Source organism: Bubalus bubalis, chromosome 22 (assembly GCF_019923935.1).
Source record: "Bubalus bubalis isolate 160015118507 breed Murrah chromosome 22, NDDB_SH_1, whole genome shotgun sequence".
NCBI lineage: Eukaryota > Metazoa > Chordata > Mammalia > Artiodactyla > Bovidae > Bubalus > Bubalus bubalis.
Window position 1 is genome coordinate 7741051 of NC_059178.1, and position 576716 is coordinate 8317766.

The window sequence follows — 576716 nt, forward strand, 5'->3', positions numbered from 1 at the left end:
TTTGGGGGGAGCCATCGTTCCTCTTACATATTGCTTATCACTAATTAAAGTTTCACTGTTATCCCGTGTTCCTATTGATTACATCCGCCCCCTGCCTGCCCCTGGCCAGCCCTTGGCTTCCATCTTACGCTGGACGCACGCCCTGTCCCCCGTGCTCTGCCTCCTGTCTCCCTCCCTTCTGGCCGCACTACTTTCCGTCTGCGCCTCAAGCACTTTCAGGCGTCTTCCTTCTCAGAGCTTTCTCTTGGCATTCTCTCTCCCCTGCTGCACCCGTGCTGTCCCCGCGTCCCACCGCCTTCCCTGCCTTCAGACCCTTGGAAATGTCACCTTTTCCATGATGGTGTCCCTTCATTCTCTCCCTACCAACCACGGACGCTCCCTAAGCTCCCTCCCTTTGCTTTTCTTCCTAACAGGAACCACTGTCTAAAGCACTGTGCACTTTTCTTTTTTGGTTTATGGATTGCATCTGTTTTTCCTCTACTCTTTGGCCACCAATAGAATGTATGTTTGGATTCCCAGGTGGCTCTGTGGTAAAGAATCTGCCTGCCAAAGCAGCAGACTCGAGTTGGATCCCTGGGACAGGAAGATCCCCTGGAGTAGGAAATGGCAACCCACTCCAGTATTCTTGCCTGGGAAACTCCATGGACAGAGGAACCTGGTGGCTACAGTCCATGGGGTCACAAAGAGTCAGACACAACTGAGCAAATGAGCACGTCAGAATATATGTTCAGAGAGCATTTTACATCCTGATGTATCTCTCATGTAGAAAGAGTCCATAGTGCATCAGAAGAGCTCAATAGGTATTTGATGGATGAATGAATGAGTGAGCAAAGGACATATTTCTGGAGGGCATGAAGTTACGGCCTATCTTTTCTTGCCAGATCTAGGAAGTACTTGGCTGCTTGTATTTAGTGCGCTAAAGTGAAGCCTAAACAAACTATTTTAATAAGCTCATCTAAAAATAGGAGTGATTTCTGCCTTGTGACTTATGCTATGCTATGCTATGCTAAGTCACTTCAGTCGTGTCTGACTCTGTGCGACCCCATAGACGGTAGCCTACCAGGCTCCCCCATCCCTGAGATTCTCCAGGCAAGAACACTGGAGTGGGTTGCCATTTCCTTCTCCAATGCATGAAAGTGAAAAGTGAAAGTGAAGTTGCTCAGTCGTGTCCGACTCTTAGCGACCCCATGGACTGTAGCCTACCAGGCTCCTCCGTCCATGGGATTTTCCAGGCAAGAGTACTGGAGTGGGGTGCCGTTGCCTTCTCTGTGTGACTTATAGGAATCTACTAATGATTATGTAAGATTGGAAGGTAAGCAGGGATTATTCCTTTTGCAGCAGCCGCCCTTCCCCTGCTCTGATACCCTAATGCAGTTCCAAGGCATGACTGTCACATTTCTCATTTTAGTGGCTAGGCTTCGTTCCAGAGAATTACAATTTTCATGTGGTCTTTGTGATTAAACTAATAGCAAACAAGCCTCAAGAAGCAACTTTTCAAAGTCTTCTAATTTGGTTTTTTTTCTTAAGTGTGGAGTGCTTCTTTATTAAATCTACTGACTATGAAATTTTTATAGATTTGAATTGTACTCTTCTAGAGAAATTAAATGAACCTTTTTCTTAGAGTCAAGGGCCTTAGGGAGAATTGATGGAGATTAAGAAGAGAGAGGACTGAGTTTTTCCTTCAATATAAATCTTTCTGAGAATATATTACTGTGAGCCTGGATTCCATATTTGGTGGCTCATATAGGAGTCATGCAACAATAGAAGTCTTGCTGTTTGTGTATTCTGAACCAACATTTTTAACAATCAGACAACAGGTCTTCCAAGAATAACAGCAGATTTCAAAATACTCTTAAAGAGAGAAAATAATGACAAAAGATTATAATAGAGGTTATATAGTTGTACAATAGAAGTTTTATATATATTATATAGACGTTTTTGGAATATTTAATACTTAACAAATATTTAAATGAATGAATAAATGGTTAAATGGACACATCCATGAATAAAAGAGCTCAATAGCAACATTTCTGGTTACCCCTGGAAGTCCAGCATCTATGACTTTCACATGTACTGTGTCTTGTCTCTGTTACTATTTCTAACGTTGTCTTTTATCTCAGGATATAACCAGATGGAAACCCTCTGGCCCAGACAGTTTTTAGCATGCAGACAGTAAACGTTTATGGAGGATGCCCCATTCTCTGAATTGCTCCATGATTTATCTTAGAATCCCAAGCATTTGAAATGAATGCATATTGTTTTTCTTCTGCTGACACGGGAGGCAAGAGAAAAGATCTGTTGCCTGGTATTCGACAGAGAAATAGAGTTCTGTCAAAGTCACGTGCCTTTCTCACTTCCTCCAACCAACAGATCACTCTCTGTATCAAATTCTTTGGCATTTAAAAGGTGGAATTTGGCATTTTGACCCTTCATTACATACTGTTATGTATTTTCTCAAAGTGTAAGTCTTGGGTAACCAAAACGACGGGACAGTACAGAGTTGTGGAAAGGTCGAAGACTTTGGAGGGTGAAGACTGGTAGGCAAATCCTGAATCTTGCTATTCAGTGACGCAAGTTAGTTATTTTTTCTTCATCCCATTGCATTACATTTCTACCTATAAAATGGGAATGATAATCCATGCTTCATGTAGCAAAAAGGAGACAAGACAACGTGTGTTGAAAGGACTAACGGTGGGCCACGACATAATTTGTACTCAGGGCATATTTACTTTTCTCTGGAAAGCACAAAAATGGTGACCCATACCACTCACAGCTTAGGGCCAGGCATGGAACAAGTGCTCATAAGTAAGGAGTCATTATTGGATCATAATTTGATGGTTGAGCTTGCGGAGCATTTCAAACTCTTGATTCCCTATCCTTAGTCAAAAGTCAACTACAGTTTTACCTTCTATGAAGGGTCAGCCCATGAACTCTAAATAGGATGACCAGGAAGCTCCTCTAACAAGTAAGATGATTTTAGAAAAGATGGTTTTTCTAGACCCTCTAGAATCTGCCTGCAATGTAAGAGACCTGGGTTTGATCCCTGGGTCGGGGAGATACCCTGGAGTAGGGAATGGCAACCCACTCCAGTATTTTTGCCTGGAGGAGTCCATTGACAGAGGAGCCTAGCAGGCTACAGTCCATGGTGTCGCAAAGAGTCGGACATGACTGATCAACTAACACTTTGACAGACCATCTATGTGGAAGACGTTTCCATCACTAAGCAGCCTTAAAAGGATGTGTTTCTTGCACTATATGATTTCTTCTTCAGGAAGATACCATCTTTTCCCTTTTCAAAGCACTTGGACAAAACACGTAATAGATGTAAACATACCTGGGTTTTCATTTACAGAAACAATCAGAAAAGAACTTGCCAGAATTAAAATAATGCTTTCTCACCAGCAGGGAACGTTATGTGCCTAAAATAACATATCTCCCCGTCTTGCTTATACCCATATCTAAACCTGCAGAGCCTCAGCATTTTCCTAGGCACCTCAGCAACACCAGCGACAGGGGACAGGGAACATTTGTGCAAAATGTGGGTGGTGTGCAAAGGTGTCCCCAACGTTCAGCCTTTACTCTTCTTTACAACTGGGCTGGAAGATGCAATTCTGCCCTTCTGTGGATTCAGAAGTGGGGTCATGCGTGGGTGTGCCACTCATGACTGCAAATTTCCCCAGCGTATCTGCCTGTTTTTTCAAACCAAACAGTTGGTGACCGGCCACTGTGACTGACATTTATTACCACCTAGGGCTTTTCCAGTGTCTGCACTGCTTAAACACCCACACGTACTATTTAAAAGTCAGATCATGTTTCTGTTTTAAAACAATATAATTCAGTCTGGTGGCCCACCTTATTCACAACTTCAGCTTGAAATGCCTTTTGGGGTTTAAAGAATAAAGATTTATCATCATGATGTTTTAAAAGGGCACAAAATAAGGTCATCGTCATTATTATCACCATCATCACTGCAATTATTTAAGCCATTACTGCGTGACAAGCCTCGTAATCACTGAATTAAGTGAATTAATTGATGTCATTACTTCATTTCCATGCCGATTCTGTGAAGCATGTATTAACTGTCTGGCATTATTCCCATTTTACAGATGAGGCTACTGAGTGCCAGACCAGTTAGGGAACTTGTCCTGGGGTCACATGACTAGTACTTAGTGAAACTGAGAAAGAAACTGTATGAGTTTCCTAAGACTGCCAGAAGGAAGTACAATGAACTGGGAGGCTTAGAACAGCAACCGTTACTGTTGGAGGTTAAAATCAAGGAGTCTGAAATCAAGGTGTCAGAGGGCTGTCTTCCATCTGAAGACTTTAGGAAAGTATTCTTTCTTGCCTTTCCCAGCTTGTAGTTGCCCTGGGAGTTCCCTGGATTATAGCTGCACAACTCCAGTCTCCACCTCCATCTTCCCATGGCCTTCTTCCCTCAGTACCTACAAGTCTCTGGGTCTTCACACAGCATCCCTGATGCGTCTGTGCCCAAATTTACCTCTTCTGATCATGACGTCACTCAGATTAGATTAAGCCGACCCACATGACTTCATGCTTCCTAGGTGGCGCTATTGGTAAAAAACCCACCTGCCAATGCAGGAGACATGAAAGACCCGGGTTGGATCCCAGGGTCGGGAAGATCCCTTGGAGGAGGGCATGACAACCCACTCCAGTATTCTTGCCTGGAGAATCCCATGGACAGAGGAGCCTGGTGGGTTCCAGTCAGATAAGATTGAAGCGACTTAGCACAGCATAGCACAAAGACTTCATCTTAACCTGATTACATCTACAAAGACTATTTCCAAATAAGATGATATCTCATCCGCAGTTTCTGGGGATTAGGAGTGGTGAGTAGGGACACATTGCAACCCATAACACAAATCCAGGCTATCTGGCTGGAGAATCCATTTTTTTTTTTTTAAGTGAGTTCTCCTGTGAAGGCAAATTCCGAAAAGGTTTTGCTCAGTGGGAGTGGACAGACTCTGGAGGGATGCACTCTGCAGAGAAAGATGCTCCTTTAGGTACAGGCTTTCCGACCTGTTTATCAATCACTTGACTCTATAGAAACCGTTCAAATCCACAACAGACCAAGACTCTTCTAGACAAAGAAAATAAGTCTGTTTCAAATTCTGACCTGGGGTTCTTTTAGCTCCCCAATTTTCACCAAGGCTCCTTGGTCCGTGACAGTCCTGGAACAACAGAAAGCAAGGATTTCCTCCAGGGGCTTGTTGCTGGGAGACCTCTGGGGGTGGGCGGTTACTAGAAAGCCACGTGGCTGCTCTTTGCCGGGCAGGGGGCAAAGCTGCTGAATCGACAGGGTTTGGGCGGGGCAGCCGGGGAGTTCTTCACCTGTCTCAACTCCTCTGGGCACAGACCCCTGCCACTAGACTGCTGGGGTAGCCAGACTGCAATCTTTTTAAAGGTTAGCAAGTTTCGTCTGATGCCATCTGTTTTGTGTGTGCGTGCTCGCTCCTGATTCTGTACAATGTGCAAATTTAGAACTTCCCTGGAACAATGCTGAGGGAACAAACCTCAGCTCTGGCTTTCGATCACCCTGGAATCCAGGGGCACTGAATTCCTGAGGTGTGTACATCTTAGCGGGGGCGCAGGGAATGATCAGAGCAGTAACATGAGTAACTGGGACAATATTTTACAAAATGTGAAAGGAGAAAGGAAAGTGAAGTCACTCAGGCATGTCCGACTGTTTGTGACCTCAAGAACTGTGGCATACAAGGCTCCTCCATCCATGGGATTTTCCAGGCAAGAGTGCAGGAGTGGGGTGCCATTTCCTTCTCCAGAGGATCTTCCCGACCCAGAGACCAAACCCGGGTCTCCCACATTGCAGGGAGACGTTTTACTGTCTGAGCCACCAGGCAAGCCTACAAAATGTTAAGGGACCCTTAATTTTTCTGTTAGTGAAATTGAGGACTATAGAACTGAGTGCACGACCCTCCTGAGTGTGTGTTCAGTCAGGTCTGACACTTTGTGATTCCGTGGACTATAGCCCACGAGGCTCCTCGGCTCATGGAATTTGCCGGGCAGGAATATTGGAGTGGGTTGCCATTTCCTTCTCCAGGGGATCTTCCCAACCAGGGGAATGAACCTGCGTCTCTTGCGTCTGCTGCACTGGCAGGCGGATTCTTTACCAGTGCAACCTCCTGGGAAGCCGGAGTGCATGGCTAAGGTCACACAGCTAGTTAGAGGCAAGGTTGATCCTGAGCCTCAGGTCTCTGATTTTCAAACTAGGGATCTCTTCAATCTATTAATGAATCAGTACATTTTATAAGCCTTTTCATTTTCAAAGGGCTTTTAAAAAGCATTTCATTTTCTTCTCTCCACAACGGAGAAATAAGAGCATTGATCTGACTCCATTAAGAGGAGCTCTGCACCAGGTATATGCCCTTCGTCCAAACCAATCTGGATTCAATTATGCAAATGTTCTTTCTCAAATCTCATGGGTTTGTGTTTATTCTTTTTGTTACCTTTGTGTTCTGTTCAGGGTTAGCAAAGTTCAAAACCTTTTTTCCACCCAGTGGATGGTGTGGTTCCTGATAAGGATTCCATGCTCTTCAGTGCTTTCCGGAACTTCCTACAGTGATGGATGAATAGACCGCAAGGCAGCTGCCCACGTGCTTATGCCTAGAAGTTGCTGCCTTTATTAATTTAGAATCTTTACCTCCCTGTTTCTCAGTTCAGTTCAGTCACTCAGTTGTGTCTGACTCTTTGAGACCCTATGGACTGCAGCACCTCAGGCCTCCCTGTCCATCACCACCTCCTGGTATTTACTCAAACTCATGCCCACTGACTCAATGATGCCATCCAACCATCTCATCCTCTGTTGTCCCCTTCTCCTCCTGCTCAATCTTTCCCAGCATCAGGGTCTTTTCCAATGAGTCAGCTCTTCACATCACGCGGCCAAAGTATTGGAGTTTCAGCTTCAACATCAGTCCTTCCAATGAATATTCAGGACTGATTCCCTTTAGGATGGACTGGTTTAATCTCCTTGCTGTCCAAGGGACTCTCAAGAGTCGTCTCCAACACCACAGTTCAGAAGCATCAGTTCTCTATTTCTAGGCTCATCTTTATACCCTTCGTGGTCGTGGCTTTTGTCACTGTTCTGCTGTGTGTTGTGCGGTGTTTAATCGCTAGGTCATACCTGATTCTTTGTGACCCCATGAACTGTAGCCCACCAGGCTCCTCTGTCCATGGAGATTCTCCAGGCAAGAATACTGGAGTGGGTTGCCATGCCCTCTTCCAGGAGATCTTCCCCTACTTAGGGATCCAACCCAGGTCTCCTGCATTGTAGGTAGATTCTTTACTGTCTGAGCTGCCAGGGAAGTCCAAGAATACTGGAGTGGGTAGCCTATCCCTTCTCCAGGGGATCTTCCTGACCCAGGAATCGAACTGGGGTCTCCTGCGTTGCAGGTGGATTCTTTACCAGCTGAGCTACCAGGGAAGCCCTTGCTCTCCATAAGGTATCCCAAAAGAACACAGGCTTTGGGTCATATAAATGTGGATTTGAACCTGATTCTATCTTTAACTGAGCATGTGACCACTGTGTTCAGGTACAAAATGCAGCAAAACAGGGGGCAATAGGCAACCTTTCTTATAAAGGTGTGATGGCTAACAGGGTGACCAAGCTTGAGTGCCTGGCACGTGGCAGGTACTCTGTGAACACTAGGTCACTTCTCAGAAACCACAAGGGAAGGTTGTGTCGATGGGCTGTGCTCCTTTACTCAGCTAATGTCTGAGGTTATTCAGATTATGAAATGCTAGAGGCACGTGTCGTATCAGCATTTAGATGACTGATTTCGACGCTCCAAAAATGAGGTGTGTGGAGGGGGCAAATACGTAGCAAAAAGTCCAGCCAGCCCGCACGATGTCTCAGGGCTCTCCCAGCTCTGATGCCACGTGATGCTACGTGTTCCCTGTGAGCATTTTTCAGAAGAGCCTGAAAGAGATTAAGAGAGTCAAGGAGAAAGCTGGGCATAGTGGGAAAACTATCTGTCATTGACTAAAAGAAAGTAAGCTGAATTTGTTGCACATCTTTTATATGTCAGATCCTTACCTTGTGTTTCACAAACCTTACCCCATGGAGGGTTTGGAAGAACCCTGTCACATAGGAATTGTTATCCCATTTTTCAGACGACAGAATCCAGGCTCCACTTGTCTATGCAACTCATGTACGTTGTGTCGCTTTTACGTGATGCAAAGAACTCTGAATCCAGGCTTCACGTTCCTTGGTGTCTCTGGGGAAGGGCTGAGCCATGGGGCTCACAAGGAAGCTTTGGATAAAAGGATTCAGGCAAAGCTGGGGAGTCGCAGTCACTGCTCCCTTCACCCACGCACAGAACAGGGGCCCTTCACCCCTCCTTGGGTATTTGTCTGGGAAGAAAAGTGACATGAGGAGGCATTTTTTTGGCAAAAGGTTTGAAATCAATAAGCCAGATGTCCTTACTGGAGGGCATGGCCAGATTACACCCTGAGTCAGTATTCCAGACGGCCCATGATACGCTCCTCCCTGGCCATCAAGACAAGCCCTGAGAGTATATGCAGAGTAGATGGGCACATATTTGTGCCCACGATGGCTTATAAACAGCCCATCGGGGCTGCTTATAAACTTATGAACTTATCTGCAGGGGCTGAATTAGACAAAATGGCAATAATCATTTGATAATGAGAGAAACTGATTATGCACAAAATTTATCGCTTCTTCAAAATGATTTGATTTTCCTTACCATCCATGTAATTTATTTCTTTGAAATTTGCTGTGTTTTTCTTAAAAAACAAAACAAAACAAAACCCTAAAACACATAAGTATTTATATCTAGAGTTCTTGAAAGAAAAATAATGATCATCTCAGAGTTATCTGCTACACAAAAATTGAATCTTTATAGGTAGCTTTGGAAAAGTCATGTTCTAACTTGGTATTTTTACTTCTTAAGTGACCTGTTAAAATATTTTTGATGCATTTTAAATTGGTAATTTTATATATTAAAGGTCTTGAAGTCTATCAACACTGACTTTAAAACATCAGAATTATTGTAACTGTGGAAATATTGAGATGAGTCTTTTGACACCGAAACCACTCACCTAAACTGTTGACGATTTCCTTCCAGCCTAAACCGGTAATAACTTATACCTGAGCTAAGGAAACGTTTACCCTTGGTTTGTAGAGCCTGGCTGAAGACCAAAGAGTGGCCCGAACCACTGAGTCCAGGAGATGTCACCTCTAGATGAACCATATTTCTTGAGCTTTTCCGTTAGCCCTATGGGTTAGTTCATATTTTTCTCTACCAAGGGAGAAACTGTTTCAAGCCCCAAAGTAGAAAACATCTATTTTTTTTCTCTGCCTTTCTTTTGTTTCCATTTTATCAAATACCATCTGGAAAACATGGACAGATACAATGCATGTGATATATAAATGTGTTCAGCATCATCGTTGGAATGAAGAGAGAGTTTAAAGCACAGTAAAGGGAAAATTATAGGATGAGCTGGTGGATTTTAACAGGCTAATGATGGGATCATCAGCCAGCTCCAAGTATTCCCTAAAACTCTATGTGCATTCAGCTGTTTTTGCTTTATTATTTGTTGGATTTTAGGATTTATGTATGTATGTTACTGAAAATACAGAAAGATACCCTAGTAATTAAAGTCAGGCTAGATTTATCATTTCGCTAGAATTTATACAGCAAGTGATTATATTACAGACAGTTGGCCTAGAGATTAATTTATTCTAGTTCCATATACATGAGTGCTTCCAAGTTGCTGTTATTTTAACCCAAGTCCCTCCTGGGGATTGGAAGGAAAACAAATGGCTGTTTGTTGATACCCGCATGCTATACTATCGTCGCATTTGTCCTCAGCTAGGAAGATCTTGTCTTTTGCCAAAGTACCTCTAATGGATTTGATCACAAAAGCCAGCAAATTTCTTTGAGACTGCCTGTTTTATAATCGTGACAGTTTGAGGATAAGAGGACAACCAATATTTAGCTGTCACTTAGAAGGGCTTGGACCGCTGCAAAACTTTGAAAGATCACATCCTTCTTGGGCTTTGAACGTTTACGTCCTGGGGTGTTTGGGGGCTGACCCTGGACAGCACCCGTGGTTATTAGTTCTTGGTGTTCTTGGGAGGCGTTTGAAGTCAGCTGGCGCCCTGCTGATGGAGCTGCTGAGTACAGCATTGCGTCAACATAATTTCATGATGTGTTTGCATCAAGGGCTTTAGTGCCCTCTCCGAGTAAGGTAAGCACTTTTGGAGCCCGTTTTGATGAAGTTATCTGCTTGTTACCCACTTTGCCGGATGCTTTCTCTTCTGCTCCCTGGACATTTTTCCCTCCTAGTTTCTCCACCAATGATACCTTCTAACATGCATTATGGGTGCTTATGACTCAGTGGCTTAAAAAAGTTGAAATGTAGCCAGAGGGATGAGATTTTCTTTCCAAATACCATTCATGATAATAAACCAGAGGGCTTCCTGCAAGAAGATATGAAGTATTCTTTACTAAAAAGGTGGAGTTGATGGTTTCATTAAACTAGTTTATTTATTTCGTTTATCTAGGGACACTCGAGATTTCTGTGGATTGCTTTTCTTTTTTTGGCTGCCTGGCACAGCATGTGGAACTTTCCCATGGAACCTGTGGCCCCTGCTGTGGAAGCTCGGAGTCTTAACCCCTTGGTCACCAGAGAAGTCAGATTTTTAAAAATTTAAAAAACTTTTTGGCTGTGCTGCATACCACATGGGATCTTAGATCCCCAGCCAGCGATGGAACTCATGCCCCTCTACATGGAAAGCTTGGAGTCTTAACCACCCAACCACCAGGGAAGTTCCTTCAGTGGATTTCTTGATAGTCATTAATAAAGTTAACAGTTTCCCCTGCATTTATTTGAAGAACTGCTCCTTTAATTTAAATCCTGAACACTTGTGTCTTCAGTGCGGAAACCATTTCAGTTTGAGAGCATGAATCACACTGGCCTGAGAGGGATGCCTGTCCCACTATAAAGGCTGATTCTTTCCCAGAAGCACCGGGCTCAGTGAAGGAAAAACTGCCCTCCTTTGCCACCTGAGAGAGAGAGGTCTTTCCTTCAGCCTTTATCTTTCTGGTAGCAGATCAAGCTTTGTGGGTGCCTGTGAAGTCAGCATCCCAGGTCTACTGTGTCCCATGTCCAGATGGGCAAGTTTCAGACTGGTCTGAATCTTGGCTCTTTTTTAAAATTTTTGTCTGCAGAAGGTTAGTTCCTTTCTCTCCAGCCCAAGGTGAGGATGTGGTGAGATGAATGGAGGGGGGCTGGCACAGTTGCCAGCTCTCAGATGGTACTCCATCCAAGTCAGTCTCCCATTTCCTCTAGATAGCAGTCCCTGTGACTAGCGCTTGAGGACCATCATGAAGCAGCCTCCTTCCGGGAAGTCCCCTCCATCCTAGACCCACCCTCTAGGTGTGCACACCCAGAGGTTGTCTCAGCTGCCCGGCACCTTGGAGTCTGAAATTCTCCATCCGTGGTCTGTCCTTTGGTGGATGGACTAAGATGGCATCATGGTTCAGCAATAGCCCTTTCTTCTTCTGGAAGGATGACTAAACTTCAGGGTTCCATTGAGATCTGGCTTGGCCAATGACACAGGAAGGGAAACCATGTCACTGTCACTTCTGGGCAGAGCCCGAGGAGCCAGTCTGTGCTTGGCCACGCTCTTTTTTTCAGCCACATTCGCAGTTCGTTTCTAGTCCCTGCTAGCAGGGTCCCCTCGTGCAGTTTACCTCCCTCAGCAGATCGTCTTTTCCCCACGGATTCTCGCTGGACATCCGGTGTGACTGGTAATAACCCCTCATGCCTGTTAACCCCTGAGATTAGGGGCCTGTTTGTCAGTACCATATAATTCAGATATCCTGACCAATGCAGACAATAATGATGGTTATTGGGGCTTTAAGATATTGTGTTAGAATTCAAGTCGTCTTGGGAAGAATAGACATTTCAGTGTTTACCACCTAATATCCTAGAATGAGAAGGGATTAAAAGATCAAGGAAACAACAATTGGCATGAATGGGACACAGATAGAAATGTAAAGAATGGAAGTGCCGACAGGAGCTCGGAGAAGCTGTGAAAACCAGATTGTGCACACTTCTGCCAATGCTGCCGGTGACCCAGAAGGGCAGAGGCTGTGCTGAATATTGAAAGTAGAATTACTGCATACGGACCAGGAAGCATAGATTTCAAAAAGGCTCTGGGGGCGCTAAGTAAATTGATTCTGTGTAACTTTAGTTTAAAAAAGAAAAACCAGGTCTCGGTCTTAGTCCAGTTGTTCTCAAGCGTGAGCATCGCCATCACTGGGAAGGGCTGTTAAGACACAGGTCACTGGTTACCAAGGCTAGAGTTTCCAGTTCTGGAGCCCTGGGGTGGGCCTGGTATTGTGCGCTTCGAGCAAGTTCTCAGGTGGTATTGATGCTGCTGGTCCAGGGGCCAGCCTTTGTGAACCATTACTGCCTTAGACCCTCCCAAGGGAAATCAGGGGTCTGCACCTAGAAGTGAGACAGGGAGACAGCTGAGAGGGAGTGGCCACCTTGCTCAGTATAAGACTGTCCTCCAGGTGACTCTTGGGGGAGTTAGTCCAGCTGGGCCCCCTGTGCTTCCCAACCAGGTTGCTCCAAAGGGCATTCCCGAGTGTCTCTTCACATTGTTTGGAGGCTTTCCTGGTGGCTCAGACTGTAAAGAATCTTCCTGCAATGCGGGAGACCTGGGTTCAATCCCTGGGTCGGGAAGATCCCCTGGAGCAAAGGATGGCAACCCACTCCAGTGTTCTGGCCTGGAGAATCTCACGAACAGAGGAGCCTGGCGGGCTACAGCCCCTGGGGTCGCAAAGAGTCAGCCATGATGGAGTGACTAACACGTTCACACTTTTCACATTGTTTGAAGATGTGTCTCAGTATCACCTACAGAAGTGTAATGAAAGGAAGGAATAGGTGACTGGCTCAAGCTTAGGACATTTTAAGCATAATAATTCAAACAGAGAACTGAGGAAGAGGGATTTTTTTTTTTAATTCATGGGCAATAAGACCCATGGAGTCCCTCAAAGAGGAGAGCTTGAAAAGCCATATTTTTATGGAGCCTGGTGGGTATTAGGAATACTGAATACCAAGGAATATGTATAAACAGAGAAGATATTAAATGAATTCTACATTCCAGAAGGGTAAAAATGCCATGAAAGTTTCCCAGTTCAGCTAAAAAAAAAAAAAGAAAAATCAGAGACCTGTGAAAATATTTAGGTAGCTTACGTGGCCCTTGCAAGATTGCAGTTTTTCCCATTTGTGGTTTGGGGGCCAGAGAGGAAAAGTAACCCAAGCTCTCACACAGTCATTAAGAGGCACACAGAAACAGGAAATGAACTACCTATTAAAAAATAAAGACTTATGTCAAAACAATTTTAAAATTGCAAAGCCAATTCAGAGTTTCACAAGACAAATGAACTTTGGAATATACTCTATGCAGTGATCTAAAAACTTGCACAGCTTCTTGAAAAAAGGATGGGGTAAGTAAAAAATTTTATATGGTTACAAAGTACATTTATTCTTGTGGGAAGGACAAGATTATGCCAGATAAAGAAAGTTCTTTTAAACTGAATCTAATTATCCTGAAAGGTGAGGGATAGTTTTGCCTCACCCCCTCAAACAGTAACTTCCATTTTTGTGTCCCCGGTGAGTCTCAGGATATCTGGCTAGCATTAGATTTCTATAAACCTAAGAGAATTGACAATGTGACTGGGTTCCCCGTGTACATGAAATTTAAAGAGGACTTGTACATAAGTAAACTGAGAAAACACTCTGCCTGGAAAATAGCATAAACTCTTGCAGGAAAGAGTCTTTCACCGCTCTTGGCAAAGGACTAAAGTAACTCTCCACATAGCTACCTTGTATTAACAATGCATGGTTATGAGTTAATGACGAGGACCTCACAATAACAGACCAACTGTGGGAAAATATTAATTATAAACTCTGTGCCTGCTAGATAGAAGAAAACATCCAAGTGTCTAGGGTAGAGCAAGCTAATGAATGCAGACAGCAATCCTCCAGTGTTTGAGCTATCCCCTTTCCAGAGAGGGGAAATGAAACTTACCAGTTAGCTCCCTGTTTTTTTTAGGGACAAAATAGAAGTTTCATGAATCTCCATGGCTTACTGAAGTGAAAAATACAGGACCAATAATCTGGTCTCAAAGCTTGAGTTCTAGTTTGATTACCTAGAAGCTTGCATTATGGCTTTTGTGACCACAGGTAATTTTACCTTGAAGGGCTATATTATCTATAAAAAATGATTCAGAATGATATTTTATAACTGTATTAGTATAAAACAAAAATATTAGTGAATTCATTATTGTATATTCATTATTAACATACTTAATTTTTTCTTCTAATTTTAGAGCAAAATTAAAATGACTCTGTGGACCTCTGAACGTGCTGTGGATTCTAGGCATAGTATATGCTCTGCCTAATCAATTAGGTCCACTCCCAGATTGTGTTTGGCTGTGAATTAAAAACAACAACAACGTAAACTTCGTGAGAATGAAAGGTGCATGAAGTAGAACCCCACTGAACTCACAGACACCCATGAGCCAAAGCACATCTGGATGATATCAGCAAAATCCCATTGACACAAGAGAGATTGTCATTTTATGCCACTGAGTTTGGGTTAATTTGTTATGCAGCAATAGCTAGCTTCCCTGGTGGCTCAGATGGTAAGGCATCTGCCTACAATGTGGGAGACCCAGGTTCTGTCCCTGGGTCGGGAAGAGCCTCTGGAGAAGGAAATGGCAACCCACTCCAGTACTCTTGCCTGGAAAATCCCATGTATGGAGGAGCGTGGTAGGCTAGGACTTGACTGAATGACTTCACTTTCACTTTTTCAATAGCTAACTGACCTATAATGCCTTAGCAGCTAATACATTGAGTTGGGATTTTCCCCCGGAATACAATGTAAGGCCATTGGAAGGTTTCAAAAAGAGGAGTGCCTGCTCTAATTTACTTTTGATAAAGTTCACTCTGACTATGGAGAACAGATTGGAGGGAACCCAGAGTGGAGGACAGGAAAGCAGTAGGTGGCTATTGCTATAAACCAAATGTGGGAAGATGATGTGATGGTCGGTAGGTCTGGTGGGGAGGGGTGGAAGTGGAGATGCAGAGAAAGAGATGGGAATGCATAATAGATGTATTCAAATTCTATTCTAGGTCCTGTGAAGGATGTGAAAAAACACAGGAATTACAAGACCGTGCTATGCCTTCATTGAAAGGCCAAGATATAGATTGTTTCTGAAGGCAGGAATTGTGAGTTAATTAGTGGCTTTTCTGATCCCATCCAGAAAATCCTGCTAAATGTTCCTAAACTCACTGAGGGCCAGATTCAAATTTTGAAATCTGTTTGTGGGAATCAAAGATAATGGCAGAAGCAGATGGCTGTGAAGGATGCTATGGTGTAACATTCTGTGGGTTATATTTTAACAGGATAGTAACTGAGCTTTTTGAGCTTGTCTGGTCTCTTGCCCTCTTCAAAATTCTCCATCCATCTCTCTGTCGTCTCTCCATTTCTACAGTTTGCAACAATTCGATTTTCCCTAGAGGAAATCTACTTTCAGAAAAGTGAGAGATTGTGAAGGGGCTGCTTGTTTATCTTTAGTTCAACCAAAGGAAATCCTCCAACAACGACACCCTGATTTCACTTTGAGGCATCTCACAATTATCACATGCCATTTTTTAAAATGAAATTCAAAGAAACATCTTACAAATGGGTGCCTAATTCATTTCCTAGAGGCATGCAGGGCTTGCTGTAGATATCAATAGTTTTCTTGTTTTGAGTGAACTGAGGTATAATGTGATAAAGCAGCTTCCTAGACACATTTGAGGCAAAATTGAAAAAAAAGTTTTCAAACCTCTTCAATCTCCTCCCATTCCCCAGATCATGGAAGTATGGCAGAGATATAATATATACATTTGAAATCTACAAGCTTTCAATAAATGGGAAAAGATTGATCTTTAAATATTGATTTTTTGTGAGTTATTGTTCTTTTCTTGTCCATTAACATTGATGTGAAACATTAAAAATAAAGCCCCCCAAACAATGATCTTCATTTGTACCAGAATCATTTGAACACAATGATTTCCTTGCAAAAGTTATTTTCTTGGACAATATTCATTCATTGGTTAAGATTAAACTGTCCAGCATAGTCTGTAAAAGGGAAGTCTAATATGGTTGAGGCAGAAGAATAAAGTTTCTGAAGAAAACCAGTGACATTCTCTTAACAAAAATGTAATGTAATGCTATTTCTAGTTTTATTATATTTTGGTATGTCTTGAACCTGGTCTTTATATTCAGAATTATTTATATTTCATTCTAATGTTAATGTTAGTTTGAGATTTTCTGAGTGATATTTACATTCATCTGTTGATACAAATGGGAATAGATGTATTTATTTTGAGTGTAGGGCCTGAAAAATTGGCCAACTCATTTCTGCTGTTTTTTTCCCCTCACAAACAGTTTTAGTCTTGAAACTTTCATGTGTCTTGGCATCATTCAACTCTCCACTGTGCCTTTTTCCTTATTAAGAAACTCATCCCTTAATTAGCTTGCTGTCCCTTCATTTGAAACTCGGTCCATTTGATAACTCTTTGTCGCTTCTAGAACGGTTGGTGCAGGCTTGTGTGGGCTTCCATAACACAAAAGCCAGATGGATTTTTTAAAACAGACAAATTTAGTCTTGAATAGAGAACTGTGAAAATTAAAAAAAAAAAAAAAAGAGACATTAAAAAAAAACCACAAAACAAAACAAAAAAAATCTTGGTATTGATAAAAACCAGTGAGAAACCACAGATTCTCAAATTAGGGAAAAAGCAAAACTTTTTCCATCTCCTTCCCCTCCTACTCATCCTTCTACTTTTTAATTTGTTTGGGGCTCCAGCATTGAAAAGTTCTGTTCCCAATTAGAAGTGGATCACATTTGGGTCTGAGAGGCAGTCAGCTGCCTTGTGATATGAGTAGAAGACAGAAGGCTGCAGATAGATTCAGAGTCCCTCTGATAACCAACACCACTCTCTCTCTGCGTGCTAATTTGCAGAATGGGGAAAATATTGGCATGAAGCCTTCAGAATCCCTTAGAAGAAAAGCATTAGAAATGAGAAAACATTAAAATTCCATCCAAAGTGTTTATCTTATGGAACAAATTTATTGGGGCATCTCAACATGTTCTGGGTATACAAACGAAATCATTTTATATGTATCCAATAACAGCTCTTTCAACTAGGCTATGTTGACCCACTTTTCCTGCTGGGAAGTAACTCCCTTAACAACGACTTGGCCAGCTCCTCTAACTTTCCTGTCCCTTTTGGTTATAAGAACAGTCCATTTTGTTATTTAAGACTCAAGTCTCAGTTATTTTGATACTTCAGTCTCGAATCTCGTATCCTCCTACTCCCTCTCAAGTCCCACTGTTGTGTCTTCCACGTGAAGACTTGGAGGTTGGCAGTCCATTCTTTGTGGACTTGCCTCCTCCTCCTCTCTTTGAAAGCCTCCTGGAGCCTCTGCTGGCCTACTGTGGCACGGTCAGCATGGAGGGGGCAGGTGGGCTGCAGCAGGTGGTACAGAGGGGACACTGGTCTAGCTCTCCTTCAGGCTGGTCCTTTCTGATGCTGGTGTTCTCAGTTCACCTGTCAGCTTCCATGTGTGTGTGTGAATGTATGTGGGTGTATGTATGCATTCAGGTTCTCCCTGGCCCCTTCTATCTCTGAGAGTTCCCCCGTCTACCAAGAAGGCAGCTGTATCTTGGACTTGAGCAGTGATAACGTCTCCAACCCTAGTCCTCGTTAGGCTTCTCATCACTTGGTCCAGTGGCGATCTTGATGGTTCTGTGTTCCTCTAACTTCCATGTTGCTTCATGTGGAGCGGTGAGAGTTCTCTACTGCTGGAGTCCTCCTGTGGAATGGGATAGGGCTGCCACATATGCTTTCCAGGCATACATCAGTCCCACTGAATGTAGCTCCTGACCTAGATGAACTGCCTTCAGAAACCTCTAAGTGAACACTCTTCTCTATATTCAAATATGCCCCCCACTCAAGACTCCAGGTGATATGTGTCAAGTCAACACTCTTTTCTCCTCTTTCTTTTTCAGGCAGTAGGACATACAAAGGACAACATGCCATACTTCTTTTTTCCCAGCACATTCAGTAGCTCTCAAGGCTCCATTGCGGTGGCTGTACCAGGGAACTTAAGGTCTACAGCCCAGATGTACCCCACCAGCCTCCCTTTCGCAGAGTCACCTGCAATATTTCCTCACAGTTCTCTTGGAGACCATCTTACTTGAATTTGGGGAAGTGAAGCACCATCTATGACCATGGCGACATGAGAGAGGAGACTTTCGTCATGAACACAGACTTCACCAAAGACTAGTTTCTCCCTATCCAACCTCAACTCAGCTCATTTCTTTATCTACTGGGGACAGTTCAGAGAAGGAGCCCTCTGGGGAAGTACTTATCATCAACAAGTTTCAAACTTGGCTTTGGACCTCAGCCATAGTTCTGGGACAACAGGAAACACCCCCCTCTACATCCTATTATATCAGTGTCGTATTCTGTAATTTATTGTCTTCACTTGAACTCACCAAACTCTTCCTGCTGTTCTCTTCATCCCACGCTGGTTCAGACTGAGTTTGTGAGTGGAGCTAGCAATTTCCCAGACGTACAGTCTGGGCCTCTAGCCCTGGCCAGTAACCCAAAAAATATGTCCATGGTCCTTAATCAGAACATCATGGTGTGAGGGAAAGGACAGTTATAACATAGGTCTGAACCTTGGCTGTGGATCCAGGATCTGTGCCCACGATCTTTCTCTGGTCCTCTAGAAATCTTCATTCTTCATTGCACTCATTTCAAGAAAAAAGTTTGGAATAGGCTAATGATTATCAAACTTCTTTTGAGTAACAGAGTCCATTTTTCAAACTGGCTATTGAGAACTAGATCCCCCTTAATTCCCAGCTGTAATAGTCCTTAAGGCATCTACATGAAGTATGGGACTCCATGGGACAAAATTTGAGACCTACTTAAGTAGCGTGTCATATTGCTGTCTTTTCAACCTTTAAATTATTTTGGTGTGACTATCTGTACAAAGACAGAGCAAACCATTAATGCACGATTTCATGTTTATGTTTATTTGGATTTTCATTTACATATTGGGCTCATGATCGGTAATGAGGCCACTTCTCTGCATGTTTTCTGATTGTTACGGATGCTTTTAGAAATCCAAGGTTTTTGATGTTTATGTCTACTCCATTTTATTTGCAAAGTTAATACTTTGACAACTGCTGCTTTTGTAGCTCCAGAGTAGCATTTCTCAATGAGTTGGACACTAGTCTCTTGCTCTAGGCAATCTGAAACATGGAACTTCCTGGTCAAAAAAGTTTAAAAAAATGTAGTATCCATGTCCTCGTCTTAGAGATTTACAAAGGCCTCAGAGAAGTTCTGTAGCAAAGCAATGTGCTTAACTTTGTTTAATTCAGTATTTCCTAAACACTTGACCACAGAACCCATTGTTTTTCCATATAACATTAATTCACATCCCATAGAAATAGAGTTCCTTCTAATATATTCTGCAAATCATTGCCTTTGAGGAGAGATCAGCACACTTCTTCTGCAAAGGGCCAGATGATAAATATTTTAGACTTTGTGGATTTCCCTGACTGTCGCAACTACTCAGCTCTGCTATTGCAGTGCAGAAGCAGCCACGGCCAGTATCTAAACAAATGTGTGTGGCTGTGTTCCAAGAAGACCTTATTTACAAAAACGAGCAGTGGTAGAGATTTGACCTGTGGGTTGTGGTTTGCTGCCCCAGTTTCTTCCTAAACAAGTGAAATTTATTCTGACTGGGGAAGGTATTATCACAAATAGTGAAATGACAGCTTAGTTCTTTTCTAAGTTATTCGAATTTGTTGAACTTCAGAGACTGAGGATACCAGACTTCCCCAATCATCCTGAAGTTTGGAGCCGGGTGACTCACTTCATGCTGCTGCTTTTACTAGATATTTATCTGGCTGCAAAATCTCTACCCAGCTCATGGTCTATGTTGTTAACCATCAGCTGGTTTCACTAGGATGAAAGGCAGGCAACACAGAGGAGATGGAGCAGCCACCTCAGTGTCGACTCAATTACTGTATCTGAAATGAACCATCTATAGTTTTCAAGCTCTCAGAAGGAAAATGCTATAAATATAATCAGAGGCATTCAGACAATCTTGGCCATTTCCCCAATGGTTTACCGAAGTTAAATACCATATTAGTTGTTTATTGCAGCCTAACAAATAACTCTAAAAGCCTGGGGGCTTAAGACAGCAAATATTTATAATTTCACAGTGAGTATGACTTAATTTCACCTTCCTGGGTGGCTCAGTGGTAAAGAATCCTCCTGTGATACCTAAGATGCAGGGGAAGCCACTGGTTCGATCCCTGGGTTGGGAAGATCCCCTGGAGGAGGGCATGGAAACCCACTCCAGTATTCTTGTCTTGGAGAATCCCATGGACAGAGGAGCCTGGTGGGCTACAGTCCATGTCACACAGAGTTGGACACAACTGAAGCGACTGATCATGCACACACATGTGACTTAATCTCAGCAGCTGAGCTCAGGGCTCAGGCTCAGGGTCTTTCCCAAGGCTGCCATTAGGGTGTCGGCAGGGTTGTGGTGTCATCTGAGGGTTTAGCTGGGGGAGGATCTCATTCAAACTCATTCACATGTCGGGTCTTGGGTCCTTGAGACATCCTTTTCCATGTGGGCTTCTCTGTTGGGCTGTTCACAGCCTATCGGCTGGATTCCTTCAGAGAGAAGGCAAAGAGAAAGAGCCCGAGAGCAAGAAGGACAGAAATCAGAGGGTTTTTTGGCCACCTAATCTTGAACATGACAAACCATCTTTTTGTAAATTATTCTTATCAGAAATATGTCACTAGGTCCAGTCTATATTCAAGGGAGGGGACTCCACATGGGTATGAATACTGAGAGGCAGAGATCAGTGAAGGTTGTCTTGGAGGCTGTTTATGACACACACTAACTTCATCTAAGGTGACGCTGTAGTTTTTAAATATCAGTGAGGATTCAATGTACCTGGCCCTGAGAAACAGAAAAAGATGTCTCAGTCATAGCAGAAGCATTAGACTGTGTTTCCATGATGGCTTGAGATGAGCGGTAAAGAGAAAGAATATGAATGTGTGTGTGTTGCCAGGTGGCCAGAAAGAAGAGAAAGACAAGTCAAGAAGTTATGGAGGTATTTTTCTAGAGCAGTATGTCTTCACTGGGAAGAGAAGGAGCAGAGGGGAAGCTGCTTGGAAGAGATACGGCCAGTAGGCTCCTTTGCAAATGCCTTCTTGTCCTGCTATACCTCAAGCATGGCTCCCCTTTTCCCAATCATTCCTCAGTGCTTCAGGCTAAAATGCACCTCAAGGAACACAGGACCACATTCTCCCATCACCCATGTACGTTTGTCACCTACTATGATCTGTTACTGCCAAAATAATTTGATAGTTTTATCATTTTGATTGTCCCATTGTCCAATGCATAAATCAAAAAGAAAAAGAAAATTGTGCAAATCAGCCCCAAACAAGGGACTAAAGGGGATACAATTATATGCTATATCTCCTACTTTCTATGATCTTATATTCCAATTATGGCAACAAGGCAAACATATGGAAACAGTTATGTTAAAATTAAAGATTGAAATAACAGTTCAAGGTAACAATGGAAGGAATATCATAAGTCAGCATATGATTAATTACCAGCTGAATTATATAGAATTTATCACAATTGGAATTCAATTCAGGGGAGGGAGAAAGATCGTTGTGAGGGAGGCAATCAGGGAACGTGTTGCGAAGAAGATCTGGAGAAGAGAGAGAAAGTAAGGGCATTCCAGGTGGATGGAACAGCACGAGGAAAAATAAGAAGGCGAGACAGGTGTTTGGGGGAGACAGTGAGTTAACCAGTTTGGAGAGTGGGTTTTTGGAGGCAAGGAGTCGGAGACGAGGTAAATGGTAAGTCAGACAGCCATGCAGGAACAGGTTGAGTTTAATTATCTAACCTGTGCCTGGTCCCTGAGGCAGATGGCTTGCCAACAAGCTTGCATGAATTACCCTCTATTAGAATTTTTAAAAAGGGGTAAGTTCCAGGTTGATTCACTGAACATCTTGGGCTCACAAGCCGTGCCTGTCTTTTAATAGCAAGTGTGGCAAATGGAAACAGTACCTGGGCTTTGTCTCCATAGCAGCAACTCAGAAAAGCCTTGATGACATCCAGCTGAAAGAGACCGAGCTGTGGTCCCTCCCCTTCTCCCTCCCCACCTCCCACAACCACCACCAGAGGATGAGGAGGTATGAAAGAGAAGACTCATGACCTTTGTTTCAAGAGACTGCAGGGCTCAGGGAGATGACGGTTCTGAAGACCAGGAGATCCTGGCTGGTGGAGATTTGGGACGAGGACTCAGTGTATCATCACTGTCAAGTCAGAGTCAAGTTAGGGCAGCAGTAGGTAGGGACATTGGGCTCCTTACTTCACACTCTGCCAGCTCAAAGCCCAAGAGAACTTGGTACTGGTGACACAAGTTCTTAAAAAAAATGCCCACGTGAATGTGAGAGCTAATACAGCCCCTCCCCCAACTTTCTACTGTCCCTTGTTGTCATTGAGTCACTCCGTCATGTCTGACTCTTTAAGTCCCCATGGGCTGCACCAACGCCAGGCTTCCTTGTCCTTCAGTATCTCCCGGAATTTGCTCAAACTCATGTCCATTGAGTCAGTAATGCCTGCCCCTTAACCTCTAAATTCTGTCTGCTCATCCATCTTTAAAAGAGAGGTAACAGTATAACCTAAGTCCTCCCTAGGGTTGTTTTGAGAATCCAATGAGTGCCATGCACACAGAAGGTTTACAAAGTGTCATACGAAGTCCTCAGTAACTGTTAGGTACCACTCGGGTAATGCGTTATGCTATCTGAAACCTCTCCAGATCTTTGTTACAAGGGCACAGAGCAAAGAGGTATGTGTTTTCTCTTAGATTTATATCACTTTGAAAAGCTTGGAGTGACCCAAAGAGGGCTTAACACTTGAATGTCTCCGGGTTTTGGAATGTCAGAAAACATCCCCTCCTCCCATTCCTTCTTTCAGAAAACTACATTCTGAGTGTGATCTCTACGCCAAACACTTGGCTAAACATTCCTTTAGCTTTTCTCAGCTCTTTGCATGCAGGCCATAACAGTACTCAAGTCCAGGTTTCTAAGGAGTCAATGACCCTGTTTAGGTGTGAGTTCAGAGAAAGTGAATTAACAAGGTCTCTCAACAGATAGGAAAAAAGGCTTTCACGTTATGAAAGAAGAAAACAAAACTATGTAGTCAGTGCGTGCAGTTAGGGAGTCAATTCCAGTTGCGTGTCTGGAGCCGGAGGGTACAGCTCTGGGCCCCCAATGATGGCGGATGGGCAGGCAGGCAGCACTGAGTCTGGGACTGAGGCCTCATGAGGCAGGGCGGCTGTGCACACAGCGAGGCGGGCGCGGCTGTGCACACAGCGAGGCGGGCGCGGCTGTGCACACAGCGAGGCGGGCGCGGCTGTGCACACAGCGAGGCGGGCGCGGCTGTGCACACAGCGAGGCGGGCGCGGCTGTGCACACAGCGAGGCGGGCGCGGCTGTGCACACAGCGAGGCGGGCGCGGCTGTGCACACAGCGAGGCGCGCGCGGCTGTGCACACAGCGAGGCGGGCGCGGCTGTGCACACAGCGAGGCGGGCGCGGCTGTGCACACAGCCGGAACTTTTTTCTCCACCTGGCCCCGCCTCTCAACGATCTGGGCTGTTAACTCGCTGGGAGGAGAGTGCCATGAGGCCAGGGGACCCATCTTCTTCTAACTATTACTCTATGGTATTATGGTCATGACTGTTATTGAATATGTTCTGACTGATAGTGACATGCTAAGTGCCTGGTAGGGCCCAGAATTAAGCGTGGCTGTTGGCTCTGACTGGCTTCCCAGGTGGCTCAGTGGTAAAGGATCCAGCCTGCCAATGCTGGAGGCCCGAGTTCGATCCTTGGGCTGGAGAGATTCCCTGGAGGAAGAAATGGCAACCCACGCTGGTATTCTTGTCTGGGAAATCCCATGGACAGAAGAGCCTGGCGGGCTACAGTCCATGGGGTCGCAAGAGTCCGACCGAGTGACTGAGCACCCAGGTTGGTTTTAGGCAATAGGCTGAAACCTTAATTTTGCAGACACAAAATCTTCATAGAGGGAGGGGAAGGCCCTGAAGAGTAAGCATCAGGGAGTACCTCTTCAGAAGCCACTCCCCCCCCACCATTTGGTTGGCCTTGATCTCAGGCTCCATCCAGAGGACTGTCTCTCTGTGGTTGCCCTAAAGGGCACTGATTTCTGATGCCTCAAGAAACTCTTTTCCAAGATAAAAGGGCATTCAGAAAGTACCTGAAAGAATTTAAGGATTTCATTTGTTTCAGATATTCAGAAGAGTCAGGCAGACTGTGGTGAGAAGGGACCTCACCCAAAATTAGGACTGATAATAGCTGGAAATATGGCATTTCCCATTTCACTAATAAGCAGGTCACTAGGAGACTGACAAACAGCGGACAAGAGCTCGGTCCAGACTGTGCCTGGTGTTTCTGGCATCCCAAATTAGCAACAAGTATCATCAAGCAGTGGGACTGGGAGGAATTCCAGGGGAACCAAATCATTGCTCTCCAAATAGATGGAGAGAGGATGTAGTGAGGGGTCAGAAGTGGAGAGGACAGGCACAGGAAACCTTTGTGGTGTCATTTCTGTCCCAGAACAGGATGCCGGAAGGAGAGGGGTCAAAGCAAAGGGAAGTCTAGCATCATAGTACAAAACGTTATCAGGACTGATTGGATTTTAATTGTTTCATTTTTTAGGGCAAGGGCTGCGTGATCACTTAGCCCCTGAATCTCTATTGTGTTACATTTTTTTAAAGTTTATTTTTAATTTAAAGTCAATAAATGAAAGGCTGAACAAACAAGGGTAGAGGTAGGGTGTGAAGCCTAGGAGTAATTTGTTAAAAAACACAGACACCGAGGGACTTTTCTGGAGGACTCTCTCAAGCTCCTTCTCCAGCTGGACATCTGGGTCATAATTCCCAGCTCCAGTTCTGGTTTTGGCCCTACTTAGATTCTCTGGGTGTTCAGTCCTACTGAGATGAACTTTGATAAACTTTGTTTACCCTGTGGTGGTTCAAAAAGAAAGAGAACTCTTTACCCTGTCAAAGAGAGAGTAGAAAATTCCAACATCCCTGGGACTATCTGAGGTTCCCCTCCCCTCAAGTGCTAGGTCCTGATGCTTAGCACTAAGGAACAACTGATATTGTCACCACCTGAATCTGTGAAGAAACCATGGAGTGATATATTCCTTCACCAGTGAATCTCTCATGGAAGATCCCAGTCTATATCCAATGAAGAGAAACAGCTTATGGCTTATGTGCCTAGAGTCACATGTCCCCAAGGGCAGGGGTGCTGGGGGTTGGAGAAGAGTTCACAAACATGCCCTCGGAATATGGAAAGTTCTCAGGATCTGAAAGTGTTCTCCGACTTTGATACAAACATGTTCCAAGTTCTTCCAGTAGCTCCTGAACTCAACCTGAGGTCTTTGGAATGAGTTTCATGACGCTCAGAAGGTATCCATCTGCTATTGTCCTGACTACTTGCATTTTAATTGTCCAGAGGATCTGCTTGAAACCACCTCCAATTCCCTGGAGGAGTAGAGGAAACTCCACCTTGGGACTTTCCTGTTCTTATGTTCTCCCACCTCTTCAGGATGGCACTAAATGTGCTGTGTTTAATCGCTCAGTTGTATCTGACTCTGCAACCCCATGGACTGTAGCTTGCCAGGCTCCTCTGTCCATGGGATTTTCCAGGCAAGAATATCGGAGTGGGTAGCCATTTCCTCCTCAAGGGGATCTTCCTGACCCAGAGATGGAACTCACATCTCCTGCATTTGCAGGCGGATTCATTAGTGCTGAGCCACCAGGGAAGCCCAATTTATCTAGTTCTCTTCCCCAAAATGGTTTCTTCATCATAGCAAGTTTTTCCTTAAATACAGGGAGAAACAAATGCTTATGAAAAGATAAAGGCAGGTAAAAACATTAACTTTTTACAGAGAAGTATCTTCATTATAATGATGTGGAGCTTGGATTAAGATTTCTGAACTGTGACCCAGAATTTTAACCTTTGGCCTGATTGCTTTCACTCAGATTTTATGAAATCCATAGGTGTGTAAGTTCACGGAGAATGCTTCAGCACTTCCTTGGCCATACATAAACATCTACATGCAAAACAGCAAGGAGCGCTCTGTTTATCACAGCTGCAGTCAAGCCAACGAAACTGTTTCTACCATCGAGGATGGAATTTGTAAAACTCTGTCTTCCAAATAAAATAACAAACCTCTTGTGTGATTACCATTCCTTGGGGTTACCTGCTCAAATGCCTTGTTTCTATCAGGTTTCCTTTGAAGTGTCTCAAAGGATTGGGGCACTGCAGAGAGTCAGGTTCAAGTTTTTAAGTGTAAAAGTTGTTTTAAACAACCAATCAGCCAACCTACCAAACAAAAACAGCAGATTAAAGCAACACGAGAAGTCCTTGCCTCCTGTTTAGAATCTGCACCTCTTGTTAACACAAGGCAGATAAGAATGTTAAGTGTAATGGAAATTAAAGAACTAAAATCTTGTATTTACATAGACGACTGTTATGCAACTTTCCCAAATCCTATCCCTTTTGGAAAAAAAAATCTGAATATTTGTCACAACCCTATCTGCGCGTGAGGAACTGCCACCAGGTGAGAATCAACATTGAAGGTTTCACTTAGTGTTGTTTCCTAAATAAAATTGTAGTTTCAATCCTTTTTCAATATGCCCAGAAATGGGAATATATTTTTTCAGGCGAGCCTTCTCTTCTGCATTGACAATTGCTGGCATGTGAGGGTCTTTAACGAAGTTATTGATTCTCTCACCAACCCTGTGAGGTTGGTAAATACAGCAGATGTTGTTAAATTCATTTAAACACGAGGAGACTGAGGCTCAGAAAGTACAGTTACTTGCCCAAATTCCAGTTAATAAGCAGTGAAACCAGAGCTTACTCATAGGTAGGCTTTTTGCATTATGCTCTTACTGTTATGGCAGTCCTTTTCATTATAGGGGACTGGAATGCAAAAGTGGGAAGTCAAGAAACACCTGGAGTAACAGGCAAATTTGGCCTTGGAATACGGAATGAAGCAGGGCAAAGGCTAATTGAGTTTTGCCAAGAGAACGCACTGGTCATAGCAAACACCCTCTTCCAACAACACAAGAGAAGACTCTACACATGGACATCACCAGATGGTCAACACCAAAATCAGATTAATTATATTCTTTGTAGCCAAAGATGGAGAAGCTCTATACAGTCAGCAAAAACAAGACTGGGAACTGACTGTGGTTCAGATCATGAACTCCTTATTGCCAAATTCAGACTGAAATTGAAGAAAGTAGGGAAAACCACTAGACCATTCAGGTATGACCTAAATCAAATCCCTTATGATTATACATTGGAAGTGAGAAATAGATTTAAGGAACTAGATCTGATAGATAGAGTGCCTGATGAACTATGGATGGAGGTTCGTGACATTGTACAGGAGACAGGGATCCAACCATCCCCATGGAAAAGAAATGCAAAAAAGCAAAATGGCTGTCTGGGGAGGCCTTACAAATAGCTGTGAAGAGAAGAGAAGTGAAAAGCAAAGGAGAAAGGAAAGATATAAGCATCTGAATGCAGAGTTCCAAAGAATGGCAAGGACAGATAAGAAAGTCTTCCTCAGCAATCAATGCAAAGAAATAGAGAAAACAACAGAATGGGAAAGACTAGACATCTCTTCAAGAAAATCAGAGATATCAAGGAAACATTTCATGCAAAGATCGGCTCGCTAAAGGACAGAAATGGTATGGACCTAACAGAAAAAGAAGATATTAAGAAGAGGTGGCAAGAATACACAGAAGAACTATACAAAAAAGATCTTCATGACCCAGATAATCACGATGATGTGATCACTCACCTAGAGCCAGACATCCTGGAATGTGAAGTCAAGTGGGCCGTAGGAAGCATCAATAGTAACAAAGCTAGTGGAGGTGATGGAATTCCAGTTGAGCTATTTCAAATCTTCAAAGATGATGCTGTAAAAGTGCAGCACCCAATATGCCAGCAAATTTGGAAAACCCAGCAGTGACCACAGGACTGGAAAGATCAGTTTTCATTCCAATCCCAAAGAAAGGCAATGCCAAACAATGCTCAAACTACCCCACAATTGCACTCATCTCACACGCTAGTAAAGTAATGCTCCAAATTCTCCAAGCCAGGCTTCAGCAATACGTGAACCATGAACTTCCAGATATTCAAGCTGGTTTTAAAAAAGGCAGAGGAACCAGAGATCAAATTGCCAACATCCTCTGGATCATGGAAAAAGCAAGAGAGTTCCAGAAAAACATCTATTTCTGCTTTATTGACTATGCCAAAGCCTTTGACTGTGTGGATCACAAGAAACTGTGGACAATTCTGAAAGAGATGGGAATACCAGACCACCTGATCTGCCTCCTGAGAAACCTATATGGAGGTCAGGAAGCAACAGTTAAAACTGGACATGGAACAACAGACTGGTTCCAAATAGGAAAAGGAGTACGTCAAGGCTGTATATTGTCACCCTGCTTATTTAACTTCTATGCAGAGTACATCATGAGAAATGCTGGGTTGGAAGAAGCACAAGCTGGAATCAAGATTGCTGGGAGAAATATCAATAACCTCAGATATGCAGATGACACCACCATTATGGCAGAAAGTGAAGAGGAACTCAAAAGCCTCTTGATGAAAGTGAAAGAGGAGAGTGAAAAAGTTGGCTTAAAGCTCATGATCTTATAAAACTAGGATCATGGCATCTGGTCCCATCACTTCCTGGGAAATAGATGGGGAAAACAGTGGAAACAGTGTCAGACTTTATTTTCCTGGGCTCCAAAATCACTGCAGATAGTGATTACAGCCATGAAATTAAAAGACGCTTACTCCTTGGAAGGAAAGTTATGACCAACCTAGATAGCATATTCAAAAGCAGAGACATTACTTTGCCAACAAAGGTCCATCTTGTCAAGGCTATGGTTTTTCCTGTGGTCATGTATGGATGTGAGAGTTGGACTGTGAAGAAAGCTGACACTGAAGAATTGATGCTTTTGAACTGTGGTGTTGGAGAAGGCTCTTGAGAGTCCCTTGGATTGCAAGGAGATCCAACCAGTCCATCCTAAAGGAGATCAGTCCTGGGTGTTCATTGGAAGGACAGATGCTGAAGCTGAAACTCCAATACTTTGGCCACCTCATGCAAAGAGTTGACTCATTGGAAAAGACCCTGATGCTGGGAAGGATTGGGGGCAGGAGGATAAGGGGACGACAGAGGATGAGATGGCCGGATGGCATCACCGACTCGAAGCACATGAGTTTGGGTGAACTCCAGGAGTTGGTGATGGACAGGGAGGCCTGGCGTGCTGCGACTCATGGGGTCACAAAGAGTCAGACATGACTGAGCGACTGAACTGAACTGAACTGAACCAAAGAAAGAATACAATGAAGACAGTGTTCAATTGGTGAATGGGAATTTGTAGATGACCACACTAAAAAAATCTACTCTTTCAAACAACCATGGTCCACATTTGCTTCCTCTCACTTTTGGAAAGAATAAAAACCTACCACTATTTACAATGGCCAAGACATGGAAGCAACCTAAATGTCTATTGACAGATGAACAAGATAAAAAATTGTGATGCACTCACAGACACAGAGACACAGACAGACAGACAGACACACACACACACACACACACACAGACACACACACTGGAATATTACTCAGTCATAAAAAGAATAAAGAATGAAATAATGTCATTTACAGCAACATGGATGAAAACAGAGATTATCATCACTTACTAAGTGAAGTAAGTCAGATAGAGAAAGACAAATATTAATGTCATAATTGTATGCATATCCTACGAACTTGTTTACAAAACAGAAATAGATTCACAGACATAGAAAACAAACTTATGGTCACCAAAGGGGCAAGATGGGGAAAGGATAAATCAGGAGTTTGGGATTAATACATACACACCACTGTGTATAAAATAAACAATAAGAATCCACTGTATAGCCCAGGGAATTATATTCAATAACTTGCTAAAACCTATAATGGAAAAGAGTCTGAAAAAGAACATATGTATATATGTTATATATAGCTGACTATGTATACATAACCGAATAGCTTTGCTGTACACTAGAAACCCTATAAATCAACTATACTTCGGTTTTAAAGATAAAATAAATCAGAAATCTCAAAACTAACAAACCCACCACAAAGATAACTGGGTAGTTCTCGGAAGCGCTCCTGGAGTAGTCTATTCAGCATTTATCTCTGGTATCCTGAGACCTGAGCCACATGAGAATAAGTAAAGGGGAAGACTGAAGGCTCACAGTGACTTAAGACAGAGCTGGTCAGATGGTACCAAGTATCTCTCTCTCTGTGTCTCTTTAAGTATTTCAAGCACAAGCAGAGGTGATTCCTATCCACTGGGGGTGATTTCAGGATCCTGGGACCTGCTCATTTTTTCTGTCCTCTTCATACTCAGTTCTCTACTGCTCAAACGAGCAGCACCTGTACATCCAAGAGCTATTTTCATTCTGCAGTTAGTCCTGACTAGGGCAAAAATTAAAGTCTCAGGCTCCCAATTGGTAGGGTTTGGAATTAAAAATCTTTCTAAAGTGGTTTGATTTCCAGTGCGCCAGATCAACCCCACTGCTTTTCTTGCCATGGGTTCACCTTAAAGTTTGAACCCCGCTTCCTCCTGTGTCTGTGCTGCCGTTGCTGCAGTTCATGGAATTCCCTGCAGTCTCCCTTCATGTGGGCTCTGGCCTATAGAAGTGTTTGCTTTGGCCTATATAATATTTATTATTGATTTGAACCCTCCTCTCAACTATAGCCCTTCTGGCTGGGCAAGACCTGATGCGAAGAGCTGACTCATTTGAAAAGACCCTGATGCTGGGAAAGATTGAAGGCGGGCGGAGTAGGGGATGACAGAGGATGAGCTGGCTGGATGGCATCACCAAGTCAATGGGCATGAGTTTGAGTAAACTCCGGGAGTTGGTGATGGACAGGGAGGCCTGGAGTGCTGCGGTCTGTGGGGTCGCAAAGAGTCAGACATGACTGAGCAACTGAACTGAACTGAACTGAACTGATACGATACTTGTTATTGATTTGAGCCCTCCTCTCAACTATAGCCCTTCTGGCTGGGGCAAGACACCCTTTCTTTCTTGTCTTCCTTCCTTACCTGAGTTGCTAGAATTTTCCCATTTTGTTGCATCTTGAAAGGCATCCAAGAACATCTCCTCCAGCTTGCTGTACCCCTGCCATCCGCACCCACTGACTCCTCCCTCCTGCTTGCCAAATGGGCTGCCTTGACCATCGATAGTTACCAAGATGTGTCTGAGCTTGGGCCCCGTGTGTCTCCTGTCCTGTTGCCCTCACCAGGCTTGGCTCCTTCGCTGGCTCTCTTTCACCCAGTCCCCATGTCAGTGGGCTCCCAACATGCTTGAACTGAGAGGGTCTGGCATGTCTTAGGGCAACTGAAAGGCTCTTGTATTACCACCTCCCAAAACAAAGTAAAACAAAACAGCTCTTTCACTCTTAAGTTTGGCCTGCCCCTCTACCTATCATATTTTTTAAAGAAGAGATGGCCGACTGGCAGATCTGGCCCGTAGAAGTGCTTGATTTGGCCTACGTAGTGTTTGTGTTTATTTAGAAAGTTGGTTTTCAACGTTTACAGATCGGTTACAGATTTTTGATTCCCTTGAAAATCAAAGGTTCTGGCGTGGCTGAGCCCACACACTCTAGCCACAACTGTCTGGAGCAGAGGAAAAGTGACCCCTTGGAGGGGGCCATTAGGGAGGGCCATGGACTCTCTGGTTCCCAGAAGACTTCACTTGCATATTATCTGCCTGCCAGGGCAGCCTCTCTATGGGCACTGGATTTGCTGTTCTTGATTTAAGTTTGTGCTGCCTTTTAAACATGGAATTTTCTCATTCTTCCTTTGTCAGCCTACCCAAATAGACATACTTCACTAATGTCAGCCATTTTCACCTTGTTTTTAAATGGAAGTCTCTACATGGGTATAGATTACGGAATATGGAGCTGAAGGAGGAAAGGGAGGAGACCGAGGACACAATGACAGAAGTGGTGAGAATGGAAAAATCACATGCTTGCTCTAAAATGTCTGTACATAGCTTTTCATCTATTCAGGGCATATCCCACAAGCCAAGTATTCCTGCTCTTTGTGTAAGTCATTAGTCAAGATGCTAACACGTCAGACAAGCACAGACAGCAGAGTCTTAAAGAAAGGATGGAAAGTGTTTCTTACTGTACTCTTATCTACTCACAGTCAGGATTCCTTTAGATGTAAGATAATACTTTCCAGGAGCTGGTTTTGTTGACTCATCTTGTTTGAATAAACTGATAAGCCCTAGAATGTTTGAATTTAGAGATCATCTAGATCAGTAGTCTTCAACCCTGGCTACTTGTCAATACAAACCTGGGGAGCTTAAAAAAATCTGGATGCCCAGCCTGCATGCAAAAGGAGTTAAATCAGAAATATGAGGGTGGGGCCAGGCACCATTTAAAAAAAAAAAATGCTTCTTGGATGATACCAAAGCCTAAGTGAGTGCAAGAATTATTGATCTAGATCTTAGATCTTGCCTGAAAAGGCCTGTTTTTATGGGTAAGGAATCTGAGGTCAGTGATTTACCTTTAATTTACCCAAGACTCCAGGGCCCGAGAATGGAAGAACTGGGTCAAGAATCCTGGCTTCCTGACTTCCCTTCCAGGATTCTATACTTGCCAAAACTCTGCCACTCAGTGTGCAGAACGCTAATACCCCTCTACAAACCTTGAGAGGTAGCAGGGAACTGTTTTGATACTTCTTGAAGAAAAAGCACAGCACTGGGTAACCACTGGCTAAGACCACAAGGGAAAGAAAGCAAGGCGTGGCGTTAGATGGGGAAGCTTCCTCAGGCTGTGGTCAGCACCAAATGGAAGGAGCGATTCCACATGCATGAGTGATTAAGTGGTAAGATTATCTTATTCGTACGATGAATTTTGGTACTCTGAGATCTGAAGAATCTAAAAGCTGATTGGCAATCTTTATGGCTATTAACAGAGAAATTAACAACTTAACAAGGAAACGTACTATCAGTCTTTTTTGTCTAGAATGGGAGACAATAGCAGGATTGTTTTAATAAGAAATCTGTTTCTTTTTTTAAAAACTTAATTTTCATCCTAGCTTAGAGAAAAATTGCAAATATAATACAGAGTTCCCTGTACACCTCTCACCAAACTTCCCCTCATGTTAACATAACTATGGCATAATTATTAAAGTCAGCACAATACTTTTGGTCCAGTTCTATTAACTAAACTATAGATATTGTTGGGATTTCATCAAATGACCTTTATCTGTTTGAGGATCCAATCTGGAATCCCACATAGCGTGTGTTATTCCTCCTTCATCTCCAATCTGTGACAGTTCCTCAGTCTTTGTCTTTGGGGAAGTATTGTTTTGTATTATATTATTGGGTTGACCAAAAAGTTTATTTGGGTTTTTCCGTAAGATCTAATGGAAACACCTGAGCAAACTTTTTGACCAACCCAATAGAATGCTCCTCAATTTGCAATTAACTGGTATTTTCTCATGATGAGAATGAGGGTATGCATTTTGGGTAAGAATATTACAGAAATGATGTTGTATCCTCAGTGCTCATTTCAAGGGGTTTATAAAATCAATGTCTTATTATTGATGATGTTAACATTGATCATTTGGTTAAAGTCTTTTTATTTCTGAGGATCCAACTGAACAAAAGAGATAGAAAACTAGGCATAAGAGAATCCCCTAAGTAGAACTGTATGCTTTGGTGGAAAAAAAAAAAAAAAAAGACTATGTGGTATGATTTCAAGGGTCTGAGATTGCTCTTGCCTCTCTCTTCTCCTCCAACAACCAAATCCTTTTCCCTACGTGGGCTGCTGCCTGAAATTCTACCATTAGAACTTCATCCGTTTGGCCAAGACTTTGATCCCTATTAAGATACAGATGTTAAGGGAGGAATTCCACTTGCTGCATCCAGCTGTCCTTGGGGGCACCTTTGGAGGGGAGGTAAAGCTGTAAACATTTTCTGCTTCTGTCTGGATAGGGGAGCAGTGAGGTTCCTAAAAGGGTCCTGAGAACATATGTTCCATCAATGCCAATGTGGTCTCTTTGAAGCACGTGCCTGAACTCTCTGGCCTTTGGCTCAAATCTTTCACAGGCTTTTCATTTCCTCTGGCTAGGCCTCTCTCTGTTATGTGACTACAGCCTCCCTTCATCTTTTCCACCCTAGCTCTCTCCCATCCAGTGTCTAGAAGATCTTTTTAGCTCCTATTCTCTCAATTGTGACATGTGCCATTTTCTTGGCTTGAAATGTCTTCCTCAGTTCTCTTCTCTAGTTTCTTCTCTTACCAACCCAACAGGTCTTCACTTAGTTATTACTTGCCCAGAGTTCCATGAATTCTCCAGGGAGGCAAGCTGCCCTTCTCTGAGCCCCTATAGCCCTCTGTACTTGCTCTTCCTTGCAGTTATCACTCTGCTTTGTAATTTTCTCTAAACTTAAAGTTGTCTCTGTCTAGACTAAGAGTTAGAATTTGGGCCCCCTCCTGTGTTTTTAAATAAAGTTGAATTGGATCACAGCTATGCTCTCTTCTTTACATATTGTGAATGGCTGCTTCCATGCTATAAGACAGAATCTAGAAGATAGACACTGTACAGCCTGCAAAGCCTGAAATACCTAATAGTTGGCCATTTGCAGAAAAAGTTTGTCAACCTCTGCTCTAGACTGGGGACTTCCCAGGTGGTGCTAGTGGTAAAGAATCTGCCTGCCAAGGCAGGAGACGCAAGAGACACAGGTTTGATCCCTGGGTTGGGAAGATCCCCTGGAGTAGGAAATGGTAACCTGCTCCAGTTATTCTTGCCTAGAAAATTCCATCAACAGAAAAGGCCTAGAAGACTATAGTTCATGGGGCCACAAAGAAACGGATATAACTGAGTACATGAGCATGGCTCTACATTATGCTTTAGTCTAGAGCCCCTGTTCTAATGCACCTTGATAAATAACTGCATTAATCTTGTCTGCTCTTGAATTCATATCTTTCATCACCCCAGGATCTAGCCCAAAGTAGATCTTCAGTAACTATTTGTTGAACAAAGGCAGACCTCACAATTTTGGTCCAGCCCCATCTTATCCACATGTTAGAGCCAAGTAGAGTGACTTACATAACAAAATTAAATGAAAAAAAGTGAAAGTTGCTCAGTCATGTCCAACTCTTTGCAACCCCATGGACTATACAGTCCATGGAGTTCTCCAGGCCAGAATACTGGAGTGGGTAGCCTTTCCTTTCTCCAGGGTATCTTCCCAGCCCAAGGACTGAACCCAGGTCTTCCGAATTGCAGGTGGATTCTTTACAAGGGAGCCACAAGGGAATGAAAAAGAAGTCTGTCATATTTTTCTTTGTTTCTGAGAAAGAATTTATCGATGAAAGTAAGTCTATGGCTTATTCTCAGCCTTTGTGTCACACTTCTCATCCTGAAATTAAAAAAGGAATGGTTTTCAGTTCAAGTAAGCCCACAAACCTCATTTATAAGATGGTAGGCAATGCCAAAGAATGCTCAAACTACCGCACAATTTCACTCATCTCACATGCTAGTAAAGTAATGCTCCAAATTCTCTAAGCCAGGCTTCAGCAATGTGTGAACCGTGAACTTCCTGATGTTCAAGTTGGTTTTAGAAAAGGCAGAGGAACCAGAGATCAAATTGCCAACATCCGCTGGATCATAGAAAAGCAAGAGAGTTCCAGAAAAACATCTATTTCTGCTTTATTGACTACGCCAAAGCCTTTGACTGTGTGGATCACAAGAAACTGTGGACAATTCTGAAAGAGATGGGAATACCAGACCACCTGATCTGCCTCTTGAGAAATTTGTATGCAGGTCAGGAAGCAACAGTTAGAACTGGACATGGAACAACAGACTGGTTCCAAATAGGAAAAGGAGTTCATCAAGGCTGTATATTGTCACCCTGTTTATTCAACTTATATGCAGAGTACATCATGAGAAATGCTGGACTGGAAGAAACACAAGCTGGAATCAAGATTGCTGGGAGAAATATCAATAACCTCAGATATGCAGATGACACCACCCTTATGGCAGAAAGTGAAGAGGAACTCAAAAGCCTCTTGATGAAAGTGAAAGAGGAGAGTGAAAAAGTTGGCTTAAAGCTCAACATTCAGAAAATGAAGATCATGGCATCTGGTCCCACCACTTCATGGGAAATAGATGGGGAAACAGTGGAAACAGTGTCAGAGTTTATTTTTCTGGGCTCCAAAATCACTACAGATGGTGACTGCAGCCATGAAATTAAAAGACGCTTACTCCTTGGAAGGAAAGTTATGACCAACCTAGATAGCATATTGAAAAGCAGAGACATTACCTTGCCAACAAAGGTTCGTCTAGTCAAGGCTATGGTTTTCCTGTGGTCATGTATGGATGTGAGAGTTGGACTGTGAAGAAGGCTGAGCGCCGAAGAATTGATGCTTTTGAACTGTGGTGTTGGAGAAGGCTCTTGAGAGTCCCTTGGATTGCAAGGAGATCCAACCAGTCCATTCTGAAGGAGATCAGCCCTGGGATTTCTTTGGAAGGAATGATGCGAAAGCTGAAACTCCAGTACTTTGGCCACCTCATGCGAAGAGTTGACTCATTGGAAAAGTCTCTGATGCTGGGAGGGATTGGGGCAGGAGGAGAAGGGAACGACAAAGGATGAGATGGGTGGATGGCATCACTGACTCGATGGACGTGAGTCTGAGTGAACTCCGGGAGTTGGTGATGGACAGGGAGGCCTGGCGTGCTGCGATTCATGGGGTCACAAAGAGTCGGACACAACTGAGCGACTGATCTGATCTGATTATAGTCACACAGTGTGGCCACACGTTAGACTAATACGGATCAGTTTTACTGATATTGCTGGGATTTCTTCCGGGACTCAGGAAGCACAGACCGGCTCAGGTTGAATTAAAAAAGAAAATAACTTGTGATTGTCAGAGACTTTCCTGGTGAAAATGCCTCATTTAACCAGGTTAGATACCACTTAATAAGGTCACAGAGGAATTAAAAAGATTTCCCGTAAGTGAGTAGCTAAAATTAAATTAGCAAAATTAAGAAGTGGACAGGAGAAATGTTTATTCTGTTTGCCCTGATGACTTGGAAACCTACTCTGTCTTCAGCCTAGGAGGCCTGACTTACACCTGTGTCTTGCGGGGGTTTGTGGATTTCATTACCCCTCCAAATATGAAAAAAATATAGACTGCGTTTTCAGACTCTTGACTTCCTCTGGGAGAGGGTTTAAGATCAAAGCAACTATTCTGACAAACATTTAAAACATCTTTTCTCTTCCTGCTTTCCTTCCCCCTACTGCTTCGCCTTTGGAAACATGAAACACACCCAGTTTTCCAGACTCTGATGGCCCTACAGTACTCCTTTTCCTTAGCAGGGACCACATTACTGTGATGATTTATGGCTGGTGAATAATTAGGAGCCTGTTGCTATGGTCTGGGGTTGAGATCAAAAGAACCATGTGTCAAAGTGGAGGGAGGGGTGGCTGGAGCAGAGGCAAAGAGTGGTGGTGTTTGTTTGTAATCCTAACCAGAGAGAAGCCGGGCCATCGTTTAATTGGGAAAAGGCTCAGCGTCTGAAGAAAACTGTGAAAGAAGAGCCTGTTCCATGAAAAGGATCTGTGTGTTTTGCAAATCAACACTATTTAGTGATAGGTGAACCCCTAGGGGATCTGGAGGCTGGACGGTTTCAATTAGTACTCAAAGGTCTGGAGAAAAATGTGAAATATATGAATACTGAGCATAAAAAAATTGCCCAAAGGGGCTGACTTATGAGATTTCTGGTATTTCCTTCTTCTGTTCAAAAGGAAATGCCAAAGAAGAAATGCAGTATTTCAGTATACTTCTGTATCTGTCATCCAAGTTCCCAGTGAACATCGATTTTCGGCTTTCTCTCTGTTCCCCCCAACCTCTTGCTGATGAAGAGGACAGAAGGATGGGGTACCTAGGCTGGGCTAGCCTGGGGGTCCAGAGGTGTCAGGGGCAGGGTGCGCAGCTGTTGGGAGGGTCTCTGAGGTTCCATCTGCAGCATATTTATGACTCTCTATAAGTCACGCAGGGAGTGATGGCAAACGCCCTGGACAGGGTGTCAGGAAACCAGTTCTCCAGCTGTGGCGAGGTGTCTAACACACTGTGTGGCCTTGGGCAGATCCAGATTTCTGGGTTTAGTTTCCTTATCTGTCAAACGAGATTGACTGGCTCTGATGGACCCTCAGCTCTGAAATGCTGTGATCAGATTCCTCTGCCCAAGTCTTGGAGCTTGTAGGGGAAACTCCTGCTCTGAGCAGAGGTCCTATTCAAATCTGACTTTTCTTCTTGAGACGCAAATATTGAACCCAGCTGTGACCGGAAGGCACTTTTAAATGAAATAGTCAGCTCTGCAAGGGAAATGTTCAGATTCGAACACACCCAAATGTTCGAGGTTGCAGGAATTGAACAGAAAAGACTTGTGGGTGCTCACAGGGTGATCAGAAAGCAACTGCAGAAGTCGTCCATGTTGTAAAATCATGGGGATTGGAGGGTAAGATCAAGAAGAGGGGTGCACTCGAAATAGGGTCATTTGCACAGACGGAAATGGACATGGAGTTTGTCATAGAGAGTGAAGTAGGTCAGAAAGGGAGAAAAAAATCTCATATATTAATGCATGTATGTGGAATCTAGAAAAATGGTGTAGATGAGCCTCTTTCCAGGGCACAAATAGAGATGCAGATGCAGAGAATGGACACACAGACGTGGAGGGTGGAGAAGCGTGGAACAAATTAGATTAGGAGTGACATCTATACACTACTATGTATAAAGTTAAAACAAAAAGCACAGGGAGCTCAGCTCACGGCTCTGTGATGACCTAGATGGGATGGAGGGAGACTTAGGAGAGAGGGCATATGTGTGTATGTATAGCTAATTTGCGTGGTCGTACAGCAGAAACTAACATACCATGTAAATCAGTTATACTCCAGCAACAACAAGAGGAGGAACAGGCCTGCACAGTCCTTTTACCATGTTTGAAGAGAGCCGCAGGGCAGTAGAAAGGACTGCTGCAATCCTGGGGTGAAGTTTCCAACACTGAGACCCACATTGCCAGGTCAAGTGCGGTCACGGACAACCTTTGAGAGGCCGGGACCATTCAGGAGTCGCGCATGTGTGTCAGTGTGTGCTGTGACTGAGCCCTGGGGCTCTGCCTGCCGGGGCCTTGGCGATCCCCGCGTGACCAGGGTACCATGCTGCCACCTAGTGTGGGCTCAGGGACTCGGTGCGCTCCTGAGATGCCGAGGAGCAAAGAGATGAGAAGGCAGAGGTTCCCAAAGGCTCCCCGACAGAGGCGTCACTCCGTTAAGTGGTGGGACCCCCGGAGCCTCCTTCCTCCTTGAGAAACCCCACTCCTAGTTACGGACACGTGCGTTCTCTCACCGCCTTCTCACCTCTTAGGACGGAATCCTGAATTCCATACAGAGAAGGCTCCAGCTCTGGGACACCAACCATTGGCATCCACACGCTCGCTCGGAAGAACAGAACTTTGAAATCAAAGGTGATAAAAAGAGAAGCACCTCCACTGGAAAGCCAGAGGAAGAAGAAACAGATCGTCACTTGCCATCAACCTCCTCTTCTTCATCAACAGGGAAGGTGTGAACTTTGAAAAGTTTCCTTTGCCAATTATGCAAAGGCGTTCGATCCCAAAGGTTGCCGTTCAGGTTAGTGAAAGGTAGGTATCTCAGAATTGACATGATACCGTGAAAATACACCCCCGGATGTCTCTTCCAAACACGTGCCCACCATGGAAACGTATTCTTGATAAGGCATGGAATGGGTGGAATTATGCTAATCAACACAAACCTTACAGGGTGAGTAATTTAGTAACCTCTTTCTAAGTGTAAGAGCCTATTTTAAAGTTCTAAACGGCACCATAAATGTAGTGAGGCATATATTTCCATACTGATACTGGATAATAAACACAGTCGGAGTCTAAAGTACCTTGAGGGACACCCTGCTGGGATTATTATCCTGTACTTCCCTCCTAATCACTAGAGCCTGAATTTAATACTCAGGGCTCTCTTTACCTAACACTTTGTCAAGTCCAATACATTTCGGTTCTCTTACCTTTCCTGGAAAGGCAGCAACAAGCACGGAACAGTTTTCGTTTTTCTCCTCAGCACTGACTTGAGATCTTTTGTTATAGTCTAAGTCCATATTTTTTGAAAACAGAGGTGATGGGGAGCATTGGATTGGGAGTTTGGGAGTAGCAGTTGCAATCTCTTATATGTAGAATGTATGAATAACGTCCTACCGTACAGCACAGGGAACTAGTACCCTGTGATAAACCCTAGTAGAAAAGAATAGGAAAAAGAATATGTGTATATACAGTTACTCATACTGGAAGTATATATATAAAATGTGCATATATGGAAAACTTAATCACTTTCAGTCCAGAAGAAATCAACACAACGTGGAAAATCAACTATACTTCATTGAAATAAAAAATTTTTTAAAGTTAGAAAAATGGAGGTTTCACTTCCAAACCTTAAAAAATACTGTGTTAGAAACCCATGGATGCTGAGGCCAAACTAAGTCTTAAATTGCCATACAGAAATTTCACTAAAAAACTGAAAATATTTGCATTTCTAGAAATCCTCTCATGGCTTAATAAGGAGGCAGGGTTACAGTCATAAAGCTTTGAAATAATAAATTTGCATGACGAAAATACTGCTTTCTGCCTGTAAAGCTGTTGGTGTTTTTCCAGAGATTCATCTCCTCATAAGTGTTCAGTGCCAAGTTTCAAGTCCACTCCACCATCCATGTTCCTTCATCTCTACAGTACTGGGATTTTTTTCCCCCCAGAAAGGCTGAAGGATTCTCTTAGCTGATCTCATTCTGCAAATCTTATTGTTAGTGACCTCTCTTATTTTGTGTGTGTGCTTTTAAACATTTTTAATAGACATTTACCAAACTGCCTTCAAGAAGAGTCTTGACCTGTTTACATGCTTTATAAACATTGTAAGATAGTTAAGATGCACATCTAGGTGATTTGATATATATTGGCATGCTCAGTCACTCAGTTGTGTCCGACTCTTTGTGACCCCATGGACTGTAGCATGCCATGCTCCTCTGTCCTTGGGATTTTTCAGGCAAGAGTACTGAAGTGGGTTGCCATATTCTCCTCCAAGGGATCTTCAGGATCTTTGACTCCTGGTCAGGAATCAAACCTGTGTTTCCTGTGTCTCTTGCATTGAAGGTGGATTCTTTACCTGCTGAGCCATTGGGGAAGCCCGAAATAATCACTGCTGCTGCTGCTGCTAAGTCGCTTCAGTCGTGGCCGACCCTCAGTGGCCCCATGGACTGCAGACTTCCAGGCTCCTCCGTCCATGGGATTTTCCAGGCAAGAGTACTGGAGTGGGGTGCCTACAATGAACTAATTAATGTATCCATTACTTCACACAGTTACTTTTTTTGTTTGTTTGTTTGTTTGGTGGGACAAGCGCACTTAGGATCCACCTTCTTAGCCAATTTCAAGTCTAGAGCACAGTATTGTTACCTATCATCACGTTAGATCTCTGGAGCTGAGGAATCTGGTAGAGTTGAAGTTTGTATCCCTCGACAAACGTCCTCTCTTTCCCCCTCCCCCCAGCCCTGGGGAACCAGCATTCTACTCTCTGCCTCTACAAGTTTGACTGATTCATATTCTACATGTAAAGTGTGATCTCCCTTACTTTAACCCTCTGAGAAAATGAGAGTGTTGGGAGAGAAAAGTAACAGGAAAACTCTGTGAGTGGAGACCCACTGTTCAATCTGATTCTTGTGTAGTGAAAGTCACTCAGTTGTGTCTCTTTGCAACCCATGGACTATACAGTCCATGGAATTCTCCAGGCCAGAATACTGGATTGGGTAGCCTTTCCCTGCTCCAGGGGATCTTCCCAACCGAGGGATCAAACCCAGGTCTCTCATATTGCAGGTGGATTCTTTACCAGCTGAGCCACCAGGGAAGCCCAATGCTTGTGTAGGGGATGGGCTAAATCCAAATTTCAACTTTGCTAGATGAGAGCCAAAAGTTCTGGTGACTTCAGGTGCGTGAGTAGACGAGAGGGTGGAGAGGAAGGCACAAAGACCATAGGATGGAGCCCACAATCCATCCCTTGTCCCAGTCTCCATGGCTTTATCATTTCCCACGTGAGAGAGAGATGTACACCAGTTCATGACTTTCAGTGGCTTATGGATCCCAAAACTCACTCACAGTGAGTCTTTGATGCTTTATATGTAGAGAAGAATCTTTTCCTCCTGCAGCATGGCAGCAACTTTTGGTGGCAGACTGTGTTAAATGAGGACAAGGTAAGAAAACTCATGACTGTGAACCCGGGGAAGGAGGACAGTTGAACAGCATGCTCAAGTGCACACGGAGCTATCCCATGCCAAATAAGACGTGGGTGTGTTGTTCAAAAATTGTTAAGCATCTCAAGACAGCAGTAGCCGAGCATTAAGTGGAGTGTTGTTGTTGTTCAGTTGCTAAGTCGTGTTCGACTCTTTGTGACCCCATGGACTGCAGCGTGCTAGGCTCCCCTGCCCTTCATTTTCTCTCAGCGTTTGCTCAAATTCATGTCCATCGAGTGTCAAGTCCAACTGACCTTGATTCATGGACCTTAGCTTTCCAGGTTCCCATGCAATAAATGCAGTGTGGGGCCTTCTAACTGGATGGCTCCTTACCACGACACAAGTTTCATGCCTGTGAGGTTGGCCCTGCAAAGGTCATGTGATAGTGGCCTCTGGATCCACAGAGTCTGCCCTCTGGCTCTCAGATACCATGTGATCTTTTCCCTTTCACTCAGTTCTTATTGCTTTACCGTTTCATGGCAGTGTTCTTAGTGTTTGCATTTGATTCAAAACACAAGCTTCCTGGAAATCATCTAAGAGCATTTGAACCTCTGTCTCTATTTCCTCATCTTGGTTCTGATTCTTTCTCTGCACATATTTCTTGAGAATTTCATTCTCTATGAAGACCTCAGTTCAGTTCAGTTCAGTCACTTAGTCGTGTCTGACTCTTTGCAACCCCATCAACCGCAGTACGCCAGGCCTCCCTGTCTATCACCAACTCCTGGAGTCCACCCAAACCCATGTCCATTGAGTCAGTGATGCCATCCAGCCATCTCATCCTCTGTCATCCCCTTCTCCGCCTGCCCTCAATCTTTCCCAGCACCAGGGTCTTTTCCAGTGAGTCAGCTCTTCACATCAGGTGGCCAAAGTATTGGAGTTTCAGCTTCAACATCAGTCTTTCCAATGAACACCCAGGACTGATCTCCTTTAGGATGGAATGGTTGGCTCTCCTTGCAGTCCAGGGGACTCTCAAGAGTCTTTTCCAACACCACAGTTCAAAAGCATCAATTCTTCTGCACTCAGCTTTCTTTATAGTCCAACTCTCACATCCATATATGACCACTGGGAAAACCATAGCCTTGACTAGACAGACTTTATTGACAAAGTAATGTCTCTGCTTTTTAATATGCTGTCTAGGTTGGTCATAACTTTCCTTCCAAGGAGCAAGGGTCTTTTAATTTCATGGCTGCAATCACCATCTGCAGTGATGAAGACTGCAACCATCACCAAATAATTCCAAGTGAAAAAGTTGCTCAGTCATTTCCGACTCTTTGCCACCCCATGACCTATATAGTCCATGGAATTCTCTAGACCAGAATACTGGAGTGGGTAGCCTTTCCCTTCTCCAAGGGATCTTCCCCAACCCAGGGGTCGAACCCAGGTCTCCTGCATTGCAGGTGGATTCTGTACCAGCTAAGCCACAAGGAAAGCCCAAATAATGCCAACTCTGAAATAAATACTTTCACCCTCTTCTCTTCTGGTTTAGATCAGTACATGTCTAGGCAGCTCTGTCTGGGCATTCTTTAGGAACCACATCCTCAACACATCTCAGGCCAACTCATGTTTTCCTAATTCCTTTCTTCTATTACCCTCTTTTATTGTGGTATGATTTAGGAATCTCAGCTAGAATCCTTAATGATCTTTAACTTCACTCTTTGCCTCACTGTTCATTACCCAATGCTTCCCCAACATCCATTCATCTTAACCTCCAAATATCTCTTGAATCCATCCCTTCCTTTCAATTTTCACTTCATTTCACGCCCATCACCAAACTCGTCTCTCTATATCTGTACTATTCTGTCTTTGCTTTGGATTCTGTCTCCAGGTTTTCTACCTTTTAGTTATATTCAATACATACCCGAAAAATGTTTTTCCAAATTGAAAATTTGTTCAAGGTACACCCCTGCTTAGGCAGGCCTATTGTCTGATGGTTAAACTTAAAACTTATTTGGAAATGGACAAAGATTTTGTTTTTTTAACAAGTGCTATGTATTAATGCACATGTGTGAAATCTAGAGGAATGGTGTAGATAACCTTACTTGCAAAGCAGACATAGAGACATAGATGTAGACAGAAAATGTATGGATGCTAAGGGGATACATAGAGAGTGGGATGAATTGGGAGGCTGGGATTGACATATACACACTATTGATACTATATATAAAACAGATATAGTTGGTATCTCATTATATGAAAACCTACTATATAGCACAGAGAACTCTACTCAAAGTTCTGTGGTGACGTAAATGGGAAGGAAATCCAAAATAGGGGGAATATGTGTAAAAGTATAGCTGATTCACTTTCCAGCAGGAACTAATTGTAAAGCAACTGCTGCTGCTGCTGCTAAGTCACTTCAGTCGTGTCTGACTCTGTGTGACCCCATAGACGGCAGCCCGCCAGGCTCCGCCGTCCCTGGGATTCTCCAGGCAAGAACACTGGAGTGGGTTGCCATTTCCTTCTCCAATGCATGAAAGTGAAAAGTGAAAGTGAAGTCGCTCAGTTGTGTCCGACTCTTAGCAACCCCATGGACTGCAGCCTAACAGGCTCCTCCATCCATGGGATTTTCCAAGCAAGAGTACTGGAGTGGGGTGCCATTGCCTTCTCCGGTAAAGCAACTATATTCCAGTAAAAATTAAAAAATAAATATTTTTGGTTTTCTGTTTGATCCCAATTCATCTGAGATTACTTTTCCTTCTCCAGTCTTCCTAATCACACACCTTAGATCAAGCAACTCCAAACTATTGACCTTTCCTTGACTGTGTTGCCCTCTTTTATTTACTTAATTTCTTTTATTGGAGTATAATTGCCTTACAATGTCATATTAGTTTCTGCTATCAACACAGTGAATCAGCTATGAGTACACATACATCCCCTCCCTCTTGACCCTCCCTTCCACTGTTGTAGCCACGCGTTCTGGGAAGCATACTCACTCAGAAGGACAACGCAGATAATGGAGTGCAGTTTATCACACTGATGGGCCCAAGGCAGAGTCTCCTCTTAGCTAAGGACCCCCACCAATTTTTTGTGAAAACCTTATATACCCTAAGTGTATGTGCCCAAACCCACCTCCCCAAATTCCCTGAAACTAGTCTGAACAAAGGGAAAGAAAGATGCAATCAAAGTTAAGCTGTGATTCATATGCCTTAAGCCTAGGTCATTAATGGTGGACAATTATCAGTAGGCTTGTGGTCATACCCCAATAAGCATAATAGAAGGCATGATTCTATTCAGTTACACAGATAATTAGGGTATTCTTTTAGGCAATGGGAGAGTCTAGGTATGAGCCCTGGGGCTCTTCCTTCTGGGGCTACTTCCCCAGTTGGTATGTCATTCCCATAGATACTGGGCATACAGCTCAAAGTCCACAGTCCAGCCCGAGATGGAGACCTGCTTTCAAGATGGAGCCTGTTCTGTGTGTTTCCTCCTTCACCTCCGCCTTCTCCCCCATTCCAGCCATCTAGGTCGTGACAGAGCCGAGTGCCCTGTGCTATGCACTAGGTCCCCACCGGCTATTTTACACCTGGTAGTGTCTGTATGTCAGTCCTGCTCTCCCAGTTCACCCCGCCCCCTCCTTCCCCCTACTATCTGTTCTCTTTTAGATCTCCACGTTCTTTCCCCTGATGTTTATTAGGTTCAAAAATACCTTCCCCTAAATCTTTACCCCCAAATTCCTAACTGTCTTTCAAGATGCAGCTTATCTGATTCTTATTCCAAGAAATCTCTACTCCCTGTGGCCCCCACAGTACCTCTCACATAATTACATTGATTGCAATTAGTTATTTGCCTTCTCTACAATTATCTGTGAACTCTTGGAAGTCTAGTATTATGCTATATCCTGCTTCATATCCTCAACAGCTACCAAAATTCCTAGCTCAGAGAATGAACTGACATAATGCTTCATGATTATCCTAAGTACAAAGTTAAGGGTTTACCAGAACTCTTGACTCATGCATACTGAAAGGGCTCATTTTGTTTTTTTGTTTAGTTACAAATGGTAGAACCAGGACCAAGGAGAAAGCAAAAAAACTTTATAACAAACTTCCCATGCTGTCTCTGGAAGTGTTCAAACAGAGTTTAGTTACCTCCCATAAAGTGAGAATCTGCATCGGGATTGAATTCTATCTTAAATGTCTTATACCTAAGCTTGTATAGCGATCCCTTGGTGGATAAGATATAGTAAAATTATGTCACAAATAATAGAATCTGTGACATGACCTCAGCACTAGCGGTCCCTGTCCTTTTTATCACCACATACCCCTTTCCATATTTTAAAAATACACCTATAGGACTTCCCTGGTGGTACAGTGGTTAAGAATCCACCTGCCAATGCAGGGGACGTGGGTTCGATCTCTGGTGTGGGAAGATTCCATCTGCTGTGGGTCAACTAAGTGTGTGCGCCACAACCACTGAGCCCACTTGCTGCAATGACTGAAGTTTGAGCACCTAGAGACCTTGCTCAGCAACAGGAGAAGCTACTGCAATGAGAAGCCCACACACCACAACTACAGAGTAGCCCCTTGCTTGCCATAACTAGAGAAAGCCAGCATGCAGCAATGAAGACCTAACACAACCAAAAATAAATAAACATTCCAAAAATAAAAAAAAATAAATTTGTGTTTACTATTTACTATTACTTGTCCCTTTAAGAACCTCTGTGAGAGAAAACTAAAAATACCAGACATTTCTTATTTTTGATCATTAAACTTATGTGTCAGGCTGGTCATGCCATTGGTTTAAGCTCTTTCTGGCACAGTGGTCAAAGTTACAGTCAGTCCACATATCCATCAGTTATGTTCCCAAAGAGAATGATCACTTCTTGCATTCTAAGATGCCTTTCTCTTACCAGATGAGAAAGTAGGTACCTTTGAAAAAGGAAATGAGACTCCAACTAGATGATAAGTCAATGGTAATTGTGTGTGTATATATATTTTTACTAATATCTGTGAAATTTCAAGTGTCTCCAGCATCAGAGCTAATTTTATAAGGACAAAATTCAGTATTGTTGGGTAAAGCAAATAGTTTCTTATGTATTTATCTTTGACATCAAGACAGTCAGACCAGGCTAACAATGGTAAACTAAATGGCAAATTATATTGCATTTGTACTCTTCTACACTGTTTTAAACAAATTTTGGTTGTTTTCCTTTTACCATATTTAAAGCTGCTATGAGTCATGCTTTATTATGCAATTACAAATGGTAATAGATGTTATCAAGTTTTCTAATGAGGACCACAAGCTAGCTCCCAAGCTTAAATTTCCTTGTTTGCCAAATGGAAACAAGGCTCTATGATGGTCTTACGTACAATCATCGAGAGAAATATACCTACCAAGCTTTTGAAGCAACAAATTCAAATATATATTAGGACTGTGCTTGTTTAGAAATGGAAATACTTTTGGATAAGTCACCTTTGGGGATCAGTAAGAGAAGAATAGAAAATAAAAGTAATTTGCATACCATTGTAAACATTGGTGACTCTAGGCAGTTCTGTATATGTAATTAACAAACAATGGACCTAGTCTCTGACCTGAGCAATTTTTAGGTTGTACTTTATTGCTACAAGCGCCCGAAGAACTCAGAACAAAAGACCAAGGGGACATTACTATCAGGCACTGTCACTGAAATCCTCCTCTGGGACCAATTTTCCAAAAGGGTTTTAGAGAGAAGACTGTTGGCTGATATTAAGCTTGCAAAAAAATCTAGAGGGAAATAAAAGATTGCATGAACAAAGCATGACCCTAGAATGAACAGGAAGACCAGGAGAACTAGGATAAAAATACTAGGAAGAATGGAGACATTAATGAGGTTGAAGATGTTAGTTAGATGTGAAATCAAAAGTCCAAGGAAAAATAAGAAAAGCCAGTATATATATTGTAATGAAAAGACAGTGAATATAGATTTAAATGTGTTGAGCAGGGCTGGCAAACTTTTTCTGCAAAGGACCAGATGGTAAGTATTTTTGGCTTTGCAGGCCATATAGTCCCAATCACAACCCTTCAACTCTCTTATAGTTGCAGGAAAGCAGCCATAGACAATTCATAAGGAGATAGTGTGGCTGTGTTCCAATAAAACTTTATTGATGAAAACAGGAATCAAACTGATTTGTCCCACAGACCAAAGGTATAAAAGAACAAGGGAGGAAATAATCAAGCCAAATTGATTCACCAAAGTTCCAGCACTTTTGGCCATGGTGTAATATAATGGCCCTCAAACTCTGTGGTTTTCATTGAAATCATATCCTTATACAGGATTCCTGGTGTTAAGTAAATGATGGCAATGATCTTGTTCAAGGATGACCTAAGATTATGCAACAGTCTACTTTCTCCTTAATTGTGCTCTTTTTTAGTGGGTACTTCCCACTAACTCCCATTCTAAATACCGCTTACATGCATCTTCCAAGAGATCAATAATTGACTCCCCACCATTGTTGGGCTAGGGCATGCTAGGTTCTGTATTTTTGACTACCATGGAAATTGATTTGAACAAGATTGGGAATGACTTTCTAAACATGATGGGCTTCTCAGGTGGTGCACTGGTAAAGAAACCACTTGCCAATGCAGAAGACACAAGAAGCAAAAGTTTGATCTCTGGATCAGGAAGATCCTCTGGAGAAGGAAATAGCAACCCATTCCAGTATTCTTGTCTGGAAAATCTCATGGAGAGAGGTGTCTGGTGGGCTACAGTCCATGGGGTTGCAAAGAGTTGGACACAACTGAGCCCACACACATATACACACTTTAAACATGATAATAATAGGAATCTAGCAATTAAAAATGGTCACCATAAGTTAATTCAATTAACTCTAAAACTGTTATTATAAAGACGTGAGGAATCTATTTCATAAGACTGGAGACCTAGTTTTAATTACAGACATTATTTATAATTAGGGACAGAGCGTTATTGGAACTCAGGTCAAGAGCTTCCTAAGTTAGAGTTCTTTTGTCCCATTTGATGCTACTCAATTTATGTTGCTACTTTTCAAAGTCTTGAAAATATTTTTGCTGCTAAGTCGCTTCAGTCGTGTCCGACTCTGTGCGACCCCATAGACGGCAGCCCATCAGGCTCCACTGTCCCTGGGATTCTCCAGGCAAGAACACTGGAGTGGATTGCCATTTCCTTCTCCAATGCATGAAAGTGAAAAGTGAAAGTGAAGTCGCTCAGTCGTGTCCGACTCTTAGCGACCCCATGGACTGGAGCCTACCAGGCTCCTCTGTCCATGGGATTTTCCAAGCAAGAGTACTGGAGTGGGGTGCCATTGCCTTCTCTGTGAAAATATTTTTAATTAAATGCAAAAAAAGATCAATGATCCCATAAGATCTGGATGCAATCTCCATTCCTTCTGTATTGTGGATAAGAAGTAGGAGAGATTCAGTCTTGCTGACTATCCGGGGCATTGACCAAGCAACCTATTCTTCCATTCAAATATTATACTAGTTTCATGAAAAGTATATTGCACACTGGCCCAGGAGTTCTCCATTTGTGAAGACAGACACACACTAATGCATCCACTGTTCCTCACTCTCTTGTCATCAAATAACTACATTTATGCAATGACTGGTCAGGCTGGGGATACCAAACCTCACAGTCAAAGACAGCCCTCCCAGGTGGTTTCAACCTATTACCAACTGCACCAGCTGGCCACAAACATGAAAAGCAAGAACAACATGTGCGTTTCTAAGAGGAGAATCATTATGCTCATAAGCAGTCAACACCACAAGGACTGCTTTTGCTAGATGTCATTTGGCCAAACCCTAACATTGCTAGTTTAGCTGATGAAACTTAAAGCATTCGAGTCAAATAAATTGGATTACTACCCTTGGATTGAGATAAATCATTTCCCCCAATTTTGGGTCTGTTTGCTTTGGCTGAGCTTAAATCCTGCAAACTCTGCTTTTGATAACCACACTAAAGCGGCAGGGAGTGAGCTAGCAGCAGGAGATGTGAGAAAGATTGAAATAGAAAATACATCATCAACAAATGACATTTTAGAATTTTTTTTTTCCCCTCCTGGATGTTTCAGAACCTGGAACCTTCTGTAATTGCATTCTTTACCCTTGACCCAGAAACTCCACCCTTCCCTGCAAATAGAATTGGAGATTAATGATGGATTTGTAAGGAAGGGAAGATATTACTGGTAATTCCTCTGCTTGTCCCTCATGAATTCAGTTAAGTTTCCAAGAGGTAGGGGGTATTGTAATGTATATGTGCTTCTAACCTGACCAAATGCTGGTGTACCCTCTCCCTGTTCAGCTTCCTTGCTTAGGAAACAAACTCCAGGTTAGTGCTGCCTGGGCAGCTGGAAGGCTACTTAGGGCTTTGACTTTGGGGCCTCTGACCTGTTTTTGGAATCTGTATTTTGGAGTCACTCAAGTATTGCAGATGAGCCAGAAAACAAAGACTAAGTTCTTTGGTTGCTTTCAAACTGCTCAGTCATCATCATCGGAATCACAGGCTTATGCAGGTTTCCTGGGAGTTAAATGGATGATATCAGTGGTCTTATTCAGGGGTGACCTAAAATTATGCAATAGGCAAATTGCCTACTTTTTTCTTTGGCCACGCCACGTGGCATGGAGGATCCAATTCCCTGACCAGTGATCGAACCCATGTCCCCAGCAGTGGAAGCAAGGAATCCTAGCCACTGGACCACCAGGGAAGTCCCTCTTACTTTCTCCTGACTTGTGCTTCTCCTGTTGTAGGTATCTAACTCTATCCCTCACCCAAACACCATTTAAATGCATACTCCAAGAGACCAACAGTCTGCTCCCCGCCATTGCTGGGACAATGGTTTGTGGGTAACTTTGTCTTTCTGATGCCTACATTTCTCCAACGTCCTCAATTAATTCACATTAAGTTATTAACAACTGAAAAAGCTTGCACTTACAAAATTGTTTTCTGCAAAGAAATAAAACTCCAGGCATACAAGACTGATATATAAATCCCTTGAGAGTGTGGAGGCAATTTCCCTTGTCCCTTGAATCTTGTCACTTTATTCTTCTCTACTCAGTACTTAACTGCCTCCTGGAGCTCTTGACTGATTTCAAAGCCGCAGAGGTCAGGAAACCATTTGGAGAGCCTATTGCCATGTTGGCTTTTATGGGATCCTTGTTTAAAATTGGGTGAAATATCATATTCTTTAACTCTGGGAATATAGGCCAACCTATTCTTGGAAAGTTAAGTGGAGGGGAGGTCCCAGAAGGAAATGGAAGCTAATAAGTTGCTCAATGCAGTTACAGAACAGCCTTATCTGGGTGCTTTCAACTCCCCTTCATTCCTAAACCAAAAAAAACTTGGGCACAGAGCCACGAATAGCCAGGACAGGAGTGAGGAGGTTTTGTGTTTGTTTGTTTTTTTTCCTTAGGAAAAATAAGATGATCTTTTTTCACTCAGAAAAAAATATAGGCTGAAGAATTTAATAAGATGGGGCCTTTATTTAGAAACAACATGCCTTCCTGTGAACACAGATCTCCCTCGGAAAGGAGCTAAGAATGGACCTGTACAATTATTTTCTGGCAAAGAACCAATCACATTTGGAGACCTCGGCAGCTGAGCACAGAGTGACAGCTGAAAACTAAAACATGTTACAAAGATCAGAGACATTGCTGAATGCTCCATTTTGAAGTTTGATCCAAAGACCCAATTTATGTCATGTTGATTTTATTGCAGAGAGGAGGTTTATTCCAAAGGCTCTTTTAAGCCCTAACCCTTTCTTTTGCTTGTTTGGCTCTTCAGTCTCACAGGATTTCCAACATCCCTGGAAGGTATTTGCCCTTCAGAAATGAGTCCAGCAGTGCTTAGGAAGGCATTAGGTACTTCTCCAAGCCTGCTTCCTCCCCCGCAAGAACCATGGTTACAAGCCTGCAGGTTCCCACCTTCCATTAAGAGAATGTATTTCTCATTTTGCCTGAGGGCTCCCTGTCAGTTCTGGGTTCTTTTGAAATATCTATGGCTTGCCTAACATGAAAGAGAATCAGGACCAAGTAGATAAAGTGTTTATTCCTATCTAGATTTTCAAAAAGACTTATTAAATGCTTGGAATAATAAAAGACAATTAAATAAGGGGTAGTTTGGGGTTTAGGACCTTGGGCTCTGCAGACTGACAGCTGGGGTCTGCGGAGTACCTGTTTTGTGACCATGGACAATTCATTTCTTGAAGCCTCTGCTTCTCATCTATTAAAAAAAAGTATAATAATCTCTACCTTACAGGGCTATGATAATTAAATAAGTTTTAAATGCCCTGTATGTGAAAGCTTTCAATACATATGATGTAATAATATGAAAAGTTGGCATGGTTCAGAGTGTACATATTAGAATAGGAGATCAGAGGTGTTCAGAGAACACAGAATGGGGTTATGCAGTTGAGGGTGGATTAAGCTGAGGAGTAGAGTCTGCGTTTTTTCCATAGCCTTGTCCAAAACCAATGTGTGAATTTGCTGCCATCTCCAAGGAAGCCACAGTTTTCTTTTTACACTCTATATTCTAAGGTTAATTATTTTACATGTATACTCTCAGAGCCTTTTGAAACCTGCATCAGATTTTTGGTATCAGTAGGGCTTTGCCCCCTTTTCCTCGATCCCCATCTCACAGTTGGTAGATGATGTTCCTCATTGTGTGTGTGGACTGCCAGCCAACTTTCTGCTTCTGTGGCTGGCCTCCATCTGACCTAGTTCAATCCAATTCTTCAGACTATGCTTTAGGAAAACCCTTTAGTTTTGGGTATTTTATTAAATTCAGATGCATTGTGTTCATCAAATTTCCTATTCTAATTCTGAGATTTGATTTAAAAGATCCAACTGGTATACCATGTCACACTTACACATTTCAAAAATAACCCAGAAAATTTAGTCCATGGAATTCTCCAGGCCAAAATACTGGAATGGGTAGCTGTTCCCTTCTCCAGCAGAATCTTCCCCACCCAGGGATCAAACCTGGGTCTCCTGCATTGCAGGTGGGTTCTTTACCAGCTCAGCTACCAGGAAAGTCCCGGAAAATTTAGTGGGACTCTTTAATTAACATGATTGCACCTCAGTTATAGTCTCTAACAACTGATACCTTTCCTCCTTGATTCTTAGATTTTCTCTGCAATTCCAAGCCCCACAATTTGTAGTCTACACGTCCCTGGAATTTACATCTATTTCAAAGGCATGTTGGATGAATATCTTCCTTTGCTATGACCCTGAACTGCTGCTGCTGCTGCTGCTAAGTCACTTCAGTTGTGTCCGACTCTGTGCCACCCCATAGACGGCAGCCCACCAGGCTCCGCCATCCCTGGGATTCTCCAGGCAAGAACACTGGAGTGGGTTGCCATTTCCTTCTCCAATGCATGAAAGTGAAAAGTGAAAGTGAAGTTGCTCAGTCGTGTCTGACTCTTCGCAACCCCATGGACTGCAGCCTACCAGGCTCCTCCATCCATGGGATTTTCTAGGCGAGAATACTGGAGTGGGTTGCCATTGCCTTCTCCAAGTTTCTATCGAAACCAGAGTAGTTCCTGAACTTGAAGAGCATAATTACTTTCTGTCTCCCATAGAGGGTACAGCTCCTACTCAGGAATTCCACTGAACAACAGAAGACTCCATCCTAAGTGACCTCCTGGATGAAGATTGTATCTGAGAACTTGACCACGGAGACTAAAATATTCATTATCAGTTGCTTTATTGTCACTGAAACAGAGTAATTGACTTACCTTCTGGAGCTTTTCAATTTGTGCAACTCAAGTTTTTAGCTTCAGTTTCCATTGGTTTTCCCAATCAGTGCAGAGGTTATAATGAATCATCGGGTTATGGAGAAATCACTAACTCTGGGGGACTCCTGTGCCACAGCTCAAATCTACAGTCCTTTAATTTTGTGGCAAGTTTTCAAGTTGTTGCATCTCTGTTTTCAACAGATTTCATGAGGGAAAAGCTGTGAGCTATGGCATGTGTTTATCCCAAAGGAGAGGCCTAGTTCAGGGATATAGAAGTAAACCTGATTCACAAAACAGCCATGGTCATACATGCATTTTTTTTTTCCACACATGTTTTTGTTAATATTAAGCAATTATTTGCAAAACAATTTGATACAATTTCTTGGTGGGATTGTTTTACAGACTTCTATCAGCTGTTGTAAGAAAAGAGCTAAGCTGCAAAAGGAATTTAAGTCATATCTTGTTACTCTTTGTTACGGTATTGAATTTGGTTAAAAATCAGTCAGTTCGTTTAGAAATTATGTTGCTGACAGACAAATGCAAAATTCCAGATGGTGGAGATGGGTAGAGACCTAATATGAGTCAATGAAAAGTCTACTTTGACCTGGTATTCTTGTCCCTTTAAATGTTATTTACTTTTATTTTTTTCTCCCACTTAACTGAATTTTGCTGTAAAAATTCATAATGCACTTTAACCCTAATCTTATTTAAGAGGTTGTTTAATGCAGATCTAGATTCTTGTGGCCTCTATAATCACAAAATGGTCTTGGTTGACTAATTTCCCTGGTACCACTAATCCTAGAACATAATAAAGATCTACAATGAACCACTTGTCATTTAAATTAATTCTACTTTTTATTTATATAAAGTCTTGTATAAGAAATTGATTATACCTTTCAAAGGTTCCTAGCTACTGTCTCTTCCTTCCAAGATCACCGAGAAGCTTCAGTGATTGTATTAAACTAAATAATACTTCATTATTTCTCCATTAGAGAAATCATAAGGCAGAGATAGTAGCACATCGATTATCCGGCTTTGTCAGTAAGTGAGCTCTTCCTTGTAAGTGGTTTTGTCAAGAAATGAAGTGTATCCTTTTATGAGTTAAAAATATTAGTATTAATCATTTGGCATAGAAACCTACTTTAAAAAAAAATCACTGTCCACTTCCAGGCTAGTCTAACAGGAGACTGCCACTTAAATTCCATTCTCAGACTGATGAGAGGAAACCAGGAGGTTAAGGAAAGAAGAAAAGAATTGCTCTGGGATTGGCTGGCTCCTGGCAGTGCCCCCCCTTATCCCCATGTGCTCTGGTTGGCGACCCCTCTTTCCTTGCAGCCTAGTCTGTGCTGTACCCCTGTGTCTGGGTGATCCATCTTGGTTCATTGGGTTGCTTGAGAGTCTTTCGTCTCTGAACCAGAGCTTTCTTTGACGCAAGGCTTCCTGTATCCCTGATTGGTATCTTCCTACCTCTAAAGTCTGACACTCCCAGATGTGTTCTCTCTCCGCATAGTTTTGTCTTTTTGAGACTGGTGTATAAATGGTGTCATACAATCAGTTACCTTTTTGGGTCTTCTCCTTTCCCAAGCTTGATACCTTTGGAAGTTGTCGCGTGCACCAGGAAGCCATTCTTTTCTATTGCTGAATTGTATTCCACGATAGGACAGACATCCGCTTGTTTACTCATTCCTCCGTTGAAGGACAGCTGAGTTTTCCCCCTGTTTGGAGTGATTATGAAGAGAGCTGCTGCTGCTGCTGCTAAGTCGCTTCAGTCATGTCCAACTCTGCGTGACCCCAGAGACAGCTGCCCACCAGGCTCCTCTGTCCCTGGGATTCTCCAGGCAAGAACACTGGAGTGGGTTGCCATTTCCTTCTCCAATGAATAGAGCTACTAGAAACATCTGTGGAAATTTTTTATTGGAGCATAATTGCTTTCCAATGTTGTGTTAGTTTTTGCCGTAAAGTGAAGCGAACCAGCTACATGTATACGTATGTCCCCTCCCTCTCACCGATGCAGATCGTTACAGAGCACCTAGATAAGCTTCTTGGGCTGTATAGCAGGTTCCCATTAGCTATGTATTTTACACATGGTAGTGTATAGATGCGAATCCTATTCTCCCAATTTGTTCCACTCTCCCTTTCCTCCCGTGTCCCCATGTCCATTTTCTACGTCTGCATCTCGATTCCTGCCCTGGAAATAGGTTCATCTGTATGTGTAGTAAATTTGAAGTTCTCCTGGGATTACTTGGTCATATGGAAAATGTCTGTATGCTTTAACTTTTTAAAGAACGGCTTGTTTTCCAGAGGGTCAATCCCATTTTAAATTTCCACCCGTACTGCAGGAGAGATCTAGTTCCTCTGCATCCTCACCATCACTTGATATTGTTGATACTTTTAAGTTTTAGCCTTTTTGATGAGTGTGGCATGGCATCCCATTGTGGTTTTACTTTGCATTTCCCATATAACTAATGATGATGAATATCTTTTCAAGTGTTTATTTGCCACCCATATGCCATCTTTGGTGAAGTGTCCCTTTAAATCATTCTTCCATTTCAGAAATAGTGTTGCATCTTTAATTACTGCTGAGTTTTAAGTTTCCTTATATATTCTAGATACAAGTCCTTTGTGGATATGTGATATGCAAATATTTTCTCTCAGTCTGTGGCTTGTTTTTTATTCTGTTTATAATGTCCTTCACAGAGCAAAAGTTTTTAATTTTGTGCTATTCCAATTTATAGCTCTCTTCTTTTTAGATTATACTTTTGGTGTTGTATCTGAGAAATGTTTGACCAACCCAATGTCATTAAAAACTCTTTCTTGTTTTCTACTAAAATGTTTATTTTTCTGAAAAAAAGCAGTAATTTATTTCTAGCTATTTATTTTTGGCTGCCCTGGGTCTTCTAGTTTTGGCAAGCAGGGGCTCCTCTCTAGTTTCGCTGTGCGGGCTTCTCCCTGAGGCGGCTTCTCCTGTTGGGAGCACAGCCTCCAGGTGTGTGGCTTCCGGAGTGCATTGCAGCACTCAGGCCTCAGCGTGGTGGCTCATGGGCTTAGCTGCTCTGCAGCATCTTCCCAAACCAGAGATCGACCCCCTGTCCCCTGCGTTGGCAGACAGATTCCTATCCACTGACCTGCCAGGGAAGTCCTCAGATGTCTATTGTTTTGTGTTTTACCTCTGTTGAAGTGTAACTCACTTAGTCATGTCCGACACCCTGGGACCCCATGGACTGTAGCCCACCAGGCTCCTCTATCCGAGGGATTCTCCAGGCGAGACTAGAATACTGGAATGGATTGCCATTCCCTTCTGCGGGATCTTCCCAATCCAGGGATCAAACCCAGGTCTGCCATGACAGGCAGATTCTTTACCATCTAAGCCACCTGGGAAGCCCGTTTTACCTTTAGGACGATGATTTATTTTGAGTTTTGTGTAAGTTGTGAGGTTGTAGTTTGAGATTTTTTTCTGCAAATGGATGTTCATTTGTCCTAATATCACCATGGCTCTCTTAATTTTCTGTATTTCTTTATTCTGTTGAGATACAGAAGAACAGAGAGCCAAACTTATCAGAAGAGCTCATAGAGATAGAGCTGTTGCAATACTTGTTGTAGTAACTCAGTGGTCTTTTTTCTTGCATTTTGTTCTGAGCTGTGCTCTAGGGAGTTAGGAGGACCCTGTTAGTGGTATTCAGATAATTGGACTGTCACAAGTTAAAAAACAAACAGACAAACAGATCACTTAAGCTGAAATATTGTTTCAACACAACTCAGAATATATGATCACTGAAATTATGTGGACATTTTTAAGAGACTGATACAAAAGTACTGAATCATTTTCCTCTCTTTCTGTTTTGTAAGGTAGTCAATATGACTTACATGTGTTGGTCCAATCATCAATTCACTTAACAGATAGTTGTTAAACACCTACTGTGTGCATGGTACCACTACAGATGCTTGGGACTCTTTTGTGAGTAAAAGCAGACAAAAATCACCCCTTGTGAGGCTTAGACTATACTCACAATGGCAATAAATATGTACTTATGTGTCAGGAATGGGTAAGCATATATTAATTTGCATTGAGTTAGTTAAAGATATATAAGATAATATAAAATGAGCTATATATATGTAATAAAATAATATAGTAATAAAATAAAAGGTCTAAATCATATATTTGTAAATAAAACAGTTTTTCTATTTTCAAGGGCTTAAAAAGATTTGAAGAGCCAGATCACTGGAAAAGATCCTGATGCTGGGAAAGATTGAAGGAAGGAGGAGAAGGGGATGACAGAGGATAAGATGGCTGGATGGCATCAACGACTCAAAGGATGTGAGTTTGAGCAGCTCCAGGAGATGGTGAAGGACAATGAAGCCTGGTGTGCTGCAGTCCATGGAGTCGCAGAGAGTTGGACATGACTGAGCAACTGAAAAACAATAAAAGACAAGAATTCCAAGTAATTTCATTGATTTCTTGCTTATTTATTTAATCAGTATTTATTCCCAGGTAATATATGCAAATCAGCATGCTAAATAAATATTTTAATATATTTATTATATTTATTGTACAATAAATATAAAATTGCTCTATCCTTTCTTTAGATTTGACTGTGTGTATGTGTGTGTGCACATGTATTGGAGGTGGATATTGTTGGTCAATATAATACACATATAAATATCATAAATGGTCCAAACCAGAGCAATGTGAATTCAGAAGAGACAATCCTGGCTGCAGACACGCAAGGTGCTGCTCATCTGACCCCAGGCATACAGTGGTTCAAAGCAAGGATTTCATTCTTTGTTTCAGAAAGAGTTTTATTATGGGCTTTTTAGCACGGACATTTTCAGGCATATGCACTATTAGAGAACTATAAAAACATCCCACATTGCCATCATTCAGCTTTAAACATTTAAAATAAAAAATTGTACTTATTTGGCTGCATCATGCCTTAGATGAGGCAAGAGGGATCTCCCATCTTCCTTGAAGTTTGAGGGATCTTCAGCATTTGTTGCACCATATGATGGACTTTTTTTTTTTTTTTTCTTTTAAGTTGTGGCATGTAAGATTTAGTTCTCTGACCAGGGATCGAACCTGGGCCTCCTGTATTGGGACTGTGCAGTCTTAGCCACTGGATCACTAGGGAAGTCTCAACATTTTCAACATTAACAGCAAGAATATTGGAATGAGGTGCATATGTGACCATGACCTAATTATACTTCATCTGCTGATGACAATAACTAAGACCAAATACTGACCCTCTCTTAGCTTCAGTTTTTTAATCTGCAAAATGCGGTTAAAAATGCCATCCACAGTCTGTATGTGAGGATCAGGCAAGATAGCAGACATAATATATCTGTCACTAATGGGCTCAGTGCATTCCCAGGTGGCACAGTGGTAAAGAACCTGCCTGCCAATGCAGGAGACACAAGAGATTCAGGTTCAATCCCTGGGTCGGGAAGATCCCCTGGAGAAGGAAATGGCAACCCACTCCAGTATTCTTGCCTTCAGAACTCTATGGACAGAGGAGCCTGGCGGGCTACAGTCCCTGGGGTCATACAGAGTCAGACACGGCCAAGCATACTCGCACTCAATGGACTCAGTATGTGCAGTCTACCTCCATGGTCCCAGTAGCTTGTTTTTAGCATCACAATTTAGCACAATTGTATAAATCCCTGAAGACCAGGGGCTCCTTGAAAGAAGGGTATATGCCTTTCATCTACTTCCACCCTGCCTGGCAGATAGTATGTATTGTAGTATAAACAAATATTTATAAATGAACAGGTGAGCAATTGGATAAGATTTTACAGGAGAGATATTGAAAGATGTTGATGTCTGGGGAAGTATTCCAAGAAGTATCTATCAGAGGTAGAAAATGTGCTCACAAAAATGACAAGCTCTCTCACTGCTGAGGTCAAGAAGATGGCAGTGGAAATATGGAGTTGGGTCTGTAGCACGTATTTCAACATTACGTAAGTAGCAGGATCCACTGAGATTTTCCACAACAAGTTGTTTTTAGCTAATATGTTTATTTTCAGTGTTTAAATGTATGGTTTAAAAGTATCTGAGCAGAATTTGGGGGCTTTCAAGGTGGTGCTAGTGGTAAAGAACCCCCTGCCAGTGCAGGAGGGATCGGTTCTATCCCTAAGTTGGGAGGAGCCTCTGGAAGAGGGCATGGCAACCCACTCCAGTATTCTTGCCTGGAGAATTTCATGGACAGAGGAGCCTGGGGGACAGCAGTCCAATGGGTCACAAAGAGTCAGATACAACTGAGGCAACAGCAGACACACACGCAGGAACAGAATCTCAGTGTTAAGTGTGATTTAGGTTACATGCTATCACCCCCACAGAAGACATAATTATGTCTTAATCCCCAGATACCTTAAACGTGAACTTGTTTGGAAATGAGGTCCTTGCAGATGAAATCCACTCAAGATGAGGTAATTAAGATAGACCCAACCCAATAGGGCTGACTGATGGTGTTATATAAAGAGGGACGTTTGGACACAGAGATGGGGGCTGGGAGGGTCGTGAAAGCCTTGTGGCCACAGAGGTAGAGGTTGGAGTGATGGAGCTGCAAGCCAAGGGATGCTGAGGCTGGAGGGCGACCATCATGGCGGGAAAGAAACAAGGGAGGAGTCTCCACTGCAGGTCAAAGAGGAGCAGGACCAACACCTTGATTTCAGACTTCCAGCCTCCAGAGCTGTGAGAGAATGAATTTCTATTGCCTTCAGCTACTAAGTTTGTGGTCCTTTGTTCATGGAAGCCCTGGGAAACGAATACAGTCTCAGAGTTCTTTTCAGAAATCTTGGTCATTATCCATCTGCGTAATGAACACTTTTTAGGTAGACGCTAAAGATAAACTTTGGTCCTGTTCTCTGTTGAGTGGTCCCCAATGCAAAATCAAGAGAGGCTGGTTTACAAATGTCAGTATGTGTGTGTGCTAAGTCACTTCAGTCGTGTCTGACTCTGTGTGACCCCATTGACTGTAGCCCTCCAGGCTCCTCTATCTGTGGGATTCTCCAGGCAAGAATATTGGAATGGGTTGCCATGACCTCCTCCAGGGGATCTTCCCCAACCCAGGGATCTAACCCAAGTCTCTTACATCTCTTGCATTGGCAGGTGGGTTTTTAACCTCTAGCACCACCTGGGAAGCCCACAAATGTCAATCGGTTCATTTCAGTTGCTCAGTCATGTCCGTCTCTTTGTGACCCCATGGACTGCAGCACGCCAGGCCTCCCTGTCCATCACCAACTACCGGAGTTTACTCAGACTCATGTCCATCGAGTCGGTGATGCCATCCAACCATCTCATCCTCTGTCATCCCCTTCTCCTCCTGCCTTCGATGTCAATGAGAACCCATAAATTAGAGGAATAGGTCCAACCCTCCCTGTATGGGGTATAGCTGTAGATGTGTAGTAAAAGAACAGCACATGGCAGTAGAAATAGTAATATATGCACTTTCTGGCCCAAAGACAAAAGTAAAATGTGGGAACATCCCTTCTGGTCGTCCTGGCAGCCACAGAACCTCTGGGCTTCATGAAGCATGAAGATGCTATACTTTTGAGGGAGTAGTGAGCCGTGTTTGTGTTGTGACAGCAGGCTGGGGAGGATTTTGGAAGCCTATTGTGATGCTCAGAAAGCAGGGGAGGGTGGGGGGAGCCTTGCCAGGGGGCTTGGAGCCCATCCAAGTTTATTTTTCTTACTGTTCAGGCACCTCCCCCAGCTCTGCTTGAAAGTAGCAAAGAGGAACACTCCGGAAGGATTTCACAGCATGCAGGTGGGGACTCAGACAATTTCCGACTAATCGGGGGTGTCTCATGAGGAACAGAGTTCACTCCAAAATGGCGAAAATAAATACTTACTGACTAGAGGCCTGTCTTTTGCAACCGGATGTGGAAGATCTTATCCCTTCCCTTAAGACTCACAGCCCGAAGTCAGAGACGGGCCTGTAACAGAGTTGACAAAATAAACAGAAAGCAGGTTGTTGGCTCTGCCTCCTTCCAGCTGACTAGTGTGGGGAGTGGAGGAATTGACACATCAATTCCCAAAAGAAGAGCGCACACTCCCTCCCTGCATTTGTGCTGGACGCAAGAGCTGTCCACGTCCAAGGGCAAGTTGGAGAGGCCAGGACATTTTATTAACAGAGACGGTTTTGGCATCACATGGTCAGGCAGTGCTAAGCCTCAGAGCTTCTGCCTGTACTCTGGGGTTGTCTGGGGGCTCTGGGGGCCTTCTGGATGGTTTCCAAATCCTAGGCATTGGTATTTTTCTTGTGCAGCCACATGGAACAGGACTGGACCTCACCCTTATTCACTCTTCCTGTTGTCGTGTTGTTTGGTCACTCGCTGACTTTTTTGCAACCCCATGGGCTGTAACCTGCCAAGCTCCTCTGTCTGTGGGATTTCCGGGGCAAGAATACTGGGGTGGGGTGCCATGTTCTACTTCAGGGGATCTTTCTGACCCGGGGATCGAACCTGCATCTCCTACTTAGCAGGCAGATTCTTTACCACTGAGCCACCAGGGAGGCCCTCACTCTTCTTAAGTTGGTGATTTCTATTTTGTCTCTGAAAGAGACTCCTTCTCTGCAAAGGGTTGAATGTTTCCCCTAAAATTTGTATGTTGAGGCCTCAATGCTTCAGAAAATGGTATTGTTTGGAAATAGGGTCATTGTGATATAATTAGTTAGATTTAGATGAAGTCATTAAGGTGAGCCCCAATCCAGTATGTGAAAGTGAAAGTAATCGTTACTCAGCTGTGTCTGACTCTGCAACCTCGAAAGACTTTAGCCGGCCAGGTTCTCTGTCCATGGAATTCTCCAGGCAAGAAGACTGGAGTGGATTGCCATTCCCTTCTCCAGGGGATCTTCGCAACCCAGGGATCCAACCCAGCTCTCCTGCATTGCAGGCAGATTCTTTTACCGTCTGAGCCAAAAGATGTCTTAATAAAGACGGAACATTTGGACACAGAGACATGTACAGAGGGAGAAGTTCCTGTACAGATGAAGTGGCAGAAATTGAGGTGATGATTCTGTAAATCAAGAAACACCAGTGATTGCCAGCACATCACTAGAAACCACGAGAGAGATATGGAAGGGACTCCCCCACAGCCCTTAGTAGGTATTCAAGTTCAGAAACCAAGCTGACACCTTGACTTTGGAGTTCTCCCTTCTAGAACTATGAGATGATCACTCCCTGGCTTAAGCCACATAGTTTGTGGCACTTGTTCCAGCAGCCTAGGATATCAGTGCAGGCCCCCTTATTAAGCATGAAATCAGACATGGGCTGAGAGTGGGCTGGCGGGCAGTGAAGCAGCTCTTGGAAGCAGGGTTCGACAGTGGGGCTGTGACGGAGAGGTTTGAGAAGCTGGCATGTGTCCGACTCTCCATGGACATGACCCCGCCACTGCCCTGGACTGTTCCTTCCAAGTACCCCCTTCATCCGGCACGCTGTCTCAGCCCTGCAGGGTAGCAGTGATGGGAGAGAGACCAAGAGAGCAAGATCTCCAGGTCACATACACACAGACGAGACGAGATGACTGACTCTCTTTAAATGTCACCAGGGAACTGAAGACAGGAAGCTGAAGGTTTTAATTCCCTATGGGATGATATACTAGGATTCCAAGTATACCAGTTATTCTAAAAATAAATGTAGACATGTGAAGGAAATAAATTAACAAAATAGCCAAGTTTTTGTGTGAAGACTGATGTTTTCCTGCCTTAGAAATCTTGCTTCCTCAGTAAATAAAACCTTCGATTCTCCAATAGGCTGACCCTTGTGATGATGAACAAGACAATCCAAATTCTGTGTCAAAGCCCCTTACTTTCTTCCTCTCTTCCCTCTTTTCCTTTCCACTCTAATTCTTAATAGCTTCTTCCTACAAATGGGATAATGCATGTCTTAATATAATGTGATGTTTAGTGAATAGATACGTAAGAAACAGTCATTCTTTTTGTTCAGTTTCCTGTCCCTTCGGTTCAGTTCAGTTCAGTCGCTCAGTTGTGTCCGACTTTTTGCGACCCCATGGACTGCAGCACGCCAGGCCTCCCTGTCCATCGTCAACTCCCAGAGCTTACTTCAACTCGTGTCCATTGAGTCAGTGATGCCATCCAACCGTCTCATCCTTTGTTGTCCCTTTCTCCTCCCGCCTTCAATCTTTCCCAGCATCAGGGTCTTCTCAAATGAGTCAGTTCTTCACATCAGGTGGCCAAGAGTATTGGAGTTTCAGCTTCAGCATCAGTCCTTCCAATGAATATTCAGGACTGATTTCCTTCAGGAAGTATCTTCAGGGTATATCTCCTTGCAGTCCATGGGACTCTGAAGGGTCTTCTCCAACACCACCGTTCAAAAGCATCAATTCTTGGGCACTCAGCTGTCTTTATAGTTCAATTCTCACATCCATACATGACTACTGGAAAAACCATAGCTTTGATTATGTTGACTATGTCCCTTAATGGTCCTTTTATCATATCTTTGGAAATATATGTGCCCTAAGCCTCAAGATATTCATAAAATCAGAGATTGTAGTCTTAATTTTATTTGTGTAATGGAATTCAATTCCCTGGTGGCTCAGATGGTAAAGACTCTGCCTGCAATGTAGGAGGCCTGGGTTCAATCCCTCGGTGGGAAAGATCCCCTGGAGAAGGGAATGGCAATCCACTCCAGTGTTCTTGCCTGGAGAATCCCATGGACAGAGAAGACAGCAGGCTTTGTCCATGGGGTTGCCAAGAGCTGGAAACAACACTTTCACTTTAATTTTTAAAACAGTGAGATTATATAATTTAAAAAGTGGATTTCCAATTCCAACTTTTCTGGAGAAAAGTGGTGCATCTGGCCACACCGGCCACTTCTCGCTGAGGTTTAGCAGAAGTCGCTGCTTTGGATAGTGCATCCTGCCATGGCCCCATCTCGTGTGTTTTTCTTTAGACATCGCAAAACTCTGGCCAGGGACAGAAGCCTCAGGAATAGCAGGGGGTGATTTTTGTCTGCTTCCTCTTCCCTGCCTTCACATTATTTTCCACATAGCTTTATAACTATCAAATTCCTTCTAACACTATTCTTGATGGAAAGAAAAACTGGTAAACGTTTGCATTAAGTGAGTATTAGTAACTTTAGCCAGAAAGGGCTGCCTTTGTCAAATTTGGCAGAATCAACAGAAATCTGCAACATTAGTATTGCTTAATTAGCATCACCAGAGACCCATGCCTATAAATACTTTGAGCTTGTGGTTGACACTTTCTGAACCCTAATTAATAATAAATATTTCCTTTTAAACTACACTTTGTGAGCCAGGTCTCTAGTGACAGAATTAGATAGTGGTTGATCCAATAAAAGAAAAAAATGAATTTTTATTAGCACTCACAGTTTGCAAAATTCCTTGACACGAGGATTGTGCATCATCAACTTTGCTTTGGTAATGTTGTGTGTTGGAATCTCAGCAATGACCAAAGGGAGTTGGGGGTTGGACTGTGGAGTGATCTGATTATAATACTGTCCCTTGAAGGGGGCGGGACAATCACAGTGTCCTGTGAGGGGGTGGGTAGCAAAATTAAGCTGAATCCAGGGTGAGGTGATGAATGTTGTCAAAGGTGGTTGATGGGTTTCAGCTATGATGATGCTTATAGGCAAATGGAACTTAGCATCCTCCATGGGCAAATGTCCATTTGGTTCGCAACAGGAATCCACAGAGGATTGAGGTAGACAGGGATGCAGAAACCTAGGAAGGTGGTCAGACTCCCAACCAAGTAGTCTTGGGGGCCAGGAAAAGGCTCCAGTCCAAGTGTAGAAATGCAAATTTTAGGTCCATTCAGTAAACATTTGTTACAAGCGTGGGCTAATAAATCTAGCCCAGCCACTTACCAGCTAACCATGTGATCTTAGGAAAGTTACTGAAAGTCTTGGTCAGTGTTTGGTCAGGGAAAACAAAGTTCACCTTAGGTATTTAGAAAAGGTTCCATTCAGGGAATAGAGGCTTGGAAAGAGAATATTAGAAAGTCTGGAAATACAAGGTTTCTGGGGAAGTTGAGTCCAGCTGACAGCTGAAGGTGATGATCCTTTAGAAGCCACCTAGAAGTCACAGGGGAAACCTCCCACTGACAGCCCAGAGCTGGTGCCTCTGCTTGGCTGTGGCTAGATAGGGGCTGGAGGATACTGGTTTCTGCTTCTCTTCTACCTTCCAAACCTGCAACGGCACTTCTCCGGATGGAATCCAACCAGCAACTTGCTGGCCCAGGATTCTCGAAAATTGAGTTTTCAGACTTTGTGATCCTGGCTCCTGGGGGTTGGCCCAGAAAAGCAAAGACCAGACTATCAAACACAGTATCTGGTGTACCTCTCTGGGTCTCACTTGCTTCAGTTGTAAAGCAAGGATGAGACTAGTGAGGTGATCAATATTTGCAGAGATTTAATATCCGCTTGGAACAAAGCAGATTCTCAGTGATGGTGATCGATAGCATCTACTCTAGATTTTGGGACTAAGGAAAAAGCAACAACTTCTTAAGAACCACAGTGATCTTGACCAGCAAGGTAATATGGCTGCTGCTGCTACTGCTGCTAAGTCGCTTCAGTCGTGTCCGACTCTGTGCAACCCCATAGACGGCAGCCCACCAGGCTCTGCCGTCCCTGGGATTCTCCAGGCAAGAACACTGGAGTGGGTTGCCATCACCTTCTCCATTGTGTGAAAGTGAAAAGTGAAAGTGAAGTCTCTCAGTCGCGTCCGACTTGTAGCAACCCCATCAACTGCAGCCTACCAGGCTCCTCCATCCATGGGATTTCCTAGGCAAGAGTACTGGAGTGGCTTGCCCTAGGAGCACAGAATCTAGAGCTGGATTTTGAGCCTGGCCTTACTACTTAGAACGGGTCTTATTAGCCTAGTTAACTTCCTTATGCCTCAGTTTTGTCAGTTACAATACAGTGGGTACCATAGAGATCACTTCAATTGTAGGAAATCGTTGTGTAAATTAGGGAGTTAATTTACGAAAAGTCTTTGTTGTTCAGTCACTAATTTGTGTCCGACTCTTTGCCATGCCAGGCTTCCCTGTCCTTTGCTATCTCCTGGAATTTGCTCAAACTCATGTCCATTGAGTTGGTGATGCCATCCAACCATCTACTTCTCTGTTATCCCATTCTCCTCCTGTCCTTAATTTTTCCCAGCATCAGGAGTCAGTCATCTTTTCCAGTGAGTCAGTTCTCCACATCAGGTGGCCAAAGGATTGGAGTTTCAGCTTTAGCATCAGTCCTTCCAATGAATAGTCAAGGTTGATTTCCTTTAGGATTGACTGGTTTGATCTCCTTACTGTCCAAGGGACTCTCAAGAGTTTTCTCCAGCCCCACCATTCAAAAGCATCAATTCTTTGGCACTCTGCTTTCTTTATGGTCCAACTCTCACATCCATACATGACTATTGGAAAAACCAAAGCTTTTACTGTATGGACTTTTGTCCGCAAAGTGATGTCTTTACTTTTTAATACACTGTCTAGGTTGGTCATAGCTTTTCTTCCAAGGACCAAGTAAGTGTCTTTTAATTTCATGGCTGTAGTCACCATCTGCAGTAATTTTGGAGCCCAAGAAAATAAAACCTGTCACTGTTTCCACTTTTCCCCCATCTATTTGTCATGAAGTGATGGGATCAGATGCCATGATATTAGTTCTTTGAATGTTGAGTTTTAAGCCAGATTTTTCACTCTCCTCTTTCACCCTCATCAACAGGCTCTTTAGTTCCTCTTCACTTGCTGCCTTTAGAGTATATCATCTGCATATCTGAGGTTGTTGATATTTCTCCCAGCAATCTTGATCCCAACTTGTGCTTCATCCAGCCCAGCATTTCATGTGATGTATTGTATATATAAGTTAAATAAGCAGGATGACAATATATAGCCTTGACGTACTCCTTTTCCAATTTTAGACCAGCTTGTTGTTCCATGTCTGTTTCTAACCATTGCTTCTTGACCTGCATACAGTAGGTTTCTCAGGAGGCAGGTAAGATGGTCTGGTATTCCCATTTCTTAAAAAATATTCCACAGTTTGGGGGCTTCCCTGGTGGTTCAGTGGTAAAGAATCTGCCTGCCAGTGCAGGTGACACAGATTAGATCCCTGGTCAGGGAAGATCCCACATGCCATGGAGCAACTAAGCCCATGTGCAACAACTATTGAGTCTGTGCTCTAGAGCCTGGGGGCTGCAGCTATTGAAGTCCACATCCTCTAAAGTCCATACTCCGAAACAAGAGAAGCTACCCCAATGGGAAGCCCGTGCATCGCAACTAGAGAGTAGCCCGTACTCACCACAGAAAAACCCTGCACAGCTCAAAGACCCAACACAGCCAAAATAAATAAATAAATAAAAAATTTAAAAAAGAATTTCCCCCATTTTGTTGTGATCGACTCAAAGTGCTTACCTATTATTATAATAATTACCTATTATCATCTTTGAATTCTCCTAATTTTTCCTAAAACTTTTTTAAAATTTGGCAATAATTTTAGATTTTAAAAAGAGTTGTAAGTATGTTACAGAGACTTCCCATATATCCTTCTTTCAGTTTCCCCTAATGCTAACATTTTACACAATCATGGTGCAGTTATCCAGACTGACAATGATATTGGTACAACACCACGAGCTAATGATAGATCGTACTAGAATTTCACCAGTTTTTTTCACTTTTTTTCTTTTGTTCCTGTATTTAATCTAAAAGATTAGATCTGAAATCTCATTGTGTATACTTGTCACTTCTCACTAGTCTTCTCCAATCTGTGAAAGTTCCTCTATCTTTTTCATCCTTTATTGACCTTGACATTTTTCTTTTAAAAAAGTTTTCGGTGGTGCTGCATGGCCTGTGAGATCTTACTCCATGATCAGAGATCAAATCCAAGCCCCCCCCCTGCATTGGAAGGGAAGAGTCTTAACCACTGGGCCACCAAGGAAGTTCCAACCTTGACATTTTTAAGAAAATGCGTCAGGTATTTCATAGAATCTTCCTCAGCTTGGGTTTATCTGATATTTTTCTCATGCATAGATTTAAGTGATGTATTTGGGGGAATACTGAAGAGATGGCATGCCTCTTCTCAGGGCCTTCTTCATGGATACATGATGTCCTCATGTCTTACTACTGGTGACTTTGTCATTGACCACATGGATGAGGTAGAATGTCTGCTAGGTTTCTCCACCACACATCATCATTTTCCCTTTGTAAGTAACAAATGTTTGGGGGAAACATCTTTGAGAAGATGCCAGAATTCTGTTTCTCCTTCACTTTTTTGCTGCTCCAGGTTGGCTCCCAAGTCCCTTCAACCTGACCCCATCCGTTCTGAACGCTTCCCTACTTCCTGACACGATAAGATGTTCCAGGTGCATCTTACATTGTTTCTGCTCCAGCCCTGAAATCAACAACTTCTACAAGTAGTCCTGGTTCCTTTGATTAGGGAATGGTGTTTAGAAACCAAAAACTGAACAAGAGGTTTTAATATATGTTTATAAACTAATTTTTTTCTTTGAATTTCAACATTTTTCTCTTCTGTGTGTCTTGGTCATTTTTGTTTACCTTGTCCTACACCTGGAGATGCACACAGCCCCCAGCCCAACCCCCAGTTTGAGGAGAATCAGATATACACTCCCAGAAAAGAAAGGATGTGGGAATTCTGTGCCCACTTCAAGATGCAGGAGAAGCATCTTCTGGATGAAGAAATAGGAAGGAATAGCAAGGCTTCATGGGGGAAAGGATCTCTACAGAGATCAATGGAGAAAGATGCTTTCCTTGGGGGGAGTGTTTTAGGGCAGTAGAACAAGCTGAGCATGACCAAGGGCAGGACACAGGAGCGTACAGAGCATCTGTAGGACAGAGCTGGAGTCCCACATATCTGGAGTTGTTTGGGGCAGGAGTGGTGGGAGACACCATTCCCTATGGTTCTGAAAGTCCTGTATGTTCTTGCCAAGAAGGTCTGCCTTCTTCTGACCCAGACATCTGAGCAGCTCTCTGTCTCCAAATGTTCAGACTTAAGGGTTGAGATCAGGTCTTTCCCCAAGGAGCCAACTTGCTTCAGCTTGCTATGAAAGTGGTGAATCTCCAAGCTCAGTGTTCTTTTCCTATAATGCGCCACCTGCCTGTGTAGGCATCCACTACGAGCCCTTGTTTTGCCTGCTTGGGACTTGGCGCACACAGGGAACCCATGAGAACATGAAGACTTACACACTGCTTTTACCAGGAGTGATAAGGATCTTTCTCTCTGATCCTGGATTTTTCTGTGAGTGTCTGTGAAATGATATTAAGCTAGTTCATTAGCTTATAATAGGAAAAATTCCCAGAGCCTGCACAGTTCTTGATAAGGACTGGTAGTTCAGGTCGGGAAGGCAGACTGACTTCCGGCAAGAAGAACCTTTGGAGCACATTTAACTCTCGTAGGCAGTCTTCTGTGGAGTCTTAAGAAGACGGCCATGTTGTTCCTCACTTCCTTTTTTATCCACAGGAAACCGTTTTAGTCACGGTTCAAGTGTGATGGCAAACATTTCTTATTTGTAATTTTGAGTGAGATGTCTGTTTATCTGAAGATGGTCTTGCTCTCTGTTCCTCTACTGTTTGTAGGTTTAGGATAGTAACTGGCAGAAAGGTACTTGTCTTAGTTAAGTCTTCTTTTTGGTAATTCTAGGTTGAATTACCTAGGGGTATTCCCTAGTGGTGGGCTTTCCAGGTGGTTCAGCGTTAAAGAATCCACCTGCCAATGCAGGAGCCACAGGAGATTCAGGTTTGATCCCTGGATTGGGAAGATCCCCTGGAGGAGGAAATGGCAACCCACTCCAGTATTCTTGCCTGGAGAATCCAATGGACAGAGAAGCCACCAGTCCATGGGGTGGCAAAGGAATTGGACACTAAGTAGTGATTAAATAACAACAAAACACACAAGGGCATGGATGCCAACCCATTGGGTGCAGCTGCAGGGCTCAGAAACAGCCTTGCTGATGCAAGAAATTGGCATAATAGACCATTCAAAGAGCAGCGAGTCACTTAGGGTTCAGCAGGTCAGAGGAAGCACCAGGAAGTACGATGATTAAAGAAGAGGCAGGTCAGAGGTCAGGTATACAGATATGAATCAGGACCCAAATGCTGCATTGTTAGTCTAGATGCAAACCTAGAGCCTCGTAAGAAGCCGAGAACCAGGGCACGTGGGTGGGCAAGGGAGGTTCAGGGCAAGGTGAGCAGAGACTCAAGAGTTAGGAAGGACCTTGGTCACTGAGATGAGAACCCGCCCCACCCCCCATCAGGATGGTCCTTCCCCCGGTAGAGTCAGTCCTGGGGCAGGACTCAGAGGAGACTAAGTAAGTGCTCCGCAAAGTAACCCTGGGTTAATGCAGGCATGTGAAAAGCTGCTTTGAGGATGACATCTTATTTTTGAAACACTATAACAGATTTTCTTGGAGGAGAATGAAAAGGTAGTGCGTCTTTCTTGGAGCATCCTCATTAAATCCCGGTTCTACTGACATTTTACACTTTTCAGCATCTGCATTTTGTCAGGAGATCAGATCTTGATGATCCTTAAAGAAGTGATGCTATGGCTAAGAACAATGTTGTTCAACATCACGGTACTTGATACCAGTTACCACCTCCAGATACAAATAATAGTCTTTCTGAAATGTGTATCAGGCTGTGGAGTTAAAAATACATTTATCATTTAAAATGTGAACTAATGGTTTCAGGGGAGCTGACAATATAGAAATCAGTTTCTAAAAAAGGTGCTGTCTAGAAATAGACATGTGCTCCCTCCATCCCCTCCGGCCTGGCACACACAACCCAAAATTTGGACCCTCACATTTGTAACTCATTTGCATATGTAAGTGCCAGTTGGCAGTATTTTGAATACTTCAGCACTTCTCTGCATCCGTTTGAGATGGGGCTGCTACCAAAGCCCTGTTTCAACGTGTTTTGTTTTTCCTGCCATTTCAAAATGAAGTCGTGAGCTTGGGACCTCTTCCAAGAAGGTTCAGAAAGTAATTGATTTTCACCTTTTTCCTGTCTTTATCCCATCTCAACAGATACCTCTGTGAGACTCTAGTTAGAGGTCTCATGGTCATTTCAGTGAATCCCAGGATGTCTACCAGGGATTTTGGCACAACATTTGGGAAGAGCCATGCAAGGAAGATGGACATTTTGGCTTCTGTTAGCATCATGGAGAGGTTTTCGAAGGAAGCGAACACAGGCTAGAATGGGACAAGGATAAAAGCATATCACACAAATTCCATTTTCTCTAAAATTTTGGGTTCTTTTTCTAGGCTAAAGCTGTGTGCTGAGATAGATGTTATTTCTTCTTCTTTCCTTCTTTCCTCCTTCATGACTCTCAAATGTCTTTTCACCTCCAAGAGGGTACTCGTTGATTGACACACAAACATTTGGCTGAGAAATGGCATGTTGGTTTACCATCAGAAACTGCCCCAGTAATGTAGCCAGGATACAAGCTGGCAAATGTCTTTGAGTGGCATACTTAAAGGACAGACTGATTTTTCAACTAACTTTTTATAAGTTTTATTGGCGTATAGTTGATTTACAATGTTGTGTTCAATTTAATTTTTACTTTAAATCTATTTTTAATTTGTAAGGTCATACTTTAATGGTCACAAATAGAAATATAGGGAGACATGTCACCCACTTTTGTTTCAAAGTCACCCACTTCCTCTCCTCTTTGGTAATCATGAGTTTCTCTTTACAATTTCACAGATATGTTATGTATATATTAGTGTTATAATGGAAGGTTAACATTAGACACCAAAGAACAGTATCAGATGCTTTCAAAAGGAGGCAATATATAGGATGTCAGCAGGTGAAGCCGGATCTCCTGTTCCAGGCAAAGATTCTATTTGTGCCCTGAGGAAAGATGATTTGTGCTTTGAAAGTCAGGCAATGTGAAATTCAAACACACGTTCAGGATGGAGAGAGAGAAAAAATAGGCTGCAGATAATTCAGGGGTTAGAAAACCTTCCTTGTAGCTTCTGATATCTTTATCAGATATTCAATAAGATGAAGATGGAAATCCAGGGCAGTTGGCCCAAGAACCTCTTAAGTCCTTGTCCCAAAGTGGGAAACGAGTTTTGGGTCTGGAGAGGTGGATCAATTAATGGATCCTTGAATGTGCATGAAATGGGGATCTTGTTAAAATGCAATCGCTGATTCAGTCTGTCTTGGGTGTGGCCCAAGAGTCTGAAATTCTAACAAGTCTCCACGTGCTGCTGGTCCTGAGACCTCATTTTGAATCCTAAGGACTGCAACAGACCCCATCGCAAGAGACTCTATTTCCACAGGTGTAAGACACAACTTTGCCTTTGATGACCTTTCGTACCTTGAAAGGTAATTCTGATGGAGATTGACCTCAGAACTCACTGTGAGAAACCCAGCTCTTATGCCTGGAATTTTATTCTCTTCACATACATGGAGGAGCACAAATGTCTGGGAAGGCATAGGATGAAGCTGTGGGAGAGTTCATGGAGGAAGGGGGTGGATTTTGTATCAGGTGCATATTCTGCAACTGAAATGTAATTCTCACCAATGAGAAGACTTTCCTAGCAGGAGAAGCACTGGCCTGTCCCCATTTCTTTGCTGTAGACTTCAGGATAGTAGCCACAGAGAATGTCACTCAACACACCACTCCTTGAAAGGTCCCTTTCTCTGTGAACTTTAGTTTTTGTCATGCAATTGCCCAATTAATCCCAGTGAAGCCAATGTGCTTCCTTGTATCAGCTCATCCCAGGACACTCAGATGCCCTCACTAGGGCTGAGTTTGTTCCTGGACTCAGATTTGGCTTGCAGATATATAAGGTGCAAATACTTGAAAGGAAATGTGTCCAGATTTGCGACAGTCCTGACCTCTGTTCAGGCCATTGGTGGGCGCGGGTTCAGAATCCACTTGGCTCCAGTAAAATGTGTCAGTCATGTGTCTGTTTCTATTTCCAGGCCAAACTGGGCCTTTTTTTTGGTAAACTTAGGCTTTTCTGGGAGGGCTTCCAGGGCATCTCCCACCAGCCGGGCAGTCATAGACACAATGCCACGGTCTGCCTCTGCTTCTGGGTTCCCTGGGGCCATGGATCAAGCGTCTTCTGGACGCCATGGAGGCAGGATGGCAGGGACCATGGGCGGAGAATTTCGGCGGGCACCTTTGTCTGCTGGGCATGGAGACCCCTGTCTCAGGACCTCCACATAGAGGCAACTGTCCCTTTTCCACCGTGTCTTGTCCAGCGCAGCTGAGCCCGGGTGGGAAGTAGCCCAGATCGAATTCTTTGCTCCTTTGTGCCCTCTTCTGTTCACTGCACTGTTTTTACTCGTAGCAACTTGACCACACACAAACCTCCGAAGCAGACCAGGGGGAGATGAAGTTCTCCATAACCATGCACCTGCCATTGCTCATGTAGGAAGTGAAAACAACGTCGACATGCTCCATCCCACGCACCACAGAAACGGCAGCCCCAAAAAATCCCCTCTCAAAATGCCACCAAGACTCCCACTCAGCCCGCAGCCTTACTTAGACACGGCAGCAGAGCACCTGGGGCGGGGGACATCGCCTTGCACACCTCATGCTCCTTCTGGCTTGGACGGGAGCCGGGAGACTGAAGCATTGGCGCCCAACGCACAGCCTTCCAGTTTACCCACTTTATTAAACTCTTGCAGCATCTCTGTGAAGTGGTTGTTAAAGTATTATTTTCCCTCATAGGAAAGATTGCATGGCCCATGTTATGGGTCAAGTTGTATCCCCCTCCCCACAAATTCACATGTTGAAGTTCTACTTTCTCAGAATGTGACCTCATTTGGACATACGCTCATTTCAAGAGTCATTTTCAAAGATGAGGTTATTAGGATGGGCCTCAATTCAAAGACTGGTGTCCTTATAGAGCAGAGAAATTTGGACATAGACACACAGACAGGGAAGGCTTCCCAATATCTCAGAAGGTAAAGAATCCCCCTACAAGGAAGAAGACACAGGAGACATGGGTTTGATCCCTGGGTTGGAAGATCCCCTGGAGAAGGAAGTGGCAACCCACCCCAGTCTCCTTGCCTGAAAAATCCCATGGAAAGAAGAGCTTGGAGGGCTACAGTCCATAGGGTCACAAAGAGCCAGGCATGATTGAGCGACTGAGCACACACATGGGCAGGGAAAACACCCTTTGAAGATGGAGGCAGAGATCACAGTGATGCTTCTATGAGCCCAAGAATGCCAAAGATCACCAGCAGAGCACCAGAAGCTGGAGGGACCCATGGAACAGATTCTCCTTTAGAAGGAACCAACTCTGCCTTGACACCTTAATCTTGTATTTCTAGTTTCCAGAGTTGTGAGACCATACAGTTCAGTTAAGTTACCCAGTTTGTTACAGCCGCCCTACCAAACTAAGATAGCCCATAAGCAACAGTTGGGAGAACAAAGCAGACTTTCTGGATCCTTCGTTGCTAGTGCTCTAGGCTTGCTGTACCAAGGGGGAGTTGAGGATGTGAGATCCAAGGCAATATTAACATTTTAAAAGCCAATGAGGAAGGATTTTCGTCTCCCCAGCCCCCCATTAGCAACATCACTGATAAGCAATTATTCCTTTCCACACCCCAAATCTCCTTCAGCAGGGCTTTGGAGACTTATTCTCAGCTGTATATAGTATTGCTACCCTAGCAAACCATATCTAAACCCAGAAATTTAATACAAATTGCCTACTACATCTCATGGATTCTATATTCTACTCTACTTCTATTCAGGGGTTCAGGCAGACTCATTTAGGTGATCCCTTTTCTCCTCTGGGCATTGTCCAATATCCATAAGACAACCTCTGCTGGAGGAAGGGCTGGCCTGGAGAAACCAGGATGAACTCACTCACGTCTGGTGCCTTGGTGGGAGTGAGTGGGAAGTGGGGCTCTGGTGATTGAAGTCGTTTCTTTTTTTTTCAAGTTTAAAAACAATTTTTTTTAAAACATGGGCCGTTTTTAAATTCTTTATTGAATGTGTTAAAATATTCTTTCTGTTTTATGTTTTGCTTTACTGACCACGAGGCATGTGGGATTTAAGCTCCCCCACTAGAGTTTGAACTTGCACCTCCTGAATTGAATGGCAGTCTTAACCTCTAGACACCAGGGAAATCCCTGAAGTCCTTTCACATAGCATCTGAGCACGGTGGCTGCAGGCTACTAGGACTTATGTGGGCACTGGCTTTCCCCAGGAGAAGTGTCCCAAGAAAGCCAGGTGAAGTGCATAGCCTTTAAAGACCTAATCTTGAAAGACACAAATATCATTTCCACACAATCCATTGGTCAAAACGGTCCCAGAGGCCCACCTAGGGCAGGCTTCAAAGATCTCGTCTCTTGATAGAAGGAGAATAAAATAACATTCAGTCACTTAAAACAACCACACTCTACCTTCCCATCTCTTGAATAGCAAAGAAAGTGAGAAAAATCTCTACTTTTATTCCTAGTCTTTACTCTGGTGTTCCCAGGGCTCAGACAGAGATGGTGGATGTGGGATACTCCCCCGAGACATGGTCACAGCTGCTTATTTGCATATTTTATAGCTGGAACCCTTGGAGATGAAAGTCTGAGCCCTTGTGTAGGGTACAGTTTCAGGCTAGGAACCTCTTGCTGCTGCTGCTGCTAAGTTGCTTCAGTCGTGTCTGACTCTGTGTGACCCTATAGACGGCAGCCCACCAGGCTCCCCTGTCCCTGGGATTCTCCAGGCAAGAACACTGGCGTGGGTTGCCATTTCCTTCTCCAATGCATAAAGGTGAAAAGTTAAAGTGAAATCACTCAGTCGTGTCTGACTCTTAGCGGCCCCATGGACTGCAGCCTACCATGCTCCTCCGTCCATGGGATTTTCTAGGCAAGAGTACTGGAGTGGGGTGCCATTCTTAGGGCAGCCCAAATGGAAGAAAAAAGGGATTAACAAGACCAGCTCACAAATAAGCAAGCTCTAGGACACTTAGATACTCGTCTAGGATACTCGTCATCTTCATGCTTTAAGAATTAGTAATTCTCCTCCCAAGGACTCTTTCCTTCAGTATCTCTTATAAATAGCCATGAGTGAGGGGACTTCCCTGGCGGTCCTGTGGTTAAGACTTCACATATCCAATGCAGCAGATATGAGTTTGATCTCTGATCAGGGAACTAAAATCCCACATGCAATAGAGCAACTAAGTCCTTGTGATACAACTGCTGATTCCAAGTGCTCCCGAGTCTGCACAGCACAGCTAGAGAGCCGCGTACCACAACAGAAAGATCCTGTGTGATGCAACAAAGATTTCACATTCTGAAGTGAAGACTCAAAGCAGCTACATTAATAATTAAAAAACAAAAACAAAAAATAGCCTTCACCTGGGCTATTTACTGTCTGCTGGGGGTCTGAGGCCAGACTGAATATCCAGGGGAGTAAAGCTCCCAGAAGTGGGGGCCACACCACCAACACCACATACCACCAAGGTGTGCCCTTCACAGGACACCTCTCTTAAAACCTAAGCTCTACAAACAAAAGAGAATCGGAAGTAGGGGCTGGACTTCCTGTTGACCTCCTCCGGCACTTCTATGTGTTGTTCTAACCTCTCTCCACTTCCACCTTGCTCTGCCTTGCTCGTGGTCCCCAGGTTGTCTGGATTACCCTGGAGGGTATCCTTAGGTCATGTCCAGTTCTTGCAACCCCATGGACTGCAGCCCGCCAGGCTCCTCTGTCCATGCGATTCTCCAGGCAAGAATACTGGAGTGGGGTGCCATGTCCTTCTCCACGGGATCTTCCCAAACCAGGAATCGAACCTGGGTGTCCTGCCTTGCAGGCAGATTGTTTACCAACTGAGCTATGAGGGAAGCCCAATGCTACCTATAGAAGGCTAAAGCTATAGAAGCCCATTAGATTCAGAGCATTCTACCACTGACTTGAGCCTCTAGGACCCTTAGAGACTCCCTGGTGGCTCAGACAGTAAAGAATCTGCCTGCAATGTAGGAGACTGGGGTTTGATCCCTGGGTTGGGAAGATCCTCTAGAGATGGAAATGGCAACCCACTCCAACATTCTTGCCTGGAGAATTCTGTGGACAGATGAGGCTGGCTACAGTCCATGGGGTTGCAAAGAGTCAGACAGGACTAAGCAAGCAACTGATACTTTCACTTTTTAAGACAAGGCACAATAAAAAAACCCAGACCATATGCTATTGTTATTTAACCATAATATTATTATCTTGTGTGTGAGTGAGTGAGAGAAAGGGAGAAAAAGAGAGTCTTACATCCCCATATAGGGAGTAAATTCCATGAAGATAGGAACTATATGATTTGTACTTTTGTCTTTGCAAAAATCCATAGTAATGTCTTCAGCACATCAGAAGTAATGTGTTTGGTTCACAGCAGATACTCACCAGTGTTTGTAGGAAGATAGATGGGAGAGAAGAGAGACCAGTCAAGCCAAGTCTACTTTTTTCATTCTTTTCAGGATTCCCTGTGGAAGCTTGTACGCATGCTTAAGTATATGGTGGAACAGGAACAGAGCAGGGGAGAGGTGTTGGTGTTGAAGCTGGAGCCCTTGAACTAGAACAAGACTGATGGGGGTAGTGAGAGGGTTGGGGCCAGGTCACCTGGGCTAGCTTTGTATACACATGATGGAGATAGAAAGGGGAACTAGACTGATGGCCCATTTCAAGCATGAAGAAATTTTATCAAGTGCTCAAGCTCAAGTGTTCTTTGATGAGATGAAGTGATAGTCATCCATCTTGTATTTCTCAAGAAGGAAAATGCCAGCTTCTGTGGATTATCCAAAACTCATCACCTAGGTGTCCTACACAGGCCTGCATTCAGCCGCCCACAAGTGAGTTTCTTCTCCCTACCATCTGCCAACATGCCTTCAGCCCCAACATTCAACTGGAACAGTTCTCTACAGCGAGCTGATAAACCTGGATTCCCAAATGGGTGAAGTCTTCCTGGTTTTCATTCTTCTAGACTTCACCATTTAATAGTGCCCTGCTGCTGCTGCTGCTGCTAAGTCGTTTCAGTCGTGTCCGACTATGTGTGACCCCATAGATGGCAGCCCACCAGGCTACCCCATTCCTGGGATTCTCCAGGCAAGAACACTGGAGTGGGTTGCCATTTCCTTCTCCAATGCATGAAAAGGAAAAGTGAAAGTGAAGTTGCTCAGTTGTGTCCGACTCTTCGCGACCCCATGGGCTCCAGCCTACCAGGCTCCTCTGTCCATGGGATTTTCCAGGCAAGAGTACTGGAGTGGGGTGCCATTGCCTTCTCCACAATAGTGCCCTATCTATACGTTTTTTGGAAAAAAAAAAAAGAAGCAATTTCACTATGTAAATTAGAGTGGCTTGTTATCAACTCCCAAGTCCATTAGTCCACAGCAGTTCCTATTGCCCTGGTAGAGGCCTTGGAGGCTTTGTAGTTGGACGAGGAAAATCAGAACATTACTGTTTTAGAAAGCTTAATGTCAAGGTGGTGGCCAAGCTGGATGGGACAGTAGACAGATTGGGGAGATAGTCAGGAAGCTTGAGAGGTAATCAAAGCTGATATGGACTCAAAGGGCATTTTGAAGAATAGACAGTTTTCAAGAAGGGCTGAAAATATTTGGCCGACTAGATAAGGGAAAGGAATCTGATGGTTTTGAAGGTTTCGGGCTACGTGATTATGCTGCTACAGCTGACAGAAACTGAGAAGTCTGAAAGGGGATTTGGTTTGGGGAAAAGATAAGGTTTGGTTTCCGACTTGCTAAATTGGAGGCATTTTGGATAAGAACTATGACGTTGTGGATGAGGGTTCCTGGTCCATGTGAAATTTAAGTTCTCCTCTCCTCCTTCTGATACGGTCCAAACCGCAAGCAGAGCCAGGCAGTGGGGGTAAAGGCACCAGGGAGGAGCGAGGTGGTTAGTTCTTTCTCTTCTGCACGCAAGGACCGTTTCCTCTTTGAATTGTCTCCATCTTAGAACTGCCTCTCGTGCAGCTGGTGTGGTCAGACGGGCGTTGGAACTTTCCCCACTATGGAGGCATCCCATTCTATCTTTAAACCCTTTCAACTTAGAAGCCCAGAGGGGAACAAGGGTGGGGCCTTCTAGAAAGAGGGGGTGGGGGATGTCTCATCCTGACATGTTTTTTTCTTCCTAGGCCTTAAATGGACAAAATTAATTTTCATATTTCATATGTGGTCCCACAGGTAGCAGACCAGGTAGATGTCTGAGTCCAAACTTCCAATGGGAAGTAATCCTTCTTCACCTGGAGATGTAGCAGGAGGGTGAGTCCACAATCTCAGAGGGGATGATAGTCAAGAACTTGAACTTGGACTTTTTTTTTAATGACTGATGTATACTTTTGCTGATGCTTAAGAGAGCAGAGAGATGGGGAATATAAAATAGCAAATCATTCACATTTTAGAGGATGATCCAGAATAAATTGTTGATGAAATTTGTGAAGGAAAATATGTTGAAAGAAAAGACAAGAAAAAGCAGAAGTATCTTATTACAACCCTGCAATTCCACTCCTAGACTGTTACCCAACAACAGAGGGCACATCCATTCACAAAAGGCATCTAGAAGAATGTTCATAATACATAACAGCCAAAAATGGAATCAACTGTGAAGTGGATAATGAATTGCGGTTTATTCATTCAAGAGAACATTATTCAGCAATGAGAATTAACAGACGATACAACAACCAGCCAACTTTGCCGACAAAGGTCCATCTAGTCAAAGCTATGGTTTTTCCAGTGGTCATATATGGATGTGAGAACTGGACCATAAAGAAAGCTGAGTGCCAAAGAATTGGTGCTTTTGAACTGTGGTGTTGGAGAAGACTCTTGAGAGTCCCTTGGACTGCAAGGAGATCTAACTAGTCCATCCTAAAGGAAATCAGTCCTGAGTGTTCACTGGAAGGACCAATGCTGAAGCTGAAACTCCAATACTCTGTCTACCTGATGTGAAGAACTGACTCAGTGGAAAAGACCATGACACTGGGAAAGATTGAAGGCAGGAAGAGAAGGAAATCACAGAGTATGAGATGGTTGGATGGCATCACCAAATCAATGGGCATGAGTTTGAGCAAGCTCTGGGAACTGGTGATGGACAGGGAGGCCTGGTGTGCTACAGTCCATAGGGTCACAAAGAGTCCGACACAACTGAGTGACTGAACTGAACCACAACCAGCATGGCTGAATCTCACAGGCAAAATGCCGAGTGGAAGAGGCCAGACTCAAAGGAAGACATAGCCTATGATTACATCCATATGAAGCTGAAGATCAGGCAAAGTTATCTATGCTGATAGAAGTCAGGGGACTGGTTACCTTCAATGCAGGAACACAAGAGGCTTCTGGGATTATGGCTATTTTTTTCTTTTTAAATTATTTATTTATTTGCGGCTGTGCTGGGTCTTTGTTGCTGTGAGGGCTTTCCTCTAGCCGTGGTCTCAGGCTTCTCATTGCAGTGGCTTCTCTTTTGCTGAGCAGAGGTTCCAGGGCACACGTGCTTCAGTCGTTGTGGCCCATGGGCTCACTACCTGCAGCTCCTGGGATGGAGAGCACAGGCTCAAGCATTGTGGCTCACAGGCTTAGTTGTTCAATAGCATGTGTGATCCTCCCAGATCAGGGCCTGAACCCATTTCTTCTGCAATGGCAGGCGTATTCTTTACCACTGATCCACCAGGGAAGCCCTATATTTTTTTCTTGATCTGAGTGCTTGTTATATGAGTATACTTACTTAAAATTGTTTTGAGGTGAACACTTAAGACGTACTTATGTATATATATATGATACTGTGATAATACAGAAAGAAATCACTGAACAAGTCTTTGGGTAAAGCTCTCATTTAGAAGCAAAGTACAGGAAGATAAATTAGAGAAGTTATTAGAAAAGTAGCGAAATTGCTTTATTTCTTTCCACAGGTGCCAAGAGGAAGTCTTGAGAAATTGTAGGGAACTACATAAAAATGTTTAACTTGTTATGTGAAAACAAAAAAAATAATAAGATCAAAAGTCAGGCAACAACCTGAAAGATGTATTTCCAGCAATAAAGAGCTGGTTCATGCAGTTATGGAGGCAAATTCAGACCCGGGAAAGCTGTTGGCATCTTCCAGTTTGAGTCTGAAGGCCTGAGAACCAGGAAGGCCAGTGGGAGAAGGTTCCAGTCTGACTCCAAGTCTAAAGGCAGGAGAAGACTGATGAGTTACTATGAGTAAAACACACGAATGGTTGATAATGGCAGAAGTCATTGCAAGTCTCACAAAATATACTCATATATGCTATCATTTATGTTAATGTATCCTAATTTAGAACTTTTCAGGTAATAACCAATGATGCTTCTAAAAGAATGTGTAAAAAAATAATACTAACATACTACCCTTATGGCAGAAAGTGAAGAGGAACTCAAAAGCCTCTTGATGAAAGTGAAAGTGGAGAGTGAAAAAGTTGGCTTAAAGCTCAACATTCAGAAAACGAAGATCATGGCATCCGGTCCCATCACTTCATGGGAAATAGATGGGGAAACAGTGGAAACAGTGTCAGACTTTACTTTCTTGGGCTCCAAAATCACTGCAGATGGTGACTGCAGCCATGAAATTAAAAGACGCTTACTCCTTGGAAGAAAAGTTATGTCCAACCTAGATAGCATATTGAAAAGCAGAGATATTACTTTGCCAACAAAGGTCCGTCTAGTCAAGGCTATGGTTTTTCCTGTGGTCATGTATGGATGTGAGAGTTGGACTGTGAAGAAGGCTGAGCGCCAAAGAATTGATGCTTTTGAACTGTGGTGTTGGAGAAGACTCTTGAGAGTCCCTTGGACTGCAAGGAGATCCAATCAGTCCATTCTGAAGGAGATCAGCCCTGGGATTTCTTTGGAGGGAATGATGCTGAAGCTGAAACTCCAGTACTTTGGCCACCTCATGAGAAGAGATGACTCATTGGAAAAGACTCTGATGCTGGGAGGGATTAGGGGCAGGAGGAGAAGGGGACGACAGAGGATGAGATGGCTGGATGGCATCACTGACTCGATGACGTGAGTCTGGGTGAACTTCAGGAGTTGGTGATGGACAAGGAGGCCTGGCATGCTGCGATTCATGGGGTTGTGAAGAGTCGGACATGACTGAGTGACTCAACTGAACTGAACTGCAAATAAGATTTAGGACATTGATCTCACTTTGTCAAAACTTTTAACTCTCTGTGCCAGAACTCTACTGGATTGCAAGGTGTGTAAGTCAAGGGCTGCGTCTTTTGCATTTCCACCCCTAATGCAATGCCTGAGCTCATGTGTTAGCCACACATGACACAGGTATGTTGCAAGTTTGTTTGACTTGCTGGGTTATGGTCCAGGGAGCTCACTGCCATAGCAGGCAGCCCCAGAGGGGGACTGCATGACTGTCACTAGAATGGCAGTGTTAATCCCCTGGAAAAGCCAGATGACTTAAAAAAATTTTTAAGTTTTTTGGCCATGTCACATGGCATGTGGGCTCTTATTTCCCAACCAGGGATTGAACCTGCATCCCTTGCATTGGAAGCATGAAGTCTTAGCTACTGGACTGCCAAGGAAGCCCCCAGAGATGACTTCTGATACAGCAGTAAACTTGCTGCTCAATGGCTCCTTCCTAACCAGGGCTTCTGATATGCAAATTTGTCTTATAGTCTACAGTTGACCTAAATCTCATTAAAATTTAGATAGAAAATGTTATACCTTTAATTGAAAATCCCTAGTTCATTTTAAGACTGCGCTGTTATAGATAAGACTGTATCATTTTCATAAAATAGCAGGTAGATATTATTATTAATATTCTAAAACTATCACTTGGTGGAATTTCAGGAGAAAGGAAATCACAATGGTTTGTATGGCATTGATATACCCAATGCACACCTATATTTTCTGGGTATCTATGCATACCATTTGCGTGGTAATGACTTTGTCTGTTGCAAGTAAGTGCCACAGGTATTTAGTTTGCGATACTTCTACACTTTTTTCCTCTTGGGAGAGTTAATTACAAACAATTTAATTAAGATCTCTTACTCATTAATGTTCTAGTAGCTTAGCAAGTTTGGGTTAGCTCAGCAGGTTACAAAGGTTTAATTTTATCAGTTATCCTCCCATTAACTCATACACCATCAGTACTGTGCTTGTTTTTTTATCCTTCTCTGCCTGGGGTACCGACAGAATTTAAAATATCATTAAAACTAAGAATTCAGGAAAGACTCTGTTAGTTGCCACCTGTCCTGATGAGGCTTAAATTTCCATTTTGAATCTCTGGAATACAAGATTAAGGATGTCTCAATAACATTCTCTTCAATAAGACCAAACAAACAAAAACCATATTTTATTTTTGATTAGAATTAGAGCAATAACATATGGTTTTCATTAGCTTTGTGAGCAACATAGATTTCAAAGGGGAAAAAAAAACCTGTTCTATAATTCATTAGAAGCTCAAACACTAAAGATATAAGTTTTAGCTAAATAGTAACATAAGGAATATATTTAACATGGGGGCTGGGAGAAGAAACATGAATCAGGTCTTAGGGAAGTAGTTTTCTTTTTATTCTTTCTGAGGACATTATACAGAGGCACAATTTATGCTTTGATCTCAGGCAGATCTACAGACTGCTCAGAATGGAATATATGACCTGTGAAATTCAAGATTGTTGAAAGTCGACACAGTTTTGGTATTGTTTTTTAACTGATTGCCCTTTTTGTTCAGGTGTAAAATGCTTAGGTAAACAAAGAATGGTTAGTGTATAGATTTAAACAGTAAATAAGGAAGAGTTCATGTTGTACCAAGCTTTTTTTTTTTTTAACACTCTTGCCATGAATGTTATGTTCTAACTGTGATGTTTACTAATAATTACTAGATTTGAATCTCCTTTCTGCTCTTGGCCATACAGAAGGATGGAGGCCATGCCTTACAATGCTATGTTTACTTAAGGAAAAATGGTTATAAAAGGAAAGAAACCTTGCGTTTATTTCTTTCTTTGTTTTCAGTTCTACAAGCTTTGAAATAACTTGGGAACATTTTTAATTTTTGAACTGGATAAATTCTATAGTCTAAGAATGTATCCAGAAATGATTACATATTCATTACATAGGGAATTACAATGATTACATAGGGAATAGGATAAATCCAAAACACCTTTGCAAAACTAATGAGGAAATAGAACAATCATTCCTTTAACAACTTAATGTACAAGTGAGTTAAATTCAGGTTAGTAAAATATCTCTTGAAAATTGTTAAGGGAAAAGGAAGAGCTAAGAAAGGAACTATGAGCCTCTGAAGATGAGACACAGGATGAGTTGCAAGATTGAATAAATCAAAATATAGAACTCTCAATTAACCTTTAAATTTCAGGTAAGTAAAAAATTAAAAAAAAAAATTGGAGAATGAGTTTGACTGGTACAATATTACAAATACTTTTATCCTGGAAAGTAGTCATCATTTACCTGAAATTCAAATTTAACTGGGCATCTTATATTCTATCTGGCAACCCTAGATCCAGGGAACTTGAATGATTGGTTCAAGGTCACAGAGCTACTTTATGGCACATTCACCACGAGAACCTGGGTCTCATAAAATCGTATTATTTCTATTCTATGACATGTTGCCCTTCATAATTCTATGGACAAACATCTCTAATCAGTGGATTTAAAAATGAAAACATTTTTCTTTCATTTTTCAGATATCTCATGTCCCAAGAGGTTTTCTAGTCCGTAAAATGACGCTGTTAACAATCAGCGTAAAAGCCGCACATGGCTCTCATGATTATTTGTTAAAGTAGTTATTCTAACTTGCAACATCAAAATTGTTCTTCACTTTTTGACTTTATAGCCAAGTAATATGATCATGTATTAAAACTTAAGGAGAGTGATGAACAGGGAAATTACAATTAGAGATTGGACTTGCAATGTAAAACTTGGAACACTCTCATAAAATCCATATTTTTCCTCCTCACCATTTTTTCACCATCAAAAATAAAAGTAGAGGGTGGTTACTTACTGATGAACTGTACAAACACTAAAAAGACAATGATTTTTGCAGCTGAAAAATCTAGATGGAAATGGATGGCAGTTTATTTCAGTGGCTGTGATTTTATAACCTAAAGCTGTGTTTTCTGGCAGGAAAATTCAGACCCTGGCTCAGAAGTGTGAAGATGTGAGGCTGTCTGTAGGATGCTGGGAAACTGGGCTGGTGATTCCCAGAGCCTTGGAGAACAGACACCGGAACAGTGGCTAGTTTAAAATTTAAAAACAAAGAAAAGGGACTCCCCTGGTAGTCCGGTGGTTAAGATCCTGTGCTTCCAAAGCAGGGGGCAAGGGTCTGATTCCTGATTGGGGAACTAAGATCCCACACACCTCATGGCGGTGGTGGTGGCGGTGGTGGTGGTGAAAGCCGCTCAGTCGTGTCCAGCTCTTTGTGACCCCATGGACTGTACAGTCCATGGAATTCTCCAGGCTGGAATACTGGAATGTGTAGCCTTTCCCTTCTCCAGGGGATCTTCCCAACACGGGGTTCAAACCCAGGTCTCCCACATTGCATGCAGATTCTTTACCAGCTGAGCCACAAAACCCACATACCTCATGGCGCAGCCAAATAATAAAAATTTTAAAAATTAAAAAAGAAAAGTGCTTAAGAGCCACTCAAAGAAGAAAGACGAGACCTGCCCTCCAAAAAAAATAAATAAATAAAGAAACCACACATATAAACCCTAAACAAACAAACAAACAAAAAACCTTAAGAATCAAAGTCTACAAACCACATCTGACATCATCTCAATGGTTTATCTGAAAGGGAAACAACAAATGGAGTGACTCCTTCCCCTCTGTGTCTCTGTGAGTTAGGGACTGGGAGGGTAACCAGTCAGGGGTGGAAGGTGTGCTGATCCATTGAATACAATGAACTCTGCCAGCTTCTGTTTGTGAGGCTAGGCTCTCTGGTTTCCATGATTTTACCCTCCAGCAAGGGAGACAATCTGGCTACCAAATTTGTTCTAGTCGGGAGCAAGAAAAAGAGTCATGGAAATGCAAAGGAGGGCTCACAGGTTTCTTGGAAATGATCATTTCCTTCTAGAGCTCTGTATCGAAATACTTGCAAACGATGTGATAGGCTACCTGAGATTTGCATATCAATGATATCATAGCGAAAGAAGGAAAATGAATGAAATCAGTCAGCCCTGAGTTGATATTAGGTTGATAGAGATAGAAAGAGAGCGAGAGGTTGAGATTATAAAGCCAGGCAAAGGTACTTGGGGACAGTGGAACAGCTCAGAAACAACAGCGTGTTTCAAGGCACCAGTTTGCAGAAAGAAGGTCAGTTTTTGCTCAGTGACCCCAGGAATGTGAAGAAGGCAGACCCACAAGCAGGGAAAAGCTCCCAGCCTTGCTTCTGGCAATTAGTGAAAGGTGTTTCAAGGCTGAACATGTGGAGTTCAACTAGGTTACTCACCAAGCCCGCCAGACCTGCTCACTTGGGTTCACCTTGTAAAGCTTATTTATTATACTTTGATTGTCAAGTTCTCAGAGACCTACTTCCTAGGGTCTGGCAAGGGCAGCTTGGACCACCACTGCCAAGCATCCTGGACAGATTATCCGGACCTCTTCAGAGCTTTGGAGAAGGATGAGGTCATCCTGCCTTCTCAGAAAAATTCAGGGCTGTGAGCTCTTGGGTCAACGCACATTTGTTCTCCTGTGATTTTAGCACCATTGGCTCAAATATGGCCAGTATTTGTCAGCCCCCAACTGTTTGCTGAGCACCAGGCTGGGTGCGAGGAGGACAGTGAGCTCACCATTCATGACTCTGGGGGAGTTTCAAGGTTTGTTGATGACTTCACGATCTCGCAGGGCGTGAGCAAGGGGGCCAACAGAGCAAGACCTCTTCGAAAGAGAATCCAGCGTACCTTTTTTTAAAGGTAGCCATTTAGTCACAAAAGCAAGCCGACTTTGCAACCAGCCCCTCTCTGTCCTTCCTTGGCTGGGTAATCTAATTTGAATGCAAGGCAGTCTGGCAGTTGCAAATGCTAGCTGGCAATAGAAGCGCATTTTCATTGACTTCCTGGGATTCTTTGCCTCCCTCAAATATTTTGGATACAGAGAACATGGCACAGATTCTTCTGTCGGTGCTAATGATGAGAAGAGCTGCATAATGGGGAGTGAGCCTCATCCAGACCCAGAGAAGCGGGGTGGATGCACACAGCCTGCCCGAAAGGAAGGCCGCTTCCAAGGCTGCCAGGCTGGCGACCACGAGTCGCAGAGAGTGTGACATCCAAGCGTCGCAGCTCCAGAGTCCGTGGAGTCTGCCAATTGAAGACAATTAGCAAGCGCGACTTCTCAATTGTGTTGACAGATGAGGGAGGGAAAAAAAAAAAAATCAAATAGATGTGAGAGCTCTGTTGATCCTGCTGCAGTGTTTTGCAATATTATGTCTATTGATTTGCTTTTTGTTCCTGAGTTCTTGGGTGGAGGGTGTTCTGCTCTGCTTGTCAACCCAGCCAGCCTGCTCTCACAGCTGCTTGTCAGGGGAGAGTTTCTGCACAAATCACCCCAATCCGTCTCACAGGGGACATTAGGCCAGAGATACTCTGTTGTGATTTAATGGAAAGGGGGGGGGAAAGCTGTAGCATGTGTCTCCATTGTCTTTTTATAACAATTGGTTATAGCTTTTGAATTCTGTAATGTGGTGCAGCCCGCTGTCACGGGTTTTTGTGAGCTCTTTGACCATCCAGGAAGGTAGGCTGGGTTTTCTGCAGCTGTTCCTTCTGGTCCTGGCCAACCCTCTTGTTAAAATGTGATATAAATTCCCATTGCCTTATGTTAGTAATATGTTGCAAGGTCTCTCAAGATATGGCAGACCTCTGCATTATCATTCATCTGTTGATGGACAAATATAGTATATTAACGCACGTATGTGGAATCTAGAAAAATGGTACTGATGAACCTAACTGCAGAACAGGAATAGAGACCCAGACATTAGAGAATGGACATATGGACACAGGGAGGGGAGAGGAGGGTGGGACAGCCTGGGAGACCAGGATTGACATATGCACACTTCCATGTGTAAAATAGCCCGCTAGAGGAAAGCTGCCGTAGCACAGGGAGCTCAGCTCGGTGCTCTGTGCTGATCCAGAAGGGTGGGATGGGAGTGATGAGGGGGTCCAAGAGGGAACGGAGATACGTATACATACAGCTGATTCACTTGTTTGTACAGCAGACATGAATGCAACCATGTAAAGCAATTATACTCCAATAGAAGATACAGCCGTCATCAAACAACATATTGTTATTTTAAAACCTCCAAGCTCATTACAATCATTAAAGATGTGGAACTGATCTTTGTTGCTTTGACTTTCTCCCTCTGTACCTGCTCCCCTCCTAGGCATATGTTTCCCAGGATGGAATGCCATCCTCAACTGGATCAGACCTCTTTAGCTGGTCTGATCTTTAGCTGAGCTGGAGACCTCCTACCAGGCTATTTTAAATTCTAAACTTTAATGTTAAAAGTGAAGTCGCTCAGTCGTGTCCAGCTGTTTGTGAACCCATGGACGGTAGCCTACCAGGCTCCGTGGTCCATGGGATTTTCCAGGCAAGAATACTGGAGTGGGTTACCATTTCCTTCTCCAGGGGATCTTCCCAACCCAGGGATCGAACCCAGGTCTCCTGCATCGCAGACAGACACTTTACCATCTGCATTAAAATTAAGCCCAATTTTAATGTTAAAGTGTATCTAATTCATGGGCTAGTTTCAAAGAGCCTGATGTCTGATATAAGGGAAAGAGATTCAGGATAATTCAGGACTGTGTGATAAATGACTTACACTCAGCCTTTGTATCACTTTTACTTTGGAGAGCCTGCTTAGTTGTTCAGTCATGTCTGACTCTTTGCTACCTAGTGGACTGTAGCCCGCCAGGCTCCTCTGTCCATGGCAAGAACACTGGAGTGGGTAGCCATTCCCTTCTGCAGGGGATCTTTCTGACCCCGGGATCAAACCAGCATCTCCTGCATTGACAGGCAAATTCTTTACCATGTGAGCCACCAAAAAATGGCCTTACTCATTATTCTGTGATAATCTATCTGAGAAAAGAATCTGAAAAAAGAATGGATATATGTATAACTGAATAACTTTGCTGTCCACCCGAAACTAACACGACATGGTAAATCAACTAGACTCCAATAAAATTTTAAAAAATCAAAATTAAAAAATGATGTTCACAACAGAAAATTGGGAAGCTATGGCAAGAGAGTAGTTGAAGAATTTGGAGCCCCAGGACTTGGCAGCACCCCTCAAATCAGATTTCATACTCAGCTTCCCTTTTCTTCTGCAGGTAGCCTTGGTCTCACAATACATCAGAACGATTAAACACACCCTTTGTCCCCAGCTCTGTGCTTATTAATTTGCTTTTGAATCTTCCACAAGGGGGAACGGTTGTGGAGTCTCTCGAATCAACACCCCCACATGTGGGCTTCAAGTAACCCTCTCTATGGAATCAATGTCAAACTGGGCTGAGAAGCTCCAGAATGCAAAATCACATACATCTTGGCTATTAAACAAACAAACAAACAAACAAGCAAACAAAAAACACTGCATTGTCAGCATGTGTTTCATACAAATTTCTTCCTTGTATTGTACATCGAGGTCCCTGTGTCCAACCCATTCGCTGATAGAGAGTTAGGGGCATTTAGGGAGATGCATTACTTGTCTGCAGACAACACAGGGACTGTTAAACAAACAGCAGGAAGACTGCTCAATTTTAAACAAAATTTACGGACCCAGGATGGATGCCCGTCCCTCAATAACTAACTTACAACCAGGGAATGTCTTTGGCACTGGGAATTAGAAAGGCTGATTTTAAAGTTAATTACGATACATAAAGATGTATTGAAAGAGATGATTATTTGACATTATCTTGGAAGTTGACTGAAAATGGCTTTCTAAGGACAGAAGCTCTTCCACTGGGTCTCCTATGACTTAGTACATGATGAAAGTCGTGTATCACCCAGTAAGTGGGACTCCTTTGTGGCCACGCATCCTTAAAAAAAAAAAAAAAAAATCAGTGTTTCCAACTCTTTCTTCTCTCTCCTGTTATTCTGTCTCTCCAGAGTCTTCTGCTACCTAAAATGTCATAAATATCATTATGGGAGAGAGTGCGGTCTAGTGCAGTTTTATTAAAAAGTCTCACGCTTTTTGCAGCCAAATCATCACCAACATATGCTGTTCCCAGTCTGTCCTCTGTTCCAACAGGTTCACAGGGAATAACATCAGTAGCATGGAAGCTTCACAAGTTTTCAGATGTGATTTTCTCCGTGTAGACAAATATCCATTCAGCGCCAGTTCTGTGCATAGTGTGCTATAGACGTACAATGTGATTTTTAACAACAGATCCTTGTCCTCAAAGTGCTGACCATCTAGTCGTGACTGGACATTTGCAGGAAGGCATTTCTAGCCATGCTCGAACAAAAGGCAGGCATTTCAAGAAACTGCCCTGGGGCTCAGGCTGATTCCTGACTAGGAGAGTTCCTCCCATCTTTACAGGTTTGGAAGGTGTTGAAGTCTGGCCACATTTAATTCTGCCAGCATGTCTGTGATAAAAGTGTTTGTATCTCTGTTTTAGGGCTTCCCTGGTGGCTCAGACAGTTAAGAATATGCCTGCAATACAGGAGACCCGGGTTTGCTTCCTGGGTCAGGAAGAACCCCTGGAAAGGGAATGGCTACTCATTCCAGCATTCTTGCCTGGAAAATCCCATGGACAGAGGAGCCTGGCAGGGCTACCGTCTATGGGGCCACAAAGAGTCAGACATGACTGAGCAACCACTAACTAATCTCTGTTTTATGGAAGCAGAAACTGAAACTCAGGCAAATTAAATCACTTGACTAAGACTCCAAAACTGGTAAGAGACAGACCCTCCAAGCCCTGTAGAGGCCACATGGGGTTATAAAAAAGTCGAGTTTGTGGTCTGACATGACTTAACCTACATGCTAATTTTTTCTAGCTGAGCAACCTGCTGTGTCTATAAGCTGAGAATGACGAGACCTACTTTGCAGGGTTACTGTAAGAAAAAATGAGGTACATTGTGTTTCCCCAAATTTAAGATATCATCTACTGTAAGTGGCATCAGTATTTTGTTTCAATAAGAGAAAAAATGCCAGTTAATTTCCCAATAGAACCTTTTTATTACTTAGAAGTTTTGTTTATTACTTATTCAGAGACCTCTTTTAGACTTATTTAGACACAGGTATTTTAAAATTCAAATCTGACCTTGGGCATACATGAAAGGAGACATATAAGAGAGATGAACAAGTCAAGAATTCCTAGATTTTTCATCTGGTATTTTGTATCAGCCTTTGAACTGGAGTTCTTGAGGTCTCTGCTTTTTCTACAACTTCACCCTGTACGATCGATGGTGATGCAGTGTTTCCTAAAAGAATGCTCTGTTCTCACATCTGGGATTTCTCCCAGGATGCTCACACTTATGGAACATGTTTTGATGCTGGGATGTCAATAGAGGTTTTCAAATATCAACCAGAGCTTTCATTCCTTCTTCAAATGGTCCTTATGTGTTTTGTTGACTGAAATGCCAAGCATTGGCATTGTCCAGTCATTCTACCAAGAAAAATAACTGGACAATGATAATGATGTCATGACTACTGGCTGGCTGGTCAGCAGTGATGGCCAGACTCAGTAGATTGTAAGGAGCATCCTGATTCCAGAGGCATTCCGATGTAAAAACAATACTGTATCTTTTAGAATCCACAAGATACAGATTTACACAGTACAGCATTGTACGTACCCAATACTGTGTGTGTGCGCGTGCTAAGTCGCTTCAGTCATGTCCAACTCTGTGCGATCCTATGGACTGCAGCCCACCAGACTTCTCTGTCCATGGGATTCTCCAGGCAAGCCTACTAGAGTGGTTTGCCATGTCATCCCCCAGGGGATCTTCCGGACTCAGGGATTCAACCCTTGTCTCTTATGTCTCCTGCATTGGCAGGCAGATTTTACACTACTATGGTTTTAAAATAATGGTTCTTTCCTCTTCTTTTTTTCATACACAATAGCCATCAAAATGGTGGCATTGCTAAAAAAGATTGGTGTTCAGAGGAGGAGTAAGTGTCTTGAAAGTGATCTAAACTGCTGCATGGAACAGTGGCCCTCAGCTGAAGAGAAAGGATCAGCAGAGAGAGACTGGAACAGTGGCGCTTAGAGATTGATTCAGTGGTACTAACCTCCTCCTCAAAACTACAGTCTGCTGCAGAGTCCAGGGGGCTTTGCTGACTGAAAAATTACATGCAACCTAAAAGTTGAGAGTTATGCTTTATTCTGTGGAAATTGTGAGGACTTAAGCCCAGGAGGCATCTGGGCTTGAGCCCATCTCAAGTAACCCCAAGAGAACTGCTCCCAGGAGAAGCCTAGTGGAGAGCCAGGTTATATAGTTTTGCAACAGAGGGCAGGTAGTCTGAATGTCAAAAGTTTGTTTGTAAGAAAATCAGACATCGCAAGTCAAGGAATTTGGCTCATTCCTATATATGGGAAGATGCAAGAGTCTGGATGCCCTGAAATCATTCCTTTGATAAGCTCCTCATGACCTGGGGGCTCAGCTGTCTTTTCCCGTCCTGAGCTTCCTCAGGGCTCACTGTAGGAAGTGGCTGCAGTCTGATGGTTGCTAGAAGGCAGGTATTCTTTCCTTCCGAGGGGCTTCCCTGGTGGCTCAGATGGTAAAGAATCTGTGTGCCGTGCGGGAGACAGGAGTTCAATCCCTGAGTCGGGAAGATCTCCTGGAGAAGGGAATGGCTACCCATTCCAGTAGTCTTGCCTGGAGAATTCCATGGACAGAGGAACCTGGCGGGCTACATTCCATGTGGTTGCAAAGAGTCGGACACGACTGAGCGGCTAACACTAATACTTTCCTTCCTAAGATTTCTCTCAGGGTTCACCTGCTCATCTTCCACAGTGGCTGCAATTGCTGATGACTCTGACATCCTTTATTTATCGATATGGCAGGACATATTCCATTTCTCAGCTTGCTATGCAAATCAATTTCAAAAAATTTAAATGCTTAGTGCCCTCTTCCAACTATATTGCCAACTCTAACTCTCGAGATTCTATCAGAATTTGCAGAAATAATATCCATGGCAAAAATGTATACAATGTTTTGGTGTGACTGGATAGACATTGGGAGAACTGAGAAATCTACTTGGGTTGTGGGGCCGGGAATCAGGTTAACCTTGGCTTGAGTCCTTAATAACGGTGTGGTCTTGGGAGCATCTCTTTATCTTTCTGCACCTCAGTTTCCTTTTTGATTCAGGATTTACCTATGAATAGGAATATTACATTTACAGAGGATGTGAAATAATGTATATATAAAATGTTTAAAACAATTCTTTGTTCATTTAAGCCCCCATCAGGATTTGTACTACAATGTAATTCTAATTAAGGTCCTAGCGGCAAGTGATGAGTCAATTCAAGACCTTTATCCACCTGACTTCAAGTAGCAGCATCAGTGTGTACTAGCTGTGGGACCTTGGGCTAATTACTTAATTTCTCTGTGGTTCAGTCTTCTATCTGGAAAATAGATTACTCAAAGAAACTGTTTTACAGTGAGGGTTAAACGAGTACATTATTTTTAATAATTTAGACATAGGATGAATTAGCAAATGCCAAATAAACGTTAGCTATTATTATTACAGGCTTCCCCGATGGCTCAAGTGGTAAAGAACCCACCTGCCAATGCGGGAGAGGCAGGAGATGCAGGTTTGATCCCTGAGTTGGGAAGATCCCTTCGAAGAGGAAACGGCAACCCACTCCAGTATTCTTGCCTGGAAAATTCCATGGATAGAGGAGCCTGGCAGACTACAATCCATAGGGTTGCAAACAGTTGGACACAACTGAGTGAGCGTGCGCGCGTGCATGCGCACACACACTTACACACATACACACACATTATTATCTATCCTAGAGGTACACATGGTTAGTAGAAGATTTTTGGAAAAAGCAATAGCTTAACTCTGTCACTTACTCAATATTTACAACATTCACAAAGAATTCTGCAACATAGTCAAATGCCAGGCCACAGAGCAGGACATTCAAGTCATTTGGGGCATTGCTTGGGTGAAGAGGTTTATATAAATGATTACTTGCTCTACCCATGGGTCAAAGTAGCCATGAACCCTAACCAGGTTTTGCAGTGAGTCTCTCCAGAGCCATGTGGAAGTGTCTGAGCTCACATTTGACTTCTAACCTGAGTCGGAACAGGATTTGTTATAGGATGTGTATTCCACATCCAGCAAGAGTTCTGAAAGCAAGAACCTCTCCATGCCTAGGGCACACATTTTCCCTATAATGGAGAAAGCAAGAAAATGGAATCTTTCCCCACAATCTCCCCTTCTCTTCCGCTCTGGGCAGCTCCTCAGATCTCCAAAATATAATGTTAAACCCTTATTAGTGTTTTTAAAATTCTAAACTGAAGACCAGGAAATTGTATTGCCCTCTGCTGTGGTTCAAAATCAAAATACAGCTCAGTAGAGCTGCCGAAATGTTGCACCTTCAGTCATTTTCAATGAGTCATTTATTTCATTCATCAATATTTTTTCCTTCAGTTTGGGTGAAAAAGCAGGCTAATCAGTGATGTGGCTCAGATGTTCTGATCCTCCAGTATATTATGTTGGTGGCTGTCCAGAGTCACATTTGAATTAAAAAAGAGCAAAGCAAAAAACAGAGCAAGTCAATTCTTTTTAAATACCGTTTGTTCTCTTTTGCATTCAGTTTGATTCTTTTAGCAAGTACAGATCTAAGTATTTAATTTTACCATCTTCAGCTTCCCAGGAAGACAAATGAAAAGAGCATATTTCTCTACCAAAAAATGGTTCAGGAGAAAGGATAACCTTTAAAGTCAAGTTGTAATTTTTCTATCAGAATGGGTCATCCCATCTGGCTACTAACTACTTGGGTATATCCAGCCTCCTGGAACGACTGGCCCTTTAGTCAATAACTGATTATCTGTAGCATCTTGGGCCTTTGCATATTTTGCACCCTCAGAAGAGGCCCCTTGTCTTTCTGGAAAACTCTTAGTCATCCTTCAAGATGCAAATAAGATGCATCTCTTCAAGATGTTGTGCATCCTCACCTTTCTCTCTGCAGAGGCAGACTTATCTTCTTCTCCTCTGAGGTTCACGGTCTTTGGGTGTTTACACCTCTGCTCGTGTCCCCAGCCCGTTGTGTCCAACTGGTGATGCATATACCTCTTCTATGCAAGTGTACAAAATGGCCTGAATTAGCAGTTTTCATCTTTGACTTCTGACTTTTGAAAACATTCTAGAGTCAGCAAGCATGCTCAAAAGATATTTATGGAATGAATGGTTACCCAGAAGCTCCCAAATGTTATGTAGAAAAAGGGACAATTACAGAATTCTCAGCAGTGTTGACCATCACAGCATACTGAAGACATAATACAAAAGCCAAGTGTGACAGGTATTGATGTATATTACCTTTTAGCTCAAAATATGCTCTTCTTTGCCTGCTGCTCTGTAATAATCGAGGTGGGATTTGTAAATGTTTCCCCTCTCCCAACTGGAAAAGCATGAAGAGTTTGTCATTAAAGAGGATGCTGGCAGGCCAGTGAAGGGAAAAGGGGTTTTGCGTCCACGATCTGGTGTGCTTTCCTCACCAGACTTTTAAAAAACATTTATTCGTTTTTATTTATTTATTTGGCTGCGTCGGGTCTTAGTGGTGGCATGTGGGACCTAGTTTCCTGACCAGGGATCTGACCCGGACCCTCTGCATTGGGAGAGCAGAGTCTTAGCCACTGGATTACCAAGAAAGTCCTCTTTTTTTGGAGGAGGGGCGGCTCACCAGATTTTTCCAGGCACAGTGTCCCCAATACTTGGCTCCTGGAGCGGAGGGCTATTCTAGAGCTCCGTTCCCGAGCTCCGAGTGACGCGCGGCAGCCAGAAGCTTCGGAGAACCTCCTCCGACCGCTTCAGAGTGGAGTGCTACTGGCAAGGCGCACACACGCATATCCTCTCGCGCCGCTTTTTCCTGGGTGACTTGACAGTGATTTCCGAGCCTTGGCACCAGCCGGAGGATTGCTTTCCCCAGCACCTCAAGAGGACAGATTTCCAGCAAGTCCTGCCAGCGTGGCACCTCTGCTACTTCTTATTCCTTGAGCTCCAGCCAGACCCTCTTCCGTGGGGTCTACATCTCAGCCGGGTTTGGGGAGGGGCCTCTCTCGGAGCTCCGCCTCTGTCGTGGGCACCGTGGCTGCTCCTGTCTCTGTTACCCCTGTATTCTCTGCTGTTTCTTTAACTCCTACTAACCAAGCCTTCATTACTTCAACTCTCTGTGAGTCGTTCTGTATATTACACTGCCCGCAAAGGTTTACTGCACGGCACAGGAAACTATAGTCAATATCTTGTAATGACCTATAATGGAAAATACTTTTAAAAAATAATACATGCGTATATGTATCACTGAGTCACCTTGTTGTGCCCCTGAAACACTGTAAGTCAATTATGCTTCAATAAAATATATGTGTTAAGAAAAAATATTACTGTGTGGTTTTTGTCTCCTGCTTGGGTTGTGATTAATACACCAATGGCTAAACACAGGCGTGAAGAAATTTTTTTATTTTGGAACTTTGGAACCAGTGCCAAGGTATAGCGAAGTCCATGGGTTTATCTGGGGCTTCCCAGGTGGCACGGTGGTAAAGAATCCACCTGCTAGTGAGGAGATATGGGTTTGATCCCCTGGTGAGGAAGATCCCCCTGGAGGAGGAAATGGCAACCCTCTCCAGTATTCTTGTCTGGAGAGTTCCGTGGACAGAGGAGCCTGGAGGGCTACAGTCCACAGGGTTGTAGAGTTAAAACTGACGGAGCAACTGAGCATCACCACCACCATAGGTATATCTATCTCTGCATAAGACATTTAATGTTTATTGTACTAAATATTAAATGCTGAATTTGGAAGTAGTCTCTGATCACACTTGGAAACTAGAGAGAAAAAATAATGAATTTAGACACTCTCAAATGTAAATTTCTAATAATTCAAAAATCTCCTTACAAAAAATTTTTTTCTAATTATTATCTAAGTGAACAGCATGATCACATCTGCTGTTTTAAAAACTGCCATCTTACATTCAGATATAGCCAATATCTTAAGACATGCTGATGATACTACAGTTGATGGGATGAATACAAGCAAATCTTTCAGTTCATTAAAGCAGTTTTTATAGGACCTTCTTCTAAGATACACGTAGTCTTCCTAGCTGGATTTACTGCATTTACACAAAAGTCACATTCCTAAATTTATCAAATAATCTCAACCATAGTTACTTCAAGTTGGTGTTGTATTGGCGTTTGTTCCTTTTGTCACTGTTGATATTCTTTACAGTTTGTCTTTGGTAATTTTAAGAATGCATTGAATGAATATAAATTTTACTGAAATAGCAGATAGAATAAAAAATTAGTGGGAGTTAACCTATACACTATAGCCTCTTCTGAGAAATCAGAGTCACATTAGAAAACTAAATATCATTTAGATTACATTACTGAGCTTGGGTTTCATATCTGAATCAATTAGTGGCATTAGTGAAGACATCCGCCATTATTAAAACCTGCTTAAGGATCTCATTCACTGCCAACTGCTACTCTGAGACTTCCAGGGGAGATGCCCATGTGATTGGGAATAATTTACCCTTATATTGGTTTGGATGATACCATGCGTTTGTAATGGCTCATTCTGTTTTGGCTAAAGCATTGTTCATGGACCTTTCTTCTTCATGTGTAATTCTCTTGCCTATAAAATCAAGCATGGGCTTGCTTATTTATGATGTGGACTTTTCATCTTTGATACAGTAATAGCATGCTTTTTCTTTCTTTATTTTTTTCTCTTTACCTTTCCAAATCTTTTCCAGCTAAGTAGCACAGTTTAGGCTGCCCAGCCCAACCTTAAGGACTCTCTCTTGCTCTGAGCTACTTATGCAACTTTATAATTTCTAGGAAGAGTCAGCAAACTTTTCTGTGAAGGCTCAGATAGTGAATAGGTTAAGCTTTGAGCACTATTCAGTCTCTGTTACAACTATTCAGCCATGAATTTGTGGTGTAAATTCAGCCATCCACAATACGTAAATGAATGACCATGGCTGTATTCCAATAACATTTTATTGACAAAAGCAGGCAGCAGGTCAGATTTGGCCCATAGGGTACAGTTTTCTGGTCCCTTATCTAGAGTCTTCAACGTGGGACATAAGAAGGCTTTCCAGAGAGTGTCTGAGGACGGAAACTCTCAGGGAATCACTCTTCTGATCATGAACTTCAACCCCATTGTCCCCTGCAGTTAATCTGCCTGAGGTCTGTGGTGGGGCAACACTTCTTTCCTGCCTCCTCTTTAGAAATTGTTCCACTTTACAAATTTCATCCATTCTAATCTTCATCATGGTCAACAAAAAAGTCCAAAATGCAGTAGTTGGATGCAATCTCAAAAACGGCAGAATGATCTCTGTTCATTTCCAAGGCAAACCATTCAATATCACAGTAATCCAAGTCTATGCCCCAACCAGTAATGCTGAAGAAGCTGAAGTTGAACAGTTCTATGAAGACCTACAAGACCTTTTAGAACTAACACCCAAAAAAGATGTCCTTTTCATTATAGGGGACTGGAATACAAAAGTAAGAAGTCAAGAAACACCTAGAGTAAGGGCAAATTTGGCCTTGGAGTACAGAATGAAGCAGGGCGAAGACTAATAGAGTTTTGCCAAGAGAATGCACTGGTCATAGCAAACACCCTCTTCCAACAACACAAGAGAAGACTCTACACATGGACATCACCAGATGGTCAACACCGAAATCAGATTGATTATATTCTTTGCAGCCAAAGATGGAGAAGCTCTATACAGTCAGCAAAAACAAGACCAGGAGCTGACTGTGGCTCAGATCACGAGCTCCTTATTGCCAAATTCAGACTTAAATTGAAGAAAGTAGGGAAAACCCACTAGACCATTTAGATATGACCTAAATCAAATCCCTTATGATTATACAGTGGAAGTGAGAAATAGATTTAAGGGACTAGATCTGATAGAGTGCCTGATGAACTATGGACGGAGGTTCGTGACATTATACAGGAAACAGGGATCAAGACCATACCCATGGAAAAGAAATGCAAAAAAGCAAAATGGCTGTCTGGGGAGGCCTTACAAATAGCTGTGAAAAGAAGAGAAGCCAACATTGGCTGGATCATGGAAAAAGCAAGAGAGTTCCAGAAAAACATCTATTTCTGCTTTATTGACTATGCCAAAGCCTTTGACTGTGTGGATCACAAGAAACTGTGGAAAATTCTGAAAGAGATGGGAATACCAGACCACCTGACCTGCCTCTTGAGAAACCTATATGCAGGTCAGGAAGCAACAGTTAGAACTGGACATGGAACAACAGACTGGTTCCAAATAGGAAAAGGAGTACGTCAAGGCTGTATATTGTCATCCTGCTTATTTAACTGCTATGCAGAGTACATCATGAGAAACGCTGGACTGGAAGAAGCATAAGCTGGAATCAAGATTGCTGGGAGAATATCAATAACCTCAGATATGCAGATGACACCACCCTTATGGCAGAAAGTGAAGAGGAACTCAAAAGCCTCTTGATGAAAGTGAAAGAGGAGAGTGAAAAAGTTGGCTTAAAGCTCAACATTCAGAAAACGAAGATCATGGCATCTGGTCCCATCACTTCCTGGGAAATAGTGGAAACAGTGTCAGACTTTGTTCTTTGGGGCTCCAAAATCACTGCAGATGGTGACTGCAGCCATGAAATTAAAAGACCCTTACACCTTGGAAGGAAAGTTATGACCAACCTAGATAGCATATTGAAAAGCAGAGACATTACTTTGCCAACAAAGGTCCGTCTAGTCAAGGCTATGGTTTTTCCTGTGGTCATGTATGGATGTGAGAGTTGGACTGTGAAGAAGGCTGAGCGCCAAAGAATTGATGCTTTTGAACTGTGGTGTTGGAGAAGACTCTTGAGAGTCCCTTGGATTGCAAGGAGATCCAACCAATCCATTCTAAAGGAGATCAGTCCTGGGTGTTTTTTGGAAGGAATGATGCTAAAGCTGAAACTCCAATACTTTGGCCACCTCATCGAAGAGTTGACTCATTGGAAAAACTCTGATGCTGGGAGGGATTGGGGGCACAAGGAGAAGGGGACGACAGAGGATGAGATGGCTGGATGGCATCACTGACTCGATGGACGTGAGTTTGAGTGAACTCCGGGAGTTGGTGATGGACAGGGAAGTCTGGTGTGCTGCAATTCATGGGGTCGCAAAGAGTTGGACATGACGGAGCGACTGAAGTGAACTGAATCTTCTTGCCCCATTGTGAAAGCCTCTGGGTCACGAAAATCATTGCAAAGGATGTAAACACACATGTAGCATAAAACAATAGTGTCCCTTATGGATGTGTCACTCCTAAGAGACAGTTCTTTGAGATCTAAGCCAAAATGTACTATAAGAAATCTTGAAGAATGCTGTACCTTATTTCATCAAGGTAAAAAACTCAGGGCAAAACATCATGCTTTCTCTGTCATCCATCTATCCACCTATCTATCAACCAAAGTATCTAGCTATCTCAGATATAATTAAAGAGAAAATTCAGAAATAAAAAGATTGCCATGGGGACATTCATAAATGTTTTATTTGAATTAGGAAAATAAAGTCAGATTTTCTTTTTCTATCTTACAGTAATCTGATTGGCTGATTTTTTTTTTTTTTTTTTTTTGAGAATGAGGACTTACAGACTATTTGGTTATATGGCAAATATTTTCTACAAATTGAGTGAACTAAATCTATAATTTCACATATATTCATAGCTCAAAATATATTAATTAAGAGCACTCAGAGATTTTGCAATATATTTCAAAACACAGTTTTGGAATTATACAATACAATGTATATATGCATATTTAAGTTGCTTAAGGGGATACATAATTTTTAAAAATTTTAGCAGTAACATAAACAAAATATTTGCATTTTCTGGTCTAGAAAAACCTCTGACAATCATTCACGCCTTCACTGTGCCTGAATTTTTGTCTTGAAACTTATTGAAATTTTTTATTGTCATGTGATTTTTTCCTGTGTGTTGGGTATTATCCCCTAAATGAATCAGAAGCTTATCTGTATTACCATTTCTTGGATCTGTGATCTCAGTTTCTTTTTCTTTTTTTGGCCACACCAAGTGGCTTGTGGAATCTTAGTCCCCCAGTCAAGGATTGAATCTGGGCCACACAGTGAAAGTACTGAGCCCTAACCACTGGACCACCAGGGAGTCCCTGTGATCTCATTTCTTAGTTTCCATCTAATAACAAATATCTGTTATTCCCCATCACTACCATGATTAATTTGGTATCTGACCCCAAACTTTTCTAAAATGTCCTCCAAAGGTCCTCAGTGGTCTCCTGTCCCATAAATCTCTCTCTCTTCTAATTGCTCATGCAACAGAGGAAATCAGATGTAAGTTAGCACTAGTAAGGTCTACCACAAGAAACTTTCCTAACTATGGATATGTGCAAAGGCTTATTTAAAATATTCAAGTATTACTTTAAATATTCCCATAATATGAGTAGTATAAGTATTCAGCAATGAGAATTGGTTAATTTTAGTTACATTGTATCTACATGATGAAATACTTTGCAGTCATTAAAGGACATCCTAGAATAATATTTAGCAACATGGGAATATGTTTATGTTATAATATTAAGTGGAAAAGAAGACTATAGAATAGTAAGCTTAGTATAATCATAATTTGGGAAGAAAAATACAGCCAGATAAGTGTGGGAGGCTAAGCATCACAATGTCAATAATAGTTATTTTTGAATTATGGGATTATAGGGAATTTAATTTTTGTTGGTCCTTTCCTCTATTTTCTAAATCTTTTGTAATTAACATGTATTTATTACTAGTAAAAATTATTTTGAAAAAGTATTTTACATATATTTGTAAAACACTCATTGTGCAATATTTTACTTTTTCTTTGTTTATCTCTTGCATGCCTCATTCTTCAGAACTATGGTTAAATCTCTTCTTTCTTTTTGTGCCATCCTACCTAGGGAGCCTAGGGCAAAACCAGCCACATAATCAGCTCTCAGTGGTGATTGATAATAGAAGGATTTTTAAAATCCAGATTAGAAACAAAACCTCCGAAACAGCAACAATGACAAAATAAAAACCCGTAACACCTTGAGAAAGTTCAGACTAGTCTCTATTTTCAAAGTATGATCATATATTTAAATAAACATAAATCAGAATCTAAGCTCAACATTCTTCTGAAAATGACCACAACATTATTTTTAGTAATCTACAGCTATTCCTGGAAGTTCTAGTCTCCTTTGGAAGACTGTCGAGGCAAAGATGGGAAAGAGATATAAAAATCTTAGGAGTCAGTGTGCTTAGAATTTGGGACAGATGATTTATTTAGTTCTGAGATCAAGATAGATATTATAATATGGTGCAAATTAGAATGAAGATACTAAATAATTTACGCTAATGCTCTCAGTTATAAAGATAACTGCCTCACTTTGCAACTGATATAAATTAAGGGAATATATTTAAATGTATATTTTAATCAATCAAGAAAGCTCATCTGCCAGCCGGTGTCAGATGCTAATGCATGCTCTCCATGAAACGGTCTGTTTATTAACTAATTAAATGCCAACTGACTGAGTCACTGAATTCAGATACGGAAATGGTGACAGCGGACCGTTCTGGTCACTGGGTATGGCTTCACGGCATGAAGTTCAGTCTCCACCCAACTCTGAAACTTAACTTATTGCTCATGACCTGGGCTGTCATTTATCCAAAGTATGAGATATGTGATGGAATTGGGGCCTCCCAGGTGGCTCAGCAATAAAGACCCAGCCTGCCAATGCAGAAGATGCAGGCTGGATCCCTGGGTCGGGAAGATCCCCTGGAGGAGGACGCAGCAACCCACTCCAGTCTTCTTGCCTGGGAAATCCCATGGACAGAGGAACCTGGCGGGCTATAGTCCATAGGGGTGCAAAGAGTCAGACACTGAGTGTCTGAGTGACTGAGCACACGTGCATGTGTTGGGATTAAGAGATGTGAGACATCAGAAGTAAGAATATCCTGCTGGAAGAAACATTAAGAAGAGCTTGCCCGTAAATGGAGACCGCAGATTCTCTGCTTTTGCGGACCAGCTGCCTAGCACATAGTAGGTTGCTCAGCAAAGGTTTGCAGAATTGAAGCGAATGAAGCTGAATGTTGTATCCTAAAGAGCTGGAAGAAAGATGTATTTTCAGGGAATCTTGGGGACTTGATAAAAGCATATCTAAATAACTGCTGGCATCAAAAGATGCAGAGCAATAAAAGAGATGGAAAAGCACAGGTATAGGTACTGAATGCTTGATTTGAAAGAAGAAGCGACAAATCAGGGTACATTAACAGCTTGGGAGCGTAAAACATGAAAGAAAAGACTTTTGAAAGGAAAGCCAGAAGAATGAGACCAACTAGAAACTCACAATCAGGACCATTTCCTTACTAATCAAAATCCATTTTTTCCGCTTTTTATTTTTTTTCTTCGCTGGCATTTTTCTCTCACATCATGGGCATAGAAAATAAAATCAACCAGGAAAGTGGCGGCTTCTCCACAGAACCAAGGAGTTGCTATGAAACTTACGTTTGCTTTCAGGTTTCTTCTTGTTTGTAAATTTGCCTGCTTTGTTTTTGAAATGAAACAGAAAAACCTGAAGTTGGTTTATATTGAATCCAGCCTGCTCACATATGTATTTACTGAAGAAATTTCTCCTATCCAAATTTCATCCTCAAATGAATTGCCCTTTTCATGATATGTTAATTTTTTCGCATCTTAAGGGCTCACAAAACACTTTAAAATGAAGATGAGTGCACCGACTAGAATGCAATTATGTGAAATGTGGTAGTCATTGAACTTAAAACAAATGTAAATACAATTTCGGATTGAAAGTAGCTAATATCTTTTTCAACCATAAATGTGAAAGCTGGCTTGAAGCAGAAAACCCTAAGTGGCAGATACTTGACAGAATTCTTAATATCTGTAATTTTTGAAGTTTTAATTTTTCTCCTTTTATCTAGCTATGTTCGATTCTCTATACATCTTGGAAAAGCTTCCACAGAAGGATCACACCAAATTGGAAAGCTTATGTAAAGATTCCTTTTTCATGAAATCTAGATGTCTGGGAACAATTTAACTGTGTTCTTATCATGTGGTCACTGGCCCTACTCTGATCACTGAGGCTGACTTGAGTAATACGTATCTCTAGAATCTTAAATGGTGGCTTAACTGGCTTCAAAAATTGCAGTGCTTTTAAAAATTTTTTATTTTTTTAATTTGTACTGTATTTTTGGCCATACCATGCAGCATATGGGATCTCAGTTCCCTGACCAGGGATGGAACTTGCGCCCCCTGCATTGGAAGCATGGAGTCAACCTCTGGACCATGAGGGAAGTCCCTGCTATGCTTTTTTTTGTTTGTTTTAAGGAATTTTTATTTAGTGAAAACCATAAGAAAGAGGGCAAGTTGACAACACCTAACACTAGTTCCTAATTTTTCTAACCTTCAATAAATACCCAGCACAAATTTAGCTGTGTTTCTAGTAGCCTGCATGCAAGCTCAGTTGCTTTGGTTGTGTCTGACTCTTTGCAATCCTATAGACTACAGCCCACCCAGCTCTTCTGTCCATGGTATTCTCCAGGCAAGAATACTGGAGTGGGTTGCTGTGCCCGCCTCCAGAGGATCTTCCTGACTCAGGGATAGAACTTGAGTCTCCTGCATCTCCTGCATGGCAGGCAGATTCTTTATCACAGAGCCACTGGACAACCTGGAGTTATTCCCTATGTGAATGACCAAGTCCTGGATTCCTGAAAGTCTAAGTGAATTATGTAAACAGCTGAACTTCAGCTAGGATACTCTGCACTCAAATTTACTTCTGTACATAAATGATGATAAAGTTGCTCTTTCCAAACCTGTTTCAGCTTAGAAAAACTATAGACTTTCCAAGGGATGTGCATACTTAATTTGTGTCCTGTTGGTCCTGGGATGATAATGTTTAAGTCGACCAGAAGAGGGATCCTTAGCGTCAGACTTGATCAGATCAAGATCAGTCACATTTTCTTCTGCAGTTCAAGGGTCTCTGAGCCCGGTCATACCAGCCAGAACCACATTAATTTTGCTTTTGGAGTGGAGTCCCAAGGCATTGCCATTTGAGTTACTCAGCTCCTCTTTATTCCATTCCAGGAGGACTACAACTGCTGATAGTTCTTTGCAGGTTATAAATGGCACCAAGGATGAAATTGGTGCAATCGAGTTTTACTGATGAGGTGACAGCTAACAAGGAGCTGGATTCCAGTGACTTTGGATGCTTTTAGCATTTTTGCCTTCTATGTCAAGTCCTATTCCCCAAGGATAAAATTGTGTGTGGTTGAATGAAAGGTTTGGTAGGAGATAGAAAAGCAGGACAATTTGTTTTATATGCATGACATTAAAAGTTTATGTCAAATCTATCTTATTTGCTTTCCCATTTTAACCTTGTTTTCCCTTTTTATTGCCCATTGAACAAGTCAGTGTAGCATCATGTCATTGGTGTATGAAGTAAAATATTGAATAAATATTTTGGGCAACCAGAGTTGCATCAGATGCCTTATATCCAGATGTTTCCTTTTGAGGGTAATAAATATTGCCTTTCATTTTGAATTGTAGGAAGAGTAAATTGTTTCTGTTTGTAAAATTAAACACTGTTATCACAGAGCTAGTGGTGTTGAGAAAAACTGCAGTTGAAAATTGGGAGCATCCTTAGAAATTAGATCGCTCATCTTATTTTATTGATGAAGAAACTGAAACCCAGGGAGGGCAAGTCACTCATTAAAAGTCACCTCATCTAACGAATGGATACATTTTATGTTTGGTTGAGTTCCTTCGCTGTCCACCTGAAACTGTCCCAACATTGTTAGTCGGCTGTACTCTAGTATAAAATTTTTTTAAAAATGTAAAATTCACCCCATCTAATTAGCGGTAGAGCAGGAATTTGGTCCTAGGTCTCCTGTGTCCTTGGCCAGTATGTGTCCCCTTCATCTCGTTGTTCCTTATAATAGTTATTTGAGGATATGTGAAATCCTTTGGTACCTTTGTCCCCCACTATGAAAAAATATTCAAATGAAAGAGGTCTGCTTTGAGCTGTAGTTCTTCTTTCTATAGTTGTATTTAAGATCAGCACTTTATTTTGCCCTGAAATGAAAAGAACAAATGCAGAATATTACATGCTAACATTTCTAAAGCTCCATGAATCACTGGAAATGATATAGACGCAACAACATCGATATAGTCTATGCCAATTATCGCGCCTCTCTTATGGGATAATTAGGAGATGTTCACTGAAATATGCTTTTCATTTCCATTCACTGGTAATGACCATGCACTCCTTCAGAGAAGATTTATTTTCTCTCCACCTCCGCTTCTACCAAGCTAAGCACTTATTCTGAACTCATGCAAATGAAAGGTGTATATTCGATGCAAGAGAGTGTGTGTGTTTGTGTAATTAAGACGTACATATTAACTTTTTAGCTGACACAAGGAGCTACAGCTTCAAAATATTGGAAATTTGCTCTGGATAGAACACATCTTCATGTCCTCTATTCTATATAAAACAAGCGATATTTACAGGAATAATTCTCTATGTAATTACACAATTATTAAAAACATGGTAGTGAAGTAGGAGCTTTTATCAAGTCATTCAAATTAGTGCTATTTCATACTAATCACTATCTACTTGAATGTGTATTGCTTGGATGTGACTGTAGAAAGCTCATTAAATAAATTTTCTTTAAAATTTAATTACTGGGAACTTCTTCAGATAATAATGATTATGGGTATAATTAGGATCTTTGTTCCTCTTTGTTGTTAGACTAAAAGGTACAAAGACTCAGAGAATAAGAGATCGAAATTGCATATCCCACACTTGGAGAAGTAGCTGTCATGGGCGTTGTAGAATATTAAAGAGCCCCATCCCGCAGTGGAGCAGCAAGATCGAAGTATGGAAATTGTAACTCGGCATTTAGTTATTTTGTCTTTCATTTTCTTCCTAAATTGCCTGGCCTGTATTAGTGAACTATAAGAGAGAAACAATGAAAGCCCATTTCCTTTAATGTCGGGCCAGAGAAGATGTTGGAAATTTATGTTTTCACTTATATAATCACTGTAGGACCCAGATCCTGGACTTTGGGAGTTTAATAAACTTACTTGGGAGGTGCTTTGTGTTACCTTTGCCGTGTCAAGCAAAACTAACATATGGGCTCCCTGGAGTTCAGGCCTTTGATCCTTGTCATAAAGGCACAAACACTCTGACTAGTGAAGTTTCAAGACCCTCTTTTTAGAATGGTGATTGGACTTTTCTATGAACTGAGGGTTATAACAAAATATTTCCTAAGATCGCTTCATTTAGAAGTAATATACACTTTGAGAAGAATTACTGCATATAATTTCTGGATTTAAATGCTATAACGATACCCCAGCTCTCCAGACAAAGACCGCCCAGAGCAGTATACAGAAACATTCTCTACTATAGAACTCTGAGCTAAGAAATGAATTGTGACTATTTTGTCAGAGACTTCTAACAAATGTAAAAGGGGAATGTGTGTCAGTTGTCTAAAGTTGATGCACATTATGTTTGTAAAATACTCAACAGAAGAAGTGAGACAATACCGTGGCTAAATAAGGAAGCCTCTTATTAGAGTGAAGATGAAGGCTAGAGTCTCATTGCAATGTTAGTGCTAAAGCACAGGATGAAGGGGGTTCCACAGATATTAGCAAAAATTATGAATTTGGGTAGCAAAAATTATGAATTTGGGTAGCAAACTTCTGACCTAGAGTTTCCACATTGTCTGTCAGCTGGGACCTTTGTGACTAGGCTCCTGAGCTGGGTGTCTCATAAACCAGTCCAACTCACAGCCACTGGAAGGGTACAGAGAACCAAAGTGTCGCCAGGCAGATCAAAGCAAGTCCAAAAAAGCATAACTGGCTGTGCAAGAGGGAAACCAATCAATATTTGCATGGTGTCTGAGTTGTTCTTAGCTTCAGGAGTTACACAGATCACTTAGGGTCCCTGGAATTAGGTGGGGTGAATAACAGCTACTGTTTCCACTTGAATGAGTCATAAGGAGGCATAGGAGGAGGAGGAGAAGAAAAGGAAGAAGAAGGAGGAGGAAGAAGAGGAAGAGAGAGAGGAGGAGGGAGAGGGGGAGGAGGGAGAGGGGGAGGAGGGAGAGGGGAGGAGGGAGAGGGGGAGGAGGGAGAGGGAGAGGAGGAGGAGGGAGAGGAGGGAAAGGAGGGGCGACACCACCATCACCACCATCAAAACAATAAACTTCACCGCAACTCAAAGGTTTTGAGTTTTACTTTCCCGTCACTGTAAAAGCAATCCCCTTTGCTTGCAAACCCCTCCAGTATTCTTCCTTGGAGAATCCCATGGGCAGAGGAGCCTGCCAGGCTACAGTCCATAGGATCACAAAGAGTCGGACACGACTGAGCAATTGAGCGTGCAGACAGATTATCATTTTGGACAGTTTATACGTTAATAGATGGTAGAGTATCAAAATAGTATTTTTGAAGCGATAATATTCTAAGCGGAAGAGAATGTGTGAGATGATCTTTAGATGTCTTCTGAATCCAATATTGCTTGATTTGATAATGTTGAGTCTGCTACCACAGAATGGTACCTCCTCAGGGCAGTATATGATGCTGAGGTTAGCCGTGTAAGAACAGTAAATAAGAGGAAAATGCCAAGAAAACGGAAGCCTTAAGCAAAAATTAGGTGAGCATCCAATATTTAACACATACGCCATTGGGAAATTTGTCCCTTCAAGCTTCCTTCCTTCTCTTGATTCAGATTCTAAGCACTTGGCTCCATCTCTAAGTCTCACCTTTGCCTGGAGCCTCAGGAGAATACCGTCTGTTGCTTCCAGGCTGCCTCAAAGCTACATGTCTCTAACTAAACTCACCATGGTTCCACCCCAAACCTTTAATTCTCCCGTTTCCAATCCTGGTTCTTGTAACACTGAACCACCAAGTTTCCCCTTCCCTAGTCTTGTTCTCATCAGATCAGCCCTCCCCTCTAAATCTGCATGATCTTCAAACCTGATCACACTATTCTTCTTTTAAAATTCTTCATGGATCCCCTTTGCCTGCAGAATAAAGCCTGAGCACCTTGGGATGCTATCTGAGACTTTTCATCATTTGGTCTTCATTGACCTTTATGGGTTTTTGAATCAAGGGCACCCTTCAGAGTGAGTTCCCTGCCCATACTGGAAGTTTTATAAGCTTCAGAACTTCACCTGTTTCGTCCTGCTGTTGCCTGGTCCCTACAAACCACTTCGTAAATATTTGTTGAATAACCAATGGAGTGGGCGAATACATGAGTATCACTCCTACCTCATTTTTATTACCTAGTAATATCAGTTGGTTTGATTTCTCAGATTCACTTTCTGATCTTTGCCCCACACCTTAATATCTTTGCTCACACCTTTCTTTTCCTGGGTAATCAAGTTCATCTATAAGAATTGGCTCAGAAAGTGTTTTTTATGAAGCATTCCCTGAACCCCTAGGTGAGACTTATCCACCTTCCTTTGTGCTTTCAGAACACTCTGTGCAAACTTCTACCTCCTGACTCCAAATTATCTTGAAATGCAGCATTTATGGCTCTGTCTGTCCCATTACACAATAAGCTCCTTAGAAACACACCTAGCACCAAGCGGGTGCTCAAAAACTATTCAGTGAACTGATCTGCGTGATCTCAGATTTCCTCATTCACCTGGGACAGTGCCAGGTCTCACTTCCTCTGTGAAAGCTTTCCAATTGACCATTGGGTATATTGATCCTCTTAGAATTCCTACAATTCATCATCGCCAAGTCATCTTCTTCCAGCTTCATCACACACGCCTTTTTTAAAAAAGCTTTTTTTATTTTTTAATTGAAGGATAATTGCTTTACAGAATTTTGTTGCTTTCTGTCAAACCTCAACATGAATCAGCCATAGGTATATATATATCCCCTCCCTTTTGAACCTCCGTCCAATCTCCCGCCCCATCCCACCCCTCTAGGTTGACTCAGAGCCCCTGTTTGAGTTTCCTGAGCTGTACAGCAAATTCCTGTTGGCTATCTATTTTATTTATGGTAATGTAAGTTTCCATGTTATTCTCTCCATACATCTCACCCTCTCCTACCCTCTCCCCATGTCCATAAGTCTGTTTTCTATGACTGTTTCTCCATTGCTGCCCTGTGAATAAATTCTTCGGTACCATTTTTCTAGATTCCATATATATGTGTTCAGATCAGATTCAGATCAGTCGCTCAGTCGTGTCCGACTCTTTGCGACCCCATGAATCGCAGCACGCCAGGCCTCCCTGTCCATCACCAACTCCCGGAGTTCACTCAGACTCACATCCATCGAGTCGGTGATGCCATCCAGCCATCTCATCCTCTGTCGTCCCCTTCTCCTCCTGCCCCCAATCCCTCCCAGCATCAGAGTCTTTTCCAATGAGTCAACTCTTCGCATGAGGTGGCCAAAGTACTGGAGTTTCAGCTTTCGCATCATTCCTTCCAAAGAAATCCCAGGGCTGATCTCCTTCAGAATGGACTGGTTGGATCTCCTTGCAATCCAAGGGACTCTCAAGAGTCTTCTCCAACACCACAGTTCAAAAGCATCAATTCTTCAGCACTCAGCCTTCTTCACAGTCCAACTCTCACATCCATACATGACCACAGGAAAAACCATAGGCTTGACTAGACAAACCTTTGTTGGCAAAGTAATGTCTCTGCTTTTGAATATGCTGTCTAGGTTGGTCATAACTTTCTTTCCAAGGAGTAAGCGTCTTTTAATTTCATGGCTGCAGTCACCATCTGCTGTGATTTTGGAGCCCCCCAAAATAAAGTCTGACACTGTTTCCACTGTTTCCCCATCTATTTCCCATGAAGTGATGGGACCAGATGCCATGATCTTAGTTTTCTGAATGTTGAGCTTTAAGCCAACTTTTTCACTCTCCTCTTTCACTTTCATCAAGAGGCTTTTGAGTTCCTCTTCACTTTCTGCCATAAGGGTGGTGTCATCTGCATATCTGAGGTGATTGATATTTCTCCCGGCAATCTTGATTCCAGCTTGTGTTTCTTCCAGTCCAGCATTTCTTATGATGTACTCTGCATAGAAGTTAAATAAACAGGGTGACAATATACAGCCTTGACATACTCCTTTTCCTATTTGGAACCAGTCTGTTGTTCCATGTCCAGTTCTAACTGTTGCTTCCTGACCTGCATACAAATTTCTCAAAGGGCAGATCAGGTGGTCTGGTATTCCTATCTCTTTCAGAATTGTCCACAGTTAATTGTGATCCACACAGTCAAAGGCTTTGGCATAGTCAATAAAGCAGAAATAGATGTTTTTCTGGAACTCTCTTGCTTTTTCCATGATCCAGCAGATGTTGGCAATTTGATCTCTGGTTCCTCTGCCTTTTCTAAAACCAGTTTGAACATCAGGAAGTTCACGGTTCACGTATTGCTGAAGCCTGGCTTGGAGAATTTTGAGCATTACTTTACTGGTGTGTGAGATGAGTGCAATTGTGCAGTAGTTTGAGCATTCTTTGGCATTGCCTTTCTTTGGGATTGGAATGAAAACTGACCTTTTCCAGGCCTGTGGCCACTGCTGAGTTTTCCAAATTTGCTGGCATATTGAGTGCAGCACTTTCACAGCATCACCTTTCAGGATTTGGAATAGGTCAACTGGAATTCCATCACCTCCACTAGCTTTGTTCGTAGTGATGCTTTCTAAGGCCCACTTGACTTCACATTCCAGGATGTCTGGCTCTAGGTCAGTGATCACACCATCATGATTATCTGGGTCGTGAAGATCTTTTTTGTATAGTTCTTCTGTGTATTCTTGCCATCTCTTCTTAATATCTTCTGCTTCTGTTAATATCTTCTGCTTCCATACCATTTCTGTCCTTTATTGAGCCCATCTTTGCATAAAATGTTCCTTTGGTATCTCTCATTTTCTTGAAGAGATCCCTAGTCTTTCCCATTCTGTTGTTTTCCTCTATTTCTTTGCATTGATCGCTAAAGAAGGCTTTCTTATCTCTTCTTGCTATTCTTTGGAACTCTGCATTCAGATGCTTATATCTTTCCTTTTCTCCTTTGCTTTTCGCTTCTCTTCTCTTCACAGCTATTTGTAAGGCCTCCCCAGACAGCCATTTTGCTTTTTTGCATTTCTTTTCCATGGGGATGGTCTTGATCCCTGTCTCCTGTACAATGTCACTAACCTCAGTCCATAGTTCATCAGGCACTCTGTCTATCAGATCTAGGCCCTTAAATATATTTCTCACTTCCACTGTATAATCATAAGGGATTTGATTTAGGTCAAAGCTGAATGGTCTAGTGGTTTTCCCTACTTTCTTCAATTTAAGTCTGAATTTGGCAATAAGGAGTTCATGGTCTGAGCCACAGTCAGCTCCTGGTCTTGTTTTTGTTGACTGTATAGAGCTTCTCCATCTTTGGCTGCAAAGAATATAATCAATCTGATTTCGGTGTTGGCCATCTGGTGATGTCCATGTGTAGAGTCTTCTCTTGTGTTGTTGGAAGGGGGTGTTTGTTATGACCAGTGCATTTTCTTGGCAAAACTCTATTAGCCTTTCCCCTGCTTCATTCCATATTCCAAGGCCAAATTTGCCTGTTACTCCAGGTATTTCTTGACTTCCTACTTTTGCATTCCAGTCCCCTATAATGAAAAGGACATCTTTTTTGGGTGTTAGTTCTAAAAGGTCTTGTAGGTCTTCATAGAACTGTTCAACTTCAGCTTTTTCAGCATTACTTGTTGGGGCATAGACTTGGATTACTGTGATACTGAATGGTTTGCCTTGGAAACGAACAGAGATCATTCTGTCGTTTTTGAGATTGCATCCATGTACTGCATTTCAGACTCTTTTGTTGACCATGATGGCCACTCCATTTCTTCTGAGGGATTCCTGCCTGCAGTAGTAGATATAATGGTCATCTGAGTTAAACTCACCCATTCCAGTCCATTTCAGTTCACTGATTCCTAGAATGTCTACATTCACTCTTGCCATCTCTTGTTTGACCACTTCCAATTTGCCTTGATTCATGGACCTGACATTCCAGGTTCCTATGCAATATTGCTCTTTACAGCATCGGACCTTGCTTCTATCACCAGTCACATCCACAGCTGGGTATTCTTTTTGCTTTGGCTCCATCCCTTCATTCTTTCTGGACTTATTTCTCCACTGATCTCCAGTAGCATATTGGGCACCTACTGACCTGGGGAATTCCTCTTTCAGTATCCTATCATTTTGCCTTTTCATACTGTTCATGTGTTATATGAACACATGAACAGTATGAAACATACTTCATCTTATGTGTGTTCATCTAACACATATATTCTAACATATATGTGTTAGAATATGATATTTATCTTTCTCTTTCTGACTTACTGCACTCTGTATAATAGGCTCTAGGTTCATCCACCTCATGAGAACTGACCACATACTCCTTTTTTTTTAAGCTTGTAAGTTTCACTGGGTCTCATTTGCTTATTTTGTTTTTTAATCATTTTATGTATTTCTTTTGGCTATGCTGGGTCTTCACTGGTGCACGTAGCTTTCGCTAGTTGCGGTGCACGGGCTTCTCAGTGCTGTGGCTTCTCTTGTCTCGGAGCACGGGCTGTATGGTAAGCAGGCTTCAGTATTTGTGATGCACGCGCTTAGTCACTGAGGCATGTGGGGTCTTCTGGACCAGACATCAAACTACTGTCCCTGCACCGCAAGGCAGACTGTACCCCTGGACCACCAGGGAAGCCTTCTGTTTGTTTTTGTTTTAACAGCTTCAATAAGGTAGGACTCACATACAGTAAGCTATGCACATCTAAAGAGTATAATTTGATAAGGTTTGACATAACAGTATGAAAAGACAAAAAGATAGGACACTGAAAGATGAACTCCCCAGGTTGGTAGGTGCCCAATATGCTACTGGAGATCAGTGGAGAAATAAGTCCAGAAAGAATGAAGAGATGGAGCCAAAGCAAAAACAACACTCAGTTGTGGATGTGACTGGTGATAGAAGCAAGGCCCAATGCTGTAAAGAGCAGTATTACATAGGAACCTGGAATGTTAGATCCATGAATCAAGGCAAATTGGAAGTGGTCAAACAGGAGATGGCAAGAATGAACATTGATATTTTAGGAATCAGTGAACTAAGAGGGACTGGAATGGGTGAATTTAACTCAGATGACCATTATATCTACTACTGTGAGCAACAATCCCTTAGAAGAAATGGACTAGCCACCATAGTCAACAAGAGAGTCTGAAATGCAGTACTTGGACGCAATCTCAAAAATGACAGAATGATCTCTGTTCGTTTCCAAGGCAAACCATTCAATATTGCAGTAATCCAAGTCTATGCCCCAACGAGTAATGCTGAAGAAGCTGAAGCTGAATGGGTCTATGAAGATCTACAAGACCTTCAAGAACTAATACCCCAAAACAATGTCTTTTTCATTATAGGGAACTGGAATGCAAAAGTAGGAAGTCAAGAAATACCTGGAGTAACAGGCAAATTTGGCCTTGGAGTACAGAATGAAGCAGGGCAAAGGCTAATGGAGTTTTGCCAAGAGAACGCACTGGTCATAACAAACACCCTCTTCCAACAACACAAGAGAAGACTCTACACATGGACATCACCAGATGGCCAACACCGAAATCAGATTGATTATATTCTTTGCAGTCAAAGGCGGAGAACCTCTATACAGTCAGCAAAAACAAGACCAGGAGCTGACTGTGGCTCAGATCATGAACTCCTTATTGCCAAATTCAGACTTAAATTGAAAAAAGTAGAGAAAACCACTAGACCATTCAGGTATCACCTAAATCAAATCCCTTATGACTATACAGTGGAAGTGACAAATATTCAAGGGATTAGATCTGATAGACAGAGTGCCTGAAGAACTATGGACGGAGGTTAGTGACATTTTACAGGAGACAGAGATCAAGACCCTCCCCAAGGAAAAGAAATGCAAAGGCAAAATGATTGTCTGAAGAGGCCTTACAAATAGCTGTGAAAAGAAGAGACGCGAAAGGCAAAGGAGAAAAGGAAAGATATACCCATTTGAATGCAGAGTTCCAAAGAATAGCAAGGAGAGATCAGAAAGCCTTCCTCAGCAATCAATGCAAAGAAATAGAGGAAAACAATAGAATGGGAAAGACTAGAGATCTCTTCAAGAAAATTAGAGATACCAAAGGAACATTTCATGCAAAGATGGGCTCAATAAGGACAGAAATGTTATGGACCTAATAGAAAGTGAAAGTGAAGTCTCTCAGTCGTGTCCGACTCTTTGTGACCCCGTAGACTGTAGCCTACCAGGCTCCTCTGTCCATGGGATTTTCCAAGCAATAGTACTGGAGTGAATTGCCATTTCCTTCTCCAGGGGATCTTCCCAACCCAGGGCTCAAACCCAGGTCTCCCGCATTGTAGATAGACGCTTTACCGTCTGAGCCACCAGGGAAGTCCATGGACCTCATAGAAGCAGAAGATATTAAGAAGAGGTGGCAAGAATACACAGAACTATACAAAAAAGATCTTCATGACCCAGATAACCATGATGTTATGATCACTCACTTAGAGCCAGACATTCTGGAATGCGAAGTTAAGAGGGCCTTAGGAAGCATCACTACGAACAAAACTAGTGGAGGTGATGGAATTCCAGCTGAGTTATTTTAAATCCTGAAAGATGATGCTGTAAAAGTGCTGCACTCAATATGCCAGAAAATTTGGAAAACTCAGCAGTGACCACAGGACTGGAAAAGGTCAGTTTTCATTCCAATCCCAAAGATAATGCTAAGGAATGCTCAAACTACCACACAATTGCATGCATCTCACACGCTAGCAAAGTAATCCTCAAAATTCTCCAAGCCAGGCTTCAACAGTATATGAACCATGAACTTCCAGATGTTCAAGCTGGATTTAAAAAAGACAGAGGAACCAGAGATCAAATTGTCAACAACCATTGGATCATCGAAAAAGCAAGACAGTTCCAGAAAAACATCTACTTCTGCTTTATTGCCTATGCCAAAGCCTTTGATGGTGTGGATCACAACAAACTGGAAAATTCTTAAAGAGAGGAGAATGCCAGATCACCTGACCTGCCTCCTGAGAAATCTTTATGTGGTTCAGGAAGCAACAGTTAGAACTGGATATGAAACAACAGGCTGTTTCCAAATCGGGAAAGGAGTACGTCAAGGCTGTATATTGTCACCCTGCTTATTTAACTTATATGCAGAGTACATCATGAGAAATGCTGGGCTGGATGAAGCATAAGCTGGAATCAAGATTGTCAGGAGAAATATCAATCACCTCAGATATGCAGATGACACCACATTTATGGTAGAAAATGAAGAACTAAAGAGCCTCTTGATGAAAGTGAAAGATAAGTGGAAAAGTTGGTTTAAAACTCAACATTCAGAAAACTAAGATCATGGCATCTGGTCCCATCACTTCATGGCAAATAGATGGGGAAACAATGGAAACAGTGACAGACTCTATTTTTTGGGCTCCAAAATCACTGTAGGTGGTGACTGCCACCATGAAATTAAAAGATTCTTGCTCCTTGGAAGAAAAGTTATGGCCAACCTAGACAGCATATTAAAAAGCAGAGACATTACCTTGGCAACAAAGGTCTGTCTAGTCAAGGCTATGGTTTTTCCAGCAGTCATGTATGGATATGAGAGTTGAACTATAAAGAAAGCTGAGTACTGAAGAATTGATGCTTTTGAACTGTGGTGTTGGAGAAGACTCTTGAGAGTCCCTTGAACTGCAAGGAGATACAACCAGTCCATCCTAAAGGAAATCAGTCCTGAATATTCGTCAGAAGGACTGATGCTGAAGCTGAAACTCCAATATTTTGGCCACCTGATGTGGAGAACTGACTCATTGGAAAAGACCCTGATGCTGGGAAAGATTGAAGGTGGGAGGAGAAGGGGATGACAGAGGATGAGATGGTTGGATGGCATCATGGCCTTAATGGACATGAGTTTGAGTGAACTCTGGGAGTTGGTGATGGACAAGGAGGCCTGGCGGGCTGCAGTCCATGGGGTCACAAAGAGTCAGACACAACTGAGTGACTGAACTGAACTAAACAGAACAGACATAACTATACAATTAATACATCATCCATAACTTCTAATTGTTTTCTTGTGCTCCTTTTGTCTCTCATTGTATTCCCTTCCCCAATCACTGATTGCTTTTTTGTCACTACAGATTCATTTGTATTTTCTCGAACTTTATACAAGCAGAATCATAAATATGTACTCTTTCCTTTTGTCTGCCATCTTTCACTAAGCATAGTTTGAGTCCGTCCATGCTGTTGGGTTATCACTAATTCAATCCTTTTTGTTGCCAAGTAGTATTCCATTGTACAGATACATCACAATTTGTTTATTCATTCAACAATTGATAGACATTGAGTTAGCTATTACAAATAAAGCTACTATGAGCAGTTATATAATAATACAAGTCTTTGTATGGACAAGTTTTCATTTCTCCTATATAACTACATAGTATTTGAATGGCTGAATCATATCACTGTAGGTGTATCTTTAGCTTCTTAAGAAATGTACAAGTTGTTTCTAGAATGTGTGTGCTCAGTTCTGTCTGCCTCTTTGAGACAGTAGCCTGCCAGGCCATTCTGTCCATGTGATTTCCCAGACAAGAATACTGGAGTGGGTTGTCATTCCCTTCTTCGGGGGATCTTCCCGATCCAGGGATCGAACCCATGTCTCCTGCATTGCAGGCAGATTCTTTACTCTCTGAGCACCAGGGAAGCCCCTTTTCCAGAATGGTTGTATAAGCTAATATTCTCATCTTCAGTGTATGGGAGCTTCAGTTGATTCACACCTTTGTTAACCCTTGGGGTGGTAAGTGTTTAAAAATTTTAGCCATTAAAATAGGTGTGTAATGATATTTCATTGTGATTTTAAATCTGCATTTCCTAAGGATGAATGATATCAAGTATCTTTTTAATATGCTTTTTTGCTATCTGTGTATCTTTGGTGAAGTCAGTACAAGTGTTTTTCCCACTTTAAAAAATGCTGTTTTCATATTATTGAGTTTTGAGAATTCTTTATATATTTTGGATGCAAATCTTTTAGCTGATACATGATTTGCAAATATTTTTTCCCATTTGGTAATTTGCCTTTTCATTTCCTTAACAGTGATTTTAATGACAGAAAATTTTAATTTTGACAAAGCGTGATTCATCAATTTATTCTTTTATGGACCATGCTTTTGATATTGAATCTAAGATATTTTTATCTATCCCAAGGTCACAAAGATTTATTTCTCTATTTTCTTTTAATATTGTAAAGTAATTAGCCTCCAATTAAAATAAATTTATATAAAAAAATAAAATACTAGATCTTACATTTAGATCTGTGATGCATTTTGAATTAATATTTACATTGGCATAAATCAAAGTAAATTTTATTTTGCATTCAGAAATTCAATTGTTTGGCATCATTTATTGAAAAGACTATCCTTTTTCCATCTAATGCTTTTGCATCTCTGTTGAAAATCATTGGTCTATATATATATATATATATATATATGTATGTATATGTATATATCTTAGTCTATTTCTTGACTCTATTCTCTTCCATTGATCCATTCATTTATCTTTGTACCAATTGCCACTTTTTCTTGATTATATATATATATATATATATATATATATATAAGACTTTATAATAAGTCTTTAAATCAGTTAGTGCTTGTTATCCAATTTTGTTCTTTATCAAAGTTATTTTGGCCACTATTTTTCCCAGTGTATTATTTTACCCCCTTGTTTTTACAGCAGAACTGTAAGCTGAAAGAGCTGGCAATATTTTATTCTATCTTGACCACCCAAAAATATTTTACCATGCACATTAAGTACTTAGTTGGGTTTTTTTAATGTCTAGCAATTTTGTCTGATATGCTTTTTCAGTAAACTTAGATATATGGCAGTCTTCCCCAGTCTCTTTGGAACTTGCTCTTCCCATTTGCCAGAATGCTTTGAGAATTTTTGAAGTGTGACAGTTTCCCCCAAATTTAGTTAATCATACGTAAAGCACTCACATACTGAAAAACCAGCGATTCTATAGGTCGAGAGGCATGCTTTTGCCATAGAAGGAGAAGAAAGAGGAAGAAAAAACCCATACACATTAGTGACAATGCTGCAGAAGGTATTTTCCTGAACTCCAGACAATGCACGCTAATGGATCATTTATGCTGTATGCTGAAGCCTTTTGAATTCACAACAAGAGAAATCATCTCTGATGATGCTGTGCTCAGCCAAGTTCTCCAATCAACCAAATTACAAATACTGAAACTTCAAGGAATGAGACCATCTTTGGAAGGACAAAAGTCTGCTTGGCAGCTTGACTACTGAATAGCATGTGCAACAAGCTGGGAAATTGTCTAGAAAGGTACCCATGTACCCCCACCATTCTGTGCATTAACATCATCTAGTCCTTTGTTTATTGTTAAGTAAGTAGTCTTAACGCTTCCTTTGTAATCCAGGACTAGTGAGTTTCTATGACATATCTACCCCAAGCCATTGGTCCAGATTCTAGATATGGGATATGACATGTGGAGGTTTCCAGAAATTGGTAGATGTTAAAGCATCTTTTCGTTGTCCTTGTCAGTTCCTCCTGCCACCAAATTGAAATCATTGCAACCAATTCAAGTGATTTAGGGGCAGAAAATTCTCCTTCTCATTAAAACCCAAATAGAAACATAAAACCTAAAATACCAGCTTTGTTTTAGAACCTAAGCCAGGATTGGTGAACCAGGGTCTTGCCTTAATCAGGCTACCACACAGATGATGGTAAACACTTCTGAAAGATTCTTTGAATGGTATGTCTTGGAGATGGCTGGTGGATGGCTGAGGGCCAGTGCTGTTCTGATTCTTTTGTTCATCTATAAAATGAGTCTTCCTTGCTATTACATACTGTCAGAGATCGAAGCAATTGTATCACAAATGTCATTTTATTGTGGTATGAAAAATTGCTTTTTGGAGTCCTTTCTTGTGCTAAAAACTTTAAATATTTTAAAAACCAGGATTCTCATCAAAATATAAACTAAATTCTCTAGCTTTTTTTCTTATACTTAATCCTAAAGTAAGGCCACTGAAAAATTAACTTATTTTTCAAAAAATGGTTTTTCTTCAGTGTAAACTGACTCAGGCATCTATCAATTTTACGAATGTTTCATATCAATGGAAAGCTCTATCTTGAGGGGCTTATTTGGTATTGTTTGCATTTTCTGTAACGGATAACTCATCCATTCAACAAATATTAATTAAACCCTATTGTGAACCACTGTTGGGCCACTAGGAATGCAATAATGGACAAAAGTTCATGGACAAGCATTTGCGTTCTTATTTGAGATGGAGGAAAACAGGAAGTTAGAGTTTGTCAGTATTTTCTCTGTGAAGCTGTAGCACAGTTTTAAAGTTTTGATGGTCTCCATGGCAGTAAATGGTTTACTGTGGTTTTAAATTCTAAGGTGTGCAAGGGGAGGCTCCTCCGATTTTCCTGCAACTGGATGCTGTGCTGTCCTTAGTCACTCAGTCATGTCCGACTCTTTGCAACCCCATGGACTGACTGTAGCCCACCAGGCTCCTCTGCCCATGGGGACTCTCCAGGCACGTTCTGCCCTGGCGTCAACGTGTGTGTGTGCTCTGTTGCTCTGTTGTGTCGATCAGTTGTGTCAGGCTCTTTGCGACCTCATGGACTGTAGCCCACCAGGCTCCTCTGTCCACGGTATTTTTCAGGCAAGAATAGTGGGGTGGGTTTCCATTTCCTTCTCCAGGGGATCTTCCCAAGCCAGGGATTGAACCTGTGTCATGAGGATTCTTTACCACTTGAGTCACCTGGGAAGCCCCATTCTCCACCTTACCATAACTTTAAAAAATCCCACCAAACACAGACACAATCACTCAATTGTCTTATTGCTATACTTGGGAAGGCTCAGATGGTAAAGCATCTGCCTAGAATGCAGGAGACCCGGGTTCAATCCCTGGGTTGGGAAGATGCCCTGGAGAAGGAAATGGCAACCCACTCCAGTATTCTTGCCTGGAAAATCCCATGGATGGAAGAGCCTGTACAGTCCTTGTGGTCACAAGGAGTCAGACACGACTGAGCGACTTCACTTTCATACTTGGGAAGAGCTAGAGATTTGGGCTGGGACCCTGGTGGTGAGCCCATGGCCAGAGGTACAACCATGTTTAACATGGTCCTTACTATACATTAAGGTGCCTTGTAAGTACTGAACAATACGAGTAACACAAAAATATTTCCTGAGGTCATGAAACATAAGGTAAGAAGCTGAGGGTTTTTAGAAGAAATTCAATGTTTTGGTCTTTGTAGCCTGGGCAAATGTCAGATAGTCTTTAGTTTAACCGTATCCCATGCTTTTAATTTTTTAATTTGTTGGTGAAAATCTTTGACATAAAACCAACATTTGGGAACTAAGGGTCTATCTTTGAGTCCATAATAGTAATAGGATGGCCTTTTATTCTTAAGTAGCTTCCTTAATAACACATCTTTATTAAAGTACCTTTTATTATGCACAAATTTGATCAACATTATTGTTGTTGCTCAGGCTAATGGTATCTGTAAAATCCAACTGTGCAAAACTCAGGCCTGATCTTAGATAGTGTGTTGGGAGAGAAAAAGCCAAAGCTCCTACTTGAGCATTTTTCATCTGGAGATGAATCATAGGCAATTAACAGGAACAATTCTAATTAACTGACATAATTAAAAAACTAATAATGTTTAACATTATTGTTTTATACAATGACATTAGCCTTAACCGCCTAGCAACACATCAAGACCTCATTTCCATAGTCACAGAGTATATTATTTATCTTGGGTTTCTCTGGTAACCAGTTTGACAATAGTAATGGCAATGTGAGTTCGTAAATTGTTTTGCCATACAGCTTTATAATTTATGCCATTGGCAGTAATTGTAATGTCTGTATAATTTCCTTTTAATTATCAACTAATGAAATTTACATTCATTGGGGTAAAACAAATATTCACATTCAACTTCCAATCACCTGTCCATGCTTTCATTTAATTTTCTCAAGTTTGGTGCCTTTTATTTATATTTTTAACATCAACCTGTGAGAGGAATATTAACACTTATTTCCTGATTAGTGCTTAGGGAAATATTGATTATGTGGTTCTTTTCTCTTCTTTGCCTTTAAATTTCAGTGTGTGAGTTTTTTAATTCAAGAAGATACATACTTCCTGGTTTTTTCACATTAAACTCCAAGGAGTTTAAGTGGAATTAATTTAGTAAACTTTAATTGCAGAATAATCTCTGCCTGTTCCCTTATCTCTTGATTTATTACAGGCATTTATTTCTACTTTGAAAAATTCTCATCAGTTTCCCAGGGAATTAATTTAGATTTCTAAAAAGAAAAAAAAAACAACCCAAATTACATCTAAATTCAAATTAAGATGCTAATTACAATAATTATTTCATCACATTATATAGAAACTTTGTACATATAAGTATAGCAATTTTGAGGCAAAAAGTGTTATTTTTTCACAATCCTAATTCTTGCAACTTTGAACAGATGAGCTTCTTAGTTTAATTGGTTGTATACAAAGACACTGTCCCTCCAAAGAAGTTATGCTGAATGCTAATCAACTGCTAATCTGAAAAACTGATAATAAATCATCTTTATAAGTGAGCTGAGTGCCAATATGAATCCACTAAAGCAAGATGAGCTTGAGATTAGTAAACTATGGGGGTCGATCATTAACAGGCATGAACAGTATGCTTTGGACCACAGAGAGCCACACTCATGGACTGCGCTTTTCCAAATGCAGAAAATTTATTGCCAAAGTGATTATAACTTTATTATTATTATTAAAATGAAGAAGACTTTAGGAAGAACATTTGTTTATTCTGCACCTGGCCCACATCATCCGGTAGAGTTCCCCTGTGTACCCAGTCCCTGGATGGCCACAGGCTCCACACTCAGGGTTTAATTCTGCAAAAGCAACTGCTGGGAGACTTGATGAAAGGGCATGCACACCTCAGTACTGAGGGAAGGAAGACTTTAGTAGTCCTGGCTTGTTCTATTGATTGGGGAAAACATCAAGGATTTTTGACTCTGGTTATTCTTGTTGTTTTGATTAATTCAAACGATTTCTTTTTGTGCCTCCTAGGATAAATGTAGACTTGATGCTCACCCACCCCCATAGATAATATTCATGCATTGAGAGTAGAGTTAATGGATCTGTTCTTATGCATTCTTTTATTTTTTTTTCCACTAGACTGCAGACAAGTGTGTTTTAACATATTCGTGCAATGTTCCTTTAAAGTTATCCTTCTTCATTTCACCTTTCCTGTTAAACTTAGTTAAAAAGTCAGATTTTTGGACTTGAAGTTTGTTACTGAACTATGCTAGGATTTTGAAGCATGCTGCCTTAGGAAGAGTGTCAGATTTGGATCTGAAATAAACTGGTCAGCTACTTACTATGTAAAGACAGTAAAAGACTACTCCTCCGACCCTTGGCTTCCTATTTTGTAAAATGGGGATAGATAATAATACCTGCTGGGAAGACCCCCTGATGTAGGAAATGGCAACCCACTCCAATGTCCTTCAGTTCCGTTCAGTTCAGTCACTCAGTCATGTCCGACTCTTTGCGACCCCATGAATCGCAGCACGCCAGGCCTCCCTGTCCATCACCAACTCCTGGAGTCTACCTAAACCCATGTCCATCGAGTTGGTGATGCCATCCAACCATCTCATCCTCTGTTGTCCCCTTCTCCTTTTGCCCCAATCCCTCCCAGCATCAAGGTCTTTTCCAATGAGTCAACTCTTCTCATGAGGTGGCCAAAGTATTGGAGTTTCAGCTTCAATATCCTTACCTGGGAAATTCCATGGGCAAAGGAGCCTTGTGGGCTACAGGCCATGGGGTGGCAAAAAGTCAGACACAACTGATCTATTGAGCACAGTAATACCTGCTGGGACTTCCCTGGTGGTCCAGTGGTTAAGACTTCGCCTTCCAACGCAGAGGGTGGGAGTTAGATCCCTGGTTGGGGAGCTAAGATCCTATATGCTTTGCAGCCAAAAAACCAAAACATGAAATCAAAACAGAAGCAATATTGTAACAAATTCAATAAAGACTTAAAAACAAGGTAATAATACTGGTTCCCTCTGAATTCAAATGAGAATAAAATGAGACTACAGTAGAGGTTAAAGTGATTTACAAACTATAAAGTCCAAAACAGCTACAAGATCCTGTTACAATTATTTTATCCTCGCCTTCAGTTAAAAACGGAACTAACTTTAGTGCAACTTCCATTTTGTAGAATGCTTGCATCTATGAATAGACACTCAAAGTACATTTTTTCCAGAGTAAATCTATGGTATATCTTTGATTAATGAAGACTATTTTATAATGGAGAAGGCAATGGCACCCCACTCCAGTACTCTTGCCTGGAAAATCCCATGGAGGGAGGAGCCTGGTGGGCTATAGTCCATGGGGTCGCTAAGAGTCAGACACGACTGAGCGACTTCTCTTTCACTTTTCACTTTCATGCATTGGAGAAGGAAATGGCAACCCACTCCAGCGTTCTTGCCTGGAGAATCCCAGGGACGGGGGAGCCTGTGGGCTGCCGTCTATGGGGTTCGCACAGAGTCGGACACGACTGAAGCGACTTAGCAGCAGCAGCAGCAGCCGCAGTCACATTATTAACTATTCATTTTCTTCCCACCAATTTGATTTTACTAGAGGCTGAGACTACACTGTGGTCTTTATAAAAAGTGACTAACAAGTAGCTGTGTGTTAATGTACAAAATGAACCACCATATGTTAAAAGAGAAGCATAGGCAATGAACATCTTGATGATTGTGTGAATAATTGTTTTAATGTTTAGAATGTTTGTGACAAATTGCATTGGTCAATGTAGGCTTGTAGGATTTATATTTGGATTCCAAATTATTTGTGCCATTTTTCTCTTATCCTAAGAAGGGCTGGTTGTTGTTGTCATTGTGGTTTAGTTGCTAAGTCATGTTCAATTCTTTGTGACCCCATCATCTATAGCCCACCAGGCTCCTCTGTCCATGGGATTTCCCAGGCCAGAGTCCTGGAGTGACTTGCCGTTTTCTTCTCCAGAGGATCTTCCTGACCCAGGGATTGAACCCACGTCTCCTACATTGCAGGCAGATTCTTTACTGCTGAGCTGCCAGGAAAGCCCAAGAAGCCTGGACTATGGAAAATTAAAGCACTGTTAGCATCAATGCCCTTTTTTGTTGTTGTCATCCATTGTTTGCAAAGCTCTCTGACAAAAAACATCGTAAATAGAAACACTATCTTTTGACTGTTTGAAAAGTGTTTGGAGGACAAAGGTGTAAAATACTATGTGGGGTTCTGTCCCTTAAGATTCTTTTTATTAAGTTTCGGAAAGCATCCTAACAAGGTAAAAAAAAAAAAATGAGGTAGTTTATAGCAGTGTGAGATGAATGGTAGAAGTAATAAGTTTATCATGGCTTTTAGTAGGTTTGGGGCATAAATATCAATTTTACTTTCATCACATCCTCAGAGAAACAGTACTTGTTGAAAACACAGGATGCCAACCCGTGCATCCTACTGGCATCCCTTACTAACATCATGACTTTGAGCAATTTTTTATTTGTATCTCAGTTTACTCATCTGTAAATGAAACTAATTATAGTATCTACTTGCTAAATTAGTATTTTATGTAATGTTATTATTTTTAACCATAATTATTTTCATCTTCCGGATGAGAAAACTGAAGGACAAGAAAGATAAGTAACTCACCTGGTAGTATGCCTGGGATTTAAACCAAGCTCTTAAACTCCATGCTGTTTTGCTTTCCAGGAACAAACTCTTGTATATATAAATGCACAGACCACCTCTAAAAAAAAAAGTGCATTTCCAATTTTAACACAGGTGGTAAATATATCCCTAAGTTATCACTGAGACTTGAAAATCTGGAATTCATGGCTGAAACTCAACAATGGAAGAAGCTCCCAATTTAACTGAGAAAACAGGCTTAATCCATGGAAATACACAACAAGTTGAATTGCAATTCATGTTTTAAATATGAGTTTAAAACAATGTCAACAAAGCATCAAAAGTTCTTAATAAATTACAAATTAAGTATTCTAGCTAATAAATATTATACTAGTCACTATTTTTTTTTTCTGGAACTCTTGCTTTTTTTGATGATCCAGTGGATGCTGGCAATTTGATCTCTGGTTTCTCTGCCTTTTCTAAAACCAGCTTGAACATCTGGAAGTTCATGGTTCACATATTGCTGAAGCCTGGCTTGGAGAATTTTGAGCATTATTTTACTAGAGTGTGAGATGAGTGCACTTGTGTGGTAGTTTGAGCATTCTTTGGCATTGCCTTTCTTTGGGATTGGAATGAAAACTGACCTTTTCCAGTCCTATGCCCAAGGCTTTGACCTTGTGGATCACAAGAAACTGTGGAAAAGTCTTCAAGAGATGGGAATACCAGACCACCTGACCTGCCTCTTGAGAAACCTATATGCAGGTCAGGAAGCAACAGTTAGAACTGGACATGGAACAACGACTCGTTCCAAATAGGAAAAGGAGTACGTCAAGGCTGTATACTGTCACCCTGCTTATTTAACTTATATGCGGAGTCCATCATGAGAAACGCTGGGCTGGAAGAAGCACAAGCTGGAATCAAGATTGCTGGGAGAAATATCAATAACCTCAGATATGCAGATGACACCACCCTTATGGCAGAAAGTGAAGAGGAATTCAAAAGCCTCCTGATGAAAGTGAAAGAGGAGAGTGAAAAAGTTGGCTTAAAGCTCAACATTCAGAAAACGAAGATCATGGCATCTGGTCCCATCACTTCCTGGGAAATAGATGGGGAAACAGTGGAAATAGTGTCAGACTTTATTTTTGGGGGCTCCAAAATCACTGCAGATGGTGACTGCAGCCATGAAATTAAAAGACCCTTACTCCTTGGAAGGAAAGCTATGACCAACCTAGATAGCATATTGAAAAGCAGGGACATTACTTTGCCAACAAAGGTTCAGTCTAGTCAAGGCTATGGTTTTTCCTGTGGTCATGTATGGATGTGAGAGTTGGACTGTGAAGAAAGCTGAGCGCCGAAGAATTGATGCTTTTGAAGTGTGGTGTTGGATAAGACTCTTGAGAATCCCTTGGACTGCAAGGAGATCCAACCAGTCCATTCTAAAGGAGATCAGCCCTGGGATTTCTTTGGAAGGAATGATGCTAAAGCTGAAACTCCAGTATTTTGGCCACCTCATGAGAAGAGTTGACTCATTGGAAAAGACTCTGATGCTGGGAGGGATTGGGGGCAGGAGGAGAAGGGGACAACAGAGGATGAGATGGCTGGATGGCATCACTGACTTGATGGACATGAGTTTGAGTGAACTCTGGGAGTTGGTGATAGACAAGGAGGCCTGGCATGCTGCAATTCATGGGATTGCAAAGAGTCGGACATGACTGAGCGACTGAACTGACTGAACTGAACTGAGTCACTATTTAGAGAAATCAAGAGAGTCCCTCGCCACCCCCCCCATTAATGAGCATACTATAAAACCCAAGAGGTTGTTTCACCCTCTCCTCAATTCAGATATGAGTAACAGAATAACTCCAAGTAAGAGTGACTTAAGCAAGTTAGAAGTTATTTCTTTGTCACTTCAGGAAATCATGAGGTCCAGAGCTGCTCTGATAGGACATGGCATCATTTCCTTCTATCTTGTTCTTCTATCTGTGGCTTTCATTTGCAGTGATCGTTATGGTTCACAGTGGCTGCTGGAGCTCCAGCAATTAAGTCCAAATTCCAACCATGAGAATGGATAAGAGAAGGAGAGGGAGGAGGATCTTCCTCTTGTCTCTAAGGATGCTTCCTAGAAGCTGTACAGTCACCTTTCCCTCTATTGTACTGGACAGAAGTTAGTTGCCCGACTCAAGTGATTGCAAGAGGCTGAGAAATAGTCTCTCTCTCTTATTTTTTCTGGATGGCTAAATGATCAGATAAAAACATCTCTGTTATTGAGGGAAGTGGAGAAGACAATTGTCAGTTTCTGCCAGACTGCTCCTAAATCACCGTTTATGGGCACCAGCCCCTATACTTTTGACAGGCCAGTCCACATCCTGAAAAGATTTAAAGGTAAGAAAAATGGATGGAAACTCTGGTCACTTTCACTCCTACCGTCAGTTTTTTTTTGCCCTGGCTGGCGACTAAATGGCTCGATGGAGCTCAGTCACCATTCCCTGTGTTGACTTCTCGTCACATTTGCAAGCGTCGATCAAGTGCACTAGAGTTCCAGGAGAGAAGGACTAGTGAAATGGCCTCAGATAAGTCTTTTTCAAACAATCCAGGTTTACCAAGAAAACTGTGCAGAGATGACTTCTCCACTTTGTTCTCAAAAATTGAACTCGTTCCCACAGTCTTCTTGAGAAAGCTTGATATGTGCAAAAAAGAAAAAAGATGTGCATGGATTTGCAAAGTATTTGCAGAGAAAATAATAGTAGCACATATCATAGGCCATGTTCAGGCCTGTGTTTAAATAAGAGACTGATTATGTGAACAGACTCTAGACTGAAATGGAGTGCCAGATCTCAGCTTGTAGTTGTTGTTTTTGTTTTACTGGTGTTCTGCGCGATCTTGAAAGATTTATTTAAGCTCTGTGAATGTCATTTTCCTCTTCTGCAAATGAGAGACTGAAATTAGTACCCTATTTCTTTCCTCATAAGGGAAGAAGCTAATTAGTATAAAGCTGGGGCAATTATTTGAGCTCTGTAGAGAAAGATATAAGCAATTTCTTATTAATTCCTACAGGGAAGACCATTATTATTAATCTATATGTTTTTCTCTACCTAGAAAGCTCTTCCAATCCACCTGTGCCATCCATCTTTCAGGATGACTTCACTGATATCCCCTGGTTTTGTGTAAATGTGCTTCTTCCTTCTGTAACACTCATGTGGTTCCTGACCCTTGCAGGGTGTATTTGTACCTGTCACGTGACTTTTTATGATCCTGTCACGGCTTTTCCCTATGATCTATTGGCTGGTATAGGGATTAAGCACTCAGGCTTTGTGTGCAGAAAACAACTGAGTTCAAACTCCCGATCTGACACTTGCTAACTCTGTAAACTTTGGTAACTTAATTTCTTAAGCCTCAATTTCCTCAACTGTTAAGTAGATATAATTAATACCTGTTTCATGGGACTGTTTGAAGAATTAATTAAGATGATGCATATAAAGCATCAACCCAGCTCTATAGCAAAAGCCTAATAAATGAATGCTATGCTGAAGCTGAAGCTCCAATACTTTGGCCTTCTGATGAGAGGAACCGACTCATTGGAAAAGACCCGGATGCTGGAAAAGCTTGAAGGCAAAAGGAGAAGGGAGCAGCAGAGGATGAGATGGTTGGATGGCATCACTGACTCAATGGATATGAGTTTGAGCAAGCTCCAGGAGATGGTGGAGGACAGAGGAGCCTGGTGTGCTTCAGTCCACGGGGTCTCGAAGAGTTGGATACGACTGAGTGTCTGAGCAACAATCATTGTTTTAGTGCAGTTATCAAAGATAGGGACTTTTCTTTATTGCTATGTCTCCTGAAACCTAAATACTAGTTGGGCGGTAGTTAATGAAAATGTTTACCTTTTGGTTGTGTATGATGACTGGCAGTGATAAGATCATACAGTTTAGAAATGACAGGGCTGGAATTTGAACCCAGGTGGTCTGATTTCAGACTTCCTGCAAGTAGTCGCCACTCTCTTCTGCAGACCACCGAAGCTCTTACACAGTAGCACGCAGGGACCTCCAAGGACTCTCAAGAGTTCTGTCTCTCTGGATGCTTGTCGGGCTTCACTGGAATCGGCAGCTCATCTATGGTATCTCCTGAACAGCTCTGTGTGCTGACGGATTCCGAGCACCAGACTATGCGCTTCAACTTGACCCACCCTTTGACCCTTGGAACTGAGAGGTGGCGCGGGCCCCCCACTACAGGGCTGCGTTTTCTCCCGCACACTGGGGCACTCGTGGGGTCTAGCACACGCTGCCCTGCACTGCTGCGAGTCACAGCTGCTGCCCTGACCCTGGCTCTGCCAACGCTCTATCGATAGTGCCCATGCGGCAATGCCTGCCTGTCGCCAGGATGGGGGCAGACTGGTCTAGCCGTTTTCTCCCCCACGGACTGGGACCTAAAATGTACTATTATTATTATTTCTATTATTTCTCAACTATCCATGCTACTAAGGGAAGCACACGTATTCATTGAAAATATTACAACTGACTTGGTGTCTGCAGGGAAAATAGACTAAAGATTATGATAGTGTTATGAATGTGCAGACACACACACGTATGCACACGGTGGATCCCTCTGGGACATCTCATGCCTTTATTTCTATCTCAGTCTCTAGGGTGCTAGGGCAGCGGGGTCAGGAGTAAGGGTTTTGAAAAATGGAGACATCTTTTGAGTTCACTGGTTGTGTAATACACATATATGTCATTAAATGGCTATTGCACAGGATGAGACATGCCTGGAGACTGAACTGAATGATCTTTGCCAAAACCGACCAGAATGCCTACAGGCATCCCTGAGTCTGCAGGACTCTAATCCTCCTTGGTGGTCTACAAAACTCTTTGAGCATTTTATCTTCATCTGAGTAATTTCTATCTTCACAGAGAGAAACTGGGGGAATATAAGCTGCCATCATTTTGCTGTTGGCCAAAACTGCTTAGAAATTCTTTACTCGAATCACAAAGCTGGGACACAAACTTTTAGTGAGTCAAAGAGTGCATTTTAAAGTTGATTTCTCAATTTTAGAGAAATTGTTTGAGATCTCTGGGAGGTAACTTTGGGAGACAGAGTAGTAGACCAGGCTGGATAGTAATATTTAAAATTAAAAATAACCAGGGAAGACAAAATCATGTCATTTTTCTGTGATGCTCACCAGATCATTTTGAGGTCAGTCTTCAAAGATGAGTTAGAAAAATATGCCGCTGGTGATGGTGTCACTGCGGGAATAAAAGTATGTGAGTCTTTTAGAATATTTCATTTGAAGGGGATCAAACAAACCTGAATATACAAAATCTGAAGTTTGTTAAAAACTGACAGCTCTTCTTTAGAGATGTGCTTTGTTCTCTTAATACTTCTTTGATTTTTCAAATCGGTGAATGACTCTCTTTTATGGAGAGACTTAATGTAGGGACTTTTTAAAAGTAGCAACAGAACAGGGATATTACCCCAAGAGATGGAGAACATGTACTCTGCTGTTTTGCTCTCTCTCCAGAGTGTTAAACACCATTCTGGTTCAAGTCTCTAGCTTAAAATCATCTTTTCCCAAAAATCCAAGCCATTTGGTAGGGAAGCAGATACAAGTCAAGCTGATTTAAAAGGACATGGTTTTCTGAACTTTTCCCTCTGGTTATAATATTGTACTATGATATAGCCTTTTTTTTAAACTTTTTATTTTATATTGGAGTGTCTGTTGCTTAGCTGTGTCCAACTCTTTGCAACCCCATGGACTGGAGCCCACCAGGCTCCTCTGTCCATGGGATTCTCCAGGCAAAAATAATGGAGTGGGTTGCCATTCACTTCTCCAGGGGATCTTTCTGACCCAGGGAATGAACCTGGGTATCCTGCATTGCAAGCAGATTCTTTACAGTCTGAGGCTAATTTGGGCCAAGTCCCTGGCTTAAAATAATCTTTTCCCAAAATCCAAGCCATTTTGTGGAGAAGAAGATATGAAGCAAGCTGCTTTAAAGGGACATGGTTTTCTGACCTTTCTTCCCCTGATTATAGTATTGTACTATGACATAGCTTTTTTTTTTTTTCATTTTTTATTTTATATAGGAGTATAGTTGATTAATAGTGTATATTGGAATATAGTTAATTTTATTTTATATTGGAGTATAGTTTCACATACAAAGTGATTCAGTTATACATATACCTGTATCTATTCTTTTTCAAATTCTTTCCCCATTTAGATTGTTACATAATATTAAGCAGAATTCCCTGTGCTATCTAGTAGGTCCTTATTGGTTATCCACATTAAATATAGCAGTTATAAACTCCCCAAGACAAAAATGATTAACTTTCATGAAAGTCAGTCATAAACCCATTACCCTATATGACATAAGGCCCACAGTCCCCTTTATAACTTAGCAGCAATATTTAAGTTATTTAGCACCATTTTGGTTAGAAAAGATTTCTTAAAGGAACTTTACAATAATTACACACCCTGTTTTTCTGCAACATCTGATTTTTATCTTCTAGAAAACTATCAAATTTTTTAGTATCACTTCATAATATACCATGATTTGTTAATTATATTTTATTTCTATAAGACAGGGAAAAAAATCAGTAGCTGTACAATGAGTGCGAGTGTGCACGAGCTTCAAGTCTGCAAACAGAAATTTGATTAAACCTCCCCCAGACTTCAGAGCTTCTCAAATTTAATGTGTGTAAGGATCACCTGAGGTTCTCGTTCAATTGGAGATTTGGATTCAGTTGGTTTGGCTGGAGCCTTTGTTTACCGTTTCTAACAAGATCCCACAAGATGCCCATACTGTTGGTCTGAGGGCTGCTCTTTGGGTAGCAAAGATCTCAGAAAATGTTCCTTTCTGAGGAGCACTTATTAAAAACAAATAACAAGAGGCACAACCTCCCAATTAAAACTTCGACACACGCCTGCAGTGGTTCATGGCATTCTGGGTTCTGGAAGTCATTAGGAGACTTAGTACAGCAATGCACATGTTTCTGTGTGTACAGCGCGTGGGATCAATTAGTGGTGGTCGGGGCCAGGTGTTGTCTGATTGGTGAATGTTTGGGGGAAGGAGACTTTGTAGTTATTTCAGGTGTGAGTGTATTCTGTTTTTAAAACAATAAGATCAGGGCTGGTGGTTTTGAAGATCCAAAAACTCAGGGGCATATGGTGCCTTTCGCTAAGCACATAAATCTTCTATGTGAGAAGGGAAAGGAACTCTTGGGTTTAATTAAGAAATTTGTTAAACACAGAAACCTTGTCAGATATTTTACTTTGATGTGAATTCTTCGACAAAAGTGGAGACTTAGGCATGATGAAGATCAAGGTGGTTGCAGAAAACGATGCAAACCATAAAAACAAGGAATTCTCCCTAGGGAGGCCATGAGGATTTTCTCTACATTTGCTGTTTTACTTATTTTCCTATGTACTGGGTTTGAGGTTAATATACCAGGACTAGACCTTCACGTCCAAATGTGCTTTCTCACATCAGAGAATTATCTAATCCTTGATCATTGTCTCAAGAATGGTAGATACAGGCTACCATGGCTAGATACTCTGAAAGCCCAGATACAAGAAAGTGCTATTTACACACTGCTGTAGAATCCAAGCAGAAGGATGGTTTAAGAGCACGTTTAGAGAAGTGAAATGTCCAACATCAGTTTGTAATAAGAGTAGAGATTTAAAAAGAAAATCAATGTAGAGCTATAAGTTATTGCAAATTTCTAGTCATATTTTCTAAAGATGCTCAGATTGGCAAAGAACTTGAGTCATGTTCTACATATTCTTTGAAGGATGGATCTAATGTCCTAGAAACTTCACAGGTTGGTCAAATTGTGTTTTGCTGGAAGCCTAGTCCCACAAGTTTACTTCTGAAAACATGAGTCCCCTTTTCAAGTGTATTGGGAAATAGTGCAGAATATATGTTCCTTATCAAGATTCACAATGCACTCTAATCAAGAGAATATGCTGAGACAGCCTGTGATGGTAAGAGCCCTATTTACTCTTATTTCTCACACTGGTAAAATATTGACATCCTGCACAACACTTTTGAAAAACAAAGGGCTTCTGATCAAGCTTTTGTATATCAGAGGGGTGATTTTTATATTTTCAAATATCTGTGATTTCTATTTGTTGTTTGCAGCTTTGTTATGTTCACTGTGTTAAATATTCCAGATAATTTTAGAGAGATTAAAAGACTAGTGGAAAGTTCTGGGAAATTTTCTTAGCTAATTTCATATACATACAGAAGTAATTTCCTATCTCCAGCATATGGTTATACAATTTTGATCTCTTGTGAATATCACATTTGCTCACTTAGATGGAAATCCCTAAGATGAAGTTTTAGAGTGAAGAGTTGGGAGCCTAATATAATCCTTCCTATAAAGGTGCAATTAATGTAATTTTATCAATTCATTGACTAAATATGTCTGAGGTGTAGCAATTACTTTAGGCCTTGAGTTTTACTGGGTGCTTTGGAAAACACAAAGGACGAGATTTCTGACTTCTAAGAATTGACAACATAATTGGAGAGATCAGACTTCCACCCCTACCTTCAAAAGTTAAATACAAGTAAAGATCATGTCTATTTATTTATTTTTTTCACTTTAACATAGTCCTGCTTCTCTGCTTTGCTTTGGTTTATTGTGCTTTTTAAAAATCTTTTTTCTTTTTCAAATGTATTTATCTTTTAACTGAAGGATAATTGCTTTACAGAATGTGTTGATTTCTGCAAACATCAACATGAATCAACCATAAGTATCCATATGTCCCCTCCCTCAAAAGTAAAGATCACTATCTGTTTAAATGTCACATGCATGATAAAGATATTTTGGACCCTGGATAGTTAGAGAAGAAGGGTTTTGCATGCTTCTGGAGAATGAGACAGTTTCTTTCTCATTCCTTTACTCATTCTCAAAACTCACTGTAGAGTTATGTTGAGCTGCATTGGTTGGGTTGAATGGTCTAAGAGAACTTCATGGGGGACAGTGGGCTTGAGAACATTCTCATCTGAGGATCCTGTGATTATGGGCTCAAAAGGCTTTCCTCCATTTGGGTTATAGGAGCAGCCTCACGGAAAAAGAACTGGCGCAAGAGCAAGCAGGAATCTCAGAAGAAATCATAGGAGATCTCCAAGCTCAACCTTGTGAGGGCTCAGCATTTGACAAATGAGCTTAAGTCAGGGCTAGATTCCAACAAATAAATTCCCTTACTCAGAATGGTGGGAAAGCTAACACACAGCTATTTTTCTCTCTCCCTCAAATAAATACTATCCTCGGCATCCACTTTCATAACCATCAATCTTGTCAATCTTAAAGCTTCACCTTGCATCCTGAAAAAGATACTGTACATCCGACAGACCCTCATGCATTCTCCACACATGTATCTGCCTTGTGGGGGTATTTTCATTTTCTCTGAAAGGTAGGAACATCTTGCTTTGCTTTCTGTGGATTTAAAGTTATTTTTGATTTTTTAAAAAATTTTAAATGTATTTATTGAAGGATAATTGCTTAACAGAATTTTGTTGTTTTCTGTCAAACCTCAGTGTGAATCAGCCACAGGCATACACGTATCCCCTCCCTTTTGAACCTCCCACCCACCTCCCGCCCCATCCCGCCCCATCCCGCCCCATCCCACCCCTCTAGGCTGATACAGAGCCCCTGTTTGAATTTTACTGCCACTATGATTGTTTCTCTAATCTGGGACTCGTTACAGAAGAGATCTCTGACAGGGAGAGTAAGGGAGAAAGATGAAGAATTATCTGGGCCCAAATGAACTACATCTAGTCACCTATATACTGACTAAAATGATCTGTTACTGGGGGGAATAACTGATTTCTGTTGGGCTTTTTGCCTGTTACTCCCATGCAGGTGTTCAAATTCCATTGCATCCATGTATCCATGGTGATGCCATTGACTATATTTGCTCAACTCTTGCCAAGTTAATAGACCATGGAGAAGAATGTGATGAATGGATGAGATGGGAGTGCTAGCGAGAAGAGGACCACAGTGCTGGTGGGATTGCTGTGGTGCAAGGGACTTGGGGGGGAAATGGTGCTTCAGGGCTCATTTCCATTGACTCCCAGCTTCTTGTAGCTTCACTGTTCCCTGTGACTGGCCATGGGATCTTTGAAAGTTATTTAACCTCTCCAAGCTTCTTTTTTTACAATGGTGAGCTTGAAATGATGCTGTTTACTAGTTCAAAACAGGCTTTGGGATCCCTGTATGCTGTCAATTGCTTGATATTAACAATAATTGCCTACAGATTTTCCCAAACCATTTGCATGAAGAATCTTTGCACTAGAAGGTTAAATTACAATATGCTAATAGTCAATCAATGTGGAACAGGATACTTTCCTTCACTGAGCTGAGCCACTTTGCTTGCTCAAAGCAAGTGCATTCCATTTCAGACTTGCATTTTCTATTTTTTTTCTCTTTCAAGCTTACAGCTGTCTTGGCATTAGGGAACGCAATCTTTTTGACCTAAATTTTCCTCTGTACTTCCATTGTGCCACGGTATTTCGGAAACCATGCCTGTATCTCTCTTCCTGAAGCAGTGATGGACACATTCCTATAGTTGTGTGCAGCTGCGGTGAGACGCTCTCAGAATTCTTGTGAACAAAGAGAGCTCTGTGCCGAAATGTAGCTTAAAGGAATGGCATGAAGTGTGAGGAAATGTGCAGGGATCTACCCAAAGCAGAAACTGTAGGAACTAAACGTCAACCAAGAACAATGTAAATAAATCTAATGTGTACAGGTTGAATAAACCAGAGCGCGAGCAGAGAGGACAGAAATGCCAGAGACCTGATCCGGGTTTCTAACCTGCTTGGAAGGACACACCATGGTTGAAAGTGAGGGAGAGGCTGCTGGAGAGGTATTTTTGGCAAAATTTATAATTTCCCCTCTTTGGCCAAGAAACAAGTCAACGAACAGGACTTCATGATAAGATAGCAAGTGAAAAAGTGAAGGCATGAAAGAAGCATATCACATTCTCTTACATTGAGAACCCTACAGTTTAGCGGGTGAAATGAGATAACCCCTCAAAATGGGCTCCCTAGTCAAGTTCCTCTCTATGTTGGGAATCAGTGGATTTCACGAAATCGTGCCTCTCGGATGAAGAGCAGGCTTATCTGGAGAAGTCCATGACAGAGTCTGAGTTTCCCGGAGGTGGAATATCATTCCCAGTTGTTTGGGGACTTGATCAAGTTCATCACTATATTCCCTGCACCTGGAAGAGTTCCTGCTGTATAACATTCAATATCTGTTGAATGAATGGATTAATGAATAAAAGTGTAACTGAGCAGTAAAAGTATGAAAAGTGAAAGTGTTAGTAGCTCAGTCTTGTCTGATTCTTTTTAACCCCATGGACTGTGGCTTGCCAGGCTCCTCTGTGGGATTTCCCATGCAAGAGTACTGGGGTAGGTTGCCATTACCTTCTCCAGGGGATCTTCCCAACGCAGGGATTGAACCCACCATCTCTTGCATCTCTTGCATTGGCAAGCAGATTCTTTACCGCCGAGCCACCAGGGAAGCCCTTCTAGCTCTGTGGCAATGTGCAATTGTTTTACCATTCTAAGACTCAGTTTCCCCTTTCTGTACAATGGGATAGTTATAAATTCACGGGCCAGCTCATCTGGGCCAGGTGCAAACCCTCAAACTTGGAGTTATGCAGCGGACTGTAGACTGCAGGGTTCTATAAAATGCAGGCATAAACAAAGACCCTGCTTAAACCACAATGGGGCTCGGCAGTGAAGTGCAAGCCATGCCCAGGGCATCACTAACTCAGGCCACAAAACTAAAACGAAAGCCCAGGCTTCAAAACTCAGTTCATTTTCTAAGAAAGTAGATTGACGATGATTGTATAATAAGGTGTGTTAGTGATTACTTTTTAAACAAAAAGTATATGAGGAGCAAATTGAAAAGTAGGATTTACAACATTAAATATAATTACAGAGTAATGAGACTGATGGGCCACCTGTGTCTCCCAGTCTCCGTAACTTACACACGTAGACTTGACTTTCCGCGGCCAGAAAACCTTTCTTGACTACCAACTGTTTAAATATAAGGAGGGTTGTAAAACTGTTCAAAGAACTAGATATTAAAACTACTTAGCAAGAAAACTAAGGTATTTGGTGAAGTAACTCAGTGATGACTCAGTCACGTCTGACTGCAACTCCATGGACTGTAGCCTGCCAGGCTCCTCAGTCCATGGGATTTTCCAAGCAAGAATACTGGAGTGGGTTGCCATTTCCTTCTGCAGGGGATCTTCCCCACCCAGGGATCGAACATCGCAAGCAAACTCTTTACCATTTGAGCTACCAGGCAATCTCCGCATTTGGTAGGTATCAAGGTATTTGGTAGGTAGCTAATTTTTAAAGTTGTGTATATAATGTTTCAGTTCAGTTCAGTTCAGTCGCTCAGTCGTGTCCGACTCTTTGCTACTCCATGAATCGCAGCACGCCAGGCCTCCCTGTCCATCACCAACTCCCGGAGTTCACCCAGACTCACGTCCATCAAGTCAGTGATGCCATCCAGCCATCTCATCCTCTGTCGTCCCCTTCTCCTCCTGCCCCCAGTCTCTCCCAGCATCAGTCTTTTCCAATGAGTCAACTCTTTGCATGAGGTGGCCAAAGTACTGGAGTTTCAGCTTTAGCATCATTCCTTCCAAAGAAAGCCCAGGGCTGATCTCCTTCAGAATGGATTGGTTGGATCTCCTTGCAGTCCAAGGGACTCTCAAGAGTCTTCTCCAACACCAAAGTTCAAAAGCATCAATTCTTCAGCACTCAGCTTTCTTCACAGTCCAACTCTCACATCCATATGTGACCACTGGAAAAACTTATCTTTTCTCTAATATGAAAAAAAAGGTATAAGGCACCCAAAAGTCTATAATAGAAAATTTATTAATTAGTTTTATATATATATATATATATATATATATATATATGCAATTACACTATTTATTATTAAGTGCCTGCAATGGCTGTCATAATAAAATGAACATTTTATTGTATTATTACATACTTTTACCAATCGCATCCATCAACATGCAGTCTAAATAAACTGACTACTAAAGCAAGGGAACCAATTCATAGTTCCACTTGAAACGTTAAAGTGGATTCACCATCTGTAAACCTGTAAGCACTGAATATTTCATTTTAAACAAATAAAAATTGGTACCAGTTTAATTCCTAGACAATATTTATTTGATTAGTGGAGATTGAACATTTTTCCGTGCACTTGTTGACTAATTATATATTACATGTGTACTCAGTCGCTCAGTTGTATCTAACTCTTTGTGACCCTACGGACTGTAGCCTGCCAGGCTCCTCTCTCCATGGGATTTTCTCAGCATGAAGACTGAGTGGATTATCATTTTTACCTCCGGGGATCTTCTCAACCCAGGGATTGAACCTGCATCTCCTGTGTCTCCTGCGTTAGCATTTAGAATCTTTACCACTGAGCCACCTGGGAAAACCAAATCTTTTGGACATTACCTGATCCTGACCTTTATGAAGTTTAAAGGGGAGGGTGAATCAGAGGTTTTATTGGCTCCTTACTAGTTGGTAAGACCTATTTCTGTAAAAGAATAATAAACTGTCTGTCATTTATTGTCAATATCTTTCTCGGTCTGTTATTTGGCTTTCTTGTGGTCATTTCTCGGTCACAGAAATGTAATATTCTCTTGTGTTCAAATCTCATGGACTTGGAAAGAATGACAAATGTGAATGCATAAGTAAATACATCTTTCTAATCAGGACCTTCCTAAAAGAGTTCGGAAATGGGGTGGGTATGTTTGTGGACACAGGTGGCTGCTGGCCGTAGTCAGGCCAGCCCTGGCCCTCTGACGCTGGAGGGGTGGCCAGGTTACAGTCGGGTTCCCTGCCACCGCTCCTGGGGAAGGCACAGGCTAGGTGCCCTTCCTGCTGCTCGGAGGTGGATAACCTCATGAAGAACCCCACCAGAGAGCGAGTTACTTAAAATAAAATGAGAGGAAGACTTTAAAGAGATGGAACATCTGCGATAAACTCATTTTCTGTGTGAGCACCCATGGAGACGCCTGTCTGGGTCGGTTGAACGGCATTTCTAGAGCAGTTGAAAATTCATTTCATTTCATTATTGGAACTCTTCAGGCACCCCGGTTTGGATCAGGGAACGGCTTCTTAAACCTGCAGGAAGCTCATTTACCCCTGCTGAGGCTCCAGTTCCCTCTCTTATGGGAAGGTAGAGAAGTCTCGCTTACAAATCCTGGCAGATACATATATATATATATAAATATGTCTGTCTATATATCTTCCTTGATCATATAGACAGATAGATTTGTATTGAAGGAATGTGAACATTTCTGTCTCATGCAGCCTTAATACTATCCTTTTTCTGTTTGATTTGGGTCTGTTTCAAAACTACTTTCCCAACCCTCTCATCTGTTAAAAATACTGCTCTTGGTGCCTTCTTAAACAGAGAAGACACCTCTGAGATGACACACAGCAGAACAAAGAATAGAGCATCAATTCTCTCAACAGCCAGCCATGAAGCAAGTTGGGGTATTTTTCAAGCAGCAAACACTGATTGAGAAAGCTTTTAAAGAATCCCAGATGGCATTTACAGAGTCAGAACGAAACGAATGGAGGGAGGGAAAAAAAAATCCATGTAACTCGAAGCCTTTGCAATGAGAGCCATGTTTCTACCTCTCCTTCCGGTGTGACACTCCTGGCCTCAAAAGCTGTAACTACAAGCCTGATCTTTCACCCTCCACGTCAGAGAAGGAGCCCAAAGCCAGCAGACAGTGGGAAGAGGCAGTTGAAGTGACTGAGCCTGGGGGAGGGGGCGCGATGTTAAGGATGGGGGCGTGGTGATTGGCATAACACAGGATAACAAAAGAGGCTGCCAGTTACAGCAATTCTGCATCCACGGAGTGGACTGGCGAGGAGCAAGTGGGAGCAAAGAGAGTCGACCAGTGGGTACCAACATCCCCGAGACCGGGGAGCAGGCGCTACTGCAAGGGAATCCGGACAGCTGGGGCCCAGATCAGGGTGAGAGAGTTCAGAAAGTGAGTGACTCCAAAGGGGAGTTTCCCAGGGGAACTCAGTGCAGGCCCCATCCCTGGGTCCTTGGCAGGAATAAGCCACAGGACTTCTATAATAATATAAAGGATGGAATAAAATAAGGGATGGAATAAGATCTCCATCCCTCTTGAAAGCAGAACTGGACAGGTCACTGAAGCATGGATCTAGGCTCAGGAGAAACAAGTCAGAACCCAGGAGAGATGGCTCCCAAAGACGGTAGCAGACCCACTGTTGAGCACCGGTAGGGCAGCTCCGCAGAGGGGTCCACCTGAGTCCCCCTCTGCACCTCTGGGGTTCTGGACCCTTCTCAGGTCCCTACTAAATATAGGATCAGTCTTACACCTCCAGACAGCTACATCTGCTGAAGAGAGAGAGAGAAACAGAGATGACAGAGAGAGGAGAGTGTCCAGTTGGACTAAAGACAAATCCATACAGTAGTAATGTGGTCAAGTTCAATGACTCAGATGGTAAAGAATCTGCCTGCAATGCAAGAGACCTGGGTTCGATCCCTGGGTTGGGAAGATACCCTGGAGGCAGGTATGGCAACCCACTCCAGTATTCTTGCCTGGAGAATCCCATGGACAGAGGAGCCTGATGGGCTACAGTCCAAGGGGTCGCAAAGAGTCAGACACGACTGAGTGATTAACACTTTGTAGTTAATATTGAAAATTTAAGAATATTTTACTAATTTCAATGCCTGGTAGTAGGTGTGCATGTGTTTTTAAAATTGGACTTTCATGTCAAAGTTGATTAACCTTTCCCAGTGGAAAAGGCCAAACTGGGAATTAGTAGGCAAGGGAAGATGGGGAGGGTAGGAGGACTCAGAAGCCCAGTGTGCACTGGAAGAATCATAGCACCATGGTTCTTGGTGTTAAAGGCTCTGTTAATGTTTACTTCACACCCCAAGCTATTTCTATTCTCTGAGTAGTTTATCTGTCCTGGCCCTGGGCATACAGTGGGAGCCTCATTAATGCACATTACTGGAGGCATCACAGGAAATCAGGGAAGCTGATTCTGGAGCCAGAGCTCGGCTCTGCTTTGTGGGATAAAATAGCGGGGTCATGGACTGAAGCAGGGCTGTGCCAACAGTGAAACCGAAACCAACACCCATTATGTGAAATGTTTCACGAGCACTGAACCCTTTGAGATGGGTACTATTTACCATTTTAAGTGGTAGAGGTTGCACACCGATTTCTCTGGCTTGGAATCTTCTGGCACTAGATGCTGTAGAATGTCTTCTTGATCTGGTAATATTTGTTAGATGGAGGGTCAGCCTGGTGGATTCACCGTGGTACTGAAAGTACAGGATGACAGATCTGGTACAGGGTATTTGATCTGAATTCCCGCCCTTCCACTGATTCACCTTTTGCCCGCGTGAAATTAGTAAAATGGCTACATTAACATTTCTTTCAATGCTCTCTTTTAAAGTGCACATTTTTAAGCACGGAAATAATGCATTTAAATGTGCTCTACAGAATGTGCGTTGTTTATAATAGACCAAGAAAATTGCAAGTGCAAAAGTACAAATTGTTTTAGACATGAGCAATTTTTGTACTTAGAGTACTTATAACAGCCTAAAATGCACATTTTAGTGTATAAGTGCTGAGAAATGTCTTTTTAAATGTTGACTTGTGATATAGACATATCAAACATTCTCATTAATTGCAAATACATCTCAGTTACTCTCTATTTCTTGAATTAGAATAATGCCTACATCATTTTGATGACCAATATAGAGCAATTCACACATATATAATTTATGAGTAGGAAGCAAGATGGGAAAAAAAGTATATAAAATGCTAAGTCCTTTACCTCAAAGACAAACACCTTTATTTCACGTATTTGAACAACGGAGCTTATTGTTAGATCTGAACCATAAAGGTGGAAACTAGGAAAAAGAAAAATAGAAAGGAAGGAAACAGAAATAGAATAATGGTGGGAGTTTGGGGAAATAACAGTTATTTATCCATATGACAAATAAAAATGAATGATTTTTTGGCAGAAATATTTCATTAAGGTAGGGTTGTGCCTTTTTTACTCATTTATATTAGGCTCAAATGCCAGAAAAATGTTATTATTTTGCCTACTCTCATTTATTAAAATCATTTAAAAATGTAGTTCCCAGACTTCCATCTGTCATATCAGGAAATAAGCTAATTTTCTCTTTCCTTTTTTTTTTTCAAATACACTAGAAGAAATTAGATAAACTAATGTAGTTCATTATATATATTTTTTCTACTGTATAAGAATTCACATCCTTGTTAGAAAAATCGAGGGAAAAAATTCATTATTCTCACCACCCAGAGGGAACAAATCTTAACATTTTAGTAAACTTCCTTCCCTCCAATCTTCCCCCTCCCCCATAACCACTTAAAGGCTTAAATCAGCAGTTTTGCAAACCACTAAAATTTCCAGAGTTTAATAATGATTAGCTACATTCTTACTATTTTCTCCCAGATCGAGAAGAAACGACAAAACATTCATGCATCTTGCTCTGAGGCCCACAGAAATGATGCTTTAGTCTACACTGAGTTAATTTCAGCCTTGCATCCCTCACTGCTTTTGATGTATCCAACCATATGTGCCACAGAGCAGAGCCTCCGTATACTGTTCCCAAGCCTCTCTCCCCAGTGCCTCGTAATGATGATGGAACCATGAAAGCAGCATCAGTGAAGAACTCGTACCATTCAGAGTGTCAGTGCAGAATAAATCTAATGAACTGAATGTCTCAGGAGGTATCCAAGGGTTCCAAAATTGGAACATTATACATGGTAAGAATTTTCTTCCCAGGAGATGTTAGCCAGTAATAGGTCTGTTTTAATTCCATTAGTTTAAAGTGTAAGTTCTCTTTGCATGGCTTAGTCTTTTACCAAAGATTGATGTGAAAACAGTCTACGTCTTCCAAGTGAAGGGAGACGTGGATCATTCCGTGGGAAATTCAGGTTTTAGGAGCAGACTTTGCCTCTGACCGTGCACGCTCACACTCACCCGACTTGAATGCTGGGCTGTGTGTCTGCCTGAGTGAGGATTCAGGAGACCTCGGAAGCTCAGCTCCAACCACCAGTCACTCAGCCGACTGACCTTTATTCTGTTGTCTCCAGTGGAGGCACAAGAGAAGTTATTCTGAATTTGCGAATGCAGATTTGACATTAATTATCACCGATGTGGTTTACAGACTTAACCATTACAAACTCAAATTACGTATGCTTATGTGAGTGTTAGCATTGGGGGCCTTCATACATGAGTAGCCAACTCTACCTGAGAGAAAATGATTTCCTAGCTTTGGCAACTTTGTCTTGGAGCCAGTGGTTTCTTCCTCGGGAAAGTAGTTCTGATCCGACCTTTTCTATGACTTTTTGTCTCAGGAAGGCTCTATTGTCTTACTCTTTCTGAAGACTACGTAACTCAGCCCTGAACATCATCCAACTGTTATCTCTGGCAGGCTGCTCTTGTGTTATCTTCACATACTTTCCAAGAGGTTGACACCTGCTTTTACCGAATCAGAGAACTAGATTTGGGGGGAATACTCTGTGTTCTATTTGCTCTGCATAAGTAGTGTGATAGTGTCAATATTGTTAATGTGCACACACATACCTTTTTAGGAATTGTGTACATCACTGATTCATTTCTGTGTTTTATTATTGCCTTGGGATACAGAACCATTCAGCATGAAGATGGTATTCCTTGTTTGCCTTGGTTGATAACACGAAACTTCACGGTACTCTCTCTTCCTCATTTGTTCCCTGTTCCTTCAAAGCGATCCTTACTCTGGCCCTCCAACAAGCCAGCTTCTGTTTATTCCTTGCGGTTATTCTGCTCAGGAATCATTGCTTCTCCCATGGTTACTACTGCTGGTTTGCTTGCTAACTAGTGAACCAGGGTCATTGTCAGACAGTCACTTCCTTTGGTATGTCTCTCAATACTGGATTTCTTTAGCGCCAAAACAGTCTTCCCAAATTCCTTGTATTCCCTTTTTAATCTGGATAAGGGAATGGTAATTTTTTTTCTGTGGAGGGCCATGTTGTAAATATTTTAGGGTTTTCTGATGAAGCTGTCTCCGTAGCAACCACTCAACTCTGCCACTGCAGCACAAAAGCACCTCAGACAAGATTTAGACAAATGTCTGTAGCCATGGTCTAATAATACATTATTTACAAAAAGAGGCAGCAGACCGGATTTAGCCTGTGGGTCACAGTTGGGCCACCTCTGCTCTGGGCTATCACCTGCCAGGTCAGGTTGGCTGGTCTCCTATCCCACTTTTGGCACATTAAGAAGTTATAAATATTTACAAGCACAGTTATGTTAATTATTAGCCATTGAAAATCTAATAATCATACTAACGACAAATTTTTGGACACTCAGTATGTCTTGGGCACCATGTTAAGCGTAGGAGGTGAATTGCCTCATTTAATTAGCACCATGACCTCATGTGGTCGATTTTAATATGAGTCTAATTTTTTCGATGGGGAAGTTGAGGCACGGAGAGGTTGAATATCTTGCTCAAAATTACCTGTTGAAAGGATTCCAGTGGTCAACCTCCAGACCCCATGCTGGTCACCACTGCTCAGGGCTGCCTCCCACATATCTGGACACGTGACTCCAGGTGTGAGACTATAAATCCAGTGACATCACAGGGACAACGGCTGGTCTGGTGCGTTCGAGCCAACTGTAACCAAAGAAGTAAGTGTCGGTGACTGCCGGTTCTCAGTGATGTTAAAGGCTGAGCATCATGACCTCAGAAACCACTCTGAAGTACTTTAGCCAAAGGTAACTGCTTTTTCCTGCTGCCTTTTGATTCTCTACAGAGAATCCGAGGGGAGAGGTGCTTGTTGGTGGAGAACCTCTTTATTCTATGATGCCCTGACATCACTGGGATTTCCAGTCACGCGATTAACATCAGCCTCAGGCCAGATAACTTTTAAATTTTGGCAGAAATTTGGGGCTGGAGGAACACATCCTCAAGGGTTTGCTCTGACTGAAGCCTGTGAACAGCAAGTCCTTACTCAGCTTTGTAGAGTGCAGATACAAGCTGAGGGTCAGTTAGCCGTGTTATAACGTGTGGCTATGGTTTTTCCAGTGTGTATGGATGTGAGGGTTGGACTATAAAGAAAGCTGAGCACCAAAGAATTGATGCTTTTGAACTGTGGTGTTGGAGAAGACCCTTGAGAGTCCCGTGGACTGCAAGGAGATCCAACCAGTCAATTGTAAAGGAGATCAGTCCTGAATATTCATTGGAAGGACTGATGCTGAAGCTAAAACTCCAATACTTTGATCACCCGATGCAAAGAGCTGACTCATTGGAAAAGACCCTGATGCTGGGAGAGATTGGGGGCAGGAGGAGAAGGGGACAACAGAGGATGAGATGATTGGATGGCATCACCAACACAATGAACATGGGTTTGGGTGGACTCCAGGAGTTGGTGATGGACAGGGAGGCCTGGCGTGCTTCATGGGGTCCCAAAGAGTCGGACACGACTGAGCAACTGAATTGAACTGAACTGAACTGAGTGTCTGGCTACGTCACTTAGCCTCTGTAATAAATGAGTGCAGATATATATTTTTAAAAATCTTTGTCTATATAAGGAAGCTACCAAAAAGCTTTCTCCTTTTTTCTTTTTAGATTTTTTTTGATGTGGACCATTTTTTAAAAGTCTCTATTGAATTTGTTGCAATATTGCTTCTATATTGTTTTGATTTTTTGGCTGGGAGGCATGTAGGTTCTTAGCTCCTTAACCAGGGATCGAACCTGTATCCTCTGCTTTAGGAGGCAAAGTCTTAACCATTGGACTACCAGAGAAGTCCCTCCAAAAGCTTTATCTTAAGTGAAATAGTTTAAAAACAGCTTGTGTAGGGAAAGGTCCCCAGAATATTAGTGAGTGTCTTTATGTAAAAATAAATGAATGATTTTTCTCTGAGCATCTACCACATAAAAATATGTATTCATTACCTAATATAGGTATGTTTGAGTGGGCAGTAAGTAGTTTATCTATGATACAGTTTTAAAAAGCCCAACAACCTTAAAAAACCTGATCACATACACCCAAAAAAAAAAAAAAACCTGAAGAATAAAAAAGGAAAGAGGAAAAAAATTAAAATCCTCTTTAATTGCCCATTCAAAGAGAACCATGGGCCAGTTTCTAGCGTTTCCTACTTATCTGGGCATAGTCTGCATGTAGATCGTTTTTGAAAAGCAGACCTAAAGATCTACTCTTCCCTGTACACACTCCATCTGTAGATCATTACTGAGATAGTGCAGAATATAGCTCTGCCTCTTTTCTGCCATCCACCATTATAAAGTGAGCATTTACCATATCGATGGCTCAGCTGGTAAAGAATCTGCCTGCAATGCGGGAGACCTGGGGAGACCTGGGTTCGATCCCTGAGTTGGGAAAATCCCCTGGAGAAGGGAAAGGTGCTCCAGTATTCTGGCCTGGAAAATTCCATGGACTGTATAGTCCATGACATCACAAAGAGTCAGACACAACTGAGAGACTTTCACTACACTTCACCATATCAATAAATGTCATGCAAAAGTATCATTTAAATTGGACCTTCTAATTCCTATTCAGCAGGTAACAGGATTTCCTCCTCACAATTATCTGGTACTCACTTGGATTCCTCGTCAGTATGATTTATTTAAGATGTGAGGAACATTGGGACCTTTCCATTAAAATGATTAAAATAAAAACTTTATGGGTTTAATGTTGGTTATCTGGAAAATTCACTTATGCCAAACTCATAATGGTAAATGAATGAGCTGTTAATGAATGCATATCATGTCTGGTCCAAAAATGTCTATCTGCATGACAGAATGTAATCACTATTCCTTTAAATCAATGCAGAGCAGTAGAATCTGTGTCTCAATACAGGTGTATTTTTAAACAAAAATCCAAGAACTATGGATACGTAAGTCAAACAAAAAATAAAGTGATTACTTGTTTAAGTGAATTAATATGAATAATTACTGCAATTTAGACATCCAACAACTTCTTTTTCAGATAAACATTTTCAATCTTGCCACTTCCTCCCCCTTCAAAATACATACACTCATCTGACACATATAACACGCAACGCAAAAGCACACACAACAAACACACACACTCGCTCACAAAAACACACTCATATTCCTGGATTAGTCTACCAAGTCTCCGTTTTGCTGTCGAGTTTAATCATAAGATTTAGTGACAGATATTTTTCATATCTTGTCATATCTAAACTTGTAGAATCACGTACATATGGTGAATTTTGGTACAGAGTCATGACCAGATTTTTTTCTAAAGCACAAATCAAAACATTTTGATCTTTCATTTAATATAAGCAATAAACCCCCTCACTTTACCCTTTTTTGTAACTTTGTAAAGCATGTGATTTGGGTGGGGGGCGGAGCTGGGGGCTGTTTCACTGTGTCAAAAAGCATCTTGAATCCCTCTGCCTTTTTTTCCCCTCCTCCTCAAAGGCTCTTCAAGCTTGGAATTCAGCTCCAAATTGGAGTCTAACTAAAATTTAATTCGGTTGTTAATCCCATAAGGGAATACAATAACTGCTACACATGCTGGCGGATTCAAAAATCTACAAATTTTTACTTTTAATAATGTTTTCCCTGTCTCTAATTTCCTGTGTAAGAAAACATTCTCTTGGACAATTACCCCCATAATGGCCTTGCCAGAATCAATTTCAACTTTAGCTGTCTCTAAGAGTTCAGTAGCAGTCTGAGATTTTTTCCCCTACCATTTTCGTTTTGCTGCATAAGAAACTTGTTTCCTTTTTCCTTGCCTTCTCAAACGTTCTCACATATCATTAAATACACATAGGACGTATAAGTATTAGCATTATGGAATAGGACAATATTCAAACTGTCTCCAACCTCCAAATTGGTTAAGTTCTAAAACCCCTTTAATCAATCATTTAAAGTATGTTACACATCTTTACCCTGGTCCTCAGTGGTAAAAATCTGCCTGCAATGCAGGAGACACAGAAGACTGCGAGTTTGATCCCTGGGTGGGGAAGATCCCCTAGAGAAGGGAATGGCAACCCGCTCCTGTATTCTTGTCTGGAAAATTTCAAGGACAAAGGAGTCTGGTGGACTACAGTCCACGGGGTCACAAACAGTCGGACACAACTGAAGCAACTGATCACTCACACACACGTACATGCACACATCTCCCCAGAGAAACAGTGGTAGCCTTAAAGGATAGGGTCCAAGAAAAACACACAAAAAAATAATTTAAACCATAATGCATCGGTTTAAAACACTTTCAGCAATATTTTAATGGCACCAAGCCACCGTGATGATAAGAAATTCATTCTGAATTCCAGTAACACATAGCAGAAACACATCACTCCCCATTCAGTGGTTTCTCTGCAGGGGATGGAAGAACTGGCATGTGGGGTTAGGGTGGATTGCGTGACAGAGGCGAAAATAATCCCTATGCCAATATCTTGTTAACACTCTACCAGCTTCAAAAGGAAACACATTTCTCTGGATAAATCACACCCCAGGGGGATCCAAGCGGAGGGAAAAAAGGATAAATTTATCCAGAAAAAAAAAATGGGAGCTCTAGTCTTCAATATATTCATTGGCCTGGTCTTTGTCTATCAGGTTCTTTTTTATTTTCACTGAGAAGAGGGTGAGTTTTTTGGGGAGTAACTTTTAAGATGTAATGACATGCGACTTGCATAGTATCGGGGGCTCATAAGCTTGTCTCCCGTCACTGTTTCATCTGCATGTAAGACTGTCATCAGCAGGAGTGACCAGCAAGCTGACTGCAAGGAGGCAAGTGAAAGCATCACTCAGACAGCGTGTCGCCACTGAGGGACCAAATGGCAGCTTCATGGCTCGGAAGCAGCCTTTCCACTTCCTGTGCCCAGTTCAGACCTCACTCATCAATTGCTCTGTTGTGACCTGCTGAGTCTGAATGAGGCTTCAGAATCTTTTCCTACAATGGTGGCATATTTTCTTCATAAAAACATGCATTAAAAAAAAACACAATCAATATAATCTATCATATTATCACACCAAACCAGAAAAACCCTGTGATCACAACAAGAAATGCGTATGTAAATCTAACTCTAAATGGATCATGGACTTAAATGCAAAACCCAGGAGTATACAGCTACTCGAAAAAAATCACAAGAGAAAACCTCTGTGACTTTAGGAATTTTTACGTATGAGTCCAAAAACATAATCCATAAAGGAACACGTTGGTAAAACGGACTTCATCACACATATATCTTCTGCTCTAGAAAGACCCTGGTTAAGAGAATGAAAATCTAACGGAGACTGTGACAAAATATTTGTGCACCGTGTATTTGATAATGGATTTTTAAATCTAGAATATACGAAGAACTCTTGAAAATTAATTATAGGAAACAAAAACCCTCATTTTAAAAATGGGAAAAAAGATTTGAGCACCCTTTTTACCAGAGAAGACATACCAATGGCAAATAAACTCATGGAAATAAGCTCAACAGCCTAAGCCATGAGGGAAGCTCAAAGTGGAACCATAGCGAGACAACACTACACAACAAATAAGGTGCTAAAATGAAAGAGGCTCCCCACGCCAAGGGCAGGGAGGAGCTGGAAGTGACGTCTTGGTGGGAATATAAAACAGTGCCACTCTTTGGCAATTTCTTAAAAAGTTAAAATACACACAGCAAATGATTTAGCCATTGGGCTCCTAGGTATTTACCTAAAAGAAATTAAATATCCATACAAAGCCTTGTATCTATGAATGTGTAAAGCAGCTTTATTTATCATAGCCAAATACTGCAAACAACGGAGATGTCTGTCAAAAGGTGAATGGATAAACATTCACCTGCATTATATCCATGCAGTGGGGTGCTAGTCAGTAACAAAAAGGAATGAACTATGTGATGGACATGAAGGAATTTTAAAATGATTTTGCTGAGTGAAAGAAACAAGGCAAGGAGAGTATAGAATGTATGACTCCATTTACATAACATTCTAGAAAATGCAAATCAATATAAAGTGACAGAAACAGATCCATGGTTGCCTGGGGCCCATGGGGCCAGAATAATAGAGGTTATAAAAAGTGCAACAAAATTTCAATATTTCACCATTGCAGTCATATTCAGGGCTTCCCTGGTGGCTTAGACGGTAAAGCATTTATCTGCAATGTGGGAGACCTGGGTTTGATCCTTGGGTTGGGAAGATCCCCTGAAACAGGGACCCACTCCAGTATTCTTGCCTGGAGAATTCTATGGCTAGAGGAGCCTGGTGGGCTACAGTCCATGGGATCGCAAAGAGTAGGACACAGCTGAGCGACTTTCACTTTCGCTCATCTGTCAAGATGGAGCGAGTTTACGTTTTAAACATCTGCTGCTTACTGAGTGTTAGTTGTACCTCCTTAAGGTTGTTATCAGTTGAGTTCAGCCGCTCAGTCACGTCCCACTCTTTTTGACCCCATGGACTGCGGCACGCCAGGCTTCCCTGTCCATTACCAACTCCCGGAGCTTAATCAAACAAGGTTGAGGTGTTATAGGGTTATAAGGCTTTGGGGTGTTATAAGGTTGCTATAACACCCAAAAATAAAAATCATCAGCTTAATAGACTAATTCAATCCTTTGGAGAGAATCCAACTGGATGGATAGTTCAGTTTCACGCAAGGAAAGAGTATTAGTATTCAAGAATGGTTTCTAAACTGATCGGAGGTTAGAGATGGACTATATGTTGACTCAGTGGTAAAGAATCTGCCTGCCAATGCAGGAGATGTAGGAGACTTGGATTTGACCCCTGGATCAGGAAGATCCCCTGGAGGAGGGCATGGCAGCCCATTCCAGTATTCTTGCCTGGAGAATCCCAGGGACAGAGAAGCCTGGCGGGCTACAGTCCACAGGGTCGCTAAGAGTCAAACAGGACTTAGCGACCAAGCATGCACATGTTAATCCTGTCTAACTCGGCTAAGAGATCAAACAACACTGATCATTTTTTAAATAAAAAATGCAAACGAGCTACTTATTAGCAATAGTGGAGAGAAAGGCAGATGTCCGGAACTACCTGGGCTTTCCCCACTGATGCTCTCAGGGCTGAAGGTAATGGACTTCCAGGCATCCCCAGCTCAGAATGGACATGACTGGCGATAGCTAGTCTTGGACCTTCAAGACTCCAGATGGGAAGACCACATCTCTCATTCTAGATCTTTAAAGATACAGCACAGTCCTCTCACTTCCAGACCCAGGCCCAACTCCTTACAATGCTCCTGTTTGTCTCTCTGGTCCTGCCAACACAGGCCACTCTGAACTGTCCCTTCCTACCCATGATCAGGGCGTAGGTCTTCAACTGACTCCCCATAGAAAACTTATAGGTTCTAATTGCTTACCCTGTGTTGGGAGAAAGAATTTAATCAGGGTGTAGAATCTCATCACTGCCACATTCAAGTCTTGCTGACCAGCTCAGATTGATAGCTAATCCACATTCTTTTTTAAAAATTGTATTTATTTATTTACGGCTGTGCTGCGTCTTTGTTTCTGCACGCAGCCTTTACTTAGTTGCAGCGAGTGGCGGTACTCTTTCTTGAGAAGCGGGGCTTCTCACTGCGTTGGTCTCTCATGCTATGGAGTTGCTCCCCAGCATGTGGGAAATTCCCAGATCAGGGATCGAAGCCATGTCCCCTGCATTGGCAGGTGGATCCTTAACCACTGGACCACCAAGAAAGTCTTAATTCATGTTCTTAAAAAAAAAAATCTATAACCAAGCTACGGGCTGTGTTTTCCTACTCCTAAATCTCCAGGTGAGGAAATCCTAAGCAAGCAATATACTCTGTAACAAAGTCCCTAGAAATAGCATCACTCATTCTTCTTCCCTTTGATTCATAAATGAAAGGGAGAGAAAAGAAAAGAATCTTAAGGAGTCTTCTAAACTTGAAGTGTCCGTAGGAGCTTTGGGTGAGTCACAACTTGTTAGTCTTTGATGTTCCCAGCTGTAGAAATGGAAAGATTATACCGAAAGATCTCGAAGGTCTCATTCAATTCTATGCAGACACATATGCTCTCAGGCCTTAGTGGGTTTGCAATCTGGTAAAAGTGGAAGACTAACCATCCTGAAAACACAGCAAAGATTGCTAGGGAAAAAAAATACAATTAGGTATCCAGTTATGTGGTACAAATTCTGGATATTCTAAGGATTGGGTGCACAGTCATCTCTGAGGTTGCCGAAGCAAGTCAAGGTTCATGGAGAAGTGGTGGCTTCCTCTGGGTCTTAGACATGACTTGTTAGCACTGTAATTCCAAAATCCACTGGGGCAGTGGCAAATTTTCTGGGCAGGAAGTGTGTCTTCCTAATGGTTGCACTTCTCCCGAGAGCTCCCAGTCTACACCATTGGATTTAGCTCCAAATCTAGTCTATCTTGTCCTGTTTACTGTGGACTCATGCATGCCAGTCCAACTCTGCTGTAAGGTCTTTGAGAGCCAGGTCGAGTCTCTACTTTTCTGTATCCAGATTCACTGATTCTGTGGTTCAACACAAAAGTAAAGCCTATACTGGTTAAGTCACAGCCCTTTCCAAACTCTTCTCACAGATTTAAAATAAATTTAAAGTGTATGATAAAGGCATGTTTCAAAGGAAAAGAAATTATTCAAGGAAAATCCAAGAGCCTGGAGAGAAGGGAATGTGGGTTGTAGATGCCTGTCTGGTGTATGGATGTGGGAGTGCTATTCTCTTCCATCGTGTCTGACTCTAGGCCACCCCAGGGACTGTAACCCACCAGGCTCCTCTGTCCATGGGATTCTTCAGGCAAGAACGCTGGAGTGGGTTGCCATGCCCTTCTCCAGGGGATCTTCCCTACTCAGGGATCGAAACTGTGTCTCTTATGTCTCCTGCATTGGCAAGTGGATTCTTTATCACCAATGCCACCTGGGAAGCTGTGTCTGGTATATACACAGCACAAGAAGTACATATATGTACATACACTCACCACCCTTTTGAGGCCATGGGTTGAAGAATATGGACCTCAAGGTTTTTGGTTATTTGGCTTATGTTGTTTGTGTTTAGTTCTGCTGTCTTCAATCCTGCTTGTTGTCTTTTAAAATCCTTCCTGCACACTATATAATTTGGGTACATTATGCTGAGGTCATTAGGAAATTCTCGTCTTGTGAGAACTGTGCCAATATCCCTTCCGCAGCCTCCAGTAGGGAGCTGGGCATAGAGTGATGCTTTATAAGGATATCAATTTCCTCATCTATTTATTTATCCCTTATATTTGATTTTCCTTATGTAATCGAAGGAGAAGGCGATGGCACCCCACTCCAGTACTCTTGCCTGGCAAATCCCACGGATGGAGGAGCCTGGTAGGCTGCAGTCCATGGGGTCGCGAAGAGTCGGACACGACTGAGAGACTTCACTTTCACTTTTCACTTTCATGCATTGGAGAAGGGAATGGCAACCCACTCCAGTGTTCTTGCCTGGAGAGTCCCAGGGATGGCGGGGCCTGGTGGGCTGCCGTCTCTGGGGTCACATAGAGTCGGACACGACTGAAGTGATTTGGCAGCAGTAGCAGGTAATCGAAATGTTCTTTGCTTCATTAAATTACTGTAGAGTCAAATTTCAGAGCATGGCTAATTCTGGCACAGCAGTTGGCTAAAGCTAGAGGCTCCCTTGAACCTAGACCTGCCCGAATAGTATAGAAATTTGAGACATGATGGTTTAGGGTACTTGAGTTAGAGTATGGCTTACGTGTAGTTTCTATGTAGAGCATGGGCCAGGAAAGGTGTAGTAGACTGTGTTAATAGCTAGTTAATAGTTAATAATCACAAGTTTTCTGTGATTGAGAAAAAAAAACAAACTTAGGGCCAGTAACACCAGCTATTAAACCCCTCCTGTTGAAGCTGAAACTCCAGTACTTTGGCCATCTGTTGAGAAGAGCCAACTCATTGGAAAAGACCTTGATGCTGGGAAAGATGATGGGCAGGAGGAGGAGGGGACAACAGAGAATGAGATGGCTGGATGGCATCACTGACTCGATGGACATGAGTTTGAGCAAGCTCTGGGAGATGGTGTAAGACAGGGAAGCCTGGTGTGCTGCAGTCTGTGGGATTGCAAAGAGTCAGACATGACTGAGCAGCAAACACTTTCAAACATTTCTAATTCCTTCCTGAACTTGTGCCCTCTGCCATGTGAAGTTGCTCTTGTAGTCAAGAGGTGAACTCTGTTCCCGCCCACCCACCTTGGGTTTGGGCCGAACTTGTAACTCGCTTTGGTAAACTGACAACGGCGGAAGTCACAGTGTGATGTTCCAAGTCCAGGCCCCAGGGGCCCAGGCGTGTTTCCCCTTGTCCTGTCTTTTGTCCCTGGCAATGTTGATGAGAACATATTTGGGGGAGCCTGCTGGAAGCTGTGATGTAGGAATGTTTCTTTTAAAATCATACATGCAGGCCCAGAAATTCTTAAATTTCTGATTTTCTGGAAGCGTGGTGATTATTAATTTGTTTGCTTTAGTTCGACTTTTAAATTGCATTGCCATTTTATTGACCTAAACGTTTCCATACACAATTTAATTAGTCTTCATCAGCATAGACCCAGCTACATTATTTCCAAATTATGAATTTTGTTTGGTTGACATAAATTACCGATCAATATTAAAAAAAAAAAAAAAATCTCTCAAAGGATCCCCTACGTCATATTCAGGGCAAAGTAACAATTGAGCTGAGAAAACCAGCACACCACCAAATTGCTTATCAAGTGTTTTAATTTTAGATATATCTAAATTTATATAAAATTTAATAAATTTAGTTATTGACTTTCAGATGTACCTAAATTTATTTTATGGGGCTTCCCTGGTGGCTCAGATGGTAAAGAATCTGCCTGCAATGCAGGAGGCGTGGGTTTGATCCTTGAGTCGGGAGAAGGGAACGGCAACCCACTCCAGTATTCTTGCCTGGATAATCCCATGGACAGAAGAGCCTGGTGGGTTACAGTCCATGGTGCTGCAGAGTCAAGTCAGACACAACTGAGCGACTAACTGGGCAAATTTATTTTATTCATACAAAAAAAGTGTATTAAACAAATACCACAAGTCTGGCATTGTGCTAGATACCAGAGGGTATGGAGATGCTAATTCCTTTTTTTTTTGTTTGGTTTGTTTTTTGCACTTAGGATCCTGTGTGAGGCAAAGGTGCAGGTGATGGAAATATTCATTATAACAGAACCAAGTGCTAGAAAGAAAAGGTTCACACAAATTGCTGTGCGTTGGAGGAAAACACTGTCTCCCCTTCATTCCACATGCAAATTCCAGCCCCAGTAGGCAGACAATCCCTTGACTTCTTAGTTCTCAGATTCAAAGTTTCCTCTCTTCTACTGCACCAAGAGGGGCTGGTGGAGCTTAGAAAAACAGGCAAAACTGGGTTAACTTGATCAAATATTCACAGATTTTGGATTAGCTTCCCAGATAATGTCTTGGTCCCTAAAAGGTGACCACTCAGCGACTGGACAGCAAAAGTTTGAATTCGGGAGGTGCTTTGCCGCAAAGCGGTTCGGAGGGTGAGGCTATGGAAATCCGACTCCAGTGGGGCCGCCTTCTCTGCTCCAGCCCAAGGAACTCACTGCTTGGGGGCTTCTGGTTTTCTTTCTTGGAAGCCTAGAGCTACTCCAAATATCACATTGTTGTTGTTTTCCAGTCACTCAGTTGTGTCTTGACTCTTTGCAACCCCACAGACTGTAGCACACCAGGCTTCCCTGTCCTCCACTATCTCCCAGCTTTAACTCAAACTCATGTCCATTGAATCAGTGATGCCATCCAACCATCTCATCCTCTGTCACACCCTTCTCCTCTTGCCTTCAATCTTTCCCAGCATCAGGGTCTTTTCCAATGAGTTGGCGCTTCGTATCAGGTGGTCAAAGTATTGGAGCTTCAGCTTCAGCATCAGTCCTTCCAATGAATGTTCAGGATTGATTTCCTTTAGGATGGACTGGTTTGATCTCCTTGAAGTCCCAGGGACTCTCCAGAGTCTTCTCCAGCACCACAGTTCAAAAGAGTCATACACATTCAATAAAAAGCATGAAATCACCTCACCCCAGTGCCGTATTTTACTGAAGGCCATTCCCTATCTTTTGCACGAGATAAACTGGGAGAGGGAGTGATCCCTGTTGAGTTAAGAACCTGGGCTCTATGTTCAAACCTCAGATGCACAGCTTGGGACCAAGTGACTTGGGTGAGTTACTTAACTGTCCTATGCCTTGGTTTCTTAGTTTGTAAAATATGGAGATAAGTATGCCAGATGATCTCATAATTGTATTAAAAAAACTAGGTAAACTTGGGACAAAGTAGATGCTCAATAAATATTAGGCGTTTCTCATTTCTGTCTTCTAGAGTTGACACTTGATTTTACAATGCAAATTTGGGTGGTTTGCACTGTAATGCAATGCATATTGCACCTATGACTATCCCGTGAAACAAGAGCACTGTTTAGGGCAGCGTGAAAAGTTCCCCTGAGTCCTGGGTTTTGTGATCCTAAGTATAATCATGACAACAGAAACCTGGATGTCTAGACACTTTCTGAAATGTCCACTAGGTGGCGACATGTTGTCATATTTACTGTCCTCACTAAATTTGAAGCCGGAATCTTTGAGATTTGTATGTTCTCCTCAACTGATAATTAAGAATCTTGTTATTAAAAAAAAAAAAAATGCACTGGCTACAGTCATCATTAAAAGAAAAAAACTCAAATAATGACTTCTTGTTTTAAAATAATATTTTTTTATTCACATGTTTGAATTAGTTATCTTTGTTTCATAAGAGCAAAACAGTGCTAACTATTACACTCTAGGATTGTCTATTTCTTAGTCTTGGGCTCTTATTTATTTAAATTTTGAATGTTCTATTTTAACTTGCTGGTTTCCTGACAAAGGATAAAGAATTTAAGAGATATTCATATGCATGATTCAAAAAAATTCATTGCCTGCCCTTCCTTTTATTTGCCATGATATTAACAACTTAGAGTGGCAAAGGATTAAAAAAGTTTCCTCTTCTCATGGGTTTTATGATCTTTGATGAAAATATTGATGCAGACCAAAAAAAGTCAGAAACAGCACACAGGTTTGATTGTGTGGTGAAACAAGGGTGGCACTTTCCCCCCAGAAATATCAAAGTAATCTTTCCGAAGTGAACGTCTACTTTACGTTCTTTTGCAATCCCTTTGGGCTTCCCTGGTAGCTCAGCTGGTAAAGAATCCGCCTGCAATGTCAGAGACCCCGGGTCGATTCCTGGGTCGGAGAGATCCCTTGGAAAAGGGATAGGATACCCATTCCAGTATTCTGGCCTGGAGAATTCCATGGACTGTGTAGTCCGTGGGGTCGCAAAGAGTCTGACACGACTCAGCAACTTTCACTTATAGTGTGTTTATGTGGAGAGGCACAGAAAAGACACAAGGGAGAAGAAATAGATGAATCTGAAGAAATAGATGAAGCCTTAGGAAGCAGCTATCAATATGAGAACAAAGATTAAATAAAAATGTTTGTGGATGAGATAGAAAACATTTCTAGTGATTCCAATTGGCATTAAAAATTTATATCCAGAGGAAGGGCTTAGGTTTATAAGGAAAGCATAAATATATAACAAAGCCATTATAAAGAGATGATTGGAAAATGTTTGCATGATGAAACTGGTACTTTACATAATGTACATTTGAGGACATTGTTGAGAGTGCTTTGGAAGTGCCATGACACATTTGATTGCTTATTTATATTTACTGTAAAGCATTAAGTGGATGAGGAGTAGGTGACATTAACGAATGAAGTTCCAGAACAAGTGCTGTCTGTAGGCATTGCTTTTGAAATCTCAGAGCCTAGAATAAAAGAGTAATACGTTCTTGATCAACACACATGCCAAATCTTTGCTGCTGCTGGTGCTGCTGCTGCTAAGTCGCTAAGTGTCTGACTCTGTGCGACCCCATAGACAGCAGCCCACCAGGCTCTTCCTTCCCTGGGATTCTCCAGGCAAGAACACTGGAGTGGGTTGCCACTTCCTTCTCCAAGTCTTTACTTTTTCATTAAAAGTCATTCATGATCCAAATATTGCTTGAAAATAAACCTCTTGGCCTGTTTAAAATTGTCATTCTCAAACTCAGATTTTTAAGCAGACTTTCAAAATTACTTTTGCCTTTATTACTGACGGTACAGGGGCCATAGTGGAAAGGGAGGTTTATTGATTACAATGTGTATTATTGAGGAAGGATTAGCTAGCATAAACTTCCAATTAAACTGAAAGTCATCCTGTGGTAATATATATAAATATTGGCAAATGTTGTGTGGTAGGGTTTTATCTGTTTGTTTTGTACAGAACACCCAGTCAGTACCTGAATGGTTTAGAATTATCTAAAGCCATAGTTGCTGAGAACTGGAAACTTAGCCTTGGGACAAAATAAACGGTTGGCCCAAAGTTCATTTGGGTTTTTCAAAAAGCATCTTATGGAAAAACCTGAACGAATTCTTTGGTCAACCCAATGTATCATTGTTGATTAAACAAATATTGACTCTATGATACAGGTCTTAAGATGGTAATACATGTCAGTGTTACATAGCGGGGTTTCACCCATTTGCTTTGTAACGAATGCACTGTCCTTAATGAGTGGTTCAGAACTATTGAACGTTGCAATTGCTGAGAGAAGGAAGCTTAGCCTTAGCAGGAACAAAGAATATCATTGTTCCTTCAACAAATATTTACTGACTTCCTGACTTAGGTGAGTTCAAACAGCCATGGTCTCTGCCCTCACAATTACTCACTGATTTTAACAGGGAAACAGGCCATAAGTCAACATTTGTAATACATGTAGCAATGGTGGGAGAGCAGACTAGTGGAGGTCTGAAGTTAAAGAAGAACGTTTGCTCAGAGTACAGACCTGTAGAGATGTGGACGGACCTAGAGAGACTGTTATACAGAGTGAAGGAAGTCAGAAAGAGAAAAACAAGAATCATGTATTAACGCGTACATGTGGAACCTAGAAAAAAGGTACAGATGATCCCATTTTCAAGGCAGGACTAGAGATGCAGATGTAGAGAACAAACGTTGGACACAGGCGGGGGGAGGGGAAGAAGGATGAACTGGAAGATCAGGATGGACGTGTACACTCTACAGCATGTAAACTAGATCCTGGTGGAAGCCGCTGTTACAGCCCAGGGAGCTCAGCTTGGCCCTGCATGATGACCGAGAGGGTGGAGAGGGGGAGAGTGGGAGGGAGGTCCAAGAGTGAGGGGGTGTATGAGCGGGAGGGAGGTCCAAGAGTGAAGGCGTGTACTTGTGCACAGAGCTGCTCCATGTTGCTGTGCAGCAGAAACTAATGCAACACTGTTAAGCAACTATATACCACTTAAAAAAAAAAAAAAAAAAAGAACATAATCTACTAATGGATGGCATCACCAATTCAACAGACATGAACTTAGGCAAACTCCGGGAGATGGTGAGGGACAGGGAGGCCTGGCTTGCTGCAGTCCACGGGGTCGCAGAGTCGGACATCATTTGGTGACTGAACGACATCAGCAAGTCCACTAAATCAACGACTCACGCATGTAAAACAAACAGCCCCTCACTAAACTCCGTGCTGTTTAATATAATTATGATCTTTCAAATAATCAGTAAGGACATCACATTACCAATTTGTTGATACCCACTATCCTTCAAGCTAGCACAGAAAGTACAAAACAAAAAAGCAAAACTCTATCTGAAACCCAGACTGCTGACTCATTGGATTTAATTTCTAGTGTCCATCCCATTGATAAAATCTATGAGTATTACCCCCTGACTCTGGATACTGGCAGCTGGTAAGGTATGTCTCTAGAACCCCCAGACACTTCCACATATACCAGTGAATGGTACATTTGAAGTGAAGTCTCTCAGTCGTGCTGACTCTTTGTGACCTCATGGACTGTAGCCTATCAGGCTCCTCCATCCATGGGATTTTCCAGGCAAGAGTGCTGGAGTGGATTGCCATTTCCTTATTAAGTAACAATTACATTTTCCCCAAATCTGTTTATGCCAGTTCTACACTACATTTTATTTTTAAAATGTATTTAAATAATATGTAAACTGATAAAATAGTGTAAAAAAAAAAAAGAGCTCTTAAGATAGGTAAGAAAACTAATGGGTTAGGAGAAACAGTACAAATCTAGAAGGGTCCTATCCTTAGATTGCTTCATAAGCATGTTTAAGTCTCTGCTTTTTTTAGAGGAACTGAATTTGGACATTCTAGGACATGACCTTTCGAGTGTATGTATTTAGAATCAGGAAGGGGTGGCAAGAACACACATAAGAACTACATGAAAACAGTCTTAATTACCTGGATAACCACGATGCTGTGGTCACTGACCTAGAGCTGGACATCCCGGGGTGTGAAGTCAAGTGGGCCTTAGGAAGCATTACTGCAAACAAAGCCAGTGCAGGTGATGGAATTCCAGCTGAGCTGTGAAAAATCTTAAAAGAGGATGATGTGAAAGTGCTGCTTTCAACATGTCATCAAATTCTGAAAACTCAGCAGGGCCACAGGGCTGGAAAAAGTCAGTGTTTATTCCAATCCCAAAGAGGGCAACTCCAAAGAATGTTCAAACTGTCATACAACTGTACTCATTTCACATACTAGCAGGGTTATGCTCAAAATCATTCAAGCTAGGCTTCAGCAGTATGTGAACTGGGAGCTTCCAGTTGTACAAGTTGGGTTTGCAAAGGCAGAGGAACCCTTTAAAAAAAATCAAATTGCCAACATTTGTTGGATCATGGAGAAAACAAGGGAGTTCCAGGAAAATATCTGCTTTGCTTCACTGACTACGCTAAAACCTTTGACTGTGTGGATCACAACCAACTGTGGAAAATTCTTAAAGAGATGAGTACCAGACCACCTTACCTGTCTCCTGAGAATCCTATGTGGAATCAACAAGCAACAGCTAGAACTAGACATGGAACAACAAACTGGTTCAAAATTAGGAAGGAGTACGGCAAGGCTGTGTCTTGTCACCCTGCCTACTTAACTTATCTGCACAGTACATCATGGGAAATGCTGGGCTGGATGAATCACAAGCTTGAACAAGATTGCCAGGAGAAATAACAACCTCAGATATGCAGATACTATCACTCTGATGGCAGAAAGTGAAGAGGAACTAAAGAGCCTCTTGATGAGAGTCAAAGAGGAGAGTGAAAAAGCTGGCTTGAAACCCAACATTTAAAAAAGACTAAAATCATGGCATCTGATTCCATCACTTCATGGCAAAAAGATTGGGAAAAAGTAGAAATGGTGACAGACTTTATTTTCTTGGGCTCTAAAATCACTGTGGATGGTGACTGCTGCCATGAAATTAAAAGATGCTTGTTCCTTGGAAGAAAAGCTATGACCAACCTAGACAGCATATTAAAAAGCAGAGACATAACTTTGCCAACAAAGGTCTGTATAGTCAAAGCTATGGGTTTTCCAGTGGTCATGTATGGATGTGAGAGTTGGACTGTAAAGAAAGCTGAGCACAGAGGAATTGATGCTTTTGAACTGTGGTGTTGGAGAAGACTCTTGAGAGTCCCATGGACTGCAAGGAGATCCAACCAGTCCATCCTAAAGGAAATCAGTCCTGAATATTCATTGGAAGGACTGATGCTGAAGCTGAAACTCCAATACTTAGAGCACATGATGGGAAGAACTGACTCATTGGAAAAGACCCTGATGCTTGGAAAGATTGAGGACAGAAAGAGAAGGGGGGAACAGAGGATGAGATGGCTGGATGGCATCACTGAATCGATGGACATGAGTTTGAGTAATCATTGGGTAATAGCAGAGGACAGAGGAGCATGGCGTGCTGTAGTCCTTAGGGTTGTAAAGAGTGGGACATGACTTAGTGACTAAAGAACAACAAAATTTAGAATCAAGATGCCCTGTGATGATTCAACAGAATTCAGTCGCTTACTCAAAGGCTTAGACTCTGACTCAAAATACTGATGAATAAAGGTATACTTACATTTTAGTTAAAGTAAAATGTTTAAAGTACTTACAAATCATTTTTATGATTCTACTTTAACCCACTTTTTGCATCCCACTGTGATTTTTTTCACCAAAAATTCTTTAACAATACTTTTGAAAGATTCTTCCTCCTTAAACCCTCAAATCAAGACTTCAGTGATATCAAATAGTTCCCCTGACAGCCCAATACAAATCCAAGGGCCCTTGTCTTTCATTTCATTTTTATTCACTTTCCATTCCCTGTTCTTTCCATGTTCAGATTCTCCCATTTTGTAGAAGCCTCCCAGCTAGCCTGCTGCCTCCAGCCTGCCCTACATGTGGTGGTCAGATTCATCTCCCTAAAATACAGTTCTGTTCGGTTTCCTAAGTCCTTCTTGGAAGGTCTGTGGGGCTGGACAGGAGTAGGTTTGATACTGGGGGGGCTGGTAAGGGGCGGGAGAGGAGGACTGGAATAGGGGTGCATGGAGGGGGTCCAGAGGCAAGTTGAATGGACCATGTAAAGCAAATCAGAAGAGTTTACAGAAAAAAAAACCCAAACTGTGGTTGAGGAAGAGCCAGGAAAAAACGGTGCCAAATGTGAGGGCTGAAGGGTCGCATTGAGGGGGAAAGCCATGAAGGGAAATAGGGTTGCAGAACTGGAACATGGAATATATATTGAACGTGGCCCGAGTAACAAGAAGGCTATGAAATAAGGAGTGTGGGGTTGGCTTTCTTTGAGCTGCTTGGTATTTGAGTTGTTGAGCAATCCTGGGATTGGGGTTGGGTCACCTGGTAGCTCTATTTTTAGTTTTTTTAAGGAACTTCCAAACTCTTCTCCTTAGTGGCTGTGGTTTAGTTGCTGAGTTGGATCTGACTCTTTCAATCCCGTGGACTGTAGCCCGACAGGCTCCTCTGTCCGTGGGGTTTTCACACTCCTGTCAACAGGGTGGGGAGGTTCCCTTTTCTCCACACCCTCTCCAGTGTTCATTGTTTGCAGATTTTGTTGTTGTCGTCGTCTTTGATGGCCCTGCTGACCCCTGGGAGGTGATACTTCACTGTAGTTTTGATTTGCGTTTCCTTTAACAACCAGTGATGTTGAGCACCTTTTCATGTGCCTCTTAATGCCTTTTCAGTTGTTTGCCTACTTTTGGAAATTCCTTGGAAAATTATCAGTCCCCACTAATTGCATTCTTGTTGGGATTGTTGACCAGGATGCTGTTCCCAACTTTAGCCGGACAGTGAGCAATGACTCATAGAGACCCTTAGGGTTCTCTGTCTTAGAAGTTTGAATCTTGGGTGGAGAGAATCCTGGGTCCTGATTCATTTTAACAGTGTCTTGGAAACATTTCCTATTGGAAGTGTTAATTCAGTTAATTCTGTTGCAGGCTGCCTGGGAGCACCGACTGATTCTTCGGATTAAAAGACTATCCTGGGGCTTCCCTGGTGGTGCAGCGGTTAGGAATCAGCCTTGAAATGCAGGGGCTGCTGGTTTGATCCCTGGTCCAGGATGATACCACATGCCTGGGAGCAACTAAGCCCGTGTGCCACCACTAATGAGCCTGTGCTCTGGAGCCCAGGAGCTGCAACCACTGAACCCTGAGCGCCTAGAGCCTGTGCTCCAGGAGAAGCCACCGCAATGAGAAGCCAGCCCACTGCATCCAAGAGTAGCCCCCGCTTAGCACAACTAGGGAAAGCCGGGTGTAGCATCAAAGACCCACCAGAGTTAAAAAAAAAAAAAAAGACTATCCTGGCCTGTGCCTATGGGGCTTTTCTGTCCAAACAATCACTGATTCCCTCTGATCTGGCATATTGCATTCATTTCTGGCATATTGCATGACTTTCAAATAATGATCTATTTCTCAAGTTTTATTTCCTGCTATTTTTCCTATTTATTCTCTGCTCTCTAATCAATAAATGGCCTGACATTAGCCATCTGGGGTAAACTGTAATAATAAAGATTGACAGTGGAACGCAGCCTGGGTGTCCATGCTTTCTGGGGGGTCCCTCATACATTAACCCTGGATTTGGCCGTGTGACTTACCTTGGCCAATGGGATGTTAGTAAACGCGCAGAAGCTGAGGCTTATAAAGAAAGCCCTGCGCACTGGGGTTTGTCCTCTTAGAACACCGCTGCCACCAGATGATGAAATCCAGTCTAGCCTTCTTGAGGGTGAAAGAGCAGGCAGTTCTGACCCCCATCAATCCTCCTGCTGAAGCCTCATGAGTGAGCAACTCACAGAAATCCAATTCTAAGACTTGATAAATGATGGCTATTTAAAACTACTAAATGCTAGCATAGTTTTTACATAGCAGTAGATAACTATTCCCATCTCCTTAATCAGAGCCATAGTTCATTAGACACATTTAAAAATTGTTTTCTAAGTATTACTTTTTTATATTCCAACAGAAGAGCCTGGCAGGCTACAGTCCATGGGGTCGCGAAAGAATCCACGTGACTTAACGACTGAACATTGCCCTTACTGCTGCTCCAGCCTCTGCCTGCTCTCTGGTTGGAAACTCGAGAGCACGTGTTTTACAAGTGTTCATTTATTTTCATGGCAGCATCTGCAGGACCAGTTTTTATCTCTTGCAAAATACTGCAGCCATATTTTTTTTAAATGTACTACAGCATTTTAAAAATGCCACTTCTTCCATAAAGCCTTTCCCCCTGGGACAGATGTGGCTTCTCCCTTTTGAGAACCTCTTCCCTGATGCGTGGTTGTCTTCCAGGTGGCCTCCTGGGTGGCGTTGACCAGATGTCAAAGCACTGGTCTCTGCACTCCTTCTGCTCTGTTTCTCAGAATGTGGTCCCCAGACCAGGAGCAGTGACTTCACTTGGGAGTCTGTCAGGAAGGCCAAATCTCAGGCCCCACCCCCAAAATACTGTACCAGAATCTCTGTTTTACCAAGACCTCCAGATGACTTGAATGCATATTAAAGTTTCAAAGCATTACTTTAATGTAGGAGCATGCAGCTGAGCATTAGAATAACTTGGGATTAAAAAAAAAATCTATCCCAGTGCCTGGGGACCATACTAGATGAGTTAAATTAATTTATAGTCTGGGTTGATACCCACTCTTTTAAAGTAAAATTGCCAGATTTAGCAAATACAATACAGTAATATCCAGCTACATTTGAATTTTAGAACTACAGTAAGGCCAGTAAAGCTTTTCTATTTTTTAGTATAAGTCTGTCTCTAATATTGCATAGGACATACTTACACTAAAAAATTCTTTTCAGTTGGTTTGAAATTCAAAAGTAATGGAGCATCTAAGTTTTATCTGGCAGCCCTAGTCTAATGTTTATTCCAGAGTACCAAATCATTTTCAAGTCCTTGTTCAGTCACCCTGTTGTGTCCAACTCTTTATGACCCCATGTACTGTAGCACACCAGGCTTCCCTGTCTTTCACTTTCCCCTGGAGTTTGCTCAGACTCATATCTATTGAGTCAATGATGCCATCCAACCATCTCATCCTCTGTCACTCCCTTTTCCTTTAGCCTGCAATGTTTCTCAGCATCAGGGTCTTTTCCAATGAGCCGGCTCAAATATTAGACTGCAATAGAACCCCTTGGAAAGATTTATCCATAGTGTCCTAAGCTTTAATCTTCAGAGTTTCTGATTCACTGGATTTGGGATGAGGAAGAAGAATTTGTATTTCTCACAAGTTTCTGGGGGGAAACTCTTGCTCTGGAAACCATATTTAAGAGCCACTGGTCTAGGACTTCCCTGGTGGTCCAGTGGCTAAGACTCTGCATGCCCAATGCCGGGGACCCAGGTTCAATCCTTGGTCAGAGACGTGGACCCTGCACACTGCCACTAAAATCTGGAGAAGCCAAATAAATAATGTGTTTTTTTTTTTTTTAAACCACATTAAAAAAAAAAAAAGGAACCATTGGTCTAGTATGAGATTTGTCTCAATGGATGCTTTAAATGTATACAAATCAGTGATTGCGAAAAAACCTCTGGGTAGATACCACAGTTACCTTCATCAGCAATGCTGAACATGAAAATATGTTTATACAGGATTATATAAAGATCAAGTGTGTGGGTAATAAAATCAGTTCCCTACTGGATACAATGAGTTTCGATGAAGACAGGCTCCCTTGCACCAGGGCTATGAGAAGCTTAGCTTATCCCCAAGAAGATGGCTCTCAACTAGAGCCGACCCACAGAAACACCATGTGAGCCACAGATATAATTTTTAAAATGCTAGTAGCTACATGAAGTAATTAAAGGCACAGATGTAATTAATTTTAATAACAGATTTTATTGAACCTAGTATATCCATCATCTTAATCTGTAATCATTATCAACAATTAGTGAATCACTGACATTCTTTTTTTCATGCTAAGTCTTTGAAATCTGGTGTATATTTTATGCTTAACTTGTACCCAAATTAAGACCAGCCATATCCCAAATGTTCAATGGTCACACATGTGGCTCATGCCTGCCTTAACGAAAAGTGTAGCTTGGAATTGCTGCCTGACCCTGAACTTCAGGACGTGACTGACCTTGGACGGATCACTGGTCCTACCATTGCATTCTTCTCTGACCACAGACTTGGGCTGGTTCCCAGGCCAGTTGTACCCTGTGATTTTTCCTTTTTCCAAGTTCCTACCCCTGTCCTTCCCCTCCTCACTCCTGTGCCTTTGCTCGAGGGGAAACTGCATGAAAGAAAATTCCAATGTTAAAAATAGCTAGTGGGGCTTAAAGGGACCTTGCTGTCCATCCAGGGTCATGTTAAGCTGAAACGTGGTCTGAGTCCGTTGTATCTTTGCTTTGGACAGGTATTTTTCATCACCCAGGAGGCTTAACAAGAGTGGTAGTCCTGGAAGACCTTGTTTAATCTGGTTTTAAAAATCGTAAGTGCCAGAGAGAGTAACATTTACCTGGGAGAGCAAGGAAAGAGTCCTAAAGCTTTCCTTTTCAAGGAAATTGTTGCTGTTGCTGTTGTTTAGTTGCTCAGTCCTGTCTGACTCTTTTGCGACCTCATGGACTGTAGCATGCCAGGCTCCGCTGTCCTTGAGATTTCCCAGGCAAGAACACTAGAGTGCATTGCCATTTCCTTCTCCAGGGGATCTTCCCAACCCAGGGATGGAACCTGTGTCTCCTGATTGGCAAGTGGATTCTTTACCATTGAGCCACCTAGGAAACCCCCTCAAGGAAGTTGGCTCCATGGTGGCTCAGACTGTAAAGACTGCCTGCAATGTGGGAGACTCAGGCTCCATCTGTGGGTCAGGAAGATCCCCTGGAGAAGGGAATGGCAACCCACTCCCTATTCCTGCCTGGAGAATCCCATGGACAGAGGAGCCTGGTGGACTATACAGTACATGGGGTCACAAAGAGTCGGACACAACTGAAAGACTAACACACAACACACAAGAGAAAGAGAATAAAGATCAGCAAAAGGTGATAGGCCAAAAGTCTTACGTTCCTGGGTAGAACATACATGGTGTTGCAATTGAAATTACTGTTTATATTTTTTTTCACAGATTAGTGACATACTGATTTCATATTTCAGACTCTTTAAGTTGCAAAGTTGTCAGAGAATTTAGTCATTTATGGTTAAAAGTCAGATGAAGTTATTTATCAAACTACTGCTCTATGAGACAGAAAAGACAAATACACAAATTTTCTGTGTATTAGTTCTATTGTCATAGCCTTGGAAGGTTCAGATAAGTTTTAGTCTGCAGTTCTGTGAGATTTGGAACTTGGTTACCTTCATACAGAAGCAAAAAGGCACGCAGGAGATTTGCAAGCTAGGATCACAGATATGATCTAGAATTAGGTGTGAGGTCCTGAGACACAGGTTAAATTTAACTTAGATGATTAACCAGATGAATTTTCGGCAAGGATTTCAACTGTAAACAATCTGACAGGGTGATTGGCAGCCTCTCATTATAGAGGCACAGTGATTAATTAACACAGAGCTTAATTAATTTTGTAAGGCAAGGAACAGTATTGCCTTGCAGTGAAAATCAATATTTGAATACTTGGAGCCCCTTCTCTGAGTCAATTTCACTCAGATATTTAACTCACTTTAAATTCCCAGTTCTTAGTAAATGTTATGTGCTTCCAACTATTAAGATAATTGGGAATATTTAGGATATTATACCTCAAGCTATTTTGGGAAAGATGTAAAGTGTAGATAAATACATTTTAAAATCCTGGTTTCAATTTCAAAAGCATGTTTTTATTATTGTACTCATCACGATGCTGAACTACATTGTTAAATGTAAAGAAGTATATAGAAATAAATTGTGGAAAATCTCTCCCCTCTCTAGCCCTGCCTTTGGTGGGAATTATCTTAATGCTGTGCTCAACGCACATTTAAGTCATTTTGCTACTGGCAAAGTCTAGAGAATTATTTCCTTACATATTGGAGTGAGTCTCAGGGGCTCCACAGAAAGGAGACTATTCCCTTGGCATATGACTTAATAATAATCTTCATTCTGCAGAAAAATGGAGAATAGGGGATTTTATTCAGCCTGGAAAAGTAATGTGCTGGGAGAAGCCAAAAATTGTTCAAAGGTTGGGAATTGGAAGGGCTGGATCCTTCCTCTGGCTGGGAAAGAGGGATGATGCCTGCCAAGTAGCGCAAGATGAAGACTGAGATACCAGGTGGTCACTCAGACCATCTGAAGCTGGGCTCTGAACAAATAAAGATGCTCTCTTCCCTGAGGAAGACAGTGGTGAATGTGGGGTTGACCCGTGGTGCAAGGCAGAGACCAGGAGGGAAACGGGACGAGGCAGGGTGGCCCTCCGGAGTAGAGGCTCTCCAAGCATTCCTATAGAGGGAATGTGGAATCTTCTAGAAGCCTAGAAGCCCAGGGAAGGCTCAGGGGTGTGGTGGTGGGGGTCTTTTTTTTTTCCCCCTTCAGCTAAACCAAGAGCCAGAGCAAAGTTTGAGGATCCCTGGAAGGGTGAAGACAGCAGACAGGGAACGACTCTGCTCCAAAAAGGTCAGAGAGGACCGCTGGAAGAGATGGTCAGGAAACAATCCCAGCCTATACACTCCTGGTGGGAATGCAACGTGATACAGTCACTGTGCAAAACACAGTAACTGCCTCAAAAAATTAAGAATAGAATCACTGTATGATCCAGTAATTCCACTTCTGGGCATACACTCAGAAGAGTTAGAAGCAGGATCTCAAAGAGGTATTTGTACATCAATATTCTGTAGCAACATCATTCACAGTAGTTGAAACACAGAAAGTAACCCAAATGTCCACCAGCAGATGACTAGATAAGCAAAACGGGGTCTATCCATTGCAATGGAATATCATCCAGCCTTAAAAAAGAGAAATTCTAACAACTGCTACAACTTGGATGACCCCGAGTGGTGGTGTTTAGTCGTTGAGTCGTGTCTGGCTCTTTGTGACTCCATGGACTGTAGTTTGCCTGGCTCCTCTGTCCATGGGAGAGAATACTTTTCCAGGCAAGAATACTGGAGTGGGTTGCCATTTCCTTCTCCAGGGAATCCTCCCAATTCAGGGATCAAACTTGAATCTCCTGCATTGGCAGGTGGATTCTTTACCATTGAGTCACCAGGGAAGCAATAAGCCAATCACTAAAGGACAAACAACTTGTGATTCAACTTATATGAGGTACTTAGGGCAATCAAAATCATAGAGACAGGAAGTAGAATGGTAGTTTTCAGGGGCTGGATGGGGAAGAGAGTGCAGAGTTCCTGTTTAATGGGTACAGAGTTTCAGCTGTGCAAACTGAAAAGCGTTTTGGAGGTGGATGGTGGTGATGGTTGAACAACAGTGTGAAGGTACTCAATGCCACTGGATTGTAGACTTTAGAGTGCTTAAGGACTTCCCTGGTGATCCAGAGGTTAAGAATCTGCCTGCCAATGCAGGGGACGTGGGTTTGATTCCTAGTCTGGGAACTAAGATCCTACATGGCTCGGAGCAACTAGGCCTGTGTACCACAATTACTGAAGCCTGCATGCCCAGAGACGTCTGGAGGAAGTCCGAGCACAGGAAGGAAGACCCAGCGCAGCCAAAAATAAACGAACAAATATAGAAAGAATAAAAAGAGCAGTCAAGATACGTAAATTTTAAGTACATTTTATCACAAGAAAGAAAAGGCGGATAAATAAGTGGAAAAGAAACTGCTTCCAGGACTCACAGAGCCTCCCACCATGCCTAAAACCTATGACCCTGGCACTTCACATCGGTGGGAGCCCTTTTTCACTTGAGTTTGCAGGACAGTTCTCTCCAAGCAATGTAGTAGTTATTTGGTTTGTGTGTGTTCGGACACTAAGTTGTGTCCAACTCTTTGAGACCCCATGGGCTGTAGCCCGCCAGGCTCCTCCGTCCATGGGATTCTCCAGGCAAGAATACCGGAGTGGCTTGCCATTTCCTCCTCCAGGGGATCTTCCTGACCCGGGGATCAGATCCACGTCTCCTGCAATGGCAGGCAGATTCTTTACCAACTGAGTCACCTGGGAAGCCCAGTTACTTGGTTTAACTAAATTTTTAAGTAAACATCACGTATTTGGGGTCCCTTTAAGGTTGTAGAGAGGGGAGCAGTGACTCCAACTCAAGTGTGGGGTGTCTGAGCCTAAAAATCAAGAGCGAAGCAGTGATGCGGGACAGGTGGAGATGAGGTACCAGATAATTTCAGGGTCATCTGTGGACACTGAATGCCTGCTTGTTACCAAAGCCAGGCTCCTCCCAGGCATCTGTGACTGCTTGACATCCTGTGTACGAATCATGTGCACAGAGGGGACATTTATTTGCTAGTAAAGATAAGCTGTGACCTCTGGCCACTCTGTTTTCAGAAATAAGATACAAATTATTTTTCTTTACAGATTTTAAGCAGTCCTAAATAGCTTCCTATTTTATTTTGAATAAAATTTTAATTTCAGTTTATCATCATGTAAACATACATACATAAGCTTTAAATGGTTGCCTACTCATCATTTTAATTCATTAATTGGACTTGTAATTGAACCCTATTTTTATGGCATCATGAAATTTACAAAGAAATCTAAGACTTCAAAGCTACATAAATCCCGCTTTTCTACCAATTCATTGCTTTTTTTTTTAAATCAGTTTTTGGTCATCATCCTCCTATTTTCTGTCATCTCAATATTCCCTCTCTGTACTCATTCCCTTAATTCCTTAATACAATTTTACATTTTCCTATGCCTTTAATACTTTATATTTACTTTTACATATTTACATTCATTTTTAAATTCCAGACTCGTTTATTCAACTACTTCAGTGTTATCTGTATTCATTGCCTATCCAAAATGCATGTCAGTCCTTCAAGTCTGAAAACAAAATGCTCAATTTTCTCTAAGACTTGTCCTTTCTTCTGTTTCTCCAATCTCAAAATTACTTTATTTAACAGATATTATTGATAATATAATGTCAGGTATTGCTCAAGATTCATCAGGGAATAAAAAAAAGGAGCGAGAAAATAAGAAACAAATAAACAAATAAATTACCTAGTGAGTCAGAGTGATTTGTAAAAAAAATTAAAAAGAAAATGAGATCGGGGTGCAGTGGGAAAAGGCCAGGATAGTTAAATAAGGTGGTCAAGGGGACGGCACCGAGGTGGCATTGGGACTTGAAACTGCTGAGGGGGTTCAGCACTGGGAACTGGTTTAAGAGAGATAAGAAAAGAGACATTGAGATAATAACACTTTTTAGGGGTTCCTGTATGTGTTGGTCCAAAGGAATGAAGATCTAACAGGCAGAGCAAATGGAATCAAGACCATGTTTTTCCTTTGTTTTTATTAAAGATTTGAACAGAAATACAAAAACATAGAATGTGCAAAAATTTTAAGTGTAGATTGTGCAGTATTTTCATAAGGCCTTCCCTGGTAGCTCAGATGGTAAAGAATCAGCCTGTAATACAGGAGACCTGGATTCGATCCCTGGGTCAGGAAGATCCCCTGGAGAAGGGAATGGCAATCCATATAAGGTGAATGACAGAGGGTGAGATGGTTGGATGGCATCACAGACTTGATGGACATGAGTCTGAACAAGCTCCAGAAGTTGGTGACGGACAGGGAAGCCTGACATGCTGCAGTCCATTGGGTCGAAAAGAGTCCGACATGACTGAGCGACTGAACTGATAAGGTGAACACTAAATCAGAAAATAGAATAGTGTCAGAACTCTGAAGATACCTTTGTACTCAACCAGGCACTAGGCACCCAAAGGTTACCATTGCATTGATTTCTGATTCCACAAATATCTTTTTCCAGTTTTTGAGCTTTACGTAAGTGGAATAATTTAGTGTATACACTTTTGTGATGGGCTTCTTTCCTTAAATTATGTTTGTGAGATTTATCCATGCTGTTGCATGCAGGCAGAAGGCATTTATTCTTATTTCTGTATATTATTTAACTGTACAGACTTAATTGTGATGAAAATAATTTATCAATTTTAATTTATTAAATCAAATGATTTAATAAATTATTAAAGCTAAAAATTTAATGTAGTGAGATGTATTAATTTTATTCCTTAGAGTGTGCAGTTTTTGTGTTCTGAGTAAAAAAGTTTGCCTTTGCCAAAGTTATAAAGATATTCTCCTATGTTAAATTCTAGAGCTTTGTTTACTTTTTAAAAATTTAGGTCTAAAATCCACCTGGGGGACTTTCCTGGTGATGTGGTGGGTAAGAATCCACCTGCCAAAGCAGGGAATATGGGCTCGACCTTTGACTCAGGAGGATTTCACATGCTGTGAAGCAACTAAGCTCAACACCACAGCTACTGAGCCCTTTGGCCCACAGCCTGTGCTCCACACTGAAAGGCAGCACCACAGTGAGGAGCCCAAGTGTCCCAACAAAGAGCAACCCCTGCTCACCGCAGTTAGAGATGCCTGTGCCCAGCAACCCAGACCCAGTGCAGCCAACAAGCAATAAATACATAAAATTTAAGAGACACCAATAAAATAAAATCCATCTGGGATTAATTTTATGTGATGTGTGAGGTACAATACAAGATTCATCATTGGTTATTGTTATTAAAGACATCTTTTCCAATTTTTAAATTTCATAAATTCAGTTCAGTTGCTCAGTTGTGTCCGACTCTTTGTGATGCAATGGACTGCAGCACACCAGGCTTCCTTGTCCATCACCAACTCCTGGAGCTTGCTCAAGCTCATGTCCATTGAGTCCGTGATGCCATCCAACCATCTCATCCTCTGTCGTCCCCTTCTCCTCCTGCATTCAATCTTTTCCAGCATCAGGGTCTTTTCAAATGAGTCTGTTCTTTGCATCAGGTGGCCAAAGTATTGGAGTTTCAGCTTCAGCATCTGTCCTTCCAATGAATATTCAGGACTGATTTCCTTTAGGATGGATTGGTTGGATCTCCTTGCAGTTCAAGGGATTCTCAAGAGTCTTCTCCAACACCACAGTTCAAAGGCATCAATTCTTCGGTGCTCAGCTTTCTTTATAGTCCAACTCTCATATCCATACATGACTACTGGAAAAAACATAGCTTTCTAGATGGACCTTTGTCAGCAAAGTAATGTCTCTGCTTTTTAATATGCTATCTAGGTTGGTCATAGCTTTTCTTCCAAGGAGCAAGCGTCTTTTAATTTCATGGCTGCAGTCACTACCTGCAGTGATTTTGGATCCCCCAAAAATAAAGTCTGTCACTGTTTCCATTGTTTCCCCATCTATTTGCCATGAAATGATGGGGCTGGATGCCATGATCTTCGTTTTTTGAATGTTGACTTTTACTGCATATATGAGATGTGTCTCTGGACTTTCTATTCTATCCAGTTTGGGTTACTGTCCATCTTTGGGCCACTTGCAAAACTAATTACCATAGCTTTTTACCCAATATTGATATCTGATTGTATAAATCCTCCAACTCAGTTTATCTTTGTTCAAGTTTGTGTTGACTATCTTTGGACCTTTAAGTTCCTATATAAATTGATAAATAACTTGTCAACTTAAATTTTAAAATATCATTTTGATTGTTATTTCATTAAAACTAGAAAGATCAATAGGAGTACAGCTAACATCTTTCTAATATATCTTCCAATTTACTAATTAGTCTCCCAAACTATGATCACAGTACAGCCCTCCTTTTCCTACCAAACTTCTTCAGTTTGGGTCAGTCTGTTTTGCTGTTTTCTATGTCGAGGTCTTTCATTTTTGTTCTATTTATGTTCGGTGGTGCTATTGTAAATGGTATCTTTCTAACATTCATCATTTTCTATGATAATTGTTGCTTTTATATAGAAATGGAATTGACTGATTTTCTTCATGTATTAGCCATGTATCTAGCAACACTGATGAATTCACTTCTTAGTTATAAGAGTTTATAGATTTTTGTGCACATTTCACATACCCAATCACATTATCTGTAAATAAGGACATAATTTTTCCTTTTCAATCTTTATATAATTTAGTTCCTTTTTTTTTTTTTTTTTTTGCCCTTTTCACTGGCTAATATCTCCAGTATAACATTGCACAAAAACATCCTTACCCCATTTCTGATCTCAGATCAGATGCTCTCGATTTCTCACCATTAAATATGACACTTTCTATAAATTTTGTGGGTATTCATTGATCAAATTAAGGATGTTCCTTTCTTAGTTTTCTAAGCATTTTGCTTGTTTTTAAGTCATGAACAGGGGCTGAACTTTAACAAATTATTTTTCTCCATTTAAAAAAATTATCAGATATTTTTCTTCTTAATGTGGTAAATTTTATTGATGGATTTTAACAGTTAGGACAGTCTTATAACTCTGGAATAAGCCTGACTTGGTTAGGATATATGACATCTTTTTGTAACTTCCTAGATTTGATTTGATAACATTTGTTTGAGCACATTATGTATGTGATCACGAAGGAGAGTGGCTTGTCATTTTCCTCTCTTGTAGTGGTCTTGTTACACTGTCCGGTGGTCTTGCTATGAGTACCAGGTCACTGCCTAATGATCCCAAGGTCAGTTGATGATATCATGCTATCTCTTGGCTATCAGGGTCTGCATTTCTCTTTTGTGGCCCCCACTTCTGGCTAAAGGTAAGTAATGTTATGCCACAGGGCACTGATCTAGGATATGCAGCTTTTTACCATTGCTATGAATTTACTGATCAGGAGCTTGTCCAGAATACGTTGTCTGTCGCTGGGGGAGGGCGTGTGTTTCCTGCTGTTTTTGTTGTGAGTTATTCTAACCTCTGATATCACAATAACTGTGCAGTGTCTATGTGTGTGTGCAGGAGTTGCTCAGTTGTGTCCAACTCTTTGCGACCCCACAGACCATAGCTCTCCAGGCTCTTCTGTCCATGAAATTCTCCAGGCAAGAATACTGGGTTGTCATTCCCTTCTCCATGAATGTGCAGTAGCATTTAACAATCAGAGAAAGAAAACATCCGCCAACTACAGCCCCAGTGATCATCCCAGCATATGAAAACATCTCCTGAAGTTCAGCTGGTCTTTTCTAGAGATGCGGGTGGTTTTCTTGTCCTTACAAGACAGAGGGAAGTGACACTGATTACTCTAAGTACTGTTAAGGCAGAGTGACTTGTGATAATCACGGTAAAAAAGGTTATAAAAATCATGGCTTGTTAAGTTCAAAAAATATACCAAACTGTATTCTTTGAAATAGTATATTTTTTAAAAGAAAATGAAAGGACATCTAGTTTTGCTAAATAAGTAGCAGTAGTTTTAAGCAGTAATGTCTAGAGCTGATCTACCACTGGTCCACGCTGGTTCATCCATACCGGCTCATCACCACCGACAGCTCTTCTGATTGGTTGGTGCCATGGCTCAACCAATAGACACATATTGGGAATATCAGCTTGGTTATGTCATGGTTTCTGTATCTCTTATACAAAAGGAGTCTTAGAAAAACATCTACCTGTTTAGACAGACATATGTATACAAGCAGGCAGTCATATATTATTCATAAATATTTGCTAAGTGTTTTATTCATGAACTCAAAACAACCAGAGTTTCATTTCCTATGGTGACTTTTTCTTTTCTCTCTTAGCAGAGATGAACAAGAAAAATATATTACCTGGACCTTTTGTTTGTTTCGCACAATGTGTTTCCACCTCTCTAATTTACCTCCCAGTAGTTTCCCAAGGTCCAGCTGGACTGGTCTACTGGGTAGGTCCCAAATCTGCCTGAATATTTACTTGCTTTTGTGCTTCTGTGTTTGTCTCATCTCAGAGGACTCCTTTGCTGTCCCAGTGTAACACAGTACTTACACTCAACATCCACTTCCAATCCTGCCTCCTTTTGAAGGTTTCCCTTGGCCACTAACTGAAATCATTGTTTCTCTCTTAGTCTTCTAGTACTTACTAGCTCTCCTGCTACCCAGTGATAATTTGTTTGGGGCGATATTAATTTATTATGTAATTCCATGTGTGACTTATCCATGTCAAGTGTAAACTCACTGAAATTTAAAATTATAAAAACTGGCCCCAGCACTCAGCATAGCAGGACTTCCTACGTGGCACAGTGGTAAAGAACCCACCTGCCAATGCAGGAGACGTGGGTTAGATCCCTGGGCCGGGAAGATCCCCTAGAAGAGGAAATGGCAACCCGCTCCAGTATTCTTGCCTGGAAAATCCCATGGACAGAAGAGCCTGGCAGACTACAGTCCATGGGGTTGCAGAGTCAGACACGACTGAGTGACTGAGCACAAACACTAGCAAAAACAAACAGCACAACAGCTTACAAGCAGTAGAAGCTTGTTGTCCCAAGCTGGTGAGAGACATTTAAACACTCACTTTGCCTAGCTCAGAGCTCAATGTAAGACTCAGGGGGCCCAGAGATTTCAAGTTTGTTAAGATCAAATGCCTTCATTTCCACATTTGCATTCCCTTCTCCATCGAACAAGTCCTAGAAAGCCCAGGAAGACTTAGGTATGGGGTAAGGGGAAGAGCTTAGAAAATCTGCCGACTTCAGGTCCTCCTCGGGGCGGCATGGTGGGGGTGGGGGTGGGGGTCAGTCGTGGGAAAGGGAGTGGAGAGAAGGGCAGGCAGAGGCATCACTAAAGAGGAGACGGGAGCATGCCTCCTTCATGACTGTGCTAAGCCTTGTTGATTTTATACCTTTAGAAACTGAAACATTTAATGATGAACTCTAATTAATCTTTGAATTATAAGGTGATTTAGGAGCATGGCTGTGATTAGTAGAATCATGACCTCAAAAAATGCCCATATCCAATCTCTGGGACTCATAAATACGTTATTTTACTTTGTAGATGTTTTTAAGTTAAGGATCTTAAGATAGGGAGATTATCCTGAACTATCTAATTGAGCTGAATGGAATCTCAAGGGTCCTTATAAGTGGAAGAGGGAAATTCAGACTGAAAGCCAGAGATGGGGCCGGTCTTGAAGATGAAGAAAGGGCCCAGAAGCCAAGAAATGCAGGCAGCTTTTCCAAAAGAGTGGAAAAGGCAAAGGAACAGATGGTCCCCAAGAACTTCCGGAAGGAACACAGCCCTGTTGATATACTGATTTCAGCCTAGTGAGGACTCCGTCAGGCTTCTAATTTACAGAACTGTAAAATAATATATGTGTATTTTTTTTTAAAGCAATCAAGTTTATGGTAATTCGTCACAGTAGCCAAAGAAACTGACACAGTAGCAAAAGCAATATATCAAGCATTTTACGGGATGACCTAACTGGGAAGGCCAAGATAAGCTGGAGAGTTCAGGGAAGGTCTCCCTGTGTGCAACAAATAAAGGGAGAAGGAAGTTTCAAGACTAAGAGAAGGGGAAAGGGCCTTGTAATCTCTGAGGTCAAAATGTGTGTTGCGGGAACAAGAGCAGAAGGGAAGAGAGTGAGAAATAAGAGGGAATTTGGAACTCTACAAGCTGTCCCACCTTGCTAGCAAGTAACATGGGAAGAGACTCAGCAGGAAGGATGGGGGTAAGAGTGTGGAGAGGACTCCTCTGTGCTGGGAAGGGATTTAGGCTGTCATCAGGGGTTCATGTGGAGGGAATGAACTGTTTTACCTCTTTTAATGAATTGCAGTATGTGTGTGTATTGGGGGGTTGGAATGACATAGTAAAAATTTGCATGAAAAATATATCTTACATATCATATATACACACATATGGGGCTTCCCAGGGGATGCTAGTGCTAAAGAATCCGCCTGTCAGTGCAGGAGACATAAGAGATAAGGGTTCAATCCCTGGGTTGGGAAGTGGCAGGCCACTCCAGCATTCTTGCCTGGAAAATTCCATGGACAGAGGAGTCTGGGGGCTACAGTCCATGGGGCTGCAAAGAGTCAGACACAACTGAGTACACATACATGAAAGGGAAAGTGAAGTCACTCAGTCGTGTCCGACTCTTTGAGACCCCGTGGACTGTAGCCCACCAGGCTCCTCCATCCATGGAATTTTCTAGGCAAGAGTACTGGAGTGGGTTGCCATTTCCTTCTCCAGGGGATCTTCCCACATGTGTATATATATACACACACACATAGATATGTACATATGGATGTGTGTATATATATATATACACACACACATACACATATACATAGAGAAGGAAATGGCAACCCACTCAAGTATTCCTGCCTGGGAAGTCCCATGGAGAGAGGAGACTGATAGGCTACATACAGTCCATGGGGTTGCAAGAGTCAGACATGACTTATCGACTAAACCACCACACACACAAACATATAATATATATGTGTATATGTAATTCTTCCTGTTAGCAAACAACTTCCAAACAGAAATAAACAACAGTGATTTCCAATATAAACCCTGGTGGCTAAGTGTCACATGGCACAGTCTCTGAATATGGGTGCTTGAATCACAGTCAGACCCTCTTTCCTCCTGGGCCACAATGTGCTCTGTGCTGGGCGAGGAGGCTGCACTTTCTTCTGCCCCTACACCTCCTCCTCGTGGTCCCCACGCCCCTCCTCCTTGTGGTCCCCATTTAGGGAGGGCGCTGACACAGGTTTGGAGATGCTTTGGTTCCTACACTATCTCCATCAGACCAACCCAAGCCATTCCAGAATAATACACGACACTAATACTTTTATAAAAATATGAACAATCTTATCAAGCTGATTGATAGGTTTGGAGCTGCTCTGCTTGGAGAGAGTGTGGAGGCCAGACTGCCTTCTGCTCAGCTTTCTGCCTCGGCCCGTGGCACCCTCATGCAGCCCCTATGGATTCTTCCATCATAGTTAGTAAACTACCACCTTCACTCCTGTTAGTGTGAAAACTACTGTGAGTCTGGACCCACTTTAGGCAATGGAGGTAGAAAAATGAAAACGACAAAATTCTCTTACTTTCTAACTAAGGTGCAGGTAGTAATTAGTGCCATGTAGAAAAACAAGTCTGAAAACAATTTGGAAGTTTGGAGTTGGAGGAATAAACTTCAAACAGTTTAGAGGAGATAGAGTTTATCTTCAGATGCTTTGCTCTTATCAGCTCAGCAGAGAAGAAGGTTATCAGCTGAGCCTGCTGGAGGGGAGTTGTTGCTAGAAATCTGGGAAGAGAGGCGGAAACTTGAAACAGTCATGTGGGAGGAGAGAAACAGGTATGGGATGTTCCCGTGATCGCTGGGAAGCGTCCACACTTGAGGTTAATGATGATAAATGCAAAGTGAAGCCAGTTGACACCTCTCTCCTCTCTCCCTCTCCAGAAGAAAAATAGATAATCTTAGGAAAAGTGTGAAGAAAACAAGCTTTAGAATATTTGGCTATTTATCGATTGGTTTGAAAATGTATTTATTTATGTCTGCACTGAGACATAAATAAATGTCTCATAAATAAATAAATAACAAATGACACTGAACATGTAAATAAATGACACTGAACAGTGCTGCATGTGGGCGTTCTCCAGCGGCGGCGAAGTTGTGGTGTGCTGGCTTCTATTGCCATGGCTTCTCTCGTTGGAGAGCCTGGGCTTTAGAGCACAAGCTCAGTAGTTGGGGCGCAGGGGCTGAGTTGCAGCATGTGCGATTCTGGACCAGGGATCAAACCCTTGTCCCCTAGGATTCCCAACCACTTGACCATGAGGGAAGTCCCTATTTGGCTACTTAAAATGGTTTGTATTTACTCAGTCATAAAAATGGCAGCCATGTGCTAAGGTGATAAAAGAAATCTATACACATTTGATCTGTCTTTCCCCAATTTCCAACCTCTAAGACACACCACTGGCATTTTATATATATGGGTGATTTATAGATTCTCCTGAACTACATTATGTAGGTTGCCAATATTTTCTAACTGCACACTCTTGTTAAGGAGTAGTTGCCCGTTCCCCTCCAGGCAAGATATATTAAAATTACCTAGTGACCAGTGAATTTGAGGAACTGCGAAATACACTCCGTGTTTCATACCGATTGGAATTGTTACTTTCAGTTAACGTCTCCTCCCAGCAGAGTGCACAAAAAGCACATCTTCTCCTCCGATCTTGTCCATTTCTCCTGGGATATAGTGCGAAGAGTCGGACACGACTGCACGACTGAACAACAAGAACAACACTGTGGGACTGAAACGTGAAATATTTTCCCTTAGCCATGATTATGTTTAGTCACTTTGAGAAAATCAGTTTGCTCTGTCCTGCTGGACACTGAGCCATCCATCCTGTATCTACCAGGAAAATCTTGGACTAATGGAGTAGATTACCTTCTCCAAGAAGAGTTAAGGAAAGGAGCAGAGGTGAGAGGGTCTCAGAATGCCAGGCAGCATCAGATTCTGAGCCAGATGCAAGTGCAGAAGAAGGAAGTGTCGTGTTTATGGGATCAACTTGCAAATGCAAACATGAGTCAGCCAAAGCAATATAACAAAGGATCTCAACAGCTGGCTTTCTTCAGTGTTTAAAGCAGCAATAAACATCCATGACTATCTTTGGAACATGATTTATCTCTACTTATACATATACATATACCTGTTTCATAGAACTGTATGGATTGGTTAACCAAAACTTACCTAAGCACTCTCAACTTTCAATTCTCTAAGTGGGTCCCAACCCACAAATTAATCTGTTAGGAATTTTTTTTTTTAATTTCTTATTACTGGAGTAGGAATCAGCAGTTGTAGGGTTTCAAGGAAGACCCTGAAAAGCCCTCAGATCTGGGGGTATTTGGGCTGCAGTTTTCTGTTACATGAAAAGGAGGAGAACAAATAATTAGTGAGTTTTTTTTGTCTTCCCAGCTCTAAAAGTTTATGAACTTTCAAAGGGATACAGGAGCCAGTCTGAAAGCGTTTCAGCCAAAGCTGTAACTATTCGAGAAACAAAAAATAATAACTCAACTCATCAGGGGCTTCCCTGATGGCTCAGCAGGTGAAGAATTCACCTGTACTGCAGGAGACACTGGAGACATGGGTTCAATCCCTGGATCAGAAGGTCCCCTGGAGAAGGGAATGGAAACCCACTCCAGTATTCTTGTCTGGAGAATTCCATGGACAGAGAAGCTTGGCAGGCTACAATCCCCCAGGTTGCAAAGAGTCGGACACAACTGAGCACATAAGCACATAAAATAAACATGTATGAGTTCATACTGATATAAGTAAATGATTGAATAGATAGATATTTAAGAGGGAAGAGACACATCTTCCTTACAGAATAATTCCAAATAATAAAGCAGATACTCTCCCCTCCAGGATGGAGTTTCATTCCCCCACCCCCACCCTCCCCTGAGTGTGGGTTGAACTTAGTGACTTTCATCCAAAAAAAGAGTATGAAAGAGAAATAGTAACTGCCTGGGAGAAACGGGGCAGACAGCTCTCTAACCAAGCAACGAAGGTCAACATCATCAGTAATAAGCCCTGTTGCTATCATGTGGCCCCTGACAGGACACTTTGCCTGTGTGGTCCCCTCTCTCAAACCCATATGCTGTGTTTAGCTGCTCAGTCCTGTCAGACTCCTTGTGACCCCATGGACTGTCATCTGCCAGGCTCCTCTGTCCATAGGATTCTCCAGGCAAGAATATTGGAATGGGCTGCCATGCCTGCCTCCAGGGGATCTTCCTGACCCAGGGATCTCCTTCATTGCAGGCAGACCATAGCCTAATCATGAGAAAAGCATCAAATGAGACCAAATGATAGACATCCACAAAACAGCTTAGCAAAATCTTTGGAGACTGTCAAAGTTAAGAAAAAACAGAGAAGACCAAGAAACTGTCACAGATAAGAGGAGATTAAAGAGATACAACACTGAAATGGAGTGTGGAGTCCTGAAGGCAATCCCGGAACAGAAAGATCAGAAAGAAAACTAGATCAGCAGAAAAGTAGTGAAATCTACACTAGGTCGAGTTTAGTTAATAGTGACGGATCAACGTTCATTTCTTAGTTTTGACAGCTGTACCATGGTGATATAAGACGCGACTACTAGGGGACACCAGCAAGGCAGGTTTAGGGAATTCTGTACTCTCTGCAACTTTTTCGTAAATCTAACGTGTGTCAATTGCTCAGTCGTGTCTGACTCTTTGTGACCTTATGGACTATAGCCCGCCAAGTTCCTCTGTCCATGGGATTCTCCAGGCAAGAATACTGGAATGGGTTGCCATTTCCTCCTCCAAATTTGGTAAATCTAAATTTACTCCAAAATAGTCTTCAGTTCAGTCACTCAGTCGTGTCCGACTCTGCGACCCCATGGACTGCAGCACGCCAGGCCTCCCTGTCTATCACCAACTCCCAGAGCTTGCTCAAACTCATGTCCACTGAGTCGGTGATGCAATCCAACGATCTCATCCTCTGTCGTTCCCTTCTCTTCCGGCTTTCAATCTTTCCCAGCATCAGGGTCTTTTCCAAAGAGTCAGTTCTTCGCATCAGGTAGCCAAAGTATAAAAAACAAAAAGTATATGAGCTTGGAGATTAAACAGGACCTTTAAAAAAAAAAAAAAAGCAGCAGGAACTATCTACCCCCCACCCCCAACAGAATAACCCAATTACTGAGCGGTGCGCAGGGTTGGGGACTTGAGTGTCGGCGTGCACACAAGGCACCCCGGGGCGCACACAAGGCACCCCGGGGCGCCTGGAGCCGGACGCCCGCGTCGGGGCGCTGAGGAGCCCAGGCCCCGCCCCGGAGCCACTCCGGCGCCCGACTCTGCCCGGGGCGCGCTCTGCCGTGCGGGGCGGAGCTCCCTGGAGCGGAGGTGGAGCCACCGAGCCCGGCGGAGCCGACCCGCCCTACCCACCCGAGGTGCCGAGCGAGGGGAGGAGCGGCGCCCGGACCCCGCGCTGGCGGAGCGCCCTCCAAGGTAGGCGAGCCCCAGCGATCTTCGCCCGGGTCACCCCACTCTTTCCCGGGCGAGTGGGGGTCCAGGCGCCCTTGGACCGGGTCCCCTCTAACCTCCCCTCGTGCCGCCTGGAGCACCAAGGACATTTCCCTGCACATAGGTCCTGGGTGAGGACAGCATTCTCCCTGTAAACCTTTCTTCTGGACTCGGATTCCCTGGGCTAGAAGTTTGTGCGCCTCCAGGGTGGCATCCCCCACTCAGTAGGCATGAACTTGGGCACAATCCCAGAGGGGATGGTGAAGGACAGGGAAGCCTGGCGTGCTGCAGTCCGTGGGGTCGCAGAGAGTCCGACACGACTTGGTGACTAAACGACGAGGAACAGAGTTGTCTTCCCCGAGAAAGGATACCCCTCCTTCGCCCTACGCACGCCCGATTGTTTATTTAGGTTGCGGTTAGGCAGTCCCTTGGCTGGGGGTCCCCCTCTTCAGAGGCGGTGGAGAAAGCCTTCTGGAAAACTTGGCTGTCACCTATGGACCCCCGCGGGACGACTTTGACAGTTCCCTGTGCCCTGAATTTGTAAGAGTGCAGACGTTCATCCGCGCTGGCTTCTGTTAGCTTCAGGTGTAGTGAAGGAAGAGGAACCTGTTGGATGACAGTTTTCGGCTGTCATGGGATTCTAGAGCTGAAAGTTACTTATCCCCCCGGCAGGTGTGCAAAGGAACAGTGTTATCTTATGGAAGGAATAGCACGGGACCGTGAGAGGGGAGATTCAGATTGCATGAATGGCATGGCTGTAAACTTTTAACCTTCTTGGAGAACAAATACATTTACATATATAAAAGAAGCAGTTAGTTCCAAAGGTACCTGAAACTCGGTCTGCCGTTATCACTATAGCTTTATTTTTAGAAATAAAAATCTCTTTTTTCTTGTTGCTATACATAGGCTAGATAAAGTGTTCAAAGGCAATTATTTCTCACTTGCAACTGGGGAAAGATACTCTGTCCTTTTATGTACCTGATGGTATTAAATATTCAGCTCTGCAGAAATCTGGCTTTTCAGAAATGTGATCTGAGCTGCAGTCTCAGGTACCCCTGCAGACACAACAGGTGCGATTGTTTCCTGCTGCTGGGCCGTCCCTCTCCCTCCCCCCCCATGCTGACCCTTTGAGTGTGAAGGTCCCTGACACAGAGGAATTTGTGCCTAAGGCAGGGACTTCCCAACTCACTATTGAAAGGAAGAAAATGGCTTACACTTTCTGCGACCTTGCAAGCTTCACAAGGTCTTCACCTTTTTATTTGCTAAATAAATTTAGTAACCAAACCTGTACTAACTAAAGAGAGGCTTTTGAAATAAATGCAGACACTGTTTCAGTGATTTTTTCACGTTTATGATTTCAGAAGATATTAACAACAAAAAAAAGAAGATATTAACAAGCATGTTAATATATTTGTTAGCGTAGTGATTTATAATGTGCTGGAAAGTGGGCTTGAGTTGTAATCCAGATTCTGGACGAAGTTGGAAAAATCTAAGCTAGATTTGGTCAAAACTGAAAAATGAGGCATATATTTATTTGTTTGGAATGATGACCAAAAAAGGAAACAACTAAGACTTCTGAGGGCTTCCCAGATGACTTTAATGGTAAAGAATCTGCTTATAATGCAGGAGACCAGAGTTTGATCCCTGGGTCGGGAAGATCTCTCTCTTCTCCTGGAGAAGGGAATGGCTACCCACTCCAGTATTCTTGCCTGGAGAGTTCCTTGGAGGAATGTCAAACTCTTCTACAGTAGTGGGCTTGAATCTTTGAGATTTTTACATTAAAATTAGATGGCCATTTATTGATGGAAAAGCATTTCAAAATGGCAACATGTTACTATCAGTTTAGTAGCATGTTTAAGTGAATTTACATTTTACTAAGCGTCTAAACATGGAAACAGTAAGGAGTTTAGAAAACAAAAATATGTGCGCGTGTGTGTGCTCAGTTTTAGAAAATATTTGGTGCACCTGGGGATTTTCGGGCCTGTTCGTATATTAACTTAACCACTGAACCAACATTTACTGTATAGGGCACCGTGGTCTGTCTTGGAGACACAGGGGGATAAAAGTTGGTGTAAATGAGACACATTCCTGTCCTCTGGAATTTTTACAGCTTTGGAATCCTCCAGAACACCCTGAGGCCATAATCAGGAACCATATCAGTCAACATCTGTCATTTTTTGACACTGACCTAAACTAGATTAGTTTCGAATCACAGACTCTTTTCCACAGATTTAAATGGTCAAATTAAAAAATTGTAAAGGAATTTATATGTTATTCAGGTCAGTTTCCTTTTTCTTAGGCTGGGAAAAAATTTATAGTATAGTGAAGTTGCTCAGTCGTGTCCGACTCTTTGCGACCCTGTGGACTGTAGCCTATCAGGCTTCTCCATCCATGGGAAAGAATTTAGGAATCCTGTATTCTGTGTTTAATATTATGAAATATTAAGATCTTAAGCCTGAAATAGCTAAAGAATAGCAATTTCATGCAAATTCAATAAAATCTAAATTTGTAGTAGTAGTAAGTAGATGCCAATAATTTAGGGGTTGAAAATTTAAATTGAGAAAATTATATCCATCAAGTTATATTTTTTCCTGTAAATTAAAAAAAAACATGACTATAATTATTTTTTAACCTCAGAGGAAAAAAATGACTTTATGTAAGACATTCTTGCCTTTTTTTTTTTGGCTATTTATTTTAAAATCAGCTCTATTGGAGATATAATTTATAAACTATCAAATACATCACACTGTACAATTTAATGATTTTTAGTAAACTTATGGAGTTATGCAACCATGATCCCAATCCACTTTTAGAACATTTTCATCCCCGCCCCCCTCCCAAAGTCTCGAGTGCCCGTTTGTAGCCCTCCCATTCTCACCCTCGGACCCAGGCAGGTACTAATCTGTTTTCTGTCTCTTTAGATTTGACTTTTCTGGGCATTTGACAATAGAATATATGGTATTTAGCATCTGACTTGGAGAAGGCAATGGCACCCCACTCCAGTACTCTTGCCTGGAGAATCCCATGGGTGGAGGAACCTGGTAGGCTGCAGTCCATGGGGTCGAGAAGAGTCGGACACGACTGAGCGACTTCACTTTCACTTTTCACTTTCCTGCATTGGAGAAGGAAATGGCAACCCACTCCAGTGTTCTTGCCTGGAGAATCCCAGGGACGGGGGAGCCTGGTGGGCTGCCCTCTCGGGTCGCACAGAGTCGGACACGACTGAAGCGACTTAGCAGCAGCAGCATCTGACTTCTTTCACCTGGAATAATGTTTCTGAGGTGCATTCAGGTTGTAGCATGGTGGTTCCTTTTTATTGCTACTAATGTTCCTTCCATTGGATGGCTATGCCACCTTTTGCTTACCTTGATGGATGTTGCTGCAATTGAAGTGGTAAGACAGATATTTTGGTCCAACTTCCATAATTTGAAAATAACTGATAGGAGCCAAACAATTATTTATATTTATGAAAAAATATATTTCTGATATGGAATACGGATACTTACCAAATGTCGTAACTGTGATCTTTCTGTGATAACGCCATGAAAATAGTAAATAGTAAATCCCAAGCCAGTAGCAGAAAGCAGCAGTCATTTCATATTCTAGGTTGGACTTGGAAGACACTAATTCATAATGTTAACATTTGGAAAGAGGCCAGGCTTCCCTGATGGCTCAGATGGTAAAGAATCCACCTGCAAAGTGGGAAACCTGGGTTTGATCCTTGGGTTGGGAAGATCCCCTGGAGGAGGGAATGGCAACCCACTCCAGTATTCTTGCCTGGAAAATTCCATGGGCGTAGGAGCCTAGTGGGCTACAGTCCATGGGGCTGCAAAGAGTTGGACACGACTGAGTGACTAAACACACACACACGTCTCCTTTGTGTGTTTTCTTCACAAATAATATGCATTTAAACGGGGGAATTTTGATGCATGTTTGATCCATCAGTGATAACTGAACTACTCTTAAAAATATGAGCCCTTCTTAATAACACATTTTAGTGGCACACTTAACATAAAGCAAGAGTCGTCTGTAGCCGTAAGCCAAAAAGTAGAAGGGAGTGCATCTGAATTTGCATGCTTTTCATTTTATTATTCTGTCGTTTCTATCACTGTGCTAAAGGGTGAAACTGATGCAACTGGTGTTGACTTACCAAATCAGGCACTAGTTTGAACTCTTAAAATCTAAAACAGAAGAAATGCCACTCTTTTCCTCTGGGGCATTCCAGCTAGACCAAATGATAAATTATTCCAGGTTTCTATTAAATAGTGATGTTTTCTGTGAACAAAGAACTCTCTAACACTACAAAAGCATTTTGGTATATACCTTTCTTAGGTGTTCATTTAGAGATGTTTTCTTCTATACCCCCATTCACCCTGTTTTGTGTCAATTCTTACGGCAAATGCATATTTAGTGGTTTACATTTGACAACTTATGCTTAAAGATCCTCTTAGGGAGATTTCTCCAGTTGAGTGGAAACTCTTCTATAGAATGGGCTGTGCAGCTAAAGAGAAGACACTGTCTCTGAATGCCTGTAAGTTACTGCTGAAGTTGCAAGTTCCTATGGGGAAAATAAGCATTCGGATAACTTGAAAGTCTATTTTATTGAAAACATGGAGTGCAAAGAATTTTATGTTTGAAACTAAAGTAGTCTAAGTTGAATAGTACAGTTTTCCAAAGCTGGGTATGTTCATTCGGAGCTCAGTTTGTCTGCTACTATCAAAACAACTTGCCAGAACTCCAGGCTCAGACCACTGCTGTTTTACTGATCTGTGGTTGGATGAGTTGATAAGTCTCTGTTGGTAAGTCTTTTTTTAACTTGATATTGATTTAAAAATTTCCAGAACAGCTTCATTTTCTAGTCTTAAACTGGTCATTTCATTTCCAATGTCTCCTGAGAGTGAAATGCCAATTATAGGAATCCATCTTCATCTTTTCCGCTTTCTGGAAATCGAAGTGGACATGTTCCCCCTCTCATGTCTGTTCACCAACAGGAAGAAGGCTTGCTCAGCATTGAGCTATAAGCTTCTCCTAATTATTTTGGGGAATTCACTCACTCATCACTCATGTTCATGGGATTTGATATAAGGAGCTTGGTTTCATCCAGAACCAGGAGTTGCTTCTTGCTCTTGTATCTTTCTGTTATCCCCTTGGTTTGGGTAGGATGCTGAAGTCAGTCTGACCTCTTCCTGGTACAGGGCTGCAGGGGGAGGGTGGAGGGGTTGGGGAGCACAGGGTCCCCGCTGCCTCGGTGAGGGGCGGGGGGGGCAACCTTCACAGACTTTGTCGTCACCGCCCCAGTAGTCCACGTGCTCTTGTTCTCGGTGAAAAAGGGAAACATGCATCTAGAAGATGCTCGGAAAGGGGATGGTCAGCTGTAGAGACACTGATGGACCTAGAGTCTGTCATACAGAGTGAACCATAATAAGTCAGAAAGAGAAAAACTAGCTGTATAATTGTATATTAATGCATACATGTGGAATCTAGAAAAATGGTACACATGAGCCTATTTAAAGGGCGGGAACAGAGATGCAGACGTAGAAAACTGACGCGTGGACAGTGGGATGAGGGGAAGGCGAGGCTGAGATGAACTGGGAGAATGGGATTGACAACTATACACTAGCATGTTTGAAACAGATAGCTATAACATTGTAAAGCAACTGTACTCCAATTAAGAAAAAATTGCAAAAAAAAAAAAAAAAAAAAAGAATGGGTAGGTGAAATAAGGAGTTCTATTTCAGAATTAGACTTAGATCTTCTTGTTGCAAGTTTTCTTGTATATTTCTTATATATTTTTATATACTTCTTCCTACTTTTCCACCTCAGTAAGTAATACTTATGATTAACTTTCATAAGATGTTTAAGATTTCCCTTGCTTTTGTCACCTTATTGAATGTCAGGCTCCATGGACTATTCTTGTAAGAGCAATAGCTTTACCTGCCTGTCAGCAACTCAGTTACTTGCTTTTTAACAATTCTGACTCCATCGTTTTTGGGTTTTTTTTTGCCACTTACACTTTTGGAGGGCTCGACAGTTTGACTTAGGAAATATATTTAGTTAATTGTAGCTTGCAGTTAATTGTATTTTGAAATCTCCACTGTACTTAGCTTTTACTACGGTACTATTTAATTTCTATTTAGAAAATAAAAGTATATACATCCATCTTTTTTAGTATAGAGTTCTGAGTCATGGAACCACCATCATCATCAAGATAGAGAACAGTTTCATCATCACTCCCTAGTCCCCTAAAATAGTCCCAAGTGTCTCTTTTGTAGTCAATCCCTGCTGCTGCTGCTGTTGCTAAGCTGCTTCAGTCGTGTCCGACTCTGTGCGACCCCATAGACGGCAGCCCACCAGGCTCCCCCGTCCCTGGGATTCTCCAGGCAAGAACACTGGAATGGGTTGCCATTTCCTCCTCCAATGCATGAAAGTGAAAAGTGAAAGTGAAGTCGCTCAGTCGTGTCCGACTCCTAGCGACCCCATGGACTGCAGCCTACCAGGCTCCTCCGTCCATGTGATTTTCCAGGCAAGAGTACTGGAGTGGGATGTCATTGCCTTCTCCAAGTCAATCCCTTCCCCACTCTTAATCCTCAGTTCAGTTTTCTGACCCTATAGTTTCAAATTTTCTAGAATATCATATAAATGGAACTATGGAATATGTAGCCTTTGGAATTTGGCTGTTTTCAGTCAGCATAATGCATCTAAGATTCATCTATATTGTATCAGTGTTGTTCAGTCGCTCACTTGTATCCAACTCTTTGTGACCCCATGGACTGCAGCACACCAGGCTTCCCTGTCCTTCACCATCTCCCAGAGCTTGCTCAAACTCATGTCTATTGAGTTGGTGATGCCATCCAACAGTCTCATCCTCTGTCGCCCCTTCTCCCCCTTCCTTCAATATTTCCCAGCATCAGGGTCTTTCCCAATGAGTCAGCTCTTCACATCGTATCAGTTGATCATTCTTTTGCATTGATGAATAGGATTTACCTGTTGATGAATATTTGAATTTTTTCCAGCCTTTGACCACTATAAATGTGTTTTATGGACATACAAAATCCCCTAGGAGAGGGACTGCTGGGTTGTACAGTCCATGCTTAGCTTTATAGGAAGCTGTCTAAGTGTTGATGTGAGTTTGGTTTTCCCACCAGCAACACGCAGGAGTTGCTGCTTCTCCCCGTCCTCACCCACAAGTGGGATTGTCTGTCTTTCCCTCCTTCTCTGGATAATTTTTAAAATGATTTAGATGATGTCGAAGCTCAGATATCCCAAGACCAGTTTGAGAAGCTATAGCTATTTTGTAAATCCCTGAGCCTTTTATTCTTAAAATATTTCAGGAAGCCACAGAAGAAATTTTCCAAAAGGGCACCTCTCTTATCAACGTTGCAAATGACTGAGATATATATCAGTGACAACTAGTTCTTTTCCTATTCTTTCCCTGAGGAGTCATAAGTGGCTATAAAATAGATCGTTAGCCGAGCAGGTCGGAGCAGCAGGTGTAACTGACTGATGGGGCTGGGGGGTGGGAATAGAAAGGGGACAACTGGGTTTAGGCCTTGATACTTTCAAATGATGCTCTTTAAGCAAATGTCCATTATAAGCTGTGAGCCTAAACATAATTGTTTAACATTCTCTGAATATAATGTGGATTATAGTCAGATACCCCATTAAGCACTTTTTCTGCATTATCCTATTTAATCATTGTATAACTCAATGGCTCCAGCAATAAGGAATCCTCCTGACATGCAGGAGATGCAGGAGGAGATGCAGGGGTCGGGAAGATCCCCTGGAGAAGGGAAAGGCAACCCACTCCAGTGTTCTTGCCTGGGAAATCCCACGGACAGAGGAGCCTGGCGGGCTACGGTCCAAGGGGTTGCAAAGAGGCGGACATGACTGAACGACTTAGCAGCAACTCTGTGAGGAAGTTAACAGCTTCATTTGGGTTTTTCAGTTGAGGAAGCTAAAGCCTAAGGGAGATTAAAACTTTTCCAAGGAGGGGTTTGGGATTAACAGATGCACACTACTTACTATACATAAAATAGATTATCAACAGAGACCTAGTGTACAGCACAAGGAACTCTAGTCAATTCTCTGTCATAAACTACATGGGAAAATACTCAAAAGGAATAGATCCATGTATGTGTGTAAGTGAATAATGGTGCTGTACACATGAAATGAGCACAACCATTGCAAATCAACTATACTCCAATATAAAATCCAAATTAAATTAAAAAATATGAAAAGAACAGACATCAAAATAGATTAGAAGAGAATCCAGAAATATTCTCCAAACACAAAATCAATTGAAGATTTCCAAACCACTTGATTTTTGACAAAGATAAAAGTGTAATTCCATGTGTAAAAAAGAATAATTTCAATAAATGGTGATAAAGAATTGAAAAAATAACTTTCTGGGTTCAGGTGATGAGATTAACTTATGATTTTGAAAAACATATCACTTCTCTGTGACTTGGCAGCCTTATACATACATACAGATAGATATAAGTATAGAGGTCACAATTATTGCACACTGTGCTTTGATGATTAATTTTGACAACACATGGGAAATAATTCCTGGGCAAATGGCACAGTGCTCTGTCAAAAGTATGTATTTTCTATGGTGTTTGGACTAGTATTTCAATCCTTTTATCCCCCTAATTGAATTTGCCTTTGTTACATATCTAAGAGCTTTCTATAGCACTGGATGATATAAACATGTGTGTTTACAAATGAGTAGCATTTAGAAATGAATAGAAATTAATCCTACTTTAACAATCTTAGATTATTGCTTGCAAACAGCATTGCTGTGGCTTGGGCTCAGTGCTGACATGCATGTCTTTTGATGCACTGCGCGTCATTTTCAGGTAAACTGCACGGTCACCTGAGGTTTAGCCAGCTGACACTGGATGTCACCGTTGTGCCGTGTAATGTCGTTGCAGAACAGGTGTGCTATTCAGTATTCGGGACACGGCCAGTCTCTTCCAGGGTCAGGAGACACGTTAGCTTTACTTTCCCCCTCATATAACCTCATTACCTTTGTACCATCTTATTGTAACTTAACTCTCTCAGTTTCTAATATCTAAGCTCTCTATCATAGTGACTAAGAATGCTGAGACAATTGTCAATATTGTTAGCTCAGAACTGAGAAGCTGAAAACTCAGACAGTGTGCCAAAGCAGGGCTCTCGCTTCCTAAGCACTGAGTCTGGCTCACCTAGGTAGGAAAGGAATTTGTGCATGAGCGTGCTCAGTTACTCAGTTGTGTCCTACTCTTTGTGACCCCATGGACTGTAGCCCTCCAGGCTCCTTTGTTCATGGGATTCTCCAGTCAAGAATACTGGAGTGGGTAGGCATTCCCTTCTCCAGGGGATCTTCCCCACCCAGGGATTGAATCCGTGTCTCCTGTTTTGGCAGGTGGATTCTTTACCACTGAGCCACCTGGGAAGCCGCAGGAAAGGAATTTACTGGAAGTAAACTCGGCATCCAGAATTGATGGGAAAACTAGATATGGAAATGGGAGAGTCCAGTGCTGGTACCCCGGCCAAGATCAGTAATGGGTGGGGATTCAATCCTCTGGGCATTGCCCCTGGGCGCTAGATACCAGATGTTCCTGCTGCTGGATCTAAAGCACTGCTCTGTGCCAGAGTCCCTCCTCCCCAGAGCAAGAAGGAGATTTTCACTGCCTCTAGCACAACAAGCTGGAGGGCCAATCCTTTGATGACCTTTCCGGGCGGGAGCACTCAGCTGACGGAGTCTAGGAGTTGTACACGCGCTCCAGCAGCAGGGAGTGACGAGGAAGGAAGAGGTCTTCGCTGCAGAGGCTCCTGCAGAGGGTGACCCCACACACCTGGGAGGGAGAGTCAAGCTGGGCACCCGCCATGCTGCTGCGGGTGTCAGCACTCACGGAAGTGAGTTGAGAATGCCACAGTGTGGTCAGCTGCTCTTAACCAAGTGCCCCTTCCACCGGGGGGCCTAGACTCAGGTGCATATGCCCTGTGGCCCCTGACAGCACCCCAGACGTCACTGTCCCTGCCGTCAGCCCTCAGGGAGCCTCATCAGCCAGGGCTAGACCTGTTTTTGTTTGCTTTTCACATTTGATTTTATATTGGAATATAGCCGACTAACAATGATGTGCACAGCAGAGCGACTCAGCCGTACGCACACCTGTATCCATTCTCCCCCAAACTCCTCTCCTGTCCATGCACCCCAGTGTTCCTTGCACTGTTTACAAGGGAGACACGGGTTTGATCCCTGGGTCGGGAAGTTCCCCTGGAGGATGGCATGGCGACCCACTCCAGTATTCTTGCCTGGGAAATCCCATAGACAGGAGAGCCTGGCGGGTTACATTTCATGGGGATGAAAAGAATTGGACACGACTGGGCACGATAAGACCTGTTTTAAGTGGGCTAAGGAGAAGACTCCTTAGGCAAATTGAAAGTCTTATGTTTCAGTCTATTAAAAAAATTTTTTTTTCCCTACCCATTTAAAGAAAAAGAAAAAAAAAAAAAATGATAGGTGACCCTTTGTACCTTGTTCTTAGAACAGGACTTCATGCAAGTTCCAGCCTGGAATCTTGCTCACCGTTAGCCTGGAATCCTCTTCTCCCAGATGGCCACATGGCTTCACCTCCTTTATTCAAGTCTTTTGCTTAAATGCCACCTCTTCAGGTTGGCTGTCTCTCTCCACCCATCTGAAGGAACCCCGCTTTTTATCCTTTACCCTGTTCTGTGCTTCTTCATGACACCACCTCTGACTATGTCCTCTGTGTAGCTTCTTTGTTTCGTGTCTGTCTCCCCTTCTGTACTTAGAGTCCCGTGAAAGCAGGGTCCTGGACCTGGTTCTGCAGCTACAAATTTCTAAAACTGCTGTATTCAATAAATATTTAATACATGAATGAATGAATCAAGGGTTAAATAAAGGAAGGACACTCTTTTGTTAAAATCTCTAGTCTGTAGACAATTCCTGTATTCATTTTCTAAGGTTGCTAAAATAAAGTACCACAGAGTGGCTTAAGCATAGTACTTTCTCGTCTCTCAGTTCCGGAGGCTGGAAGTTCAAGATCAAAGATCAAGGTGTTGGCAGGGTTGTTTCCTTCTGAAAATTGTAAAGAAGCATCTGTCCCCTGCTTCTCCTCCAGCTACTAGTGGTTTTCTGGCAATTTTTGGTATTCCTTATCATGTCGAAACATCACCTTGGTTTCTGCCTTCAGCTGAACATGGACTTTTCCTTGTGTACATTTGGGTCCCAATTTCCCCCATTTATAAAGACATCAGATTGGATTAGGGTCCACCTCACTCTGGCTCCACTGGTAAAGAATCCGCTTGCAATGTGGGAGACCTGGGTTCGATCCCTCGGTTCAGAAGGTCCCCTGGAGAAGGGAAAGGCTACCCACTCCAGTATTCTTGCCTGGAAAATTCCATGGACTATACAGTCTACGGGGTTGCAAAGAGTTGGACACGACTGAGTGACTTTCACTTTCACTCTACTATGACCTTATCTTTCTTTTGTTCTTTTATTTATTTATTTCTCTAATTTATTTTTTACCATGTTTGTTTCTGCCATACAAGAACTTGAATCAGCCATAATTATACATGTATCCCCTCCCTCTTGAGCCTCTCTCCTCTTCCACCATCCCACCCCTTTAGGTCATCACAGAGCACCTAAGTATGTTTGCAAAATGATGAGTGCTCATTTGTGTCTGACTCTTTTTCGACACCATGGACTGTAGCCCACCAGGCTCTTCTGTCCATGGAATTTTCCAGGCAGGAATATTGGAGCAGGTTGCCATTTCCTCCTCCAGAGGATCTTCCCAACCCAGGGATCGAACTGGCATCTCTTGCATTTCCTGTGTTGACAGGTGGATTCTTTATCACTAGCCCCACCAGGAAGACTCAGGTTTGCAAGGATTCTATTTCCAAGTAAGGTCACATTCTGAAGTACAGGGTATCATGGCTTCAACATATAAATGGAAGGGAGGACAAAATTCAGCTCACATGGTGCCTTATATGTGTTTATTGTATAATAGCTGAGCCATTTGTATGTCATTAATCAGAGAAGTAGGTTTAGTTACATAATCCTGGGCACCCCATGATGTGTTGGTTTGTCACATAGATTATAATTCGAAAAATGTGTGTGAATTGCTTTGTAAATAGTAAACTATTCATTGTATGTTAGCGTAATCAGCTGGGGATACTGACAAATCATTGATGCGTTATCAAGAAAGAATCAATACTATGGATTTACTGGTCTTAAAATTGCGATTTTCCTCTGCAGCCCAGCTCGATCTGCAAACTGTTTAAAGTATTACTGGCTTCTTTTCTACCACTCAGAATACTTGTCAGCAGTAATTGTGGAAAATGGCTTTATTTTATTTACTTACTTGACAAACATGTACAAGTCATTTTTTTATGTGCTAGGCGCTATCAGTCCTGAATATTCACTGGAAGGACTGATGCTGAAGCTGAAGCTCTGATACTTTGGCCACCTGATGCGAAGAGCCTGATGATGGGAGAGATTGAGGGCAGGAGAAGGGGGCGACAGAGGATGAGATGGTTGGATGGTATCACCAACTCAATGGACATGAGTTTGAGCAAACAGTGGGAGATGGTGAAGGACAGGGAAGCCTGGGGTGCTACAGTTCATGAGGTCCCAAAGAGCTGGACACGACTGAGCGACTGAACAACAAGCTCTATTATACCTGCTTGGCAAATGTTAACTCACAAACAACCCCATGTTATTCGTTATTTATACTGTCATTAATCATTAATAATAATATTATCTGAATTTTACTAATAAAGAAACTGAGGCACAGAGAGGTTAAGGAATTGCTCAAGGTCACACAGCTACTGACTGGCAGAGTCAGGCCATGAAACTAGGCAGTCTGCCTTCGGGTCTTTTAGTTGTAGAAACTTCTTTCTCCACAGAAAGTCTCATGGAAAAATTCAGTTTGAGACAGAACAAAGCAGAACTGCTTTGGTTCGAGTCCAGACAGCAAAGCCCTGTCTGCCCAGCACCGCCCCTTCCCTTGGGAGCCCTGTTTGAAAAGCCCAGATCTAGGAAATAATACCTCTTGGCGTGATGCCACTCGTAAGCTGTCTTCAGTCCACTCGAGCATAAAACAAATAAAATTCTTTTCTCACTTTAATTAACTGATTGTGTTTTATTTTGAAAATTTTATCTGCCTAATCTACTTCTGGCAGAAATAAAATGCTAAGATGGATTTTCCCCTGGACGGTAATGCCATATGGCAATTTGCACTTTGCTGGCTTAAGTTCCTCTTGGGTTTCTTTATACAAACGAAGGACTGTGGCCGTGGACGTTTCCTGAACCAAGAGAAAGATGGGATTTGATTTCATACAAATAGAGATGCATATAAACTTTGCAACCACATAGGCATGACTTACCCCCTCTCTTATGGACTGCTTGTTTTTCATGGTCCTTCATAATATAAAGTCATTGAAGCAACAGTATTAGCAGTTACTGTCCCTTGGGCACCTTCTACAACCGGAGATTTTAAAAATTGCTCATTTTTACAACTCTAGGGGTTATCACCTCCATTTTACAGATATGTAAGTTGAGGTTAAGATTTTATGGAACTTGTTTAAGATGACCCAACCAGTGAGGGGAGGAGGTAGGATGTTCTGAGAAGTATCAGTAGAGCAGATTTTTTTTTTTTTTTTTTGGAGTATAGTTAATTTACAATGTTGTGTTAGTTTCAAGTATACGGCAGAGTGATTCAGTTATACATATATATGTGTGCATGTGTGTTCTTGGTCACATCAAACTCTTTGCCACCCCATGGACTATAGCCGGCCAAGATCCTCTGTCCAGGGAATTTTCCAGGCAAGAATACTGGGATGAGTTGCCATTTCCTTCTCCAGGGGTAGTGCAGTGGTAAAAAAGTTCTCTTGCCTCTCTCTCTCTCTCTCTCTCTCTCTCTCTATATATATATATATATATATACACACACATATTCTTCATATATATATATACACACATATATATACCTATTCTTTTTCGGATTCTTTTCTAGATTATCAGCAGATGTTGAATATGGCTCCCTGTGCCATACGTAGGTCTTTGTTTATCTGTTTTATACATAGTAGAGTGTATTCATGAGAAGCGAGGTTGCTCAGTTGTGTTGCAACTCTTTGCAATCCCATGAACCGTATAGCCTAGCAGGCACCTCCATCCATGGAATTTTCCAGGCACGAGGTCTGGAGTGGGTTGCCATTTCCTTCTCCAGGGGATCTTCCCGACCTGGGATTGAACCCAGGTCTCCCACATTGCAGGCAGACGCTTTACCCTCTGTGCCACGAGCCATGCCCCAGTAGTGTGTGTATGCTAATCCCAAACTCCGAATTTATCTACCACCTCCCATCCCCACAACTGTCTCTTTTGGTAACCAGAGGTTTGTTTTCTGTGTCTATGAGTCATTTCTATTTCGTGTGTGCTGTGCAAAGTCATAAATAAGTTCATTCGTGGAGCAGAATTTTTTTTATATTAAGAATAAAAGGCGTGTAAGAGAATATATTTTAGGATATATAATGAGAGGCTTGATGTGATTTTCAAATTATGAAAGACAGAATGCAGTGAGGTTCATTCTAAAGAGTGATTAATTCCTATGATGTAATGTCCCTTATCACTTGGTAATGTTCACAGTGTATAACCCACTGAAAAGAAAAGAGAAGGGAAATCACCAAAATGGGAGGGTGGAACAAGGGAGACTGAACTGAAGAAAAACAGCAACGAAAAACTCAGACCGAGGCTTTGTCTGCCTCTATTTGCCTCCTTCTTTTGCTCCCATCTGCTGCCATTCTTTACCCCACGGGAGCGCAAACACTTCCCCGTAAAGGACCAAATAGAGAGTCAGTATCTTAGACATTGTTTGCCATGTATTTTCTGCCTCGAATCTACTCAGCAGAGCTCTTATGGTGCAAAAGCAGCGTAACAACACATAAGTGCTTGGCCATGGTTAGTTTAGACTACAGCTTCATTTGTGGACGCTAAATTTGAACTTCATATAATTTTCATGTGTCATGAAATGTTATTTTTCTTTCGAATTTTTTTGGAACCATTAAAAGATGTAAGGACCATTCATAGACTGTCCTAACAGGTGGGAAGAAGGCAGCCTGGGATCCTGGCCGTGAATGGATGACCACCACGCCAGCCTGACCACTCCTCTCTCATTTCCAGACACATTGTTTATTGTCTCTATGGGCATTTCTTTTACTTCCACCATTAAAATGTTGTTTTAGGCTAAGAACTTAATCCCGGAAGAGACTTCAGAGGACCAAATAACAGACGTAGTTCTGCTCAGATTCTGGAAAAAAAAAGCAGACTTTGCAGAGCTGCTACAGCCAAATCAAGTTCCCCTGAAACAAATAGAAGCCACAGTGGCTGTCTAAGAGGATTTAACATAAAATGGAAAATTCTTGGCATACTCTGTTAATTTCATTGAAGATTAAAGGATAAATGCAGGACTTTGAATCATCCACAGAAGCTATTTAGTTCTAAATTGATGCTAGCAAATATGAAAATTCTTTGTGGGTTTTAACAGCATGGGTCATTGCTAAATTTTAATTTTTTTCTCACCAGGGAATCTGGCCTTAATGTGATAGAAAGACTCTTGATCTTGGTGTCCAAAAGACAAAGGTTTGAATTTCAGCTCCGTTAGTTTTACTGTGATCTTGGGTAAGTTAATATCACCTGTAAGAATCTTAATTTCTTTATTAGTAATATGAAATTAATAATACTACCTCACTGGCCTTTTATCTCATTTTTTTTAGCTCTTTACTATTAATTGTGAAAATTTCAAGCAGAAGCACAATGGTAGAGAACTATAGAGAATCCCACTGTACAATTCATTGCATTTTTAATCAAACTTTCATCTTTATCTCACCGCATTTTTCCCTCCCTTTAAATATTAGAGTAAAATATTCTCTTTAAAATTCTAAGTGTAATATTTTTTCACCTTCAAATATTTCAGTATGTATGACCAACAGATAAGATCTTTTAAAGGAATATCATAATTCCAGTATCACACCTAAAATGACGAGAATTGCAAATAATGCTTTGCAAAAATTGCATTAATTTTTTAACAGCATCTGTTATCCAGTCAGTGTTAAAATTCCCCTAGTTTTTAAAAAAAATGTCTATATAACTGGTTTATTTTAATCAGGAGTCAAAGAAGACCTGGGGTTTCACAGGTGGCTCTGTGGTAAAGAATCCACCTGCCAATGCAGGAAACGCCAAATTCGTGGCTTGGATCCCTGGGTTGGAAAGATCCCTTGGAGTAGAAATGCCAACTTACTCCAGTATTCCTGCCTGGGAAATTCCCTGGAGAGGGGAGCCTGGCAGGCTGCCGTCCATGGGGTCACAAAGAGTTGAACACAACTGAGTAACTGAGCTTGCACGCACTCGCACAAAGATTCATGTATTGTATCTAGTCCTATGTTTCTTAAAATGCAAAATTTATGAAAATTTCTCTTCTACTCTTTCTTCATATAATTATTCTGTGGAAGGAATAATAATATGTCTTATAGAATTTTATGTGATCTGGATTTGGCTGTTGGCAACCTTCACCCTTGTAGAGTCATCGAATGGTTTCTTCTTTTTCAGATATTTCCCATTGGTAGATAGAGGACTTCACACCTCACAGGTGGTGCTTCTACTTGTGATTGTACCACATCTAGAGAACACAATGTCTGGTTGTCTCTTTTCCACTTTTCTGTTACAATTGATTAGTGGAGTCCCTGGGTTTGATGCATTCTTCATCAACCTCTTGCCTAGTGTTTTTAGCACTGGTTGATGACTGTTGCTTAGCATCTATCACTTCATAACGGGTTACAAAAAGTAGGTTTTCTAATTCTGTTAGTCCTTTTGGATTTATTGGCAGGAATTCTTTAGCACAATTTTCAGAATCAACTATATCTGGACATGGAACAACAGACTGGTTCCAAATAGGAAAAGGAGCACGTCAAGGCTGTATATTGTCACCCTGCTTATTTAACTTCTATGCAGAGTACATCATGAGAAACGCTGGGCTGAAAGAAGCACAAGCTGGAATCAAGATTGCCGGGAGAAATATCAAGAACCTCAGATATGCAGATGACACCACCCTTATGGCAGAAAGTGAAGAGGAACTCAAAAGCCTCTTGATGAAAGTGAAAGAGGAAAGTGAAAAAGTTGGCTTAAAGCTCAACATTCAGAAAACGAAGATCATGGCATCTGGTCCCATCACTTCATGGGAAATAGATGGGGAAACAGTGGAAATAGTGTCAGACTTTATTTTTGGGGGCTCCAAAATCACAGCAGATGGTGACTGCAGCCATGAAATTAAAAGACGCTTACTCCTTGGAAGGGAGGTTATGACCAACCTAGATAGCATATTGAAAAGCAGAGACATTACTTTGCCAACAAAGGTCCATCTAGTTAAGGTTATGGTTTTTCCAGTGGTCATGTATGGATGTGAGAGTTGGACTGTGAAGAAAGCTGAGCACTGAAGAATTGATGCTTTTGATCTGTGGTGTTGGAGAAGACTCTTGAGAGTCCCTTGGACTGCAAGGAGATTCAACCAGTCCATTCTAAAGGAGATCAGTCCTGGGTGTTCTTTGGAGGGAATGTTGCTAAAGCTGAAACTCCAGTACTTTGGCCACCTCATCGAAGAGTTGACTCATTGGAAAAGACTCTGATGCTGGGAGGGATTGGAGGCAGGAGGAGAAGGGGATGACAGAGGATGAGATGGCATCACCGACTCAATGGACATGAGTTTGAGTGAACTCCGGGAGTTGGTGATGGACAGGGAGGCCTGGCATGCTGCAATTCATGGGGTCACAAAGAGTCAGACACGACTGAGCGACTGAACTGAACTGATATGGTTACCAAGAGATAGAGGGTAAATTTGTGTCATAAAGGCAAAATAAATGTCTGTTTGCATTCCCTCTTGCTCTCTTTTCTGGGCTACTTTGTAGTATAATGGTGGCCTGTCTCTGGTGAGTTTGAGGATTGTTGGTCATAGTGGTGGTTTTTCTCTTGTTAACAAAATTTCAAGAATTAAAAAATTTTTGATACGTTTTACTCAATCACAGTCATTCCTCTTCAGGTTGGCTCTTTGTGTCTTATGCAAGTAGTAGGTGATCACTTTTCTGCTTTCTGATACGACAAGATGTCTCAGTCTCACCTTCTGCACTTCTTGCCTCATATCTAAATCAGTCAAGAAGCCCTGGTTACATTTTTGTATTCATAGAAAATGGTGTACTAATAACACAATCTGAGCACTGGGAGTGTTAATTGCTTCTCTTTCTAAATTTTCAGTGGATAGACTTGGAATATACATTTTTAAATGAAGATAAATATTTTATACTCATGGTTTCAGTTTGGATTATAAGATTTTTACAGAACATTTTTGGTTCTAATTTAGAATTTTTTTTATGATAAAAATCTTGGCTCTTAAGGCATTAAGACGGTGACATCTTCATTCTACGTTTTCTGTCATGTGGGTGATTCACACGCATGCACGCACACACATACAATAGTTTCAAAATAGCAATAGCAATGTTTCCACTAACAGTGTTATTAGTGAGTACAGTTTAAGATTGCCTTGTGATTCTTTTTGTTCTTAGGACATAGCACACCTGGAAAAATCAGTTGCAGGATTCTCAGGTGACTCAGTGGTAAAGAATCCACGTGCCAATGCAAGAGACTCCAGAGACTCAGGTTTGATCCCTGGGTCGGGAAGATCCCCTGGAGTAGGAAATGGCAACCCACTTCAGTATTCTTCCCTGGGAAATGCCATGGACAGAGGAGGCTGGCGGGCTACAGTCCATGGGGTTGCAGAGAGTTGGACATGACTGTGTGAGCATATGTGTGTGATTTCAAATAGTTCATGTGGATATGCCACCGATTTGGTAGGCAAATGTATTTATTTCTTGTTTTTTATTTTGGAAGATATCTTTCCTTTTAATTCAGTTATATTTTGTAATTAGGTAAAATAATTACACTGTTCAGTGTCAAAACTATAAATCACAGATTTTCTCCTTCCATCCTTCTTGCCTTTCTTAGAGAGATTATGAGGCAATGTAACCTTTTGTGCCCCATGCTTTTTCATTGAATTAATATATCCTAGAGAAGATGTAGGTAGTTCATTTAATCAGTTCTGTTTTTGTGGGCACCGGCACTTTTCTTGATATTTTCTTATTACAAATAGTTCTTTGGTAAATGGCCTTTACAGGCTTTTAGAGTTAAATAAAATGTAGAATATTAAAGGTCTCTGTGACGTGTAAAATGATATGCTTACAAGTTTGTAAGTTATACATGTCCTGTGTTCTCAATCGTGTCCGACTCTGGGACCCCATGGACTGTAGCCCGCCAGGTTCCTCTGTCCATAGGGTTTCCCAGGCAAGGATACTGGAGTGGGTTGTCATTTCTTTCTTCAGGGCAACTGCCCTGGCCCAGGGATGGAATCCAGGTCTCTTGCGTCTCCTGCATTGGCAGGTGGATTCTTTTCCACTAGTGTCATCTGGGAAGCCCTTATTGTAAGTTATATATATGTGTGTGTGTGCATTTTTATATACATATGATTTTATCTTATTTTAGCTCCATAGACATTTATTAAGCACTTACACTGTGCTAGAATATGAAAATGAATAAGGCATAGTCTCTACTCTTGAGGTGTTATAGTCTAATTAATATGGAATAAGAAGAAAAATTCCATATTTTTCCATTTCAGTTTAATTTTTAAATTTCTAATCACTGATTGTTTCAACGGGTGGTGTTTTAATATTAAGTGAATTCCTGGATCTTAGATACATGCAGATTTCAATAATTTATAATATTTTCTAGTATTACTAGATTCGATTCCAGTGTCAGTACAGAACTCCGTTCAGTTTACAACCACAGAATTATAACATCAAAGGAATTAGTTTTGTCCCACTGATTTATGTTTTCCTAAAGCTGGATGTCACGATGACAACAGTAACGGGGACCGCGACAGTGCCCCAGAGGGGGAAGACGGAAGATGATTCTGCCTTGTACGAGTCCCCATCAGCTCACATTACTGAAGAGACCGAATACGTGAGAAAGGTATGTGGGCGCTGGAAATCACGTTAGCACGCTATGAGTTTTTACAGTAAAGTCTGCTACAAATGAGCGGGCTTTGTTTCTCCCTCCCTAGAATATGTGAGGAGGAACAAACCTAGTTTGGCAAAGGACAGCCTTGATAGCTGACATTCAGACATGGGTGCATTTCTCTTGAGTGTGTAACCGTTTCTCTTGAGGGTATGAGCCTCTATTCTTCACTTGGAAAATCCTGACCAGGAGGATTTGAAACACCTGTCAGCATTTAGTTTGTCCCCTACTGTTCACCTCTGCCTCCTCCTGGGATTTTTGTCGTTGTGGTTGTTGGTTTGTTTGGGCTGCTCTGGGTCTCCATTGCTGTGCGTGGACTTTCTCTGGATGTGGGGCACGCGGGCGCTACTCTTCACTGTGGTGTGTGGGCTTCTTGTGTTGGCTTCTTTGGTTGTGGAGCACAGGCCCTGGAGCGCTGGGTCTGCAGTAGTTGTGGGCTCGGTAGTCATGGCCCGTGGGCTCTAGGGCTCAGGCTCAGTAGTTGTGGAGCATGGACTTAGTTGCTCTGCGGAATGTGGAATCTTCCTGGATCAGGGATCAAAGCCCTGTCCCCTGCATTGGCAGGTGGATTCTTATCCGGTGCACCACCAGGGAAGTCCTATCCTGCGATTTCATACATTTCTTAGTTCTTTCCTAAGCGTGGAGACTTTGTTGCCAGCTAGATGTTTACCTTTCCTGCTGAGTTCCTGTCTTTGCTTACCTAACAAGGAACACCTTCTTAAGCACTTCAGAGTAACTATCGCCAAGGACTACATGTTGCACATGATTAAAAATGTGAATCTTAACCAGAATCCAGTGATAATGGCTGACAAAAGTATGTATTCTCATAAAATGTGTTTTAGAACAGATGGAAGAATTTGGACATAGCTAGTTTGTAACTTATTCAGGTCAAGTAATTCATCTTTGAGTGTCTTGCAGTTCCATAGATCACCAAGACATGAAGCTTATATTTCATGCATAAATTTGTACGATCTCCTCTGAGTAATTATTCTCTAGTAATTGCTAAATAGTAGTTATTCTCTAGTAATTACTAGATAGTAATTATTTTGTAGTAATTATTGGATAGTAATTATTTTGTAGTAATTATTGAATAGTAATTATTTTGTAGTGATTACCAATAGTAATTGTTTTATAGTCATTACCAAATAGCAAATTAGTAGGAAATGACTATATAAAAAAATAGAACTAAATAGTATTAAACACTAATTACTAAATAGCAATTACTTTGTGGTATAACATTAATTTGGGTTATATTTTAGGTTTGCCTAAGGAACAGTTTTAAAGATAAAAATGCTCATTTTCTGCAATCTAAACAATATTAGTATAAATGTAAGTTAAGTTGATGGCAGTTGTTTAAATATGATATCAGTATATTTGTACTACTTTCAGATAAATTTGGTACCTTGTAACTCATATTGAAAAAGAAAGTTTTGGGGATTAAATGCCTTTGAAAAAAAATTTTTTTTTCCCTTTTAGATTCGAACTACTCTGGAAAAGATCCGAAATCAAATATTTAGAGATGAAGTAAGACATAACAGTACAAATCACAACCTAGATGCAAAGGTAATGAATTTATCAAAATGTACTGCTTTTATTCCTTCAGTAAGTGAACATAAAGCCATATAGACTTCACTTAAGTAACTTTTGATATTATTAAATTATTCTTTGCATGTCAAGTGTTAAATCTTTTGTTGGTATCTAATGATGTTAACGAGCATATGTATGAAATATCTAGATGTCATTAGTAGGATTAGACTGGAGTGGCCAGATCTTACTTGAATATTTTAAACTTGACTTACTCATCTAAAGTACATGGGAAGATGTTGGCCCAGTTAAGATAAGTGGAAGCAACAAATTACAGTGATAGACAAAGGTACAGACTTTTAGATTCGCCTGGGTCACACCAATTGACACCCAGTTGGAGCCATTAGGCTGAGTGATCAGACAGTCCTTCCCCCATGACCAGCCTTTTATTCATAATTTTAAGCACTCTGCACTTACCCTAGTCTGGGTTATGCCAGGTTAAACCTCACCTGAACCACAGATACCTCATCAATGACAGTGTCATCTGCTCTGTAGAATAGCCACAGAGAATACTACAAAGTACCACACGATGATGCATAAACATAGTCTTTATCATCCTTATCTCCCAAACTAACTTGTGTTATTATTATTTTCCAATTATTTTCTTAAGTTCTCTAAAACTGGCAAAATGATTAATGTTGTGACTGACAGGAAAGATCAAACGTTCAGTTCTGACTATGCTGAGTTGCTCTGTAGACCTCCAAGTGAAGGTTCTAATGGATGGTTGGATAGCTGATTCTGGAGTTAAGGGCAGAGGACTATGCTAGAAGGCTCAGACTATGGGGTAGAGATTTGGAGAGTAAGGATGGTATTTAAAGTTCTGAAACTGGAGGAAATGACCAAACACATGAGTGTGGATAGAAGTAAGAAAAAACCTAAGCATGAAGTCCTGAGATTTCCAATGTTTAGATACTGAGAAGAAGAAGAGGAATCATCACAGGAGGGGAAGAAGCGAAGCTAGTGAATAAAGAGGAAAGGTGGGAGAGAATGGAGCCATTGAAGATGAGCAAAAAAGGGTTTCAGAAAGCGAGGAGGGACTGTTCTGTCGTATGCTGTCTGTGAGTTGAGTAAATTGAGGGCTGGTTATCAACCCCTAGGGCTTCCTAGGTGGTTCAGTGATAAAGAATCCGCCAGCCAATGCAGGAGACCCAAGAGATGCCACTTCAATCCCTGGGTCGGGAAGATCCCCTGGAGGAAGAAATGGAACCCACTCCAGTATCAACCATTGGCTAGAACCATGGGGAGTTTGTTGGAGCTATTCTCAATAGGAATAGCTTCTTGGGGATGTAGATGAACTGTGTTTCCAGTGGGTCTGCCTCGGGCATCTCAAACCACAGAAGGTCAGCAAACAACAGAGATACAAAAAGACAAACCAAACTGGCTTTGTGGATATCATCTATCTCCTCAAAGGTCTTAATAGTGTATGTGAAACTGTAGGGAATGTAAAAGGCATGAAAGATATACTTCTTCTCTCCTTTCAATATTAGAATCTATTCAAATTTGTGCAAATATAGAGGCCAGCTGCTTCATCTAGAATTTCTCGTTGATATTTTAGAGTCAAAAGATGTATTTGTTGACCTGAATCTTCCTTGATATATGTCATGTGCTGTGCTATGCGCAGCGGTGTCTGACTCTTTGTGACCCCATGGACGGTAGCCCGCCAGACTACCCTGCCCATGGGATTTTCCAGGCAAGAATACTGGGGGTGGGTTGCCATTTACTACTCCATTGATATAAGTAATACTGAGCGATAATTATTGTTATCAAAGTTAGTAGAGTAAAAGAAAAGTCAGGTGTGTGATTTTCTTGTTTGTTCATTTTAGCGCTGTGGAAACATTCAAAATGGCTCTGACTCTGCAGTGGATTCCTCTGGTGGCAGTTTGGATCCGCTCATGGAAAGGATAAAAGGAAAAGACCTACAGCTCTTAGAAATGAACAAAGAGAATGAAGTGTTGAAAATCAAGGTGTGACCAGTAGGAGGAAGTTCTCCTTTTGTACTTTGAGCCTTTGAGCCAATAAGATAGATTCGTGCTTCTGTGAAGGCAGACAGTCATCCACATATATCCATAAATCCACACAGTGTGCTCACAAACTTAGTGAAGCAGTTTTACACGTGATAAATTTAATCTCACTGTTTTATTTTGAAGATAATTTTTATTATTAAAATGATTTTAACAAAAGTTCAATGGGTATAGTTTCAAGACGTACAAGATGAGTGAATTCTAGAGATTTACTGTATAATATTGTGCCTATAGTTAATACTGTATTGTACACTTAAAAATCTGTTAATGGGGCAAGTGTCATGTTAAGTGTTTTACTGCAATAAAATTTAAAAATCTTTACATATACAATAATTAAATATTAATAATTGCATATAAATTAGTGCACTTATAGTGAAATGTCTCATTGTTTTGTTTAGCTAATTTATTGTTGGTGCCTTATAGTTACCTTTTTTTGGCTTATTTTATATACAGTTTTATGGGGCTTCCCAGGTGCTACTGGTAAAGAACCCACCTGCCAATGCAGGAGACATAAGAAACAAGGGTTCGATCCCTGGGTCCGGATTCGATTCCCAGGTCGGGATTCGATCCCCTGAAAGAGGCCATGGCAGTCCACTCTAGTATTCTTGCCTGGAGAATCCCATGGACAGAAGAGCCTGACAGGCTACAGTCCATAGGATCGCAAAGAGTTGGACACGACTGAAGCGACTTAGCACATTTACAGTCTTATAGTGATTTAGTAGGTAAATCTTTGTAGCCATCCTTGATTATTTCTTAGGTGAAATCCTTGAATGATTCATGACACTTTATCTTTATTGCCCCTAGTACTTCAATCTTGTCCAGCTTCTGTTTCAGGAAATACATTTTTAGTACTGTCGTGGCCACTGATGATAAAACGCTTGCAAATTCCTGTATAAGCCAATGGGGCACCAGGGAACACTTTACAGGGTGTGGTCTTTAATGCAGGGTATTGTTCTTAGCTCTTGCTTGGCTGCCCAGTGCTAATCACTTTCATGACAGCCCCAATAAATAGGGCCTTCTCATTTTATGTTTTCTTCTTACCAGGTAACAGCATCTTTCCCCCTAGCCATTGTCTATGAAGGTGCATATGGTTTGGTTACAGACTGTGCTTTTGGTTGCCCATCACACTGCCCTGTCCTTAACCCTGCTTATTGTACCTGTCAGAGCGTGCACAGTGACCTTTTGTTTCTAGCTCGAAGCCTCCAGAGAAGCAGGAGCAGTGGCTCTGAGAAATGTGGCCCAGAGATTATTGGAAAACTATCAAACACGGTCTGAAGAAGTTAGAAAGAAGCATGAGGACAGGAGACACCTCCTCCAGGTACTGAGCCAGAAGCTTGCACACTGGTGAACTAACCTCCAAGTTGTCCAAGTCTCCCTTTTAGGGAGGAGTTAGATATGAAACAGGCAATGGCCACATGACCAGGCAGGCCCTGGGAAGGCCAGTCTGCCCATCTTCTGCGCTGATTCCCCCCCCAGCCCTGGTACTCGGTACCTGGATGTTACCAAGCTGCTCTGTTGCCACTGTTGCCCAGAGCCCTGCAGAGTGCCGGCGGGAGAGAGGACATGCCACTCAGCCTAGAAATCAGGGATGGCCCCATGACACTAACCGGTGGCTTCTCTTCTGGCTCTGCCTTTGACTAACTAGGTGACCCAGTTGAGTCATTCTGTCTCTCTGGACTTGACTCTAAAATGAAAAAGTTGGGGGATTTCCCTGGGGGTCCAGTGGCTAAGACTCTGCACTTCCAATACAAGGATCCCAGGTTCAATTCCTGGTCAGGGAACTAGATCCCACGTGCTCACATGCAGCTAAGAGTCCACATGCCACAACTAAAGATCTTGCATGTCACGACTAAGACCTGGCACAGCCAAATTAATTAATTAGTTTAAAAAATAAATATTACAAAATTTTTTTTTTTAAATGGTAAAGTTGGGCTTGATAAATAGGTTCAAAATTGTTTTGGTCCTGGAAAGATTCTTCAGAGGAAACAAACAAAAATCATGTATATGTACATATATATTTCATATTAAATTATATTTTATATTTCTATATTTTAATATATGCATATATACATTAAAATCTTATAATATTATATGAATGTCTGTATATCATACACATACACTTTTTATTCGTTTGTTTTTAAACCTGAACTATGTATCCTAAGACCAATAAAACTGTATCTGGAAAATGTATTTAGGACTGGGGAAGAGGAGAAATGTGTGTATGTGTGTTTGTCAAAACTCAAAACAGGAAAGCTCATTCAGGCTTGGGTGGGGCATCTGATCTCTGCCAGCTCCAGCCCTAGGAGGGTCCCTGGGGAGCACGGTAGGAAGCCCACTGCCTAGGTGACACGCCCTCAAGCTTCTGGCTCTGGGGGTGATGGTCACAGACTCGTAGGCATGAGGGTGCAGGTGAAGACCTAAGTGAACGAGTGAGCAGGGGGATGGAAGTGCCCGTGTCCCTGCAAAAGGGACTCTGCCCAGCCTGAGGTTCCGGGGCAGGAGTACCCACCTAGTGTGTTCAAGGGAAAGCAGACACTTTTTTTTTTTAATTGAAAAATCTCAAGTCCTATTAAATACAGAAGCAGATGTGTGTGCTCATGTTGGTTGCAAATCAGTTGAAACACTCCCACATGTGGCCTAGGGCCTGCCTGCTGAAGACTTACCTCCCGTCTGTTAGTATAACTGCTAGGTTCAATGGCTCAGTGATAACCCCCTGACACCGTGGAGATAAGTATTCTGTTTTTATGACATTTTCTGATTAAAAATAAAACATTTTTTACTTGAATACATAAGATCTTGGTTTTGTTCTATGTAAATTTTGTTGAGAAAAATTCAAAAGTTTTGCTTTTTTAGAATTACTGTCTTTTCTTTCTGTCCCACTTTCAGAGAGGATGCTTTTTAGTAACAGATATCAACTTCTAGAAATAATATTTATGTATTATTAATTCTCCATTGATTTAGTGTTGCTGTAGCTATCAGGTTTATTTTAAAGAAAGACTGAATTCACAGAAGTAATTCTAAATATGTGTAAATTATTAATTTATATATAGATATATAATTTATCGCAAGAGATAATATCTGTATAAGTTTAGTTAAAACAATGGTCTGACAACTGTTTTTCTAACCAAAGGTTGACAAACTTGAAAAAGAACAGAAATTGAAACAACATGTTGAAAATCTGGATCAAATTGCTGAAAAGCTTGAAGAAAAACATAAGCAAATCACAGAGTTGGAGAATCTTGTACAAAGAATGGAAAAGGTAGGTCCTTGGAGAATTAGAGGCACTTTTTCCTGATATAGTTAGCATGAGAATGAATGAAAATAATATGAAAATAGCATTAAGTGAAAGTACTCTTTGTAGCTGAAGATCTTAGGATGTGCTCAATAATGTTCATTTCTTGCCTTACACATTTATATGATGTGTGTTGTAGTTACAGATTTACCCTTTTACAAACACTGCAGTCATATTATCTGTCATTTTCCCCTAGTAAATGTATGGCTGAGAAAGGGGAACTAGGTGAGGCCATGAGTAGAAATAATGGAAAGGATCACAAAGTCCATCTGCTGCTGGTCATAGTGCAGCGAATCCCTGCAATCGTAGCACTGTGTACTAGTCAATGGAGTGTTTATTTTTGGCCAACCGTGTTCCTTTTAGGTTCGTAAAAGCCTATACCTGCCATAGGACAGGCATAGTTCACAAATAAGAAAAGACATTCTGTGGAAATTGTTACTTTCAAAAGAGACAATTTAGGGAAGAATGATAATAGAACAAAAATTATTGCAAGTTTCATGCAGCACTCCTTCAAGTAGCTGGCCCTCCAAATACACACAAAAAGTGAGCACGTACATTTCATTTGGCATGCCTTAGAATTCAGAATTCGACAAACCAAGGAATATTTTTTAATAATAAATAGACAGTTGGCATCTTTGAAACTGAGTTGGAGTAGATAATACAGACTTTTGTAACTTCTCGTAAATATTGCCCAGCGTTGTTGTTGCTGTCCAGTCGCGACTCTGACCCCATGGACTGCAGCATGCCAGGCTCCTCCGTCCTTCATCCAACATTTGCTCAGATTTATGTCCACTGAGTCTCTGTCCTTCACGCTGTCCTGGAATTTGCAGATTCGTGTCCATCAACGGTGGTGCTGTCTCACCATCTCATCCTCTGCTGCCCTCTTCTCAATGCATTTTTATATTTATTATATGAATTTGCTGATTTGCCTCCACTCCTCTCAGCCTTATTTTGTTTTATGAATCTGCTTGAATTGAGACTATTTTAGAAACGCCAGGGCTTCCCTGGGGGCTTGGTAAAGAATCCACCTGCAATATGGAAGACCTGGGTTTGATCCCTGGGTTGGAAGATCCCCTGGAGAAGGGAATGGCTGCCCACTCCAGTATTCTGGCCTGGAGAATTCCATGGACAGAGGAGCCTGGCAGGTTACAGTCCATGGGGTTGCAAAGAGTTGGATGCGACTGAGAGACTTTCCCTTTCCCTTTCCTAGAAATGTCACTTCCAAAGCATCACATGTCAACATTCAGGATATTTGCCTGAAAAAATTTGATCAATTCTTTACATATTTCCTAAGAATTTAGTCTATAATTGTGAGTTTGGCTGAATTTGTGATCTTAAAGAAGGTCCTATGAGGAAATCATGAAAATTAAAGAAGCCTAAACTTAACTGAACTTAGTAATAATAATCTACAGCTACAATTGTGTTGTATGGTGGGCGATGTTCAGTGTTTTACTTTGGCCAAAATCACAGGGCTAGAATGCCCTCAAGTAGCTAGTTTGCCCACGTGTAGCAGTTTATAAGTTAGATGTTTTGGACAAACTGTAACATTTGGATGAATACTTTGCTGTTAGAGTATTTATCCTGCAAATAGATAAAGAAGATGTGGTACATATATACAATGGAGTATTACTCAGACTTTAAAAAGAATGAAATAAACCATTTGCAGCAACATGGATGGACCTAGAGATTGTCATACCGAGTGAAGTAAGTCAGGCAGAGAAGGAAAAATATCGTATGGCATCCCTTATGTGCAGAACCTAAAAAGAAATGATACAAGTGAACTTACTCACAAAACAGAAACAGACTCACAGACTTAAAGAATGAACTTATGGTTGCAGGAGGGAGAGAGGATGGCGAAGGGATAATTAGGGGTTTGGAATTGACGTATACACACTGCTATATATTTAAAATGGAAAACTAACAAGGACCTACGGTAAAGCATAAGGAGCTCTGCTCAGTGTTATGTGGCAGCCTGGATGGGAAGGGATTTTTGGGGAATGGATACATGTATATATATGGCTGGTTCCCTTTACTGTCCACCCGAAACTATCACAGCATTGTTAATTGGCTGTAGTGCAATACAAAGTAAAAAGTTTTTTTTTAAAAGAATATTTATCCTGTAATAAAATCCCATGGACAGAGGAGCCTGACAGTCTACAAATCCATGGGGTCACAAAGAGTTGGGCATGACTTAGCGACTAAACAAAATTGTTTGGCAAACTCAGATAGCACGAGGAACATTTGCATTGAGGAAGGGAAGACAATTCCTTTCCTCAATTTAAATACAGTTGCTTAATTAAACTACTTGATTAACCAGCTTGACATTTAAATTTAGGTTTGCAATCACCTCAAACCCAGTAACACTGGGTCATGTTTAGTGGCCAGTTGTCAGTCCCTGAAAATTAACAAAAAATAACGGAATGTAATTTCTATCTTCTAGAAGCCTGAGGAAATCTGCCCTGGATGTGAGTTCATCTCAGAATTCTGGGGTATATTCACTGGACTATATATTCAACAAGTATTTGAGCTCCTACCATGTACCAGGCAGAGCTAGAGGCTAGATATCTATTTGGAGTGGACCAGATATAGTCTCTTTGTGGAGATTGCAATATAATGTATCTGGGTCATGTGAGACTCCAGGAACTTCCCAGCCCTCCTTTCATGCATTCTCACAGGGGTCCTCAGGGAAGCTGACATCCTACTGAAGGCAGGGGAATGGACCCCAGAATAAGGGTTAGGGTTAGGGTAGGTTTAATCAGCTTAGATCCTGGCAGATTTTGAGAAGTGATGGCCTGGCATTCGTCTTGATATTGACCCTTAATGGAGAGTTCTCTCGAAGAGCTTTGTGACACAGTAAGTGGACTGGAAGCCCAAGGTTCAGCAAGGCCATGCAGGACCCTTCCAGAACATTCTAGTTCAGTGACTTCCTAAAGCAGAGTCTTTGGGGATCTCTGGGAAGTGGAGGTAGATGGGGATGCAGTGGAAAGAAAATGTGAGGAACTTTTTTTAACATCGTTTAAGGATACATTATATTTGCAAAATGATCAAACAAATATAAGAAGCAAAGCTTGGTAGCATCTTGTTTTAAGGAGATACTGAGCATACAGGCCATGATGAAGGGTTTCTCAGGAGCGGAGTGTGTATCAGAATAATGAGGAGGGATTACTCTTAATATCTTAGTAATTAATAAGAAAAAGACATGCGTTCAAAAAGAAATGACAATTAAAAATGAACATCCCCAACAAAGCTTGATAAATACTGCCCTGGTGGTGAGCACCCCCCTGGAGAAAGATTCATTTTCTACTCACTTGCACAAGCCACTGCTCCAGTAAATAGCCATTAGTGGTATGAGGTCTGGTAATGAACACATTACTTAAAACCTTCACCATCTGTCCCACTTTAATCAGGAATGCAGTGAGAATGAATCCCATAAACACAGTGATAAGCCAGCAAAAGCGCCCAATAAGAGCATTTTAATATGGCATATGTTCCTTTGGCTAGCAGGGCACTACGGTTGCGTTGTATTTGTTTTCCAGTGTTGTTGATTTAGCTCTAGTAGAATTTTAGAGCTCAGAGGCACTTTTGAGACCACCTAATTTCTCATCATCATTTTATAAACGAGGACCGTATGAACAAGGAACTATTCCACAGTCCTCCAGTTAGCAGTTTACAAATCCTTTCTGTTATGCCCCCAGCTTCTCTGCTGTGGGATAAAAAGGATGTCCGTGATTCCTGAATCATTTAGATGTTAACATATGGCAATGATTTACATTGGTGTCCACTTCACCTTGATCAGTAAATGAAGTGGTGAAGTGAGAGTCGCTCAGCCGTGTCTGACTCTGTGATCCATCCATGGGATTCTCCAGGCCAGAATAGAGTGGGTAGCCTTTCCCTTCTCCAGGGGATCTTCCCAACCCAGGGATGGAAGCCAGGTCTCCCACATTGTAGGCGGATTGTTTACCAGCTGAGCCACAAGGGAAGCCCAAGAATACTGGAGTGGGTAGTTTATCGCTTCTCCATGGATCTCCCTGACCCAGGAATCGAAACAGGGTCTCCTGCATTGCAGGTGGATTCTTGACCAACTGATCAGGGAAGCCGTCTTCAGTAAATAGGGTGAGGGAATGCAAGCTCTTCAGAGATGTGGTTTGGGCAAGAGTACATTGTCCACTGGGTGGCGCTGTGAACGCTTTTCCTTTCCAGAAGATACTGTCCCTGAAAAGTGAAAAGTGAAAAGTGCTAACTGGTGTAGTGTGATCTTCCCTGTTGTCAGAGAGGAAGCATTAAGAGTCCAAGCTTCAGGGACCTACTGTGTAGCACATGGAATTCTACTCAATATTCCGTAATAACCCGCCCAGGAAAAGAATGTGAAAAAGAATGGATATATGTATTACTGAACCACTTTACACCCGAAACTGACACGACATTGTAAATCAACTATACTCAAACATAAAATAAAAATTAAATTAAAAAAAGTTCAAGCTAAATACTGGAGCCTTGGCCGAGGCAGACTATTTGCTTGTCCTGCTGTGTGGTCTCCTTAAACCCTTGTTATAAAGATCCATGAACGGAGAGTAAGTCCATTAGGAAGAATGTTTGTTAAAACACCATTTTTGCCCTGTAAATTCAAAATATATTATAAGTGATATGTTTCTTTGGTGATCCAAATATCATAATAAACTTTCAGAGTATCGTGTTCCCTCAGATCAACTAGGACTACAGCAGAAAAATATAGATGTATATGTATATAAAACCAGAATGCCACAGAAAAGCTTTGAAAAATTTAGTATAAATTTTAAAATTAACAGCACACATAAGATATGACATACATGGCACCTTCAAATTATTATATGTTGAGGTTCTAATATGTTCTAGAGAAGCATGTCAACCTTTCACATACATCCCCAATTGTCCCAACATTTCAATGTAGGTAGTATTATCCCCATTTTAGGGATGTTCAAAAAGTCAAAAAAATGACTCTGATATATTTAATGAATACATGTCAGATGTTTTATTCAACCCCTTAACTAATGAAGGAACCAGCAAGATGGTAAAGCCGATTTAGATAAAATATTTTTTGAAATTAGCTGTTGACCTGCATTTTGAAACAAGGAACATAAGACAGGATTACCGGATTAGATACAAAGGTAGTTCACATTCTTTAGGTCAAGAAAACATAACCTTTGGGATTACTTTTCTACCAGGCAGAAACCCACAGATTAACAAGCAACTGCACAAAATCAGGGCTCTAATCAAGTAATAAATAATAAAGTCAAACACAAAGAAATTCTCCAAGAGAATTAAAAAAATTCCTTGGGTCAGGTTATTAAACAATGACCCAATACGACATTAAAATCGTGTATTTTGAATCATAAGTTTTGGTTAATTTTTCTTAACAGTGGTAAGAGCTAGAGAGGTTAAAGCCTTGGCAAAAATTACACAGTCACCAAGTTTCAAAACCAGGTCAGTCCATATCCAAAGACATTCTGATATTTTGCTACAATGGCACTGTCTTATATTTTACCAAATAAATTCTGCAGAAGGTATGATCTTAACCAGCATTGCAAATAGTGTCAAAACATCTATTTCCATCAAGTATAAAAAGGAGTACAATCATGATGGCTTTGTTTTTCATGGATGTGTCTGTTTTCCTCTTGGATGGAAAGAGTTTGGTTTAATAATGACATTAAGACATTTCTTTAGGTATTCTTTCAAAATGTCAAAATTTCTGTTCCATCCTAATTAGGAAGTGACTTTATCACTTGTGGCTTTGAGCCTTCACCAAAAATACATTTGCTACTTTTCTACCTTCTGACAGTTGCCGTGTGAGAGGTAGGTATCAAGACCAGTGCCCCAGTATCCTTGGATACCAATAACTGAGACTAATGTAGGAGAAGCAGGTGGAATGATGGGAGAACCAGTGCCTAGAGAGAGATGAGCAGTTAGCGTTTGGGATGGGATGGAGAGACGCAAAAGTTTGACCAAGAAGTGGGCTAGGGAAGGAGCCAAGGTCTCTAGACAAGTGAGGGCGGTGAAGACACCTAGTCTTGACCTGCCATTCAGCTACTTGTAAAGGGACAGCAGAGGATGAGATGGTCGGATGGCATCACTGACTCAATGGGCATGAGTTTGAGCAAGCTCCAGGAGTTGGTGATGGACAGGGAGGCCTGGCGTGCTGCAGTCCATGGGGTCACAAATAGTCGGACACGACTGAGCGACTGAACTGTGCTGAGCTGAAACCATGCAGGAGCATGCCTGTCTGGGCCACTGGGATGGACTGTAACAGCTCCCTATGAAATTAACTCTTGAGCTCAAAATGTATTTCTGGTATTACAAGAAGCATCTTTAGTGAGCAGTTTGCAAGAATGCCTTGCGAAACACACACACACACACCGAGGACAAGAAATAAGCAAAATTTGTCTCTTATTTTCTCCTAGGAAAAGAGAACACTGCTAGAAAAAAAACTGTCTTTGGAAAACAAGCTGCTGCATCTCAAATCCAACGCTACAAATGCTAAAAGGTTTGCAAATCTACCTCCGAAGTAAAAGCAGTTCCTGGTGTATTTGCCCTCCTCTGGTCCACTGAGCAGAGGATAGAAGGCTTCTATCCCACAAGAGAAAGGAAGCCTGAAAGTGCGTGAGGAAGGGAGATTTCTTCATATAACTGTCATGTGTCTCTTCCTTTCTAGCTACCGGGGGATCAGGAAGGAAGCAGAGGTCACTGCGGGTACAGGGAGACGGCTGTGTGTGGGGGAAGGGGGCAGTTAACCCTTTTGAAGAGTAAATGAGTCTGTCCCCTCCCCTGGTGCTGAACAGGTTGCTGTTGAGGTCTCCCTTCACCTGATGCTTCTGATTTGGTTAATGGATCTCTGCTTCAGCTGGCATTAAATTAGCTAGCCCACAAGTGGAATTATAAGATAGTTTTGTCGTGCTCCCAACTTTGTCGAGAATGAAGGAAATACTGTGAAAAGCATCCTTAGTTCTTGGGACTTACTTACAAATACTCATTTGGTGTTCTGGTCCTTGGTGTGCTAGGGGTGGGGGTGGGTTTATGGATATCAAATGGCTTGACTGCTCAGCTGCAATTTGAAAAATTCTCCGAAATATGATAGAATAAATGGTATTATATGAAATTTCCTGAACTTTTTTTTTTCATTTCCATTCTTTTCTTTTAATTCTAAGCCTTCCACAATCATCATATATTCTGATACAACATTCAAAGTTCAATCTGTTTCAAGATCTTAGTTCATCCATCTAGAACTGTTGCTCTGGGCACTGTTATGAATCTCAAAATGTGCACATTTTTATTCTCATTTAATAACTTATACTCAAACATCAGTTTCTCTTGGTCCTTTGGTTTTTTTCCTACTTCCTTTTGTTTCCCTGTTATCTCTTTCTCTTCACTGGACCACAGAAGAGAACTGGACTGGCCCTGACCATTTTGGACTGACCCTGTACCTACATGTTTGAAACACACAGAGATACTGCTAATATTAATTTCCCTGAATGCCTGTGAGCAGGCATACAGCCCCAGAAGGTGGGTTTCTAACTTGTGTAGCACTGCACATCTCTAACTTACAGGTAGGTCTTCCCCAGGTGACGCAGTGGTAAAAATTCTGCCTGCCAGTGCAGAAGACGCAAGAGATATGGGTTCAGTCCCTGGCTTGGGAAGCTCCCCTAGAATAGGAAATGGCAACTCACTCCAGTATCTTGCCTAGGAAATCCCTTGGACACAGAAGCCTGGCAGGCTACAGTCCATGGGGTTGCAGAGAGTCAGATACGACTGAGCACAACACAGCAACCTACACACATCTCTGTAGATAAGGAAGAAAATACTATGGAAAATATCCATAAACCTTTGAAATTACTTGTATTTACTCATAATTTAAGTAAATTTTTGGCTTACCTTTTTTTTTCCTAAAGAGAGTTTTCCACCCAATAAAACTACAGTTGATGCAACATGCCTTCCATTAAAAGTATAGGCAATTTGTTTGATTTTTTATTTAAAAATAGTTTGTTTTTTTCTTTCTGGATAATAGGTTTTGTCAGTGTTTGAGCCAAAAATGTAAACATTTTAGAAATCAAACTGATCTGTTCTTTCAGTTCTATTATATATGAGCTGTCATGATGAAGAACTCTCAAAAAGCTCTTGACGTTTTAAAAATATCTTGAGGGAAATGGATGTTTTGTGTTTCCAGAAGGGTATTTGAACACCCTGGCTTGTGCAGTTTTCATAAATTGTAGGTATCACAAATATTTGTTTTACTTGTTACTTTGAGCTGTGTGTGGAGGTATTCACTTTGCTAAGTGACAAGAAAACGAAATCAGTATGAGTCAGATTCTTTTGGTTAAAGCAACAGAGACTTGGTTAAGCTAGCATAAAGGATTTCTCTTCAAGATTAAGACTGGATAGATATGGCTGTAAAGAAGATGTACTCATGGGAAAATAGGAGGAACACACTTTAGCACCTAATGTGATTTGAAAAATCAGGTTATTTTGTTGACCCTGCTTGGCAATGTGTTATTTATGCAGTTTCACTCTTTTGTTGTTCTTTGTTCTTCCTGGTGGTTCATTACCTTTTCCCACCATCTCTTCCTTTCAGATTCCAAGAAAAGATTCTGATTGGCCTAATACTACTTCCTGTTTTGGTCAGATTGAACACACTGACCAGCACCTACATGGACATCCAACCAGTGGTCTGTGGCAGGTGCCCCCTCCCAATCTTGTGGGTGATCTCTGCTTATTCAAGCGATAGCCTAGGCCTGCTTCCCTATGGGGCAGGGAAGATGCTGTGAGCGATTTGGTGGCTTGGGTGGTTTAATTTCCCTTAAACATAGATAGTGAATTAGATAGGTGCCATGACTTTCTTGAATTGCAGTGAGCTTCATTCTATCGTTTTGATAAAGAGATAAAAGACTTAATATATTGTAACGTGGCATTTCTAATGTTAGCATCTCCGAGGATGATAACTTTTAAGCTTTTATAATTCAGAAGAAAAAGCTTTTTCTTGCATAAAAGAAAGAAGTCATGTCTGACTCTCTGCAACCCCATGGATTGCTGCATGCCAGACTTCCCTGTCCTTCACTCCCTCCCGGAGTTTGCTCAAATTCATGTGCATTGAGCTAATGATGCCATCCAACCATCTCATCTTCTGTTGCCCCCTTCTCTTCCTGCCTTCAATCTTTCCAGCATCAGGGTCTTTTCCAATGAGTCAGTTCTTCGCATCAGGTGGCCAAAGTACTGAAGCTTCAGCTTCAGTATCAGTCCTTCCAATGAATATTCAGGACTGATTTCCTTTAGGATTGACTGATTTGATCTCCTTGGTCCAAGGAACTCTCAAGAGTCTTCTCCAGCGGTGCAATTCAAAAGCATCAATTCTTCAGTGCTCAGCCTTATGTGGATATGTATATATCATTATATTAAGCTAATCCTCACAATTACTTCTAACAAGAGTTAAAAGATTTGGCAGAAGCATCTTAAAAACAAGGCTGACCCCATATTTCTACTAGTGTCAGTACTCACTGACACGTGGATGTGCCTTTTGGTTTTTAAAGTAACCTCGGTTACCTTATTTAATTTAATCTTTCCATTTTCCTTCCAGAAGTAAACAGAGCCTCCAATTGGTTGCCTGATGTGTCAAGATTACTCCGCCTTCCAGAACTTGTAGGGCTGGGAGTTAGGCTCTAGTGTTGCCATAGCATACCCTGTGACTCCTTCTTCCATAGAGGAGAACTGACTTTCTCAGGAGTCTCCAGAGACCTTCCTCAGACTGGTTTCCTGGGTCCTCTGTGTGGCTGTGAGCAGAAGGCAGTTTTCCAACTTCTCTCTCTGCCCTGTGACATCTCAGACAAACACACAGGCCCATTTTAGAGTTATCCTTCAGGGAAACACGTTCGGAGTTTGTAAAGATAAGGAGTGTGTTGGCTTCTCCGTATCTACAGAAGCTGCTCAGGGACGGCACATTCGTTAGAGGAGGAAACAGGGTATCTTGAAGATGTGGTTACATATTTTTTAAATGAATTTATTTACTTGGCTGCATCAGGTCTTGGTGGAAGCACCCAGAATCTTCATTGTAGCATGCCAGACCTTTCACTGGGGCACACAGGCTTGGTTAGATGCATGTGGGATCTTAGTTTGCAGACCAGAGATTGAATACGCATCCCTTGCCTTGCAAGGCAGAGTCTTAACTGCTGGACCACCAGGGAAGTCCCGTGGTTGAGTGTTAAAGCATACTTTTGTTTCTAACAGTAGTTTTGAGGGTTCTTTTAAGCCTCCCCACCCCACTTAGTGCCATCATGGAAAATGACAACGGGGAAGATTTTGACCAGCAATAGAAATCCCTGAGTTTGGTTGAAATGTGACCAGAGCTATACCCATATCTTACCTTATTCTTCACCGTAATCTGTCCTGGGAAAGGTAAGGACCTGGCCTCTCCTGTTCTTCTCGTTGTGATCCTCTCTTCTATTGAGGATTCTTATTTCGTGATGGCCTCCCTAAAGGTCCGAAGAAACATCAGATCCTAAACAGCAGGAAACCTGAGTCCCTGTAGATTCTACTGTGATTCTTTCACAGTTTCAGAGATGCTCCAGGATGCCACTGATCTCACTATCTTCTCTCTCTCTAGTGGGAATTCCATGTTGGATTATTCACGTTCCCAATGTTTGGATATGTGACAGGTGCCCAGAAGCAGTGGCATCTTGATATATGCAACATAATTTCAGTTGCCACTTTCCCTGCATTCTGCTTGTATCTCAGCACCTAGCTCTTTATATGTCCTCTGGAATTTTCATTCCTCTAAATATCATAATGTATTAATCCCTGGTAATAAATGTGCTTTCAGTTCAGTTGCTCAGTCATGTCCAACTCTTTGCGATCCCATGGACTGTAGCATGCCAGACTTCCCTGTCCATTACCATTTCCCAGAGTTTGCCAAAACTCATGTCCATTGAGTCAGTAATGCCATCCAACCATCTCATCCTCTGACCCTTCTCCTCCTGCCTTTAATCTTTCCCAGCATCAGGGTCTTTTCCAGTGAATCAGTTCTTTGCATCAGGTGGACAAAGTACTGGGGTTTCAGCTTCCAATGAATATTCAGTCCTTCCAATAAATATTCAGGACTGATTTCCTTTAGGATGGACTGGTTTGATCTCCTTGCTGTCCAAGGGTCTCTCAAGAGTTTTCTCCAACATCATGGTTCAAAAACATCAATTCTTCGGCACTCAGCTTTCTTTATAGTCCAACTCTCAGATCCATACATGACTACTGGAAAAACCATCGCTTTGACTAGATGGACCTTTACGTGCTGTATGAGGATTTAAAAGTGTTATATTCTGAGCCTGTGTAAATGTGGCCCCTATCATGCTCTTTGTAATTATATATTTATGTTCCCTGAATTCTAAGAAATGTAAGATTGTGTACAAAAACTACATAACATAACAATCCTTTAACTGGAAGTAAATTAAATGAGGAAATCAGGGAGATACAGGAGCAGGAGATAATGAGGTTAGACCACAAACTGTATACCATGAAGCGCTCGCTACACCTCCTCACAAAGTTTAAATTTTCTAGCAGCCAACCCAGTGACGAAACTGTGATTAGTTTTGTCATTCGCCATGTCCATGTGACTAAAACCAACCAGTTCTTTGGGAGAAGTCTCTTTTTTAAAAAATATGTCTACAAGAGAAGAGAGAACGATTTCTAGGATTAGCTCATAGAAAGCACCATGAACAATGTGTTCAATTGAACCCTTACAGTAAACACAGAAGCTGTACCTCTCAAAATGCTTTTAAATAGGATAGCATGATGTCAGAGAATAATTCGATCAAAGCCATACTCACAGTGAGTAGCAGAAGACATATAAGAAAGTTCAATAATGCTACCTTGGATGGTGGAAGTTAACCGCGAATAGATTTTAAAGTATCCTGACAATTGGACGGAGAGACAGTCCTCCATAAACTCAATTTCCTTTGACCAAATCTTAGGCAGATATTGGCCAACAGAGAGATTGAGGGTTTGCTTTTCACCTAGTACTTATTATATGGTCATCCCATGTTACTAAAGACAAAACTGTTTGTTTTCATGTTTCTGCAAGTTAAAGAGAGGGTTAACTTCCTTTCTTGCACAGTAAGGAATCTATCATGAAGAAGACCAGAAATGGTACTCTGTTCACCCTCTCTCCATGGTAAATTGAGAGAGCATCCTCAGTTCCCTTTTTCATCAGGATAGAGCCAAGATTTTCCTCTCTTTTAATTGGGGCTTTTTAGTCTGCTGCCATTGCCATTCCCAGGCTGTGGACTTTCTCAGCTCCAAGTCTGGGATCTTCAAAGAGAAAAGCCCGGGAACTCATCCTTACGTTGTTCCCTGGATCCCAGGGTCCTGAACCAGTTTTCCCTTTTCTCTCCATCTTTCTTACATACACATGTGCTCAGTTGCATCCAACTATATGCAGCTCCAGGGACTGTACCCCACCAGGCTCCTCTATCCATGGGATTGTCCCAGCAAGAATACTGGGGTGGGTTGTCGTTTCCTCCTCCAGGGGATCTTCCTGACCCAGGGATTGAACGTGTGTCTCCTGTGGCTCCTGCATTGCAGGCAGATTCTTTACCACTGAGCCACCTGGGAAGCCCTATCTTTCTTCTTGCTTTTGTTTATATATAATGTTCAAGTTTGGGGTTGTACTTCCTGGGAAGAATGGGGAAAAAAACCACATCTTTTGAATCTTCCTGGAAGTTTTTCAATAATTTCAACACTGAGTTTGTATTTATATTGAGTCATTGGGAGGCAGCATAAATCCTGGATACAGACATTTGTCCTCCTTTCCTAGGCCTGGTCTATGTTAGATTTCTTCTTGATATTTTGCTTTAGTACATCTTAATATTAAGACTGAGTGCTTCAACTGAAAGATAAATAACAGTGATTAAAGGGAGCTCAAATGGTGGCTTATTTAGTATATTCTCACATTTAAAGACCTTAAATGGATGACTGGGTCTTATATTTATTGAACAAGCTTAAGGGAGATTTTTTTTTTGCAACTGTTCTAATGTATGACGCAGATAATTCTGAAAGCCCTACACTTCCAAGAGTGCTTCCAGAAACACTTTTCTTCCATCTTAAGACCTATTTTTTATTTTTTATCTATGATGAACTTGATAGTAATATTCTTGTGAAATACACAGGGAAATTTCCCGAGTTTTATATATTGGGGAGCATATCTACCTACCCCCATCCTTCTAAACACTTTTTGCGTTTGGTCCTCAAGTTCTGGGTCATCATAAGACAAAATCAGACCATTTTGAATACTTACCTTTACCAGCTATCAGCCAGATTTCTGTTTGCCTTCTGTGCCTCTTTGATCCGTATATCCACAACTCATCTTTTTTGTGAAGTGCTTCAAGTCACTTTCTAATATTTCTGCTGAGTTCCCGTGCCCTTGATTTATAGATGCTTTTTATATATTCTGGGTACAGTGCCTTTGTTAGTCATTTACGTTACTGAGATTCTGAGGCTATCTGATTAACTTTCATTTGATGATCAGTAGTTTTAAGTTTTTGTCTAGTCAAACTTATTAGTCTTTTGCTTTGCAGTTAATACTGTTCTGAATCCTGTTGGGTTGGCCAAAAATATCATATGGAAAAACCCAAATGAATTTTTTTGCCAATCCAGGATTTTAACAATCTTTCTCTATTTCAAATTCATTAAAATACTCTTCTATATTACCTTCTGAAATTTTTTTGGGTCCCCAGTTTTATCTTACATAGAATTTTTTTTTTTGATGAGGTATTCAGTTCAGTCACTCAGTCGTGTCCGATTCTTTGAGACCCCATGAACCGCAGCACGCCAGACTTCCCTGTCCATCACCAACTCCCGGAGTCCACCCAAACTCATGTCCATTGAGTCAGTGATGCCATCCAACCATCTCATCCTCTGTCGTCCCCTTCTCCTCCTGCCTTCAATTTTTCCTAACATCAGGTCTTTTCCAATGAGTCAGCTCTTCACATCAGGTGGCCAAAATATTCGAGTTTCAGTGTCAACATCAGTTCTTCCAATGAACACCCAGGACTGATCTCCTTTAGGATGGACTGCTTGGATCTCCTTGCAGTCCAAGGGACTCTCAAGAGTCTTCTCTAACAGCACAGTTCAAAAGCATCAATTCTTCAGCGTTCAGCTTTCTTTATAGTCCATCTCTCACATCCATACATGACTACTGGAAAAACCATAGCCTTGACTAGATGGACCTTTGTTGACAAAGTAATGTCTCTGCTTTTTAATATGCTGTCTAGGTTGGTCATAACTTTCCTTCCAAGGAGTAAATGTCTTTTAATTTCATGGCTTCAATCACCATCTGCAGTGATTTGGGAGCCTCCAAAAATAAAGTCAGCCACTGTTTCCCCATCTATTTGCCATGAAGTGATAGGACTGGATGCCATGATCTTAGTTTTCTGAATGTTGAGATTTAAGCCAACTTTTCCACTCTCCTCTTTCACTTTCATCAAGAGGCTCTTTAGTTCTTCTTCACTTTCTGATGAGGTGAGGTTAGGATTAATCTCCTTTTTCTTTTTTTCCTGTGAGTATCTAGTTATTACAATATCATTTGTTGAAAATACCATCTTTTTTTAAATAATATTCTGTAGCATCATCTTTGATATAAATTGTCTGTTGGTCTATCTCTACTCTAAATATGTAAATGTAAAATAAGAGTGGTGTGGTTATAGCATAATTAGTTTTATCAGTCTTCTGTAGATGAACGTTTAGATTGTTTCCATTTTTAATGTTGTGGACAATAACAAACTATATTTTATGACATATATATGGTATGTAATTGTATAGAACTTTATAGTAGAAATTATTTCATTCCTTAGGATAAATAATGATGGCTATCTTTATACATCATTTGTACTTGTGCAAACATTACTATAGTTTTTTCTGTAGCAATTTTTTCTACAGTAAAACAAACTCTTTTTAAAGTTCTCTTAAACAAGACTGAACAAGGGGAAAATTAAGTTTGTCTTAAATATTGCAAGTTGCATGAAAGCTACTTGGTTTTAAGCAACTTTATTATATATTAAACATTATTGAGCGAACCGTAGTGTTTAGTACTGTCCTACTCAGAGCACTCAAAGCCTGGCTCATGGACCATCAAAACCACTGGAACACCGAGAGCATGTTGGAACTGCAGACTCTTAGACCCTACCCCAGCCTGTTGGATCAGAGTATGCATTTAGTAAGATTCCTGACAATTTAGTAAGATCTCCCAATACATATTAAGTTTGAGAAGCAATGTTTTAGTACAGGATGTAAAACAATGGAAACTCTTTTTTAAAAATAAGAACAAGTTCTGTAGTGTCACATGAATTTCCACGACCTTTGTAAAATTTGTAGACTATAAAAAGTCAAAACTGTGATTGCATTGGATCTTGGCTACTAACTGTAAAGCCATAATAAGCTAAAATAAAATAGTACTTTGTAAGAACTCATTTTCCAAAAGCATATTCACTTTACCTCTTAAAATGTACCATGCAATCTTGTAGTGCTGTAAAGGTAAGGATTATTATATCTGTTGTACTAAGGCTTAGAAAGATTGTGTGATTCCAAAGTCACAATGCTTCCAAGTTTGGTGGTCTTGCCACAAGGCGTTTTGCCTCAAACTCTCGTAATAGTGAAAAGAAGAGAAATAGTCAAAGCTGTGTAATCAATACCAGTTACTTAAATGGAGCTTTGGGAAAGGATGAAAAATCTAAATTCAAACTTCACTCATCTTTCTTCACCAAGGTTGATATGCACTCAAAATATTAGCCAAAATTTAATTTTTTTTCTTGCCTTATTTACAGGTAGTTAAACTAACAAAAATAAGAATCCCCTCCTCCTCCCCTAAAAGGCAAACACAGGCAATTCACTACATATATTAAACCCTGTATCCTAGAAAACTGGTTTCTGATATATATGAAAATTCCTGGCCCTATGTTCTAATCCTACTATCCCATGTAATCATCTGTGTGTTATGGCTGCTAGGTCTATGGGTGCTTCCATAGGTGAGACAGATGAGTTATGTCAGTGCTTCATCTGGCTCAGTCCAACTTGACTCAGCTACCTGCTGGAAGGAGGGAAGTCACAGGTGGCCACAGAGGAGCTTTTGACATGAACTGATCTTCACATTCAAGTTCATGTCTGAGCTAATCAGAGGCTGCTTCGTGGCTGTCTGTCTTCATCTGTCTTGTTTGGCGTAAGGCATCCTACCCACTCGTGGCCCAGTAGGAGAGTAGTGTAGGAGGAGAGCTAGGTAGCACAGCTGTAAAAATAGCTGTATAATGCATTAGCAAATCTTTCTTTTTCCCTTTGCATTTCCAGTTGCCAGGATCTTCAAAAGGAGATTTCCCTCCTCCAGGAGCAGATCTCACATCTGCAGTTTGTGATTCACTCCCAGCATCAGAACCTGCGCAGTGTCATCCAGGAGGTCAGGTTGATCAAGTGTGTTTCTCTGGCAGATGGTATGTTTACAGCGAGAAGACCAAATACACGCGCCTTGTCTGGACTCTGCAACTGAGATTCTTCTCCCCACTGACGTTTCCTTTTTATTCCCATGAGACATGGCTCTGTTTTCAGTGTCCTCTTTTGTCTCTTTGCCCACACCTGTGATGTTCTCAATGAACATATTTGGAAAATTATATTTACTCTTTAGAGGTTTCAGTGATTTTTTTTTTTTTTTACAGTGTTCTGAGCCAGGTAATGTACACTGTTCTTTAGAAGATTTTTTAGATTAAGAGATTCAGCCTTCTTAGGGAAGAAATGATCTATTTTCATTATTTCATGAAAAACGGTTAATTTACATAGTGGGTGTGTTAGCACAGGGATGCGTTCGGGCCCTTCTTCACTGGAAACATCTCGGCAGGTGAAAGAGGTCATTGTGATGGCAGCCAGATGGATGGTAAATTACACATTCAATTTACGTCAATATTTATATTGATCTGATTTGGGAATTTGCTTTAGACTTAAAACCAGACCTTCATTTTTGTTTGCTATATAATATTCGTTTCTAAATGGAGTCCTTCCAAATAATGCAAATGCCTTTCTAACACAATTGCAGAATTTGTACTTGGTTGGCTAGATCTCACCAAAAGGCCAAAGAGTTGAATCGTGGCAATTTGAGAGCCAGGGAGGATGGAGGGGGCATCCCATTTTACAGATGAGAAGGCTGAGGTCCACAGTAGTTAAATGGCAGAAGTGGCCTTGGAATCCACATACTTCCTCTCTCATGGCATCATCCTGGACTTCATCACCCCACCTCCCCATCACCCCCACGTTGCCTCTTAGCAGATGTTCCTCCAAAGCAAAGTGGACTTACCTTAACATGCTGCTGGTTGACCAGATCTCCGTTGCAGGGAGTCGCCCTGTGCCAGGCTGTGGCTTTCCACCATGTCCACCAGCCTCTGCTTCTGCAGGAGGAAAGCATTATGGGACTGAGTCACAGACAAGGACCCGTGTTGCTTCCTACAGGATGCATCCTGCTGAGCTTGGCTTAAACAGGTTTTCTAAAGATTAAAATGTTTAATCACACCAGCTGTGTGCTTTCTTGTCCCCAGGTGCCAATTTGTCCTGCTATTTTCTGTAGCCTGCTGAGTCTGCTAATGCTCGGGATTTAATTTTGTTTATTTGATAAACATTATTTGACCACAGAAACCTGTACAATTTCTGACTTAAGGAACTATTCTCTGTTGTCTGGTAAGATTTTTTCATTTCTGTTTCTCTATTCTTAGATGGAGGCCTTAAAAAATAATTTGAAAGAACAAGATAAGAGAATTGAAGATCTGCAAGAAAAAGTTAACATACTGGAAGCCCAGGTAAGGAGGGCATCTATTGTATATTTCGGTGTGAATGTGAGTGTGTGCATGTTCAGTGTATCTGGGAGTCTGTATATGACTGTGTCCTCTGTGTGTGTGTGACACGCCTGTATGTGAGTTCCTTGTGTGATGGTGTACTGGTGTGACACTATGTCCAAGTATGTCTGTATGTGAATGTGTGTGTCTGTGTGATTGTGTGTGACCGTGTGATTGTCGGTGTGACTGTGATTGTCTGTGTGAATACAGGTGTATGTGTCTGTCTATGAGTGTCTTTTTGTGAATGTGTGTACATCTTTTATGCATAAGAATTATAGCTTTGCCGGGGAGGTACTCTTAATAATTATTTATTATCAATATCATGGGCTTTCCTGGTGGCTCAGATGGTAAGGAATCTGCCTGCAATGCAGGAGACCCAGGTTCAATCCCTAGGTTGGGAAGATCCTCTGGAGAAGGAAATGGCAACCCACTCCAGTATTCTTGCTTGGAAAATCCCATGGACGGAGGAGCCTGGCAGGCTACAGTCCCTGGGGTTGCAGAGTCAGACATGACTGAGTGATTGAACACACATCAATATTAAGTCATTGTTAAAGGTTCATTCAAATTTTCAGAAACACTTTGTCTCTTGGGGAGCCCAATGGCACTGTCTCTCCATGTAGACTTGAATCAGAAGCTTGGTCAAGGCCCCTGTTGTGTGAAATCAGCTCAGCCAGAGAGCCAGGCTTGCTGCCTCCTTCTTCCCCCCATCCTGAGACGCCTTCTCTCCTCTTTCTTCGTCCACATCCATCAGGGCATGCAAGCTTTGCCTCAGGGCTCACTGACTTCAAGAACCTAATAGAAATTTTCTTATGTTGCAGTGTTTTAAAACTTATCATGAATCTATAACTGACTGTGATACACCGTGATTTTCTACCCACTCATCCCGTCTTGGGCTGGCTTCCCTGGTGGCTCAGACGGTAAAGTGTCTGACTGCAATGTGGGAGACCCGGGTCTGATCCCTGAGTCGGGAAGATTCCCTGGAGAAGGAAATGGCAACCCACTCCAGTATTCTTTCCTGGGAAATCCCATCGATGGAGGAGCCTGGTAGGCTACAGTCCGCGGGATTGCAAAGAGTCGGACATGACTGAGCAACTTCACTGCGTCCCCTCTTGATGGGGAAGCCCTTTTTAGGCGTTCAGCTGCAGTCCTAGGCTGGTGGTGTTCCCCCACTGCCCCTCCACTCTCAGGAAGCACAGCAAAGCCTCGTGGTTGTTGGAGTGCTTGGGGATGCCTGTGCCTCCCGCCCAGCTTTGCTTGGTGCGCCGTGTCACCCCTCCTGTCCCTGTTGAGTGACTCTTCACGGGCTGCCTGGGCCTGCTCACCTTTTCTACTTCATCCCTCAGTATTGTGGACTCTCTGTGTGTCACGCTGTGCTATTCCGTGAAAAACAGAGATGCTCTGCCTTCCGTGGAAATTTCGTCCTTTGGAGCTGTGCTGCTCCCCCGGACAGACCAGAGAGGAGCGCGGTGATCTGACTCCCAGCACACGCCTCCCCATTCCTCCCAGCTTCACACTCTTTCTGCTTTCCTCAAACAGAAGGAAAAAAGTCATTGTAACATAGAGAGCTGCAAATATTTTGCATCTTAAGTCTTGTACCATCTCCTTGTCTTGCCCTTTCTGCCTTCCTAGAGGACCACTGTTGTCTTTATTCTAGAAGGTAAGCTCATGGAATCTTGGGGTTTCCTTAGATTCTCACCTAATCTAGGTTATCAGGAACTGTTTGTTTGAGGCTCACAGCTCTGTCGAGCTGAAAAATGTAGTGACTGTAGAATAGTTGGCTCAGATCTATGTCCACTCAAGCACCCGTAACCGCTTATCGGTTTACATCCGGTGATGTGATTCAGGTCACATTAGAGCCTCTTCCTGAGAAGAAATGTCTCTAAAGGCATTTCTTCACAGCTTTTCTTACATAGTAGCCTTTGGCAAATGTTATTTATAAAATATTTTCTCTTAACGTATTTTAATAACTATTTTTCTCTTTTTACATAACTAACATATGTTCATTCATCCTGTACAAAGTAGGAAAGACGGATAAGCAAATATAACAAGAAAATCACTCAAATGTACTGCCCATGGGCAGTTACGCAGCACGGTTATGTGTATCTCTGTTTCTGTAGGAATTTTGTGCCTGTTACATGCTTGTGTGTGTATATTAAAGATACAGACTATATATGGCACCATTTTATTGTAAACTTTTGTTTCATCAACTTTTTCCATGTCATTAATTATGTAATTAAGTCTGTAAATTCTTATTGAGTGGGTACTGTGGTGTTGGCACTAAGTTTGGGAAAACTGTTAAACAAAATAGACATGAGCCTTGCTCTCTGGAATGTACTATCTAGTGAAGGAGACAGATAGAAATACTTTAACATGTAACTAATGGTATCATGGAAAGGTTCTGCAGGAAAAGGATAAGATGCTCTGGGCAATGACACCTGGGTGGAGGAGTGTATGTGGACCGTTTAGGTTGGTGGGTGGGAAGACTCTCTCTGGAAAAATGAATTTCAGCGTGAACTTTGTGGAAATTGGGTGGTAGGGCATGTCAGGTAGCCAGACAGGAGGCCATTGTGGGTGCTTCTAATCTAAGGGGTTAGATCATGAAAGGCCCTTAGGCCATTCTAAGGTATAACAAGAAGGTCTTTGCTTACCAGTCAAATTAAATTAACATTATCCTTTTAATTAGCCACCGAAGTTTCCACTGCACTGTTATGGAATAATCTAATTAACTTCATCCCTACTGTTGGACTGCTTTTCAGGATAGCTTTTTGTAAACAGCAATGAACTCAGTGTACTTGTACAAGTATTTTACTGATGATTTGTATAATTGCTTCCTTCCTCAAGATAAAGTTTTAGAAACAGAATTGGTAACTCAAAGACCAGATCCATCTTTAAGATTGTTGGTACATGCTCTAATTTTCCGTGTCTGCTGGGTCAGACATCTCCTTCAGCTGCCGCAGCTGCACCTTCAGCTCACTTTCAGTCTTTCAGTTCTGACATTTCTGACCTGCCAATAGCCCTCTTTTTTACCCTCTTTATTATTAAGGGATTTGAGCATTTAAAAATCCTTTGCTATTGTTTTAATGAAATCTAAGAAAGTTGAGATGAAAAACACTAGTGCTCAGATTCCCATTTTGAGCTGGGATTCTCCTTCAGATCCAAGTTTATTTGTAATTCAAAGCGGTCAGGTGTGAGGTAGGGATCTAACTTTTTAGTTGTTTCCCTATTGAGCAGTCTGGCCTTCCATCATGAATTTGAAACGCCTATGTATCCTAGGCTAAATTTCTATACTGCGAATCAGTGCCAGTGGTGTATCTGCCTGTTTGGCTCCTTCTGCTTTAATTATCATAATCCGTCACTCTCACTCAGTGACGACTCAGCCATGTCTGACTCTGCGACCCCACGGACTGTAGCCTGCCAGGCTCTTCTGTCCATGGGATTTTCCAGGCAAGAATACTGGAGTGGGTGGCCTCAGGGATTGAACCTGGGTCTCCCGCATTGCAGGTAGACTCTTTACCATTTGAGCTACCAGGGAATTCCATCATAATCTGTAGTACATTTCAATTGGAGAGGTTGTCTTCTTTTTTTGATCTTTCATTATGGTTTTAGGCTCTGGTCATCCCTAATTAAGTGCCAGCCCTCTTCACAGTCATGGCATCAAGGGTGCTACTGCTTCTAAGTCAATCTTATGTTCTTTAGTTGTGTCTCTATTTGCATCATCCCCAAAGCTAATTTTATTGTCCTAAGTAACCTGGCAACCCATACACTACTAAGGCCAATTGGCCTTTTGGTGTATAGTTAAACCAGAAAAATGTTTTGCTCCCATTTTATTGCTTCTGTATCCTCAAATTTAGCAAATAATTGCTGACTAGCCATTCAGTGTAATAGGAGGAAGCAACAGATTGCATTCCCTTCATGAAACTTCTTGGTTGAGTGCAGTCCATCTATACAAGGCTGCAATTCCTATAGCCTCTTCACTAAAAAAACCCATAGTGACGGGACAGCATCTCTCAGTACTGCCTAAGATTCTCTGTATGAAGCTGAGTCAAACTACTATTTTTTAACACTTTTTTACATAAAAAGTCTTCAAATTATAGTGGTATTGATGAATGTCTTTATGATTTTGAAATGTATTATCTTCAGCAGATAAATAGCTTCCTGCCCTGCAGGGAATGTTATAATGCCCATTTCAGCTTTAATAAAACTCATCCAAGCCACATTAATTTATTTATTCAGCAAATAGTTTTGTGTGTTTATGATGTAACAGGAAATGTTCCAAGAGGTAAATATACGGCATTAACAGAACAGACTGTCCTGACCTCATCTAGCTTCATTTTAATTGAAGATGTGTACAATAAATACACGAACAAATCAATGCACAGCTTAATTAGGGAGGGGTAACTGCTCCAAGAAGAGCAAAACAGTGTGACAGTTACAAAGTGATGGGAGTCAGGAGGGCATCCCTGAGCCTGTGATCTTGAACTAGGTACCTGAATTGAGTGGGTGCTTGAGCTGGAGTGAGCCTGTTTCTAGTCTAGCCCTGGTCAGTACTTTGTTAAGAAGGTCTTAAACTGGAGTGACATGTGCAGGGGTGTACTGTCTTGCATTACAAACTTAAGACCATGACCTATTTTGAAATAACAGTGTGAGCTGATTCTGTTTATGAAAAATTGATCACCAGAGCTGAACAACCCTTTTAAAGATGTCAACTTTCTAAACCACATAGACAGCATCTTTTTCTCATCCATAATCAACACACATGTCTCTTTGAAGGCATGCTGTGTATTTCATTTTGTTTAATCCTCAAAGCTACTTTGGGTGAAAGTTATTAATTACTACATTCCCTAAGGGAGTAAACTGAGATTCGGAGAAATTAAGACACTTGTTCAAAATGACTCAGCTGCATTCAAGTCTTCCTGGCTTGAAGCACATGCTTTCCTTCCCCCACTATCTACTTATCTGCGTGATCAAATAAGTGTGTGTATGTGCAAATATGCGTGTGTGTCAATATATACATAGGTATATAAATTTAGAAATGATATTTATGTCTATACACTTAGCATATATATTTAGAAATGAATAGTTATAATGTTAAATTTTCAGGGTCATTTATATGTATTTGGCCCATTGTCACAGCTATTACATTAATTTTTTTTCTATTTTCTAGAGTTTTGAATCATGAAAACAAATACTTTTTGTCTAACCTAGCAGGGATTTTTTTTTTTCCCTCCACAAGGGGAATAAAAATTCACTCATCTAAATCTGCTCTCTTTTTTCTTTTCAATCTTTGAGGATTTTAAACCTCTTTTAAGTCTCACCAGGAAATTTCTGCTTAACTCTGCCAAAATTACTTACTTTTCTTTCTACTTGGCATATCTTCATCATCTGAATTTACAGCTCTGAAATTTATCTTACATTTCATGCATTTCTAACGTCTTCACTAATGACCTGCTCATATGGAGATGCATCTTCAGAAATTACTCCATTTTCTAGACTTTGAAGAGTATCCTACTTTATGTAATCACCACCATCCCTAAAATTTAATTTACTTCCAAGACTGTTTTTCTAGCAGTTTAAGTATGCAAAAATTCAGTTCTTTTGGAAAACTGTATCAGTGAACTATCCTTGGGTAGATTCAGTAATGGTGGACTTACTCTGGCCATTAATTTATAATTTTGTAAACTAATCATATAATTAAAGCATATGAAAGTCCATGAATAAAAATTAAAGACCTAATTCTATTTGATGAAATAAATCACCACAGAAGTTGAAATATGTGAAAATGTCTAAGATGATAACACTTATACTTCTGTATTTTTTGGAACCTAACAACTTGAGAAAGTAGGAGTTTGGGAAAAACTCCCAATAATTTCTACATACTTGTCCAGCCACAGCAATATTTTTATTCCAGTATTTGTTATCATCATGATATTGAGTTTCAAGTTGTGCTTCATGACTTATAAAGTATTGTACAGAAAGGAGTTTTCCTCAGTCTTGTACTTGGCCCTGATAAATGCAGGCACTTGTTTGGAATGTATATTCAATTTATCTCCATATACAAGGAACACCTTTATCATCAGTTTGTCAAATTTGAAATACCTTTCCTGGGTGAGATTTAGGCACTTAACTCTTGAAATATCACAGTGAAATGATTCATGTAGGAAGAATTTTGCTTTGTCTTTTCATTATTATTCCATGTAGATGCTGAGGGATGAGAAGGTGCAAAGTTCATATCTTGTCTTGGCTTTCCTTAGTTCAGTGGGTCTTCATCTTCACTGCACATTAGTATCACCTGTGGAGTTTTGAGACCTCCAGAACACTGAATGCAACCAAATAGAAACTTTGGGTGTAGGACCCAGGCATCAGTAGGTTGTAAATCTCCCAGGTAATCCCAATATACAACCAACACTGAAAACCACTCCTTCAGTCCAATAGGCTCTCCTATGTGAGCAGATATCTTAAAACCTATCACTTGGCCATCCTGGGTTTCGGATTCAAAGGCTTGGTTGGGAATTGAGGATGTGCAGTCTTAATAGGTTGCTAGGGAATGTTAAAGCTGTTGATCTCAGGCTTACGCTTTCAGAGCTGTGCTTCCATGCTTTTTCTCTCCCTTTTTTCCACCTCGCAATAGGTCCAGGTAAACCAAGGAAGTCCAAGGGTGCATCCAGATTTGAAATATGATCATATGATATGTTTCTTCCACCTTATATATGATAGATAGGCTGTGTATCATTTACCACTAGTATAGAGAGGAAGAAACAGAGGCTTCGATGAGAAAATTGAAACTAAGGATTCCATGAACAGAAAGAACAGATGGTGCCTGTGTTCATGGAGTTTCTAATCAAGAGATTGCACCAGAAAGACAAATGTGTAATCAATATTGTGGATATCTTTCAAAAGGTTCTCTAATAAAGTTCTTTCATGAAGTTCTTTGCATCTGTCCATATAAAAGAAACTGTAAAATGAAACAGAGTTCAGCTGTTGAATTTCAGAAGCTAAGCCAAAATACTCAATTTGAATCCCTTGGTAAATTAGGCATTTTTCAAGGTGTGTGTTTTTGGAAGTGATATTTAGGGACTCAACACGCTTATGTTCTCTGTTCTAACAGAATGACTGGAACAGCAAATTGACTGCTGAGGAGGGATGTAGGTGGTGGGTCAACCAGGATTACTGAGTGTGGGACCAGTAAAGGTGCTGCCTGTGTGATCTCTGCACGTTTTTTTTTTTTTTTTTTTTTCCAATTTTAGAACAAAGAACTAAAAACCAAGGTGGCGCTCTGGCCTGAAACTCCCGGGACGAAGGTATCTAAGGCTGTCTCTACAAGGTAAGGCCTTTCTTCCCCCACCACCTTCTGACTTTGTGACCCCTGTTGAACATGTTTGACATTCATCCCTCTTGAGTAAGAATCCAGTCCGTGAATACTTATGTAATCCTGTGTTTTCTGTCTGTCTCCCAGTTCTTTGAGAATGGGAACTGTATTGATCTTGCTTACCACTGACTGAATCCCTGAAATCTGATGTATGAATACTTTATGAATAAGTGAATGAATAAATGTAGGTATCTTTTCCCTCCTCTTTGGTATGAAGCAAGCCCAGTCTTGGCTTCAACACTTACTCCAAACAGTACAGGTTATCTCCTCTACCATTCTTGTTCCTCCATTGCTTGTATTTTCTGTGCCATTGATAGGCATTTTAATCATAAAAAGTGTGTATTTAGTTAAATTTCCATGTCTGTATCTCAAATCAAAGAGATTGTAAATGTCAAGAGGGCAAGAATAGTTCTTTATTTTCCACTTTATTTCCTATATTGTTAAGGACAAGTGTCTTTAATAACTACCTAATAATGAGTGAATGAGGCAGTGATAATGACCCGTAAAGCAATGGAAATGATAGTTGAAACCATCAAATCACTTTCTAATGCTGACAGAATCTGAAGTGACAGGTTGGTGGAAAAAAAGACTTCTGAGTTCAAATCTCATTTCCATAATACTCCATGAAATTATCACTTAAAAGAAAACATAGTCTGTAATTACATGAATCATTTTGAAAGTGATTAAAAACTTCCTGTTCTGGCAGCTTTTAAATTTCCCCGTCTGGTCTCTCTAGGGCAGAAACCCATTTTCTGAAACTCCTCTGCACAGTGCCTGACATGAAGAAATCAGGTCCCCTATGATTAGCATCAGTCTAGGAATTCAGGCAGATCTATCGCCCTTTTCAAAACACCCTGCAACCATGCTTCACTTTGCTAATGATGTATGTAATTAGAGACTAGAGATGGAGCCATTAAGGATCAAGCTTTCTAAAATCTCTGGGCCCCCAGATGCTAAGTTATTAACTTTTTTGGCCAGTAGCCCTGCAACATCTAATACAGAAAAATTAAGCCTAAGAAGTGTAATACTGGGTGAAATGCCTACATTTTAGAAGCAACAACAACAAAAAATAGTCACTTCATGAGGGGAAGAGATGAAGATTTTAGACTAGAAAGGCAAGCATGACGACTTTCCTGGTGGCCTTGTGGTTAAGACTCCACCTTCCAGTGGAGGGGATGCAGGTTCTATCCCTGCTTGAGGAGCTAAGATACCGCATACATCATGGCCAGAAAACCAAAACATAAAGGACAGAAGCAATATTGGAACAAATTCAATAATTTGGTCCATATATGGACCAATAATTTGGTCCATATAAAAAAAATCTTAAAGAAAACGGCAAGCCAGACTTTCCAAGGGAAGGGAGGATGGTCAACTTTAGCTCCCTTACTGGGTACATTCTCCTGGAGTCATGGAGCATCATGGCCAGTCTCAGCTGTTCTGACCCTGGAGGGAATGGAATCAAGAGTGGAGCAAAGGCGGGAGCAACAGGTGGTCTCTGTATTGACTGTATTGAGTGCTGAGACTCGGGCTGGTACAAGGAGGATGAATTTGAGACAATGACTTCTATGGCCAATTGTTTAGCTTCAGTTAATTAATAAAGGTAGTTTTAAAGACTTTTTTCCTCCTATGACTTGGGAAAGGCCAAATGGGAAAATTTCCTAATTGAAGCAGGGAAACTGGACTGAATATGTCCTTTGGTTTATGATTTTTTATGAAGTTCCAGTAGTAATGATATATGTATAATGGTTGCTAAGTCGCTTCAGTCATGTCCGACTCTGTGCGACCCCATAGACAGCAGACCACCAGGCTCCCCTGTCCCTGGGATTCTCAAGGCAAGAACACTGGAGTGGGTTGCCATTTCCTTATCCAATGGTAGCTCTCATATTTGCAAAATGAAATCTGACCAATTGGTTGTTTGAGAACATAAGTGGTAGTATGGTTTGGTAAATCTAGAGTCACCAAAATAAAATGGAATTATAACTTTAGAGAGGAACTGGAATATAAAAGTGGCCATTCTTACAAGGAAAAAAAGAATCACACACATTTAAAATTTATCTTGGAAGATCTCTTAAATCACTTATGAAATAGAGTTCTGCGCTATTTTTCAATAAGTACAAAAAACAAGGATTTTTTTTTCGAGCATAAAACATATAGATGTTTCTCGAATTGAACACCAGAGAAATGGTCTTCTGGATATTAAAGACTGTTGTTTGAAAATAGCAAAAGAGCAACAATAAAATACGCATGTATGTGTGTATATATATATATATATGTATATGTGTGCACACAGATATCAATGTGTGTGCATATAAATATGTATATATATTAAACTAGATTCACACACTGAGGAGAGAAGTTTAGGCTATGATAAACCCATAGAACTAAAACATTGTGAGGGAACAATTGATTTATGTGTTCCATCTCAAGTCACTCTGGTGCACGTCTTCACTGAGTAGAAGGGCAAATACACTCTCCCTCTTCCTCGCCCTGTTCTCTTACAGCTGGATGCCTTTACATAAGGTAATGCTTCCATAGGGCTTCCTAGTGGATCAGTGGTAAAAAATCCACCTGCAATGCAAGAGATGTGGGTTGGTCCCTGGGTCGGGGAGATTCCCTGGAGGAGGGCATGGCAACCCACTCCAGTGTTCTTGCCTGGGAAATCCCATGGACAGAGGAGCCTGGTGGGCTGCAGTCCATAGAATCACAAAGAGTCAGATACAACTTAGCAACTAAACAACAACAAGGCTTCCATAACATGCTTTCTGCTGTGTCTCGTGGGGAACTGGAATCAATCGATTAACCATCATTTCTTAGGTTGAAGCAATTAATAAAGACTTGGTAGCCCAGCAGTAGTGGTGATGGTAATGGTGATGGTACTCCAACTATATCAATAAAGTTTTATGTGCCAGATTTTGATAATTGTGTGGTCTTTTTTACAGTGAACTGAAGACTGAAGACACAACCCCATATTTGATGTTGGTTAGACTACGGAAATGAACTGGCTGGCTGGAGATCTGAATGAGAAAGACTACTACTTGGGCCTTATTTGTTCCTTGAAATGGTCTAAAGACATATTAAAATGGTTCAATGCCAGTATTTAATGGAATTTGTTGTATTATATTCAATGTATACATCAATAGCTTTGCAGGAAGATGTTTCATAAAATCAAACAAAGGAAATATATACTCAAGGAAAAGAACTCTTTCTTCAAAACTTATTAAATGGATGAAGAAACTGGATGCCTTCCCATGATGGAAGATGAATTTTGCTTACACTTAAAAAAAACTGAATCTTTTTTATTTTTATTGTTTGCAAATATTTGCTTAAGGGACTGGTTATGACCCTTTGATAGTGGTTTCTATGAGGGTCATCATCCCTTGGTATCCATGGGGCTTGGTTCCAGGAGCCCCAACGGGTACCAAAACCCATGTGGATGTGGCTGGTCAAGTCCTGTATGTAAGATGCTGAAGCACAGTTTGCTCTCTGTGCCACAGTTTCCACACCTGTGGACTCAGTCAGTCATTGGTGAGGGTCCTGCAGGTACAGAGGGCTGACTGTGTGTAAATGTAGGGAAGAGTGTATAGGCATACTTCCTTTCATTGTGCTTCACAGACATTCTGTATTTTTTTTTTTTTCTGACAATTTGAAGGTTCATGGCAACTCTGTATTGTCAGATGATGGTTAGCATTTTTTGACAATAAAGTGTTTTTAAGTTAAGGTATGTATATATTTTTTAGACATAATACTATTGCACACTTAACAGGCTATGGTATAATGTAATATATAACTTTTACATGCACTGGGAAAGCAGAAATTTCATGTGACTCACTTTATTGTGATATTCTTCTTGTTTTGGTGCTCTGGAATCAAAGCTGCAATGTCTCTGGGTATGTGTGTGTGTGCGTGAATAAATGATATACTTTAAAGTTGACTTTTGGATAATAAGTAATGTCTTACCATGATGTAAATTCATGCCCTAACCCCTGGTTAGTTGGGAGAGTTATTTTCTACTGGATTAAGGGTAGAAGAAGGAATACGTTTTTTTTAACTAATTCCCCTACCCATGCAACCCTCCAAAGCTGAGAATCCTGGCTGCTTCACCACGGTTTAGGAGGTTATTGTTCTTCACTTGGGATTGATCTTTGGTTACTAGAGGCAACTCACATATCAGCACAAAGAAATGCACTTTGTGATTCTGCCGTTGTGACTAATTTTCTTTTTGATCTTTGTTAATATTATCTAAGTAAAATGTTTAGGGGGATGAATAGAATATAATGCTCTGAGTTCATACCTCCATAAAAAGGTATTTATTAATACTATGGATTCAAAGGAACAGTGGTTGTTGTCTGCAGTGAGGAAGAATCTGAATTCATGAACTTGGAATGATGTGTCTACTGCTTTTGTGAAAGTGTGTTTCAATACATGCATTCATTACAGATGGAATTTGTGGTTATATAAGTAAAACAAAAGTCTAACTTAATGCAAACACACTGACACTCAGGAAAGCAGAAAACACTTTAGCTAAAGGCATAATCAGAGAACTTCATTATCCTCAAAGGTGAATCACCTGTAGGCTTTGATCCCTCTCTTTGGTGTATAACTCTGAGCATTTTCTCAGGAAATGCTTCATGCCTTTCAAAGTGGAATGTGAAACATCTAATGTCTTTGTAAGTTCAGCAAAGTACTGTAATCTTTGCAGTGCTGCCTAGCTCTATGTGTGAGTTTCATAACTTCTTGTTTTGATTGCTTTCAAGGTGTAGTTATCTAATAACATTTAGGACACAGTCACCCTCTGTGTTAGTCGCTTCAGTTGTGTCCGACTCTTTGCAACCCCGTGGACTGTAGCCTGTCAGGCTTCTCTGTCCATGGGATTCTCCAGGCAAGAATACTGGAGTGAGTTGCCAAGACCTCCTCCAGGGGATCTTCCCAAGTCGGGATCAAACCCGGGTCTGCATTATTGCAAGCAGATTCTTTACCATCTGAGCCACCACGGAAGCCCAGTCACCCTATGCCAGGAACAATTCTAAGTACTTCACCTGTATTAATTGCTTTAATCCTCCCAACAAGCCTCTGAAATAGGTCATATTATTATCCCCATGATTCAGAGGAGGATACTGTGAGTGAGCAAATAATTTTTCTAACGGCTGACAATGGAGTAAACATTTGAACCTTTTGATTTGGCTTCTGATACATCTGTGTGCTCACTTGATGTTCTGATACTTGCCACCATAGAAATGTCTCTCTTCTTGCTATTTAAACCAACACACCTCTTCTATTGGCTTTCTTCGCCACCCTGTGGATGACACTGAGAAACAGGACATCAAGGAAATATTTTGCTGAGAAGAATTGGTCTTTTACCTGTTGGTCTACCTTGCAAGTTCTTAGTTCTGAAAAACTTCCCTGCTAAAACTGCCTATTTAACTGTATTATTCATGCCTTTATGCCACATTGAGGATTTTTGGTCATACATTTCCTGGCACATGTGTAGGGATATTGGGATCATGAATTCTGCTTTAAGCATCTGCAGAGTGGTAGGAAATTTCACTTTTCACTTGGAGATCACTTAGGTTCCTCTTATACCCCAACCATTATGCTGGGTTGCAATAAATCTGGGTTGTAATAAATGTGAGTTTTTAAAGTGGATCCACTTAACTGACCTAAGAACCTTGATGATTTACATGAAAATAATGTATTCTAAACTCAAAAATGGAAAGACATTGTTGGGTTTTATTTGAGTTCCACCATACTCATTTTTGAACATGGAAGTACAGTTCAATAAAGGTAGGATCTGCTCACATGATCTTCATCTCCACTTTGGAATGGTATTTGGATCTCTTGAGAATAAGAATAAACAGCTTCAGAAGCCTAAAAATATCTGCTCTTAAAAGTACAAAAGTATTTTTTTTACTAACATAAAAAATGTTTATTTGTCATGTGTGGATTATTTCCTATATCCTCATCATTTCAGCTTTATCATTTGAATTTTTTCTTTAAATAAACATTTCTGAGTGACAAAACAAATCATTACAATGGAGAATGAAATTTAAGAGTCTCAAAGTAGTGCCACACAGAAAATACAAAAACAAAAAATCAAACCATTAACTAAATGGTAGTCAAAATATTTGTACTTATAATTATACTAATCAATATATTGGATAAGAAGGTCTGAGGTGGGCTTTGAAATATATACATGAAGATGAGAAATGAAGTTTCATTTCACTTTGATTACATATATTGTTATAAATTATCATTAAGAAGTGTTTAAAAAATTGGTATAGTATATACCATTTGAATAATTGCTTATGATATGCCTTAAAATAAAGAAAGCTGATGTCATTTTGTGGGTTTTCTTTTTACATTAAAATTATTATGCATAAATTAATCAAGCAGTTATTACCTGTTTATGACAATATAATCCATAATTTTTGTCAGTGAGCAGATATTTAGATAGCACCTTGAATTTTTCTCCTAATTTTATCTGAATCCAAATTAATAGCAAAACTAATCTATTAAATTTTTATTCTAAATTTGAGAAAATGGTAGCATTATAAAATTAAGAACATACACTTATCAGATTCTTTCATATTGTTTCACTTTGAAAATTCTTACTTGACTTGATCTGAAAATAATTAGAGGATCTTTATCAATATGAAAGTAGGGACCCAATCTTTCAGTAAGTAAAAACTCTTTAAACAAATAAAATCATTGTAATTCCTTTCCTTCCTTTCTGCCTTCCTTCATATTGGAATATAACTCAACAATAAAAATAAACCACAAATACGGCAACTATGGATAAATGTAAAATTATGATACCTAAAAAAAATCCAGAAAAAAGAGGACATATTCAATACCAAATGATTTTCTGGGGACAGGGTGTAAAGCAGTATTTGAGGATAGGCATAGAGGGAAAGAGTGTGAAGGAGTACAGAGAAACATTGGGAAGTAGTAGTAATGTTTGTATCTTAAATTTTGTTCTAGCCAATGTATTCTTTTTTAAATTTTTTATTGGAATATAGTTAATTTATAGTGTTGTGTTAATTTCAGGTGTACAGCAAAGTGCATCAGTTATACGTATACATGTATCTACTCTTTTTAGATTATCTTCCCTATAGGCCATTACAGAATATTGAGAAGAGCTCCCTGTGCCATACAGTAGGTTTCTGCTAGTTTTATTTTATATATCGCAGGGTCTGTTTAAATCCCAATCTCCCATTTTATCCCTCCCTTCCTTATTCCTTGTGACCATGTTTGTGATCTCTATCTGTGGCTCTACTTTAGTAGAGCACCGTGTCTTTAAGATTCACTCATTTATTTCACTAAATATTTATTGAGGCTCCCTATTTGCTAGGCCCCTTCTGGATGCCAAGGCAACAGCAGTGGGGAGAGGGGAGAGGGTGCATGTGGTAGGGAAGAAAGAAAAGGGGACAATCTCAGTCTTCACGGAAATATCTTCTAATGATGAGGAACAGATAATACACTCAGGGAAGTCCCATGGACTGTGAAGAAAAGTGAAGCAGAAGATAGGCATAGGGAGTAACCAGGGGTGAAGAGCTGTAGTTCCAATTTTTAATTGACTGATCTTTGAAACTATTACTGTGAATAGATGTCAGTTACATGCTGATTTTAAATAAGACCTCTCTCTTTGATGGTAATATTTAAGCAAAGATAGGAGGAAAGCTAGGGAAGTGAGTGGAAGGAGATATTCTTGGCTGAAGAGGGGTCCAGACAGAGGGGGGCACAGGGTGCATAAGTCCCACAGGCCAGGTGTATTCTGAAAGAACCAGGATGTCAGCTGGATGGGCAGGTGAAGAATAAGCCCCAATATTATCTAAATCGCTTTTCATGCAATGTTTTCCTTCACATTTATGTTGTATGAGTCATCCCTTTTATTTGTTTAGTAAGTTAGCCTTCAAGTTCGGTTTTGACTTCCTAGCAGTGGTAAGCTAATGATTTTCAGGAATCTGTGTCTCAATTCCCTCCTTTGCCTACATTTCCCTGACTATGAAGCAAGCCCAAGTTCTGTGGAAAGGTCAGTGACGAGAAAACTGCCCTTAAAAGGCGCAGTTGAGGTCTTGTTTTGACCTACCCTGTTGGCCTAGAGAACTCAGGCAGAACCGCTCTCGGAATTCAAGGGACAAGAAGGGGGCCCACGAAGCTGGGTAATACGGGTTCATAATCCAGTGTCTTAACTAACATGATGCCAAATCGTTCCTTTGCGTTCACTTTTTCATGAAAGTGAATGAGCTCATGATGTAAATGTCTCTAGGAAATTAAAGAGATTGAAGTCTGCTGCTTTTTTTGAAACTTTTGGTTAAAAAAAAAAAAATCTTTCTCTCAGAAACCTCCAAAAATGGTCCAAAGCGATGATGATTTCAGAAATCTTTCTAGTACTTACAATAAAGCCTTAGTCAAATTATAATTAGTGTGTTGGCTTCCTATATCATAATGCAAGCCCCCTATATGAGTTTCTAACAGAAGAGTAATGCTCACACTCTTATTATAGCTATTCTTTCACCACAGCTAACAATCCATATTGGAAACAAAACTTTCCCTGGTATCATAAACTGTGATCATACAAATACCTTACATACAGTTTTAAAAAGAGAAGTCCTACCACTGCAGTTGAATTTCTTAGTGGTCTTACTTTTTCTTCAGTACGGGGGACGCTATGACTATTTTTACACCCTATAAACCCACTAGGAAAAGCAAATCTCTAATGACTTACCTTGAATTATTTAAGATGAACCCAGGAAAAAAAGATTCTGCCTGTGTGACGTGGCATTACTGCTGTGGTGAGTCAGTCAGTTGTGTTCGACTCTTTGTGACCCCATGAACTGTAGCCTTCCAGGCTCCTCCATCCATGGGATTTTCCAGGCAAGAGTACTGGAGTGGGGTGCCATTGCCTTCTCCAGCATTCCTGCTACCAAGGAGTAAAGTTGAGAGAATGGTGTCAAGGATTTATTTGCTTACTGTGGGAGAGTTGTTTATCTTCAAGTTAAAAACTCATCATTATCTTGGCAAAGCTTATCTATGTAACATATGGAGGAAGAACAACTCTGGGAACAACTTTGCAAATGAACGTTAAAAAGTAAGATGCATGGTTGTGGTCTTGAACTGGCCTTAACCATCAGTCCTGTTCCCCATCTGTGACTAAAGGAGATATGACCATCTTCAGCATTTTCTTATGGGAAAGATATAGGTTATAATATGTTGAAGTATTGACGAACCTTGACATAACTTCAACATGTTAACTGCCAATTTTATAAGTGCATCCTTCACAATTATTAGAAAAGTTCCCTTGAAAATCTCAGTCTTTAAACAAATAATATGTGGCCTTCCCTGGTGGCTCAAATGGTAAAGAATCTGCCTGCAATGTGGGAGCCCTGGGTTCGATCCCTGTGTCAGGAAGATCCCCTGGAGAAGGGAATGGCAACCCACTCTAGTATTCTTGCCTGGAGAATTCCCTGGACAGAGGAGCCTGCTGCCTGGACAGCTACAGTTCATGGGGTTGCAGAGTTGGACACGACTGAGTGACTAACACTTTCACATTTTAGAAAGTTTAGAGAGATGGATAAAAATCACTTGGCGAAATCTAAATCATTTCTTTCCTAGTTCCCAATGGACATCATATTTAACGTGATATGGTTTCCATACTGGTATTCACTTAATGTTCCCCACCCTCCATACATTTGACCACAGCACAGAAATAAGATTGCCTTGAGTACACAAAATAATGATAAAAATGCATTTTTATTTGAAAAGTGTGCGGAAACAATCACTGAATACAGTTCTCGACTGTAATATTTAAACCCACACACCACAAAATCATTGGATGCTCTGATTTCTGAAGCTACTAGAACTTTGGTACAACAAAATGATGACCTGACAGTCTGTCAGGCACCACAGTCCATTCAGGGGCACAGAGAATAAAAACTCCATGTTCAAGGTTTTAATTTACATTCATAGCACTAGACAAAACAGAGATCTGAGTAGATGACAGACAAAACAATCGAACGTGCTTAGCCTGAAAATGAGGATAATATCACTTAAATGTAGACTGTTGAGATACAGTGAAGCACTTCAGTGTGAGGCCAAAATGTTGTCTACTTTTAACACATTAAGCAGGATAACTTACTTTCCTCAAATAATTTCAGATACAGTCAGTATCTTCTACAAGGTTGTGGACACAAAGCCCTGTTTATACAAGGAGGATTTTGACCAAATTTTAATATACTATGTAGAATGTAATTGGATTCCTTGAAAGAAATACAAGATGACCTACAGAATGAAATAGAACTCATATTTGTTTTTTCAATAACTTGAGATATATTAAACATTTTCAATCAAAGACAATGACCAGAGCTGACTACTCATTTCAAGTTTCCAGTATCTCTACTAGAATTAGTGTTTTGTGCCTGCTAGAACACTTGTGAACATATGGTTGTGAAAGTATGACTGTGATATTTTTATTATTCTTAGCTTGGGATAATCGTGTCAGTTTGTGAAATGGAATATAATTTATAAACCAGTTTCTACATATGTTCTCTTTGGAGCCTGATATGAACCCTGTGAGTTACACAGGATTTATAAGCCTCATACGAGGAGAAGCCATATTTAATGACATACCCACAGCTCCCAAATTCCTCTATCTGGACACTTTCCCTTCTATAATACTAGTCTTCCTTTCAAAGAGTGCTTGAAAAAATAACCTGGAAAAGAGAAGAGTAAGGATAAGCATATGTTATTGCTTTGCTAGGGACGAATAATATTTTGATATGTCAATAATAGCCATTGGTTAAATAAGGGATCCATTAGGATAAGAACAGGCATGCAGCTCCAACAGAATTTGCCAATGACTAAGTCTGCTAAGGGATAATAGCCATGACTTTCAAGACCTGTTGGAAAGAAAAGGAAATGGGGAACAAATTTAAATAATTCAAAGATGATTTCTTCATTTTTCTTTGAAAGATGACAAGTTTTTAAATAACCATGTTATTTTGGTACTCATCTTTTTGTTTGTTTGCCTGTTATTCTCACTAAATATGGAAAAAGAGCTCTGCAGAAAGGCCTTTGTGATGCTACTTCTTAAAAAATTAAAGTGCAATTTATGAGGAAATTAGATTCAGATAGGATAAATAAAATGGTTCTAAGCATCTCAAATTTTGATGCCAATCATGAAATATTTGGTATTTAAATATTTTTATTAGCTTAGTTCTAAGGGCCTAAACTTCTACTTGGAAGATAAAAATAATAGGTAAACATTTGCCATGGTGCTGGTTTAGTCACTAAGTCATGTCTGACTCTCGGCAACCCCATAGACTGTAGCCAGTCAGGCTCCTCTCTCCATGGGATTCTCCAGGCAAGAATACTGGAGTGGGTTGCCATTTCCTTCTCCAGGGGCTCTTCCCAACCCAGGTCTCCTGCCTTGCAGGCAGATTCTTTACTGACTGAGCTAAAAGGGAAGCCCCACATATATAACCCTTTCTCTATTTTTTTTCCCTACATAAAAATCAACCTTTTAAGTATGGTCTTCTCCATGTTCTCGCATAGTTATAAACTCTATTTAGACAACTTGAATCTCTAATCTTTCTTTATGGTTCTTACTCAACAGTGTCATCATGGTTGGGTCTTTACCCAAGAACTCCAAGGCAGTAAGTTCATAAAATTCCTATTCATCTAACAGTTCTACTTTATGAGGCAAGTGTCTCTGTAGATTTATACAACATTGAGACAACACTCAACTCAGAGCATATTATCTACTTTCCATGTTTAAGAGCTCAGCACTCTTCCCAGAAATAAGCTTATACCATTTTGGTCAAAGATCAAGAAGAAAATATAGCTTTTGGCAAATTCCTAGACAATAGTTTTAAATATAGACAGCATCTTGGTATCTTTAAAAATGATAAAGCTTTCCCTAAAATATTCAAAAACATTAGATATCTTTTAATGCTTTAAAGCTTGGGAGTAGAAGGTGAAGGACAACTTTCCTATTGCTTTGGCTAACATAGCTCACAGATCTTCCTTTTAAAAAATTATTAAGTATGTTAGGAAACTAGAAACTTCGATATGATCTCTTTACAATTTGAGTTTTAAACTCTAAAATTCTTTATGGGTGAGGATCCTCCCTCATATTTGTAGTTCCAGGTTATATACCACACCTAGTTATATCTCTTTACACATATTGTTTCTCCTACCCAATGCACCCACTCCATTGGTGAGAACTGTATGAGCTTCATCAAATTTGTTGATTCCCAGTGCACAAAATTTACACTTTAAAGAATACTTCAGCTGTTATTAAAATTTTTTTTAATGTAGTCAGTCCTTCTTTATGGTCAAAGCTTCTCTCTCTTATAAAGGAGACAAGAAAGGGCTGGTAAAAACCCTTGCCCAATTCTTATCTGAATGGGTTGGCAGGGAATAACTTGTACTACAAACATAACAAAAGCACTCACTGATACACAGAATGTCCTATCTGGTTAAAAACAACAGGGAAAATATTTACTTTAGTAAAATGCTGGTTTTGAATTATTTGTAGCATGATAGCTGATAATATGGAAATGATAGCAACTTGGCTAGAGTGGTCACTGGCCAGAGTTTTAAAAGTCTTATGTCAAGACCCACAAGTTAAATTCCAGTATTCAGCATTTTTTCTACCAATCTGTGACTTCTTATCCTCATCACAACAAGACAGACATGTTCTCTCAACTACCCTCTGATACATTTTCCAAAGGATTATTTTTTTTTATTAAAAGGTAATCTTGTACCTAATCACAGTTAGAGTCTCAAGAAATGTCCATTTCCCAAAAAGTGACCAAGAGATGGTGGTAATAATCTTTAGATTTGAATAATATCCTTATACCCTTTGCTGAAGACATCAAAATAACTTTAGCTGCACTAATGTCTCTGTGAGCCCTTCCTATACCATGGTATTACAGGAAATGAGCTACGTGGCTATAGACAAATTTGGTCATGGAGGTATCTGAGGCACTGATTAGGGCAGTGTAAACATCAAACCAGTGTAAACACTCCAGAAATGGTTTCTATATCAGAAAGAACTTCACGTACATTTTAAATAATTCTCCAAAATAAATATGGCTTACTAAAGCATTTGGGAGACAATAAGTAACACATGTTGCTGTGTGTTAACAATGCAATTCTTCAAAAGCAGTCTTATACTTCATGGCTCCAGATCAATTTAAAATTATAAAATGAATTATATGGAATAAATAATGACAGAGTAATGGTTACATAGACTTTGGGGTCTTAAGTCAAACTCAACAGAGAATAAAATATTTTAGATCAAGTATTTATAAGTAGAATACTATTTTAAAATAATTTTCTTGACTGTTTTTAATGTTGTTCCTCTTGATATTATTACCCAATAATTGTTATTTTTATAGGAATAGTTCTATAATTATAGGCATCATCACCCTCTGCTTCGTGCTATGGCTATCAAATAATAATCTTAAAATAGTTCCTAAATAAAAAGCTTGTTAAATAACTGACAGGGACAGAATCTTGGCATAAGCAAATCAATCATATAACTGGAAAATAAATAGAAAAAATAAATATCCAAAATAGAATGCTTCTTGGATTTTAGAAAGTCTAATTATTTCCTATTATGGAAATGCAGGGGACATCACAGTCTGAATCCAAAGGAGAAATCGATTTAATGACCACAAGAATTCACCAAAATTTGCCACGTCAATGGTTATGTTGGTTTTGCTCATATTCCTTCCAGAGGAAACATCTCTGATGTTAGCTAATATCTAATATCCTTTTGGCACAGGCACTGAGGTCATGAAGAGCATCAGAGAGAAACACATCATGGGAGGGAATACCCCACCCATGACCAGTTTTAGAAGCTGGCATCATGCAGAAATCATAGGACCTAGGCAGTCAACACTGAGATTGTGTTAGTCTGTTAAGGGACTGACTTAAAAGCTTCCAAATTACCTGATTCATGGCACATTTCTAGGTCTTACAGCTGGATACTCCCTTGGATCTGTGTTCCAAAATCTGATTTGTACCAGATGGAGGTTGATAGAGGAGGTTAAAGGTGGGGGACTGGGATTTGGAGCTTCCTACATTTGTAACTTAACAAAAAATATACAGAGTCTAGATAAGTGCAGTTTAATTGGCAAAATTTTCTACAAAGAGGAACTACCCTTTAGAAAAATCATATACTCATAATAAACAGAGAAAACAATATGATGACTTTGTTACTGATAAACTTGACTGAAACATTTAAATTTAAAAGGAATGGCTTATGTTTATCAGAAGCTAAAATAAAACACCAATGTAATATTAGACACAGTCATAAGAATAGGCCAATGGAAAATGCTTTTGTGATCATGTTTAGAAAGAAAAGACAGCATTATGGGAAAAATAAAGCCATTAACCAAATTTTGGTGAGACAGGATACAGAGATTCATCTCTACCAACTCCCAAATATAGTTCACCCATAGGTATTTTGCCTCAGGCAAAATAAAAACAGATGCTAAATACACTGCAATATGGCATGAGGTATCATCAACTTTTTTGTGATGAATGACATGAAAATTCAGTGACCATAAAATTGATCCATCATTATTCTGAAGTTGTTGATCTACAAAGTGACATACCTGTGTTTTTACAGTTGAATCAAAGCCAGGGGTGGGTGTAGGCTGGAGGGGAGCGATGTGATACAGTTTCTAGTACTTCGTAAATTAGAAACTTAGAATTAATAGTCACTTTTTATTTCATATCACCAGCATATTTTATCTAAAAAATTAAGGCTAAATAGTTTTTCTTGAGTTCATAAAGAGATATTTAATAAACAGCAATCTTTCATTTCTCCTTGTGACTATTTATCATGATTTGCTAAGAAATGTGAAATGTGAAGCTGAACACTACACCAGAAGCTGAACACTAGACCAATTTCTAAAACTGTGCTGGAAATGGAAACCTCTGGGCACTCTCTTAATGCCAACCGATAATGTCAGCTTCCAATTGGCTTGATTGAAATTTGGCTAAGTAACTCTCCCAGACATCTGTAAGAGACACATTTAATTTCAGTTGTCCAAATGCCATTTTCCCATACCTTCATCTCTCTCTCTCTGGGCCTTTTTCTTGTCCTCTGTCATTCACAGTCCTATTCTTGTCTATCTGCCATTTATTAAGAATATACAAATGGCATGATTACACAGTCTCCTACATATTCTCAGATGTCTGACATTCATCCTCTCGTAACCTTATCAGCAATGTTGTCATTCTAGCACAGCTTATAGGATATACATAGTAATGTCACTCTAAATGAACCACTTAGAATTCTTTATTGTGTATGCACTTTTAGCTAGTATGTCCCCCTCAATGCAAACCTAAAAGTCCAAATCAGATTCTATATAACAAGTGAATCCAACCTTTAAAAAAAAGTCATCCTTCTGTGTTCTCCCTTCAGAAACCTATTCCTGTCCCCAGTGTGACAAGGTAATTTTGGTTCTGATGGAAAACCCACTGATATCTCTTCTTCTACACTCTTTTCTATGTTCATCTTCTTTATGAAAAAACAAATTGAGTACCCATGATGGTACGATGACACTGGGAAATCTTTGATCTTGTTTGGAGGGGCTTCAGGGATTACTGGTCAATTCTTCTGAACTCTGTTGACTATTCAGGTTTTTAAAAATTTCTGGCAGGAAAAGAAAGACATGCCATTATACACGGTTTACTCAACAATAATGGTGGGGTTTGTCGCTCTTTTTGGAAATGATGTTTGCCTGGGGTTCTGGATGATCAGAGGCTGGGGTAAAGTCTAACAGGCACATTTCTTCTCTGCTGACTTCTCCCCATCCAGCTTTCCAGAGCTGCTCCCATTGACCGTGTCGGGGATGTGGGTCTTCTCTACACACTGTTCCATTCGTTTCATTATTAAGTCCAGAAGGGTTTCCACAGCTTTTTCCACATTCTGGCCAGTTGCTGCACTTGTTTCAAAATATGGTATGCTAGCATGGAAGAGATGACAAATATTTTTGCAAGGAAGGAACCAGAAAAGATACAACAAGACGTGCCAGTGAGTCACACGTGTGAAAACACGGCTGGCTGAGAGATTGTGAAATAATCACGATTTTGCTGGCTGAGTTGGAAAACACCCTTGGTTTTCTTCAGTGAGTGAAAACTGGTGGGTTGCTTTTTCGTGTGGGTGTAACCAGCATTATGGGCAAGGAAATTGCTACAAGAGGTGCTCAGGTACTTGAAGCCAAGCATCATCACTGACTTTTTAAAAATGAAGAGGGCAAATATGCCAGACTAGTGATCAATGTTGCCATTAAACTATTGGCGTGTTAGTCCCTCAGTCGTGTCTTGACTTTTTGCGACCCCATGAACTGTAACTCACAACCCTCCTCTGTCTGGGATTCTCCAGGCAAGAATACTGGAGTGGGTTGCCATTCCCTTCTCCAGGGGATTTCCTGACCCAGGGATCAAACCCAGGTCTCCCGCATTGCAGGCAGATTCTTTACCATCTGAACCACCAGGGAAGCCTATTAAACAATTACTTCCCTCCAATCAATTATCTAGAAGTCTGATTTAGAAATTAGGCAGGCATTGCATAGGTTATTCATGTGAATACAATCTACATTTATTTAGAATCCAAAGTTTCAAGAAGACACGTACATTTATTTGTAAAACTCTCAAGGAGGTACAGAACTGTCACATTTGGCAAAAGTACTTAAATTTTAAAAAGAATGACAATTTCTGCCCTGGGAGTCAGTTTCTAACTACTTGAGGTGTTTAAATGTTTTGTACTCTGACATTTAAGCTAGCTATGATAATAATAATTGGGCTTCCCTGGTGGCTCAATAGGTAAAGAATCTGCCTGCAATGCATGAGACCTGGATTCAATCCCTGGGTCAGAAAGACCCCCTGGAGAAGGGAATGGCAACCCACTCCAGTATTCTTGCCTGGAGAATTCCATGGACAAAGGAGCCTGGTAGGCCACAGTTCATGGGGTTGCAAAGAGTCAGACAAGACTGAGTGACTAACACTTTCACTTTCAGGATAATAATCACAGTATTACATCCAGGTCAGGAATTAGAGTTTTGTAGCTATTGAGAGGCTGTAGAATACAATGCTCAAAAGGATGGGCTCTGATCTCAGACAGCCTGGATTGAATTCAAGCTCTACTACTCATGAGCTATATGGCCTTCCATAAGTTACTCAACTTCTCTGTGTCTCAGTTTCTCATATATCAAATGGGATAACTCTAAATTTCAAATATATAGTTACAGGGGTTAAATTAAAGTCTAGGAATAGTTGCTAACACACAATAAGCATTCAGTAAATATGAGTGGTTATTATTGTTAAATAGTTTCATTAAAAGCATCAATATATTCCTCTGGGAGATCTTTTTCATTCATCTGTCATTCCTGAATCAAGGGGATCCCTCTGAATATCAGTCTCATGACCTTGGCCCCTAACTAAGCAGTAGTGTGTGAGGTCAGAGGATATTTCCACGTAGCTGACTTACCTGTATTTTTCAGCCAGGTCCCGGGCTTGCCGTTCATTGACTTCCCTCTGGTCTGGCAGGTCTGCCTTGTTGCCAATTAATACTATATCTGGATTTTCACAATAAGCATTTGCTTGCAGTTGGCCTTAGAAAGAAAACAGATGGAACCAGCAAGTTAGTTATAAACAAGTGATGTCAAAAGACTGCTCATGCTTCAGGGTCCTAATCGAATTGTTCATCTCCAGCTTGGCTGTTTACGAGTTAAATTAGCCCAGGTGCTTAACTCTGCCCAGCCACAGTATCCTCATCTAGAACGTGGAGATACTGCCTCACAGGTGGCAGGCTGTGAAGACTAGTAAGAGTGCATATGAAGCACCTGTGTGAATACCTGTCTGTGATCTGCATGTGGGGAAATGTCCTCTGAGATGAGCACAGATGAGGTGATGTGTGCTCAGCCATGTCCAACCCTTCGTGACCCCATGGACTGTAGCCTGCCAGGCTCCTCTGTCCATGGGATTCTCCAGGCAAGAATACTGGAGTAGGGTGCCACTTCCTTCTCCAGGGGATCATCTCAACCCAGGGATTGAATGAACCCGTGTCTCCTATGTCTCCTGCATTGGCAGGCGGATTCTATATCACTGCACCCCCTGGAAATGAACATCTGGGAATGTTCACCTGAGTTGAATATACTGCTTTTCAGACCATTTATTCCTCAAATATAAGTGAAGATAAGAGAACATGGTCTTAAAGTATATGTGTGTGTGTGCTAAATCACTTCAGTCGTGTCTGACTCTCTGCAACCCTCTGGACTGTAGCCTGCCAGGCTCCTCTGTCCATGGGATTCTCTAGGCAAGAAGACTGGAGTGGGCTGCCACCTCTTCTTTAGGGGCTCTTGCCCCCTCCCCGGGGTCGGGCACCGGTGTCTCGTATGTCTCCTGCTTTAGCAGGCGGTTTCTTCACGACTAGTGCCACCTGGGAAGCCGCTTCAAGTAGAAGGGCTGTCTGCTCTTTCCTTCAGGAGGCTGCCACATTTTTCCCTCCTGAAATCCAAGGTAATGATTCATAAGAGCAGAGTGTTTTTGAACCACCACAAATTCATGTAGAAACAATATTAAGACAGGTTATTTGTTTTTCTCTTTTTTCCAAAAGAAGGGAGGTATTGGGGGTGGGGAGGAGGAGGAGGAGAAGGAAGGGAAGGAGGAAGGAAAGAAATGATTAAAAAAAAACCTTGCCAACCTATATTTTCAAGGTTATGGGACTATTTTACCGTCTACCTCAAGGCATGCTAAGTGCAACCTTGTTGAGGCCAGAGGAGGAAGTGACTCTGTAACACCAGTTATTTGGATATTAGAAATTAAAGCCTTATCAGAAATGGCAATGAATTATCTTAAATCCCAACAGTATCCTGGAAAATTTTAGAAGCAAGGGAGCATCTCATCTACCTTGAAAAATGATGAATAAATCACTCTGAAAGAACTGAATAACCTTATTATCTCCTTATCTCCCAGAATCTAATAATAACATTTGGTGTGTTACCTAATAATATTTTCTAATAATAAAAACAAAACATTATCTATTATCTAATAATAACACTTCAGATAAAGAAATGTAATAATAAAAGAAAATGGAGACAGATCCTAGGATGAACACTCATTTGGAGAAGCAAATAAGTAAGTCAGAATTTGTTGGTATTTTTCTCCACTAGCACAACTGTGTTAGCAAGCTTACATTTAAAGCCATTATATAGTCTGTGTATATATATATAAAAGTATTAATTACATGTAATATGAAATAATAAGATATGCATATATTTGAGAATCTACACAGCCAGATACTCAGCCAGGTGCTCTGGGGTATCGCATCAGAACAAGCAGACCAAGGTCGAACCTTTACAGAGCTCACATTCTAGAGGTGGAAAGAATCAAAACCAGAAGTAAGCAAAGAGGAAGGGGCGGCAGAGGGTGAGGCGGTTGGATGGCAGCGCCGGCTTGGTGGACGTGAAACTGAGTACCAGCTCCTGGAGATGACGAAGGACAGGGAAGCCTGGCATGCTGCAGTCCACGAGATCACAAGGAGTTGTACACAACTTAGTGACTGAACAACAACCACAAAACAAAGAAATATATAATATGATGATATGATATAATATATATGATGTCAGGTGGGGGCAGTGACCAAATGAAGCAGAAAGTGTCCTGAGCGCACACAGAGTGATGAAGAACGGTTTTAGATGGAGCGGTCAGGAAAGCTTTTCCCAAGAGATAAATGAGGTCTGAACAAGAACTTGAAGGAGGTGAAAGAATTAACAACGGTGTAAATGGGAAAACAGAAATCAAGGCAGGAGGAAACAGAGACCAAAGGCCCCAAGGCAAGACTGTGCTTGTCAGGAGAGCCCTTCGGCTGGAGGCCAGTGAGTGGGGGCGGAGTGAGAGTGAATTACAGAGGAAGCGACGATGATGGTCCTTGCTGTTGTTTAGTCGCTGAGTCGTGTCTGACTCTTTGGGACCCCATGGCCTGCAGCACGCCAGGCTTCCCTGATGGCCTTAGAGGTCAGCAAAGGACTCTGGATTTTATTCCAAGTGAAGTGGGAAACTCCGGAAGGACTTGGAGTAGGGGGATAACATGATCAGATCTTTCAAAAAATAGCCCTCTGGCCACAGACAGCCCCGACAACTCTAGAAATAAGTAGCACCAGCCCCATGGGATTGCTAGTGTGTACCAGTGCGTTCAAAACTGGTATATGTAATATGGTCTTTAGTGCTACATCCATTTTAAACAAAGGAAAAACGAAATACCACTCTTCTGTGCTGACATACATCAATCTGGCTTTAATAACTGATTAGGTTAATTTGAAGCTTTATTGTGTTTAAATTGCCATGAAAGCTGGAGATTTTTCTCTACCAGTCTTTCTTACATCTGAATACTTGTCCATAAAAAGTAAAATTTCAACGTGAGCTTATTGACAGGCACACTGTATGGTATCTTCATGCGGCTGCTCTGCTCTGAAACAATTTCTCACTTAACTGACCCCTGAGTTGATTAACTATTTAGTTAACCCATGTGCAAGGGCACTCACTGCAGGTGCCAGTGTGCCTACTCGGAAAACGCCGTGCTTTCTCTGTGTCCACTCCAGGCTAGACAAAGTAGAAGTGACCGCTGGCTGAGTTGTAAGAAGTCCTTCGAGACTTACTGCACAAGCGGAATGAATGGCCCGTCCATTGCAATCATAAAGTCCTTACGCATAGGTGGTGATTCGTCTAAGGTGTCAAAGGAAAAACCAATTCCAAGCCACTCTGGGTGAGCCACATACAAGCCACCACTTTGAAGGTGACGTGGGCAACACTAAACCTGTGACTTTTTCTGGTTTCATCTTGTGAGGCCAAGAAGCAGATAGAGCCGTTGGGTCCCAACGTGGCCAACGGGAGTTATTCAGTCCCACTTACTCATCCAGTTTCTGACATTTAAGAAGCTCTGTTGACTGGTGAGGTCAAACATTAATAAGAAACCCATGGCGTCTCTGAAGAATGCTGTAGTGAGGCTCCGGAATCTGCCAAGAAAACACAGCGGACAGTTTCGAAAGTTAGTCCACTGGATACTCTGATGACAATAGAAACAACACTATGTCCCTTTCAGATATGAACTCTCCATGGCATCCCTCTGGATTATCCTCCCAAGTGGGCGAGTGGGCAGAAAGACTGCTGAAGGGTCAGAGGAGACAATCTGGTTGTAGATTTAAGATCCGGTTGAGGCTTTACGTTCCACAGCAGGCATGCATGCAAGAGTCTGTAACCTTCAATCACACGCTTGCTTACACAGCCTCTTGGAATCCTTCTCTCTTTGGCTCACAGGCATCTTGTGGCCCACGGTTAAAATATAAGGCACTTCAGGACTGAGACTTTAACTTCTACTTTTCAATTTTCCTGTCTGTGGCCAGAAGGAAGCTTAGCACATGGCAGGCTGGAAATGAGTGCCTGTGATTATGTGCAGAGAACCACAACTTGTCAGCAGCTGGAACTAGGGTTCTTTTGTAGGGAAAAACAACGCTGGTGAGAGAACGCTTTTATTCACACTCTTTGGGGATAAGACATGCATGTCTCTTAAGGAGAAGGAAGAAAGACAGTGAAGAAAGGGAGAAGAATACTTTATGATTAGGGGGATGGAGGGAAGGGCAGAGAGACTTACTAGTTGAGGAGGGAAAGTAAGAACACTCATTTCTAAGGGAGGATTTTGAAGAATACACTCCATCATGTGCAGTGTAAGCACTTGCTCTCTCTTGCTCCAACCCTCCTCACCCCAACATCCTCAGGGAAGATGAAGATGCTCTGAGATCCACTTCAGTGTGTGCAATGGGCCAAACCGGAGATGACACATGGGGTCCAGAGAAGCTTTGGGTTATACTGATAAAGAAGTGAAGCTGGCAACTGGTTTTAAGAAAGACACATGACTCTCAACAGAGAAGCAGATCCTATCCTAAATGTCCTCCTAATTTTTTGGTCACCTGTTTTGGCTTATTTGTAGATTCCTGGGTTTCCTCTGGGTTCTATTCTTGATCCCTTCATCCTCTACGTACATTCACTGAGTTATTTAGTCTACACTGCTGGCTCAGTTATCCTGCTGTATATGTTGAACCCCAAGTTTATAGGTCTAGATCTTTCCTGCCGTGCTACTCGTATGCCCAATTACTTGTTGGGTATTTCCACTTGGAGGAAACTAAGGTACCAGCAACTTTACATATTTGAAAGCAAACGCACCTTCCCTCTGATTTTTCTATCAATGGCATCACCATCCTCCTTGGGTGCCACAGCCTACTTCTCCTTCATCTGTTATATACAAGCAATCAACAAATATCTCCTAACTCTTTCATTTCTCTCCACGTACCCTGCCACTACTCCAGTTTCGAGGCCATTATCTTCCACCAGGATAATTTCAACAGCGTTCTCAACAGGCTTCCTGTCTCCAGTGTTGTTTGGGTCCTCTTGTTCCCCGATTTCTTCCTATTGATTCTATAAATCCTCTGCTAAAAATGTTAGATGATGAAACCTGGCTCTAAAGATAATAACTGAACTTTTCAATAATCCACCAAGGCTCTGCATGAACTGACCCTTGCTCCTCTATCCAGCTTTATCTCCTGACTACCCACAGGCATGCTGAGCTTCCTTAAATTCTTAGAAAGTTCACTCTCTCCCCTGGGCTTTCACCCACGCTGTTATTCCTGTGGGTGACCTTGCCTTCAGGCTTCCTTTACCTCCCACCCCGTTAGCCAGGAAAAGGTTCACTCATACATTGTGTATGAGTATATATATTTATATATAGAAGTATCACTTCCCCAGACTCCCCAACACCACCATCTGGGTTATGCACTCCTCCTGGTGCATCTGACAGCCACCAGCCACTCTTTGTTTTCCTGTTACTGTCCTGAAGCTTTATTGCAATTGTTGATTTGTCCAAATCCCATCCTAGACAGGAACCTTCAAGAGAAAAGAAGCTGTGTTTTTAACTCGCTATCCATTGTGTTTTCATGACTCTGAAATTATTTTTTTGATGATAAAGTGTTTGCCAGATTTAGAGAAAGAAACAAAGATAGAAAATAGCAAAGGATATGAAATTATTAAGGAGGTAAATGACTTCAATAGAAACAATACTTTTAATACAGAGTCACAGAAAAGAGATATTTAAGAGTATTTATTTCCAAAATAAGATTCTTTGGTAGGATATAATCATGATGATTATGAAATACCAAAAATCTTACTTAATTTTATCCTTGTGGATTTGTCCCTACTAGTCACTAGAAGCTCAGAGATTATAGTGCTTTTATTGAATGGTTGTTTCTCTCTCTGTGGGGACTATCTGTACTCACAAAACTGTCTCCTGCTCAAACCACAAGAGTGTGGCTAAGTCAGCCACAGTAGCCTGTTCTCTGACCTCTCTTAAGTGTGTGTGTGTGTGTGTGTGTGTTTCTCATCTGAGGACAAATCTACTGTGCCTTACTCCCCTCTCATTAACACAGCCCATGACAGTTACTTTAAAACGTGCTTGTTGGATAGATTGCATTGGAGCAAACACTTTTGCATCCATAGCAACAGGGACAGGACACTTCTGCTCTGAGCCAGGCTCACACCCTGGACCCCTCAACCCCAGGACCCTCATGAGCCCCCGGAGTTTCCAGGGTTTTGTGCTCGTGCTTAGTCGCTCAGTCCTGTCCAACTCTTTGCGACCCCATGGACTGTAGCCCACCAAGCTCCTCTGTCCATGGGATTTCCCAGACAAGAACACTGGAGGGGGCTGCCATTTCCTCCTCCAGGGGATCTTCCTGACCCGGGATTGAATCCATGTCTCCTGTGTCTCCCGCACTGGCAGGCGGATTCTTCACCACTGCGCCACCAGGGAAGCCTTTCCAGGGTTTACTCCATGAGTAATCTTATTTATTTCTAGCTCCACCCACCAACCTCATTCTGTCCCCAGAATGTGGAATGCCAGGACCCCATGAATAAACAGATCCCAGGGGCACATGATAGCTCTTTCTCCCTCACTGAGACCTAAGTCTGTGCTCTGCATCCTTTTGGTTTACATAAGGGGTATGATCTTTTTCCTCCTTCCCATAATGTGACTTTTATCAATAACCATTATCTTACATGGGTTACAGTACCAGACATCCTCGGGCACAGGCTTGAGGTGTGAGGCATTGTTTATCTTGTTGCTTAGCTACACTTTAATATACAGAACGCAAAATTCTCAAGGGATGAATAACCTTGGTGTTACTAAGACAATCCCTAGTATTTCCATTTCTCTCCTAGAGCAGCTGTCTTAAGGGGACAGATGAGAGAAGCCTGCCATCAAGCTAGGCCGACATATCATGTGCGAAGACATATGGGAACCACATTTTCTCATATTAGTTCTTCAAAAATGAATTAAATTGGTCTATAAAACATACATCTTTGTGACAACAAAACTGACATATGAGCAGAGATTCCTGTGAGGAGCGACTTCAGAGGAACCAGCCGCGTTGAAGGATGCGTGTAAATGGAATTCACAGTCAAAAGAGCTCACAGAGAGGGCCCGGCACCTCTCCTGGCGTTTACACTCACTGAAAGCGAGAATGTTTTGGACTCATTTCAAAGACTGAAGTGTTTACAAGCATAAACATTGTGAGACATGTGATGCAGAATTTGGAGGTATGTGCCTTCTATATATCTTCTCTGACAACCTATTGCCAATTTTTGTTTCATCTAATATTGAAAAGCTGCACTAGCTTGGGGTCTTCTGCGCTTTGAAAGCTTGGATCTCAAAGAAATGTATTTTCTTCAAATCATGGCACCGCACCCCAGCTGTAAACAATCAACACTGCTGTCTACCGGGTGTCTCTTGTCTGGGTCACTGCACCAGAGACAAGGCTGAGAAAACAAGCATGGTCTCTGTTCTTAGGAAGCTCACAATTGTGTTGGGGTGAGAAGGCCACAAGTGGATTGAAGAACAGCCGTTAGAGACAAAAATAAAAGACACGCCTTATCACAAGATGTTGTTGTTGTTTAGTCACTAAGTCATGTCCAACTCTCTTGCGATCCCAGGGACTGTTGTCTGCCAGGCTCCTTTGCCCACGGGTTTTCCCAGGCAAGAATACTGGAGTAGTTTGCCACTTCCTTTCCCAGGGGAATCTTTCTGACCCAGGGATCGTACCCATGTCTCCTGCATTGGCAGGCGAATTTTTATCACTGAGCCACCAGGGAAGTCTTATTACAAGGTGGTATATAATTAATTAACTTATTTAATTAAAGTAACTTAAAGCATGGATGGGCTTCCCGGGTGGCACTAGTGGTAAAGAACCCACCTGCCAATGCAAGAGACACAGGAGACTGGGTTCCATCCCTGGGCAGGGAAAGTCCTCTGGAGGAGGGCATGATGGCAGTCCACTCCAGGACTCTTGCCTGGAGAATCCCATGAACAGAGGAGCCTGGTGGGCTACAGTCCATAGGGTCACCAAGAGTTGGACATGACCGAAGCGACTTAGCATGCACGCAGCCTCCGAAGGCATGGAAGAATAGACATTGTAAGAGTTCAAGAAAGAGGGAATTTGTTTCAGATGGGGAGTTTGGAAAAGCCCCACCAGGCACATGTAATGTGAGCCAGGCCTATTGAAAGGAGAGGCTCAGGAATGGTGAGAAAGGAATAAAACATTCCAGCTGGAGGGTGATGATGTGACCGAAATCATAGTAAAGTCAGTCAAATGGTACAGGATGCGTGGCTGTGTGTAAAGACAGAAAGAGATGAAAAATATATTAACACCCTTTCCTTCAACTCACTCTTCAAGTCGCACTTGTAACAATGTTAATTTTCCACCGCAGTTCAATTAAATTCTGGATTTTCTTTTTTTTTTAATGATCACAAAGTACAAAGACAATGCATAAGAATCTTCACAGAGATTTCTGAAAATGTGATTTTTGCAATCTGCACCAAATACACAGTTGCTAGTTATGGTTAATTCACTACAGATAATTTATTTTTATTTGTTGATATAGATGTCTATTTTGAAACCAGGAGGAGAGTTGCATTTCCTTACATTTTTCAAGTTCACATACAGTAGTCGTATTAAAGTGGCACATACAATACCACTTCCCAGGTGGCAGTAGTGGTAAAGAACTCATCTGCCAGTGCGGGAGACATAAAAGACATGGGTTCGATCCCTGGGTTGGGAAGAGCCCCTGCCAGAGGAAACAGCAACCCACTCCAGTATTCCTGGCTGGAGAATCCCATAGTCAGAGGAGCCTGGCGGGCTACAGTCCACAGGGTCACAAAGAGTCAGACATGACTAAAGCAACTTCACACACACACACACACACACACACATACTGTACAAACACACATTGACATTAAAGTAAATTTTTCTAAGCTATTTGTAGCTAGAAACAAAATAATTCACTATTACCGCTCTTGTCCTGCAGTGTCCCAAAGCTGAAGATGCACCTTAAATGCTTTCCCTGTTGACCCATTTGGTCCCTGGGTGTTGTAAGCCTGAAAGAATACAAATGTTGTTAGTTTATGCTGCTTTGATTTTGTCAGCATTCAAATTCCCTGGATTCACTCCGCGTATTTTTTCTCAATTATTATAGTCAAAGTTCACAGTGGAGAATAAATATTTGCTTTTTTTCTCCTAGAAGTTATCACATATACTCTCACTTTTAAATGTCAAGTATAAGTATGGTTTTCAACACAATTTATGCATCCTGCAAACTTAAATTAGAAACCTTCTGTCATTTCCTCAAGGAAGCAGCAAACAGTAGACTGAGGACCCAAGTTCTAGGTTCGAATATCAACTCTTCATTTAACTTCATAGCATCTAACTTTCTTACTGGCAAATCGAGACCCATAATCTCCTATTTTACAGAGTTCCTGCAAACTTAAGTGAAATAACACATTTCAAGGAATTTTTTAAACAGTAAAATATTTTACAAGTACTTGAGTATCTTCTACTGTGGATTGGGACTTTCAAAAAGACCTAGCCATGAAATGCACACAGGATTGCTCAATAAGTTTACACAGGCTATTCCAAGTCTTCCCTTTTTACCCATTTCTTCAAAGGCTCTTTTTAGAAAAGTTTAAGTTTTATAGGTGATGGCCTTTTGAGTTCTTAATTTAAACCAAGTATAACAATTTTCCAGAGAAGGCAATGGCACCCCACTCCAGTACTCGTGCCTGGAAAATCCCATGGACAGAGGAGCCTGGTAGGCTGCAGTCCATGGGGTTGCTAAGAGTCAGACACAACTGAGCGACTTCACTTTCACTTTTCACTTTCATGCATTGGAGAAGGAAATGGCAACCCACTACAGTGTTCTTGCCTGGAGAATCCGAGGGATGGAGGAGCCTGGTGGGCTGTTGTCTATGGGGTCGAACAGAGTCGGACACGACTGAAGTGACTTAGCATAGCATAGCATAACAATTTTCATATTATCTAGCTCCCTTACTTATGGTTCAGTGAAAATATTTTCAAGGGAAAACTTTGCAAGGACTTATACCTAGATCTGTGGAGACATATGGGAGGGGAGAAGGCACACAAATACCCTGGAAGGATCGGGAGCAAATTTGCTAAGACTACCGTATTGACGTTTCAGAGAAGGGACAGGACATTCTAAGAAATCATGATTTAATTTCTCAGTCCTCATTTTCTTTGTTCTTTTTTCTCCCCAATTGCTGAGGAATGAGTGAATTTATTTTTTAAGAAAGATTTTATTGGCGTATAGTTGCTTTACAATGTTGTATTCGTTTCTAACACGACAAACGGAGCAAAGTGCATGGGCGTTCGAGGCACGAGGGGATCTGGGGCCCGAAGCGGAGCGGCCGGCATCTTGGCGCTCAGGAGCACCTGGGGCGCAGCGACTCGGGCTCAGCTCCCGTGCCTGCGCCCCGCGTCTCACACCGCACAATATCCTTACCCCTGTCATTAGCGTCTAGCACAGGGGAAGGAAGTGGTTGTGATTCTCACTTTAACTCTCTTATCTTGAAAAATAGCATGGGTTGGTCTCACATTCTGTTCATAAGCAGCTAGTGATTGATGGCTGAGTCTACACATAAATAAAAAGGCAGCAGGAACTCACAACGCTCATGTTCCAGCTATTTGCCAATCATCCTTTTAACCTCTTTCTTAAGCACGGGGGAATGAACACTTTGTTTTTATTGAGAAACTTAGATCAAGAGTGAATGGTTTTAGATAACGAATTCATGTTTTGAAAGATTCCTTAAGAATTCATAGAAAACCCACTATATAAACCCATAAATAATTTATTGTAGTTGCTCTGTGTGCTTCTGGAGACAAGTGCCACTGGATTTTTTCTAAGCAAAACGTTATTTAGAGTTGAGACAGTAAAATATAATATTCAAACTGGATCAAAGTGACAGGTTATGAATTTCATGTGATAAAAGACACCTTGCAATGCAATAAACATATTTTCTTAATTCTTAGTTTATATATAGGAGGATCAGCAACCGCTTAACAGGATGGTTAAAAACTTACCACACGTTTTTCCCGAAAGTCTATCCCTACTGTTGTGATGAACTTGGGATTGAATTTATTGTCTGTGTATCGATAAAGAAATGTTGTCTTCCCTACCCCTGAATCTCCAAGGGCCAGGAGTTTGATCAGATAATCATAGTCCCCATCGGTCATAGTGATGGTCGTGATGGTGGGCCTGTGTTGAAGGAAAAATAAGCATTTATGATGAACACTGTTTTCTTTTGGCTTCCTTCAAAACAATGTAAATTTAGCTTTCAAAGTTATAAAATTGAAATGCCTCTATTCTGTGAAATTCTGAATTAACTAGTTCAGAGCAGCCTCAGAACTAAGAACTCTTCCATGATTTCACTTAGTGCCTATCTTTTTACATCACGTTGGGTGAAAGGGTTAGCTGCTCAGTTGTGTCTGGCTTTTTGCGACCCCATAGACTGCATCAGGCTCCTCTGTCCATGGAATTCTCCAGGCAAGAATGCTGGGGTGGGTTGCCATTCCCTTCTCCAGGGGATCTTCCTGACCCAGGGATGAACCCGGGTCTCCTGCATTGCAAGTAGATTCTTTACCATTTGAACCACTAGGGAAGCTCTCATGTCAGGTAATATGGAGCAAAAAGCTATGTGATACCCACCATGGATGGCCATTGCCGAGGCAATAGTAGAACTTAAAGAGTTACAGCTTTTTTTTTAAACCAGTGTCCCTTCGGATCAGGAGTATGGTGCTAGGAAGACGAGTCACAGGGAGCAGAAAAGTACGTCCAAGAGGATGCAGGTGTGTGGAGGGAGGCTGAAATTATATATGAGTAATGGAAGACAAAAACCTAGGGGAATATTGTGCATCTAATCCTGCAGGATGAACTTTCTGTTATGTCAATACAAAATAGTCTCTCTTTAATTAAAAAAATTTAACAACGAAATGACAACCTTTAAAAACATTGATTTGAAATCATTTCAATAGCCGTGTTTTAAAATCTTCTGTTTTGAAATACTGAACCCTCTGTTCTTCAGTGGCAAATCTGCTGTATTTGGCAAATCTGCTGAATATATTCTAGGCCTTGGGAAAAGAGGAAGAGCTATCCAGAGGCATAACTATGGTAATTCTGCTAACGTTTCTCCTGAAGGAACATCTCTTGGCATTTCTCCCATTGCCCTAAACATCTGTCTCAGTCTTCATTTCTTCCGTTGTTACAATAATTACAGGCAATAGATGCCAAGGGTTAATGTTAAATACAGTGGTGACTCGAAAACTACTGCCACGTGCTTCTGAATTACACCACCATCCCCCAAACACTGGGTACAGTGTCTGCTCTTCAGGATAGCAAAATGATTTGCCATTTGGTACAACTGATCTGGGTTATAGAAATGGATTTGTCATATTCTATGTAGAGAAAGGCTTATGAAGATGTCCCTGGATTAGAGACATTCTCTTCTATTAGGTGATAGGGAGGAATATTCCTCTGCTTCTACAGTTTAGAAAACACTGTACTCTTCAGGACTTCTGAGGTGACCCAAATCAAATGTCAACAACAGGCTATTCCATAAAAATTGCTACATACTTCTAATCATTTTTCTACATGCAAGAAAATGATGCAATTTAAACAAAACTTTTAAAATTTTATATTGTCATTTTAGCACATGGTAAAACTAAAAGGTTTCAAGCCTTTGGATAAATAACGATGAAAAAAAATAATCATGTAGTTAGCCAGCCAGAATTCTTACATTGTTTGGAAGATTTACAATGTTTTTACACCAGAATTTTCTAAAATTTGAGCCCTACTGATGCTAAATCCTAATAATGTATTATGGGTGGTGGATAGCTATTCTTTAATTAGTGAATGGTTTTTGAGCACAGGTATTTTGAGAGCTGCCAATTTATATTTCTGCACTAAAGCTTTCCTCTTATAACATCATCCTTTCTTGACTGAGTGAGATTCTCAGGGTGGATGCTTGCTGGCTACGAATGTACTCTTTTCCTTTTGTAATATCTATAGAAAGTATAATCACTGCTCAGGAAGAGGTGCCTAGCAACCATCCACAACCAGCCTTCCCTGATGCAGGTATCTCCACTATTGATGTGAAATTCTTCTTAGAGAATGTCTGCCCTGATGGACTGTGTAGCAGTGACTAGTTCTGCGTTTGGATGGTACTAAATGTCTTATCAGAACTTTTTGGTTGAAGATATTGCTGCTCCTAGTCTTTAAGCCAAATGTGTTGCTAGAGGAGATTGATGCCAAAGTTGTATAGTCCCCCCCATTTAGGTTATCACCACCACCACCACTCTATCTTATTCTTTCTTTCCCCTCCAAACTTGCTCATGCGAAGCTCCTCCAAGGGTGATCAAGTCTGCCTGACTGGTAGAATCAGATAAAACTGTTAATTCTCTTGGGGAAAAAAACATTAAATTAAAATATTCTTAGATAGTTAAGTAATTAAAGCAAATTTTTTCCCCAGACACAAACCTTGATAATCAGAGGGAAGAAATTGAAGCTACTGGTTACCTAAATACAAGATAAAGTTGGAGGATACTGTGGTTTCCTGGAAAAATGAAAACAGAGTCAAGAAGATACATCAGCACATTTTAAAATTTTGCTTAAAATCTACTGTGTTTTTTGCAATATTATTGGTGACAGTGTCACAAAAGGTTAAACCTTGAGCAAATCTAGTTAAATATCTTCTCCAAAGATGAAAATTATAAAATTCTTTTACAATTATGTGATTTTCTGAGTTCTAAAATACGTGATTTTATTTCAATAATCTATCCTTGGCACAGCAAATATAACACTGCAAAGAAAAATAGAAGCCTTGATAAGCCTTCTTTTTCCAAGAACTGGGCTAAAAACAAAGATCTGGGAAGGATCGAAAAGCTGACAAGTTTAGCAGTATTGTTTATTCCTGCATGATGACTGATAGAATTTGTAGTTCTCTGACTCTAAAAGGGAAGAAAAAGCCAGAAGATTGTCATGCCTCAGGAAATGGGTCTGACTCCCTCCCTACGTTATCTCTGTGTCACAAACTATACCATATAAATTACAAAAATTAATTACAAATTATTCTGTAGTCTAACTTTTGACATGGCATGCACACACTTAGAAGTTGAACAAAGATGCAAGACAATACAATATAACTGTACATGGTGGAACATGATTCGTTGATAAATGAGGCAAATAGTTGTGCTTTTTAGTTCCAACAAAACGATAGTTTTCATGGACTGCAAACGTCAGAGAAGCTTTTGTGGAGGAAGATGAACTTGCATTTAACCTTGCAGCATAGGGAGGAATGAGGTATGAGAGAAGATTCAGGACCATGTTAATCGCCACTTACAGAATGGGACTATGGCTCCTTGCCAACCACCTGACCTACCGTGCATTTCTGCCCTGACGCCACCTGCAGTGCATAGACTGCCTGGGGTTGCCTCCCAGTCACATGCTGATTCAGAGTCAACGCCCCAGCTAACGTGGATCAGTTCTAGCGCAGCCCACACAGAATCTTTTCTTTAAGCGAAAGAAGGTGGGGATTTTGTGGCACTGAGCATAAATTCCACCTGAAATGAATGCAAAACCTGGCACCGTGGAAACAATTTATTCAGTGTCTTCAATAGACTATTAAAGAAACTGACATAGTGAGCTGGGTATAAGATAGCTTGCCTCCACGTTTCCTTTAAAAATAAATTTTATGACTCATTTTTTACTGGAGTGGGTAGCCGTTCCCTTCTCCAGGGGATCTTTCCAACCCAGCGATCGAAACCAGCTCTGCTGCTTTGCAGGCAGATTCTTTACCATCTGAACCACCAGGGAAGCCCTCGTTTCATACATATATACGTATAATTGTTTTGGATTTAGTTTGTTTTGTTTTGTTTTGTTTTAGTTCTTTTGTATTTAGTTTGGTTCCTCTTTTACAATTATGTGATTTTCTGAGTCCAAAAATATATGATTTTATTTCAATAATCTATCCTTGGTGCAGCAAATATAACACTCCAAAGAAAAATAAAAGCCTTGATAAGCCTTCTTTTTCCAAGAACTGGGCTAAAAAAATAAAAAGATCTGGGAAGGATCAAAAAGCTGACAAGTTTAGCAGTACTGTTTATTCCTGCACGATGACTGACAATAGTCGTAGTTCTCTGAATCTAAAAGGGAAGAAAAAGCCAGGAGACTGCCAGGCCTCAGGAAATGGGTCTGACCCCTCCCTACATTATCTCTGTGTCACAGACTACACCACAAGAGCCACAGGCCTTTTAGACCCAGAAGCAGCAGCGTCTTCCTCAGAGCCTTTCGTGGGACAGTGAGAGGCCGGGAGGAGTAGGGAAAAGAGTTCAAAACACCCATGAGGCTCTGTTTAATGAAGCCTCTTAAAGGTAGAAGGAAATCGAAGTAATTATGTGGTCTAGCCTTTAGTTTGGGTTTCCCCAGTGGCTCAGTGGTAAAGTGCAATGCAGGAGACATAGGAGACGAAGGTTCAATCCCTGGGTTGGGAAGATCCCCTGGAGAAGGGTATGGCAACCCACTCCAGTACTCTTGCCTGGAGAATCCCATGGACAGAGGAGCCTGGTGGGCTACAGTCCAAGGGGTTGCAGAGCTGGACACGACTGAAGCGACTGAGCACACGTGCACAGCCTTTAATTTACAGATGAGAAATCATGTGTAGGGAAGTTACATAATTTACGGGGTGACGGTTTCTAATAGAGGAAACCCCGAGACTGCTGTTCATGATTTGAAATGGAAAGTGAGTTACAAAGGTAGAAAGTAGAAATATTTTCATTTTATAGGGGAGAGGAGCTTTCTCTGGAAACATGATTTTCATGGTCGGACTGTCTCAAATGAGGTTGCCCGTTCTCTCTCTCTCTCTTTTGACCCTCTTATGTTTCATTCTTGTTCAACATAAATTCCATTAGCTCAGGAATTCACTGTCCTTGACCACCGCTAGAACCACAGAGTCCAGCACAGTGGTTGGTATATAGGAGGAGCTCAATACATATGTGTGTGCACGCTAAGTCACTTCAGTCCTGTCTTGAGTCTTCATGGCCCCATGGACTGTAGCCTCCCAGGCCCCTCTGTCCATGGAATTTCCCAGACAAGAATACTGGAATGGGTTGTCATTTCCTTCTCCAGGGGATCTTCCCGACCCAAGGATCAAACCTGCGTCCCTTTAGGTCTCCTGCTGACAGGTGGGTTCTTCATCACTTAGTGCCACCTGGGAGAGGACCAATACATACGTGTTAGTGTGTAAATCTACGTAAGCTTCTCAGAGCCACACCAGTGTGATGATTAACAATATTTATCTTTGAATAGTTGGTGGAAGTGGTGTCTCTCCAAGTTCAGAACAGGAATTCTCCTTCCTTCCTCACCTATAAAGTGAATATTTAGATGAAATAATGACCTTGTTAGTTTCCATGTCTGGCTTCCTGAGCTTATTTTTCTATTTTAAGTTGCACGAGAGTATAAAAACTTCCTCAGAACAATAGAGGAACAGTTTCAAATAACCTGGGAAGAGGGAAAGTACAAAGGAACTACAATTTTTGAAAGTGAGACTTGCATTGGCAGAGAATATATAAGCTTGTCAGTTGAAGAGTTCAGAGCTCAGAGCATGGGGCTCCTGCACGAGAGCATCCATTTGTCCATCTAACACCCGGTGGCACGTTCTGTTTTGCATGGTTCTGCGGATAAGACTCTGACTTCTCTAGCAAGGAACTTAACCAACGCTACAGATATGTGTTGATGACTACTACAGACAGGCTGACCCATGCAAACTTAGCTGGTTCCATAAATAACAACTTTAAGAACATTCTGACAAGCTACGACCTTGTGATCTGAACTTATTAAATTCATAAAAAACAACTTAATATCTTAAGGTATTTTGGAAAGCTTAAAATGGTAGACAAATAAAATATCACTGATATTGCTTTGCATTCAGTGTGGATGGTTTCAATAAAATAAAACTAGCAAGCATAAAATGGACAGCTGTTGAATATTTTCTCATTTATCTTTATTTGATGGGTTTGTGTTGGCCTGCAGTAAGAGCATTTGAGGTCTGGGACTCTCCGAGCAAGCTCTTCATTATCTGAATGATAGCCTGAAGATGGTTCTCATTAACTGACCTTGAAATACAGCTTCCTATAACCACATGCATGTCCAGGATGGTAGAGTTAAATTATGGATGGCTGGAGTACTCTAGGGACCTTCAGCCTTGCATCAGTACAACAGAAGGCATGTTCTGGAAGGAAGAAAGCTGAAGGAGAGGGGGTGTAAATTAAAAACAAACAAACATTCTCTGTAGTGCATTCTATAACATTTTGTTCTTTTAGCAAGGTTTACTAAAGATAATTTTTACTTCCATATTTCCTAAGGGCTATTTAGAATTAATGGATGTGAGCCTGTATGGAAGATTCAAACCAAATTGCAAACATAAATTAACATCAACTTAACTGAACAACTTTTACTTAAGTTGACAGGGGTCAATGTGTCTCCTGGAGCAATCAAATCTATTTTTAAAAAGAGTTTATTTGCAGGGCAGCAATGGAGAAACAGACATAGAGAAATGACTTATGGAAATGGGGACAGGGGAAGAGAGGGTGATATGTATGGAAAGAGTAACATGGAAACTTTCATTACCGTATGTAAAATAGATACCCAATGGGAATTTGCTGTATGGCTCAGGAAACTCAAACAGGGGCTTTGTATCCCTAGGGGTGTGGGATGGGAAGTGAGATGGGAGGGAGGTTCAAAAGGGAGGGGATTTATGTATACCTATGTCTGATTCATGTTGAGCTTTGACAGAAGACAACAAAATTCTGTAAAGCAATTATCTTTCAATAAAAAAAATTATTAAAAAAAATTTTTAAGAAACAAAACCAAAAAAAAAACAGAAAGAGGGAAAAAAAAAAAAAAGTGCGCTCATTTTGTTTCATTCTATGGTCAAGGGATATAATATAACAGAGATAAACCAAGAATTCTTTGAGCTCATGCACACTGAAAATAAAGGGTAAAAATTCTAACCCAGGTCAGCCTTAAATTGTTTTTTTCCTCCATTGATATATCATTATTCTCACAAACTAACCACACTTCTAAACCAATGAATACTTTTATTTCTCTAAAATTCTTTTTTCTGTAAGGTAACATTTTTCCCTTTAGTTTAATTTTGTGGTATCTTTTGAAACTGTATGAATTTCCCTTTTACTTTTTTTTATGAGAACTTCCAAACATATACAAAGTTTGAGAGAATAGTAGTGTACCCCAAATACTGACTGCCCAGCTTCTAAATTACCAGTACATGGCCAATTTTGTTTCATGTTTCCAAAACTCTCCCTTTACCAGATTACTTTGAAGCAAATTCCAGAGCATCATAACATTTTTTTTCATGAATAATTCAATATAAATCTGAAGGTCAACTAAACACTGACATCGTGCTTACCTATAGAGAAGACTGTCAGACATTTGGCTTTCTGCATATTTGATAGAAGCCATATCCTATACTGTTTTAGCCTGTGTTTCTTTTACAATGATCAAGGTCAAGTTTCTTTTCATATGGTTAAAGGTTATTTGTATTCCTTTTTTTGTGTGAATGGAAGGTTCACATGTCTTGTTCAATTTTTAAAATGGGTTTTTTCCTCCTGTTTTTAGAAGTTCTTCATGTCTTTGGGATATTAACAGTTTGCTACTTAAGTTGCAAATACTTTCCCTCATTTGTCTCTTTACTTTGCTTGTGATATTTATGCTACCCAAAAGATTTTTATTTTTGCTGTTGATGTTTGGGGGAGGAGAAATCAAATTCTGAATGGCAGGAATTCACTCGTGTGTTCTTTGGCTACTTACATGGTTTTAATTTTATGTTTAAATTTCTAACTCACCTGGAATTTACCAAAAATATGTTATGAAAAGTTGATTCAAACATATTTTTATTGTTATCCAAATACAGCTTATGTACAAATTCATCTTCTCATCACTGATTTAAGGGACTACTTTTGTCACAAAGTAAAATTTCATACACAGTTGAGTATGTGTAATTATTACTCATAATACTAGATTATGAGTAATAATCTAGTATTCCTAGATTATTCTTCTCTGTTCCCATAGTCTGACTGTCTCTTCATGCAGCACCAGTTTAAATGTGATTATTCATAAAATGTTTACTATCTGAAAAAGTTATCCGTTTCTCATTGCTCCTCTTTTCTTAACATCTTAACAGTATTAAATTTTCTTATCCCCAAACATATGTCTTCCATGTGGTCAAGTCATCTATTGTGACTTTCAGGATGACTTTATGGTTTTTCTAATACAAATTTTGGATATTTTTGTTAAGTTCACAATGAAGTATTTTATTTTTTCATTTGCTTTTGTAAGGGATTCATCTGTTAACTTTTGCCTATTATTGTTTTCCTGTTTTTATGAAGATTATTGACTTCTTCATATTGATTTTATTACCCAATGCTTTACCAAAATTCCTTACTATTTTAGTGTTTTTTCAACTCATTATTTTGAGTTTTCTAGATGTACAATTATATCATTGATTAACAGATATACCTTCCTTTCAAATTTTTATGCTTCTATTTGTTTTTTCTTATCTTTTTTCATTGGCTGATGCCTTTACTATAAAGGTAAAGAATAGTAGAGATAGTAAACATCCTTGTTTCTGATTTTAGTTAGAAATTCTCTTGTGTTTTCCCATTAAGGAATATGCTGGCTGTTTTTAACATGAATGGATATTGAATTTGTCAATTATTCTTTATTTTTCTATTGAGATGATCTTCCGGTTTTTCTCCTTAGCTTAATTTTATTGATAGATTTCCCTACAGAGCAATACTTTACCTTTCTGAAATAAATTTCACTTGTTCAGGGTGTAATATGGGCTTTTAATGGGCTGTTGGGTTATGTCACTTACATTTTAACTTTTTATCAGTTTTAATAAGTAAGATTTATCCTGTTTTTGTAATAATCTTTGCTTTTGAGCTTTACATTGTAATCATTTCATTGAGAGGATATGAAAGTTTTCCTTCTTTTTCTGTACACTAGAATAGTTTAAGTATTATGGAGGTTATTTGATCTTTAAATGTTTGAAAGAATTTTCATGTGAAACCATCTTGTCTGGGTGATTTGTGTGTTTTGTTTGGAGGGAGAGGATTAAATTAGTCTCTATTTCTTCTCTGGTAATTGGTCCATTTAACCCTTCTCCAGTAGGATCAGTTTTGCAAAGTTGTAATTTTGTAGAACATTAATCGTTTCATCCAAAAATTCAAATGTACTTTAAGGAGTTGTACAAACTACTCTCATAATGATTTTTAAAATATTCTGTTTTGATAGTCATTTTTCCACCTGACATTTCTAATTCTGTATAATTGCACTTATTTGTGTAAGGCTTTAGAAAATCAATGAAAGAAAGTACCAGTCTTATTACCTCGAGTTTATTTTAATTTTCATATTATAGCCCATTGTGCAGTAATCTTCTTTTCTACTGTCATTAAATTTCTCTTAGAATGCCCAACTCTAACCCTACTCTTTCTTTTCAACTCAAATCATATCCACACTTTCCTTGTTCATGAGTTACTACACTTCTCCAATTTTATTCTCGTTTCTCTGTGCCCATAAGGGGCATAAAACTCTGCGGTCAAGATCCAGTAGACCTTGAAATTCTGGACTTGAAACTGCTAAAACCCAAATTTGCTCAATGAGTATTCTTAAAACCCTGCAGCTTGCCAATAATTCTCACAATCAGGGTCAGGATACAGCTGCTTCTTGGTCTAAGACATTTTTACCTGAATTGAAAGAGCTTTTAAATCATTCTGTTTACTAATATTGATCCATTTAGATCAATGCTTTTTGTGTGTTTCCCTAACATTGGATCATTACAGATCAGCTGGAGCCTGCCAAACACAAAGCTATTTTGTACCCAGTTGTAGCATCATATTGACATATGTTCTAAATGGAATATTTCTGAAAAGGACATGAGAACAATGGCCTAGCATTATTCCTGGGGCTCACATGTAGCCCTGAGTAGAAAGCAAACCCCTTACTGATATGTGGTTAAAAACACTGTTTAGAAAACATGACTCAAATCTCAGGGTAGTTGAAGCAATTCAGGCTTTTGGCTTTAAATGGTCAACAGGAATAAAATAGTACTTTACAAATCTGCTGTTTCAGATTCAGAGAAACCTCTAAAAGCTCGTACTTATATTTTTTAATGCTGATAAACTGAAATCCCCTTTAAAAAAGAGAACTTCACAGCCGTCTTGGAAACTTAAATGTTTGCAGTCCCAAAGTGTGTGCAGGGTCATTCTGAGGGCACAGGCCTTGAAGCTCACGGATGTTGTCACTGACTTGTCACCTCACCTTGTTGGCACAGGAAATAACTGGGCTACAGTTTCTCTAGCTCTCATACGATCTCCTTATTTAGCTTCTTGAAATCCTAGACTGAGTGTGTGTGCAGCTTCACAGAGAAGGCGTAGCCCCTTCAGCAGGTCATCTGCATCTCTGAGTTTAGAGGTGGCGAGAGACACAAGCACATTCCAGGCTTCCTTCTGGATTCCTTGTGGATTTCCCCGTTTGATCTTGCTCTGACTTCATGTCCATCTTTCTTACCTGACCCTGGTTCTGATGACTTCAGGTACAACACAACATAGAAAGGCAATAGGCTTACACAGACTGCCTAACCAACTCCCACAGCTGTGTAAAATCCAATCTGATTAATAAAGCTCATGTTCTGTATCCCTTACAGTGATTCTACTTTTTTGAATGAAAACATTCAAATGCTGTCATGCTAGAGAAGAATCTTGAGAGTCCCTTGGACTGCACGGAGATCAAACCAGTCAATCCCAAAAGAAATCAGTCCTGAATATTCATTGGGAGGACTGATGCTGAAGCTGAAACTCCAATACTTTGTCCACCTGAGGCAAAGAGTTGACTCACTGGGAAAGACCCTGATGCTGAGAAAAATTGAGGGCGGGAAGAGACGGGAGTGACAGAGGATGAGATGGTTGGATGGCATCACCAACTCAATGCACATGAGTCTGAGCAAACTCCGGGAGATGGTGAAGGACAGGGAGGCCTGGCGTGCTGCAGCCCATGGGGTCACAAAGAGTCGGACATGACTGAGCGACTGAACAACAATAACAATTCAAATGCTTGAATGTTGAGAATCTCACTTCAGGTGTATATGTCTTTTTTTGAGGTTTCGGAAATTGAATAATTGACACACTTATAGTTAAGATAGTATCATGAAAAGTAAACCTATTTCATCTTGGATCTCCTATATATGCTGTGTTTAGTCATTCAGTTGTGTCTGAATCTTTGTGACCCCATGGACTGTAGCCTGCCAGGCTCCTCTGTCCATGGGGATTCTGGAGCCAAGAACACTAGAGTGGGTTACAATGCCCTCCTCCAGGGGATCTTCTCAACCCAGGGATCAAACCCAAGTCTCCTGCATTGCAGGCAGATTCTTTACCATCTAAGCCCCCAGGGAAGTGCTATATAACTTACTACAAACTCATAAATTCTAATTTTGAAAAACAGCCACGTAATTCCCACATTAAAGATTGCTTGGATGTCCTGATAAGCAGCTGAGAGGGTCTCTCAGTGAACTATCCAGTAGCTAAAGTGTTTGTTGTTTATTCCATGGCAGTATTTCTATATCTACTGCAAGTTAGTTTTAAGCCTTATGGTATGGCCATTTCCCTCCAAAAATTTACACACATGAGCTAATGTACACATATGAGCTAATGTACACATTAGCCTTCACCTCAACATTGATCATTTAAAGGAAGAAGTTGGCTTCTAGCCCAGTTTTCAATATATTAAGCCAATGGGAGAATAATCCTTTTATGGCTTGGAATAAGAGCTTCTGTAGATATTAGTCTTGAGTTTAAGACTTCATGGACTTCAGAATAGTAATGAGAAACTTCACAGATAGTCTGTACAATGTTACAATGTAGGATTTTACGATTGCTTCTGCAGATAGATAAGAACAACACTTGGGCAATTCTAGTGGATTTTACCAATTAACAGAAGTTTCATATAAATATGATAATTTTTACCAAAGAGAGATTTGTGACTATGAATAGAAAAATGCCACACACAGGACAACTGCAGCAAAAATAACAAAAATATCAAATAAAAAAAGGAATACTTGTGATAATTCAAATGATAATGTCTAACAAGAGTTATATTACCTCCTTACATATCAGGCATTTTACTAAGAACTAAGTACTAAGGTTTAACACATTTAGTTTTTAACATAACTCAGTTTAACACTATAGATTCAACTGAGTCTCTACCAAAATCTAGCTGCCTTTTGGAAGAAAATACAAACTGATCCTAAAATGTATACATAAATGCAAAAGTCATAGAACAGCCAAAATAATCTAAACCAAAGGAGAAAACGTTGGAAGATTCATACTTCCCAATTTCAAAACTTACTACAAAATTATAGTAGATAATACAATGTGGCACTGGCCTCAAAGTAGCCATACAGATCAATGGAATAGAATTGAGAGTAGAAATAAGCTTTTACATTTATGGTCATTTGTGGTAAGAAGGCCAAGACAATTCAATGGGGAAAGAATAGTTTTATTTCAACAAATGGTGCCATGGCAACTAGTCAATCACATTCAAAATAATGAATCTGGACTGCTGCCTTATACCATACCCAAAAATTAACAGAAAATGGATCATAGACCTATATGTAAGACCTAAAATTGTGAAATGCTTAAAAGAAAACATAGGAGTACTTATTCACAACCTTAAATTGGACAGTGGTTTCTTGGATATAACACCAAAAGTACCAGTAACAAAAAATAGATAAATGAATGTTAGCACAATTGCAAACTTTTTTCTTCAAGAGACACCATGAGACAAATTAAAATACAACTCCCAGACTGGGCAAGAATAGTTGCAAATCATATTTCTGATAAGGAATTTTAATCCAAACTATAATAAAAAGACAACCCAATTTAAAAATGGACAAAGGATTTGAATAGAGATATTTCTCCAAATATTATTTTCACATGGCCAATGAGCACATGAAAAGATACTAAGATAGCATTTGTTTCCCTGGAGAAGGGAATGGCAACTCACTCCAGTATTCTTGCCTGGAGAATTTCATGCACAGAGGACCCTAGTGGGCTACAGTCCATGGGGTCACAATGAGTCAGATGTGACTGACCGAATAACACTAGAATCAGTTACCCGAAAAGCACAAGTCAAAACCACAATCAAATGCCACTTCCCACCCACTAGGATGGCTATCATAAAAACAGAGACAGCATCAAGTGCTGGTGGAGAGGTGGAGAAACGAGGCACTTCCATGTCACTGGTGGGGATGCGAGACGGCACAGCCACACTGCAAAGCAGTTTGGCACTTTCTCAAACAGTTAAACATACAGTGATCCTGCTGCTGCTGCTGCTAAGTCACTTCAGTTGTGTCAGACTTTGTGCGACCCCACAGACGGCAGCCCACCAGGCTCCCCCATCCCTGGGATTCTCCAGGCAAGAACACTGGAGTGGGTTGCCATTGCCTTCTCCAATGCATTTAAGTGAAAAGTGAAAGTGAAGTCACTCAGTTGTGTCCGACTCTTTGAGACCCCATGGACTGTAGCCCATCAGGCCCCTCCATCCATGGGATTTCCCAGGCAAGAGCACTGGAGTGAGGTGCCATTTCCTTCTCCATACAGTGACCCTAAGACCCACCAGTCCACTCCTAGGTCTGTATTCAAAGAAATGAAAATGTACGTTCACACAAAAAAATTGAAAATAACCCAAATGTCCACCTAAGGATGAACGCATATACAAAACGTGGCCTATCCACACAATGGGTTATTACTCAGCCACAGAAAGAGAAGACGTGCAAAGGCATGTGACAACACAGATGGACCTCAAAAACATTATTCTAAGTGAAAGGAGCCAGGAACAAAATGCTACCTATTTTATGGTTTTATTTGTATGAAGTGTCCATAATAGGCAAACTCATAGAGACAGAACGCAACTCTGCATGTGCCAGGGGATGCAGAGAAGAAGAATGGGGAAATTACTGCTGATGGGTATAAGGATTTGGGGGACAAATGATGAAAATTCTGGATTTAGATATTAGTGGTGACACCTCTTCCTGAATATATAAAAATCCACTGAATTACTTCAAAAGGGGAGACTTTCAGGTATGTGAATTATATCTCAATAAAGCTGTTATTTTAAAAACCCAACAGTGTAAGACGACTATGTTTTATATTAAAAACTATTGGTTGGGCCCAGTTCCAGTACCACCATCTAGGTAATAATTGATATTTGTTTACAGTGAAGCCACTTCCTAGCAAATGTCCTGTGTATTCAGACAGTAACACCCTCCTAAAGCCTAGGGAAAGGGGCCTGTAGAATATACTCCAGGAATTATATTCCTGAGACCCTGCGATCCTTTTCAGCAACCCACTCTAGTATAGAAAAACCTAATGGTCAGGAAAGCAGTCAGTTTATCTAATCTGATCCTGTTACAGTTGACAGCAATTTCCTCTTGGTGATTGTCATCAGCAAAGCTTAGCACGCAGCTAGTAGATTCCTTCTCTGGCTGACACCCATTGTTACAATGCCCTTAATACGGTTTCTGAGCTGTGTGTACTTTTATTCCCTTACATATTCTAAATTTTGCTTCCCTGAAAATTTTCAGCCCCAAATCATTACTTTATTCACTCTAAACACTACATCACTGAGATGTTGCATAAATATTTGGATCAAATAAATTAAGCTTCAAGACTTTTTTGCAAGATTTAATATTTGACCTAAAAACCTTTCCTATTTATCTCCATAAATGGACTACATGACTTACTTCTTTAAAGAAGTCATACTTTTTTTTTCTTTTTTAATGCTCTCCTACACACCGAGTCGGACACGACTGAAGTGACTTAGCAGCAGCAGCAGATGCTTTTAGACAGGACTTCAGCCAGGAAGCAATAAAAAGAAAAATAAGTCCCTGAAATTCTGCAAAGCCTTACATGGAAAGAATCTTTGACATATTACATCTCTTCCAGGCAGGAAAATCTTGTGATGCAATAAATCAGATTAGGAAGTAAACACAAAGAGGCCAATGCTTTCCCTGAGATCTATCAGCAAGATCGGAAAATAGGTTTTTCCAACTTAGTGGTTCTCAAACTTGGCTGCTTTTAAAATTCCCTTTTGCCTGGGCCACAGCCCAAACCACATAAATCTGAATCCTGATGGTGAGACAAAAGTGTTAGTATTTTTTGATGTTCCCCAAATGGTTCCAATATGCAGCTCCTTTGAGAACCACTGCTTTACTTCCTAGCCCAGGGACTCCCCACAGCCAGTGAATGACTCCTAATCTGGAAGTAATCTCAGCCTCATCCTGTATTGAACAGAAGAGTGGACCGCCTTCATAAAGACATCTCTTTTCCTAAGACAGTGGCTGGGTAGAAAGAGGGTCCTTTCCCACTATAGGTCTCTGCTTCAATGGGCCAGCCAGCACCTGTCATAGAACTGATTCTTTCCCTTATGATGACAAGGACATGTCATCCTCTATGTCTGAGGTCAATATATCTCTTTTCTCTGTAGAGTTATGTGATGCACGAAAGTATATTAAGTATATACATGTAAACTAAAGTTTCTACTCTTAAACCATGTCTTCATATTAAAAAAAGACATGATTTCCAACTAAAGAGATGTTTGTTGAATAAGATGTTTTATTAACTTTCCAGTGGAGAAGGAAATGGCAACCCACTCCAGTACTCTTGCCTGGAAAATTCCATGGATGGAGGAGCCTGGTACACTACAGTCCATGGGGTCACAGAGTCGGACACAACTGAGTGACTTCACTTTCTTTCTTTCTTTTTTTTTTTCTCTCTTTTTTTTTCTTTTTATTTATTTATTTGTTTATTTATTTTTTAAATTTTATTTTATTTTTAAACCTGAAACACTGTATTAGTTTTGCCAAACATATAGTGCCTTTTGGAGAGGGAAATGGCAACCCACTCCAGTGTTCTTGCCTGGAGAGTCCCATGGATGGAGGGGCCTGGTGGGCTATGGTCTGTGGGGTTGCAGAGAGTTGGACACGACTGAGCAACTAACATACACACACAAAGTTTCCAGACTTTGGCCTAATAGTCTTACAAATTGGGTTCATTTTCCAGCTGTTTGCTGCTTTGAGAAAGTCATGACAAATCGCTACTGCTTTGCTTCATTATCTGAGAAAGGACACACTAATCAGAATATCTGCCCACAAAGGCTTCCTCTCTGACATGTGAGGAAGCCAAATTAGATAGCATCTAGGAGTTCACAGGCAGATATCTCTGGAAATAAAATGAGGGCCATATTATTACAATTTTTCCCTTAAACACAATTCTAGACAACTCCAGAGCCATACAATTCCAAGACTAAGAAAGATTAAAAAGAACAATGCTTCGTTATGGGAAAAAATGTTGCCTGGTCATTATTTTAGCCAATATTTAACAAGATGGGTTTTATTACCATGAAAAATGTGGAAAAAGAGAGATTATATCTACAAAGAATGAAGAGGTCCACGTGCATGCACAGATGCTTCAGTCATGTCCTACTCTCTGTGACAGTATGGACTCTAGCCCGCTAGGCTCCTCTGTCAGTGGGATTCTCCAGGCAAGAATACTGGAGTGGGTTGCCATGACCTCCCACAGGGGATCTTCCCGACCCAGGGATCAAACCTGTGTCGCCTGCATCTGCTACATTGCAGAAAGATTCTTTACCCACTGAGCCACCTGGGAAGCCTGTGGTCCACAGAAAGTGCTCATTTGTCTCACAAGGGCGCTTTCCACATTATGTAGATGCTTATGTTAATTGAAGTGTCTAAATTGGAATTTTATTTCTGCAATAGATATGATCTGAGGCCGAACAGAAAATTTTAAAAAGGCCATTCCATGTGGTTCTTAACGTGGTTGGGGAGAAAAATCAACAAATATCCAGTCCCTTTCTCCGATAACTTAAATGAAATGAGGTCTACATCAGAAAATCTAGGGCTCTAACTCTGACAGGTGCTGAGAGGAGAGAGAAAAACTCCGGAAGAGCGATATGCAAGTGGAAGCAGACGTAATTGTGAGGGCTTCCTAGAAGAGGTGGGATGAGAGCTGGAGTTTGATGGGGCAAGGAGAGAGAGAAGGACTGGGATGAGGACATTCACTGCTCTTGGAGGCAGCACGTGCACCCTGGGGCACTGGCTACAGGAAGCTTGGCTTTGGCCTTCCCTGGTGACTCAGATGGTAAAGAATCCACCTGCAATGCGGGAGACCTGGGTTCGATCCCTGGGTTGGGAAGACCCCCTGGAGGAGGATATCACAATCCACTCCAGTATTCTTGCCTGGAGAATCCCCATGGACAGAGGACCTGATGGGCTACTGTCCATGGGGTCGCAGAGAGTCGGACATGTCTGAGTGACTAAGCATTGAAGCAGAAGCAGCTTTCTGGGGACCCTTGGCTGATGCGGTTGGATCTGAAGGATCCAGTGTTGACTGTGAGCGGTATAGTAGTACAGGATGGAGTCCACAGCCCTTGTTTGCAAGTTCAGTGATAGCTATTTTCCAGTGGCTCAGTGGTAAAGAATCTATCTGCCAATGTAGGCAGGGTTTGATCCCTGGGTAAGGAATATCCCCTGGAGAAGGAATGGCAACCCACTCTAGTATTCTTACCTGGAAAATCCCATGGACAGAGGAACTTGGTGGGCTACAGTCCATGGGGTCACAAAAGAGTCAGACACCATTTAGCAACTAACCACCACCAACAAATAAAATAATGTGGCCTCAGGCAAATTATTTATCTCCTTATTCCTAGGACCCTTATCTGAAGCTATAAGTAGGTAAAAATACCTGACTCAATGCATTCAGTCAGGAGGAATTCCCCTTTACTCTAGACTTGCCAAGAAACAGAGAACAATAAAAAAATGTTTTGATCAATGGCACAAGGTAACAAAAACACACAGTGAATCATCAACTGACACAGATCACTTTATAGTCTAACATGAAGTCACCAAATTTCTCAGAACAAAGGTGGTATAGAAATCCCAAGGAGAAGGCAAGGCTGTATTTTTAACAGCCAGGTCTTACTGCTTCTTAACAAAGCACTAGATTAATTCAGCCACTTTATCCCTGCTGGAGCTCTGATAAAAAATACAATATGTCAACAGTGACTAATTACAACATTAATGAGTCTATTGTTTACTTCCTGGCAGTAACCTAATCAACCAACCAACCACGTCTTAACCTCACCTAGCATTTTCCAATATCCAACATTTATAATTTGTCTTAGACAACTTTCACCTCCAGCTGCTACTGATGTGAAAAGAAAAGTCATCATTAGCACAAGGACATTTATACCTACCCCACCTTTTCCTGGAGAAGGCAATGGCACCCCACTCCAGTACTCTTGCCTGGAAAATCCCATGGATGGAGGAGTCTGGTAGGCTGCGGTCCATGGGGTCGCTAAGAGTCGGACACGACTGAGCAACTTTACTGCCTGCAGTGCAGAAGATGAAGGAGCCACAGGTTCGATCCCTGGGTCGGGAAGAATCCCATGGACAGAGGAGCCTGGCCGGCCACAGTCCATAGGGTCTCAAAGAGTCAGACACGACTGAAGTGACTGAGCACACACGCGTGCACAGTGGTGCACACGTGTCAGGCCCAATCTTTCAACTCATCCCACTCCCCACATCCCCTGCTTGATAACCATGTGTTTGTTCTCCATTTCTGTTACTTGATTTCTGCTTAGCCAATAAGTTCATCTGTACCATTTTTCTATATTCTACATATAAGCCATATTATATGATATTTGTTTCTCTCTTTCTTACTTACTTCACTCTGTACTGACAATCTTTAGGTCCATCCACATTTCTGCAAATGGCACGATTGCATTCCTTTTTATGGCTGAGTAATATTCCACTGTATGTATGTACCACATACCTGGTACATACATACCACATTTCTGCTTTTATAGACTAATCAGAACAGAGCAGAAGGCAGCCTATTTAGTATCTCACTCAGAGCCCGTTAAGGTTCTGACAACAGAGAGGGTCCTAAGAAGGCAGCATGCTTCTTGCTTTCTATCATATTCTTCAACTTTAGAGGCAGTGAGCATATTTTGGTTGTTAACAATTTGGGGCTGAGAAAAGGTAAGAAGCATGCAAAAGCATGAGTGGTTTATTGAAATGACACTTATGAAAAGGTTGCTACTCAAAATTTTGCATTATGCTTTGGTCAATTTTTCCTTAAACTGAAAAAGGACTTGAGTGTGGAAAGCGACTCTTTTGACAGCTCCTATCCATAGTAACTGTTTTCACTGTAAGAGGCACAGTTTTAGCAAAGAAATGAAGGTGGAGAGTTGGATTCTTAATAACCTAACACTTGTGATAAGACAGCTCTTCTGAAATTATCTTTGCCTGTATTTTCCAGATTTGACCTAAAATGATAGGAAAGTTCATGGTTTGCTGTGGGAACACAGACCAGCTTCCATTTTATCTCTTTTCTGCAAAATCACTTTCCTGGTGCCCATTCCTGCCTGAGGGAAAACATAATTGTATTTTCCATTAAAGATTTACATTTTACTTTCTGGTAATTTTGCACAAAGGGCTTCATGGGTGGTACCAGTGGTAAACTCACCTGCCAATGCAGGTAGACTTAAGAGATGCGGGTTTGATCTCTGAGTCGGGAAGATCCCCTGGAGGACGGCACGGCAACCCGCTCCAATAATCTAGCTTGAAGAATCCCATGGACAGGGAAGCCTGGCAGGCTACAGTCCATAGGGTCGCACACAGTCAGACATGACTGAAGCAACTTAACACACACACATTTTTGGACAAAAGGACAAATATCATAATTCACTATGGTAAGTCAAAACACTGAAAGATAAATGTTAGCATTTTAGGGCGAAAAATCACAATAAGCTACCTGACGTGCAGAATACATCTGCTGTATCTGATATTGTCTAGTTTATAGAAAGTCTGCGCCTTGAAGAAATTCTTGGAAATCAATTTCTGCAACATCAAAGAATGTTCTCCCTATATCATTTCCATCAAGTTTTTAAAAAGGAAAATTCAAATATATTTCTTTCACTCTCTTGCTTCTTACGGTTCCAGTAACTTTGACCATATAGTTAAACTAAAAGTTTTCCTGCTGAAATTCAAGCCCATTTTGGTCGATTTTATTCTTACAATAAGAGGCAAAATTATGAAAGTGAAAAGCTTGCATATTAAATTCCAGGAGTATAACTTTTTGCTACACAGAATAACAAAAGACAGAAGTCTGACGTTTGCTCTTTCTAAACATTTCTGTTGAATATGCTAAAGTGAATATATGCACCATTGTGTGTGACTATTTGTGAAAGTGTTAGTCATGTCTGACTCTGTGCAACCCCATGGACTGTAGCCCTCCAGGCTCCTCTGTCCATGGGATTCTCCAGGCAAGAATACTGGAGTGGGTTGCCATTCTCTTCTCCAGGGGGTCTTCCTGACCCAGGGATTGAACCGGGGTCTCCTGCACTACAGGCAGATTCTTTACAGCTGGGGCCACCAGGGAAGTCCCTAGTCACAGGGAAGTGTCTATTTGGGGGTTTATATTTTAGAAAAAAACCCGCTCTGCTCTTCTCTGATAATGTTACTCAGCAGCTAATCTTCTACTTCATATTTACATAATGACAAACACGAGACTAACACCAAGTTCATTACCTTTCCCCAATGAAGCAAATGATAGCATATACCTTGAAATCTTTCAACATCATCTCAAAGAGTTGAATTTCCCTAGAGTCTTAAACAGAAATAGTTTTATAAATCCAAGTACAGGAAATGTGTCACCATTGAATGGTTACAAAAGTCAGCACATGATCCACTATCTCACGGTAGATAGACTTATGTTCTCTTAAGCAACATAAATGTGTAGGATAAAACATGGGGACTGAGTATAAGAATGCAAGCTGGAATATATGCACACAGACGCTCATGCATACACAAATGCACACACACACACAAGAACATATGTATGCAGTTTCACCAAGCATGGAAGGAAGGTCATTAGGCCTGTGTATACACTCCCTAAAAGCCAGTCTTCTATTAGGACTCAACTTGATCTAGTCGGAAGATATGTCTGCTTTGAATGTCTATGAAATAAGCCAGAAATATTTACGATCTAAAATACAAATCTGGGACCTCCCTGGTGGTCCAGTGGTTAAGAATCCGCCTTCTAATGCAGGGGACGCAGGTTCGATCCCCGGGTGGGGAACTAAGAGCCCACATGGCACAAGCACAGAGCCTGCGTGTGCTCTCGAGTCCGTGTGCAACTACTGAAGTCTGCGTGCCACAGTGAAGACCCAGAGCAGCCAAACTTTTTTAAAAAATACAAATTTGATAAAAATAACCAAATTTGAATTTTTTTCTGTGCCCATAATGCAAAGTAGGAGACTGAGATAGTCATTTATGCTGAGAATTTGACAAACTTTATACAACCAATGCAGGAGATATAAGAGGCACAGATCCAATCCCCAGGTCAGGAAGATCCCCTGGAGGAGGGCAAGGAAACCCACTCCAGTATTCTTGCCTGGAGAATCCCATGGACAGAGGAGCCTGGCGGGCTACAGTCCATAGGGCCACACAGAGTTGGACACAACTGAAATGACTTAGCAGGCATGCAGGCATACGACATGCAAAAACATCTCTATCTGTAAAAACTGGGATGCGGTCTTATGGACATGACTCCTAGTTTTCTTTACCTGGGAGAAAGGTGGTACTACTTTCCTGGAGGGACAGAAGAGGACCAAGGATGGAGTCCCCTGTCAAAGGAGCAAGTGGCATGTTAGGGCACTGCTTGCCACCAGCCTTGTTAAATGAACCCTGACAGATTGCCCAGGTGGAGGCCCTCCAAGGTCGGGCATTAAAAATGGCACAGAACGCTTCAAAGAGAAGATCAAAAAGTTGCCTGGGGATGCTTAGGCTCTCTGTGGCCTCTCTGATTCCTGCCTTTGATAAAAACTAGTGCAGCAAACACATTTACAGACAGTCTGTATGTAGGACACTCACCCCAGGAGAGAGGAAGAGAGGAAGGAAGAAAATGGAGGAATGTGTGAGATGGTTTAGAAACAGGGAAAGAGCAGCAACAATGAAGGACTGCGTAAAGAAATTGAAAAAAGGAGTGTGGGTTTTATTAATAGAATCAAAATCAGACTGCGCGATGTAACAGCAACATTTATAAGGATAGGATGCTAATTTCTCCCACATTCCCTCATTTACCCATTCACTCACTCAGCAAGCATGTATTGGACACCTACTATGTGCCGGGCACTTTGGGTGTTTGTTAGTGAGGATTAAATGAATTGAGCTAACAGGTTCTGCTACTCTCATCCTCCCGGAACGACTATAAAAGCCACAAGCAACCACATATCCTGGAGGCTCAGCCGGTCCCAGTCTCCCCCTCCTATTCTATTAATAGCCTCCCCTTTCACTCGCAGAAGGACATTAATCTGCACAAACTGTATGCTCACTGAAATTAATTAGAGCTTCCTAACTTGTCTTCAGGTCTCCAATTTTGCCTTTCCCCCATCCATCCTCCACAGAACAGGCAGCCCTATCTTTTAAACATGTACGTCAGACCATGCCACTCTTCTGCTTAATATTTTCCAATGCCATTCCATCAAACTGAACATAAAACCCAAAGTTCTTCTTTTACCTTACAAAGTGCTGTGTGACCTTCCTCTGACCCTCCTCTACCATCTCTCTTTTCCTGAAGGAGCCAAGTTTCATTCCATCTCAGGACTTTTGCACTGACGGTCTCCACTGCTGCCTTCTTCTTTTTTTTTGTTTTGATTGCACTGTGAGACATGTGTGATCTTAGTTCCCTGATTGGGGATCAAACCCCGACTCCTTGCAATAGAAGCGTGGAGTCTTAACCACTGGACTGCCAGGGAAGTTCCCTCTTCTGCCAGTTTTCACAAGCTGTCTCCTTATCATCATTCAGTTCTCAGGTTAAATGTTTCGTCATCAGAGAGATCTTGGAGGGCAACCAAATGTAAAGAAGGCTCCTATTCACTCTCCATGAAAGGTGAAATGTTAGTCACTCAGTCGTGTCCAACTCTTTGCAACCCCAAGGACCGTAGCCTGCCAGGCTCTTCTGTCCATGGGATTCTCCAGGCAAGAGTACTGGACTGGGTTGCCATTCCCTTCTCCAGGGGATCTTCCCGATCCAGGGACTGAACCCAGGTCTCCTGCATTGCAGGCAGATTCTTTACTGTCTGAGCCACCAGGAAAGCCCTTGGCATCACCCTACTTTACTTTGTTGACTAGCCCTTCTGCTCCACTGGTATCTGTCTTCCTGTTTATTGTCACTCACTCTTTCGTCTAGGATGCAAACTCTTAATGGAGCAATGCATTATATTGGCTATTCACTATTGCTGCTGCTGCTGCTAAGTCGCTTCAGTCGTGTTCGACTCTGTGCGACCCCATAGACGGCAGCCCACCAGGCTCCTCCGTCCCTGGGATTCTCCAGGCAAGAACACTGGAGTGGGTTGCCATTTCCTTCTCCAATGCATGAAAGTGAAAAGTGAAAGGGAAGTAGCTCAGTTGTGTCCGACTCTTGGCAACCCCATGGACTGCAGCCCACCAGGCTCCTCCGTCCATGGGATTTTTCCAGGAAAGAGTACTGGAGTGGGGTGCCATTGCCTTCTCCATTCACTATTGAGGATACATGATAAAAGTAATCTGTACTTCAAATAAGAGCAAGATCATGTTTTAAGATCTGTGGAAAATTCTGAAAGAGATGGGAATACCAGACCACCTGACCTGCCTCTTGAGAAATTTGTATGCAGGTCAGGAAGCAACAGTTAGAACTGGACATGGAACAACAGACTGGTTCCAAATAGGAAAAGGAGTTCGTCAAGGCTGTATATTGTCACCCTGTTTATTTAACTTCTATGCAGAGTACATCATGAGAAACGCTGGACTGGAAGAAACACAAGCTGGAATCAAGATGGCTGGGAGAAATATCAATAACCTCAGATATGCAGATGACACCACCCTTATGGCAGAAAGTGAAGAGGAACTCAAAAGCCTCTTGATGAAAGTGAAAGAGGAGAGTGAAAAAGTTGGCTTAAAGCTCAACATTCAGAAAATGAAGATCATGGCATCCGGTCCCATCAGTTACTGGGAAATAGATGGGGAAACAGTGGAAACAGCGTCAGACTTTATTTTTCTGGGCTCCAAAATCACTGCAGATGGTGACTGCAGCCATGAAATTAAAAGATGCTTACTCCTTGGAAGGAAAGTTATGACCAACCTAGATAGCATATTGAAAAGCAGAGACATTACTTTGCCAACAAAGGTTCGTCTAGTCAAGGCTATGGTTTTTCCAGTGGTCATGTATGGATGTAAGAGTTGGACTGTGAAGAAGGTTGAGCGCCGAAGAATTGATGCTTTTGAACTGTGATGTTGTAGAAGACTCTTGAGAGTCCCTTGGACTGCAAGGAGATCCAACCAGTCCATTCTGAAGGAGATCAGCCCTGGGATTTCTTTGGAAGGAATGATGCTAAAGCTGAAACTCCAGTACTTTGGCCACCTCATGGGAAGAGTTGACTCATTGGAAAAGACTCTGATGCTGGGAGGGATTGGGGGCAGGAGGAGAAGGGGATGACAGAGGATGAGATGGCTGGATGGTATCACTGACTCGATGGACGTGAGTCTGAGTGAACTCCGGGAGTTGGTGATGGACAGGGAGGCCTGGCGTGCTGCGATTCATGGGGTCACGAAGAGTCAGACGCGACTGAGCGACTGATCTCTCTCATGTTTTAAATGTATAAAAAGGGCTAGTATTTCAGGAAAGTTCAAGAAAGCATTATCACCATAACATACAAATAATTCACATTATATGTAAATTGAAGAATGAAGTTTGCTACTGAGCCACTGTTTTTACTCTGGACTTGATTCTTGGAAAGAGAATAAATTTAATTGCTCAGTAAGGGATTAGACTCTGGAGGCAGGTCAGCTTGAGGACAAATTTTAGCTACCCTAAACTCTCAGAACTTGTATTACAGGCTTCTTACAGGGGATTAGGCAACTTTTTACTTAATTTATCCATTTTATGTTTCAACCTCCACATATTTTTAAAATTATAGTTATGGTTGATCATCCCTGTGTGACACAATGCAAACTGGATCTTGTGTGTTCTCATATCTTTTTCCCCATAGTTGTTCAGTAAGTGGCTCAGAGGACAGTTATTTTGAGGTTAATTGAGACTTTCCTGGACCCCAGCATCTGTCCAAGTCACAGTGCCTTAAATTCTCATGAAGTCATGATGAAATAGACATTCATAAAGAGTCTAGTAAAATAAATAATTTTAACTGCCTTAGGGCAAGAATTTGCCAAGGAAGTATTAATAATATATTAACTAGTTTCTTCATTATTATTGTTGTTGTTTAGTCACTAAGTTGTGTCCAACTCTTTGCGACCCTGTGGACTGCAGCACACCAGGCTTCCCTGTCCTTCACCATCTCCTGGAGTTTGCTTGGACTCATGTCCATTGAGTCAGTGATGCCATTCTCCCATCTCGTCCTCTGTTGACCCCTTCTCCTCCTGCCCTCCATCTTTCCCAGGCTTAAGTTAACGCATTACTCCCACTGTCACCAAAGCGAATTTTCATTAGTGGTGCACCTGGTAAAAACAAATGCAAGATATTTTGTTGACTGGATAATGAGAAGGGGGACAAGATTAGAAGAGGACATACTTGTACCAATGAAAGTAGAGAAGAAACAGTAATGTCCATGGGCAGATTCAGGGACACTGGAAACGATGGCACAGGGAGGATACAAAGTCAAGCCTATCATTCCCCTCCCCTTAGCATTTTGTTCCTCGTTGGCATAAAGATGTCATAACACATTCTAAATATCTGTACTGTAAATGGGCTCAGCCCACATTTGTTGAGTTTTTTAAGATTCTAAAAGCTACTGCAAATAATTAACTCGGGGAAACTGCTCTGCTCTTTACTGGTGGCATTTAATTAAATCTATAATAATTTGCACTTTTACTAATATACTAAATCTAAAGCTGTATGTTGAAACAAGATGCAGTAAAATGGTGAGACATCAAGAGGAGACACCAAATTGTTCACTGCTAGAATTTACAAAGACATACTTGGATAACCTGATTCTAGAAACAAAAGGAGCCATAGGCAAAAGGCTACCGAAAACTCAAACGCAGGTGGCCTGAAGACAGAGGATGAAATGGGGTGGAAAATAGTGTGAGATAATGACAGGCCTGGTCTGGACCAGAGAGACTTTACAAACTCCCAGCAAGAGAAATACAGCATTCTGAGCTTCTAAAGACTGATCTCTCAATGAAAAGAGGGTACACTAACAGTAATACACTTGAAGAGATAGCAACCCACCCATTGTGGTACTTCTGCAAAAGAGTGAGGAGACTTCAGGCCAGGTCATAAAATAAACAAAACACCAAGAAAATTAATAAAAATTAAGAAGGTGGTCGGTTTCCACTTTTTTCTTCTTTCATAGCCTTTAGAGAAAGCTACTTACAATTTCTCTGATGCTGCCACAGCATTATCCTTTGGACTCTGGGCTGAGACCCAATTCCAAACTGCTGGAATAACTGAAACGGTGGTTTCATGGATGTCTTTTTTCTTTTTTAAGTAAATCCGCATTGCCATAGACTGCCAAGCATCAAGCTCGCCCTGAAATTCACTGGGTCTTAAAGAGTTCTTTCTCATCTACTTTTTGCTGAATGTTAAAAGATTTCAAGTTTAGTTGCTCTTCTAAAGATGCTTCTACGTGAACTGAAGTTGTCAAAATTAAAAGAATTTAAAATCCCACTGCAGCTCCACTGTCTCTGATCCCACGATAACTATGCTTTCAGATTCAGCCCCACGGATGTCTCCACGTTGCCAAAATACCCAGAACACTGTATTCCCTCAGTTGTAAAGGAGAATGTCAAGACAGTTCAATAAACATTTACTGAACATCAGCTACATGCAAGACTTTCACAAGTGCCATACATAGGGAGACAGATGAAAGCAGTTAAGCTGGAAATAAAATTCAGTTTCTTCTCTCCTCCCTGAATCTGTGTCTTAACTGGAAGACATCATTATCCGGAAATGACCGTGAAACAGATTGAGTTCTCTGCTGCAGAAACTAGAAATCGTTTTTGGTCTGCTTTGACACCATGCATTTCATAAAGCACATCCAGAAAGGAAGAGCGAGAACATGCTCATTATGTGCAGGACAAGTTAAAACAAGTGTTTTAATTCAATTTCTTCATTTAGTCACACATCAAGACATGCATATGACATACATCCAGTTTGAGCAGGAAGATAGGGTTCATTAGCAAGAGACGTTGCTTCCTTTCCCGCTAAATCACAACTGGTCATTATGTTTGTTCAACTTTTAATTTTATAAGCCTGTCACACTCAGGTGATACAAGGCAGGTGAACCAAAAAAAAAAAAAAAAAAAAAAGGCACAAAATCCAGAATGACCTTAAAGAATTTAACAGCCATGAAAGAAACTTGAGCCCAGAGGAATTTTTCCTGTTTGGTTTATCTTGGCTGGTTCTCTCAAGAAGGCATTTTAGCTGAGGTAGTCATCCACTGAGAAACAGAAACTGCTGTTCTGGATCTTTTTCCAAGTTAAAAATAGGAGGTTTTGAATACTGTTAAGAGAACTGGAGTCTCAAAATTAAGCCAGATTGGGAGGTGACCTGAAGGAGAATTTGAGGTCAGACATGGGAGGTTGGAGGGAGGTTCAGGAGGGAAGAGACACATGTGTGTCTGGCTGACTCATGTTGATGTATGGCAGAAACCAGCACAATATTATAAAGCAAGTATCTTCCAATTAAAAATAAATGAATTAATTAAAAAACAAAACCCAGCTCCTCTACTTACTAGCTCCCTGGCTTCTATTTTATTTAACCTGGGTCTCAGATCCTGCCTGTGTAAGAGGGGAGGGGGCGTCTACAGTGTGGGTAAAGCTCCGGTCTCATCACTTGGCCAAGGAGGAGACAGCAAGTAGGTGGAAGTGGTCTCTTGGTATAAAGCAGTGCTGGCAACTATTCTTTGCAATTTCTGCATGTCTTTGTAATCAGTGTTGCAAACACTCATTAATAACATTGCTCATTTTGTGCATTAAACCTAAATAATGACTGCATTAAAGGACTTTGTGGTTAATCAACTTGCATTCATCTGAAACACAACATATGAAGCGCTCAAGTGCTGGTAAGAAGTAGTATAAAGTACAGTGCTTTCTCTAAGCACCTACACACTCAAGAAATCATGTTTGGGTGATTGCCAAAATATATTATTAAGTAAAAACAGAGTATGTATTTATCAATGATCATTGAACTGTACATTTAAAATGAGTGTATATTTTTTGTGTAAATTATTCCTCAAGTAAAGACAATTGCAGAAAGAAAACTCTGTTGCCCAAGTACAGCCATTAGGGATTTCAGTGAAATTGGTCTGTATTCTGTGACTTGCGTATGGGCAGTTTTAAAACTATCCCAGTTAGATTTTTTCAAACATGAAAAAAATCAAAAACCAAAAGCAGACAAACAAGATGCTGAGCAATGTGCACAGTGTCTTAGGGATGCCAGCAAATAAAATTCAGGACTCTGTTAAATTTGAATTTCAGATACAACAGTTAATCTTTTAGTGTAAGCGTGTCCCAAATATTACACATTTAACTGGATGTCATGCATTGCTTTGGCAAAGCTAATAGTATGCTAATTCCATGCATAAAAAAAGAGACAGAATAGAATATGTGAATCCAATTGTTTAATTACATATTCATAAAATGAATTTGGAAGATTTGCCTCTGAGGATAAAAAGTAGCCAGGAGACAAGGAAGGGAAAGATACTTTTCATTGTTAACTTTTTGCGTCTTTGGAATTTTGAACCATATAAATTAATTACATATTTTTAAAACAAAATTATAAAATAAATAATTTCTAATAGGAATGAAGGCTATATAAGGAGACAAAACTAATACAAATGATACACTTGGAAAACAAAACTAACTGAAATTTGCCCCAATATTTTATTCTATCATACTCTGCAGTTAGATATAAGTAGAAAATTAACAACCACTTGTTGAGTTGTCAGACTATATAATTGGAATTAATATTAGAAAACTCCTGTTGAGTCACATTAATGGAAATTTAATTTAATCCTCACAATAAGCTCTGGGAGTTTTCCAAATGAAAATGCTGAAACAAAGAAACATCAGTGAACTTGCCCAGACCACACATTTAATGATTGGCAGGCCGGGTGTTTGGATTCAGGTCTGGCCATATCCATACCCTATAGTTTTTAAGCACAAGGCATCGCTGTACTGTCTTCAAGAATATAAATGCCCAAAGTCAGGGCATTTGTATTTGGGCATGAAAACTGATGCAAAAAGGAAGAACCATAAACGAGCACTTTCAGATAACAACATCAGTCCCTGAGCTGTGAAACCGGACACCGTGGTTAGTATTGTGCTTCCTTCTAAGTAAAAATGCAGGTATATACTTCACTATAATGCAGCCCTTCTGTTCCAGGACAGTTGTGTATGACATTTATGCAAATGTAATGGATTTTAGAATAAAATTGGGAATCCACTTCTTAGATAAACTCTGTGAAATTCTATTTTAGAAGGGAAGCTATTTTTATAATATGGCTGACCCAGATTCTGTTGGTTTTGGACGAGGAACAAAATGAGATAATCTAGGAGTTTGCTGATCGCCCTTCGGAGTTAGGGATCTTAATACAAAACATGACTGATGGTCTCTGTGTAGAGGGGCTACTTCGCTAAACGACCAATGGTTTAACTAGCTAACTTAAGTTTCTAATTGAGTCTACCTTTAGCTAATCTAGTGTTTAAAATGTAGGAGTAAATATTTACCAGGGAGAAGCAGAATGCCACTTCACTTCTCAAACCTGTACTATTTTCACAGCTTATCAGAGACAGGAATATTTCGTTTTCTCATGTGAATGGTTTTTAAAAGATTTCTCCAAAATCTGTTCTGGTCTACACATTCCATGCATCACCAAGGATCTGCCCACTTTACATTGCAGGATGTGGTGAGCGGGATTAAAGGGTTTATCTGTTAGATATGACAAGTGAAAGCTAATATTTGGTCTTTGAAAATTAGTAGCTATAAAAACAGTGGATCAGAAACTATCATTCCATTGAGAGGAGAGCCACAGACTCCTTAAACAGCTGTCGGGATTTCTAGCAGATACTGGGTTGGGAGTGCTGGTGAGGCACGTAAGCATCCTCTGCAGTCCAAGTGCAACCAGAGTAGGGCAGCTGAAGTTAAGGCAAGCCTGACTTCCCCATGGTCCCCCACGTCTGACTTTTCTTTGGACTTTCTCCCATCACACATTGCCTCTTCCCAGCAGCCAGTACTACACTTCCCAATCCAGGCTTTTAAAAAGTCAACTCTGGAATGAACATTTACTATCATGCCCCCAGGGACTCCCCTGGTGGTCCAGTGGTTAAGACTTTGCCTTCCAAGGCAGGGGGTGTGTGTTTGGTCCCTACCAGGGGAGCTAAGATCCTACAGACCTTGAGGCCAAATAACCAAAACATTTAAAAAAGAAAATTGTAACACACTTATTAAAGACTTCAAAAGAGGTCCACGTTAAAAAAAAAAAAAAAAATGCCCCAGAGGTGCTATTGGCTGGTTTATGTCTCCATCTCCACTTGTCAGTGTTGATCTCCGTCTTTGTAGAGCAATGTTTGTGCTATTATCTAAATATTCTATTTATTTTCTTCTTTATTCCTTAAAAAGTGAGCATTCTCTTGGAAAGAACAAAATTAAAGGATCTGTAGAAAAGGCTAGAGCTACACCACCAACACTGTGTCTAAAAGGTCATAAGTCACTGAGGATTTTACATCACTCTTACTCCATCAAAATAGATACCCCTCCATCTTCCTACTTTTTCCACTCCTCCCTCCCCACACCATGAAATTTATTTGCTTTTTAACATATTTATACATATTTGATTTAGTAGATATTTTCCAGAATCTATCACATTCTGGTAAAGCATTACCAGGAATTAATCTGCATAAAACTCAAATAGTTTTCAACAAATCAAATTGCATCTCCATTCAATTGTATTTGTTACATCTAATTGAATCAGGTTTTTTTGTTTAGTCTTCTTATTTTAAAAATAGAAAAACTGAATTGTTTATATCTTTCATAAATCATAATGGTTAAAAAATGTTGTTCCCTCAGTTTTCTGAAGCCCTTATTTATTTATTTTTCTCTGTAGGTCGATAGCCTGTTACTACGTAAATATCTCCTTACATAGAGTCCAGGGCAAAATTTGTACATTTATTTCTGAATAAGTTCTATGAGTTTTTCCCATTTAATATTTTAATAATATGAAGACCCAACACTCAATATAAAAATCTCTATATAAAACTGCTGATAATATAGGGTTATGAAACAGCTGTAAACACTTATTTTCATAAATTCTGACAAGAACTGGGTTAATATTTAAATCAGGACAAATTAAGCTCAAGAATTTGGGCACCAAAAATCGATTCATGGGACTTCCTGGGTGGTCCAGTGGTTAAGAATCTGCCTTCCAATGAAGAGGACGAGGGTTCAATCATTGATCCGGGAACTAAGATCCCATATGATGGGATCCCATAGGGTAACTAAGTCTGAGCAGCTCAACGATAGAGCCTGCGTTCTGCAACCAAGACCCTACGCAACCAAGTAAATGAATAAATAAATAATTTTTTAAAAGTCAATTCATGAAATATATGTAGGAAGCTTTAAATGAATTTATAAGCTTCTGCTGAGTTTTTTAAAAATATTTCTTTACTCACTATTTGAGCCTATACTCTATATCTTCCCCCATATCTTACCAGAAAATTCTTAGTGCCAGTGGTAGGATTAATTAATAAATAAAAATGAGCATGGCAATTTAAAAGAGTCAAAGCTTGGAGGGTATATTTAGTCTCACAAGCAGCATGATATTTCTAATTAACATCATGTTCTTAAGTGGAGTTGTCTGGCGTCGGTTGGAGGCCATGGCCTTCCTCATTCCCTGGTCACCTCATGCTGACTCTCTAATCCACAGGCAAGTACAGATGGCCTCTCTCTACATTTTATTTTATTAAAAAAAAATAATTTTTTATATTTTTATTTTTTTAATTGGAGTATAGTTGCTTTAAAGTGTTGTGCTTGCTAGTTTCTGCTGTTCAACACAGTGAATCAGCTCTATGTAAACATACATCCCCTCCCTGGTGAACCCTCCTCCCACCCCAGCCCCGACTCCCATCTCACCCCAGGTCATCACAGAGCGCCGAGCTGAGCCTCCTGGGCTACCAAGCAGCTTCCCACTAGCGATCTGTTCTGCACATATATGTCAATGCTACTCTCCCAATCCATCCCACCACCCCCTTCCCCCACAGTGATTTCAAAGACACCAAAACAGTAACCTCCTCAAATATATCTCCTCCTATAATCTACCAGAGAGCTGAGTAACTCCACCATCACTATCATTTCATCTGAAGTTCTTTAGAACATAAATGTCAGCATAATACATGTGATAGTACTGCATTTCATTTCAGCATCCCAGAAATATACAGAACATTCAGATCCCTTTAGAAATCCTTCCTAGAACAACAAAATAGTATTTATGCCTTGGGCTTTCTTGTCAACACACTAGCAATTACATAAGGTCCTTTTCTACATCACTTATAAAACTACCATTAGAAACATTATCTCCTCTGTGCCTGTGCCATAAAGTTACTCTTAGAACGCATAATAGAAAAAGATGTCTCTCTCAATAAATTGTATACTTTTTAAAATTTGACAAGAAAAGCTACAGTGCTCATTATCTTTTTGCCTGGAAGATCTGAGTTCAATTTTTGGCGTGAATACAATAATCATCAAGTTTCTCTTATTTAACTATTTACTTCTCTTTAATTCTGAACTATATGACTCAGTTTTTGCTGGTTTTTAATTCTTCTTTTATCTACTTGACTGCATTTTTATCACTAACCCTCAACTACTGCAAATCCTTTTATGGAAGGAAGTAAACAGAGTCGATTCTTATTATTCATGGTAGCTTTATTCTATAAAATCACTGCCAACACTGAATTAGCAAACATGAAGAACTATTCCTCCTTCTAGGGAAAATACAGGGTGAGGTTCCTGTGAGCTTCTGGTTACAATATTTTCACCAAGTGATCAATACATCATCTTGTTTTATGTGTGTTTCTGTTTAAAGAGGGGCTTCCCAGGTGGTTCAGTGATAAAGAACCCATTTGCCAAGCAGGAGACGTGGGTTCAATCCCTGGGTCAGGCAGATCCCCTGGAGTAGGAAATGGCAACCCACTCCAGGATTCTTGCCTGGAAAATCCCAGGGACAGAGGAGCCTGGCAGGCTACAGTCCATGGGGTCACAAAAAATTCAGACATGACTAAGCAACTTAACAAAAGCAACTGTTTAAAGAGACCTTATTTAATATAGATTGTTGATTCAATAACCCTGAACTCACAGCTAACAGTGCCCTAACTCATGCCTGAATGACATTTAACACACATATATTCTTCATAAGACACGTCACAGCTTTCTTGAGCTTAGGAACACGAGACAGACAGCCCTTCAGCAATATGCTTGGGAGCTATTTTAAATAGAAAAAGTATCACCTAAATGCACAAAAATGCAAAAAATGTGGCTGTAAATAAACCATGAAAAGGACATTTGTTTACTGTGCGGGAGTTGAGATAAGAAGGGATAGCGCTGACTTCTTTGACCTCATCCGGGAACTTGCACAGAATGTTCCCCACTCCAAGCATGGCAGTCAATGACTGCAAAAACCACCCTGAGTATTGACTGGGGAGTTAGTCACAAAGGCATCTCAGCCAGTAGGCGAGGTCACACATACATGATCCATACATTGGGAGGATGGAGTGTACGCTTTCCCAAAGTGAAGGTTTTATTAAATTTTGGTCAATTAGCACATTAGCAACAATCAGAATATTAAGTCATTGAGAAGAAAGGAGAGCCCCCAGGTGTGGAAACAGGAGCAGGTACTTTTTGGTGACTTCGTGGAAATGTGAGAAAGGTAAAGTCAAGAAGAGCAGAGGCAGAGGGGGCAGCTAGAGTGCCACAGGGGACTCGTGTCCCCGGGAAAAGTAGAGAAGAAACAAGATGAGCCTACAAAGGAGCCTGCATTAACCTACTTCACAAGTTGACTTTTTTCCTATGGCTGCTGCTGCTGCTGCTCCTGCTAAGTCGCTTCAGTCATGTCCGACTCATAGCAACCCCATGGACTGCAGCCCACCAGGCTCCTCTGTCCATGGGATTTTCCAGCCAAGAGTACTGGAGTGGGGTGCCATTGCCTTCTCCTTTCCTATGGCAGTGACCCTTTTATTATATCCATAGTTATACAATATTATATTATTTTGCCTTCACAAGTTTACTTTTTTTCTATAGCAGTGACCCTTTTGTTATATCCATAATATATATTACATAATATTATATTATAATGCCTGTTCCAGTAGATTCCTACCCTAAAGGGAGAAATGCATATCAGGCTATATGACCAAGTATTATTACATAATATTATATTATAATGCCTGTCCCAGTAGATTCCTACCCTAAAGGTAGAGATGCGTATCAGGTTATATGACCAAGTATTGCCATGCTAATATGTCTGAGGGAAAAGTAGCTTGGTACATACTTCGTTAATTTTGGCCAAATCGTTACTAAAAGTTGTAGTACCAGGTTCAGAACGGGGACTCCTGTTTCTGGCTTTGATGATGAAAAACCGAATTAAACCAAGAACAGCGCACTCCCCTCGCCAACCCCTCTATTTTCACAATGCCACCAATGTAAACACACACAGGAGGCAAAACCTGGGAGAAAGGCAGATTGGAAAAGATCCATGTGAATTTTGTAGGACTAGTAGTAAAACAGATCAGTCCATTCAATTAGGATGTTGCATAGTTACGTCCTCCAGGGATCAACTATGTAAGAAGTAGCTCTGAATGAAAACTTATTAGCTCATGAAGTGAAAATCCAGCCTGGTTTTCTGCCTATACTTGACTTGGGGCCAACACTAATTAACCCTCTTGGCTCTTTCATTCAGTGAAAATTAGTGGGATTACTAGCGCCACAGGGCTCCGCAGATATTTCAACTCATGGTTATTTGTCATAGCTGATGGCTGAGTCAATGTTTCTTTTCACAAAGTTATCTTCTGTAGATGATATTGATATATAGATAAACTGTAACTGTGCACTGTGCTTTATTCATGCACTTGCCTTGGTTCTTGAAATCATACTCTTGTTATTTCAGGACCACCCCCCACCCCTGATTACTGTGATACTTCTCTGCCCACTGAAGCCATCTCAGGGTAACGGACATGGCTTCTTTTCTTTTTTAAGAAATATTTTTAAGAAATATATTTATTGGCCATGTCAGGTCTTAGTTCTCGCATGTGGGATCTAGTTCCTTGACCAGGGGTCAAACCCAGGACCCACATATTGGGAGCATGGAGTCTTAACCCCTGGACCACCAGGGAAGTCCCTGGAAGGGCTTTTCTGATTCTGGAAGCACTTATACTTTCTGGGCTTCAAATTTAAGACTATGGTCTTAAATCTATTTGAATGAGCAGCTGGCAAACAGATTCCAGCATAGGAGGAATGGTTGCTTTAATATTCATGTTTTTAAAAATTAGCTTATTCTTGATTATCTGAAAGGGGAGAAAATGTATAGCTTGATTTTGGCCTAACTTTATAGAATTCAAAGTAATCTTTCAAAGAAGATTTCATCACTCACCTTTTATATTTCAGGAGAACGGAAATAATCTTTTTATCATATGATACCTAAAGCATTGGAATCAAGTTCAGTTCAGTTCAGTCGCTCAGTCATGTCCAACTCTTTGCAACCCCATGAACCACAGCACGCCAGGCCTCCCTGTCCATCACCAACTCCTGGAGTCCACCCAAACCCATGTCCATTGAGTCGGTGATGCCATTCAACCATCTCATCCTCTGTCATTCCCTTCTCCTCCTGCCCTCAATCTTTCCCAGCATCAGGGTCTTTTCCAATGAGTCAGTTCTTCTCATCAGGTGGCCAAAGTATTGGAGTTTCAGCTTCAGCATCAGTCCTTCCAATGAACACCCAGGACTGATCTCCTTTAGGATGGACTGGTTGGATCTCCTTGCAGTCCATGGGACTCTCAAGAGTCTTCTCCAACACCACAGTTCAAAAGCATCAATTCTTTGGCGCTCAGCTTTCTTTATAGTCCAACTCTCACATCCATACATGACCACTGGAAAAACCATAGCCTTGACTAAATGGACCTTTGTTGACAAAGTAATGTCTCTGCTTTTCAATATGCTGTCTAGGTTGGTCATAACTTTCCTTCCAAGGAGTAGAATCAAGTAGACTGAGCTAAAAGTTCAAATGTGTCTAATTTCCAAATAAGCCAGTTGGCTTTGCTTTCTTTTGTAACGATTTGACATTGTCCCCTGGCCCGGATGGTATGCATCAGGTACACACCAGTGTGGCTCAAATGTTCCTGTTATTCTTACTGGTCCTCAGGTACCATGGCAGTTGTTTAATGTGTTTAATACAAACCCCAAGTCCCTTGGGAAATCAGGAGCAGAAACAGGAAAGATGAGTGCAAATACATCCCTGATGCTCTTTCTAAACCCCAAGTCCAAGGTCTCCCTTCAGAATCATCTTCTCAATATAAGGCAGTTTGGCACTGCTAAAACAAAATCATGAATTTTACTGAAAATCTAAAATTATAGCTTCACTATTACCACAAAGCTTTAATAAATATCAATGGTACATGGTGCTAATTTTTTAAAATGCCTTCCTGAACCTCAATCACCAGAAAAAGTTTAACCACAAACTCATCAGGTTAGATTACTTGCTGACAGAAAGCCCAGTGACAAGGGTACAAGCAAATCTGAAGGACAGTGACTGACTTCATAGACGCTTACAGTTTCTGCTCATGAAAAAAACAATACAAATGTATGAATTTAAGATATTTTGCCTGAAACTAGCAAATCTAAGGTGAAATTTTTAGTTGCAGCAGCCCTCCAAACTAAGAATATTTTTAAATAGGCATTTTGCTCTTACAAGTAGAGACAGATAAAACTTAATTAATGGCAGTGGGTGTTTTAATTAATGACAGTCAATATTTTGAATTCTGCTTTAGCCCACAGGAAAAAGGAATTCTACCTAGCCTATTTTGAGTTTGAGCCTAGCCGGAGTTTGAGCAAGCTCCGAGAATTGGTGATGGACAGGGAAGCCTGGCATACTGTGGTCCATGGGGTCGCAAAGAGTCGGACACGACTGAGCAACAGAACTGAACTGAACCTAGCCTATTGATATGTTCTCAATGGACATTTTTTTTTACATTATTGTGTAAGCTTTGATGGACTTGATAATGCCCTGATACACTGTGTCATGCTTAAAAATTATGTGAAAATATCTATATAAATTTCCTTTGAAACATAAAGCTTTATAGAACTCTTTTTCTGAAAAAAACCCTCAAAAACCTCAAGTCCTCATTGAAAAGACTAGAAATTATTTCAATATATTTGTTTACATGTTCTAAAAGTTCTGCAAAGAAAAATCCATAGAATATTTCTAAAAATGTCAATAGTTATCTGACACAGGTTCTCCATATAGTAGAATAAATAAGAAACTGCTTACATATTACTGCTTACAAATAAGAGAGTAAACCAGTCTCATTGCAGTTTTCTAAATTTTCTAAAACTGACTTAATTATTTGGGAAATAAGCCAAGTACAGACAGAAAACCAGGACTAAAATTTCCCTTGATGAACTTATTGATTTTACTTTAAGGCTATTTCTGCCATAAAAGTCTTCTGCCATCTGACATTTAATCTTTCTTGTTACTTGACAGTGCTTCCAAATATTTTTATGTGGCAAATACCGGATGCAGTTTTGCTTACTATGATCCATAAGGTATGTTTTTGTCTCTTAGAAAATCACACAGTTATCTCTTTGTGGGTGTGTGTGTGCTCAGTCGTATCTGACTCTTTTCGATCCCATGAACTGTCACCTGCCAAGCTCCTCTATCCACGAACTTTTCCAGGCAAGAGTGCTGGAATGGTTTGCCATTTCCTACTCCAGGGAATCTTCCTGGGGTAGGATCTTCAAGGGATCAAACTGGCGTCTCCTGCATTGGCAGGTGGATTCTTCACCACTGCGCCACCTGGAAAGTCCTTTTGTGCCACCATTGTGGTATCTCTTTGTGGTACCTGTGAATTGTCGAAATCCTCAATTTTGAACCACTTTATTCTATTGTAACAAGTCTGTATTTTTAGGCTGGCAGGCTGGAAAATGAACTGAATAGTAGATGGGTATGTATTTCTGAAGGCAGTAAGTCAGAGGATAGTAGTGGTTTAAGGATTACTCTAAAATTACCAAGATGCAAACAACCAAGAAATCTTTTGCTGTCTATAAGGCTGGCTATTTATTTTGCCTTTGTGGATCTGGAGCTCTTTAGAGAAACTACAGGTTTTATGAACCCACCTCTTATATTAGCAGTTGGCTGAGATTAGCTAAGAAAAAAATGCCACAGTTCCTGTTGGAAAAATACTCAAGGCAGTTACTGTTAACCTGCAGACTAACCAGTGTCTGACGGTTTATCAACTGAGTTTATTTACATCTACTTGTCAGGTTCACCCGGAAGACAGGAAACTAAGAACTTACTGTTAAGGATACACAGGGAAGTGTTTCAAACAGTTTGGTGATCAAGCCTCAAACTCTATGAAAGGGCCAATTTCCTTTCCAAGGGTGGAGCCTCTTCCTTTCCAAGAGGCTCTACAGAAAGGGCATCCTTTCTTCAAAAGGACCATATTTTCAAAACTAGGGATTTGAATATCTGTTTAACCCAGAGTCTGCCCTAGTAACGGAAGATTTTAAATGGTGGTTGCTCCAGGAATTCTGGGCCAGGGTGTCACCATCCACATAAGCTACATTAGCTTTTACCGATAAAGTTATTTTTGCTCCAAATTGTTGCCCTATAACTCTGTTCTTAAGTCTGGAATGTCTAACAGTAGGCATGCCTTTGGATTTTTGCTACATGTGAAAAAGCAACCATGGTTACTTGGAAGAGTGATTCATTATGTGTTTTCAGTCATAGCTACTTTAGCAGAAATTAATTCCCCGAAATGACTGGTTAGTAAGCCACTGATTTCTAAGCTTGAAAGCAACACACTGGTACTAGCACTGTATAAAAGTATCAAAAGAGATAAAAGTGGGCTCTGAGAGGAAAGTAGGCTCTGAGATAAAGTTCCGAGAGAGATCAATTTTACTCAACCTGTACTAAAAAGAAAATTCTTTGTTCCACCTTCAATAAATGGCAAGGAAAAAAGATACAAGGAGACAATCTTCCCTCCTTGATAAAACAGACACATAAAATTATTTGCCTAGACAGAATTTTAGGGGCCGTAGGGAATATTTGGCCTTATAAAAAGCTTCATTATTTCCAATTACACAAGAGAAGCTGAGGATATATCATGTCTACAAAAGTTTACTGAAAAGCATTTCTGTTTCTTCCTTAATAAAGGTTCATGATAAAACCTACTATTGTTATGGATTTACTTATAGACCCCAATGTTATCATATGAACATAGTTCTGGAAACTCACTCCTGGAATGGATATCATAAAAATATTCACTCTCGTTAATTCTAACACCAGTTCATTTCAGATCCAGTTAAACAGGAATATTTTCTGAGTAATCAGAATTAAGTGATATAAACAAGTTTATTAAGTGCAATAAACAAACAAGAATATGTTATTCAAGATTTAGTATATTCAGACTTTTTAAAATTAGTACAGTATTTAAAATATATTCTCAGTATCTAGGGGTGCTAAATAATTCATCAGGCCAAGAGAAAGGCCCTAAATAGATCAAAAACTTTTATTTCTGCCTATATACACCCCTTTCATTGGGACTCTGTGATTAAGAGTTGATTTTCCTATTGCTTGGGTCACTCAGTTCAGGTTTGCCTTTAAATTGTGCCTGGGGCCAATTTTGGCAACCATGTTAAAAGAAACTAGATTTATAAAGATTATGGCTAGAATGGGAAAATGTTTGTTTAACTTCTCTCATCCCCTTCACACTCTGACATATAGCCTGTATTCACTAATACAGCCTGAAATCTCAACAAGTAACATGTAAAAATTATTCCAAATAGGAAGCAGTTGTAAGAGAACGCAGAATTTGTAAAACTGCACCCATTAAAATCAAAATTATCAAACTTCTCATTTTCTTCCACAATGGCCTGAACTTGAAAATTGGTTCATTCAGTGGGTACATTCTGCAGCTGCTGCTGTTTCAAAGCTGAAAATAAGGAAGCCTGTTATCAGTCTTTAATCCAAGATTAAACACCAATGCAAGCTTTCACCCTTGACAATTCTGCCTAAAAGTCATAATTTATAGTGATCTATAAATGTTCATCATAAGTTACACAAAGCATTTTTTGCAATGATATTTGTCTTTTCTTCATATTTATTGCTATACTACCACACAAGTGGGAGTGCCAAAAACAAGACATCTGTGTCCCTATTGCTAGCTTACCTATACTGAAACCTCAAACAAGAAAGACACTGGTATTTCCCAAGAGAATATATGAAATATTGATGAATTTACAGAAGGGGATAATCTAGAAGATTCACAGTTGGGTAACAGCTTGTAAATAATGTAAGTAACCAAATGCTAGAGAACAAAAAGGACTAAAGTCAACATGGTTTTAATTAGAAATCTTGACTGGGGTATTTGTAGACATAGATTATGTGTCTAACTCATAGATGAGTCATGAAAATGTTGTTTAAAAGTTTTCTTTCTCTATCTATAATAATCAGAACACAGATAACTGAGCTATTGGCATATTATGAGAAGGCTTTAAAAAAAAACACATTTGTTCTGAACTAGATGCCTGAAATTATGCATCCGTAACAAAGACAACCTTCAACACCTGCATAGAAAGAAGAGAGAGAACGTCTCAATAGGACAAGTAGTCATGCAGAAAGTTCTCAGGCTGATTATCTAATAATCAGAAATAGTTGCGATGGAGAGTGAGAGGCAGTCAGATGGTTGTATAAGGAATGTTCTTAAATGTAGCAACATATTTCCCAAACTGTTTTGAACAATGAACTGGAATGAGTATCAACATGGGAATGGACAAGGCGTTGGGAAGAGGAAGTGGGAGACAGAGAATAACTTGCCTTAAACTTGGTCAGTGGACACACATTTACAAGTCAATTATGTAACAGTATTTACATGGGTTGGAAATTTCAAAAGTAATCGTTACTAGATAATTATCCTTTAATTCTTTTAGAACGTCGAGATACATTGTGTTACGCTTTGGTAAGCAGATCCTGAGATTAGAAATGTCATAAATTCAGACGCAGCAGAGTTGGAACAAAGCTATTGAGTACAACAAAGGGAATGGCAGTTAATTTGTTCTTCAATTAATATGCTCTGGGCATCAATTATTGAAGCATGATATTAATGAGCCAAAATCAATAGATTCAATCACTTGAGTACTCTGCTCGGTCTTTTGTTCTATGGTACTGGAACACATTCCTAACCGAGCTATGACATGTCAGTTTTCACAAATGGGGCTGGGAGAAAACACGGGTGAACAGAATCCTAGGGCATGGAAATATTTAAAGTGGTTGCCCCACATACAGGGATAAATGATGCTCGATTCATAACTAAGAGCTACAGGCATATTTATCCTCCCAATTTAATAATAATAGCAATCAACATGATTATATATAACCTTACATTTCCCCTAAGTCCTTCCAGAATGTAAATGGCCTTATTAGCCAAAGCTGATTGGTGCTGACAGAACAGGAAGAAAATCATGACTCCTATCTTATGGCCACTAAACCTCCCTCTTCCCAGAGTCTCCTTCAGAGACGGCATTAGGTCTTACAGATTTTCGTGATCACTTGCAGACCAGCACTTCCCAGTTGCTATTATCAGTCTGACCTCTCCTAGCAGGTTTAGATTCCTGAAGGTGTTTTCCTGGTGAATCCAGTTGAATCACTATAGATGCCTGAAAGCCACAGGTCTTCTCCTCCAACATGCTTCACTTTCTCTACACCTAATCTCAATTCTGGGAACCTTTCATTTATCTAATGCCTCCTAACGGTTGAGCCCATAAAACTTTCTCTTTTCTCCTACAGCTGGTCAATGCCATTCATTAATTCTCTAATCTGACTTCGCTTCTCCAACCTTAACCGTCTTTTGAGCTCATTTCAGACCATTTGTATGTACCACTTCTAACTGCTCTCTCTACGGTTTTAGCCCCCTTAGGTTTTATCTTCCTCTTTATTACCACGATACTGTGTTCAAACCACTAACAAACTTTTACCAGGTTATGCTCAAATTATCTGCTCATGGATCTACCTCAACAGATTCTAAGCTCTTCAGGAGCAGGAACTACGTCTTCCACATCCTTTCGATCAAACGACTAAATATGCTGCTGACACAAAAACAGCACATAATGAATATTTCTAATAAACAATTCAGATATGTAAAAAGTATACCAGAAACTAAGTTGCTATTATTAGTTTTAACATGATAATAAATAATTTTAAATTTCAACTTTAACATGACTCAGTTCAATTCAGTCGCTCAGTCGTGTCCGACTCTTTGTGACCCCATGAATCGCCTCCCAGCAACTTGGCATTTTCTCTAAAGTTTATACTCTGCAGGTAGAATTTGTGCTCTCTGAAGGATGTCAAGAATTCTTGGATTTTTATTTTCATGTTTTGGATCAAGTGGCAGTGTGCATTAACCTGTTTTTAGCAGAAAAGACTAAAAAGCAGTGAACTATTTTTTAACCCTCTTATTTCAATTTCTACACACGTTTAAAGAACATAATTCCTGAAAAATAAGACAAAAATGTTTCTACTGGTAATAAAACATGATGAAACAGAATACATGTCTTTCTTTAAATATATAGTGAACATTTATGAAACCTTGAAATTTACTCTTTTGAATTAGCTTTCTGTTCTCAAGGTGCCAAGCCTATCCCCTTGCTGCTGCTGCTGCTGCTAAGTTGCTTCAGTCGTGTCCAACTCTGTGTGACCCCAGAGATGGCAGCCCACCAGGCTCCCCCATCCCTGGGATTCTCCAGGCAAGAACACTGGAGTGGGTTGCCATTTCCATCCCCTTAAGTATATGCATATTTGCTTATATTGATTTTTTTTTAATTCCCCGTCCCCCCTACTATATTGATTTTAAGAATCATTGCTACTCTGGACGAATTGCAGCATACCTCAGTCTTTATTCCACTAAAATCATCCTAATCCAACTCCTTCCAGAATGAAAAGGATAGGAAAAGAGTTTCTGGTCCCATGGGCCTCACACATGAGCTGACTTCAAAAAGTCAAAGTGTACTTGCAAGCATGAAAAGCCAGAAGGAGTCGGACCCATGAAAACCACACTTGATTTGCAAAGCTGTGTTGGGAACCAGAGAGAAGAGCATTACAGCTCAAAGGAAATTCATCTTCATCACAACTCAGCTATTATCATAGAGCCGTTTCACAGAGAAAACCACACCATAAAACTCAAAGACCTCCCCCACCTCACACCGGAAACAGATGCTCGCCAGGCTTACCAAGTCTGCAGAGTAGGGCAAACCTGCAGTGGGTGAAACCATCCCCCATTAGAAGGCAAAACATATGCAGGACATAGGGCCTCACCTTCCATTTCTCATCTCGCTCTCACCTTTGTCTAAGAATACTCTTTGCAATCTTAAACGGAATGAGTTCTCACCAAATGTGCAAACTCCTGGGGTGGGAAGAGGGCACCTCCATTAGGAGACTATCCAGGAGCAGTACTAATAATGAGTTCTATATTCTACCTTTGTCTCCTTGGTTTTTCTAGTAGCTAAGTGAAAAAAATTACAATCTAACAAGGAGGGTTGGGGAAATTGCAGTTTTTAGGTCAGTTTCAAAATGACTAGCACCTGATGATGGCTTAGTCCAGTCCTGAGAAAAAAGCAAACCCAAAGGTGTTCATTCCATTTTATTGCTACTATGCAGTCTTCGTCAACTAGCATCCTGTTTTTTTTTTAATTTTTATATGATTTTTTAAAGTCACTTTCCAGTTAGAGTTATTGCAAGATATTGGCTCTATTCCCCATGTTGTACGATGCATCCTTGAAACTATCTTTCAGCCAGTAGCTTCTACCTCCTGCTCCCCAGTCCTTGTACTGCCCTTCTCCCAATGCATAACCACCGGTTTGTTCTCTATAACTGTGAGTCGGCTTCTTTTTGTTTTATTCACTAGTTTTCTTTGACATGACAGGTTAGTTGTTCAGTTGGGTCTGACTCTTTGCGATCCCATGGACTGTAGCCCGCCGGGCACCTCTGTCCATGGAATTTGCCAGGCAAGAGTAGTGGAGTGGGTTGCCATTCCCTTCTCCAGGGCATCTTCCTAAACCAGGGGTCAAACCTGGGTCTCCTGCATTGCAGGAAGATTTTTACCACCAAGGAAATGACATTTTAGTTTTCACACATAAGTGATATGATACAGTATTTATCTTTCTTTGACTTATTTTACTTAGTATAATGCCTTCAAGTCCATCCATGTTGGTGCAAATGGCAAAATTTTGTTCTTTTTTATGGCTGAGTAGTATTCAGTGTGGGCTTCCCCAGTGGTTCAGCGGTAAAGAATCTGCCTGCAATACAGGAGATCAGGAGACTCAAATTCTATCCCTGGGTCGGGAAGATCCCTGGAGGAGGGCATGGCAACCCACTCCACTATTCTTGCCTTGAGAATTTCATGGACAGAGGATCCTGGTGGGCTATAGTCCATAGGGTCACAAAGAGTTGGACACACCTGAAGTGACTGAGCACAGTATTCCAGAGTGTGTGTGTGTGTGTGTGTACACCACGTCTTCTTAGCATCTCATTTCTAACATAAGATTAAAGAGTAGGGCTTTGTCATATTATGTCGTATTTATTTGAATTTGTTTCTACATGTTTTTAACCCTTAGTTGTAAATACCAGGATATTTTCACTAAAGTGATTTTTCCTAGGATACGTTTTGCAGTGTCTTCTGTATTGTTTCTCATAGAATCATTCACCTCCAAGCTCTGAGAGGCAGCCTTTGATAACTGGCATTGCCAACCTTGGAATGATTAAGATCAAAGTTTGAATAAGGGAGGGACAGGGCCAAGACTGGGTGTGATAGTTTCTGCCTCTTTAGTTGTTTTGTTCACTCAAAAAAAAAAAAATTAAGAAATTAGCAAATTAGATGCATTGCTCCAATGCTTCCCAGCATTTGGAGAAAAGATTTCAGAAAATCCGAGGTCTAAGTCAGCTCAAGGAGGCACCTTGGGTGAATATAAGAAAGCTCCCGATCTTGGAAAAGGCTTCTATTATTTTAGGCACTAAGAGAGGCCAGGTTTTCTGTTCCCTCTTTGAAAAATCTAGTTTCATTCTATACTTTTTTAAAAAATATTTTCACATATCCAGAAACACATATTAACAGTGCATTCTTTATGAAAATGTTGAATCACAGCCCATGAGAGCTGAGCAACGCTTTTAACAAGCTTCTCAGACTCTGAGGACCTTGCTTACGTTAGATTGGACAAATGTCACACAGACCCATTTTGCCTTTTCTAATTATTTTTGTTCTGTATCCCTCAGGTCAGATTTAACTCACAGTTTCACTTTTCTGAGCAAGTTAAGAACAGAGCAACAAGAAAACAAATCGGGTTGACCCCAAGTTCACTATAATTGACAATAAATTTATGGGTTACAGAAAGAAAGCTAAAATAAAATCTTGAATATTTTCTTAAGCCTCTTAAAAAGAAATTTGCCCTCTTTTATAGAATTTATGTCTTTCTCTTTTTCTCTCTGTGTACATTGTGCATATATACTTATACATATATATTATGAATATCTAAACTCATACATATAAATACATCTATAATTATGAATATCTATCTATCTGGATACATAGGTACATAAATGAAAGAGAGGAAAGAAACAAGGGGAAAAGGAAGGTAAGGAACTAAACAGGAAGCAAGAGTTACCTGGTTACCCAGGTCTAGAGCTAGACAATAGGGATATTAAAGTAATCAGTCTATTCCTTTTGTTGTACACAGGAGAAAACTGTGCCTTAAGGAAACTAAATGCCATACTCATAGCTTTACTACTCAGCACCAGTATAATTTGATTAATGATGGGCTTCTTAAAGGTTTGATTTAAATCCCACCAATTTATACCTATATCTGCCTTTTCTAAAATTGTTCCCCAGATTATGTGAATCTTGATATCTTTGAATATAGTTTTACCTACTAAAAAAGGTTGTTATTGCATTTCTGAATATTAGACATTTGGTTTCTATGGCAGCTACAATTGCTATATACACGTGTGTGCAAGCCCAACTGCTTAGCCGTGTCTGACCCTCTGCAACCCCATGGACTGTAGCCCACCAGTCTCCTCTGTCCATGGGATTTCCCAGGCAAGAATACTGGAGTGGGTTGCCATTTCCTCCTCCAGGCAACTGCCATATACTATGATGTTATTTACTTTACTTTGATGCTATGTTCTACAACTGTATAAACTAAATTTTCATTGTTATCTCTTAATATGTGATCTATAATATCTATCAAATATCAAACAAATTGTGTTCTTTCTTGGGTTTGTAGGATTACAGTTTTGAAAGAGAGGTTGAAGGTCATTTAGTTCAGCTTCTCAGTACAGACAATTCTCTATAACAAATAATTCATGGAGTGGACTTCTTAGTTTTCTCAGATAGATCTTTTCCCGTCTTTGCAATGACTTCCCAGGTGGGCTTCCCTTGTGGCTCAGCTGGTAAAGAATCCACGCGCAATGCGGGAGACCCAGGTTCAATCCCTGGGTTGGGAAGATCCCCTGGAGAAGGGAAAGGCTTCCCACTCCAATATTCTGGCCTGGAGAATTCCATGGACTGTATAATCCATGGGGTCGCACAGAGGTGGGCCCCAGGTGGTCTCTCCAGCCTCACTCTGTGCCCCTCTCTAGCCCTGCTTTCTAGTCTCTTCTGTTGTTTTCAGTCCCTAGGCTGTGTCTGATTCTTTGCGACCCCATGGGCTGCAGCCCGCCAGGCTTCCCTGTCCTTCACCATCTCCCAGAGTTTTCCCAAACTCATGTCCATCGAGTCAGTGATGCCATCCAACCATCTCATCCTCTGTTGCCCCCTTCTCCTGCCTTCTATCTTTCCCAGCATCGGGGTTTTTCCAACGAGTTGGCTCTTCACATCAGGTGGCCAAAGTATTGGAACTTCAGCTTCTTTTCAACAGACAATATCTAAATGATAGTGTCTCCTTCCTTCACTCAGAATAAAAATCAAAAGCCAACATGCTTGCTTTCAAAGCCCTCTGTGACCTGCCCCAGTACGACCCTGCCCCCAGGGACACAGACAGCCTTCCTTGCCACTCCTGGAAGTTGCCAGGCAAACTCTTGCTTGTTTATCCTTCAGTCTAGACAGCTCTTCCTCCTTGTAACCATATGGCTCACTCCCGAGCTTCCATAAGACCAATGTTCTAATGTCACCTTCTCAGTTAGACTTTCCCTGGGCACCTGATCTAAAGCTTCAATACTGGCTGGGCGTCTCACTGCCAGTGTTCGTTCCTTCTCTGCTTTACATTCTCGTCTAGCTCTTATCTCCAATGTATCACAGATCTAACTTGCACATCCATTTATTCTCTAAAGTAAAAGGCAAGTTCTCTGGAGTCCAGTCACTTTTGTGCATTTGGTCCACTTCTGTTCACACAGAGCCCAGAATAAGGCTTGACACTATTAATAAATATTTAAGAAGTGAACAAGAAATGTAAGTTCTTTTCCTCAACTACACTCACCAGTTGTTTACTTAGAAAAGACAACTTATTTAGAATTTTTTGGCTATGTGTTAAACAGCATTTTATTTTCATTACTGATAATCCAGACAAGTTTCCTTCATTGAAGGAGGGCTTATGAAAGAAGGTTAATATTTAAAGAATATGAATAATGACTGCAAAGGGAGTGAAACAAGTTTAGTAATTCTCTCAACTCCATTTATGGGGTTTACAATTGGTTTTTATTATGCTTCGTGGTGTTGCTACTTCCTACTATAGAATAAATGTCAGCTCCATTCTACACCTAATAATGAGTGAAAAATTACACCCCTTCAGCCACCAACTCCAGCAAGTGACTTACCCTTCATGGGAAACACCTAGTTTGTCCTGTCTGTTGTTACAGTAATTGTTCTCCTGTCTCTCAAAACTGCAATTACTTGCTTAAGAGCAGAACCAAGGTTGGTTAACCTACCTTGATGAATCAACTCAAGAAACTGGATTAATTGTGAGCTGAGCTTTATGTGAATAGTTGGTCTATGTTTCATGCTGTCCTGATCTGCAAGACCAAAAACCCAACCAAAAATCTACCAGGCTGAAGGTGGGAAAACAGCAGAGTTCTGTTTTTGAACCACCTGGGGCTTTGGATGGCTTCTATCTTTCCAGAAGTACAGTTAAATATAATGAAAAGCAGTTCAGAAACCAGTAGATAATTTTAATAGAAGCTGGTGTGCCAAGGAGCTGAGCAGATCAATTATATTAGAGTTACCTTCCCTATCAGGTAGTCAGATTCCTGTTCCAGAAATGGCCTATGAGAGAGTTGTGGTTTGCTTACATTTGACAGATACCCTTTGATTCCTTCTTGGCATCTTTGAGAACAGGCTTGTCCGGTTTCATTGGCAAGGTTCTGTTCTTTCGAAAGCAAAGATGGTAACATTTATGGGAGGCCACTGTCAGTTTGTAAGCAGAAAAGCCTCCTTAACATTAAACTATCTGCCAAGATTACCTTGTTTTGGTCATTCCTAAAATCCCTTCTTGCCTTCAAGAAGGACTGATTCCCTCCAGGTAGAGGATTAATGATAGGAAACTGTGAAAAATAAGTATATGGGGGAACAGCACAAGGTAGGTATGGCTCTCACTTCTTACTACAATTTGGACTTTACAGTAGCTTGAAAATTCAATAAACTGAAATGCCTGAGGCTATTCTGCTGAAGTTAACTTTTCTGTTAACTTCAAATTTAGAACTCTATAACGATGCACATAAAACATATATATAGATATATGTTTATCTATAATATTACTGAAGATGTATGAATGTAACTGAATATTAAGAACAGTACATCTTTGAAACAGACTAAAAATCTATAATTATTATTATGTTCAATAATAATTTTGTTGCTAAGAACTCAGAGCCTGGAAGGCTGCAGTCCATGGGGTCGCTAAGAGTCGGATACGACTGAGCGACTTCCCTTTCCCTTTTCACTTTCATGCATTGGAGAAGGAAATGGCAACCCACTCCAGTGTTCTTGCCTGGAGAATCCCAGGGACGGGGGAGCCTGGTGGGCTGCCGTCTATGAGGTCGCACAGAGTTGGACACGACTGAAGCGACTTAGCAGCAGCAGCAGCAGATACACAACTGGAATCATACATATCCTTAATTTTAGGTCTCGAAATAAAAAGCAGTAACAATGTTAAGCAGTGTGTAACAGCTAGTAGCAAGTCTGATGACTTTGACCAAACTCAGCCTTTTCCTAGGGACAGAGGCTCCAGCTTCTGCTTAGGGACATTCCACCTGATTCAATAGCTTTCAGATAATGAGATAATGTTGTAGGGAGTTGGAAACTCTTGGAAGCTCATTTATTATGACCAGTTGAACAAACACACGTGTACACACCCTTCTAGGACTGCAATACCCGGATCACAATTCTGAAAGAACAGGTTTAAAAAAAAAAAAACAACTATCAGACAGACTCTTGATTTCTCTGGGGCTGTTTCACCTGAGGACGGACAATCCCTTGTCTCACCTCACGAAACGACTTCTCCTTAAATGAACCTCGAAACACACGATGATGATGAAGAATTGTTATTTCGGTTGTCTTTGAGATACAGATGGAAGGAAACTGACATTGCTAAGCCAGGTTCTTTTTTTAAAATCCCAACCAGCTGTTTGATCGGCGAGGACCAAAACAAAGACAGACACCAGCCAGTTTTCTGAGACATCCGCGCCCCCACCACGCCTGCACCAGAATCCCGGGTGGAAGCCGCCGATCCAAGGCGCTCACACCCCGAACCCCTCTCCAGATCCGGGGTCCCTCGCCACCGGCCTACATCTCCCCATCCACGTCTCACTTCCTTTTCGCAGGCGAGCCGCTCGGCAAACCCCCCGAGTGGGTGGGAACACATTCCAGCAATAACAGCCCGGCTGGCCACCCCAACTCACCAGCCTGCGAAGTTTTCCTTGGCGAGAGGTGTCGGGTTTCAGAGGTTTCCTTCCCCCTTCCCCAAGCCCTGGAACTCCTGGACACCAGCCGCGGCCCGGGGTCTGCCTTCCAGGGCGACGGTCCCGGGCACCGCTCCGATTTTTTTTCCCCCCAACCTGTGGCTCTGGATCGCTCTAACAGCCGGCGGGTCCCTAGCCCCTGCCCGTCGGGACAGCAAGCTGCAGGACTGGAAGCACCACCCCCGAGTCCGCCGAGCCCCGGGATCTGCAGGGCTCGTGTGTGACGAAGGCGTGTCTCCCAGTCCTAAGGCGGACGTGCGGGGCGCACCTCCGGCTAATCTTGCTGGTGACTCAAAGGCGCTCGGTTTCTGCTCCGAGTTCTCGGCTCTGTGGGTCTCCAAGCCCCAGCAGCCAGCTCATTTTGAGTCCTGGATTTTTCGATGTTTTCTTGGATTTCTCTTTTCCAAAGAGCCCCTGGGCACTGTGAAAACGGCTTCCAGGGCACTGCATTTTCTCCTCTGGGAGTGGAGGTCTTCGTTAACTAGAGACCAAGGAGTTGCCAGTGGAGAGGGGAGAAGGGCCTCCGGAAATAAAAGGGCTCAGAAGGAAATCCGTGTTTTAAAAGTTAGGGTCTGTTCATAGGAATCTGTTCACCAGGATGTGCTGCCCTCACCTTTGCCTCCTACAGTCATTTCGGAGATCTGCAGCTGAGTCAACAGGGGTCCTGTCTATGAGGTCAGAGGAAACCAGGCAGCACACACACTCACTGAACACATCTTTATTAAGCAAAACACCTGGAGTAACAGGCAAATTTGGCCTTGGAATACGGAATGAAGCAGGGCAGAGACTAATAGAGTTTTGCCAAGAAAATGCACTGGTCATAACAAACACCCTCTTCCAACAACACAGAAGACTCTACACATGGACATCACCAGATGGTCAACACCGAAATCAGATTGATTATATTCTTTGCAGCCAAAGATGGAGAAGCTCTATACAGTCAGCAAAAACAAGACCAGGAGCTGACTGTGGCTCAGACCGTGAACTCCTTATTGCCAAATTCAGACTTAAATTGAAGAAAGTAGGGAAAACCACTAGACCATTCAGGTATGACCTAAATCAAATCCCTTATGATTATACAGTGGAAGTGAGAAATAGATTTAAGGAACTAGATCTGATAGATAGAGTGCCTGATGAACTATGGACTGAGGTTCGTGACATTGTACAGGAGACAGGGATCAAGACCATCCCCGTGGAAAAGAAATGCAAAAAAGCAAAATGGCTGTCTGGGGAGGCCTTACAAATAGCTGTGAAAAGAAGAGAAGCAAAAAGCAAAGCAGAAAAGGAAAGATATAAACATCTGAATGCAGAGTTCCAAAAAATAGCAAGAAGAGATAAGAAAGTCTTTTTCAGCGATCAATGCAAAGAAATAGAGGAAAACAACAGAATGGGAAAGATAGGGATCTCTTCAAGAAAATCAGAGATACCAAAGGAACATTTCATGCAAAGATGAGCTCGATAAAGGACAGAAATGGTATGGACCTAACAGAAGCAGAAGATATTAAGAAGAGATGGCAAGAATACACAGAAGAACTGTACAAAAAAGATCTTCACGACCCAGATAATCACGATGGTGTGATCACTGACCTAGAGCCAGACATCCTGGAATGTGAAGTCAAGTGGGCCTTAGAAAGCATCACTACAAACAAAGCTAGTGGAGGTGATAGAATTCCACTTGAGCTATTCCAAATCCTGAAAGATGATGCTGTGAAAGTGCTGCACTCAATATGCCAGCAAATTGGGAAAACTCAGCAGTGGCCACAGGACTGGAAAAGGTCAGTTTTCGTTCCAATCCCAAAGAAAGGCAATGCCAAAGACTGCTCAAACTACCGCACAATTTCACTCATCTCACACGCTAGTAAAGTAATGCTCAAAATTCTCCAAGCCAGGCTTCAGCAATATGTGAACCGTGAACTTCCTGATGTTCAAGCTGGTTTTAGAAAAGGCAGAGGAACCAGAGATCCAATTGCCAACATCCTCTGGATCATGGAAAAAGCAAGAGAGTTCCAGAAAAGCATCTATTTCTGCTTTATGGACTATGCCAAAGCCTTTGACTGTGTGAATCACAATAAACTGTGGGAAATTCTGAAAGAGATGGGAATACCAGACCACCTGATCTGTCTCTTGAGAAATTTGTATGCAGATCAGGAAGCAACAGTTAGAACTGGACATGGAACAACAGACTGGTTCCAAATAGGAAAAGGAGTTCGTCAAGGCTGTATATTGTCACCCTGTTTATTTAACTTCTATGCAGAGTACATCATGAGAAACGCTGGACTGGAAGAAACACAAGCTGGAATCAAGATTTCCGGGAGAAATATCAATAACCTCAGATATGCAGATGACACCACCCTTATGGCAGAAAGTGAAGAGGAACTCAAAAGCCTCTTGATGAAAGTGAAAGAGGAGAGTGAAAAAGTGGGCTTAAAGCTCAACATTCAGAAAACAAAGATCATGGCATCTGGTCCCATCACTTCATGGGAAATAGATGGGGAAACAGTGGAAACAGCGTCAGACTTTATTTTTCTGGGCTCCCAAATCACTGCAGATGGTGACTGCAGCCATGAAATTAAAAGACGCTTACTCCTTGGAAGGAACGTTATGACCAACCTAGATAGCATATTCAAAAGCAGAGACATTACTTTGCATAACAAAGGTCCATCTAGTCAAGGCTATGGTTTTTCCTGTGGTCATGTATGGATGTGAGAGTTGGACTGTGAAGAAACCTGAGCGCCGAAGAATTGATGCTTTTGAACTGTGGTGTTGGAGAAGACTCTTGAGAGTCTCTTGGACTGCAAGGAGATCCAACCAGTCCATTCTGAAGGAGATCAGCCCTGGGATTTCTTTGGAAGGAATGATACGAAAGCTGAAACTCCAGTACTTTGGCCACCTCATGCGAAGAGTTGACTCATTGGAAAAGACTCTGATGCTGGGAGGGATTGGGGGCAAGAGGAGAAGTGGACGACAGAGGATGAGATGGCTGAATGGCATCACTGACTTGATGGACGTGAGTCTGAGTGAACTCTGGGAGTTGGTTATGGACAGGGAGGCCTGATGTGCTGTGATTCATGGAGAGTCGGACATGACTGAGTGACTGATTTGATCTGATCTGGCCACACCCACGATCCTGGCTGGCTCTCTTGAGATCACATCTCAGACAGACTAAGACATCTTTGGTGTTTAGACTTATGGTAAGAGCCCAGGGTTGAAGACATACAATAGCAATTGACTTATTTTTCCCCACTGTGAAGAAAGTGAAAAAGTTCCAAATGTGTTGCTTGCATACATGTTGGTGAACAGTGAGGTGATTGCTTAAGTGTTCACTGTTTGACCAGTTCTGACAGAGTGCCTTAGAGACAACGGGAGAGGCACTGACAGTATCAGCAATGGATCATCGTGGGAGAAGCGCTGCCAGAGGAGTTTAAAACAAAAGAACCTAAAACCCAAACCAAATGCAAGCAAACCATAGCAAAGCAGCAGAGAAGAGCAGTGTTGGAGAAAACATGTGGTTTCACAGGAAACTGTCTATTCTACTAAGAAAATTCGGGAGAAGCTCTATTTTCTGTGCCTCAGTGTTCTTATCTTGAAAGTGGGGAGAATAAAATGCCTTTGTAGGGTTATTGTCAGTAAATGAGTTCAGATCAGCAAAGCACATAGACCAGTGTTATAGTAAAGTCTTTAAGGGTGTTCAGTTCAGTTCAGTTCAGTTGCTCAGTAGTGTCCAACTCTTTGCGATCCCATGAATTGCAGCACGCCAGGCCTCCCTGTCCATCACCAACTCCCAGAGTTCACTCAAACTCACATCCATCGAGTCCATGATGCCATCCAGCCATCTCATCCTCTGTCATCCCCTTCTCCTCCTGCCCCCAATCCCTCCCAGCATCAGAGTCTTTTCCAATGAGTCAACTCTTCGCATGAGGTGGCCAAAGTACTGGAGTTTCAGCTTTAGCATCATTCCTTCCAAAGAAATCCCAGGGCTGATCTCCTTCAGAATGGACTGGTTGGATCTCCTTGCAGTCCAAGGGACTCTCAAGAGTCTTCTCCAACACCACAGTTCAAAAGCATCAATTCTTCGGCACTCAGCTTTCTTTATAGTCCAACTCTCACATCCATACATGACCACTGGAAAAACCATAGCCTTGACTAGACGGACCTTTGTTGGCAAAGTAATGTCTCTGCTTTTGAATATGCTATCTAGGTTGGTCATAACTTTCCTTCCAAGGAGTAAGCGTCTTTTGTTGCCTACACATTATTTTGGTAACAATTATCTGCTCCTTTCTCCCAAAGTAAAGTCTGATTTATAAATACTATTCTGATCTACTGGGAACTATTATTGGAGGTTCGGGTTATAGATTTTCAAATATATATGCTGGGAATATATATTTATAGTATAATCTATTTTGCATCAGCAATATCTGTACTGCTGTGTGTGTCTATGGGGCCTGAGAGAGAGAAAAGAAATACATAAACAGCCTTGACTTTATTCTTCTTTTCATAGCACGTTAATTTAAAATGATTCTCTGTACATGATATAAAATGGTGATCTGTATTCTTCACTTAGTTTATGTGTTCACTTACTTAATCCTACCAGCTGTTACTTCCCATATTCCACAGCATTCATGGTGCCTTTATCCATAGATCATCTCACTGGACTTTCACAATGTTGCTTTGAAAGAGACAAGGCATCTATTATTTTTTATTGTCCTCATTTTTAAGAATGAAGAAACTCAGGTTGAGAAAGTCCCAACAACATGCCCAGAATCCCAAGGGTCCAGGAATGTAGGATCCAGATCTGCTGATCCGGAAGGCAAAGCTCACAGTAGTCAGGACACCGTGCTGCCTGCCTTCCGCTTAAGGGGAAAGTGCCTCTCGTGAGAAAGTCTAACACACACAGTTACCATCTGCTCTCTTTGCCACCCTCACCTTCTCTAAAAGGTAAGTGTGTCAGCTGCCTCGTAGGGCTAACTCCTGCAGGGACAACTCTCTAGGAGTCACCTGCTACACAAGTCCTGTGTTTCTAGTTCCGAGGCTCCGAGGCGCTAGTGTTACACGGGCATGCTCTTCAGCTACTCCAGAGGGTGGACCTTTCCTTCCCTGTGGGAAGAGGGTTCCAAGGAGGAGATGGCAGTGGGAGAATATGAGCAAAATGGTTCCCAGCCACTTCATGAAGGCCACTTTGACCAAAGACAGAGCAGAATAAAAAACCCTGGAAAACCATGAAAACAAGGTGACAGCATCCTGTGATATTAAAAAAAAAAAAAAAAGCCTTTCTGCACCTGGCGTTTGCATAGCACAAATTCAATAGACATAGTTTCTCTCAATAAGCTTATCACTGAATAAATACAGCACTAAGGTAAAGAGATAAATAAATGTACCTGAGTGTTTAAAATGGTTAAACACCTCTCCCTCCCCAATCTCCTCTGACACAAGAATGAACACATTTGGAGGACTTCCCTGTAGGCCCAGGGGTTAAGGCTTCCAATGCCGGAGGTGTGGATTCGATCCCTGGTTGGGAAGTTAAGATCCCACACGCCTCACGGCCAAAAAACATGAAACAGAAACAATATTTAACAAATTCAATAAAGACTTTAAAACTGATCTGCATCCAAAATACACTTTTATATGCTATGAAATCATAAAGACAGATAAAGAGGAGAAGAGAAATCAAGAGATAAATAAACTGCAATAGACAGTTTGGAAAAATCTAAGTCAGATGGAAGCTGGGTAACTGATCAGGAAGAGGAGGAGTTGTATACTGCTTGCCTGTAGGAGGGGTGATGGATGAGAAGCAGTAACTCCTTGTGTAACCTGAGAGGCTCAAGCCGAGGAGGCGGAAATACCATCTGAGAAGGAGGCCAGCTGGTGGGGTGAACACAGGGATTTGGTTAGACGTCTGTATTCAGAATGTCCGGACCCAAAGTTCACTTCCCCACCGCAGTACAATCAACCAATTGTACATAAGTCTCTCCATCTGCTCAACTCAGCCTCCAGGAGACTGAGGTTTATTTTCTGGTGAAAGTAAACTAGAGTATTTTGTGGTTTAACAAGATGAACTGAACACATGCATTTTTACTCTGCTCCTGTAGAAAATGAATTAAAAACAAGTGGACTTCAACATAGTTAAAAAAAAAATTCAAAATTCAAAATACACTAAAAATTTTACAAATTTGAAAGATGGGTGGATTATAAAATGGACAGTCCAGGAGTATAATTATTTGTTAAGCTATTAAACACACCAAGATATGTCATTCTGAGATATTAGCAGCCCAGGAATAAAAAGAACAAAAACATCTTCCAGAAACATAAAGCAGATAACATACAAAGGAAAATAATAAAAATTGTATTGGATTTCTCAAGAGTAATAATGGATCCAGAAGACTCTTTAAGTGCCTTCACAATTTATGAGTGAAACTATTTTGAAATGAAAATTGTGTACCCATACAAAATGTTAGCCAAGTGTGATTAAAATATGTTTAGACGTGTAAAGAACCAAAAACATAATGCCTTTATTGTGTTTAAGGAAGGATCCCCAAAATAGGCTTATAAATCAAGAAAGAGGAGATGGAACCCAGGAAATGAAGGCCCAACACAGGAGAGAGTGAAGTGAATTCTCCATAACAACAGGCCTGGATAGAAGCAGAAGAGTGGACAGCAGAGGCAAAGTCTCCTGGAAATAATTAGTTCATGGACATGTACATTTGAAACATTTTTGATAATGTCCATGTAGCAGAGTGTTCATCCAGTTCCAGGTTTTCTCTTCTGAGCATCCCACTGGATTTCAATTCTTAGCCCTTTGCCAGTAGGGAGGCATGTAACTGAGTTCCAGCCAATAGCATGTGGGCAGTAGTGACCTACACCACTTCCGGGTCATTCCCATAAAATGACCTGTGAGATCCTCCATGGTTTCTCTCTTTCCTTATTGGTATCCAGACATAAAGACTAGTGAAGAGCTCTGAAGCCCTAGAAGACATTAAATCCCCGAGATGAAAGAAATTGAGGCTCTGAATGATTGTGTGGCATAGAAACCCTAACCATCACCCTCTGGGCCATGGCATGAGCAAGAAGTAAACTCACACTGAGATAAGCCAATGAGAGCTTTTGGAGTTGTTTGTTAAAGTAATTAGACTGTTCTGTTACAGTTTGAAAGACCATTTGGGGGCATTTATGAGTCATTTATGGGCTTCCCAGATGGTGCTAGTGGTAAAGAACCTGCCTGCCAATGCAGGAGACACAGGTTTGATCCCTGGGTCAGGAAGATGCCCTGGAGGAGGGCATGGCACCCTACTCCAGTATCCTTCCCTGGAGAATCCCATGGAGAGAGGAGTCTGGCGGGCTACCGTCCACAGGGTTGCAGAGAGTTAGACCTGCCTAAAGCAACTTAGCATGCATGCATGAATAATTTATATTAGGTACAAAGTATACTAAACAAATTGAAAAAGGATATTAATAACTCCAGGAGAAACACAAGGTTATGACTAAAGAAAAGTAATAATAATACAGCATTTCATTCAGATGTTAATATAATCAGAATATGGGAACTCTAACAAGAGAGTAAACATAAGCTACGATATAACTGCATGTGAAGCGTGACTATAGGGAAAGATGGTATACATATGTGCAAGAGAACTAAATACTCAAGTATTATACATAGAGTCAATAAACAGTGTGTTAAATTGCTAAACAAAGAAAGGCAGGATAAGCAAACCTTTAAGAAATACGCAAGTAAATATAATAAAAATCCACTAAAAGAGTCAAAGTCAAGGATTTTGCTGTAGGGATTGAGACTAGGACTTAATTGGAAATCTGTGCTATTTTTTTTAAGAATTTGAACACCTTTTTAAAAAACTATGAGATGTTTTTACCTTAGTAAAAATAATATTAAAGTGTTTTAAAATATACAGAGGAAAACAAAAGATATGTGTTCAATAGAGAAACATAATTCATTATTACTTTCACATATTTTCGCATAATAGCCTAGGAGCGGTGGAGAAAGTGAATTTGGGGTGCAGACTGAAGGTAGATTTGAGAGGTTTGCACAGTCGTTTATTGACTCAGCAAACATTTATTAAGTAACATGCGCCTGATCCTTAGGGCTATCAGGCTCTAGAGATGAAATGGAGAACTTGAAGGAAAAACGTAAGGTACACTGAGAAAAGGAACACTGAAATACGGCTTCCCTGGTGGTCAGACAGCAAAGTGTCTGCCTGCAATGCAGGAGACCCGGCTTCGACCCTGGGTCAGGAAGATCCCCTGGAGAAGGAAATGGCACCCCACTCCAGTACTCTTACCTGGGAAATCCCATGGACAGAGGAGCGTGGTAGGTTACAGTCCATGGGGTCGCAAAGAGTCGGACACGACTGAGCGACTTCACTTTCCACTTACACTGAGAAAAGGAACATTTCAAAGTTTTAAACAAAAAATATATTTGGTTTCTTCTCTCTCGTCCTAGGTGACATGAGCCACTGACTTAGTTTGCCTTTCGTAACTTCAAAATCGTCTTATAAGAGGTCCACACTGATGAGATCAGAGGTTTCCTAACTCACCCCTCTTCTGGGTCTGAAGTGAAGGCTCTGCCAGCTAGTCATGCTCAGGCTTGCCTCCACCCTCTGCTGACCTGCAGTCCATATGAGGTCTCTCTAATCACAAATAAAAATCAACCCCTCCCTAGGGTGAGGAGGCCCCACAGTATGATTAAAACTCACAGGACTGGACTCCCAGGTCATGCTAGTTTTCCTAACTACTTTTAAAGACATGATGTCAAGGAATATATATACCTGAATGAATTTCTACTGGCAATTATTTTAAATGTGTAACACATCAAGACCTATTTTAGGCATTAAAGTGGACCTGTTCACATAATTATATGTATGTATAGCATCTATTTTATGGTGATGTCTTAACTTCCCCACTGCTAATTTCATTTTGACCTCAGTTTCTTAAAATGTGAAATGGACATACACTGGAACTTTACATGGTAATTATGTAACTTAGCCTAATTCTCTCTATGTTAAAGAAACATTCTGTGGGAAGGGACTAAATGGTTTCATGAATAATGTTTGCATATAGACGAAAAACAAAAAATGCTATAATTATGGGCAAAATTATAATGATAAAACTCTTTTATCAATTTTTCAAATTGATTAAGGAGAAATAGATTCATATTGATAAAAAACTAAGACAGGAAAGAATACAGTGACAACACATATACATACACATAAATATAGTCATATATCAACATATATAATTGCACATATGAACGTTGGTACGGTCATTTAAAAGCACATGTGAAGTGTGTAGGTATATATGTGTAAAGCTAGCTTTACAGTGAGATAAAAAATAAAATGTCCTATGAGCCTGCCCTGTAAATGTAGATGACCATAGGGTGATTCTGTCATTTTCCCAAAATATCAAAAAACAGTGTTCTTGTTCACAATTTTTGCTACTTTTTAACTGCAAACATTTCAACTGAGACGCCACACACCCAGGAATAATTTAATCTGTCTTAGATTCATTTGCTGGCCTTTTAGCAAATTATCAGGTAATCTGTTCAAGCATCCAAACTGACATTGATTAATGTAATTGCAGGTAAATATGTCTTTTTCTCCAAATAATTTTTGATCAAATTAAAGTTCTTTCATTAATATTCCATTATAAAAGATCTAGAGCGACACCAATACAGGATAAACATCTTTTTAAAGACACAATCTGGGAAATGATGTGCCTTGTGTCTGATTATAGATGATAGTAGGAGATAATTTGCAAAAATAATAATTAGCAAATGAAGACTTGGTGATATGCAAGAAGCCCACGTTAAATAATTACTTTTTAAAATTTATTTTTAATTGGAATGTAACTGTTTTACAATGTTGCACTGGTTTCTGCTGTACAACAATGTCATTCAGCTATATCCCCCCCCCAACTTCCCTCCTGTCCATAAATTATTACTTTTTAAAACTAAATTTTTAAGAAATAGGCTGTTTCATTAAATGATCTTAAATTATAATTACATGAAATATAATTTAATCCATTTTTGTAATCAATATGGCAATAGTTTATATACCTATAATAATTCTATCATATTTGTAAGATATATTTAAATTTCCTGTTTCCAAAATAGCATGAAAACTGTAGGTACCTTAGCCCATATAATACCTCCTGAAATATGCATCACTGCCATGACTGCTAAATAGGTCCCGATTCTGTGCAACTTCTATACATATTACTCCTGAAGATTGGGAGAATGGAAGAAATTCTCTGTATCATATAAAATACGTGTTTTGTTAGAACTATTCAACTTATTTTTTTAAATAAATGGTGAGCAATTTATTTTTATAGTCATATATTTAGTGCAAGTCTTAGGAGAGACAATATTTTTAAAGAACTGGTTGAAGAACACTTGATCAGAATGAAGATGCCACGGCTAATAAGAACTCCTTTTCTTGCCTTACACTGCCTGTGAAAATAAAGTGTTAGTTGTTCAGTCATGTTCAACTCTTTGCGGCCCAGGGACTGTAGCCCACCAGGTTCCTCTGTCCATGGAATTCTCCAGGCAAGAATACTGGAGTGGGCTGCATTCCCTTCTCCAGCAGCTCTTGCTGATCCAGGGATCGAACACAGGTCTCCTGCATTGCAGGCAGGTTCTTTACTGTTTGAGCTACCTGGGAAGCCACTGTCTGTAAAATGTGGTAAGTATTAGTCATCTTATAAAGCATTCAAACCCCATTTTTTGTTTGTGGGGTCTTGATTCATGTCTTGGTGAGAGCCCCCTATAAAAACCAAAGGGCTCAGACACTCATGACAGTGTGGGAGAATGTGAATGTGGGTAGAATGCAGTAACGTGAAGTGGTCCCAATGGTGCTGTTCTAATTGCGTGACCGAGTACTTTTAGACTTATAACTCTAGCTCTATGCCAGCATGCCCTGGAGCGGAGACCACAAAATATCAAACCCGGAAAAAGGAATCTTACAACTAGAAGAAATATGAAGCTTGTTAATTTACACAAGCAAAGAAGTGAAAAATACATATGGGAATGGATTCGAAAGGTGCTTATACCAGGGAGGAAGGAACAGTTTCAGAACAGGATGGCTGGTTAATATGGATGTTCAGGATAAAAGGTACTAATTTGATTAGCTCAGAATGCTTGCAATTGTTTTCAGTTTGATGAAATTCAAACCTAGAGTAAGCCCTACCTTAATTCAAAGACTCACCCTTGATCTTTCGGAAGGACACTGAACAACTCTGCAAATACCATGCAAAATGTCTTCTTTGTATGTTTTCCCAAAAGATCATGTTGCTATTATAATTTCCCAAGGTGATATTGGGGAAACATGATCTTTTCCCGAACAGCAGAAAGTCAACCCTGAGATATTTCTAATGTCTGAGTAATAAGAAAGTCACTGCAATTCAAAGATAGGAGTCAGGGCTGATGCCTTAATCATATTCAGCTTCACAGTGGGCTCAATAGGAACTCAAATCTATCTCATTTTTCTCCAGCCAATAGGTTAAATGTGATAGAAAGCTAATTTGAAGATATTCAAACTATGCAATGCAACCATAGAGAACACTTCCAATTGGATAATTTTTCTCTGAAAGAATTATAGATATTCATGTCATTACTAGGAAAGATACAAAAAAGGTGATTCCTATCACATCTCCACTTGATTCTCTACAATGACCTGTGTCAAGGGTGAATGGGTCTTCAAGAATGTCAATAAACATCTCTACACTTAATCAGATGATTTCAACTGCAACTAATGCAATTAAATAGACACAGTTTCTAAGATAGCTTCTTACATGATATACTTGGATGAAAATGTGAAAGTGTTAGTTGCTCAGTCATGCCTAACTCTTTGTGACCCCAGGGACTGCAGCCCGCCAGGCTCCTCTGTCCATGGGATTCTCTAGGCAAGAATACCAGAGTGGGCTGCCATTTTCTTTTCCAGGAAATCTTCCCAACCCAGGGATTGAACCTAGGTCTTCTGCACTGCAGGCAGATTCTTTAGAGCCATCAGGGAAGCCAATATACTTGGATCAGTTCAGTTCAGTTCAGTCGCTCAGTCGTGTCTGACTCTTCGTGACCCCATGAATCGCAGCACACCAGGCCTCCCTGTCCATCACCAACTCCCGAAGTTCACTCAGACTCACGTCCATCGAGTCAGTGATGCCATCCAGCCATCTCATCCTCTGTCGTCCCTTTCTCCTCCTGCCCCCAATCCCTCCCAGCATCAGAGTCTTTTCCAACGAGTCAACTCTTCCCATGAGGTGGCCAAAGTACTGGAGTTTCAGCTTTAGCATCATTCCCTCCAAAGAAATCCCAGGGCTGATCTCCTTCAGAATGGACTGGTTGGATCTCCTTGCAGTCCAAGGGACTCTCAAGAGTCTTCTCCAACACCACAGTTCAAAAGCATCAATTCTTCAGAGCTCAGCCTTCTTCACAGTCCAACTCTCACATCCATACATGACCACAGGAAAAACCATAGCCTTGACTAGACGGACCTTTGTTGGCAAAGTAATGTCTCTGCTTTTGAATATGCTATCTAGGTTGGTCATAACTTTATAGATGACTCTAAATCATTTATTTACTGAATTACCTGAAATACTCTCCAATTGATCCAGATTTAGACAGAACATTTTTGTTTCTTATATTTTATGTCCAAGAGGTTTATAATAAAAGAACTATCTGTAGCAGTGTGCTATATAGAACCTTTGGCATCTCCTAGTAGGGAAACCATTTTGGAAGCTTCTGTGTGTAAAATCATAGACTGGAAAGTCTTCCCAGGCTCAGGATAAAGTAAGATGAACAAGCATTCTAAATCAAAAGGCTTGGCTTTCCCTCCATAGTTGGCCAAAAGACATCTGTGGTGATTCTTCTTTGATTTTTATATGTCAGAAACAGAGGGATTCAAGATAATTCATTCTGCTTATAAAAATTTCATATGTCTGACAATAGTATATGTGTCCAAAGAATGAATGTTTGTTTAATGAGTCAATAAATAAATGTATTTGTTCACTACCTTGACATCCTTAGCGAGGAAATTTTCTCAAAAAGTGGGAGTGGCGGCATGGAGAAGAGTCACTTGTCCATTCTGATTTTAATATATTTCATCAAATCTTATTTTTCATAACTGAAAAATTAAAAGTTCAAAAAATAGATTTGTAAAAATGATTCAAAGAGCTGTATATCAGACTCTCAAAGTGAATGTGATCTGAGATAAAAGCAACCACAGCAAATTAAGGAAACTCCTCCAGGCAGCATGATACAAATGTGTGTATTTTATTTTCAATGAAAATTAGAAAGAGAAACTTTGATTCTCTCATTTTAGTTATCATAAACTTATGCTACAATTAAAAGTAAACATATTGGCAACTCTCCTACTACTTAACACAAGATAAATAAATCACAGAAATGCCTTGGCTATTCCTGGGCACCCTCAGCCTTGCCTCATCTCATTAGTGACTAAACTGGATCTGTAACAATCAGAAAATGCACAGCCCAACTTGCACTTGATTATCTAAGATCTTTTAACATTGGTCATCACCCTTTGCAATCTGCTTTCTCCAACTCATAGCAAGTGGTTACAAGTTTTCTATCTCTTCTTCCTCCTTGAGACTTTCACTGTAAAGACAAAACTATTATCATTTATACTTCTGTTTTACAGTTAGGAATTAAAATGAAATATTTGCTTAAATAATTTATTCAATTGTTAATAACCACCCAATAAGTTAGAGGGAAAATTTAATATGTAAAACCACACGTGACCATTCCTCAGTTATTTGGGGATAAATATATTTACAGATAGAAAAGAACACAGATACAGGCTTTTGATAACACTGGAAATTCACAAAATATCTCAAAGTTGAATACAGTCCCTGACCTCATAACTCAATGACCCCGTGATTTATGGAGTAGCAGCTATTATTGTATGCAAGCCAGTTTTGATTTGACTTTGGCTTCTTGCTTTCAATACGCCCCATGGAGCCATAAAGCATTTGAAGTCCCTTACTGACCTCCCAGTACTCTTATTGGTACAATTGAGGGGTTTTAGCTAAGACAGGGAGAAGGCAATGGCAACCTACTCCAGTACTCCTGCTTGGAAAATCCCATGGATGGAAGAGCCTGGTAGGCTGCAGTCCATGGGGTCGCTAAGAGTCGGACACGACTAAACGACTTCACTTTCATTTTCCACTTTCATGCATTGGAGAAGGAAATGGCAACCCACTCCAGTATTCTTGCCTGGAGAATCCCAGGAATGGGGCAGCCTGGTGGGCTGCCGTCTATGGGGTCGCACAGAGTCGGACATGACTGAAGCGACTTAGCAGCAGAAGCAGCAGCTAAGACAGGTAACTACCAAATCTGCTTCCCCAGAGTAACTCCAAAAGGGCTTGCTGCTTACACCTCTGCTTGTTATTATAATGCTTTATTTTACACTGTTAACAGAGACTATGAATAGTTTCATTTCTACTGCTGAGTTTCTGTTTTACAAAAACAATTAATTATAGTCAATAAACCAGTTGAAGAAAGGAAGGGATTATATATTCAAATTTAATAAATACAAACACTCAATGTATGACAAAAACCACTACAATATTATAAAGTAATTCAGTTCAGTTCAGTTCAGTCGCTCAGTCGTGTCCGACTCTTTGCGACCCCATGAATCGCAGCACGCCAGGCCTCCCTGTCCATCACCAACTCCCGGAGTTCACTCAGACTCACGTCCATCGGGTCAGTGATGCCATCCAGCCATCTCATCCTCTGTCGTCCCCTTCTCCTCCTGCCCCCAATCCCTCCCAGCATCAGAGTCTTTTCCAATGAGTCAACTCTTCGCATGAGGTGGCCAAAGTACTGGAGTTTCAGCTTTGGCATCATTCCTTCCAAAGAACACCCAGGACTGATCTCCTTTAGAATGGAATGGTTGGATCTCCTTGCAGTCCAAGGGACTCTCAAGAGTCTTCTCCAACACCACAGTTCAAAAGCATCAATTCTTCGGCGCTCAGCTTTCTTCACAGTCCAACTTTCACATCCATACATGACTATTGGAAAAACCATAGCCTTGACTAGACAAACCTTTGTTGGCAAAGTAATGTCTCTACTTTTGAATATGCTATCTAGGTTGGTCATAACTTTCCTTCCAAGGAGTAAGTGTCTTAATTTCATGGCTGCAGTCACCATCTCCATCTGCAGTGATTTTGGAGCCCAGAAAAATAAAGTCTGACACTGTTTCCACTGTTTCCCCGTCTATTTCCCATGAAGTGGTGGGACAGGATGCCATGATCTTCGTTTTCTGAATGTTGAGCTTTAAGCCAACTTTTTCACTCTCCTCTTTCACCTTCATCAAGAGGCTTTTGAGTTCCTCTTCACTTTCTGCCATAAGGGTGGTGTCATCTGCATATCTGAGGTGATTGATATTTCTCCCGGCAATCTTGATTCCTGCTTGTGCTTCTTCCAGCCCAGCGTTTCTCATGATGTACACTGCATATAAGTTAAATGAACAGGGTGACAATATACAGCCTTGACGAACTCCTTTTCCTATTTGGAACCAGTCTGTTGTTCCATGTCCAGTTCTAACTGTTGCTTCCTGAACTGCATATAGGTTTCTCAAGAAGCAGGTCAGGTGGTCTGGTATTCCCATCTCTTTCAGAATTTTCCACAGTTTATTGTGATCCACACAGTCAAAGGCTTTGGCATAGTCCATAAAGCAGAAATAGATGCTTTTCTGGAACTCTCTTGCTTTTTCCATGATCCAGCGGATGTTGGCAATTTGATCTCTGGTTCCTCTGCCTTTTCTAAAACCAGCTTGAACATCAGGAAGTTCATGGTTCACATATTGCTGAAGCCTGGCTTGGAGAATTTTGAGCATTTCTTTACTAGCGTGTGAGATAAGTGCAATTGTGCGGTAGTTTGAGCATTCTTTGGCATTGCCTTTCTTTGGGATTGGAATGAAAACTGACCTTTTCCAGTCCTGTGGCCACTGCTGAGTTTTCCCAATTTGCTGGCATATTGAGTGCAGCACTTTCACAGCATCGTCTTTCAGGATTTGGAATAGCTCAACTGGAATTCTATCACCTCCACTAGCTTTGTTCATAGTGATGCTTTCTAAGGCCCACTTGACTTCACATTAATTAGCCTCCATTAAAATACATAAATTAATTTTTAAAAAGAGATGAGATTTATCTAGCTGATAAAAATACTAAGTAGACTATCAAATTCTCTCAAGCATTTATGTGCTTTAACCTTGAAAATTCAAATTCACACTTTTGGATTTCACTAGCTAGAATAATTATCTCATCTATTTATTTGCTGATCCTCAAAATAAAACACTTTGTCTCCACTTTGTCTTTTTAGGTGTCCCTGTTTAATGCATATTTCTTCATTCAATTAATATCTGCCTACAATTTTAAAAATTGCATCATTTGACTGAATATCTGCCCTGATTATCCTGGTACTGACAAGAGGGAAAGGTTTGAGTTTTAATGGATAGTTTTGTTCAATAGTTCTTATTAAATTTCTTTCTTCAAAATATTGTGATTTAAAAAAAATCTGTTAGGTGGTAATAACTTAAGTATAATATGGTTCGTTCTAAGACCCATGTAATAACCATGTAATAACTATTTTCTTGAGTCCTCAGTATTGTTTTTGACCATTAAAAAATATTTTATTTCCTGAAAACACGAAGCATTCTATTCTATACCTTAGCTTAGCTGATTTATCCATTAAATTAAAACTATAATGTTCTTTTATGACTACAGTGATCCTAGTTCTAGGATGATTCATTTCCCTAAAGCCATAACTTACGACAATTTTTGTACACAGTGACTAATACGTAGTCAAAAATTCAGACTATATTTTTTTTAAAGTTAACATTTTAATCCAAAAAAAGGTAACTGCCACTGATTTATCCTTTGGCACATAAATATTTTTAAATGTGTAGCAATTTACACTGTGAAATTCTACAGTATACTGGACATAAGAATGCTGTTACTAACTGAAGCTGTCATCTGGGACTGCCCAGTTCCAACAGTTCTTAACTTACTCAGAATAAGCTTCATGAACTTTGTCAGTGAATTGTGGTAGTTTAGTCTCTCATTCGCGTCCGACTCTTTGCAACCCTGAGGTCTATAGCCTACCAGGCTCCTCTGTCCATGGGATTTCCCAGGCAAGAATACTGGAGTAGGTTGCCATTTCCTTCTCTAGGGGATCTTCTCGACCCAGGGATTGAACCTGGGTCTCCTGCATTGCAAAAGGATTCTTTACTACTGAGCCACCAGACTAGTTAAAGCTTAATGAGCAAAAAAAGGATCACTGAGGACTGACAATAACATGACACTTATGTCGTTTCTGCATAAAAATCCTGCTGTTACAAAGTAGGAGTTAACCCTCCCAGCCTCCTCTTAGTGTTTGCTGCTGCTGCTGCTGCTAAGTCACTTCAGTCATGTCTGACTCTGTGCGACCCCATAGACGGCAGCCCACTAGGCTCCTCTGTCCCTGGGATTCTCCAGGCAAGAACACTGGAGTGGGTTGCCATTTCCTTCTCCAATGCATGAAAGTGAAAAGTGAAAGTGAAGTCACTCAGTTGTGTCCGACTCCTAGCAACCCCATGGACTGCAGCCTACCAGGCTCCTCCATCCATAGGATTTTCCAGGCAAGAGTACTGGAGTGGGGTACCATTGCCTTCTCCACCCTTAGTGTTTATTAGTACTAAATAGTTAAGTCCTGTGTCCCTAATGCTTTGCTTATGGTTAGTTTGGATTTGGCATCTATTTTATATTTTTCACTTATTTGTGTCTGTTTATACCCCAACTTGCTTTATAAAGATGATAGTTTGTTATGTAAGTGCATAAAATTCCAGTAATAAAAATAACATTGAAATCAATAAATATAAAAAAGGGCCATAAAGTTGAATAGGCACTTTATAAAAAGAGAAAAATCCAAATATCCAGTAAACATGAAAAGTTGCTCAACCCCACTAGCCAACAAAGAAATGCAAATTAAACCATAATGAGCTTCAACTATGCATCTATGAGTATGAATAAAACCAAATACCAGGTGTTGGTGAGGGCGTGGGGCAAATGAAACGCTTGTTTATTGCTAGTGGAAGTGTAAATTGATTTGACTATTTTGGAAAACTAAACTTGGGCAGAGATATATGATATATGATTTAAATATATGATTTGTAGAACTTTGGGCTTCCCTGGTAGCTCAGGCAGTAAAGAATTTGCCTGCAATGTGGGAGACCTTGGTTCAATCCCTGGGTTAGGTAATTTCCCTGGAGGAGGGCATGGCAACCCACTCCAGTTCTTGCCTGGAGAATCCCCATGGACAGAGGAGCCTGATGGGCTACAGTCCATGGGGTTGCGAAGAGTTGGACACAACTGAGTGACCAAGCACACAGAACTCTGTAACATGTTCACCAGAAGTCTTTTACAAGAGCTACTTGTAGTATTAATAACTGCAAACTGAAAACAACTTAAATGTTCATTAATAATAACATAAAAAATTAAACATCATCAACTCAATGGACATGAGTTAGAGCAAACTCCAGGAGACAGTGGAGGTCAGGGAAGACTGGCATGCTGCAGTCCATGGGGTCGCAAAGAGTCGGGCTCGACTGAGTGAATGAACAACAACAAAAACCTAAAGCTACTTGTGTTCATAAAATGGAATATTACACATCAATGGGCCTAGAGGAGCTATCCCACGTTGAAGGTCAGGAAGGGCGGCGGTGAGGAGATAGCCCTCGTCCAAGGTAAGGAGCAATGGCTGTGCTTTGCTGGAGCAGCCGTGAAGAGATACCCCACGCCCAAGGTAAGAGAAACCCAAGTAAGACGGTAGGTAAGACAAGAGGGCATCAGAGGGCAAACACACTGAAACCATACTCACAGAAAACTAGTTAATCTAATCACACTAGGACCACAGCCTTGTGTAACTCAATGAAAGTAAGCCATGCCTGTGGGGCAATCCAAGACGGGTGGGTCATGGTGGAGAGATCTGACAGAATGTGGTCCACTGGAGAAGGGAATGGCAAACCACTTCAGTATTCTTGCCTTGAGAACCCCATGAACAGTATGAAAAGGCAAAATGATAGGATACTGAAAAAGAAACTCCCCAGGTCAGTAGGTGCCCAATATGCTACTGGAGATCAGTGGAGAAATAACTCCAGAAAGAATGAAGGGATGGAGTCAAAGCAAAAACAATACCCAGCTGTGGATGTGACTGGTGATAGAAGCAAGGTCTGATGCTGTAAAGAGCAATATTGCATAGGAACCTGGAATGTCAGGTCCATGAATCAAGGCAAATTGGAAGCGGTCAAACAAGAGATGGCAAGAGTGAATGTCAACATTCTAGGAATCAGCGAACTGAAATGGACTGGAATCGGTGAATTTAACTCAGATGACCATTATATCTACTACTGCGGGCAAGAATCCCTCAGAAGAAATGGAGTGGCCATCATGGTCAACAAAAGAGTCCGAAATGCAGTACTTGGATGCAATCTCAAAAACAACAGAATGATCTCTGTTCGTTTCCAAGGCAAACCATTCAATATCACAGTAATCCAAGTCTATGCCCCAACCAGTAACGCTGAAGAAGCTGAAGTTGAACGGTTCTATGAAGACCTACAAGACCTTTTAGAACTAACACCCAAAAAAGATGTCCTTTAATTATAGGGAACTGGAATGCAAAAGTAGGAAGTCAAGAAACACCTGGAGTAACAGGCAAATTTGGCCTTGGAATACGGAATGAAGCAGGGCAAAGACTAATAGAGTTTTGCCAAGAAAATGCACTGGTCATAACAAACACCCTCTTCCAACAACACAAGAGAAGACTCTACACATGGACATCACCAGATGGTCAACGCTGAAATCAGATTGATTATATTCTTTGCAGCCAAAGATGGAGAAGCTCTATACAGTCAGCAAAAACAAGACCGGGAGCTGACTGTGGCTCAGACCGTGAACTCCTTATTGCCAAATTCAGACTTAAAGTGAAGAAAGTAGGGAAAACCACTAGACCATTCAGGTATGACCTAAATCAAATCCCTTATGATTATACAGTGGAAGTGAGAAATAGGTTTAAGGGCCTAGATCTGATAGATAGAGTGCCTGATGAACTATGGACTGAGGTTCATGACATTGTACAGGAGACAGGGATCAAGACCATCCCCATGGAAAAGAAATGCAAAAAAGCAAAATGGCTGTCTGGGGAGGCCTTACAAATAGCTGTGAAGAGAAGAGAATCTAAAAGCAAAGGAGAAAAGGAAAGATAGAAGCATCTGAATGCAGAGTTCCAAAGAATAGCAAGAAGAGATAAGAAAACCTTCCTTAGTGATCAATGCAAAGAAATAGAGGAAAACAACAGAATGGGAAAGACTAGGGATCTCTTCAAGAAAATCAGAGATACCAAAGGAACACTTCATGCAAAGATGAGCTCGATAAAGGACAGAAATGGTATGGACCTAACAGAAGCAGAAGATATTAAGAAGAGATGGCAAGAATACACAGAAGAACTGTACAAAAAAGATCTTCACGACCCAGATAATCACGATGGTGTGATCACTGACCTAGAGCCAGACATCCTGGAATGTGAAGTCAAGTGGGCCTTAGAAAGCATCACTACGAACAAAGCTAGTGGAGGTGATGGAATTCCAGTTGAGCTCTTTCAAATCCTGAAAGATGATGCTGTGAAAGTGCTGCACTCAATATGCCAGCAAATTGGGAAAACTCAGCAGTGGCCACAGGACTGGAAAAGGTCAGTTTTCATTCCAATCCCAAAGAAAGGCAACACCAAAGAATGCTCAAACTACCGCACAATTGCACTCATCTCACACGCTGGTAAAGTAATGCTCAAAATTCTCCAAGCCAGGCTTCAGCAATATGAGAGCTGTGAACTTAATGATGTTCAAGCTGGTTTTAGAAAAGGCAGAGGAACCAGAGATCAAATTGCCAACATCCGCTGGATCATGGAAAAAGCAAGAGAGTTCCAGAAAAGCGTCTATTTCTGCTTTATGGACTATGCCAAAGCCTTTGACTGTGTGGATCACAATAAACTGTGGAAAATTCTGAAAGAGATGGGAATACCAGACCACCTGACCTGCCTCTTGAGAAACCTATATGCAGGTCAGGAAGCAACAGTTAGAACTGGACATGGAACAACAGACTGGTTCCAAATAGGAAAAGGAGTTCGTCAAGGCTGTATATTGTCACCCTGTTCATTTAACTTATATGCAGTGTACATCATGAGAAACGCTGGGCTGGAAGAAGCACAAGCAGGAATCAAGATTGCCGGGAGAAATATCAATCACCTCAGATATGCAGATGACACCACCCTTATGGCAGAAAGTGAAGAGGAACTCAAAAGCCTCTTGATGAAGGTGAAAGAGGAGAGTGAAAAAGTTGGCTTAAAGCTCAACATTCAGAAAACGAAGATCATGGCATCCTGTCCCACCACTTCATGGGAAATAGACGGGGAAACAGTGGAAACAGTGTCAGACTTTATTTTTGGGGGCTCCAAAATCACTACAGATGGTGACTGCAGCCATGAAACTAAAAGACACTTACTCCTTGGAAGGAAAGTTATGACCAACCTAGACAGCATATTCGAAAGCAGAGACATTACTTTGCCAACAAAGTTTTGTCTAGTCAAGGCTATGGTTTTTCTAGTGGTCATGTATGGATGTGAGAGTTGGACTGTGAAGAAGGCTGAGCGCCAAAGAATTGATACTTTTGAACTGTGGTGTTGGAGAAGACTCTTGAGAGTCCCTTGGACTGCAATGAGATCCAACCAGTCCATTCTGAAGGAGATCAGCCCTGGGATTTCTTTGGAAGGAATGATGCTAAAGCTGAAACTCCAGTACTTTGGCCACCTCATGTGAAGAGTTGACTCGTTGGAAAAGACTCTGATGCTGGGAGGGATTGGGGGCAGGAGGAGAAGGGGACGACAGAGGATGAGATGGCTGGATGGCATCACTGACCCGATGGATGTGAATTTGAGTGAACTCCGGGAGTTGGTGATGGACAGGGAGGCCTGGCATGGTGCGATTCATGGGGTCGCAAAGTGTCGGACACGACTGAGTGACTGATCTGATCTGATCTGATCTGACACATCAGTGGGGACAGAGTGTTTTTACCTGCAATATTAGTGAATCACGCAGGCATAATGCTGCAAAAGAAAATCCAGCCACAAAACAATATGTATGTTGAATATGTATATATTCAAAGGCAGGCAAAAGTAATGTATAGAGTTAGCCGTCAAGATAGTGGTTATCTTGTTGGGGTTGATGGCAGTGGCTAAGAAGAGACTGGAGAGAAATTCTAGGGATGTTCCAGCACTTCATTTGTGTGCTGGTTACAAGATGCATTTGTTCTGTGATCACATGTACAATTTGCAGACATTTCTGCATGCACTTTGTCCAGCCGTAAAATTATCTTAAAAGATAAATTAACAACAAATAAAAACTGAAATCAGATTATGGTGAAAAAGAGAATGTGAATGGATGAAGTCAGAAGTTAGGCTAGCACAGAAAAATACCTTCTCTAACATTTGTTAGAGACCATAAAGTCAATATCATCCATTACGTCCATAAAAACAAACCTGTTACTTATGAGACACCTGCCTATTCATATAACTAAGATCTCTGTTCCCTTGCATAGCCAGCGATCTTGGCTGTGTAATAAGCTATGGTTCCAGAACATTTTGATAGTAAAATACCACAATGAATTGGTTTAGAGTGGTTTCTTAAAACAGCTATCAGTGTAGAAAGATGGTATTAATAGAAAATTAAGCAGTTTTACAGGCAAATGAGGGATTCACAAAATGGAATTCTTTGCAAGTTTAATCTAGTTGAGGAAATGTTTTTAGAGTAAGGAATTGATAGACTGTATCCTCAGTATGTAGATTTTGGTAAGCCCTGAGGCAAATGGATGTCAGACTGTATCTCCCCAGGAGCACATGGACAGCAGCCATTATATTGCTGGTCACATGAGGATCCATGGGTTTTAGCCAATACATAAAAGTGACATACTGTTACGAAAGCCGAGGAACTTGTAGGGTGTGTGTCTGATAGAAGAGTTATCCATTTCTGCTCAAGGTTTGACCAAGACAGGCTCCTCGGTAAGCCGTTTGAGGCTCTTCTCGACTATACAGTCATCACATCCCTGAAGTTTCACTTCATGGAGCATTAATCCAATCTTTAGGGGAAAAAAATTACATCGATGTGATCCATGCATTTTCAATGGAAACACTACTACCCATAAGTGGGTGAAATTCATTCTTGGAGAGTGAAATAATCTTATTCTTTGTATGCATAAGACATAGATATACATACAGCATATACACTGATGCTACATATCTGTGGTATTAAAATTTCATGGTGGGGGGGCAATTAAGGGGGAAAAAAAACTGAAAAGTCTTCTTGGATTGGGGTGGGGGTATGAAATAAAGGTTAAGAAAAACTGATGTGATCAAATGCAAAATACAAAACAATAGCAGCTGCCTTTCTCCTGCCCTGATTCATAGCTATTTAAATATTTAAACTTCCACCATATCCTCATTCAGTATCATTTAATATAAATAATTTATAATGTATTGATATAGTCTCAAAATGAAAAAGTTAACTAAGTTAAATGTAGGACCATGTCTAGTAAAAGAGATGAATTTGGGTTTAGAATATTAATATTTTGCTTGGTTGTTGTTCTATTAATGTCAGTCCTGTGTTGGGAAAGTAAAAATCGTGTTATACTGCTTAACCACCCCTGTCTTTTTATGGTCTGCAGTAGGAGGGAGTAGATACAGCTCACTCAAGATGTGTACCTTGTGGTTGTTAAAAATAAAAAGTAGCCAGAGGATAATATGCTCTGGAGCACTGAAGTGGAATCACTGAAATTAATTTCTTTAAAAAAAAATAGAAAGTCCTCAATGTAACTGGTGAAACAATGCAAAAGCATATAAAGCCATAAATTCCCTTACTCCATTTTGTCCTACACCCTTGAGTTAATCAAAGGTATTTCCACAAACTATTCCCCCCACTTTATTCAGATATAACTGCCATATAACATTGTGTAAGTTTAAGGTGTATGATGAAATAATCGTATATATGTGTATATTGCAAATTGATTACCACAATAAGGTCAGTTAATAGAGCAATCACCTCACATAGTTACAATCGTGTGTGTGTGTGTGTTTGTGGTAAGAACTTTTAAAATCTACTCTCTAGATAACTTTCAAATCTACAACAGTATTGTTAACTGTATTCACATACTATACATTACCTTACTTTACATCCCCAGAAACTGATTCGTCTTATACCTGGAAATTTGTATCCTTTGGCCACCTTTCTCATGCTCACCCTCCAACTCTTGCCCCTGATAACTACCAACCTACTCTCTGTGTCTATGAATCAGGGTTTTAAATTTTATTTATTTTTATTTCGGGCTGTGCTTGGTGCTGGTTGCAGCACTCGGGCTTCTCTAATTATGGTGAGCGGGGGCTACTCCCTAGTTGCTGTGCACAGACTCCTCGCTGCGGTGGCTGCTCTCGTCGCAGAGCATGGGCTCCAGGACACGCGGGCTCAGCAGTTGCGGCTCCTGCGCTCGCGAGCACCCGCTCAACCGCTGTGGCGCACAGCTCAGTTGCTCCGTGGCATGTGGGATCTTCCCAGATCAAGGACTGAACCCGTGTCTCCTGCACTGGCAGGCAGATTCTTTACCACTGAGCCACCAGAGAAGCCCCAAGTACGTTTGTTTTTCACATTCCACATAAGTGAGATCATACGTGTCTTTTTATTTTGGACCCGTTTCACTAAGCATAATGTCCTCAAGTTTCATCCATGTTGCTGCAGATGGTAGAATTTCCTTCTCTTATGGCTGAATAATATTCTGTTGTGTGTGTATCACATTTCTTTATCCATTCTTGCGTCAATGGATATATAGATAGCTTCTGTGTCTTGGCTATTGTAAATAATCCTGCAGTGAACGTGGGGTGCAGATACCTCATCAAGAGAGTGATTTCATTTCGTTCGGTTATATGCTCAGAAGTGGAATTGCTGGATCACATGTTAGTCCTATTTTTAAATTCTTGAGGAACCTCTATAACTTTTTCATAGTGACTGCACCAGTTTGCATTCTCACCAACTTGGCACAGGCTTCCCTTTTCTCCACTTCCTCACCAACTCCTGTTATCACTTGGCTTTTTGATAATGGCCATTCCAATGAGCATGAGATGATATCTCATGGTTTTCATCTGCATTTCCCTGATGATTAGTGATGTTGAGCACTTTGTCATGTACCTGTTGGCCATTTGAATATCTTCTTTGGAAGAATGTCTATTCAGGTCCTTTGCCCATGTATAGTTGAATTATTTGGTATTCATGCTATTGATTTGTAAAAGTTCCTTATATAATTTGGATGTTAATTCCTTATCGGATATGTGGTTTGCAAATATTTTCTCCCATCCTGTATGCTGTCTTTCCACCTTGTGGCTCACTTTCTACTCAGAGTCTGATGTAGTCCTACCGGTTTACTTCGCTCTTGCTGCGTGTGCTTTGGATGTCATATCCATAAAATCATTGTGAAGGCCAATGTCAAAGAGCCCTTTCTCTGTTTGTTTTTTCTAGGAGTTTTATGGTTTCAAGTCTCATTTTTAAGTTTTTAATCCATTTTGAGTAAATTTCAATAAGTAGCAAAAGGGAAAAGTACAATTTTATTCTTTTTCATGTGAATATCCAATTTTCCCAGCACCATTTATTGAAAAAAACTCTTTTCTTTATTGCATATTTTGACTGTCTTTTCAAATATTAGTTGACCCTTATACGTATATAGAAGCTTCTTAATGTTCATATACAGGTTTTTTTTTTAAAAAAGATTAGTTACAGTAAATAAATCTGGATCATAAATTTTGGTCTATAACTGTTTCCCAGTACAGTATCAAAGTTGATTAGTTGCTGCTATAAAGTGGTTGCCAAATAAGCCATGGGCCTAAAACACTTAATATCTGACCCTTTACAAAGAAAGTTTGCTGTCCCTAACAATAGAGCATAATTTCTTGTTTATTTATTTCATTCAAGACTGAATCCATTACAATGTTATTATAAGAGAATGTGTAATTAGATGAAAAGAGACTCACAATGCATATGAACCAAGCAATTGAAAATAATATACACGGTAGAAGTCAATTTCAGCTAAAATATGCAATGCTGCTGCTGCTGCTAAGTCGATTCAGTCATGTCCGACTTTGTGCGACCCCATAGATGGCAGCCCACCAGGCTCCGCCATCCCTGGGTTTCTCCAGGCAAGAACACTGGAGTGGGTAAAATATGCAATATATAGAGATACATGCATATCTATGTTTACAGTTTTTCCAGTAGTCATGTATGGATGTGAGAGTTGGACTGTGAAGAAGGCTGAGCTCTGAAGAATTGATGCTTTTGAACTGTGGTGTTGGAGAAGACTCTTGAGAGTCCCTTGGACTGCAAGGAGATCCAACAGTCCATCCTAAAGGAAATCAGTCCTGAATTGGAAGAACTGGTGTTGAAGCTGAAACTCCAATACTCTGGCCACCTGATGCAAAGAGCTAACTTATTTGAAAAGACCCTGATGCTGGGAAAGATAGGAGGCAGGAGGAGAAGGGGATGACAGAGGATGAGATGGTTGGATGGCGTCACCGACTTGATGGACATGAGTTTGAGTGAACTCCAGGAGTTGGTGATGGACAGGGAGGCCTGACATGCTTCAGTCCATGGGGTTGCAAAGAGACAGACACGACTGAGAGACTGAATTGAACTGAAAGGAGACACCATCATCTTTTTATTTAGCTCCTTCCCTCCTACTGTGTCTCCCCCAGTGTGGAGTGACTTGTAAGTACTGGTTCTCCTATTTTATACTTTAAAGATGTTTACTTGTTCTCATGTGGTATATTTTCAATAATGTTTTCAGATCACTATTTTTCAAACAATTTAGACAATGTTGAAAAGATGGAGAAAAACAAAATTATGGTTATTTAGATTCTTAATTAATAGGAAAACCTAATTTTTTAAGCTTTTTCAAAATCAGTATAATCCAGATATGATTATCTGTACATGAATAGGCATGAGTGTACTCTACAAAGCGATAAGAAAGATAGCTGGGATGCTGCACCAACTCACGGAGGACAGCTGCGTGGAAGGATCGCCTAGGCCACAAGCGAATAAGAAATAACTGCTCAGAGACGGGGACTATTTGTTACCACAGCGTTACTGATCTTTTCCAGATGAGTACAAAGACTGTATAGCACCTTAAGTAGTAAACGATGAACAAATTTTATGTATTCATCATGGCATAAGATGTAACCAATTTTATTTGTCCTTGCTTCAATTATAATCGAAACTCCTCTGGCTTTTTACTAGCTTTTATCAACATTTAACATGCAGATACTGCAAAATTCACTTCTATTTTGAAAGGGACTGGGGACAAGAGAAAGACCTAAAAGACCAAGCCTAGTACCGTGTATGTCTATGTTCAGAGAGAGATATCCTTTGAAGTGATGAAATAATAGGCAAACTTTAAGGCCTCATTTACTTTCTGAGTGCTTTATCCCCCTAGTTCAGATATGAGTGGTTTTCACAGCATGTGCCTTGCCAGCACAGACTTATCCCATTTTCAGAACACATCTGTGAGTGCAAGTGTAGATGAAGGACTTTGGTAAACTTGGTCTGTTCCCTACTGAGTGTTCAAGAACAAAACTAACAAGACCTTGCAAAAATGGGGCTTGTTCTCTACTGAGTGTTCAAGAACAAAACTATTACACTACTAACAAGACCTTGCAGGTGGTACTTGAATCTCACGAAGGTGTCATCACTGACACACATTCACCAGGAATAAGATGAGCTTGTTTCCATAGCTGGCTGTCAAATGATATGCCTATTGACATAGTTAAGAAATTAGCTGGTTTTGTCAAAAGTTGAGGGTTAGTGGTGGAAGTCAAGCTATTGTGGTCACCCCTGCAAAGCCCCAGGTTCCTGAGGAGGTTGCATTTTTAGGATAAAAAAGATAAGGACTTTTACAAAGCCTGCTTAACCCTTCTCTTCTGCTGCCCACGCCTGCATGATAAGTTCAACCCTCAAAACAGAGGATTATCCTCAAAGCCAGTGCTCATTAACATTTGGAAACTTTTTTGTTTTGAATACTGACATCGCACATAATGGGCTATGTCTCAAAGCAGGACAAGAACAGTTAAATGAAAACTAAAAGCCAGTTAATTTAAATAAACCTCAGAAAATGGTTCAGCATTTCAGAATAAGCTTACCATACTTAACGGCTCAAACCTACTCATGTTTGCTTGTAAGAGATTTAGAATGTTTATTTCTGATATTGAGCTGGTCAATATTGATGTGATTCTTTAGTTTTTTGAAAGTTATTTTTTTTCCTAGTCTTTAACAGTTTAAAAATGGTGTTGAAAGTGAAAGTGTTAGTCTCTCAGTTGTGTCCAACTCTTTGTGACCCCATGGATGATAGCCCACCAGGACAGAATACTCTGTCCATGGGATTCTCCAGGCAAGAATACTGAAGTGGGTTGCCATTCTCTTCTTCAGGAGATCTTCCCAACCCAGGGATCAAACTTGGGTCTCCTGCATTATAGGCAGATTCTTTACTGTTTGAGCCACCAGCAAAGCACTTAGAGACTCATATTTCCTACCCATGTAACCATTCCAGCTTGATAGCAGCTAACAAACATCCTGAAAGTTAGTCCAACTATGCCATTATACATCCAAAAGATGTTATAAAATTATATATATATATATATATATATATATATAGTCCTCAGTTCTGGTCAGTCACTCAGTTGTGTCCGACTTTTGTGACCCCATGAACCGCAGCACACCAGGCCTCCCTGTCCATCACCAACTCCCGGAGACCACCCAAACCCATGTCCATCAAGTTGGTGATGCCATCCAACCATCTCATCCTCTGTGATCCCCTTCTCCTCCTGCCCTCAATCTTTCCCAGCATCAGGGTCTTTTCAAATGAGTCAGCTCTTCGCATCAGGTGGCCAAGGTATTGGAGTTTCAGCTTCAACGTCAGTCTTTCCAATGAATACCCAGGACTGATCTCCTTTAGGATGGACTGGCTGGATATTTATATTCCATGTTTGTTATCTTCTATCGTGTGTGTGTGCTTAGTCACTCAGTTGCAACCAACTTTTTTGCGACCCCAGGAACTATAGCCCACCAGGCTCCTCTGTCCATGGAATTCTCCAGGCAAGAATACTGGAGTGGGTAGCCATTCCCGTCTCTAGGAAATCTTTCCAACCCAGGGATCAACCCGGATCTCATGCATTGCAGGCAGATTCTTTTCTACCTTAGCCACTAGGGAAGCCCATCTTCTTTCATAGGTTTAAAAATTTCAAAGCTTTTGATTACCATATCGTCATTAAATTTTAACAATTCTTCCTTCTATTTGTTCCTGTCAACAAATTCATTATCATTTTCAATCCATATTTGTTAAGGTTTTTTTTTTCCTATTTTTAAGGGTATAATAATATTGAGACAGTAGATTCACCATTCTTGGTGTGTAATTCTGGAAACTTTGGTAAATGCCATTTAGTCACCACCTCTGTCAGATACAGAACAGTTTCATCATCTCAGAAAAATCCTCCATGCTCCTTGACCCCAACCTCCCAGCAATTACTGATATGGTTTTTGTCCCTATAGTTTTGCCTTTTCAAGAATTTCAAATAAATGGAATCATATGGTCTATCGTCTTTGAGTACGGTTTCTTTCAGTTAGCTTAATGTGTAAGTGTGGGTTTTAAAAATCATGCCCTGCCATGTCTCAAAATTTGGTTTCAGTCTTACAGCATTAAATATATATTTTGGCCTCACTTTCATTATCTGATGTTTCTTATCTAGTAATTTCTAATGTAAATTTCTCACAGAAATGAAATCAATTTCCTCAAAGTCTGTTAGAGTAAATTCATTTCCACTTCAGTATGTTTGTTTAGGTTTCTTTCCCTCCTGGATACCAAACCCACTACCTCGACTAGTTCAAATCCTTCATGTATTCCTATAGCATGAAAGTCCTGCCATCTCAAATAGTTTTCTCTAAAAAATACTGATGATAACAAATTCTATGTTGAATGGACTGATCATAGGATACCTGGATTGTTTCAAATTTATTTGTGTTTTCTCCCCTGCCAGAATGTAAAGTCCCTGAGATCAAGAGATTCTAGCATGAGAAGGATTACATATTAAGACCAATTATAGTACAGTCAAAGCTATGGTTTTTCCAGTAGTCGGGTATGTAGCTCAGTTGGTAAAGAATCCACTGGCAATGCAGGAGTCTGCCTGCAATGCAGGAGACCCGGGTTCAACTCCTGGGCCCAGAAGATTCCCTGGAGACGGAAATGGCAACCCACTCCAGTACGCTTGTCTAGAAAATCCCATAGACAGAGGAGCCTGGCTGGCTACAGTCCATGGGGTCACAAGAGTCAGACATGACTTAGCAACTAAACCACAGGTATGGATGCGACAGTTGGACCATAAAGAAGGCTGAGTGCTGAAGAATTAAGGGACACTTAAAGGACACTCAGGGGTCCCTGGAGGACCAGTGGTTAGGACTCCATGCTTTCACTGCTGAGGACCTGAGTTCAATCCCTATTTGGGGAACTAAAATCCCATAAGCTGTGCAGGGAAGAAAAAAAAGAAGACAACACTGAGGTATTGAAGGAAAGTTGGGAACCAGTTATATCTTCATAAACTTGAAGTTTGGTGTTCAAATAGAGTGGGATATTATACAAATTTACCAAAGAGAGGGCAAAATGAGTAGGCTAGGGTTTTTTGTTTTTGTATTTTTTTGAAAATAATAGGTTTAATTGGTGTGGCTTTGAGAAACTGATGAATACTGGATTTACTGCAATCAACCATCATTGATTCATTGATTGCAGGATCAATCCTGGTGACTTCTTGTTTTCCCTAGAGTTAGCAACTAGAAGGAAACTGACTAGCTCCTAATTGAGAAGCAGAGGTCTGCAAAAAAAGGTATTAAAATGAATATTATCTCTTGATGTAAAGACTGCAAAATGGAACTTGAAATTTTCTATGAGATCCATGAGAGACAACAACTTCAACTAATCAACCCAAAGAAAAGTCACCAGTCAGCATTAGCTGTCAGTTGCCTCCCTCAGATTCAAGGAAAACTCATATTTGCTTCGCAGTGGCTAACAGGCAAGGGTGTCCAAAATGAAGCATACAGATTAGGCTATTTGAATGCCATGTGCCTTTTATGGGAAGAATTCCAATGTGCAGCTACTTTGTCTGAGTATTAGCAGTCATATGAATCAGTAATTAAAAAGCCACAGGTTCACTGATGACCAGTTGAAGATGACTGTTAGAGATGACTATGCCATTTCTTCACGTGACCACCATCACCCCCAGTTCTGTCTACAAATGCTCTTGAGAGAGTCATTTCTTAGGCAGGTTGATAGGAAATCTAGGGGTCCCCAAAGAGAGAGGGGTCTCCAAATGGAGGAAATAGCCTGCAAGTGTCAGACATTTTTCTCTCTCTTAAGTGGCAGGAGGAAACAAACTAGCAATATTTTTTTCCTTCTCTATACAAATTTAAAGGGAGGTTTCTCTTAAAATACTGTGTTGCCATAATGACACCTGGTTTCGCCTGAAGTTAGCTATTCTTGAACCTAGAGATAACCAATGCCTTTTTCTTATGGAAATGTTTGTCTTAAGCTATGCTAATGTACTATGCCTTTACCCCAAACTCTGTCTCCAAGTCCTACTTGACAAACCAGTATGTTATACTCAGATATTGTTCCCCTAATCTATGTAAATGAAACTATTTGTATGGTGGTCTGCCCTTCTTTAAGATTCAAGTTAATCATTTTATGGCCCAGGATAAACCATTTGGTGCCAAGATTATCCCCAAATGCATCTTATGGGCGAGGGGCCTGGTGCCATTCTGAATTTTAAGACATTCCTTTCTTTCATTAACAGACTGCTAGTGACTATATAACATCCAGCTGAAGACTAGCAGGGGGGTACTCTTTCTGCCCCCTTCTGATGCCTATGTCAGAAGCTTTCTCTATCTCCTTTATACTTTAATAAAACTTTATTACACAAAAGCTCTGAGTGATCAAGCCTCGTCTCTGGCCCCAGATTGAATTCTTCTCCTCCGGGGGCCAAGAATCCCGGTGTATTCGCGTGATTCAACAACAACCTTTCACTCTCACCCCTTGCTTGTTGGTGGTGGAGGGAGTCGGCCTTTGGACAGATGTCCACCACTCTCCCCCCAGTTGCTGGCATCTGAAATAAAGCAAACTTTCCTTTCCATCAAAAAAGAAAAAAAAAATAAAGCCACAGGTTCTTAAATAATATGTCTAATGCCTTTATTTCAGACAAACATTTATTCCCTACAAATAGGAGCAGGCCAGTGAATCTTTACACCAATTTTAGAATCATTTAGGTGAACAAATTTTAAATATTTTTCAAAATACACAGACTAAGCAGAGACTGCCTCGTGCGTGCTAAATCGCTCCAGTCGTGTCCGACTCTTTGTGACGCTACAGATGTAGCCCACCACACTCCTCTGTCCATGGGATTCTCCAGGCAAGAATACTGGGGTGGGTTGCCATTTCCTCCTCCAAGGGATCTTCCTGACCTAGGAATTGAACCCGCGTCTCTTATGTCTCTTGCATTGGCAGGTGGGTTCTTCATCACTCGCGCCCCCTGGAGCACACCCCATCTGGCACTGTTTCAGTCTCTGGTAACTTTTCCCTTCTTTGACAGGAGTATTAGAAATGTGTTTCTTTTTCTGCAGATATGTGCAGGTGAATACTGTTGTTTTGGTTTTTTTCTTTTACGTTTATTTTTGGCCGCCCTGGGTCTTCTTTGCTGCACAGGGGCTTGCTCCAGTTGTGCCAAGCAGGGGGTACACGCTGGCTGTGGTGCCCAGGTTTCTCTTTGCGGCGGCTTCCTTGTTCTGGAGCCAGGCTCTAGGGCACGCGGGCTTCAGTAGCTGTGGTGCATGGGCTCAGTAGTTGCAGCTTGAGGGCTTAGTTGCTCTTTGGCATGAAAAATCCTCCTGGACCAGGGATCAAACCCGTGTTCCCTGCCTTGGCAGGTAGATTCTTAGCCACTAGACCACCAGTGAGGCCTTTAAATGCAGTCTTATTCCTAACATATTCTCCACGTGTAGCTCACCTTGGAAGTGAGAAATATTTCAAGTGACAGACGAAAAGAAGGCATGCTTTATTTTTTTAAACACCCAACAGACCTAACAGAAAAGAAAGAGTCTGAACTAGAGAATTATTATGATGATAATTTTCACTGTGATAATTCTTGTAATAATAACTTTGAGTTAGGCATACATTTAAGTTCTTAAAAATATGAATGAGAGAGCAACAGTGTCCAAGAGTGTTGGGTAGGCTGAATTGTTTCCTTTGCTCTTTAGATCCTCAATGCTTGTGTACACTTGAAATCAAAGTGACTAGCTAAACAAGGAGATAAAAAGAAAGACGCTCCTCGAATCACAGTCTTATATGCCCCCTACAAAGTAACACACAATAGTGTCCGTGACACAACAGGCTTCATCTCTTTAAGAAGAGATGGGCTCTGAGTTAAGCAGATGACTCTGATACCAAAACGATTCACAGTCCTTGACCTAAGGCTGAGTCCACTGCTTATCTGTACTGGCTGTCAACATTATCTCAAAAATTGTGCTCTCCACTGAGCACAGGATGTGGGCATCCGAAGCAAATAAGGAAGCAGCAGCAAAGTGTTTGATATCTCTAAGGAAATCCCACAGCTCGCAAGCAAACTCAGTGGCCTGAATACATCATTCACTTTTATCCTGAAGAAGCAGCTAAATCAGATGCTCTATCACAGAGCCAGGAAAACAAATGAGCCCACAACTTCATATGGGACGGCTTTGTCTCACCTTCCGAGAAAGAGATGCATGCTTTTGATGGAGGAGTATTTACTTATTTAATCCATGCATTTGGGGACCTCCATTATATTTTTCAATGGAGTAAAAAGAAAAAATAATTGCTTCTCTGAAACATTCTTATTACTCAACATGAAACCCAGTCTTTTGAAACTGATCTTTAGTTTAGAAACTGATGTTTCAAACAACAAGGTAAAGTACCTGTTTAGTGAATAGTGAGTGAGCCTTGAGATTGCCTTCAATTTTATTAATATTTTAAAAATATTATATGCCCCTTATTTTCAGGGCATGATAGCACAGATCTCTAAAATCACAAACCCGAGCTAGGATTTTCAAGTCATCACTCCTGGATTGTCATCTTTTTAGAGAGGGATGTCTTCAACCACACTGGGATAGAGATAAACCTACTCATGGATGCCCCGAGAACAGGGAGGAAATCATCAGCATCTAAGGTTGAGAAAATTGTTTTGTGCTTTGAATCTATACCTGGGATACTGCCCCCAACAATTTTGAATAGAAAGACGTAAATTTCTACAAGTGGAGAAAAAGGCAAATGGAGAGTGTTTCCATGAAACACTGATGGGGAAAAATGAACCAGAAGGAAAAGAGATCAGACACTAAAAATATTTCTGTGGTGTTTTCTTGTAGAGCCTTTTTGGGAATGAAAGCCATAGTGACCCCCTTATCTACCCAAGTTTCTCCTCTTTCTACTTCTCCAACACTTGATGAAAATCCCCCCTTCCTGCCTGCAGCACCAGTTCAAATAAAATGTAAGGGGTCTGCACAGCGCATTCTGCACCTGGTATGGCTTTGTTGGCCACTAGCTGCATATTTGAAAGGGGTGCCCTTGAGTGGAAGTGAGATCTCCAGAGACCCCTCTCTCAGCTCCATCACATCTTTCTCAACACTGCATACAAACAGCCCATATGAGTCAAAACTTAAAACAAAAAAACCCAAAAAACAAAACCTTCAAACATATGTGAAAAAGGTGTCTACACAGTAAGAGACTCCTATATATCTTTCACCCAAAGACCGCACTCAAGTTTGGCCCGATGTCCCAAGAACATCTTTTGGACCAGGAGAATCCAACTTCAATCAGGAGTCATGTGCTGTACTTAATTATCACATCTCTTTAATTTTCTTTAATCAGGAACAGTTCCGCAGCCCTCCTTGGATCTTCATGACCTTGACATTTCTGAAGAGTACAAAATTCTTTAGCATCTTTCAGTTTGGTTTTGTTTTATGTTTCCTCATAGTTAGATTCAGTCACACCTTCCTAACAGTCACATTTTAATGTACATAGCTTCATGAAGATCCTGTTAAAATGCAGATTCTGATTAAGAAGATTCTGGTGAGATTCTTGGTTCTTCAATTTTTTTTAATTGAAATCCAGTTGATGCATCTACAATGTTGTATTAGTTTCAGGTATAGAGTAAAGTGATTTGGTTATATGTATTATACACATATATCTGGAAAAGAATACATCTTTTCCATTATAGGTATTACAAGATATTGAATACAGTTCCCTTTGCTATACAGCGGATCTTTGTTATTTATCTGGTTCTGCATTTCTAACAAGCTGTCAGGTGCTGACCACACTTGATTAAAGAGTCCCTGAGCCACCAGTCAAGAAGAGGAGGCTCCGCTTAGGGCTGACTACCTCCCCCCGATCAGGACTAATCCCACCACCCTCCATGCTTGGTTAGTGCAGTCACATCCACGGGTCCAAACCTTCCAAAGTCACTGATCTCACCACCAGAAACCCCAGCCTTCCAGAGCTATTGATTTCCTCCCTTCCCAAGTGAACTCCCAGACTTATCCTCACCATCATCTTAGTGAACAGTTCCATCATCCACCCAGTCGTTTAAACCCAAAACCAAGAAGTCATCGTTAATTCTTCTCTCTTGTTCTGCTCCCACAGTCAATCTGGCAACAGGATCTAATTCCAAACACCCCAAATCTGTTCACTTCTCCTTGTTTCTGCTGCCCTTCACACACCGTGTTATCAGCACTCCCCCCGCCCCACATGACTGAAGCTATTCCCCATCTGGTCTCACTGCTCCCACTCTGCCCCTCTCCCCACAGCCACCAGAGAGAGCTTTGGAAAAGAACATGCCAGATTCTTCTTCTTAAACATCTCTAATGGCTACTTATGATATTTAGGCAAAAAAAAAAAAATTCAAGTTCCTTTCTTTTTTTCAAGGATTTGTGTGAGTTCTCTCATCTCATCCTTGCCTGAACACTGGTGGATTTGTTTTCTCTCTGACCTGCCAAGCTTCAAGCTGTTTCAGCCTTAGATAAGCTTCCTTCTGAACTCTGCATAGCTTGCTTGCTACTCTATATTACTCAGACCTCTGCTAAAAAGCCAACCCCTCCGAGGACCTTCTGATTGCCCGATCTGATTCTATACTTCTCCACCTGCCTCTTTTATTTTCATGGTAAACATCATCACCCTTTTAAATTATATTATTTACTTACTTATAGGAGAAGGAACATCGTCAACCAATTCCAGGAAAATGCACAATCTTAGATCACCAGGTACCAGATGCAAAGGCAGGGACTAAGTCAGGGGGTGAGGGCTAACAGAAAGACTGAGGGGAAAATGACATTGCTCCCAACACCAGCTCCTTTCAGTCTTCTAAAGTAAAAAACAACAAACAAATAAAGGAAGAAACTTGGTTCAGCCTAGGAGTAAAACCTCAGTGCGCACTCTCTCTCTGGAAATGTCCTTTCTACCTCCCACTGATAACTGATGCTGGAAGGAAATATACACTCTCTGGAGATATTGTGAGAAGGCACTAAATCAAAGAAAAGGATCCTGTGAACTCTGCTAGGGCCAAGCTTTATCACACCTTTAATAACGAGGATTCCTGCTTTATTCTTGTGGTTGGCCAGCTGACAGAAATGGAGGCTTTGCTGTTTAGAGAATCCCACAATCAAGCACCTTATTAGTGGATGGGAAAGGGGCCAGGACACCCAACAGTTGCTTGCTCTTGACCGACACGTATTCTGATGGAAAATCCATCAGCAGTTCCATCTCTATCGACTCACAGGTCCTAAGTCTGGGCTCACTCCCAGGTTTCTGTAGCCCCCTCCACACTAAAAAGCATAGGAGGGCCAGTCTCCATAGGAGACAGCACAAGGCACTCAGCACAGATGCTCGCTAAGTACACATCTTCTGCAGGTTTCACCCAATCTAGATCAGAGGTCCCAAACTCTAAGGCAGTGGGCCTCACAGAGGGACTGTTTCTGACCCCCCTGCCCTCCCCTCTCCAGGGGTTAGCCACAGCTAGAGGCTTCCCAGTTATCACGGCTGGGTGGTAGAGGGTAGACCACTGGCATCCGGTATGTAAAAGTCAGAGAGGCGTCTAACCGTCTTAACATTCACTGGACAGCCTTCCAATTCCCAACAAGAATCACCTGGCTCAGTACGGCAGTAGTTCTGAGATTCAGAGATCCTGCTCAAAGGTCAGTGGGCACAGATGGACCTCAGGAAAGATGAAGCTGGCTGTGAATTCACAGGGCAACACGGGGACAGCGGCACTCTGGGATACAGCAATATGGGACCAGTGATGACAATTTAGGAAGAGAGGAAAGGGATCTGGGTTCTCAATGGGTGATTTATATCATTGTAAACTGTGTTATTATGGTTTTTTATAAATGCTGGAAATATATTTTGTAATGTTGAAAACCAATCCAAATTAAAATGCAGATGCAAAATATTAAAAAAAAAAACACTCCATGAGCCAAAATAAATACATTAGTGGTCTGGATATGGCCCATGGATTGCTGGTTTGCCATTGCAGATTTGGTACTCTGTTTATTATACAGAAGATGGCTATAATCACACAATTAAGGTACCTAAGAGGGCAGATAGCAGTTTAAAAATGGGCATTAGTCTGAGAAATAACCAGAGAAAATGCCTACAAGTAAAAAAAAATGTTAATATAAATAAGAATTAAGTTTTAACAATATCAGGGACTTGATAAGATTATAGAGGATGCTGAGGAGGTAAGCAGGGACCAGAGTCTTAAAATCTATAATCTATAGCATTGGTTTGAATAGATGATGCAAAGAATATACAGTAGAAGGATGCGGAAAATACAAATAGGTTAATTTCAGAAGAAGGATTGCAAACAGTTGTAGAAGATACTCAGTTGCCATGATAATCAAATCTATACAAATTAAAATGAGACAATTTTCCTCATTGAATTTAAAAAGAAAGTACTGCCCTGGTGGCTCAGTGGTAAAAAAAACCTGCCTGCCAGTGCAGGAGACATGGGTTTGATTCCTGGGTCAGAAAGATCCCCTGGAGAAGGAAATGGCAACCCACGCCAGTATTCTTGCCTGGGGAATCCCATGGACAGGGAAGCCTGGCATGATACAGTTCACGGGGTCGCAAAAGAGTCAGACACAACTTAGCGACTAAACAACAAGTGCCCAGTGTGGCCAGGTAAAGAGAAGTGAGAGTGGCAGTCCAGTGCACTCCCGACAAGTATAAACTTTCTTTGAAATCTAAAACTGCCCTCAAATTGAAAATGCGCACATCCTTTCATGTACAAGTCCACATCTAGGAAATACCTTAAGGAAACAGACAGGTGGATACAGAGGGACATAGAATTCTGTTCTTTGGAACAGGGTTTATCATAGCAAATAATTGGAAATAACCCACATGTTCATTCATAAAATAAACGATATTAACAATCACCCTGTGGAGTGTTAAACAGCAGTCAAAGAGAATGAGATGTCCATATGTGTGGAGAAGATAGTTTATGGTCTTTTTTAAGTAAAAGAAAAGCTCAAAATACTATAAATACATAAATAGATGGCACTATTGAATGAAAATGAATGAAAGGAGGCACTGAAAGAAATGTTCTCAACGGTTCATGTTTCTGTTGATTGATGTTTTTACTGCTTGTTTCTAGATAGTGAGATAATATTTATTCTGCTTAAAATTCATCATCTATATACTCTGGGTTTTTTTCCTATATATTGCAAATATATCTTGCCCCTATAATAAGAAAAATGAAATAAAAGTTGCTATTAAAGCATAAGATATTATTACTTTCATGCATAAATCAATCTGAAACATAATATATATTTAAAGGTATAATATCCATACATTATATCCTTGGGGAAATTTCAGTGTAGTATTTCTTTATATAAAATTGTATGTCATGACCTAAAAGATTATTAACACCAGACTTGTTCTATTAGCAATCAAGAAAATCCAAGTTGATTTATTTTTATCTCTAAAAGTCTGAGAAAGGCATAATTACAGAAAGCAAAACTGCCATCAAGTTAGAAAAAGAGACTTTGTTTTCCCCTTAATGATGAATTAAGTGGTCCAAACAAAACAAAACATAAAAACTTATATTTCTAAATTCTAGCATCATCTACTAACACCAATTTGGAAGTGAGTCATAATTTTGATTTTAAAAAATAAGTATTAGTCTACCATTACAGAAATTTTAAACTTTTAGATTTTTATAACTAGTGCTCCAGTCCATGGGGTCGCTAGAGTCGGACACGACTGAGCGACTTCACTTTCACTTTTCACTTTCATGCATTGGAGAAGGAAATGGCAACCCACTCCAGTGTTCTTGCCTGGAGAATCCCAGGGACGGGGAGCCTGGTGGGCGGCTGTCTATGGGGTCGCACAGAGTCGGACACGACTGAAGTGACTTAGCAGCAGCAGCAGCAGCAGCAGCAGTGCTGAACAAAACCTAAACTATTAATAAGAAATCACTTCCAGGTAGAAACCAACTGGAGATAACAATTTTATCTTACTTTTACATGAAAACTGCCAGAGAAATTGAACAAAAGATGTTTCCTTATACAACTAATCCTAGAGTGAGTAAATGTAACTCTGAAAAATATACATTTTGATCTTTGTCTTCATCTCTACTCCTTTTGATGATTTCGATGTTTTTACAAACTCTGGAATGTTAATAATACACTCCAGAATACAACTTAATTTTAAAATATTTTAATTTACAAGACTTGTGGAATATACTACATTAATATCTAACACCATGAGTGAAACAACAGAGTCATAAATAAATAATAATATTTAGTATTCAAACAGCTTGAACTCTTTCATATTAAAGTTTGGATCATAGAATATGATCTAACTTCTTATAACTGAATTCTAGCAACTTAGCAGTACCAAAACTTACAAGATCTATCTTGCCATAGTAACTAGTACTTTGAAATGTTGTCATTTTGACAGTATTTTTTCCTACTTTTTTTTTTTTTTTTGGAGTGCTTAACACACAGAGAAACTTCACAGGTGTAGGTTGGCTTGGAGAGACTGTGGATTTTTTCTGCCTTATTACTTATTTGAAGGGATTTATCTACCCTCTTTGGGCTCCCCTGGTGGCTCAGACGGTAAAAAATCCACCTGCAATGCAGGAGACTCGGACTCGATCCTCAGGTCTGGAAGATCCCCTGGAGAAGGGAATGGCAACCCACTCCCGTATTCTTGCCTGGAGAATTCCATGGATAGAGGAGCCTGGCGGGCTACAGTCCATGGGTCGTGTCCAGAGAGTTGGACATGACTGAGAGACTAACAGACACACACACACACACACACACACACACACACTCTCTCTCTCTCACATCTACCCTCCTATCACAGAGGTTGCATGAGGATGGAGTTCAGCCTGGTTGCCCCATGACCTTGGTTCTCATCCGGGCTCTGCCATCACTAGCTCTTTGATGCCTACATCATCACCTGCAAAATGAGAGAGTCCAGCAACCTGATAGCTAAGGTCCCTTCAATCACCAAACCTCCAAGATTCTATGACCAGATCAGGAGATAAGATTAATTAATCCCAAATTCCTTGGAACTTTCTTTTAGCATCTCTCAGACTTTGAGAGATGCCTGAATGTTCCACTTGCTCTGAGCTGGATAGTGATCTCCTGGGCTTCTAATGTTCTTAGGAACTAGGAAATGAATTGCTGAACAATAGAGGGGGGAAATGAACTCTCAATCTGAAATATTAATGGGAAAGACAAGCAGAATGAACAGAGAAATAAGCAGAGTATTCAGCTGTTAGATTACAGAACAGACCAATGATTCACACATGAGAACCACTTAGGGAGTTTTTAACAAATTGCTCAGCTTTATCTTAATCAATTAAATCAGAATCTTTATCTTAAGCAATTAAATCAGAATATTCAGGCTGACACTGATATGGAAATGAGAGTAAAAAATAAGACTCCCAGGCACCTCTTTTGCACAGCCAGGACTGAGACTCACAAGACAAGATGATGGTGAGAGTATCATTTGACAAAGAGAGAAAATAAACCAATTCAGAAATACTCTTATGCAAATAAAGATTTTTTTAAAATCTACAAACCTAAAAATCTTAACTTTCCTTGGTTTATGAAGAAACTACATCACTCCTTTAATGAGTCTATTGGGCAACCAAGGTTGAGAATCTGTAGAGCATAAGGAAGTAAGCAATATTTTATAATTTGGTTCCTCTTAAATTCCAGACTTCAGTCATTGGAAAATAGGAACAGATAGTCGTTTGTTTTTTCTGTTCTCATGAATGAGAAAAATAAATTAGACTCAAATACTCTGAATGAAGAGCAATGTTTTTGCAGCTTTTAAAAGCACTCTGGATCCCAATAAGTAATTCTAAATTCTTAAAGGCCTGTACATATACTTGCACACTCAAAAGCCTGCACACATTTATATAATTTCTTTGCACATAATTTTATAGGGCTGGAAATGTGTTTTGAGGTTGACAGAATTACATATTAGTCACACCAGAAATGAACCAGATAGATAAAATTCTATATCCCCATTTCTGAAATAGAGAAAGGATCACAAGGCTTCATCTTAGGCTCTGACGTCTTAGAAAATTCTGTCTCTACACCCTTTTCAGGACCAAGTACCACATGATACAGCTGTTAATACACCTGTGACGAGAGTACTGTGTTCATTTTGGATCCGAGAGAATGACTATTCCCTGATGGTAGTTATCTAAACTGCAGATATAAACTGAGAAAGAATGAGGAGAGAATATTTACAGAGAATACCAGTCTCTGATCGTTTAAAATATCTGGGAAAGAAGATTATTCCTCAAACCTACTCTGTTTCATCTTTCAATGATTTGATCAGTCAATATCCATATTTTTCCCATTAGAAGTTGATATGACTAGATTTGGATGATGATAAAGACAGTAGGAATAGCAAAAATTTAATTAATAATGTTGAACTTAAAACCAGATTTTGAGGCATTAGTCCCAGAAGGAGAGGTCTTGAGGCTATATTTCAGTGTTATTGACGCAGGCATGTGACAAGGGAGGGACATCATGGTAACATCACAGAGCTGTAACACTGAAAAAGTAGAAACTTTTAAAATTTTAAAGAATTGTTCTGAAGCCCAACTTCCACTCTGATAGAAGGATGGAACATTTGGGAAACTGGTGGCAGGAGGGAGATCAGCCTGACGTGCTACAGTGAGGAACAGAAGGCGTTGTTTTGAAAAATAATGCTCAGAGTCTCAGCAAGAAATAGCAATAACTGAGAAAGCAAGAAACATGTAGAGTAGCCAGCCATGTAATTCAAAGGAAATCATTATTCCTGTGTCATGTGACCAGATTGCTGGTCATTTGCTTCTATTTCCATTTTTCAGTGTTGTTATTTAGTCATTAAGTCATGTCTGACTCTTTCAGATCCTATGGACCGTAGCCCACCAGGCTCCTCTGCCCATGGGATTCTCCAGGCAAGAGTACTGGAGTGGGTTGCCATTTCCTTCTCCACAGAATCTTCCTGACCCAAGGATCAGACTCACACCTCTCACATTGGCAGGCAGGTTCTTTACCACTGAACCACCAAGAAAGTCCACATTTTTCATTATTTCACACTAAAAGAAATTCAAAGAAAGAAAGTGAAGTTGCTCAGTCATGTCTGACTCTTTGCGACACCATGGACTGTAGCCTACCAGGTTCCTCCGTCCATGGGATTTTCCAGGCAAGAATACTGGAGTGGGTTGCCATTTCCTTCTCTAGGAGATCTTCCCGACCCAGGAATTGAACCTGGGTCTCCCACATTGTAGGTAGACGCTTTACCATCTGAGCTACCAGGGAAGTCACATTAAAAGAAGGAACCACAAACACAAACACATTTGGAGGGACAGCCAGATGCTGGATGAAAAACAAAGGGAATGCTGGGGACTGGCATTCTGGAAAGTGCTCCTTTACGCCAAAGGGGCCGCCTCTGTTCAACCCAGCTGGTCACTGTCATGGGATATGTTGCCAGGTTCATGCTTCTTTCAAAAGAAATGGGAAGCCAGATATTTATGTGAACTCTTATTAAAATACAGTAAGTAATTCCAATCACTTTTTTCCATAGAGTATGGATCAAACACACCAGTTTGTGACTTTTGTTGTTAATCTATTTTAGTATTTCCAGACAGAATTCTCCTACATATAAGGCTCAAACCTCATTTCTTAGAAAAGTGTAAAGATGTTTCACTCTATCAGAGCTCACGCCAGAGTTGAATGGCACTTCACCATTCCAGCTTAACTAAGTGAAAAAAGTTAAGCCTTTTGATACAGCCACTGGAGCTCAAAATTTCGATTATTCTCAACCTTTTACTCAATGAAAATTCAATCCTACTTAAATGTCACTGACAAAGGCACTCAGAAAAATATGCCAATGTGTTCATTCAGGACTCAGAGTTTATAGAGAGTTCTTAGAAGGTTAGCGTGTTCAGTGATGACATACCCTTATACAGTGCTTCCTGGGTTCCAGGCTCTGTGCTAAGTACTTTGTATGTATTAAATCATTTCATTCTCATAACAGTGACCTGATGTAGATATTACTTTTATCATCTCCCTACAGATAGAGAAACTGAAGCACAAAGGTTTAAGTAGCTTGTCTAACTTCTCACACAGCTAGTAAGTGGCAGAACCAGGGTTTAAACTCAGGCAGTTTGGCTCCAGAGTCCAACATCAATCTGTCTGCCAGCTTTTCAAATTAACAAATATGCAAATGACTGTCCATCTTTAGGTGAACCATGAAAACTAGAGCAGAATCTCAAGACTATGTGCATTCCTGAAACGCAAGCTATAGGATATAACTATTCTATCTTCTGAATGGACTGCTTCGGTACGCCATCTTCTGAATCCATTATGAACCATTGGCAGTGTCTTCATTCCCAAACACAGCACAAGGAAAACTTTACTACTTTATGAAAATATTTGACTTGCTTCCCAGGTGGCCCAGTGGCAAAGAATCCACCTGCCAATGAAGGAGACACAAGAGACGCAGGTTCGATCCCTGGGTCAGGGAGATACCCTGGAGTAGGATAGGGCAACCCACCCCAGTATTCTTGCCTGGAAGATTCCATGGAGAGTGGAGCCCAGTAGGCTATTGTCCATGGGGTCACAAAGAGTCAGACACACCTGAGCACATATGCACATTGATTTGCTCACTTGATGTCATTTCAAATATTTCACAAAATCCTAAGGAATAAAAATCAGAAGGGACAGACCATAGAGATCATCTGGTCCAAACTGTCTCTAACTGAGAACTTCAGGAAACTAAATGAGATTTGGGACACCTAGCTCTCCATTAAGCATCAAAATTGAGTCAGAATACAGGAGAGTCTTTTTCCTGCCATCATAAATGTTGGAGTCATCTCTAGGTAATGTTTTAAGACTGCGGGTATATTACACAAAAACACTTTCAAGAAAAATTGAAAAATTTTTTCTTTGTTTAAAATTATGTCTGTTAAGAATATATGCTAATCATCTGGCTCCTTGAAAACATCCAGTTGTTTATTGAATTTTTGAATTTTTACCTCTGTATTTTAATATACAAGACAATCTTAATGTGCTTGTCTTCTGGCATCATGCAAGATTAAATTACCGATGGTCTTTATGTAGTTAATATCCAAAATAAATTCAGGTATGGCCAGAGATCATTCAAAGTATTAGGAAAGAATAATTTTTCACAAATGTACTCACTCTTTTTGAAAATGCTACAAATATTTCTTGGATTCCGTTTTTAAACACTGTAATTATGGGGACTTCCCTGGAGACCCTGTGGTTAAACTCTGCCTTCCAGTGTAGGAGATGTGGGTTTGATCCCTGGCTGGGGAGCTAAGATTCCACATGTCTCATGGCTGAAAAACCAAAACGTAAAATAGAAGCAATATTAGAAGAAATGCAATAAAGATTTTTAAAACAACCATCCACATCAAAAAAAAAATCTTTAAAAAACCCCACTGTAACTAAGTTTCACCTTTACAACTATCTGGTTTATATACCTAATGTCTTTTTTATTTATTTAAAATATGCCATGCTTCATCCATTAATACAGTTCATCTCTAGAGATAAGCACTTACAGAATACTTTATATTATATATAATATTTTAAAACACACAAATAGTGTTTGTTTCTTTTAAAAAAGTTAAGATATTTTTAAATACTTTCTTTTCTGATACAGAATGACCAGCATCACTAGTTCATTCCTCAACTTCATTAATTTTCCTTCAATGAGGAGTTTGCCTCATATTAAGCCATGTCCAAAAAAAGAGCTCAGAAATCTGCCACACTGAGTGAACTGATGGTCAATTAAAACTAGACAGTTTAATAGAAAAAACAATTTATAGCAATTGACCTTAAATTTAATTAAAATAGTCCACTGCTCAAAGGTAAAAGCAAAATCTCAGTAAATGTACAATAGACCAGGGTGGGACTGAAGTGTTAATATGAAAAAATCCTAGTAACAGATTGTTTCATTGTGTTTAATTTCAGTTCTGCTAATGAAATAGGAAGCAAGCAGAAGGTAATTTGAATTTGAACATGGCCAGTTCTTCTGATATGCTAATTATATTACAGAGATGTTTGATCCACAAATCCATGAGAAAGACATGAAAGGCCAGTTGCAGTGTGTTTTTTCTAACATTACTCGCTTGCAGCACCTTATTTAGTTCATATGTAAAACATCATTGCTATAGCTACTTAGTTCAAACATAAAACATTGTTTCCTGTTGGAAAACAGGGGGAAAAAATTTCAAGATAGGACATCTGAAAACTATATTTGGTCAATAATATGATCAAATAAATATGCACACATACATATTTATGAAGCACAGTGGAATTGTTATTCATTTTCAAATATCTGTTAATTAGGTCTAAACAGTGTTCCAATATTTTGCTGGCTTATAATTTAAAAAGAAATCATTGTTATTTAAACGGTAGTCTATATACTGATTTAGAAAAATATTGATCAGTTTGACTGAAAGTGTGCCATAATATGTCTAAATTTATGCTTTTGATACTTAAAAAATTAATACAATGTAAATTAATGTCCTTGGTATGAATATAGAAATAAAACATTTCAATGTTGATGTGCTCTTTTAGTTCATAATAGTATCTGAGAATGTTACAGATATCATCATACAGAAGAACTGAAAACTTTCTCATAGCTCTGGCCCAGATGATCTACTTCTCTTCAAACTCAAAGTTGGAATTAAAATTAACCTTTTCTGCTAAGTGGCTAAGAGCTCCCTTATTGGCAAGACAACCAGGCCCAATGTCTAGAATAAATCTGGTGACTGGACAGGAAGCAAGGTGATTCTCTTCATCTCTGCTGAGGCTGCTGTGGCTAAGTCGCTTCAGTCGTGTCCAACTCTGTGTGACCCCGTAGATGGCAGCCCACCAGGCTCCCCCGTCCCTGGGATTCTCCAGGCAAGAACACTGGAGTGGGTTGCCATTTCCTTCTCCAATGCATGAAAGTGAAAAGGGAAAGTGAAGTCCCTCAGTCGTGTCCGACTCTTCGCAACCCCATGGACTGCAGCCTACCAGGCTCCCACCTACCATAAAGTTACAGGTAGTAAGGCAGAGGTCTACTGTTCGTGTTTGCTCAGAGCTCTGTCCCTTTTAGAAATTAACAACACGGTGGTTATACTTGGGAGTCACTCTTTGCTCACTCTCTGACCACATGGTTCTTGTGGGAAAGAATAGGTACAAGACTCAAAAGCAATGAGATACAATTCCAGAATATTTTCGCGTTAGGAGGTAATAAACTTGGGATAACTGGCCACTGTTGTGCCCCTACAGATGGGAACTGCTTATCAACAGAGTCAACCCAAGATGACTGAGCCTAAGTATGGGGAGAGATGAAATGACCCTAACAACAGTTTCAGATGGTAACTCCATCCCTCTTTGCAGTTCAGTCTGCTCCTAAACCTTTTGGGATTCCTGCTTTTTTTGAGAAACACTAACTATTCAAAACAATATTTTGATGCCATCTAAAGAGGCAACTCTTCACTTTCAGAGTGTGAAACTAAAGGGAAGATTCTTCTGATCTGGAACTAACACAAGGGACTAAAGAAAAGCTTTATCTCCTTTCTGCTCACTCTTTTTCTATTGAATATGTATTTTGCATAGCTACTACTCTGTCTTCAAGATTGGGACTGAAATTTTGAGCTGCACTATTCAGTATATTTACTGTATCCTGAAATATGAAATTGCTTTAGGCATGATGAATTAATCACAGCAAATAAACCTGAGTCAATTTCCAATTAATCAACACCTATGAGCACAAGAGAACTTTTATTAATCTCTGCTGATGTAGAGAGATGTGTTAAAATACAATATTCAGTATTCAAACACCTTGCAATAAATTGTAAGACCACTTTATCATAACTGAAGTGCTTTAATTTAATTTACTTATGAACATACTTCCTCTAGTTGTAGTTGTCAGATCTCAAATACATTATGTTTAGATAAGTACATTTCAGGAATGTTAAAAAATAATTAACTGAAAATGAGGTTCTGTAGTGATTTTTAAATCTCTCAAACTTTTATTAACATTTCAAATGGCATCGGTTTGTCAAATAATTCAAGGACTATTCTGTTACTTACAGTGCATGTGTTATGGAGGTAATGTGTGTCTATGTATATCTAAGTGTTATTACTCAGCCATGAAAAAGAATGAAATGTTGCCATTTGCAGCAACATGGATGGACTTGGAGGGTATTATGCTAAGTGAAATAAGTTAGAGAATGACAAATACTAGATGATATCACTTATGTGAGGAATTTAAAAATACAACAACCTAATGAATAGCAAAAAGAAGCAGACTCACAGATACAGGCAACAAACTAGTGGTTACCCATTGGAGAGGGGAGCAATATATGGGTAGGAGATTAAGAGGCATAAACTATTGTGTATAAAATAAGCTACAAGAATATGCTGTACAATATAAGGAATATAGTGAATATTTTGTAATAATGATAAATGGAAAATAATCAGTTGTGAATCACTATGTTGTATATTTGTAACAAATATTATACACCAATTATATAACTTTTTAAGTTTTAGAAAAAGGAAAAATATTATCTAATCTGGTATTTCATTGGTGTTTCAGATGGTACGCTCTTCCTTTGGACAACTGTATCATCTAGCTGATTTGTATATGAAATGGAGTAACGAGTTAGCGTGTCACTTGGGAATTAGGCCGAAATGAAGGTTGAGTCCTGTCCGCCCCCAGCGAACTTCCACGAGACTAAGATTCGCAGACAGGGAGACAGTTGAGAACAGGTCTGGGGAGGCAGGCAATGTCAAAGGCATGTTGCTGTTGATGTCACTTTTTTTCAACAATTCTGAATTGGCTGGAATAATTCAGAAAGACTCAAGGGAAGGAATTCGGCTTTTTCATAAAGTTGAAAGCATACATCATGTTGTCTGAGAAAAAGGGACTAGTTTGCAGAAGAGAGAAATGATGGAAAAGTGAAGGGAGAAGAGGAGTAGGAAATATAAAGCAAGAGGCAAAAGCAGAAGAGGAGAAGGAAGAGGCAAATTAGACACAGAAAAGAGGAAAAGAGAATGTGTTTCTGGAAAATGCCAAACAGCGTAGGTTTATAACCCGTTTCTGACACCTGGCATGGACATGCTACTTCACTTTGGGGGCCTTTATAGTCACAAGTGTAGGGTGGAAAAAAATCTTATTCATTGGTTTGATCTTAGATTTCTCATAAATAAGGCATCTGAAGCATGTGCTCTAGTAGCTGGCACACAGCTGTTCAAAAACATGCATTCCACTCCTTTCCTTATTATTGGGCAGTGTCTATAAAATATGCATTAATGCATTTGATGGAGAAGGCAATGGCACCCCACTCCAGTACTCTTGCCTCGAAAATCCCATGGACGGAGGAGCCTGGTAGGCTGCAGACCATGGGGTCGTGAAGAGTCGGACACAACTGAGCGACTTCACTTTCACTTTTCACTTTCATGCATTGAAGGAAATGGCAACCCACTCCAGTGTTCCTGCCTGGAGAATCCCAGGGACAGGGGAGCCTGGTGGGCTGCCGTCTGTGGGGTCGCACAGAGTCGGACACGACTGAAGCGACTTAGCAGCAGCAATGCATTTGAACAAGAAATAACTATTGAATACCTCCCATGTTCCTGAAACTGAGAAGACAGCAGGGAAGAAAAAAAATAGACAAATTCTCATAGAGATTACATTCTGATGCAAGAAGATAGTCATAAACAAAATAAATAAACTATAAACATATTTCTTTGTCTAAGATGGTGTTACCAAGGGACAAACAGAAAGGGAACAGTAAATAATTTTTGAAAGAATGGTCAGGCAAGGCCTCACTGATAAAGTGGCATTTTAAGAAAAGATCTGAAAGGGACTTCCATTGTGGCCTATGGTTAAGATTCTGCCTTCCAATGCAGGGGATGAGGGTTCAGTCCCTGGCTGGGGAAATAAGATCCCACATGCTCTGGGGCAACTCGGCCCGAGGGTGGCAACTAAGACCCGGCACAACCAAAAATGAATGAATAAATAAACATTTTAAAATGATAATAATAATAATAAAAGATCTGAGACCATTAAGGGTAAAGAACATTCCAGTCAAATGGAAAAGTCAGTGCAAAGGGCCTAAGGCAGAGATGTGTCTGTTGAGCGACTGGGCAGGCACTGTGGAAATCTGAAATTCAGAAATGGTTGGAAGGATGAACAAAGGTGAGGGGAAAGGGATGTGGTTAGAAAGGTGGTTTGGGGTAAGATCATAGAGGTTTTCACTTGGTGACAGGAGAAGCCTGTCATTTGAGGGTTTTAAGTGGGGGCAGGGGGTGATATGATTTAACATGTTTTAAGGGAATCATTCACTGTGGCCGCTATATTGAAAATGGGATGCAAAAAGGTAAAAGACAGTGAGATTTTAAGTTATTTGATTCCTTGGCTGCCTAGCAGAACCAGATGAGGCATCTCTCCTGTAACCCCCTCAACCCAGCTTCTGCCTCCTTGCCTCCATTAATCACATCACTCTTCAGCCAGAGTTTAGCAGTTATTTTCTGGAACATGTTTAGATGCGTATTCCATGGTTGGCTCCTTATGGATCACTCTCCCCATCCTCTCCCTCCTCCTTTTTTTTCTCGTATTTTCACTGGGGCAAACATATTTGGATAATGTGATTCTGCCTTTATCACAATTTATTGGTTCAGGATCAGGCACAAGACCCACTGGGGTCCATGGGCTGCTTCCCAAGGGTATCTATAATTCTGAGAGTCCAGAGTCTGGCTGGTCTCTTGAGGAATGGAGGTATAAGCTTGGAACATGTGACTGGCATCACTTTCCACCACAGAGACTGAAGAGAAAGAATTTGATTTCAAGAGAAAGGGAAGAAAAAAACGCAAGCCTAGGCAGCGCAGTTTCCAGAACATTTGTGTGATTCCCCTTCCTTGTATCCTCACAATAAATTGCCTTTTTGCTCACTGTGAGCTAGAGGTAGTTGCAACTATAAGTAATCAGAAAACGTTAAGATAAGAACCTAGTGTGACAACCAAAGGTCTAACAGCACAACGATGCCTGTGTGCACACGCGTGTGCACTCAGCTACTAAGTTGTGTCCAACTCTTTGTGACCCCATGGTCTGCAGCCTGCCTGGCTCCTCCATCCATGGGATTTCCCAGGCAGGAATACTGGAGTGGGTTGCCATTTCCTTCTCCAAGGGGTCTTCCTGACCCAGGGATCGAACTCAGGTCTCCTGTATTGGCAGGTGGATTTTTTACCGCTGAGCTGCCAGGGAAGCCTGGGTATACATACATATGCATAAACACATAAACAGAAAAATATATATCTCCACAGGCTACATGTTTAACATTTTAAAGCTGAAAGGAAAATATTTGCTAATTCAGCTACCACATTTGAAATGCTTTTTAGAAATGGATATCAGAGTTGCAAAGTCACAGTAGGGGAGGTGATAAAACCCATTCCTCAAACTCTGAAAGGATTGTGGTAATGATAAGCATCAGTTTGGTGTGTTCCCAAAAGTAGTTTAAAATACTATCACAAGAATCTTATCACTATTAGCCTAAGAAATCCATTGTGTCAGTTGCACGTTTAGTTCTAGTTTTCATATAGGATTCAGATACTGTGTATTTATCTCATCAATGGAACCAAGGGAAGAGCTGTAAAGTATATTTGTAAAGTATATTAAAAAACATGTTGCCCTAGCTATTATTGACTGATTTGTTACTATGGTTTTCTGAACTCACAGAAGAGTCAACATCATTACTACTCAGAAAATGGAGCAAATATAAACAGTGTGTTTTACAATCAAATTTAAAGAATCACTGGAATTTTAATTTTGAGGATCACTGTAGAGGTTTTCCTGGAATTTATACGACAGTCAATGACAAAAATATATCAGAATAGCCATAAAGTTGTATCTTACTGGTGTTTAATAAAAGAAGTAGGAAGGGAAGAGCATAGGAAGAAAAACTTCCCGGAGTATTTAAAACAAACTAAATTGTTGTTGCAAAAAAGCATCTTCTTAAATCTCTTGGCATGAAGGGCAAAGAAAGGCTGTGCAGTGTTGCTTGAGAGTCTATACACTTAGAGCAAACTTGTGTTTGTATTGTATAGCAAATGAGTGAGAAAAAGATTACAATACACTATTGGATTTTTAATTTCTTTTCTTGATTCAGCTTGTACCAGGGCTAAAAACCTGAATTTATGATCATGACAGTGAAGATTTTAAAACTGTCTACATTCTTTCCAATGCACTGTTGGAAGACTTAAAAGAAAAAGGAAAGAAAAGAAACACAGGGAGATGGTGACCATCTGCAAGCTAAGGAAAGAGGCCAGGGGAAAAAACAACCCTGCTTACCTTGATCTCGATTGCTAGCCTCCAGCACTGCTAGAAAATAGATTTCTGTTATTTAAGTCACCCAGGATATGGTACATTCTTATAGCAGCCCTTGTTGCTGCTGTTCACTCGCTCAGTTCTGTACGACTTTTTGCGACCCCAAGGACTGTAGCACGCCAGGCTTCCCTGTCCATCACCAACTCCCGGAGCTTGCTAAAACTCATGTCCATTGAGTCAGTGATGCCATCCAACCATCTCATCCTCTGTTGTCCCCTTCTCCTCCCGCTTCAATCTTTCCCAACATCAGGGTCTTTTCCAGTGAGTCGGCTGTTCGCATCAGGTGTTCAAAGTATTGGAGTTTCAGCTTCAGCATCAGTCCTTCCAATGAATATTCAGAGTTGATTTCCTTTAGAATTAACTGGTTTGATCCCCTTGCAGTCCAAGGGACTCTCAAGAGTCTTCTCCAACACCACAGTTAAGCATCAATTCTTCAGCGCTCAGCTTTCTTTATGGTCCAGCTCTTACATCCATATATGACTACTAGAAAAACCATAGCTTTGAGTATGAAGACTTCTGTCAGCAATGTAATGTCTCTGCTTTTTAATACGCTGTCTAGGTTTGTCAGAGCAAACTAATAGAGTGGGTCTGAGATGGGACCTAATAATGTGCCTTTCTAGCGAATTCCTCATGATGCTGACGCTACTGCCCTGAAGAAGCACACCTTGAGGACCACTGATCCAGTCCTTCCAGCTGATGGAAGCTTCTCAGTTCTGGACCTTCATATGTGGCTGTGTAGAGTCCTCTGTTGCTGTGCTGAGCTTGATTTTGACTGTACCTTCAAAACATGAGACCTCAATCTTGAAATTGTCTGTGCTGTGCCCCACTGAGCAGTGCTGCTGGATGGGACCAGCCCCCTGCCAGTCCCAGGACCTGGGATTCTCAGGCGGAAAATAGAAAAAGCTTTCTGTCATGAGTGTTACTTAGTATGTGTCCAAAGCCTCTACTATTGACTTCAATACTCTGCAGCGGGGATTATAACTTGGTGTGTGAGAGCTGCACGGTCAGCAAGATCTTCAGGTGATCTGCATCTTACTCAACAGTGAGAGGGCTTCCCAGGTGGCTCTAGTGGTAAAGCATCTGCCTGCCAACCAGGAGATACAAGAGATACAGGTTTGATCCCTGGGTTGGAAAGATCCCTTGAAGAAGGAAATGGCAATTCACTCTAGTATTCTTGCCTGGGAAATCCCATGGACAGAGGAGCCTACATGGGGTTGCAAAGAGTTGGACATGACTTCGCAACTGAGCATGCACACAATGCTGAGAATCAATGCTACAAAATTTTAGAGGAGGGAGAAAGAATTGCTATCTAAAATAGCCTAGAATGACTTCAAGGGAGCCGTCAACCCTTGAAAGGCGAGAAGAGTTTACATGTAGAGAAAGTAATGAGAAAGAATTTAGAGGTTAGTAGAAGCCAAAGTGAACAAAGCAGAGAGGTAAGAAAGCACAAGTTCTATCCAAGGACCATACACAGACCATCTTCACTGGAAGAATGGAGAGGAGAGAAACAGGGCAGAGAGCTGGGTTAAACCAGAATGGGACAGCCTTAAATGGAACGATCATTTATGGCTAATGGCATCCGGGTATTGAACATTTACTAAAAGCTACACCATAAACCAGGAGAACAGAGTCTTTTATCTCCAGAACCAAACACATTGCACAGCAAGTGGTCAATGAAAACCGGCTGAGTGAAGGAATGTAAAGCTCTACATTACTTAGCTGATGTACATTAATGACGTGCTCAGGTGTTTCATCTCCTTTTATAGGTTCACAGAAGTGAATTAATTTGTTCAAGTGTCACGGGCAGATTTGTAACCAGAATTGTATGACTCAAAAACCAGTTGATTTAATCCATGCAGCGCTCTCTGCGTTAATGTGTTACGTTCTGAGACTGTAAGAAAAGGGAAAACGGGAAGATTTCCAGCAGGGGCAACTGAGGGTCATGCTGTGTAGCCATTTTGGAGAAAAACGATAAATATGGCGTCAAGTGTGTTCAGTTGGAGGTGATGGCCGGAGGCTCAAATGCAAATTCTGGAAGTACCCAGAGAAAGGCAACTACAGCATGTGTGTGATATTAGGAGAAAGATCCCACGGCTTATTGGGCAGAGGTAACCTGTCAACATTTGGCAGAAGATTTTTGAGAAGAAAAAACTATACATAAATTTATAATTCTGAAAAGCTGTAATCTGTTATAGCAGATTGGCAGGGGAGGAGAGTCTTCATATGCACACTGACTTCTGTAATAAGTTTTCCTTGTCCTGTTATTTTATCTTTTTACCAGAATCAGTGAGTGAAAGTGAGAAATGGACTGAGAGAAAATGCCACTCATTATACCGAAAGAAGTACTTAAAAACCAAATAGTTGATTCCTAATGAAATTTGTGAGGAACTTTGTTTTTGATTATATCATGAAGGAAATAAGGAAATACTATGTTCCATTTAAATCTATTTTTAAGGGGGTAAAAGGGAAAATTAAGACAAATAGCAAATAAATAATGAATGTTAAATACCGTCACCCTAAAGAACCACAGCCAAGAACAGAGGCACAGCTTCTTGAGCACACAAATTAATTACTGAAACAAAAGGTAAGTTATCTCCATGCTGCTTACTAAATCTCTCCTAAATTCTTCCAGTTTTTCTTGGAAAACTTTCCACTGAACTTAAGTGCAGCTAGAGCTTAACTATGCAGGTTCACTGGGCTGCAGAAATACTGTTCTGATTTCCAACTCGGTAAAAATGTTTTCTCATCAGTGCCTCACTAGTAACATTTTTCCATTCACCATCTGCCCCCATCCCATCCCTAACTGTTCCGTGAGTTCTGTAGCTCTATGTTTTGAATGGTCTCTTCTCCTTTCTCACCATTCAACATTTATCCTTTGTCACTACTGTACTTTAACAGGCCAGAGCTCATATTCTCCAAAGCTATAAGAATTATTTTGCCTTATAAAAGGTGTTGTAAATTTAAGAATGTATCTCCCTTCTCCCAAAATGTAAATGAATAAAGAAGGCTTCTAAGCACCCTATTTTTATATATGATTATGTTATTGTGATCAGATTCATTTATTCACCAAGTAGTCTGTATGTGACTGCTTGGGAGATGGAGTTACTCTGAGCACTGTGGACACAAAAATGAAAAGACTCCAAAGATTTCCACAGTCCAAGAGACAGGCACATAAACTGCTAGTTGCAGAATAATGAAGGAGTCCACACAGAGATGCGCACAGGGCATCACGGCAACACCCTCTAGCATCTCTCCTCCAGGACGAGAAGGAAGTCATCTGCTTTGCTCACTGCTGGTTTTGCAATCTCCTCAAAGCAGTGATGGCACCTGTCTTCCGGGTTGTCCTTTCTATGAGTCATTCAGCCACAGAAAGTGGAGCTTTCAAGAAACCAAGGAATAGAGATCAGACACTTGAGCTTTACTGGCCCCTGTTGCCTACAAAAGGCAGGCCCCAAGCTGCTCGCACTCCCCAAAGGTGATTCTACCAAGCCTGATTTTATCCATGGTTGAAGCCTCAGAGAAGGATCAGCTCATTGGTTCTGGGGTGGAATGCAAAGGTGTGTGACGAGTAGTGGGGGGTGGGGGGCTCTGCCTGAAGCCAGGCCTTGCCTGTCTGAGCAGGAAACCATCCCTAGGAAGGGTGGTGCTCTAGCTCATAGCTGCCATTATGGGCAACTTTCTTTCCTCATTGGAAATACTGAAAGGCCAGTTTCTCTCTGTTTCCTAAAAACACTGCAGTCAAGAAAATCGATTTGCAAACAAATGGGATTTACACCAAGGGATTCACAAATGCTACATGTCTGCTCTTAATGTCACATCTGACCTATTTTCTGATCAAGCAGCACCTAAGTCTCGGAGCTATGATCACAGTGTAGTAACTCCGTATCTTTTCCATGAGAAATCATCTGTGGAAATGCCAGAGGGTCTCGGCATTTTCCTCAGGTTGCCTTATAGTATCACAACGCTTCCCAGAATCTGGGACACTGCAAGGCGCCCAGACACTCAACAGGCGTATGATGGTGAGTGACTGCACTGAGGCTGATCAGGCACCCACGTGGGTGGTGAGGGTATCAAGGAGAAAGGTGCAGGAGACCAGAAAATGACGAGGTCACCAAGAGGAGGGGTGAGGTACAGGCATTCAGGGAGAGCAGATAACATGAGCAAAAGCTGTGACTGAAGGCAGCATGGCTGACGTGGGAGACATTACAAGTGGTTCTATTGGGGGGTAGTAGGAGCAGAAGATGAATCATACAAGGGTTAAATTTCAAGGGATTATTAGATTCAATTCACAGTTATTCTGGGGTCAGACTACATGGGGTCCACACATGCTACTGTCATCCTAAAGGCTGGGATACAAAGCTTGGCAGTTGAAAAAGATGGAAAGAGTTTATGCATGCTGAAAGGACCACATTAATGCCTGGGTTCATGGAGGGGGGCACAAATTCCTAGATCCATTTTCCTTGGCAATATGATGCCAAGAGGACAAAAATTAGGCCAAGAAATTCAGCCTGTTCTCTGGAAGTGTAACGGATGGAATATTGTCAAATTGGCATCAATTCCAGCCTCAAGAAAAAGGTCTAAAGTGCAACTGCTACATTCCATCACTTAGCTAATGGGAGCTTGAGGATGTGCCAGACATCATTTCTGGGCTTTGCACGATTTCGGAGCTGCTTCATGCTGACATTGTTGTCATGGCGTCCTCCGGGTGGGGGCTGTGCACAAGGAGAATGGCAGACACACTCCCCAAGGTAAGCCTGGGTGAAAAGCGAAGTGCCCACCCCAGGGCCAGGTCCTCTGAAGATGCACTGGAAATGACACAGGCCAAGTTCCTCCCAGGATGCAAAAGCAATGACTGACAGCCCCCAGAAACACACAAATTCTTTTGTATTTATTCATTCAACCTCTGAGCAAATATCTGTTATACTCTTGGTGTTCCTAAGGCACAGATCTAGGCCCTGGGGGTGCAACAGTGAACAAAACACAAGCAGTCTTCGATGGAGTGAGAGGGGACTGACAATATACAAATGATTACAAAACTGTCAGATGGAAGTCAGTGCTGGGAAAATAAAATAATAAAGCAGGGTATGAAGATAATGAATGGCAGGAAGAAGATGCTATTTGAGGATCTTGATCAATTACTAAATAGTCTTTCTTCATTATAAAATGGAAATGAACATAGAAATGAATAGTCTCAATTTCTCGAAGTCACAACAAGAAATGAATGCCACAGAGTTATGCAAAGCTCTGCCATCTCTCTGGAATATAGCAAGTAGTGAACAGTCAGCAGCTTACATAATTATTGAGGTTGAGACCATTGGGGTAGTTAAGTTCTCCTAGAACTTAGAAGTCTGTCAAACATCTTGCATTCAGGTTTGGTTTCACACCTTAAAATCTACATAGCCTTAGAAGGTTAACCCAGTTTACCTCTCTGGGTCTCTGTTTTCTTGTCTGTAAAGCGAAATAATAATGGTACCTTCCTTGCGGAGTTTTGGAAGGATTAGTGAAAAAGTTGGCTTAAAGCTCAACATTCAGAAAACGAAGATCATGGCATCCGGTCCCATCACTTCATGGGAAATAGATAGGGAAACAGTGGAAACAGTGTCAGACTTTCTTTTTTGGGGCTCCAAAATCACTGCAGATGGTGACTGCAGCCATGAAATTAAAAGACGCTTACTCCTTGGGAGGAAAGTTATGACCAACCTAGATAGCATATTCAAAAGCAGAGACATTACTTTGCCAACAAAGGCCTGTCTAGTCAAGGCTATGGTTTTTCCAGTGGTCATGTATGGATGTGAGAGTTGGACTGTGAAGAAGGCGGAATGCCAAAGAATTGATGCTTTTGAACTGTGGTGTTGGAGAAGACTCTTGAGAGTCCCTTGGACTGCAAGGAGATCCACCCAGTCCATTCTGAAGGAGATCAGCCCCGGGATTTCTTTGGAAGGAATGATGCTAAAGCTGAAACTCCAGTACTTTGGCCACCTCATGCGAAGAGTTGACTCATTGGAAAAGACTCTGATGCTGGGAGGGATTGGGGGTAGGAGGAGAAGGAGACGACAGAGGATGAGATGGCTGGATGACATCACTGACTCGATGGACGTAAGTCTGGGTGAACTCCGGGAGTTGGTGATGGACAGGGAGGCCTGGCGTGCTGTGATTCATGGGGTCGCAAAGAGTCGGACACGACTGAGCGACTAAACTGAACTGAACTGAATGAGGCAGCACATCCAAAGCTTCTCTCTCTGAGTTGGTCATATAGAAGCGATGCTCACTGTAATTTATCTATTAATATAGTAACCCCTTCAGGGAAGTGTTCCCAGTATAAAAATCGACCTTACGGGATTGTAATTACTTCTGAATGATAATCCATGATTTTTTTCTGATAGCACTCACTTTTTTTGAGGGGGAGAGGTGGAGAGTAGAGTGCTGATTGAGAATCTACGTAGCAGAGACACTTTGTGTGAATTTTAGTTATTCATTTATATAGTTTCTTTTTTCCAAACTTTCTATTTTGTGTTGTGATATAGCTGATTGGATTTTCCTGGTGGCTCAGTGGTAAGGAATCCACCTGCCAGTGTGTGAGATGCAGGTTCTGTCCCTGGGTCAGGAAGAGCCCCTGCAGAAGGTTATGGCAACTCACTCCAGTATTCTTGCTTGGGAAAGCCCAAGGATGCAGGAGCCTGCTGGGCGACAGTCTACGGGATTGCAGAAGAGTCAGACACAGCTTAGCAACTACACAACAACAGATGATTAACAGTGTTGTCACAGTTCTGGGACTCAGCCATACATGTACATGTGTTCATTATCCCCAAAACTCCCCTCCCATCCAGTCTGCCACAACGTACAGTTTCTTTTAAAGATTCCCCTGGTTACCATTTGAAGAAAAGAAGATGTTAGAAAAAAAAAAAAGAAGGTATATTTCCTACTAGTCAAAAGTTAAAGTCATTGACACTTTCTGGCTTTAGGAAGCGGCATAATAAAGCAGATAATAATCCTGCTTTATTATCTGTACCCTCTGCTACAAGCGTGCATTCTCATGTAAGAAATCCTTCTTTCTGTGTATCTGCAACAACTAAGACAGAGTCAAGTTCTTAGGGCTTCCCAGGTGGTGCTAGTGGTAAAGAACCCGCCTGCCAATGCAAGAGACATAAGAGACAGGGGTTCAATACCTGGGTTGGGAAGATCCCCTGGAGGAGGAAATGGCAACCCACTCCAGGATTCTCGCCTGGAGAATCCCATGGACAGAGGAGCTTGGTGGGCTCAGTCCATGGAGTCTCAAAGATTGGACATGACCGAGCAGCTAACATACACACACACACACACACACACACGTACACACACACAAATGCTTAGAAGACAAGGTCAATTTGACCTGAGTGGCATGAAGGAAAGGAATAATAAATAATAGCCACGGAGACAGAGCAGAGGCCATCACACTGAGCCACACTTGTACAGGAAAGAACTGGAGCTCACCACTCCGGCAATACCCCTCCCTTTCCGGGGAGGAGCCTCCACCATCTGTTTCCTTGGCCTGTGGAGAATCAGGCCAAAGTCATCTCCACTCTTGGTACAGTCACCCCCTCTGCCTTTTCGGCTCCCTCCCCAAGGCAGCATGCTATGTGTACTGAGCATCCAGGTAGCAAAGGCAAGCTGTACGAAGAAATGAGCACACAAATTAAAACAGTAAGAATCACATATATTGAAGTATATGGGATGGGACAACATCTAGCCTAGTGATTATACACAGTATGGGTGTGAGTGCTCAGTCAGTCATGTCCGACTCTCTGGGACCCCATGGATGGTAGCCCACCAGGCTCCTCTGTCCATGGGATTTTTCCAGGCAAGAATACTGGAGTGGGTTGCCATATCCTTCTCCGGGGGATCTTCCCGACCCAGGGATCAAACCCTCATCTCTTGTGTCTCCTACAATGGCAAGCGTCAGATTCTTTACCACTAGCGCCACCTGGGAAGCCCATACACAATATATCCTTATTAAAAGCTTGTTCAATAGTGAATCAATAGAAGTATTCCTTACTAACTATGTGGGCTTCCCTTGTGGCTCAGCTGGTAAAGAATCTGCCTGCAATGCAGGAGACCCTGGTTAGATTCCTGGGTCGGGAAGATCTGCTGGAGAAGGGATAGGCCACCCATTCTAGTATTCTCAGGTTTCCCTTGTGACTCAGCTGGTAACGAATCCGCCTGCAATGTCGGAGACCTGGATTTGATCCCTGGGTTGGGAAGATCCCCTGAAGAATGGAATGGTTATCTACTCCAGCATTCTGGCCTGGAGAATTCCATGGACTGTGTAGTCCATGGGGTTGAAAAGAGTTGGACACGACTGAGCTTATGCAACAAATTGAATATAAAATATAATACATTAGATATTACTTTGAAATAATTAATAAAGGAGAACTGGGTTTAGAGTAAGAATTTTAACTGTCCTAATTCAATATAAGTAGTTAAATGCAAAACATCTCTTATTCTCAGACCCCACGTCTATTTGAAGTTTGGATGCATACAATTTTTAAATGAAACATCTTACATTTTGATTCAAATTGCTGCATGAAAATATGGGAACAATCAATAAGGATAAGCCCAGAGGCCAATGCAGAATTAAGGATGAGCCACCAAAACAGTCTTTTCTCCAGCAAAGGAAGGAGAGTTCTAATTCCCAGGCTTCATTTGCACATGCTGTTATTCACAGATGAATAAAGCGTGCCACTTTGTTAGTCACCCCCCTGGGTCCATAGCACGTAAGCACAGAGAGGAAATGGTCCAAGAACCATTGGCATCCAACCCATGATACATTATGTTACTAAATATCTGGCATGGCAATTGGCTAAATCTCGCCAGCCAGCTGCCAAATGTCATTTAACAAAGCAGTACCCATCCAGGACCTCTATGTGACTATACTGATAATATTATCACTGGAGGTGAAGAGACACACTCTCTAAAGAAACTCATCATTAGAAATAAACATGGCAGCTCATCAAAAAGCAAAAGCATCACGAAGAAATCAGAGGCGCTTTTGAATAAATCAATGTGTTTGTGCGGATTTGCATGTATGTCAATGAATGTGTGCAAATGAGCAAGTCTTTACTCCATCAAGTAATATGGATGATATATTTTTATTGATTAAATTAGTGACTAGACTTCCTCAACACCATAAACAAAGTAAATATTTATTCTTGCCAGCAGTCTTCAGATCACAGTGTCCTGGGCTGCTGGTTTTAATCTATCCTTCTATTTTAGGAAAACTGAGTGAAGATTTATCCCCTGTCTGGCTTCTTCACAAGTAGAAATATCCTTTGTCACTTTGCCAAACATAGACCTGATGTGATGTTTTAAAGAGAGAGTGGAAGAGTTCCTTTAAAGAACTTTTATCTTCTTATTTTGCATGGTCTTTTGGGGCAATCTCACCCTCTCCTCATACACACACCCCCCTCAACTATAATTTTCACCCTATGATACCCGCTTTATGCTTCTAAACCAGATCTCTCACTTCAACTCCAAATTCATAGTACTAGACACTTTAAAAATGAAATATTTCCAATATTGAGCTCATTGTCTCTGTACTCTTGGAAATGTTTACCTTACTCTGTCATCTCATTATGAATGGCACAAGAACCTAAGTCATTAAATATTTCTATGTCTCCTTTAACTTCTGAATTGATTCCATTAAACATTGATGTTGATCTTTATCTGCAGAATAACTCTCTTTTCAGTCCCTTCTCGGCCCACCTGTCTCTGCCGTATCCTGGAGTCGGCATCTTCTGCACAGTGACAATATCACATAATGGACTTCCTCGTGTGGTTTTTACTCAAGTCTTCTCCATTCTGATGCTGCACTGGACACTTAAAATACACACCTGGGCAGGCCTAGCCACAGCTGAAGATTCTTCAGTTTAACAAGAAAGGGACAGAACTTATATGAGGAAAACTTTAGAGACTTTGCTCCCAAAATTAATATATAAATTTAATTCAATTCTAATTAGAGCCCCCCCAAAAAGATTTTTTGAATCAGATCAAATGATGCTAATATTTATATAGAATAATAAGAGTGAAAAAAATTTTGAAAAATAATGTTAAAGAAGGGATAAGCCTTGCCCTTTCTGCAGATAGCAGAAAGTACTATAAGGCTGTGCTTAAAATACATACTATTGGCATAGGAACAGAAAAAATAATCAATGAAACAGATCTGAGAATCCAGAAAAAGATCCCAGAATACAGAAGAATTTTGAAGGTGATTGCAAACTCTGAGAGACTTTGGAGGACAGAGGAGCCTGGCATGCTATAATCCATGGGATCGCAAAGGGTTGGACATGACTTAGCAACTGAATGACAACTAGGCTGTATTGAAATATTTTGGTGTAGTGAAGAAAAGAGCAGCTTACTTAATGAGTAATGTGGCCTAATAGGCTACTTAACTAGAAGGGAAAGAAACTGGACCCAACATACATTATATACAAAAATAAATGCCACATGAATTAGAGACTTAATTAAAATAAATAACACCACAAAATCGTAAACGAGCATCTCATTAAATACATGTACAATGTAGGAGAAAAGAACACCTTCTTAACCACAACCAGAAACACCAATGTTAGAAATGAAAAGATAACATATAAACATTAAATCTTTTGTATGGCAAAATATACCGTTATTAAAATTCATCAGACAAAATAGATTTTGAATAAATATTACTATCACAGACCATAGACAAAGAGCTCTTAAAAATTAACAAGAAAAAATTATACAACTACATTGGGCAAAAAATGGAAAGCTAGTCCCAAACGATGAAATCCAAATGGTGAATAGAAGAAATTGTGCTCTATTGTAATAATGAGGTGGCTATAATGTTAAAATTTAATACACAATGGATCATCCAAAAGGAAAAAGAATATATCATCCAGTGCTGTAAAAGTTGTGTAATAAAAGGTGTTCTCATGTACTGCTAGCAGATATGTGTGCTGTTATAACTGCCTGAGAATATAATATGGAAATTTATTAAAATCAAGTGTTCACCCTAGAAATAGAAACTGGTTTGTAAGAATATATAGGTATGTGTATATAAGGGCTTCCCAGGTGGCTCAGTGAGTAAAGAACCTGCCTGTCAATGCAGTAGATGCAGGAGACTCAGGTTTGACCCCTGGGTCAGGAAGATCCCGGGAGAAGGGAATGACAACCCACTCTAGTATTCTTGCCTGGAGAATCCCCATGGACAGAGGAGCCTGGTGGGCTACAGTCCACAGGGTCACGAAGAGTCGGATATGACTAAAGCAACTGAGCATGCACACACGCATAAGTATATATAAGCTGGAGGCAAAGAAAAGCCATCACAATAGATGAACAGATGAATTAAGTACACATGGAAAATATGATATTCACATTTCACAAAGCCTTGAAAGTGTAAGTTAATTTGGAGGAGCTTCAAAGAGGCATTAAGTGAGAAAAGCAAGATGCAGAAAAGAATAGAAAACATGAGTAAATTCTTCTTAAACAACGACAACTTCATCTATGTGTGCTTTTATCCATTTGTATATGATTACATGAATCGTGAGAAAGTGAAGGTTAGATTAGATTGTTAACGTTGCCTGCCATGAGGGGGTAGTTTGCTGATGAGAATATAAGAGACAAGAGGCTAAGATGAAATCAAATATAGAAAGCCCGTGGGTGTTCACATTTAGTGTATACGAAAAGAATATTTGCTTTGAGTGTAGGAAAGAATGCAAAAGTTCTCAATGACTCTTTATTCACTTGAGGCAATCATTCTTTTTTTAATTTCAAGATTGTTTGCCCTTCAAGGCTCGTCACTGTTTGACCATCACCTATTATTACAGCATCACAATTCTCCCATCTCCACAAACACCTTCATGCTTTATCCATAGGGAACATTTTTTCCATTCCTATAACATGCTTCACTCTCTAACCCCACCTTCTCTTTGGATATACTGTTAAAATGACTTCCCCTTTATCTACCTGATGAATTTCTACTCCACCTCTCAATGGGAGCTCAAGTTTCACCTCCTCCAGGGTAGCCATCTAGCCACCAGACACCTTGCTTGTCTGCAGGGGCTCCTCCTGGGTGGTGCTGTGGTTGGTGCTGGCCTGACTCTCTGTGTCTCTACTGGCTTGGGATTCTTGGCAGAAAGGATCGTCTCTTATTTATCATTATGTCCCTGATCATCATTTAATTTTTCACTAGCTCCCTCAACACATGAATTCCCTGAAATGATTCTAGGTTACTTTAATGGAGCAAAACATTCCGTTACAATTTGATTCCTCTATATGGATTCCCTGGTGGCTCAGATGGTTAAGAATCTGCCTGCAGTACAGGAAACCTGAGTTCCATCTCTGGGTTGGGAAGATCCCCTAGAGGAGGGCATGGCAACCTACTCCAGTAGTCTCGCCTGGAGAATCCCCATGGACAGAGGCGCCTGGCAGGCTACAGTCCATGGGGTCACAAAGAGTTGGACATGACTAAGTGCCTAAGCACACATTGGCGATAAGGCTGAGCTTCCTGCATCCACACAGTAGGCAGAGCTTAACCATACAATAATAGCAACATTCTACATGCAGAGGGCGGCAATGGTGGTGATTTTGTGTGCTCTTTGGTGAATTGTGGGAAGCAAGCAAAAGAACCAAAGTCTGACTTCCACTTGTTGAGGACTGACCACATGGAACGAAATGAGTGTACATTAAATGAGATAAAAATGGAAGATAAACAACCTTTGCTGATTTCATGGTATTTAGTGTCATTATCTAAAATACAAAATGATTGTCTCACTGTGTTGGTGAACACCTTGATACCAACAGGTCCTAATTGTATTATTTTTAGTTGTATCTTGTTTGAAAGACCATAAATCAGTCACCATCTACTGGTGGTTCTCTTGAAAATATAGGGAGTTAAATAGCTATTGCAATCAAATGCCTTCAGGGCCGTTATCTCACAGGAGGATTATACTATGACCTCTAACCATTTAGAACAGCTGGTGACTCCTGAAAAGTCAATACTGCCTACCGTACGCCGGTGGAGCCACTGGGTAAGCCTTCGTTGCGTGTAGAGTCATTTGCCCTTCTGGATTATTTACCCATGTGCAAACCTGCTTGGGGAGTATTAGAGCAAACATTTCAGAGGAAAAATGGAAAAAGTACTTTAGTGTTTCATTTCCTTTAGGCAATGTGTTAAAAGTCTTGGACGAAAGAAAAAAGTCTTTGGCTTTCAAGATGGGAAAAATCTTTGTGATGGATTGAAGTGTTCCCACCTTCTCTGTTTAAGTTTAGAGTCCAAATTTGTATTCATTCACAACTTAAGCAAACTGGATAGTCTTCAAAGGTTTCTTATCAGCTGTGGCCAAATGCCTACGTTCTCATCATTTAGTACTAGTAAAGGAAGAGCCCAAAGTGAGCCAGTAGCGACCTTCTAAAGAAGCCATTAGCAAAGGCACATTATGATGCATGTTAGTGATCAGTTAGCTCCATGATTCACATTAAAAATTCCCTCTGCAGGCATCACATCTTCACTTTAGAATGAGCAACAGAAATGACATTTCAGAACCACCAAGCTGAGTTTATTCTCTCTGGGGAACTGCACACAAACTACCAGAGGGCACATAAAACAAGAGTCAGTCACCTGCTCATCCCTTATCGGGGATTTCTAGCACTTCACGCACTACATAGATGTCTGGAGGCATACTTCATGAATCTGTATGTGGAGTAAGATACAACTAAAATGAAAAGGACAGAAACATAGACACTTAGACACTAGTACTTATTTAACCTAACCCCTTCGTTTTATGAGCGTTGGACTATAAAGAAAGCTGAGTGCTGAAAAATTAATGCTTTAGAACTGTAATGTTGGAGAAAACTCTTGAGAGTCCCTTGGACTGCAAGGAGATCCAACCAGTCCATCCTAAAGGAAATGACTACTTCCAGTCCTGACTATTCATTGCTGAGGCTGAAATTCCAATACTTTGGCCACCTGATGCAAAGAATTGATTCATTTGAAAAGACCCTGATGCTGGGAAAGATGGAAGGTGGGAGGAGAAAGGGTTGACAGAGGATGAGATTGTTGGATGGCATCACCATCTCAATGGACATGAGTTTGAGTAAACTCTGGGAGTTGGTGATGGACAGGGAGGCCTGGTGTGCTGCAGACCAAGGGGTCACAAAGAGTCAGACACAACTGAGTGACTGAACTGAACTGAACTTCATTTTATGGGCTTCCCTGGTGGTTTAGCTGGTAAAGAATCTGCCTGCAATGCAGGAGACCTGGGTTTGATCCCTGAGTGGGGAAGATCCCCTGTAGAAGGGAACAGCTACCCACTCTAGTACTCTGGCCTGGAGAACCCCAAGTCCATGGAATCACAAAGATTTGGGCACAACTGACTGACTTTCAACCAGTCCATTCTGAAGGAGATCAGCCCTGGGATTTCTTTGGAAGGAATGATGCTAAAGCTGAAACTCCAGTACTTTGGCCACCTCTTGCGAAGAGTTGACTCATTGGAAAAGACTCTGATGCTGGGAGGGATTGGGGGCAGGAGGAGAAGGGGACGACAGAGGATGAGATGGCTGGATGGCATCACTGACTCGATGGACGTGAGTCTGAGTGAACTCCGGGAGTTGGTGATGGACAGGGAGGCCTGGTGTGCTGCGATTCATGGGGTTGCAAAGTGTCAGACACAACTGAGCGACTGAACTGACCAACTTTCACTTCACTTCATTTTATAAATGGAAAAAATACTGACAACTGGACACATTAAATTATCTGCTCACTTATTAGGGCGGTTAAGGGCAAGGCAAGAATTGAACTCAGTTCTTCTGAATCTTAATCTGTTGTTTATTGCATAAGCCTGCCAGCTTAAATTCTACCTGCTATGTAACCTCTATAAGCTAGACATATAGGGTCATCACTGCCCTTTTATTCTCCAATAATGACCCCATTTGTAACATTCCAATGGTGCTCTGCTTTATATTTGTTTTTATTATTTGCAGCTTCTGATAATCTCTGGAGGGTTACCATGAAGATGATGAAATGGAATGAAGTCTTGTGTTACTTCCTGCAGCTATTTCAAATCTGGAACTCAACTCGAGGAACTCATTGGTTTACTGAGTCTAAAACTGGCAATTCCAGAGATGTGTGACTGAGCTCACTAATACTGAAAATGAGCCACAACAAAAACATCTGTGTTTTGTAGCTAAATAAATTTGAGAAACTAGTTCTGTTTCAGTTCAGTTCAGTTGTGTCCAACTCTTTGCGACCCCATGAATCGCAGCACGCCAGGCCTCCCTGTCCATCACCAACTCCTGGAGTTCACTCAGACTCACGTCCAAAGAGTTGGTGATGCCATCCAGCCATCTTATCCTCTGCATCCCCTTCTCCTCCTGCCCCCAATCCCTCCCAGCATCAGAGTCTTTTCCAATGAGTCAACTCTTTGCATCAGTGGCCAAAATATTGGAGTTTCAGCTTTAGCATCATTCCTTCCAAAGAATACCCAGGGCTGATCTCCTTTAGAATGGACAGGGTGAATCTCCTTGCAGTCCAAGGGACTCTCAAGAGTCTTCTCCAACACCACAGTTCAAAAGCATCAATTCTTCAGGGCTCAGCTTTCTTCCCAGTCCAACTCTCACATCCATACATGACCACAGGAAAAACTACAGCCTTGACTAGATGGACCTTTGTTGGCAAAGTAATGTCTCTGCTTTTCAATATGCTCTCAAGGTTGGTCATAACTTTCCTTCCAAGGAGTAAGCGTCTTTTAATTTCATGGCTGCAGTCACCATCTGCAGTGATTTTGGAGCCCAGAAAAATAAAGTCTGACACTGTTTCCACTGTTTCCCCATCTATTTCCCAGTAACTGATGGGACCAGATGCCATGATCTTAGTTTTCTGAATGTTGAGCTTTAAGCCCACTTTTTCACTCTCCTCTTTCACTCTCATCAAGAGGCTTTTGAGTTCCTCTTCACTTTCTGCCATAAGGGTGGTGTCATCTGCATATCTGAGGTTATTGATTTTTCTCCCAGAAATCTTGATTCCAGCTTGTGTTTCTTCCAGTCCAGCATTTCTCATGATGTACTCTGCATATAAGTTAAATAAACAGGGTGACAATATACAGCCTTGACGTAGTCCTTTTCCTATTTGGAACCAGTCTGTTGTTCCATGTCCAGTTCTAACTGTTGCTTCCTGACCTGCATACAAATTTCTCAAGAGGCAGGTCAGGTGGTCTGGTATTCCCATCTCTTGAAGAATTTTTCACAGTTTATTGTGATCCACACAGTCAAAGGCTTTGGCATAGTCAATAAAGCAGAAACAGATGTTTTTTTTGGAACTCTCTTGCTTTTTCCATGATCCAGCAGATGTTGGCAATTTGATCTCTGGTTCCTCTGCCTTTTCTAAAACCAGCTTGAACATCAGGAAGTTCATGGTTCACATATTGCTGAAGCCTTGCTTGGAGAATTTTGAGCATTACTTTACCAGCGTGTGAGATGAGTGCAATTGTGCGGTAGTTTGAGCATTCTTTGGCATTGCCTTTCTTTGGGATTGGAATGAAAACTGACCTTTTCCAGTCCTGTGGCCACTGCTGAGTTTTCCCAATTTGCTGGCATATTGAGTGCAGCACTTTCACAGCATCATCTTTCAGGATTTGAAATAGTTCAACTGGAATTCCATCACCTCCACTAGCTTTGTTCATAGTGATGCTTTCTAAGGCCCACTTGACTTCACATTCCAGGATGTCTGGCTCTAGGTGAGTGATCACACCATCGTGATTATCTTGGTCGTGAAGATCTTTTTTGTACAGTTCTGTGTATTCTTGCCACCTATTCTTAATATCTTCTCAATATCTTGTCTTCTGTTAGGTCCATACCATTTCTGTCTTTTATCGAGCCCATCTTTGCATGAAATGTTCCCTTGGTATCTCTAATTTTCTTGAAGAGATCTCTAGTCTTTCCCATTCTGTTGTTTTCCTCTATTTCTTTGCATTGATTGCTGAGGAAGCCTTTCTTATCTCTTGCTATTCTTCGGAACTCTGCATTCAGATGTGTCTATCTTTCCTTTTCTCCTTTGCTTTTAGCTTCTCTTCTTTTCACAGCTATTTGTAAGGCCTCCCCAGACGACGTCAATTTTTATTAGCATATTTAGGGATCTGAGGAGTCCTGGTATAAATAAACTCATTTAATTTCATTTAACCCATTTAACTCAATTCCTCAAACATATTTGACTGAATAGGGAAGTCTGTGTGTGTGTGTGTGTGTGTGTGTGTGTGTGTGTGTGTGCACGCGTACTCAAGCCTAATTTTGTTTCCTGAGAACTCACCTTCCACAGAACAAACATTAGTAAGTTGCTTTATCACAGTAAGCAATAGGTGTAGGCCAGTATCTCATTCTTCAATACTTCATTTTATTAAAAAGCATTTGCAAAATGTTTTCTGTAGGCAGCTCATTGTGTGGTGGGGCTGGGTATATCGCGAGGGGAGGGAATGTAGGAAGTCAACAAGCCTCTAGACTTCTTGAGTTTATCATCTCATTGTGCCTAAGCAAGGCAAACACACAAGAAAGCAAAATCATAAGGCAGTGAATAATTCAGCATCCGGTATCCCCAGAAGGCACAGATGAAGCCATTAGGATTTTCAACTTGAGTTCAACTGGGACAAAGCGCATGTCAAATTACACCCACAAGTGTAAGCAGAATGGATTTTGCTTTGCACAAAGTGCCTTGATCAATACGTTTGCTTAACAAATGAAGGACATTCTGGGCTGGGGAGCAGCATGAGCAGGATCTTGAAATCAGATCCGAATGCAATGTTTTAGTCATGGAAAAGTGATGAATCGAGGTTGCCTGGAGTGGGCTGGGGTTGAGCACTGAGCTTGAGGGGAAAGGAAATGAAGACTGGAGGGACAGGATCAGAATTTAAATGTCTTCATTCTAATGAGAACTCCAAAGTCTTCCTGAATCTGTGGATCTTTTCTTATGCATCCTTAGCACCTTGTAAGTAGCCTAGGCATGAAACCGGCATTTAAAAGATGTTAAAAAGTTAATGAAAAGAACAAATGAATGAATCAAAGATGTACCATGGAAAACAGGTGGAGAAAAATATGATATTGGAAAGTATGATGACCCAGCAGTGTTGTTTGGAAATAAATCTGGTTGGTGATGTTTGAAGTGTGTTGGGGTTTTGATATATCAAGAAGAATAGATATCAGTTAGAAGACAAAAGCAGGAGATTAGGACAAATTTCTACCCTGGAGTAGACAAGTTTGAAATACATTTTGAAGGACGAATCAATATGCCTGAAGAGCAACTAAATAAAGAAAACAAAGAAAAGGGACAATTGAAAAATAGCAATCAATTTAAAACCTAACAGAGTGGCAGTGTCCTTAACAAAGGAAAATTCCCCAAAGGAACACAATTTGTAGAGGGATTGAATGTTGAGGACATGATGGCAAATATCCAAGGGGAGACCTTGCATCACCACAAAGGTGACCTAAGAAAGCACAACTACTCGCAAAGCTCACTTACCCATCTCAGCTCATTTTTCAAATGAGATACGGATACGATTACTACCACCTCTACTTTTCAGATGAGAAAACCATACAACAGAAACATTAGGTTTTGCTCTAAACACATATACCCAGCAGAGAGCATAGCCAAAACTTTAATCCCTATCTCCTGATTATATATTCAACATCTGTTTAGAATATTACACTTCAGGAGATGCAGGGTTGAAAGAAAATGTCTGGTCAGGTATATAGATTTGAAATTTACCCACATAGATATGAGAGTAAGGACACAGTATTTATTCCATGAGAACTGAGTTCATTTCATAGACAAGTTTTAATAGGGTGTCTGATACATGTCCAGTTCTGCAACCTCGATGAGGGAATGGGAAGATGATGAATGTAATCAAGGGTTTACATTTGAGGAAGTTAAGAAGAGACAGCAACCAATAAACAAGCCAAATTAAATAAAAATCAAAGTTTCATGAGTACCTACTACATGTGCAAATGAGAAAGTACAGCGTTTTAGATGTCAAGTCTGCCAAAGGGCAATGGCTTGATTAGAGGTGACAAACACCATAATCGGGAGTGAGAACTTGGAAACTTTCCCTTCTCAATACTACCCGCTTCAGGCAAGCCAAGAATGAAAAACAATTAATACCTTTCAGTCAGCCAATTTGCCAGTTTCCACGAGGATCACATTCTTATTGTGGTCCTGGATTGAGTATGGGGCTTTAGTACTTAACATGGATGGAACCAAGGGAAAATGAGGCAGAAGGGTTGCAGGGGAAAAGCCTGAGTCACAGAGTTTTTGAATGACAGACTCCTCCTACCCAATTCTCTGTCAAACAGCATTAGAGGAATCAAACCTCATAGAGGATATTTCAGTCTATCACCTCTCTTTCCCAGCTTCTCTCCCACGAAGGCTGGAGACCCTGCACGTTTGCCAGAGCACTGGATTAACACACAGCATATTACAGCATTATTTGCTGTTCTTGGAGTACATTCTGATCATCTCTACCAAAATCAGGCCTACCTTCAATAGCTTTGCCCAAATACCTTCCCTGAACATCTGCCTGAAATGACCTCTCCCTTCCTGGGCTCTTCAGCATATCATGCTTTTGGGAGGACTTTGTGATTTGGATCACTCACTGGTCTGCGTTGTGACTTTTCAGAAAACATGATCTACAAAACTAGAAAGTTAATTAAATATTTTAAATTCTCAAAATACTGTTGGACACAGTACAGGAAAATGATACTCTCACTTCAGAGACTTTCCCTTATCCTCACTTACTTCTTTTCTTTTGTATATGTTATTTATCTTCCCTGTGGATCAGGACCAAGTTTTACAGATCAAAGCATTGAGCTTAGAGACTCAATAAATATTAGATGGGTGGATCAGTTAATTAGAAAAATAAATGTGAAGTATTGATGGAAAACAAAAGGCACAGGATGAAAAGTTGTGAGGTAAGCTGTACTTGGGGCAAAATGAGGACTGTAGGCTGGGAGACAGCATCTCAGAGAGCTCTGAGGAACCGCACTGAAGAGGCAGGGAGAGGTCAGTGTAAACCACGATTTGAGTGTGGTGGCAGTACGTGCAGCCAAGCATACATCTCCGCAGAGGCTTGCTGCTAGTCAAGAGGAGCAGGTGTCACTGTTGATGACCGTAATGCTTTTCTAGATCTAAGAAGATGTAAGAACTGGATTCATAAAGTCGTCCGAACATGTATCTAAAGGCTTATTCTGTCCGTTTTCCCCAGAGCACAGAGTGCTTCGTCTCTGATCTCCACCCTGAACTCCTTTCATGGTGTGTTGAGGGTCAGCAGCTGCAGTAGCCAGTAACTGCATCCTTGTAGAGGCAAATAACAAGTGCCATTTTTTTGGCTGGGGGAAGTAAAGTAACCTTCTTGAGTTCCATCTCTTCTTGCTCTGCCTGGGTATGCTGTGACACACGATTACTGGTGTTGGGGATACGGGCGTGACAGAAGCAGTAAAGATCTGCACCCATGCAGCCCACAGACTAGAGGAAGGAGCCACCCAAAATGCAAATAAAGGGGTAAAATATCTGCCAAGGAGTGACACCTGCTGGAAAGACTAATGGAGCAGGGAGAAGGACAAGGAGTGGGTAGGGAGAGGAGGAAGGTGTGCAATTTAAAATAAGATGATCAAGGAAGCCCTGGAGAAAAGAAGTCATCTTTGAGCAAAGCATCTAAGGAGATGACTGGGCAAGTCACTCACGGATCTGGGGGAAGACAATTTCCAAGAGAGGAAATAGCAGGTGCAAAGACTCAAGATGGTAGTGTTATCTGGTTGTCTAAGGAGCAGCAGAGAGGCCACTGTGGCTGAAGCAGAGTGAGCAGGAGGAGAATAGACAGAAATAAAGGTAGACCGGAAGGAAGTCCTTCAGTTTCTAGGGCAGTCATCACCAATTATCACCAACTGCATGGCGTAAAGGTTTCCCAGGTGGCTCAGCCGTAAAGAATCCACCTGCCAAGGCAGAAGACACGGGCTCAGTCCCTGGGAGGGGAAGATCCCCCGGAGAAGGAAATGGCAACCCACTCCAGTATTCTTGCCTGGGAAATTCCCTGGGCAGAGGAGCCTGTTGGGCTACAGTCCACAGGGTCACAGAGTCTGACATGACTGAGTGACTGAGCCCTCACACAGAGGGCTTAAAAGGACAGAAATTTATCAGAAGCACAAAATCAGGGTGTTAGCCGGGTCAGTTCCTCCTGGAAACTCTGAGGAAGAAATTGTCCCACGCCTCCCTCCTGGCTCTCGGTAGTTGCCAGCAATCCTTGGCCCCCCGTGGCTTGTAAGTGCATTTACAGTCAGGCAGACAGGCAGGGTCCCTTGAGGCAAGCCACTATATATGATTGTAAGACCCTGATGCTGCGAAAGACTGACAGCAAAAGGAGAAGAGCGTGGTCGAGGATGGGATGGTTGATGGCATCCCTGATTCAATGGACATGAACTTGGGTGAACTCCGGGAGATGGTGAGGGACAGGGAGGCCTGGTGTGCTGCAGTCCATGGGGGAGCAAAGAGTCAGACACGACTTAGCGACTGAACACCACCAACAACATGATAACAAAAGCAAGTCAAAGAAAGTTTCCAACATAGAGTCAGAAGTGGCTTCTCTGCAACAGTCCTATTAGATCTATTTTGAATTGAGGCCATGAGATTTATCAAAACCTAGGGGTTTCGACTTACTGGGTTTTTCTTCTTCACTGCTTTATAAATAAGAAAAGCATTGCTGTTTGGAAAAGAGAAAGTTACTTGGTAGCCCAGTAGTCGTTACTGCTGGGTTGAGTCTGCCGCGAATAAGGGATAAACCTGAGTGATGGTTTACAAACAGTTGTATGTAGGCAGGGGATGTTGGGCCCCTTTTCCCATTTTAATATTTGGTGTTTCTTGTTAAGTATGTCTATGAGTTAATGTATTTTGTCACAATCCAAATAGAGCAAACCTTTAAGGATAAGTCCATTTTTCTGAGGGAGGGAATTACACTCACATGGCAAAAATGTACTACATTTCTTATGCAAATCCTAGAACCAAAACAACTCTATATTCTGATTCACTGAATCTATTTAAATGGAAATATTTCTCTTTAGGGAAGAAGACTGTTCTCACCCATCTGAGAAGAAAGACAAGACTAGCATGTTAAAGAACCTTAGGAGTTAAGCTCAACTGGAAAAATAATAATGAGAATCAACAGGAACTTCGGAGTGCTTTGGTAACAGTTTCAGTTGAAATCTTGATTTACTTCCCAAGTTATAACCTCAGGGAGGCAGGACATGCAGGGAGAATGCAGGGAAATAAAATATTTTAATTATCCCCACTGTGATGTTAGGTCCTCAAGCACATTTCTTGATATTCAGTGCAGAATAAAGAATAAGCCTGCCCCTGATAACACAGGGAGCCCAGCTCAGCACTCTGTGATGACCTGGAGGGGTGGGGTGAGGTGGTGGGAAGGAGGCTCAAGTGGGAGGCAATGCATATCTATTACGGCTGATTTGCATGTCGCTGTATGTCAGAAGCCAACACAGCTTTGTAAACAACTCTGCCCTGTGCTCGGTTGTGTCCAACTCTTCGTGACCCTTGGACTGTATGTAGCCTGCCAGGCTCCTCTGTCCACGGAAATTTTTAGGCAAGAATACTGGGCTGGGTTGCCATTTCCTTCTCCAGAGGATCTTCCTGACCCCGGGATCAAACCTGTGTTTCTTGCATCTTCTGCATTGCAGGCAGATTCTTTACCTACTGAGCCATTGGAGAAGCCAATTATCCTCCAATTAAAAAGAAAAGAAAAAGAAAAAGAAAAAAAAAAACTGCCTCTCCAGTGATCTTTCCCATTGATTCAAAAACAGTCTCTTGTCCTTTATTACTTAAGGAATATTCTTCCACTTCCTAAGATAGGTATTCAAGCTAACTTTCATATTCAATACTTTCTCCATATTGCATAAGAGTCAGTTAAAGCCACTCAGTGAAAGTCACTCAGTTGTGTCTGACTGTTTGTGACCCCACGGACTGGAATTCTCCAGGCCCGAGTACTGGAGTGGGTAGCCGTTCCCTTCTCCAGGGGATCTTCCTGACCCAGGAATCAAACTGGGGTCTCCTGCATTGCAGGCAGATTCTTTACCAGCTGAGCCACAAGGGAAGCCCAAGAATACTGGAGTGGGTAGCCTATCCCTTCTCCAGCGGATCTTCCCAAAACAGGGATCTAACCCAGAAACTTTCACTTTCACTTTTCTGCCTTCCCTACCCGAAGAGGACACCATTTCTCTCACTCAAAGTTCCCCTCATTTCCTTTGTTTTTTTCTTAGTTAGAAATGTCTTTATTAAAAGTATTGCTAAACACTTCCCTACTTTAATTACAGTTTGGGTAATTTCCTTCCACTGAAAAAATATTAAGCTGAAAGCAGCTTACAAGTAACTATTTAGAAACATCTTTATTATGTTTGTCTTTTAATCTATTGAGGTATAATTGACATATAACATCATATTGGTTTCGTTGTATACAACATAATGATTCAATACCTATATGCCCTGTGGAATAATCACCACAATAAGTCTAGTTACCATCCAATTACAATACAAAGTTATAATTTATTTTTTTCTAGTGTGTGTGATGAGAACTTTTCATATTTATTCTCTTGGCAACTTTCATCCATTTTATTCACTCTGAAGCCCCTCCCCTCTGGCAAAAACCACCATTATGTCCTCTGTATCTGTGAGTTTTCTTTGTTCATTTGGTTTGGTTTTAGAATCCACATTGGAGCATACCTTATATTATTGCGTTCACTTTATTGCTCTTTTTGGACACTGTGTTTTTTTCACAAACTGAAACCTTGGGGCAACCCTACAAGTTCAGGTCATCACCTCTTGCCTCACGCAACAGCCTCGTAACTGCCCTCCTGTTTTTACCATTCATTCCTCCAGTCTGTTTTCCACTTTGCAGCCAAATTGATATTTTCAAGACATAGTCAACTTACATTATTTATTGCTTAAAATCCTTTGGATAGCTTTCCATTTCACATAAAATTCCAGGTTCTCTCTCTAACCAAACCCATCTTTACCTGCAACACCAGCTAGTCACTCTTAGCCTGACCGTCTACATGCACGTTCCCACCTACCTCATCTGACCTGAAATAATAGTTCTTTCCCAGTTTCACTCTCTTCATCCTTTAGATCTCAGCTCAAGCATCACATCCTCAGAAATGTTCCTCCAATCCATCATACTAGATCTGGTACCCTGCTTTTTTGTGCTCATGGTACCTTACATTTGTTATAGCATTTATCATGCCTGCAATATTCACTACGGTTATTATGAGTTCAGTTAAGGGAGTATATCTGAGTTAGTCAAGATCATTTCTAGGTTCCCCGGGCATTTATCCTGAACAGAGATGTAGCTAATTAAATGTTTGATGAATGAATACCACAATTTTTCTACCACTTTTTTTGACATGTATTTTATCTAGGATTCCTAGTTATCTTTGCATATACACCCCCTCTGAACATACGGCCTCTTGCAAAGTACCACATCTACCCTTCTCAGCCCCACTTAGTGACTTGCCCCATTTCCTGACACTAGTATGTACTCAGTATGTACTTACTGACCAACCACTGTAGACAGAGAACAGCGCTATTCACTGATAGAATAGAATACCCACAATTAAAAGAACAAAAAGGAAACATTGTACTTACTGACCAACCACTGTAGACAGAGAACAGCGCTATTCACTGATAGAATAGAATACCCACAATTAAAAGAACAAAAAGGAAACATTCCTTTACCTCTGATAAGGATATGAAAATAGAATTTGGTTCTGGGTTCCTGTTTAATTATAATTGCAGAGCTACAGAGAGAATTTTGAAGAAGTTTCTCACTCATTCAAACTCACTTTAAAATGAGTTATCAAGGCCTGAGCAGGTTAGTGACACAAAGCTAATGAGTGGCCACTCATTAACTCCTACTTGCTACACTGATATTTGTTCCTACTTCAGAACATTACAGAGCACATTAGAATCATGAGTCCAACATCTTCATTTCGGGGAGAAGATAAATGAGAGTAATTTGCTTGTCTACAGTGACATAGAGTGGATTTATGGCAAAAACTAGTGTTAAGATCCAGCAGGACTTCCTGGCTTCAACCTCTTCCTCTGTGTTTTATTTGTTTCTGGTCACTTGCAAGCTGGAAAGAAGCACCTCCGTCTACTGATCACCCTCCCAAAACTTTGAGACTCACCTCAAATGGTCCTTCATTCATAAAGTCTTTCCCAATGCCTCCAAAACCTGACATATTTTCCTAACTCTTAATACTTTGCACATTTTAGGTATTTCTTATTGAATTTTGTACTATATTTATTTGGATGCTTTTTAACTTTATTTCATTGTTACTTTCTTGAGCAAAACTTTTATCTGTTCTATTTTCATATTGTCTGCAGTTACTAACACAATACCGTACACATTAACTGCTTTCACAAATACTTAGCAAATTGGACAAAATTTCTTTATGTAATTTAAATTCATTACTGTGGAATTAATGAAAAATCAGCACATATTGTGCTTGTTGTGTAAGTAACAGGGAAGGTGGTTTCTGAATCAAATAGCCAAGGAGTCAACAAGAAACTTAATCGTCATGCCTCCAACCAGAAACTGCTTTAAGAGTATTTCTGTAGTATGTAACAGGAAAAAGAACTGCCTGGAAAACACAGGGGAAAAGAAAGACAAAAAACGTAGATTGCAAAATACAGCATTGATTTTACACAACATTCATCAGATTCTTCAAAAATAGTTCTTTTATTCTAAGCCGAAACCCTTTTCATTCTCCAGAGAAAGAAAAGATATCTTACTCATTGAATCACAACCCATTTCACAAAAGGATTCTCCTTGCTCTAAAGGAATGCCAAGATTAGTGAGTGAAAAGTACAATTCTTGATTATCTGGTTTCCTACTTATGCTACCCTTTCTGTAGAAGACTGCATAGTTATTTCCTTGATTGGTGAGATGAGGAGCAGTCTGATACATAACACAAATAAATACTTTAAAGAGAGCTTTCAAAGAAGCCTACTAAGGAAAGAGTCAAATCAAAAATAAAGAGAAAAATCTTTAAAGGATCATGCATGTTTGACAAATTAAAATAATTACCAGAACTTTTAGAAACCACATTATATTTTGGATCCAATTGTTCAAACAATGGGCTACATGTAAAAATTTAGAACCTTTGTGCTTATTGGGGGAACGATTTGAGTAAACACAAATCTAACAGCTCTAGCAGGTATGGCAATTTGATTCAAATGTCCTACAGTTTTAATCCATTGATTACAAAGAAAAAAACCAATGCTTGGTTCAGATGTGCCTTGCATTTTACATGATATTTTACATGTGCTATTGGTCTCACATAACTTGAAACACAGAGAAAGCAATGGCACCCCACTCCAGTACTCTTGCCTGGAAAATTCCATGGATGGAGGAGCCTGGTGGGCTGCAGTCCATGGGGTCGCTAAGAGTCGGACATGATTGAGCGACTTCACTTTCACGTTCACTTTCATGCATTGGAGAGGGAAATGGCAACCCACTCCAGTGTTCTTGCCTGGAGAATCCCAAGGACGGGGGAGCCTGGTGGGCTGCTGTCTATGGGGTTGCACAGAGTCAGACACGACTGAAGTGACTTAGCAGCAGCAGCAACTTGAAACAATGCTATTCAGTTAAAAGATGAGGAGAAAGAGAGGGTCTAGAACTCTTAGAGCTTAGTGGTAAGGGTCAAATTCATATATATAAGCTTTGGACAAACTGAGATTCTAGGAGTCAGATTCTTAAATGGTAACACACTAGCTGCACTTCAAAATAAGTAATAGCACCTGAATAAAGTAATAATTCAGTTAAAATCAGCAAATGTTTAGAGATTCTGCTCTGTTTAAGGTATAATCTGGATGGTTATTTACCAGGGACAATGCCCAAGAAAGAATATACGTCCTTTCTCATTCATTATCTAAGTTAGAGTGGAATTTCCTGGGTATTATATGACAAGCATGACTGGCAAGATTTAGGGAAATGCTGAATTTGGGCTTCAGAGATATCAAATTATGGAATTATGGTCGGCTGTTGTTCCTCTCATCGGATCTCAAAGCAGGTCACACTACTATTATTAGCAAGCAGTCTGCGAGTACATGTATGTGGTATATAACTTTTATTTCACTGGTTTTCACGTATGTTACTGTTTTTCCCTATTTCCTATATCAGTGTATTTACAAATACTAATACAGATGTTGCTTGCAAAAAATTTAGGATCATGTCTTTCTTAACTGAAAATTACAATTTTTTGGACATTACCTAGTGTCATGCAGATTATATTGTAAATGATTGGGTCATAGTTCATACTTTCATATGCAAATTATAGATGCATATATTAGGGATCATTCATAAAAAGATTGCCATAAAGCCAAAGAAGCATAAATTTTCAGATTCCCTTACTTGCATGGCATAATCAAAAGTTCATATATTTTTGCTAAAGTTAAAAAAATAGGATATTTTAATTGCCTTGGATAAGAACACTGTCCGTTTCCATTCTGACTTTTCCTCCATCACATATCAGACATATCTCAGTGGCTATTAGTACTTTGGGTACTTGGCTAAGGGAATGCTGAATTGAAAAACCACCATTCTCATCACAATTTAAACAGTCTGAGTATTTACAGATGCCTGATTTAAGCATATTGAAAAGTAGCTTCTTTTATCTCTAACAGCATTCTTTAGAGATTTGAGAGAAAATTCTGATTAAAAAAATTAACTGAAAATTAAGTGAAAGCAATAATAATCAGCAATGAAATCAGTCTAGTATCAAGAGGAGGACTGTAACAAAACCATCAGATAAAAATTATCTGCCAAAAGCAATGATTTATTAAGAGGAGGAAAAATATTTTAAAGAGAAGTAATGAATCAACCCTCTTTCACAGTTTGAATAGTCAATTAACAAAAAGGAGTGAATTCATAGACACTGGAAAAAGATTTTCATTTCTTGCTGATTTCCTGCAAAATATGGATGACAGTAAAGATAACACAAAATTTAAAATTATATCATTACAACAAAGACAGCAACGGCAAACTGGTAAATGAGCATCATCAACTTAAATAGTTCTTTTTTTTTTAATTTTTTTTTTTTTAAGATTTTAAATTTTATTTTATTTTTAAACTTTACATAATCCGCCACAGGTATACATGTGTTCCCCATCCTGAACCCTCCTCCCTCCTCCCTTCCCATTCCATCCCTCTGGGTCGTCCCAGTGCACCAGCCCCAAGCATGCAGTATCGTGCCTCGAACCTGGACTGGCAACTTGTTTCATACATGATATTTTACATGTTTCAATGCCATTCTCCCAAATCTTCCCACCCTCTCCCTCTCCCACAGAGTCCATAAGACTGTTCTATACATCAGTGTCTCTTTTGCTGTCTCGTACACAGGGTTATTCTTACCATCTTTCTAAATTCCATATATATGCGTTAGTATACTGTATCAGTGTTTTTCTTTCTGGCTTACTTCACTCTGTATAATAGGCTCCAGTTTCATCCACCTCATTAGAACTGATTCAAATGTATTCTTTTTAATGGCTAAATAATACTCCATTGTGTATATGTACCACAGCTTTCTTATCCATTCATCTGCTGATGGACATCTAGGTTGCTTCCATGTCCTGGCTATTATAAACAGTGTGTGATGAACATTGGGGAACACGTGTCTCTTTCCCTTCTGGTTTCCTCAGTGTGTATGCCCAGCAGTGGGATTGCTGGATCATAAGGCAGGTCTATTTCCAGTTTTTTAAGGAATCTCCACACTGTTCTCCATAGTGGCTGTACTAGTTTGCATTCCCACCAACAGTGTAAGAGGGTTCCCTTTTCTCCACACCCTCTCCAGCATTTATTACTTGTAGACTTTTGGATCGCAGCCATTCTGACTGGTGTGAAATGGTATCTCATAGTGGTTTTGATTTGCATTTCTCTGATAATGAGTGATGTTGAGCATCTTTTCATGTGTCTGTTAGCCATCTGGATGTCTTCTTTGGAGAAATGTCTATTTAGTTCTTTGGCCCATTTTTTGATTGGGTCATTTATTTTTCTGGAGTTGAGCTGCAGGAGTTGCTTGTATATTCTCGAGATTAGTTGTTTGTCAGTTGCTTCATTTGCTATTATCTTCTCCCATTCTGAAGGCTGTCTTTTCACCTTGCTAATAGTTTCCTTTGATGTGCAGAAGCTTTTAAGGTTAATTAGGTCCCATTTATTTTTGCTTTTATTTCCAATATTCTGGGAGGTGGGTCATAGAGGATCCTGCTGTGATGTATGTCAGAGAGTGTTTTGCCTATGTTCTCCTCTAGGAGTTTTATAGTTTCTGGTCTTACGTTTAGATCTTTAATCCATTTTGAGTTTATTTTTGTGTATGGTGTTAGAAAGTGTTCTAGTTTCATTCTTTTACAAGTGGTTGACCAGAGTTCCCAGCACCACTTGTTAAAGAGATTGTCTTTAATCCATTGTATATTCTTGCCTCCTTTGTCAAAGATAAGGTGTCCATATGTGCGTGGATTTATCTCTGGGCTTTCTATTTTGTTCCATTGATCTATATTTCTGTCTTTGTGCCAGTACCATACTGTCTTGATTACTGTGGCTTTGTAGTAGAGCCTGAAGTCAGGTAGGTTGATTCCTCCAGTTCCATTCTTCTTTCTCAAGATCGCTTTGGCTATTCGAGGTTTTTTGTATTTCCATACAAATTGTGAAATTATTTGTTCTAGCTCTGTGAAGAATGCTGTTGGTAGCTTGATAGGGATTGCATTGAATCTATAGATTGCTTTGGGTAGTATACTCATTTTCACTATATTGATTCTTCCAATCCATGAACATGGTATATTTCTCCATCTGTTAGTGTCCTCTTTGATTTCTTTCACCAGTGTTTTATAGTTTTCTATATATAGGTCTTTAGATTCTTTAGGTAGATATATTCCTAAGTATTTTATTCTTTCCGTTGCAATGGTGAATGGAATTGTTTCCTTAATTTCTCTTTCTGTTTTCTCATTATTAGTGCATAGGAATGCAAGGGATTTCTGTGTGTTGATTTTATATCCTGCAACTTTACTATAGTCATTGATTAGTTCTAGTAATTTTCTGGTGGAGTCTTTAGGGTTTTCTATGTAGAGGATCATGTCATCTGCAAACAGTGCGAGCTTTACTTCTTCTTTTCCAATTTGGAATCCTTTTATTTCTTTTTCTGTTCTGATTGCTGTGGCCAAAACTTCCAAAACTATGTTGAATAGTAATGGTGAAAGTGGGCACCCTTGTCTTGTTCCTGACTTTAGAGGAAATGCTTTCAATTTTTCACCATTGAGGATAATGTTTGCTGTGGGTTTGTCATATATAGCTTTGATTATGTTGAGGTATGTTCCTTGTATTCCTGCTTTCTGGAGAGTTTTGATCATAAATGGATATTGAATTTTGTCAAAGGCTTTCTCTGCATCTATTGAGATAATCATATGGTTTTTATTTTTCAATTTGTTAATGTGGTGTATTACATTGATTGATTTGCGGATATTGAAGAATCCTTGCATCCCTGGGATAAAGCCCACTTGGTCATGGTGTATGATCTTTTTAATGTGTTGTTGGATTCTGAGTGCTAGAATTTTGTTGAGGATTTTTGCATCTATGTTCATCAGTGATATTGGCCTGTAGTTTTCTTTTTTTGTGGGATCTTTGTCAGGTTTTGGTATTAGGGTGATGGTGGCCTCATAGAATGAGTTTGGAAGTTTACCATCCTCTGCAATTTTCTGGAAGAGTTTGAGCAGGATAGGTGTTAGCTCTTCTCTAAATTTTTGGTAGAATTCAGCTGTGAAGCCGTGTGGACCTGGGCTTTTGTTTGCTGCAAGATTTTTGATTACAGTTTCAATTTCCGTGCTTGTGATGGGTCTGTTAAGATTTTCTATTTCTTCCTGATCGAGTTTTGGAAAGTTGTACTTTTCTAAGAATTTGTCCATTTCTTCCTCGTTGTCCATTTTATTGGCATATAATTGTTGATAGTAGTCTCTTATGATCCTTTGTATTTCTGTGTTGTCTGTTGTGATCTCTCCATTTTCATTTCTAATTTTATTGATTTGATTTTTCTCCCTTTGTTTCTTGATGAGTCTGGCTAATGGTTTGTCAATTTTATTTATCCTTTCAAAGAACCAGCTTTTGGTTTTGTTGATTTTTGCTATGGTCTCTTTTGTTTCTTTTGCATTTATTTCTGCTCTAATTTTTAAGATTTCTTTCCTTCTACTAACCCTGGGGTTCTTCATTTCTTCCTTTTCTAGTTGCTTTAGGTGTAGAGTTAGGTTATTTATTTGACTTTTTTCTTGTTTCTTGAGGTGTGCCTGTATTGCTATGAACTTTCCCCTTAGGACTGCTTTTACCGTGTCCCACAGGTTTTGGGTTGTTGTGTTTTCATTTTCATTCGTTTCTATGCAAATTTTGATTTCTTTTTTGATTTCTTCTGTGATTTGTTGGTTATTCAGCAGCATGTTGTTCAGCCTCCATATGTTGGATTTTTTAATAGTTTTTCTCCTGTAATTGAGATCTAATCTTACTGCATTGTGGTCAGAAAAGATGCTTGGAATGATTTCTATTTTTTTGAATTTACCAAGGCTAGCTTTATGGCCCAGGATGTGATCTATCCTGGAGAAGGTTCCATGTGCGCTTGAGAAGAAGGTGAAATTCATTGTTTTGGGATGAAATGTCCTATAGATATCAATTAGGTCTAACTGGTCTATTGTATCGTTTAAAGTTTGTGTTTCCTTATTAATTTTCTGTTTAGTTGATCTATCCATAGGTGTGAGTGGGGTATTAAAGTCTCCCACTATTATTGTGTTATTGTTAATTTCTTCTTTCATACTTGTTAGCATTTGTCTTACATACTGCGGTGCTCCCGTGTTGGGTGCATATATATTTATAATTGTTATATCTTCTTCTTGGATTGATCCTTTGATCATTATGTAGTGACCATCTTTGTCTCTTTTCACAGTCTTTGTTTTAAAGTCTATTTTGTCTGATATGAGTATTGCTACTCCTGCTTTCTTTTGGTCCCTATTTGCATGGAAAATCTTTTTCCAGCCCTTCACTTTCAGTCTGTATGTGTCCCCTGTTTTGAGGTGGGTCTCTTGTAGACAACATATGTAGGGGTCTTGTTTTTGTATCCATTCAGCCAGTCTTTGTCTTTTGGTTGGGGCATTCAACCCATTTACGTTTAAGGTAATTACTGATAAGTATGACCCCGTTGCCATTTACTTTATTGTTTTGGGTTCGAATTTATACACAATTTTTGTGTTTCCTGTCTAGAGAATATCCTTTAGTATTTGTTGGAGAGCTGGTTTGGTGGTGCAGAATTCTCTCAGCTTTTGCTTGTCTGAAAAGCTTTTGATTTCTCCTTCATACTTGAATGAGATCCTTGCTGGGTACAATAATCTGGGCTGTAGGTTATTTTCTTTCATCATTTTAAGTATGTCTTGCCATTCCCTCCTGGCTTGAAGAGTTTCTATTGAAAGATCAGCTGTTATCCTTACGGGTATTCCCTTGTGTGTTATTTGTTGTTTTTCCCTTGCTGCTTTTAATATTTGTTCTTTGTGTTTGATCTTTGTTAATTTGATTACTATGTGTCTTGGGGTGTTTCGCCTTGGGTTTATCCTGTTTGGGACTCTCTGGGTTTCCTGGACTTGGGTGATTATTTCCTTCCCCATTTTAGGGAAGTTTTCAACTATTATCTCCTCAAGTATTTTCTCATGGTCTTTCTTTTTGTCTTCTTCTTCTGGGACCCCTATGATTCGAATGTTGTAGCATTTAATATTGTCCTGGAGGTCTCTGAGATTGTCCTCATTTCTTTTAATTCGTTTTTCTTTTATCCTCTCTGATTCATTTATTTCTACCATTCTATCTTCTAATTCACTAATCCTATCTTCTGCCTCTGTTATTCTACTATTTGTTGCCTCCAGAGTGTTTTTAATTTCACTAATTTTCACGACCTTGTTTGTTTTTCTTTGTTCATTTTTTCTCTCTTTCTTTTCCTTCTTCTTTTCATTAACATCGCATTTTTGAAATTCCAAACTCTACTCTAGATTTCTAATTTTTGCTTTTATGTATGTGTTACCAATTTTGTACCTTTAAGAACCCAATCTTCAGGACCCATTTTTCACTAGTGTACGAGATTACTGGCTTGACTGCTCTCTCTCCCTTTGGACTCTCCATTTTCTCCACCAGGTCACCTGTATCTCCTCCCTAACCCCTCTCTACTCGACCCAACTCTGTGAATTTCTGTGTGTTCCAGACGGTGGAGAACACTTAAGGAACTGATTACTGGCTGGATCTGTCTCCCTCCTTTTCATTTCCCCCTTTTATCCTTCTGGCCACCTCTGTCTCCTGCCTCCTTCTTCTCTTCCCTGTATAACTCCGTGAACATCTCTGAGTGGTCCAGTTGTGGAGTGCACATAAGGAAGTGACTACTGGCTAGCCCACTCTCTCCACTATTGATTTCACCTCATCTCATTTGGGTCACCTCTAACTCCCTCCTCCCTCTTCTCTTCTCCATGTAACGCTGTGAACCTCTCTGAGTGACCCTCACAGTAGAGAAACTTTTCATCTTTAACGTAGATGTTTTATCAGTGGTGCTGTATAGAAGGAGAAGTTTTGAAACTACTGTAAAATTAAGACCGATAACTGGAAGTAGGAGGCTTAAGTCCAAACCCTGACTCCAGGGAACTCCTGACTCCAAGGAACATTAATTGACAGGAGCTCATCAAACGCCTCCATACCGACACTGAAACCAAGCACCACACAAGGGCCAACAAGTTCCAGGGAAAGACATACCAAGCAAATTCTCCAGCAACAAAGGAACACAGCCCTGAGCTTCAAGATACAGGCTGCCCAAAGTCACCCCAAAACCATAGACATCTCATAACACATTACTGGACATTTCATTACACTCCAGAGAGAAGAAATACAGCTCCATCCACCAGAACATCGACACAAGCTTCCCTAACCAGGAAACCTTGACAAGCCACCTGTACAAACCCACACACAGCGAGGAAACGCCACAATAAAGAGAACTCCACAAACTGCCAGAATACAGAAAGGACACCCCAAACTCAGCAATTTAAACAAGATGAAGAGACAGAGGAATACCCAGCAGATAAAGGAACAGGATAAATGCCCACCAAACCAAACAAAAGAGGAAGAGATAGGGAATCTACCTGATAAAGAATTCCGAATAATGATAGTGAAATTGATCCAAAATCTTGAAATTAAAATGGAATCACAGATAAATAGCCTGGAGGCAAGGATTGAGAAGATGCAAGAAAGGTTTAACAAGGACTTAGAAGAAATAAAAAAGAGTCAATATATAATGAATAATGCAATAAGTGAAATAAATAGTTCTTAAGATCAGATACTGCATAAGAAAACCTGAAATGTTTTAAAAGCCTACAGCTCACATATGAGAGAAACCTCACAGAGGTCTGCCAAATTTGTCTACAGATCAAATTTGTACATGATGCTACCATAAGTGGTGTGAAATTGAAAAAAATCTTTTCTACATAATCAGTAAGTAAAGCATACGTGTATACACATACAAACTTGCACACACACATTCTGATCAATTATGCTAACAAAGAGATCGAAATACCTTTCTATTCTATGTATAAAAAATGATCCTACGAATTTTATCATATAAAAAACATGTAGTAAAGCAACTATTCTTCAATTAAAAATAAAGTTAAAAAATTTTAAAAATCCATAGGAAAAAAGATACTAAAGAAATATATCAGACAATTCATCAACAAAAATATTTCTAGATTTTATGATGTTTCTTATATTTTTCAAATTACAATAATTTGTAATTTGTTTTTGTCATTTCAAACAATTATTTGCTTCCATATGTAATTTTGTATTCATAATTAATTTATTTATAATCAAAGAGGTTTCCCCCAAATATAACAAACTTCAGGCCCCATAAAACCTATTATTTTCTATTCTGAAACTATGACAATTTCAACTAGAACTATCTTGTTCTTAAACATTTACCAAAATGAAGAAATAAATAACCCTTTTCAGTCTCTATTCTGTCAAAACACTCTTCCTTACAGATACATCATGTTGTCTCTGCTATAATTTATACTGATTTATTCATGATCAGCTTTTGGTGGACACACACTTACTGTATACACAACAAGACATATTGTGAATGGTAAAATTAGATAATCAACAAATTTCTTGGGGAAAAGGAGACAAGTTTACATGCTCTTTTGACTACTATGAGAGGTCTCTCAAATTAAGATGAAAAATTAAGTTCATAAGTTATGACTAATTGCAAATGTTATAAGGAAATCATTTTTAATTGATATCCAACAGATATGTAATAGTGGTTAGAACCCACTCAGATGTTGTTAGAACATTAGCTTGTTTCCTCTTCCTGCAAAAGTTCTAATTTTATCTCCAGATTGTGGTTCCCATTTTCCGATAATGGCGTGGATCTCCAAGGGTTTCCAGGATCCCTGCTCTGTTCTGACTCTGGAGTCCTTTTAATATTTGTGCCCTGTCTGCTTCCTACTCTGCTCCTGCTCCCTGGATTGATATTTGTTTATGGCTTCTATCTGATGTTTTGTCTCCTCCTGCTCTAAAACCAGGACTGGGCTTGGTCTCCCAAAAAGTTCCATGCTTTGAGCCTAATGGCCCTCCGCCCACCTGGTTCCCAGCTCTGTCCTGACCTCTAGTGACCACTGCAGGGTCAGTGAGCACTACTCTAAAAGTCACTTATTTACAGGCAGCGTGAAAGCCTGAGTGAGTGAAAGTCACTCAGTCATGTCCAACTCTTTGTGACCCCATGGACTATACAGTCCATGGAATTCTCCGGGCCAGAACACTGGAGTGGGTAGCCTTTCCCTTCTCTAGGGGATCTCCCCAATCCAGGGGTCAAGTTTAGTTGGAAATAAAGGAGGAATTTGATGAAGATTAAAGTGATAAGTAGATGAAATTCATCTTCTGACTAGCAAACACAGTTTCTCAACTGACCTTAGTAATTTATTCCGTCACCTTCATTCTTCACCCATTCATCTAGGCATGCAGCCATTCATTCATCCATTAATTTAACATGAGTATCTGGCAAAGCACTAAGATTGGCCAGACGCATTGACATCACAGTTTGGCCTGGGGCCAGCCTGGTCTAGACACATAAATACATTCAGCCCAGGATGGAGCAGAGTAGGTTTCCACCCAACAACACAGTTCTAGAGTGAACTTACCTGCCACACTGAACAGGTATTAAAGCAGCATGTTAGAGTCTGGAAAAACTGAACTTAGCATTCGGGATCCTCAATGAATGTATCGATATAAAGAGACTTCAAACAACCTGGGAGAATGAATCACTTAACCGCAATGTGGAGAGACTTCCAGTTGACAGGTGCAGATGGTAGACATCAAGAAAAGGCAGAAATGGTGGCAATGATTCCAGGGAAAGGTAAAATGGTGCTTTCCTGTTGCACTTCGGTCTCTTAAGGAAATTATCACTGCTGGGGGTGGGGGGACAATAGGTAAGTTTTTTCGCAATTCCTGGATCATTTCTGTTGATTTTTGTGTACAGGCACACCTCGTTTTATCCCGCTTCACTTTATCCTGCTTTGCAGATACAGTGCTTTTACAAGCTGAAGGTTTGTGGCAACCTTGCAGGGAGCATTTGCAAGCAAAACAGCATTTGCTTGTTTCCTGTCATCTTTGTCGCATTTGGTCATTCTTGCAACATCTCAAGCTTTTTCACAGTTATATTTGTTATGGTGATCTGTGATCTTTGATATTACAACTATGACTTGCTGAAGGCTCAGATGATGGTTAGCATTTTTAACAATTTTTAATGAAGGTATAGATATAATACTGCACACTTAATAGATTGTACTATAAACATAACTTTTATATGCACTAGGGAACAAAAATATCCTGTGACTCACTTTACTGTGATATTCACTTTGCTGTCATGGTCTGGAACCATATCTCCAAGGTACGTCTTTAGTAGAGGTCAAGTTCAATAGAATTACTTAGCTGACAGATCAATAATCATTTTATATGTTTTCAATAAACTGATGATATTATTCAGTTATCATTCTTCATTACTCAGTGATAGATGTTTTCACTTCGGTATAGACATACAAACTGTAAAAAGATATTATTACTCAGATCTCTATTGAAATCAAAGCGGAGTCACTATTAATGGACAGAGGTCTCTGCAGGTTAACTGCTTGTGATTTCATGCAAGGCTCTGGACCAACACTAGATTGCGGTAACACTGTTATTTGTTCTCAGCATAATATTCAGCATCTTCTTGTGCAATATTTTTATACAATCATTGCCCAGTGATGTCTAGGTTACTTCCTGAAGATTCATTTGTCTGGTGGAACTCAATTCATTTGTCTGTGATGGAACCAGGGCATTTGCTATCATCGACTGTTCCTACCAGGAATTTAAACTGAACTTTAATAAAGATGGGGCTCTGGGGTCAGACCCAGTGTTTGTACAATAAAACTACAGCTAAGTGATGATCCTCTGCAGTCCATACTGTTGGCGTGTATAACTGGGGCTCTCCTCAGTGCTGAGGAGGTTAAATGCCAACATGCACTGAAAGCCATTTTGGGGAGCTTATAATCTACCAGCACTGTGCTAAACACTTTAGATGTACTATCTGATTTAACTTGCACAACACACTTGAGTACAGATGAAGAAATGGATGCGAAAGGAATTCAAATAACTTGCCCATGGCTGAACAGTTATTAAGGGGCCAAGCCTATAAGACAGAATGCATGTCTTGGAATGTGCTGCCTGGAGATACATAAAGAAAGTGGAGAGGCAAGTGGATAGCTTAGAAAACAAGAAAAAGGCACAGACATCCCAAGGTAAGCAATTATAAATATATGGCTAACAAAGCTATTCCGTCAGAGGGGGTGGGCCCACATAAAATGCCTGCTCAGACAGGGGGCTGTTCATAGATCTGGCTGCTGCGAGAACCACGGAAGCTTCCAGGCTGTCTACTGCCTGAGTCAAATGCTCATCCTGGCACAGAAATCTTTTAAGGTTAAAACTCACAAACCAACAAAACCAAAACAAACACCTTTTTGTGCCTCTTTACTGGGACTTCGCCATTTCATTCCTCAGTACCCTCTTATAATAAATAATATTATACTTTCATGCACATTATTTATCTTACTGGATTTCTTCCCACTGTTCTGAGTTGGCAAAGCGGCTGCTTCCTTACTTAACACCAGTGAGTCTCAAGCTTGTCTACACACGAGAATCACCTGGGGGACTTTTAAAGCATCTGACTGCCTGGGGCCTGCTTCCCAGGTGGTGATAGTGGTAAAGAACCCGGCCACCAAAGCAGGAGATAGAAGAGATGCATGTTCGATCCCCGGGTTGGGAAGATCCCCTGGAGAAGGACATGGCAACCCATTCCAGTATTCTGGCCTGGAAAGTCCCGTGGACAGAGGAGCCTGGCGGGCTACAATCCATAGCGTCACAAAGAGTTGGACACAATTGAAGCGACTTAGCACTCCCGGGCCCCACCCTACAGCAATTAAATCATAATTTCTGGGTGTTAGTCAAAGCATCCTGTTTAATAAAAGCTCCCAGATGATTCCGATGAGCAGCCAGGGCTGAAAGAGGCCATTAAGCCTGAAAATGAACTGCGCTTATGGCTTCAGTGTACAGAGAGCGTCAGAAGTAGACCAGCTACCCACTGGGTTCCTCTGCCTCAATTTACACATGAATCAAGTACAGAAAAACATACAATGATGTGCTATGAAATGTGAAATTGAATGGTTGCAAGTAATAATAACTCCTTTGATTAGAAGAACCATGTCCTCATCCTGACCTCACAATTTGGGTCTTAGGATATAAACCAGATAGGGCCACTGAAGATTAGAAAACCCCAACCAGCGCCAGCTGCTACAACTCGAGTCCCACAGAGTGACAGCCAGAGAAATGACAACCTCAGGAACTATGTTCCCAGCTCAGCATTTTCACCAATGACTGTGTCACTTCACCAGTTAATCTTCTCACAGCCTAATAGATGTGCTAGACTTCCTGGTGGCTCAGTAGTAAAGAACCTGCCTGCCAATGCAGGAGATGTGGGTTCAAACCCTGGGTCAGGAAGATCCCTGCAGAAGGAAAGGGCAACCCACTCCAGTATTCTGGCCTGGAAAATCCCATGGACAGAGGAGCCTGGCAGGCTACAGTCCACGGGATCGTGAAGAGTCGGACATGACTCAGTGACTAAAACAACAACAACAAATAGACTGTGATGCTCAGTTGTTATGGACCTTCTTTATTCCATGCTTCATTACTTTCTCTTCATCTTTTACATCTTCCTTCCAGCACTTGGGAACATTTAACCACCTCGTTTATCACATTTTGTGTGAGCTGAAAGAAATGCAGTCCACATAGAAGGCTGCAAAATCTATCTCCCTCAATCTCACTTCTGAGTTTTGGATGGGCATGGCCACATTCTAATGGATCCTGAAGTTCACTGTGTCCAAAATAGAACTCAGATTTTTCCACCGACCCTGATAGTCTTCAGTTCAGTTCAGTTGCTCAGTCGTGTCTGACTCTTTGTGACCCCATGAACCACAGCATGCCAGGCGTCCCTGTCCTTTACCAGCTGCCAGAGTCTACCCAAACCCATGTCCGTTGAGTCGGTGATGCCATCCAACCATCTCATCCTCTGTCGTCCCCTTCTCCTTCTGCCCTCAATCTTTCCCAGCATCAGGGTCTTTTCCAATGAGTCAGCTCTTTGCATCAGGTGGCCAAAGTATTGGAGTTTCAGCTTCAGCATCAGTCCTTCCAATGAACACCCAGGACTGGTCTCTTTTAGCATGGACTGGTTGGATCTCCTTGCAGTCCAAGGGACTCTCAAGAGTCTTCTCCAACACCACAGTTCAAAAGCATCAATTCTTCGGCACTCAGCTTTCTTTATGGTCCAACTCTCACATCCACACATGACTACTGGAAAAACCATAGCCTTGACTAGACGGACCTTTGTTGACAAAGTAATGTCTCTGCTTTTAATATTCTGTCTAGGTTGGCCATAACTTTCCTTCCAAGGAGTAAGTCTTGGGGGGTCCCAAATCTATATCCCCTGCCCAGATTCCCTGTCATGTTCAAACATTTGCCTGTGATGGCTCCCCTAAGAGTGACATGGGCCCCTCAAACCCCGTGTTCCCAAAACCAAGTTGATCATCTTCCTCTTCACGCCTACCTCTCCCCGCAGATCTTAAACGGTGGCATCAGCATCCATCTTGTGATCCAAACAAGAACTCTGGGTGTAATTCTTGATTTTTTTCCTTCATTGTTCCTTCTCACATTAACCAGCCACTAAGTGTTACTGGCTTGACTTCTGCAGTACTCTGCTACCATCCTCTTCAACAGTGACCTGCCCTCATTAAAACTGTCAGGACTCATGTGCAAGCTAAGTTGCTTCAGTCACACCCCATGTGACCCCATGGACTGTAGCCAGCCAGTCTCCTCTGCCCATGAAATTCTCCAGGCAAGAGTACTGGAGTGGGTAGCCGTTCTCTTCTCCAGGGGATCATCTTAACCCAGGGATCAAGCTTGGGTCTCCCACATTGCAGGCAGATTATTTACCATCTGAGCCAACAGGGAAGCCCACCACGACTCATAAGCACCATCAGTTCAGTGTCTGAGCTCTTAGCACTGTCTTTCTTAAAACCATCAGCTAGGTAACTGCCAGAATGTAAAATTAAACCTGGTTGTTTCATTGCCCTCTTAACTTTTAGTGTCCCCCGGGGACAGCATGAAGTCCCATTTCTTCAGACGGCCAAGGGTCCCTAAATGGACTGGCCTGTCTTCTTCACTTACAACTCTCATCAGCCCCTGTCTAGGACTCAGTTCTCCAGAGACAATAACTGCTTGCACAGCCCTTCAACCTACCTTGTAACCTGTGCCTTTGGCCCTCTGCCTTTGCCTGGGTAACTCCTGCCCATCACCTAAGACTCTTTTCTCTTATACCTCTTCCAGGAAACTGTACCTTGTCTCCCACTCCCTCCCAGCAAATAGAATTTCCTTTCATAATATTTCATGCAATTCTCTATCATTAAAATTAACCACCACCCTCCTCTATAATGAGAATTTCTTGAATTCAGTGACTGTACTCTGTATTCTCAGCAACCAGACAGTCTGGTACTCAGTGAAACATTGTGAATGATGAATACCTCCATGGCACTCAGTATCTGCTTCTTCTCCAGTACTCAGTATCTTCTATAGCTTTTACTGTGTCTTTCTTCTCTCTCTTTAACTAGACTGTTAACTCCAGGACTACTGTCAAAGACTACCGTGTTCATTTTTATTTCTTCAGTTTTGACTATATTGCCTGAGCATATGTAGGCAAAGAATCGCAAAAACTAAACTGACAAAAAAGAGTGACAACTGAAAAAAAGGAGTTAAGTGAGGTCCAATTTCCATATAATAGATCAGCACAATGTGAAAATGGTAGGCATTAAAAATTTAAGTAAAATTTGTAATATTATCCTTCACTTCTCCATACAAACAAATGAAACAATGACAGATTCTTAGAATTTCAGAGATAGTTACTGCCTTCAAGAATATACAGTGAAGACAGTCTCCTCAATAAGTGGTGCTGGAAGACTGGACAACTACTTGTAAAAGAATGAAATTAGAACATTCTCTAATGCCATATACAAAAATAAATTCAAAATGGATGAAAGATCTAAATGTAAGACTGGATATTATAAAGCTCTCAGAAGAAAACATAGACAAAACTCTGACATAAAGTGCAGTAATATTTCTTAGGATCCATCCCCTAAATTAAAAAAAAGCAAAAATTAACAAGTAGGACCTAATTAAACTTAACTTAATTAAACAACTCAATTAAAAAATAGGCAGAAGAAGTGAACAGACACTTCTCCAAAGAGGGAAGGCAGATGGCAGACAGGCACATAAAAAGATGTTCAACACTGCTGATCATCAGAGAAAAGAAATTCAAAACCATGATAAGATATCACCTCATACCTGTCAGAATGGCTATCATGAAAAAGAGCACAAATAACAAGTGTTGGTGAGGATGTGGTGAAAAGGGAACCCTTGTACACTGTTGGTGGGAATGTAAATTGTTGAAGCTACTGCAGAAAATGCTGTGGAAGTTTCTCAAAACAGTAAAAATAGAACTATCATATGATCTGGCAATTCCACCCTGGATACATATACCCCCCCCAAAAAAAAAAAAACACACTAATTTTTAAGAGATACATGCATCTCAAAGTTCATAGCAGCATTATTTAGAGTTGCCAAGATATGAAAGCAACCCAAGTGTCCATCAACAGAAGGACAAAGAAGAGGTGGTATACACATACAACGGAACGCTGCTCGGCCATAGAATAATGAAATTTTGCCATCTGCAGCAACATGCATGCAGCTGGAGAGCATTATGCTAAGTGAAATAAGTCAAACAGAGAAAGACAAATACTGTATGACACACGTGGAATCTAAAAAATACAACAAATAGTGAATATAACAAAAAAGAAGCAGACTCACAGACATAGAGAACAAATTAGTGGTTACCAGTAGGGAAAGGGAAGCAGGGAGGTTCAATACAAGGGCAAGGGAATAAGAGATACAATTAGGTACAAAATAGGCTACAAGGATATATTGTACAACAAGGGGAATATAGCCAATATTTTATAATAACTAAATTAAGTATAACCTTTTAAAATTGTGAATCACTATACTGTACTCCTATAAGATAATGCTGTATATCAACTGTACTTCAATTTTTTAAAAAAGAAATAGTTACTGTCTTCACATAGCCAACTGGAAGTAGAATATTTGCCTTATTCCAAAATTGAATAATTATAAGATTCTAAAAGAGATCATCAATTTCAATGATAGAAAGTTGAAACAGTTTCTATCTGTTCTAACTGTAAGAAACTGTTCCCTTACACGTGTGAATGGACAGAGACATTCTATAAATAATGGCTAGTTAGGAAAGATGGACCTTCCATTGTATACAAATGAAGCAAGACTCATCTATCTTTTTTAGCTTGGCTATAATGTTATTGAAAGCATGATACTAAATTAATGCAAAAATCTCAAACATCAATGATTAGGGATTTAGCAACAGTCAGTATTTTTAAAAGCTGTCAGTAGGTATGATAAAACAGAAGAAAAATTTTAAAAGCCCAAAGCAAAGAGCATAATTAATAAGCAGTATTAGTTTATAATAAAACATAGCAATTATAGCTTGCAGATAAAAAACAAAACCAAAAATACTCTAGTATTGTTTGTAGTGTTGCTGGGGAATGCTATGAATACTTAAAAATTTTGCTTCTTTTTTGCCTATCACCTCTCTTCACAGGAACTCATAATTTCAGCATTTTGAACCTCGCTTATCCCATCCATTTAGTAGCTTTTTCATATAATATGTACTCTTTAGAAATGAAAAAAACTGTTCTTCCATTCTCTGCATTGTTATTTGTAGGTGGCAGTGATATATAATTCAGAGAAGTCTTCTACAGTCTCTGCTAGTGCAGCTGAAGAGGAGAGTGACTCACATTAGCAATTGGCGGCAGTCAGCACCTGCCGTAAGAAATGAGGGTTTGTGAGCCAAACCGCTCGTTACTGAGAACATATCAGCCAGTCTTAGACTGGGAGCAGGACAAGGCGGTCAGGCTGGAAGGAAATCATGAGACCTGTTGGAGATAGGCTGCCTTCTGTGCAGTCCAGTTGGCTATTTGTGAAAATAATGATCTCTTCCCACTTGAGTCTGAGTCACCTGGGTTGCAGGTTAACAATGTGCATTTACACCTCAACCTGGATGAACAACATCAAATTTCATGGAGGGAAGGCCCAGGAATCTGAATGTCACCAGTGTTCGGGAAGATTCAGAGGCAGGCTAGAGTATGGGGAATCTGTTTTAAGCTATATACAAAATGTCTGTGACTATAGCTCCTTGTGGAGAAGGCAATGGCACCCCACTCCAGTACTCTTGCCTGGAAAATCCCATGGATGGAGGAGCCTGGTGGGCTGCAGTCCATGGGGTTGCTAAGAGTCGGACATGACTGAGCAACTTCACTTTCACTTTTCACTTTCATGCATTGGAGAAGGAAATGGCAGCCCACTCCAGTGTTCTTGCCTGGAGAATCCCAGGGATGGGGCAGCCTGCTGGGCTGCCGTCTATGGGGTCGCACAGAGTCGGACACGACTGAAGCGACTTAGCAGCAGCAGCAGCAGCATAGCTCCTTTCCCTCCCACCCAAGAGGACCACATAATCATAGGGTCAGCTTTCAATCTATTTGCATTTAGGTATTTTATTTAGAAACTTCCGTATTGTACTTACAAGAAATTACTCTTGACATACCTTAAGTGAATCCCCGTATGTGTTAAGGCTCTGAGGTGAGAATCTCTGTGAAGTTCTGGAGGAATCATTGAACTCCCACACTGGTCATTCTGGTTTTTCTCTAGAAAAGATTTCCTAAAGGCTGACCCTCCAGAGCTAGCCTCATAGGAAATATATTCCTTCTTATGAGAACTCAGATGATTTTGTGGATGTAATACAGCATTATAATTGTAGATTGGATAGGACCAACCACTGAGAAAGTCTTAATAAAGAGAATATAAAATAGCTGAGCTGGAAATTCTAATTTCACAATCTAATAACTAACATTGGCTCTGAAGTCCATGCCTATTTTGGAATGTCATAATTACATGTAGGCAAAGAATGGAAGTGGAAAGAGAATTTAAATGTGTGCATAGGAGCACTCACACACACACACTGAAATGCCAAGAACTATCATTCAGATTTTTAAAATTCTCCCACGTTCTTCAGAATGAATCACCCCTTGTAGTCATTTGCATAACACCACTAGCTTATAATTCCCATCCATGGCAAATTAGTACTGGTATTATTCAGGTTTTTTTAATCTATATTTAAGATTAAAGCAAAACTATATGTATTACAAGCTTTTGCTAGTTTTTAACCTTGTCACCTAGAAGGAGTAACCCATAAATATTAAAAACCACTATTATATTAATCTGTATCTGTTTATAAGGCAATACGAACCAAAAAAGTGAGACATTGGGCCAGCTCATTTTGATCATAACAAGGGGAGAGAAAATATTCTACAGCATATAGTCTCTTTATTGTTGTTCAGTCGCCCAGTCGTGTCCGACTCTTTGCGACCCCATGGACTGCAACACACCGGGCCTCCCTGCCCCTCATCATTTCTCAAAGTTTGCCCAAGTTCATCTCCATTGAATCGGTGATGCCATCTAGTCATCTTATCCTCTGATGCCCTGTCCATGGAATTTTCCAGGCAAGAATACTGAGCAGGTTGCCACTTCCTACTCCAGGGGATCTTCCCAACCCAGGAATCCAACCCACATCTCTTAAGTCTCCTGCAATAGCAGGTGGATTCTTTACCACTAGCGCCAAGAACAGTATGGAGGTTCCTTAAAAGACTGAAAATATATCTACCATATGATCCAGCAATCCCACTCCTGGGAAAATACCCAGAGAAAACCATAATTCAAAAAGATACATGCACCTCAATGTTCATTAAAATATGATTTACACTAGCCAGGACAAGGAAGCAACCTAAATGTCCATCGATATAGGAATGGATAAAGAAGATGTGGTACATATATACAATGGAATATACTCAGCCATAAAAGGAGTGAAATAGTGCCACTTGCAGAGATATGGGTGAACCAGAGATTGTCATAAACAGTGAAGTAAGTCAAAAAGAGAAAGACAAATATCGTATAATATTGCTTATCTGTGAAATCTAAAAAATGGTTCAGATGAACTTATTTGCAAAGCAGAAAGAGAGACACAGATGTAGAGAGCAAGTGTATGAATACTGAGTGGGGAAGGGAGGGAGGGATAAATTGGGAGACTGTAATTGACATGTATACACTTTCTCATGGCTCAGTGGTAAAGAATCTGATTGCAGTGCAGGAGATGTGGGTTTGATCCCTGGATCAAGAACATCCCCTGCAGGAGAAAATGGCAACCCAGTCCAGTACTCTTGCCTGAAAAATCCCATGAACAGAGGAGCCTGGCGGGCTGCAGTCCAAAGTGCCGCAAACTGACACGACTGAGCACAAGCATGTACTCACTGTGTATAAAAAAGCTAACTGATGAGCACCTCCTGTGCAGCTCAGGGAACTCGACGCACTGCTCTCTGGTGATGCAAATGGGCTGGAGACCCATAAAAGAGGGAATATATATAAACATATAGCTGATTCCCTTTGCTGTACAGCAGAAACTAACACAACATTGTAAAATGACTATACTCCAATAAAAACTAACAAAAAAGAATAATGGCATCCAGTCCCATCATTTCATGGCAAATAGATGGGGGGAAAGTGGAAACAGTGGCAGATTTTACTTTCTTGGGCTCCAAAATCACTGTGGACAGTGACTGTAGCCAGGAAATTAAAAGACGCTTGCTCCTTGGAATAAAAGCTATGGCAAATCTAGCATATTAAACAAACAAGTGTATTAAAAAGCAAAGACATCACTGCTGACACAGGTCCATATAGTCACAGTTATGGTTTTTCCAGTAGTCACGTACAGATGTGAGAGTTGGACCATAAAAAGGCTGAGCACCGAAGAATTGATGCTTTCAAATTGTGGTGCTAGAGAAGACTCTTGAGAGTCCCTTGGACTGCAAGGTGATCAAACCAGTCCATCCTAAAGGAAATCAACCTTGAATATTCATTGGGAAGACTGATGCTGAAGCTGATGCTCCAATCCTTTGGCCACCTGATGCAGAGAGCCAACTCATTGGAAAAGACCCTGATGCTGGGAAAGATTGGAGGCAAAAGGAGAAGGGCAGCAGAGGATGAGATGGTTGGATGGCATCACTGAATCAATGGATGTGAATCTGAGCAAGCTCTGGGAGACAGTGAAAGACAGGGAAGCCTGACGTGCTGCTCCATGGGGTTGAAAAGAGTAGGGCACGACCGAGTGACTGAACAACAACAACAATAATAACCTTAATCTATGCCAGTCATTTTGCTAAGTGTTTTATGTCTACTAATATCATTTTCAACTATGATGAAAAGTACTACTATTTTCCAATTTTTCAGATGACTAAGCAAAGATAAATAAGGATAGCAGGTAGGAGATAAAGCCAAGATTTAGTTACACCAAAGTCTGATTTATTCCATTCTCTTCTGTCTTAATCGCAAGCTTGAATGCCTTCAAAAACTAAAAGAATGTTGACTACATAAAAAGACTTAAATTTAAGGTTCCTGTACCTAAAATCTCTTTTGATCTGTATAAAAGTAATTCAAATTTATTTTTAAACTTCCCTGCAAAACCTCAGGAACATTCTCACAGGTTAAAGTTATAACCCATGTAGAAAGACTTCAAAACAGGTCTTTAAAAATTATTAACATCACTGAGGACTCAGGTCTTACCATAGATTCTCTTGATAGCAGCTATATCTAATAATACTCCTGCCATCCAGAAGCCAACATCAACCTCCTGGTTTATTCCATCTATTTGACAATGAAGAGTCTTAACTTATACCTGGGACCTGAGCAAAAGATATGCTGTCTAATAACACCAGCATAATCTTTATACAGTTCTTCCCCAGTTGTGAACTACTTTTTTTTAAAATGAGCACCTACTAATTTCATTCTTCTCGGACAAGTTCAAAAACTAGTCAACAGATTTCCTTGTCTACCAAGCAACCTCCTTCTAGCTTCATCTCATCCATCAACATCTTCCGACACCTCCCTCCGTCTACTCCCACGGTGCTCTGCACATAAGTCTCCTGTGGTCTGTGCATCACGCTTTGGTGTAACTATAGATTATGTGCTGTTTCCTCAACCAGACTGTAATATTCATCTTTACATGATGGCACGGTGGCCAACGCACCGCCACAGTTCAATAACTGACTGACTGAATGGATGCTTCCCATAACTTCTTTTGAATTATTATTCTTCCCCAGATGGCATTGGTTCTGATATGTCCATGCATCCTCCTATAGACAGAAACAGGCTAATAGGTCTAGACCATAGGTGATGAGATACAGGCAAACCTATGATCTGGGTCTCATAGTTCTAGTATTAATTATCATTTTGCTTTATTTATTATTATCTTTGCAGTCCAAACTTTAAAGGAAGAAAAAATAGCTTTCATCTTCTCTAAGAAGACTTTTTTATCATGTTTTGTGATAAAAATAAATAAGAACTCTGTCCTGAAATGAGTTAGGAAAAGTAAAAGCAATATTAAAAACCCATATCTGGTAATCATCCTGAAGGGATCCAATAAAAGTTGTCTAAGAGGTGTAGCCATGGCTCAAAAACTTTTACATGAATGAAATCAATCTATTTCATCATTATAACATTCACTTACTGTTTTATTTTTTACAAACAGTTCAGTGGTTAATAGCACAGACTCGGGCACATTGCTTGGCCCAAATTCTCTTGAGAGATGTTTACTGGATATCAATTAAGTCAGACTGAGTCCTCTAGCTACTGGTTGCAACCACTATTCTCTTTCGCCTAGAGTACTGTGACAGCCTTGGAAGTGAGCTCTCCGTTTCTACCCTTGCTCCCTGGCCCTCAGAGTGAGACACTGACGTGACGTCTCCAGTCTCTCCTTGCTCCACCTCCCCTCAATGGCTTCCCACCTCACTTGCCATAAAGGCCACAGTTCCATGAAATCATTCATGCTCCCCATTCAGCCTCTTGCTTGTGTGTCTGATCGCCTCTCCTGTTTCTCTCCTCACATATTTTTCCATCCATGGTACCTCCTTGCTCTTCTTTGAATATGGCAAACACAGTCCCAGGCAAAGCCCAGGGCATCTGCCATCCGCCATTCCTGCATTTGTTATCTATGTAGCTCGTTCACTCACTGAACTCAAGTTACTCCCCAAGGATGGCAGGTCAGGGTTTCCTTCCCTCCTCATTCACCCTAAATCAGTCACACTCTCTCAGCCCTTTCTCTTCTTTAATTATCCCCTGCTAACAAGTATAGACTTGTATATTCGTTATCCTTCCCAAAGCTCCAGAATATCAGGGGATTCTATCCCTGGCCCCTAGAAGAGGATCTGGCACATAGTTGCACTCAATATTTATTGACTGAAAATGGAATACCTCTACTAAAAAAACTCATAAGTCAGTTATGAGGATGTAGAATCTTGAAAACCACAGCATGCAAAAGCAGAGTAACATGCTAGGCTGAATGATACTTCACACGCTAGTCCAGAATAAGGGGCCGGATGTGCCATACTTGGTACAGACAATAAGGGTGATGTCCTTGCACACTTGAAGAAATGATGTTACACAGGACCAAGAAGGAAAATTATTCTGTTTCTGTCTAGATTGCTAAAAAATCCTGGTGGAAGGACACTTTTGAGGATAGCCAGCCCCTGTGGCTTCCAAAAGTAGAACTGGGTCTGATTTCTGCCAGCCGTTGTCCCTATAGTATGAGTTGACATGGATGTAAAACTTACAGGGTTTCCTTACACATTCTTGAGAAGATGAGCCCTGCCAACAATGTCCTGGGATGGAGCCACTATCTGCAGAGGAAACCACGATGTTACACAACTGAGAACACTTGGTCTTGATGTTTAAGTCGCTGTTGCTCCTCGTGGCTTGCCCGGTTCTCTCTTACAATCTAGCAACCCAGAAACAGTGGCCACCAGACGGGTTTACGCCTGTCTTCAGGGCACCTGTTCTTTTACAGACCTGCTTTGCACTCAGTAAATGCAAATGAACCTGATGACTAGCAGAAGTAAAACAGAAATAAAGGTAAATCTATTGAGGAAATAACAGGTGAATTCTTTTCTTAATCATTATTGTTTTTAATTGAAGTATAGTTTCAGGTGAACAGCAAAGGGATTCAGTTGTACATACATGTAGATGTCTATTCTTTTTCATTACAGATTATTAAAAATGTTGGCTATAGTTCCTTGAACTACACAGAAGGTCCTTGTTGTTACCTATTTTTTATATAGTAGGTATCTGTTAATCCCAAACTCCTAATCTATCCCTCCCCTCTTTCTCCTTTGGTAACCATAAGTGTGTTTTCTACGTCTGTACAGTCTATTTCTGTTTTGTAAATAAGTTCATTTGTATTACTTGTTTAGATTCCACATATAAGTCATATCATATATCATATCATAAGCATACATAATATATAATATGATATAATATAAATAAATTTTCAGTAAATAAATTATGAATGACTTAGGTGACCTTATACTTTTTAACATTTGTATATCTGACCCTGACTTGCTCCTGCCTTCCATTGTTGTAAGGCATATGTATACATGTATATTGTATACAAGTGCTTTTAGATTTTTGAAAAACAAGCTGGGATGCTTATAAACTCAAAGACGAAACTGAATTCAGAACTTTTAGCTACCAAATAAACTTCAGTTATGACAGCGTCTCCAACACCGTGCTACACCCGTCATTATGACTCAGAGAAAGGCCTCTCCTGTATGTTCTCGGGAGACAGTGTTCCAAGAAGCTTATAGCTTCCTCCAGGGTGACAAGTAAGTCGGCACTACAAGCAATTGCCTTAGAAGGATTTCCTTCCAGTCACTTCCTCTAATCAGGAGGTAAGACTATATTAGACACTTTTCCCTTTCAAGTTTTACACATGAAAACATTCACTCTTCAATGAAAAGCCGCATTAACTTTTAGGCTGAAACATACTTCTATTTGTAGCATAAGCCTGCAGGCTAAAACCAACCCCTCAAGACTGATTATGCCAGAGGGAAGAACATCAGAATTCCCAGAGCCTCTTTCCCTGAGCAGTTACATGCTAGAATTATGTCTTCAAAAATTCCAGGGGCCTTGAGTTCTTACCTGTTGCCACTTTCTGCCTCTAGGCAAGAAGCGAACTGAGTCATCAAGGTGGAGAGGTAGGTCACTTTTTTTATTTAGCAAAGGACTTGCAGGGTTTTTGCTTCAGCAGCACATACAATAAGGTTGGAATGCTACACAGAATCTTAGCATGGCCACCCTGTAAGGATGATATGTTAATTTCTACACATATATTTTTTTAAGCTACATGTACAACAGAGTATGCAGTATACTAACTTTTGTCTATGTGCTTAGTCGTTCAGTCATGTACGACCCTTTGCGACCCCGTGGACTGTAGCCCACCAGGCTCCTCTGTCCACGAGATTTTCCAGGCAAGAGTACTGGAGTGGGGTGCCATGCTTGCCTCCAGGGGATCTTCCTGACCCAGGGACTGAACCCAGGTCTCTTGCATTGCAGGAGGATTGTTTACAGTCTGAGCCACCAGGGAAGCCCATATTTGTTCAAATTGACTTAAAAAACAGAGTAGGTAATAAAACTGATTAGCTTAGGGAACAAGGTAAGGAGAACTTTCCAGATGGGGGGAACAGTGGAGGTTAAGCCTTCTTGGTGTAGCCTTATTGTTTGGGTTTTGAATCAGCAGGGTAATTTATTATTCAAAATTTTAAGAGGTCTCATAGAAAAACATGGTCCCTCAATAATATCTGTTTGCCTAAGATTTGAAAATAATTGTGATGCCACTTTGTTCTCTGGTTTTGTATAGTAATAACATAATTCAATATCCATCTCTTCTAAGACATGCTTCTTGTGAAAAACAATACCACAATTAGGTTATGATCATGAGTAAAAACCTAGGTGGGATTTATGGAAAACAAAGACCAAGTTTTTAATCTTGATATGTTTGTCCTGAATTTGTCAGTTCTCTTTCTTCTAATGATAAAAAATGCATCAGAAATAAAATTTCCCTCTAATTCATTATTTATATCACCAATTAGTAAAAAAAAAAAAAAAAAAAAAGACCCATCTAGTGAGAGCCTGCTATATTTCGATGTATATACTCAAATCTTCACATCTTACAGATGATGGAAACCGTGGCTCAGGACATTTCAGTGACCTGCTCACTCTGCTAGCCTAGCATACATGCCTGGGCTTCGTTTGATTAGAAGGCTCCCACTCTGCCCAGAGGACCATTTAGCCGCTCCCAAGGCATGATTCTACTTGAAATCAAGTGATATGTTGACTGCAAATGTCCCACTGCTAAGCTGTGGAAAGTCAGGCAGGCATCTTATAATAACAAAAAGGAGAGATGGTTCTTATTTCTTTTCCTGCTCTAACATCCAGATGAGTTATGCTACATTGCTGCTTATGATGAAAACAGGTTCTGGAAATGTGCATTAGACAAATGATCTGACTGTTAAAGTGTTTATCCAATGGATGGAAAGGATGTCTTATCATTTCCTTCCTGACCCCGCAACTCTATAACTCTTTCTGCTTTGACATTCAGGCAGTTAGGAGGACAGTGCCTATGAATCACTTCATTATCCAGAGCACTGGTTAATAAATGTATAAGATAAAATCACTCTTATGCGATAATCCTCAATATTACTGCCTCATGTAGAGTCAATCAAGTAACTGAACTTTAATAGTATTAAGCATGGGGTGAATTCTCCCTCTAGACATGTGAAATTGCCACCAGACCATGTGCAAACCATAAAAGACAAAAAGAGGTAAAAGGGACTGTATCAAATTAAAACCTACTGCTCTTAGTAAAAAAAAAAAAAAAAAAGAAACCTATGAAAATAAAATGGCAATCAAAACTAAACACACTCTCATCATACAATCCAGTAATCATGCTTCCTCCTTGGTATTTATTCAAATGAATTGAAAATTTATGTCCATGCAAAATCTGCACATGGATGTTTGCAGCAGCTTTATTCATAATTGCCAAAACTTGGAAGCAACCAAGATACCCTTTAGTAAGTAAATGAATAAACCGTGGTACATCTTGACAATGAAATATTATTCAGCACTAAAGAGAAATGCACTATCAAGCTATGAGAAGGCATGGACGAGACCTATCTGCATATAACTAAGTGAAAGAAGCCCATCTGCAAAGGCTACACACCACGTGATTGCAACTATATGACATTCTGGAAAAGGCAAAACTATGGAGACAATAAAAAGTTCAGTGGCTGTGGAGGTCTGAGAGGGCAAGGACGAACAGGCACAGAACAGAGGACTTTAGGGCAGTGAGAATAGTCCTCGTGATGCTGTAACAACGGACATAAGTCATTATGTATTTTTTTCAGACCCATAGAATGTAAAACAAGAGTGAACCCTAAGGTAAACAATGGACTCGGAGTGACAATGATGTGTTAGTGTAGCTCATCAACTAACGAACGTGCTACTTTTGTGGAGGATGTTGATAATGGGAGAGGGGATATATGGGAACTCTTGGTACTTACCTCTTAACTTTGGGATGACCCTAAAACTGCCCTAAAAATGAGTCTTCTTTTTAAAAAAGACATAGAAGGAGAGAATAGATCTGTAATACGTGTATCTTACAAAGGATTTGCATCCATAAAACATGGAGAACTCTTACCACTCTCTCACAAGCAACTTAACACAAAAGTGGGCAAAAGATCTGAATAGATACTTCTCAAAGGAAGACAAACAAATGTCTAATGAGCCCAAGTAAAGATGCTCAATACCATTAGTCTGTCAGAGATGGATTTAATTTGATATGCAAATTAAATTTACAGTGAGATACCACTACGCACCAACAGGGAAGTTAACGTGAAAATATTAACAATATCAGGTACTAGTGAAGATAAGGAGAAACTGGACCTCTCATACATTTCTGCTGGAAAAGCAAAATGCCCCAAACACAAAGCGAAATGTGCACTGGGGATATAGCTCAGCAATGCCACTCTCACGTGCTCACCAGGAGAGATAAAGACACATTTCCACACAAAGCCTTGAAAATCAAGGTTCACTCCAGTTTTATCATCCTCCCAAATGAAAACTATGTAAATGCCCATCAGCAGGAGAATGGATAGACAAACTGCAATATATTCATAAGGTGAAATACTACTAAGAAATTAAAAACAAAAATCTTTAACCACCTCTACATGCAAGGACCTGGGTGAATTTCAAAAACATTCCATATGAAACAAGCCATATACAAAAGGGTACAGACCATATAATTGCACTTAGATGTAATTCCTGATAAGTCAAATGAACTTACAATGACCAACAGCATATCAGAAGCAGTCTAAGGCCAAGACGGGTTGCAAAAGAACATCAGGGAATTTGGGGGTTGAAGATAATATTCTCTATCTTGATTGAACATAAAGGAGTATACATTTGGCAAGACCCATTAAGCTGTGAATATAAAATAAGTCTTTGTTTTCTGTAAGTACACCACAAGAAAGTTGTTTTATGGGGGAAAAAAGGTTCTTGTCCAGGTTAGGCTCTGTCATAAAAGATGCAGATAAAAATATTTTTAAATCTTTAAAAAACATTGTGAATGTGTTTATGTTCTAAAAAATGTTTGAGGTAGGGATATATTATATAAAATTCTGACTACAATGTCTGGGATATAGTAGGTGGTCAACAGATACTAATTTCATTCTCTTTTTCAGTTGTTTTTATGTGGAAGATATAAATAATGTCTTCAAAGGCAGTCAGCTATAAAATAGTGAGAAATATATGGGAAAGGACAAGATTATGAGTCAGTGGTTAGTCATCGATGAACAATTAGAGGAGCTTAGTGTTTGATGAAATCTCTTCCCTCTTGTGACTTTGAATGTTACCTGGCTTTCAGAATGTCCTTGCTGTTAACCTTCCTAACTCTGGCATCTCTCACTTTTTATTGTCCTCAGTTGACTTCCAGTACACATTTCCTATGGGGCTTCCCAGGTGGTGCTAGTGGTCAAGAACCCGCCTGCCTGTGCAGGAGACATAAGAGACTTGGGTTCAGTCCCTGGGTCTGGAAGGTCCCCTGGAGGAGGGCATGGCAACCCACTCCAATATACTTGCCTAGAGAATTCCATGAACAGAGGAGCCAGCGGGCTACAGTCCATAGCGTCGCAAGAGTCAAACACGACTGAAATGACTTATCGTGAACACACATGCACGTTTTCTATATTAGACATAATATTTTTAAGCAAATACCTTTGCTTTTCAATTTTGTCACAAATTCCTAGAAGGTAAGAACCATGCCTGATACCTCTAATTTTTTATGGCTGATTTGTACCAAAGAAGGGAAGGCTACCTACCCACTCCAGTATTCTGGCCTGGAGAATTCCATGGACTGTAGAGTCCATGGGGTCGCAAAGAGTCAGACACGACTGAGTGACTTGCACTTGTACTTGTACTGAAGAGGCATTCAATAAAAGTTGAATGTTGTTCATGAGATTGATAATACCATCCTTGAAAAGCGCTTGCCTCATCAATATTATTTAATCAAATAAATTAGATACTATTAACTTACTTCCATATATGATGAAAAACTTTTTTAAGAGATTCAACCAGATATTTTAAGGTCTTTTTCTTTTTCTTGATATATTTATAAATCTACAATCCTTCATTTATTCACTTGCTTGTGAAAGTCGCTCAGTCGTGTCTGACTCATTGTGACCCCATGGACGATACAGTCCATGGAATTCTCCAGGCCAGAATACCGGAGTGGGTAGCCTTTCCCTTCTCCAGGGGATCTTCCCAACCCCAATCATAGAACCCAAGTCTCCCCCATTGCAGGCAGATTCTTTATCAGCTGAGCCACCAGGGAAGCCATTCTTTACCAGGTAAGCCACCAGGGGGAAAATTCACTTGCTTCAGTTCAGCTCAGTCGCTCAGTAGTGTTTGCAGTCTCAGTCGACTCTTTGCAACCCCATGAATAGCAGCACGCCAGGCCTCCCAGTCCATCACCAACTCCCGGAGTTCACTCAAACTCACATCCATCGAGTCAGTGATGCCATCCAGCCATCTCATCCTCTGTCGTCCCCTTCTCCTCCTGCCCCCAATCCCTCCCAGCATCAGAGTCTTTTCCAATGAGTCAGCTCTTCACATGAGGTGGCCAAAGTACTGGAGTTTCAGCTTTAGCATCAGTCCTTCCAAAGAACACCCAGGACTGATCTCCTTTAGAATGGAATGGTTGGATCTCCTTGCAGTCCAAGGGACTCTCAAGAGTCTTCTCCAACACCACAGTTCAAAAGCATCAATTCTTCGGTGCTCAGCCTTCTTCACAGTCCAACTCTCATATCCATACATGACCACAGGAAAAACCACAGCCTTGACTAGACGGACCTTTGTTGGCAAAGTAATGTCTCTGCTTTTGAATATGCTGTCTAGGTTGGTCATAACTTTCCTTCCGAGGAGTAAGCGTCTTTTAATTTCATGGCTGCAGTCACCATCTGCAGTGATTTTGGAGCCCAGAAAAATAAAGTCTGACACTGTTTCCACTGTTTCCCCATCTACTTCCCATGAAGTGATGGGACCAGATGCCATGATCTTCGTTTTCTGAATGTTGAGCTTTAAGCCAACTTTTTCACTCTCCTCTTTCACTTTCATCAAGAGGCTTTTGAGTTCCTCTTCACTTTCTGCCATAAGGGTGGTGTCATCTGCATATCTGAAGTGATTGATATTTCTCTCAGCAATCTTGATTCCAGCTGGTGCTTCTTCAAGCCCAGCGTTTCTCATGATGTACTCTGCATAGAAGTTAAATAAGCAGGGTTACAATATACAGCCTTGACATACTCCTTTTCCTGTTTGGAACCAGTCTGTTGTTCCATGTCCAGTTCTAACTGTTGCTTCCTGATCTGCATATAGGTTTCTCAAGAGGCAGGTCAGGTGGTCTGGTATTCCCATCTCTTTCAGAATTTTCCACAGTTTATTGTGATCCACACAGTCAAAGGCTTTGGCATAGTCAATAAAGCAGAAATAGATGTTTTTCTGGAACTCTCTTAATTTTTCCATGATCCAGCGGATGTTGGCAATTTGATCTCTGGTTCCTCTCTCTGCCTTTTCTAAAACCAGCTTGAACATCTGGAAGTTCACAGTTCATGTATTGCTGAAGCCTGGCTTGGAGAATTTTGAGCATTACTTTACTAGCGTGTGAGATGAGTGCAATTGTGTGGTAGTTTGAGCATTCTTTGGCATTGCCTTTCTTTGGGATTTGAATGAAAATTGACCCTTTCCAGTCCTGTGGCCACTGCTGAGTTTTCCAAATTTGCTGGCATATTGAGTGCAGCACTTTCACAGCATCATCTTTTAGGATTTGAAATAGCTCAAATTCCATCAAATTCCATTGAAATAGCTGGAATTCCATGAGGTGAATTCCATCACCTCCACTAGTTTTGTTCATACTGATGCTTTCTAAAGCCCACTTGACTTCACATTCCAGGATGTCTGGCTCTAGGTGAGTGATCACACCATCATGATTATCTTGGTCTCCTAATAAACACATACTGAACATCACTGGCCAAGCAATATGTTAAGTGTTGGAAATAGAGATTATTATGCAGTCATATTCTAGAAAAAATATCAAATACAGCAGTGAATTTATAATGGTGGGACAAACACATCATGAAACGTGTGTGGGCAGGAAGAAAGATGATGCCAAGATAATGTTCCAGATAAAGTTCAAAAGAAAATTTTGATCCATCCATTCATTATCTAATCTAAAATTCTGTAATCAAATACAATGCCATCTATGTATCTGAATGTGGATGATCTGTAATTGATACTATAAATAAAGGTTGAATTATTCAGACATTGTGTGTGTTTGCTCAGTCATGACCGACTCGATGCAACCCCATGGACTGTAGCCCACCAGGCTTCTCTGTCCATGGGATTTCCCCAGCAAGAATACTTAAGTGGGTTGCCATTTGGTTATTGTCCCAGGCAATGAGAGTAACTCTTTTTCTCTGATTACCTCAAGACCTGCAGTTATACCCAAAGTCAATAAGCCTATCCAAGGCTTCACTTTTATTTATAAGAAATTCTGTTTGCATAAACAGCCCAGAGAGTCAACAGTGAAGCAGTACATTAAGACGTGATTAGAAACTGACCTCTTCCATTTTAGGCCTTAGCGGAAGGTCAAGTTGAGTGCTCTAAAAGCAGCTTTCTTCCTCAGAGGGACACGTTTTGGGCAATTCTGCATGAGAAGTAGGTCGCAAGGATTTTATCTACTTAGGTATTTCCTTGTCGCAATTTGATATAAAAAGGTAATCTGTGCCAATCTGTACTCTTTCTTTAGGCCAAAAAGGGAAAAATAACATTGGAAAAACAGTTCAAGTCATCACATCTTCATCCATTTGAACTCTCAAATGTTCATGTTACCTCCTTGGTCAGTGACCTTCTATATGACGTTTCCTTTAAGAAATGTTCAATCCTCCATGACTCTCCTTTACCTAGAAAATCCCTCCTTATCCTCTACATCCTGATTTACACATCACTTTCTTAAAGATGACTCTCTTGACTGCACACCTTCAGATACATACCCAGCTCCAATCCCAACAGACTAGGAAAGAGTGTCCCCTCATATGCTCTCAGGATACTTCTTCACAAAACTTACAGTGTTTGCAATTAATTATTAGTGTGTTTATTTTCTGCCTCCCTTACCAGTCTGCACCCTCTATATGGGCAGATACTGTTTCCATCTTGTTTGTACAATAGCCACTAAGAGCTATTAGATTGATAAATTAAATTTACATTTACAGATTTACAATAAAGAAACTCAGGGAACTAATGCTTTCATTTTGCTAATGAGAAATCCAAGATAAAGCAGTTCTCTGTTACATAAGTAATTCTCACAATTTTAAAATAGTATCCTAGTTTGATAATGTTTGTTTTCCTTCTGCACTACTGAGCATTCGTGTAAAACCTAGGTTCTATTTAACACAGAAGTTACTTTCATGGAAATATGTGCAATTCCATTTATCATAATTAAGCACAGAAAAATAAAATGCTATGTGATGCAAAAGGCAAAATTTTCCTTAGATACTATGGCTGTCCTGTTTCTGTTTTGACCCTCCTCTTGTTTATCAGAAACATTCACAACATCCCAGCTCTTATGGTTTCCTAACTGAACCAAATTTAGTCATTTGATGATACATATTTTGGTAGGTATCATTGTGTGCATTTCTCTAAAGTGCATTGCTACCAAAATATATGAAGTATCATATAATTATCCTGTTTTGGCAGGATAGTCTCTCAGTCTTGTCCAGCTCTTTGCTGACCCATGGACTGTAGAGCACCAGGCTCCTCTGTCCATGGAATTTCCCAGGCAAGAATACTGGAGTGGGTTGCCATTTCCTCCTCCAGGAAATCTTCCCGACCCAGGGATCCAACCTGCTTCTTTTGCGTCTCCTGCATTGGCAAGCAAATTCTTTACTTTAGAGCCACCTGGGAAGCCCCGATCATACTATATATAAAGCCTATTTGGATAGCAGTCCTTTACTATTGAGTTTTATTTTTAGATGGTTATAAATTCTGTCACAATTAAAAAAACTGTCGCAAGATTTTTCTGAAATTTGAAAATAAGGCAAATGGTGGGGAACTTAACTGTTTAGCATCATAAAGGGTCAATGACTGCCTAAGGATTGTCTAGGCAGGCACAGTGCTGTCTCAGAGAAATTTCCAAGAAGATAGAAATGCTGCCCAGTACGGAAGCCACTCAGTACTAGCCAGTAAGCCCATACAACCACCAAGCACGTGAAAAGTGGACAGTGTGACTGAGGACCTCAGAGTTTTAATATGTCCAATTTTAATTAATTTGAGCTAAATTTTAATAGCCATATTTGGGATTTCCCAGGTAGCATAGCAGTAAATGCCAATTTAAGAGATCCCTGGGTTGGGAAGCTCCCCTGCAGGAGTAAATGGCAAACCACTCCAGTATTCTTGCCTGGCTAATCCCATGGACAGAGGAGCCTGGTGGGCTACAGTCCATGGGGTCACAAAGAGTCGGACACAACTGAGAGATTTTCACATATATATGTATAAATCTGATGCAATAATTTTACTTTCACATACCTTTCTTAATTTCCATACATATATATATATATATATAAAATATCTCACATCTTCTCCAAAGTCATTGTAACATCTGGTTTCCTTATTAAACAATAAATTATGTGAAATTGCTGACATTTGTTCATTTTATATTTTCCAGAGAGGCATGATCATAAAATTAGACTTTAGTAGCTTTGGAGGTCACCCTTGAAAGCCCCTAAAATTCACTTGTAAAATTATTTTTGAGATTTCTCAGAGAACACCTGATAATCACAAAGATTTATTTCTTTATAAAAGTGAAAAAAATGCTAGAAATAATTAGGTTTGTTTGTCAGTTTCATAGTTAATAATAAGTACAACCTTATTATATAAGAGCTGCATGGGAAGAATTGCAAAATCAAATAGAGATTCAGACTTCTTTAGCCTAATTTGCATAGATAAAATATTAATAAAAGTATTTTGGAAACTAGATGCTTTGGAGGGAAGGCTCTGGAGATTCTTTGGTGCCTTCCATAATATGTTCTTTTTCCTCAGAGAAAGCATTGGTCAAACCATTATGAAAGCCTATTAAAGAATTCTGTTCCCCTCTGCTTCTGACGTCACTGGTTGTCGTCATAAATTGACCACAGCCCATTAGTCTCATTATCAAACAGCTCTCTGCTTCTTGCTGCCTGCCTGAGGCTCTGCTGTAAGCTATGGGCTTGATTTGGTGACTTCAACAAAGGCGGTCAGTCCCAGAGCCTCATATAAGGACAACACCAAGTACTCTTCAAAGAACAGACCCTCAGGGATAGGCTTCTAAACCCACATGGCTTAGACAACTTTCCCAAGCTCCCAGATAGTAAAAAGGTTACTTTCAGCACACTAGGGACCTCAGCAAATTTGAGGGAACTCTAAAAGAGAAGATTTCACCTAAAAGCAAAGGTATTGCAGGTGAAATCTAGTGGAAAGAGTCTTCTGGGGTTGGTTTCCTAGCCTCACAGTAGAAGTGGAACTAAAACAAAATTCTAAAAAGCTCAACTTAAGATTCCTTATGAAAATTTCCAGATGGAAGTAAATTTTGTGGCACTCGTGGTTGCTCAATACTGTAAGAACTTAAAGCAAAGACTAGCAGGCAGCTACAGTAAATTAACACTCTCGACACGCCTTTGGAAATAATCAAGGCAAAGCTGTGCTCCAATAAGATCTCACTTACAAGAAGCTGATGCGCTGGACTTGGCAAACAGGCTTAGTTGGTCAATATCTGACCTGAATTATAGAACTAAGGCAAAATGATGAACAGAAAGTACCTTCAGTAATATATTGACCCTGTCTAAGAAAAGGGACTTAGTTCATCCCACTGTTTAATACTGGTTAAAAGTCCTAGATTTAGTCAAGTTACTGCTAACTTTTAGGTTTATGTCTCATAGAAATGCAAATAATTTTTGTCTGATGAAACAGATAATCCCAAAGATTTTTTTTTAAACTCCACAATCTTACCCTAATACTTCTTTTTAAAATTGTGAATATAGCCTCTGTTTTTTAAATGCTTTTCAAATATGATACTGATATCCTTCATTAATTAATGAATTAAATAAAATGTATATACATACACATTTAAGCAATGGATATGTATATTAGTTTATAAATGGATATGTATATAAATTTTAATAAATATATAAATTTAAGAATGCAAATTGTTATACATAATCCATTTTATATTTGCCCAAAAGTTGTAATTTTACATTTTGAAATTATACTTTTACAAACTATATGCTGATATAGTAAGTCCAGTTGAAAAATATAAAGCATGGTTTCTTGTGATCTGACCACTTAGAACTTCAGGATGGTCATCTCTAAACTGGAGGTGGTAGACCAAGATTTCTAAAGGCCTTTATAAACGTCACTTTAAATATTCTAAAACTGAGAAGTTTGATTACATAAAAGTTTAATATATTGAGACAGAATATTATTGAAAGAAGGAATCTTTAACTTTCTGAAAAGAACTTGAACAGACTTGGAATATACCATCTTTTAATTGCACAATGAGAGGGATCCATTCAAAATGAAAAGACACCATTTAGATGATCACTTAGGAGCAATTGCTCTTTAATTGAGCTATTTGTTCTTTAGATATATAACTTTTAACATACGCATAGAATGATACAAGATTTGTACCTTTCCTAGAGTTTTTTCCTTGTCATGACATGAAATAACGTCATTCTTTATCAAACAGTATATGCTACACTGAGACAGAAAGTCTCTCTGCACTTTTCAGATTGAGAACAAAGCTGCTATGGACCTGAAATGGAATTTTGATCTAGCTAGAAATTTTGACAAATAGAAAATTGAGACTAATTTAAACTTTTCTAAAGCATAGCATTAAAATGGTCTGTAATGGGTCATACAAAGTTCTACAGTCTAAGATTAAAAAAATACATATTTATAAAAGAAGTGAAAAGCAAAATAATAATTAAAACAACATATAAAAGGATAAAACCTATAATATTTATGATGCAGATGAATCATTTTGGGATTACATCAATAATGGATTTGGTCTGTATTTATTTTATGGTGATTGAAATATTTATGTATTAAAAATATAGGATATTGCAATATAGACCGGTTATGAGTCAACTGCAATCTTGAGAATGAGAATTTACCCATAGTTATCAGAGTAAACACAATAGAATTTTGGCCTCAGAATCAGGATTGTGGACTTATTATAAACCAATGATTGATTTATTTGGTTATCATGCAGATGTAGCTCACTGGAATGTGTATATATACATATATATACACACAATGTATACACATATATACACACACAATGTATACACATATATACACACACAATGTATACACATATATACACACACAATGTATACACATATATACACACACAATGTATACACATATATACACACACAATGTATACACATATATATACACACACAATGTATACACATATATATACACACACAATGTATACACATATATACACACACAATGTATACACATATATACACACACAATGTATACACATATATACACACACAATGTATACACATATATATACACACAATGTATACACATATATACACACAGACGCATACCTGCAGCCGTTTGTGCACACGTATATATTTTAGGGCTGCACACTGATGAGATGACAAAACTCCAAAACTGTTTAGGTGTGAGTCACTCCAAGTACCATCAAACTATCGTTTTCATCAAAGAACTCCCCTCCTCGCCCGGCGCGTGTACCCTGCGCCGGGCACTGGGAGGCACCACGCTCATTTCACTGAACTCCGCAAGAACCTGTGGTTGACATGCCAAGCCCAGCGAGCACACTCCAGCTAGGGCACATGTGTCTAAGTTTCTTGGGTGTGGTCATCTCAGTCTGGCATTCCCTGGGAGGAACAGCACCTTAATTAATCCCCATCAAGCACCGTGTTGGTGGTTTCTGAGGAGATGATCAAAAATCTACCATGAATGCTTCTAACAAAGCTCCTCAAGGAGACTTGGTCTACGGGAATTTCAGGAGCGATGCTCTTTTTTTCTGCTGTTTGTGGGCATGTTATCTTTTCTCCATGTGATACAGAATCACCAATTTAAAGGAAGGGGCACAGGAGTGATAAAATAGTCCAACACTTGTTTATTTGACTAGATACTCCAAGGAGTGAATTCATAAAGCTGTGTCAGTACTTCATAAATTATTATGGAAATTTAAATTTGCTCTGGACATCCAACATGTTACCTCATTCTTCTCAAAACTCTGTGATGAAAAGGTCATTGTTCTCAAAATTCTGTAAAGTTTTTATCAAGGGGGTGGAATTCTCCAGATGTCAAGGTTTAAGAATGACGTAGAAAGGATTTAAACGGTGGCAGGTTTGCAACAGTCTACACTTTTTCTATGATAGCACGTGCTCCTCTCTTCTTGGCTGCCGCTTTTACTGGGGTCCCTGATGATACATCACCTTTTCAGCAGACCTTCTAGACAACCACATCTAAAAAAGCCACCAAGTCATTCCTTATCATAGCACTCTCTTCTCATTTTCAAGTTAGTAACTATCAGATCTATTCTGGTTTATCTGAAAGAAGCTATAATAATAATTTTAAAAGAACTTTAATAATCATGTGTTTCCCTCATAATAAGTGCTTGTTGCCTATTTCCCTTCACAAAATGATGGAATGATGGAGACCATGAATGGTGGACATATCTTGTTTACTGGTCTAAAGTCTGTCCCTGGCTTACACTGAAAAACCTATAAATAACTATTTAAAAAGAGGATCCAAAAATATTAAATCCTTTGCCAATAAAATTTTATACTGATTCTAAAGCACAAACTAGAGTTATTATCTTATATGTGGAGGAAAAGCAAAGCTCATTTGCAACTTAAACACTTAAGAAATCATGATTAATATCTGTCAAGTTTCCTTCGAGTTTTTAATTCCTTCCCTCAAATAAAAGACCTAGGGGTAGGGAATGAGCATCTATTAGTGGTGTCTCACAAAACAGGGGCAGATTTTATTTTCTTGACTCTAAAATCACTGTGGACAGTGACTGCAGCCATGAAATTAAAATACTCTAGCTCCTTGGGAGAAAAGCTATCACAAACTTAGACAGTATATTAAAAAGCAGAGACATCACTTTGCCAACAAAAGTCTGTATAGTCAAAGGTATGGTTTTTTCAGTAGTCAAATATGGATGTGAGAGTTGAACCATAAAGAGCACCGAAGAATTGATGCTTTTGAACTGTGATGTTGGATAAAACTCTCGAGAGTCCCTTGGACTGCAAGGAGATCAAACCAGTCAATTCTAAGGGAAATCAATCCTGAATATTCATGGGAAGGACAGATGCTGAAGCTGAAGCTTCATACTTTTACCACTTGATGCAAAGAGCCCAGTCACTGGAAAAGACCCTGATTCTGGGAAAGACTGAGGGCAGGAGGAGAAGCGGGCAACGGAGGATAAGATGGTTGGATGGCATCACTGAGTCAATGGACAGGAGTTTGAGCAAACTCCGGGAGATAATGGAGGACTGGGAAGCCTGACGTGCTGCATTGCATGTGGTCATAAAGAGTGGGACACAACTTAGTGACTGAAAGACACAACACATTTACATCAGTTCCAGTTGTGAGAACCAGTAGGGACGATTAATGTTTGGATAAATCAGTTTATCAACACTGCATGGCATGTATTTCATATTATTAGTGACCCTTTTATACCCAAAGGCTGTGTCTCATCTATTTAAAAGCTTTCTGCGCCTACAAACATTTCTTTATTCGTAAAATCAATTTCTATAAACAGCAAGATCTTTGCTTTCAAGAAAAGCTTCTTCTGAAAAAGTGATTATATGGATAATCGCTTACTTCTATTGCCAAATTCCAGCAAAAGACGTAATTTATCCCTCTTGTTTGCACAGCTGTAACTGCTGTGGACATGGCCTGCCATCGATACCCTCTTGTAGCCTTTCCTTTAGGTCTTTAATAAGGGAAAATCATATTTAGATATCAAATAAATTCTCAAATTACATATAATTCCTATTTATTGTCGCTTGCATATTGGCCAACAGATTCTGAAAAACTCAGGTTAGCACTGGAATCACTTTTCAGGACAAATTGAGAAGGATGACTTGTCATTTCTTTACATTGGTTTCAGTAAACACAAGGAGATCAAACCAGCCAATCTTGAAGGAAATCAATCTTGAATATTCATGGGAAGGACTGATGCTGAAGCTGGAGCTCCAATACTTTGGCCACCTGATACGAAGAGCAGGCTCATTAGAAAAGACCCTGATGCTGGGAAAGATAGAAGGCAGGAGGAGAAGGGGCAACAGAGGATGAGATGCTTGGATGGCATCACCGACTCAATGGACATGAGTTTGAGCAAGCTCCGGGAGATGGTGAAGGACAGGGAGGCCTGGCATGCTGCAGTCCATGGGGTTGCAAAGAGTCAGACACAACTGAGCGACTGAACAGCAACAAAGTGCTTCCCACGGCTTCCCACTGGAAGTCAGCCCCCAAAGGCGTTTTCTGCCGCTTCTACTAGGAGACATCTTTCCTTACTCAAAACACAGGTGCTCAGAAAACCAAAATAAAAGTAAACTGAGCGGATGTGTCTTCTCTTTCTTTACACTAGTTTCTTGTAGGTGGTTTAATCATGTAAAAGCTATTTTTTATTTCTTTCTTAAATGTCTTACTAAGCACCATTTCCATACCAAATATACTATATTCTTTAGAAAAAAATTCATATTTCTGTGGGCAAAATTGGTATGACTGGATTTGCTATCTGCTGAAGCTCTTTAAATAAAAATGTGTATTCAAAATGAATCTTTTAGAAATCTCTACCTTACTTAGTAAACATAGACAATATTGACATTCACCTGGATCTCCTAGGCAGGGAGACTTCTCAAGGCCTAAGGGGTTATCCTCAGTGATAACATCACCAGATAGTCACTACTTTCACACTTAAACAAATTAGTTTCCTCTTTGGCATTTTATTCTTCAGCTTAAGATCCACTGGCTTGCCAGCAATTCAAGATTTCGGTTAAGTGCTGTCTTAATTTATTTGAGCCAGTGGACTTAGTTTTAGAACTTAAATTCAGGAAGAAGGTTCAGATTCTAAGAAAAATATCAAATTCCCAATAAGATCTATATTCTCAAGATTTTTCCCCCTATCATCACTAAATTCAATGAGTCTTTAGACTGAACACATAACGAAGTTATTTAAAAATCATTTATGATAAGACATGCATGAATATGACATAAAACTGAAGATCGAGGATGCAAAACCTATGTTGGGCAAGAACTTTCAAACTAAGTATTAATTGGAAGAATCGAGTCATCATTCTGAACTTGGAATATAGAAAATGTTTTTAAAAGAGAGAGGGAGATATTTTATTACGGAATGTTCACAGAGCTATCCAGAATTTTGATATACCAACTAAAAATAAACTTTCAAAATGACTTTTGCATCACAAAATATTGAAAGGCTATTACTAACCCCAATCTGATTTTGCTAATTTCCACTAGAAGCAAGGCATTATCTTCAAAAAGATTTTCCCTGCTTAAGAAATACTACATAGCAATATTAGCATGCTATTTTTATATACTTATATTCATTTGCATTTAATGATGTTGCAAGTTATCTAATACACACATTTGTAATTTTTGTTACATTTTGAAAAATATAGGTAGCATATTTATAGAGTAAATATTTAGTCAGAATGTTAAAAATATACAAAGTATGGAACAATAAAATAAGACTTAATTTTTCCCTCCCTTGTATCCTCTGTCCCTCTTCCTTCTACAAAATAGAGTTTTACGACTGTTTTCAAATGTTCAATATGTAAATAATTTTTTATCTCACTTAAGGCATTCCAATATTGAAAATACAATGTACTTAATTTTTGAACCACTAAAACTATTTTTAAAACTTATTTTAAAAACCATTTTCATTGAAGTCACTTTTTCACTATTGATGAATTGCTTTGTCTTAGTTTGATATTTTCTTTCCTGAAATAAATTAAATGACACTGTTTACCTTAAAATTTTCTATGAATTGACCATTAATAAAACTCAACATTTTATGGATTTATAAATATGTCTACTTATTACATTTTGGTATAAGATTCTTAAATTTGATCTAATTTCTAAAATAATCATCTAACTCAACAATTTGACAAGGCGTTAAAGTTTTCAAGGAGTTTTTAATGCATAAAATTGGTACCAAAGCCCTAAAAGAGCAACTGCAATTGATTCGTAAAATACTTAGAGAGAATGTCCACTTTCTTCTGTACAGTCATCTTCATTTTAGGTTTTCTAACGCCAAACTACTCCCTTATCACACATAACCAGATTTATTGTTGAACAAGAAAGGGAATCCTAGATTTTTTTTTTTCTTTTTTTTTTTTTGATGTCTCTGTGTGTAACCTACTAATTGGAGTATTGAGTATAGTACGGTCAAGAGAAAGCAAACTCGAATTTTCTTCAATGGCTTTTCCCTGAGAGGTACAGAATGGTTTCACAGCTTTCTGGTAATCCACATTTAAGATAAGAGTATTTGAAACTGGAAATAAACCAAGCATAACAAAGACTCCTACACTGCACCACCGCAATGATTAGAAAGGACCATCTTTGAGCTTTGAAAACAGAGAGCAGACAGTAAGCTAGCAGCCTGCAGCCCTGAGCAGAAGCTCTTCTCCATGAAAACTCTGTTGCAAACCCAGCTTCTCTTGCAAACCCACAGGCTAGAAGAGGGAACCACAGCCACTCCAAAGTGGAGTTTCAGGCCCATCATTAGGGCTTTCTGTCACCGTCTTGGTGCTTCCTTCGTGAATGAAATATGCAGATGGCATCTTACAGTGGGGCTCCTTCAATGAGGAAAGAAGGTCAGAAGACACAGTTAACACAGCCAGCACATTAGAAATCTGTGACCGATGTACTTACACCTCCAAATGCCTCCAGATCTCAGCCTCTGGAAATATCTAGCCCATTTCTCTATGGCACTGTTGCTTGCATCAGCTGTGGAAATTGACATAAAATAATAGAGTGAGCCAACAAGTGCTGGACAGCGTTTCAGAGCATCAGATTCAGTGAACACTAAAGGCACATTGACGGTGTCCAAAATCTGAATGATAAATAGCAAGTAAATACCTTCCGATCCACCAGAAGGGGGAGGGACGCTGAGCTGTGACTGCCGCTGCCTGCTCGCTTGTGTAACAGCAGAGGCGGCTCAGCCCCTCTGACGGGCGGTGAAGTGCGCTGCCTGTGGGCGTCCGGGCGGTCCTAGCGCCTGCCCTAGGTTAGCACCCGCGGTAACTCAGAAGAGCCTCCCTGCTCCTTGAGATTCTTCCAGCGGGAGTCACCAGGGGTTTTTCAGGGACGTCAGCTCGTTAAGCATTAGGGCATGGGGGTTTGGGTTTGGGAAAACTGACCAGTACACAGGATCGTTCATGTTTCCAGATACTGCTGCTGAAACCAGGGGAAAAAAAATAAAAATAGTACAGACGATCTTGTCCGTTAAATAAAATGTGTTGTTGAAAATGTTAGAGTCAGAGGGCTTTTAGAAAGAAAATAAATTCCCACGTGTTCTATTTTGACGGCAACCCGTGTCTTTTACTCCCCACACCTCCCTCTGCCCCAGCCCTGCCAACATTTAAAATATAAAGGGGAGTAGGGGATTTTTAAAAGCTTGATAAATCTTTTCTTTTCTTACCATTTGCAAAAAGTATTTGTTGCAGGCCTAAAAACTCCATGGGCTTCGCTGATAGCTCAGTTGGTAAAGAATCCGCCTGCAATGCAGGAGACCCCGGTTCATTCCTGGGTCAGAAAGATGCACTGGAAAAGGGATAGGCTACCCAGTATTCTTGGGCTTCCCTTGTGGTGCAGCTGGTAAGGAATCTGCCTGCCATGCGGGAGACCTGGGTTCGATCCCTGGGTTGGGAAGATCCCCTGGAGAAGAGAAAAAGGCTACCCACTCCAGTATTCTGGCCTGGAGAATTCCATGGACTGTATAGTTCATGGGGTCACAAAGAGTTAGACATGATTGAGCGACTTGCGCTTTCACTTAAAAACTCCATGTTTGGTGTGTTCTGTTTAAAAGTCTCAAAATAAATGCAAAGCAAACAAAATAGAGACCTCTAGAAGCCTATTTTCTAAGAGACGCAAAAGGTACAAAACTCCCAATAAACGCCACCCTTCATCTTTCTCTATTCATTTGCCCCACTTTTTTTCCCTCTGTAGCACCTTTTCCCATATGACATTCATTTTTTTTTTTTTAATTTAGCTATTGTCTAATCCCCCACCCCCACCCCGGCCACTGAAGCATAAGCTCTATGAGGGAATCTGTTCTATTTACTTTGATAGCGTAATTCTTTGAGAGCCTGGAAGATTACTTAGCACATAGCGTGCTGGTCACTCAGTGGTGCCCTACTCTTTGCGACCCCATGGACTGCAGCCCACCAAGCTCCTCTGTCCATGGGATTTTCCAAGCAAGGCTACTGGAGTGGTTTGCCATTTCCTTCTCCAGGGGATCTTCCTTACACAGGGATTGAACCCGGGTCTCCTGCACAAGATTCTTTACCGACCAAGCTACCAGGGAAGCCCAATCCTCCATAAATAAATATTTGTGTAAGAATGAACTAGACACCAAGAAATTACACTCAAATAAACAAGTACAAAAGTTAATCTCTTAATTGATTAAATTCAATTGGTAGATCTCTCTGAGCATGTTTTATTTAAGGGGTTGTGTTGAGTTTATATTTGCCTTTAAGAAGCTTATAATTTAAATGTAGAGAAGATATATTAATCTATGTGTGCAATCAAACAATTATGTGTGCATACAATATTTTCCATAATGGAGTAAATAATATAAGTCCAGATGTGCTAGTCTTGCTAGGGGCTTCTGTTTTGACATTATGAATACGGTGTTCAGCTAGGGAACTGGGTTGGAGAATTCAACTCTGATTTCTTCCCCCAGGTATAAAGTTAGAGTTTGGCAGGCAGTAGGCAGATTGGTTCCATAGGGATCAGAATCTGGAAAGTGAACTCTGGTAAGATTTATTAAAAGAATAAATACAGGTACTAACACAGGTTGCAAAAAGTCGGACACGACCAAGCAACTAAGCACAGCACAGCAACACAGGTGACGAGAAGGAGGACAGGTAAGCGGCTGCTGCAGGCCCTGCATCAAAGCCTCAGGGAGTCAGCAGAATGGTCCAGCATCCATCAGGGGGTGGCTGACTTTTAGAGCAGGGGAGAGGGCCCCTCACACCTCGTTCAGGAGGTCAGACCATTCGGTGAGAAATGGCAGCCAGTAGCAAGCATTTTGGCCCATGACAAGGTTGCTGGTAAGACTGAGGCTCAGAATTCCAGAGGCCAAGATGGGGGAGAGAGAAGAATGGAAGGTCAAAGTAAGACTCTCCCCGTGGAGCACTCAAGGTGGAATTTTCTCTTAGGAAAAGTACACACCCCAAACGCACAGGCCCAGACTGAGCCCACCAGCAAGGGGCACTGGTGCTTTTTAAGATCTCAGGATCTGGAGGTCAGTCAGTCAGACTGATCTCAAGTCACACGCAGGTCAAGCAACTGAGACTGTGGTTGGGGAGAACTGCCCAAAGAGAGAGGCAGGCAATCATTACAGTCAAGTGAAGCCAGAGTCATTTTGCCTTAAGGAAAGATAGATTGCTTTTTGAGCCCACAGATTCACTTATCCATGGTAGTTCTTTCCACTTCTCAATTCAGCATGTTTTCCGAACTGAGATTCTGTTTTAAAGAAGAAGTTGACTAGCAGCAAAAGGGCTAACGTACCCTCCAGAGATGCTCGTTAGAACACAAGTTGTGTGGACAGGACCGTCGCAGGAAACGGCTGGCTGTGGCTGGTACAAGATGGAGGCAATACCCCTCCATCAAGCATCTCTTTGTAGCCACTGATTTCTGTGCATTGGAGAGCCCCGAGAAATGATGCACTAAGTCCATGGCCGGGCCTCAGAAAAACACTGACATGTCATCTCTGTATGATACAAGTGGAGGAAAGAAGCGTCGGACTGTTGCCACTATATACATAGAAATTTAAAAAGATTAAAGACTCAATCAACATAAAAGAATCTTCATCTAGTTAATATAGGGAAAAACAGAGAATATACCTTCTTTTGATAAAAACATGGAACGTGTATCAAAATTGATCATGTACTAGGCCATAAAACAAGTTGCAAAAACTTCTAAAGAATCGATATCACATAGACCATCTTCTCTGAGCAGAGTACAACTGCATACATCAGTGATGGAATGATAAATCACACATACAGCTGACAAATAGAACCGCACATCTGAATAATTGACGAGTCAAAGACAAAATGAATACACGAAGTTAAAAATCATTAGAAACAAAAATACTACATACAGGAGACTATAAAAACATGCTTAAAAATACATTTAGTCTTCCGTTCTTATATTAACAAATAAAAAGTCAGACAATTAAGGAAGGAGATATATGTTATTAATAGGGATAAATCAATGCAAAAGAAAAAAAATCTATACCACAGAAATATAGAACATAAAGAACCAAGAAAGCCAACAGTATTTTTTAGAAAGTTACAGAGGTAAATATTTGGTTAGAATGGTTAAATATAAAAGAAAAAAAGGCAAAAGACCCATTTAAGAGCACCTTAGAAAATAGGTTTTTAGTTTCTTAAAAATTTTAACACACATTTGTCATATAACCCATCCATGCCACTCCTAGGTCGTTTTCCCAAGATAGATGAAAACTATACAAAGATTTGGATATGAGTTTTCATACCTTTAGTTGCAATAACTGAAAATGGAAAACATATTTTATATTGATCAAGAAATGAATAAACAAATTGTCATATATTTGCCTAGTGAGATAAAACTCAGCAATAAAAAGGAGTTAACATTGATATATGCAACAACATGGATTAATCTCAAAATCCTTACACTAAATGTAAATAGTCAGACAAGGAAGGGTACATATTTTATGATTTTATTTGTATATAAAATACGAGAAGATGCAAATTATCTATAGTTACAGAAATGAAACCAGAGTCTGCACGCAGGCAAGGGGCAAGAAGAGATTGCTGGGAACGATGGATAATGAATATGTTTATTATCTCGACTATGGTGATGGTTTTATAGAGTTTACAGAAGTCAAAATTCCCTGTGTTAGGCCAAGTCCTCAAGAGGCAGATTCCACAAAAGGATCAGATTTTAAGAGAGCATTTGGTGGGGGGGGGGAACCTGAGAGGAAAGAGGTGAGGGAGATGAAGGAGCCTAGGAGGACCATGACATCACCATACCGTTTGCGGGAAACGGGCAAGCAGGATGAAAAAGAGGAAGGTCTTGGACAGGAGAATAGTTCTGAGAAGTGTCAGCCCGGCTGACATGGATTTCTCTGGGCCATCGGTGGAGTCCTGCGTCGCAAAGCAAAGGGACTCAGCTCCCTGGGGCACTGGGTCCCTGAGTGGGAGCCGGCTGTGGGAAGCGTGACCAAGCCCAAACGCAGTGATGGGTTTCAGAGCGCAGCAGCCGGTGCTGGCAGCCACGTGCTCTCCTACAGTAGACGATCTGAGAAGGACATTCCCAAGCCTATCCCCTCATCAAGTTAACAGTTTTAAAATGTGCTCTTGATTGTATGTCAGTTACGCCTCAATAAAATTATTAAAATGAGATGCCCAATAGTGGACAAAGCAGAAGTTAAACATAACAAGAGAACACTATGGACAACTTTATGCCAACAGACTTACAAACTTGGAAATGGATAAATTCCTAGAAAACATAATTTACCAAAACTGATTTTTTTTTTTAAACAGGAAATCTGATTAATTCCAGTATTAAGAAAGACATTAAAACAAATGCTCGAAAATCCAGTAAGCCTATTCATGGGATGATACCTGAGACATATATACAAGAATGGTCATGGCAGCAAGGTTCGAGTAATACAAACTTGAAAAATTTAGAGTCATGAAAAGAAGGTTAGGTAATAATAATACACAGAATAACAAATGTATAACCTTACACACAGCCAAATTTTGAAACATACATTCAACTAAAAGCATAAATCCCAGAAGAATAAACATGATTATGATTACTGCAATAGAGACTTTAAAATAAAACTAAACAATATGTTGTGGTGGGCTATACATTTTAAAAAACCAAGAATTCACACTTAGCCTAATGATCATTTCTGAGTTGAGGTGGTGAAGTAGTATGTGTGATTTATTAGTAATGATCTAATTCTTGGGTTTGTGGGCATTCACTGTACCTAATGCTTTTTACCTTACACATACTTTATATTAATTCTTTGTGTGTAGCAAATAATATATATAACATATTCTTTTTAAAAAAAAAAGAGAGAGAGAGAAGTCCTATTTCACATAGAAGAAACAGTTTGTGGAAAGATACTGGAGCAGCAAGTTGGAACAATAATGTGGACCAAAGGAGAAACAGCAGGTGAGGTGAGGCTGGTAGGGGGGAGACGGGCACGGTTCATGGGCGTCTACGTAATACAGATACCAGTCCTATTTACATCTCACTTGGCTGAGAAGATGGTCTTTGTAAACTTGACCTTGCTTCTCTTAACAAGTGCTGGTTAGTCATGCCATGACGGCAAGCACAGCTCACTGAGAGGCCCTTTAGGTTATTTTGGTTAAGCCTTTTAGGAGCCAGTAATCCAGAATTCACAAATCTATGGAATTTTCCAATTCCTCATGAAGACCTGCTAGGTGTTCAGTTTGGAGCTGTGTATAAGTAAACCATTTCAATTTGCAACCTCATCTCACTACAAAATTTCATTTAAAAACATTTTTTCTCTGCTTACAAAAACAAGTAATATTCAGTGATAAGAAAAATGTGAAGATACAGAGAAGTATGAAGTGGATAATAAACTTCATCCTGGTGCCAATACTCAAAGATACATCCTATTTAAAGGCTGGTGTACACACACATACACAAAATTGGAAATACAGTAGATATGATTTTAAAGCCTGTCATATGTCAAACTGGGCTTCCTAGGTGGCTCAGCAGTAAAGAATCCATCTGCCAAGCAGGAGACGCAGGTTCAACCTCTGGGTTAGGAAGATCCCCTGGAGAAGGAAAAGGCAACCCATTCCAGTTTTCTTGCCTGGGAAATCCCATGGACAGAGGGGGTTGCAAAAGAGTTGGAAACAACTTAGCAGCTAAACAACAAATTTCTCAATCTGTTGTTATTGTTGATATTATCATTTTGTTTCTAATTCATTACAAATTCTTCAAATATAGGATTTGGCAAACTATAATGCATGCCAAATCCAGGCTGCCACTTTTCTTTGTAAATAAAGTTTTATTAGAACACAGCCATGCTCACTGATTTTACATTGTCTATGGCTATAACAGCAAAGTTGAGCAATTGTGATAGCGACCTTACAGCTATTTAGCCTACAACTAGTATTTCTAGAGAAAGTGCAAACTCTTGCTAAAAGCATAGTTTTCAATGGCTACATTTTATTTTATGAGTGTGTCATAAATTCATGAATTTCTGACTATTGGATGTTTTGACTACTTCCAAGTTCTTCCTCTTCTGATCACTTTGGCTCACAAATCTTGCATCCATTCTAAAAATGAAATTATTGAATCAAAGTAGAGGTCCTCGATAAGGCTTTTGAATCATGTCATCCTCCAGAAGATGAGCCAATTGACAACACCACCACTATTCACAACAAAATGACTGGAAAGGACACCCACATCCACGGCACACACATTCTCAACACCCACTTTTGCTCCTTTACTCCTAGTGGTTGTTAATGATCTTTAAGTCATAGCATTAATGACCTGTTTTGGCAGATCTTCCCTGATCTTTCTCAGGCCTCTGACATACTGACCTCTTTGTCCTTGGATCTGAGGCCCTCCAGTTTCCTGCTTTATCTCTGCTCACTCTGTCTGCCCTTTCTTCCTCCTAACTGTTCTTTTTCCTCCAGGATCCTCCTGGAAATACCTCAAGAACAAACCTTGGCTCTTGCCTAAGCTCTCTTTTCTCTTAGCATTTACATCTGACCTCTTTTCTCACATACAGCTTTATAATATCCTGCTATAGCTGCCTACCTACCTTCATTTGGGCTTTTTTTTCTTTTTTAAGCCAATGCAGGAGACATGAGACACAGGTTTGATCCCTGGTTTGGGAAAATCCCCTGAAGGAGGAAATGGCAACCCACTCCAGTATTCTTGCCTGGAAAATACCATGGACAGAGGAGCCTGGCATGCTACAGTCCATGGGATTGCAAAGAGTCAGACACGACTGAGCAACTGAGCACTCATTCCAGGCCTATCCTAGGTTGCCAAAATGGTCTCCTTATTGGTCTGCTTGTTATAGTTACATCTTCCTGGACTCATATTCCTGCTTGATTGCTTCCTTTTCTAAAGTTCTAATGACATTAATTTCCTGCTCATAAATTTTCAATGAATTTATGCTGCTTACAGAATAAAGTTAAAATTCCTTTCACTGGTATTTAATACTCTTAAAATTGTCCCTAACTTGCCTTTCAGACCTTCATTTCCTTTATCAGTCTTGTTTGCCAAGCTTAAAAAAATTCAACTATTCTCTATTCTCCAATCATGGATTTTTAAATCTTTATATATTTTTGGTGAGTTACATATGCAGAATGTCTTTTTACCATTTACCCTAATGCTCTCTTCCTAACTCATTAAATCCTATCCATTCTTCAAGGCCTAGGTTTAATGTAGTTTCTTTTACAAAGTTTTGCCTTTTCCCATCAGTCAGAAAATATATATCCTCCTATGAACTCACTACAGTAGTTGTATTTTTTATCCATACCTGTCATATAATGCCTACTACCTACATAATGATGTCTCAGAATATTTTGCTATTTGTTTTACACTAAATTTGAACTGTGGTTTTGGAGAAGACTCTTGAGAGTCCCTTGGACTGCAAGGAGATCCAACCAGTCCATTCTAAAGGAGATCAGCCCTGGGATTTCTTTGGAAGGAATGATGCTAAAGCTGAAACTCCAGTACTTTGGCCACCTCATGTGACGAGTTGACTCATTGGAAAAGACTCTGATGCTGGGAAGGATTGGGGGAAGGAGGAAAAGGGGACGACAGAGGATGAGATGGCTGGATGGCATCACCGACTCAATGGACATGAGTTTGAGTGAACTCAGGGAGTTGGTGATGGACAGGGAGGCCTGGCATGCTGCGATTCATGGGGTCACAAAGAGTCGGACACGACTGAGTGACTGAACTGAACTGAACTGAACTGAAATTACCGCATGCTTTGTACCTTCTTTTTCTTTGAATATTCATTCCACTGTGGCTTCCATAAAATAGAGATATAATTAAATGAATGAACTGATTATAAACCCAATAGAGGACAGACTTGAAGTAGCTCAATACCTTTCAATTTACCTAGCATTGGAATAAAAACCAGAGCATTATAATTTAAGCCTTCTGATAGCATTGTGTAACCTATCATATCAATGGTCCTATGTTTACTCACACACACACACAAAAACAGTACTTATTAGGCACTATATATCGATATATGTATCCCATAAAGGTAAAATATTAATACATGAAGCCAACCAGGCATGAATCAGTTTCTCTCTGATTAAACTACATGAGTAAGGGCAGCTATTGCTGATTTACTGCACAGAGTAGGTGGTGTGTGGTATGATACTTCTCAACGTGCGAGGCAGAAGCAGCAGCACTTAAGCTTAAGGACACTTCCCAGATTGAGTTCAGTAAGGACTTCTCACTCGATTCTGGATCATTTCATTAGACATAAACTAGATGGTGGGTTGCATTTTCTTATCTCTCTATGGGGTTAAAGATTTGTTTACTCACAAAATTCCAGATGACAGAGGGACAAGAGCACTATATTATACATAATTAATATTGCCTATAGAATGTAAATACATCAGATGATGCAGAAGCTTTTATTACTGTAGGAGGTTAAAAAAAAATCCCCAGCATGGTATATTAGTTTTTTTTTTTTTTTTTTTTTGCTGAACATTATAGCAAAAAGATTCTTTAGTAAGATGCAGAAAATAAAAGATTTGTGTTACAAGACAGTTTTTGTCTAGGGGCCTTCCTTGTCCAGTTCTATAACCTTGGGTAAGTTACTTCATTTCTCTGGACTTGTGTTTCCTTACCAATAAAGTAGAGGGGCTCAACGAGTTGATACCCAACACACTTCACACATCTTAACACATGGACTCATGTCATCAGGTGCAGAGAATGAGAAGACCATTTCAAACAGACATACTGCAGTTGCCACGGAAAAGCCCGTGTTGGATTGTGTGATTGCCACTAAAAATCTCTGTTAGAAGATCTCCCTGGACACCTCTCCTGATCCAAAACTGAGCTCACATTATTCAAGGGCTTAAACAGAGCCTGTGTGCTGGCAAGGACCTAGATCAGCATCTTGGGAATTAAATCTTCTTAGAAGCCACTGAGCTGTAAAGGAATTCTTTAATATGAAAAATATGCTGTTTTCTCTTTAGAAATGGCTATGAGTTCTGGTCTTCAACAGTGAAGTAGATACAAGGTCCTGGTCAAGGGCAAAAATTAATGGATGAAGCCCTCCTTGTTTCAATGACTGTCAGCAAAAGTTACATATTTTCCTTGAGTTTTTACTTAATCTTTCCATTTTCATTTATGTTTACAACAGTGCAATTTCAGCAACTTTTCTGAGAATCATGATTAAATCATCTTCTCTTTAGTAGTTATCAGACCAGGACAGAGCTTTTTATAAACATCTGTTCTCCCCAGATTGCTTTTTATTTTCCTTATATTTCCAAAAATCCTGGCTGTGCTATCAGGGTCAGTTTTTTACCATAATTCCTTCCTCAAAAGTTTAAGTGATTAAATTATAATAATGGTATATGCATGTGTGAGTGTTGAGTCGTGTCCAACTCTTTGCAATCCCATGGACTGTAGCCCACTAGGCACCTCTGTCCATGGGATTATCCCAGCAAGAATACTGGAGTCAGTTGCCATTTTTCCTCCAGGGGATCTGCCTGACTCAGGGATCGAACCTGTGTCTCTTGCATTGGCAGGTGGATATTTACCACTGAGCTATCTGGGAAGCTTTAAAGCTTAAAAGAATCATAAAAATAATTTAGTTCAATTTCCCCATTTTACAGTTATTACAATTAAAGACCATGGAGATTTGATGGTTTAAGCTCACTGTATTAGCCTGTGTTTCCTAGAAATATTAATGCTCTGTGTTAGTTGCTCAGTCATGTCCGACTCTTTGCAACCCCATGGACTATAGCCCACCAGGCTCCTCCGTCCATGGAATTCTCCAGGCAAGAACAGTGGAGTGGGTTGCCATTTCCTTCTCCAAGCGATCTTCCTGACTCAGGGATCAAACCTGGATCTCTGCACTGCAGGCAGATTTTTTACCATCTGAGCCACCAGATTACTTACAGGTTAATGGAAGTAAGGAAAGTGAAATAGGGAAGGATGGAAAGCAGATGGACAATGATGTATCATCATGCAGACCACTGATTTCCAAGCTCAAAGAAACAAAGCTGGTTACTCTGCAGATACATGTGCTCAGTAAAGCAAGATGACCCCAGACATCTGTACCATACCCCAAAAGAGCCTGTTAGAAAGAGGAGAAAGAGAGAGTTTATCTAAGGGTCCTTCTTGCTTCTCTTTTATTACTCCTTAAAGTTTATACCAAGGGAGTTAACTCTCCCACACTTCCAGTTCTGTCACTTGGCTACACTGGCATCTTCTGAGAAAATCAAATCCCATGCCCTGTGGCAATGTGCATGGACGTGTTATTTGGAGCAGAAGCCTGGGTGAGAGATTGGTAAGTCTCAGGGAGAAGAAACACAAGACCCCAAATGGAACTGACTGATGTTCTGTCAAGCAGAATAAGTAACTGAGTGTTTTGGAGGTAACCTCCAGAGAAACCTGAAGATGGGGCCAATATTGTCACAGCTTAATAGCAACAAATCAAGACTAAAAATCTAATATCCTTACACTAAATTTAACACTGAGATAATAGCTCAATTTCTCAACCTGTCCTTCAAGATTCTCCATTATCAAATTTGCCTTATTTATCCAGCTTATTGCCAACTAAGTTCCCTTCTGAGAATTAACATCATCTGCTTCTAAATAATTTAGCTGTTGGGACTGAGAACTGAGAACTCTTGGGTCAACATGACTTGATTCTTTATTCTGAGAAATTCTTGCCCAGATAACAACATAAAGCAAGACAATCAAAAGTCAATGTTCACTTCAGAAAATTCTTGCCAACTCATTTGTCCAGGCAAACAGTTTGTTCATCTGGGCAAACAGTTTTCTTTCAAACAGCAGTGTGCTTCTCAACACTATCTCCAAGATCCTTCCTTGTCCACCAACCTTCAACTATTATTTCACAGAATTTGTCCCATTTCAAAGTCATCCTCCTTAAAGATCCTACTAGGTCTCTGCCTTTTGAGATAAGTATTTGATTGCCTTGGTGACTTCCCACCCCCTACACACACAAAATCCCTTCACATACTTAATGCAGTTTAGGTACAAATGACCAAATAATTCACACAAATAAGGTAATAATTACCTAAATCCCCTAAATATAGTCAGAAAAGACTGCATCTACAAAGAAGAGGATCAATTATCTATTCAGTTCTAAAAATTAAAAATTGCAGAATAAAAGAAAAATATTTTTAAAAACACACCTGTTTAGAATTATATATCACCCAATTTCATTGTACATATTTTATTCCATTAATTTTATTTTATACATAAGATCCCTATTTTATTACATACATTCACATATTTTTACACCACATTCCTCTCTGCTTGTAAAATAGCATGAAATTTTCTCTTAAAAGTGAATTGAATTGAATGCCAGCCAATTCAGTAAAAGCTTTAGACTTGGAATTATCCTATCTTCAGGTTAATGTAGCGCAGATCCTGCCATGGCTGATTCGAATATTCCAGAAATAGCAGAACCATCTTCTCTGATGGATCTTCAGCCATGCCTCTCAAAGCTTTAAGAAACATCTTTTTTGGGTGAGGTGGGGGGGTCACACCACAAGGCTTGAGGGATCTTAGTTCCCCAACCAGGGAACTAAGAACCCAAGTCTTGGCATGTTTTGTCCATCTTGTTATCAAAAATTAAAAAGATTGATGCCATAAATAAGTGACAAGAATGTAGGAAAAGTCATTCATTGTCATACTTAATTGGTGGCATTTTATACTGCTAATCTTTTTAAAGATTACTGATCAAGGAATGGTACATAAAATATAACTCAATTTACATTTTCAAACTATTATTTGTAAGTTTATGTGTATAAATACCATGGGTAGGGGTAGAAGGATGTGCAACCAATTATGTGATTGTTTCTGTAGAAAGATTAAAATTAAGGGAGGAGTAGTGAAGGGGAAAATCCCATGGACGGAGGAGCCTGGTGGGCTGCAGTCCATGGGGTCGCTAAGAGTCGGACACGACTGAGCGACTTCACTTTCACTTTTCACTTTCATGCATTGGAGAAGGAAATGGCAACCCACTCCAGTGTTCTTGCCTGGAGAATCCCAGGGATGGGCGAGCCTGGTGGGCTTCCGTCTATGGGATCGCACAGAGTCGGACATGACTGAAGCGACTTAGCAGCAGCAGCAGCAGTGAAGGGGAAATGACATGCTTCATTTTACTTCTCTATTTTGTGAATCTTTTGCTGGAATTTAGTCACATCTAACTTGTCTAAGATATTCTAAACTTTCCACTGAGCACAGTGTATGTTTTACAAACATGTACGCACACACGTAAGGACATGGAATGAAGTACACTTAGTGTATACAGCTTGATGAATTTCCACAAGATGGGCAAGTAATAGCAGTCAGATCACAAAACAGAATGATCCCCACAGGTCAGACTTTCTGGTTTCCTTCCAAACAGAAATACCCTCTCCTCTCAAAAGGTAATCATTATCCTGACATCTGACAACTAATATTATTTTTAATTATTTTGCTATTTTACATAAAATGAACTGTATGCTTGGTAATTTTTTAATAACTGGCTTTTGTTCAATATTATGATTTTGAGTCATCTTTATAGTAGTTTCATATTTTTAATTCTCAATACTGTCCACTGAGTGAATATTCCAGAATATATTTATCCAATCTACAGCTGATGGTGATTTGGGTAGTGACTTAGTTTAGTAGTAATATAAACTATAGTGCACTGAACTTTTTTTTACATGTCTCTCGGAGAATTAACACACATACACATTTCTGCTAGTTATACCCAGAAGTAGAACTTCTAGCTCTAGATTTTATATTATCCTTGAAAAGATGTTGCCAAACAGTTTTCAATAGTGATTTTTATCAATTTCCACTCCTACCTGTGGTATGGAGTTCAGTTTACTCCACATTCATACCAACACTTGGTATTATCAGTCTTCCACTTGACCATTCTGGTGGTTATTTAGTGACATCTAATTAAAGTTATGACCAACCTAGATAGCATATTAAAAAGCAGAGATATTACTTTGCCAACAAAGGTTCGTCTAGTCAAGGCTATGGTTTTTCCAGTGGTCATGTATGGATGTGAGAGTTGGACTATGAAGAAAGCTGAGCGCAGAAGAATTGATGCATTTGAACTGTGATGTTGGAGAAGACTCTTGAGAATCCCTTGGACTGCAAGGAGATCCAACCACTCCATTCTAAAGGAGATCAGTCCTGGGTGCTCTAAAGCCAAAACTCCAATACTTTGGCCACCTCATGCGAAGAGTTGACTCATTGGAAAAGACTCTGATGCTGGGAGGGATTGGGGGCAGGAGGAGAAGGGGACGACAGAGGATGAAATGGCTGGATGGCATCACCGACTCAATGGACATGAGTTCGAGTGAACTCCGGGAGTTGGTGATGGACAGGGAGGCCTGGCGTGCTGCGAATCATGAGGTCACAAAGAGTCGGACACAACTGAGCAACTGAACTGAACTGAATTATGATTTAAGCTGCGTTTAAAAATAACAAATAAAGTTGAGCACCTTCCCATAGATTTAACTGTCATTTAAATATCATCTTATCTATTGAGTTATTTCTTACTTATATTTATACAAATATATATATATACACATATATGTATCTGATCTCATTCTGTGGGTTGCTTTTTAACTTCTTAAAATATCTTTTGAAGAATATTTCTTTTTATTTTAATGTAATCCAATTTGTAATTTTTAAAATTTTAGAGTTGATCCTTTGATGTCCCTAATAAGAGAGCTCCTTCAAAAGTGTCAAAGATATTCTGTGATAGTTTATCTAATGTTTCCAATAAATATATATATATGTAAGAGATTAGTAAAATCTTTCTTAATAATAACATCTAAAATAGAGCACTAACCATCAACAGAATTTCGCAGTGAAGGTCAGTACTTTAACTGGCATGACTTTGCCAAGAGAAAATACACCAATCCCATATAGCATTACAAAGTTTAATTCCACTTCAGTATTTGTAAATGAAATGCATTGCCACTTGAGTGTAAAACTGATGACTATAGTGAGTAGGCATATGTAGAAAACATAGCTAAACTCATTGAAAAAATAACACTTGAGCTTATCTTCAGATCAAGATTTATCACTCCAACAGCTTGGAAGACTTCACCATGTAGAATTCCCATAAAGACTTAAAAGATACAGCATGCCCTCAGTGTAATTGAATAATTTGAAAATAGTCATTGGATTCAGCCAGCATAAACTAAAAAACTCATTGCCTATCATATTTAAGCACTCTTTCTTTATATCTTATTCTGAAAAGTTTCTTTCTTGTTTACTTGGATAAGCAAAGGATTCTCATTAAAGTTTCCTGAAAGAAATAAAATTTTTCTCTCGTTAGTCTGTGTCTTTTCTTCCCAGTTCTCTTGTTCGTCTATGTCTTTTCTTCCCAGTTCTTGACGATATTTTTGGCTAGAGTTTCACAGATTTTATAGAAGATTTTCAAATCTTATATGATCCATCCTTCATAAATATCCAAGCAATATGAGAACCAATCCTGATTTGTGACAATTTGCCAAGCCTTCAGCCATAGGGCATATAATCATCTGGTTCTGTTTTTATTTTGACTAAATAAAATATGAAGACTGTAAACAGTACTTAAAAATCACAAAAATAACCCAGAATATTTGTTTTATTCAATGTCAATTTTTTAAATAATTCCTTTTACTACTCTTATTAGATGGTGACTGTAAAGTGTTACATATCTAAATATGTTTAGTGTCCTAATGAAGAAGATGGGTTCCACTATTTTCCTGAAGATGTGGAAAGAAATGATATTGATTTGCTTGATTTCCCTTCTATACTATTGTCTGTATGCATCCTCCTTTAAAAATAGTTTTACTTTTCATTATTTAAATTTGAAATTTACTTGAGTTTTTGTCACTGAAGTAGCTCCCAACTACTCTTTTCTTTAGTCTCCTGTGTCTCCAATCCATCCCATCTATTTTCAACTTCATCTTCTTGATTTACTCACGTTTTATGTTGTTTCCCATTGCTTATTAACCTTCAATGATTCCCCACTATTGAGGGGACAAAATTTCAAGTGTCTCAGTCAAGCATCAGAGGTCTTTTAAAAGCTGGCCTGACCCTACCTTTCCAACCAATTCTTAAAACATTCCCTACACGAATCCTGATGGCTACTTCTGGTCTTCAGCCGTCACATACACATCTATCCCCACTTTGTACCTATAGTGAAACAATGGGCTCTCTTTCTGGAAGGCTCTCCTTTCCCTTTTCCTCAACTGTCTACTTCTATCAAAGCTAATATCAGGTCCTTTGCCTGATATGATATTTTACTAATCACCTTTCTCTAAGGGTAGGGACTTCTACAGAATGCATTTTTTTCTGTTGTGCATTTGAAGACTACCAAGCACTGCCTGTCCACCATCCAGCCTTCTATCCATTCACGTATCCATCTACTTAGAGAATGTGTGCTAAGAATCTACCATTAACTAACCATTAGTCTAGGCGATAAATAAGCAAAGTCTCTGTTCTTACGAAGTTTATTTCTACTCTGGCATTAACAAGTTAACAAATACACACACACACACACACAGTTCAGATGAGAGTATGAACCATGGGGGAAAAATCAGAGTAAGGGCACAAGTAAAAATGGTAGTACAGGTATGTGAAGTATTTTATAAAGGATGATCAGGGAAGACTTTTCCATTGAGGAAATATTTGAGCAATGAATATATTCCAGGCAAAGTCATTTAGACCTGCAATTAAAAAAAAAAAAAAAAACCTACATATCTTCACTGAGGAAGAATATCATCCTCTAATCTCCAGAAAGATATTCTGATGATTAGAAATTCTATAGAAGTATTTCTTTAACATAGGTATCTATCAGATTTCTAGAGGGAAGATGTGTCCATTTTCCTCTAAATAAAGTAACAGATCTAGTGGAATTTCATCTGAGTGGAGGTCACAGCTCGGGGATTACCAACCACACTAGATCAGAGGAGTTGTTAGGATTGCCTTAAAGGACATCTGAACCCCTAGGGATTTAGTTGTAGGAAAACAGCAAACTCCTGGTCTTCTGAAACCCACCGATGAGAAATCTATGTCAGTTCTGGAGCCCAAAATGCTCCAAATGCATGAAGTTTCCCATCTTCAGATAAAGGCCAGATAACAAAGAGGGAACCACCTAAATGTTTGGCCATTACTCTTAAAAGAGAATAAGGGAGGCAGATGCTTCCCTGGTGGCTCAGTGGTAGGGAATCTGTCTGCCAGTGCGGGAGATACGGGTTCAATCCCTGGGCCAGGAAGGTCCCACATGGCACAGAGCAACTAAGCCCATGCAGCACAACTCCTGAGCCTGTGCTCTAGAGCCTGGGAAGCACAACTGCTGAGCCCACGGGCAGCAACTACTGAAGCCCACGCACCCTGGAGCCTGCGCATCACACCTAGAGAAAAATCTGCCCAGCAACAAAGACCCAGCACAGCCAAAAATAAATTCATAAATAAAATTATTTTAAAAAAAAGAATAAGGGGAGGATGATACTCTCTGAGGATCGTCTCCTGTTGTCTGAGATTTCCTTTTCATTGTAGTGAAAAGAACCAAGGTGTTCTCTGGCCAGAGAATGAAGGAATCCCTAATTTGGCAGACACAAGCCCCAATAAATTAATATATACCTGAGCTGAATGAATGAGTGACACATCCCATCATCCTCACGGTGATTCAATATTGGAAAGGAATGAATATTTTGTGCAATGATGTTCAACCCACTTTATAATTAAGAAAATTAGCAAGGACACTGAGGTGTGGAGTAATCAATGATAGAGCTTTAACCTAATTTCTAAGTTCTCCTTATTCTAAAATCAGTTCTTTTAATTTGGCTATAGTACAAATGTGCTAATGAAAAGTGTTTATTTTTATATTTAAATGTCTTTTATTTTTCTAGTATAAACTGTTCTACTATTAGAAGGTCTATATTTCAATTAAATCTAAAATAATTTAACCTTTAAAAGCAATTCTCTGTATGATCCTTGATGAAACTTGAGACTACTTTCTATCGGATCAAGATGTTTGAGAGCTAACAGTTTTTTAAATTATATCATTAGAAGTCATTGAAATGAGAGTCTGAAGCAATTTGAGAGAATTCTGAAAAATCAGAAGCATTTTTTGGTATGTCTCTGATATTTCTTCTTGTTTCTTTCATTTTAATATTGAGTCATCAGGCTTGCTTACATCCTGAATTAATTTCCTTTCATCTCTCTTCCACGTGGAAGCTATCTGTATAATTGTTAGTACGCCATGACTCCGTCTTCATTTCTCAGATGACTAAACTGAGAGTGAAGGACTTGGTTTGGGACCAAGCTATCAGCCTGGGTATACTTTGAGTTCTCAGCTGGAAAAGAACTAACGGATGTAAGGTGTTGTAATTACAATTTACAGCCCCTGATTCTGCAGCATGTTGCTTAGCTACTATCTCACTCACCTTGCACTCTGATCTCTACCTTCCCTTTGAGGCTATTTCTCGTCTTACGAAAGCTATCATCTGGACACACCTCACTGTGACTCTTGTCTTCTTTATCTATGAAAATGAGTCATTTTGATCACAAATTTCTTTCCTCAGAAGGTGAAAAGAATCCTTGGAGAAAAGTGTCAAATCAATTTCAAATCTATTTTCAAAACTCCGTGTCTACCGCATCTTTAATTTGTGTGCAGTGCTACAGAACATTCCCCATAAAATGATGCATGTACAGGTTTGGGCTCATTCTGGTGAATACAGCTTTAGATTAAATGATTATAAATGCTTTTAGAATATACCCATAGTGCATGAACCATCTGTCTTATACATGGCACTTTTCAGTAACAGACTCATAACCAAAAATTCCTTCAAATTCAGCAATATGTATAAATAACATTTGATAATATTTTTAGCTCAAAAATTTTTAATGTTTCCCTTCTAGACTGATTGATTAGTATAAAAAATAAGAGAATTTTATGTAAGATATTTTGTGTTAAATTGGAAACAGACTAGCCCTGTCATTGTGAAGACTAAAAATCTAAATGTGGAAATAAGACTTAAATAAATTACATTAAAATATATGCTGTTGTATTATTAACAACTGATAGAATGATTCAGATCCTCAGTGGTGTGAAGAAATCAAAATCAGAAATAGCCTCCCTGGCAGCTCAGATGGTATAGAATCTGCCTGCAATGCAGGAAACCCACGTTCGATTCCCAGGTTGAGAAGGTCCCCTGGAGAAGGGAACGGTAACCCACTCCAGTATTCTTGCCTGGAGAATCGCATGGACAGAGGAGCCTGATGGGCTGCAATTCATAGGGTTACAAAGAATCATACATGACTGAGCCATAACACTTTGACTTTATATGCTGCTGCTGTTGCTGCTGCTGCTAGGTCGCTTCAGTCGTGTCCGACTCTGTGCGACCCCACAGATGGCAGCCCATCAGGCTCCCCTATCCCTGGGATTCTCCAGGCAAGAACACTGGAGTGGGTTGCCATTTCCTTCTCCAACGCAGGAAAGTGAAAAGTGAAAGTGAAGGCGCTCAGTCGTGTCTGAATCATAGCGACCTCATGGACTGCAGCCCACCAGGCTCCTCCGTCCATGGGATTCTCCAGGCAAGAATACTGGAGTGGGGTGCCATTGCCTTCTCTGCACTTCCTATGAGGTGGGGCTAATCTGGTAAGACTTCAGAGAATAGGAAAATGTAAAATTCGATATGAATGAAATGTAAGCTGAGGAAGGCAGAAAGTGAAGGCAGTGGTAGAAAGCAGAGTTTTACATAGTAGAACATTAAAGAAACAAATCAAAAATGACAGAGACTTCCCTGGTGGTCCAGCGGTTACTACTCTGTACTAACGCAAGGTGTGTAGGTTTGATCCCTTATAGGGGAACGATTCCACATGCTGCATGGCCAAAAAAAGAATATTAAAGAGGTGAGCTATGTGAATCGAAGGCTATACACCAGGGTAATAAGTGAAATGAGGTCAACTGGTGGAAAAGTTTAGCTACCAGGCAGATTGTTAAAGAATTTGGATGTAACCAATTAAGTAGGTAAAGTTCCAAGTGAACTAATGGGAAAAATGTAGGCACTACAACATTGCAAAAGTGGACATTACTTTTGCACAGGCATTTTGAGTGGCATCTAGTACTGAGTAGTGGAAAATGTTTTCTATTCACTTCAGTGAGTTGCAGAGGTTTTCTATAATAAGATGAGCATAAAACACAGATTTTGGCATTCTATAAGGCAGTAATAGCAATAAACACATAAATATTATCAAGTAATGTAAGAACTGAAAATGAATTCTATTTCATACATTCATTAAGTTTTCTATACTACATATATATGCATTAGTTTTATAGCAATATTACTTGGGGGAAAGTTTTCTGAGGTTATGTGCATCTGGATGTACAATGAAAAATAAACAGAAATGCAGTATATTTGATTAATAGTCATAAAGATAGGTTATTGACCACTACTTGGTTCAATAGTGTGGCATAAATTGTTGCTACTCACCGTCTATCTGTCTGCTGCCCTGTATTTCTCAGCTTCTCGTGTAATTAGGCTAGGATTATGTGACGAGTACTGGTCACTGGATTGTGAAAAGTAATGTATGATGTGGGTCACTTCCAGGTCCAGACAATTAAGAGTTTGTGTGCTCCCTCCATTCTTCCTTTCCCTTTGCTATGGCAACCTTGGAAGTCACATGCTAAGAAGGGGACATGAAAAGATGAAGAAAGCATGGTTCTCCAAGTCACTAGGTGGAAGAGAGTGTTCCAAGAGTTTGCAAACTATGAGTCATTGGCCAAATCTGGCCTGCCACCTGTTTTTGTATACCTCGGAAATGAAGAATGATTTTTATATTTTTAAATGGCTAGGGGGGGAATCCAAAAGGAGGATAATATATTGTGATATGTGAAATTATAGGAAGTTCAACTTTAGTGTCCATAAACTTTCATCTGAACAGAGATGTTTTCATTTGTTTATATATTAAGTGTTACAACAAGAGGTTGTATATCCATGACAGAGACCATCTGGCCCACAAATCCTAAAATGAATACCATTTGGCCCTTTACAGAAACCTTTTGAGGTCACTGCTCCTGTATCCTAGGCACCCTCAAGATGGATCCCTAACATCAGGTTGTTAATGGCTGATCTCTGCCTTGCCCACCCTCTGACCCCATGATTGCTGATTAGATGAGAGGTGAAAACTGGCCCAAACTCAACAAATAAAGTGATCTCTACCATGATGTTGAAGTAAAATTTGGAAATCAAGAGATCAGGAAAGATATACGTCAGGTGTTTCTAACTGTTGGAAGTAAGAACAAGGTAACTTGGGAGCTAGATTTGGTCATCATTCCAGATGTGCTCAGAACACATCTGAGCACACATCAGATTCCCATGCGAGCCAGTGAATCCTAAGGAGGAGAGAGGTGAGAAGCACACCCCTGGTCCCTCACCACCTCGCCTGTTCTCTGTTTCAGGTGTCCATACCTCCTTTTCGCATATTCCATGAAATATCCCTTTATCTTTATTTTGAAAGCTCTTTAATTAATTGGTTTATTTATCTGCTAGGGACAGTGTGAATGAATTTCTTTGGCTTGAGAATGGGGAAAAAAATCTCAACACTGAGCTTAAGAACTTTCACTAAAATTTCCAGAAAGATTTCATCAATATTTAATAGGGAAAACTCTAGTGAAAAAAGGGGGAATCTGTCCTTGAGATGGTAACAACTTCCTAGAGATATCTTACAGTCCTCTTGCAAAGTTTCTAACACATTTCTGTAAGGTTTTATACTTCATTTTTCCTTTTATGGTTTGACTAGAGATATTTCCTATATGTAATGAAGGTGGTGTTTTATCCCCAAATGGGTTACTTACTCACTGTATGACTTTGTGGAGTCATGTGAGCATGTAAACTTCTAAGGGTCGGTTTCATTCTTCAATGGGAAGTGATGCTCCATAAGTCTAATAATAGAATTTCTTAACTTGAATCCCATGGATCAAATTCAGCAGTCCAAAAGCTTGCTGAATATTGAGAAAATATTATATATGTATACATTCTCATTTCATTTTGTAGGGGGCTCATAGCTTTCATCAGATACTCAAAGGGGTCCATGATACAAAAAAGGAATTGAGAAACATTAACTTAAATATCCATCAATGTCAATGAAAAAATATACAAAGTCATTAACACACATAGAACATAATACTGTGTAGTACATAGAACACTTCATGAATGTTTATTCCTTTCTTATTTCTTCATTTATTGAATCCTCTCACCTATTTAAGCTTTCTTTTCTCAATTATGTTACAATTCTCTTGAGGGCAGAGACTACCTTATCATTCTTTGTGTGGCTTCCATTGCAATAAGTACAGTAGGAAGGAAAATGCTATAGAATAAATATGTGTATCTCCCCAGAATTCATATGCTGAAATGTGATCCCCGAGATGATGCTATTTGAAGATGGCCCTTTGGGAAGGGTTTAGACCCTCATGAATGGAATTCATGCCCTTATAAAAGAGGCCCTAGAGAGTTACTTCAACCTTCTGATATATAAGGATATAGGGAAAGATAGCTGTCTAGGAACCAGGCAGTGGGCCCTGACCATTCCCCAAATTCGCCAGCATCTTGACCTTGAACTTCTTTTTTGTCCTATTTTAAAATAACTAGTACATTCACATGGGACAAAATTCAAAAGCTGCCCTGTTATATCAGTGAAATCTGCTAAGAGAGAAGAACTGAAATGTTCTCACCAAAATAAAAAAAATTAATATGTGAGGTGATGGATGTGTTAATTAACTAGATCTTGGACTTCTTCGCCTCCAGAACCGTGAGGAAATCCTGCTGTTTATCAGCTACACAATTTATGATATTTAACAGTCTGAATGAACTAAATGGAAACAAGTATTTATAAATTGCTGCTGCTGCTAAGTCGCGTCAGTCGTGTCCGACTCTGTGCAACCCCAGAGATGGCAGCCCACCAGGCTCCCCAGTCCCTGGGAGTCTCCAGCAAGAACACTGGAGTGGGTTGCCATTTCCTTCTCCAATGCATGAAAGTGAAAAGTGAAAGTGAAGTCGCTCAGTCGTGTCCGACTCTTAGCGACCCCATGAACTGCGGCCTACCAGGCTCCTCCATCCATGGAATTTTCCAGGCGAGAGTACTGGAGTGGGTTTTGGACTGCCCCAAAAGTGAGCCTGGATGTGTGTTAGTCTATACAGGAATGTGTGAGCGTGTGTAGCTGTGAAGAATTATTTTCAATATCAAATGGTCCTTTTCCTTTCCATTTTCTTTCTTACAGCCTTTTGAACATGGAATGAAAGGCTCATTTAAGATTGAAATCAAAAATCCTTCACTGGTTCCTTTCGGTCTTCAGTTGTCCTCATAATATTTCAAACATACCTGTGCTCTGGGAGTGCTAAGGATCTCTTTACCCAGATAATCCCATAACCTACTTTTCCTCAAAACTATAAAACTTCCCTGGAAATGTGAAAAGTTTCAGCAGATAGATCACTTCTGATTAATATCTATGATCCTATTCCCCTTTAAATCTCCAGGCATCTTCCTGCTGGCTAATTTCCCTCAGAAATGCTATTGCTACTCCGCTGCTGTGGAAACTCCCTCGCCCCTCCACGGTCACTGACCTGCTTCTTTCCTGGCTTAGACTTTTCCAGTGACCACATCCCTATTTGGTTGCCAGGCAACCAGTCCTGGAAGGCAGGTTTACTGTACTATGTGCTTTACCTCAGATGGATGATTTGTTTTACATGTCTTTACTCAGCCATAATTTGAATCTAATTCCTTCCAACATTCTCAACTGTGGCTCTCATCTTGGGTATGACAGACTACTACAGTGCACAAGACCCAAGAGTTTTACTTTTTATTTATATCTGATTTCTTGGCTAGGAAGTCTTCTTTTTTGATCTGTCTCATAATTTTCCTCTCTTCTTATTAAATGTTGACATGAGTCTCACTATCCACCAGTCAAGTCTTCTCAAATGCACATTCTATTACTGTGGAATGTCTTGGCTATTTAACCATAGATTGCATAAGAAACACTGAAGTAACTAATGACTTTGAACCACGTCCAGGGTTCAAACTAAATGCGGTCTTAACGGGAAAATGCAGAAAATAGACCAAATAGAGGAGGAAGGAAAAGAAAAAAAGACCTTAGGAAGACATGACAGAAATTTGCCAAAGTCATTGTCAAAACCATGGGGAAATGATCTGACCATTGTTGAGGCTGTGTGGTAGGTACCTGAGGATTCATAATTGCTGACTTTTTGAAAAGTTAGAGGAATGTTCTTGCTATTATTCTATGATTTTAAAGCTGAAATGAATCTGTGGCATGGAATTTGGGAGTGTCTGAGAAAAATTCTTTTATTTTAAGAGGATGGAGCCTCACCTGTATCAAGGACTTAATCCTTGTCATTAGGGACACGGTAGCAGACCAGAGTAGACTGGTCTAGTCCAGCCGAGATCCAGAAAACCTGGAATACTTTAGTTATAAAATTCAAGTTGAACACTGCGTCACAGTTTCTGAATCAGGGCACCACAAGCCCAAAAGGTGGGGTACCCAGCTTTCATTCCTGCATCAACACTGCCTCTTTATTCACGATTGCAGTGAGCAAGCCTGCTGTGGTAAATGAAGGAAGATGTCGGCTGTCTATAAAACCATCCTTGCTGCTTGATTCTAAGGTCCTCTTTTGCACTGGGAGCCTTCTGGGGTATTCTCATGGGGCACACTCTCAGGCTTTAAGTCCATTCTGAGAGTTCTATCTACACTGCTGTTCCCCAAATTTGCGGTGACACCTCCAGATTTGTATCCAGCCATGACTTTGAAGAAGAGGTGAATGTGTTTAAGGTTTTATGGAGGATGGCGCCATTACATTAGGCTGAGGCTTCTATGGTGAGCAAGGTTTAAGTGTTGAATAAAATAGAAAGGATGGAAATACAAGCTATAGACAGGGAGAAAATCGTTACAAACCACATACCCAACAAAGGACCAGTGTCTAGGAAATATAAAACATTTAAAAAACTCACAGTAAAAAAGCCCAAACAATCCAATTAAAAAATGGACAAAGGTCACAGATATTTCATCAAAGAGGTTTTGTAGACAGATATACGCTCATGAAAAGATGCTCAAACATCGTTAGCTATTAGAGGAATGCAATTAAAAATACAATGAGATATTCATATACACCTATCAGAATAGCTAAAATTAAAAGTTGGCAATACCAAATGCTGACAAGGATGTGGAGAATCTAGACAACTCATATTTTGTAGGTGGGAACTTAAAATGGTCCAGTTACTCTTAAAAGCAGTTTAGAAAGTTGCACAAAAGTTAAACATACCATATAAATAAGCATTTTACTCCTGAGCATGAATCCCAGAGAAATGAAAACTAATGTTCATACAAAAACCCGTATGTGTATTTCAGAGCAGTTTTATTTGTAGTAGCAAAATACTAGAATCTGATCAGAAGTTATTTAACAGGAGAATACGCATATCCCTGGAAAACTACTCAAAAATAAAGAGAAACAAACTATTGCTTTACTGAAAACTTCCAAGAATCTCCAGGGATTCATGTTGCATGAAAAATGCCAGTCCCAAAAGGCTATATACTGTTTGATCCTGTGTATATAACGTTTGAGAAATAAAACTGGAGAAATGGAGGATAGATTAAGGATTGCCAGGGTTTGGTAACCCTGGATGAAGTGGGTGTCAAGAAGGGGCTGTAGAGAGGTGAACGTACTCATATATACACAGACACAGATATGAGTACAAGTGAAACAGAGGAACTGAATGAGATTGGTGGATTGTATCAATATCTTGTCATGACATTAAAGTAGTTTCAAAAAAATGGTGAAAACTGGGCAAAATGAATATGGCATCTCCCTGTATTATATTTTACAACCACATGTGACTCTATAACCATCCCAATAAGTATTGCAATTTTAAAATCATACTTACTAATTATATAAATTTATATATTCCCTGTGGTAAACTCACAAAGGGAAAAATCAAGATTCTGTATTTTGCAGAAATATATCCATTGTTTAAAGTGAGTTGCTCATCTTTTTATTTTGCTTTCCTTATTAGAGGGCAAGTCCCACTTCACAGTGATTGCTCTTCAAATATTTCATTTACGAAATGGATTCAGGGCAATTGCTGTAGTGTTATTGAAATCTCTAAATTCTTGTCCCTGAAGTGCTAAAGAGCATTGGAGGGGACTCTTGTGATTTTTCCCAGCGGCAGGTTCCCAGCCCTGCAGAAAGGGACACAAATTGGAGAATGATGATCAGGGGAAACAGGAAGCGGGGAGTCCAGGGTCCCTGGAGCACCCCCAAGTTGTCTTCTGGACTGTCAATGGGTTCCTTTCATGACCTCCTTTTCCCTTATAGAGTGCCACATTCTCTGTTATTCAGGGATTGGAACTATTGAGGAGGCAACAAAATATTTTTTCTCAGGACAACCATCTTTCAACTGGATTCTCGTGCGGGCTGTGCGCACTAAGTCGCTTCAGTCCTGTCTGATACTTTGTGACCCTGTGGACTGCCAGGCTCCTCTGTCCAAGGGATTCTCTAGGCAAGACTCCTGGAGTGGGTTGCCATTTCCTCCTCCAGGGGATCTTCCCGACCCAGGGAGGCAATCCTCATCTCTTATGTCTCCTGCATTGGCAGGTGGGTTCTTTATGACTAGCGCCACCTGGGAATCCCTACCTGGATACACATTCACCAAATTACCACTGTGATCATTTTGCAAAAATATGTGCAATGTTTCATAACTGCTCGCCTTTGTAAGTAAAACACGCCTTTTAAAAAAGATGAGATCAGAAGTGCAGATGCTAATGGCTAGGTTCGGGTATGTTTCTAGGGCACTTCGGGCCCTCCTTTCACCTGTCCAAACTAAGAGATGCAAATCTTCCCTCGTACCTCTGTGTTTTTGAACACACAGACATCTGTGGCTAATCACACAAGAATATGAACGAACTGAAGCACCAGAGAGACATCTACTGGTTGGTTTTTTTTTTCCTTCTGGACTGGCTTTTCAGAGATTATTTTCAGTTCATAAGGAATTATAACTAACCAGCACTCATCAGCATTGCTTATAAGCACTGCATATACAGCTATGCAATTATATTGCCCAATAACCTGGGACAATTAATTGAAGCCTGGAGGGACTGAAATGCTCACGGTCTAGTCTTCCCATCACAGGCACTTCACTGGTTTTACAGGGCTTCTGACAGCCAGGATGGCAGAGAGCCAACCCTGTTACATTCAATGTAGGGTGAGTGGAGGGTAGGCACACACAGAGCAGTTCACAAACATGACCTGTGTGAACTGGATGAATCAATAGATGCCACTCGAGCCTTTCCACAGGGCATTTTCTGTTGCAAAGTGCATAAGCAATAAGGATGAAAACATGGAGGTTCGAAGGACTCGTTTGGAACATTTTCTTAGAATCACATCAGAAGCAGACACCCTAAGGTTTATATTTTTAAGAGGAAAAAAACAGGAGCAAATCTTCCAGTGCATCAAGCTCCACCCTGGAGAAGGCTGACCACTTGGACAGAAAGGGAAGGTGGCTCCGATGTCTCTGCCTCATGATACACTGGGCTTTCCAAGTGGCGCTGGCGGTAAAGAACCTGCCTGCCAAAGCAGGAGACATAGAAACACAGGTTCAATCCCTGGGTGGGGGAAGATCCCCTGGAGAAGGGAATGGCAACCCACTCCAGTATTCTCGCCTGGAGAATCCCATGGGCAGAGGAGCCTGGTGGGATACAGTCCGTGGGGTCGACTGAGCACAACATGATACACTAACATTTGGTAAACCTACTTTTACTTTTCCAGAATTTTCAACTGTTGTTATGTACTTGTGCACTTTATGGACATCTCTGGAGGCCAGGTTATTTTAGGTTCCCTGCAGAGAATATTTTATCCCAAATACAATTGTGGAGAACAATGAGGGCACAAGCTAAGCTGCAGAATATTTGATTGAATCTTGATTCAATTACAGGATGAATTTGAAACATGCAAGTCAATTCAGGGATCTTAAATCACGATAGACCTGGCTGTTTGACACAAAGAGTCATAATTTATCCCTGTAGCTGTCCCCCTCTCTTTCCTCTGGGGGTGGGGATGGGAAAACAGAAATGTTTGCTAGAACCAAAGACAAAAACATGACCTGTCTAGCAGATTTCATGTAAAATATACCTCCATTAGAACAGAACAATATTGATATCGATTTTCAAAAGAGAAATAAAGAGGCACATAAAACAAAAGGCACATTTCCTTTCGGTGATTAAATCCGTTTAGAATCATCATATTCCATAAGCAGTTACCATGAAGTAAGATTCCTGTTGTTTTTGTTGATGATGAAAGCAGCACCCCTTATTATCCCATCATTTTCCACCAAAAAAAAACCAGAACACTGCCAAGAGTTTGCTGGATATTATTTTATGTTTCATGCACAAAGAAACATACTTATCTACACACAAGCGTGGATATGAAAACATAGCCTAGCGCTCCTCTGTCAGGTTTGCTGCATTTTTTTCCTAATTATGTTTAGGGTCTATTTCCCTTGCAAGACAGATATATCTACCTTATTCCTTTAACTGTGTTTCTCTATTTACCCAGATATTAGCTGTCTCCCAGTTCCTCCTGTGAGAGGACAGTGTTCTCTGATCCACAGCAGTTATCAGAGGGTTTGATTTTCCTGTTGAGTTTTTCCCCCATCCCTCTGAGCTTTGCTATAGGCATCCTTCTCTTATAATCTATAGCTTCCTGAACATTTTCCTCAAACTCCTCCAAGCAAACAGTCTTCTCTCCTTCTCACAGTGCCATGATTCCTTCTCCCACTTGACCTCCAGAGTCACCAGCCAGTGGTACCTAGAGAACTAACTATGTTCCCAGCATTGCTTAGATAGGAGTCAGTGAAATAGACACGATGCTTACACTGGTACATATATTCCCGGAGTAAAAGAACATATGAAGAAACCAGGACACTGAAGCTTAAAGGGAACACATCAGTTGCCCAGAGTAGCTCAGCTAGGAAGTGATAGCTCTCACTGGAACCACCCTCATAAGCACCACATTTCACTGATTCAAACACCTTGATTTAAAATATCTATTCACCTCCTTCGGGAAGAACCCAAAGAGAAAGAATGTTTCTTCTTGACTCTCCTGCATACCTCAAATCCGAATTTTCCTTCCAAAAACCCTGAGGGCTTTGACCATATGTTCAATAAGACTCATTGAACAAGTCTCTCAAAATAGCTGGAAAAAGAGGAAACATTGGCAGGAAAAGATCTCGTGTCTCCATGGCCAATGGGCAAGGAAAGTAGCAGAGTCCTCAAATGTTTTAATGTTATATACATATATGTTTAAATGTGTTCTTTTAAAATTGTAGGTTTCTTTTCATAAGGGGATACTTACATCAGGTTCAAGTAGCTCTGCTAAAAATATGCCAATTTTAAGATATGCTAATGGCCTAAACCTAATGATAAAAATATTTCACTTTAGTTGTAGTTTCCATGTGTTTAATTATTAGCGAGGTCATCTGTCTCTGTTTATATTCACCACTTGCATTTTTTTTCTATGACACTCATATTCATGGCCTTTGCTCATCTCTCTTTTCATGTGTCAGTAAGTATCTTATTAATTTGTAAGTGCTCAGTATATGTAAAGAATATTTAAAAATTTTTTCTGTATGTTAAAAACATTTTTTTGCAGCTTGTTATTGACTTTGTTTTATTGCATCTTTTCAGTATAGAAATTTGTGGACTTTCAGGCAATGCTATTCACCAGTATTTATTTTGATTGCTTCTGAGTTTTGATATGGGATATACAGTATCTCTAGGGCATCCCACGTCATGCCAGTGATAAAGAACCCGCCTACCAATGCAGGAAATATGAGACTCAGGTCCGATCCCTGGAGGAGGGCACAGCAACCCACTCCAGTATTCTTCCCCAAAGAATCCCACAGACAGAGGAGTCTACTGGGCTACAGTCCATAGGATGACACAGTCAGACACGACTGGAGCAACTTAGCATGCATGCATACAGTATCTCTACATAAATATAAATTTACTTTTCTAATTTTTAATGAATAAGGTAACATAACACAGTCTGCATTTTTTTTACATCATAGTTATAAAAGTACCTAGAAATTACCCAGCAAATTTCACCTTACTTCTTTCCTTAAGTTCATACAGAACTGAATCCTAGAGATGAATATGAAGTACTGCCTGAAATCTAAAGACTATGAAAAGAGCTAACCAAAGATCAGATATACAGTATAACAACTATAGTTAATAATACTGAATTATAATCTTGAAATTTCCTGAGAGTAGGTGTCAAGGGTTCTCCCCGCCCCCCCCCCCCCCCCCCTCCACACACACACACAAATTATAACCATTAGAAATGATGGCTACATTAATTAGCCTGACTGTGATAATCACTTCACAATGTATAGATATATTAAATCAACACATTGTACGCCTAAGTATTTACAACTTTTACTTGTCAATTATACCTCAATAAAGCTAGAAGAAGAAAATAATTTTCTATGTCTGAAGAGAAAATTAGCAAGAGCTTAAAAAAGGGAGAGAGGGAAGTGAAATGTAGGAATAAAGAGGGAGTATAAAAGATGTTATTCTCTCTCACTTTCTCAGATGGTCTTGTTTGTGTGACCAATGTATCCCCAAGGCTTCTGGGGTCTGTGCTGTGAGCCATTTTAATGGCTGATTAGCACACAATTGATTGGATTAAGCATGCAGTCCTTCAAATTAGATTTTAAGTAATCTGACTGACCCTGTTAGATCCTGAGTGACACAGAATCCCTTGGACTGATGCCCAAGGTGAGAAAAGAGGTTGTGCACCAGGAACACAGCCCTGCCCAGTACCAAACGCACCCACAGACATGGCCGCCAAGGCTACGCTGGACAGAGAGTGTCATAGAACCAGGGTTTTCTCAAAGCCCAATTTCACCCCTTGCCACCTATGTAACTTTAGACAAGTTACGGAAATCCTTTACGTTAGTTTCCTCTTCAGAGGAAATGGACAAATCTCTCTCTCTCTTTCAGTGTTGTTTTGGTTAAATTTAATGATGCCATCTAGAGCACATTGAGATTATAACCAAGGATGAATCACCTGAAATGGGTATTAGGAGTGCTGATTCAGAGAAGGCAATGGCACCCTCCTCCGGTACTCTTGCCTGGAAAATCCCAGGGACGGGGGAGCCTGGTGGGCTGCCGTCTCTGGGGTCGCACAGAGTCAGACACCATTGAAGTGACTTAGCAGCAGCAGCAGCAGTGCTGATTCTTGGATGGAACCTCAGACCTGCAGAATCAGAATCCCTGGTCTCAGGAATCTGCTTTCCAGAAATCATCCTAGGTCTAACCTGCAAGGCCCCCAGGATATATCATTTGAATAAACAAGTTTGACACCTAAGACCTCTTAACTAATGAGGTAAGAAGCAAATTCTTGCATTTCTTCTCTTTCTACCTTCTTTTCATGTTTTCATAATCTGAAGGCCTCATCATTCTCTTATCCACTTAAGAACTGAGTTCCTATGATGTCACAGGTTACTAGACTAGCCTGGCAGGCTATAAGTCCATTAGGTTGCAAGAGTCAGACACAACTTAGCGACTAAACCACCACCACCACACTACTGAATAAAATGCAAGCTTTGCTCTTTTTAAAAAGCTTGTAGATTGATTACAGAGATAACAATAATAAAAGGCAATATTTATTGACAGATTATTCTGCACTAGAGGTTCAATTCTCACTTAATTTTTACAGCTGTTCTAAAGACTACATGCTATCTTTATCCCCATTTTACAACTGAATAGACAGGAAACACATCACATCTCTACTGGGCTTCTTTCTTTCTCAGTTTCTGCAGTTAAAATCTGAAGGAAATCAGTGAGAAAGCTACTTGTGATTTAAACAAAATAATTTAACTGAGCATAAGCTATGCTCAATAATATGCAAAAAAGAAAACTTTTTTTTTTTTTTTTTTACAAGACCAGCTTCTTAGCTAAATAGGCCCACAGGGAGAGAGAACACAGAGCAAGAGGTAAGAGGTCTTAGGTGTCAAACTTGTTTAATCAAACGATACATCCTGGGGGTCTTGCAAGGTTAGACCTAGGATGATTACTGGAAAGCAGATTCCTGAGACCAGTGTCCGGGGATTCTGATTCTGCAGGTCTAAGGTTCCATCCAAGAATCAGCACTCCTAATATCCATTTCAGGTGGTTCACCCATGGGCCACAAAATAAGAAATGCAGAGACAATGACAATTTCAGAGTGGGGTATGACACAAGAGAGCTGTATCCTAGAAGATCAACCAAAAAATGTGTTGCAAAAGGGAAGGGATCTAGAAGTAGAAGAGGCCAATTAAATACAGTAAGAAGAATTTAGACTGAAAGTAAAGGACCGGCTGGAAAAGGCAGGCAGCAGAAGCCCGTCTTAATATTTCATTGTAGTCAGTCTAACATGATCTCGATCATTTTACCTGTCACCATTCTGCTACTACTATATTGCCAAGTCTATGATAAACCCTTTAGTGTTATGGGCAGACTAGCTTCGGAGTTTCTCTCTTAAAATTTTAGGTATAATGGGATTGCTGGGTCATATGCTGGTTTTATTCCTAGTTTTTTTTTTGAGGAATCTCCATACTGTCTTCCACAGGGGTTGTATCAATTCGCATTGCCACCAACAGTGCAAGAGCGTTCCCTTTTCTCCACACCCTTTCCAGCATTTATTGTTTATAGACTTTTTGATGATGGCCATTCTGACCGGCGTGTGGTGATATCTCATTGTCGTTTTGATTTACATTTCTCTATAATGAGTGATGTCGAGCATCTTTTCATGTGTTTATATCTAGAGGGGTGGGATGGGAAGGGAGATGGGAGGGAGGTTACACACACCTGTGGCTGATTCATGCTGATGTTTGGCAGAAACCAGCACAATAAATTAAAAAGCAATCATCCTTCAATTAAAAATAAATAAATTTTAACAATTTATGTGTAAAAATATCTTTGACATAATGTTGTTCCAAGTCAGGGGAAAATAAAACATAATTTGTACTCCTCTGAAATTTTGGTCTTCTGCTTCTTTTCTGTACTTAAAGTGACTTTACTCTGAACTAATTTTAGACTTATAGGAAACTTGCAAAACTGTACAGAGAGTTTCCAAATATACCTTATTCAGCTTGAAACAGAAAAAAAAGGACATCAGCAGAGAAACTGGAGAAGATCAAATAAGGTCTTTAGTTAAGAATACCAAACTAACGTTAAATCCTGGTTTGACACTCCTATACTTTGTCTATTAATTAATGAAAACAGAGGCTACTGCAAAGCTTTAGAGATAACCTTTGAAGCTTGCTTCTTCCTTAACAGAAATAAGTAATTATTTCTATGCATTAGTTTTATATATTAAGTGTATATATTTTTTCCTTTATCCCATATGTTGATGAAAAATTATGAGAATTTTGACTCCTTAACGTTCTTAGATGTAAGATTATTAAAATAATCTCTGTGATTACTGCCATTTTTAAATTGAGAAAATGGAGACACAGAGAAGTTAAGTAACCTGCCTGAGATTACATACTGTAATCAGAACAGAGATTCATTCAAATCTAGGCTTGATTGTGGCTCCAGAGCTCACAATCTATATTACAGCAGCATCATATACTATCTCTCACATCCATAAAATCCTAAAATGCAGTAATGGAAATTCTTGGGGGAAAAAAGTGTTAGTCACTCAGTTGTGTCCAACTCTTTGTGACCCCGTGGACTGTAGCCTGCCAGTCTCTGTCCATAGGATTCTCCAGGCGAGAATACTGGAGTGGGTTGCATTTCCTTTCTCCAGGGGATCTTCCCAACTGGAGATTGAACCCAAGTCTCCTGCACTGCAGGCAGATTCTTTACTGTTTGAGCCCCCAGGGAAGCCCAATGGAAATTCTTGCATTCTCCTAAATCCACAGTCTAATATCACAGGGAGAGAAAAGGATATCAGTCTTTCACTTGTATAATTTTGGTCTCACACTCTTCAATAGACTGAAACAGTAATAATCATTCTGTAAGTGAAGGAAAATTATAATATGTATCCTGAGATGTATAGAAGAATGATAGTGATGTCAGGTCAGAAAATTTCTCATGAAAGTTCTTTGTATGCCACTAGAAAGCCATAATTAATTACGCTTATATTTTTAAACATAATTTACTAGAGATAGTCCCAAATAAGCTCTCTGGTGTTGGCAAACATCAGTAGCTATAGGGGTCACTGTGTTAAAGTTAGAAGTTGGGAGTCAGTCAAGGTTTGCAGCTGCAGGCAATAGAACTAGCTGATGACTTAAGCAGAAATAGGATTTACTGGAAGCATTTTAAGATTCACAGAATTGATGAGAGGCTGCTCAATCAGGCTGGCAAAATAGAAGAGGGGCAAGGAGCAGAAAGGGCTTCCCAGGTGGCGCTAGTGGTCAAGAAGCCGCCTGCCAAAGCAGGTAGACTTAAGAGACGCTGGTTCGATCACTGGGTCGGGAAGATGCCCTGCAGGAGAGCATGGCAACCCGCTCCAGTTTTCTTGCCTGGAGAATTCCATGGATAGAGGAGCCTGGTGAGCTGCAGTCCATAGGGTAGCAAAGAGCTGGACAGGGACTGAAGCGATTTAGCACAGTCACACACAAGTTGCAGAAAGGACAGCAACTGTTAGTAGACCGGCCTGCACAGGCTGTCTTCTCTGACTACTATCTCCAGGCATCACCATCACTGTGAGTGGTACTCATCTCTTCTTCCTTTTATCATTTTCCATGATTCAAAGTCCTGGGTGAGAGTATCTAATTGACCAAGTCTTCATCATTTGCCAGTTTCTGTTTGAGTGATGAAGCCTAGACTTATACAAAGAGGGTCTCTGGGATTAAGAAAGGAGTTTAGTTTCCTGGAAACCCAAATGATAACAGTGTCAATGATACGTATAATATTCAAATTTTATGTATCCTAATTCACAAATGGAATTTTACATTGATTTCTTAGAGATTAGAAGAATACAAGGTCAAAACATTTGCCTTTTATGAAAAATCCTTTCACAGAAACAAAATTGTAGAATATAAAAGGTGTTCTGGAACCTTCTGATTCAATCACACACATCAAACAAGAAATTCATTTATAACTGAGTGAAAGGAAATGAATGAATGAAACTGAAACTCATTTGTAACTGCTGCAATTAGCAACAGAGCACAATTGAACTAGTGTGAGTTCTAGGTGTGAGCAGACCTGGGGCCAGATCCTTCCAACACAATCCTAGCTGTATGACTTCTAACAGGTTACTTAACCATACTGTACCCTTTTCCTCTAGTCTATAAAATGGAAGAACTGGTACTATCAATTCACTTATCTGTGGAGAGGATCAATTGCTGCAATTCATGAAAATCAATAACCATTCAATGGCAGTTTCCTTGGAGGTTATGATGCCGGTGTTCTCACTGTGATCGTATCATCATTACTGCCATCAACATCTACCTACTGTTTCAGTTCAGTTCAGTTCATTCACTCAGTCATGTCCGACTGAGACATGAGTCCATGAGACCCCATGGACTGCAGCACATCAGGCTCCCCTGTCCATCAGCAACTCCCGGAGCTTACTCAAACTCATGTCCATTGAGTCAGTGATGCCATCCAACCATCTCAGCCTCTGTTGCCCCCTTGTCCTCCTGCCTTCAATCTTTCCAGCATCAGGGTCTTTTCTAATGAGTCAGTTCTTCGCATCAGGTGGCCAAAGTATTGGAGTTTTAGCATCAGTCCTTCCAATGAATATTCAGGACGGATTTCCTTTAGGATGGACTGGTTGGATCTCCTTGCAGTCCAAGGGACTCTCAAGAGTCTTCTCCAGCACCACAGTTCAAAAGCATCAACTCAACTACTGTTTGAGTACGTTTAATGAAGGCCCATATCCTACAATGCAATGCAGTTCATTTTGTTGCCACATAGCTCTCATTATCAGCAAGCTGTGATGTTAAAAAAACAAAAAACTTCAGATTTGCAATACCAGGAGCTCTAGCGTCTGCATCTTTCTATATTTTTAACTATGCTCATGCATCAAAGTCCTCAAACAATGTGTGTCTTCTACCCACTCAACACTACACAGCATCATCTATTCAGTGGATGATGCTGACCACCTGGCATACAGTTCTATGCTAAGCTATCAAAAGTGATTTTTTTTTAATTTTATTTTATTTTAAACTTTACATAATTGTATTAGTTTTGCCAAATATAAAAATGAATCCACCACAGGTATACATGTGTTCCCCATCCTGAACCCTCCAGTCAGAATGGCTGCGATCCAAAAGTCTACAAGTAATAAATGCTGGAGAGGGTGTGGAGAAAAGGGAACCCTCTTACACTGTTGATGGGAATGCAAACTAGTACAGCCACTATGGAGAACAGTGTGGAGATTCCTTAAAAAACTGGAAATAGAACTGCCTTATGATCCAGCAATCCCACTGCTGGGCATACACACTGAGGAAACCAGAAGGGAAAGAGACACGTGTACCCCAATGCTCATCGCAGCACTGTTTATAATAGCCAGGACATGGAAGCAACCTAGATGTCCATCAGCAGATGAATGGATAAGAAAGCACTGGTACATATACACAATGGAGTATTACTCAGCCATTAAAAAGAATACATTTGAATCAGTTCTAATGAGGTGGATGAAACTGGAGCCTATTATACAGAGTGAAGTAAGCCAGAAAGGAAAACACCAATACAGTATACTAACGCATATATATGGAATTTAGAAAGATGGTAACAATAACCCTGTATACGAGACAGCAAAAGAGACACTGATGTATAGAACAGTCTTATGGACTCTGAGAGAGAGGGAGAGGGTGGGAAGATTTGGGAGAATGGCATTGAAACATGTAAAATATCATGTATGAAATGAAAAGTGATTATTTTAAAAGATGTTTTATTTCATAGTGGCAGAATATACACTGGCATTTTGTTTATGAAACTAATGAAGAGCAAAATTTTAGAGAATTAACATCATGAATGTTATGCTAAAATATTCTAAGTTATTTCCCTAAAATATTTATTTTTCAGTAAATCATATGCTCTCCAAAGTAATTTTATAAGAAATTACATTCTTGTTATTAACACTTGTATACTTAACAGCACTATTAACTCAGTTCTTCTGAATAGTATAATTTTAAATTTTTGATGAATGCAAAATATGTGTGGCAGAGTTTTAAATTAGGTGTGAAATTTTTAATGTTTTTTTAATAAGAGAGTGATTGTAAGCTATCTGGGCAATCTGAAGTATGTTTCTTAGCTAAGCAAAAAACTAGTTATTTAATGCAATAGTAAACGATTTAAAATTTTGATGGCTTTATTATGTCCTAATTTATAAAATTTGAAATTAAAATTATATACCTTCAGTGGTATTATTAAAAAATAAATAAATAAAATGCAACAAGCCTTTTTGTTAAACAAGATTTTTAGAGCGTTTCTTCACAACAAATTATCCACTAGATGGCACTAAATAACTGCCAAATTTTTTCTTACAAGGCCATATCAGGTCAAGAAAATAAGCCACGAATCCTAACGACTGAAGGAACACTTGTGTCAGACAGACAGATCAAATCTCAAAGAATCTGAATTGTATGTAAGGTGATGCTGAAGAATAACTGGGAGCTATTTACACAAGAAATTTTACTTATCATGGTCATTTGACATACACAGGGCCAGCAGCTAAATATTAACAATTCAACACAAATTGGTAAATTTATTATTAAATTGCATTAATTTGAACTCCACTAAGTATCTAACCAAGACTTGGATTTTCTCTGTTTATGAGGAAATAGTGTTCACAAAACAATAACGAAAAGGAATTCCAGGGGAATAATTTATACATCATTTGAGCTGATCATTATAATTACTCTCAATCAAGGGTTTGGTGGGTTAAGGTGCGTATAAAAATGTTTTCACTTTTTTAGGACATCCTGTCATTTAGACCGATCTTTGTCCAATGACTGAGCTTATAACTAAGTTCATAAAATTATAAATATTGTAATATTTCTAGAAAGCCAGAACTTCAGATGAAAGCTCCAAAGTTCAGAAAATGGCCAGGATATTTGTAAATTTGGAGATATGTCATTCTATTGAAATAATCCACTCTTTTTTGGAGGTTGATATGTATTAAGCCATAAAATGCATAGTCAAACACTAGATGGTTTTGAAGACATCTTACTGCTTGGTTGCCATTTTGTTGAATCTGCTATGAAATGAAAATATCTCCTGACATATTAATAAACAAGAACTGTCACAGCCAGCAGTGATTTCTGGCCTCCAAACATGAAGAGAGCTCCCAACACTGTGATCCAGAGGATACTGCCATCCCCCACGGTGACTGCTGAGGAGCTGGGGGAATGCAAGAAGCAAGGAGAAGAGGAAACGGGATTGGGCCCAGACAGCTGAGGTGCATATGAAAGGAATGAATTCAGTGAGCCTGGAGGTCTGCATCTTCCCGCACAGAGAATGCTAAATTCCTTAACTTGCTACCTGATCTTTGATGTTCCGACTGCCTGCTCCCTTTGCAGCAAATTTGTATATAGCCTGACTTCCCCTCCTGCCTCCTTGGAGCAGTTTTCTCAGAGCTACTGAGATGTTGTCTCCTGGGCTGTGAGTCCTAAACATTTCCACCAAATAAAATAACTCTCTACTTTCAGCTTGTGACTATATTTTTTAGTTGACCTGCTTTTATACATTACTAGGTAGTTTGTATTTTTATAGTATCAACAACCTTAGATCTTGAATCTTTCACCATGTAATATAGTTATTACTTATAAGCTATCCTGAAGATACAATATTTGGGTGAATAAACTCAGACATAAAATCACAAAATGCTACCAAGAAAACCGAAGTTGAATTTTGACTAGGATTCTAAGTGTCTCAGGCTTGAGAAGGAAGCTAATTACAGAATAATAAAATGGGGTAATTTGGTCACAACAAGCTTGTTCTCACCTTTTGCCTTGAACACCTGTTGGACTGGTATTTAATGCTCCCCCTCTGAGAGTCCTGTACCTCAGATGTGAAGTAAAATAAATATTCTCATCACAGGGAGGGAGGAACAGGTAAGCTTTTAAGAGCTCAGCTTCATTAATAAGTTCATTTATATCATTTTTTAGATTTCCCATATAAGTTGTATCATATGCTACTTGTCTTTTCCTGTCTCACTTAACAAATGAACTTATTTACAAAACAGAAACAGACTCATAGACATAGAAAACGAACTTAAGGTTACCAAAGCGGGGAGGGATAAACTGGGAGTTTGGATTGACATATCAGTCAGTTCAGTTCAGTTCAGTCGCTCAGTCGTGTCCGACTCTTTGCGACCCCATGAATCGCAGCACACCAGGCCTCCCTGTCCATCACCAACTCCTGGAGTTCACTCAAACTCACGTCCATCGAGTCAGTGATGCCATCCAGCCATCTCACCCTCTGTCGTCCCCTTCTCCTCCTGCCCCCAATCCCTCCCAGCATCAGAGTCTTTTCCAATGAGTCAACTCTTTGCATGAGGTGGCCAAAGTACTGCAGTTTCAGCTTTAGCATCATTCCTTCCAAAGAAATCCCAGGGCTGAGCTCCTTCAGAATGGACTGGTTGGATCTCATTGCAATCCAAGGGACTCTCAAGAGTCTTCTCCAACACCACAGTTCAAAAGCATCAATTCTTCGGCCCTCAGCCTTCTTCACAGTCCAACTCTCACATCCATACATGACCACAGGAAAAACCATAGCCTTGACTAGACGGACCTTTGTTGGCAAAGTAATGTCTCTGCTTTTGAACATGCTGTCTAGGTTGGTCATAACTTTCCTTCCAAGGAGTAAGCGTCTTTTAATTTCATGGCTGCAGTCACCATCTGCAGTGCTTTTGGAGCCCAAAAATATAAAGTCTGACACTATTTCCACTGTTTCCCCATCTATTTCCCATGAAGTGATGGGACCAGATGCCATGGTCTTCGTTTTCTGAATGTTGAGCTTTAAGCCAACTTTTTCACTCTCCTCTTTCACTTTCATCAAAAGGCTTTTGAGTTCCTCTTCACTTTCTGCCATAAGGGTAGTGTCATCTGCATATCTGAGGTTATTGATATTTCTCCCGGCAATCTTGATTCCAGCTTGTGCTTCTTCCAGCCCAGCGTTTCTCATGATGTACTCTGCATATGGATTGACATATACACACTATTATATTATAGATAACCAACATGGACCTAATACTGTATAGCACAGGGAAGACTGCTTGATATTCTATAATAATCTAAATGGAAAATAACTTGAAAAAGAATAGATATATGTATACGTTAATTGAATCACTTTGCTGTACACCTGCAACTAACACAACATTGTAAATTAAGACAGTGTTACTTGCTCAATCATGTCCAACTCTTTGCAACCCCATGGACTACAGCCGGCCACACTCCTCTGTGCATAGAATTCTCCAGGCAAGTTTACTGGAGTGGGTACCCATTCTCTTCTCCAGGGGATCTTCCCAACCCAGGGTTTGAACCCAGGTCTCCTGCATTGCAGGCAGATTCTTTACCATCTGAACCACCAGAAAAGCCTCCAAATCAACTACTGTCCAATATAAAACTTTTTTTTTTTTTTTAAAGGGCTCAGCTGCTAAACAAAGCAGTGCTTAAACTATTGTTTCTTGCTAATTCCCTTTGCATTGCTTCTCTGCTCCAACTTAAAATTTGACTCTGTGATAGGTTTACAAAACATGGAATGCTGTGGATTTGCTAAAGCAAGCAGGTAGCTAGATATGAGTCAGAGAAGGTGATGGTACCCTACTCCAGTACTCTTGCCTAGAAAATCCCATGGACGGAGGAGCCTGGTAGGCTGCAGTCCATGGGGTTGCTAGGAGTCGGACATGACTGAGCGACTTCACTTTCACTTTTCACTTTCATGCATTGGAGAAGGAAATGGCAACCCACTCCAGTGTTCTTGCCTGGAGAATCCCAGGGACGGGGGAGCCTGGTGGGCTGCCGTCTATGGGGTCGCACAGAGTTGGACACGACTGAAGCGACTTAGCAGCAGTAGCAGTAGCTAGATATGAGCAGACAAAAGGGGGCACAGGCCAGATGGCAGGAAACCACCCATCTTGTAAACAATGGGGGTCTTTAAGCAACAAAAGAAGGAACCTCCAGGCTGACAGGAAACCACACAGCTGGGGTGACAAGTGTCCTGGAGGCAAACAAAGAAAGGTGGGAAAAGGAAGGAATCTCTGGTGTTCAAATGTAACTTTTGCTCCTTATGCTCTCATCACAATAAAACAAACCTTCAAATAAGAATTTCCTATCATGCATCAGCACCATGACACTTCCCATCAAGGCTATATAAGGACAAAAATCCCTCCTACCCTCAGGGAGGTGGAGCTGGGAGGAAAATCAAAGAACACAACCCCCCAAACTTCTCCCTCCCCAAAGAATATTCCACCCCTTCATTTCTACACCCCATATTACCCACTTGCCAAAGAAGCTCAATGCAGCTACTCACCTGAGTCTGCCCACACTCCCCTTGAGAGTGTGTTGTTGCTGCTAAGTCACTTCAGTCATGTCCGACTCTGTGCGACCCCATAGATGGCGGCCCACCAGGCTCCCCCGTCCCTGGGATTCTCCAGGCAAGAGTAGTGGAGTGTGGTGCCATTGCCTTCTCCACTTGAGAGTGTACCATCACTTAAATAAATCCTCTGTTTGCTTTCTTGACCTCCCTGTCGTCTCTGAATTCCTTCTGCAAGGAAACAGGAACCTACCCTCCAATTACATCTCGGGTGGAGTCAGCCAGATTTCAGTTAAGCCTCAGCTTCTCACCTCCTTTGTGCTTGAGAGGCACTGCCTGAATTCCTGTTTCTCTCTCTCTTTTATGCTTTCTTACTGTCTGCGGCATTTGGGGACCTATTGCCACAAACCGTGTAGAACCGAAAAAGTCCCTAGTGTGCTTGCCCCAGAAATCTCCCTGGAGAGGATGAGTCGCAGAAAGTACAAGTGAGGGAATAGGTCCGTCCGCCAACATCAAGGCAGTCTGCATGCTACCTTTCAAGCTCTCAGTTAAAAGCATCTTCTCGCTCCCTCCCCACCCCTACCCTTACAGGCTTTTTTTTTTTTTTTTTTAAGATTTTGTTGAAGGAAGGGGGGACCCCTACAGGGCCCCAAGAGCAGGCTCTTGTCTAACACTAGGAAAAGAATTGTCTGAGGAGACACGTGCTGACCAAGCAAGAGATTTTATTGGAAAGGGCACCTGGGTGGAGAGCAGTAGGGTAAGGGAACCCAGGAGAACTGCTCTGCCCTGTGGTTCACAATGTCGGGTTTTATGGTGATGGGATTAGTTTCCCGGGGTATTTGGCCAATCATTCTAATTCAGAGTCTTTCCTGGTGGCGCACACATCGCTTAGCCAAGATGGATGCTAGTGAGAGGGATTCTGGGAAGTGGATAGACACGCGGTGTCTCCTTTAGACCTTTCCCCGAACTCTTCTGGTTGGTGGTGGCTTATTAGTTTCATATTCCTTATCAGGATCTCCTGTCATAAAGCAGCTCATGCAAATGGTTACTATGGTGCCTGGCCAGGGTGGGAGGTTTCAATCAGTGTGCTTCCCCTAACAATTTCTTTGATGTGGGCCATTTTTAAAGTTTTTATTTAGTTTATTACAATATTGTGTCTGTGGTTTTTTGTTTGGGTTTTATAGCTGCGAGGTATGTGGGGACCTTAACTCCCCGACCAGGGACCGAACCTGCAGCGCCTGCCTTGGTAGGCAAAGTCTCAACCCCTGGAGCACCAGGGAAGTCCCCCCTTATAAGTGTCTTACTGGTCTACCTATGTCTTACTCTCCTTGTCTCATCACTGTGTCCCCATCTGACTCTTTACTTCCCACTCATCTACCTAACTCCGCTTTAAATGGTTGAAGTCGGCCAGGCATTTTCCAACCTTACCGCAGGGTCTTCCACTTATCCTTGTTACATCTGCAGAGGGCTCATCAGGGAAAGTCTCCCGCCCTTCCCGCAGGCAGCCAGGGACCCCAACCATCCTAGCGTTGCCCTGTGGGTTTGCCTCATCCACCATTTAACTAAAAATCATCAGGTCCAACTGAGTGGAAATTAAAAAAGCAACCTTTCTGTGAGCTCCCGCGGCAGTTGCGCCACTGCAGTCCGTTTGGGAGCTCCCTACCCGGTAGGTGACCCGTGGGGGTACCCCGGGGTGTTGGGAGACTCGCAGTAGTGGAACCCAGTCCAGGCCGTCCTTCCGCGCCAGCTCTGCCCACCACCCAGCTGCCCTCCAGGCCCCTCCCTGGTCCTCGCACATCTGGGTCCCGCCCAGCCCCAGCTCCCACTGTCCCAGCAGGAGGTGCACCTGGCCACGCCCCGCCCGGATACAAGCCCGGGCTTGATCCCAGTTCCCTCGGTTTGCCTCCCAGGGTTACGAGACCGGGAGTGTCTGTGCGGGGTCTCCAGGTCATGAGTCCCCGCAAGTGCAGAGCTGGGGTTGGCCTAACCCCCAACCCTGACCCACTGCACCCAGCCCATCGCCCACTGGACAGAGCGAGTGTGGGAAGGGGAGGCAAGGGAGGGTGGCACCAGGCTGATGGGCGGGGACCACCCACAAAAGGGAAGGGGGAAAGAGAGGCTTTTCCACAAACCATTTCCCTTAATAGCCAGTGCCTGTTTTCGGAAATGTACCACCCTTTTAGAAAAAAAAAAAAAATTCTGGGACCTAAATAGGTCCTAGAACTATGAGAAAGTGTCTAGTTCCGCTGGAACACACCTCAGCCCACAGGGATTAATGATTGGCCATAGAATCTATAGAGGAGCCATCAGGAAGTCACTCATCCTGGGTACCCAGGAGGCCGGGATAGGACCGCCCTGGACGCTGGGACCAACAGAACCACCGCCTGGGGGTGGGTGGCTGACTCCCACTGAGGCCAGACTTGCCAGGACTAGGTGGATGGGGACACCTGAAACCAGTCCTGTCTTAGGGAGCCCCCTCCGGGCCCCCAGTCTAAGAGGAGCATCCTCTCCCTGAAAGACCCATGGGCAACACCTTGTCCCGCCTCAAGGACTCACCCCTTGGCTGCGTTCTGAGTCACGGGGACAAGTTTTCTCTAGATTCTTTAAGAGCCAAAAAAACTCATTTTCTTTAGGCCTTTCTAGAAAATGGAAGCCTCAACCATAATACCATCCTCGAGTTAGACATCTTCTGCTAAAGGTAGAAAAAATAGAAGTTTCTTACATTTAGGCTTTTGTGGCCCTAAGAGAGTACCCAGAGCTCTATAAGTCCTGCGTTAGGGACCCTAGCCAGCTGGAACCCATTCAGTCTACACAAAGTCCTCCCTAGAGGCACCCCGGTGTTGGGGGCGGGGACAGAAGACCAAGCCCCAGCACTCTTTTGCTGTCTTCAGCCACTCCCCCACCCTGTAAGCCTCTCTACTCTTCTGAGCCTGAAGTGCAGCCCGAGTGTCTTTGCCCTTTTCAGGAAGTAGCAGGCAGAGCCTCAGGGAATTAACGGAGTCCACACTCCTTTCTCTGTCTAACCCCATTCAGTGTCCCCCTTGCTGGGGCTGGTTGTCAGAGGAAATGCCTCACAGATTCACCAAAGAATTCCAGGGACTGACTCTCCTTTGACCTTGGTGGTGGTGGTGGTGTAGTTGCTAAGTTGTGTCCTACTCTGGCAACTCCATGGACTGTAGCCCACCAGGCTCCTCTGTCCGTGGGATTCTCCAGGTAAGAATCCTGGAGTGGGTAGCCTTTCCCTTCTCCAGGAGCTCTTTCCGACCCAGGGATCAAACCCAGGTTTCCTGCATTGCAGGCAGATTCTTTACCAACTGAGCTATGAGAGAAGGCTCCCTTTGACCTTACTTCCAGCTTCAAACTGCGCACATGCTCAGTCGTGTCCCACTCTTTGCGACCCTATGGACTGTAGCCTGCCAGGCTCCTCCATCCCTGGTATTTTCCAGGCAAGGATACTGGAGTGGGTTGCCATTTCCTTTTGTGGGGGATCTTCCCAACCCAGGGATTGAACCCACATCTCTTGTGTTGCCTGCATTGCAAGTGGACTCTTTACCAATATCACCGCCTGGAAAGCCCTGACCTTACTTGGAAGGGACCAAATATTGTGCTTTCTTACTGTTGCACCCTTGAGGGGAAGACCTATATTTGGGCACAGGCTCAAACATGCTAAAGGATTACACGTGCCCAACCTCGTTAGTACCCCTGGGGCCCCTGGGCATGATGGCAGTGCTTCTAATGGATTCTAACTGGCACTCTCAGCCAAGTCAGCCTAGTATCACTAGAAAGGATCACAGGATCTTTTGCTTCATTGAAGGGATAAATGATGCATAATTAAAACTGTCAACTGCAGTAAGGTTAAAGAGATCACCCAAGACCAAGATGAAAATTGAGTCCTATTTCAGGTCTGGTTAGTTAGTACTCTCAAAAAACATATGAATGTGGACCCAAACACTTTCAAGGGATGCATTGTATTTGCACCCACTTCTTTAGCTGGTCAGCCCTTGACATCATCAGAAATGTCAAAAGCTTACCAGGGGACCCCAAACCCCTCTCAACTCTCTTATTGACATGCCCATCAGTGTTTTTACCAGTAGATATCAGGCCAAGGAGGAAAGGAAAGAACAGCATGACAAGAAGGGAACAAGGGCAAAACCAGCCATTTGGGAGCATCGTGATAAGACTCAGCTCCTGGTCACCCCAAAAGTGCTTTCTGTAAACCTCTGCCAGGAAAGGTAGCCTATTTTAACTGTGGGGTCCCTGAACACTGGAGAAAGGAATGCCCAAGAAACGGGTCCCAGCCTCCACCAAAGGCCTCGCCCACCCTGCAAGAAGATGGTCCATGGAGGAGGCAATGGCCCCACCCCAGTCATGGCAGCAGTTGATTGATGGGACTCAGGACCTCCCAAGGGTCCAAGAAGACAGTCATCATCACACAGGTGACCATGGACGTGGAAGGTAAGCTTGTCCAGTTTCTAATAGACTTGGGAGCCAGTTACTCTATCTTGACTTCTCACGCTGGGGCCCTTGTCCCCCAAACCTGCCCTATTGTCCAGGGGGAGAAGGAAAGCCAAAGCTAAAACATTTCCCCACCCCTCTAACTTGTACCTGGGGAAAAACCCTTAACACATGTTTCTGGTCATGCCTGAATGCCCCAGCCCATGAGGTAATACATTTTAAAAATAATAAACATTCAGAAAAGTGCATAAAATATAAGTATACAGTCAATGAATTATCACAAAACACACACTGTGTAACTTCCTAGACCAAGAAGTTAAATATTCTGGAATTCAGAGACTGTAAGAGGAGGGATTTCAACCTTGTTCATTTTTGTTGAAGAGGAAATGTTTCCCAAGCCTTACACGCTATGACTTGTCTGTCTCATTCATATTATGAAAGACACAGACATAGCACTGTGGTATTTGTGCTTTGTCTTCAAATACCAATGAATTAAATATGGTGAATAGAAATCTTTCTAAGCTACTTTTCCGAAAGTGGTAATAATCACTGAATAATTTTTGCGTTGTCCTAGTGGCTGCATGTTAACAAAACCACACCTTTTCCTTCCCCAGAAAGAACTACTACTAAAGATAGTAGATAGATAGATATAAACATTATACCATGTTATGTATTGATGTAATTTAATATATATTATTTGGTACATAAATATGTTGTATGTATATTAATTCTGATCTTCCCTAGTGGCTCAGTCAGTAAAGAATTCACCTGCAGTGCGGAAGACTGCCTGCAATGCAGGAGACCTGGATTAGATCCCTGGGCTGGGAAGATCCCCTGGAGAAGGGAATGGCCACCCACTGTAGTATTCTTGCCTGGGAAGGAATGGACAGAGGAGCCTGGTGGGCTTCAGTCCACAGGGTTGCAAGAGTTGGACACAACTTAGCAACTAAACCACCACCACATATTAATTCTATATAAAACATTTTTTATAAAATTTACACAGCATTCAGTTGATTCACTTAAGATGTACACTTCAATGGCTTTTAGTAGATTCACAAAGTTGTGTGACCATCACCACAATCTATTTTAAAACAGTTGTTTGTCGCCCAAATAAGAAGTCCTATGCTCATTAGCAGTCACTACCCATTTCTCCCCCAACACTCCCAGCACTAAGGAACAATTAATCAACTTTCTGTCTTTATAGAATTGCCTATCCTGGCTATTTAATATAAATGGAATCATAAAATGATTTTTTTCACATGTGGTTTCTTTGACTTAGCACAATGTTTTCAAGGCTCATCTATGACGGAGCTCAATTCAGTACAGCTTTTGGTGTCAAATAACACTCCATCATATGGCTATTTCAGACTTTATTTTTCCATTCATCAGTTGATGAACATTCGATTTGTTTCCATTTTTGGTGATTATGAATAGTGTTGCTTTCAATGTATGGACATATATTTTCAATTCTCTTGGTTAAATACCTACTGCTGCTGCTGCTGCTAAGTCGCTTCAGTCATGTCCGACTCTGTGCGACCCCATAGACGGCAGCCCACCAGGCTCCCTCGTCCTGGGATTCTCCAGGCAAGAACACTGGAGTGGCTTGCCATTTCCTTCTCCAATGCATGAAAGTGAAAAGTGAAAGTGAAGTCGCTCAGTCGTGTCCGACTCCTAGCAACCCCATGGACTGCAGCCTACCAGGCTCCTCTGTCCATGGGATTTTCCAGGCAAGAGTACTGGAGTGGGGTGCCATTGCACCTAGATGTGGGATTTCAGGTCAAATGGTAGCTCTTTGTTTAATCTTTGTAGGAACTTCCAGACTGCTTTCCAGGGGATCTGCATTATTCTACATTCCTAGTAAGACCGTGTAAGAGGATTCCAGTTTCAATACCATCCTTTCATGATCAAAAAACTAAGCTGCCGCAGATGTATTTATTACCTCCTGTAAATGAGGTAAGCTTTTTCTACTTGCAATAAGGGAAGATATTGGAATTTTCTCAGTTCATCAAGAAAAAGATTGACCACCCAAAAGTTACTAAATTGCTATCAAGTAGCAGTTTAGATCCTGAAGCAATCTGGCTCTGAGGCAGGAAAAAATGAACACTTTGACCTGTTTCCCTTTGTAACTTAGTGTTAACTTCTACTCGTCAGCTTTGGTTAAATAGGGACGTGTGGACAAGTTGTATGTGAATTATAATTATCAGTTTGCATAATGGTGAAGATATCAGAAGACATGACTTTCCATTGAAGTTAAAACTAAGAAAAAAATTTTGAGTCTCAGTGCATAAACTATCACCATTCACAATATCTAATTCCTAGCAGATCCTGTGCCATTTTGAAAATGAGCTTAATCACGTGTCAGTAATGATTTTATCTCCTTTAAAAGGGGAAATCAAATATAGCATCCTATGTGCCAAGTCATTAGAAATCAATATAAAAGCAGATATCTGTGACTTGTGTAAATGGATATGAAAATTATAAGTTCATCTATCAAAAGAGATTACCTGTTCATGAGCCCTAATGAGAGATCTCATTTGGTGAGCATTTGGCTAATAACTCAGCAGCTGTGGAGCATTATAACTTTATCTAATTATTTCCAAGGAGATAGGATCTATCTGCTGCAAACAAAAGTGCACTCTGAAAAAAGAAATAGGTCTCTACATTTCTAACTACCTCAAATGAACCACAGAATGTAGAAACAATATTTACCTCTGGGCCACCTGTATTCCCAATGTAATGCTAAGTCCACACGTCAGTGACAAAGCATCTTAGGGAATGAAAACAATTAGGCAGATAATCAAAGGGAAAGTAATCATTTGCCCCCTCCCCCCACCCACCGCTTTCCACCTTATCCCTCCAATTATCAGAAAATTAACATGAAAATTTTTTTAAAGTGAACCACATGAGTAATTGTTTTAATATTCTCCTCGATGTTTCTCAGAAGTCTTATCAAAAGGGAATTCAATTGTGAGGACTTGTCGACTACCCAGAATGATTGATCTCAGGGTTGATGAAGTGCCTATCATTCCATGTGTAGAAAACAATATCAAGAGCCTCTGCCTTCGTGGGAATCACCTGGAACCAGACATACAATCTGTGTGTGTGTGTGTGTGTGTGCGTGCCTGCACAGTATGTGGGATCTATTTTCCCAGACCAATGATCAAACCAACGCCCTGTGCATTAGAAGGATGGAGTCTTAACCACTGGACCACCAGGGAAGGCACAGGAGGTACAGTCTTGATAGCAAACAAATGCTTGTTCATTAACTGTTTCTTGGCTTTAAAAAGTACATAAAAATAAAATAAAATAATAAAAGCTATTAAAAAAAACAGTTTGTGAAAGTTGGGAAAATCTGAAAATGTATTGCATACTAGATGATATCATGGCTGCTGCTGCTAAGTCACTTCAGTCGTGTCTGACTCTGTGTGACCCCATAGACGGCAGCCCACCAGGCTCCCCCATCCCTGGGATTCTCCAGGCAAGAACTCTGGAGTGGGTTGCCATTTCCTTCTCCAATGCATGAAAGTGAAAAATGAAAGTGAAGTCACTCAGTCATGTCCGACCCTCAGCGACTCCATGGACTGCAGCCTTCCAGGCTCCTCCGTCCATGGGATTTTCCAGGCAAGAGTACTGGAGTGGGGTGCCATTGACTTTTTAATAGTCTTGGGTAAAATAACAATTGGGCTTTTCTGGTGGCTCAGACGGTGAAATATTTGCCTGCAATGCAGGAGACTAGATTCAGTCCCTGGGTTGGGAAGATCCCCTGGAGGAATAAATGGCAACCCACTCCAGTATTCTTGCCTGGAGAATCCCATGGACTGAGGAGCCTGGTGAGCTACAGTCCATGGGGTCACAAAGAGTTGGACACGACTGAGTGACTAATGCAACAACAGGTAACAATACTGTGATTGAAATACATGTTGAAATCTGAGGGTGTAGTGTCAGGATAGCTACAACTTATATGCAGAGTACATCATGAGAAACGCTGGACTGGAAGAAGCACAAGCTGGAATCAAGATTGCCGGGAGAAATATCAATAACCTCAGATATGCAGATGACACCACCCTCATGGCAGAAAGTGAAGAGGAACTCAAAAGCCTCTTGATGAAGATGAAAGTGGAGAGTGAAAAGTTGGCTTAAAGCTCAACATTCAGAAAACGAAGATCATGGCATCCGGTCCCATCACTTCATGGGAAATAGATGGGGAAACAGTGGAAACAGTGTCAGACTTTATTTTTCTGGGCTCCAAAATCACTGCAGATGGTGACTGCAGCCATGAAATTAAAAGACGCTTACTCCTTGGAAGGAAAGTTATGACCAACCTAGATAGCATATTCAAAAGCAGAGACATTACTTTGCCAACAAAGGTTCGTCTAGTCAAGGCTATGGTTTTTCCTGTGGTCACGTATGGATGTGAGAGTTGGACTGTGAAGAAGGCTGAGTGCCAAAGAATTGATGCTTTTGAACTGTGGTGTTGGAGAAGACTCTTGAGAGTCTCTTGGACTGCAAGGAGATCCAGCCAGTCCATTCTGAAGGAGATTAGCCCTGGGATTTCTTTGGAGGGAATGATGCTAAAGCTGAAACTGCAGTACTTTGGACACCTCATGTGAAGAGTTGACTCATTGGAAAAGACTCTGATGCTGGGAGGGATTGGGGGCAAGAGGAGAAGGGGACGACAGAGGATGAGATGGCTGGATGGCATCACTGACTCAATGGATATGAGTCTAAGTGAACTCCGGGAGTTGGTGATGGACAGGGAGGCCTGGTGTGCTGCGATTCATGGGGTCGCAAAGAGTCAGACACGACTGAGCGACTGATCTGATCTGATCTGATTTTCAAATGGTTCAGCCAGTCTGAAGATAGAGCAAATGTGAGAAAACAATAACCATGGAGGAATCTAGGTGAAAAATAAACAGATGTTTTTCTCTTCAGTTTTTTTTTTTTTTGCAGGCTTTTAGTTTTTCAAAATAAAATACAATTTGGGGGAGGGATGAGGAGGAGATAGGCTTGCTGCCTATGGAAAATTTAAACATGCTTTAAATCCTGGCTTAAGTGCTACCCTGTATGTGTGTGTATGAAATCTGATTGTTTGCTCCATTGTGAACTGTCCCTTTCTGAGTTACTGTACACTGGCTATTCACAGAATTAGCTGTTAGTCATATTCTGCTATCAATAAATATCTGTTAACTTGATTGATGGACGTAGGTTTGAAGTTCAAGCAGTCAGTCTCTGATAAAGGATTTGTAGGAGCTAATAAACACGGTGATGACAAGGCAGCTGTCATTTATCACAGGCTCATTGTGTGCCTGGCATGGGGTTAAGTATTTCACATAAATCGTATCATATGATCTCCCTTACATTTGATGTGGAAGCCTGGATTTCCTGACAATGCAGGAAACAAAACCCTGACTTGCTTTAGGAAAGCATTTCTCAGTATGCTATGGTATTGAAAATGAATGAAACCCAGGATGCCTCTTTTCCTGGAGTGTCACAAAACTGAGAGATGTTTAATGGAGTTTGTGTAGCTTTAAAACCCAGGCAACAAACCACTGACAGAGCAAATTACTGAGAAACTGGGGAAACCAAGGTAGCGGCTCTCGGTATCTTTACCTTTGCTCCACTCACCGTGATCTCACATTCCATTTGCCTGGCTGGCCTTTTTTTTAGGGCTTCAAACTTGCCAAGTTGCTTCCCATGCTCCATGCTATACTTAAAGGATATTTAGATTCTCCATTGGCATCAAGGCTATCGCCTTCTCATCCCTTCCCCAAATTATATTTTATTTAAAAAACTAAAAGTCTGCAAAAAAAATAAATAAATAAAACTGAAAAGAAGAAACACCTGTTTATTCTTGACCTAGACTCCCCTGTGGTCATTTTATCACATTTGCTCTATCTTCAGACTTTGTTTGGCCGAACCATTTGAAAAAGAGTTGTAGATAGCCTGCTACTTCACTGTCATATTTCAACATGCATTTACAAAGAGATAATCAAAATATTGTTATTTTACCCAAGAATATTAAAAGATTATATGCATGTGTTAGTTGCTCAGTCGTGTTCGACTCTTTGTGACCCCATAGACTATAGCCTGCCAGCCTCTGTCCATAGGAATCTGCAGGCAAGAATACTGGAGTGGGTTGCATTTCCTTCTCCAGGGGATCTTCCCAACCCAGGGATGGAATCTGGGTCTCCCGCATTACAGGCAAATTCTTTACCTTCTGAGCGACCATGGAAGCCTAAAAGATAATATGGTGATTTCATTCTCAAGGCAAGCTACCATGGACTAACCCTAATGCAGTCAACATAGCAGTCCATCACGGTGCTGAATCAGAGGCTCTGTAGATCCTGAATTTGCCCCCATAACCTGCTGAATTCGATTCCGCACTGTCCCTGTCTATGGGTAAGAGTAATTAATAACCAGAGGTCTTTTTCCAAGATGGAAGATAGTCTTTTCCACCTCCATAAAGCCATTGAAATGAGATCCCATGGCTTTTATATTAGGTGTCCTTAACTCATGGCACTCAGTGAAGAATCCTTTAGGCAACACATTGTACATAAAACTGTTAGCAGTGTATGGAGATAATTACACATGTAGCTACTGGCAAGACAATTTCTCACAGCAGCACTGAGGCTAACCTGAGGTTGGACAAAATTGTTAACCATTGAAATGGATGCTGTAAAGTAGAAAGTCATTGGCACATTTAAGAGAAGGATAAAGTATGTTATCTTTATACTCAAATAAGAGTAACAGTAATTAAAAGGAGTGATAATTTTCTGTCAATAAATGTTAATGATGTATTGTGCAGTGCTCTAACTCATGGAAGAGACCACGTGTTTATCCATATTTTCAAATGATTAACCCTAATCAGTAAAGTTTATGCTTGCAACTATGCATAAAGCAAAGTAAAACATATTTTCATAGAAAGGAACTCCTTGTTTCTTTTATAAAATTAATTTAGTAACCCAGATGGCCCTTAATTAAAAAGAATTAGAATCAAACATATTGGACCACTTTGACTTTGGAAGTGTTTTTCCCCTGGGTGACCTCTGTCTACACAGGACAAAATAATTGGGTAAAGCAAACAGAAGACACCTGTGTCTTTATCTTCAATCCAATAGTAGATTTATAAACAGAGAACCAGAATGTTGTCACATGTACCCAGCTGAAGATTGCTCAGAAGTTTAGCTTTGCTCAATTCAACATCGTCTCTCATTCCATGTGTCAGGCTTGCCTTTTTTAGGGCTTCAAACTTGCCAAGTTGCTTCCCATGCTCCAGCCTTTGCATGCAGCTCCCTCTGCCTGGAGTGATATTAGCTCCAGTCTTCACACAGTGGGTGCTCCTCATCCTTTGGGTCTTGGCTTTACCTTCTCAGGGAGGTGTGTCCTGAGCCTCCTCCCAGATAAAACTCTCCATGTGCTTGCTTTTGATTTTCTATCTTCACATGCTATTTGATTCTTTTATAGTACTTATCACAACTTGAAAATGTTTTGTGTTTTGCTTGTCTGTTGCTTGTCTTTTCCACTGTATTTTATCATCCGCGAAGCCTGGATCAGTGCCTTCCTTACTTACTGACTGTTTTGTCTTCAACACACAGGAGAGAATGGGACAGATGGTGAGGACTCGGTTGATACTGGCTGAATAAATGGATGGATGGATCCCTAGACATTCGTCTCTAATTTGCCCTGAATTAGGAAAGAGGACTAAATCATTTAGACTAGGTGGATTCCCTCTTTGACCAGTACGTCAGGGTATTTTAGGCCACAGTGAAAAATAGATAGAAGCTTGGTTTGGCCTAACACAGTACAAGGTCATGAACCAGCAAGGATGCTCTATGTCAGTGAGGTGGGGGCAGTCACCGCAGGTGACTTCTCAGGTCACCTGGGGGCTGAGCACCCAACCAGCCAGAGAGAAAAGAGCACCAAAGTGGGCACAAGAGTGGTTCTCAGGGGCTCTGCCTCCAAGTGGGCCATCATTTCTGCTACTAGGACTCAAGTCTCCTGTCCGTCCCAGCTGCAAAGGATGCTAGAAAATGGAGCCTGGTGGTCTTTTCTCAAAGATTTTGGATCAGCATAAGGAAAAAAAAATTTATTATCTTTTCCACTCACCTAACAAGTGCCTGTTGGAGGTCTGGGTTTATAAACATGAATACACCCCCTCCCCAGAAGAGCTTACAGACCAGCAAGAAAATGACATATACATCACTAATAGCAGTGTACAATGAGCCAGGTTGTAAAAAAAAAATATTACCTGTGAAGACAAAAAAAAATAGGAGAAAACTTCCAAAAGGAGTTGAAATTCCATTCAGGTCTTGAAACATAAGCATAGTTTGCCAGGTGGAATAGGAATTAAGAGAGATAACAGTGTTAAGTGTAGCAGTGTAGAATTTTATAGTGCAATATATTGGAATGAATAATATTACCATATTTCAAATAAATGTAATGGATACAAGGTAAGCTTAAAACTTTGGATATTTATCACTGTAAACACAATTCTCCATGAACATAGTTTACTCGGCTACATTGTCCATTACAGAGTACGACATCTGGAAGGCATTAAGTAGAGCGTTTAAAAAAAAAAAAATTGAACCCTCTGAGAAAAGCCTATAATTAGAATGATTAAAATTAAACTGTTTGAATAATATTTACATTACTTTTCTTTTACATCATTGCTTAAGAAACTGTACCAGTGCAGCTGGACACATTCGTTCTGTCCTCAAATATTTATTACATCAATACTAATTTCTAAGTACTCGAAAAAATAAGGGGAAACCAGGTAAAAATGGTCCCTGCCAATGGAGACAAAGTTAAATTTGTGTTGCTTTTTAGAAATGGATCTGTAGGAGTCAGAGGTTTAATTACCAATGGGCCTATCAGGTAAAAGCCAAGATAAAATGTCTTTGTGTGTGTGTGTGTGTGTGTGTGTGTGTGCATGCACACGCATGCGCTGGGTCGTGTCTGACTTTTTGTGACCCCATGGGCTGTAGCTCCTCTGTCTGTGGGATTTTCCAGGCAAAAATACTGAAGTGGGTTGCCATTTCCTACTCCAGGGGAATCGTCCCAACCCAGGGATCAAACCCATGTCTCTTGCATCCCCTACATTGGCAGGTGAATTCTTTATTACTGAGCCACCTGGTAAGCCTGAATGGTAAGGACCAATGAGTAAAATCAAGCCTTTTCTACACTGGGTTCTGGGTTCTGGGTGAAGTCGCTCAGTCGTGTCCGACTCTTTGCGACCCCATGGACTATAGCCCACCAGGCTCCTCCATCCATGGGATTCTCCAGGCAAGAATACTGGAGTGGGTTGCCATTTCCTTCTCCAGGGGATCTTCCTGACCCAGGATCGGACCCAGATCTCCCGCATTGCAGGCGGATGCTTTAACCTCTGAGCCATCTGGGAAGCCTTTCTACACTAGTGGCACTAAAGAATAGAACAAAATAAAGAATAACAGTGAAGTCAGAGAATTATCTGTTTTCTACACTGCCCCAGCAGAGCAGGCTGGAGGAGAATGTAGGCAGTTAAATAGAAAAAAAGTCAAATGATAAAATTCCATGAAAGAAGAGAGATCCAGGGTGTTAGAGAAGCCCAAAGGATAAAGAAAATGATAATTTGGCAGGTCAACTAAGACCTCTTAGGGAAAGTAACAAGTCATCCCTGTCCTGGAGGATGAGCAGGAGCTAGAGAGGGGTAGGCCAGGGATGAGGACGCGTCAGGAGGGAACATGTTTGGGCAGAGGGACGGTGTGTGCGAGCCCTTGGTGAGAACTGGTCAACGCTGCATTTAAAGGCCCCCAAATGTTTAGTAAGCACCTGAATTAATCTTCTGGGGCCACATAATGGGTGGCTGAAAACACAAAAATTTCTTTTCTTTTTTTTTTTTCCTATTCAAGATAGTTTTCCCCAAGGAGGTCTGGCTTCCCCTAGCAGAGAAAATGGAGTTGCCAATCCTCAATGCCCACACTGGCTATCCAAAACAGACAGGCTCATGGGAATTATTTTCTCCATGACATTCCATTTAAGATGTCATACTTTTCCAGGGACAATGCCTGTACAACATCCTTGGTCCTCTATGGACTGGACTGTGTGACAGATGGGCATCCCAGGTGGCTCAGTGGTAAAGTGGTAAAGGTCTTTCTGCTGTTTTTCAGCACATGTGTTCTGTGCTTCTCCTGTTACCAATCATCTTCCTCATTTTCTCCCAACTCCTGCTGTCCCGAGCACACACACACACACACACACACACACACACACACCCCCTTTCCATCTAGCTCATAGATTTGGATTACATAGAATGCTTGCTCCTTCAGCGGCTCCTATGCTGTCTCCAACCCTCTCTATACCTCAGCCTTTCTTGCTGATAACCTTTGCCCTCTTCTCTTTGGCACTATTTTATTCAAGTTTCCAATACAGGCAATCTGATTAATTCGGCTCTTCTTTTCTTAGCAAACCAAGTCTGGGTTTCAGGGCAGCGGTTTAAGTACCAGCCGAGGAGCAAACCCCACTGGGAAGCTTTTGGAAGAGGGAATTAGTGTGGTAGGAACATGATGCCGTGGCTCGAATAGGAGTCCCGGGTCCAGGACACTACTGCCCTCTGAGCAGAATAGTTCTTGGAAATGGCTGTGGGTGGACAGGTTCAGTAATTTGCTGCTTATAGTTAAAACTACAGGGCAGTTGTCTTAGGTGTTATGTTTCCTGTTCCCATAATCTGTCACACTGTGTGTGTGTGTGCATGTGTGTGTGTGTGTTCAGTCGCATCCGACTCTTTATAACCCCATGAGCTGTAGCCCACCAGGCTTCTCTGTCCATAGAATTTTCCCAGCAAGAATACTGGAGTGGGTTGTCATTTCCTTCTCCAGGGGATCTCCCTGACCCAAGGATCGAACCCACATCTCCTGCATTGGCAGGCGGGTTTACCTCTGACCACCTGGGACGCCCATCTGTTACATAGTACAATTCATAAATATTAATATTTGTTAAATGAATAAATGAATGAAGCTTCTTCTCTGCACACTAAACAACAAGCAGGTTCTGTTTTATTTTTTTATACCATAATATAATTCAGTTTAACTCTATATTTTATAATATAATATGGTTTAAAAATTATTTGTTGAAAAATTATGTGTTTTCTAACATAATTAGTTATTAAACATGGTTGACTAAGTGGAAAAATAATTTTGCAATATTAAATATTTTAATATTAATGAGCTTGCTCAGACTTACGTCCATTGAGTTGGTGATGCCATCCAACCATCTCATCCTCTGTCGTTCCCTTCTCCTCCTGCCTTCAATCTTTCCCAGCATCAGGGTCTTTTCTAATGAGTCAGTTCTTCGCATCACGTGGCCAAAGTATTGGAGCTTATACGTCAGCATCAGTCCTTCCACTGAATATTCAGGACTGATCTCCTTTAGGATGGACTGCTTTTATCTCCTTGCAGTCCAAGAGACTCTCAAGAGTCTTCACCAACACCACTATTCAAAAGCATCAATTCTTCAGAGCTCTTCAGAGCTTTATAGACCAACTCTCACATCCATACATGACCACCGGAAAAACCATAGCTTTGACTAGATGGACCTTTGTTGGCAAAATAATGCCTCTGCTTTTTAACATGCTGTCTAGGCTGGTCATAGCTTTTCTTCCAAGGAGCAAGCGTCTTTTCATTTCATGGCTGCAGTCACCATCTGCAGTGATTTTGGAGCCCAAGAAAATAGTCTGTCACTGTTTTCACTGTTTCTCTGTCTATGTGCCATAAAGTGATGGGACTGGGTGCCCTGGTCTTAGTTTTTTGATTGTTGATTTTTAAGCCAGCTTTTTCACTCTCCTCTTTCACCTTTATCAAGAGGCTCTTTAGCTTCTCTTCGCTTCCTGCCATAAGGGTGGTGTCATCTGCATATCTGAGCTTATTGATATTTCTCCTGGCAATCTGGATTCCAGCTTGTGCCTCATCCAGCCCCGCATTTCGCATGTACTCTGCATATAAGTTACCGTTAAATAGTTACAAATATAATATAAATGATACGTAAATAGTTGCCATTATGCAGAAATTTTAGGTTTTTATTTCTATACGTTTTGGGTTTTTTTTTTTCGAATTATTTTTTTAATTCCCTGGTGGACCAGTGGTTAGAACTTGGCACTTTTGCTGCAGTACCCTAGGTTTGATCTCTCTTGGGGAACACGAGGGTGGCGTGCTCTCTCTCTCTCTCTCTCTCTCTATATATATATATATATATAATTTTTTTCCTGATTCCTGATTGGTTGCATCCATGGATGTATAACCATCATTTATGGAGGACTGCCTATACTCTGAGGCAGATGTGTGTGTTATTTGCCAACATCTATGTTTTTGGGTTTTTTTTTTAACAGTAACTTTTTCTTTGTGAAATAATTATGATTTAAAAAGAAATCAGTGATCATGGATAATATATAATATATAGTTGGGGGAAAAAAGGGAGAAGGGGAAAATGAACTAGTGACTTCCACTTAAGCAGAGTTCATTAGCAACAGCATAGAAGGTATGTCCAGGAAGAGCCAGTAAGTACTTTACTTCAAATTCTCTAACTTTTGGTTTTATAGTTTAAAGTTTAGTGTTGGAATTTTTTTTCTCAGAGAATCTGGGCAAATTTATTCCAATTTGACTAGATCTTCTTGGTGAGATATATGATAAATGTTCAGCAAGCAGATTCCATTACCAAACTTGAATGGGCTTCCCTGGTGGCTCAGATGGTAAAGAATCTACCTGCAATGCAGGAGACCTGGGTACAGTCTCTGGGTTTGAAAGATCCCCTGGAGAAGGGCATGGCAACCCACTCTAGTACTCTTGCCTGGAGAATTCCATGGACAGAGGAGCCTCGAGGGCTACTCAGAGTCAGACATGACTGAGTGACTAACAACTTATATATTGGTTATTAGCATTGTTTAGGAAAGCTCAATTCTATTTAAAATTCTGTGATTTGATTACCTATGTTGTTCAGAAAGTTTATTCTTTTTTCTCAAGTGCTTTTCACAAATGAATACCGTTATGATTTCACTAAAGGAAACTTGCAGATTTTGGATGAATTACTACCTCTGAAGTGATTATAGTAGTCTGACATGTGTTCACACATGCTGAAAGCTGATGCCTATAAAAAAAAGCACAGAACTTCCACACAATCTTCAAAACTTTGCGACTTTCAGCCTAGTACCTATGGTGTTTTTAACATTTTTTAAACATTTAGTTCAAAAATTAAATGATGATTTTCATTTTCCTTTTCTTTTGGATGGGCATCTTCCAAGGGAGAAGAAAGTTGTCCATAGAAAACTCATGGTTCCAGTGCTGTGGTTGAAACCTTGAGGCCAAGCTGTAGACTATTTATTTGGTGACATTAATTCCAAATTTCCTGATATTAATTCATGGTGAATATCAAGAAACATTTTCTATCATCTTTTAAAAAGGCACAACCACAAAATTCATAAAACCACTTGACCCCTCCATATTTTTTTTTCAAAAAAGTTTTATTTCCATCAGTTTGCAAAGACTTCTTATTCCCGTTCCCTTTTTCCCCCCAGACTTAAAACTTTTTATTTTGTATTGGTGTGTAGCCAATTAACAATGCTATGATAGTTTCCGGTGGACAGCAAAGGGACTCAGCCGTACATACACATCTGTCCGTTCTCCCCGACTCCCCTCCCATCCTGGCTGCCACATAACATTCAGCAGAGTTCCCTGTGCTCTACAGGAGGACCTTGTTGGTTTTCCACTTTAAATTTAGCAGTATGTACATGAAATATGGTGTTTTTCTTCACCCAGTGAAAATTACAGAGAGGAAAAGGATTTTCTTATGGACCTTAACACCAATTTAGCAGAGCTAGGAATCAGAGCGCTCACCTTCAGCCCACTTCCCAAGGAGACTGGATGAATATAAGCCCTTGAGGCATGCCCACTGAGGAACTGCTAACAGTGCAGGCCCTGAGGGGACAGGATGGTGACCCTGGTTAGCCCTGGGGCCCTGGTCTTTCTGCAGCTCCTTCCCTGGGGGCCTAGTGGGAGCCCCCAGAGCTCCCTGGAAGCGGCTAGACCCTTCCCACCCACACACTCCATGGTTGTCCCCCTTCCTTTTTAACTGGAATTATAGGAAAGACATTTGTCATTTGGTTGATGTATTTAGATTTTTTGTCGCTATCACCAACAACTTATTGTTATTATAATACCTGTGTCATGTAAATTTTGCCTGTTTGGAATGAACCCTAAGTTTCTGGAACCTGATGCGCCCGTTGAGCAGATAAAGAAACAGCTCTTTCTGGTCTCCCATTTCCTGCCATCCTATAGTGAAGACCAGAGTGACCACAGGGTAAGGTCTCTGGAGGGATGAGTCTTTTCAACGCCCGGTGTCTTTTTCTGCCTTTTCTCATCTTTTCTTCTTTCTCTCCTGCTCTAGGAATGAATGTTGGGCTGAGAAAATCCTCTGAGCTTGTGTATCCAAGCCAGTGGGAAACCACCGTGCCCACATTCAGAGGTGGCACCTGACCAGGTCACCATGACATGACACGGGGCTCCTTAAGCAGACCATGTCTGGCTGGCCCAGTTGCAGGGATGGGAATGAGGGCAGATGGAGCCCACGCCAGGCAGGTGCCGGGACGGGACTGCAACACACACACTCGCACAAAAATCTCTCGGGTGGGTAGCTTCCGGGCTCTGCTGACTCTAGTACCTGACTGCGCATTTGTCAGCCAGAATGGAGGGAAGTTTATTTATAGTACAAATGTAAAAACATCCAGGAGGGACATGGAGAAAGGATTTCCCCCACCCTCAATTATAATTTTTTTTTTTTTTGGCTCTGCAGTGCCGTATGCAGGATCCTAGCTCCCCAACCCGGGATCTGGAGCCCTCTGCATTAGAAGCCTGGCTTCTTAACCACTGGACAGCCAGGGAAGTCTCTATAATTTTAATGGCCTCCTTGGAGAGCCAGAAACAAAGGCTTGCTCAGACTGAATTATGTGCACAAAGTGCTCTTCGGTGCTGTGAGAGGCTGAATTATGGCTCCCCAAAGATATCGGTCTTAATTCCCAGAACCTGCAAGCATGTAACCTTCAGTTCAGTTCAGTTCAGTCGCTCAGTCCTGTCCGACTCTTCTCGACTCCATGAATCGCAGCACGCCAGGCCTCCCTATCCATCACCAACTCCCGGAGTTCACTCAGACTCATGTCCATCGAGTCAGTGATGCCATCCAGCCATCTCATCTTCTGTCATCCCCTTCTCCTCCCCAATCCCTCCCAGCATCAGAGTCTTTTCCAATGAGTCAACTCTTCGCATGAGGTGGCCAAAGTACTGGAGTTTCAGCTTTCGCATCATTCCTTCCAAAGAAATCCCAGGGCTGATCTCCTTTAGAATGGACTGGTTGGATCTCCTTGCAGTCCAAGGGACTCTCAAGAGTCTTCTCAAACACCACAGTGCAAAGCATCAATTCTTCAGTGCTTAGCTTTCTATATGGCCCAACTCTCACATCTGTACATGACTACTGGAAAAACCATAGCCTTGACTAGACGAACCTTTGTTGGTAAAGTAATGTCTCTGCTTTTCAATATGCTATATAAGTTGGTCAAAACTTTCCTTCCAAGGAGTAAGCATCTTTTAATTTCATGGCTGCAATCACCATCTGCAGTGATTTTGGAGCCCAGGAAAATAAAGTCTGACACTGTTTCCACTGTTTCCAAAAAAAGACTTTGTAGATATGATTAAGATAAGGACCTTGGGATGAGGAGGTGGGCCGGTGTTAACATAAGGGTCCTTGTAAAAGGGAGGCAGAAGCTGGGGAGGAGGTAATGTGACAACAGAAACTAACATGGAATTGAAGGAAAGTTACAGGGATGAAAATAGCCTGGAGTTAAAACTCCCCTCTGGGTCCTTCCCACCATTCTATGCAAAACAAAGAACTCTCTCACCTGAAGAAAACAATGGACGTTAAGGTTGATTACGCCCCACTCCCAGCTGGTCCAGCCTCTGGCCAATCTCCAGAATTCCTTGCTCTAGCCGTTTAAGAGATAACTAATTTGAACAACCTTGGAGAAGAACAGGACCCCTTAAGACAGTAGATTTCCACATATATGCCTATATGTACTTACTCTTTTCTTAGGTTAGTGCAGCAGCTCACTAATCTGGCTGCTGTCCCTTCTTGCCTTATTAAAGGTGATCTGTTCCTGAAAAGTGCCAGTCTTGTTCTTTTCCCGAACCTCACCTTTTCTAACTCCCTTACCCTACAAGAAAGACACAGCCCTGTGCTGGAGACCTTTAGAAGCTGGAAAAAGCAAGGCATGGACGTGCCTCTAGACCTTCCAGAAGGAACCAGCCCTGACAACACCTTCATTTTAGCCCTGTGACACTCATTGTGGACTTCAGAGAATAAATGCGTGCTGTCTTAAACTGCTAAGTTTGTGGCAGTTTTTACAGTGGCAACAGGAAACTAATAGAGTTACTCTTCACAAACAATTCAGAGTGAAAATTCTGAGTTGAGCCTGGAAAGAGGAAAGTCGTGATGTAGAATAGATAAAGAAAATATTGTATACATACAGTGGAATATTATTCAGCCACGAGAAAGAAGAAAAGCCTGCCATTTGCCACAACATGGATGGATCTCGAGGGTATTATGCTAAAAGAAACAATTCAGACAGAAAAAGATGAACACTGCATTGGATGCTTGTCATTTACATGTAAAATCTTAAAGTAAGAGAGAAAGAGAAAGAAAGAAAAGTCAAACCCATAGAAACAGAGTAGAAAAGTGCTTGCCAGGGCTGAGGGATGGGAGAGAGAGGGGCAGGTTGGTAAAAGAATGCAAATTTTTAGCTGTAAGATGAAGACATGAAGATCTAACGTACAACATGGTGCCTATAATTGATAACACTGTATTGAATCATTGAAATTTGCCAAGGGAGTAGAACTTAAAAGTTCACATCAAAAAAGAAAAGAATAGAAAGATTTATCAGGTGATGGACCTGTTAATTCACTAGGTGAGTGGGATCCCTTCACCATGTGCATGTCAATTATCCCAGTATTCACTTTCAATATCTTATAATTTTATAGTCAATAATATTGGGTTGCCCAAAAAGTTTGTTCAAGTTTTTCATAAGATCTTATGAAAAAACTCGAATGAATTTTTTGGCCAACTTAATAAGTGAATATTTGAAAAAAAAAAAAGAGCCTTGTCCCTGGAGCTGGGTTGCGGCTGTTGGAATCATTGCTTTTCCACATATCTGGCCAGAAGATACTACATGTGTTACTTAATTATCTATTCCACAGCATCTTCATCTGTAAAATGAGAATAATAATAATCCTCACTTCCTATGTTATTATGTGAGACTCTTAGAGGAAGTTAACACATCTGAAGGTTCTTAAAATAGAGCACCTTGTTAACCTCCATTAAATGCTGGCTATTGTTACTTGTTTGTTCCTTCTTCCTTTGCACAAACATCTGAGAGCTCCCTGGGTTCCAGACTCTCTGATAGGCCCTGAGAACAAGTAATCATCATGAAACTGACTGTCTAGGCAGAACACAAACTTTAAACAACAGCCATGCTGCAAAGATAAAATTACTACTCTGCATTAAATGTTACAAAGATTAAAAATCAGGGCATCATAAAAGAATATCACTAAGGGAAAGGGTGAAGAACAGGGTGACAGAGGATGAGATGATTGGATAGCATCACCAACTCAAGGGATACGAACTAGGGCAAACTCCAGAAGATGGTGAGGGACAGAGAGGCTTGGCGTGCTGCAGTCCATGGGGTTTCAAACAGTTGGACCTGACTTGGTGACTTAACAACAACAACCAGGGATACGACTTGGATTTTAGGGTCGGGAAAAACCTTTTTGAAGAATAAGTAGCAAGTAACCACCTGAGTAGGAAAAGAGCACTCCGAAGAGGAGGGCCATCAAGCATAGATGCCTTGAGGTAAGAAAGATCTTAGAGGGTTTGAAGTACCAAAGGAAAACCAGTGTGGCAGCTGTTGCTAAGAAGAGAGGGTGGGAGGCCAAACTGGAGAGAGACTGCCGTGCTGAAGGGATTCAGAAGCCCTGGGAAGGATGTGGATTTCCTCTGCTCAGCGGGGCATGCGGGCCCTCGGGCACCTTTCTCAGCACTTGGATTACTCAGCTCATGTCTCTTTTGTTTTCTTTCCTGTCCTGGTGACAGGCAACCTTTTGCAGACAGATGGTCCCATAAATGGCAGAAAAGAGCAAAATGGCTTAAACTCATGCTTCTTAAAGCCCAAATTATGGTGTCAATCTGTGAGTCCCGGAAACAATAGAGACATCATTGTCCTTTATATGCCCTCATAACTCATTGTATATTCAGTTCAGTTCAGTCGCTCAGTCGTGTCCGACTCTTTGAGACCCCATGGACTTCAGCACGCCAGGCCTCCCTGTCCATCACCAACTCCCAAGTTTACCCAAACTCATTACACTATTATACATCCCTATCCTCACCTCCTGTACCTTCCAGTTTCAGGGGACTTATTATCAACATGTCCTGTCCAAGGAGAGTCCAATCGCCTCAAAAAAAATGTCCCTCTGGTCATTCTTAATCATTTCCTTTTGTGGGAGTTTGTAGATTGTTTTCATACCTTTTCCTATTTTAAAAAATTCTATGAAAGGACTTCCCTGGAGGTCTAGTGGCTAAGACTCTGTGCTCCCAATGAAGAGGGACCAGGTTCAATCCCTGAACCAGATCCCACATGCTGCAACAAAGGCTCCCAGAGCTGCAACTAAGATCCAGTGCAGCCAAGCATATATATATATGTATATATATATATATACACATAAATATGCTAAGTCACTTCAGTCGTGTCCAACTCTGTACGACCCCATAGACGGCAGCCCACCAGGCTTCCCCGTCCCTGGGATTCTCCAGGCAAGAACACTGGAGTGGGTTGCCATTTCCTTCTCCAATGCATGAAAGTGAAAAGGGAAAGTGAAGTCGCTCAGTCATATCCAACTCTTAGCGACCCATGGACTGCAGCCTACCAGGCTCCTCTGTCCATGGGATTTTATACATAAATTTATGTATACATAAATATATTTTAAATGCTATGGAGAATACCTTTGTTCATGACTCTTTATCTACATTCCTAATTATAACCTTTATTGATTCTATAACTAAACTACTGAGCTAAAGACGGAACTTTTTTTAATATTGATAAATATGATGAAAGTGTCTTATGGTTCTATATGGTGTCAAGTATTTTGTTGATAAAATGCAGAAAAGAAAGGAGGGAAGGCAGTTGCTTCTGGTGCTAAGAAAACTGGTGATTTTTTCCCTTCTGTTCTCATCTTTTTTAAACTCTCCAATTTGGTTTTTCACAATGAACATCTCATTTAGATTAGAAAGCAAACAAACTCGTTTCAAAAACTCCAAGTCCTAAATATTTTTCAAGTCTCAGCTTAAGTGCCGCCTCTTCCATGAAGTCTTTACTCATTTCCTCAGAAGAGATTATCTGCAAATCCACAGAGCCCTGAGCTTTACCACTTTGATCATACAGATACTGAGTACTTCTGTTTTTCACCCCAGACTAAAATTCCTTGGGAATGGAGATAATTTTTTAATGTTCTTTGTCCTTAGCGTGATAAACACGTGGGCAACCAAATGAAAATTGTCATCAGTGTTGTGAAAATCTAGTTCTTGGAAAAAGTATAGTGCCTGGTGTCCCAGAGAAGTAAAGTTCCGGTGAAAGAGACTGGCACTTCATACTCCACTGAGGAGCAAACAAGCTTTCCTGAAGATGGTGAAGAGTAATGATGTCAAGTACAGACCCCTTTTGTTGCTGTTTAGTCGCTCGGTTGTGTCCGACTCTTAGTGACCCCATGGACTGTAGCCCACCAGGCTCCTCTGTCATGGGATTCTCCAGGCAAGAATGCTGGAGTGGGCTGCCATTTGCTTCTTTAGGGCATCTTCCTGATTCAGGGATCATATTCGTGTCTCCTGCACAGCAGGCAGTTTCTTTACCACTGAGCCACCGGGGAAGCCACAGACCCCTTTAAGTCTAAGCTATTTTCAGCTTTTCCACCAGAGCTGTTCTCATACATTTGTTGTTGTTAATTATTCACTTAGTCATGTCCAACTCTTTTTGGCCCCATGGACTATAGCCCACCAGGCTCCTCTGTCCATGGGATTTCCCAAGCAAGAATACTGGAGTGGGCTGCCATTTCCTTTTCCAGGGTATCTTTCCTGACCAAGGATTGAACCCGTGTCTCCTGCATTGCAGCTGGATTCTTTACCACTGAGACACCCAGGAAGCGCATTCTCATACATACCAAGGCTTGAAGTAATGGTTCCTAACCAGAGGCATTTATCAAAATTTCCTGGGGAAAATCTATATGGCCACAAAACGGACTATAGTTATATTCTAGTACCTACTGGCTGTTGTTTGAGGCTTTGCCAACTAGAGAAAAGTAGAAAATGAAATTCCCCAGTCCAAGTTTTACCTCTCACATTCTGCACATGGACCCACAAAGACAGGATGAAGGCCTTGCTTCTGTCATTTACCAATTTTCAACCTTTGGAGGAATCTTTCCAACTTACTGGAAGTCAGCCTCTCGTGAGAAATTCTAGCCTGGTGAGAACTTTTTCCCTGAGAGCTATGAGATAGACTTATAGAAGCATCTGAATTTAACTGCCTGCCCTGAATCACCCCCGGGGACCAGCATGATCTAGCCTCTTTGTCAAGAGCAATAGGTTAAAATGTATGTATGTTACTAGGATGTCCTTGGGGGGAACAATTGATGAGAAGATAAAGTACTATATAAACCAAAATATACAAACATGAATTTCATGCACTAAAGGAGTGTTTAAATATTAAATCTTAATTTTCTGAACTAAGATGGTCCTCATTGGTTCCCATTAATAATAAAGAATAGCTAACTTTGTTTTTAAAACTACTTTTCACTTTGCGGAGACGTGTGAAGTGTAATTCTCTTAGCCAGCTGACAGTACATTCACCCTGTAGCTTTTGCAGAAGTGAAGGTGAATCCTTTTATTTCCCACCTGACCTTCACCTCCAATTGTTGCAGGGTTTTTCTCCATGCACTATAATTTTATTTCACTCAACTCTTAATCTCTACTAGCTCTGAGGTAACCGTGTCATCATACTTAGTCAGAAGCTTCAGTGATCCTGTAACATTTTTCTTAGTTAAGTGTCAATACTAATTGTAATTTTTAAAATAAATTAGTTATTAAAAGAGGAGAGAAGGCCAAAAACATGCTAGGTGGCAAGGGAATACCATCTTTGAGCTAAGAAGTCACCATTATTCTCAGATAACGATTATCAAACCTTGCCAGGCTGTTTCACAATTCTTAATCTATTCACTCTTCACAATAGATTTACGCAGTAAATGATCTTTTTTATCTCCACATTTTGATGAGAAAACTGACACAGAGAGGTAGGCAATTTGCCAAAGGTCACATGGTAAGTGAGAGAACTAGGTTTCAAGTCCTGGTTGCCTAGTTTTAGACTTTCTACATTTTAACTACTCTAATACTACATTCAGAGAGAAACATAAACCCCTTTGTGACCTGGAAAGAAGAAAACCTGGTTCTTGGGGAAAATGAAAAGTAAAAGTGCTATGATGCAGAAAATATAAAGAGTAAACTGGCATCATTATTTTCTGTCTTCCAACTGGAAATAAAAGTACATAAAAATGAGGTACTATTAATAAAATGGGAATTAAACACATTCGTACATGCAGGAAGCAAATCAAGATGGAAGTAAGAAAATGTTAAGTGAAAAGTTTCACGTTAGTGCAGAACCCCAGATCTTAGTTCAGGCAACCTCAGCTTTGACACTAATACGCCGCCCTGCGAGATAACACAGTTAAAGTCCTTTACAGGATACCTGCACACACCCAGCACTCACCAAGCTTTACTCAGCTTCAGGTTCTTTATCTCAAAAGTGAAGAGTTTGGCTTGGATAATCTCCATGGTCCCTTTTTGTGCAGTGTTTCTGGGATGCAGTCAGTGATTTACTTCATCAAATGATTGCTCTGAAGTTTCTCTGTGTCAGACCCTGGGCTGGGCTCTGAGAAGATACATCCGGCATGACCTCCCTCCTCCCGGGAGGGGCTCTTGGTGCTCTACTGTGCCCGCTGAACTCCTGGAGACTTGACTCCTCTGCCAGAGTGGCTGGCACCTGAGCCAGATCACTTTGACACTGTAATTGACCACATCTGACTCACAATTATTAGACAGTGTTAGAATTTTGCAATTGCCAGGATGTTAATAAAAGAGTATTAAAGAGTACATGGGGCTCTTAAAGGGATTAGGAATTTGGAGTGAAATGTTCATCTCTTCATCTAACAATGTTTGGCTTTAGTTCTGGGGCAGAGACTCTGGGTTGGGCCCTAACATCTATTCTGTTTTCCTTATAAATAGAACCATCAGTTGTACCTAGTCACACAAATACCCAGAATAATCATTACATCTCTCATCTTTCTGACAGCTGTATGTGGCTGCATGACTAATTTCTGACTGACAGTGTGACATAATAAAAATTATTGTATGCAATTTCTGAGAAATATTCTTAGAGGGAGAGCTTAAGCCCTTCATCCCTCTTTCTTTCTGTTGACTAGAATATAGACGTAATGACTGGAGCTTAAGCAGCCATTTTAACTATGAAATAGTAGCCAGATGCCAAGGATGTGGAACAATGAGATACAGGAGCCCAGGTCTCTTATGACCAAAAAATTATTGATAGTCTTTAGTGTATATGAGGGAGAAGGCAGTGGCACCCCACTCCAGTACTCTTGCCTGGAAAATCCCATGGACAGAGGAGCCAGTTAGGCTGCAGTCCATGGGGTCGCAAAGAGTCGGACACGACTGAGCGACTTCACTTTCACTTTCACTTTTCACTTTCATGCATTGGAGAAGGAAATGGCAACCCACTCCAGTGTTCTTGCCTGGAGAATCCCAGGGACGAGGGAGCCTGGTGGGCTGCCATCTATGGGGTCGCACAGAGTCGGACACGACTGAAGCGACTTAGCAGCAGCAGCAGCAGCAGTGTATATGAGACAGAAGCTTTTATATATTATTTTTCTTCAACTTCATTATTATTTAGGAACATATGTGACTTACAATTTAATTTTATATCAACTGATACAAGAGTCCTTGGCATAGTAAATAGTAAATAACAATTTAGGGCTTCTTGTTCTATCTGTAAGATAAGCCCATATCTTCCATTTAGGACAGTTGCAAATACAGAAACAAATACAACTGATGCCAAGTATCTGTATTTACAGTATTTTTTAAACTCAAACTACAGGTACTTCAGAGCAAACACATCTACTCTACTTCTGGAAAAGATGACATTAGTGGTTGTGAACAATTATTTCCTTTCTTTCTGTTGCGCTGCTTTTTGAGGTACATAACATTGTATAAGTTTAAGATGCACATGTTGATTTGATACATTTATATATTACAAAATGATTACCAATATAGCTTAGCTAACACATCTCTCAAGTCACATAATTACTGCTTAAGATGTCTCTCAGTAAATTCCAAGTATATAATACAGTATTACTAACCATAATCACTATGCTGTACATTAGATCCCCAGAATTTATCATCTTCAAACTAGAAGTTTGTACTCTTTGACCAGCTTCTCTCTATTTTCCCCACTCCCTCCTACTCCTCCGCCCCTGGTAACCACCTTTCTACTCTGTTTCTATGACTTCAGCTCTTTGTATATTCCTCAATAAGTGAGATCATGTAATAATTGCCTCTGTCTGGCTTATTTCACTTACCATAGTATCTCCCAGTTCCATCAAGTCTCTGGGAACCACAATGGCTCTTGCTGCATGGCCCCTGCTTTTCTTTCCTATTACTGGTTATTTCTTCATTTCTTAGTTTTGCCAGTCTAGGTGGGATGATATTGAAGTGGGAACTTTGTACTGTGCCCAAATGCTGGGGACACTGGTTAATCACTCTGCTCTTCCTTTCCTAGTAAAAGGACTCCTTTCTAGCTGAGGAATTCCCTCTTAGAAATGAACCAGGTCTGATAAAATTGTCTTTGAAGGTAAGGACCACTTTGGATGACAAAGAGAGATTCCTACAGAACTTGGAAAAGGCCATCTGGATGCCATAGTAAAAGTTAGAAAGAGATAAGACAAAGTAGAAACATGTTTGACTTGATCATAACACCGATAGTAGACGTCTATCACTCTAATGGCAGTTATGAGATGCTTAGGAGATTATTGAAGAATCTAAAGACTAAGCAATTGAAAGTTCACAAATAATAACTTGTTTCAAAGTAGAGGTGGTTCCGAAGTTCAAAAGCTTTTGAAAGTGAACAATATCAAAGTGAATGACTTACACAGTGTAACTTCTGAAAGCTTTTCCTAAAATAATTGTGAACATCATTATGGGGTAAAGTTGATTTTACCTATTAAAGTGGATTTTCAGTATAAGTAAATGGACCTATTTTGGAAACAAAATGCCCAATAGAACATTTTCTTAGTAAAGCATCCAAAGAAGTTTAATCGCACTCTTATTTGGTGAAGTGCATTTGAAAACTTAACATTGTAATCCCACAAGGATTACTTCACATTTAAGAATAAATAATGGACCTGAACATTTCTAGTAGATGTTTTAAATAGAGAATTTCCTGACAATTTTAAAATATATTATTGTCATTCAATACAGTGAATAAATTTTTGAAATAATAAATACTAGAAATATATGGTTTTAATACTTACTGAATAAATCATTATAATGGATGATTTTTACATTCTTATTGAGTAAGCACACACTTCAGTATTTTCATAGTACTTTGAAAAATTTTAATCTGAGTAATGTGTCTTAAATGGTGAAGACATTTTCCACAATGCTGCTTAATACTTTAAGATTTTACTAATATGACTTATAGGTGGAATCCTGAAAAGTGGTACCGAGGAACTCACTGGCAAAGCAGACAGAGAGAGATTAGAGAACAAATTCACGATTCACAAGGGGAAAGCGGGGAATAAATTGAGAGATTGGAATTAACAAATATTCACTGCTAGGCATAAAACAGATAACTAATGAGAATCTGCTGTTTAACACAGGAAACCCTACTCAGGACTTCCCAGGTGGCTCAGTGGTAAAGAATCCTCCTGCAGTGCAGGAGATGCAGGACACGTGGATTCGATCCCTGAGTCGGAAAGATCCCCAGAGAAGGAACTGGCACCCCACCTGGCAGGCTACAGTCCATGGAGTTGCAAAGAGTTGACTCAACAGTTGGGTACTGATCTCTGGTAGACCAACTCTACCCAGTGCTCCCTAGTAACACAAATGGGAAGGAAATCCAAAAAGGAGGGGAGATGTGTAGATGTGTAACTGATTCACTTTGCTGTACAGCAGAAACTAACACAACATTGCAAAGCAACTATACCCCAAGAAAAATTAATTTAAAAAGAGATTTTATTAAACTGTAGAAGTCTAAAGCAATAAATGAATCTGAGAGCTCATTCACAATTCCATTTTATAAAGCACAGAAATCTGATGATCTCGGATAACCCTTATTACAATATCCTCCAATATTTAACATAGAAAATTCATTGCTAAGAGCATATTTGTTAAACACAATCAAGTTATTCTCCCCATTTTACCATAGTGCATTCTGTATAATCTTAAAGAGGAAAGGAAGAAAAGAACGGCTTTTATCACATCTAGCTATTTTTAATGGCTTCTAGGATACGAAATTTTCTTTTAAATTCTTTATTAATGGTACTAATGGTATTAATTTTAAGATCTTTGTATTAAGTTTTTTTTTCTTTTATATTACAAAGCAAAATTTAAATCATATAAGGAGGTACATCTGAAACTAGGGAATTCAATCTTTCTTCTTCACAAGCATATAAATCAAAAACACAATAGAAATGAATTGATTTAAAACTCTACTAGTAGCCACGAAAAGGAATTAATGTGAGTCAGTTAAACTGAGGTGGATGAACCAGGAGCCTGTTATACAGACTGAAGTTAAGTCAAAAAGAGAAAAACAAATATCGTATATTAACACATATCTATGGAATCTAGAAAAATGGTCCTGATGACCCTATTTGCAGGGCAGGAATAGAGATGCAGACAGACAGAATGGGCTTGTGGACACAGTGGGGAAGGGGAGGGTGGGGTGAATGCAGAGGAGCGCTGACATAGATAGATACACTATCGCGTGCAAAGCAGAGAGCTAGCTGGGAGCTGCTGTGTGACATGGGGTGCTTGGCTCGGTGCTCTGTGACCACCTGGAGGCGTGGGGTGGGACGGAGGCTAAAGAGGGAGGGGATAAATAGAAATAGGAACCCCCCTGTAGCTCAGATGGTAAAGAATCTGCTTGCAATGCAAGAGACCCAGGTTCAGTCCCTGGGTCAGGAAGATCTTCTGGAGAAGGGCATGGTGACCCACTCCAGTGTTCTTACCTGGAGAATGGACAGAGGAGCCTGGTGGGCTACAGTCCATGGGCTCGCAAAGAGTCAGACATGACTAAGCGACTAAGCACACACACATATACATAAATGCTCATGGCTGATTCACCTTGTCGTGGGCAGAAGCCAACACAACATTGTAAAGCAATTGTCCTCTAATTAAAAAAAAAAAACTCTACAAGGGAGAAATGCATGCACACTTTCTCCTTTTTGCCCATTAATCTCATCTAGAGCTTTGTGAAATTTGTAAAATTTATATAATGCCTTTTATCATTCTTAAATTCTATTATCAAATAATGTTGGTAAACTGTTTGAAAAACTTTTCAAAGTCTCAAATTTTTACATTTCCCTGTGTCTAAGAAATAATGCTAGCTTCCCTAAAATAACAATTACCTAGAGAATGACCACATTTCTAATTTTTCTTTGGCAGAGCGTAATTACTCAATAGAGCCCCAAGGTTTGTGTAATTTACATCTTCTATTATTGGCTATAGCAAATGAACCTAGAATGGCATATAACATAAAATCTTTTAATGCTTTTGGAACCTACTTAGAACCTCCGATGCTATGCCAAAGAGATCCTGGATCCGCTGCCACCCCTAGGGTCTGAGTCTTTGAATAGGAGCTGCCTTCTCTGGACCAGTCTTCCTCTTTTGTAGAGTTTGGAAGTTGAGGATGGAATGGGCAGGTTGATTTTAACCCCAAAGTCTCCAGAATAAAGTGATTATGTTTCTAGTAAGTGTTAAACACTCTAAATACAAGTAACATTGAACAAGGGTCTTGTGTTTCACACCAAATTATAAGCCTTGTGCTGTCAAATTTACAAAGTATAAGACAAAACAAAAGTTCAAATTTTATAAGCAGCAGTTTATAATACTTTAAGCAAAATATCAAGTACAGAAAATAATATTGATAATATCAGAAAAAGTATAGAGAAAATACACCATTATACATTACACAAATACACATTACATTTGAAGTGTTTCTAAGTGTTTTGGATTTTCAATCTATTAAATCCCCTTAGCCCTCTCATTTTGTGTTTTAATGATCTCCCCTTAAACTTCCACCTTTGTTTAACTTTCAGCCCTTCTCTGAAACATTTCTTTATCATTTCTAACCTCATTAATGTGCCCTCCTCTCCCCCAATAGTAAGAAAGCTTCTGTAATGATGAGTAGTTCCATAATAATTTATGTTCGTTAACCACATTAATTGAACACTTCCTTGTTGCCCTGCTGCTGCTGCTGCTAAGTCGCTTCAGTCGAGTCCGACTCTGTGCGACCCCATAGATGGCAGCCCACCAGGCTCCCCTGTCCCTGGGATTCTCAAGGCAAGAACACTGGAGTGGGTTGCCATTTCCTTCTCCAATGCATGAAAGTGAAGAGTGAAAGTGAAGTGGCTCAGTCGTGTCTGACTCTTAGCGACCCCATGGACTGCAGCCTATCAGGCTCCTGCGTCCATGGGATTTTCCAGGCAAGAGTACTGGAGTGGGGTGCCACTGCCTTCTCTGACAAATACCGAGAAAAGTCAAGTATATGAGATTGGGAAATAATCAACAACTGGATGGTAAATACTGGCTTGAGAGCAAACATACAGGAGGCAGGCAGCTTCTCCAGCAATTGAAATCCCCATTAATGAAATTAAGATAGGGTGTACAGGATGAAAAGAAACTCTGGGGCCTAGCCAGGATGAATCAACTGAGCTCAGTTAAATTTTTTCTTTTCCAATCATTTGAAGACTGGAGGGTCCTCGACTGAGAACACTGGCGTCATTTTCATGGGACACAGCAAATGACTGAGCAAGAGGGCAAGTCTCATAAAGCTAAATGTTTCGGAACCTCTCGGCTGCAGGGGAGAATGAATACCTTGGACATGCCTCATTCAGGATCAGTGGGTGGATCTGGTTTGAGGAGGGCTAAAGACCCCTCCAAATGTCATTCTTCATCTTCAATTTCAACTTCGTGGACCAACGTTGAGCTCATAGTCGTCTCCGTAGGAGTTGGGAGCCCCGGGGTAGAGGAGCTGTGGTTGGTCCCTGGGGTAGGAGGCAGAGTGCTCTGAGATACAGGCAGGGAGGATGGGCCTGGAGATGGGGCAGCACCAGGAATGCAGGTGACATGACAGGACTTGCCGTCGGCATGAATGACGATGGTGGTGCCGGCGGCGGGCTTGCCCAAGTGGACAAAATAGAAGAGCAGAACAACAAGGGCTGTGGCAATGAGACAGGCCAGTAGACACAGCAGAAACGTTTTCCAGGGTGACCACGGCTTTGCCGTCGCCTGCACAGGGTCATGAAAAGTGAACATTTCAGCAAGAACACAGTGGTAACTTAGGCAAATGATTTCCATTAAAATATGGCTATTTTTTAAAATTACTGCAAATGCTATAATTTAAATGAATAAATCATCTCTCTCCCTCTCTCTCTCTCCCTCTCTCTCTTTCACACATACACACATACATATACACGCCTTGTCCACAAGTGCATAAGGACAAAATGTCCCCTCTTAGTTAACCCTTTGTATTAAAGCAATAAAGGCATCACCTTAAATTACAAATAGGTTGCCTCAGGAATACATCACGTGATGACTTCATACTGGCTACTATACTTACAGTATAAATTAAATTATCTAATTAGCCATCCAGGAGAGAAAAACCAAAGACTGATCAGAACATGGAGACTGGTTATCTTGGAGTGATGGAAAGTGACCGGTATTTGGCTCACTGTCATTTCCCATTTTCAAATGACATTTTGAGATTTTGTAACTAGAAAATGATTCATTAAATACATTTTTGATCTTTTAAACATAAACAAAAGAAAGTTCGCTGAGCTTAGAAAGACATCAAAGTAGAAAAATGATCAGCTCTGGTACGGAGCAGAATCTTACAGGAAAAGACTACAGCACTGATAAATTACTGGGCGAGTGGGCCCCCTGCATTGCCCAGAGCTTGTGGAGTTACGGGGATGAGGGGGTGCCCAAGAAGCACGAAGCCACTGAAGGGCAGGCAGTTGAGGAGGAGCTGAAGGAACGGAGAGGCTGACCGAGCAGAGCCTGTCTACCTTGCCTTGCCATCACCTCAAAGGACCAGTGAAGATGCTCCCCTGCCCCCCAGGCCCCAAATCTCACCCACTGCGGCTGTAAGGTCACAACAGGCAATCTACAACCACAGTGTGTTCCTCCGTTTGAACCGTAGGGATTTCTGGGTAGCTGCAGAGAAAGAATGTTAACATCAACAATTCACCAGCCCTGATTTTAAAGGATGAAGAAAATTTATTTGATCTAGGCACATAAATTCATAAAACATGTAAAAAATTATTGAATCCAATATGTATTCCAGGAAGAACTGACCAAGATCTAGGAAAATCTGAAACTCTAATAAAGAGTTTCATGATGTGAATTATACAAGTACATTTTTCATATTAAATGATCAAAGAAGGAAAATAATCATCTCAATGCTCACTGCTCATTTAACAAATTTCAGCATTTAAAAGTGGTAAAAGCAGACAAATGATACCAACCCCAAAGAACTAGAAGAAAAGAATAACTCCCAAATGTGACGAGCAACGTGACGAGGTCATTACCTCCAAGCAATGACCATAATATTTAACAGTGAAACATTCAGAGACATTCCTTTAAAGTCAGGAGAAGAGAAGAATATCTCCTGCCACCAATTTCGGGTACTGGTTTTCTAGAAGTTCTCATCAGTGTGTATAAATAAGGGAAACGTGAAGACAAAATTAACATTATTTGCAGATGATATGATTGCCCTCAGTTCAGTTCAGTTCAGTTCAGTCGCTCAGTCGTGTCCGACTCTTTGCGACCCCATGAATCACAGCACTCCAGGCCTCCGTATCCATCACCATCTCCCGGAGTTCACTCAGACTCACGTCCATCGAGTGATCGCATCCATGATTGCCCTACAGAACCCCAAATAACTAGCCAAATACTCTATAAATTATAAAGTAATAAGATCTTATCAAATTGACTGGTTATAAAAGTACAGAACATATGTGTAACAGCACTGTTTTATGTGTGGGTATGTGTATGTGTAATAGCAACTGCTATTTATCGTAGTAGGAATGCATTTTAAATGGCTAAGCCTACAGTGGAAATTTGCTGTATTACTCAGGGAACTCAAACCGGGGCTCGAGACCAGGGCTTCCTCAATCTAGAGGGGTTGAAAGGGTGGGAGGTGGGAGGGAGATTCAAGAGGGATAGGACATATATACACCTATGGCTAATTCATGTTGATGTATGCAGAAATCAAGTCAATATTGTAAAACAGCTATCAACCAATTAAAAATAAATGAATATAATTAAAAACAAACACAAAAATAAAATGGCTAAGCCTATAAAATGCCATAAACTTATGTAAAGAAGACCACAAAACTTTACTAAAAAGCAAAAAGACAACCTGAATAACATCTTCTAAGAAAAGATTTCTGTAGTATAAGCTCTCAATTCTCTGAATATAAATTGAGAAAAATTTCATATGATAAAGCAATCAAAAGAATAAAATTAAATGGGATGGGGGGCAAGAAGCAAAACATTAGCATTTTCTTTTTCCTCTGGGAGGGGTCATGGGTGATTTTTAAATTTTTTATTTGTAATTTTCTGTTTTTTCCAAATGTTCCTAAGTAAGAAAACAAACTCATAAAGAATTAAAAGAAAATATTCTACCCCTTGTTTCGGGGAATATAAGAGGTTGCCAGTCAGATTACTAAAAAATAGGAAATCCAAATGATTCCTTCTCATGGTCTCAGAGGTTGGTTTACTGGGTATTTTGCATAATTAACTATTTGACTTAATGGAATAAATTGCATAAATGTTTTTGACATGTGGGGAAAAGAGGAGGAAATAAAATGATGTACATATGATATTAAAGCAATGGAATTTTGCAGCTTCCATGGAATAAGACGCATCCTATAAATCAGGTTTATGGTAGTCTAGATATTGGATTCCCAAACTGAACACAAATACAACCTTCAGGTTGCGAAACAATTCTTATACCTAATCATATCTTCATGTTTATCTTGTCTGACTTTTCTCTTGGTTCTGCAACATCAAGTTAATTATAAAATCCATTTCTCTTTGTTAAAAGCTAGTACTCAAGTTTTTTGTAAAGTAGCATCTTGTAAAGAAATGATTATATATGTGAGCAACCTGAGGTCAGTTTCTGTCACTAGTCATTTATAAGATGAAAGAATTTGTGTAAATGATGAATGGGACCCTTAATATGTTCTAAGAAATATGATGTAACATTTTAAGCACAAGTCCCCCCACCATGAGACATTTTCCATAAATTTCTACTTTGGAAACAGGTAGGCCAATGAGAATAAATATTTTCATTGGATTTAAATATGTATGAATATAAACAATATTGTTAATATCTTCTATAAATATAACACTTCAAATCATCTACTAAAATCTTGTCCACTGATACGTTATTATAAATTTCTGATATAAATATAAAAATTTAGGCAAAAAGTGTAATGTACAATTATCAAATGATGGTATAGCACAATTGGTTACTACAATTGGTTACTACAATTGGTACTACGTAACTCCCTCAATACTTGTGACTCCTATTAGTAACATCCAGATTCCATTCATCCTCTAATAGTAAACATTAGGAAAAAAATGCAAGTTCAGCTTGGGGAGGGTTAAATATTAAATGTAGAAAGCAAGAATGTTAGATATGAAAGAAGATATAATTCTTTATGTGAATATATGCTTTCATATACTCCAAAGTGAATGACTTCTGCATTCCCATCAAAAGTGTGGGAACATTCCAGTTCCCCTATATTCCTCCCCTGTGCTTGGTTGATACGGTCAGTATATTCAATATTACCTGTGTAGAGGTATCTTGCTATGGTCTGATTGCATTTCCCTAAATGGTTCAGCATGTTGAACATTTCCAATGTGTTCATTTGCCAGCTGTGTATCTTCTTTGATAAAATGTTTGTAACAGCTATTTTCCAGCTGGTAGTGAATGTTGGCCGGTATTTCCCTTGTTATAAATAACTAAGAAGACAACAAAGGAAATGTGTTAGGGGAAGAAAGATATGCACACTACTCACCAACTCAGTCGGGTTTTGCTCGGTATCCACAGCATGCTGCTGTTGCTTGCCATCCATTCTGGAAGGGCTGGTGTCTCCTGTGGAGCTCCAGAGATATCTGTATTCACTCTGTGGAGTAGAAGTTGGGGAATACTGAATTCATGCTCAATTAGTCATTGTGTATTTACTCAATCTAGATCATGCCAAGTAATTGTCATCTGTTTCCTGGGAAATTTTCCAAATTCAACCCCAATGTACACAACATATGTTAGTTGAGAAAAAAGTAGAAAAAATTTCCTCCCTTCCCAAAACAGCCTGAAGAAAATTATCTCAACTTTAGGACTCTAAGGATTCTGAGGAGATGTAAACCCTTGCCTTCCTTATTTCACAAAATTTATTCAAAGTCACTGAAACTTGATTTCTCACAGGTGAGGAATTTAGTTTTTGCTTCTAAAAAAAAGCCTACGAAGCCAGTTCTTGATTATGGATAGTGCACAACTCTGTGGCTAAACAGAAGGCTAATGGCGATGACTAATTTAAAAAACCATCCAAAAATAAGACAATGTTCAGGTTACTGGATCATGATAAATGCAGGTGAATGGTGAGTGAAGTCTTTTGTACCGAAGTCAGTAGCTCTCTTGAGGTAGACGGGGGAAAGAAAACATCAGAATAGCTTTTACTAGAATTAAAGATAAAAATAGGAAATAAGTACACTTCAGTAGCTCTTAAGTATATAAATCAAGGATTATTCACAGTGAATCTCATCTGCTTCTTAGCACACCGTACCTGGCTTTAGGCTATGAAATGAATTTGTCACCGTTTCTGATGAATCCTGATCTTTGAAAGGAGCAGGAATCAGAAAAGAAAGACCTTCGTTGGTCCTTCTCCACTTCTCACAAGGGCGAGTGTACACGACACGGCATGCAAAAGTGAGGTGGGGTTTCAGAGCAATCTGAGAGTTCCTGCAGTCTGACCCTTTGGCAAACCAGCATGCAGTAGAGCCTAGGGAAAAAATGACAAGATCTTTTTCATTCATGCATTTCATATAGGCCAACTTTGGGTGGGGAGGCAGTCTCTAGTGGCATGAATTTTCCAAAATATTAATAAATTTACAAAGATCCTAGTTCAAGAGCAGACATGTCTTCTTGTACATAATAGCTGTAATTACAAAAAAAAAAAAGTTATGTAACTGAATTCCAAATCTCTGAATTTCTCTCTAAGGAAACAATAAATGACTTATGCTTTAAATCACTCTCAGTTGCTTTTTTTCTTTTTCTTTCTTCTTCTTCTTTTTAACCATATAATCGGAACAAATCTTGTTTCATTAACACAGTGTTGTTCTGATTGGACCTGAGTCCACTACTATGTAATGGTTGGAGAACTTGGGATTTTCAAACTATAATTCAAATTTCTTAGTTGTGGCATAAATCTTAGCGTAGCAAAGAATGAGACAGAGTACCTGGAAAAGCTAGTGTCAGGAACCTGGCTCCCTACCTTTCTAAAAAAACATGGGTGACTACGTTTCATTACAAGCTCCGTCTCTGTGTGTGTTCAGTCATGTCTGACTCTTTGCGACCCCATGGACTGTAGGCTCTTCTGTCCATGGGATTTCCCAGGCAAGAATACCAGAATGGGTTGCCATTTTCTATGCCAGAGGATTTTCCCAGCCCAGGAATCGAGCCCATGTCTCTTGCGCTTCCTGCATTTGCAGGCAGATTTTTTACCACTTAGCAAGCAGATTCTTTACCATTATCACCTCCTGGGAAGCCCCTTTTTTGACCACTGTAAATCAAAAGTGAAAATCAGAAGACAATTTAAATGGTCTTCAATGTACTGGAAAACAATTACTGGCGAACTGGGATACTATGCTCGGCAACAGTATCTATCAAGTAAAAAGTAAAAATAAGGTCATTTCTTAAACAAAATTTGAGGAAGTTTTCCACCACAGGCATTCACTGAAAGAAATGCAGAAGGGTAGAAATTCAGAAGGAAAGACTCTCAGTGTAAAAGGGTGAGATGTAAAAACAAGAGGAAAAGGTGGCAGGAGTCTACTATGACTCCTGCTCCTCTGTATTGTACTGAAGGTCCCAATCAGAAAAGCAAAATAAAATGTCAATTTTATAAGGATGAAAGCTGCTCTTACTTGCATTTATTAGGATTATAATCATAGAAATCCAAAGAATCCACAAGCAACCCATTAGAATAAGTAAACGTTTAGCAAGATTAGTGGATACAAATCAATAGACAAAAATAATTTGAGTATTTTGTATTAGTAAAGTAATTATTTCATGTTTTTATGTATCATCAACAAATATTCAGAAAGCTAGAAACTTAAAGAGATCTTGAAAGGAAATTTTCAAACATCTAGAAATAATGGATAATAATAGATAATAGAAATAATAGATAATAATAGAGGTGCAATAGTTTTAATGGAAAACTTGTGAAATCTTATTGAATAAATCACTAGCGAAATTTTAAATAAATATGCTGCTGGCAGTTACAGAAATTGGCAAGATAACTTGGAAAGAATTTTTTATTATCTAGTAAACTTGAAGACATTTGTGTACAATGATGAAGTAGTTCCACTCCTAGTATGCTCCCAAAGGAAATACACAGACACAGAGAAATGTTCATAGTAACATTATCTATTGGTTTAAAAAACAATGACCCAAACGTACATCTACAGCAGAATAGACAGGTAAATTGTGTTACATTTATACAATGAAATGTATACATGAACTATTGTTAGACATATCAAATGCATGAATCTCACAAATATAATGTAGTGGGGAAAATCACAGAGGCATTAGAACTAATCTATCTTATTTAGAGATATGTATGTAAGTGATATTTCTATTTTACAACAGCAAGGAAATGATTCATGTAAATCTCATGATGGTGGGCACCTCTCAGGGGAAGAGGAAAAGCAGAATTGGGGCTGAATACCACATGAAGGGGTTCTGGGGATTCTGGAAGTGTTTTGATTTTGACCTGAGTGTGATACATGGATGTTTATATAATAAATATCAACCACATGTGAAAACTACTCTATGTATGATAAAAGTTAAAAAATATGTACTTACCAAAATATATTAGAAAGCTCTAATAATATTTATGTTACGCAAGTCATTTTAAAAATTTTTTCGACACCCTTTCTTTCTTCTGTGTTTATAGCAACTATTTGCCAAATAATTTGAAAGACCTATTTGCCTTTAGGGGCTTCCCTGATGGGTCAATTGCACTCATTTCACATGCTAAAAAAGTAATGCTCAAAATCCTTCATATGCATTCTCTGCTCTGTTTGCTGATTCTGCAAGTACATTAATTCTTGTCAGTCCTTGAACCATAAACTTTAGATTATGAAACATCTGACTTCATATACCTTTTTCCAATTAGAAGAATATTATAAGTCTATTTTGAAGATGATTCAGAAAATTTAAAGAATATAATCACCTGTCCACTTTTGACATTGTATTGGTTCCTCCCAATATGAATTTTTCAATGCTTATCTAAGTATAGTTATTCTTTTTATTCATTTTAATGGGTTTTATTGACTGTATAATTGTCTGTTACATAAAAGCTAAGATTGTTTACTTAACCATGCTTCCATTCTTAAGCATTTAGATTGCTTCTATTTTGCAGATGTAATAGTCAATTCAATAATCATTAAAAAAAATTTTTTTTCAAAACGTTGCAATGTTTCTTTAGGTGGCAATTTAAAAGTAGAATTGAACAGATCAAAAGCTCTTGATAAAAACAAATTGCCAAATGGATTAAGAAAATTGTACCAGGTTACACTGTCACTAACAATGTTATAAAATCACTTTGTTGCTGCTGCTGCTGCTAAGCCGCTTCAGTCGGGACCGACTCTGTGTGACCCCACAGACAGCAGCCCACCAGGCTCCCCCATCCCTGGGACTCTCTAGGCAAGAACACTGGAGTGGGTTGCCATTTCCTTCTCCAATGCATGAAAGTGAAAAGTGAAAGTGAAGTTGCTCAGTCGTGTCTGACTCCTAGCGACCCCATGGACTGCACCCTACCAGGCTCCTCCATCCATGGGATTTTCCAGGCAAGAGTACTGGAGTGGGGTGCCATTGCCTTCTCCGATAAAATCACTCTACTCAATGCATATTCCCTGCTTTGACCATTTTGGCCATCTTCAGGTCAGTAAAAAGAATGTGTGTGTGTTTGTATAATCATTATTTCCTTTGTTTTCTAACTCTGAAATGAAACTTGTCAAGAAACATTCAAATATTATTCAATAGTCATATTTACAAAACGTCATATATATGCTTATTCATGTTCATATTTACGTTCAATGACAGTTTAACTATTCCTGGGTCGGTGTTCTTTTTTCTAGTGAACATTTTATGTACCAAGACACCAATGATTTTTATATTTTTTGTGTTGCAAATATTTTTCCAGCAGTTTTTTTCTCTGTTTCTTCTTTTTTAAGAACAATTTCCTAACTTACAGAAGTTTTTAAAACTTTGGAGGTTAAATTAACAATCTCTGATTTTTACTTTTGATTTTCAATGACTAACTCATCACTGCATTTGAACTCAATTTTTGTTTTTCCCCAAATATTTAACCAGTTTTCCCAAAACAGCTTTTTTATAACTTTTTCTTCCTTATCAATATATGATGAGTTTTTCCATTGTGGATGATTTTAGCTAAGTTCTTATAAACAGTTTAACCTAATTACAAACAAATTTAATTATTAATCAAGAGCTAAGGACCTGCCTGGTGGCTCAGACGGTAAAGCATCTGCTTACAATGAGGGAGACCAGGGTTTGATCCCTCGGTCGGAAAGATCCTCTGGGGAAGGAAGTGGCAACCCACTCCAGTACTCTTGCTGGAAAATCCCATGGACAGAGGAGCATGGTAGGCTACAGTCCATGGGGGTCACAAACAGTTGGACACAACTGAGCGACTTCACTTTAAGGACAATTAAAGTTTGTGGGTATTCTGGCTACAACATTCAAGGTATAAATATTTAGACAAATATGATAACATCCAAACTTCTATGCTTTAGTTGAACATTAGGCAATTGGTCTGCATGTGCGATATTGTATGACATTTATTAATAACTGGGTACACAATGAGGTGACATCCAGGTGACCATCCTGATGTCTGTTCAGTACTATGACGCCCCTGGTTCACATCAATAATAAGGACATCTGACATATGACAGAGTCCTTTCTTTCGACACCACCTTTTTCTGAAAATGTGTCCTTCCTTTATTTATCCTCTGTATTTCTGCATTTTCCCCCTATGACTCTTCATTCTCTCTCTGCAGACAGTACAGGCTCAGATTATCTGTGCTATACAGCTGAGCACAAACAATTGTAACTGAATATATTATAATGTCAGTTTTTAAGGGAGGGACCAGGTATATTTTTGAAATGAATTTCCTGAATGGACAGAACCCAACTGCAAAATTTAGAAGAACTTACAAAGAACTTAATCAGTACTGGGTGAGCAACTGATAAATTATTGGCTCAAGGTTATACAGTTTCATGAAAAGCACAGTTTATGACAACTAGTAAAGAGTCTCTTCTCTTTTCTCTGTGAAAACATGTTACCCACAGTCTTGGAGGATAGACATTCATCACCATGTTTTTGTGGTAAATGTTGGGTGCCACTTTTCTAGTCTGAGAATTCTATCAGTTCAGTTCAGTTCAGTTGTTCACTCGTGTCCTACTCTTTCTGACCACATGGACTGCAGCATGCTAGGCCTCCCTGTCCATCACCAACTCCCAGAGTTTACTCAAACTCATGTCCATTGGGTCGGTGATGCCACCCAGCCATCTCATTCTCTGTCATTCCCTTCTCCTACCTTCAATCTTTCCCAGCAGCAGGGTCTTTTCCAATGAGTCAGTTCTTCACATCAGGTGGCCAAAGTTGGAAGTTTCAGTTTCAGCATCAGTCCTTCCACTGAATATTCAGGACTGATTTCCTTTAGGATGGACTGGTTGGATCTCCTTGCAGTCCAAGGGACTCTCAAGAGTCTTCTGCAATACCACAGTTTAAAGCATCAATTCTTCAGCACTCAGCTTTCTTTATAGTCCAACTCTCACATCCATACATGACCACAGGAAAAACCATAGCTTTGACTAGATGGACCTTTGTTGGTAAATTAATGTCTCTGCTTTTTAATATGCTGTCTAGGTTGGTCATAAGTTTTCTTCCGAGGAGTAAGCGTCTTTTAATTTCATGGCTGCAGTCACCATCTGCAGTGATTTTGGAGCCCAAAAATATAAAGTCTGACACTATTTCCACTGTTTCCCCATCTATTTCCATGAAGTGATGGGACCAGATGCCATGGTCTTCGTTTTCTGAATGTTGAGCTTTAAGCCAACTTTTTCACTCTCCTCTTGCACTTTCACCAAGAGGCTCTTTAGTTCTTCTTCACTTTCTGCCATAAGGGTGGTGTCATCTGCATATCTGAGGTTATTGATATTTCCCCCGACAATCTTGATTCCAGCTTGTGCTTCTTCCAGCCCAGTGTTTCTCATGATGTACTCTGCATATAAGTTAAATAAGCAGAGTGACAGTATACAGCCTTGATGTACTCCTTTCCATATTTGGAACCAGTCTGTTGTTCCATGTCCATTCTAACTTACTTCCTGGCCTGCATACAGATTTCTCAATAGGCAGGTCAGGTGATCGGTCTGGTGGTCTGGTATTCCCATCTCTTTATGAAAAGAATTCTATACATCCTACTAGAAATTTCATCATAGTAAAGGTTTTCATATTGTCATTTTGGCTCTCTTGATAGGAACCTCTAATTCTGCATCTTCTTGTGTGGCTATAACTTTGGTATATCCCCTGGTTTGGAGTTGACTGGCAGCAAATGGAAACTAAAGTCCCCATGAAAAAGGAACCTAGAAGGACTTCCCTGGTGGTGTGGTGGTTAAGAATGTGCCAGCCAGTGCAGGGAACACTGGTTCAGTCTCTGTTCAGGGAAGATTCCACATGTCTTGAGGCAACTAAGCCCCTCCGCCACGACTACTGAGCCTGCGCTCTGGAGCCCCTACTTGCAATGCAGTAGCCTCTGTTCACCACACCTAGAGAAAGCCTGCACACAGCAACAAAGACCCAGACCAGCCAAAAATAAATGAATAACAAATAAATAGATTTTTAAAAGAACAAAAAAATGCATCCTTAAAAAAGAACAAGAATGTATTAAAAAACCTAGAACCTTTGTGAACATTATTACAACAGATACTACTACTCCTAAAACCACCCCCTCCCAGGGTGATTGAGGAAGCCAAAGTTGACACAGTGGCATACCGAGAGGAAGTAGAAGGACAATTACATGTGTTACTATTATGAGATTCTATTCAGACATTCATACCCACAAAATTTAGTATGAAAGCTGAAGAACAGTAGTACAGACACCTAACTATGTATCTACTGCCCAGCATAATAGATTGAAATCACAAATACAGCTGAAGACCTATTAAACACTTCCCATATAATATCTCCAACCTCTAGAAATGCCATATGACTCTAAGTTATCTATTTATCATTCACTTGTTTTTCTTCATAAGACTCTAGATCTGAAACATAATTGGTAAAGGTATCAAACTGTATGCTTCTGGACTTGCATTTATTTATTTATTCATTCATTTTTGTTAAGATAAACAGTTCTGCTATGAACAACTTATCCATGTTTTTTGGCACTTTATCTATCTATCTATAAAGACACACTAACGCATGTCTAGGAGAGGAGCTGATGTGTTACAGGGTATGCACACATTTTCCTTAGAGTTTTTACTATTCTACTATTCATACATAAGACATGTATGAGAGTGTCCATTGTTCTAGATCACTGTCAATGCTTAAGATTTTCAGATATTTTCATTCAAAAGTCTACAAATAATAAATGCTGGAGAGTGTGGAGAAAAGGGAATCTTCTTACACTCTTCTTGAGAATATAAATTTGTGCAACTACTATGGAAAACAGTATAGAAGCTCCTCAGAAAACTAAAAATTAACTTGGAATATCATCCAGCCATCCCAGTTTGTCTTGGGCATATACCCAGACAAAAGTCTAATTCTAAAAGATACACCCACCCCTATGCTCATTGAAGCACTGCTTGTAAGAGCCATGACATGGAAACAACCTGAATGGCCATAGACGGATGAGTGGATAAAGAAGAGGTGGAATATTACTCAGTCGCAAAAAAGAAAGAAACAATGCCATTTGCAACAACACGGATGGACCTAGAGATTATCGTATTAAGCAAAGTAAGTCAGAAAGAGAAACACAAATCCTGTATGGTATCGTGTCTGTGGAATCTAAAATCCTACGCAAATAAACATATCCACAAAATGGAAACAGACTCACAGACATAGAGAACAGACTGTGGTTGCCTAGGGAGAGGGGAGGGGAAGGATTAGGAGTTTGGGGCCAGCAGATGCCAACTATTAAATATAGGATGGATAAAAAACAAGGTGCTACTGTACAGCACAGGGAAATATATTCAATATGTCAACATGTGTGATAAAGCATAATGAAAAAGAATATATATATACATAACTCCATCACTTCGCTGGACAGCAGAAATTAACACAACACTGTAAATTAACTATACTTCATAAAAATTCTTTTTCTTTTCTTTTTTCTTTTTCTTTTTTTTGCTTTCTTTTGTTTTATACTTTCATAAAAATTTTTAAAAAGCTTTTCAGACTTTTAAAAAATATTTTCCAGTCTGGTGGGTATAAACTGTTTCAGTGTGACTTTAATTGGTACTTGACTGGTGGTGAGGCTGAATGTATTGAATGAGGCATTTGTTGTCCATTTATGCTTTCTCACATCATGAGGCAGGGCATGCTCTGTGACCAGGAGACCTGGGAAGTGGCCCGGAACAGGGTGAGTCAGTTTCCTAAGAGACGCTAGGAAATGTCCTGAGTCGCTCTATGAATGAACACATTTGGAACAAGCACAATCAGAAGAAGCACATTCAGAATCATCTTAATAAGATGATTCTTATTAAGAATCACGGTGATTTGGTGACTCACAACAATTTACCATTCCCTGCAATTATGTCCCAGCCTGAGAATCCTTCATGAGAACTATGAACTAAGCCAGAGACAGACAGCTCCTCCCTCCTAAAGGATGGCAGTGTATGGTTTGCAGAAAGAAAATGTGGAAATGTGTGGTCTAGGGATTCCCTAAACAAGGAATTTTACTGGCAAGGAATGCATAGACTGATTCCTTCTGGTGGCTCTGGGGGAGGCCGCCTGCATTCCTTTACCTGTGGCCCCATCCCCACCTGTTATTCTCATCACATCTCTTACTACCTGATTCTCCTGCATCCCTCTTACAAGGACCCTCGTGACTACATTGGGTACCAATCCAAGATAAGCTTCCCATCCCAAGATCCTTCACTTTGGGGCTGTGCCAGTCTCAGTTGCAGCAGGCAGGATCTTTGATGCAGCACGAAGGATCTAGTTCCCTGACCAGGGATCAAACCTGGGCCCCCTTCATCGGGAGTGCGGAGGCCTAGCCACTGGACGACCAGGGAAGTCTCCCAAGATCCCTCAGTTCATCACATCTGCAAAGTCTCCCTTGCCACGCAAGGTAACATTCACAGGTTCCAGGGAGTAAAATGTGGGCATCTTGAAAGAAGTCATTCCTCAGCCTCCCATAAGGCTCCCACCAACAGTTCACTACCAGACAGGGGAAAAGCAACTAATGCTTTGGGGGGGTCAAAAAGAATTTGTTTCTGGACTTGGTGTAGTTGAATGCAAGCCTGGCTATCATCAACAACAAAATGGGATCACCCACTTTTAGGGCTGCTAGTGCTCTTCTGCACATTTCCCCAGAGTCCTGTGCTCACAGCCTTTATCACGCACTAAAGTAGTCAGTTCATCCTCTCACATTGTCCTTTGAATTCTCAGCATTTGGCCCAATGCTGGACACATAGGAAATATTCCCCAAGTATCTGTATAATAAAATGAATAGCACCAGAAGCATTTCCTACTAAAAGATAAAGCTTAGCATAATGCCCTAAAATATTAGCGTTCACTTAATGCATGCTGATTAATTTAGTGAACCAGAAAGATTTCTTTTGGGGACAGAAAAATCCCATTTAAGGTAGACACTATCCATTCATTGTTATATACATACATCTTTGCTCACTGGTCCCTCAATGCTTATAACATAATGCCTTATTTTTCCATTCATTATGCAGTAATTTACAGCCATCATAAACATATTTAGGTAAGTGTCTACTGTCTTTTGAAAAATAAATTTAGGAGGCTTAGAAAGTATTTAAATGGGATTAGGAACTTATTATAAATAAATAGTGAGGTGCGTCAGTATGAAATATACTAAATAGCCTTTTGCCAAAGATGTCACCTTTGGATCTTTGGCGAATTAACTAAATCAGAGAAACTCAAGCAAGCTGACATTAAATTCTTTTTTATTTCCCTATGAAATAAATATGTCTGGAAAGAGCTTTGGACCCCACTGACTGCTCCCCCTTCTCTATGTAATGTGTTCACTTGGTTTGCAGGGCACCTCTCTTCTTAGCTCTTTTATGTCATGAGACAGCAACCCTTCCTGAGAAGATCTCTTCATCTCTCCAGCTTCCTTGCTGGAATCCAGGGCTCCATTTGTGGACCTCTTCTCATCTTTACTCTCACGTCCTTGGCGAGCTCATCCAGTCTATAGTCATAAGTGCTGTCGACTAAGAGCTGATGACTCCCAAATTTCTATCAGTATCCTGGAATTATCTTCTGAACTCCGGACACATACAGCTGCCTACCCAACATTTTTACTTTAATATCTAACAGATAATTCAAACGTATATGCTCAAGAATGATTTCCTTGTTCCTCCTCTCGGTCACCCACCAATTTCAGAACCCCTCTTTATAACTTCTGTAGGTGTCCTGCATAGAAGGGGTGGGCCTCCCTGCCCAAAACTTGATCTGGACTTCCAGGCTGATGAGGCTACACACACACCATGAGGGTGTGGGGAGGTTACTCACACATGAGGCTTCCTAGGGAGAGGAGGCAGGATGGCGAGCAGGTCTGAAAGTGGCCCGAGAGAGCAAGGAAAAGGGACATTCTGGACATTTATTGTGATTGGGGCGACTGGGGAGGGGAGCTGGGGTGAGCATCTTTGCATGCTGCTTGTGACTCATGGACTGAACTTCCCGCCAGCGCCAGGGAAGGGAGCTCCTGGACTTTCGTATCGCTTGCCCATATGCGAAACAGAAGGAAAAGGGGGACGAGGGGCGTGACGGCTTGACCGTTATCAGCAGTGAAACATTACAGAAGAAATCAGAGTCCTTGTTATAGACCCAAACTCTGTACCCATTTCAGCAAATGGCTCCTCCATCCTTTCTGCCGAACAACGTAAAACTTTTGAAAGTTCTTTTCTTTCTCCTATACCCCATAAGCAACCCATCAGCAAATTCTGATGCTTCTAGCAGCAAAACAGACCTTAAATCCTAGCACTTCTCACTACCTCCCCTGCGACCTGGTGAAGCAGTGATCCTGGTGCAAGCCTTATTCAGTTCTCACCTGGGTTATTTTCATTCTCTCCAAGCTAGTCTCCTTCATCTACTCAGGCCTCTTTGCAGATGAGTCAATATCTCAAAATAATTATTTTCATGTCACTGCTCTGCCAGAATTCCTCTGAAAGATTCCCATTTCACTTGGAATAGAAGGTAGTCCTTACCACGGTGGGCGAAGCCTCCTGCAACCTGCCTCCCGCTCCCCTCTCTGACTGTGTCTCCTGCCATCTCTCTGACTCCCTCTGCTGTGGGCACACTGGCCTTTGGACTCTGGTCAGACAGAGACAGCTGGGGGCTGCAGGAGTCAGAACTGTAGCTGAAGTGATGGCAACTGAGATGGTGGGCTCAGCTTCAGCTATAGCGATTGGTACAAAAATAATTGGATTCCCATCATCCAGGTGCAGAGGAGGTGATGGTCAGGTGGTGGATCAGTTTGGCAGGGGTGGCATGCTTCAAGAAGTATAGTTAACAGATCATGTCCACTGTTGGCCAGCCAATGTGATTGGGATTGTAATTGTCCCAGATTCAGTTGTACTATTGACTGTCACAGGTCCGTATGTCACGGCAGCCTTCGCTGGTGACAGGTTTCTATGTGAGTGCTGTCTTGATTGTGGCAATAGTCATCATAAAATCACCTGCTTTAATGGATGTCTCCATCAGCAGTCACAGGTGAAACTAAAATAGCAGATCATTTCATGGTGATGGAGAGACAAGAGGCAGTTGTTTCCAAACTTGTGTGTTTTAATGAGACGAAGTAATGTTTTTCCGGCGATGATGGGGAACTAGAATATTCACCTTCACCCTAGCCCCCACTGCTACTACAATCTGCCCCAAACAGGCTACAGATGATACCAAGTAATAAGAAATATCCTCTAAAGGATACAAAGGGAAGCTTTGTCCTATGGAAAAGATAGCATTGGTTAAGGCAGAGAGATTATGGAGTCACTGTTGAAAGAGTGTAAAGGTGAGAAAGTTTGTGTTGTGATGGGAATTCCATAGGGTGCAGTGGGGATGGGCAGGAAGAAGGGAAAGAGTTGAAGGGTGAACTAGGACAGAGGAAAAGGGAGAGGGGGGTGCAAGTCAGCCCAAGGCTTAGTGATGAGAAGGGCTGACTTACGCCTGAGTCACAGGCCAGGCAGAATTGCACCTCTGCTTGTTACAAGGGGCGTCTTAGTGAAAGCAGTTTTAGGGCCTTACAAGCCAAGGCCTGATATCTCAGGGTTCACGATGGTGAGACGTTGATGGGAATGAATCAGCTCTAACGCGGCACGCTCAGCAAACACTTGGTAACCATGCACTGTGAGCCTGGCCCTAGGCTAAGCACTGGGGATTATGCATTTGTACAGCTCAGCTTGAGAACATTAAGCACAGTTCGCTCATAGTCCCAACACGCTCAACAGACACGACTGCTGACCTCGCCACACTTTGGTTTTATCCCCGATCTTCAGAGATTCTTCAATTTTCCCAAGGACGGAAACTCTGCAAAACAGAGTTTTGTTATTTCATAAAAGCAAAACCAAAAATCTCAGGCTGTCTCAGCCTGCCCGACTTGCAGACTCTCACTGCCCTGTTGGAGATCTGATTCTCCAAAAGAGTCTGGGGAAAAGGGTCCAAAATGAAAAAAGAAGAAGGCTATGGAGCATCCACTGACAAGACATTGCTGAGGGAACTGCTTTTCTCCCATCATCTTATTTTTAACTCTTGGAGGACAAGACTTCCTGTTTCAACTCCAGGATCCTTCCTAAGTGGTTTATCTGAGGAGTGCTAGCACGATTCCACTCTGCTACTCCTTTAGAGGAAAATCTAGAAAAATCAGTGGTCTTTTAGAACATATACCATTTGTGACACAGTTTATAATAAGCAACTGGTAATTAGCCAGTTGTTTCTTAATACGTTTTCTGTTTAAGCTGCAGAAATTATGTTCAGTTTGAGACTGTGGTCTAAGAACTCTGGCTGAGATCTGAAGAACTGTCTAGAAATTGTTCTCTGAGATCATGTTTCAAACACGATTGCCTGGCTATATGTGCATAGTTAATATTGTGGAAATGTGGCACTGACTTTGTATCTGCAGGACCTGGCCACGCAAATGGTTAAAATAGAACAATGTAATAAGATTTCTAAACGATTACCATTTCGGCACACAATGAAAAGTTCATATACTAGAAATGTCTTTCCCTATGAAATTATGCCTATCGATCTTAATATAAATGAAACAAAAACTGTGGCAGACTTACTGACTTGGCAATAGATATTTAGGTATTTCACAACAGGTGGAAAGCTCAAGTATAAATGCAAGAGGTAGAAATGTTATTGCTACTATTCACTCTTTGGATTTGAGTTGCTCAGCATGTGTAGGATCAGTCTCATATTTTCCTTCCAGTCCATAGCAACCAGTTTCACTGTTCCAGCTCTGGAAATAGTTGTCTGTTTGTTTAATGCCTTTTATAGTTGCAGATTTCAGGAAATACTGGACTTAAAACTAAGTTGACCATGATACATCTATCCAGGGATAGATGGATTCAATTCAATAATTATGTTTCAAATTATATGCTACAACTTTTGGGATAGAATATTTGGAGCGTATATAATATTAACCATGCCACATTTGGTTAAGATATACATAACCACTTTTTAAAGACCTTTCTTAGCAAGAAAATGACTCTGAAATCCAGTGTAAAAATTTTTCCATCAATATACTAGCATATTAATATCACAGCTTAAGATTTCCAAAAAGAGAGGGACAGTTTATCTTGACAAAAGTCCAAGCCTTTGTAAAATTATTAAGAAAATCTACTGGCATCCATTCAAATCAATCTAAGTTCCAGATTTTTTTTTATTAACTTCAAAACATTGTTTGAGTAAAGTCAATTATCTCTTACCAGAAAAAAGAAAACAAGCATCTAACTTACCTGTCAGTCTCCTACTTGAAACCTGGCATCCCCCCTATTTTCCTGATTTATGTATTTACTCAACTGTTTTCTTTAATTAAAACATAAAACTTAAGGGACCATAGACATTATGTAGCCTCTTTTCTCGTTTAACAGATATACAGAGTTGCTACAGAACAGACGTTTGCTGACCATCAGGCTCACCCTTCCCAAATCCTGTCCTTCTGGTTTTGTTTTAGGCATTCACTAAGTTAAACACAAGTAGAAATTTCTTTGAGAAGTTATAAATAAGTAACCAAGCTGGGGAAGGGGGGAGAAATAAATGAATCAGTGTGAATTGAGAAGCCAGCTTATTAAATGAAGTACAAAATGGAAAAATAAGATAGTGTTTACCTGTTTGTCTACCTGGAAAACCCAAGTTTTTCTTAATTGGAATCCTTGCTCACAACTTACATTTTCTAGTAAACCTTGCCTGGTAAGCTAATGCAAAATCAATAATCACGACATTATTTCCTGATGGCTTACCTTCTAGTTCTTATTTATAGTATTTGAACAAATGAATAGCTTGGTTTTAACTTGACAACTTGGCATTTTACATTTATCTTGCTTAATACTTTGGCCCATGATACCCTTCACCAGACATGACCTAGTCAACAAAACTTAGTTCCTTGCTAAAGAATAAGCATTCATTCATCCATCCATTTATTTAACCAACAGGTATTGACATCAACTTTGTGCCAAGTAGAGTCCTATAGTAAATGCCTGTGGGTCCAGAGATCAAAGAAAGAGAACTCAGTCCAGTAGATACTCAAGCAAGTGATTACAGTACTTGGCATGGTTTGTACTTTGAAAAAGGTATTTAACTCTTTGAGGACTCAAAGAAGGGTGCCAAACTGCCTAACCCAATTGGTGATGTTAAGGAAGGTGTTACCCATCAAAGCTCAGCTATGGATAAGATGTGAGCCATGTGAAGAAAGAAGAATGAGCCGTCCAGAAAGACCCAGCAGCCTATAAAGAAACTGGTGGAAATTTATGAAGTTAATTTAAGACAGGCTGGATAGGAAATGAAACAAATTTCATGTGGGAAATTAGGTTTTACTCTGAAGGCTCTTTGAAACCACAGAATTCTTTTAAGTATAAGAATGACAAAATAGAAATTGTATTCTTAAAAACTTCCTCTAGTTCAAGCAGGGAGAATGGGTTGAAAGGGGAGAAGGAGAGCGAGGGAACCCAGGCAAGAGGTTGAGAAAAAAGAATTGATTTTAAGAAATAGTAAAGAGGTAATAAATAAATCTCCTTTATAAATTTAATTATGGCTCAACCCAATACCTGAAATTAAAACTTTGCCTAATAGAATTGTCAACGCATGTAACTTTTGAGATTGACCTCGTTCATATTAACAGTGGAAAATACCCACTAGTGTGTCAAATCGGCTTATTGGAAATTCTGAGTTTATATAAATGTGAAATAAGTATATCTTTTACAAGAGTTGTTTTTTTTACTATATTGAATCCCTCTTTGCCAATGGATAGCAATGTGCTTAATACTGCCCACGGAGCTCGGTGGTACAGAATACCCTGATGCAGGAGACACAAGAGACTTGGGTTCAATCTCTGGGTCAGGAAGATCCCCTGGAGAAAGAAACGGCAACCCACTCCAGTATTCTTGCCTGGGAAATCCCACCAGAGGAGCCTGGTGGGCTACAGTCCATGGGGTCGTAACGAGTCAGACGTGACTGAGCACACACACACACACACACACACAGCAGCAGCAGCAGCACGCTGAACATCTTTCCTGAAGCAGTGGTTTTCCCCTCCTCCACACCTACATCACCAGGGCAGTTTCTCTGGTTCCCACTCTGTCCTGATTCTTTCTCAGGAGCATCGAGTGTCAATGCACAGGGAAGATCCTGTTAGAGGACACAAGCTCCCCTCCTGTCCCCTCGTGTCTGTGGCTCCCAGTGCTTTGTAGCCTCCCACTGGCTCACACTTGGCAATTTCATGAAAACTCTGGTTGACATCTTGCCTGCTGGTATGGTAACCCCATTTTCCTCTTATGTTCTGCCAGAAGTGAGTCCGTTCTTGTGCCCTCATTCTGAGGAGGCAGCTGCCTTTATGTGCATTTCAGGCTAGGAGGTAGCCCTGCGCTGTCAGTTCTCTGATGGGCTCAGACACGTCCTGACCTTGTGGATTATCCGTCCTGACCTTGTGGTTATCCATCCTTTCCTTGTTGGGGTGAAAGTGACACTGTTTTCAGCTTTCTACATCTTAATACATGGGTGGTTTAAGCAACATGGGCTTTCCAGGTGGCTCAGTGGTAAAGAACCGGCCTGCCACTGCAGGAGACATGGATTCAATCCCTGGCTCAAGAAGATTCCCTGGCAGGGAAGGAAATGGCAACGCGCTTCAGCATTCTTGCCTGGGAAATCCCATGAACAGAGGAGCCTGGCGGGTTACAGTCCATGGAGCTGCAAAGGGTTGGACACAACTGAACATGCACTCGTGTCTGTTAGGCCACTTACTTAACTGCTCTGAATTGCAATTTTCTCCTTTACAAAATAAGGACACTAACACCTCTTTGAATTGTCGGGAGGGTATTCTGAGATGTAAGCCCCTAGTCCACAACAGTGAGTGAGTGAAAGTCATTCAGTAGTGTCTGAGTCTTTGTGACCCCATGAACTGTAGCCCACCAGACTCCTCTGTCCATGGGATTCTCCAGGCAAGAATACTGGGAGAGGTTGCCATGCCCTCCTCCAGGGGATCTTCCTAATCCGGGAATCTTCCTAATCCAGGGGTCTAACCTGGGTCTCCCACATTGCCGGCAGATTCTTTACTGTCTGAGCCACAGGGGAAGTCCACAATAGCTGTTTATTAAATGCATTCCCACCCTAAAATTGCCCACCAGTGTTTATTATGAACTCATTACATCTCTGTTGCCATAAGTCCCACCCTAAAATTGCCCACCAGTGTTTATTATGAACTCATTACATCTCTGTTGCCATAAGTCATGTTACTTCCACACACTTTCATGACTGGGTGGTAATTCAGGGGCCCCTTTCATGTGACCTGTTTCAACACAAGTTTTCATTCTTTCAAAATTAAAATAGAAATGACAAGGATTACAAGATTCTAACCAGGGCAGCTGATCAAAGTAGGTCTAATGTTATATGGGAGCCCATGAGATTTCTTTTGCCTTTTATTCATTTAGTCAGTTTATTTAGTCAATGTTGGGGACAAAAACTCTTAGGATGTACAAGGAAAGATGTTCCAACCTGACCTCTAGGGGTCTACTCAGCCTACAGGAGAACAGGACTAGGGAGGAAAGGTTCAATGGAATTGGATCCTCAAAAGCAGACCCCAGTGCAGGGCAAGTAAGAGGAAACATGTTGAAATCAGAATGAAAGGAGGAAATTAGTCCCCACCCTACTTCAAAGTGAGAGAAGAAGGCACCGTTGAAGAGCTTCTCCATAAAGCAGGGAGCTGCTGGCTTGCCTTCCTCCCACACCCTGCTCCTCTGCCATCTGCTCCCAGACTCACCTCCCGACGCGGACAACCTGAGAGAAACACAAACCAAGCCACTCCCGGCCACATTTCTAACCGCTGTCCCCGCGTCTCAGCTCTCTCCCCAGAATGCTGAGTCTGCCGTCATTTTTAGAAAATTCATAAATGTATTTTCAAAACAAAACAATCAGCTACATAAGTGATCTGTGTTTGCTAAAAGATAACCTAATTTTCTTTCATGCTATTTTTTTTTCTGAATAATATTCTTAATTAAAATGTTTTTCTGATAAAAATTTATTAACAGAAAATTTAGAAAATACAGAGAAGTCTAACCACACACACAAAAAAGTGCCCAGAATCTATCTCGCTGTGAGAGAACCATCTTTAGTGTATTCTTGTCTTTTTATCTTAAAATTTCACAGTATGTTTTATAATCTGCTTTTTAAACCATATTTTCAAGATGTTGGAAAATATCATGACTCTTCTGTATTTCATCATGCAATCCTTCTGCTTTTAAGTATTTTCCCCAGTACTTTGAATTTGCAAGTAAAACTATTAAAAAATTATTTGTACCATAAAGTACCTTTATATATTTTTGGTATATAGTGTAATATTTGGTATTTCCTTAGCATTCCAGTAATTGATCTCCTCTGACATAGTCCATAACATTTTAAAGCTTTCAGTACATGTTGCCAAGTTTTTTCCATCCATAGTTTGGACTGATTAATACTGCCATTGGCTGAATATAAGATTGTCTATTTCACTTCTGCTCACCACTATTTGAGTGTATATTATTTCCAGAGCTGTTAAGGGAAAAAAAAAGTATTTGATATTTAATTTTAAAATTATTCTGTTGAAGATTTTTTTACTACTAAATTATTACTCTGCTTTTTCATATTATTTGTTAATATCTTTTGTAGAAGAGACCTCAGTGATTTTATGAGAGTATAATTGTCTTTTAGCTTTTAGAATAATATTCTCTTCAGGTGAACGAGTGTACCTCCACCTACTCTAAAGATGATGGTTTGTTCTTCAAATTCCAAGGAATTACAACTATAGGAGAACAAGTCACATTCTTTGGAGGAATGTATTGAGTATCTTGAAGAAATTAAAAGTGGCAAAAGAAGAACTTTTCTAAAAGTCGTAAGGCTTTCAGAGCCAGAAGCTCAGAGTTGAGCCTTCATGATGCTATTTATTGCTGGAACAACACAATTTCAAAAATACAATTTCCTCGAAATGAAAATCAGAGTCAGAAGGGCCTCCCTTTGTTCTTTTAAAGTGACTTAAAGATAACACAATGTTGAGCTGGAGAAAATCTATCAAAAAGGTGTTAATAGTTATATTTTTTTACTGGGGTGAAATCTGAGCCTTTTAAAAGGAATTTCTTAGCTATACTGAGCTGTTTCAAAGCATCTGAATTTCAGCCAGCATTGGCAAAGGCCCAGGCAGGGACTCTTCTTATCTTCGCTTAAAACATCCACTACCTGGAAGCAGGCCTTTGATATTTACTTGGAGAAAAAAATGTACAGTAGGTGCAGAGCAGCCTTTCGCGTGACACAGCTGCAGCTGCCGGGACTCAAGCACTGACAGTCATACATGAATTACATTCTTAGCTTCACTGCAAGCGCCCCACCTTTTACCCTGGAGAGGGAACAGAAGTGCTGATCAAAACAGAATCCTAGATGGTCAAGTCCTGGACTTGGTGGCCAAGAGGCAAAGTAGAAAGACACTACTCCTCCCCTGGGCACAACAAAGCTACAACTAGATTATCCAGTTCTGATGGCACCCTACTTCTTCTCAATCACATGGCTGAGAGGTTATCTTAAATCAGTAAAAAGGAAACAGATTGACTTGCAGGTCAAGAATAAGTGGGGTAGAAGTCATTCCAAATCTAAAGAGGAAATAAATGAGGGAATACTTCAAGGAAATCAAAGACTGTTGCCAGAAACACCAACCCAAAGGAGAAAACCAGAAAACCATGCCAAGACAGCTGAAGAAAAAAGAGATACAGCAGCAGCCAGGAGAACTGAATTAAAAAGACAGATCAGAGTCCACTAGGGGTGGCCTTGAAAAGAAGCCAAGTAGACAAGATTTGGTCAGTTCTTTATATTAGAAAGCTATGTTGAAAGAGAGAGAGAGAAAGCTATGTTCCACTTCTCTGGGAAACAAGACTTTATCTGTCTTAGACTAGTTGTATTCAGAAGTGCTGTCTGGCAGGTAGCCAGAATCATTCTAGATATTATCTGTGACTCACACACACAAAAAGTTTCCAACATCTATTTTCAACTGCTATGAAAATATACTATAAAGTGTCAAAATCAAGATAGCATATGGGAAGATCTGGATATAAGTGACAAAGAAATGAAACATATAAGAAACAAGAAAGGTGCATGCAGTTTCTATAGGTAATGAGTGGGAGAAGAACATTCCAGAAGGGAGCTTGGGCCAGGAACAAGACCCGCCTTCTAGGGAAGGAATTGCTGAGCGTTGTGAATGAGGGAACAGCATCAACTATCCCCGGGATGGGGGAGGCTCCATCCGCAAACAGCCGCTGGCATCTCTGGGCAGGACTGCGGCAGATGAGCAGTCCTAGAGCTGCTAGACCAACAGAGCAGCGCCTCCCGGCAGGTGTCCCAGAAGAGTAGCCAGGACCGTGCGCAGAAACGGTCTACCCTGGGGGAGTCCGGCAGCACATGCCAGGCTCTGCTTGATCAAGAAACCCTGGGCCATTGCCATTAGCTTCATGGATGAGCCTCCCATCACTAGAGATGGAAGCAAAACATGACGATGGAAACAACCAGCGCTGGTTCCCAGTCCCGCTAAGAGAATGGTGGGAAAAAATAGGATGTGAGAATGGAAAATCGGAATTGAGCCTACCACGGAGCCTGCAGTGGGGAACCGGGTGAGGAGGCTCAGGCGTTTTGGTAAGCAAACGTGCCTCCTTACACTTCTGCATGGGGAAGACTGACGCTGGGTACCAGTTGACCCCAGTAGAAACCCATAGTCAACAGAGGGCCACCATACTCCCCTCAGGGCTACGGCAAACGTGATTCAGGGCCCAGAGTAGGACCTCAGTTGAAGTGTTGGGAGCTCTTGCCCAAATGCCATCTCCAAAATTATGCCATCTTAAACTGTGCATTCTTTGGCCTCCTCCCCACAGGCCATATTTGGTGATATCTTGGCTTCTGTGGCTTCTCTGATGGCTTAGATGGTAAAGAATCTGCCTGCAATGCAGGAGACCTGGGTTTGTTCCCTGGGTCAGGAAGATCCCCTGGAGAAGGGATAGACTACCCACTCCAGTATTCTTGCTGGAGAATTCCACAGACAGAGGAGCCTAGCAAGCTCAGCCCACGGGGTTACAAAGAGTCAGACACAGCTGAGCGAATAACACTTTCAGATATTTTTAATAGTCATATCAGGGGTAGTTGCTAATGGCATCTGTCTAGTGAGAAGAGGGCAGAGGTGCTGCTAAACATGCTGCAATGCCCAGGACAGGAATGATGTGACTCCAAACGTCAACAGTGTTGCGGCTGAGAAAACTCAATCCCCACCTTCACTTCCATCACTTGCCAGTTTCAACAGCCCTCTGACACTTGTTACTCTTGAAAATTATTTTATTTATGCATTTCCACATGTATCACCCATTCCTCCTGTTATAAACTCTGGTAGCTGTAACCTTGTTTTTCCTGTTTACTGCTATATTCTCAGAACCTGACTTGTAGTAAGTACTGAATAAATATTCGTCACATGAATAAATTATGAGGTGAATGAATGATAGAATCAGTACCTGAAAAGGGGTAAAAATACAAACCAGGGACACTTTGACTCCAAACCCAGTCATTAGGAAGTAGGTTCGGGAGAGTTCAGCTTATAGGCATGCTCAGCGATGCAGTAATTATTATACTATACATGTGTGTTAGGTTCTCTAGTGGAGTATAAGCCCCCTGAGATCAGTGTCCGTATCTTCCTCGTCTCTAGCACAGAGCCCAGCTGTGGTGTAAGAGCAGATCTTAGAGACAAGATACCTGTGAACTGTTACTCATTTGCAGTTCATTTGGTGTGTTGGCAGAAGCCCCAGATTTGGTCCTTTAGGTCACAGGAAGAATGTGCATTCTGTGGGCAGTTCATGTAGAATCAGCATGTTTTATACCCTCCCCAAATTACACCTGAGGTTACATCTCATTCTTCCCAAATAAAGTGCTGTGTCACAGCTTGGGAATTGAATATTTTGTTGTGCCATCATTTGACCTACACTGTTTATTTACTTGCAGAAAGGCTTGCAAATGGGATAAAAAAAACTTCTAAATGATCCTGTGGCTTGTAAATAATAAAATAAATAATAAATAATTAAAATAAAGCAATAAAATATAACAATAATAAAATATAAGTGATGTTCCTTATGTTTGCATAAGACAAGAGTGCCCTGTCCTGAACACCCCACTGTACCCTTCCTACAGGAATTCCCTTCCTGTAGGAATGATAAAATGACATACCAAGATGGTCACTTTCAAATAGCTAAAACAGAGAGAAAACCTCTGAGTACTATTCATTTAAATATGTGAATGCTGAGAAGAATAAATAGAAATTTCTTCAGTTGTGGATTATTTTTTGGAATGGGGAAGTGCTAGAGTATACAGTGGATCACAAACTAACCATATGGAAAAATAACATGGTGGGAAACATAAATATGAGCCAAATATATGAAAACCCCATATAACTTGCCTGGTATATAGTTTATTCATAGTTACTGCTGTTCTTCCCCACTCACACATCCCACCATGGTGCTTCTTCTAATGATCAACAATGCCCTGAAGCCTTTACTAGGTACTGTAAGACCTTATAACTCCAAATTTATGGAAATGGTGACATTTCAGAAAATTAAATACATTATTAAAAGGTAGAAAGTAAGTGTGGTTAAAAAAAGGCTAGATGAATTCAAATGATCCAATCTAAACAAAAATTGGCTATTTAATAAGAGCTAAATATTATAGTCTTGCAGAATTATACTTTAAAAATTATCTGTCAAATATAAATATTTGAAATTTGAAATAAATACTTATTGGGATCTATTATGTGCCAATGGGTGCAACAAAAAGTAATACAGAAGGCCTATCCTCATGGATCTTAAGTAGTACAAGTCAGCTAGCATTTTCTTATTCACTTAATACATATTACTTAAGGACCAATTATGCTACATGCTAAAGAACTCTTATTATTCCTTATAAAATGAGCTATACATGTGTTTATCTACAATTATAGATAAACTTCAGATTATTTATCTTCCTGATGACTAGTAAAACTGTAAAAGAATTAGAAAGTGGTAACTCCAACAGGAATTGAATGGTCTAACCAGTGATGTTTTAAATATCTCATAAAATATTCCTAATCAAAACAACAAGGGGAAGGGAAGGCCCATATGCATTATTAGAAATCTAAATTAATGTATTTACTAAAATGTGAGCACTTCTGAGCACATATAATTAAAATAACTCAGCTAGTAAAAATTAACAGTGAGTGTCCACTGAGGTCCAAGTATGAGATTTTAAACAATTTAAAAATTTCTCAGAAGATTTAATTTACAAGTTGTGTTTGGAAATACTTTTTCACTATTTGGCAAATGAAACATACCTCTCTTGATCATATATATATAAGTTTTTTGTACATAGCTAGATCTGTGAAGTGAAAGCACAAGCCGCTCAGTCATGTATGACTCTGCCACCCCATACAGTCCATGGAATTCTCCAGGCCAGAATACTGAAGTGCATAGACAGTCCCTTCTCCAGGGGATCTTCCCAACCCAGGGATTGAACCCAGGTCTCCAGCATTGCAGGCGGATTCTTTACCAGGTGGATTCTTGAGCCACCAGGGTAATTCGATTTTTTTGCATGCCTAGTACATGATTCTGATTTGTAATATTTTTAATTAGAATTTGAGTTGTTTTAATGCCATTCTTAGACTAAGACTTTTGAACCACTGATTCTCAAACTTGTCTAGACATCTATATAGTTTTTAAAACTATAGATTACTAGTTCCAATCTAAAGGTCTTGATTTAGTAAGTCTGGAATATCATCAATTGTAATTTAAATCTGCTAGAATTATTATTCAAAGTAAAAATTAAATTAATGAATTTACTACTTAATCTACATTGCTGTTTTCTTCTGTAATCTCTGTCCTTAAGCACATAGTAGAGTCTTAAGTCTTTAACTTATTTACAAGATTGTAGAAAATTAATAATTTAATTTTAAAATAGAGATTCAAATTCACTTTTGGTAGTATTAAAGTAAATAGAATATGGTTGCTTAAAAGGTAATTAAAATCGAAAGGGAAACTGAAGAAACACAATAAAATTCACTATAAAGGAAATAATTTTTATAAATTCTAAAATTTTAAAAATCTCCCCCTTATAAAATGTGTTATGTCTGTCATTTGTCTACCGAAGAATGCAATGTTCTGAACTGAAACCAACACGTATTAAAAACTAAATGGCTTATTTTACTACAATCTTTTATAGAAAATGTCTTAAAGACATTCTAAATGAACAAATTGGGTTACTTTTTCCATATGAAATTGTATTATTTTGAAATATAGAAAAAAGAGAAGGTTCTTAGCCTAAGTGTTCAGTTCTTTTTAAAATTTTTTATTAGCATTGGTTTACAATGTGCTAGTTTCTGGTGTACAGCTCTTAAAAGAAACATAGTTTTAATAGTTTTGGAAGTCCTAAGTGTTGGTGTGGTGAAAATGGAGGTGATTTTTCCCTTATTCACTGTCTAAACTTCTCTTCTTCACTTGGCATCGTGGTAGCTGCTATAGGTATAGTGTAGCAATGGTAGTAGACATAGAGTCAGCTCTTGAAGGGGAGCTATAGTGTGAGGAAAGAGCCAGTGAGGGGACACGGTTGTAGGTTAATTTGTAGTGGAAATAACGAAAGGTTAGAACATCAGAACATTCTGATGACTGGTGGTAGTTCCACTAGATTAAAGTGATAATGGGGGCTCTGCAGTTGCAGGTTCAGAGGAACAGGTGGAAATTACACATGGCTGAAGGAGAGTGATGACCACTGGTTTTGTAAGCTAAGTGGGAGCTAGAGTAGTTGTGGCTTAAGTGGAAGTGGTAATGGTCGTCGATGGAGGAAGCCGTGATTTTATGGTTCTGCTGTAGAGCTGGAAGCCGGGATTTCACTTGCATTTGTGGTGGTAGCTGCTGTGGTTGTAAGTGCATTTGAAGTGGTGGAGGTTGTAGGTTCGGGTGAAGGGTTGGTTGCCGGTTCCACTGAACTGGTGCTCACTATAGGCTACCAAGTAGTGGAGATTGTAGGTTCAGGTGAAGTGATGGTTGCCAGTTCCGTTGTACTGGTGCTCGCTGTAGGCTTCCAAGTAGTGGAGGTTGTAGGTTCGGGTGAAGTGATGGTTGCCAGTTCTGTTGTACTGGTGCTTGCTGTAGGCTTCCAAGTAGTGGAGATTGTAGGTTCGGGTGAAGTGATGGTTGCTGATTCCATTGTACTGGTGCTTAATGTAGGCTGCAAAGTAGTGGAGATTGTAGGTTCGGGTGAAGTGGTGGTTGCCAGTTCTGTTGTACTGGTGCTCGCTATAGACTGCCAAGTAGTGGAGATTGTAGGTTCGGGTGACGTGGTGGTTGCCTGTTCCGTTGAACTGGTGCTCGCTGTAGGCTTCCAAGTAGTGGAGGTTGTAGGTTCGGGTGACGTGGTGGTTGCCTGTTCTGTTGAACTGGTGCTCGCTGTAGGCTTCCAAGTAGTGGAGATTGTAGGTTCGGGTGAAGTGATGGTTGCTGATTCCATTGTACTGGTGCTTAATGTAGGCTGCAAAGTAGTGGAGATTGTAGGTTCGGGTGAAGTGGTGGTTGCCAGTTCTGTTGTACTGGTGCTCGCTATAGACTGCCAAGTAGTGGAGATTGTAGGTTCGGGTGACGTGGTGGTTGCCTGTTCCGTTGAACTGGTGCTCGCTGTAGGCTTCCAAGTAGTGGAGGTTGTAGGTTCGGGTGACGTGGTGGTTGCCTGTTCTGTTGAACTGGTGCTCGCTGTAGGCTTCCAAGTAGTGGAGGTTGTAGGTTCGGGTGACGTGGTGGTTGCCAGTTCTGTTGTACTGGTGCTCGCTATAGACTGCCAAGTAGTGGAGATTGTAGGTTTGGGTGACGTGGTGGTTGCCTGTTCCGTTGAACTGGTGCTCGCTGTAGGCTTCCAAGTAGTGGAGGTTGTAGGTTCGGGTGAAGTGGTGGTTGCCTTTTCCGTTGAACTGGTGCTCGCTGTAGGCTTCCAAGTAGTAGGGCGGGGCCTATGTGGTCTTCCTGTGGGTAGCTGGATAACAATAGAAGAGTTGCTATTATAATTAATAATATTAGAAAATTATTATTTTTTACTAATTAATATGTATTATTAACAATGAATAATAATAATGTCGATAATTGTTATTATTCACCAGGGTTATTATGAGTACTCCAATTGTTGTTGTTATCACACAGGCTAAGAAACAAACCAAAAAGATCTTCCATAGAGTCAGCTTACGGCAGCAATTTTCTTTCACCTAAGAAGAGTGTGAATAAAAAATATTAGTAGTGAAAACAAAAATGCTTGTCATTTATCATCTCTTTTGTGTTATTTATAACCTAGTGTTTTAACACCATTGAATCCCTATACATCTCTGAAGCAATTTAGCCTTAAAGTCCACATTTTTATTCAGATGGAAATAATTGCATGCTTTCTGTAATATTAGAAGCAATCACAATCTGCTAATATCACATCTTCTTTTATCCTATGTTCCAATGATAAGTATGAGGTCTTCTGTCTTTTCACATAAGCAGAACAATACTTTAATGGTATATTCTCCTCTTTGCACCCAATACATCCCTGAATATTGTCATTACCCCAACCTGCACCGTTCCCAAAATCACTTCTTCAGGAATCCTGTGCTCTAACCACCAAGTTCTCTCCTTCCAGCTTGTTTGTTCAATTATTGCTGTAACAGCCTTTCTTTGGTTTTCTTAAAATGTCCAGCCCAGCAGCCCTGGCTTCCCTCAGATCTCTCCTTATCCACCTTTTGTTCCAAGGCCCATTTTTCAATACAGTTGCTAACTCCTAAAACTTCTTGCACTTCCCTCTGCTCAGTTTTTCCTGTTGGCAAACAAGTGACTGCTTACACTGGACCTTCCCTTGAACAGTCACATGGCTGGGGAAAGTCACGTCCCTGAGCACATCAGAATTAACAGAAATGTGTGGTCATCATTTTCAGATGGATTTTCTGTACTGTTCTACCATCCTTTATAACCATCCATTATAACTCTGATTAAGATCTGCTCTTCTTTGAAAATACTTCCTTAATCTTCTTCCCTCTCTTTAAACCTGAAACCTCCACCCACCAACCCTCACACACAAATTGTCTCTCCTCATTCCTATCAATTGACTTCACTTCCTTTCTACTTCATTGGGAAACCTGAACTCATCCAATGGAAACTTTTTCAAACCCCCACTAGGTCCTGTGAATCCATTCTCTTCTTTCCCTGATTGATACCAAAGATGCTATCCCTCCTTCTGCCTGAAGGCGACCAGCCAGTCTGCTTTTGGATCCCATCCCCTCTGCCTTCCTCAGGAACTTTTTTGTTTTATCCTTCCTCCAGGACTGAATACTCACCATTTCCCCCTTAAATGACTGCTTCCTTTTAACATTTAAACACACTCAAATCTTTCCTCTCATCTTAAACAAGAAAATCTTCTTGGTTTCAAATACCCATCTAGTGGCTTCCCTGGGGGCTCAGTGGTAAAGAATTCACCACCGATGCGGGGGGCTCAGGTTTGATCCCTGATCTGGGAAAATATCCCACATGCCGAGGAGCATCTAAGCCCGTGCACCACCATTATTGAGCCTGAGCTGTAGAGCTCGGGAGCCACAACTTCTGAGCTCTCGTGCCACAGGTACTGTGCTCTGCAACGAGAGAAGCCGCTGCAATGAGAAGCCCTCATACCGCAAGCAGAGAAAAAGCCTGTGCAGCAGTCAAGACTCAGAACAGCCATAACTAAATAAATTAAAATACCGTTCTAGCTACTTCTCTTCCTCTCTCTTCGGAGAACAGAATTTCTCAAATGGTCTAAATGCAGCATCTCTATTTACACACTCTTCAGCCCAACCCAGTTCAGCTTCTGCTTCTGCTTCTGCCAGGCCTCTGAAACACCTCTCAACAGAGTCATCGATAGCATGCATTCACCCAAGTCTAACTGATGGATTTTAGCCCTCGTCTTTAAGCCCTCAGCAGCATTTGCCAATGAAGATCATTGCTCTTCTTTCTTGAATGATTATTTCCATTCTCACTGGTTTTCTCCTAACCTCCGGGGATCTTCTCAGTTCCTTTTGAAAGTTCTGCTCCACTTTCAATCTTTACTGTTGACATTCTTACATGCATGCTAAGTTGCTTCAGTCATGTCTGATTCTTTGCAACCTTACAGACTGTAGCCCGCCAGGCTCCTCTGTCCATAGGATTCTCCAGGCAAGAATACTGGAGTGGGTTGCCACGTCCTACCTCCAAGGGATCTTCCTAACCCAGGGATTGAATCCGCATCTCTTATGTCTCCTGCATAGGCTGGCAAGTTCTTTACCACTAGCGCTACCTGGGAAGCCCTGTCATTCTTAGGCCCTTGTATTTTTTCACACTAAGTCTTAGGGGAGTGAACTTTTTCTGTGAAGGACCAAATAGTGAATATTTTCAGCTTTGTGAGTCATACAGTTTTTGTTATAACTCTACCAATATGCCATTATAGTGTTAAGCAGCGATAGACAGTGAGTACACAAATGAGCACGGCTGTGTTCCAATAAAGCTTTATTCACAAAAATAGGCAGTGGGCCAATGTAACCACTCTATTCTTTCTCCCCGCTACGATTTTAATTTCTATCTGTATCAAATGACTCTCAAGTTTATCTTCAATCCAGCTTTCCCCTCTAGCCTTTCAATGCTTACACAATAGCACATCTCAGACGGCTCAAAGGCATCACACCGAGTCCAAACCTAAGGTGATGATCTTGCTAGGAAACCTGGCCAACTTTCAGGTGTCGTTAAATGACACCACCATTCGATTCACTTTCATAAAGTGGAGCAAAGGGATTATCCTTGAAATCTCCCAATCCATTACCAAGCCCTATTAACTTTATCTGCTAAACATGTCCCAATATTACTGCCTTTATCTCTGTTGATGCCACTTTAGTCCAAGTTTCCTTTTTCTCTTGACTAATACAGTAGCCACGCTCTCCTCCACTCAGGTTCTTTGATGTACTGTGCTCACTTCTAAGGTAGGACTTTGGCACAAACAGTTCTGCTATTTGGGAATGCCTTTCCCAACCTTCATTCACCGTGCAGAAGGCTGCATGCTTTACCTTCAACACAGCAAGGTCTTCTCAGGTATCTGGTTTTACCCCAATACCTGAGTATCAGACAGTGATTGTGTTATCAGGAGGGGAATGAAACACTGTAAAGTTTTTCAAAACTGTTCTTGCTGCTAAGTTGCTTCAGTCATGTCTGACTCTGTGCGACCCCATAGACGGCAGCCCACCAGGCTCATCTGTCCCTGGGATTCTGAACACTGGAGTGGGTTGTCATTTCGTTCTCCAATGAGTGAAAGTGAAACGTGAAAGTGAAGTCGCTCAGTAGTGTCCAACTCCTAGCGACCCCATGGACTACAGCCTATCAGGCTCCTCTGTCCCTGGGATTCTCCAGGCAAGAACACTGGAGGGGGTTGCTATTTCCTTCTCCAATGCATGAAAATGAAAAGTGAAACTGTTCTTAGAGTATTCTTAAATCTTTAAGTTTTATTGATCACCAAGTGATGGACCATTCCTAATAATAATCCTTTTAGTTGCGGCCTGTAAGTAGCTTCCTGGGACCCAGGAGGACTATGGGCGCAGAGAATCTAGCTGAGCTCATGATGTCCTTCCCAGGCTTGAAATAGCTGAAAGTGCACAGTGGAAGAACTCTTGGAAACTTTCCAATGATGGCAGTACAAAATAAAACAAGGTCTGCCAAGTTCCTGGCACTGTGAAACCTACATAAGTTTTCCATTGTTCGATATGATCAATTATTTCATTATCATTTGGATGAGAGCCCAACCCTCACAGAATGGAATACAACTACCACACTCAGGCCTTCCAGGCAGACTAGAGCAGGTCTTAAATGTTACAAAATACAGACTGTGGTATTTGTCGAAAGGTCAGGGTTTTGTGCAAATGGTGGCCGCTGCAAGGCAACAGGAGCAGAAAGAGGACAGGGGTCCCTGAGGCCAGGCAAATGAGGACCACTAAGACCACGTCAGTCCTGAGAAAGTGTCATCTTCTTCCCAAGACTGGAGGTACTATAACACTGCCTTAAGAAAATTTTATAAAAAGCAGCTTAATGAAATAAAGTGCACACAGCCAGACAACAGGACACTTAAGTCCTCCTCCTATTTCAGCCACTTCTGGCAAAAGCAATATGGGTTCTGGAAAATCTTTTAAATTTCCTGAGTCACATTTCCCCTAATTGTTAAATGATGGAATGGGACTAGATCCCACATTGTCATTATTAGCTGCACATTAGATTCACCTGAAGTGTTTAAGAAATATTGTTACATGCATCCCATCACTAGAGTTTCCAATTGAACTGTTCTAGGGTGGGGCTCAGCCATCAATATTTCTTTAATAATCCCTGGGTGTTTTTAATACGCAGCTAGGTTTAAGAACTACCAGATTCGATGTTACCTAAGGCCTCTTTCGATTCTGCTTTTCACCTCTGCAAACAAGTAGAAACATTTTCTATCTCCACTCATTTAACTCGCTTATTATTTCACACTGACCTAGCAACAGTATCAACAGTTTATATTTTTTCATCGAGTAACAAAGTTCATACTTTTTCTACTGAACGTCCACAGCAAGACTCCACAATGGAGGATGGGCATTCCAGAGTCAGGGTAACCCAACCAAACTGCCAAGAAGTATACGTAATGTATAGTCAATGCCAAGTTTCTAAACTGGAGCTGAAGATATAGGGATACAGTCCTGAGATAAAGTTAAGTCAGCCAACAGCCAAGATCAAGAACCAAGGAAAGTTGAATCTAGTCTCCAAAGCTAGAGGAGAAAATCTGGAGAATAGAGCCAGGATCCTATGTCAAGGTTATGTGCAGTAGAGTTCAGAACCAAGAGAGCTATAGACAGTGTCACATATAGGTTCAGAGGCTGAAACAGTATAAGAAAATAAGATGATCACAATAGAGTAGGATTCTCAAAGTTTCAAATATGACCCAGTCTCTCATCGGAGTCTCATTAGTGAATTCATCTCTACGTTGCTGATGTATTTGCTCCATTCTCCCTCCTCAAACTTGTGTTTGTACCTTATAATTATTCCTTTTATTTTCATACATTATCTGAGGATATTTGACTCTGCAATATTCAAAGAACATTAGCTCTTTGAAAACAGAGACTATCAACTATTCTTCTTCTTGTGGATTGCCTCATGGTAATTTATACTGACCGGAGAAGGCAATGGCACCCCACTCCAGTACTCTTTCCTGGAAAATCCCATGAACAGAGGAGCCTGGTAGGCTGCAATCCATGGGGTCGCTAAGAGTCGGACATGACTGAGCGACTTCACTGTCACTTTTCATTTTCATGCATTGGAGAAGGAAATGGCAACCCACTCCAGTGTTCTTGCCTGGAGAATCCCAGGGATGGGGGAGCCTGGTGGGCTGCCATCTATGGGGTCGAACAGAGTCGGACACGACTGAAGTGACTTAGCAGCAGCAGCAGTAGCAACTTATACTGAGAGCACAGCAAATGCTCAAAATGAATGTAGGTGAATTAAAGGATTAAATACATGTCCTGGGAAAGAATAGACCAAATACATTTCCACAGAGAGCACATTCCAACCTGGATAAAAGGTGCTCTACTAAACATTACCTGTGCGTGGCATTCCTGACCGTGCAGGGACTCCTGGGTTCACACACACCCCAGTTAAGTTGGAAGGGACATCACTTGATTGTGCATGCCAGTATGTGGTGCTGTGAGCCTCTTGGTTATTTGAACACGTGGCTGACTATAGAGATGAAGTGTTAAGTGAACAGAAAGCATGGTGTTGAATTTCTAAAATTAAACTCTTCAATCAAAAATAAACAAGGCTGTTGCTGTTATTATTTAAAGGGATAACACAAGACTTTAAAAAGAAATAAATGTTTTCTTATCCTCTGAAGACAAAAAAAAAAAAATCTAGATAGATCATTCTATGTTAACTTTTAACCAATTTTTATGTTATCCAGAATTTCAGATCGGGAATGTATATAACCCATCTTCTCTGTTATATTGCAAATGTATTAATTTATTAAATACATTAATGTTGCAAGATGTTGTAGGTAGAGCATATCTAAGGGAACATGTGTTCATATGAGGAATAGAATGTTAGAGCTGAAAAAGTTCTTCCAGCTTATCAGATACAACCTGTTCAGGTTATTCTGGAAATGAGAATACCAAAGCAAAAAGAGTTGATGTTGGAAGCAGTAGTACCATTATTATCCTGGATGATCCAATAATGAGCGTTGATGCTCAGACTTTCCAGTGTTAAGGCTAGTGTAATCTCCACTCTACTACATTATATATGGCATATTATTATACTGAACTACAATAATATTTTAATATAGTGTATACTATACCACACTATACCAATGAAAAATTCTCACACAAAGAGATTCCTTTGCATAATGCACATCATGCTCGATGCAGTGGAACTTGCAAGCCCATGACAAGGACACAGAAGGTAAGTCTTTTGTCCAGTTTGTGACATGTTTTTGCTGGGTTGCTCTTCAGCATGAAAGTAAAAGTGAAAGTCACTCAGTCATGTCCAACTCTTTGCGACCCCATGGACTATACAGTTCATGGAATTCTCCAGGCCAGAATACTGGAGTAGGTAGCAGTTTCCTGCTCCAGGTGATCTTCCCAACCCAGGGATTGAACCCAGGTGTTTTTTTCCCTCTTGTAGGCAGATTCTTTACCAGCTGAGCCCACCAGGGAAGCCCAAGAATACCGGAGTGGGTAGCCTATCCCTTCTGTGGATCTTCCCAACCCAGGAATCAAACCGGGGTCTCCTGCATTGCAGGTGAATTCTTTACCAGCTGAGCCACCAGGGAAGCCCCCTCTTCAGCATCAGTTCAGTTCAATTCAGTCAGTCACTCAGTCGTGTCCGACTCTTTGCGACCACATAAATCGCAGCTCTCCAGGCCTCCCTGCTGCTGCTAAGTCACTTCAGTCGTGTCCAACTCTGTGCGACCCCATAGACAGCAGCCCACTAGGCTCCTCTGTCCCTGGGCTTCTCCAGGCAAGAATACTGGAGTCGGTTGCCATTTCTTTCTCCAATGCATGAAAGTGAAAAGTGAAAGTGAAGTCGCTCAGTCGTGCCCGACTCTTAGTGACCCCATCGACTGGAGCGTACCAGCCTCCTCCATCCATGGGATTTTCCAGGCAAGAGTACTGGAGTGGGGTGCCATTGCCTTCTCCACCAGGCCTCCCTGTCCATCACCAACTCCCGGAGTTTACTCAAACTCATGTCCATCGAGTCGGTGATGCCATCCAGCCATCTCATCCTCTGTCGTCCCCTTCTCTTCCTGCCCCCAATCCCTCCCAGCATCAGGGTCTTTTCCAATGAGTCAACTCGTCGCATGAGGTGGCCAAAGTATTGGAGTTCCAGCTTCAGCATCAGTCCTTCAAAGGAACACCCGGGACTAATCTCCTTTAGAATGGACTGGTTGGATCTCCTTGCAGTCCAAGGGACTCTCAAGAGTCTTCTCCAACACCACAGTTCAAAAGCATCAATCCTTCTGCGCTCAGCTTTCTTCACAGTCCAACTCTCACATCCATACATGACCACTGGAAAAACCATAGCCTTGACCTCTTCAGCATAGAGCAGTATAAAAATAGTTCTCAACAACAACAACAACAAAAGTCTCCACTCACAGGGAGTTTGCATGCTAATATAACAGGGAGGAAAACATTTGTGTATAATTAAACAAATATAAAAGACTCTGATGCTGGGAGGGATTGGGGGCAGGAGGAGAAGGGGACGACAGAGGATGAGATGGCTGGATGGCATCACCGACTCGATGGATGTGAGTTTGAGTAAACTCCGGGAGTTGGTGATGGACAGGGAGGCCTGGCATATTGCAATTCATGGGCTCGCAAAGAGTCGGACACGACTGAGCTACTAAACTGAACTGAGACAAATACAGTAATTGCTAAACATTGTTGAGAAAAGGGGGTGATAAAAATTGAAAATGGGTGAGATCAGTGGGAAAGATTGGGAGGAAGAGGTGTGTTAAAAAGAGGAGAAAGAATTAGAAAAAATGAAAATGGGTGAGGAGGAAGTTCAGGAAAATATGGATCTGGGCAAAAAGTTTTATTACATCTCAAAAATGATAGAGGATTGCCTGGGTCTCCATCTCATAGGAAAATAATACTGATTTTCTAGCTGTGAGTCAAGGACATCTCTGCCATTTCTTGCTAAAAAGGAGGCTAGTAGGATTCCTCACACTTATAGATTTGCTCTGAGGATTAACAATTAGTGGCTCAGATGGTAAAGAATCTGCCTAGCATGCAGGAGACCCGGGTTCAATCCCTGGGTCGGCAAGATCCCCTGGAGAAGGGCATGGTAACCCACTCCAGTGTTCTTGCCTGGGAAATCCCATGGACAGAGGAGCCTAGCAGGCTACAGTCCATCCATATATACAGTCCATATGTAGCGAAAAGTTGGACACGACTGAGCAGCTGCCACTTCACTTAATGATTTATGAAAAGGGTTAGAGTGATGTCTGGCATAGAGTATGCTTTCAGTAAGTATTAGCTATCATTGTCCTTAGTATAGTATTGGTGCTTTGATTTCTAATAGTGCAACTACTAGCTGTCTCTTGTCATGTTGATTTAATAACCCATTACAAAATAGCTATAAAAATTGCTGACCCATCAACCAAAGAGTTGCATAAAATTGTCAAACTAGCATTGTATAACATCATTGCTCCACTGGGCAATGGTATTTTCAACAATACCAAAAATCAATGATTGCTATTAAATATAGGTAAGTTGGAATACTCTTGTCAGTAAAGACTTTGGTAAGTTAGATTTTTCTATAAGGGTTATATCAAAGGGATAAAGGAAACAGCTCTAGTTTTATTGTGTAGGATTAAACAAAGTCTGTGTTATTCACTAGGTAAATCTAAGTCAAGTTGGATTTATCTTTAACAACTGCCTAGCTTATTTTCCTACCTGAAGATTTCCATCGCTTTAGTTATTACCCAGTTTGCCTGAACTTGCCAGTTTGATGAACTTGGATATTTTGAAGGACTTGGATATTTTCATGTGCTTTGTAAACAAAGTGAGACTCACTCACCAGGCCATTTTTCCAGAATTTTCTGGCATGGATAGAATCTCAACCCTTTCAAAGAATGAAAATGATGGGTGGCATTTACCATAAGGGTGGAGAACCTGTGATCTAGGCCCAGCTTCTGGTTAATATTACAGCCCTAGTAACAATTTTTGCTGCGTCATGGTTGCTCTGACTCTTAGGACAAGTGAAGTCTCTCTACAAAATTGTAATCATTGAGGAGCTGTGAATGTTTAATTAGAGAGTCAGCTTTAGCTAAGAATGGCCATAGGCAACTGAAGTACATTAACAATTACCAAGGAAAGTTCTCTAAGCTTTTCCCCTCACTTAATAAGGATTCAGTTCAGTTCAGTCACTCAGTTGTGTCCGACTCTTCACTACCCCATGAATCAGAGCACGCCAGGCCTCCATGTCCATCACCAACTCCCGGAGTTCACTCAAACTCACGTCCATCGATTCTGTGATGCCATCCAGCCATCTCATCCTCTGTCGTCCCCTTCTCCTCCTGCCCCCAATCCCTCCCAGCATCAGAGTCTTTTCCAATGAGTCAACTCTTCGCATGAGGTGGCCAAAGTACTGGAGTTTCACCTGTAGCATCATTCCTCCCAAAGAACACCCAGGGCTGATCTCCTTTAGAATGGAAGTTCCTATATCTCCCAACAGAAAAACAATATACCAAAATTTATTTTCTTTTTGAGTTTCAATTCATTTTTTAATTCTATTATTTAATTTGATCTTAAGAGAAAATATTTTTATTACCATGCCTTAAATATCTATGGTAAATGAAACAGTTTCAGCTAGCCAGACATATGCTGAAAAATATGCTTGAGATAATATTTGTAAATATCTTCAAGTTTGCTGTTTTCTAGAGAAACTATCAAGATGAATACTTGGCTGAAGGGATTTTTTATTTCCTGACTATTCCAGCATTCTGAAGATCCAATTATAGAGTGTCAAACTCAGACACAAATGACAAGGAGAATAGCCTCAGGATGGTCCTTTGTGTGATGACTCAAAGGACAAACCCTTTTCTTTCAGTAAACCAAGAATCCTCTGTGGGATTCTTAGTCAACTAACCAACAGGACTTGATCATCTTAGGCTTCATTTATAGGTGAGTAAATACAGGCCTATTGCCACAGCTCCAAACTGTAAAGACAAAATATTTCCTTTATTTTTCAGATGTGAACTTTAACTTATCATTCAATTTTTAGCACAGTTCTATCCTTGGTTCTGGGCTTCCCTGGTGGCTCAGTGGTAAAGAACCTGCCTGCCAATGCAGGAGATGTGGGTTCGATCCCTAGGTAGGCAAGATCCCCTGGAGAAGGAAATGGCAACCCAGAGGAGACTGGGGGTCTGCAGTCCACAGGGTCGCAATGAGTTGAACACAACTTAGTGACTTAACAGCAATATCCTTTGTTCTACTATCTAAAAGACCACTTAAAACTATGTAGTGGAGATTTGATTCTTGGTATAAAGCCCTTAAAAATAGACAGAAAGGTCATATTTTCACACAAAGTAGAGATTTTCTGAGGATTTCTTTCACCTAAAGAGAATATCCAGGATTAGTATCTGGATTTCCAGCATATTTAGAAATACGAATTCTGACAGGTTTAGAAGTTAGATCTAGAATATAAGTATGAAGTTGTAAAAATGTAACTTCAAACTATACCCAAGATGTCTTTGGAGCTTTATGAATGTTATGAATTTGTTCAAGCAAATTCCTCTCTGAATCATGTCTCACCATAGTGGTGAGTACTGAAAGTTAAATGAATTTATTTTATATCATGTGGTCATGGAAACATTTCTAACTCTGTATATAAGTAAATATAAAAACCAGCTTTTAAAGTACAATAGAGCAGAATATAGCGTGAAAAGTTGAAGGAAAAAAATAAATACATGGTTACTCTTCCTTTTGGAGAAGGATGTAAAATTGTGACTGGCTACATTGCAGTAAAGAAATTAGATTGCTATTAAATACTGAAAGTCAGACTGCAATATAGGCAGCAATATAGGCAACTATTAAAAGAGAGCAATCATACTCACTGCTGAGTTTTCACAGTGTTCAATATTCAACGTGTATTTTCCTTTCTTTCCGTCCATTCTTGAGCTTGCAGTTCTACAAACTGAACTCCAAAAATATTTTCAGTCCGTTCATTGCCCTATATATCTGCAACCCTGAGGAATAATTATAATGACTGGTCTGATCCATCAGAGCAGGTGTGGATGAAACTGAATGGTAAATAATTATTCACTAAAACAGAGAAGGAAATGAGGTATTAATTACAGCAAGACTCAAGAAATCCCACTTCTGAGAGCTACTATGACTAACCCTTCAACAATCCTCCTGACAGAAAGGAAGGCTAAAAATCTTACACAAGTCTTCCTCTTATTCCTTTCCGCACTATTTTTCAGACACCTGTCTTCTATGTTAGGACCAACCTAAGAAAAAAGAGTGAGGTGGAAGCTTGTCATTGTTTTGTCTTTACTCACCCTTGAATGTCTTCTCAGCCCTGTAAGCACCATGGCTTTAGGGTGATTTCATCTTTTAAGTCTCAAGACAGGTGTCTTGAAGTTTACTGGGTTAGTTGATCAGTAGTTCACATGCATTTAAAACCCATTAGAACCAATGTTCTAGGCAGTAATATGTTGAAAATCTTGAGGAAACCCTTTTTCTGGTCAAGAAATGTAGTTTGTCTCAGATTAAAAAAGGATTAACCCATAGATTTATTAATTCAACAAGTGAGAATATTGTGTTTCCAAACAGTGCCAGGTTTTTATATATATATATATATATATATATATAGGCTTCCCTGGTGGCTCAGAGGTTAAAGTGTCTGCCTGCAATGTGGGAGACCTGGGTTCAATCCCTGGATTGGGACGATCCCCTGGAGAAGGAAATGGCAACCCACTCCAGTATCCATGCCTGGAGAATCCCATGGACAGAGGAGCCTGGTGGGCTACAGTCCACAGGGTTGCAAAGAGTCAGACACGACTGAGTGATTTCACTTCACTTCACTTCATATGTATATATATATATACACACACACACATATATATATACACACAAGGATATTTATTGAATGCCTGAAGTCAGGCAATGTTTTGAGTACCTCAAACATGCTTGCTTATGAAATACAACTTTCATATGATATTAGGGTATCTTTGGCCACATTTTATCAGTGAAGAAATTAAAACAGACAAATGAATCACTTTATTAAAAGGTCATGCTTAATATTATTGATACCTTGGATTTATGCATGTCCCTTGTAGCCCATGGCCATACAATGATATCAAAACCAATCAAAGGAATAAAAAGTAAGTCATTATGTTTTTACTCCTCTTGAGACAAATCCCTTCCCAGCTTTTCAAGTCTTGGGCAGTTTTTCTATGTGATTAATGTTCTAAGGCTTTTTGCTGTTGTTTAGTTGCTTAGTTATGGCGGTCTCTGTTGCGACCCCACGGACTGTAGCCTACCAAGTTCCTCTGTCCATGGAATTTTCCAGGCAAAATACTGGAGTGGATTGCCATTCCCTTCTCCAGGGGATCTTCCCAACCCAGGGATGGAACCCACGTCTCCTGCATTGCAAGCAGATTCTTATCACTAAACCACAACAAAAGCCCCTTCTAAGGCTTGAGGCTATGCCATTTCAGTTGATCCAATAGAACTCATCAAACCGAAGGTGTTGGATATATCTATAAGAGAAATTTCAGAGAAAACCTTTATTTTTATAAAAAAAATTTCAGAATCCAAAACTGTCAGAGGTCTGTTTATTTGCTAATGAACTTTTTGCACTAGAAAGTACCTGGCACTTTTCCATAAATATTTTACAATACTTTTAAAAATGATAATGCTGTTTTAAAAATGTCAGTGTCAATTATTAGTTGCCAGTATATAGAAATACAGTTGAACTTTGTATAATATATCTCATACCTTACTACCTTGTTAACCTCACATGTTAGTGCTGGTAGTTAAAAATTTTCTTTCTAGAAGATTATGAATATGTACAGCATTTGTTATTGTTGCTTAGTTGCTAAATTGTGTGCAACTCTTTTGAGAGCCCATTGCCTATAGCTCACCAGGTTCCTCTGTCCAAGGTATTTTCCAGGCAAGAATACTGGAGTGGGTTGCCATTTCCTTCTCCAGGGAGGCCTGGTGGGCTACAGTCCATGGGGTCACAAAGAGTTGAGTTCATTCACTCAGTTATGTCTGATTCTTTGTGACCCCATGGACTGCAGCATGCCAGGCCTCCCTGTCCATCACCAACTCCAAACTCTCAAACTCATGTCCATCGAGTCGGTGATGCCATCCAACCATCTCATCCTCTGTCATCCCCTTCTTGTCCTGCCTTCAATCTTTCCCAGCATCAGGGTCTTTTCAAATGAGCCAGTTCTTCTAGTCAGGTGGCCAAAGTATTGGAGTTTCAGCTTCAGCATCAGTCCTTCCAATGAATATTCAGGACTGATTTCCTTTAGGATGGACTGATTGGATCTCCTTCAGTCCAAGGGACTCTCAAGAGTCTTCTCCAACACCACAGTTCAAAAGCATCAATTCTTCGGCACTCAGCTTTCTTTATAGTCCAACTCTCACATCCATACATGACTACTGGAAAAACCATAGCCTTGACTAGATGGACCTTTGTTAGCAAAGTGATGTCTCTGCTTTTTAATTATGCTGTCTAGGTTGGTCATAGCTTTTCTTCCAAGGAGCAAGCATCTTTTGAATTCATGGCTGCAGTCACCATCTGCAGTGATTTGGAGCCCCCAAAAAATAGTCTGTCACTGTTTCCACTGTTTCCCAATCTATTTCCCATGAAGTGATGGGACCAGATGCCATGATCTTAGTTTTCTGAATGTTGAATTTTAAGCCAGCTTTTTCACTCTCCTCTTTCACTTTCATCAAGAGGCTTTTTAGTTCTTCTTCACTTTCTGCCATAAGGGTAATGTCATCTGCATATATGAGGTTATTGATATTTCTCCCGGCAATCTTGATTCCAGCTTGTGTTTCATACAGCCCAGCATTTCTCATGATGTACTCTGCATATAAGTTAAATAAGTAGGTTGACAATATACAGCTTTGACGTACTCCTTTTCCTATTTGGAACCAGTCTGTTGTTCCATGTCCAGTTCTAACTGTTGCTTCCTGACCTGCATACAGATTTCTCAAGAGGCAGGTCAGAATGATATAATTATCAAACATATGGTATAAATTTGACTTTATTTGCTTTAAGATATTGCTACATTTTTATTCTGCAGAGACATTGATTTTCATTTGTATTGGAGGAACATAGTCATGGTGTACCCTGATAGTTCAGTTGGTAAAGAATTTGGCTGCAAAGCAGGAGACCCAGGTTCCATTCCTGGGTTGGGAAGATCCCTGGAGAAGGGAGAGGCTACCCACTCCAGTATTCTGGCCTGGAGAATTCTATGGACTGTTATAGTCCATGGGGTTGCAAAGAGTTGGACACAACTGAGTGACTTTCACTCCACTTCACCTCATTTCAGTCATGGTGTAAGTAAAACCTTTTCATTTTTGACAGCATCTGCTCATTTTATCAACAGCATAGAGAAGGAAAGTTTATTCTATCATTTGAATCTCCTACTTACAGTCTCTAATTGTCTTAGCAATTGCAAGCCTCAGTCACAAGTCTTAATCTATATTTTGGAAAAAAAATTATAGGAAATATTAACTTTTAAAAAAATAGCAACAAAATTAAATGACACATTGCTCTGTGGCTAAATTTATCATTTAAAAATCAGAATTTTCTTTATTTGGCAAAGAACAACACTTCAGTATGTATTATTGACAATCCTTGTGAATATTTCAGTCTGAAAATCCACATTAAAAACAGAACATATCTGGATTGTTATAATGAATAGAGAGCCTGGGTATCTTTCATTGTGTTGCCACAATCTCCTATGAGAAACCTTCATCTTGTGCAGGATTTATAGCCAAAAAGAAATCCAAAAATCTTGGCTGACACGTAGTTGAGAGAACTCTGGTAGATGAGCAGCCTTAGGGGGAAAAAGTCATTTTTCATTCATCTAAATAGAGAGATTCAGTGAATTATTAAAATTAAAAATAAATATGAAGCATCCTGTAAATGTGTTTTATATATAATTATCATAATAACACTATCGGGGGTCTTTATTATATTTTTCACAAAACTCAACCCATTGCAATAGCAGGCGTGCGTTCACTAAATAAAAAGTAATCTTAAAGTATTTGAGTTATACAATGGGATGACAACAGCTAGCCCTACTTAAAACAGAAACTTCAGGAGGAATAACATCTTTCGATGCCTATTATCGAATTTCCAAATTACAAATTTAAAGCGCACTTACAAATTTTAAGTGTGTTTATACTGACAGACGGAGAAGGCAATGGCACCCCATTCCAACACTCTTGCCTGGAAAATCCCATGGATGGAGGAGCCTGGTGGGCTGCAGTCCATGGGGTTGCTAAGGTTCGGACATGACTGAGCAACTTCACTTTCACTTTTCACTTTCATGCATTGGAGAAGGAAATGACAACCAACCCACTCCAGTGTTCTTACCTAGAGAATCCCAGGGACGGGGGAGCCTGGTGGGCTGTCATCTATGGGGTTGCACAGAGTCTGACATGACTGAAGCGACTTAGCAGCAGCAGCAGCATGATGACAGAACATGGTCTTTCATTAATTTATTCCCAACTGCTTACTGAGTACCAGACATATCCTGCGCATGTATCAAACCATGATCACCAGGCTGCGCTGCTCGAGTCAGACAAGATACCTGCCTACACTCTGCTGCTTCTGCTGCTAAGTCGCTTCAGTAGTGTCCAACTCTGTGTGACCCCATAGACGGCAGCCCACCAGGCTCCCCCATCCCTGGGATCCTCCAGGCAAGAACACTGGAGTGGGCTGCCATTTCCTTCTCCAATGCATGAAAGTGAAAAGTGACAGTGAAGTCGCTCAGTCTGTCCGACTCTTAGTAACCCCATGGACTAGCCCACCAGGCTCCTCTGTCCATGGGATTTTCCAGGCAAGAGCACTGGAGTGGGGTGCCATTGTACTCTTTGTTTATTGAATGTTTGGCTTTTGACTTTAAATTTCAGATTTGTTTACAATGTAATATTTTGTTTAAACAAAGAAATTGTTCTTTTTTCACTCATTTAAAAAATATGTATTTTTGCATTTTGGGCAATTAACTCCATCACAATAAGTCTTAGGAGCAAAGCTAGTGGAAGTGATAGAATTTCATCTGAGCAATTTAAAATCCTAAAAGATGATGCTGTTAAAGTGCTGCATTCAATAAGTCAGTAAATTTGGAAAACTCAGCAGTGGCCACAGGACTGGGAAAAGGTCAGTTTTCATTCCAATCCCAAAGAAGGGCAATGCCAAAGGATGTTCAAACTACCACCAAGTTGCACTCATTTTCACATGCTAGCAAGGTTATTACGCTCAAAATCCTTCAAGCTAGGCTTCAGCAATATGTGAATCAAGAATTTCCAGATGTAAAATGTGGGTTTAGAAAAGGCAGAGGAACCAAAGATCAAATTGCCAACGTTTATTGGGTCATAGAGGATGCAAGGGAATTCAAGAAAAACATCTACTTCTGCCTCATTTACTATGCTAAGCCTTGACACTGTGGATCACAACAAGGTGTGAAAAATTCTTAAAATGATGGGAATACCTGACCATTTTACAAGTCTCCTGAGAAACCTGATTGCAGGTCAAGAAGCAACAGTTAGGGGACTTCCCTGGTGGTCCAGTGGTTAAGAATCTGCTTTGCAATGCAGGGGACACAGTTTCAATCCCTGGTCAGAGAACTAAGATCCCACATGCCTTGGAGCAACCAAGCCCACACACTGCCACTCCTAAGTCTGTGCCACAACTAGAGAGTCTGTGCACCACGACAAAAGATTCCACTAAAGCAATGAAGACCTGATGCAACCGAATAAATAATTAAAAAAAAAAAAGCAACAGAACTGAACACAGAACAACAGACTGGTTCAAAATTAGGAAAGCTGTATGTCAAGGCTGTATATTGTCACCCTGCTTATTTAACTTCTATGCAAAGCACACCATGCAAAATTCTGGGCAGGATGAATCACAAGCTGGAATCAAGATTACTGGGAGAACTATCAACAACCTCAGATATGCAGATGATACCACTCTAATGGCAGAAAATGAAGAGAAACTAAAGAGCTCTTGATGAAGGTGAAAGACGAGAGTGAAAAAGCTGGCTTAAAACTGAACATTCAAAAAACTAAGATCATGGCATCTGGTTCCATCACTTCATCGCAATTAGAAGGGGAAAAAGTGAAAGCAGTGACAGATTTTGTTTTCTTGGCTCCAAAATCACTGCAGGTGGTGACTGCAGGCATGACATTTCTTTGCTCTTTGAAAGGAAAGCTATAACAAATCTAGAAAGCAAATTAAAAAGCAGAGACATCACTTTGCCAACACAGTCAAAGCTACAGTTTTTCCAATCGTCATGTACGGATGTGAGAGTTAGTCCATAAAGAAGGCTGAGCACCGAAGAATTGGTACCTTTGAATTGCGGTGCTAGAGAAAACTGTTGAGAGTCCCTTGGACTTCAAAGAAATCAAACCAGTCAATCCTAAAGGAAATTAACCCTGACTATTCATTGGAAGGACTGATGCTAAAGCTGAAGCTCCAATACTTTGGTCATCTGATGCAAAGAGCTGACTCATTGGAAAAGACCCTGATGCTGGGAAAGACTGAAGGTAAAAGAAGAGGGTAGCAGAGGATGAGATGGTTAGATAGCATCATTGACTCAACTGACATATATCTGAGCAAACTCTAGGAGACAGTAGAGGTCAGGTAAGCCTGGAGTACTGCAGTCCATGGGGTCACAGAGTCAGACACAACTTAGTGACTGAACAACAGAAATGAACAACAATGGAGAGTTATCAGATACTACAGAATAAAGGGCAACTACATAATTCGTCTCTGTTTGACCACAGTGAATGGGAATTTGTGACTTTTCTAGGGACTAGTAGTTCATTTTAGGGGGACCTTAACTGGAAGTTCTTTTTTCTACTAACCCGCAAATTTTCTTGTTCCTTCAGCTGACATACTCTGGTCCTGCTGTGTCTGGAGACACCCAGAATGAAACAAATTTTTTCTTCAGAATATGGGTCTGTGATCCTTGATGTATAATTCCAAATCCAAATGGCTTCAAAAACTGAAAATTATTTTGTACTCTTAGCACAAACTTATTTCAGTTCAGTTCAGTCACTCAGGAGTCTTCTCCATCACCACAGGTCAAAAGTATCAATTCTTTGGCACACAGCTTTCTTTATAGTCCAATTCTCACATCCATACATGACTACTGGAAAAACCATTGCTTTGACTAGATGGACCTTTGTTGGCAAAGTAATGTCTCTGCTTTTTAATATGCTGTCTAGGTTGGTCATAGCTTCTCTTACAAGGAGCAAGCATCTTTTGATTTCATGGCTGCAGTCACCATCTGTAGTGATTTTGGAGCCCGAAAAAATAAAGTCTGACACTGTTTCCATTGTTTCCCCATCTTTTTGCCATGAAGTGATGGGACCAGATGCCATGATCTTAGTTTTCTGAATGTTGAGTTTAAAGCCAACTTTTTCACTCTCCTCTTTCACTTTCATCAAGAGGCTCTTTAGATCTTCTTTGCTTTCTGCCATAAGGGTGGTGTCATCTGCATATCTGAGGTTATTGATATTTCTCCCAGCATTCTTGATTCCAGCTTTTGCTTCATGCAGCCCGGCATTTTGCATGATGTACTCTGCATGTAAGTTAAATAAGCAGGGTGACAATATACAGCCTTGACGTACTCCTTTCCCTATTTGGAATCAGTCTGTTTTTCCATGTCCAGTTCTAACTGACCTGTGTACAGATTTCTCAGGAGGCAGGTCAGGTGGTCTGGTATTCCCATCTCTTTCAGAGTTTTCCACAGTTTGCTGTGATTCCTACGGTCAAAGGCTTTGGAGTAATCAGTAAAGTTGAAATAGATGTTTTTTCTGGAACTCTCTTGCTCTTTTGATGATCCAACGGATGTTGGCAATTTGATCTCTGGTTCCTCTGCCTTTTCTAAATCCAGCTTGAACATCTGGAAGTTCACTGTTCATGTACTATTGAAACCTGACTTGGAGAATTTTGAGCATTACTTTGCTAGTGTGTGAGATGAGTGCAATTGTGCAGTAGTTTGAACACTCTTTGGCATTGCCTTTCTTTGGGATTGGAATGAAAATTGACCTTATTTAGCAGTAGGTAGGAGAAGGCAATGGCACCCCACTCCAGTACTCTTGCCTGGGAAATCCCATGGATGGAGGAGCCTGGTAAGCTGCAGGCCATGAGGTCGCTAAGAGTCAGACACGACTGAATGACTTCACTTTCACTTTTCACTTTCGTGCATTGGAGAAGGAAATGGCAACCCACTGCAGTATTCTTGCCTGGAGAATCCCAGGGATGGAGAAGCCTGGTGGGCTGCCGTCTCTGGGGTCGCACAGAGTTGGACACGACTGAAGCGACTTAGCAGCAGCAGTAGCAGCAGCAGTAGGTAAAGTTACCAAATGACCAATAAAAGCTACTTTTAGCCTTTAATGAATTTAACATGATTATTTATATGTTTAATTATAAAATATGAAAATCTATTACAGATTGGGCTTCCTTGGTGGCTCAGCATTAAAGAGTCTGCCTGCCATGCAGGAGACTTGGGTTCAATCCCTGGGTCAGGAAGATCCCCTGGAGAAGGAAATGGCAATCCATTCCAGCATTTTTGCCTGAGAATCCCAAGGACAGAGGAGCCTGGCAGGCTAAAGTCCATGTGGTTGCAAGAGTTGTACACAACTTAGCAACTAAACCACCACACTGCAGATTACTACCACTGCTGCAGATCTTTGTAGTATACAGCATGGATATCATATTACTTCTACAAAAGTAAAAGAAAATCTTATTTGTGAAACATACCTCATCTAGCACTTCATTTGAGGGTATGTTTTTGTTGCTGTTCAGTCGCCCAGACTCTTTGCGACCCCGTGGCCTGCATCATGCCAGGTGTCCCTGGCCCTTACCATCTCCCAAAGTTTGCCCAAGTTTGTGTTCATTGCTTTGGTGATGCCCCCCAGCCATCTCATCCTCTGATGCCTTCTTCTCCTTCTGCCCTCAATCGTTCCCAGCATCAGGGACTTTTCCATTGAGTCAGCTGTTTGCCTCAGATGACCAAAATACTAGAGCTTCATCTTTAGCAACAGTCCTTCCAATGAAGAGTCAGGGTTGATTTCCCATAAGATTGACTGGTTTGATCTTCTTGCTGTCCAAGGGACTTTCACGAGTCTTCTGCACACCACAGTTCAAAGGCATCTATTCTTTGGCACTCTGTCTTCTTTATGGTCGAACTCTCACAATTGCACGTGACCACTGGGAAGACCATCAGTTCAGTTCATTTCAGTTCAGTTCAGTCGCTCAGTCATGTCCAACTCTTTGTCGGCAGAGTAATATCTCTGCTTTTCCACACAGAGTCTAGGTTTGTCATAGCTTTACTGCCAAGAAGCAATCATCTTCTGATTTTATCTGCAGTGATTTTAGATCCCAAGAGAAGGAAATCTGTCACTACTTCCACGTTTTCCCCTTCTATCTGCCATGAAGTAATGAGACTGGATGCCATAATCTTAACTTTTATAGTATATTTAGTTTTAAGCCAGCTCTTTCACTCTCCTCCTTCACCCTCATCAAGAGGCTCTTTAGTTCCTCTTTGCTTTCTGCCATTAGAGTGATATCATCTGCATATCTAAGGTTGTTGATGTTTCTCCCGCCTATCTTGATTCTGATTTGTAACTCATCCAGCCCGACATTTCTCATGATGTGCTCAGCATATAGGTTAAACAAACAGTGTGACTCCAGATAGCCCTGTTGTACTCCTTTCTCAATCTTGAGCCAATCAGTTGTTCTATACAGGGTTCTAACTCTTGCTTCTTGACCTGCATACAAGCTTCTCAGAAGACAGGTTAAGATGGTCTGGTATTCCCATCTCTTTAGAGTTTTTCACAGTTTGTTATGATCCAGACAGTTAAAGGCTTTAGCGTAGTCAATGAAACAGAGGTAGATGTTTTTCTGGAATTCCCTTGCTTTCTCCGTGATCCAGCGAATATTGGCAATTTGATCTCTGGTTCCTCTGCCTTTTCTAAACCCAGCTTAACATCTGGAAGTTCTCGGCTCGCATAATGCTGAAGCCTAGCAGGCAACGTTTAAGCATGACTTTACTAGCATGGGAGATGAGTGCAATTGTCCCGTGGTTAGTACCACCCTTCTTGGGAAGTAGAATGAGGATTACCCTTTTCCAGTCCTGTGGCCACTGCTGAGTCTTCCATATTTGCTGACATACTGAATGCAACGCCTTGTTGGCATCGTCCTTTAGGGTTTTGAATAGCTTTCCTGGAATTCCATCACATCCACTAGCTTTATTAACAGTGATGCTGTCTAAGGCCCACTTGACTTCACACTCCAGAATGTCTGGCTCTGGGTGACTGACCACACCATCGCATGTGAGGGTATTCAGGCTTGTAGAAATTTTCAATTTTTTAAAACTAACGTGTCTTTCCTTACTCTTATTGATCTGGAAAACTACTTCATAAAGACTTACAACTGGCAGTTTTATCTTTTAATTTTTACCTTATATTGGATTATAGTTGATTTACAATGTTGTATCAGTTTCAGATGTACAACAAAGTGATACAATGTATGTAAGGTACATGTGTATATATATTCGTGTGTATATATATGCATATACATGTATCTGTGTATATGTGTGTGCTCAGTTGCTCAGTCATGTCCGATGCTTTGCCGCCCATGCACTGTAGCCCACCAGGCTCCTCTGTCCATGGAATTTTCCAGCAAGAATACTGAAGTGGGTTGCCATTTCCTCCTCCAGGAGATCTTCCCAACCCGGAGACTGAACCTGTGTCTCTTGGATCTCCTGCATTGGTAAGTGGATTCTTAATCGCTAGTGCAGTCTGGGAAACCCAAACATGTATCTAATACTTTTCAAATTATTTTCCCATCTAGGTTATTACAGAATATTGAGCCAAGTTCCCTGTGCTCCATAGTAGGTCCTTGTTGGTTACCTATTTTAAATATAACAGTGTGTTTATAACTGGTATTTTTAGCTCATGGTTTCTATTCAATAAATGACAAAGAAAAGCTACATACTTGATAGTACTGTGCCCTGCAATATTTTTTTATAGGACATGGAACTCTATATCAATTTATGCAGTCATTTGTACGTGGCTGAGAAGACAAGCGAAAAGAAAAGCTTAAACCATGGCTGGATCGTAGCAGTCTTACGCTTGGGCAGTCTCTGATGTAATATTTGATTAATATAATATTATTAACCTTATAGAGATAGATGTCTGTGCCTATTTTGGTGGGCATACCACTGGAATCAAATATTATTATCCCCACTTCACTGACAAGACACATACGTTTAAGTGACCTTTTACGAACCCAAATTAAGATTAGAATGTGTGGCCTTCAGGCTCCCGATTCATTTATTGTCAATAGTCATGAGTTAAGCTTCCCCTGTGGCTCACCTGGTAAAGAATCCACCTGCCATGCAGGATACCTGGGTTCAATCTCTGGGTTGGGAAGATTCCCCTGGAGAAGGGAAAGACTACCCACTCCAGTATTCTGGCTTGGAGAATTCCATGGACTGTATAGCCCATGGGGTCACAAAGAGTCGGACACAACTGAGCAACTTTCACTTTCTTTTCTTTCATGAATTAAGCATCTAATGTGTACCACACTGCATGCTAAGAAGGATGAGGATGAAAGGTGAAAGATAATTCAGAGGTTAAATTTATTGGAAAGACTATACAACTTTTGAAGCTTTAGAAACTCCGTTGACATACACTGAGTATCCATCAGGGAAGTATGGAGGTTTTCTGGAAGCAAGGCCAGGGTGGTGCTGACACCCGGAATTTGACCTGCCCACGAGGACAAAGACTGCTGGAAGTCAGGCTCCCAATAATAGCAAGGACCAGCAACTCCCAGGGCGGAGACGCGATTCATGGCGTATGCTGACTGCACATTCTGTGCAAACGTCAGACAAATGGCAGGACTAGAGCACCTAGCAGGTTCACAAAGCAAGGCGTCAGCTGTCAACCATGCAGATCAGAATCCTCTGAGGGCAGCAGGGCCCTGGATCTGGGTGCTGAGGTTCACTGAAAAGACTACACAAAAGCACAAGGCAGCCTCATGAATCAACCACAGCAGACAAACTGGTTATTAAAATGAGAACTCAGAATCGAAATTAAAGAAAAATTCAAGTCTACAAGGTGAGGCAACGAGAGAAACTGGGGTTTGCAAGGTTCAGAACCATAATTAGGTTACCAGAATTGAGGACCCATGGGGGACTGAGGTCAACCCTAAATTTAGGATTAAATTAACATCCAAGATCTCATTGGTGGGAGAGTGGACCCAGGGTACAGTGGACAGTTCAGGATTCAGAAGTCCCAGAATTCCAAGGGGAGGCTTTGTTGATTTCATCAGCCTCACTTGGGGTGGGAGGTCAGGTGTAACAGAGGAGAGCTCTATGGGCTGAAGCAGGTCATAGAACTTCTACCTGAGTCAGGTTTGGACCTGAAACAGTGATGGCAACTAAGGCAGGACCAAAGGAGAATTCAGTGAATTTAGCTTTGAGGAGTAGATGGGGAGAGGGCAGCCAGGCAGGGTAGTGAGAAGTGGAGGATAAATCCAATGGGTGTGATGTTTGCAATACCAGGAAAGCCAAGGCAGTGGTCTTGAAGGGATGAAACTGGTCATGGTTTGCAAGAGACAAATGCTGATCTGTATCTTAAAGGTCCTCAAATACCTGGAAGCATTAAGAGAGGAGGAAGGGTAAATCATGGAAGATAGTAGCTGAGACACGTGGAGAAGCAGAAAGAGGCAAGGAACTGGGGGAAATTTTGAAGAGCAATCTAGGTGTCTTATGAGGCCACAATGGAAAGATAGATATTAGGTCAAATAGACAAAGGGAATAGGCAAATGTCAGGATGTGAACTTCAGAACGTGAACTGAGAGTGAACCAAATGTTAGTATTTTGTATAAGAAAATAAATGAAAATTGTTTGGAAAAGCTAATTTTGTAGCCAGTAGCATGAGTAAAAAAGGAAAGATTTTGACTCTTCCTGAATGAATTCCAGTTGCAACACTGTCATTCATGCTGCTGTCTGCCTTTTGTGTCTCCTGCTATGTGCCAGACCTGAAATATAAAAAATGATCCCATCAGCTTGCAGGAGAAGGACAACACATAACTGGCCTCCCGCTTCCACACATGGTCTTCTCCATCTCCTACTTCACAAGGCAGACAGGAAAAAAGAATGAAATAACGCCATTTGTAGCAACACAGGCAGACCTAGAGATTATCATACTAAGTGAAATAAGTCACACAGAGAAAGACAAATATGATATCACTTATATGTGGAATCTTACAAAACAGAAATAGACCCACAGACATAGAAAACAAATTTATGGTTTTATCAAAGGGGAAAGAGGGAGAGAAGGAATAAATCAGGAGTTTGGGATTAACAGATACTTAAAATAGATAAATAACAAGGACCTACTGCAAAGCAGAGGGAACCATATTCAATACCTTATATGGAAAAGACTCTGTTGCTGGAAAAGACTGAAGGCAGGAGGAGAAGGGGACGACAGAGGATGAGATGGTTGGATGGCATCACTGACTCGATGGACATGAGTTTCAGTAAGCTCCGGGAGTTGGTGATAGGCAAGTCTGGCGTGCTGCAGTCCATGGGGTCACAGAGTCAGACACGACTGAGTGACTGAACTGAACTGCATAACTTATAATGGAAAAGAATCTGAAGAAGAATATATATGTACATATATACATGTGTATCTATAACTGAATCACTTTGCTGTATTCCTGAAACTAACACAACATTGTAAATCAACCATGCTTCACTTAAAAAAAAAAAAGAAACTGTTTCATCTGTCAGGAATATAAATAGAAATGCCAAGCTGAAAACAAACATTTAGAAGAAAACAAAGATCTTCAATCCTTTGTTTTATTTTACTGAAAGTATAATTTATCAGAGAAATATATATCAATATCACATTAATATTAGAAGAGAGTCTTTTAATAATAAGTTTGGGCTTAATTTCTAAGTCTCCACTCTAGGAAAGGATCGCTCTTAAACTTTTTGTTGTTGTTGTTCAGTGGCTCAGTCATGTCTGACTCTTTGTAACACCATGCACTGTAGCACGCCAGGATTCCCTGTCCTCCACCATCTCCTGCTGCTGCTAAGTCACTTCAGTCGTGTCCAACTCTGTGTGACGGCATAGACAGCAGCCCACCAGGCTTCCAGGCAAGAACACTGGAGTGGGTTGCCATTTCCTTCTCCAGTGCATGAAGCTTGCTCAAACTCATGTCCATTGAATCAGTAATGTCATCCAACCATCTCATCCTCTGTCGTTCCCTTCTCCTCCTGCCTTCAATCTTTCCCAGCATCAGGGTCTTTTCTAACGATTGGGCTCTTCGCCATCAGATGGCCAAAGTATTAGAGTTTCACCTTTAGCATCAGTCCTTCCGATGAATATTCAGCATTGATTTCCTTTAGGATTGACTGGTTAAATCACTGCAGCTGGTGACTGCAGCCGTGAAATTAAAAGACGCTTACTCCTTGGAAGGAAAGTTATGACCAACCTAGATAGCATATTCAAAAGCAGAGACATTATTTTGCCAACAAAGGTCGGTCTAGTCAAGGCTAAGTTTTTTCCTGTGGTCATGTATGGATGTGAGAGTTGGACTGTGAAGAAGGCTGAGCGCCGAAGAATTGATGCTTTTGAGCTGTGGTGTTGAAAAAGACTCTTGAGAGTCCCTTGGACTGCAAGGAGAGCCAACCAGTCCATTCTGAAGGAGATCATCCCTGGGATTTCTTTGGTAGGAATGATGCTAAAGCTGAAACTCCAGTACTTTGGCCACCTCATGCGAAGAGTTGACTCATTGGAAAAGACCCTGATGCTGGGAGGGATTGGGGGCAGGAGGAGAAGGGGACGACAGAGGATGAGATGGCTGGATGGCATCACTGACTCGATGGACATCAGTCTGAGTGAACTCTGGGAGTTGGTGATGGACAGGGAGGCCTGGTGTGCTGTGATTCGTGGGGTCGCAAAGAGTCGGACACGACTGAGCGACTGAACTGAACTGAACTGAAAAGAAAGAAATGTCCACCAACTTCTCACTTACACTTACACCTGGACCTCTCCAGTTAAAAAACATTTTTTTAAGAAGTTAATAGATATTTGTTAAACATTTACCTCTGCCCAAAGTGAAATCGAGACACATGTAGTGGGCTATTTATATCTGAGAAACACTAAAAGACTGATTTAAATCCCCTTCTTTCTGATCCTGATGGTACTTGAAAGTCCCATTAATAGGTTCCCCCAGGGCATTTCAGCAATGCATGTTGTAATAGGGCTAAGTATTGATCCTCACACCTTTTCTGGCTAATTCAGATTCTTATTTGGCAGCCTGAAAGTCTGGCTGAGACTGCCCTTGTTGGAGTTCAGTTCCTGTTGGCTCTTTTCACTTGGAGAGTTGCTTATCCTTTCTGAGTATCTATTTCCTTATTTGTGAGATGCTGGAAATAAAGACACTTGACTTATAAGACTCACAGAAGGATTGGTGCAAATAAAAAGGCTTTGCAATCTACAAAACATTGTACAAATGCAGGACAGAAGTCAGAAGCTGGATGCTAGATCTAGACTGCTGTGTGAGCTTGGGCCATTTAATTAACTGCCCTGACCCTGCAAATCCTCAGCTGGATAATTAGGATGATGGGGGAACAGGGTTTTTATGAAGAGAACATAAGATAATGTGTACAAAGTAGTTAGAACCCAGCGCACCATAAAGTAAACGCCATATAAGAGTCTGAGATAATGATTCTAACATTGATGGTGAGGTGGTGATGCTGTAAATATTGCTTATTAGTATTATTGGACAGGCAATAGGACAGATAAAGAATGCAAATTCTGGAGTCAAATTTGAGTTTAAATCCAAAACCTCTGAGATCCAAAGCAAGTTTCTTTAAAAAAAAAATTATTTTAGCATTGGGGTATAGCCGATTAAAAATGTTGCGATAATAGCCAGGACATGGAAGCAACCTAGATGTCCATCAGCAGATGAATGGATAAGAAAGCTGTGGTACATATACACAATGGAGTATTACTCAGCCATTAAAAAGAATACATTTGAATCAGTTCTAATGAGGTGGATGAAACTGGAGCCTATTATACAGAGTGAAGTAAGCCAGAAAGAAAAACACCAATACAGTATACTAACGCATATATATGGAATTTAGAAAGATGGTAACAATAACCCTGTGTACGAGACAGCAAAAGAGACACTGATGTATAGAACAGTCTTATGGACTCTGTGGGAGAGGGAGAGGGTGGGAAGATTTGGGAGAATGGCATTGAAACATGTAAAATATCATGTATGAAATGAGTTGCCAGTCCAGGTTCAATGCACGATACTGGATGCTTGGGGCTGGTGCACTGGGACGACCCAGAAGGATGGAATGGGGAGGGAGGAGGGAGGAGGGTTCAGGATGGGGAACACATGTATACCTGTGGTGGATTCATTTTGATATTTGGCAAAACTAATACAGTTATGTAAAGTCTAAAAAAAAAAAAAAAAAATGTTGCGATAGTCTCAGGTGAACAGGGAAGGGATTCAGCCACACATGTGCATGTATCCTCTGAGTCTTTAGGTTTTTTATAATCCCTAAAGTGATGGATAATATAATAATAGTAATAATAAAAAGTAGTCTTAAGGGAAAGAATTAAAAAGAGGATGCGATTTTATTTTTTAAATTACTTTGTCTTTATCAGAAGCAGTGTAGAATAGTGATTAAGAACTCAGGAGTCGAAAGATTAAGGGTTGAATTTTTATCTCTGACTCTTATAAACAGGCTAATATCTGGCAATTTTCTTAATGCCCTAGCCTCTATTTCTTCACAAGAAAGAGTATACCTATATCAAAGGATAATTGTAAGGACTAAATAAGATAATAATGTATATAAGGTATGTGTGCAATTCCTGGTACTAGGTCAGTTTTAAAATCTGTGATGACTGATAAGCTCGTTGCCACTCAGGCTTTCATGACCGAGGTCAAGGAAAAAGTTGAGGTGAGCACACATCTGATATCTTTGGAAGGAATGGTGTATGTCTCACTGCAGAAAATAGGGACCCTGTTCTAGGGAGGGACATCCTAGTTTGGAAGTCTCAGGGGGTGGCTCCTTGAAAACCAAGAAGAACCAAATAGCAACAAAACAGGGGAAAAAGAGGCACCAATGGTCACCCCAGGTCACCTTGTACCGCAGGGTAGTCTAGGCTTCGGCTAAAGAAAGCTTGCAGACAGAGCAAAATGAATGGCTGCCCTCAGAGTTCAGAACAGGCATATTTTCACTTGGGTCTGAATCAAACCAGAAGAAGCATGAAGTGCAGGCAGATTGGAATGTTGCAACAGAACTGAGCACACGGGCTCAGTCTACCACTAACTTAGCCATGCGAATTCTTGCAAAAATGTGGCCCTCCCAGAACAATATTTTCCCCATCTGTTAAATAATGTGTTAAAACCAGATGGTACTTATAATCTCCTTCTGTTCAATGGTAGATGAATTTGCAAGCAAGAAAGTCGTTTTAAGTAACTCCACCAGATCCAGGTCTTTCATTGTTCACTTTGCTCTCAGATCTAAAAGGTAAGACCTTTTTTTTTTTTTTTTTTTTTTGCATCAAGAGTTAAGTTCAGACCCTCCTTAAAGGGCCTTTTAGCAATGGTGGGGTACAGTATTGGGTGAATGCTGGAATCCGGTACACACAACTAAACAGCCAAATAATCACTCAAAATCAGAGTTCTCCCTGAAGGTGAGGACTCAGAGAGAAGGGCACAAAGTGAGGTGATATGCCTTCAGGAAACAGATCTGAATCAAGTCACCGAGCAAAGAGGAAAAACCAGGGGGTGAGGAGAGTCCAGAGGAGAGTGGGAAAAGAGGAGACTCAGTCAGTCTCAGAGGCAGGAGGGGAAGACGGTGATCGTGTGAGAATAGAAAGTTGATGATTTTTTTCTTTAAAATTAATAAAATATAGACAGAAGTATTACATATGTATGCAGAAGTACTGTATATATTGGAGAAGGAAATGGCAACTCACTCCAGTATTCTTGCCTGGAGAATCCCATGGACAGAGGAGCCTGGTGGGTTACTGTTCATAAGGTCACAAAGAGTTGGACATGACTGAGTAAGCACATACGATATCTATATCTATATATATATGCAGAATACCATATTTATATGCAGAAGTATGTATATATCTTCACATATATATATATATGTGATAGTACCAAGACATTTTTGAATTAAGGGCTAGAAAAGAAATAGTTCAATGTCAACCAAATCACAGCAATTGCAACTGAGAGATCGATACTGCACAGCATGTGACTGGTTAGGAGATAGACACTCCCGCGGCAGAGCAGTCTACATGCCTTGCAAAGCTACTGCAGATCCAAGGCAAAAAATCTTCCAGCCACTCATCTTGAAACAAGTCCGATCCATCATCACAGTCTATCAGGTCACTGTCTCTGACCCACTTTCTCTAAAATTAAATTTTTAATTTTAATTTAAAAAAAATGTTGTTTACATTTTATTTTGTTTTTCTGGCCCCTTCCTCCCAAACCCCCTCCATCAGGAAATGTGCTCTTTGAACATCAGAAGGGAAGCCAGTGCATCTGGTTTGGAGCCTGGTCAGGAGCCTAGTCCGGGTGCGGGGAGTGTAGGGATTCTCAGCAAGACAAAAAGGACGCAGATGGAGTCCGCCAGGTACCCTCCATGGCCCTGGGAGGTGTGGGGGTGGGGAGTGGGTCCAGGGCCTGACTGAAGGGCGGAGTGAGGATGCGCTGGGCGCCTGGAGCATAGGGAGGGTGAGGGATGGGCATAACCAGGCCCCACCCACTGCTGTCCCCCACCTTCCCCCACCACCCGGCAACTCTTCCCAGAGGAAGCCCGATCTTGCTGGATCTTAGCAAACTTCTGGGTACCTCAGGGGCTGCAGACCCTGCTTTGAAATTCATTTCTAAGAAATCTGGTTCAAAACACCTATCAAGTACACCCTAATCATCACTGATTCTACAAGAATTCTGTAATGTTTAATTTCTTGAGTTGGGTGGTGGCTGCTGAGCGTTATGTCCCTCTCTGTAACTCTTTTGGGAATATATTATACTTAACCTGTAAAGGAAAAGCTAGAGAGTTTTTTGAGGGAAAAAATTACTTTTTTTGAAATAGGCTTAGAAGAAGGGGAAAATTCCATATATTGTTTTAAAGAGAAGTAAAAGCATTTATTGGAGAAGGAAATGGCAACCCACTCCAGTGTTCTTGCCTGGGAAATCCCATAGACAGGTGGGCTAGAGTCCATGGGGTCACAAAAGAGTGGAACACGAATGAGCACGCACAAATGTCTGTTAGGTAACATACTCACCCTGCTCTGAACTGCAGTTTTCCCACCTACCCTCCATCCCGGGCACCACAGAGCACTGAGCTGAGCTCACTGTGCCACACAGCGATGAGCTCAGCTCTCTGATTTACACACGGTAGTGTATACACGTCAACACTACCCTCTCAGGTCATCCCATCCCCTCTTCCCCACTGTGTCTACACCTCTGTTCTCTGCATCCACTTCTCTACTCCTGCTCTGCATATAGGTTCATCTGAACCGTTTTTCTAGATTCCACATATATGCGCTAATATACAATATTTGTCTTTCTCTTTTTGACTTACTTCATGCTGTTTGTTTTTTTATAGGATTTGAAGCATTTCTAATTTTGTTATTTTCTAGAAAAGCCATCACCTTGATTGACAAATGCCTTATTAAAGGCAACTTCTCTCTTTTAATCTTAATATTTTAACTTTATGAAGATCCAGTTCTGAGGATTCAGAAACATCTGGAGACTGTATTTTAGAGTTATATGAACTATAATCAATAGGCTTTTTTTAATGCCTTCTTCTTTATTGAATGACTGTTCCATCATTCAACAAATATTTATTGAGCAACATGAATTTCTTCTTTATTGTGTCTCCTGGGTAAAGAGAAATATTTCTCCACACAGTTATAAATTATCCTGCAAACCAGCCATTTCAAACTACATTTCCGTATTTGTTTCTATCACCAGGGCAAATGTCAAACCTTAAACAAGGAGATCAAACCAGTCAATTGTAAAGGAAATCACATTCCTTAGGATTATATAACAATAATGTATCCTGCCTAAGGACAGTCTTTGGATTCAACCTTCTGTTATCTTAAAATGTAAATTATGGGAGTAGGTCTGATGAGGTCTTTACAACCTCCAGACATTCTTTGGATTATATAACCTCATTGTTAACACTAGCAAGCAGGTACTCTTTCTGCCCCCTTCTGATGCCTATGTCAGAAGCTTTCTCTAGCTCCTTTATACTTTAATAAAACTTTATTACACACACACACACAAAAAAAGGAAATCAGTCCTGAATATTCACTGGAAGGACTGATGCTAAAGCCGAAACTCCAATACTTTGTCCACTTGATGCAAAGAACTGATTCACTGGAAAAGACCCTGATGCTGAGAAAGATTAAAGGCGGGAGGAGAAGGGGACAACAGAGGATGAGATGGTTGGATGGCATCACCGACTCTATGGACATGAGCTTGAGTAAGCTCTGGGAGATGGTGATGGACAAGGAAGCCTGGCGTGCTGCAGTCCATGGGGTCAAAAGAGTCGTACACAACTGAGTGACTGAACTGAACTGAAATATAGGGTTAGATCTTCAGTATGAAAAAAAGATCTGTCAAACCGATGTCTATATGAACCAAGTTTTCTTGTTGGACCTTTATCATATATTTAAGATTAATTTCTGATTTTCAAGGATATTAGAATTATTTGGGTTATGAAAGTTTTAGAATTGGCCTCAAAAAACAATGAATTATAGACCAAAATCTAGACATCAAATTTTTAAAAATGTTTTTAAAGTAGCTAAAGTTATGCATGGTTACAACTGCATATTATTATGATTATAGTTATATATTCTCAGGAAAATACTGATATTTTAGATTAATAACACACAGAGTAAAAATTTCAACTATGATTACAGGTAGTACAAAAGTAGGTCAGAGTTCTGATTTATAGGTAATCTCTGACAAGTTAATAAATTGCCTTTCCCTTACCAATTATATTCACTGTAGTGGAACTGCTGCTGCTGCTGCTAAGTTGCTTCAGGCGTGTCCGACTCTGTGTGACCCCATAGATGGCAGCCCACCAGGATCCCCCATCCCTGGGATTCTCCCGGCAAGGACACTGGAGTGGGTTGCCATTTCCTTCTCCAATGCATGAAAGTGAAATGTGAAAGTGAAGTTGCTCAGTCATGTCCGACTCTTAGCAACCCCATGGACTGCAGCCCACCAGGCTCCTGCATCCATGGGTGGAAGCAAATTAACATAGCTCAAAGCCTCTAGGAGTCATTTGGCAAAGTTGGCAGACACTTATAATTATCACAAATAAGAGGGGTTGAGGCTTCCCCAGTGACTCAGCAGTAAAGAATCTGTCTGCAATGCAGGAGACACAGGAGAGAGACATAGGTTCAATCCCTTGGTCGGGAAGATCCCCTGGAGAAGGAAATGGCAAACCACTCCAGTATTCTTGCCTGGCAAATCCCATGGACAGAGGAGCCTGGCAGGCTGCAGTCCAGGGAATCACAAAGAGTCAGACACGACTGAGCATGCACTCATAAGGAGGGGTTGCTATTGGCATCTACTGGTAGAGACCAGGAATGCTGTTAAACATCCCCTGATAACAAAGAACTGCTTAACCCAAAATGTGAATAGTCCCAGGGCTGAGAAACTGCTCCCGCACATAGAAAGCATGAAAAAGCCATGGAAAAATGGAAAAGATAAGGAAAGGATTTGTTCCAAGGAGCAAGGAAATCATGATGTCTGCTCAGCAGTAAAACTATCCCATGATGCCATGTGTGGCCTCTGGGCAAGGGGATTGTAAGGAGTCCACAAGATGTGAAAGTTTCCATAGTAACGAACATGACCATTGAATTTAATTCAATTGAGAGCAACTAGGTTATCATTAGCCAACCAAATGTATGGACTTTAAATAGAATAGGAATTAAACTGGATTGTCTTTAAAATCTGGCTACACATTTTGAAAGTACCGCTGCTGTGCTGTGCCCAGTCACGTCTGATTCTTTGCCACCCCATGGACTGTAGCCCTCCAGGCTCCTCCGTCCATGGGATTTCCCAGGTAGGTCCCCTCTGATGCCAGGTGCAACCACATGACTAAGTTCTACATAATGAGGTATCAGCTGAGTAAAGTCAGCAGCAACAAAGTTAGTCATTTAAAAAGGAGGTGCATACATACCCCTCTTATTTTTTCACTTCTTGACAGCTGGAATGAGGACATGGAGGTACATCATCTCAGGTCCTGTGTTTAAGGACAACACCCTAAGGATGGTGGAGCAACAGGAGGCTAGATGAGAAGACCATGGATCAATTCCATACAGCAAACCTCAAGAGCAGCCTAAAGCACTGCCTTCTATGATATTGAGATCCACATCTTAATTTGGCACTAGGGTACCATAAACATCACCGACTCAATGGACATGAGTTTGAGCAAGTTCCAGGAGATGGTGAAGGACAGGGAAGCCTGACGTACTGCAGTCAATGGGGTCGCAAAGGGGTCGGACACGACCGAGGGACTGAACAACAACATACCACAAACATAGAGCAAACAAGATCCCATAAGCGTGTGATTGTACCTCTGTGTTATCCAGTAGCCTGAAAAGTGGTACATTATTCTACTCAGTTCAGTTCAATCCAGTCGCTCAGTCGTGTCCGATTCTTTGTGACCCCATGAACCGAAGCACACCAGGCTTCCCTGTCCATCACCAACTCCTGGAGTCCACCCAAACCCATGTCCATTGAGTCAGTGATGCCATCCAACCATCTCATCCTCTGTCGTCCCCTTCTCCTGTCACCTTCAATCTTTCCCAGCATCAGGGTCTTTTCCAATGAGTCAGGTCTTGGCATCAGGTGGCCAAAGTATTAGAGTTTCAGCTTCAACATCATTCCTTCCAAAGAACACCCAGGACTGATCTCCTTTAGGATGGACTGGTTGGATCTCCTTGCAGTCCAAGGGACTCTCAAGAGTCTTCTCCAACACCACAGTTCAACAGCATCAATTCTTTGGTGCTCAGCTTTCTTTATAGTCCAACTCTCACATCCATACATGACCACTGGAAAAATCATAGCCTTGACTAGACGAACCTTTGTTGGCAAAGTAATGTCTCTGCTTTTTAATATCTATTCTATTCAACATCATTCTATTACTTCTGCAGAAATTTGTAATTGCCACCTTCAAAATCCTACATACATGACCCAGTTATTAAGTTCCGAAGAAAATATAAAACTAAACCTTTAAAAAAATCATGTTATCATACAGAACCATGTATTGTGATTAAAAATAATATTTTTAAGACTTTAAAGATTTATTTTGATGTAGACCATTTTTTTAAATCTTTATTGAGTTTGTTGCAATATTGCTTCTGTTTTATGTTTTGGTTTTTTTGGCACAAGACATGTGGAATCTTAGCTCCCTGACCAGGGATTGAACCTGCACCCCCTGTGTTGGAAGGTAAAGTCTTAACCATGGACCACCGGGAAATTTCCCTGCATTCTGGCCCAACTCTAAAAGATCATGATGGGTAAGGTTAGTGGAGGAGAAAAAGGAAGTTTTCATAGACAAAGTAGAAAGGGAAAGCCTCAAAGAGAAGGATAGAGATTGATAGAAATAGAAATAGGTCTGTCTGAGTAAATAGCAGAGAGAAATGTTATCGAATAATCCCAATTAAAAAAAAAAATCCCAGGAAAATAGAAGTTACATGCAGCATGAGACTTTTGATATTTTATGTAGAAAGGGCAAGCCAAACAGGAAAATACTGTGAAATTATATTTGGATAACTAAAGTTAAACATGTTTACCCACTGATACAAGACATAGAAACTTTGTTGATTGAAATAAGCCTTGTTCAAAAGCATATATACTATGAAATTACATTTATGTGAATAAAAGACAGTTAAAATTAATCTATGGTGAGAGAATTCCAAATGATAATTACCCCTGGGGAAATGGGGCACCGGTATTAGGAATGAGGAATTTCTAGGGTGATGGACATGTTTCATATATTAATCTAGATACATGTGTGTGTGCTGTGCTCAGTTGTGTCCAACTCTCTGAGACCCAATGCACTGTAGCTTGCCAGGCTCCTCTGTCCATGGAGTTTCCCTGGCAAGAATACTGGGGCAGGTTGCCATTTCCTCCTCCAGGGGATCTTCCCGACCCAACAATCAGAACCACATCTCTTGTGTCTCCTGCATTGGTAGGATTCTTTACCACTGTGCCACCTGGGAAGCCCAATCTAATATATACATACATGTTTAAAATTTATTGAAAATTTAATTTAAAAAGAGGGAAACCAAAAATTACCCTTATACTTTATTCTAGATATTTTTGTTTATAATTTTAAGATAATATTAGCTCATTAACTTTCAGCATTTATACTTTTCAGTATAAACTTAAAAATAATATAAATTTTATTCCAAATTCATTTGGAGGAAATATCAT

At 40.8% G+C, this 576716-nt stretch overlaps 3 protein-coding genes and 1 long non-coding RNA gene across 10 annotated transcripts; 1 reads left to right on the forward strand and 3 right to left on the reverse strand.

Annotated features, from left to right (window-relative positions):
- The first annotated feature begins 185080 nt into the window (after positions 1-185080).
- Positions 185081-240596, forward strand: CCDC68 (coiled-coil domain containing 68). 4 transcript variants are annotated; one of them, XM_006055295.4, is made up of 12 exons: positions 185081-185226; positions 200831-200926; positions 205187-205315; positions 206837-206923; positions 208768-208908; positions 210158-210283; positions 212096-212224; positions 218692-218774; positions 228599-228704; positions 230005-230088; positions 237369-237445; positions 240430-240596. In XM_006055295.4, exons 3-12 carry the CDS (start codon positions 205199-205201, stop codon positions 240485-240487), a joined length of 1008 nt encoding a protein of 335 aa, XP_006055357.4. In that variant the 5' UTR covers positions 185081-185226; positions 200831-200926; positions 205187-205198; the 3' UTR covers positions 240488-240596. The 4 variants fall into 4 exon arrangements, 3 of the variants coding, with proteins under 3 accessions (XP_006055357.4, XP_006055360.4, XP_006055358.4); XM_006055296.4 differs by lacking the exon at positions 200831-200926 and having other exon boundaries at positions 185084-185226; XM_006055298.4 differs by lacking the exons at positions 237369-237445; positions 240430-240596 and having other exon boundaries at positions 228599-228738.
- Positions 216221-246549, reverse strand: LOC112581357. The gene is made up of 3 exons (XR_006547797.2): positions 246216-246549; positions 229593-229683; positions 216221-216469 (listed from the first exon to the last, which is right to left on the reverse strand). It is a non-coding gene; the product is annotated as an uncharacterized LOC112581357 (long non-coding RNA).
- A 5058-nt stretch (positions 246550-251607) lies between these two features.
- On the reverse strand, positions 251608-436948 carry RAB27B (RAB27B, member RAS oncogene family). 4 transcript variants are annotated; one of them, XM_045164067.1, is made up of 7 exons: positions 436888-436948; positions 436681-436755; positions 265978-266152; positions 263896-263981; positions 258419-258522; positions 254997-255120; positions 251608-253473 (listed from the first exon to the last, which is right to left on the reverse strand). In XM_045164067.1, exons 3-7 carry the CDS (start codon positions 266128-266130, stop codon positions 253284-253286), a joined length of 657 nt encoding a protein of 218 aa, XP_045020002.1. In that variant the 5' UTR covers positions 266131-266152; positions 436681-436755; positions 436888-436948; the 3' UTR covers positions 251608-253283. The 4 variants fall into 4 exon arrangements, with proteins under 4 accessions (XP_045020002.1, XP_045020003.1, XP_045020001.1 ...); XM_045164068.1 differs by lacking the exons at positions 436681-436755; positions 436888-436948 and adding exons at positions 268430-268505; positions 316229-316819; XM_045164066.1 differs by lacking the exons at positions 436681-436755; positions 436888-436948 and adding an exon at positions 316229-316814.
- Positions 436949-510040: 73092 nt separating this feature from the next.
- Positions 510041-514890, reverse strand: LOC102400652 (dynactin associated protein). The gene is made up of 3 exons (XM_006059931.4): positions 514723-514890; positions 511769-511849; positions 510041-510922 (listed from the first exon to the last, which is right to left on the reverse strand). The coding sequence occupies exons 1-3, from the start codon at positions 514777-514779 to the stop codon at positions 510578-510580; spliced, it is 483 nt and encodes a 160-aa protein (XP_006059993.2). The 5' UTR covers positions 514780-514890; the 3' UTR covers positions 510041-510577.
- Between the last annotated feature and the right edge of the window lie 61826 nt (positions 514891-576716).

Bases quoted from the DNA above. Each gene is read 5' to 3' on its own strand.
- RAB27B (XM_045164065.1), bottom strand. From the start codon at position 272,093: ATGCATGTGGTTATAGGAAGCTGTATTTCAAG. The intron at 263,982-265,977 runs GTAAGTTTTTAA...GTATTCTTTCAG, and splicing joins ACTTTCGGGAAAAACGTGTG to GCTTACAACACCCAGGGACC. The intron at 255,121-258,418 runs GTAAGTGGGACT...TTTCTTTCTAAG, and splicing joins AAATGTCAGAAACTGGATGA to GCCAACTGCAAGCAAATGCT.
- LOC102400652 (XM_006059931.4), bottom strand. From the start codon at position 514,779: ATGGATGGCAAGCAACAGCAGCATGCTGTGGATACCGAGCAAAACCCG. The intron at 511,850-514,722 runs GTGAGTAGTGTG...CTTTCTCTGCAG, and splicing joins AGCAAAACCCGACTGAGTTG to CTACCCAGAAATCCCTACGG. The intron at 510,923-511,768 runs GTGAGATTTGGG...GACCCTGTGCAG, and splicing joins TGACCTTACAGCCGCAGTGG to GCGACGGCAAAGCCGTGGTC.
- CCDC68 (XM_006055295.4), top strand. From the start codon at position 205,199: ATGACAACAGTAACGGGGACCGCGACAGTGCCCCAGAGGGGGAAGACG. The intron at 218,775-228,598 runs GTTTGCAAATCT...TTGCATTTCCAG, and splicing joins AACGCTACAAATGCTAAAAG to TTGCCAGGATCTTCAAAAGG. The intron at 228,705-230,004 runs GTCAGGTTGATC...CTCTATTCTTAG, and splicing joins TGCGCAGTGTCATCCAGGAG to ATGGAGGCCTTAAAAAATAA.